Source organism: Orcinus orca, chromosome 7, assembly GCF_937001465.1.
Source record: "Orcinus orca chromosome 7, mOrcOrc1.1, whole genome shotgun sequence".
NCBI lineage: Eukaryota > Metazoa > Chordata > Mammalia > Artiodactyla > Delphinidae > Orcinus > Orcinus orca.
Genome location: NC_064565.1, coordinates 65,944,189 through 66,372,907, shown reverse-complemented (window position 1 = coordinate 66,372,907; position 428,719 = coordinate 65,944,189). Strand labels below are relative to the sequence as shown.

At 39.4% G+C, this 428,719-nt stretch overlaps 6 protein-coding genes, 2 long non-coding RNA genes, 1 other non-coding gene and 3 pseudogenes across 14 annotated transcripts; 9 read left to right on the top strand and 3 right to left on the bottom strand.

Annotated features, from left to right (window-relative positions):
* Positions 1–15,259: 15,259 nt before the first annotated feature.
* On the top strand, positions 15,260–17,792 carry LOC125965051 (uncharacterized). Its single transcript, XR_007478529.1, has 2 exons — positions 15,260–15,361; positions 17,618–17,792. It is a non-coding gene; the product is annotated as an uncharacterized LOC125965051 (long non-coding RNA).
* Positions 17,793–20,514: 2,722 nt separating this feature from the next.
* LOC101287371 (52 kDa repressor of the inhibitor of the protein kinase-like) lies at positions 20,515–22,814 on the top strand (annotated as a pseudogene).
* A 2,778-nt stretch (positions 22,815–25,592) lies between these two features.
* On the top strand, positions 25,593–306,933 carry TTN (titin). 2 transcript variants are annotated; one of them, XM_049712583.1, is made up of 312 exons: positions 25,593–25,805; positions 28,028–28,131; positions 30,372–30,575; positions 32,063–32,350; positions 32,820–32,905; positions 33,013–33,251; positions 37,546–37,861; positions 38,233–38,385; positions 39,050–39,187; positions 40,685–40,816; positions 42,790–42,927; positions 43,423–43,560; positions 46,812–47,105; positions 47,202–47,324; positions 48,525–48,806; positions 49,067–49,132; positions 49,847–50,105; positions 50,322–50,382; positions 50,495–50,710; positions 51,634–51,776; positions 53,032–53,237; positions 53,783–54,016; positions 54,127–54,371; positions 55,202–55,458; positions 55,576–55,740; positions 55,837–56,005; positions 56,113–57,806; positions 57,950–58,231; positions 58,798–59,064; positions 59,162–59,434; positions 59,535–59,798; positions 59,892–60,152; positions 61,804–62,064; positions 62,606–62,869; positions 62,962–63,222; positions 63,345–63,605; positions 64,075–64,335; positions 64,854–64,995; positions 65,084–65,249; positions 67,028–67,259; positions 68,702–68,986; positions 69,221–69,346; positions 80,142–80,330; positions 85,600–85,644; positions 100,590–100,868; positions 102,661–103,224; positions 103,723–104,004; positions 104,105–104,383; positions 104,802–105,080; positions 105,178–105,456; positions 105,576–105,863; positions 105,978–106,256; positions 106,349–106,630; positions 106,726–107,004; positions 107,119–107,397; positions 107,499–107,777; positions 107,896–108,183; positions 108,309–108,587; positions 108,721–109,002; positions 109,103–109,381; positions 109,503–109,781; positions 109,895–110,173; positions 110,277–110,564; positions 110,811–111,089; positions 111,322–111,603; positions 112,663–112,941; positions 113,063–113,344; positions 114,147–114,425; positions 114,539–114,826; positions 114,981–115,259; positions 115,354–115,632; positions 115,736–116,014; positions 116,133–116,420; positions 116,541–116,828; positions 117,373–117,654; positions 117,915–118,193; positions 118,313–118,594; positions 118,742–119,020; positions 119,114–119,401; positions 120,375–120,653; positions 120,748–121,026; positions 121,128–121,406; positions 121,546–121,833; positions 121,977–122,264; positions 123,519–123,800; positions 124,021–124,299; positions 124,721–125,002; positions 125,119–125,397; positions 125,917–126,204; positions 126,316–126,594; positions 126,708–126,986; positions 127,076–127,354; positions 127,951–128,238; positions 128,375–128,662; positions 129,204–129,494; positions 132,422–132,709; positions 133,292–133,384; positions 133,505–133,790; positions 134,576–134,759; positions 134,966–135,055; positions 135,152–135,419; positions 135,528–135,788; positions 137,401–137,610; positions 137,818–137,895; positions 137,999–138,025; positions 138,438–138,497; positions 138,807–138,890; positions 140,782–140,856; positions 141,878–141,925; positions 142,790–143,194; positions 143,660–143,722; positions 144,082–144,153; positions 144,315–144,392; positions 144,973–145,062; positions 145,292–145,372; positions 146,731–146,817; positions 147,221–147,304; positions 149,964–150,047; positions 150,270–150,350; positions 150,497–150,577; positions 150,748–150,831; positions 151,074–151,175; positions 151,595–151,705; positions 153,482–153,562; positions 153,751–153,819; positions 154,053–154,136; positions 154,298–154,381; positions 154,671–154,754; positions 154,977–155,060; positions 155,831–155,911; positions 156,214–156,420; positions 157,329–157,406; positions 157,614–157,688; positions 157,892–157,984; positions 158,776–158,853; positions 159,047–159,223; positions 159,431–159,514; positions 159,706–159,783; positions 160,293–160,376; positions 160,637–160,720; positions 160,930–161,013; positions 161,209–161,559; positions 163,083–163,157; positions 163,939–164,013; positions 164,664–164,756; positions 165,353–165,430; positions 166,406–166,474; positions 166,624–166,713; positions 166,851–167,144; positions 167,968–168,048; positions 169,194–169,271; positions 175,534–175,617; positions 175,729–175,812; positions 176,091–176,174; positions 177,015–177,098; positions 178,206–178,289; positions 179,175–179,258; positions 179,730–179,813; positions 179,947–180,030; positions 180,164–180,247; positions 180,377–180,460; positions 180,594–180,671; positions 181,076–181,159; positions 181,631–181,720; positions 181,992–182,069; positions 185,033–185,146; positions 186,492–186,560; positions 188,955–189,035; positions 189,936–190,007; positions 190,635–190,727; positions 191,379–191,441; positions 191,789–191,878; positions 193,685–193,735; positions 194,282–194,683; positions 194,858–195,136; positions 195,387–195,662; positions 195,825–195,964; positions 196,592–196,718; positions 196,811–197,074; positions 197,366–197,632; positions 197,773–198,036; positions 198,125–198,264; positions 198,424–198,550; positions 198,668–198,934; positions 199,058–199,324; positions 200,164–200,430; positions 200,523–200,662; positions 201,087–201,213; positions 202,006–202,148; positions 207,107–207,230; positions 207,759–208,025; positions 209,675–209,772; positions 210,457–210,625; positions 210,723–210,989; positions 211,096–211,362; positions 211,455–211,733; positions 211,825–212,233; positions 212,338–212,462; positions 212,565–212,831; positions 213,611–213,880; positions 213,974–214,276; positions 214,365–214,667; positions 214,917–215,104; positions 215,195–215,309; positions 215,416–215,700; positions 215,800–215,951; positions 216,647–216,794; positions 217,106–217,283; positions 217,796–217,917; positions 218,011–218,298; positions 218,406–218,702; positions 218,824–219,010; positions 219,482–219,597; positions 219,690–219,989; positions 220,104–220,403; positions 220,497–220,602; positions 220,692–220,888; positions 220,972–221,277; positions 221,376–221,654; positions 222,203–222,502; positions 222,602–222,904; positions 223,022–223,387; positions 223,696–223,998; positions 224,130–224,429; positions 225,274–225,570; positions 225,674–225,958; positions 226,049–226,342; positions 227,661–227,960; positions 228,068–228,376; positions 228,465–228,655; positions 229,052–229,481; positions 230,796–231,104; positions 231,238–231,386; positions 231,473–231,505; positions 231,600–231,729; positions 231,819–232,118; positions 232,212–232,529; positions 233,657–233,953; positions 234,064–234,363; positions 234,449–234,763; positions 234,849–234,997; positions 236,124–236,274; positions 236,364–236,645; positions 237,987–238,289; positions 238,971–239,273; positions 239,365–239,646; positions 239,745–240,044; positions 240,138–240,440; positions 240,536–240,844; positions 240,958–241,239; positions 241,362–241,661; positions 241,747–242,040; positions 242,131–245,097; positions 245,421–245,741; positions 245,840–246,124; positions 246,222–246,521; positions 246,819–247,121; positions 247,551–247,826; positions 247,930–248,229; positions 248,323–248,625; positions 248,805–249,104; positions 249,590–249,877; positions 250,242–250,538; positions 251,100–251,402; positions 251,504–251,809; positions 252,927–253,214; positions 253,310–253,600; positions 253,691–253,978; positions 254,142–254,729; positions 254,830–254,934; positions 255,402–255,599; positions 255,703–255,999; positions 256,089–256,676; positions 256,768–257,070; positions 257,179–274,284; positions 274,886–275,182; positions 275,291–275,878; positions 275,972–276,274; positions 276,392–276,688; positions 278,051–278,338; positions 278,451–278,750; positions 279,157–279,459; positions 279,549–279,854; positions 279,958–281,724; positions 282,045–282,338; positions 283,049–283,336; positions 283,454–283,753; positions 283,853–285,919; positions 286,021–286,323; positions 286,442–286,747; positions 286,842–287,132; positions 287,228–287,524; positions 287,654–287,959; positions 288,853–289,158; positions 289,244–289,525; positions 289,705–290,298; positions 290,420–290,707; positions 290,812–291,111; positions 291,590–291,892; positions 292,455–292,757; positions 292,859–293,443; positions 293,572–293,877; positions 293,993–294,292; positions 294,927–295,502; positions 295,612–295,917; positions 296,283–296,876; positions 297,002–302,667; positions 302,796–302,952; positions 303,698–304,389; positions 304,486–304,639; positions 305,176–305,478; positions 305,616–306,933. In XM_049712583.1, the coding sequence occupies exons 2-312, from the start codon at positions 28,041–28,043 to the stop codon at positions 305,912–305,914; spliced, it is 100,281 nt and encodes a 33,426-aa protein (XP_049568540.1). In that variant the 5' UTR covers positions 25,593–25,805; positions 28,028–28,040; the 3' UTR covers positions 305,915–306,933. The 2 variants fall into 2 exon arrangements, with proteins under 2 accessions (XP_049568540.1, XP_049568539.1); XM_049712582.1 differs by lacking the exons at positions 42,790–42,927; positions 100,590–100,868; positions 102,661–103,224; ... (264 more) ...; positions 305,176–305,478; positions 305,616–306,933 and adding an exon at positions 86,741–93,565 and having other exon boundaries at positions 25,613–25,805.
* Positions 262,174–356,836, bottom strand: PLEKHA3 (pleckstrin homology domain containing A3). 2 transcript variants are annotated; one of them, XM_049712591.1, is made up of 8 exons: positions 356,193–356,836; positions 352,301–352,417; positions 347,564–347,719; positions 344,899–345,035; positions 343,211–343,375; positions 340,051–340,094; positions 338,287–338,402; positions 262,174–262,295 (listed from the first exon to the last, which is right to left on the bottom strand). In XM_049712591.1, the coding sequence occupies exons 1-8, from the start codon at positions 356,230–356,232 to the stop codon at positions 262,282–262,284; spliced, it is 789 nt and encodes a 262-aa protein (XP_049568548.1). In that variant the 5' UTR covers positions 356,233–356,836; the 3' UTR covers positions 262,174–262,281. The 2 variants fall into 2 exon arrangements, with proteins under 2 accessions (XP_049568548.1, XP_004267425.1); XM_004267377.4 differs by lacking the exon at positions 262,174–262,295 and adding an exon at positions 331,875–333,931 and having other exon boundaries at positions 356,193–356,832.
* On the bottom strand, positions 284,857–310,262 carry LOC117200510 (uncharacterized). Its single transcript, XR_004482095.2, has 3 exons — positions 308,128–310,262; positions 285,600–285,697; positions 284,857–284,971 (listed from the first exon to the last, which is right to left on the bottom strand). It is a non-coding gene; the product is annotated as an uncharacterized LOC117200510 (long non-coding RNA).
* On the top strand, positions 335,326–335,803 carry LOC101286865 (40S ribosomal protein S27-like). The gene has a single exon (XM_012532142.3). It carries the CDS (start codon positions 335,376–335,378, stop codon positions 335,628–335,630), a length of 255 nt encoding a protein of 84 aa, XP_012387596.1. The 5' UTR covers positions 335,326–335,375; the 3' UTR covers positions 335,631–335,803.
* Positions 351,233–351,583, top strand: LOC105747874 (40S ribosomal protein S26-like; annotated as a pseudogene).
* A 1,112-nt stretch (positions 356,837–357,948) lies between the features above and the next one.
* FKBP7 (FKBP prolyl isomerase 7) lies at positions 357,949–367,227 on the top strand. Of its 3 annotated transcripts, none has more exons than XM_033423652.2 (4): positions 357,949–358,694; positions 359,756–359,907; positions 364,572–364,702; positions 366,891–367,227. In XM_033423652.2, exons 1-4 carry the CDS (start codon positions 358,444–358,446, stop codon positions 367,050–367,052), a joined length of 696 nt encoding a protein of 231 aa, XP_033279543.1. In that variant the 5' UTR covers positions 357,949–358,443; the 3' UTR covers positions 367,053–367,227. The 3 variants fall into 3 exon arrangements, with proteins under 3 accessions (XP_033279543.1, XP_049568549.1, XP_004267424.1); XM_049712592.1 differs by having other exon boundaries at positions 357,958–358,694; positions 364,569–364,702; positions 366,896–367,227; XM_004267376.3 differs by having other exon boundaries at positions 357,973–358,694; positions 364,569–364,702.
* A 2,895-nt stretch (positions 367,228–370,122) lies between these two features.
* On the bottom strand, positions 370,123–378,701 carry PJVK (pejvakin). Its single transcript, XM_033423651.2, has 6 exons — positions 376,624–378,701; positions 375,445–375,640; positions 374,787–374,928; positions 373,340–373,457; positions 371,182–371,280; positions 370,123–370,988 (listed from the first exon to the last, which is right to left on the bottom strand). The coding sequence occupies exons 1-6, from the start codon at positions 376,832–376,834 to the stop codon at positions 370,696–370,698; spliced, it is 1,059 nt and encodes a 352-aa protein (XP_033279542.1). The 5' UTR covers positions 376,835–378,701; the 3' UTR covers positions 370,123–370,695.
* A 60-nt stretch (positions 378,702–378,761) lies between these two features.
* On the top strand, positions 378,762–399,049 carry PRKRA (protein activator of interferon induced protein kinase EIF2AK2). Of its 2 annotated transcripts, XM_004267373.3 has the most exons (8): positions 378,762–378,970; positions 379,527–379,696; positions 383,231–383,312; positions 385,927–386,005; positions 387,055–387,172; positions 388,989–389,083; positions 395,111–395,285; positions 398,333–399,049. In XM_004267373.3, exons 1-8 carry the CDS (start codon positions 378,906–378,908, stop codon positions 398,488–398,490), a joined length of 942 nt encoding a protein of 313 aa, XP_004267421.1. In that variant the 5' UTR covers positions 378,762–378,905; the 3' UTR covers positions 398,491–399,049. The 2 variants fall into 2 exon arrangements, with proteins under 2 accessions (XP_004267421.1, XP_049568252.1); XM_049712295.1 differs by lacking the exons at positions 378,762–378,970; positions 379,527–379,696 and adding an exon at positions 382,183–382,931.
* LOC117200529 (U6 spliceosomal RNA) lies at positions 391,044–391,150 on the top strand. The gene has a single exon (XR_004482123.1). It is a non-coding gene; the product is annotated as a U6 spliceosomal RNA (small nuclear RNA).
* A 15,079-nt stretch (positions 399,050–414,128) lies between the features above and the next one.
* Positions 414,129–414,548, top strand: LOC101285424 (protein FAM136A-like; annotated as a pseudogene).
* Positions 414,549–428,719: the final 14,171 nt, after the last annotated feature.

The following is a 428,719-nucleotide window of genomic DNA, read 5'->3' as shown; positions in this document are numbered from 1 at the left end:
CCCTAATGTTAAAATGATACTGAATCCAAATGGCACATTCCAGCAACCTTTGGAACCATTCATTTCTCCCTCATTCTTAAAGGATTCATTTCCCTTGGCTTTTGTGCTACCATTCTCACCTGGATTTCCTCTTATTCTTCCTTCTCCATCTTTCTGCACGTCTCCTTCTCCTTTTCACTGTTGCACTTTCTCAGTTATCCATCCTAGTTCTCTTCTCTTTTAGACCTCCCTGTTCTCCTGAGTGAGAGATCATTCACTCCCAAAGCTTCAGGTGCCAACCAAATGAGCCAAGAGCTGCTGAAGGTTTATCTCCAGTTTAGACTCCCATTATAAGCTCCAGATTCTACCATCTACTCTGCACCTCAGCTGAATCTCCCACTAGCCCCTTAGTTTTGCCTATATCAGAACTTACCTTTCCCCAAGCTTGTGTCTCTCCTTACATCAGTAAAAGGCATTATTACCAACCCACTTACTTAAGCCAGAAATCTTGGGATCATCTTTACTTTCATTTGCCTCACTCCAAGGTCTCTAATTTTTTTTTGTTGTTGTTTGTTTTTGTTTTTGTTTTGTGGTATGCGGGCCTGTCACTGTTGTGGCCTCTCCCGTTGCAGAGCACAGGCTCTGGACACGCAGGCTCAGCGGCCATGGCTCACGGGCCCAGCCGCTCCACGGCATGTGGGATCTTCCCGGACTGGGGCACGAACCAGTGTCCCCTGCATCGGCAAGCGGACTCTCAACCACTGCGCCACCAGGGAAGCCCCAAGTTCTCTTAATTTTTAACAACTCATAATCATCTCTCAACTTTGACCTCTTCTTTTATCTTCACTGACATCACCATGCTCTGGCCTGATGTGACAGCCTCCCTACCTGGTCTTCCTGTCACTCAAAGATGGTCATTCTTGCCCTTCCTTGTCAGATATAGGCCCAGAAGGGTTATCGCACAGCTGGATAGAAATAAAATTAGGCTAGAACCCAGATCTCAAACCTTCCAGCTACACCATGTCTCTGGCTGGGTATTTTTCCCTGCTTTAGCCCGGAAAAGAAGGATCTCTTCCCAACCCCATTCAACTCTTCTTCCCCTCTTCCAGCAGTATGTCATGCTCCAGCTGTCCCAACAGGCTCTCAGGTCCAACTTCTTGAATATCATACAAACTCCTTTCAAAGACATGGATTATATACAAAGAAGGCATTGCAGACAGTGGGAAGATTGTCCATCTTTGGTCAGGCTAAGGGATGGACCATACTTAAAGATCCCTCAGTTCTGAATATTCTTGAGTCAAACCCAAGTCTTTCTGTCTCTGGCTTTCCTAGAAGGGTGACTTCTGTTCATACCCACAATCTCATAGCCAGTGTATCCAGCAAGTAGAATTGAATCCACACTATTTCTGAAGCTATTATGAACTATTAAGTTAAATTGTTGGATTTATTAATTTGGAACTGCAAAAAAGTTAATCTTATTCTTACCTTAGTACAAAGTTTATGTCTTTTACTCTTCTAAAAACTCTTTTCATAGAAGATCCTCAGGAGGTAACATTCATAGGAATTTCAAGACAATAAGACAATGGGGTGAACTATCCTCCTCACCCCCAGGTCCTATTTTAATATTATTACATTTTTCTATTCTTAAATGGGTCACTGGTCTGGAATCATTGAATATAGAATGGCTAAGAAGAAAAATATATTGAGTTATATCTGGAACTTTCTGTATGAGATAATGTTAAGGAAAAAACTGGAGACGTAGCATTAGTTTCTGCATATTTATTTATCAGATACTACTTGCAGAATAAAGATGTGGAATATTGGAATCTGATGAATTAATCAACTTGAAAAAACCTTTCAGAAGGACACAGCAGGGAAAGGAATTATCAGGGAACAAGTTGAATTAAAAGATATTAATTATTGTGAGCCATCGCCTCCTGTTTCTTGTTGTGGTTTTCTCACAGTGTCTATAGTGAAATCAGTAAAATCTAGTTATATTCCATTATAAAAGTATTTGTTCATTGTGATTTGGATTATGATTTAAATAATATTAGATTCATTTAATTCCATTGTAAGGCTATAATTTCTGAACACGAATGTTCCATCTTTTTCAAACACATTAAAGGAATTTTTCTAAAGGATAAGAAATTCCTTGCATGTGTATTTCTCTATTTTAAATAGCTTTTTCCTCTTATTATACATAGCAATAATCTTTATTGTAGAAAACTCAGAGAATATAGAAGAGCAGAAAATAAGAATATCAAGTTAACCCATCATCTACCACTCAGAGACAATTATTATTAACATTTTAGTATTTGTATTTCCAGGATTTTTGCTGTGTGCACGTGCACACACACACACACACACACACACACTTGTGTATATAGCTATCTATAAACATACATGACATCAATACTCTCCAGCCAAAGACTATTAGCAGCATATCCAAAGTTAAACATGTTGGGCTTATTGCTTGTTACAACAAAGACCACATACCGTAGGGAAGCACAGGGCACCTCAGTAACAGGGAGTTTGAAAAAACTTAGGATTTGGGCTTATGTTAGGTGACTTTAGGGAATTTTAAGGAAACAAAGCCTTGCTGTGAATTGGAGGCAGAGGTGAGTGTATGTTTGGGTATCTTAAAAAATGTTATCTATAGGGCGGGAAGAATGAATAGAGGTAGAAGCTATAAAGTAGTAAAGAAGCAGCAGTCACTCATATTAGCCAGGATAGACTTCTGGGTCATTTATGTGGCTTGGACAGTGTTCATGTTTGTGTTCAGACAAGACAGTGGGGTGGTTTTGTTGTTGTCTTGAGCCATCATAGTCCCAGAGTGGCCCTGTTCGTGTTAATGTTCTGTGATCTTGTTTATATTCAACAGGAGGACACAGATCGAGCTGGGAGTGCCCAACCAGCTTCTGGATATCAGGGCCTGCTTTCTTCTCTTTCAAAGCTTAGAGAGTTTTGAAACTTACAGGACTTCCCTCCGTCTTTGGAATTTGACTAGTGTAGATCGTGCCATCCAAAATTATTTACTTGGTGACTTGCTCAGTCTTTTGTTTATGGCATCTGAGTTTCCCATGTTGCTTAAGACAGCCTGTCCAACCTGTGAGGTTCCACAAATATTTTTATGTAGGTAGTTATAATATTTTATTATGTTCTTTTTACTTTTAGATATTTAATCCATTTAAGATTTATGTTACATGGTATGAGGTGCTTTTTTTTTAAGAATTTTTTTTTTACGTGAACCATTTTTAAAGTCTTTATTGAATTTGTTGCAATATTGCTTCTGTTTTGTATTTTGGTTTTTTGGCCACAAGGCATGTGGGATTTTAGCTCCCCAAGCAGGGATCGAACCCGCACCCCCTGCATTGGAAGGTGAAGTCTTAACCACTGGACCGCCAAGTAAGTCCCAAGGTGCTTTCTTCTGAATAAATATTCAATTATATCAGCACCATTGTGAACTAAACCATCATAAATTCATTCCTCGGATTTCCTTGTATCTATTTCTGGACACTCTATTCTATTTAATAATTTATTTTTATATTACTGTGCTAATACCTGGCAGTTTGATTGCTGTAGTTTTATAGTAAGTTGTAATTTCTGGTAAAGCAGTTTCCCTTTCACCATTATTCTGATTTTTCAAGAGCTACCAAATGGTCTATTGTATCAGTATAAATACTCCCTATTGGCAGACATATAAGATATGTCCAGTTTATATTCCCTCTTACAAATTTTTAGAACAAGAGTTTTTTTCCATCATTTAATATAATTCTATGTGGCACAAATAGAGAACAAAACCACACATTAATGTGTCTCTGATCTGCTATAGGCTCACTTATTAGTAGGTGACACTCTGGTACACAGCTGTATTGTACACATGATTCAAATTCACACTTCCCCCAAATTAACTGCCATGGCTCTATAGTGTTACAATGTGTCAAACCCACAAATGTTAAAACCTCCAGTGTCAAGAACCCATGTAAACAATTTTCACCCTACTGGATTTATCTTACTGGTATGCACAGCCTTCTGACCCTCAGAACTTCAAGGATCAAATGCTTAAACTGACTAATCCCTTTAATATCTTTTTCTAGTGGTAATTCCTGCTCATACCCACTGCCAAATACTATCCCCTAAAGTCTTAAACAAAACTCTTAGAAACAGAGGTATGAGGCAGACAGCTTGGCCTGGCTGGTTCTAACATTGACACGTGACATGGCTTCATCTTCAAAGCCCTTTTGTGTCATGAACTCATGCAAAACATGTGTAGCTAGAACCTTTGGCCTTCTCCTGTGGCAGCAAGTTCTGACACTGAGAGAGAGATTTGCATTTCATGCTGACCTTCCCCATGATGTTTGCTTGCCTCTTACACATTTTACGAAGTGAAGATTCATTCAATGTCTCTAAGGACTGTTCTACATCAATAGCCTACAATCCAAGAGCATAATTATCAAACTGGAAGTGGATTTACTTACAACAATATAAATTACTTGGTAAGTGTAAAGTAGTGGCTGTTGTTAATGCCAGTGAGAAAATGTGAAAAACTTTACAACAGGGAATGTGAACTTTGTTAAAAACTCTTAAAAATAATGTTAATACTTGTCAATCACACAGAAAACCAGGATCCTAGCCAGAGTACTCCTGGCTTTCAGTTTCAATTCCTATCAAAGGAACACCTGAGAGACATGATAGTTACCAAAGATCTTTCGAATATGATAAATCCTACTTACAGATCAGGGGGTGGAGCCCCACTCCCACTCATTTTTTTAAACTTGCACTATATCTCATCAACTCCTCATTCAGTTGCATTTATGAGCTGCCTTTTAATGTTATGCCCTTGACTTTCGTTAAAAGCTTCCACCAAAAATATCAACATATAGCTTAGGTCACTACATCTGCGATAGATACATTATTAAACACTTTATGTTCTGTATATCACTCAGTACCCTCTCTGTAAAGTTGTGCCTGATAAATTTTTAAAATTCAATGTTAAAAAAATTGCACTTCCCCAAGGAATTGGTATGCTTCCCTTTCTAGATTGAAAATCATGTCTCTTTATTCTTTAACTTTCAGGAAGTTCACCATCTAACCTGAAGATCATCTATAGTAAATAGAGTGGCCATCTTGGTTTGTGAGTTTATGTTATTTTTTGACATGGTTTTATTTTTCTACCCTGTTTCTATTTTCTCTGAAAGTTATTCTTTATTGCCATTTCTCTTATATCAGTTTATCCGCTTTTGCTGAAATACCTCAATTTTTTTTGTGGAATGAAATGTAAAGTTTCCTGCCAAAGTTATCCTCTCCATGAGAAGTTCTGTTTTTTGTTTGTTTGTTTGTTTTTTAAGTAAGAAGTGGATTTATTTAGAGAGAAACATACTCCACAGACAGAGTGTGGGCCATCTCAGAAGGCAAGAGTGGCCAGAAGTTCTGTTTTTGTTTCACCTTATACTGCCCTCCTCCATCTCTGGGTTCCTGGGCACTTAGCGTACCAATCATTTTGATTCCTCCCTTCCACCATCTCCCCTGCTTTGTTACATAGCTCTCTTGTCTTTCCAGCTATTAAGTGAAGGACGTTATGTTTTCTGTAGCCCCCGTAGTTCTTGGTACATGGAAGACTCACAAATCACTTGAAAAGAAAAGAAAGCAGGGAGAGAAGAAGAGAGGGAGGGAGGAGGAAAGGAATAGCAGTCTGAATGTAAAAAATACATGCAGCCTGTAGGGAAGAAGGGGTAAGGAAGAAGTCAATTGGAAATTGAAACAATTATCCAGTAATAAAGGTAATTGCTTAGGTTTGTTTAGCTTAGGGGGGAGAGAAATTTTTATTATTTTTTAAAATTTATTTTATTGAGGTATAGTTGATTTACAATGTTGTGTTAATTTCTGCTGTACAGCAAAGCGATTCAGTTATACATATATATATTCTTTTTCCTATTCTTTTTCATTATGATTTATTACAGGATATTGAATATAGTTCCCTGTGCTATACAGTAAGGCCTTGTTGTTTACCCATTCTGTATATAATAGTTTGCATCTGCTAATGCCAAACTCCCAAAATCCTTCCTTTCCCCACGCCCCTCCCCACCTTGGCAACCACAGTCTGTTCTCTAGGTCTGTGAGTGTTTCTGTTTCATAGATAAGTTCATCTCTGTCATATTTTAGATCCCACATATAAGTGATATCATATGGTATTTGTAACAAGTTTTTATTATTGTCTCTATACACCTAGGTTAGGTCACAGTCAGGCAGGAAACACATGCAACTCTATAGCATAACTGAAGAGAGTTTAGTAAAGGGACAATTACAAGGTGTGGGCAGGTTCATGAACACTAACAGGGGATGGTGAAGAGCCCTGGGAAAAGCACCAGTAGAAAGCCCAGCTAAAAACATGGCAAAGGAACAATTACCAGAACCCAAAGAGAGTACCTGTAGGAAAGGGGTCCCCAACAAGAGCATGGTCACAAGTAGAAGAAGGATGCAGCCAAACTACAGCTAGGCAAGGAGGGAGCCAAAGGAGTAAATACCCCAAACTCTCTCCTGCCAGCACATCCCATAGAATGGAAGGGGGTGGGTAGTGGATAGAGGGGCAGCCAGAGGATATACAGTGCCCCGCACTTCACTTTCACAGTAAGGGCTTTCTTCAAAAGGATTCTACGTTTATAATTAGGTGAGGAACCGTAGGCCGCGAGGGTGGGGGGAGGAGGGTGGGGAGAGGAGGGTGAGGGGTGGAATTTGACTAGGAATTTGAAATAGGTGGGGTAAAACACAGAGGTAAAGGGCCTAAATCTCTGCAACAGACATACAAAAGCTTCAGAATTCCATAAGAACGTAAATCATCACTTAAGGCTCAAAGGGTCTTTCAAATATTTCAAAGCTTACCTTTGTTTTCAAGACAGTAGAGCTGCCTTCAGGGTCATTTTTAGATTTTTGTCCCACACAGGCTCTTTTTCTTTTGGAGAATCCTCCACCCCTTAACATATCAACCATATTAAAATGTACCCATCATTAATGCAGTTGACTAGTTAACATGTCTTTTTTTGTAGGCATTTGATAAACATCTATTATTTTTCATTTTTGCAAATTCCTTTTTATATTTCAGAGCAAAACTTATTTTTCAGCTCCAAACACATTTTTGGTCCCAAAAGAGCCCTTAATCCTTAGGTCTGTGCCTGCAGTAGTCACTGGATAAAATGAGCCATACTGCCTCACTTTGGTGTATGTAAATCTTATTATTTGACAGTAATATCACCACCAGTGAGCATCTGCTTGTGGTTGGTTTTGATCTGGTTTAAGGTTTCCTGTCCCAACATCCCAGAAACCCAGCTTATACCTTCTTTAAGATTCCAGTAGTTCTTGAGCTTTGCTTTAATTCCACGTATAAATGTCATGTCACCTTCTGAGGTCCTTCCGGGAAAGACATGACGTGTGTTTCTATGAGCTCACTCTTGGACTTCTCAAATATTTCTTAGAAAACACGATTCTGGATATTCAGCTGGGTAGTTAGATAATGGATCAAATTAATATTAGCAAGCACAGAAATGATTTTCTTTTATGTCATGTTTGGCAGCAGCAAACAAACTAAATGCTTACCATCTGTCAGATTCTCACTGTCCTGGGCACTATCACATTCATTCTGTCATTTGTTTTCCTTCTCTTCAAGGGTTAAAGGTAAAATGTCTTCCTCCTGCTCTTCACCCCCTTCTTCTGCACTGGGGTCCTGAGCATTGCTGTTGTTTATTTGCTTATGTTTTGGGTCCTGTTCAGAAGTTTCATCAATTTTTTTCTGTTTCAGCGTCCTCATTTCATCTTCACTCAATTCTTTTATTCATTTTCTGTGTCTACTGTGTGGATTATTCAAATGGCTGATAAGATCAAATGTTGTTTGTATTGCATTATCTCGAAGAACTGTCCTATAAGGACTAGTTCTACAGATCACAGAAGTCTCCAAGTGTTTGGCACACAATCGATAATGTTTATCTAGTTGATCGGGTGTTTTATCTTTTAAGCCGGCTCTCCTACAATTCTCCACACACTTCTGGCATCTGGCTGGATCCCGCGGCAACCTGAAAAAGGCCAGGTCCAACCGCGAGCTCTTCAGCGTGCAGTTGAGGGCCGTGCAGAAGTTCGGCATCATAGTCTGACTGCCGGCCGGCCCAGTCCTCCCCTCCCCCTTCCTCAGGGCAGCCCACCGGCCCGCCTGTCGGGGCCAGGGAGGGGAGCCAGGCCGGCCGGCCGGCTCGTTAGGGCCTGTATATATGCTTTTAGATTCACTTGACCTCATATGAAGCATGTTGCTGTATTGTTATGTTTCTTAGAACCAAAATCAAACCACTTTAATTCTTATGGGAATTAGACGGAATGAATGAATACAATCTTGAAGCTTGTGTCATCTTGACGTGGTGCAATACAGAGAGCTCAAGAGCAGGGAAGATGGACCATATATATTACAGACATAAGGTCAAGTGTCTATCCTCCAAAGCTGCTTATCTACTCACTGTGTTTGGACGTTTTTAGACTTTGCAGTATGGTCAAGATACTTGCCTTTTGGCATTTACATCCTTATATGACATTCAGAGTTAAGAAGGAAGGAAGAAAGGAAGGGAAGGGGAAGGGAGGGGAGGGGAGGAAGAGACCAGTTAGTAAATAGCTAATATACTACTCTGGAAAGAGTCCATGTTATTGGATTAGTGAACAATACTGGACAATATGTGATATCATGCTAAGCATTAGCTTTAAAATTAAATATTCCATAGTTGGCATATAGTAAGCTAGCCCAGTGGAAACCAAATACTACTCAGATTTGGGGAGTTTGCTGATGCAGTAAGATCTTAATTTACCACCTTAACAGTGGGGAGGAGTCCCACAGATAATCCAAAACAGCTGATGATTCAAATATAATGCCTACTTAGTTTTGGAATGCATGGTGTGATTCTCTTTTTGAACATTATAGTCATAGCAATTCAATAAATATTTATTAAGCACATGCTCGGTGCTGAATACTGCACTAAATTATTATAATTTGGGATTCTGTCATTGCTTATTGGCTCAACAAATATCTAATGTGTGGAGACTTTTGCCAGGCATTGTGCTAGGTGATGGCTAAACAGTGGTGACCAACAAGACAGTTATGGTTCCTGTACTTTTGGAGATTGTGGTTCACATAAACTACTAATAAGTTCTCAGTAATCTACGACTGAAACCTAGACTAGGATATGTGTAAAACTCCGGCAGTGTCTCCATCTACACAACTGTGGTTGCTGTCAGACTTTGTTTATACTCCATTGGACCAGTTACCAAAGGAAGGACTTATTGGGGGTTATTTGAGAAATGGGTACAGTTTTCAAGACTAATGTAATAGTCCTTTGTGAGAGAAAAGAGTAAAATTAAGGTCTCTTATAATTCATTAATTTTTTTTGTGCATTCTTACTGTGTTAAACACGATTCAAGCACTGGGATTATAGCAATGCACGCAATAGACAGAATCTCTGCTCTCAAGGAGATAATTAGCACAGTAATATGTGGTAATAGTATAGCTATAAAGTCCCTTCCACTCATAAAGTGTTTCAAAGTGAAATATAGGCTTATCATTGAGCTATTTTTACACAGAGAAGTAGAAAAGCAAATTCAGGAAGTGCACAGGGAAGAATGCGCTGACCCAAACAACCTGTTCTGTGGATAGGCGTCTGTGTTCCCTTGAGTTACAAAGGCAAGCAAACCTACATCGGGGACATGGGGGACAAGGAAGTGCTGCTTAAAATTTGAGGCTTCTCTTTGTCCTACTTTTTTACTACCTCCAGTTACAGGTGCTTTAGTAGTAAGATTGAATTAATTGCTTTCTACAATTGTTTACAGGTGTACTAACAGTCACTCACATTTAACGGCACATTAAATACGAAAAGTTTATTTTAGACACATGTGATACTTCTATCAAAATTAGAAAGATCAAAAAGTTGGTCTTATCCTGCCGAAGAGGCAAGAGACTTTTTCTTCCCTCTTTGTTTCCTGGCACGCAAGGAGAGGGGATTAAGAGCGCTGCTTAAAGGAGCTCCAGAGACGGATGCGAGCCGTGGCTAACAGTGCGGACCCCAGAGACGGGCATGAGACGCTAAGGCTGCTGCTGCCGCCACCAAGAAGCCTGTGTGCGAGCACAGGCCACTCTCCACACCTCCCTTCAGGGGAGCCTGTGCAGCCAGCCACTGCCAGGGTCCCGGGATCCAGGGACAACTTCCCCGGGAGAACGCACGGCGCGCCTCAGGCTGGTGCAACGTCATAACCGGCCTCTGTCGCCGCAGGCCCGCCCCGCACTCCATGCCCCTCTCACCACCCCGGCCTGAGTGAGCCAGAGCCCCCAGATCAGCGGCTCCTTTAACCCCGTCCTGTCTGAGCGAAGAACAGACGCCCTCCGGCGACCTACACGCAGAGGCGGGGCCAAATCCAAAGCTGAACCCCGAGAGCTGTGCGAACAAAGAAGAGAAAGGGAAATCTCTCCCAGCAGCCTCAGAAGCAGCAGATTAAAGCTCCACAATCAACTTGATGTACCCTGCATCTGTGGAATACCTGAATAGACAACGAATCATCCCAAATTGAGGAGGTGGACTTTGAGAGCAAGATTTATGATTGTTTCCTCTTTTTGTGAGTGTGTATACATATGCTTCTGTGTGAGATTTTGTCTGTATAGCTTTGCTTTCACCATTTGTCCTAGGGCTTTATCTCTCTGTTTTTCTTTTACTTAAAAATTTTTTTTAATATTTTTTTATTTTAATAACTTTATTTTACCTTAGTAGATTTTATTTTATCCTCTTTCTTTCTTTCTTTCCCTCCTTCCTTCCTTCCCCCTTCCTTCCTTCCTTCCTCCCTCCCTCCCTCCCTCCCTCCCTCTCTCTCTCTCTTTCTTTCTTTCTTTCTTTCTTTCTTTCTTTCTTTCTTTCTTTCTTTCTTTCTTTCTTTCTTTCTTTCTTTCTTTCTTTCTTTCTTTCTACTTTTTCTCCCTTTTATTCTGAGCCGTGTGGATGAAAGGCTCTTGGTGCTGCAGCCAGGAGTCAGTGCTGTGCCTCTGAGGTGGGAGAGCCAACTTCAGGACAACTCGTCCACAAGAGACCTCCCAGCTCCACGTAATATCAAACGGCAAAAATCTCCCAGAGATCTCCATCTCAACACCAACACCCAGCTTCACTCAACGACCAGCAAGCTACAGTGCTGGACACCCTATGCAGCCCGCATAAGCACCCAACATAGGAGCACCTCAATACATAAGGCAAATACTAACAGCCATAAAAGGGGAAATCGACAGTAACACATTCATTGTAGGGGACTTTAACACCCCACTTTCACCAATGGACAGATCATCCAAAATGAAAATAAATAAGGAAACACAAGCTTTAAATGATACATTAAACAAGATGGACTTAAGTGATATTTATAGGACATTCCATCCAAAAAAACCAGAATACACATTTTTCTCAAGTGCTCATGGAACATTCTCCAGCATAGATCATATCTTGGGTCACAAATCAAGCCTTGGTAAATTTAAGAAAACTGAAATTGTATCAAGTACCTTTTCTGACCACAATGCTATGAGACTAGTTATCCATTACAGGAAAAGATGTGTAAAAAATACCAACACATGGAGGCTAAACAATACACTACTTAATAACAAAGTGATCAGTGAAGAAATCAAAGAGGAAATCAAAAAATACCTAGAAACAAATGACAATTGAGACATGACGACCCAAAACCTATGGGATGCAACAAAAGCAGTTCTACGAGGGAAGTTTATAGCAATACAATCCTACCTTAAGAAACAGGAAACATCTCGAATCAACAACCTAACCTTGCACCGAAAGCAATTAGAGAAAGAAGAACAAAAAAAGCCCAAAATTAGCAGAAGGAAAGAAATCATAAAGATCAGACCAGAAATAAATGAAAAAGAAATGAAGGAAACGATAGCAAAGATCAATAAAACTAAAAGCTGGTTCTTTGAGAAGATAAACAAACTTGATAAACCATTAGCCAGACTCATCAAGAAAATAAGGGAGAAGACTCAAATCAATAGAATTAGAAATGAAAAAGGAGAAGTAACAACTGACACTGCAGAAGTACAAAAGATCATGAGAGATTACTACAAGCAGCTCTATGCCAATAAAATGGACAATCTGGAAGAAATGGACAAATTCTTAGAAATGCACAAACTGTCAAGACTGAATCAGGAAGAAATAGAAAATATGAACAGACCAATCACAAGCACTGAAATTGAAACTGTGATTAAAAATCTTCCAACAAACAAAAGCCCAGGACAAGATGGCTTCACAGGCGAGTTCTTTGAAACATGTAGAGAAGAGCTAACACCTGTCCTTCTCAAACTCTTCCAAAATATAGCAGAGGGAGGAACACTCCCAAACTCATTCTACGAGGCCACCATCACCCTGATATGAAAACCAGACAAGGATGTCACAAAGAAAGAAAACTACAGACCAATATCACTGATGAACATACATGCAAAAATTCTCAACAAAATACTAGCAAACAGAATCCAACAGCACATTAAAAGGATCATACACCATAATCAAGTGGGGTTTATTCCAGGAATGCAAGGATTCTTCAATATACGCAAATCAATCAATGTGATACACCATATTAACAAATTGAAGAAGAAAAACCATATGGTCATCTCAATAGAGGCAGAGAAAGCTTTTGACAAAATTCAATACCCATTTATGATAAAAACCCTCCAGAAAGTAGGCATAGAGGGAACTTTCCTCAACATAATAAAGGCCATATATGACAAAGCCACAGCCATCATCGTCCTCAATGGTGAGAAACTGAAACCATTTCCACTAAGCTCAGGAGCAAGACAAGGTTGCCCACTCTCACCACTCTTATTCAACATAGTTTTGGAAGTTTTAGCCACAGCAATCAGAGAAGAAAAGGAAATAAAAGGAATCCAAATTGGAAAAGAAGACGTAAAGCTGTCACTGTTTGCAGATGACATGATACTTATACATAGAGAGTCCAAAAGATGCTACCAGAAAACTACTGGAGCTAATCAATAAATTTGGTAAAGTAGCAGGATACAAAATTATTGCACAGAAATCTCTGGCATTCCTATACACTAATGATGAAAATTCTGAAAGTGAAATTAAGAAAACACTCCCTTTTACCATTGCAACAAAAACAATAAAATATCTAGGAATAAACCTACCTAAGGAGACAAAAGACCAGTATGCAGAGAAGGATAAGACACTGATGGAAGAAATTAAAGATGATACAAATAGATGGAGAGATATACCATGTTCTTGGATTGGAAGAATCAACATTGTGAAAATGACTCTACTACCCAAAGCAATCTACAGATTCAATGCAATCCCTATCAAACTACCACTGGCATTTTTCACAGAACTAGAAAAAAAATTTTCACAATTTGTATGGAAACACAAAAGACCCCAAATAGCCAAAGCAATCTTGAGAACGAAAAACAGAGCTGGAGGAATCAGGCTCCCTGACTTCAGACTATACTACAGTAATCAAGACAGTATGGTACTGGCACAAAAACAGAAATATAGATCAATGGAACAGGATAGAAATCCCAGAGATAAACCCAAGCACACATGGTCACCTTATCTTGATAAAGGAGGCAGGAATGTACAGTGGAGAAAGGACAGCCTCTTCAATAAGTGGTGCTGGGAAAACTGGACAGGTACATGTAAAAGTATGAAATTAGATCACTCCCTAACACCATACACAAAAATAAGCTCAAAATGGATTAAAGACCTAAATGTAAGGCCAGAAACCACCAAACTCTTAGAGGAAAACATAGGCAGAACACTCTATGACATAAATCACAGCAAGATCCTTTTTGACCCACCTCCTAGAGAAATGGAAATAAAAACAAAAATAAACATATGAGCCAACAAACACATGAAGAATGCTCAACATCATTAATCATTAGCGAAATCAAAATGACAATGAGATATCATCTCACACCTGTCAGAATGGCCATCATCAAAAAATCTAGAAACAATAAATGCTGGAGAGGGTGTGGAGAAAAGGGAACACTCTTGCACTGCTGGTGGGAATATGAATTGGTACAGCCACTATGGAGAACAGTATGGAGGTTCCTTAAAAAACTACAAATACAACTACCATATGACCCAGCAATCCCACTACTGGGCATATACCCTGAGAAAACCACAATTCAAAAAGAGTCATGTACCAAAATGTTCATTGCAGCTCTATTTACTATAGCCAGGAGATGGAAACAACCTAAGTGTCCATCATCGGATGAATGGATAAAGAAGATGTGGCACATATATACAATGGAATATTACTCAGCCATAAAAAAAACGAAATTGAGCTATTTGTAATGAGGTGGATGGACCTCGAGTCTGTCATACAGAGTGAAGTAAGTCAGAAAGAGAAAGACAAATACCGTATGCTAACACATATATATGGAATTGAAGAAAAAAAAAATGCCATGAAGAACCTAGGGGTAAGACCGGAATAAAGTCATAGACCTCCTAGAGAATAGACTTGAGGATATGGCGTGGGGGAGGCGTAAGCTGTGACAAAGTGAGAGAGTGGCATGGACATATATACACTACCAAACGTAAAATAGATAGCTAGTGGGAAGCAGCTGCATAGCACAGGGAGATCAGCTCGGTGCTTTGTGACCACCTAGAGGGGTGGGATAGGGAGGGTGGGAGGGAGGGAGAAGCAAGAGGGAAGAGATATGGGAACATATGTATATGTATAACTGATTCACTTTGTTATAAAGCAGAAACTAACACACCATTCTAAAGCAATTATACTCCAATAAAGATGTAAAAAAAAAAAAAAAAACCAAAAAACTAACACACCATTGTAAAGGAATTATACTCCAATAAAGATGTAAAAAAAAAAAAAAGTTGGTCTTGTGTATCTTAGTAGCACTGACTCCAGGGGCATGTGGAATTTTGCTCCTACCCTACACGGGCTTAGGCAACTTGAATTTTGGAGTCTCAGATTTGTCAGTTGTAAATTGGGGATTATAATATCTACCTCAAAGGGTTTGGGGGAAGATGTCCTATAAATATCTATTAAGTCCATCTTGTTTAATGTATCACTTAAAGCTTGTGTTTCCTTATTTATTTTCATTTTGGATGATCTGTCCATTGGTGAAAGTGGGGTGTTAAAGTCCCCTACTATGAATGTGTTACTGTCGATTTCCCCTTTTATGGCTGTTAGTATTTGCCTTATGTATTGAGGTGCTCCTATGTTGGGTGCTTATGCGGGCTGCATAGGGTGTCCAGCACTGTAGCTTGCTGGTCGTTGAGTGAAGCTGGGTGTTGGTGTTGAGATGGAGATCTCTGGGAGATTTTTGCCGTTTGATATTACGTGGAGCTGGGAGGTCTCTTGTGGACGAGTTGTCCTGAAGTTGGCTCTCCCACCTCAGAGGCACAGCACTGACTCCTGGCTGCAGCACCAAGAGCCTTTCATCTACACAGCTCAGAATAAAAGGGAGAAAAAGTAGAAAGAAAGAAAGAAAGAGGATAAAAGAAAATAAAGTAGGTTAAAATAAAATAAAGTTATTTACAACTGTTATATCTTCTTCTTGGATCGATGCCTTGATCATTATGCAGTTTCCTTCTTTGTCTCTTCTAATAGTCTTTATTTTATTTATTTATTTATTTATTTTTAACATCTTTATTGGGGTATAATTGCTTTACAATGGTGTGTTAGTTTCTGCTTTATAACAAAGTGAATCAGTTATACATATACATATGTTCCGATATCTCTTCCCTCTTGCGTCTCCCTCCCTCCCACCCTCCCTATCTCACCCCTCCAGGCTGTCACAAAGCACCGAGCCAATATCCCTGTGCCATGCAGCTGCTTCCCACTAGCTATCTACCTTACTACGTTTGTTAGTGTGTATATGTCCATGACTCTCTCTCGCCCCGTCACAGCTCCCCTCCCCCTCCCCATAACCTCAAGTCCGTTCTCTAGGAGGTCTGCGTCTTTATTCCTGCCTTACCCCTAGGTTCTTCATGACTAATAGTCTTTATTTTAACGTCTATTTTGTCTGATATGAGAATTGCTACTCCAGCTTTCTTTTGGTTTCCATTTGCATGGAATATCTTTTTCCATCTCCTCACTTTCAGTCTGTATGTGTCTCTAGGTCTGAAGTGGGTCTCTTGTAGATAGCATACATATGGGTCTTGTTTTTGTATCCATTCAGCCAGTCTGTGTCTTTTGGTTGGAGCATTTAATCCATTTACATTTAAGGTAATTATCGACATGTATATTCCTATTCCCATTTTCTTAATTGTTTTGCATTTGTTATTGTAGGTCTTTTCCTTCTCTTGTGTTTCTTGCCTAGAGAAGATCCTTTAGCATTTGTTGTAAAGCTGATTTTGTGGTGCTGAACTCTCTCAGCTTTTGCTTGTCTGTAAAGGTTTTAATTTCTCCATCAAATCTGAATGAGATCCTTGCTGGGTAATCTTGGTTGTAGGTTTTTGTCCTTCATCACTTTAAATATGTCCTGCCAGTCCCTTCTGGCTTGCAGAGTTTCTGCTGAAAGATCAGCTGTTAACCTTATGGGGATTCCCTTGTGTGTTATTTGTTGTTTTTCCCTTGCTGCTTTTAATATGTTTTCTTTGTATTTAATTTTTGACAGTTTGATTAATATGTGTCTTGGCGTGTTTCTCCTTGGATTTACCCTGTATGGGACTCTCTGCACTTCCTGGACTTGATTAACTATTTCCTTTCCCATATTAGGGAAGTTTTCAACTATAATCTCTTCAAATATTTTCTCAATCCCTTTCTTTTTCTCTTCTTCTTCTGGAACCCCTATAATTCGAATGTTGGTGCATTTAATGTTGTTCCAGAGGTCTCTGAGACTGTCCTCAGTTCTTTTCATTCTTTTTTCTTTATTCTGATCTGCAGTAGCTATTTCCACTACTTTATATTCCAGGGCACTAATCTGTTCTTCTGCCTCAGTTATTCTGGTATTGATCCCTTCTAGAGTATTTTTTATTTCATTTATTGTGTTGTTCATCGTTGCTTGTTTCATCTTTAGTTCTTCTAGGTCCTTGTTAAATGTTTCTTGTATTTTCTCTATTCTATTTCCAAGATTTTGGATCATCTTTACTATCATTATTTTGAATTCTTTTTCAGGTGGACTGCCTATCTCCTCTTCATTTGTTAGGTCTGGTGGGTTTTTATCTTGCTCCTTCATTGGCTGTGTGTTTTTCTGGCTTCTCATTTTGTTTATCTTACTGTGTTTGGGGTCTCCTTTTTGCAGGCTGCAGGTTCGTAGTTCCCGTTGTTTTTGGTGTGTGTCCCCAGTGTCTAAAGTTGGTTCACTGGGTTGTGTAGGCTTCCTCGTGGAGGGGACTAGTGCCTGTGTTCTGGTGGATGAGGCTGGATCTTGTCTTTCTGGTGGGCAGGTCCACGTGTGGTGGTGTGTTTTGGGTTTTCTGTGGACTTATTATGATTTTAGGCAGCCTCTCTGCTAATGGGTGGGGTTGTGTTCCTGTCTTGCTATTTGTTTGGCATAGGGTGTCTAGCACTGTAGCTTGCTGGTCGTTGAGTGAAGCTGGGTGTTGGTGTTGAGATGGAGATCTCTGGGAGATTTTCACCGTTTGATATTACGTGGAGTTGGGAGGTCTCTTGTGGACCAGTGTCCTGAAGTTGGCTCTCCCACCTCAGAGGCACAGCACTGACTCCTGGCTGCAGCACCAAGAGCCTTTCATCCACACGGTTCAGAATAAAAGGGAGAAAAAGTAGAAAGAAAGAAAGAGAGAGAGAGAGAGAGAGAGAGGGAGGGAGGGAGGGAGGGAGGGAAGGAGGAAGGAAGGAAGGGGGAAGGAAAGAAGGAAGGAGGGGAAGAAAGAAAGAAAGAGGATAAAATAAAATATACTAAGGTAAAATAAAGTTATTAAAATAAAAAAATAATTATTAAAAAAAATTTTTTAAGTAAAAAAAAAACAGAGAGATACAGCCCTAGGACAAATGGTGAAAGCAAAGCTATACAGACAAAATCTCACACAGAAGCATATGTATACACACTCACAAAAAGAGGAAACAATCATAAATCTTGCTCTCAAAGTCCACCTCCTCAATTTGGGATGATTCGTTGTCTATTCAGGTATTCCACAGATGCAGGGTACATCAAGTTGATTGTGGAGCTTTAATCTGCTGCTTCTGAGGCTGCTGGGAGAGATTTCCCTTTCTCTTCTTTGTTCGCACAGCTCTCGGGGTTCAGCTTTGGATTTGGCCCCGCCTCTGCGTGTAGGTCGCCGGAGGGCGTCTGTTCTTCGCTCAGACAGGACGGGGTTAAAGGAGCCGCTGATCTGGGGGCTCTGGCTCACTCAGGCCGGGGTGGTGAGAGGGGCATGGAGTGCGGGGCGGGCCTGCGGCGACAGAGGCCGGTTATGACGTTGCACCAGCCTGAGGCGCGCCGTGCGTTCTCCCGGGGAAGTTGTCCCTGGATCCCGGGACCCTGGCAGTGGCTGGCTGCACAGGCTCCCCTGAAGGGAGGTGTGGAGAGTGGCCTGTGCTCGCACACAGGCCTCTTGGTGGCGGCAGCAGCAGCCTTAGCGTCTCATGCCCGTCTCTGGGGTCCGCACTGTTAGCCACGGCTCGCATCCGTCTCTGGAGCTCCTTTAAGCAGCGCTCTTAATCCCCTCTCCTTGCGTGCCAGGAAACAAAGAGGGAAGAAAAAGTCTCTTGCCTCTTCGGCAGGATAAGACCAACTTTTTGATCTTTCTAATTTTGATAGAAGTATCACATGTGTCTAAAATAAACTTTTCGTATTTAATGTGCCGTTAAATGTGAGTGACTGTTAGTACACCTGTAAACAATTGTAGAAAGCAATTAATTCAATCTTACTACTAAAGCACCTGTAACTGGAGGTAGTAAAAAAGTAGGACAAAGAGAAGCCTCAAATTTTAAGCAGCACTTCCTTGTCCCCCATGTCCCCGATGTAGGTTTGCTTGCCTTTGTAACTCAAGGGAACACAGACGCCTATCCACAGAACAGGTTGTTTGGGTCAGCGCATTCTTCCCTGTGCACTTCCTGAATTTGCTTTTCTACTTCTCTGTGTAAAAATAGCTCAATGATAAGCCTATATTTCACTTTGAAACACTTTATGAGTGGAAGGGACTTTATAGCTATACTATTACCACATATTACTGTGCTAATTATCTCCTTGAGAGCAGAGATTCTGTCTATTGCGTGCATTGCTATAATCCCAGTGCTTGAATCGTGTTTAACACAGTAAGAATGCACAAAAAAAATTAATGAATTATAAGAGACCTTAATTTTACTCTTTTCTCTCACAAAGGACTATTACATTAGTCTTGAAAACTGTACCCATTTCTCAAATAACCCCCAATAAGTCCTTCCTTTGGTAACTGGTCCAATGGAGTATAAACAAAGTCTGACAGCAACCACAGTTGTGTAGATGGAGACACTGCCGGAGTTTTACACATATCCTAGTCTAGGTTTCAGTCGTAGATTACTGAGAACTTATTAGTAGTTTATGTGAACCACAATCTCCAAAAGTACAGGAACCATAACTGTCTTGTTGGTCACCACTGTTTAGCCATCACCTAGCACAATGCCTGGCAAAAGTCTCCACACATTAGATATTTGTTGAGCCAATAAGCAATGACAGAATCCCAAATTATAATAATTTAGTGCAGTATTCAGCACCGAGCATGTGCTTAATAAATATTTATTGAATTGCTATGACTATAATGTTCAAAAAGAGAATCACACCATGCATTCCAAAACTAAGTAGGCATTATATTTGAATCATCAGCTGTTTTGGATTATCTGTGGGACTCCTCCCCACTGTTAAGGTGGTAAATTAAGATCTTACTGCATCAGCAAACTCCCCAAATCTGAGTAGTATTTGGTTTCCACTGGGCTAGCTTACTATATGCCAACTATGGAATATTTAATTTTAAAGCTAATGCTTAGCATGATATCACATATTGTCCAGTATTGTTCACTAATCCAATAACATGGACTCTTTCCAGAGTAGTATATTAGCTATTTACTAACTGGTCTCTTCCTCCCCTCCCCTCCCCTCCCTTCCCCTTCCCTTCCTTTCTTCCTTCCTTCTTAACTCTGAATGTCATATAAGGATGTAAATGCCAAAAGGCAAGTATCTTGACCATACTGCAAAGTCTAAAAACGTCCAAACACAGTGAGTAGATAAGCAGCTTTGGAGGATAGACACTTGACCTTATGTCTGTAATATATATGGTCCATCTTCCCTGCTCTTGAGCTCTCTGTATTGCACCACGTCAAGATGACACAAGCTTCAAGATTGTATTCATTCATTCCGTCTAATTCCCATAAGAATTAAAGTGGTTTGATTTTGGTTCTAAGAAACGTAACAATACAGCAACATGCTTCATATGAGGTCAAGTGAATCTAAAAGCATATATACAGGCCCTAACGAGCCGGCCGGCCGGCCTGGCTCCCCTCCCTGGCCCCGACAGGCGGGCCGGTGGGCTGCCCTGAGGAAGGGGGAGGGGAGGACTGGGCCGGCCGGCAGTCAGACTATGATGCCGAACTTCTGCACGGCCCTCAACTGCACGCGGAAGAGCTCGCGGTTGGACCTGGCCTTTTTCAGGTTGCCGCGGGATCCAGCCAGATGCCAGAAGTGTGTGGAGAATTGTAGGAGAGCCGGCTTAAAAGATAAAACACCCGATCAACTAGATAAACATTATCGATTGTGTGCCAAACACTTGGAGACTTCTGTGATCTGTAGAACTAGTCCTTATAGGACAGTTCTTCGAGATAATGCAATACCAACAATATTTGATCTCATCAGCCATTTGAATAATCCACACAATAGACACAGAAAATGAATAAAAGAATTGAGTGAAGATGAAATGAGGACGCTGAAACAGAAAAAAATTGATGAAACTTCTGAACAGGACCCAAAACATAAGCAAATAAACAACAGCAATGCTCAGGACCCCAGTGCAGAAGAAGGGGGTGAAGAGCAGGAGGACCTTTAACCCTTGAAGAGAAGGAAAACAAAGAATACTTAAAATCTTTATTTGAAATTTTGATTCTTATGGGAAAACAGACCATACCTCTGGATGGACATGAAGCTGATGAAATCCCAGAAGGTCTCTTTGCTCCTGATAACTTTCAAGCCCTGCTGGAGTGCCGGATCCATTCTGGTGAAGAGGTTCTGAGAAAGTGCTTTGAGACAACGGCAGTGAACACTTTATTCTGTTCAAAAACACAGCAGAAAAAGATGCTAGAGATCTGTGAGAGCTGCATTCGAGAAGAAACCCTCAGGGAAGTGAGAGACTCTCATTTCTTTTCCATCATCATGGATGGTGTGATGGACATAGCAGGGGAAGAGCACCTGCCTGTGTTGGTGAGGTTTGTTGACGAATCTCACACCTGAGAGGAATTTGTGGGCTTCCTGCCTTATGAAGCTGATGCAGAAATCTCACACTACAGTAACTGAGAAGTGAGGATTAAACATGGAGTACTGTCGTGGCCAGGCTTACATTTGTGTCCAGTGGATTTTCTTCCAAAATGAAAGTTTTTGCTTCTAGACTTTTAGAGAAATATCCACAAGCTATCTACACACTCTGCTCTTCCTGTACCTTAAATATGTGGTTGGCAAAATCAGTGCCTGTTATGGGAGTATGTGTCCCATTAGGATCAGCTGAGGAAGTTTGTTCTTTCTTCCATCGATCAGCACAACTGCTTTTAGAGCTTGACAGTGTAATTTCTGTCCTCGTTCAGAACAATGAAGAAAGGGGCAAAGAACTGAAGGAAATTCGCCATTCTCAGTGGCCAGGCAGGCATGATGCTTTTGAAATCTTAGTGGACCTCCTACAAGCACTTGTTTTATGTTTAGATGGTATAATAGTGACACAAATGTTAGATGGAATAACTGCATGGCTGGCCGAGCATTTGTACTCTGTAGTGTGGTAACAGATATTGATTTCATCGTTACCATTGTTCTTTAAAATGTCCTATCTTTTACAAGAGCCTTTGGGAAAAATCTTCAGGGGCAGACCTGAAGGTCATCAGACCTCTGATGTCTTCTTTGCAGCTAGTAGTTTCACGGCAGGGCTACATTCACAAAATGAAGTGATGGAAAATATCGAAGTTTATCATGAATTTTGGTTTGAGAAAGCCACAAATTTGGCAACCAAACTTGATATTCAGATGAAACTCCCAGGGAAATTTCTCAGAGCTCATCACAGTAACCTGGAATCTCAGCTAACCTCTGAGAGTTACTACAAAGAAACTCTAAGTGTTCCAACAGTGGAACACATTATTCAGGACCTGAAAGATATATTCTCAGAACAGCACCTCAGAGCTCTTAAATGCTCATCTTTGGTACACTCTGTCATGGGACAGCTCAAATTCAATACATCAGAGGAGTATCATGCTGACATGTACAGAAGTGATTTACCTAATCCTGACACACTCTCTGCTGGGCTGCGTTGTTGGAGAATCAAGTGGAAACACAGAGGGAAAGATGTAGAACTTCCACCCACTACTTATGAAGCCCTTCATCTGCCAGACATCAAGTTTTTTCCTAATGTTTATGCATTATTGAGGGTTCTGTGTATTCTTCCTGTGATGAAGGTTGAAAATGAACACTATGAAAACGGGCAAAAGCATCTCAAAGCATACCTGAGGAACACTTTGACAGACCAAAGGTCAAGTAACCTGGCTTTGCTTAACATAAATTTTGATATAAAACATGATTTGGATTTAATGGTGGATAAGTGTACAAGTAAGCACACAAGTGTACAAGTAAGTCAGAGCTTCCTACAGATAATTCAGAAACCAATGAAAATACCTGAGACTTTTTTTTTAACATCTTTATTGGAGTATAATTGCTTTACAATGGTGTGTTAGTTTCTGCTTTATAACAAAGTGAATCAGCTATACATATACATATATCCCCATATCTCCTCCCTCTTGTGTCTCCCTCCCACCCTCCCTATCCCACACTGCTAGGTGGTCACAAAGCACCGAGCTGATCTCCCTGTGCTATGTGGCTGCTTCCCACTAGCTATCTATTTTACATTTGGTAGTGTATATATGTCCATGAAGATACCTAAGAGACTTTTAAAATAGGCTTTCTCTTATATATGATATTTGAAAAAAACTGTAAGAAATTTGAAAATATCTTACAGAAAAGTTGTAAGGTGTACGTAGGCCACTTAATCACTGAATATCTTGACCTGTAGGCCCCCCATTGAGTACATTAGTCATTGATAATCTGCCTGTTTAAATGGCCCATTTCAACTCCCATACTTTGGAGACCTAACTGTTCTTCCAGAAGATAGCATTGAAAGTACCATGTTACACTCTGTGATCTCTGCTAATGGCACTTTGGAATTGTATTAGTTAAGTCATTTTAGACATAACATTTATCACTGTGGATCCAATTGTCAAGTATTGAGTTATCAGTTCTTTGAAGAAATAAATTGTGAGGAGGTATGGGAGGAAGGAATACAGTTTATAAACATTACAGTGAAGCTCATGACTGACCTTTGCATATTAGGAGTTTTAAGTATGCTGTTAAAAATCTGTAAGGGACAGTTAAGAAAATTATCAGACTGTAATAGAAACATGTGAGCTCGCCAAACAAGGATTTCAGTGTAGATTCTGTCTTTATCAAATGAAGTTAAAGGAACAAGTTATAGTTAAAGTTTGAATGGAAGAGCCTTCCCTTGTTGTTCCACATCTGGTTGTTGCTGTTTGCATTCCTTTATTGAGCCTACGTCTTCATAAGCTTTTTGGCAGGTATATGTTGAACACTTCTGTTTCATGGTCAAGACAGGATCAGAGGCCATGGATACTGATTTGTCTGTTTTCTTCTGTCTTTTTTCATGACTGTATCTACTGCCTCATCTTGATTTACAAGCAAAACCTAGAAAACCCACAAAAATAAGTGTTTTGTGGTTTATCTAGGAATAATACAGAAAATATTGCTGTTATTTTTGGTGAAGAAAATCAATTTTGTATAGTTTATTTCAACCTAAATAAAATGTGTATTTTGTTTAAAAAAATAAAAGCATATATACATACACGCACTCACCACACACACACACACACACACACACACACACACACACACACTTGCACACATTTTAAATAGATAACCAGTTAGTTATCTATTTAACAGTGCAAATCAGAAAGATCACATGACATTTCTAGTCTAGCTTCGCTTTATGACTGGCAGGTTGCCTGTAACATAGTCTCTAATTGGGAATAATTTTTAAGATATATAACATGAAACTAGTTGTTTCTGAATAAAGCAATCAAACAGGATTTTGTCAGATAGCATCTGTAGTAGGAAAAATAATACCAACAATACAGATATCACTGCTTAAGAAAAGAAGACAAATGTTTAAATAAATATGTCATCTTGTCTATATAGCTATATTACATAAGTTGTCCAGTATATTTTAGTCCTGTTTAATGTTAACAAGTTAATCACTGTATAAATAATTACCAAGAGTGAAATACTCAGGAAGTTGAAAAGTCTAATGCATGGTCTTCCACATCAGGGGAAATTTTTATTACAGATGTAAATTTAACTTAAAATTTTAGTCTTTTATTAAGAAAAATCTCTTTTTATTATCAACAAGACAATTTTCTTCCCTCTTAGTGAAGCTGTACAAGTCTCTCAGCTGAACTATTTTAAAGCTCTTCTGGTATGCTCTTTTGTATTTGAAATATCTGTTGCTTGAAATTAAATTCAGTTCTAAAATAGCAACTATATCATCTCCTAACTACTTCCCATTAGTAAGAGCAAACTCCAGAGATTAGTAAGGCAGCTTTCATGTGCCTGAAAAAGAACCCTATGGATGTTTTAAACAAAAGACTTGGCTGCTCATTAAGGATCAGTGCATGTCTATTTGTAAATATTAATGCCAGAAAAAAATGAAATCTGGAAAAAAGAAATCCTTACACTGTCTAGGCTAAATCTAAGCAGAGTTCAGATTTTGCCTCTCAACTTTATTTCTTGCAGGGCTGTATAAACACTTAGCTCATTAACATTGGCTTAACTCTCCCCGAAGTACAAGTGGATTCTGGAGAAAGTAGATAGTATAAATGAGCTCTCTTCAGTGCTGAGGTTTTTAGGCACTGGTTCTTCGAAAAAAAAGGTGAAGTCTTACGCATGAGATAAACTCCCTCATCTGTTGTCATGATTGACAGGTCCATTTGCTTGGTTGTATGGGGGAAGGGAACAGGAATGGGGCCTCACTCAGGGCAGAGTCCTCAGGTTTGGAGCTGTTTTGTATAATTGCCCACAAGTGTTTTCTATTGCCACAAATTCTCCTCAGACCAGTTATTTTCAGATTTTAACATGGGCAACAAGTGCTCTTCCCCAAGCCGCAACAGAGTTAGTCTTTAAGTGCGGTTCTATTCCCTTGGTAAAGCCCCTTTTGAGATGCTAAATTTAGCACTGCCAATCAGAAGAACAGGTGGTCTGCGCCGCTCGCTACCAAATAGGTCCCGCTCCCATCATGCTTTCCTGGGAGAGCCAATCAGCCAGCGCCCTGCCCTGAGATGTGGGGCTGTCAGCAGATCTGGCAAATATAAGGGCTGGGCCCGACCCTGACTCGTGAGCAGTCGTGCATTCCCAGCCTCGCCTCGGGTGTAGGGATTGCATAGAAAAGCAAAACTACACAGTCTTGACTGTGTAGTTTTGTTTTTAAGTTTAGAGGCTCACCGATTCATGTTGGAGATGGTCGAAAAAACCAACTCTAGATAGGACGTCGTTTCAGAAGCAACCTTGGGCTTAGTCCCACCCTTTTTGGGCACTCCTGAGAAATCAGGTGAGCAGCATCTTTTCTTTCTTATTAGTAGACTCCCTCCCTTATCGGTTTCTAGTTCCGCATTTTCTTTGTATGCTAAATGCCTATATGGAGGTGTTTGTCTGACTACTTGGTGCTGGTTCTGATCCTGTATTTGAATCTGCTTGTTAAATTCTGTTTTGAAATATGTGAAGGCTTTTCCTTTCAAAAGTTCGATGCTTTAGCATATCAGCAAGTCAGTGATTCAAATTGTTTAAATGCACCTACATTCTAAAAGTATTAAAAGTTGAGGTCTGAAATGGTGATAGAAATGCTTGCTTCTTTTATAGACTTTTTTTGTTTGTTGAGAATGTTCAAGGTTATATTACTCAGTGATAAAGTGAGACACACCAAGAATAGCTCTGATAAAATGCATGTGGTATCAGCTACACCCTGATGACTTTTTATGGGAATCAACTGCTGAGGTATCAGTTGCAGGACAGTGACAGAACACTTGCCTGCTGTCAGTCAATGCTGGAGAGTTTATTTTGGGAGTATGACATTTTCGATGCATACCTTCAGCCATAATTAGACAAAGGCCTCTCAAGAGCAAATGCTAAAGCAACAAAATTTACCTGAACAATAGGAATAGAAGACCTGTTTAGGCCAGTTAATTGCAATATATTTAGAAATTTGGAAAAAAAAAAAAATAACTGTTTTCTAAAATGCTCAGCATTTCATTATGTATTTTAGATCAGCTCATAATCAAATTATATGATATAATTGTTGATGCTAAGAAGGGTAAGAAATAATGTTTTAGAGACTTCTTATTTCAAATTATACCTTGATTTCCCATCTTCCTGGAATTAGATTACTAATTGTAAATGCCTATAAATATATAGGTATATAAAACATAAATGGTGTAAAAGAATATAGCTATTTTTAGAAGATGCACTCGCTCAGAAACAGGAAGAGTTTGACACAAAAAGTTATTTTCGTGTCCTAAGGATAATATGCTACACTAAGCAGTTCTTGGCAACAGTTTATTTTGGATATTATCTGAATTTTTCAAATATAAATGTTATTGTCTTAGAGAATTCTAGTTTTATTTTCTTTTTAACTAAGTAAAAAGTTACAATAAGGTACAGAATTAGATGATTGCTCCACACACTTTTAATAAATAGAGAATTTTATGAAAAATACTAATGAAGCAATTGACAACTGAGAATCTGCCTTTTATATCAGAATAGTGGCATAGTCACATTCAATAGCAAGGTATTTATGTCTCAGAAATTTCTTCTCATAATCTCTCTAAAACTGATAGGCAAAGTACTTGCTTCCACTTAACAAAACAACTTAACTGCCGATTTCGTGTTAATTTCTTTGATTTTTAGTATTTGTGCTATGAAAGCATAGGTGCTTTCGCTTCAACTGCATCGCAGACCAGCCTTCCATTTTTCAGAGTCTGCACATTGTTCCTTATTAAGAACTCAAGTCAGTATTTTTCTTGCAGATCTGTAATAAATACTGGCCTGCTCAGTTAAATTTAAACTTTCCTGAATATTCACTTCAACAGTAGCAACATTTACTGAACAGTTACAATATGAAGAAATATTAAGGACTAAAAAACACTGTATGCTGTCTACAAAAGGTTTGCATAGTGGACCAGGCTTTCCAAAAGTTTTCAAGTTAGGAAAGAAATTGCAAAGTTCAAGTTTTTAGTTTTGGTGACTATTTTAAATAATCACCTGGGTTACTTAAGGTAATAGTGCCTGAATCTATGTCAACTTTATAAATACAGATACAGTGTCTGAAAAATATTGGGAGGAAGGAAATTTTTTAAAATAATTCGTTCTGACATTGAACCGATGAAAAGTTTCGTTTTACACTTTTCACACATACCTTCTATTATTTGTCACTACCCCCAGCTTCCTCCAGCTTTCCCTTTCTCCCAACTCTCTCTCAGATTTCCCACCTTTGGTAAGACTGAATTTCCCTCTTCGACCACTAGGGTACATTCCTTACTCTGTTTGCTTCGGTTGTTTTTTTTTTTCCATCCCCCCCTTAGACGTGCTACTCTGTTAGGCTATAAGTTAACCCAGAGGCCAAATTCAGGCCACAAAAGAGAAGGCCTGCCCATCACTCTGGGCCCACAGATAATCTGAGAAGCAACCCATTTGGAAAATGTGTGTCTGCCATCTTCAGAGTAGCTCCAGAATGGCCCTAAGCTGTGACCTTCTAATTTCTTTTCTCTTCCTTTTCAGAGTGCCTAAAAAGATGACAACTCAAGCACCGACGTTTACGCAGCCGTTACAAAGCGTTGTGGTACTGGAGGGTAGTACCGCAACCTTTGAGGCTCACATTAGTGGTAAGCTCACACGTTCACACTGTCCCTTTTTCTTCTCTGCCTCCTGTCCATTAACTTTGCTGTAGGACTTGACAGCAAGTTTAAGCCTTGCTTTGACTTTGTGAAATGGGCCCACTTCTGTGGAAGGGTCATTGTAAGAGTATACTGTTCACAGAGTTCCTACAAAATCTGACAATATAATGGCTTGAAAATGTTTTATTCATATTTATAATTCCACAAAGCAAAATAAATAGCATTGGATTAAATTAGCTGTCAGAATCCAGGTGCTAAATAGGACCAAATTTGGTCATTCTATCTTTGGATTCAGCTGCAGAGCCAGACTGGAAGCCAAGAACTCCAGCCCAATGGGGGCCAGTCATGGAGCTGCTGGGCGAGTAGCCTGTGTGCCTGAGCCTCTGTGGGTTTACATGGAAAATAACAGTACAACTGACTTTCCTCAGTGGCAGAACTTTCAGTGATGAGCTAACTCCTAAGTATTTTATTATTTTATTTTCAATCTTTATTAAGTGATTCTAGTCAATGAAAAGATTTTCCAATCATTTTGAAAGGACACCCCAAAATAATATATGCCACTCTGGTTCACCTAGTAAAGAGAAACAAACATTAACCCTAGAATTGTATTTAACAGGCAGTTCTTCTGTCTCTTTTTTTCCTTCTTTTTCTTCTTTATAATTCAGTTTAGGGATGGTTTTGAAAATGGATGATTTCTGGGACCTATCATCGTGTGACAAAATGGGGATAATCTATGAACTATATTGTAAATAATCTCAAAATTATTTAATCTCAAATTTATTTAATCAATATTTTCTCCTGCAGTATTATAACTGGTCATGTGAGATTTTATGGATTAATTAAAAGTTGATGCTTGATGTACCTCTATGATACACTATTCCTCTTTTTTTTTTTCAACTTTATGGCTTATAATAAAGATGTAAAATGAGATTTCCTTTTCCTTTCTCTTTCCTTTTGTTTTCTGTCTATGTACCAATCTTATTCATAACTGGATAACACTTTATTTTACATTGCACAAATAACATATAATCATTCTTCAATTTCTATTGTATATGTATATAGAAATGTATAGAGACCAGTTCAATTCTTCTCTTGTATGATAATCTCTGACTTCCAAATAATTTACTTATTTATCTTGTAACACTCAGTAACTTCTGAACTGAGCAGAACACATATGGCTTCAGTGGGAAGTTTGCCTGCTTGTGGAGTAATGGAATCTGGCTTCCTCATAACTCCTTGTTCCTTCACACTTTGCGCTAATACATTCTTAGAAAAACACCACTGAAAATATTTGAACACCCATGAATTCGTTAAATAAACTATTCACTTGGCCACAGTGGGAGATTGGCTAATATAAGGACAACAAAATAAACTTTCTCTCGCTTATCCTCACCTCCTCAGTTTAAGGAGTTAGATCACCAGCCTTCATACCAAAGGCAAAATAAACCGTGCTCTGAATTTGCCTCATGCCTTCCGAATGCAGAATTTTAGTATACTTAAAGCATCCAGCCGTGTACATGTAGTCATTAGCTCCATGATTCATGGTGGGTGAAGAGAATTTGACTTTTCTACCTGCAACTCCAAGTATCCATGTTATTCTGAAAGACTTGGTTCGGCATCATCTCTTATTGTATGAGAAGCTGCCCCTCTTTTGTATGGCATTTTTACTGAAGCACATTTGAAAGGCAGGAGAGGTCAGGAAGACAGGAGAGGTCAGAGGAGGTAGAGGGCTGAGCGTGTTCTCTTGTGCTTAGTAGGCTGAACTTTTAGATCCCTTTGCTGCTTTTGTTCTTCACTTGTTTTTGAAGAGGACAACAGTCACTTTTTATCTCACAGTTTCCTTGGCTCTTCATTTTTATAAATCTCCTTCATGATTTTAATGATGTCTATTAAATTGCATCAGATAGAACCTTGGGCAGGAGGGCAGGTGATGGCAATTCTGGTCCTCTGTGTGCCACTGCCAGCTGAGGGACCTTGGAAAAATCATTGAGCCTCTTTTGGCTTCAGTTTCCTCCCCTATAGAATGAAGGTGCTGGCCTCCACGTGAACCCACAGACCTTCCTAATGGTCTGTAAGTTTACACTTTTATCACACAGCTGTCAAATTTTCACTGTCATTATGACTCTCTGGATAGCTTTTATGGTTTAGGACAAGGAAGTGAACATAATGGGACAGAACAGAGGACTTTGCAGTGCCCCAAACATAAAGATGAATTCTTTGTTCTCCAGGTTTCCCAGTTCCTGAGGTGAGCTGGTTTAGGGATGGCCAGGTGATTTCCACTTCCACTCTGCCCGGCGTGCAGATCTCCTTTAGCGATGGCCGCGCTAGACTGAAGATCCCCGCCGTGACTAAAGCCAACAGTGGACGATACTCCCTGAGAGCCACCAATGGATCTGGACAAGCGACTAGTACTGCTGAGCTTCTCGTGACAGGTAGGCTTTAGGGGACCTGCCTGTCCCCTGTACCACCCCCGGAGCACATCTCCAGGATCTGGGGAAGGGAGTCCCCCAAAAGCTACTGAGCACAAGCAGATGCATCTCAAATCTAGAGAAGGGCCCACCGGACACTGCATTGATAGCAAAGTTGTTTGTCTTTTGGAATTTGGTTTTCCTCAAAAAAGTGGCTGAGAACTAGTTCCTCTATACACATATTAAGCACTCAAAATTATATTAAGGAAATATTAAAAATCGTGTTTCTGAGCAAGTAGAAAGGCTTGAGCCTTGTCTATACGCCTGCTAAGGAAATATGCGTATCTCCAGGAATTCACACTTTAACAAGCACATAGATGATTCTGATACCAGTGGTCCACAGACCACCCATTTAAGAAATACTGCTCTAGGCTATAACATTTAATAATGCTTCATTTACTTTCCATTTCTAAAAACATTGCACAGTAAGCATACACAGAAATAGGGCAAATGCTTGTTTATGATTCAAATGCAGGACACAGTTTCCCCACAAAAGTTACCACAAGTCTTCGTGGCCTCTGTCATTTTTCTCCATCCTTTACTTCTTTGTAAGACATTAGTACAAAGAACATTGCATTACTTCACACATTACATAACAATATCTTTCATGAGCTGCATAATGTTATATATGTTTATCCAGTAAACTATACGTTCAGCACTGTTTAAGTATAGGGCTATCATTGACCAAAACAGAAGGAACATCAGGTAACATCAGGTATGAACTTTAACATACATCCAGAAAATTCAGAAAGGGAAAATGCACAAGGTTGACAGCATCTGCTGTTGTTTATTCCTCAAAAACATGTCAAGATTAATCCCACTCACCCTTCACATTTATTTTATTAAAAATTTCTTCCAGCATAATTAGCCAAAAAAAATCCCCTTTCTGTAGCATCTAACATTAAATCGTGTCATTATTTGGATTAACATTTTAAATGCAAGTACATATTTGGGTTATTTGAATACTGATTAAGTTGGAGCCAATTTAGGATTTTTTAATTTAAATTAAAATTTAATGATTCTGTAAGTCACAGGTGTATCCAGCAAACCAACCACTGGAATTCATTTTAGTGCAACTTCCTGAAATATGTAAAGTTATCTTAACATATTAATATAGTGCTAGATGTGAAGTTGGGAGGAAGTGCAGGAAATATCCTCTAGAAATGTCATAACAAGATCTAGGCTTTTTCTTTAAAAAAAAAAAATGTGGTGGCCTAGAACAGCTAAACAAGACAAAGCAAATCAAATATGGTGGCGGGGTGCCCTCTGCCACCTCCTGGCTCTGCTCTTACTGTCATCTGATGGATGAGCTGGGCTCAAGGACAGTCAAGCATGTTTGGTTCAGCTAGCCATTGCCTGGTTTGGACACCAGAGCTATAATCATTTAAAAATAGATTGTTGGGAGTGCCCTGGCTGGCGCCAGTCCTAATTTTCTTCCCTCCCCACTGCAGCGGAGACAGCACCACCTAACTTTGTTCAACGGCTGCAGAGCATGACCGTGAGACAAGGAAGCCAAGTGCGACTCCAAGTGAGAGTGACTGGAATCCCTACACCTGTGGTGAAGTTCTACCGGGACGGAGCTGAAATCCACAGCTCCCTTGATTTTCAAATTTCACAAGAAGGCGACCTCTACAGCTTACTGATTGCGGAAGCGTACCCTGAAGACTCTGGCTCTTATTCAGTAAATGCCACCAATAGCGTTGGAAGAGCTACTTCCACTGCTGAATTACTGGTTCAAGGTATGTGCTGGAGGTTGAGGAACAGGGAGCAGGGAAGGGAAGGATTTAGGACCAAGTGGGGTCAGGGGTCCACCTGCCTGCCCTGTGAGGTCTGGGGATGCTGTGAGTTGAAATCAAAGCTGGCATTTCAACACCCATGAAAAGTCTCTGAGATTCCGCGCATTGAAGCAATCTGTGGTTTTTAACCCTACTAGAAACCAGGAAGTATTTCAATTAAGTCATCTATGTTTTCAAATTATTGGCAAGCGATGGAATTTTTTAAAAAAAGATTCTAATTAAATTCATATCTAATAATAAATACTTTCTATGTTTAAAGCTAATTTATATTCATACAACATCCAAAACTTTCTGCATTTTTGCCCATTGGGACACACAAAATCTTATTGACTTTGTAGTCAGAATTAACATAATCCCTTTAAAAATGGGTCCTTGTGCTCCTGTCTAAATATTTATCTTTCCCTTCCTACAGGTGAAGAAGTAGTACCCGCTAAAAAGACGAAGACAATTGTTTCGACTGCTCAGATTTCAGAAACACGACAAACTCAAATTGAAAAGGTTTTTTTTTTTTTTTTTTACTATATACTGTCAGGTTTTAGGCCTTTCAGATTGTTTCTTCATCAATAATTCCTCCTCACCATGGGCTTTGTTTTTCTCTTTTACAGAAGATTGAAGCCCACTTTGATGCCAGATCAATTGCAACAGTTGAGATGGTAATAGATGGTGCCCAACAGCTGCCACATAAAACACCTCCCAGGATACCTCCTAAGCCAAAGTCAAGGTCTCCCACACCACCATCCATTGCTGCCAAAGCACAGTTGGCTCGACAGCAGTCCCCATCGCCGATAAGACACTCCCCGTCCCCGGTCAGACATGTGCGGGCACCGACCCCATCTCCCGTCAGGTAAAGCCTCTTAAAAGAGATCATTATGCATTTTCAAATTAGGTTTAATCCAATAAGATGAGAGAGATAAAAGGAAGAAATAAGAAATGTAGGGTGTGATAAAGGAGGTAAACCAAAAAGACACTGGTTATGATTTTCACAAATCCTCACTGTCCACTGGTAAATTGGAGAACTTTATAAATGCTAATTCTGAATTCTTATTTGTATACCATTTAATATCTGCTTTAGGAGTCAAGAAAAAGCACAGCGAAATGAGAAGAGCACAGAATTTAGGGTTGGAAGCCCTGCGTTCACTCAGCTTGATTACTTGTTAAAATGTGACTTAGAAAATAATTATAATAATAAAATACTCACTAATATACACTGACCACTTTCTCTATGTCAGACATTTGATTGGCACTCTGTGTATATTATCTCATTAAATATTCATAGCAACCTCTAAGAACTATCACCCCTAATTTTATAGCTAGGTGACCAGAGCTAAAGAAGTTAAATAATTTGTTTAAGGTCTTAGTCATGTCATTTGTAAATTATAGAGAAACACAGAATCATCTCAAGGTGTGTTGTGAGGGTTCAGTGAGATAATTAGTTGAAGGTTTCTTGTAGATATAAAATAATTATACAAGTGTTCTTCTGCTCTAATAATAAGTAAAACCTTCTAAATATTTTGCATGTGCTTATGTTATTTTGTCTAGAATATAAAATGGATTTCTGTTAGGTTTCTATGCTTAGTTAATATGGAGGTATATTAGAAAGTAAGAATGTATCATCAGGGCTTAGAAACTATTGGGTTGGCCAAAAAGTTTTCATAACATTTTACAGAAAAACCCGAATGAACTTTTTGGCCAATCCAATATATAAGCAAGTATAAATTATCCATAGCAAATTTGAAACTTTGGGATTTAGCTTAACATGCTGAGGTTTTTTTTTACATGATAAACTGATAAAAGGGGAAAATTTGGAGTAAATAAAAAAGTGATTCTTGACCAATTTAATTTTTTTAATGTAGAGAAAGTTCCCCTGCCATGAAAAATTTTAAAAGAAGAATAATAAGTGGATAGTTGATCTAAAAAATATTCAAACTTATTGTGAAGTTACTGTAATCAAAACAGTATGGTATTGGTAAATGCATAGAAAATACATGGGCAAAGCAGAACAGAGCATCCAGAAATAGAATTCAAGTATCCAGGAAATTCAGTGTTTAAATCAAAGTGACCTTTCAGTTCAGTGGGGAAAAGGATATTTTACTCGATAAAGAATGCTGGCCCAGTTAACTATCCATTTGGGAAAAACCGAATATAAACTTGTACCTACACTATTTACAGAATAAATCTCAGCTTGACTAAAGAGCTAAATTAAAAACTAAATCACAAAAATAAAAGAGAAGAAAATTTGTGAAAACAACTGTAGGGAAGAGCTTTTAAAAATAGATTTACAGACTCAACAACATAAAAATAAAAATTTATGTATGGCAAAAGCAAGGTCATTGCTATACCAAACAGTGTATTTGTGAAAAAAATTTAAGGATGCCTCTTCCTCGAGATATGTCATTGCCTCTGCCATAAAATATTAAAACAAACATACAGTGGCCACAGTGTGAATTGTACAAGCCTAGAAACAGTGCATAATCTACACAACTGTACATGTTGATGCTGGATAAGACCCTATAAATAAGCAAATGCAAACCGTGGATCTCGGGGGAAATGTTTGCAATACTTATGACAAAGGACTAATACACCAGATGTATCAAAAACTTCCACAAATTAATTATTAAAGAAAAAACAAGCAACACAAATGAAAAAAAAATTGACAAAAGACAAGCATTTCACACCAGAGGCAATGTAATGTCCAACAAATATATGGAAAAATGCCAGATATTTTCCAGTCTTTATTATAGTGGCCACTTTAAAGATATTGGTAAACACTAATATGAAGCCTTGACCAAAAAGCTAGTTTTAAAAACGTGTCTGGCTATCAAAAAAAGTGTTCTATCTCAGGCTAACTCCAAGTTTGCATACACAAAATCACAAGACAGGCCGCATGTGATTTCTGGGGGAGATAACAACCTCACCGTATTTTTAATCCAAGCCTAAGAGTCATTTAGAATTACAGAGCTTCCCTGATTCTATGGAGTATTTTTACTGTCTTAGAAGTACTGAGAATTCATTGATAACAATCCCAATTATTTAGCCCCCCAAATTTGCTTTAAAATAAGAAATTTAAATATCAGTTTGTGGAGAAAATAATGGTTATCCAGGATAGACAATTTCCTAAAATGTCTCACAGTCTAATCTTGATTTTTGTTGTAGAGAAAGGCAAACATATTTCATTGAATAAGGTGCATTGTATCTAGCTGTGACCAGGTGATTATTTTCTTTTTATTGTAAGAGCAGAAATAAGCACTTTCCTATAATGACTCAAATTACATTGATTTTCACAGTTATGGGCTTACCTGCAACCTGCTGCTAATCACTCATGTCATGCTAATCATGTCTTTAACTCTATTTGAATTAGACCCACTTTACTAGGGAGAGCAAGAACAAGACACAGGTTGAAACTTGGAAATACATGTCACTTTGCTTTTCTTCAATTGGTGTAAACCCTACGTTATTCTAAACTGGTCTTTGTTATGGTTCTAAGGCAATCACTTTCAGAGTAGATACTTGTTCCCCTAGATCTACCTTTAGTTGATCACAACTCCATTTATAAAATGTAAATTGATTTTCACCTAAAAACCCTTCTTCAAGAAAATGATTGAACATTTCTTCATGAAACTGGTTAATATTGTAATGTACTATTAATTTACTCTGTAATTTAGAGCAGATATCAACTGTACCTTGAGCCTTAATTAGAATAATTGTTTCATTTATGATCAGTGTAAGTTAAATACCCTATGTAGTGACAGAATACATTTATAAACATTTTCCTGCATGTAGTAGTTAAATGCAATGATAAGGCAATACTGCAACCTAGAGGGAAAAGTATAATAAACCCTTTGGATCAAGAATTAAATTATGAAAAATTTCATCTTAAAATAATGCCTGGAATTATTACTATAGATTAGGAACTGTCATTTTTGTCTGTAAATGCCTTGATTCAGTACCCAGATTCTTGAACTGATGCTATTTCAGTTTGGACACATAAAAAACGATGAAAACTGTTTTGGAAGAAACCACTTTATCAATTTAATCAAGAACTATAGAATCCTTAGGTTTCAAATTATCCACTATAAGGATATTTAAAAGAAGTCCAGAGTACAATACAATGAGGGCGAGGGTAAACAAAGACAGGATAAATTTAAAACAGCAGTTCACCATACTTTGACCAGAACAGCAGTTTGCAAAGTGCATTGCACAGCCTATACCCAAAAAGAGTAATGAGAAAGCCTTTTTCTGCAAAAAGAGTAATGAGAAAGCCTTGCAATTCACAGGGCATATGGGCATGATGGGCATGATGAAGGCTGTGGGAAATCCTGCAGGAAAATAAAAAAAAGGTTTACCTTGTTTAGCCTTGAGCTGCACAAGCATTTTGATTACAGAAACCTTTCTTCCTTCAACACCTATTTGACGTCCCCTCGCCCCCACCCGCCCCCCAGAATTGGGAGTACAGAGAAATTTAGAGTTATGGTTACCATATTTGCCGTGTCCTTTCTTTGACTGTATTTTAAGGACATGCCTTCTGCTGTCTTGACTTTTCTAAACACGAAAAGGTGGGGCAGGGCACAGAATTCTTTAGTTTAGGATTAAATCTGATTCTCTTACAGAATTACTGCAGATGAGAATAAGGCTCACTGAGATTTAAAACAAATTACTTTCAAGTACATTACTTGCCTCTGTATAGGTTATTGAGCCACGGATTTTTTTATTTTTTTAATTTTATTTATTTATTTTTGGCTGCATTGGGTCTTCATTGCGGCGCGCGGGCTTTCTCTAGTTGTGGTGGCTTCTCTTGTTGCGAAGCACGGGCTCTAGGTGTGCAGCCTTCAGCAGTTGCAGCGCGTGGGCTCAGTAGTGTGGCTCACAGGCTCTAGAGTGCAGGCTGAGTAGTTGTGGCACACGGGCTTAGTTGCTCCGCGGCATGTGGGATCTTCTTGGACCAGGGATCCAACCCGTGTCCCCCGCATTGGCTGGCGGATTCTTAACCACTGCACCACCAGGGAAGTCCCAAGCCATGGATTTTAAAACTCTTCCTTAAATTAAACACTTCCAGAGTTTTCTTCCTTTATTCATATCTGATGACCAAGGGAGTAGTTTCTTGTCTTGGCATTCTTTGACCTCTGTCATTTGATTTTCAGGTCCGTGTCTCCAGCGGGGAGGATCTCCACATCCCCCATCAGATCCGTTAGGTCTCCGTTACTCGTCCGGAAGGCTCAGATGCCCACCATGCCCCCAGGCCCTGAAGTGCCTCCCCCTTGGAAGCAAGAGGGCTACATGGCTTCATCTGAGTCTGAGATGAGAGAAACCATGGTGACAAGTGCTACTCAGATCAGGACAGAGGAGAGATGGGAAGGGAGATACGGGATCCAGGAGCAAGTGACCATCAGTGGAGCGGCAGGGGCTGCCGCCAGTGCTACCTTTGCGGCAGGGGCTGGTGCTGCTGGGGCTGCAGAGGTACTGTCAGAGCTTCCTTTCTCTTCCTTTGACATCTGGTTTCTCCCAACAGAATCCTGCCGTGAAACGCAGTCTGTGTAGGTTGCAGGGAAAATGCATACGAACATAAGAGTATAACCGAAACTGAAAACCCAATTTGGCTTATGCTCTGTAAAAGCGTTTTTTAATTGGAACAAAGGCTCTAAATCCGTGAGCTTTTCATAAATGTAGGTTTTCACAGTACCTACCGTATCTCTCTTGGCAATGATAAATGCTTATGCATTTATCTAGTGTCTACTGTACTCTAGGTGGCTTGGTTTCCACTGTTCTTTTGTATTTTCTACCGTGCGTGTCATTTCACAAAGTAATGTGCTTGGTCACTGCCAATCCAGGTGAAACAAGAAACTGACAAAAGTGCAGCTGTTGCAACCGTTGTTGCTGCTGTTGATATGGCCAGAGTGAGAGAACCAGTTATCAGTGCTGTAGAGCAGACTGCTCAGAGGACAACCACGACTGCTGTGCGCATCCAACCTGCTCAAGAACAGGTAGGCCTGGGGCCATGCACACTGAGCTGTGCATGCAATCAATGCTCACATCGCTTTGAGGACAACACTGAGCCCACCATGGCCCGGACTTTTAGGTCTTTCGGAGCAGGAGGTGGTCTGAGACCAAAGGTGTTCAAGTTACAAACATTCTAAGTACCTGGTCTAAGTCAGACAGCTAGGCAGGTAAGAGTTAACTCTCAGAAAGTCAAGATAGGAGGTCAGACAAGGTATCCCAAGTATCAGGGCACTCCTGAGTTAAGACAGGCAAAGGTGGCCGAGAAAGTCAGCTGAACAAGACGGTACATGTGCGTTCAGAGCTGTAGTTCCAGACCGGTCCATCCAGAGCTCAGTCTCTCCAAGAGCCAGGCAGGAAAACCATTATTTCAGGGCTGCCATTACCTTTCTCTAAGCTTCCCCCAAAGACCTTTGCTTTTACTTTCCTCAAAACAAACGTGACGCTTGATTCATAGCTGAAAGGTGTTATAAATCCAAGATAATTTCCCATCTCATATTTGAATAGATTTTCTGTTATAGTTTAAAATCACTCTAACTTTCCTCCTTGTCATCTCCTGTGTGACATTTATGTCTTTATCCTGATTTATTATTGTGACTTTTTATATGAGGTGCATTACAGTATTTCTTTCCTTTCCCCTATGAAAATCAGATAAAAAAGGAGGCAGAGAAGACTGCTGTAACTAAGGTGGTAGTGGCCGCCGATAAAGCAAAAGAACAAGAATTGAAAGCAAGAACCAGAGAAGTCATTACCACAGAACAAGAGCAGGTGCACGTAACTCATGAACAGGTGAAACTGGTTTTTGATATGAAATTATTATTGTGATTACCAGCGTCAACACAGATAATAATGTTTACCATGAAGGGTGTTGTTTCATGAGCAACACGGTTATTTCACACTAATAACATCCCCTGTATCTCTGTATCCCTGGGTGCTGGATACCAAAGTCCTTTAGAGTCACCAGACGCTTCCCTTGTGTAGACAAAAGGGACCTCTAGGAACACATAGCAGAAGTAGAAACAGGGGTCTCATCTACACTGGCCTGGAGACGCACTGGCTAAATATGTGACTACAAGGGACGGAGAAGTAGATGCTGAGGTGGGAACTGGGAAGGGTGGAAAAGAACACTGAACACACAGTGCTCTGAAAATAGCTTAGCAACTGCTTCCTGACTCCTTAAGAGAACATTTGAACATGGATTTGAAATGAGATGGAGAGCATGGCCTTCTCGGGTGAAATAACCAGAAAAAGTGAAAAAGACAGCTCCATGCTTGGAGGCATTCAGGAGCGAATTAGATGAGGCCAACTGATAGGGCTCTTGGCCACCCAATCCGATTGTCAGTTGGGCGGGTTTGGGAAGATACCTCTCAAGCCTCTTTTAACCCTGAGATCCTGAATTTCAGTGACGACGCCTGAGAATGGCAAAGAGGCAAATGGAGAAAACTGCCCCCCCAGCACCCCCTTTCCCCCCACATATACCTTAGGTGTCCAGATCCAAGCACAGTATCTTCAGAGAGTTAAGGATTTGGAAAACATTTTGCCTGGGATGTGCACAAAACTTTTCTCCCTTTAATGTCTCAATTTTAGAAAAGTAAGTCTTGATATTCCAAACCATCACAATAGTTAGGAAATTTTTCGAAGCAAAATTATCGTATAAATGTGGATTATGAATCATCTATACTTGATTTTTTATATATAAAATTAAAGGGTCAGACAGTATTACTTCTAAGGTCTTCCATTCTAATATCCTGTGCTCTAAGATTTCCTTTACATGACAAAGTGACACAAAATAATATTGCCATATATCCATTTATAAAAATTGGAAGTCCTTTTCTTTTTGCAGTACGTGGGCCTCTCACTGTTGTGGCCTCTCCCGTTGCGGAGCACAGGCTCCGGACGCGCAGGCTCAGCAGCCATGGCTCACGGGCCCAGCTGCTCCGTGGCATGTGGGATCTTCCTGGACCGGGGCACGAACCCGTGTCCCCTGCATCGGCAGGCGGACCCTCAACCACTGCATTGGAAGTCCTTTTAAAGAAGACTACACTCTCCAATTCAAAGCAGTGTTGAATCCAATTTTTTTTCTCTAAGCAACATAACTTATGGTTTAGGCAAATAAAGAGCATGAGTATGGTCATATTAATGAAAATGAGATCATTTATTTAGTGATATCTCTAGAAAAAGGACTTTTCTTCTTTTACTTCCTATTTTTTTATATTTAGTAAACATTATGTCACTTCCATTAGAGATCGGGAGACAATAAGATTTTGTTTTTATCATTGATTTCAGATAAGAAAAGAAACTGAAAAGGCATTTGTACCAAAAGTAGTAATTTCCGCAGCTAAAGCCAAAGAACGAGAAACTAGAATAACCGGAGAAATTACTACAAAACAAGAACAAAAACAAATAACACAAGAAACGGTAAGTCAAATTTTGTAAATACCTTGTAATTTGTTGACAAATATCACATTCCAGCCAGCTACATGTACCCTCTAACCAAAACCTCTAAGTGGAGGAGTCTTTTGTGTATATTATCTTTCTGTTGTTTCTCTATATCTAGTACTTAAACTCTTTCATGATGGAAATTCTGCTCTCATTACACAATTTTCCACTCAACTGATCAGTTTCAAGGAAATTGTCTATCCACTAGAATAGTTTGGGGCACATCAGTGACGTTTCTAGAGCATAATTAAGTGGAAGATAGATATCACTCCAGCCCAGTTATCCACTGGTACAATCAGTTTTTTCATGCATAGCCTGAGCCCTTGGTCACTTAAATTGTAACACACAAACTTGACATAGTTGGAAGACACATGCATGCGTATGCCCCTACACACACACACACACACACACACACACACGCACACATACCAGCCACGAACACTCCAACTAAATATCAAGGGAAAGTGAGGAATTGCTGGACATCAGAGAAGACCAGTACTTCTTCAAGAAAGTGCCCTAATTCCTGGTTGATGAACAGTGACCCAGAAGTGTTTGCTGCTTTTGTGCTATAGAGCCAAGTTGGAAAAACCCCAGTATCACCAAAATCTACTTCTCTCCCATGTGTGAAATCAAGCCTTACTGGGTCTAGCAAGAGGCAACTTTTGAATTCTTTCATGTTCAAGTAGATTTCAGTGACATTGAGGGTGTTCCAACGTGGCCAGCCTCTCTTAATCTCAAGCTCTTTGTTGATCCCAGAGCTACTTTTTTAAAAAGATCCAGCTTAGAACACTATATACTTAAAAGGCTGGCCAGAGGTCTTTGGATGAAATTCCCTCTCCTTACAGTGAGTGAGAGACTTTGAAAGGAACCCAAGTTGGCATAATGAAGGGCATAGAAGTCCCTGTTGCCATTGCAATGCTGGTGACTGGCGAGTTCAGTCTAACTGTAGTTGTCTAGCCATTTGCTAGCGGGTGCTCATTAAGTTCCCTAATGTGTCAACATATCTTAAAGATGAGACCTTTTCAGTTTCTAGGCCAATTTACTCAGGGGCAGGTGGGCAGAAAAGAAGCCCACTCCTGGGTTTTAAACACAAGCGTAGGCCCTCAAAATGGAACTGTGATAACACCGAACATTCTGTATTCTCTCGAATGTCGAAAGGATATCTTGCCATTTCTCCTGTGCCTTTTGAAACACCTTCATTTTACTCTGAAAATCAGACAATACAGAAAGCTGAGACAGCAGCTGCATCCGTGGTGGTAGTTGCCGCTGCCAAGCCCACAGTCTTAGAAACAATTCTGGGAGCTCAAGAAGAAAGTGTCACACAACAAGATCAAATGCATGTAACTCATGAAACGGTGAAAACTTCCTGCTGGTGTGAAATTCACTCTTGTTTCATTCCATTTGCAAGCCACCTACATTTTCATCCTGGGTCTTAATCATCACCTTTTCACCTCCTTCTCTTCTTATGACTCATACAGAAAACTTCAGAATCTCTCAGGAACCTTTTGCTGTCTATCTAGCTTTCACTGCCACTTTTCATTCCTAACTTTTTGGACTTCCCTTTGGATTCTTACTAGTATGATATTATAATTCACCTTAATATTTAACATGTTTCTATTGAATACTCCAGTGTCAAAGTCAATTGATAAAATGCAAAATTAGGTATTTTTATGACTCTATTGTCATAGAGTCATAAAAAATTATGAGAAGAATAAGGTGAGAAAGAGAAATGCATCCTTTTATTGCTCAACACATTTTTTTCTTTTAGACTGAACTTATTTTGATATTGTTACCAATGAAACAGTATGGATGACCAAAGCAACTCAGATGATAAAATGTCCTTGCATAGGAAGAAATATTCTTCCTGTCTCAGCTTTGACTTAATTTCTTTTATTAGAGGCTATATGAAATTTAATGACCATTTTCTCATCTTTTTTTTATCGTATGACCAGATAATGAAAGAAACTAGGAAAACAGTGGTACCTAAAGTCATAGTTGCCATGCCCAAAGTCAAAGAACAAGATTTAGTAACAAGAACTAGAGAAGGCATCACTACCAAAAAAGAGCAAGTTCAAATAACTCAGGAAAAGGTGAATACAGATATTCGAGATGGGAAAAGTTTCATCTTTAAACTAATTTCCAGTAAACCATTAACTACAGTGTGATATGAATTATTGATCTGTATTTTCCTTTTTGAATCCCCAACTAAAAACCACATGGTGAATGTATGACTTCTTACCATTACTTTTATCTGCACATTTGATTTTCATTCGTCTGTAACATTTGTAATTCATTTTATTCACCATTATCCTTTGCACGAAGATTGGCATTTTTAGCCTGACTTCTAAAAAGCAATATAAGGAATCATCTGGAGATTTTTTTTTGTAGTTAACGTTTCTAAGGTTTGTGGTTCCCAGTCAGTGTGTACAAACACTGCCCAGTGCAAGTTAACTTCTTTTGTGTAGTTAACCCTGAATAACCTTGTCTTGCATCCCCACTAAGGGGGTGGGGGTGGGGGGAAGTGTCATACCATATGCATCTGAAGCCCTGTACAATTTAAACCTGGATTTTACTATAATAATCAGATGAGAAAGGAAGCTGAGAAAACTGCCTTGTCTACAATAGCAGTTGCAACTGCTAAAGCCAAAGAACAAGAAACAATACTGAGAACTAGAGAAGAAATGGCTGCTAGACAAGAACAAATCCAAGTTACTCATGGAAAGGTGACTATTGCTATTCCAAGTGTGAAATCCCCTATTATAATACATTAACACTAAATCTCATGTGAAATCCCCTATTATAATGCATTCCAAATCTCAAAATTTCTTATGAGACACTATTAACCTGATTTATTTTTAGATGTACAATTGGAAACTAAAAAACTGAATTATTTATTATTGTTAATATTACTACATATTCCTTTCCTCACTTATCTCTTCACTATTATTTTCCATTTTTTTATTATTAACAGCTAGGGATTCTCCAGAAGATGATTGAGATTGCATGCAGGCTAATTTTAAGATACTCCATGGACATTTAAAAAAAAGTGTTCAAGTAAATAATGACCCTTACTGTCAAAAAGATGTACATTTTGAAGTACAGTATTAAGTATAAATAAATAAATCCAGTATATTACAGTGTAGAGTATGGACTTATTTCAGGAAAAAAACCATAATTTTCATCATGTGAAACTCTACCTTTTTTTCTCCCTGTAAATATCAGATGAGAAAAGAAGCTGAGAAAATTATGGTGCCTGCTGTAGTAGCTCCCACTAAAGCTGAACAAGATGCAATATTAAAATCTAGAGAAGAAATTATCCAACCAGAGTAAATACACATCAACCATAAAAATGTTATTTGTAGCATCTATTTGTGGCTATGAAATTTCCATGAATTTACCTTCTTCCCAGGACTCTATACCCCGGGTGAACTATTTACCTAATTTTATTCTTTATTGCGAATATAGTAATTGGGAATTAGCAACTAGTTTTTCAATTTCTTTAGCGTCATAACTGAGTCCTGTCTGTATTTTCTATCTCTACATCTTTGGGGTTTTTTTTCTAAGACACGATTTAAGATCAGCTTTTTTAACATTTACGTAAGTCTAATATTGAATGGCATATCAGCCTTCTAGAGGTCTCATTGATGACAGAAATTCCAGTATGTAACATACTTCATGAGTGATTATATTTACATTTTTGTTCTGAATCGCATAAATTTGACTCTTATTTTTGTTGTTAAAAATTAGCTTAAAAAAATTAGCTAAGAGTGGAAGCTCAGGAAATGTCTAGACTCAAAGAAATAGTTACCACTGCAAAATCTGCGAACACTGCCAAGAACTAGAGAAGGATTTGCCATTAAGCAAGAACAAATACATCTTTTTCATGAGGAGGTGAAAACTGATGCTGTGGACGTGACAAGCCTTGTTTCATCCCATTTCATCATCAGCTCTCCTGACTTTTCATCCACAATGAGTCTCTGTGCTCCTGCTGCTCCATTTAATTGCTTAACTGATCAACAGAACATTAGAGACCATTAGATTCAGTCCAGTCCTTCCAGTGCAACAGTCAGCACTTCTAGTTGTGGAAAGTCAGATTAAATAACATTAGAGACCATTAGATTCAGTCCAGTTCTTCCAGTGCAACAGTCAGCACTTCTAGTTGTGGCAAGTCAGATTAAGTAACACTTTTCTTTGTGTCTTCTAAATTAATTCTCAGCTTTAAACTGGTATGAGTTAGGGTCTCCAATTCTAGTCCAATTCTTCTTCCTGATTATCTAGGTTCCAAAAATATGAGGGATATTAGAGTCAGTCCACTAAGAAATAAGAGCAGCTATCAGCATAGATTACTCATTTGTGGCTGTCCATCAATGAGTATATGGGTCCACCAGCATATGTATATAGAGTTGACATATGTTAACTAAGGAAAAACATATAGATGCTTCCCCAACTTAAAATATCTTACTATAGTTAAGATTCTTTTTTGCGTAAGTTTTAAATTAAGAATAACATTCATATATGTCAGTTAGCAAAGGACAATTTCTTTGAGCTTAAGTTTTCTCATTATTAAAATAAGTAAAATGAAAACTCAAAACTATTTCATAGACTGGTTGAAAGATTCAAATGAGGTATAATGTAAATGTAATCATTCTATAAGCAAAGTAATTTATATGTGTGTGTGTGTATGTAGTTGAAGATGTTAACATTTTAAAACATCTATAAAATTAAAAGTCAACTAATGGCCTATATGGTTTAAAAAAAGAAACAACCAGAAGAATGAACTTAACCCACCTAATCCTCATATATATTTTGCATTCTTCTAAGATGCAATCTAAAGTGAAAATGGTATCTGCAATTCTTCAAGGCAGATTAGATTGTTTGTGGCTTCCTAGATGGAGAGCTGGATGAAGCCTATAATCACTAAAGGCCCAATTTCGTCTCAGAAACACCTCATTTATATCTTAAATGGTTCAGAGAATAATTTTAACAGCTATAGAGGTAGCACACTTGAAAAACACTTCAGATGCAATCTAGATTCTATTCACAGCAGCAGAAAAGAAAACTGAACATTAATAAAATATTCCAGCATTCTTTTAAAGAGCACTGATGGACACGGTGATGTGATTTTTGCGATATGCTGTTTCCAAGTACTGCAGAGAATAATAACGTATGAGCTGTATCAACTGGCTTGCTTTCTTTAAAAGAGAAACTCCTTTGCAAAATGTGTTCCCATTTATGATAATCAGATTCATGGAAATGAGAAAACAACATTTCTTTTTCCTTCTTCACTTTAACTTACAATAGTAAATTGAACTTTGCTGTGAAAGATTGTTCTCTTGAATCCAAATATAACACTTTCATTTTCATCACAGTATCTTCATTCGTGTGTTTTAAGAAAGATACTTTCTAATAGATTAAAAAATTTTTATACCTAGGGAATCATAAGTAAATTAATATGTTCCCTGTGTGTTCACAAGTTTTCATGTTATCTTAGATTTGCATGTGACTGTACAATTCTGTAGCAACTGATTTTTCTGGATGGGAGTGTAACAGTATTGAGTGCATTTTTATCATCGCCGTCGTTGCACCGACGCCGGACTAAATGATCAGCGATAAAAATAATCAATGAAGATAACCAGCCCCGAAGTCCTGATTTCACAAGTGCTAATTGACTGTCTGCCGTGGACAAAGTACTAGACAAACTCAAAACTTCCTTTCTGTTTTACATACACATTGTGTTGTCCTATGTTGTGTTTATGTGATTTAATGTCTAATCTATTTAAGCAAGGATTCAGAGTGTGTCTAACTAGATGTCCATGCATTATAATAACCAGTGAAATATTAAATTCGTAATGCATTTCTAAGTCATATTTCTGGAGACATTAACATAGCTTTGTAATGTAGGTGCCGTCGGCCCATCGTGCCTTTAGACATGACTGACATTACTGAGTATTAATTCTGGAAACCTTGTCTGCAGGTGGGCATTGGGGAAAAGGCGGAAGCTGTAGCAACAGTGGTTGCTGCAGTAGACCAGGCCCGAGTTCGAGAGCCCAGAGAACCCGGGCATGTTGAAGAAATGTATGCTCAGAAGACCACTTTGGAGTACGAGCACAAGGAACACGTGTCTGCCGCAAAGGTAACTGAGCATCCGCCACGTCCAGCCTCAGAACCCCACATTGTCCCTAAAGCAGTCAAGCCTGGAGTGATCCACGCTCCTTCTGAGACTCATATCACAACTACGGATCAAATGGGAATGCACATATCATCACAGGTGAGTCTGGACCCACTGACTGCCCCCGGGAAAGCGAGCTTAACTGCTGTGGTCACCCGGTGAACACGGCTATCACTGAGTTCCCTTTCCACGCAGATCAAGAAAACTACAGATCTAACAAGTGAAAGATTAGTCCATGTGGATAAACGCCCCCGCACAGCAAGCCCTCACTTTACTGTTTCAAAAATTTCTGTTCCTAAGCCAGAACATGGATATGAGGTAAGAAGTTAATGAGCTTGACAAAGAAATGTTAGGCTCGAAGGAAGAAAGTATCTAATGTGTGACGTAGGGTATCTTTGCCGAAAGCCGACGTGGGCCTCTTTTTGATGATGTCTGTTTGCTTTCACAGTGGACTCAGAAGCCCCTAAAGTCTGAAACTTGCCCAGCAGGGTGAGCCTAGGCTAGCAGTTGGTTATCTTACACCTCTGAGAAGACACAAATCCATACAGCCTTCTTTCTTTTCACATTTTGTAAAAGATGATGTGTTATGCAGTTCAGTTTTCCTCATTCTGTGAGACATTTCAGAGTAACTTAAATGAGAATTGATACCAATAATAAAGACAGACGTTGAGAAATCATGTGTGCGTATACTCACTGTAGCAAAATGGAGAGGTGGTACTGTGTGGTAGTTGGGCTGGATTGTGGAATCACACAGCCCTGGATAAGTACCCTGGCCCCTGCCCCTTATTAGCTCTGTTATCAGGGACAAGTTAGTACATGTAAAATCCTTAGCAAGTTGACAGGGCCTAATAACCCTCAGTGTTAGTCACAACTGTTCTTACTTTACACACCCAAGGCATGGAATCTAAACTTTGTACGCTTCAAAGGATTGTAAGCTATGTTTAATACCTACATTTGGGATAGTCTCAAATTACTATGGAAACCAAATAACCATGGACAGCAATAGAATAAAAAGAGTAAGGAAGCCCTTAAGATATTTTTCTAAGCATCCCCATTTTCACCTTTCACACAGATTTGTGGCCGAAGCCTAAATGTGCTATTTTAAAGTAGTTCTTAGGAATTAACCAAGTATTTAAATTTTTTATTATTTTTGAATTTCCCACCGTCGTATTTTCAAATACAGCTTCATTGGGATGGTTAAGTGAAAATTCATGACCGAGTTTTAGAAGACCTTCAGTCCCTTTATGATAAGAGCATAAAATAAGAAGCTCTAAGTATAACTCTGTAAGAAAGGTTTTCAGATACATTTTAGAAACTGGCAGGAATGACAAGGAGCTTTATAACTGGCTTATCTCTGACATTTCATTAACTATAAAAGTGATAATGAGAACAATAAAAAAGGGACCATATAGGAAAGAGACTCAGACTCACCCCAGGAATACTAGTGGCAAAGCAGTTCCGAGTAATGCCTGGGATGACAGTTAAGTGGCTTTATTTTCTGACTCCGTTTCTATTCAGGCATCAATAGCTGGTAGCGCTATTGCCACGTTACAAAAAGAGTTGTCAGCCACACATTCCGCTCAGAAGGTCACCAAATCCGTGAAGCCACCTACTGTGAAGCCCGCTGAGGCTAGAGCGAGAGCAGAGCCCACCCCTTCACCCCAGTTCCCCTTTGTGGACACACCAGAGACTTTTAAGAGTCAAGCTGACATTGAGGTGAAGAAGGAAGTCGGGGTGAGCATCACTGGTGGCGCAGCCCGTGAAGAGCACTTCGAAGTACTGCACGAGCGTGAAGCCAAGGTTGGTCACCGGAGCGCCCGCTGTCTCTTGATCCATTCCTGTGGAGGACGGCCAGGCGCTTGGCCAGTCTGTGCTACAGGAGTGGTCAGCCAGGTGTCCTGCCTTTCTCCATCACCATGCTTACACTTCATTTTATTGAGCATGGTGTGGGTCGGAGCTCTTTTTCTCAAGTTATTTTTATAATTTTGCATATGCTAAGAGCTTATGAGGCTTCCCCTAATTTCCTGAGCATTTTGTAACATCCTTTGTAAAAATTGTAGGTGACAGAAACAGCAAGAATACCTGCACCTGTTGAAATCCCTGTTACACCACCAACTTTAGTCTCGGTGAGTAAAGTTGATTGTGTTGGATCATATGCATATCTGATCAAATAATTTTCATATATGCAAAGATCAGTTTCTCAAACTGGAAAATTCCACGAGTGCATTTACAAGTACTAATTTTAAGACCACATACTATTTGGCAAGGAGAGGGGGAATTCTGTGTGACAGCCATCAGTCATGTATTCAACAGATTTAATGAGTTTCTCTTATGCGTACAGCACTATCGCAAGACCAATCTGGCCCTCTTTGAAATTTTTGTCTTACTATCAGAGAAGATGTACGTAAATAAGCGTAATGAAATGTAGAAGGTGATAAGCACTTCAACAGAGGGAGCGTCTGGAGGAAAGCTAGATTACTTCCAAGTGAAGGTAGCATGGAAAGCTTTGCTGAAGAGGCAGCGTCTGCTGCTGAGCCTTCAAGCTTCGTTAGGATTTGAATATGTGCAAAACACAGAGGGTACAGAGTTGCCCCCATTATATGGTATTAATACAGTTCTACCCTATGAACCTGGAAATGCCTTACATTTATTTCAGATTGGGGATATTCCAATTTCCAAGGGAGTTTCTCTACTAATATTTCTAGAGTCTTGATATTAAGAAAGAAGTTTATGACAATTAGAGTGTGCAAGGTCAAACCACCCCCACATTTGTTACAACACATAGAGATGATTCATGAATATGCACATATATCAATACTTCCTTTTTCTTCTCTCTTTAGGGCTTAAAGAATGTGACTGTTATTGAAGGTGAATCTGTCACCTTTGAGTGCCACATCTCTGGATACCCATCCCCAAAAGTGACATGGTACAGGGAAGACTACCAAATAGAAAGCTCCATTGATTTCCAGATAACCTTCCAGAGTGGAATTGCTCGTCTTATGATTCGTGAAGCCTTTGCCGAAGACAGTGGGCGATTTACTTGCAGTGCTGTGAACGAGGCTGGGACTGTCAGCACATCCTGCTATCTAGCTGTGCAAGGTCAGTGGCTACACCCCCACCAACCTTCCACACATGCCGTCGCTGTTGCCTGACACTTCTTTTCACCATACGGTGTCTGCACACCTCGTAATGGAGCGCCCTTTTGGAATTGAGGGGTTGTTCATGGGGTCAGCTTAACTGTGATGCTAAGCAGAGGTCACTAATGAAACAAACTAAATATCTGACTTAACAAGAGAAACTTCTGTCTTCTTGTAGTGTCAGAAGAGTTTGAAAAGGAAACAGCTGTGGCTGAGAAAATTACCACCGAAGAGAAACGGTAACACGCTTTTTGCTAATGAGTTTTGTTGTAGTACTGTTTTGCTTTTTCATTCCTCTCGTACTGGCAAATTGCAGTCCAGAAGCTAATATGAAGGGAATTCTCTTTCCAGCTTTGTGGAATCAAGGGATGTGATAATGACAGACACTAGCATCACAGAGGAACCAGCAGGGCCTGGAGAACCTGCCGCTCCTTTCTTTATTACGAAACCAGTGGTACAGAAACTGGTAGAAGGCGGGAGCATTGTATTTGAATGCCAGGTTGACGGCAACCCAAAGCCCCACGTCTACTGGAAGAAGTCCGGTGTTCCTCTAACCACTGGATACAGGTATTTTTATGGCTGAATGATAGAGTTCTCTGTGATTTGTCTGATATGTATATGAAGCCAAGAGAGAAGTAGGATTTACCTACCCCACCATCCCTCAAAGGTAGGCTCTTTTGTTATGGAGCCTTCATAGTGCGCTTTGAGGTATCTTCATGTTTTCATATGAAGTCTTATTGAGAAACAAAGCTCTGTGACAAAAGTGGATGGAAGATGCATTTCTTTATATTCTATTTTGATTCACTTATAGTGCTAGTGAAATGGAGAAAATGGTGTGGATTTTTACACACACAACATATTCTTCTAGAAGGGATTGGAAAACAACTTTCAGTAAAAATGCTTAGTAATTAAGGCACTAAAAGATAAAAGAAAAAGGGTCATGTAATGAAGAAGAAAGCTAGTTATACATGAAAATCTATGCTAATAAATTTGCTGCAATTGAACATAAAATTAGGTTTGAATTTCCCGCAACTTAAACAATCTAAAAATGTAGCCATCGTATCTTGAGAATAAATATAGTGTACCAAAGGCTTCATATTGAAATGTTTAAAGGAATTTATTGTTTTGATTATTCATTTGATCTTCACATAAAACAATGAACAAAATAATGAGCAAAGAGAAATACCTAAGTGTTTAAATGGCCTCATCATTTGCTAACATAAACACTGAAGCCCCTTATTTCCATACAGTTGATTCTAGTAGTATTATAGTCTATTATCTATTTTAAAGAATATGTTACTATTATTTAAAATGAAAATTTTAACTTGCTTGGCCCGCATTACTCATGCTTATGCATTTTGCTCAATTTTCAGCAATCGTATATTCTATGGTGGAGCTTAGTCCCATGTTTAGGATCATTGAATTTTATACCACAGATCCACATGAGGGTTACTTATGGCTGAATTTTTTGTTTGTTCATTTCCATAAAGATACAAAGTGAGTTACAACAAACAAACTGGCGAGTGCAAACTGGTGATTTCGATGACGTTTGCTGATGATGCTGGAGAATACACTATTGTTATTCGTAATAAGCATGGAGAAACTTCTGCATCTGCCTCCTTGCTTGAAGAAGGTGAGTGCAATTCTAAGTGGTTCCGTGTGCACAATAAGAATGGAAATGCAGGGAAGTAGCAGTGCCGTGTGATTGTCAAAAGGCCTGTTGCTATATCCTGGTTCTGATACTGGCTGTGTCCCCATCTGACCCATCTCTTGGCCTCAGCTGTATAGGAAATGTTTTAGATCACACAGCCTCCAAAGCCATACCAGTGCTAAACTTCGAAGGTTCTAACAATAGTTTCTTTTCGGTACATTTATTTCTAAGCATATACTGCCTTTGAAAATGCAGGGATTCTAAATCCAGTTGCCTTTCAGATCCAGACAGATATTAGTGATCGCAAGGCAGACAGGGGCAAACTGGAGAGAGTATACGCCCTGCCTCAAGGGGGCAGTAGCTCCCCAACTCCAGTACATTGTTGCCAGGCATGCAGTACCAGGCTCAGTGTTGCTAGAGCTTATGATTTTTTTTTTTAAACACCTTTATTGGAGTATAATTGCTTTACAGTGGTGTGTTAGTTTCTGCTGTATAACAAAGTGAATCAGCTATACATATACATACATCCCCATAATTCCTCCCTCTTGCGTCTCCCTCCCCCCTCCCTACCCCACCCCTCTAGGTGGACATAAAGCACCGAGCTGATCTCCCTGTGCTATGCGGCTGCTTCCCACTAGCTATCTACTTTACATTTACATTACATTTACATTTGGTAGCATATATATGTCCATGCCATGAAGCTTCTGATGTTTTAAAGAAAAGCTAGAAATCAGGATTTTCAATATTTATAAGTAATTTGAAAAAAAAAGTGTAATAACATTTAGGTTAAACAAAATGTATCTGTGGGTCTCCGTTATCTTTGCCTAGATGTTCACATTTATAGTGGACCATCCACGTTCTGTCTCATTTGAGCTGCACAAAACTCCTTAGGGTTAGGATATTATCCCCATTTGGCAAAGCACTCAAGACCCAGGAAGATAAATGAATTGCCAAAAGCCACATGGCAAATTAGGAAGACCTCTGGGGTTGATCCCAAAGGACTGACTACTAATATAAAATTCTTTCTACAATAGTAGTGGCTGCCTTGACTTCTTAACGTAAGTTTGGGTTTGAAATTCAATCTAATTAGTCTATACTGAGCACTTTGATAGTAAAAGTTGGCAGATCTGGCTTTTGGTTATCAACTTTCCGTGGTGTAGGACTTGCTTGAATGAACAGTGGCATGGAGGCTTTTTCATAAGAACATTAAAAATTAACTTATGTTCTTAACTCCTAGCTGATTATGAGTCACTGATGAAGTCCCAGCAAGAAATGCTTTACCAGACACAAATGCCTGCATTTGTGCAAGAACCTAAAGTTGGAGAAATCGCACCTGGCTATGTATACTCTGAATATGAAAAGGAGTATGAAAAAGAGCAAGCCTTAATTAGGAAGAAAATGGCCAAAGATACTGTAATGGTCAGAACTTTTGTGGAAGACCAGGTGAGTATAACAATAATGACCAAGTCAATCACTTCATACAGTATCCTTTCCTCCCACAATGCCCCTCTTTTTGTTTGATATTTTCATTTTCAAGTGATAGGTCAGGGTCAGGCTACTATAAACATGTCCAGGTTCACTGCTGACGAGGTTCCTTAATCTTCATCACATGTTGCACACATGACTTTAGACATAGGAATTACATATAAGCAGGAAAAACAAATACTAGCACGACCAAGTTCATTACTGCCAACATTTTTTCATCGGTAGGATGAACATCGCCTATATAACCCATACTCTTAGAATGTCATTGACCCAAGACACCACAGCATGAACTGACAAAGATGACTGGAATGCAGATTTAAAAACAAAACAATGACCCATCTAATTCTCACTGAAAAACAAACAAGCAAAAACAAAAGCCTTCTAGATTTTTCTTGCAGTTAAAAATTTTAATCAAACCTTATCTCTGAAATGAATACTCTTAAGGAATTTCTATCAGTCGGCATATATCTTTTTAATAAACTGTCATCTTTTTCACTGCGTAGGAATTCCATATTTCTTCCTTTGAAGAGAGACTTATTAAAGAAATTGAATACAGAATAATAAAGACTACATTAGAAGAACTTCTTGAAGAAGACGGAGAAGAAAAGATGGCAGTTGACATTTCTGAATCTGAAGCCGTTGAAGCAGGATTTGATTTAAGAGTCAAGAATTACAGAATTCTTGAAGGGATGGGTGTTACTTTTCATTGCAAGATGTCTGGGTATCCATCACCCAAGGTAAAATATAAACATTGATCATACCTCCATGCTACAATGAAGACATGAATAGGTTACAGTGTAACCATTTTCTCTAAATTATATTGACATATGCATGATATTATTTGCAGATTGCATGGTACAAAGATGGCAAGCGCATCAGACATGGAGAGAGATACCATATGGACTTTCTACAAGATGGCAGAGCTAGTCTGCGCATACCTGTTGTTCTTCCGGAAGATGAAGGCATCTATACCGCGTTTGCCAGCAATATTAAAGGAAATGCAATTTGCTCAGGGAAACTGTATGTGGAGCCCGCTGCGCCACTTAGTGCTCCGACTTACATGCCCACACCAGAGCCAGTGAGCAGAATCAGGTAGACTCGTGATAATTTGTGTTGACTAGTATTGAAATTGTTTAAAACACCAAATATCTCTGTAGCAAATTGCTATTGTGTGGCAGAAAAAATTGAAGGCTGAGATAGCACAGAAATTTGCCATGCGCAATACCGGCAGTTGCCCAGTTTTTATTTCTTGCCCCTACATAAGCTGAGAAAAGCATTTTCATTGTGGAGCATATTATTTATTTTGCCAGTGCTGTAGCTAACGTAGTGAAAGCTATAAAGGTTTATTGGACATCAGATTTTACATATGTTACCCTAATTTATACAACACCCTTGCCTTGGAGGGATTATCATTGCTATTTTGGAAGTGGGAACACTCAGCTTCCCTGACCCTGTGAAAATTGCCTTAGTTCACCCAGCCTGTGTGGTGGTGTCAGCACTTGAAATCCAGTCCAAACCAATCTGGCTGCAGTATATAGATGGAGTTTGGGATTTTTTCAAATATAATTTCTATGTTTTTCCTCTTCTGGGATAAAGAAGAATATTTTTCTTTTTCCATAAATGTATTCACGTGGTTGTTTAAGCAACCAGCATTTATTGAAATATTTTGGTAGTTGAACCAAAAAGGTTCAGTAACTAACTAAACCCAGTGGTGAGGGAGAGACAGCATTAAGGACCATTCTAAATGAACAGCATAGCTTTGGGGGCAATAATAATGTATTCCGTTTTGGATCCCAGCAAGTTTGAGGTACCTTTTAATATGTACACAAAGTAAATTCTAAAATAACATTAAGAAAGAGCTTTGTCTTGCTGAGTTTTCTCTATGCCTCATGAAAATATTCTGCTTTGCCTTTCTTTTTCAGGTCCATCTCTCCACGTTCAGTGAGCAGATCTCCGATACGCATGTCCCCTGCACGGATGTCCCCTCTACGGATGTCCCCTGCACGGATGTCCCCCGGACGTAGGCTGGAGGAAACAGATGAGTCACAGCTTGAGAGACTGTATAAGCCAGTCTTTGTGTTGAAACCTACTTCTTTCAAATGTTTAGAAGGACAGACTGCCAGATTTGACTTAAAGGTCGTGGGTCGACCTATGCCAGAGACCTTCTGGTTTCATGACGGTAAGTATAAGTTTTTGCTCATAAATCATTAAACACAAAAATAAGCTTATATGTGTGCCTAACAATTTAAAAATAACTATTTTAACATGTTTTCTTTTTTACTCTATTTTTTTACAGGTCAGCAAATTGTCAATGACTATACCCATAAAGTAGTCATTAAAGAAGATGGTACCCAATCACTAATTATTGTCCCTGCAACACCCAGTGATTCTGGAGAATGGACAGTGGTTGCCCAAAACAGGGCAGGAAAATCATCAATTTCAGTGATTTTAACCGTGGAAGGTATTTGCTCTGAAGATTAAAAAAGAAATTACCTTATCACCTGGGTTATAAACAGGTAGTTCAGCCCTACTCAGAATCATGACCTTTCTCTTTCAGCTGTGGAACATCAGGTAAAACCAGTGTTTGTGGAAAAACTGAAAAATCTCAACATAAAGGAAGGTTCCCGACTTGAAATGAAAGTCAGAGCTACGGGTAACCCCAACCCTGACATCATATGGTTGAAAAACAGTGAGATCATTGTACCTCATAAATATCCAAAAATCAGGTAAGTTTGCTTGAAAAATAATAAACCTAAGCTCATTACACAAATCCAGTAACCAAGGAAGCCACAACTACTTCTGTACTGATGATTAATTTTCCCACTTTTAATAGAATCGAAGGAGCCAAGGGAGAAGCTGCCCTTAAAATTGACTCCACTGTCAGCCAAGACTCTGCCTGGTACACTGCCACTGCCATTAATAAGGCTGGCCGAGACACTACAAGGTGCAAAGTAAATGTTGAAGTTGAGTTTGCAGAGCCTGAGCCAGAGAGAAAATTAATCATCCCACGAGGGACATATAGAGCAAAGGAGATTGCAGCCCCAGAACTGGAGCCCCTCCATTTGCGATATGGTCAAGAGCAATGGGAAGAGGGTGACCTCTATGACAAAGAGAAACAACAGAAACCATTCTTCAAGAAAAAACTCACTTCCTTAAGACTCAAGCGCTTTGGGCCTGCCCACTTTGAATGCAGGCTAACACCAATTGGTGACCCAACGATGGTGGTGGAATGGCTCCATGATGGAAAGCCACTGGAAGCTGCCAACAGGCTCCGTATGATCAATGAATTTGGGTATTGCAGCCTTGATTATGGAGTTGCATATTCCAGAGACAGTGGTATCATTACTTGCAGAGCTACTAACAAATACGGAACAGATCACACATCTGCTACCCTTATTGTCAAAGACGAGAAGAGTCTCGTGGAAGAATCTCAATTGCCTGAGGGGAGGAAAGGCTTACAGAGAATTGAAGAATTAGAACGGATGGCTCATGAAGGTGCCCTTACAAGTGTGACAACCGATCAAAAAGAGAAGCAAAAGCCAGACATCGTCTTGTTCCCAGAGCCAGCAAGAGTACTTGAAGGGGAGACCGCCAGATTCCGTTGCCGAGTGACAGGCTACCCTCAGCCCAAAGTCAACTGGTACCTCAATGGGCAGCTCATCCGCAAAAGCAAAAGGTTCAGAGTTCGCTACGATGGCATTCATTATCTGGACATCGTGGACTGCAAATCATATGATACGGGTGAAGTCAAGGTCACTGCAGAAAACCCTGAAGGTGTGATAGAGCATAAAGTGAAGCTTGAGATCCAACAGAGGGAAGATTTTAGGTCTGTCCTTAGGCGAGCCCCTGAGCCAAAGCCTGAGTTTCACGTCCATGAACCTGGAAAACTTCAGTTCGAAGTACAAAAGGTGGACAGACCTGCTGACACCACTGAAACTAAGGAAATTGTGAGGTTGAAAAGGGCTGAAAGAATTACCCATGAAAAAGTGCCTGAAGAGTCAGAAGAGCTGCGTAGTAAGTTCAAGCGCAGGACTGAGGAAGGCTATTATGAAGCCATTACTGCTGTGGAGCTCAAGTCTCGTAAGAAGGATGAATCCTATGAAGAACTTCTAAGGAAGACAAAAGATGAACTTCTCCACTGGACCAAAGAGTTAACTGAAGAGGAGAAGAAAGCCCTTGCCGAAGAAGGCAAAATCACTATTCCAACTTTTAAACCTGATAAAATTGAACTAAGTCCTAGTATGGAGGCTCCTAAAATCTTTGAAAGAATCCAAAGCCAAACAGTGGGCCACGGATCGGATGTACACTTCCGGGTCAGAGTGGTGGGGAAACCAGATCCTGAATGTGAGTGGTACAAAAACGGTGTAAAGATTGAGCGCTCTGACCGAATCTACTGGTACTGGCCTGAAGACAATGTCTGTGAGCTGGTCATAAGAGATGTGACGGCTGAGGACTCTGCCAGCATCATGGTAAAAGCCATCAATATAGCTGGGGAAACCTCAAGTCACGCATTCTTACTCGTCCAGGGTAATTTGAATTTCTTTCATTTGATGGGTCTGTTTCTGTTTATCCATGAATATCCAGTAGTGTCTTTCTTTTTATTTTCTTTTCCCATTATCCAAATTGTGAATTTAATTTAATGTGCTTTTTTTTTTTCCTTTTTCTTATAGCCAAGCAATTGATCACTTTCACACAGGAATTACAAGATGTTGTTGCTAAGGAAAAAGACACCATGGCAACATTTGAATGTGAAACCTCAGAGCCATTTGTCAAAGTGAAATGGTATAAGGATGGCGTGGAGGTTCACACGGGAGATAAATATAGGATGCTCTCTGACAGGAAAGTTCACTTCCTCTCCGTCCTGACAGTTGACACATCTGATGCTGAAGACTATAGCTGTGTACTTGCCGAAGATGAAAACGTAAAAACAACGGCTAAGCTTATTGTCGAAGGTAGTAAATAATGATTTCATTCCTAAGTTTTAAAGTCCCCCTTAGTATGTGATAAAGTTAGCTATGCAATTTTCACTTCATAAAACGAATTACTTGGGAATTAAATATAAGTTCCATAGCAAGACTCATGAATTTATACTGGTAATTAAGAATATTGACAATTTGGATTTTTAATTTTTTATTTTTTTGGCCTCACTGTGCTGTATGTGGGATCTTAGTTCCCCGACCAGGAATCGAACCCGCACCCTTGGCAGTGAAAGCGCTGAGTCCTAACCACTGGACCACCAGGGAATTCCTGAAAATTTGGATTTTGAAAAGCAAGGTCATTCTGATATCTTGCTTTTAAATTTTTTATTGAAATATAATTCTGTGCTTTAAAAATAATTTTTAAATTAAGTAACTCCTTTTAATTGACAATTTATTTCTCAGTCCAGCAGTTAGATATTAAGAATATTCCTGATAGTATGGGGTGGGGGGAATAAGAGATTTACAAGGAATTTTCTCTATCCTAAGTCTAGATGCATAACTCTCCAGGGAAATTAACTTCTCCTTCTCTTATGCCTCAGGTGCAGTCATTGAGTTTGTGAAAGAACTTCAGGACATAGAAGTTTCAGAATCATTTTCAGGAGAGTTAGAGTGCATTATAACCCCGGAAAATATAGAAGGCAAATGGTATCATAATGACGTGGAGCTTAAATCCAATGGCAAGTACACAATTACATCTCGCCGTGGACGTCAGAACCTCACAGTCAAGGATGTGACCAAAGAGGACCAGGGAGAATACAGCTTTGTTGTCGATGGGAAAAAGACAACCTGTAAACTAAAGATGAAACGTAAGCCTTCCCCTTCCTGTCAGCTTGCAGTGAGTATCGCTATGGCTTATTGATAATAAATAATCATAACATTCTTCTTTCTCCCCATATTTCACAGCCCGCCCCGTTGCTATCCTACAAGGACTCAGTGATCAAAAAGTCTGCGAGGGTGACATTGTTCAGCTTGAAGTTAAAGTCTCCTTAGAGAAGGTGGAAGGTGTCTGGATGAAGGATGGCGAAGAAGTGCAGCCGGGCGACAGGGTTCACATTGTGATAGACAAGCAGTCACACATGCTGCTTATTGAAGACATGACTAAGGAGGATGCTGGACATTACTCCTTCACCATTCCTGCCCTTGGACTGTCAACCAGTGGGCGCGTCTCTGTCTACAGTGAGTGCGACTTACATGTCTTGTTGTATGCTGTCAAGTGAGCACACGTTTCCAGCAAAATTTGTATTCACAATTCTTTTGTGTGTGTGTGGTTTTGCAGGTGTTGACGTGATAACACCTCTAAAAGACATTAACGTGCTTGAGAGCACCAAGGCTGTGCTCGAATGTAAGGTCTCAGTCCCTGATGTGACTTCTGTTAAATGGTACTTAAATGATGAACAGATCAAGCCTGATGATCGCGTGCATGCCATTGTCAAAGGCACTAAGCAGCGGCTTGTGATCAACCGGACCTATGCTTCAGATGAAGGTCCTTACAAGCTGATGGTTGGCAGAGTTGAAACCAGCTGTGATCTTTCTGTAGAAAGTAAGAATTGTTCCATGTCACTTAGTATTGTTTTAAGCATTCTATTTTCCCAGTATACTAGTAACCAAGTGATTATTTTATTTTTCCCCCCAGAAATTAAAATTATCAGAGGTCTTCACGACCTTACCTGTACAGAGACCCAAAATGTGGTCTTGGAAGTTGAACTGTCCCACTCAGGAATTGATGTCTTGTGGAATTTTAAGGACAAGGAAATCCATCCCAGTTCTAAATATAAAATTGAATCTCATGGAAAAATATATAAGTTGACGGTTCTAAATATGATGAAAGACGATGAAGGAGAATATATATTTTATGCTGGAGAAAATATGACATCTGGAAAACTTATCGTGGCAGGTCAGTACATTTATCATTTAACCTAAGTTCTTAGGTTAAAGAACTTAGGTTAAACCTTAAACCTAAGTAGGGCAGTTGTTTTAACTTAAGAGATCATTGCCCATTTCCTCCCAAATTCCCACCAGTTTCCCACTTCCTTGCCTCTGCTTATGCTGTTCTCAAAACCAATAATACCCTTGACACTATTCCCATCAGCCTAAATTCCAAATGTTCTTCCAGGAAGTCGTAGCTCAAATGCCATCTCCTCTGTGAAGCCTTCCTTGACCTTCCCATTTGTAGATCTTAATCCTCCAACCTCAGGATCACTTTATGTGTGTTTCTTTCATGACCCTGACTCATATACTTGTTTTATTCCCCGTTTCTTCTTCCCACACCTGAGTAGATGCTCCCCAAATGTGGAATTGCTTCTTTCTCGTCTTTGTATAGTCCAATACGTTGCACATGATAGATTGATGAGTTAACGTTTGGACTGAGTTTTATTTAAACTCCCCTACTGTAAAGATGTATTTCTTTTTTTTATTGCTCTTGTTTCTTTCACTTTTGTTTTCTTTGTTCCCTTCATACTTTATAATGAATATTTTAAAAATATACCTCAATATATGTGTCTGTGTGTCTCTTGTGAAATGAAGTAGACCATTCTCAGCAGAAGCCACCAGCTTAAAAATGAAGAATCAAAAGTCTAAGCCAACTGTCAAGAAAAAACTAGGCATCATCATTAATTGGTTTGGTACATAACAATTTAGGTTTTGAGGAGACTAAATTGTGCAATCCGTGGTATATAAGCAAGTCAAATGGGAATAGTGTCTTCTCTGGTATGAAAGTTTCATGGTTTATACTTTATTACATTATAAGATTTCCTCAAAGATTTGGCCATGAAAAAAACTTCTGAAACAGAATTTTAGATTCTGCACTTTGATATGTTTAATATAAATTACATGTTTTTAAATGTGTGGAAACAAGAAAAAACTATGAGCCTCTATGTGATTTCACCCAACATTTTTAAAGCACCTGCCATTGGCCAGGCGCTGCTAGGAACTCAGGATACAAAAATGAATACGGCATGATATTTTTTTTGAGGAATTCACAATATAGAGAGGGACAGATACATTAGCAACTAACTTGATGAAGGAGTAATTATCTCTGCCAGCGATGATAGCAGTGGAGCCAATGGGGGAAAACTTTGTAGAAGAGATGACATTTGTCAAAACAGTGATTTTTAGTATATAGGAATCCCTAATCTTCTAGAAACATTGATGACTATACATTTTGTTCAGCAAAATTTTTTCCAGTCAGATATTAGATGTATTTTCAGGAAATCATCCGTAGAAGACTAAGCAGCATGCTTTTGAGGAAGGAACTGAGTTACGGGCCGTCCATGAGCTGTGCTCCACATTAAGGTTCTCAGAGTTCTGTATAACTTAACAGTTGCTTTTCCTTTGCAAAACCTTTCTGATTCCAGTAGTTTCCCTGGTTATCAGTGATACATACTTAGAACGAGGGGTTTCTGTGATACCTTCTTAAAGTGCATAAAAATAATTTTATTAGACATTTCATGATGTTCAGAATCATGTTTTATATTAATTGTGCAAAGGTTTTTCTATTGTATAAATATTTTTAAAAGACTCACACTTGTACTTCTCTTGTTCCACAGGGGGCGCCATCTCCAAGCCACTCACAGATCAGACTGTAGCTGAATCCCAGGAAGCTGTGTTTGAATGTGAAGTTGCCAACCCAGATTCCGAAGGAGAATGGTTGAAGGATGACAAACACCTACCGCTGGGTAAAAACATCGGAAGTAAATCTGATGGCCACAAAAGGAGGCTTATCATTGCTGCCACCAAACTAGATGACATTGGAGAATACACCTACAAGGTGGCCACTTCCAAAACATCTGCCAGACTTAAAGTTGAAGGTCAGTGATATAATAACAGATTTATCCACTAAAAAATCGTAGTATATTTTTGACAGTTATTCTAAAAGTCAAATGGTATAATCATTGTGGATCCCATAAATCCTCATTTCATAACATCATTATAAACTCTTGAACTTTCTTTCTGAGCCGTGTACCACAAGGTGCAAAATTGCTTATGAGTTAATGTGAAGAAACCACGTCTTAGGTTCCAGCTCTGTGGAGCAGCAAATTAGATGCTCTCAGTCTGTATTCTTCTTTCACTCTTCTCCAATCCATTGATTAAGTTATTAGTATACAGCTATGCAAACTACATCTCATTCAAGTATAGAAAAGACATTATACGAGGTACATTTCAAACTGGACCCAGGTTTTCCTGAATAATCTCAAAGTGTCTTTTAAAAACTCTAGAGATGCTGCATAACTGCAAATTCTTTGATAACCATTCTTTTGCAAGATGACCCGGTAACAATCTTATTTGGGACTTCTCTTACCTGAATGGTATCATCTTTATTTTCTAAACAAATCATAAATTTGTCTTCAGCTGTCAAAATTAAGAAGACTCTGAAGAACCTCACGGTGACAGAGACGCAAGATGCTGTTTTCACTATGGAGCTCACACACCCTAATGTAAAAGGTGTCCAGTGGATCAGAAACGGGGTTGTGCTGGAATCCAATGACAAGTACACTATCTCAGTCAAAGGAACAATTTACTCTCTGAGAATTAAAAACTGTGCCGTTGTGGATGAATCTGTTTATGGCTTCAAGCTTGGAAGGCTGGGAGCCAGTGCCAGACTGCACGTTGAGAGTAAGTTGACTTAGAAACACTTTACAAGTAGCCAACTCGTGGTTACCATGAAGTTAACCATATCACTAAATGGCTTCAACTTTCCTCATTAGCTGTCAAAATCATTAAGAAGCCAAAGGATGTGACTGCCTTGGAAAATGCCACCGTTGCCTTTGAAGTTAGCGTTTCCCACGACACAGTGCCAGTGAAATGGTTCCACAAGAATGTGGAGATTAAGCCGAGTGACAAACATAGGCTGGTCTCAGAAAGGAAGGTCCACAAACTGATGCTGCAGCATATTTCCCCCTTGGACGCTGGGGAATATACAGCTGTGGTGGGGCAATTGGAATGCAAAGCGAAACTATTCGTGGAGAGTAAGTATGAGGCAGCCCCTGTGGCATTTCTGGGTGATCTCCATGTATTCATTCGTTTGTTTGCTCCATCTTTTTTTTTTAAATAAAATATATTAACCGAAGTGCTCTCTGATTTTCCCAAGCATTACATATTACAAAAACCATGAAAAACATTGAGGTACCTGAGACCAAAACTGCCTCCTTTGAGTGTGAGGTCTCCCACTTCAATGTGCCCTCCATGTGGCTAAAGAATGGGGTGGAGATTGAAATGAGTGAAAAGTTCAAGATCGTGGTGCAGGGAAAACTCCACCAGCTGATCATCATGAACACCAGCACAGAGGACTCAGCAGAATACACATTTGTCTGTGGCAATGACCAAGTCAGCGCCACCCTGAAAGTGACACGTAAGTAAAATATATATACAAATATATATACACACACACACACACACACACACACACACACACACACACACACACACACACACACACACACACACACACACACACAGAATATCCAGTAGACTCATTGTTATTCCATAGCCTACACTTTTTCTTCCTGACCAGTTACCTTGATTGAAACATCTACTGTGTCCACACTGAGTTAGGCATCTGGATAAAATTTTTGATTAGGGTAGCATTGAAAGGCTACCTATGAAGATGCTCCATCGTCTATCTCTTACTTTTTCTCTTCCCCTGTCACTTGACATTGTCCTGTAGAGGGGTACCTGGAAGGTATCATGGCTCATCTCTCTGAACTGTGATACCTAAACAGACGTACTAAGAACATTCCAAGTTTTCATTCTGTGCCTGTCATAACCCACGTCGTAGTGACACAAAATCTCCTTGGGTGTATTTCCTTCCCCCTTTGCAGCAATCATGATTACATCCATGCTGAAGGACATCAATGCTGAAGAAAAAGACACCATTACCTTTGAGGTCACAGTGAACTATGAAGGCATCTCTTACAAATGGTTAAAGAATGGTGTGGAAATCAAATCGACTGACAGGTGCCAGATGAGAACCAAAAAGCTCACCCACTCCCTGAACATCAGGAATGTTCACTTTGGGGATGCTGCTGAGTACACCTTTGTGGCTGGAAAAGCTACCTCGACAGCCACTCTTTATGTGGAAGGTATGGTTTCATAAATGTCATATCCATAAAAATAAATGGCAAACACATTATATAAAATGTTAGAGCATCAGCTACTGAATGGATAAATAAAATGAGGTATATCCACACAATGAAATATTATTCAGCAATAAAAAGGAGGTACTGATACATGCTACAACATGGATGAACCTTAAAAAACTTTATATCAAGTGAAAGAAGCCAGTCGCAAAGGACCATATAGTGTATGATTCCAGTTATAGGAAAAGTTCAGAGTGCACAAATCTGTAGTGACACAGATTGGTGCCTAAGTCTGAGGGGAGGACAAAGGGAGGGGTCTGGAGGGTGATGGCTAAGGGGTACATGGTCTTTTTTGGGGGTAATGAGAATGCTTTGAAATTAATTATGGTGATGGTTGCACAACTCTGAATATACCGAAAGCCACTGAATTGTATACTTTCACTGGGTGAATTGAATAGTATGTGAATTATATCTTAGCAAAGCTGTTAGAAAGATTAATTTTTTTACACGCTGTTCTCCAGCTCGTCATATAGAATTTAGGAAACACATCAAGGACATTAAGGTTCTCGAGAAGAAGCGAGCCATGTTTGAATGTGAAGTGTCTGAACCTGACATCACTGTGCAGTGGATGAAAGATGGCCAAGAGCTACAGCTTGTGGACAGGTCCGTTGGTTTGTTTGCCACATCCCAGTGATTCCCAGTTTCCTTTGAGTCATCATACGTTAAACCTCAATTTCCCTTTCTTCCATAGAATAAAGATACAGAAGGAGAAATACGTCCACCGCCTTCTGATCCCATCCACCCGGATGTCTGATGCTGGGAAGTACACAGTGGTGGCTGGAGGCAACATGTCCACTGCCAGCCTCTTTGTAGAGGGCAGAGACGTTCGCATCCGAAGCATTAAAAGGGAGGTTCAGGTAATTGTCCACATGCTGAATTTTTGGAGAAGTCATCAGTAGCTCCTAATCTATCATTTTGTCACTTAATTTTTTTAACATCTTTATTGGAGTATAATTGCTTTACAATGGTGTGTTAGTTTCTGCTGCATAACACAGTGAATCAGCTGTACATATACATACATCCCCATATCCCCTCCCTTTTGCGTCTCCCTCCCACCCTCCCTATCCCACCCCTCTAGGTGGACACAAAGCACTGAGATGATCTCCCTGTGCTATGCGGCTGCTTTGCACTAGCTATCTATTTCACATTTGGTAGTGTAGATAGGTCCATGCCAGTCTCTCACTTCGTCCCAGCTTACCCTTCCCCATCCCCGTGTCCTCATAGAGAATGTCACTTAATTTTTTGACTTCTAAATTTTCTAACCACAGTCTTCTAAAAAAATGAAATCAGCTTATCCCTACCAGCTTACACTCTTGTGCTGACATCAACTTAGTCACAGTTTCCTCTCGCTTAGGGAATAAGTGTATCCTTCGCAGCTGTCTAAATACTTTAATGAAAGCAGCTGTAGACACTTCACTGTCAAATGGCCACTTACCAAGCAACATCAACCCTAAAGGAACTAAAATTTAAATTGTGGTGTTCGCACAGCAACTGGAATTAAAGGAATTCAGAACAAGGTGGCATTTTCTCAGAAGCCTTCTACCTTGGAGAGGCAGCTGTGTGGGGACTTGACTGGGAAAACTCCCTCCGAGGTCCAAGAGGAAGACCAGTTTGAGCAAAGCTGGATTCCTAGCAGGGATGCTGAGCAAACACCTTTGCTCTTGACTGCACGTGTACGGCTTGTCCTCATGGGTGCCAGTCTTCCCACGTGATATAACGGGGCGATAACATGGGAAGGGAAGTATCACTTGAGCTCATGTTTATCATATTGCTCATCCAAGGAGAGCCAGGCATTACATTAGGCCAGAGTGAAAAAGCCTTCAATGCATAGTCAGATGACCCAATATGTCCTCCATCCTTTATTGACCAATCCTGAACCTTGATTTTCTCACTTTTAAAAATGAGGATAATAGTTCCTACCTAGCCTACAAGGTTCACATCATGTGAAATCAAATTGAATAGTAACTTAAAAGAACTTTGTCAATGATAAACAGCCTTCAGATGTAAAGTCATTATTCTTTAAAGTAAAGTCATTATTTCTTTTTTATTTTATTTTTATTTTATTATTTACTTTTGGCTGTGTCGGGTCTTTGTTGCTGCGCGCAAGCCTTCTCTAGTTGCAGTGAGCAGGGGCTACTCTTTGTTGCAGTGCACAGGCTTCTCATTGCAGTGGCTTCTCTTGTTGCGGAACACAGGCTCTAGGCACTCGAGCTTCAGCCGCTGTGGTGTGCAGGCTGTAGTTGTGGCACATGGGCTTAGTTGCTCCACGCCATGTGGGATCTTCCCGGACCAGGGATTGAAGGATTGAACCTGTGTCCCCTGCATTGGCAGGAGGATTCTTAACCACTGCGCCACCAGGGAAGTACCGCAAAGTGTCATTATTTCTGTTATGATTAACTAAGAAGCAAACATTTAAGGATGAAATCATTGCCTCCATGCAGATGTAAGCAAAAGAAGTATGGGCACCTTTTGTCCAAGGATATGCAGGAAAACTTAGAATGTGCTATAACCAGTCAATTTTCTATAACATAATATATAGGTTTGACATGCTCTTCAAATGAGCTGTTTTGGAAACAGGTTAAAACCAAAAGGAAACCAGGGCTTCAATTTTCTTTTCCTGTTGCTCCTTTAAAAGGTTATTGAGAAACAACGTGCTGTCGTTGAGTTTGAGGTCAATGAAGATGATGTAGATGCCCACTGGTATAAAGACGGCATTGAAATCAATTTCCAAGTTCAAGAACGACACCAGTATGTGGTGGAGAGAAGAATCCACCGTATGTTTATCTCTGAGACCAGGCATAGCGATGCTGGTGAATACACCTTTGTGGCAGGAAGGAACAGGAGTTCTGTTACCCTCTACGTCAATGGTAGGTAGAGATATTAACATATTTTGTGCATCCATCTGTAATAATCCTCCCTTTCAACTTACTGAAGTTCTGGTAGTTTCCAGGCAATTTCTCAAGAACCCATGGTACTCATATGTTTGAAGTTATTACATTTATTTTCATATTATACCTGTGGAAATGGGATGGTAGCTGTTAAAAGGACCAAGATGTCATTTCCAGAAGGCACCTAATGGCTAGATCCTTATTTAGTTTGGTCAACATTATTGAACATCCGCTGTATGTCAATTATAATAGACCCCAAATGAGTTTCTAGTTACGGTTTTCAGCTGTTCTGGTTCTCTGCCCTTGGCCCTAACTGCTTGAATACTAGTAGCACTACCAAGTGATGGGGCATTTCCAGTCTCTGGTGGGGCATTTCCAGCCTCTGTTAAGGCATGCCTGGGAGAACCTAGGAAGCCACAGGTGAGCTCCATGCCCTAGGACAAGGGTCTGACTTTAGTGGGGAATTCCATATGCTACCAAGTCCTCAGAGGAGCACCATTAAACCATCCACTTTCCTCATTAGAAACCTTAGAGCTGAATCTGAGGCTGGTCTAGATCCATTCCTGTCCTGACCTTGGGTCCTACCTGTCTGAACAAATACCCCTGAGACAGATGAAGGAACAGTAAGAGTAATCTCAAGTTTCATAAAAATGAACCATATTGCCAACATCCCCTTGGTCCCTAGAAGACCAAATGGTCATGGTATCCAGTTATTATTATTTCTATATTAGTGGTAGAGAAACTGAGGCACAGAGAAGTAAAGGTCTACCCATATGGCTGTGTCAGAAATCAGCCTCACAGAAGTCAGTTCTCCCCATTTCTTGGTTCCATGAATGACCCAGTTTCCCTCAGTCATCACAACACCAAGAATATGTTTTAATTAGCATAACAGGAAAGCTGAATTTAAAAAAAAATTACCTAATTGCCTTTAGATCTAAAATGACATTCATTCATTCATGCATACTGATTGCACTTCACTGGCACCTGTATATTAAAAAATGATTATCACATATACACAAATACTTGAAAACTGAACCTGAATGGGATGAGCCACCTCACCACATGATTTGCCCAAACGACTGTTAAAAATAGGTAGCATGTGGAAATGTTCTAGCATTCTTTAGAGGACTGTCCATTGTCACCCCGATCCAGATCCCAGCCAGGAAAGGGGTGACCGTGTTATGCTGAAAAACTCAGCACTCCCAGCATCACCCCCCCCCCACCAAATATCAAAAGTATCTCCCTCTACTTAGGGACAAAATTCCAATTTTTTTTCCTTCTTAGTGCAAAGAATGTTCTAATATTCTAAGGCAAGTAAAGATATCACCATTCCAAAGTGGCACCACCTGGCAACAAATTAACGTAGATTTTCCCGTGCTTTCCTGTGTTTTCATGGGCTATTTGTTTTCTTTTCTTCCCAGCTCCAGAACCGCCCCAAATTCTGCAGGAGCTCCAGCCTGTTACCGTGCAATCTGGCAAGCCCGCCCGCTTCTGTGCTGTGATATCCGGCAGACCACAGCCCAAAATTTCCTGGTACAAGGAAGAGCAGCTGCTTTCCACTGGTTTCAAGTGCAAGTTCCTTCACGATGGGCAAGAGTACACACTTCTGCTCATCGAAGCCTTCCCAGAGGACGCGGCCGTCTATACCTGTGAAGCCAAGAATGACTATGGAATTGTCACTACCTCAGCATCGCTTTCTGTGGAAGGTAGAAATGCCTTGCTACTTCTCAGCTTTTAAAGTAAAACCTAAGAAACCCGCTTTTGTATCCTCCCAGGGCATTTAAAAATACAACTTGGAGCTCCTAAAAGTAGATTGCTACCTAACTTGGAAACTTTGAAAGGGCTCCACTGCCAGATAAATTAAGAGAAATCGGCATGCTTCATTCTATGAGGTCTGTAGGCTGCCTTACTCCTGACAAGTCTGTGGTCCCTTCCTTTAGTTCCAGAAGTTGTGTCTCCTGATCAGGAAATGCCAGTTTATCCTCCTGCCATCGTCACCCCACTTCAGGACACTGTCACTTCTGAGGGACGGCCAGCCCACTTTCAATGCAGAGTTTCTGGAACAGGTAGGTTTACAAGCGAAGGTAGAGTTGCTAATATTTAAAAAGAATGATGTGAGGAAAAGGTTTTCTTAACTCTCATGCATAATTTGAAGTTTCATGGGCATCTTGCAGAACACTTACTTGGATTATTGAATTGAGAATTAGATCAGTGTTTTCCGCTACTGGACTGTACACCTAAAAATGGTTAAGATGATAAATTTTATGTTATGTGCTTTTTTAAACTACAATTTAAAAAAAGGAATGAGTTCAGTGTTTTTCTATGTTTTAAACTTGAAAATGTCGTTTTCTTTATGATTGTAGTTACACTTCGTTATCTCTTGAAAAAATACAACGAAACCTACAATTACTATTAGATTAATTATAATGGCATCTACATATGTTTTAAGAGTCCATTTATATGTAAGACGTTGTTCAGTCTATGGACAGTGCTTGTGTGAAAAGCCATATCCCTTTGGAAGGTGGTATCCTGTAGTGGACAAAAGTGGGGGTGTTATGATCAGAGAGGTTGGATTTGAGTCTTGGCTCCACTCTGTGACCTTCGGCAAATACCTGATTTCTCTGGTCCTCTTTCCCTCATGAATAAAGTGAGGATAATATTGCATTCAGTCTTAGAATGTACATTTCATGAGGGCAGGGATTCTGTCTTACTACCGAGAACATGGTGCCTGAAAAGCAGTAGCTACTAGAAGGAAAGCTCTGTGAAAGCAAGGGTGGATCCTTGTCCTAGAATAGCTCCATACATAGTGGATACTCAGTAAGTAATTGTTGATTGGACAAAAGAATGCTTGTTAAATGACTGATATCAGTGGCTTCAGATCATTGTCATGATTATGTCAGCTAACCCACACCAGCACGTATCGCAGCACCCCTCATACAGTAATCCCTCTATCTGTTAGCTGTTATGATTTTTAATTGGTGCATGTTTCCCAGAACCACCGGCCCCTCCCCTCACCCCAGGAGTCTGACCTTAGTAGAATGAGACAAAATGTTTAGAGCCATTTCTAGCCAATGATGATTGTAGACCTACCTCACATAGAGACAGGGTAAATCAACCTTATCCCGAATGAAAATCACTCCTTCATTTGCTTGACTGTTGTATACCACCACAAAGGGAAATTCTCCAAGCTCGGGCATCTCACAGCACTCCTAATAAACGTTTGTTTTGCTTATTGTGCTTCTCCCATTGGGTTATGGCCCAGTCTCTACCTTGCCAAGAGCCGGTTTCTTAAGCAAGTTAGTATTTCAATTGGGCTTCTATCACCTAATGATTTCCTGCTCTGGGATGGAGATGCTGATCTAGAAACCAAATAGACCTGTTTGATTTTATGAGCATAATTAAAGGATATGAGGTGTGTAAAGCACTTACAGGCATGGCTAGCAAGTGACTGGTGCTCAATACATTAATTTTATTACAAGCATTGAGAGGAATTATAGAAACATAAAAGTCTGGTATTGGGTGACCACCATAGATAAATACTATAGACTTTGTGACTTCAGAGCATGGTATTTGAAAAATGCCAAATATTAAGAAATGAGGACTGATTCGGTGATATCCTACTAAAAAGAAAAATGCATTTTAATATCAAATTCACTAAAGCCATACTAAAGAATTTATCCATTCATTGAATTTTTAGAGGAAATTTTTCAAATAAACATATGTATATGGATTATCTAAAGTAGTAGTCTTAACTATATTTGCATAGTACTCTTTAGTTTATAAGTCATTTTATAGTTTGCCTTTAAGGCATTGCAAACATACATTTGAAGCTCTCTACAAGACTACAATTGGGGTAGAAAAAGAAAAATATCTTTTCAATGTGACTGATGTCCTTAAATATTCGAATGGACTTTATAAATTCATGTGATCATTAACTCTCTATGTGTGGTAATATTAATACACATACAGAGGTTTTAGAACCCTTTCATAAATGTATTTTCTATATGACAAAAATTAAATTCACTGAATAAATGCCTTTTAAAATAAAAGCTCACCATATCACGTTTCATGCCCCTCAGACAGAAAATATTCACACAACTTCCCTTAAGAAAGTAAGTGCAGCTCTGCTTTCTGCAAATTGGAAAAAAATATGAGTCTGCAGAGGCCCCAGTCTCATGTTTTGGGGAACTCAGTACTTGCTGAAGCATGGAGCATGGTCCTGAGCAATCTGGTGGTGCTTTGTAAGTGGAAATGTTATCTATTGAAGGTCTCTGGTGCCACCTACTGGTGGAAGAGAAGTTTGTAAAAGTAGAATTTTAAAACTTGTAATAAAGCTAGCTTTTTGCTAGTGCTCATTCTACAGATAATGGTCAGTATCATTTGGTGGCTTACAGAGTGGCAGCTAGCTAAGTGAGATGTTAAATAATTAGTTTAGCAATGAGGAATGCCCACTGTTCATTTAAGCTTTTTTTTGTTTTATTCTACCAACATCTGTGTTCCTGCTATTGAGACATTGCACTAGGTTCTAGGGATGCCAGGACCTGTCTCTTGCCTTCATGGAGCTCAGTGTGTAGGTGAGGAGACGCGCATGCACAGCTAGATCCCAAGGTTGTAAGTGCTGTAACAGCCCACCTACTCAGTGCTCTCTGTCTGGGAGAGAGCTGGAGAAAATGCACGGACGGCACATTGAAGAATTAATAGGCTCATGAGCACGGTCGTGCTCCAGGCAGAGAACAACGTTTACAAAGTCATAAAAGCTCGCCAGAACACTCCATGTGCTGGCAACAAGTGGTTTAAGTATGGTTGGAAAGTGATGCAATGAGTGGACGAGAAGCTAGAAAAGAAGGCAAGGGCCAGATCCTAAAGTGTTGGTATTCTGTGCTTAGGACTTTAGATTTTATCTTGTTTACTTTGAGGAGCCACTGAGAGATTTTGAAACCCCTGGGTAACATGATCAGGTTTTCTTTTTAGAAACAACACTCTGATCATGAAAGGAGGAATGGACAGATGTGGGAGGTGAGGCTGAAGGTAACGGACCAGCAGAGAGGCTATCATATTATAATAGGCTTGGAAAGTGTTGACAACTGAGTCAGGAGAAAGATGGGGGTAGATTGTGCCAGAGTCCAGGAGGTAGAATGAACGAGACTCAGGGACCAAATACAATGGAGTGGTGGGGGTGAGGAACTGGGCAGTGGGGTGGCCTCACAGAAGCCATGAGAGGCCAGTGACTGACACAGGTAGTGGCAGCCCAGTCAAAAGTACCAAGTCCATTACCAAAACAGGTCTTGCCCTTTAGCTCATTTATTATTGACGATTCATGCCTGTCCTCCTGCTTCACTCAGTTCACCAAAGGAAGAAGTTGTCAGGAAGAATAAGCAGGGAACCTTGTGAGGGAGAGAGTACCAAACTCTCCATCCTTCCCTTTCCATTGATGTTTGTTTTTTTTTTTTTAACATCTTTATTAGGGTATAATTGCTTTACAATGGTGTGTTAGTTTCTGCTTTATAACAAAGTGAATCAGTTATACATATACATATGTTCCCATATGTCTTCCCTCTTGCGTCTCTCCATTGATGTTTAAACAAACAAACCAAGTATTTGTAGGATGACTTTTACATCCCATGTGATGATGGTATTACTTGTATATCCTATGGCCCTGTTTATTAGGTAAGTTATTGCTGATCCCTTGTGATGTTAGACATTCTCACTTTAATGACTGACTTGTGCCTGTGGTTTATAAAACCCTCTCCTCTGTGTATGTCATTGAATTCACACAGCAATTTTATAGCCCATGAATTATTATGCATCTTATTTTACAAATGAGAAGACTGGTCCAAAGATTAACTGACATGTCTAAGGTCACACAGCTGGTAAATTGTAGTGTCAGGATTCCATTTCCTACCTTACCTTGCTACCTAAGGAAATAAAAAGATTTTTTTCTTTAAAAGGGGAACTTGTAGTTTATAACAACTACCCTAGTGGGAAGCAGGGGAATATTCATAAACCAATATTTATGCAACAGTGCAAACAAATACTAGAGGACTGGACTATTAGAAGATCCCCATGGGTGGTATTGAGATAAGGAGGTAATATAGTGACCACATTCCAAAAACAAGATGGCTTCTGATTTTTGGCTTTTAAAACAAGTAATTAAATTTGAATCCACGCTTGACTTACAGGGCTGTTGCTTTAATGGAAGTATAATTTTTTTTAAAGTACACATCATCTTAAACTGTAACAACATAGTAATATGTATCCTTGATTTGGGGTTTTTACTTTCTATCATTTTAAGATGGTTCAAATCCTTGTGTGGAAATAGCTAGTTTTTTTTTTAATTTAATTTAATTTATTTTTTTATATAGCAGGTTCTTCTTAGTCATCAATTTTATGCACATCAGTGTATACACGTCAATCCCAATCACCCAATTCATCACACCACCATCCCCACCCCTCTGCGGCTTTCCCCCCTTGGTGTCCATACGTTTGTTCTCTACATCTGTGTCTCAACTTCTGCCCTGCAAACTGGTTCATCTGTACCATTTTTCTAGGTTCCACATACATGCGTTAATATACGATATTTGTTTTTCTCTTTCTGACTTACTTCACTCTGTATGACAGTCTCTGGATCCATCCATGTCTCAACAAATGACCCAATTTCGTTCCTTTTTATGGCTCAGTAATATTCCATTGTATATATGTACCACAACTTCTTTATCCATTTGTCTGTTGATGTGCATTTAGGTTGCTTCCATGACCTGGCTATTGTAAATAGTGCTGCAATGAGTGTGTCTTTTTGAATTATGGTTTTCTCAGATATATGCCCAGTAGTGGGATTGCTGGGTCATATGGGAATTCTATTTTTATTTTTTCAAGGAACCTCCATACTGTTCTCCATAGTGGTTGTATCAATTTACATTCCCACCAACAGTACAAGAGGGTTCCCTTTTCTCCAAATCCACTCCAGCATTTGTTGTTTGTAGATTTTCTGATGATGCCCATTGTAACTGGTATGAGGTGATACCTCATTGTAGTATTGATTTGCATTTCTCTAATAATTAGTGATGTTGAGCAGGTTTTCATGTGCCTCTTGGCCATCTGTATGCCTTCTTTGGAGAAATGTCTATTTAGGTCTTCTGCCCCTTTTTGGATTGGGTTGTTTGTTTCTTTAATATTGAGCTGCATGAGCTGTTTATATATCTTGGAGTTTAATCCTTTGTCCGTTGATTTGCTTGGAAATATTTTCTCCCATTCTGAGGGTTGTCTTTTCATCTTGTTTATGGTTTCCTTTGCTGTGCAAAAGCTTTGAAGTTTCATTAGGTCCCATTTGTTTATTTTTGTTTTTATTTCTATTACTCTAGGAGGTGGATCAAAAAAGATCTTGCTGTGATTTATGTCAAAGAGTGTCCTTCCTATGTTTTCCTCTAAGAGTTTTATAGTGTCCGGTCTTACATTTAGGTCTTGAATCCATTTTGAGTTTATTTTTCTGTATGGTGTTAGGGAGTGTTCTAATTTCATTCTTTTACATGTAGCTGTCCAGTTTTCCCAGAACCACATATTGAAGAGTCTGTCTTTTCTCCATTGCATATCCTTGCCTCCTTTGTCATAGATTAGTTGACCATAGGTGCGTGGGTTTATCTCTGGGCTTTCTATCTTGTTCCATTGATCTATGTTTCTGTTTTTGTGCCAGTACCATATTGTCTTGATTACTGTAGCTTTGTAGTATAGTCTAAAGTCAGGGAGTCTGATTCCTCCAGTTCTGTTTTTTTCCCTCAAGACTGCTTTGGCTATTCAGGGTCTTTTATGTCTCCATACAAATTTTAAGATTTTTTGCTCGAGTTCCATAAAAAATGCCATTGGTAATTTGATAGGGATTGCATTGAATCTGTAGATTGCTTTGGGTAGTATAGTCATTTTCACAATATTGATTCTTCCAATCCAAGAGCATGGTATATCTCTCCATCTGTCGGTATCATCTTTAATTTCTTTCATCAGTGTCTTATAGTTTTCTGCATACAGGTCTTTTGTCTCCCTAGGTAGGTTTATTCCTAGGTATTTTATTCTTTTTGTTCCAATGGTGAATGGGAGTGTTTCCTTAATTTCTCTTTCAGATTGTTCATCATTAGTGTATAGGAATGCAAGAGATTTCTGTGCATTAATTTTGTATCCTGCAACTTTACCAAATTCATTGATTAACTCTAGTAGTTTTCTAGTGGCATTTTTAGGATTCTCTATGTATAGTATGTCATCTGCAAACAGTGACAGTTTTACTCTTCTTTTCCAATTGGTGTTCCTTTTTTTTTTCTTTTCCTTCTCTGATTGCCGTGGCTAGGATTTCCAAAACTATGTTGAATAATAGTGGTGAGAGTGGACATCCTTGTCCTGTTCCTGATCTTAAAGGAAATGCTTTCAGTTTTTCACCATTGAGAATGATGTTTGCTGTGTGTTTGTCATATATGGCCTTTATTATGTTGAGGTAGGTTCCCTCTGTGCCCACTTTCTGGAGAGTTTTTATCGTAAATGGGTGTTGAATTTTGTCAAAAGCTTTTTCTGCATCTATTGAGATGATCTTATGGTTTTTATTCTTCAGTTTGTTGATATGGTGTATCACATTGATTGATTTGCATATATTGAAGAATCCTTGCATCCCTGGGATAAATCCCACTTGATCATGGTGTATGATCCTTTTAATGTGTCGTTGGATTCTGTTTGCTAGTATTTTGTTGAGGATTTTTGCATCTATATTCATCAGTGATGTTGGTCTGTAATGTTCTTTTTTTGTAGTATCTTTGTCTGATTTTAGTATTAGGGTGATGGTGGCCTCATAGAATGAGTTTGGGAGTGTTCCTTCCTCTACAATTTTTGGAAGAGTTTGAGAGGGATGGATGTTAGCACTTCTCTAAATGTTTGATAGAATTCACCTGTGAAGCCATCTGGTCCTGGACTTTTTTTGTTGGAAAATTTTTAATCACAGTTTTAATTTCATTACTTGTGATTGGTCTGTTCATATTTTCTATTTTTCCTGGTTCAGTCTTTGAAGGTTATACCTTTCTAAGAGTTTGTCCATTTCTTCCAGGTTGTCCATTTTATTGGCATAGAGTTGCTTGTAGTAGTCTCTTAGGATGCTTTGTATTTCTGTGGTGTCTGTTGTAACTTCTCCTTTTTCATTTCTGATTTTATGGATTTGAGTCCTCTCCCTCTTTTACTTGATGAGTCTGGCTAATAGTTTATCAATTTTGTTTATCTTCTCAAAGAACCAGCTTTTAATTTTATTGATCTTTGCTATTGTTTTCTTTGTTTCTATTTCATTTATTTCTGCTCTGATCTTTATGATTTCTTTCCTTCTACTAACTTTGGGTTTTGTTTGTTCTTCTTTCTCTAGTTCCTTTAGGTGTAAGTTTAGATTGTTTATTTGAGATTTTTCTTGTTTCTTGAGGTAGGATTGTATAGCTATAAACTTCCCCTTAGAACTGCTTTTGCTGCATCCCGTAGGTTTTTGATCGTCTTGTTTTCATTGTCATTTGTCTCTAGGTATTTTTTGATTTCCTCTTTGATTTCTTCAGTGATCTCTTGGTTATTTAGTAACGTATTGTTTAATTTCCATGTGTTTGTGTTTTTTACATTTTTTCCCTCTAATTCATTTCTAATCTCATAGCATTGTGGTCAGAAAAGATGCTTCATATGATTTCAATTTTCTTAAATTTGCTGAGGCTTGATTTGTGACCCAGGATCTGATCTATCCTGGAGAATGTTCTGTGCACACTTGAGAAGAAAGTGTAATCTGCTGTTTTTGGATGGAATATCCTATAAATATCAATTAAATCTCTCTGGTCTGTTGTGTCATTTAAAGCTTCTGTTTCCTTATTTATTTTCATTTTGGATGATCTGTCCATTGGTGTAAGTGAGGTGTTAAAGTCCCCCACTATTATTGTGTTACTGTCGATTTCCTCTTTTATAGCTGTTAGCAGTTGCCCTATGTATTGAGGTGCTCCTATGTTGGGTGCATATATATTTATAATTGTTACATCTTCTTCTTGGATTGATCCCTTGATCATTATGTAGTTTCCTTCCTTGTCTCTTGTAACAGTCTTTATTTTAAAGTCTATTTTATCTGATATGAGTATTGCTACTCCAGCTTTCTTTTGATTTCCATTTGCATGGAATATCTTGTTCCATCCCCTCACTTTCAGTCTGTATGTGTCCCTAGATCTGAAGTGGGTCTCTTGTAGATAGCATATAGATGGGTCCTGTTTTTGTATCCATTCAGGAAACCTGTGTCTTTTGGTTGGAGCATTTAATCCATTCATGTTTAAGGTAATTATCGATATGTATGTTCCTATGACCATTGTCTTAACAGTTTTGGGTTTGTTTTTGTAGGTCCTTTTCTTCTCTTGTGTTTCCCACTTAGAGAAGTTCCTTTAGCATTTGTTGTAGAGCTGGTTTGGTGGTGCTGAATTCTCTTAGCTTTTGCTTGTCTGTAAAGCTTTTGATTTCTCCATTGAATCTGAATGAGATCCTTGCTGGGTTGAGTAATCTTGGTTGTAGGTTCTTCCCTTTAATCACTTTAAGTATTTCATTCCATTCCCTTCTGGCTTGTAGAGTTTGTGCTGAGAAATCAACTGTTAACCTTATGGGAGTTCCCTTGTATGTTATTTGTCATTTTTCCCTTGCTGCTTTTAATAATTTTTCTTTGTCTTTATTTTTTGCCAATTTGATTACTATGTGTCTCGGCGTGTTTCTCCTTGCATTTATCCTGTATGGGACTCACTGCCCTTCCTGGACTTGGGTGACTCTTTCCTTTCCCATGTTAGGGAAGTTTTCGACTATAATCTCTTCAAATATTTTCTCTGGTCCTTTCTCTCTCTCTTCTCCTTCTGGGAACCCTATAATGTGAATGTTGTTGCATTTAATGTTGTCCCAGTAATCTCTTAGGCTGTCTTCACTTCTTTTCATTCTTTTTTTCTTTGTTCTGTTCTGCAGCAGTGAATTCCACTATTCTGTCTTCCAGGTCACTTATCCATTCTTCTGCCTCAGTTATTCTGCTCTTGATTCCTTCTAGTGTAGTTTTCATTTCAGTTATTGTATTGTTCATCTCTGTTTGTTCTTTAATTCTTCTAGGTCTTTGTTAAACATTTCTTGCATCTTCTCGATCTTTGCCTCCATTCTTTTTCCGAGGTCCTGGATCATCTTCACTGTCATTATTCTGAATTCTTTTTCTGGAAGGTTACCTATCTCCACCTCATTTAGTTGTTTTTCTGGGGTTTTATCTTGTTCCTTCATCTGGTACATAGCCCTCTGCCTTTTCATCTTGTCTATCTTTCTGTGAATGTGCTTTTTGTTCCACAGGCTACAGGATTATAGTTCTTCTTGCTTCTGCTGTCTGCCCTCTGGTGGATGAGGCTATCTAAGAAGCTTGTGCAAGTTTCCTGATGGGAGGGACTGGTGGTGGGTAGAGCTGACTGTAGCTCTGGTGGGCAGAGCTCAGTAGAACTTTAATCTGCCTGACTGCTGATGAGAGGGGCTGGGTTCCCTCCCTGTTGGTTGTTTGGCCTGAGGCAACCCAACACTGGAGCCTACCTGGGCTCTTTGGTGGGGCTAATGACAGACTCTGGGAGGGCTCACGCCAAGGAGTACTTCCCAGAACTTCTGCTGCCAGTGTCCTTGTCCCCACATTGACCCACAGCCACCCCCCGCCTCTGCAGGAGACCCTCCAACACTAGCAGGTAGGTCTGGTTCAGTCTTCCCTGGGTTCACTGCTCCTTCCCCTGGGTCCCGATGCACACACTACTTTGTGTGTGCCTCCAAGAGTGGAGTCTCTGTTTCCCCCAGTCCTGTCGAAGTCCTCCATTCAAATCCCACTAGGCTTCAAAGTCTGATTCTCTAGGAATTCCTCCTCCCGTTGCCAGGCCCCCAGGTTGGGAAGCCTGACATGGGGCTCAGAACCTTCACTCCAGTGGGTGGACTTCTGTGGGATACGTGTTCTCCAGTCTGTGAGTCATCCACCCAGCAGTTATGGGATTTGATTTTACTGTGATTGCACCCCTCCTACCATCTCATTGTGGCTTCTCCTTTGTCTTTGGATGTGGGGTATCTTTTTTGGTGAGTTCCAGTGTCTTCCTATCGATGATTGTCCAGCAGCTAGTTGTAATTCTGGTGTTCTCACAATAGGGAGTGAGAGCACCTCCTTCTACTCCGCCATCTTGGTTCCTACTCGCTAGTTTTATTATTATTTATTATTACTCCTACTTTGAAAAAAGCCAAATATATCTAGGATGCCCAAATTTCATGACTCTTTCCATTTTAAAAATTTTCTTTTTTGCTGAGACCTTCCAATGCTTGCCTACTGGTAACAAAATAATAGAGATTTTTTTCTTCATTCTTTAAGGGTGTCTCTTTTAGACTTTATGGAATGTTCATCTTCTCAGGTCTGTTTTTGATGGGTCTTTCTGCCTAACCAGCGTGCAGATTTCCCTCACTTCCTGTCTCAGTAGGTAACCACAATCTCAGATCAAACCCTTTATGATGACTGTTTCTCAGGACAGTCTTTTTCTCATTTGACTGAACATGTCAAAACCTTATCTTTGCTTCCATAGCATGACAGGCAAATGGTTAAAAAGAATATAACTAACATTGTAAATTTTCAAACATTATAACCCATCTATAAGCTGGATTTTTCTAGAATCATGTTTCCTTCTTAAAAATGAAATTATATAAGATCAGATGTGGCATGCCCAAAAGAAAAGTATAATGTTATTTAGATAAATATAAAATTAGTCACTAATATAGTCAATATTGTGTTTGCAGGTAAATAAAAATATCCACTTGTTCCAGTGATTTAAAGATCCTTTTCCTTTCACGTTACAGATCTAAAAGTGTCTTGGTACAGCAAAGACAAGAAAATCAAGCCATCTCGGTTCTTTAAAATGACTCAGTTTGAAGACACTTACCAGCTGGAAATTGCTGAAGCTTTTCCAGAAGATGAAGGAATTTATACTTTTGTTGCTAGTAATGCTGTAGGTCAAGTATCAAGCACAGCCACTCTGAGACTGGAAGGTACAGTAAAACAACTTTAAGTACCACATTTAAATATGGATCTAATCTCACAATGTCAGTAACAAATCACTAAGGATTTCACGTAAATCATCGTTGGTCCTACCATTCTCTTAATGTGACTAATTGTTTCCATGTTATATGTGATGTTCTCGCTTTTCAGTTACCCCTTCTCATTATGAATCACAAACCATCATTTTTTATTTTGCCCTGCTTTGTCTCCATAGAATTGTGTAATGTGTTGCTCTCATCATCAGCTTTCATGCTTCCTGATCAGCATGTATCAGAATGGGGAGAAATATGCTAAAGAATTAGATAGATCTGTTTTCTCATCTGGCTAGGATGCAAATTCTAAAAAAAAGTGTTTTAAAATCTAAGAGTGTTACCATCCCACCATTGTACTGACACAATTCTGATTTCACAGAAGCTACAGTGGGTGATTTCAGGTCTGTACACCAGCTGGATGTGTTTACTGTCATTCAAAGAATGCCTGAGGGTTGAGGAGCTCCACTGTAAGATGGTTTAACATCTCTGTTACTTGGGGCTCTTCAGCTGCAATCAGAAACACTTCCTCAGTATCGGGGTGGGGCGCACTTTGATTCAAAATGAGATAGTATTTTTATAGATTCAGGCTGTTTTTCCTGAGCTAAATTAGTCTCTGTAATATTAAGCATATACAAATACATAAAGAGTTAGGGCAACTTTTGCTTTTTTCCTTGATTTTAAACACTTATTATAATAACCAGAGGTTTTCTTAATAATTAGTGTAGTGTGGTTTACAAAAAAGAAAAGCTGGTTTGACAACCAGAGGGAAAAAAATAACAACAGAAGACAAGAATACCTAAACTGAATTGCATACTCCACGACCGCCTTCATGCACAATGTAGTGAAGTTCCTTAGACTAGTTATGTCTCAGCATGTTTGTCTGGAAAATGGAAGGGAACTTGTGTGACTTTGAATCAATGTGTGTATGTGGTAACATACGTTGACAAGGCATCAGGATTGGTCTGGATTCTAGTTCACCACTGAAATTTACAACAGATCTATAGACAACTCCCAGTAAGTTCTGGTTTCAGTGCAGGGTAAGACATTAAAGGTTGGCATGCTTCTTTTCAGGATTTAGCAAACTTGAAGAAGTTACATCAGACTCTCAATGGCATGTCTCTTCGTCAGTTTCATTTAAGAAGGAGCCCCTTGGCCAAAAGCCCATCTTCATCCAGCCTCTGTCAAGCCTCAGGGTGCACAGCGGGGAGACAGTCAGATTCCATGCCAGGGTTTCTGGCATTCCCAAGCCAGAAATCCAGTGGTTGCATAACCAGCAACCAATTCTACCAACAAAAGATGTAGTTTTCCATTTTGAGGAGTCCACAGGCATGGCTTTAATGCTTATAGTTGATGCTTACTCAGAGCATGCCGGCCAGTACTCTTGCAAAGCAGCCAATAGCGCTGGGGAAGCCATTTGTGCAGCTATACTCACAGTGACTCCAAAAGGTAAAGAAAGCCTGGCTTGCTTCAAAGACTTTGATCTGCTGCATCCCTCCTACTCCCACTGTTACTAATGAGAGTCTCTGCTGTGTGTCTTGGTGCATATTGTGGTCGGTCCATAATTTATTAACAAAGTAACACCCAGGTGCCCCTAAGTCCTCAATTATAGTTTAACCAGTGTACTTTAAATCTCACTGAAGTACGTGTTCTGGGCATTACACTAGTTATTATTTGGTTAGGCATCAACTTTGCTTGACATTTTTACTTTTCTAAACAGCATCTCATCATTGCATCATTAATGATTTATTTGCTACATATTTTTGATAAAGTATATGATGGAGGGAGGACAAATGATATCCCGAATAGAGTCAGAAAAAAAGAGGGAGCGGCTATGTCATTCTGGATAGCTGCAATGACAACAAAAAGAAGGAAGCAGATACTGTATGGCATCCGCATGAGCCTTCATCATCCATCCATCACTGGATCACTGGGAATGAATTTTCTTTTGTGTCACCCTGACATCCTGGAGCACACTGCATCTGGCATGCTGCTTCCAAGTAACAGTGACGTCTTTCATCTTCATCTTCCGTGCCATTTTATGTTACTAACCTAGCCAGGTGACAAAGCTTAAGATCCTAATGTTCTTTTCTTTTTCTTGTCACTTGATCGTACAGTGCAAGCCCTAGGTAGGCAAAGTTCTGGGAAAAATGTAAGAGAGTCCACCAAGTCCCAGACAGTGGCAGATTCCTGTTTCACAAAGCAGGAGAGCAAAATATCCCAAAGCGAAATTAAGTCATTTCAAGGATCATCATATGAATATGAATTTCAGGTTTTTGAAGGTGTATCTCAAAGTTCCGCCCACACAGCTACATCCATTCAAGATGTAGAGTTGCACCATACTGCATCCCTTTCACAAATTGCAGAAAGCACTGAGTTATCTGAGAAATGTGCTGAAGAGCCAGTGGATGAAGCACCAAGGATTCTCCTGCAACTTCAGGACCTCTCTGTAAAGTGCGGCGACACGGCTCAGTTCCTCTGTGTTTCAGAAGAACCTTCCGTTGACGTAACCTGGACTCATGAAGGTGTAAAGATAGAGGAATCTAAGAGAGTGAAGCAGTCACAAAATGGCAATGCTCAGTTACTTACCATATGTAATGTTCAGCTGGTAGACCAAGGATTGTACAGCTGCGTTGTCCACAATGAGTACGGAGAGAAGACAACATCAGCAGTACTAAGAGTAGAAGGTGGTTATTTGATATTTAGCTCTGACTTGCTTCATTTCATCCTCATCGCTTTATGCAGCTTTTCCATCATGCAGATTGAATCAATGAATATATTAAACAGAATACCCTTAAATTAGCACTCTATTCATAAATGACTTATGAAAGTCAGCCGAGTCGTTGGCCAAACTTAAGAACATGTAACTTTCCAGTCTAGATTCAAGGAAGTTTAACTTTCACATCTGAGTTCAGGAAGTCAAGGTTTGTTTCGTATGTGCTCTTTTTTCTAATACTTACCAAATGTGCCACCTAGGAAGTGTACCAAAGAAGGTTCAGATGTTAGAGTTCATCAAGTGTTTATTGAGTATTTATTATTGTGCCTGGCACTGTCTGGCCCAAAATTAGTAGTCTTTAGATATTTCTCAATAAATGCTGCTGCTTTATAGTCTCAGATCCTCCCAGAATTGTAGAATTATCTCACAGCAAGATCATTATTTTTGTTGTTATTGTGCTTGATTCACCACTGTGTCTAGAAGGGGCACAAATATATTTGGGCAAAGGTTAACTTCTTCCTTCCTTCCATGGACTTTCTTCTTGGATGCTAATAAAATGAGAAAAGTATTCTTCAGGTACTAGAAGCCTGTGCTGTGTGTCTGCAGCAAAGAACCTTCACTGAATCCCATGGAGGGAAGCTGGTGGAAGAAGTTTAGGCATCTCCAGGGATCTGTGGAGAGCTGCGGCCTCTAGCTCTTCCCTGATCCGGCCATATTATTGTTGAGGCGTCAGAGATGAACGGGGGCAATACAGTGCTGTGTGCACGGCCATCTCTGCATTGAATTTTGAGATAGATTCATTAATTCACTTAATGTATCTGCAATCCTCACTCACCAAAAGGAGGATTTGTTTTTTTCTTAATCTGACATTTTGGTCTATAGCTATTTCTGATTAATTTTTAAAGCCTAAGAAAGGGATAGCTCAAGAACTGAGGTCTAATTATGCAAATTAGGTAGAAAATTCCACCATCCAGAAAGTTGACCCTCAGTTTCACCATAGCTGCTGGCTAGCACAGTAATCACACAAGAAACTGTCTATCTGGAGGCGTTGTCTACAAGTCACGTAGGTGACAACTGTGACGGTTTCCGCAGCAAGATAATTGGGAGCTGGTGTGTTGTGGAGGTGGGAGAAATGTAGGTCTTTCAACTCGCTTCCTAAAGAACCTAGTGCCCTAGGACAGTGCTTCATCATCATGTTCCCAGAGTGGATTTGAGCTGGACATTTTTGCCTCAGGATTTCCAGTTCACTCAGTTCCAACAGTTATATTATTAAAATGTTCTCGGTGCCTGAGCATTTTTTTTTCCCTTGGGAAGTCCAGACTGCCTTACTGAAGAAAGTTAAAAGAGAAGCCACTTTTCAGGGTTTGAAGAGTGAAGGATCAGGCACAGTTATCTAATTATCTAATATAGGCCAGTCTTTATCTGTTCCTCTTCGATTTGGGCCTAATAATTTTACATAGGCTAGTTATCCATGAAAATCAGGTAGGAATGTGAACCCCCGTAAGTCTGTTTGAGTAGAGTTCTTATGTGCGTAGTAAGCATAGATATATCCTAGTTTGGGGACTCATGTGCTGCTTACCCTCTCATCCTAATGACATTCCATCATCTCTAAATTCCACGTGTGCTTTACTCTTACAAACACAACTAATTTATTCCTTTTCCAAACTTTATTCTTACCTAGCAAAAGAATTGCAAACCAGACCACTTACCAAAATTACCCTTGGTTCAGACACTAAAAGTATTAAAACACTCAAAGAGTCCCAAATTAAAACAACCCGTGAAGTAAAGAGAGCATCGTCAAAGAAAACATCAAGTTTGTCAGTAACTTCATGCCAAAGACCACAAGGAACTGAGAAGCCAGGGCGGCAAGCACACTGACTTGTGTCACACAGACGGGAGAATGAGAGTGTTACCTGAGCACCTGCTTTCTCTGAAGCCACCCAGAGACGATTGTGTCTAAAGGCTGTGACTTTTCCTTATGTAATAAAAGTAATTTTGAGTTGAGGACTCTTTGTTCTGCTCTTTAACATATAATTGGACTTTGCGTGAAGTTTTAAAGGTGGTTCAAATCAAAGGAGTGTTTACTAGCAGAAAACTCAATTCTGCAGGGAAATCTGAGAATGGCCCTCAGTTAAAAGTGGCAAGTTAGAAAATGCATGTTCCTTCTAAATGTGATTTCATCTCCTAGCAAGTAGTCAGTCAACAAGACATTAAAAAAGAAATATTCCTTTTGTTTGTGGATTGCTTTTCTCAGTGCATGTAAAAGGCATGGGGAATTGTGGAAGTAAAAGTGGAAATTTCATAGAGAACCTAAAATAAAAATGTTTTAAAATCTTTCATCATTGTCATGTACTTTATCAGCTCATTGATCTGTTTGGCATGGATTTTGGGGGGTGCATTTGGGGGACGTAGTTTTCTATTATAGTAAAGAGAAAATTGTAATTGTATGAATCATGAATTGAGGCAGAAAGTACATGGAATTAATCATGAAAATCTCTTGTTTTTGCATTCTAGCTCCTGAATCAATGTTGCATGAGCAGATTGAGATGGAGATGAAAGGTATGGTTATATTGAATATGAGATTTAAGTAGACATTCTGAAGGATTAATAGAATCCTTGAGCTGCCTTCTGTTAGTAGTATTGAGAAAAATGACATAGATGTACAAATATATCTCTTACAGTATATATTACTGTGTTGCATGCCTGGTTTAGTATGCTGATAGTTACATGCATTTCACAGTAATTTGTTTTATGGTAATTTAAAATCTTATATTTAAAATTTATCAACCATAATCAACTTCATGTTTGCAGCCATTTTCAAAAGCGTGTATTAGAAAAGGTTGTCATCTTAATGCATGAAATCATGAACTAGAAGTTTGTTTTCAAAATCACTGTGAATTAAATTGAACAAGAGACAATAACCTAGCTGTCATTCTCAGAATGCAACATCATGAATGAATTATCATTGAGACGCTTTTTTATTTAGGGTGTGTGAAAATGTTACATTCCCATTCTGGTTTACACTTCATGCACATACATCATTTTAACATTGATATGTCTCTTACACTGGCTTGCAGATAGCTGCCTTATGTGATCCTTATTGCCTGCTTTTCTTTGCATAACATCGTGACTTTATGGCTGTATTAGTTCGAATAAACGCCTTCTCATTTTATTTTATTTTATTTTAGCTAATCATTTATGGTTATAGTTCTCGTATATATATCTTAAATAGTTAATTCTCCAAAAATACAATAATTTAATCTATAATCAAAAGGATCAGAAAGGGCGTTTATTCCACTCTCTGCAAGTCAGGTAAGATTTTCCTCTTAGCCATCAAAAGGACAGTTTTCCTGCTCTCAAAACAAATACGCACAGGAACATGTTATTTTGAAATTCATTTTTGCTTGTTCAAGAAGAAATTTCAGCAGTTTGAAGAAAAGACCAGACAACGAACGATTTTCGTGTCAGAATCTTTTAAACAGAGCATGGTGTTGCGTTTATTCGAACAAATATGGTGAGTGAAATTTTTTATGGATTTGTGAGAATCTGTAGCATGCACTTTATTTCATTTCCTATTTTGCAATTTCATTTATTTTCAACTTTTTCAAATACTGTGGAAAATAGTAAAATGCTTTATAATTGAACTTTTTTTCAGAATTGTTCTCTGAGGAAGCATCTGAACATTCAGAAAGAGATACCCGTGTTGCCTTCTCAGATTCTGAAGACATAGATCACAGCTCCATGGCTGCTAAAAGATATGCAAGTAGAATATCATCTACAAGCTCCTGGCCCAAATATTTCAAGCCTTGTTTTACCCAAAAGCTTATGTTTAAATATGTTTTCGAGGGTGAACCTGTTGTTTTTACATGTAGATTAATTGCCTGTCCAACTCCAGAAATGACTTGGTTTCATAACAATCGACCTATCCCAACAGGTCTTCGACGGGTTATAAAAACAAAGAGTGATTTACATCATCACTCTTCCAGCTTAGAGGTTAAAAGGGTCCAAGACAGAGATACTGGAAGTTATAGATTATTAGCAATTAATAGTGAAGGGTCTGCTGAGTCAACTGCATCGTTGCTTGTTATTGAAAAAGGGCAAGATGAGAAATATTTAGAATTTCTGAAAAGGGCAGAACAGACACATGGAAATATGGAGGCTTTAGTTGAAAGGAGAGAAGATACACTAAAGGTTGACCTGAGGTTTACTGGCTCTCCCTTTAACAAGAAACAAGACGCGGAACAACAGGGAATCATGCGAACTATACACTTTAAGACAGTAAGTCCTGGCAGGAAAACAGATTTAATGTATGATGAAGAATATTTAGAAAGTAAATCTGACACAAGGGGATGGCTTAATGTAGGTGAAAGTTTCCTGGATGAGGAGACCAAAATGAAGTTGCAGCATTTACGGGAGGCTAGAAAAATGTTAATGGAGAAAAAGAAATTATCTTTGTTAGATATGTCATCTGAAATAAGTTCAAGAAGTTTGAGAAGTGAAGACACTGATAAAGACGTTCTGTTCTCTCGAGAGGAAATAAAAAGCAGGTCTGTATCTGATCTAGCTGACAATAGGGATAAGGTAGATAATTCAACTGAGGGTATTGTCCAAGATCCACAGGTCCTTCCTAATCTAATGGATCAAAATGTAGAATCTGGAGAACCTCCCACAAGCTTTCAAACTACTGTTGATGAGGAAATTCTCCAGACTGAAATGAGAATGAGCCAAGAGGCATTCCTAAGAGAAAGTCTATCAAGGGACCATTTATATGGCAGGATTCTAGTAAATGAGAATATCCAAGCAAGAGAACAACTTGAAAAACTTATGACCCAAACGGAAATTGTAGAGTCATCTGAAGATATCACAAATGTAAGTAAGAATGAGGAAATATATGAGACCCCTGAAAAGGTGTCTCAAGTTACTATACCATACACCAGTGAATCTTTTGGTGCAGTTGTAAATATTCAAGAAAGTGAAGCATTAGATATTGACCAAATAAGAAAAGATGATTTGAGAGAATTTCAACACTCCACTTCCACAAAAGTCGATGAATTCAAAACTGAACAGGAAGAAAAAACCACAAGATTTTTCGAAAATTCTTTCCAGAAACATCCACAACGTTGCCCACCTTCATTTCTTCAAGAAATTGAACCTCAAGAAGTTTATGAAGGTGATAGCTGTGAATTTGTGTGTCATTTTCAAGGATATCCTCAACCCATAGTGACATGGTATAACAATGATGTACCAATCCCATGTAATCGAGGCTTTATCACTCAGACTTTCAAAAACTATTCAACGTTAACCTTTTCTTCTGTCCATCCTCAAAATGAAGGTTTCATTACCTGTGTGCTCTTTAACCAATACGGAACAGTAAAAACAACCAGTGTACTTAAAGTGAAGTCAAAACAAAGGCATGATGTCGAAGCACATAGGGTCCCAGTGTTGCATGACTACACTGATGAAGAAGAGGAGCTGACATTGGTGTTTGACCAAGCAAAAGGCGTTCCTCCATCTCTGAGACAGGAAGGCCAAACAAATCTCCATATGTTAAAAGCTAACCCACCAGTTCCTCCCTCTGCAGACATAGAACTTCTTTCCTTTCCTGTAGAAATTCAGATAACGGCAGCTACTCCTACCCCAGAACAGGATAAAGAGTCAAGAGAGTTGTTTCAACTGGAGGAGTTGGAACCTAAAGCAACACCTCAAGATGAGGCTACTCGGTCACCAAAGCACAAATTTATATTTTCATCTGATATTACTAATGAGCCGCCAGAAGTGTTACAAGAAATGCCAAAGCATGCCAGTTGTAGAGAAGGGGATTCCATAGTCCTTGAATGTTCACTGTCTGGTGAGCCTAAACCAGCTGTGACATGGTTCCACAATGGAGTCCTTTTAAAGCAGAACAAGAAGTTCCAGTTTGAAGAAGTTAATTGTAGCCACAGGTTATATATTAATGATGTTAATTCTCAAGATTCTGGAAAATATGAATGTGTTGCTGAAAACAGTTCAGGAATGGTTGAGAGTGTTTCAGATCTAACAGTGGAACCTGTCACTCACAGGGAATATAGTCAATTAGAAAATATGGGTGGAATTTATGCCAAATATTCCAAAGATCAACACATTCAGGGAGAATCTGTAAGGGCACACTTTCATGATTATCCAACCGGTCCTTTTACTCCCCAATCCAATATAAAAGAATATTCTGTAAGAGAATATTTTCAAAGCCTTGAGACAATTGAACAGATAGACCAGAAAGTCCAGGTTTCTTGCACATCTTCTAGAGAAAAACTGCCCATATTTATGCAGGGTACTTCTACATCCATAACAATCAACAAGCCTCTCCGAGCTGAACTCATACAATGTCAGGATGAAGAGAAAGAGGAACATGTAAATGAAAAATCAAAGCTACACCAAGCAGAGGGGACTGTCTATCCATCTGTTGACGATTTCAGTGAAGTTAAAATTAGGAAAGAGGTAAGAAATGATTTGGGGAAACTTGGTGGACCAGAAAGGGAAAACATGCAAGAATATGCCCAAAGTGACTATTTATCAAATATCCACTCTGAGAGAACTTCTGATGGTTACAATACAAAAGAATCGTCCATCATTGTATACGAAGAACCCTTTGGGGAAGGGAGATACTACCCAGGAAAAAAGGTGAGGCATAGAATCATTGCATTTGAAAAGTTACAACATATAGAAAAAGGCGTTCTAGAAAAAAGACCTACCAAGAAATCATTTGTGAATCCTCCTCAAAAGAAGCTTGATGACAAAGACTTCCCCTTAAAGCAAAGAAAATCAAGATCAAGTAACCTAAACACAAATATGCATCAGGCAGAGGAAATGCCTCCAAACACTGAACAAGATTCATCTAACATTGTAATGAATTTAAAGCTGCTTTCTTCTCAAACTCATAAGGTACTTAAAGTACAAGAGAGGGAACAACAGAAGGAAGTAGGTCTTATAGATCAATCTGCAGTTGCTGAAAGGGCTGAACCTGAAGCACCTATTACATTTGACCTAAAGCAATTTCATGCTCAAATAGAAAATGCGGATGTAAAATTTCAGGAAGTTAGACTAGATAGTGATCAATCAGAAGAAGCTTATTTTCAAACCCAGCATCCTGCTTCTGAAACAACCGAGGCTGAGAGCATTGTATTTGATCTGAAGCAAATGTATTCTCATTTAGGAGACCCAGCTAAGGAGTTTCAAGAGCAAGAAACTAGGCAACAGCAGGAAACACCATATAAAGAGGAAGTTCCTAGCACTGAAACATTACAATCTGATACACAGAATACCTCTCAAAGTGCACAAAGTAACATATTTACCAATCCAGAGATTTCTTCCAGTAAGGAGTTTTTAGATAGGACTGTGAGGGAGAAAAGTGGTAGTGATGAAAATGCCTCTTATTTGGAAAAACATAAGCAGGAACAAAATTTAGAAATTTTAAATACTGATATTTCTCTTAAAACTATTTCTGAAGAGATCCATGGTGAACCGTGTGCCCTACTTTCAACCTCGTCCACAGATGTAGGAAAAACTGATATTTCTGAGAAAAATGGGGATAGGAGTTTCATTTCACATGTGAAAAAAGCAAGTGAGGAAAAGCTTATAGAGGTTTGTAAAAAGGAGGAGGAGGAGCATTCTTTGGAACCAGAGTTGGAGTCATTTCAAAAGCAAGATGGAGGGACACAGGGATATGCTGCTGGAATTTTGGGAGACCACATAAGTGAGGTTCAGGAAGCAGACACATGCCGCAGAAAAATTTCCCTGAGCCAGCACTTTCCATTCTTAATGACTGAGGAACAACGGAATCCAAATGATCAAATAAGTGAGAAAATGGATGCTCCTGGAAAAGAAAAATGTTATGAAGAAATCCAAGTTCAGAATGAAACTTCTTTCTCCAGTACTGAAAAAGAAAATATAGAAACTTGTTTTTCTGAAAACCCTCCTAAGTTGGATGAGGCACATACAACGGAGGTAATGGAATGTGAGACCTCCCTAACACAGTACTTACTGGCTGCTGGAAAGCATGAAGTTCCTGAGGCTGCAGACACCAAGCACAAGGCAGATCTTGTCCACAGTGAATCAGTCACATCAATGGAGGTTGAAGAAGTAACTTTCAGCACTGTGTATGAGTACTACAACCAACAACAGGAATCACTGGGACGCCCATTTTCTCCTGAATCTGATATTTCAATTGATGTGGGAAGTACAAGCAGTGAAGCACTCTCTGAGCTAGATCAGTTTTATACCCCACCATCCTCTGTTGAACATCTTGAAACTCCAAAGTCTCCTGATTTGTATCTTACTCCTGTAGACACAGCTAAAAAATCCTCAACAAATTTGGGAGGTAAGACTATTGAAAAGACCACACCTTTAGAGGAAGCTACTGAAAGGTACTCAACACCTTCCGAAGGCAAGTTAGCAGAAAGGTGTTCCACACCCTCAGGAGAGACCCTGGAGAGATACTCCACACCTCCAGGAGAGACCCTGGAGAGATACTCCACACCTCCAGGAGAGACCCTGGAGAGATACTCCACACCTCCAGGAGACACCCTGGAGAGATATTCCACACCTCCAGGAGAGACCCTGGAGAGATACTCCACACCTCCGGGAGACACCCTGGAGAGATATTCCACACCTCCAGGAGAGACCTTAGAGAGGTATTCCACGCCCTCAGGGGAGACACTAGAGAGATATTCTAGACCTTTAGGAGGAGAAACTGTTGAAAGATATTCTGTTCCTACTGGAGGACCAAACCCCACTGCAATCTTTAAAAGGTGCCCATCAAAACTAGAAAGGGAGGACAGTCCATCAAGTGAACATTTCCACACACCTACAGAAGAGAGAAGCTCAGCTTATGAATTATGGCGTTCTGATTCCTTTGGCACGCCCAATGAAGCCATTGAACCAAAAGACAATGAAATGCCTCCATCTTTTATTGAACCTCTGACCAAAAGGAAGATCTATGAAAACACAACCTTGGGCTTCATTGTTGAAGTTGAGGGCCTTCCAGTTCCTGGTGTGAAATGGTATCGAAATAAATCTTTGCTAGAGCCAGATGAAAGAATCAAAATAGAAAGGGTGGGTAATGTGTGTTCTTTGGAAATTGCTAACATTCAAAAAGGAGAGGGAGGCGAGTACATGTGCCATGCTGTAAACATCATAGGGGAAGCAAAGAGCTTTGCACATGTAGACATTGTGCCCCCAAAAGAGAGAGCAGTGGCCCTTCCACCTCCAGTAACACATCAGCATGTCATGGAGTTCGATTTGGAAAACACTGGGTCATCAAGAACCCCTTCTCCTCAAGAAATTGTCCTGGAAGTTGAATTAAGTGAAAAAGATGTTAAAGAATTTGAGAAGCAAGTGAAAATAGTCACAGTTCCTGAATTTACTCCTGATCATAAAAGCATGGTTGTGAGTCTGGATGTTCTCCCATTGAATTTAGCAGATCCAAGTATGGCTTCAAGGGAGGAAGAAGACAAAGATTTAAAAATTGACTTAGAAGTATTTGAAATGCCTCCTCGCTTTATAATGCCTATTTGTGATTTTAGAATTCCAGAAAACTCAGACGCTGTGTTCAAATGTTCAGTCATAGGCATCCCAACTCCTGAAGTGAAATGGTATAAAGAATATATGTGTATTGAGCCAGATGACGCTAAATATGTGATTAGTGAGGAGAAGGGAAGTCACACCCTTAAGATTCGCAACGTCTGTCTTTCCGATAGTGCAACGTACCGGTGCAGAGCTGTGAATTATGTAGGGGAGGCTATCTGTCGGGGATTCCTCACCATGGGAGATTCCGAAATGTTGGCTCTGCTGTCAAAGAAAAGTAAAGTGACATTGAGCAGTGTGAAGGAAGAATTAGTCTTAAGGAGCAAATATTCAGACAGCTTTTTTGAATTTCAGGTGGAGGAAGGGCCTCCCAGGTTTATCAAAGGTATTTCTGACTGTTCAGCACCGTTAGGGACAGCAGCTTATTTCCAGTGTTTAGTCCGTGGCTCTCCGAGGCCCACGGTTTACTGGTACAAAGATGGGAGATTGGTGCAAGGAACAAGGTTCAGTGCCGAGGAAAGTGGCATAGGGTTCCACAACCTGTTCATAACAAGCTTAGTGAAGGAGGACGAAGGTGAGTACAGGTGTGTAGCTACAAACAAATCGGGCATGGCTGAGGCCTGTGCAGTGCTCACCCTAATTTAAAGCTCCTCATGCAAGGTGTTAGTGTCCCCATAATGATGAGAATGGACTTGAATGCTTTCACACTTTCCAGATTATATAGTTCTAATAAATCTCCAAATACATCTACTCTATTTGAACAAATTACATTGAAAAACCCCAGGGAAAACAGTTTCTCTATGTGGAAATCTCATGTTTGTAATACATGTAAATATTCTATTATCTAAACTGTGGAATTATCACCTGTGTCAATTCTGCTGTGAATCATCAAACACTATTAAACATCTCCTTGGCTACCTAATCGTTGGTACTTCTACTTTACCCTCCTTCTACTCCATAAAGTCCTTCAGCAGAATGCATTCTCTTTTAGCAGATAAACTGTGTATGTCAAGTAAAATGTGAAATGGAAGACCATATCAGATGACCACACAGACAAATTGGTAAGGTAAAATCTCTCTGCTCTAAGTCATTTTGGAATCGATAACTCTTTTGCACCCAAATACATGCTTATTTATTCAGACTTAGAACAAACCAAGCAGCAACAGAAACTAGCTTTGCCCAATTGGTAACTAACTCTATAATCTGTTTTACCTTGCAATCTTCATATTTATTTTCAGCTCTTTAAAAAATATTTTCATTATTAATATCCCTCTTCTTAAGTGTTTTAACTCTTGCTGCTTTTGAAGGGACCAATGGTGATCTCTTGGTGGGTAGAGTTCACCTAGACATTTGCAGAATATGCAAATAAATATCTTTCCACTTTTGGAACTACCTCATTTTCTCAATTTCTGAGATAGCATTAACTGTAAAATGCAGCATTAATTTGATACTGGACTGGGGTTGGGACAAGAAACTACTATATTACATTTATATATAAATTTTAAACTGCAGTACAATTTCAGAATCTTTAAAATTAGAAAAAGATGGTGGGACATCTCTAGTATTGAAGCAATATGGTAATTTGTATTTCAGATTATATACAAATAACAAGATAATTAGCTTTCCTGTCCTTTTCTCTGGATTTTATTTTTAAAACTAGAAATTAATAAGCATTCAAATTTAAGATGTATAAACATATATGTTTCTAAAGTGGCTGTTTTTGTTTTTCAAAATTATAATTATAGTAAGTTCACAAAATCCTTAACGTACCTATGTGCCACTGTGAACTAAATCTTCTCATACAAGCTGTAATAAACATAAAGAAACTTCGTTTTTTCTTACCTAAAAACGAAGGGTTAGACCAAAAGACCACAGAGGTGATTGTTCAACTATGATTCTGTGTCATCCCAGTGGTAACTTTTCTTAATATAATTCGGAATACATTTCAGTTTTGCAACAGATGACAAGAGGAATAATAGAATATAGTAATTTGATTGTGAGACTTCTCTTCCTCCAACTCTATAAATTACTCACTGTCATCTAATGGCTATTTTCTCCTCTGCATTGAGCAATTTTTACATAACATCATCATATTAAATACACTAATTTTACTTTAATTCTAAAACATTAATCATTTAATTTAAATTTAATTTTCAAGAGAATCCATATATCCAATCATGTTTATTATGCTTCTTTCATCTGTCAAATGTTTTATTCCCACAATGGGACTTCCCTAAAAGCCTTTCAAATTAAGAAACTGGGAGAATGTGTAGGATATAGACAGACCAGTCAGGCTTACACCCCACCCACCCCACCCCCCAAAGAACATTCGCTTTGCTTTCTTTGAGTCACCATAACTTATCAAGATAGATACACTATTGTGAAACAATCATTTCTGTTTCAACCAGTGAGGAGACAATATCTGTGATCATAATTATAGATATGATATATATCTATATACCACATCATAATATATATTATTATATATTATTATATATTATATTATATATATTATATAATATAATATATAATATATATATATCATATATCACATCATAAATCCCTGAAATAAAACTAATTCTATAGTTTAGGGACTTAAGGATTTATTCTACTCTGAGTCACATAATGGATGTTTAAATAAATTAGAAATTCAGGTCATGACAAACATGATAAGCACACTTTACCCAAACATTATACAGGATAACAATAGTCCAAACCTGTTCTTAAAAAAAAGAAACAAAAGAAAAAAAAGTTTTAATGCCATATTGGATTGGCAGTAAGGGCTGAAAACTATACTTTTATGCTTATAAAAAGGTGGGCTTTATTTGATTTTGCTCATTAGAATTCTGTTAGTCTTAAATTCATTGCACTTGAGAATATTCAGAATAAAAGTGACTGAATAAAGAAAAATAAGCCTTGCCCACCCTTGGCTTACTTATTAATTGTTGTAGATAATTAAATGGAATTTTTTATTTTCTGACTCAACAGCATATAACTTAAAAGCCTGAAATGTGAATTTCTCTGATGCTGGATAAAGAATTCATTGTTTTATGCATAGTAGAGTTTAAACAATTATTAGCTGCTATTACTACATGTATTTTAAACTACACCTTTCATGTTTCAGGACTCTTGAATTTCATCTGGTATCTTTCATATAGTTAATATACCATGTTTAGAAGAAAGGAAAAACAATTGAAAATATTTCAACACATTAGTGAGTAGGGGTATTTTCGCTATACTGACATTCACTCCCTTTACAGATATTTTGGGAGTTCAAGTGAAAAGGGAAAGCTGACATGAGTGATACATTATAGATTAAATGTTAAGTGGTCACCATTAGTATGTGAAATTAATCAATGTTTTTACAGCTTACTAACTGAAATAATAATAACTGAGTTTGTATTCTACATGCTATAGGTAAGTTTTACCAGTATATTTATATAAGCCAACAGATACTGGAGTCCTGCCTTTTACTGCTAATACATTTGAATTAAAGCATAAGACTATTCCACGTGATGCAAGTAAACTAATACAATAGTAAAACTGCTCTAGGTAAGGTAATAAAACTATTATTAACCAGAGCTGTTCTATTTACCTAAAAATTTAATGAAAAGCTAATTCCTTGTTATCAAATTACGTCTTTCATCCTGTCCATGATACTGTTTAAAGAGTATCTGTTATTCACTGTTTGTTTTCCTGTTCAATAATACTGTGTAGGTATTTCTCATGCAATAAACTATAATTAAATTTTTAATGTTGGAGTTTTCTCTCATTTCTGCTTTGTTGAAGTAATAGGGCAATTTACACAGGCAAAGGAAGGCTTGCATTTCTAGTAACTGAAAACAGTTATAAGCAGTAACTAGAACATAGATGTTTTAGTTTGAAAATAAACAGTCTTCAATTTGACAATGAAGATCACTCTTAAACTCAAGAAAATTCTAAATGTAAATAACAATTCTGGATCTTTTTAGAAATTTATTTAAATGATCCTGAATTCTTTTTTAATTAATTAATATTTAGTGGAATTTTTATTTAAAAGTTGTGTTTTAAAGAAAAACATTTGGATCCTGAATTATTTGATTAGCAATATTTAGCCAGCCAGCAGTTTCTCAAACTTTAGAATTGGGACTGTATCACAAAGGAAAACTCATAAGAACATCTTTAAAATGTATAAACTCTAACACAAATGAAATGGACTGAAAGTTGCATCAGTACAGTATTTATAATCATATAATATAATAAGCTAAGGTTAAAATTTTAGAAATGTGCCTTTTGATAAATTAATCTCAAGATAATCTAATGATTTCAGGAATAAAACAGAAGAAGGCCATCAATTGGTGCATAATTCTTTGACGACTTCTTTGTTTGTTTTAGTAAAATAATAATCATTTTTCCCCATACAGAGTTTTCTAGTTCTCTTATGTCTGCTGAGGAAGAAGGACCTCAAACCTCTAGCTCTGGCCTTCAGTTATCTAATAGAAATGAAACACTGGAACTTTTGTCTGAACCTCCAGTTCATTCAACTAAATTCGATTCCAAAAAGGAAGGCAGTGTCCCAGTTTTCATCAAAGAAGTGTCAAATGCTGAAATAAGCATAGGGGATGTGGCTAAGTTGTCTGTTACTGTCACTGGTATTCCCAAGCCTCAAATTCAGTGGTTCTTTAATGGAGTAATGTTAACCCCTTCAGCTGACTACAAATTTGTTTTTGACGGTAATGATCACAGCTTGATCATTCTGTTCACCAAATTAGAGGATGAGGGAGAGTATACATGTATTGCCAGTAATGAATATGGACAGACAATATGTAGTGCCTATCTGAAAATAAATTCCAAAGGAGAGGGGCTCCAAGAACCAGAATCAGCAGAAGAGAAATCTCTGGAAAAGCTCGAAGGTCCTTGTCCTCCTTACTTCCTTAAGGAGTTAAAACCAATTCACTGTGCACAGGGGCTCCCTGCCATCTTTGAGTACACGGTGCTTGGAGAGCCTGCACCCACTGTTTCGTGGTTCAAAGAAAACAAGCAGCTTTGCACCAATGTTTATTACACTATCATTCATAATCCTGATGGTTCCGGGACATTCATCGTCAATGACCCTCAGAAAGAAGATAGTGGTTTCTATGTCTGTAAAGCGGAGAATGTGTGGGGTGAATCCACCTGTACCGCAGAGCTGCTCGTGCTTCTGGAAGACACACACATGACTGATGCCCCCTGTAAAGCAACGTCCACACCAGAGGCTCCTGAAGATTTTCCCCAGACGTCGTTAACGGTCCCTGCAGTTGAGGCACTTGACTCAGAACAGGAGACTGCAGCTTTTGTAAAGGACACCATTTTGAAAGCTGCTTTAATTGCAGAAGGAAAACAGCAGCTTTCTTACGAGCATATTGTTAAAACCAATGAACTGAGCAGTCAAGTTACTTTCATAGCTGAGCAACTGCAATCCACAGTCATGTTACAGCAGGATATGCCCACTCCTGAAAGCATCAATGAACTTCTTTCCATCAGTGACACTATTCATGTCCAGCCTATCAAGGAACCACCTCCCAATGTACAGCTGCAGATTGTCCAGTCCCAGGACACCCTCCCCAAAGAAGATATTCTAATGTATCAAGAGCCTGAATTACAGGTGGTTCTACCAGATACTGAAAAAATCTTCCCAAGTGCCATGTCCATAGAGGAAATTAGTTCATTAACAGTTGAGTCTCTGCAAACTTTATTAGCTGAACCTGAAGGGAGTTATCCACAGTCATCAATAGAAGAAACGCCAGCCCATTCATATCCAACCTCTGTGGCTGAGGAAGTACTTTTACCAAAAGAAAAGATAGTATCCGCAGTGGACAAAGAGCAAAGAGTGATCCTTCAAGAGCAAGAGGTGCAAAGTGCTCTCATCCTGAATCAGAGCTTAGCTGAGGGACACGTGGAAAGTTTCCAGGGTCCTGACATCATGATCTCCCGGGTCCCTTCAGAACACACGTGCACAGAAGGTGAAATCTTAATGGAAAGTGTGGATCAACTGGACAGTGCAAAGCAAGATTTTGCAGCCAGCGTTGAGGAAGGCAAGTCCTTAAGGTTTCCGTTGGCAGGTGAGGAAAAGCAGGTACTGCTCAAGGAAGAGCGTCTTGACAGCTTGGCAATGCCCCCGAACCAAACCACTAAGTATAAAAAAGAGCCCATGGCAATAAATGGTGTGCAGGAGGTGCAGGGAAGTGACCTGCTTTCTAAGGAAAGTTTGCTTTCTGCTATTCCTGAAGAGCAGCGGTTAAACCTGAAAACTCAGATCCGCAGGGCTTTGCAAGCAGCAGTGGCCAGCGAGCAGCTGAGTCTTTTCTCTGAATGGTTAAGAAACATTGAACAGGTAGAGGTCAAGGCCATAGACTTCACCCAAGAGCCCAACCGCATTATGTGCACCTATTTTATTACCTCAGTGAAGTCTCTAACAGAAGAATTAGCCATCACTATTGAAGGCATTGATCCTCAAATGGCTAACTTGAAAACTGAACTTAAGGAGGCTTTGTGCTCTATAATATGTGAGGAAATGAACATCTTAACAGCTGAGGAACCTGGAATTCAGAAAGGAGCCACAATAGACTTGCAGGAAGAAATGGATTCTTTTTCTAATCCACAGAAGGTTGAAGCAATCACCGAACCAGAGGTTGAATCTAAATATCTTGTCTTAAAGGAAGAGATAAGTTATTTTAAGGTGGAAAGTCAGGTCAAAGCTGTGGGTGCCACAACTGCTTCCGCTGCTGTCTCTGATGAAAAACTGGATGAGATACCAAAACCATCAGAGGAAAAAGAGAAATCCTCTGAAGATGGTACTGAGAAGGCTCGTACAGTAGAGATACGGGAGGCTGAGGGTAGCTCACTCAGAGAGGGTGGTCCTGATGTACAGACACCCTTGGTGGACATGATTGCCAAGGAAGGTGACACCGTAAGCCTCGCGTCATCCATAACAAATGCCAAAGAGGTGAATTGGTATTTTGAGAGTAAACTTGTGCCTTCAGATGAAAAGTTCAAGTGTTTACAAGATCAAAATACATATATGCTAGTGATCGACAAAGTAAATAGAGAAGAACATCAAGGGGAATATACGTGTGAGGCCTTGAATGATGACGGAAAAACAGCAACTTCAGCAAAACTCACTGTAGTCAAAAGAGGTTGGATTTTAAGGATTCAGTGAATCGAGTTCTAACATTCACTGGGCTGTGATGATTTAGGTTTCCTCACTGAATTTTCACTTATCTACCATTGCCAGAATGCAGTTTATTTAGAGTAAGAATGAAATCACAGACATAATCATGGTTATTAACTTTCCCCTTTTCCCTTACTGCCTTACTGGGTGGTATGTTATATCTACACTACTACTTATTTTTAAAATGAAACGTATTTCCATATATTTCATAATACTGATAAATGCTTTTTTAGTCTCTTTCTATATGAAAATACTTTAATGATATGTAATAAAAAGCTGTCAGTGAATACCTAGTTACCCTGAAATCACCAGTCTCATCCTTAAATTCAAAATAACCATGATTAATTGTCCATTTGTGTTTCTTGTTTCGATTATCTTTTTTGCTATTGTTTCACTTCATCACTTTATTTAGTAGATCATGTTTTTTTCACATTATTCGCAGTGTTCCTAGTCAGCATGGTATATTTAAAGAATATATCGTATTGTTATGCATGTAAGCCAAGAGCATCACATCATTTTAATCATTTTTTCACAATTCACTGAAAAGTAGCAATTGAATATGTTGAAAGCTGCTTGCTGTCTTCTTTTGCCTTCAGTGATCTTCCTCATTTTCCAGTCACTTGTCTTAAACTGCTGCAATCCACTTCACTAATTTCAACTGTTTCACTCCATTAACAGCAACAAAGTTTAGAAGGAAAAGAAAAATGTGGGGTACCTGAGAAGGAGGTGTGCTAATGGGCTCTGCTTCCCTTTGCAGCTGCCCCAGTGATCAGGAGGAGAATTGAGCCCCAGGAAGTAGCCCTGGGCCACCTCGCCAAATTCACCTGTGAGATCCACAGCGCTCCCAATGTCCGCTTCCAGTGGTTCAAAGCTGGCCGAGAAATCTGTGAGAGTGACAAGTGTTCTATTCGGTCTGCAAATTATGTCACCACCCTGGAAATCCTGAGAACCCAGGTTGTTGACTGTGGCGAGTACACCTGCAAAGCTTCCAACGAGTATGGCAGTGTCAGCTGCACAGCCACACTGACTGTGACAGGTAAATGCCATACACTGACACAGATGTTATTCCATTTCATATTATTGCCTATTTTACTTTTTGTGGAGGTGCAGGAGGTACTTGTCCTACCAACTGGAGAGACCAGTAGCCAAGATGGTAACACAGTGGCTAGGTAGTGCAGAGCCTATGAGAGACAAGAAGTCATTGTTTACAGTCACATTTCTAAAAACAGCTAAAGAAAAAAAATTTTTATTTCAAGAGCAATGTGAAGGAATCACACAAGCAGTGGCTCCTCATAGTTTGGTTTGGGTTTTGGTTTTTTTCTGTTCTTTTTATTAAATGGTCTGGCTTGACCTCTAGCATAAAAAATTTCAGGACAGTTTGGTGCTACTAAAAAGTAAATGATGTCCGAATGTGTGTAATAATTTGGACCCAGTTAACCAATTAAGAACAGAATTACAAAATGAAAAAAGCCAAAGCATAAGACTCAAGTCAAACAAATCCTAATAAGAGACAGGGAGCTAGTACAGAACTACAAACTAGGATTCTCACCCTAAGCTTTATTACTAATTGAAAAATAAGAGTAACTACACAAATATTCTGTTCTCCATTTCCTGAGGACACACAGGATGACTGTCAAGTAGGTAACACTCATCAGGAGTTTGAATTCCCTCATTAGCAAAAAAAAAAATAATAATAACTCTTTCCTACCTCTTTCTCTCACTCTTTCTTTCTCTTTTGCTTTCTTCCTACAAAGGGAAAATGTGAGTATGAACTTATGAACTATGGTTTAGGGTGAGAAGTAGCAATGACTTGTGCTGTTGACAGAAGCATGCACGAAATGCCAGGGTGAGGCTGTCCCTTTGTCTTTTTCTTTTTGAAGTATAGTTGGTTTACAGTATTACCTTGGTCATCTTTTTCAATGACAGCATGGAGGGGAAGGGTAAATGCAGCATGCATCTTTGACTTGAAAAAGCCAGGGTTTCCTGTAGCTTCCTCTCCTCTACAACTCTTTTATATCAGAAACTCCACACCCCCAGGCCCATGGTGACCCATTCAGTGGATTTCACTTTGTGATCAGAGTCTCCGTACTGCCAAGTGCATGGCATTATTCTTAATGACACTTCGGGAAATTTCTTTACCCAAAATAGGCCGGTTCAGTAATGGGACTAACACTTGAGCTTCAAATCACAAGAGGAAAGAAGAAAGAGGAGGATTTTTTTTTTAATCAGAAAGAGAGGTTCCTAAATGTTTGCTTCCAAATGCAGAATGGACATGGGAAATTCCTGCTATAAATATTTTTACAAGTTTGGAGTGATTTAGTGGATACATTTAAAGTTGTGCCATTTAAGGATTTGCTAGTGGTCATCGACATGAGGGTTAGAGAGACTTTATAAAACTACTGAAACTTTTTATTACTTAATATCCCTACTCTTCAGAAAAGTCAAGTACGTTTTCTTTATCTTCCTCATACAGTCTTCTAATTTGCAGAATTAACGTACCAGCTGAATTGCTTATCAGATAATTCGAACAACTAATCAGCTCATAAAATGGACAAAGCTTTAGCAATAGTGAGTCAATGTTGTGAAATAAAGGAACATTTGTTCTTTCCTTTGATAGAGACATTTAAAGTGCTGTCTTGCTCCTCTATAAAAAAAACTCTCATCCCTTTCCTTTGACACATCTTTTCACCTTCATACATTACCCTACTTTGAGTAATGTCTCATGTCTATCTAAAGCTATTACTCATCTTTTTTCTTTCTTGGAATATGTAATTACAGCAAGAGCTTTGTAGGGACAAAATATAACACTGAAAACTTTTCTTTTACAGAGGCATATCCACCAGCCTTTCTCTCCAGACCTAAGTCCATAACAACTTTTGTGGGTAAGGCAGCCAAGTTCCTCTGCACAGTGACAGGGACTCCAGTGATTGAAACCATTTGGCAGAAAGACGGCGTGGCCCTCTCACCTTCCCGTAACTGCAGGATTTCAGATGCAGACAACAAACACATTTTAGAAATCTCAAATCTTACAATTCAAGATAGAGGAGTTTACTCCTGTAAGGCTTCTAACAAGTTTGGAGCCGATACTTGCCAAGCTGAGTTGGTCATAATCGACAAACCACATTTCATTAAAGAGCTAGAGCCTGTGCAATCAGCTGTCAATAAGAAGGTACGCCTTGAGTGCCAAGCAGATGAAGACAGAAAAGTCACAGTTACATGGAGTAAAAACGGGCAAAAGCTCCCCCCTGGGAAAGATTATAAGATCTGTTTTGAAGATAAAATAGCATCCCTCGAGATCCCTCTGGCCAAACTAAAAGATACAGGAACGTATGTTTGCACAGCTTCCAATGAGGCTGGAAGCAGCTCCTCTTCAGCGACAGTAACTATCAGAGGTAAGAAGTGTGTGAATAATATTTCCACTCCCTTCTCTCATTTTGTGATTAAAATAATTTCATCCAAGCAGCCTCTTTGGTTTGGGGAAATCCTGGCATTGTTTGATTTTATTGTTTCAGTCTTCTTCACAATGCACTTATTCTTGTTTGTTTAAAACTGTCTGCCATTAACAAAGCTTGCTTAAAACTTCTTCTAAGAACTTCGAGTGTCTAGGCAATCCTTAACTATCTTCTTGCATAAAATTGCTCTTTGTATAAGTAGAATTTGGTTGGTTTTGTTTTTGTTTGTTTGTTTGTTTGTTTTAAACAAGAGTCTGGGAAAATGTTGGAATCATAGAAACATGGAAGGCTATTGAGTACACCACAGCCTTTTCAGAAATTTCAAGAAGACATTTTATGTGTGTTATGTGTCTCTTTGTTGTATGATGTCTACTTTTCTTTTGTGTAGTTTATGATTCAGATATCTTTTCCCTTCTCATTTTTGTTAACTTCATGTAGAGCCACCATCCTTTGTGAAGAAGGTGGATCCCTCTTATTTAATGATCCCAGGTGAATCAGCACGCCTCCACTGCAAGCTGAAAGGCTCACCTGTGATCCAGGTTACTTGGTTTAAAAATAACAAAGAACTTACTGAGAGTAACACAATCAGAATGTCTTTTGTCAATTCTGAGGCTGTCCTTGATATTACGGATGTAAAAGTTGAAGACAGTGGGAATTACTCATGTGAAGCAGTGAATGACGTTGGCAGTGACAGTTGCAGTGCCGAAATGGTTATCAAAGGTTTGTGTACTCTGTCGTAGTCCATTGTTTTCCTGAGAAAATATTTTCTTTTCAATTGCTTGTAACACATGCTTTATACAATGCTTTCATGCTTTTGTAGAACCTCCTTCTTTCATCAAAACTCTCGAGCCTGCAGATATAGTGAGAGGAACAAATGCCCTCCTTCACTGTGAAATCTCAGGCACTGGACCATTTGAAATTCGCTGGTTCAAGGATAAGAAGCAAATTCGAAGTAGTAAAAAGTACAGGTTGTTTTCTCAGAAATCTGTCGTGTCCCTGGAGATCTTTTCGTTTAATAGCGCGGATGTTGGTGAATATGAGTGTGTGGTTGCTAATGAAGTTGGGAAGTGTGGCTGCCTTGCAACCCACTTATTAAAAGGTTAGTGCTTGAAAAACTGGTATCTCTTCAATAAATTGTCAAAATAGCTTTCTTAAACCAAGGAAGGAAAACTGGTACTTTCTTTTCTTCTCCTAATCTTTGAAAATATTTTTTTTGCCTTTGGTTTGACCTGGGACCCTGGGGGAAATCCAGTCTTTATCTTGAGACCAGTATAAATATTTAATCTCTGATAACAAAAGTGAACTACATAATAAGCGATTTTGTCAGCTGATAACCGTTTATCTTCCTTGCTTCTTTCTCTTGGATGGAATTGTAATTCCTCTTGAATTTGGTTTCTTCTTCTAATTAACCAACACTATGGAATAGACAAATGTAATCTAGATAAAGTTCTTAAATGCATATGGTGTTGAAGTGTTTGGGAATTAAGAAATTTTGGGTGCTCTCTTTCTTTAATTAGAACCACCGATCTTTGTAAAGAAAGTAGATGATTTTACTGCGCTAGCAGGACAAACGGTTACCTTACAAGCTGCTGTGAAAGGGTCAGAACCCATTTCTGTCACATGGATGAAAGGACAGAAGATCATTAAAGAAGATGGAAAAATCAAAATGAGCTTTGCCAATGGTGTTGCAGTCTTGATAATCCCTGATGTGCAGATTAGTTTTGCTGACAAATACACATGCCTGGCTGAAAATGAAGCTGGAAGCCAAACGTCTGTTGGGGAACTAATAGTTAAAGGTTCGTGTAAGAACGTTTTAACTTGGAGTTGATATTTCCTTTTAAAATGAAACCTTACTACACACTTCAGAATTCCAACTATTTAATACTCTTGTAGAACCTGCTAAAATCGTTGAGAGGGCAGAACTGATCCAGGTGACGGCAGGAGACCCAGCCACGCTGGAGTATACAGTCACGGGTACCCCAGAGCTCAAGCCCAAATGGTACAAAGACGGGAGACCTTTGATTGCCAGTAAAAAGTATCGAATAAGTTTTAAAAACAATGTTGCCCAACTCAAGTTTTATTCCGCCGAACTGCATGATAGCGGCCAATACACATTTGAGATTTCCAACGAAGTGGGCAGCAGCTCCTGTGAGACAACTTTCACTGTCTTAGGTTAGTATCTTTAGAAACCTGTGCTTCCATATTCCTCTGAAACCCAACAAACAACCAAAACTAAAATCACTGAGCACTGTTCCACATTGTTCTTTCTTCTCTTCTTGTGCTGTGAACAGATCGAGACATTGCTCCATTTTTTACCAAACCCCTACGCAACGTGGACAGTGTGGTTAGTGGGACCTGCAGGCTGGACTGCAAAATCGCTGGCTCCCTCCCCATGAGGGTGTCCTGGTTTAAGGATGGTAAAGAAATAGCTTCCTCTGACAGATACAGAATAGCATTTGTGGAAGGCACAGCCTCTCTGGAGATAAGCAGAATAGACATGAATGATGCAGGGAATTTCACCTGTCGAGCCACAAATTCCATGGGAAGCAAAGACTGCAGCGGAGCCCTGATTGTGCAAGGTTGGCTGGAAACTGTGCCTTTCATTCTTACATAGACGATGTTCAAATTAAGCCTTCTTCCCTTCAGTCGCGCCTCTTAACTCTTTGAAATTCTTTCTTATCCCCCTTCTTTAGAACCACCCAGTTTTGTAACTAAACCAGCATCAAAGGATGTTCTGCCCGGCTCGACCATCTGCCTGAAGAGCACCTTCCAAGGGTCTACCCCTCTCACAATCAGATGGTTTAAGGGTGACAAAGAGCTGGTTTCCGGTGGAAACTGCTATATCACCAAAGAAGCTTTAGAAAGTTCCCTGGAATTCTATGTAGTAAAAACCTCCGACTCAGGCACATATACCTGTAAAGTCAGCAACGTGGCTGGCGCCGTGGAGTGCAGTGCAAAGTTATTTGTAAAAGGTTTGCATAGTTTTCTTGACATCTTTGTGCCACCATTGTCAGAAGTTCTTTCCTCTTTCTCACGTTTCTGGGTGATTTCTTTCCTTCCACAGAACCTGCCACATTTGTTGAAAAGTTAGAGCCATCACAGCTGTTAAAAAAGGGAGACGCCACCCAGCTAGCCTGCAAAGTAACGGGCACCCCTCCAATTAAAATAACGTGGTTTGCAAATGACAGAGAAATTAAGGAGAGCAGCAAACACAAAATGTCTTTTGTGGAGTCCACCGCGGTTCTAACACTTAAAGATGTTGCCATTGATGACAGCGGTGAATATATGTGTGAGGCTCAAAATGAGGCTGGCAGTGACCACTGTGGTAGCATTTTAATAGTCAAAGGTTTGTGTTCACATTGCCCCTTGTGGTACCAAAGTTGTGGCCCAGGGCACAGACTCCACCCCCATTAACTCACAATAATTCCTTTTCCGCTATAGAGTCACCTTACTTTACCAAGGAATTTAAGCCCATTGAAGTGTTGAAGGAGTATGATGTCATGTTGCTGGCTGAGGTGGCAGGCACACCTCCCTTTGAGATCACTTGGTTCAAAGACAACACAACACTGCGAAGTGGTAGAAAGTATAAAACCTTCATTCAGGATCAGCTGGTTAGCCTGCAGATCCTGAGGTTTGTAGCTGCGGACGCGGGTGAATACCAGTGTCGGGTGACCAACGAGGTGGGCAGCAGTGCCTGCAGTGCCAAGGTGACCTTAAGAGGTTAGTGTCAGTTCTAATGACGGACTGGCTTTTCTGCAGTGTCAGTGATTTTATTTTTTTAAAGCCAGTTTTGCTATAGAGCTGGTATTCATTGAGAATTCATTCTTCTACTAGAACCCCCAGCTTTTGTAAAGAAAATCGAGAGCACCAGCTCCCTTAGAGGAGGTACCGCTGCCTTCCAGGCCACTCTGAAGGGCTCCTTGCCAATCACGGTGACTTGGCTGAAAGACAACGATGAAATCACTGAAGATGATAACATAAGAATGACCTTTGAGAACAATGTGGCCAGTCTGTACCTCAGTGGCATTGAAATCAAGCATGATGGGAAATATGTCTGTCAGGCCAAAAATGATGCGGGAGTACAGAGATGTTCCGCATTACTCTCAGTAAAAGGTTGGTTCAGAAAGTTTGCCATGGGTTTTAGGGGAAAATGCAGATGTAAGCCTTTCAGCAGAGCAGTTCACAACCCACACCTATCCCCTTGTTTTCTACAGAACCTGCAACAATCATTGAGGAGGCTGTGTCTATAGATGTCACCCAGAGAGACCCAGCCACTTTGCAGGTTAAATTTTCAGGGACTAAGGAGATTACAGCCAAATGGTTTAAAGATGGCCAAGAACTGACCCTGGGCCAAAAATATAAAATCAGTATCACTGACACGGTCTCTATACTGAAGATTATTTCTACAGAAAAGAGAGACAGTGGAGAATATACTTTCGAAGTCCAAAATGATGTCGGGAGGAGCAGCTGCAAGGCTAGCATTAATGTATTAGGTTGGTACAGCTTTTCTATGGAGAGAAACTGGGCATTTCTGTGCTCCTTCATCTCTTACAATTTTAGAGAAAAAAAAAATTGGTAGATTGACCATTTTTTTTCTTTTTCATTGCATAGATCTTATCATACCTCCCTCATTCACCAAAAGGCTGAAGAAAATGGACAGCATTAAAGGGTCTTTTATTGACTTAGAATGTATAGTGGCTGGGTCACATCCCATGAGCATCCAGTGGTTCAAAGACGACCAAGAAATAACAGCTAGTGAAAAATACAAATTCTCTTTTCATGACAATACTGCCTTCTTGGAAATCAGTCAGCTGGAAGGTACAGATAGTGGAACCTACACTTGTTCTGCCACTAATCAGGCAGGACACAACCAGTGCAGCGGCCATCTGACAGTCAAAGGTTGGCAATTTTTATCCCCGCCTCTCAAGAACTTATTGCTCTCTCATTTCTTAATTCTTACCTTGACTGATCATTCTAAAATAAACCATTCCTTCCCCCTTTTGCTTCTTTTTCTTTCACCCCAGAACCCCCTTACTTCCTGGAAAAGCCACAGTCACAAGATGTCAATCCCAATACAAGGGTTCAATTAAAGGCGCTTGTGGGTGGCACTGCACCCATGACAATAAAATGGTTTAAAGATAACAAAGAGTTACACTCGGGAGCAGCTCGCTCAGTTTGGAAGGATGACACCTCCACCATTCTAGAGCTCTTTTCAGCCAAAGCTGCCGATTTGGGGACCTACATTTGCCAACTGAGCAACGATGTTGGCATAGCAACCAGTAAAGCCACTCTCTTTGTCAAAGGTCTGGTCTCTACATTTTCTCATTGTCTTGCTTGCCTAGATTTTCTTGGTGGGAGGGAAGAGGCTTAAGAAAACGATTCTCATTGGTCTTTGGTTTAAAAAATGTTCAATATCACGTTTTCCCCCATCTTTAGAACCTCCTCACTTCATTAAGAAGCCCAGCCCAGTCCTAGTGCTGAGGAACGGACAATCCACGACCTTTGAATGCCAGATAACAGGCACTCCTGAAATCAGAGTCTCTTGGTATCTGGACGGGAATGAAATAACAGCCATTGAGAAACATGGCATTTCCTTCACTGATGGTTTAGCCACTTTCCAAATTTCTGGTGCCAGGGTAGAACATAGTGGGACTTATGTCTGTGAAGCTCGTAACGATGCTGGCACGGCAAGCTGCAGCATTGAGTTAAAAGTGAAAGGTTCGTTACTGCATCTTCTCTCCTTTCTGGGTGTGCTGCTGGCTAGTCCTTGGGTCTTCCTTTGAGTGAGCTATTCTCTGTCTTCCTTTTGAATCTTTAGAACCTCCCACCATTATTAGGGAGCTGAAACCCGTGGAAGTAGTCAAAGATAGTGACGTGGAGCTGGAGTGTGAAGTTATGGGAACATCTCCATTTGAAGTCACTTGGCTGAAGAATAACAAGGAAATTCGAAGCAGCAAAAAGTATACGCTGACTGACAGAGTGTCAGTGTTTAATCTCAATATCAACAAGTGTGACCCCTCAGACACTGGTGAATACCAGTGCATCGTATCCAACGAAGGCGGCAGCTGTTCTTGTAGTGCTAGAGTCTCTCTGAAAGGTCAGTTAGACACACAAGGAGCAGGCTACCTGATACAAATTCTGTAATGCTCTTTAACCTTGTATGATGGGGAGGAGTTCAAATATACCTCTTCTTTTCACACTGTCTACTTTAATCACAGAGCCACCCTCGTTCACTAAGAAGATAGAAAACGTCACTACTGTCTTGAAAAGTTCTGCCACCTTTCAGAGCACTGTGGTGGGCTCTCCTCCCATTTTTATAACCTGGCTCAAGGATGATCAGATTCTGGATGAAGATGATAATGTTCACATCTCCTTTGTGAACAATGTGGCCACAGTTCAAATCAGATCTGTGGATAATGGACACAGTGGGAGGTACACGTGTCAAGCCAAGAACGAGTCAGGAGTTGAGAGGTGTTATGCTTTCCTTTTAGTACAAGGTGTGTAAGCCAATCCCTTTCAAGAGTTATTCTGTGAAGACAATTTCGCAAGCAGTTCCTTGGTTCCATGGAATTATTAATGCAACTCATCCACGGTTTCATTCTTACTACAGAACCTGCTCAGATCCTAGAGAAACCTAAGTCTGTTGATGTCACTGAAAAAGACCCCGTGACCTTGGAGTGTCTTGTGGCCGGAACACCAGAACTCATAGTGAAGTGGTTTAAAGATGGGAAACAAATGATGCCCAGTAGATATTTTTCAATGAGTTTTGAAAATAACGTGGCCAGTTTTAGGATTCAGTCAGTAATGAAGCAAGACAGCGGGGCGTATACTTTCAAGGTGGAAAATGACTTTGGAAGCAGTAGCTGTGACACCTACCTGAGAGTGCTAGGTTTGTATCTTGGCCCCAGTCAGCTTCCCTTATATATATTATTGTCCTTGGTAAACAAATGGCAACATATTAATGGATGTGTTTTGCTGTTTGCATTGGACAGATCAAAATATTCCTCCATCATTCACCAAAAAATTAAGGAAAATGGATAAAGTTCTAGGCTCTTCCATTCATATGGAGTGCAAGGTTTCTGGCTCACTTCCTATTAGTGCTCAGTGGTTTAAGGATGGAAAAGAAATAACTACAAGTGCAAAATACAGGCTCGTCTGTCATGAAAACACTGTGTCGCTGAACGTTAGTAATCTGGAATTAGAAGATACTGCGAATTACACATGCAAAGTCTCAAATGTAGCAGGGAGTGAGGCATGCAGTGGCATCTTAACTGTAAAAGGTTAGAATTTCTTTACCTCTTTCTGACCCTTTTCTGCGATTGCTTTTCAAATATAGCACTCTTTTCTGGAGTCCTTTAAAACTAAAAGTCTCCATAATTCTGTTTCTTTAGATACATATATGTTGAGTTCAAGAAATATTCAGTCATTACCTCTTTTCAGTAATGTTTTTTTATATGTCCATAAAACTGTCAAAATAACCCAACAACAAGGAACTTAATTAAATGTATTTCTCTTAAAATCTATAGAACCACCAAGTTTCCTAGTGAAACCTGGGCGACAACAAGCCATACCTGATTCTACAGTGGAATTTAAAGCTATACTAAAAGGAACACCACCGTTTAAAGTAAAGTGGTTTAAGGATGATGTGGAACTTGCCTCTGGACCTAAATATTTCATTGGCTTAGAAGGCTCAACTACCTTCTTAAATCTCTATTCAGTGGATGCTTCCAAGACTGGACAATATACTTGCCAAGTTACCAACGATGTTGGTAGCGACTCTTGTACCACAGTGTTGCTTGTGACAGGTGTGCCAGTTTGATTGTTTTGTGTTTCTGTCTGACCTTTGGCTCCTGTCCTTTCTGTAATCTTTTACAATATATGTACCCAGTCAAGAAAGTACCCTTCTTTCTAACACGGTACACGCTGTTTGCCAGGCATTGTTCATCTTTTTCTCTTTCCTATGTAGTACCTAATTGAAGTTCGTTATTTATATCTGCTCTGTTCCCTCATAAATCTCCTCTTTTCTTCACTCTCTAGAACCACCAAAGTTTGCAAAGAAACTAGAAGCAACCAAAATAGTGAAAGCAGGTGACTCAGCACGACTTGAATGCAAGATAACTGGATCCCCAGACATCAGAGTTGTGTGGTACAGAAATGAACATGAACTCCCAGCCAGTGATAAATATAGAATGGCTTTCATTGATTCAGTGGCCGTCATACAGATGAATAGTCTTGGTACTGAGGACAGTGGGGATTTCATTTGTGAGGCTCAGAACCCTGCTGGCAGCACAAGCTGCAGTACCAAGGTTATAGTAAAAGGTAGAAACCTCTTTTCTCTGTTCCTCATTACCTGAAACCCACCTTCTTCTCCCCGGGCTATCATAGCTCTTCATTCTTTTGCTGTCATTTTTAGCTTCCATTTGAGATCATAGAATATTTTCCCAAACTAGTATTATTTCCATTTTTAGATGTTTTTTCTTCTTAAGATTTGCGTACATGTAGACAATCATTCTGAGATATTTTTCTTGTTATTCCAATGTCGTAATTCTACTCACCTCAACATATTAGCCAAGCAGTTCAAATTTGATGTTTCCAAAATGCTCAAAAAAACAAAGTGGGCATTTTAAAATTAATTTTTGCCTTCAATCAACTTATAAATATATCATCATCCTCACTATAATCTTTATCATTAAAAGCAAGGAATATTTACCACATATATACAAGGTTCAAGCAATACAGATTTTAACCTTACATTTACAACAGGACAATTATGTATATTTTTCTCTCTCAAATGTCAGTTCCTATTTTTTTAAATTACATCACTATACTTTGTTGCAAATAGTACTAGTATTTTCCAGAATTTTTTTCACAAAGTCCAAGTTTGTCATATTGTAAGGCGATTATTGCAAAAACCATTTGTTGACATGGAAGACTTAGAGCACAAATGTTGTGATAACTTCCAAGTGTCCCAATTGTAATGTGTATACAAAAAATTTCATCCCTGAAGTCAGGACTCTGTACCTCATGCAAATCATATTGATTCTTACACTTGGGTTTGGGGGTTTGTTTGGTTATTGTTTTGTTTTGCTTTACAGTTTTGTGCATCAATCTTTATAGTCCCAGAAAAAGTAGTAAGGTGGAGTAGACAGAATGTTGAACTGCTCAGTAAGGTCACCTGAGGTCTAGCCCACGTTCTCGGCCAGTGAAGCAGAGTGATTTTGTAAAGGCTGATGGCTTCTCTGAAGCTGTTACTGCTAAAGTGATAGTGCTAGACCTATTATAGTATCTTGACTCATTCTTCCAATTTAAAAACAAAGAAATAAAAATATTCTATGAAGTTAAGTAGCCCAGTTCATGAGGAATTCTTGTTTTTTACAGAACCACCTGTTTTTAGCAGCTTCCCTCCTGTGGTAGAAACCCTTAAAAATGCTGAAGTTAGTCTTGAATGTGAACTTTTGGGAACACCACCATTTGAGGTGGTTTGGTACAAAGATAAGCGACAACTCCGAAGTAGCAAGAAATACAAGATCGCATCCAAAAATTTCCATGCAAGTATTCACATTCTCAGTGTCAGCCCTTCAGATATTGGTGAATACCACTGCAAAGTACAGAATGAAGTAGGAAGTGATACCTGCATTTGTACTGTAAAATTAAAAGGTATGCATTATTTCCTACTCATGGCAGAAATGGCAGGAACGTGCAAAATGCTTATTTGTTTTCTCTCTTCCATTATCTCGACAATCTTTCCAACAATCTTCATCCATCTTTCCCTCTTCAGAACCACCAAGATTTGTCTCCAAACTGAACAGCCTCACGGTTGTAGCGGGTGAGCCCGCTGAGTTACAAGCATCTATAGAAGGCACCCAGCCTATTTCTGTCCAGTGGCTTAAAGAAAAGGAAGAAGTGATTAGAGAAAGTGAAAACATCAGAATTACATTTGTGGAAAATGTTGCAACTCTGCAGTTTGCAAAAGCAGAGCCAGCTAATGCTGGGAAGTATATCTGCCAAATCAAGAATGACGGTGGAATGAGGGAGAACATGGCCACGTTGACTGTTTTAGGTTGGTACAGTATGGTGCGATAGTTCCTTGATACAAGGAGGTGCCAAACGCTGAGATGACTTACTAAGAGATACTGGTAGAGTCTCCTGTTTTGAATTTCTAGAACTATGTCAGTCGTCACCCATTTCAAAGGTTTACGGGAAAGGACCTTTCAAACACTCTTTTCTGTGTCTGTGAGCCTAACAAAAATGAGCCGTCTCTTATTATTTTCTTGATGGGTTAGGAGATGTAATCATGACTATCTTTTGTTGAAGAATGAAAAAATTGGGAGCCCAGCATATGCCACAAGGAAATTTTTTCTGAAAGTAATAGTTGTTAAAGCTGACAAGAACTCCAAAGATCAAAGTTTGATAGGAACGACTTGCACTTTCATCTTTGGGCATATTCATTTTCAATTTTGCCATTGTTTGGATAACAACTTTCAAAAAACTGTCTTTACCACCTTAAAGTAGAATAGAAATACTGAGTAATTCATAACAACATGTAGGCTTTGTTCTAGAGAGGGTCAAGTGCAAATCAGTATATATCAACATTGATTTGTACATTGAATTGTTTTGGAAGTCAACTAATGCACCAACATATTTCTTAATAATAACTCATATAATTTCATGACAGTGTGTAATTATGGAATCACATTTTAAGGTCTAGAGAAAGAGAGAGAGAGAGAGAGAGAGAGTGAGAGAGAGAGAGAGAGGGAGCCCTAAGATATCCATATCATTGGAAGAAACTGTTAATGAATTTGATAGTAGAAACAAGGTAAAGGTAACAGGCTTTGACAGATGGCTATCACATTTTATTTCAGAGCCTGCGGTCATTGTCGAGAAGGCAAGTTCGATGACAGTGACTGCAGGAGAAACGTGCACTCTGGAGTGTAAGGTGGCTGGCACTCCTGAACTCTCAGTCGAATGGTACAAGGATGGAAAGCTGTTGACCAGCAGTCAAAAACACAAATTTAGCTTCTACAACAAAATCTCTTCCTTAAAGATTCTCTCCGTTGAAAAGCAAGATGCAGGCACATACACTTTCCAGGTTCAAAATAATGTCGGAAAAAGCAGCTGCACGGCTGTGGTTGATGTTTCAGGTTAGTTCGGATATGTTCTTCCCATTGCTTAAGCAAATTCCTTTCACACGCTTTCTTCTCTCAAGTGTCTTCTATTCTTTCAAACCACGAGTCTCTTGCCTCTCCTCATGCAGACCGAATGGTTCCTCCCTCTTTCACACGAAGACTGAAAGATACAGTTGGGGTGCTGGGTACATCTTGCATCTTGGAGTGCAAAGTAGCTGGATCATTGCCTATCTCTGTTGCCTGGTTTCATGAGAAAACCAAGATTGTCAGTGGAGCAAAGTACCAAACTACGTTTTCAGATAATGTCTGCGCGTTGCAGCTGAATTCTCTGGACTCATCGGACATGGGCAATTACACATGCATGGCTGCTAATGTCGCTGGGTCTGATGAATGCCGTGCTGTGTTGGCTGTACAAGGTCAGTGTTAGACGCTCACACCCTTTCTTATGAGTTCCTCTTTGGGTACATATCCAGGTTGGCACACATTCAAAAGTGCTCTTCTTTTTGATTCAAAATTGCAACTAAATTCGATGCTTACAGGATCTTATCATTATCCTCCTTGTCTATGTAGAACCACCCTCTTTTGTGAAGGAACCTGAACCTTTGGAAGTACTACCAGGCAAAAACATCACCTTCACAAGTGTCATTAGAGGAACACCTCCGTTCAAGGTTGGCTGGTTCAGAGGTGCCAGAGAACTGGTGAAAGGAGACAGATGTAACATCTATTTTGAAGACACCGTGGCAGAACTGGAATTATTTAATGTCGACACATCTCAGAGTGGGGAATATACCTGTGTGGTTTCTAACAATGCCGGCCAAACATCCTGCACTACCCGTCTCTTTGTAAAAGGTTTGCTCCAGTGCATTTGTGCTTCCTACTTTTTAAGGGACATCTTTGTTTGTGTTTTCACTGTGTTTAACTGCTGTGCTTTGTCACTCCCCAGAACCAGCTGTATTTGTGAAGAAATTAAGTGATCACTCTGTAGAGCCAGGGAAGTCCATCATTCTGGAGAGCACCTACACTGGAACACTCCCCATTTCAGTTACCTGGAAAAAGGCTGGTGTGAACATTACACCATCTGAAAAATGCAACATAGTCACAACAGAGAAGACCTGCATCCTGGAAATTCTGAATAGCACAAAAGGAGATGCAGGACAGTATTCTTGCGAGATTGAAAACGAGGCAGGAAGGGATGTTTGTGAAGCTCTGGTATCTACATTAGGTGTGTTTCTTATTCTCAAATGATTGGCATTTGTCTAACATGAGGCATGGTTTGTGTGCTTTTCTTTAATTCCAGTTGCTGACTGTGAATCTTTCTTCTTTAGAACCACCTTATTTTGTTACGGAACTGAAGCCTCTGGAGGCATCAGTTGGAGATTCGGTTTCTTTACAATGCCAAGTTGCTGGGACACCAGAAGTTACAGTGTCTTGGTACAAAGGCGATACCAAGTTACGGTCAACTCCTGAATACAGGACCTATTTTACAAACAATGTGGCCACACTTGTTTTTAATAAAGTGAACATCAATGACAGTGGAGAGTACACATGTAAAGCAGAAAACAGTATAGGGACTGCTTCTTCTAAGGCTGTCTTCAGAATTCAAGGTGATGATATTATTTTAGAAATTAAGAAGTTTCTTTTTTCCTTGTCTTCACTCTTATCTTTATGGGGAAATTTTTATTTCATCTACTAATGCCTCAAGTATTACTTGTCTTCCAACAGAGTCCCAGCACCCACCTTCCTTTGCAAGGCAACTGAAGGATATCGAACAAACTGTTGGGTTACCAGTTACCCTCACTTGTCGACTGAATGGCTCCGCACCCATCCAAGTGTGCTGGTATAGAGATGGGGTACTTTTACGAGATGATGAAAATCTACAGACATCATTTGTAGATAATGTGGCAACTTTAAAAATTTTGCAAACAGACTTGAGTCACTCTGGCCAATACTCCTGCTCAGCTTCTAATTCACTTGGAACAGCATCTTCCAGTGCTAGACTGACAGCAAGAGGTTTGTTCCTATGTTACTCTCTCTCTTTGCAAACCATGACTTCTTAGTCATTGTCAAAGTAGAAACGGCCAATAAAAAACAGAAAAAAAACCCATGTTGCCTTTTCTTCTCATCTTTCAGAACCTAAGAAATCTCCCTTCTTTGACATCAAGCCTGTATCTATAGATATTATTGCTGGGGAAAGTGCTGACTTTGAGTGTCATGTTACTGGTGCTCAACCAATGCGAATTACTTGGTCAAAAGATAACAAGGAAATCCGTCCTGGAGGAAACTACACAATTACATGTGTGGGAAACACTCCCCATTTGAGAATTCTTAAAGTAGGCAAAGGAGACTCTGGTCAATATACTTGCCAAGCAACCAACGATGTTGGCAAAGACATGTGCTCAGCTCAACTCAGTGTAAAAGGTATCTTCACATGGCATTTACCAATATTGTTCTTTCCCATGTTGTGTAATTTTCTTTGAAAAGTTTCTTTAGTTTGTAAATGTTCGGGATAAAGTAACTGGATCATGTTGGAATTTGTATGTTAGTGGTGGAGGCAACATTCATCGAAGTTCTGTTTTCTCTTTATTTTGTTCTTTAAGTTAGTGTATCTCTAAGAGTAGTCTTATCAGAGGGTTGTTTAATTGAAATTTGTTAAATGTTGTTTCAACTCTCTCTTTTTTCACTCTTTCCTATTATGTGGCATTCTGACTTACCATTTTGATCAAATACCTCTATAATACATTAACTTACATGTTTTAGTTTCCGTATCCAAACTACAAAGATTAACTTGCCAATTAAATTCTCTATTAAAAATATTAAAAGTTTATTTAATAGAAAAGATAAATATATTTTACCACAGAACTCTCAGAAAGGGCATATATTCTTACTAATAAACCAGATTAAAAATGTATTTATGGACTCTTCAGCTACAAACGTAAGCTGTTTTTTTCCTTTGACTTACTAGAACCTCCAAAGTTTGTTAAGAAATTAGAAGCTTCAAAAGTTGCAAAGCAGGGAGAATCCATCAAACTGGAATGTAAAATAAGCGGTTCCCCGGAAATCAAAGTTTTGTGGTTCCGAAATGACGGTGAACTTCATGAAAGTTGGAAATACAACATGTCATTCATGGATTCTGTGGCATCGCTCACCATCAATGAAGCCAGCACAGAGGATAGTGGGGACTATATCTGTGAAGCCCATAATGGTGTTGGGGACGCCAGCTGCAGCACAGCCCTGACGATTAAAGGTTAGACATGCTAAGCTGCTTTCTTTCTTCCTTCTCCTCTGATCTGGATTCTTTCTCAGCAATGTTCTGAGCTCCAAAATAAAAAGGCTAGTTAAGGGGATTTGCTTGCAATTCTTAAACTAGTTTTTATGACTAGTCATTTCTTATGTTAGTATACTGTCATATGGTCACACCGGGCACTCAACGATTTAGACTCTAAAATATTTTTTCCCTTTCATTAGGCAAATGCTCTCATTGCTTATCTTCTTTTCTTCTGGTAGCACCTCCTGTTTTCACCCAGAAGCCTTCTCCAGTAGGAGCCCTTAAAGGTTCTGATGTTATCTTCCAATGTGAAATTTCGGGAACCCCCCCATTTGAAGTGGTGTGGGTTAAAGATCGCAAGCAAGTTCGGAGCAGCAAGAAATTTAAAATCACTTCGAAAAATTTTGATACAAGTCTCCACATCCTTAATCTGGAAGCTGCCGATGTAGGAGAATATCACTGCAAAGCTGCTAATGAGGTGGGAAGTGACACGTGTGTTTGCACTGTCAAGTTCAAAGGTTTGTATCCATGGGCACAAAAATATTTATCTCTTGCTTTCATCTTTTCTTGCTTGACCAATAATGTATGTGGCTGTGATTCTCATCTTTTTTCTCTAACCACAAATTTCTTTCATTAGAACCCCCACGGTTTGTGAAGAAGCTAAGTGACACCTCAACCCTCGCTGGGGATGCCGTTGAGTTACGGGCCGTAGTGGAAGGCTTCCAGCCCATTGCTGTCGTCTGGCTGAAAGATAAAGGTGACATTATCAGAGAGAGTGAAAACACTAGGATTTCATTCATTGATAACGTTGCAACACTCCAACTTGGAAGCCCAGAAGCATCTAACTCTGGAAAATATGTGTGCCAGATCAGAAACGATGCCGGAATGAGAGAGTGTTCAGCAGTCTTGACTGTCCTAGGTTAGTAACAAAATACAGCCTGAGAAAAAAATCAGGTTGATTGACCCATGATCATTGCCTGCACATATTACTCTTAGCCAATAATATACTGATTACACTCTTAGTTTGAAAGAAGACTTTGTGTTCAATGCAATATACTTCTTTCAGAACCAGCCAGAATCATAGAGAAACCAGAACCCATGACTGTCACTACCGGAAATCCTTTTGCATTAGAGTGTGCAGTGGCTGGGACACCAGAACTTTCAGCCAAGTGGTTCAAAGATGGGAGAGAATTATCTGCAGACAGCAAACATCACATCACATTCATCAACAAAGTGGCTTCACTTAAAATCCCTTGTGCAGAAATGAGTGACAAGGGGTTATATAGCTTTGAAGTGAAAAACAGTGTTGGTAAAAGTAACTGCACTGTGTCTGTCCATGTTTCGGGTGAGTAGTATGAGGTTTTTGTGAATATACCCTTTTTCCTGGGGTAGAAAATAAGGCTTCTCTTTCAACGGAAAACTACCCTTCTCCACGTAGATCGAGTCGTGCCTCCTTCCTTCATCCGCAAGTTGAAGGACACCAATGCCATCCTGGGGGCCTCGGCGGTTTTGGAGTGCAGAGTCTCCGGCTCCGCGCCCATCTCCGTGGGCTGGTTTCAGGATGGAAATGAGATCGTTAGTGGGCCTAAATGCCAGTCCAGCTTTTCGGAAAACGTCTGTACTTTGAATCTGAGCTTCTTGGAGCCCTCTGATACAGGCACATACACGTGCGTGGCCACCAACGTGGCTGGGTCAGACGAATGCTCGGCCGTCCTGACTGTCCAAGGTCAGTGCACAGGCACCAGGCTGCTGCTTGACTTAGTGACTGCCTCACAGGGGATTTCTTTATTTTGTCTTCGTGTGTAGTCTTTTTTTTGTTTGTTTGTTTTTTAACATCTTTATTGGGGTATAATTGCTTTACAATGGTGTGTTAGTTTTTGCTTTATAACAAAGTGAATCAGTTATACATTTACATATGTTCCCATATCTCTTCCCTCTTGCGTCTCCCTCCCTCCCACCCTCCTTATCCCACCCCTCCAGGCGGTCACAAAGCACCGAGCTGATATCCCTGTGCTATGCGGGTGCTTCCCACTAGCTATGTACCTTACGTTTGGTAGTGTATATATGTCCATGCCTCTCTCTCGCTTTGTCACAGTTCACCCTTCCCCCTCCCCATATCCTCAAGTCCGTTCTCCAGTAGGTCTGTGTCTTTATTCCTGTCTTACCCCTAGGTTCTTCATGACATTTTTTTTCCTTAAATTCCATATATATGTGTTAGCATAAGGTATTTGTCTTTCTCTTTCTGCCTTACTTCACTCTGTATGGCAGACTCTAGGTCTATCCACCTCATTACTTCGTGTGTAGTCTTTTTTATTATTATTAATTAATTTATTATTTTTGACTGTGTTGGGTCTTCGTTTCTGTGCGAGGGCTTTCTCTAGTTGTGGCAAGCGGGGGCCACTCTTCATCATGGTGTGCGGGCCTTTCACTATCCTGGCCTCTCTTGTTGTGGAGCACAGGCTCCAGATGCACAAGCTCAGTAGTTGTGGCTCACGGGCCTAGTTGCTCCACGGCATGTGGGATCTTCCCAGACCAGGGCTCAAACCCGTGTGGCCTGCATTGGCAGGCAGATTCTCAACCACTGCGCCACCCGGGAAGCCCTTGTGTGTAGTCTTAATTCCCTTTTCTTCAAGGAGCAAAAGCACTGCTCAATTGGATTTCTTTTTTCTCTTGATCTCCCCCACTCCTGGGGTATCTAGAACCACCATCTTTTGAACAAGCCCCTGATTCTTTGGAAGTTCTCCCTGGAATGAGCCTCACATTCACCAGTGTCATTAGAGGCACCCCGCCTTTCAAGGTCAAATGGTTTAAAGGCAGCAGGGAACTCGTGTCAGGGGAGTCATGCAGCATCTCTCTGGAAGATTTTGTCACAGAACTGGAATTGTTTGAGGTGGAGCCATTGCAAAGCGGGGAATATTCTTGCCTCGTGGCTAACGACGCTGGCAGTGCTTCCTGTACCACGCATCTTTTTGTGAAAGGTTTGCTCTTTTCTCCAAAACATGTATCTTTAGCATTCTTTTCTGATTCTTTATTTGAAGATGCCACTTCTGCCCTGCTGTTTTCTCCTTATAGAACCAGCCACCTTTGTGAAAAGATTGGCTGATTTCAGCGTCGAGACAGGAAACCCCATCGTTCTCGAGGCCACGTTTACCGGCACACCTCCCATCTCGGTGAGCTGGATGAAGAATGAGTTCCCCCTTACACAATCTCGGAATTGCAGCATTACCATGACGGAAAAATCTACGATCCTAGAAATTCTTGATAGCACAATAGAGGATTATGCACAATACAGTTGCCTCATAGAAAATGAGGCCGGTCAAGATATTTGTGAAGCGCTGGTATCTGTCTTAGGTATGTTGACAGTTACCTCTTCTTGTTGCTCTCTTTTCTTTCTTTTAATACATCCTCTTTTAGCTAGTATGATTGATTGATTACCATCCTTTCTACCTCAGAACCACCTTATTTTATTGAGCCTCTGGAACACATGGAAGCAGCCATCGGAGAACCTGTAACTTTACAGTGTAAAGTGGATGGAACCCCAGAAATTAGAATTTCTTGGTATAAAGAACACACAAAGCTACGATCGGCTCCTGCGTATAAAATGCAATTCAGAAATAATGTTGCCTCCTTAGTAATCAACAAAGTGGATCCCAGTGACGTGGGAGAATACACGTGCAAGGCTGAAAACAGCGTGGGGGCAGTGGCTTCCTCAGCTGTGCTCGTTATCAAAGGTGATGATCGTTCTCCTAACAAGTCTTGCTGTGTGTTGACAGATCCACTTTCTTAAAAACGTCACAATGTTAATGGGTTGAAGTATGCTGCGGGTGTTTTCTCTCTTGTAAATAAGGATTGTCTGTGACTCCCTTCCAGAGCGCAAACTTCCACCTTCCTTTGCAAGAAAACTGAAGGATGTTCAGGAGACCCTTGGCTTCCCAGTTGCATTTGAATGTCGCATCAATGGCTCAGAACCTCTTCAAGTGTCTTGGTACAAAGATGGGGTGCTTTTGAAAGACGATGCTAATTTGCAAACATCTTTTGTTCATAATGTAGCAACTCTTCAGATTTTGCAAACTGACCAGAGCCATGTTGGTCAGTACAATTGCTCTGCTTCTAATCCTCTTGGGACAGCTTCATCCAGTGCGAAGCTCATCCTCTTAGGTGGGTAGCTCATCACATTACCCTCTTCATCATAAAGCAGTTTCACTGCTCCGGGCCACCAAAGGTCTGGTGCCACTTAGTTTCTGCTCCACGTCTGGGAGCATGAAAACTGAAGTCACCATGTTGGTCTTCATTCTTTTCAGACCATGAAGTGCCTCCTTTCTTTGATCTAAAGCCTGTGTCAGTAGATCTTGCTCTTGGAGAAAGTGGTTCTTTTAAATGTCACATAACTGGAACTGCACCAATCAAGATCACTTGGGCCAAAGATAACCGAGAGATTCGCCCTGGAGGCAACTACAAGATGACTTTGGTTGAAAATACTGCCACTCTGACGGTTCTCAAAGTAGGCAAAGTCGATGCTGGGCAATACACCTGCTATGCAAGCAACGTCGCTGGAAAAGACTCTTGTTCTGCTCATCTGGGTGTACAAGGTACTTGTTCAAGTGAAATAGTAAGGTCTCATTTCAACATCTGAAAATATAGGAGAAAGCGTGTGCTTGAAAGATACGTTTAGGACTATGGTCTAGGAATTGGAAGTGATTGAATAGATCCAGGGTCTTCTAAGTGAGAGCAAGTTTTTTATAATGTTTATTTAAAAAAATATAAAACTGGTCAAACATGGACTGAAGGTCCATTTTCAAAGGCTGAAATTGCAAGAAAACCCAAGTTTGAAAGAAATTATCTTAGGACAATAAAAGGAAGTTGTCTCGAATGACTTACTTTCCACATTAGTTTATAAATTAATGGATTTTGTTCCTCGAGGGGCTAGCAGAGCCCCAAACTATCAAGCCCTTCAAGAAGAGTCAGATTGTATCAACTTCTTTTCCTCTACTAGCTCCACTTAAATAACAATGGAAGCCAGGGGACTGGGGAGTACATCAATATCTGACATCATGGAAGGCAACCATGTCTCTCTGTAGCATGTTCAAGGCTGCTGTGGTCAGAAATCAAACATTTAACTCAATGAGCTGCTGGTCTAACCCATGAGAGCATTTTTAAGGGTTTTAATGGTGATAGTTTATAAATAACTTCAAATTAAAACAGAGTTAGATTTAGCAGCCCACGTGCTCTGTGATATATCGCTAATTATTTTTATCTCCCTAAACTTGAATTTTTTGATTGAGTTAATGAAGAAAGCGATCGCTCTCCCCACTTCAAAGGGATATTATGAAGGTTGAAGAAATATCTATTTAAGGCCTATAAGAGAAAATAGCACTTTAAAATATTAAGATATCTAACCCAATTTTGCTACTCTGACTCTTCATGGTACATAACTGATATCTTTGCAGCCACAGGAAATAGACCGTCCTGCACTGGTTCACGTACAAGAAAGTAATCAAACTCTCTCAAATCCCTGTAAACCGTAGTGTGATTTCACCAACAGATACACACTCTGACTGTGATCTTGCACAAAGTGATTCTTTTGCTGGTAGGAGGATTGCACAAAAGGGATAAATGTCTCTTCCTCTTTCCTTTTGCAATAATATTTGATGTGGGTGCTTACAAAAATAAATATATTTTATAGGAATTTTCTAGTTAAGTTTCACCTAACTATTCTTCCTTGAACCGCAGCAAATAAATTTGTCTTCCAGAGCGAAAGACCTCTCTGTTTGATTTTTCACTTCATCCTGAATTATACGTGTCTTCCCTTCTCTTCCCTTGTGTTTTCTGTCTTGCTTCCATAGAACCCCCCAGGTTCATTAAGAAGCTAGAACCTTCAAGAATCATGAAACAAGGTGAATCTACAAGATATGAATGTAAAGTAGGAGGGTCTCCAGAAATCAAAGTTTTATGGTATAAGGACGAGACTGAAATTCAAGAGAGCAGTAAATTCAGAATGTCATTCCATGACTCGGTGGCGGTATTGGAAATGCACGCTCTCAGTGTAGAAGACAGCGGAGACTACACATGCGAGGCCCGCAACGCAGCGGGCAGAGCAAGCAGCAGCACCACCTTAAAAGTTAAAGGTCAGCTCCTACCCTTCTTTCATGTTTTTCACGTTAACTTCCTCCTAGTTGTCCTCTCAATTCCCTGTTTGACTCTCCGTCGAGGTTCTAAAAATTTTAAAGGACACAATAGAAAATCGAGTGTAGTGTTCTCTCTCTATGGTGGAATGGAAAACTGATTCTTACTTGTAACTACATAGTTACAGAACACATCCTAATGTTCCTTTTTTCCTAATTTTAGAACCACCCGTTTTCCGCAAAAAGCCTCGTCCCGTTGAGACACTGGAAGGAGCTGATGTTCACCTTGAATGTGAGCTTCAGGGCACCCCCCCATTTCAAGTTTCTTGGCATAAAGACAAGAGAGAACTTAGGAGTGGCAAGAAGTACAAGATAATGTCTGAGAACTTCCTGACGAGTATTCACATCCTGAGCGTCAGTGCTGCAGACGTTGGGGAATATCAGTGTAAAGCCACGAACGACGTGGGGGGAGACACCTGTGTTGGTTCCATCACTCTGAAAGGTTAGAGTGACTCCATCCTCTTCTGCTTACAGTTTTCCTTCTAACTTTAATACCCTGTTGGCCCCTCAGCTCTTGCCCCATCCTTTACCACTAGCTGTCTTGTACTTTTCCCCTCTCTCCTTTCTAAATCCTTTTATAGTTAGTGCGCATCCCATTTCTAAATCCTACTAATTACCCTTTTAGACAATTTTCCCAGGAGGTTTTGATTGGATTTAGAAAGCTAGAGAGGCCAAGATGTTCGACTCTTTCTGCTTAGTACAAACTCTCATGCACCTCTGCTCCCATTCACCAAAAATGCCTCTTCTTTAAGAAATAGAAACAACACATGATCACCAGTTTGATTCCTAACATTCATAGCTTTGAGGGAAATACCCATCGCCCCACACATTTTAAATCCCTGATTTTGCCTCTTTTTCATCAGCACCACCAAGATTTGTGAAGAAGCCCAGTGACATTTCTGCCATCGTTGGTGAAGAAGTTCGGCTTCAGGCTGCTATTGAAGGCACTGAGCCCATTTCCGTGGTGTGGTTCAAAGACAAGGGGGAGATGGTCAGAGAAAGTGACAATATATGGATCTCTTATTCAGAAAACATTGCAACCCTACAGTTTTCAAGAGTGGAAACAGCCAATGCCGGGAAATACACCTGTCAGATCAAAAACGATGCCGGAATGCAAGAGTGCTTCGCCACGGTGTCCATCCTCGGTTAGTGCAGATAGAATGTCATCATGAATAGAAGGCACGCACTTACCAGTACTCGTGTCTTCTTTAGTTTTTCAATGTGATTTTAACATTTGAAAACAATTTACATCTCGTTCCAGAGCCTGCAGCAATTGTCGAAAAGCCAGAATCCATAAAAGTGACCACGGGAGACACCTGTACCTTGGAGTGCATGGTCACTGGCACACCCGAACTCACTACTAAGTGGTTTAAGGATGCAAAAGAGCTGACAAGTGATAGCAAATACAAAATCAGCTTCTTCAACAAAATATCTGGCCTTAAGATTATTAACGTGGCCCCCAGTGACAGTGGGGTGTACAGTTTTGAGGTGCAAAACCCTGTGGGCAAAGACAGCTGCACAGCCTCAGTTCATGTTTCAGGTTGGTTGGTTGGGCTTTTCTTTCAATGTTATTATAGTATAGTTCCTGGTTTACATACGTGTGTATAAGAAACTCCACATTCTACAGCATGACATGAGTCTGACATCCTCTGAATCAGCAAAATCAGAGGTAATAGACCTATAGAGTTAGAAGAAAACCAAGTCCAAAAGTTCTATCCCTTTCTTTTGGAGGAATTTCCACAATTCAGGGTGGTAGGAATAACACTTAATCTCTGGATAAGGAATAAGGATATGTAGTCTTCTACTGTCACTTATGCTGGAGTAATTCTCCACATAATGATTCACAGCAAAGAGAGACCAAAATTCCTAATAAGTCAACTAGCACGTCTTGTCCACTGATTCTCAAGGCTTTCCATGGTGTGACCCCACTGGGAACTCTGTGATATCCTCACAGAAGAGCCAAATGGATCTAGGCATATTCCATCAAAAAGACAATAATTCTCTCTTCAAATCATTTTATAACTGATGTCCTTGTTTGTTTGATTTTTATCACATTCAGACCGAATTGTGCCTCCTTCATTCACAAGAAAATTGAAAGAGACAAATGGTCTGTCTGGTTCCTCAGTGGTAATGGAGTGTAAAGTCTATGGGTCACCTCCAATCTCCGTCTCCTGGTTCCATGAAGGAAACGAGATCAGCAGTGGAAGGAAGTACCAGACCACCCTGACGGATAACACTTGTGCCTTAACTGTGAACATGCTGGAAGACTCGGACACCGGCGACTACACATGTATAGCTACTAATGTGGCTGGTTCTGATGAGTGTAGTGCTCCTTTGACTGTGAGAGGTCAGCTAAAAATAACAGCGAAATAGAATTGCGTTTCATTATTTATTCAACATTTTTGTCATCAGAATTCAAAAGTAGTAAACTTTTTCCGGTATGTGCTTTTTTGTTTAGAACCACCATCTTTTGTTCAGAAACCTGATCCCATGGATGTTTTAACTGGAGCAAATGTAACTTTCACAAGCCTTGTAAAAGGAACACCCCCGTTCAGTGTCAGCTGGTTCAAGGGTAGCAGTGAACTAGTACCAGGGGACAGATGTAATGTGTCTTTGGAGGATTCAGTTGCTGAACTGGAGCTGTTTGATGTAGATACATCACAAAGTGGAGAATATACCTGCATCGTTAGTAATGAAGCTGGCAAAGCTTCTTGTACAACACATCTGTATGTAAAAGGTTTGTTTGACTGCCATTCTGCATTTTTACAATTAATATACATGAAGTAATAGGTGTGCCTGTATCTGTGTGTGTATGTGCTTTATTTCATGTTTTCAATTTGCCTGCTACAGCCCCAGCCAAATTTGTGAAGAAGCTCAATGATTACAGCCTAGAGAAAGGAAAACCCCTGATCCTAGAGGCCACGTATACTGGAACTCTTCCCATTTCAGTTACATGGAAGAAAAATGGCACAAATATAACTCCTTCTCAGAGGTGTCATATAACCACAACTGAAAAATCTGCAATCCTGGAAATTCCAAGCAGCACAGTGGAGGATGCAGGACAGTACAACTGCTACATTGAAAACGCTTCCGGGAAAGACTCCTGTTCAGCACAAATCCTGATACTAGGTGTGTTATGATTGCACATTCGTATCTTTATATACAAATAACCATCCTGGCATGTGTCCTTCATGACTGGTTATCTCTCTTGGCTGCAGAACCACCATATTTTGTCAAGCAGTTGGAGCCTGTGAAGGTGACCATTGGAGATTCTGCCTCTTTGCAATGCCAACTTGCTGGGACCCCTGAAATTGGGGTGTCCTGGTATAAAGGAGATACGAAATTGAGACCCACGACTACCTACAAAATGCATTTTAAGAACAATGTTGCTACACTGGTTTTCAACCAGGTTGATAGTAATGACAGTGGAGAATATATCTGCAGGGCTGAAAACAGTGTGGGAGAAGTTTCTTCATCAACTTTCCTGACTGTTCAAGGTGATTGCAATATTTTTTAAGTGAATGAATGTGTTTCTTTTGAACAAGATTTAAAATATCTGGCGAGGGTCTTCTTTTTAGGAAAATCTTCCCAAACGCAAAACTTTCTTCTTAAGTAGTTCTGCCTACAAATTAGCAGTTTCTTTTTTTTGATCACCTTTACAGAGAGAGATAAAATGACTAATCTTCAGTTGGAAGGATCGTGTCATCATTTGTCTCTATAATTAAATCTTTCAGAAAAATGAGTAACCATATTTTTTTAAATTCCATGCATGGGTGTCTCATGCAGATTGCTAGAAAGCAGTCTTAAAAAGTAAGAAAATCTGCTACATGCCAGAGATGTACCTTAAGCCAATCAGTTTCTCTGCTGGCTTACATATTTTTACACCTACCATGCGTCAGCGTGGCATCAAAGTAAAACTTTTGCTCCAAAAATTTACCTGCTTTTCTTTGAGTCCAAGTTAATTCAGGATATGTGAATACCTCCTGATACTTTCATAGGAATCCCATTATTTATATAACAATAATTGTGAGAAGACTATTCAGTAAATTCAAAATGTCCAGAAGTATTCATTACTTTAATTCTATTCCTACAGAGGAAAAACTTCCACCGTCGTTTTCTCGACAGTTGAGAGATGTTCAAGAAACGGTCGGGCTGCCAGTCGTTTTTGAGTGTGCTGTCAGTGGATCAGAACCTATCTCGGTGTCTTGGTTTAAAGATGGCAAGCCGTTGAAAGACGGCCCCAATGTACAAACATCATTTTTAGATAATGTAGCCACTCTCAATATTTTTCAAACAGATCGGAGTTTTGCAGGCCAGTATTCTTGCACAGCTACAAATCCTATAGGTTCTGCTTCTTCCAGTGCCAGACTCATTCTCACAGGTGTGTGGATTCTTAAATTTCTATTTCTGTAATTAACTTTTTTATAACCAAATTTGAAATTAGAGGAGGATGATTTGTGTGAACTGGGATGGTCAGGTATGGAGCCTGAAACCATGTCTTTCTGCTCTCCTCTCAGAGGGGAAGAACCCGCCCTTCTTTGACATCCCTCTTGCCCCTGTGGATGCTGTGGTGGGAGACAGTGCAGACTTTGAGTGCCATGTGACTGGGACACAACCAATAAAGGTCACCTGGGCCAAAGACAACAGACAGATCCAAAGTGGCGGAAACTATCAGATTAGTTATCTGGAAAACAGTGCCCACCTGACAATCCTGAAAGTAGACAAAGGAGACTCTGGACAGTATACGTGCTATGCTGTCAATGAAGTGGGAGAGGACTCCTGCATGGCTCAGCTCAATATAAAAGGTATCTTTGTATATCACATCCTAAGGGTGCGGTTTTATTAGGACAGATGAAATTTAGCACATTTTTAAACCACTGACATAAAAATGTTTCAGAAGAAATAAGTTTCTCTAGAGAAAAGGTGATCTTTTAAAATCTGTATTTCTCTAAGTTTTTATATATCCTACATAACCCTAAGATCACTCCTTCCCCCGCTTTTTTCTTTTTACAAATATCTGGTTCTGTAAATGACCATAAGTTATTCTTATCATCCATCCCATAAATCAGAGAACAGTTTAAAATAAGCTTGTGAAAATAAAAGAAAAAAAACACAATATTGTAAATCAACTATATGCCAATGTAAAATAAAAAAATTGTTTTAATTTAAAAATAAAATAAGCTTGTGGAAAGAGGCCAAAATGTTTAGGAACATTACACTGATATGGTGTATTCAGTTGGTCAGCATTGACTTTGAACTTAAAATATGACTTTTCTTTCTTGAAAAGCCTCCTATTAGTAACCTACTTCTGGATTCCACTTCATATATCCTTGAACTTTCTTACAGAGCGGCTAATTCCACCAAGTTTCACTAAAAAACTCTCGGAGACAGTAGAAGAAACAGAAAGGAACTCTTTCAAACTCGAGGGCCGTGTTGCTGGTTCCCAGCCTATTTCTGTCGCTTGGTACAAAAATAACGTAGAGATCCATCCAACGTCTAACTGTGAAATCACATTCAAGAACAACACACTTCTGCTGCAAGTCAAGAAGGCAAGCATGGACGACGCTGGTTTGTACACGTGCAAAGTGTGGAATGATGCAGGCTCTGCTCTATGTACATCTTCAGTCGTCATCAAAGGTAAGTCACCTTCAGAGCCCCTGGCATGATGTGTTTTTCTTTACTGCCTTATTAGACAGCCACGTGTGTTTCTTCTGACATCTCGACCAAGTAAGTTTTAACAGATGTGAATATATATTATTTAATTGGCTTGCCACAATTCCACATATGTTTACTAAAAAATATACATTAGTTGTAATTATGTGGCCCAGGAAAGTAGGTGTCATATAATAAATGGACTGTACCTTAGCTTGTAAATCACATCTCGAAATTCTCTCAGGTAGTTAGAAGTCTAAGTCTACTTTGAAATTCATACATTAGTTACATATAAATTTTTGTGAGGCACATTTGTTTTGAAATTTTTAAAAATTTTCATCATTGAATATTGCATTACCTTTGCTTATTATGAGTTCTATCACATTCTGAAACATTCTCTTTTCTAAGGATATTTCTAAAGGATTATTGTCTGACATATATTGCCCAAAGCTCTTAGCCTATAAATGAATATTAACCTCATACAAAAGTGTAAAATTTGCTCAGAAAGAAAAAAAAATGGGTGGAAAGATGTTGCATATCATTATGAATACACAGTCATAGCTTGAGGCAAAGAAATAGACTGTATTGTTTAAGGAGATCTTCTCAATCTGATCCTTTAACCATAATGGCTTCATCCATATAACTGTTTTTTCTTTTTCTTAACATCTTTATTGGAGTATAATTGCTTTACAATGGTGTGTTAGTTTCTGCTGTATAACAAAGTGAATCAGCTATACATATATATATATATATATATATATATATATATATATATATATATATATCCTCATATCTCCTCCCTCTTGTGTCTCCCTCCCACCCTCCCTATCCCACCCCTCTAGGTGGTCACAAAGCACTGAGCTGACCTCCCTGTGCTATGTAGCTGCTTCCCACTAGCTATCTATTTTACATTTGGTAGTGTATATATGTCCATGTCACTCTCTCACTTCGTCCCAGCTTACCCTTCTCCCTCCCCGTGTCCTCAAGTCCATTCTCTATGTCTGCGTCTTTATTCCCGTCCTGCCCCTAGGTTTGTCAGAACTTTTTTTTTTTTAGATTCCATATATATGTGTTAGCATACGGTATTTGTTTTTCTCTTTCTGACTTACTTCACTCTGTATGACAGACTCTAGGTCCATCCACCTCACTACAAATAACTCAATTTCATTTCTTTTTATGGCTGAGTAATATTCCATTGTATATATGTGCCACATCTTCTTTATCCATTCATCTGTCGATGGACACTTAGGTTGCTTCCATGTCCTGGCTATAGTAAATAGAGCTGCAATGAACATTTTGGTACATGACTCTTTTTGGATTATGGTTTTCTCAGGGTATATGCCCAGGAGTGGGATTGCTGGGTCGTATGGTAGTTCTATTTTTAGCTTTTTAAGGAACCTCCATACTGTTCTCCATAGTGGCTGTATCAATTTACATTCCCACCAACAGTACAAGAGGGTTCCCTTTTCTCCACACCCTCTCCAGCATTTGTTGTTTGTAGATTTTTTGATGATGGCCATTCTGACTGGTGTGAGGTGATACCTCACTGTAGTTTTGATTTGCATTTCTCTAATGATTAGTGATGTTGAGCATCCTTTCATGTGTTTGTTGGCAATCTGTATATCTTTGGAGAAATATCTATTTAGGTCTTCTGCCCATTTTTGGATTGGGTTCTTTGTTTTTTTGATATTGAGCTGCATGAGCTGCTTGTAAATTTTGGAGATTAATCCTTTGTCAGTTGGTTCATTTACAAATATTTTCTCCCATTCTGAGGGTTGTCTTTTCATCTTGTTTATGTTTTCCTTTGCTGTGCAAAAGCTTTTAAGTTTCATTAGGTCCCATTTGTTTCATCCATATAATTATGAGGCAGTTCATCAAAATCACTTTACAGTCTAACTTCCTTGAACAACTGGGAGTTAATTACCAACTCTGTTGATCTAGCTGGCCATGTCAGGGTGCACAGACAGTAGGTTAATATCATCAATAGATTAATATTGCTAATAAGCTAATATCATTGAGTTAACTTTTTATAATTCTAATTTCATCACTCACTTAATAGTACTTAAATGCGTTTGAATTTTAAAACATTTAGTTAAATGAAGAATGAATGCTTAACCATTCATGTTGGTTTTACATTGAGTAGATAAATACTTTCTATAGAATTCTGAGACTTTTTATCCATAGAGTTTAAAAATGAATAGATATCAGAAGTTTTCATCTTTGCAATCATGAATATTGCTTATTTTCCTTATATGTAGGTCTCAGAACCATTCAATAAAATCATTACATAACACCAAGCTATACATGGCCTTCCCATCATGTTACTGATATCTTCTTCACGGGTTTTCATTTGAGCACTGAGCTTCAACGCCTCATTCCTTTGGGCAAAGGTTGGATTTTAAATGCTACTGTAGCTGCATATAATAGCTAAAGATGATCATAAGAGAAAATCACATATTAACATGTGGGCTCATGGTTACTCAGATGTTGGCTTTCTTTCCCAGAGGGTAGCAAACATTGTATATCATGAGCAGAGTTCTCCAACAGGCCCTTCGTTTTTAGGGTTCAGTGAAAATACAGCTGCATGCAGGTTTGAGAGAATCAACAGTGTGCTATATGACATCGAAATTTATAGGAACGGCCAGTGCAGTGTTTGCAGTGCCTAATGTTTGCAACACACAGATGCTTGGGTAATTCATGGGCAGCATGGCATCTGTTCTTTGCTTGTTTTTAAACCTTTTTCTATTTATAAAATCCAACACATGTAACTATTGCTTTCAGAGACAAAGGCACATGATTCAGTTCTATTATAGCAACCAGTGCTACCTGTTAGAGGCAAAACTTGTTTCTTTTCTGGAGTTTAATATTTTTTTGTTTTTATGTTCCTCATGAAAATCCCTTTCTAATTCTAGCACCTAAGAAGCCACCTGTGTTTGATCAGCACCCTACTCCAGTAACAGTTAGTGAAGGAGAATTCGTGCAGCTTAGCTGCCACGTCCAGGGATCAGAACCGATCAGGATCCAGTGGTTGAAGGCTGGCAGGGAAATAAAGCCCTCAGACAGATGCAGCTTCAGCTTTGCTAATGGGACTGCTGTGCTGGAACTCAAGGATGTGTCTAAAGCAGATGCGGGAGATTATGTGTGTAAAGCTTCAAACGTGGCTGGAAGTGACACTTGCAAATCAAAAGTGACCATTAAAGGTACAGACACCTCAAAACTATTTGGATTAAGTCAACTGCTTGTGTTTATTTGCTTATTACAGTTTAAGTAAGAATGGAATTAGATTTTTAGAATTATCAGTTACTGCTCATTTGCAATTCATAGTCTCCTTATTATAATTGAAATATTAGGTGATTTAGTGGCAATAATTTCCACACAAATTTTCTGAAAGTACCCCAAGTTCACCATCACACTTCTTGACCTTTTTTTCACCATATCCAAAAGGATGTAACTAAGTGGAGTTCCAAAAATGATCCTGTAATAATGTGACATAAGGTAGCCTGATCTCATATCCCTAAAGGAGATCTATATAATAAAACCAAGTTGAGAAATATAAAACTTGATGCGATTAATGTGATTGCAGTTCAATCTGCATGTAATAGCTACAACTAGTTATAAATGTCTATGAAACTGCTTTGTCTTCTATAGTCCACTCTCATATAGAGTGTGTAATATTTGTAACATTGCCATATTCTCAAAGCCTGTTTTTCAAAGGAAATTATTTATTACAATTTGAAGGTAATTGTGATTTTTTTAAAAAACATATAAACGTGTTGTTTTAGACAAACCAGCTGCCGTCCCAGCAGCTAAGAAAGCAGCAGTAGATGGAAAACTCTTCTTCATATCAGAACCTCAGAGTATGAGAGTTGTAGAAAGTAAGTACTTCATGAAAATTACATCTTCATCTGTCTTGTACATTTTACTGCTGATTTCATTTCAGAAAAACTGGTTTTGGAAAATTAAATTTTTATTGATTTGTTTTCATTGTTCCTTAGAAACCACTGCAATATTCATTGCGAAAGTTGGAGGTGATCCAGTTCCAAATGTTAAGTGGACAAAAGGGAAGTGGAGACAACTGAGCCAAGGAGGTCGAATTTTTATCCACCAGAAAGATGGTGAAGCAAAGCTGGAGATCAGAGGCACCACAAAAACCGATTCTGGATTATACCGATGTGTCGCATTTAACAAGCATGGTGAAATTGAAAGTAATGTTAATCTACAGGTGGATGAAAGGAAGCAACAAGAGAAAATTGAAGGAGATCTTAGAGCAATGCTGAAAAAGTAAGTTCAATAAAATACCATGCACGGTAATGTTCCATTCATGGACCATCCCCTCCAAGATTCAGATTGTGAAAGAACATTAGCATATAGACATTTTAACAGAAACAGATAAGCAAATACACAGTATTTGAGTGGAAGTTAGTGGTGCATTAACATCAATTTCTGAATAATCTTGAGAAACTTTTGAGAATGAGGTGAATTTTTATTAAAATTTTGAACAAAGGAAATGGCCTGTAGAGAAACCTGTGTGTCTAGGCATGAAATTTTTGTTTCTATGTGTAATTTCTCTTGCTCTGAATGGCTTTCTAGATCAACCATTTTAAACATTTTCCATAATTGCCAATAATTTCAAAACCAATTATGTTTGAACATCACTGTTAATCAATTAATCAGCATTTAATTTCTACATATTTTCCTCATGATATATGTATTCTTTATTGATGCTTTCCATGGCTATTATTATTTTTCCTTATAATTCTTTCATTAGCCTCTTTTGTTGTAAAGCTTACAAAAATATTTTTGTTATCCTTTCTTAAACTCTTGGATCAAAATTCCATACTTTGTGACTATAGTCTGATCTTAATCCACTCCACCTCCAAACCCACAATTTTGTTTGTTTGTTTGTTTCACAGTTAACATGGTAAAATTAGTAGTTCTTAAATAAAGGACACAAAACTATTCCTTTGTGGAAAAAATTTTATTACATTTATAATCTTTGAATGATGATAGACAATTCAAAATAAGTAGAAGACAGGTGATTCACGTTTATTTCTTATTTCATTTAGGACTCCAGCCTTAAAGAAAGGAGCTGGGGAAGAAGAGGAAATTGATATCCTGGAACTTCTCAAAAATATTGATCCAAAAGAATATGAAAAATATGCCCGCATGTATGGAATCACTGACTTCCGGGGTCTTCTTCAAGCATTTGAAATGCTAAAGCAAAGTCAAGTAGAAGAGACACATAGATTGGTATGATCTTTTATATATAGTATCATCTTTAAAAATTCACACTTGAAACGTCTAACATACGCCTTTTGAGTTTCCAGAACCCTACAGTTGTATAAGATAGTTAATATAACCTAAGCAGCATCAAAAATGGAGGTTAAATATAATCATTCGTCCTCTAATTCAAATTTTATTCCATATGTAATACTTATGCTTTTTTTCCTCCCTAGGAAATTGAGGAAATAGAGAAGTCAGAGAAGGAAGAAAAGGAATTTGAGGAACTTGTATCATTTATTCAGCAAAGGCTGTCACAGACAGAGGTAAAATGAATTATGCTGATCACAAAATGAAGAAATTATTATTGGGAATTACAAGGGAAGGAGTGACTAATGCATTTTAATTCTTTATTCTCCTAGCCTGTCACTTTGATCAAGGACATTGAAAATCAGACAGTTTTGAAAGATAATGATGCTGTGTTTGAAATTGACATTAAGATTAATTATCCAGAAATCAAGCTTTCATGGTACAAAGGGACTGAAAAACTGGAACCCAGTGATAAATTTGAAATAAGCATTGATGGTGATCAACATACCCTCAGAGTCAAAAACTGTCAACTTAAAGATCAGGGCAATTATAGATTGGTGTGTGGTCCACACATCGCTAGTGCTAAACTAACTGTAATTGGTAAGGAAAAAGAGTTTTATTATTTTTAAAAAAACTTGTGAGATGAATTTACTACTGAGTACATCACATGTGATATCGTACAAAATGTATATTGTATCATACCCACAGAGCCTGCCTGGGAACGGCATCTTCAGGATGTTACTTTGAAAGAAGGCCAGACTTGTACCATGACTTGCCAGTTTTCTGTGCCAAATGTAAAGTCCGAATGGTTCAGAAATGGCAGAATCCTTAAACCCCAAGGTAGATATAAAACAGAAGTGGAGCACAAAGTCCATAAGCTGATCATTGCAGATGTTCGAGCAGAGGACCAGGGTCAGTACACGTGCAAATACGAAGACCTTGAAACTTCAGCAGAGCTCAGAATTGAAGGTGGGTGAAAGACTGTGGCTGGAGTTATTACAGCATCGGTCAGTGGCAAATGTTGTGCAGGACCCCTGCAACCCTGCCATCACATGTATCTTAAAGCGCTTGTGTGGTCTCATTTCCCAACACACATACTCATGGCATTCACTCACGTCTCAAAATCCATTTGAAATCAAAACGGAAGTATTCACGTAAGTGCCGATTCTGTTGCATAGTTCTTTTTGACCTGAAGTAGATTTCAGTCTAAACCATGACTTGACTTTCTAACACTTATTTCTGTTAAATTTCATAATTATGGTAAATTCAGTAATTTTTTACAATTCTGTTAAATGCCATAATTCTCACATCTATGATTTTGAATTCTAGAAATAAATCTTGGAAAGGACCAGATTTCATGCCTAGGTATCTTGAGGATCTTGGCTAGGAGCTGACATTTTGTTTACAGGAATCAATTTGACTCTATCTGTATGAAACTTTATAGATAAAATTAACAACATATGTGATGTGTGATTAGCAGCTATTTTTCAAAAATAATTGTTTCATAGGAAGATCATATTCCAACCTCTGAATCTCTGAAATGAAGTGGAATGCTAGGACTTAGGAGCAACAATATTTATTTCCTAAAGACCTACACCTTTAGACTGCATTCAGCAACATTTGGCTCTAATCATGGGCTCTACTTCCAGGCGTTGCCATTTATAGCTGTTGAAATAACTATGTGACTTATTTACATAAGCATTTCAACATCTCTGACTTGCTTTATAGTGGATATCAAGGCCTGGTTGTATTTTAAAGTTAAGAAATTTTAAATCTCTTTTCATTTAAAGGATCCAGTTGAAACCACTTATCATTTGTTAAATAATTGCCTCCTTTTATACGATCCTTCAAAGAAAAGCTCACCAGAGTACATATGACATCTAAGCTATTCATGATACTGCAGTACGTTGAATCCCAGCCTTCCAGATAAAATTTTGCAGACGGACCTCCACGCCAGCCTATTCTCTTGCTACATACCCTGCCATTCCCAGTGGGTGGACTTCATGCCTGCCCACGGGTGCTTGCAAAGCAGGTTTCAGAACTCTTCAAAATGAATCCTTTGAAATTTAGAAGTGCAGATTTCCTACTGAGTTTGAAATTATTTTTACAGGGAAAGTTATACAAGCCAAAAAATAAACAATTCTAGATCCTGAATAGCAGAATTATTTTACAGAGGAAAGAAAAAATTTCAAAGGGGAATGAGAAGTATACAGTAAAAATTTAAGTTTATGTTCCCTTTATTTTGAAGCCCCCATTTCACTAACATTTTTAAAGTTTAAATGTTACTTTTGGGTTATAAGCACACTTGACTATTGCCTTCATGTAAATATTGTAAGGACTTTCAGGGATTTCTTTAAACTTTCCCACATTGATCCTGTAGGAATACACTTAAATATTGGGATAATTTTTTGTTACTGATGCGAAGAAATGCACTTTCTTCTTGTTTTATCTTTTCAGCCTTTTTCTGCTATTTTCCAATCGGATAAAAAGATAAGAGACTTTAAACATCTGTGGGGAAAGCACAGTGAAAGAAATTCCTCCCCAAACAATCTAAATTTGAACTCTTTTTGTACTTAAACAGCTGAACCAATTCAGTTTACGAAGCGCATACAGAACATTGTGGTGAGTGAGCATCAGTCTGCCACCTTCGAGTGCGAAGTGTCCTTCGATGACGCCATTGTAACGTGGTACAAAGGACCAACAGAACTGACCGAGAGCCAGAAATACAACTTCAGGAATGACGGTCGCTGCCATTATATGACCATCCACAACGTGACCCCAGATGACGAAGGTAACTTAATTGACAGTGTCCCTGTGACTATATAATTTCAACTTTGCCTGTTTTATTTATTTCTACTCTAGTTTACGCTTCTACTCTGTAGTTCTATCTAGATTACTTTTTTTAGGAAAGAGAAATATAAATAAATACTATATTTAAATAAAGAAGCATCATTTACAAACATATCAGAAAGCAAACATTTCACGATTTTTTCCTTAGGTGTCTATTCAGTAATTGCTCGACTGGAGCCCAGAGGTGAAGCAAGAAGCACAGCAGAGCTGTACTTAACAACCAAAGGTCAGAAAACACCACATTCAAATCACAGTGCAATCTTGGAAACAAAGTAGCCTGCCAAGACAATTCTAAATTTTAAAAAATATCATTTTTTTTTCTTTTGCAGAAATCAAACTTGAGATGAAGCCTCCTGGTAAGTTAAAAAAAAAAAATCAATCCTTACAATACATTCAGTGTAATTTTGTAAATGATAGAAGCCAAACTAACATGTCTAAAAATATTATTTCTTTTTTTCAGTAAAATATTATTCAGTAAAATTATTTTCAGTAAAATAATACCAATGTTAGGCTTTGTGAGTTTGGGAAATTAGAGATAATGAGGTCACATTCAGCTGATATCTAGGATCAAGTTTGGCCGTAGAACAAATTTTCACAGGGAATAAATTTGCATGTGTGTCTGCCTACAAAAGAATCTTAATATCCTTGTTTCTATATGTTAAATTCTGCTGTTGGAAATGCCTGACAGTCAAACACATCTCAGTTGTCTAATAAATATCTGCATTTTCAGTCTCTCGGTGCTTATCATTGTTAAATGTCCCTTTTCAGATATTCCTGACTCCAGAGTTCCAATTCCAACCATGCCTATCAGAGCAGTACCTCCAGAAGGTAAGATCCAGCACCATGACCCCTGGGCTTGAAGCTGCAGTATCCTACCACTAGGAAGTTACCAATGCCAAACCATAGCATACAGCAAGAACAAATTCTTTCTCATCATATTCTTCACTGTGTAATTAAAAATCAGAGCAAAAGAGTAGTTACAATTTTAAATAGATGCTAATTTTGTTTGTTCTGATTGTTGAATTTCTGCTATAACACCTTTGAAGTACTGAAAGAAATGCATGAGACTTTTCATCATATTTCACACAAAATAAGAAACCAAACTATGTTACTTATGATGACATTTATTTTCTTCAGAAATTCCTCATACGGTGGTTCCTCCCATCCCCCTGTTGCTACCATCACCTGAAGAAAAGAAACCACCAGCAAAACGTATTGAAGGTATTATCTTATATGTTATATACCTTATTATCTTATATGTTATCTACCTAAATGTCAAAATATAAAACTATTAACAGACCTGGAAAATGTCGTTTAATGCAACATGTTGGCCCTCTAGTGGTCAGCAGTTTGAATTGCCTTTCAAAATGTAAATTATATGCTCTTAAGTATTAACTAAATATGTAAGACATGTGCCTTAAAGTCTGAAAATCATCAGAAAAAAAACAAATATGGTGCTTAATATTAAAATATTTTATTTTAAAGGAATCACTTAAGCATTAATGGCAAACTGATTTCACATTTCATATTTTCCTAACTACTACATAAAGCAATAAAATAATACAGTCAAATTCTAGTGAAGCTTATAGAAATAAAAAATACTAGTGTATAGTCAGATTTAAAATTATAGATTGTGTTTTTTCCCAATTACACTGTTAACTACGCTAAAATTCACTATTTTGTTATAAAAATATGATTTAGAATATCTTTGATTTTTTTTTTAAGCTAAGGAAAGAGCTCTCCAATAAACTCATGAGTGCGCCAGGAAATTGTCCTTCTCAGATATTTCAGTAGATAAACTGTACTATTTGTGCCCCCAAACTGCTCAACTAATCAGTCAACAGACTGCCTGGGACTTTCTAGAGTTCCGGGGAGTTCAGAATTGCTGTCAGAATTCTCCCAGCATCATCAGGAAAAAATTCTGCATGTCAAAGTCACATTTTTCCAAAGCCAAGCCACCATTACTGTAGTAGTTTCCATGGTTTGACATGCTAGTTCCCTAATATCTACTACAAATGTCAAAAGCTTGAGCTAGTTTTCAGCCAGCCTCAGGAGAAATTCAGTTAAAAAAAAAACAAAAAGCACTTCCAGTTTTATGACTACTACAGTCTCAATAACAAAGAAAAGCATTTTTATAATTTATATGAACATAATTAACTATATTTCACCTACTTATGATAGCAAAAATGAATAAGAATCAAAAATCATAAAATAGATTTCCACTTATATTTGTTGTCAGAAATAATAATTTATCTTAATGAATGATTTATGATTTGAGTGTTAGTGTCAACATGACTTAAGTTTGAGTGCCCACTGGGAAACCTGAGAAATTAAATCATATTTTAAAAATTCAAAAGTGTTATTTATTCATGAATACGAGGAGCCATAATCAAGTTACGATCAGGGGCCAGGATCAAGGTATAATGTCAGAAATGACAAAAGAAAACTTCCACAATATAGCATAGGTGGGACTTTAATTTTACTAATTCACTTGTTAATTCTTTTTCCTGAAAACTATAAAGTGTTCTTACCTAAGTGAAATGAAGATGAAAAGCTGTACCTCTGCTATTTATGATATCACTTGGGTCTACTCTAGATGTTTGAAAACTTTAAGCAGGCATAAAATCAGTGAAGATGTAAGATCACCCTTCATATTCTATCTCCCTCCAAAAAAATGGTTCTGCTTTGTAGTCCAAGATCTTTCTGAAACAGATATCTTGCAATAATGTGCAGAATCTCTTGTTACCATCAAAACATATTAAAAAAAATATTTCAGGACTTACCTTGTGGTGCAGTGGTTAAGAATCTGCCTGCCAATGCAGGGGACATGGGTTCAATCCCTGCTCCTGGAAGATCCCACATACTGCAGAGCAATTATGCCTGTGTGCTACAACTACTGAGCCCGCAGGCCTAGAGCCCGTGCTCCTCAATAAGAGAAGCCACCGCAAGGAGAAGCCCGAGCACCACAACTAGAGAAAGCCTTTGCACAGCAATGAAGACCCAATGCAGCCAAAAATAAATAAATTAAATTAATTAAAAAAATTTTTCAATAAACCTCCCAGATTCATGAAAATATTTTAGTAAAATTTACATCTGACATCTCATTTTTTAGTGACCAAAAAAGCTGTGAAGAAAGATGCTAAAAAAGTTGTCGCAAAGCCCAAAGAAGAGGCACCACCACCTAAAGGTATTATAATTAATCAAAATTCAGTCTTACTGCTTTTCTCTTGGTTAAAAAATTTAAATCCCAAATAGTGGAGGATAGAGGAAGGTTAAGAGTGTGAATTCACAAAATGGTACCTCTTCCTTTACTCACACTCACCCTCTTCTTTGATTCAGTCCTCACTTTCTCTCTCAACTTTCTTTCTTTTCCCCTTTTTTTCCTCCTCTATCCTCCTGTGCCTATGTCTACCCATGGCACCCAATGGCAACACCAGAGAGTTCTCATTATCTCTGGATAGTGATTTAAAGAAGGTACTGCCCTCTGGTCCAACAGCTGGTCTTGATCAAGTCACACCAACAGAAGTCACACCAACAGAAGGTCACTAATTTTAAGTGGCCACTCCAGCCCAACTCAGCATCCTTCCTGGTTCACCTGAGCTAAATGTCAATACTTGCAGGGAAAAATAAAACACTTTTTGCAGGGGGATCAATTTAGTTACTTTAAATTTTTATTATATCCTGGAAAATTTTTAGGAAAAAGATGGGATAACTAAATTTAAGCAAATAGTTTTATCCATCTGGCTAAGATTAAAGTACAGCAACCTCCTAAAAAAAGGAGAATCCAGGAGCATAGGGCATGATTCACTGAGACTTTTTTTTTGTGGTCATTTGTGAGATGTTATAGAATAAGAAGAATCTCAAAAAAGCCTGGCTATTTCCCAAACTTTATTGTTAATCACTGAAAAAATTAAACATGCATTATTTTTAGCATCAGACATACCAAATATTCTCTTTATGTTTCATGTTAATTTAAATTGTTTTAAATCAACATAAAGTAGAATAAAATTTCAGCCTTCCTGCATTTTCGTTAACATGGCATTGCGTAGCATTTTTGGTAAGCTAAATTTGGATCTTATAAAAGCATTTTATATATGGGTAGTAGTCACAGATCATACAAATGGCTAACAAGGGTATACAGGATTAGTAAGCATTAAAAAACTTATAGTCTAAAGATAAACATGTATTTTATGTTTTCAAAGTTCCAGAGGTTGCCAAGAAGCCCCCACCTCCTACTGCCTTAATTCCAGCAGAAGGTAAATGAAATATTTTATTCTATTTATTTCTGAGATTTGCATCTCTGCGTTGTATTCTTATTTTATGTATTAGGCTTCCAACTTATTATAAAGTTGTAGAGTCTCCTCTGCTACAGTAAAATTAGCAGTGGAAATGATGGCTACTTCATACTGGTCGAATTCCAGGAAAGAAAAACCCAGGCAAATGTTTATGCAGCCTCAGTGCAGTGGACTCAGGGAAGGAAATGGTGAGGGCTAGAAAGAGAGGGGATCCCTTATTGTTTCAACTGCAGCTAACACAAATGTTAAGGATCATATGAATAATGTTAGCCTTAATATTTTTAAAGTTGTCATATGAAAGCAACTAATTGATTTGGTTACATGACTTTAAATATTGTCTTTATCAAATTGACTAAAAAGTTATATTCGATAGTCAAAAATACAGCTTTAAAATTAGTACTGTTTTTGAAAGAATAGTTTGGAATTTAAGTAACTACAGAAATATTAGAAATAAATTCCACAAAATGATCAAATATTAAGATATTCCATGGGGGAAAAAAAACTAAGGGTTTTACAAACTGGAGCTCCCATGAAACAATGGAAGATGTGTTCATTTGATAATATTTACTGAATGCCATTTTGTTCACACCAGAAAAATCCTCAGGTTAAAAGTAGAGGGTCTCTTGACCCTGCTGACTGTGTTCCATAATCAACAAAAATTTAAACAGAGCCAACACAAAGAAAACGTAAATGATCGATATAAGGCTGAGATCTCAGATACTGATATTGCTTGACTACATAGACTTTCATTTCATGAAGTAATTGTATGGATATAATTAACATGCTAATATTATCTTTTTAAATTAATTAATTTATTTATTTTAGCTCCTGAAGTGATTGATGTATCCTCCAAGGCTGAAGAAGTGAAAATAATGACCATAACCAGAAAGAAAGAGGTTCAGAAAGAAAAAGAAGCTGTGTATGAGAAAAAGCAAGCAGTCTACGAGGAGAAGAAAGTTTACATAGAATCTTTGGAAGAACCTTATGACGAACTAGAGGTAGAACCATACACGGAGCCATATGAAGAGCCTTACTATGAGGAACCGGATGAAGAGTATGAAGAGACCCAGGTAGAAGCTAAAAGGGAAGTTCATGAGGAATGGGAAGAAGATTTTGAAGAAGGGCAAGAATACTATGAAAGGGAAGAAGGTTATGAGGAAGGGGAGGAAGAGTGGGAGGAGACTTACCAAGAAAGAGAAGTCATCCAAGTTCAAAAGGAGGCTTATGAAGGTATGTATTAATTGAGTGACTTTTTTCTCTTTTCCCCATTTTTTGCTCAGTTCTTTATAGTTTCAAGGTTATTAACCTGATGTGCAATGGATATGAAATAGATGAAATGACGATTTCCATTTTTTAAAGTTAGAAATCTTTAGAATCTTTAAAAGCATCATTGTCTTCAGAGTTACTTTCATGCTTTGATATTGTAAGTTGAATCATTTAATCGTATTACTAAGACTGAATTCCAAGTGCTCTTTTCTAATGCAGAGGTTCAAGTTTTAGTTTCACTGCCTCACTGCATCTCTGCTTGATCCTGCTTCTAAATCCAGCATGAGTAATCCTGTTAGCAATAAAGATCCCAAATACAGTCATTTACACAGTTGTATATGATTCTTAACTTATATCATTTGCCAATTGATACAGTCTATTAGAACTTAACCTATTCAAGCATCCCTTATTACTGTGTTTTTGTTAAAGAATCACGTGAGAGGAAAATTCCAGCAAAAGTACCGGAAAAGAAAGAAGTACCACCTCCTAAAGGTATGTAATTGGAATTATTTAAATAGATCACATCATCGATGTCATTATCATGGCTTGCTGGGCAAAAATGTATGAATCAGCAGTTCAATCCAATAGGCACAACTTCTTCTGGAAGCTTCATTGTATCAGTGATTTTTTTCCTAAGACTATCTACCTACTTCATTTAATTCAAACGTAAAATGATGATAAAAAGATTGTTGTGGTAAATATAAAAAATAACCAAAATACTTGAAGTACAGAGGCTTGTACTTAAAGTTCACTGCAACAAACTTGTCTCTCTTTAAAAATTGAGAGAAAAAGAGACAGACTATTTTAATAGAAATTCTAAAAGTACTGCAATTTTTTTAAAATGCTTGCAGTTGTAAAGAAGCCCGTAGTTGAAAAAATTGAAAAGACTTCTCGAAGAATGGAAGAAGTTCAAGTCACCAAAGGTATTATCATTTAAAACATTTCTCGTACCATGTACACAAGTAATTGTTTACTGATATATGGTCACATGTTATTTATATAGTCATCTAAACTTAAGATATTTTAAAATTTTGTGCAAAGCAATATTCTTCACAATACAAATATATTTGTACATATTTTTAAGTACCCGAAGTTTCAAAGAAGATTGTTCCACAAAAACCTTCTCGGACTCCAGTGCAGGAAGAAGTTATTGAAGTGAAAGGTATACATCTTTGTCTTTCAGCTACAAGTTTTAAACATTTTTATTTATGTGTATGAATATGTATACATATATTACTGAACAACTCACAAATCTGAAATCACCAAAATAAAGACATATTATATATATTATATACATTTTATGCTGCACATTTATATAATTTAAGTAAATAATAACATTATCTTTGTTTTTAGTATCACTTTAAAATTACATAATTTTTTTTAATTAAAGAAGGATTTGTGTTTAATCAGTAGTCTTCTAACTTTATTGTGCCATGCATTCCATTCCATATAATATCCCTCATCCCCTCATTTATATGAATAAACCCTAATGGATTTGGGAAAGCACCACATCACGTGTGAAGAAGTTGTGTCTATTTGATTCCCATTTAATAATGTTTGATAAAGGCTGCATGGATTGTTTGTCCCTGTAGATCAAAACATGATTTGTTTTCTTGTCAATACTGAATTTGTTCTTATGCTATCATATTAACCCACTAATTCTGTGTCTAAACAAGCCATGTATTTGATCTGACGTCTTGAACTGGAAAAAGAAATACTAATGTGAAATACTCTCTTTAAAGTACCTGCTGTACATACAAAGAAGATGGTTACTTCAGAAGAAAAGATGTTCTTTGCTTCTCACACAGAGGAGGAAGAAGTGTCAGTCACAGGTATAAGGCAAATTTGAATATGGGGCTCAGATGGAAGGGCTTCAGATGGATTTTTATCCCTCTTCTTATCTAATTTGTGGTTATGTAGATATCTCTGTCTCCTTGTGAATATTTGTCATCTTTTTCATTTCACATTTGTCTGTTTTAATTTGTATTTCAATATTCTTTGTAAATTGCAATACCACCCATAGTATGGCATACCAGGAACTAAAATGTACATTTTTTAAAGTCCCTGAGGTACAAAAGAAAACTGTTACCGAAGAGAAAATTCACGTTGCTGTTTCCAAAAAGATTGAGCCTCCACCTAAAGGTATTAGTGATTTATTCTAAGTTTAAAATCTTTCAAAAGTTCCAAAGTAAATATCTGAATATGTTAATATTAAGTAATAAATTTAGTCGCAGTCCACAGACCTTTAGCCACTATGTGCAAATGACATCATAGGGAGATGAGAAGACCATGAGGAGGGTATTGGAGAGAGGAATGACAATTCCTGGAGGCTCTGTTCCCTGCTTCATGGAGCTTACAATCTAGTGGCCACCTGTTTAGAAAAAGAAATAGTGTCCTGGGGCCTTCCCTGGTGGTGCAGTGGTTAAGCATCCGCCTGCCAGTGCAGGGGATCACGGGTTCAAGCCCTGGTCCGGGAAGATCCCACATGCCACGGAGCAACTAAGCCCGTGCGCCACAACTACTGAGCCTGCGCTCTAGAGCCCACGAGCCACAGCTACTGAAGCCCATGCACCTAGAGCCCGTGCTCTGCAACAGGAGAAGCCACCACAATGAGAAGCCCACGCACCGCAATGAAGAGTAGCCCCCGCTCGCCGCAACTAGAGAAAGCCTGTGCGCAGCAACAAAGACCCAACACAGCCAATAATTAATTAATTAATTAATTAAATCTATTAAGAAAAGAAATACAGTGTCCTGGAGCCAGCTCATACCCACTCACCAGAGCTGATGGTTAAATTTTCAGGAATTTTGCTACCCAACATTTAACGCCTCCATGATTAAAAGTTAAATTATATAAAATTAAATAAGTTATATTTAAAACTATGGTAATAAATGCTCAAAACTCATTACTATTTTCCTATTATCTATGTTTCTGAGGTTATGTTGATTGCCTCTGTGTTGTGGAAATACTGGATAATTATGTGCTACTTCTCATCCCTTCCCAACTCCGAGACAATGACATCATCGTTGGTAGCCAGGATGCATGTATTTGCACCACCACAGAGGCTGGAACTTGGAAACTGGCAGTGGCTACAAATTAGGGCTCCCCTCCCTCCACCGACCCTCTCCTATACCCAGTCAAATTGTTAAACATTTAGGATACAAAAATTATTTAAGATAATTGAATGCAATTGTTCTAATGCTGCGGCTTTATAAAAGTAAAGTTTCTAAAACTGGTGTCTGAGGAACAGGCACTGGCACCTCTGAGGAAGGGGTGCTCCTACCTGTTCCTAGGAAAGTGGAGGTTCCTTCAGTTAAAAATGAGTAACAGTCACATTTTCTAATTAGCCACTAGTTCATTGCCCTTAATCCTTGATTAACATGTAATTTTCTTGCATTCAATTGGTATAAAACCAGAATGTCTACTCTTTAAGTCTTGCAACAACATATGCCTTGTCAAAATGAACAATTTCTCAAAATCGACCCTTTTTTTTTTTTTAAAGTCCCTGAGCCACCCAAGAAACCAGTCTCAGAGGAAGTAGTCCCTGTTCCCCACCTTCCTAAAAAGGTGGAGCCCCTACCAGCCAAAGGTAGAATCATATTTTTGAAAAAAATTTCTTAATGTCTGTCTTCTTGTACCTTTTTCTATTGGCTCTGTGTGTTAATGAGATCGTATCTGTAAACCATTTGTAATGTATTTTAATTCTGTGTATGTTGATTTCATTAACTTGTGGTAATATGTTACACAAATGTCAGGAATACTTTAGACTCCAGACCATGCTGATTGGGTCTTTGTCCACTTCATGTAATGTATGTAATGTCTGTATGGTATTGATGTATTTAGCATGTATTTTCATCACAAGTTACATGCTTGATATTAAATTACTTCCTAAATTCTTTCACTCTTACTGAGGATTTATGATTTAATGTAATCTTAAATGTCTCACAAGGAGGCTAGAGTTCTCAATTGTTTCAACAATGGTGTCTTTAAAGTTCCTGAAGTTCCCAAGAAACCTGTGCCGGAGGAGAAAAAGCCAGTTCCTGTGCCTAAGAAGGAACCTGCCGCTCCCCCCAAAGGTACACCAGAACTGATCACAGGCTGACCCTTTGCCCCAAATGCCAGTGCTTTGTTTTATACAGTCTTCGTACTTACTCTGCTGTCTACTTTGTGTCTTTTACATGCCCCTTGTGTTTTTCATTTATTTGTCAGCTTCCAGGGCTACACTCCACATACATTATTTGTGATACTGAACATTAAAAGAAGTTACTTTTCAAAAGTAACTATATCAAACTGCTGTCTTAAATTTTTAATATCTTCCCTCTCCTAGAGAAAGAAGAAATATTTGTGAAACTCATTTTCTACAGGGCATGTTTCTAGGAAAAACTCTTTCAGCCCTCAACTATGTGACTTTTTCTTAATTAAAAAAAAAAACTTTCATGAGTTATGACAAGATACAAAGACTAACAGGAGGGTGTTTGGCAGAACGGAATGTTAATGAGGTAAAGATGTACACAGTGCTTCTGGGAACTGCCACTCTTCTGAGAAGTCAATAATGCCTACCCTTAAATAGTTGGAAACATCAACTTTTGGCATTTACTTTCACCATGTTTCTTGAGATATTAACTGAACGTTGACATTTGCCATAAATGTTGCAATTATCTAATTAGTGAGTCAAGGGACCTTTCATATAGGGATGTTTGGATTCAAATGTGCTAATTCTTGCTTTAATTTTTGGATTTGGTTGGTTTTGGTGGTTTTAGGCATAAAAGACACTACTTTATAGAGGCAATGAAGTAACAAACTGCACACATCTGGTCAGTTATAGAGAGATCCAGTATCATCCAGCTTAGGAGAAAGCAGCCTCATACATTTTAAGAAGTGTTCTCTTTTGCCTGATTTCTCAGTGTTTCCATTTTCTTCCTTAATCCAACCTGCTTCTCTCTTTCTCAAACTCTTGGCTGTTTCAGGATTCTGGGTCTTTTTCTTTTATTCTTTTTTTTTAATTGAAGTACAGTTGTTCCACAATATTATATAACTTACAGGTGTACAATATAGTGATTCACAATTTTTAAAGGTTATACTCCATTTATAGTTATTATAGAATATTGACTGTATTCTGTTGTACAATATATCCTTGTAGCTTATTTTATACCTAATAGTTTGTACCTCTTAATCCGCTACTTCTCCTCCCCACTTACCTCTCCCCACTGGTAACCACCAACTTGTTCTCTATATCTGTGCGTATGCTTCTTTTTTGTTATGTTCACTAGTTTGTTGTATTTTTTAGATTGTACATGTAAGTGATATTATACAGTACTTGTCGCTCTCTGACTTATTTCATTTAGCATAATACCCTCCAAGTCCATCCATGTATTTGCAAATGGCAGCACTTCATTCTTCTTTATGGCTGAGTAGTATTCCATTGTAAATATATACCACAACTTCTTTATCCATTCGTCTGTTGATGGGCACTTAGGTCGCTTCTATATCTTGTCAATTGTAAATAATGCTGCTATAAACACTGGGGTGCACGTATCTTTTCAAATTAGAGTTTTTATTTCTTTAGGGTCTTTTTTTTAACCAAATGATTTTTAAGAATGATTTCTGATTAATCATTAAAATATAATGATTATATGAAAATAAAATATGATTATAATGAAAAGCTTATATTACTAAAACCAGTACTAATACCAAAGCCTCTTGGTCACTCCTGGAGGAGACTCAGAGGCATGTCTCATTTATACATGAAAATAAATACACTTAGTAACATGTATGTATAAACATCCCATGTATACATAACATAATATATACATGTATCAATGTGTATCTGTATAATTACATCAAGATATTACAAATGCAAGTGTAGAGGTGCAGATGTTCAAAAAAATTGCCAATATCTTATTTAAAATGGAAAAAATTACTACCGATAATGCATGCTGTTAGAACTACATCAGCCACTTAAAAATTCAACACCATCAACACTTAGAATAGGTAAATTAAACCCATTGTAAACCTTCTTTGGGTCATAGACCCTATTGAAAACTATGGAGCCTCTTAGAGAAAAGCACATATATACATACCCACAAAATTTTGCACACAGAACTCCCCAAAGTCACTGACACACAGATGTCATACTGAGAGGGCTACCCTAGCAAAAGAGTGTTTCCTGAGTTTTATAGACACTACAGGTGCACCAAAAAAAAAAAAAAATTCAGAAGAGAAATAGAAAAATAATAATAATGATATAGATGCAACCATTCTAATGACATCTTAGTCTAAGATAGTCTTAGATAAAGTATACCCATTGTTGTTATGGATTCCACTTCTCAATACAGAGAGTGAAGGAATTTTTCTATATACTATATCCACACTCTATATTGTTTATATAATTACTGACTAATTTGGTATTTTTATTGGAGTATAATTGCTTTACAATGTTGAACTAATTTGTTTTTATCAAAAGCATACCAATATATAAAGAAAGAATGAATTCTGTGCACATCCTTCTGTGTATATAACTCATTTTTAATAGCCTAAATGCCTCTGTAACATTACTTGGGACATTTACCACATGTGACCTTTAGAAAACTATAGTTTAATTTTGTGCATTATTTTGCCGATGCATAGAAAGCCTATAACATTAGTAAACTACGTAAAGATTTGTTTGTGTGTGCCTATATCCATTCATAAAAGGGACATATGGCTGAACTAACATTCTATTTTAAAAACTTTAAGTCCCAGAGGTGCTCAGGAAACCTGTCCCTGAAGAAAAGCTTCCTGTTCCTGTTGCAAAGCAAAAGGAAGCTCCACCAGCTAAAGGTACAATGACTTGCTTAGTAAGGAAGCCCTGTTTTTATGTCTTGAGTATAAAACATTTCTGTTTAATTATCTAATTTAGTTTGTTTCATTCAAAATGAATGTCTTATGGTGTAAGAATTCAACAAAAGTGTCTGTCCACCTGCCTACTTTCTTACAAAATAACTGTCCATTAGCTACTTTGGAAAATATAAAGTTAACTCTAAAAATTAATGTCTTTTCAAGTTCCTGAAGTACAGAAGAGGGTTGTTGCAGAAGAAAAAATAATTATCATCACTGAAAGGGAGGAATCTCCACCACCAGCAGGTAACCTCATCCCATCTCCACAAAATAACCTTGTCTTCCCTTCAAGCTTCTTTAATTGCATATCTTCTTTAATGGGCCTGCAAGTTCTATGTTGCTCATTTACTTTGCCTTCCTGAGAATTTTAAAATCAAATACTATCCTTTAAGTGCCAGAAGTACCAAAGAAGAAAGTTCCCGAAGAAAAAAGACCTGTTCCTTGGAAAGAGGAAGAAGTTCCACCACCAAAAGGTATTGTCTCTCCATCTTTCCAAGAACCATCTTTATAATATTATGTTCCTAGGCAAACAATGACTTTGTTAGTCTTGTGATATATGTGCACCGTGAGTGTGTATCTGTGTTTTGTGATGGTCTTCAATGAGATAACACTGAAGTTCTAAAAGTGCACAATGTTTTTAAAGTACCAGCTCTGCCTAAGAAACCTGTCCCTGAGGAGAAAGTTCCTGTGCCAGTTCTTGCTGCTAAGAAAGCCCCTCCTCCCCGAGGTAGGATTGTCTCAAGCCTCTGACAAAAATCTTTTAGCGGGTGGATTCTTTTCCCTATCTGGTGTCTTCTTGTACTGACCCTTTGTCTCTCTTGGATAGAATTTTTGTGTGTATATACTCGTGATAAGTTATGTAATTTGCTAGTGAAAGTGGTGTACTGTGCAAATCTTCCCCAAACTTTAGGGAGAGAAAATTGTTAAGATTCTTGATTTTTAAGCTTCAACTTTAATCCTTTCTTAAAGCTGAAGTTTCTAAGAGAACTGTCGTAGAAGAAAAAAGATTTGTTGGTGAAGAAAAACCATCCGTTGCAGTTTCTCAAAGAGTGGAGGTCATGCGGCACGAAGGTATATAATCGGAAGTGAGGGGAGAAATGAGTTTGCATGTGTTTCCTCCAAGTCTTTTCTTCTTACCACATAGTTTACTTTAGAAGTTGTTCTTATCAGTGTCTGTTGTAGCCTCTGAGACTGAATGTTTTGTGTCTACATTGGTCCTGAATCATTCTAAGAGGGTGAGTGGGGTGCTGAACATGTGGTAATTGTGAAAGTGGCCTCATTTGGGCATAATCTGAATATTCTTCTCAGTCTTGCGCTGTACTGTCCCCTCACCTGAACTCAGCTCTCTCCTTCTTGCAATGAAGAAGCAGTGTGAAACCACCCCCTAAGCAGATAGAAGAACATTACCCATCCATAGGGAACACGTCGTTATAATCAGCACTTCAATGGGCTATTCGGGCTGAATTTAAAGTAAATCTTATCTTTTAAAGTATCCGCAGAGGAGGAATGGAGTTATTCAGAAGAAGAGGAAAGAGTATGTGTTTCAGTTCATAGAGAAGAGGAAAGACAGGAGGAAGAAGTGGAGGTTACAGATTATGAAGGTAAATAATACAGATAAGCTAGTGGTGACCTGGCGTCTTGATAAGCTGTTTTCCTTCACAGATTATTTATCAGATCAATGAAAGTGGCACAAATTCAGTGAACGTCTACTGGTCTTATTTGATGTATCTTTTGATCGAAACACAAGACTCAGGAGCATTAATTAAACATCCAAAGTATTTCTTGTCCATTCCCTCTAACTTGACTCTGTAAGAAACAAGCCTTCATATTTATAGGTAACTAATGGTGCAAGTATCTCCATACACATTTATCCTTTCAGTAGATGGGACTTGGTTTCAGTATGGTGGACTGCCATAATCTTCACCTTGGTAGTCTAATGTCTAAAACATGGGTAACAAATAGCAGTGTTGATAGCACAACCCACTAATGTGTCCTGACTCACAGATTTTAAATGAATAAGAAATTATATACATTATTACATTCCAGAAGTCAAGGCCAGGTTTGAGAGTGAAGCACTGAACACGGAGGGCTTTCCAACATTCCGTGTATGGAGAAAACAATCGTGTAATATCTTTCATTAGATCAATTTGTTATTCAGATGTTCACATACCTATAAAGCTAGTTCTCTATAGCTTAGGATTGAACAACGAGCTTTATTTCAATATTGGGATACCCTTTTAATGAATTAAGACACCCCTGGGTTTACTGCTAAAGTTCAGCATTCTGGCTAAAGCTATGTATCTGAAAGAACTTTACTAAGATAGTTTTAATGTAGCTCTGCTTTAAAGATTAATCCGTAAGTTTCTCAGTAAATTAACTGTCTTCCCAATGAAACGATGAATAGAATTGTACAGGCAGATGCCCTTGAGTGTATCTATGGCTAATAAAAGGGGCCCCACCTCTTCTCCACTTGGAAGAAAAGTCCATGTGAAATCCAGATGTGCAGTCTTAATGGAATGGCTTAGAACAGAGCAAGACTTGACTCCCTAGAGGAAGCTCACCAGTTCTGTTGTGCTTCCTGGGAAAGGCAAAGATGGGCATAAGCCAGGAATCTGATGGATTCAAAGAGGGTCCTATCCCTTCTAGAAATGTTTGGGAAACCATAACATGTACACAAGGAAAGTTCTCATTGCATGAATATAATTTCAGTTTTTTATACATTATAAATTTCTTTTAGTACTATAGACTCTGATTAAAAGGAAAGACATTTTATGATATTCTTATGTTTCCATTAAGCCCAAAGATTTAGGGGAAAGATGGGTAGCCTGTTAAGTTTACTCCTAGTGTTTGTAACTAGATCTTTCTATTCTATAATTAATCTTATACACAGACTCAAAAATCATAGGAAGGCTCTTTCCTCGCCCACCATAGCTACTCTCACAAAACTTGGGGAAAAAGTCTTGTTTCCAAGTCCTCAGTAGGTTTTTCATATGTAATACAGGTCTTTCCTTTCTTTCTTATGAACCTACTTATGATTCCTCAAGTATATTTTTGAAACTTGTCTTCAAATTCCTGTGTTCTTGTTAACTTAGCCGCTAGGATTGTTTTTACGTCTTGCACTTGTCCTGTTCTTCCTGTGAATACAAGCATTGTTATCTTTATGTTATACTTACTTAAACTTATTTTCTATGCTCTTTATTAAGGCATATGCTTTGATTAAAATCTTCTTCTTTGGGTATTTTAAATGAGAACAATCAGGGAGTTGGAAAGTGTTAAACTTTTACTATTTTACTTACTTTTTGACATAATAAAGTACAGCTAAAATTAAACATGAAAAACACTACAACCTACCTTCTTTGAAATTGATATCTTTAAAGTGATGGAAGAGCCTGAGGAATATGTTGTAGAAGAAGAGCTGCACTTTATTTCTGAGAAAGTGGACGCTGAACCAGCCGAAGGTAGACCAACTCTTAGATTAATTCTAGCCCCATATGTGTTTGGCTTGTCCCATTCTTAATGTCCTCTTGTAGTTAACTTTTTGTATTGCAAATGTTGATAAATATCATGTGTAATAAAAATATTCCTTAAATTTTTATTAAAAAGAAATCTGGACATTTCCACAAATGTATTTTATAATCTTTTCAAGTGCCTAAGAAGAAAATTGTACCCAAACCGAAAACTCCTGCTAAAATAGAGGAGCCTCCACCAGCTAAAGGTACAATTCTCTCTCGAAGAAATGGGATACCATTTGTCTTAATAGCTATAATAATGCCTTTAGTTTGAATAACTGCCTCAGTTTTGTCAGCATATACGTGTAAACATTTTTACTGACTATAGACATTAATGTTTGTGTAAATGTGTGATCTTCTCATAAAGTGAGTTCTTTGCCCCAAAATTACACTTCTCCTGTAATGCAAACTAATATTCTTAAACCTAATATTTCTAAAGTTCCTGAAGTACCTAAGAAAATTGTGCCAGAAAAGAAAATTCCTGCTGCAGTTCCCAAAAAGGAAAAGGTGCCACCAGCCAAAGGTATATTGGGCTTTCCTTTATTCTTGAATAATACCTGTCTTTTTAAATCTTAAATTGATACATTCTTCAAATTTTTATGACATTAACAAGAAAATAAGTGTGCCTGTGTTTAGTGTTTTTCACATTTGTATGTCTGATCGTGTTGTGCAATGTCTTTTAAGTGCCAGAAGAGCCAAAGAAACCAGTTCCTGAAAAAAGGGCTCCTCCCAAAGTGGCTAAGATAGAAGAACCTCCTCCCACCAAAGGTAAACGAAACCCCCCAGCACAACAACTAGAAACATGTCTTGTCTTTCTCGTCCTCTCACTGCTGTCCTTGGGTCACCCCTTCCGTATGGAGGTTATTGGTGTATGTTGGCCGCAAGGATATATTATTGCCTTGTCTATGGTGGACTATTACTTACTTGTTGTGAAGTTCATTTGTGCGTACCTTGTAAAATTGTTATACTCAAAAATCACAATACTTTCTGGCTAATACATTTTTTAAAATTCCACTTTAAGTAATATAACTCCATAATCCTAAAATTATCTTTCAAGTGACTGAGAGGCACATGCAAATTGCCCAGGAAGAAAAAGTTCACGTTGCTGTAACTAAAAAAGTGGAGCCTCCAAGACCAAGAGGTACATGGGGCCTTTCAATACACAGAATATTGTACCTACCCTATTCTCTTTACCAAATACACTCGTTATGGGTGTTGGGTTTTTGTTGTCATTGTTATAGTTGTTTTATGTTTGAAATCGTGAAAATATCAAGTCTTTTATGTTTGAGTTACTACTATACAACTACCTTTTTGTTGTTTGAATGAGGAAAACAGTTCTTTAAAGTGAAATCTGTCTTTAAAGTGCCTGAGGAACCCAAGAGAGCTGTTCCAGAAGAAAAAGTTCCAAAACTTAAGCCTAGAAAAGAGGAGGAGCCACCAGTAAAAGGTATACCAACTTTTCCAAAAATCAAAATAAGCTTTTAGGTATCAAAATAAGCTTATAGGTATAACTGATCTAGTGGAATTGGGATCTTTAGAGAAAATAATTTAAATATGTATTACAAAGTAAGTAATATGCATATGGTATTCCGTATCATCTCAAAACTAAATATTTCTGATACCAGAAAATATTCTGTCTCTTCTTCTCAAAAAAAAAACAAAAACAAAAATGAAACTCCATACAAACGTGTAGATACTTTCCCTTAAAACGAATTTATCTTCTAATGGTTCTTTGTCTGTATACTAAACTCCTTTGCAGAAATGCTTGTTTTGTGTGGCAACCTTTGATGAAATTAAAATTTTTTAAATCCTCAATTTTCTACATTGTGCCAGTAGAGCTTATGAAAACACCTTAGAATTAAAGTGAAGAAACTATTCATGTGATGCAACCTTCTGTCTAATGCTTGTTTGATAGTCATTGTTTATACTGTCTAGTTGTCTTTTTTTATTTCTTTTATAAATACTACTTGATCTTCTTAAAGTTATTCAATGTCTTTTAAGTATTAAGTAGCTTAGAGAAAAGTATTTATATATATATTAGAACATGTTTATTTCCAAGTCTATTGATTTTTCTTACCACTTAAATGAAAAATTTAAACAACGAGCATGGTTATGGCCATCTTTGTCCTCTTTGTCCTTGGATTGCACACACAAGTTCTCTTAACACATGTTATTCTGAATCTTGCAATTCACTTTTAATAATTATTCTTTTTAAAGTGACTGAACTCAGGAAAAGAGCTGTCAAAGAACAAAAGGTATCCATTGAAGTTCCAAAAAGAGAACCTCCAGCAGCTAAAGGTATATTGTGCTTTGACTAAATAATAAAATGAAGCATGAACCTACACAGCTCTTTGCCTGTTAGTTTCTAATTTGACTCTCATTCTTTATTGGCTTATTGTTGCCTAAAGGCAGGGAATCTAACATTTGAAATTATAAATAGCAAATGTACACTCTGTAATACCTTGGCCAGCAAAGGACAGTCAGGGTCTCCCATAACCAGTGCATGAGACTATCAGCAAGGAATGAGATCACAGCACATTGTCACTATGGTCCCTAAATGGGCTTCAAGTAAAATGCACCTGTTGTCAATATTATTCCAGAAGTAACTGTAACAGCAGAGAAAGAATGGGCTTACACCCAGGAAGAAGAAACTGTTTCAGTACAATGGGAAGAGGAATATGAAGAACATGATTATAAAGAATTTGAGGAGTATGAACCAACAGAAGAATATGATCAATATGACGAGTATGAGGAGCATGAATTCGAACATTACGAAGAGTATAAAGAACATGAAGAATATGTCACAGGTATGAGCAGATCTGCAAACCTGAAACCACATTAAATATGAGTAAAATCCATAGAACAGGATAAAATTTTGAATGCCCAAAGAAATTTGGAAAGAACTTTGTTTTGTTTGGCAAATTCAGAATTTTTTTTTCTTGGATAACTTCTAGAAAAAAAAAATCTCTATAAATCGTAAAGTTGTGTTAGAGTTTGGTTCTGGGCATAATCTATTTCCTCTCCTTTTTGCTTATAAGAAAATGTCATTACGTTTCTTTCTCCAAAAGGTCAAGAGTCTATCTTCAAGTGCCCTTGATCATTCTAATACATGACCACAAATTTCTCAACGTCTCTCATCCTGAACCTTGTTATTATCAAACATAATAGGCTATTGAGAAAACACCCTACCCTCGGGGTTCCCATCATCCAAACTTCACAAAGACTGCTTCAAAAGTAAACACAGAGAAAGCCAACACAAGCCATTGTGTTTTATCTTTGTGAAGATCAAATCTGTAGGAATAAGTTTCTATTGGAATTTCAAAATGAAGCAATATTATTTCACTTATTCTATTTTTGATGTTTCACAGCCTAACTTTGAGAATGTTCTATGTAGTTTTACAAATAGAATTAAAAAACAATATTATATGGGGAGGAGTTTAACCATGATTTTGTCTACCTGAAGTGAAATGATAATATAAGATGTAAAAGGGAGTCACAATTACCTAACTGAAGTAAATAGCAAGGAGGAAATAGCAATAAAAGCTTTTTTAGGTCTTTTACACCTTATTCTACTCGGATCTCTGATTCTCACTCACCTCTAGAGTCTATGCCTATGCTGTAGATAAGATATATTATTTTAATTCTTCGTATCCATTGAAGAAATATATTCTAACAAAAATGTCTAACATTAAATACCCTGTATATATTTTTAAAGAGCCTGAGAAGCCCACCCCAGTAAAGCCTGTCCAGGAAGAACCGGTTCCCACAAAACCAAAGATCCCACCAGCTAAAGGTAGAGTGAGAAAAACATTATCAGTCATGAGACCTGTGGTCCCTACATGTCTGTCCAAGTATAAATCCATGTTGAAGTGGCAGTGTACCAATCGTGTGTGTGTTTGGGGTCATTATGTTGTACATCATATTTCTTATTTTTTTCTTCTATCTACTCTTAAGAAATTTGATTCAGGTTTTTAAATCTGTTAATATTGATGTTTTAAAGTGCCGAAGAAAGTGGTCCCTGAAGAAAAAGTACCAGTGCCCATTCCTAAGAAACTCAAACCTCCACCGCCCAAAGGTACATGGCAGCGTAATAACTACCAAAAACATCTTTTTTACTTATGTTCTGTAAACGTGTCTTACTACCTTGTCTGATGTTCTTTATCTTTACTGAATATATTGTTTGGTGCTGATTCTTACATTTCTCGGCATTTCATGTATTTTTATTTACATATTCGTGTGGTTGGTTTTAATGGTCTTTAATAATTAATATCTTTAAAGTGACTGAAGAAGCAAAGAAAGTTGTTGAGGAAAAAATACACATTTCAATTACCAAACGTGAAAAAGAGCAGGTGACTGAAGCAGCTGATAAAGGTATACTTTCCTTCCTCGATTGTGGTCTTTTATAATGTCTCTTTTAAAACTAAAGCAGCTGTGTTTTGCTTTTTTTTTTTTCTTCATTGTTTTGTGTCTTTTATATTAATAGTTAGGTGGATGTTGGATGTAAAAATCTGTAAATACAGGATAAAAAGATAATGTTATCTTAAAAGGAAAAGTTATTTCGAAGTTATTTCAAAATATATCCATAGCTTCTTATACAGTGGCTGTGTCCTAACACATGGCTACAATACATATAAAATAGAATGTTTAGATTTAAAATCAGTGACCATTTGGCACATTCCTGACTTATCTAAATTGATGTGATGATATAACAATATTCACCACAGTTTAATACCTGTTTATTGATCCTGAAGTCATTTTGAAGATTGAAAAAAAGAGTTAACTCAATGTCTAACCATTTTTCCCTGCTTTTTACTATTAAGTAACTTCGCTGCAATTTCAGAAAGTATACTTATCCAGAAGTAAATTTAGCTTTTCAGTAAAGGATGTTTCATACAAGCAGAGATACCCAAACACTAAACATCATTTCACACTTGGTCTCTGCTGCCTCAGACCTCCTTGAGTACTTTTGTATGTTTTTATTCCAGTAAAGTTCAGAATCCTTTCCATGGAGAATCTGAAGTTTCTTATGAATGAACAATCACATATCTCTTATATGAGAGGCACTTGCAGCATTACTCTATTTCCTTAAAATACAATAAAGCAAGCATTCGCTGGGTACCCTGTTTCTGACAATAAAATTTCCTTATACTTAATGTTTTAAGTGCCCATGAAGCCCAAGAGGGTTGTCACAGAAGAAAAAGTACCTGTTCCTAAAAAAGAAGTAGCAACACCTGTTAGAGGTACCTATATTCACTCTTTTTAATGTGTTGTTTGTCTTTTTTGGTATGAAATTCATGTTCAGTTCTATGTGTAAAGTTCTGTGGGAAAGATAAAGCCTATTCCTTCTTCTATTACAAATGGGTATGTTCCTAACGTGTCTTAATCTTATTGAATAATTGGAAAATATCCAACGTAAAGATAATATCTTTAAAGTGCCTGAAGTACCTAAAAGACAACCAGAAGAGATTGCCTTTGAAGAGGAAGCTGTAACCCAAGTAGAGGAATATTTTGAAGAAGAAGAGTACATTCATGAAAAAGAAGAACTCGTAACTGAAGAAGAAGAAGAGGAGCTCATAACTGAAGAAGTGGTACCAGTGGTACCCGTCAAAGGTAGATTATATCTCCTGCCAAGGGATAAGCAGCAGCATCTTTTGTATCCAATTTGGTCAGATTCTGGGATTTATTAGCACTGATGACCAATTCTGCTTATTTTAGAAAAAGACACTTTTAGATGCTGAAGTATGATTTCTATACTTGCTTTTTACATTTTATATCTTTTCTGCAACATTTCCAAAATTCTTCATAATATCTTTAAAGTGCCTGAGGTACCCAAGAAACCTGTTCCAGAAGAGAAGAAACCTGTTCCTGTTCCCAAAAAGAAGGAAGCCCCACCAGCAAAAGGTACACCACCACTCTTATCATGAGCATATAAAAGACTTCATCTGCATATAAATAGCTAATTATCCTGAATTCAGAACCTTGTGTGTGTTACTGTCTATTCTTTGAAACTGTCCTGTTGTTTGTTAACTATCCTTTGTGTGGATGTGTTGTTACTGGTAGTAAGAACTTATCAGTAAACAATATCTTTAAAGTGCCTGAGATTCCTAAGAAGCCAGAGGAGAAAGTTCCTGTGCCCATTCCTAAGAAAGAGAAGGCTCCACCAGCTAAAGGTACATCTCTTTGTAATCCATCAGTGGAATAGTGTAATAATTTACCTACGTATTGATAGTATAACTTGGTGAGCCGTATCAGTTCTTTCCCCCATGATGATATTAACAATATTAATGCCAAGACAAGCTGGTTACTGGAGCAGTTTATTGTGTATTCATCTCTGAAATTTTACCTTCAAAAAAGCATGCTGGTGCTTCATGCTTGGTTCCTCCTCTTTAGTGGAAAGTTCTTAGAGTAAAGCAAATTCTAATTGTAATACCAAAAATGGACAAAATCATCATTTACCAGACACTGTGTGTTGTCTTTATCAGTCTATGTTTTTTCAGTGTTTTTTAATCTTAATTTTTGTGCATTTTCTGGCCTTTGTTTTGTGGCTGTTATAATTATTATTTTCATTCTTAAAGTGAAATTGTTAGAATATCTATGATGCTTCAGTAAGGCCTAAAATTGCTAGATTCTTCTCTATGGGTGAAAAATTTGACACTAACCCTATTTGATATCTTTAAAGTTCCTGAAGTACCCAAGAAACCTGTACCAGAGGAGAAAGTGCCAGTACCGGTTCCTGAAAAGGTGGAAGCTCCACCTGCCAAAGGTACATGAACTTGCAATGTCATAAAATTTTTTAAATTTCAACTTTGCATATGAGTAAAACATTAAATGCTTCAATTACGTGCTCTTTGGGGATGCAATGCTTTAGTATTCCTTTATGGAAAAGAAAAGATTTTATTTTAAAGGTAAAATGCTTCTTGAAGTAACTTGGTCATACTCTTATGACCTTAATCTTTTTGAAACTACACTTAGACTCAAAATTTTAGGTTGTGTAAAATGTTTCTCTAAATCATTTCTTTAAAGTGCCAGAAGTGCCCAAGAAGCCTGTGCCTGAGAAGAAGGTGCTGGTTCCTGCTCCTAAGAAAGTAGAGGCTCCATCTGCAAAAGGTACGTCACTTCATCATTTAAAGTCCATGGGAAAAAACCTTACATTTACATATATTCACATACAAATTCCCGTATAACATTACATGTTTTAAACAATTGTCTACCTTGTTAGAAATATAAAAGTCAGATATTTCATGATTCCTTTTTATGTCTATTGCTCTAAAACATGTAAAAGAGCACATTCTTAAAGACAAATAATATCTTTAAAGTGCCAGTGGTGCCCAAGAAGGTCATCACAGAAGAAAAGGAGCCAACACCTGTTCCGAAAAAAGTGGAAGCTCCATCACCCAAAGGTACATTAATCTCGAACAAAACCAAGGCAAAAAAGGAAAACTAACCGGCATTATACAGCCTCACTAATTATAATTACTTATGTTGGTGACAGTTGATGCTTTATGATCACAGAATATTTGCTTTTCATGTTGTCCCACTGTTTTGAATATTGTACATAAAAGTGATGCTTGTCCGATTGAAAAATATCTTTAAAGTGCCAAAGAAACGTGAGCCAGTTCCAGTTCCAGTTCCTGTAGCTCTACTTCGGGAAGAGAAATTTGTGTTTGAAGAAAAAATTGTTCTTGAAGAGGAAGTTCTACCTGAGGAAGAGGAAGTTCTACCAGCGGAAGAGGAAATTCCACCTGAGGAAGAGGAAGTTCCATCTGAGGAAGAGGAATTTCCACCAGAGGAAGAGGAAGTTCCACCAGAGGAAGAGGAAATTCTATCAGAGGAAGAGGAAGTTGCTCCTGAAGAAGAGGAAATTCCTCCTGGGGAGGAAGAATTTGTACCTGAAGAAGAAGAAGTTCTTCCAGAAATTAAACCTAAGGTGCCAGTACCTGCACGAGGTATAGCAGTTCTTCTTGAAGTCATCAGGCCTCTTTTGTGTTGAATTCTGCCTTTCCATCTTTTTTGTTCATCTCTAATTTTATCTATGTTGCTTTACTCTCTATGTCTTCTACCATCTAAATCTTAGAAAACATTCCAGACATGTGTGCTCTTATTGTTTTGTGTCTGTCTTATGTGTTTATTTATTGTAAATTGTCTGAATGTCTTTTCAAATTTTATGATATGAAATGTTATTTAGTTGTTTGTGGCCTTATTCTCATGTGTCTTTTTGTTACATATACAGTGCTGTACATGTGATTTTTAATGTCTTAAAATGAATGTTTTTAAGTGCCTGAAGTGCCAAAGAAACCTGTACCAGAGAAGAAAGTCCCTGTTCCAGCTCCTAAAAAAGTGGAACCTCCACCACCCAAAGGTACACCTCCCCAAAGTGAATACACATTCTTCATCCATACGTTCACCAGAAAAATTATAGTTGAACTGGGATTTGGGAAAATTTATGTTTGTAAACTAGATAGTCACATTAATTTCTAAAAATGTTCAGGAACACTGATATCCACTTTTTATTGGCTGCAAAGCAGTATTCAAGAGCAAAGATGGAAGGAAGTATTGTCCCAAAACTGCCCCCAAAATTCTACCCAATTCCCTATAATTTTATTAAGCATAATAATTTTCATATAGATATTTTACAAGGCTAAATTATCTACACAAAAAATACCTGAAAAATATGATGAACAAATCTTCTTAAATGTCATCCTTCAACCATGTATATTAAGTGCCTTTATAACATCAGGATGAAAAGGTAAAAGAAAGATTAATGTATTTATGAAAGCATTGCATAAGAGCTTATGTCTTCTGATACATACATACAGATGGTAGCCCAGCAGGTTTTGATTTTAGCCTTGAATTTGTATCTTGCTGTGTTAGACTGAGCAAGTCCTTTAACTGATCTGAGCCTAAAGTTCCTCTCCTATAAAATGGGGATACTAATGTCAGTTCTAGTGGGCTCAGATATTATTGTGAGGATAAAATTAAGATCTATAAAAGTACTCTATCACTGAATGAATAGTATCCAGATTTATCATATTCAATCAGTTCATAGTACAGGACATAATATATTTATGCCTTAAAGCTCAATAATACTTTCTGCAAAAGTTTATGACATCACTACTTAAAATAAGCATGACCTCTCCACTAGGTTAAATAGTCTTATAAGCAGTGAAACAGTAAAGCCGATCCTTTATTGGATTTCAGGAATTCAGAAATATTTTTTAGATAATGATTTAATTAATTTCTAGTGAAATTTAAGTGGATGAAATGACAGCATCTGTCCTCTGGTATTCAAATAGGTTGCTGATCCCTTCCTCCACAAAACCTAATTATATCGTCACACCTGGGCTCCTGACTTGCATTAGGTCCCTACCCTGAGCAACTGTTGCATGTTGGTCTTTCTCTGTGGACTTCCTGTGTTCTCTCTTTTTTGTCCCTCACAATAAATTCTTATCATGGAATGATGTCTTTAAAGTGCCTGAGGTTAAGAAGAAAGTGCCAGAGAAGAAAGTGATCCCTCCCAAGAAAGAGGAGGCTCCTCCTGCCACAGGTACTGCTATTCCCAAGCGAATTAGACACTGCCATTTCTTTCTTCACCTGTAAAAGCCAAAATGTCCCATTTCCCAGTATTTGTTAACATAACTTACATTATCGTGGTGTCCATTGTCTCTGTGCTTGTGAAATGAACTTACAAAATAAAATAATATCTTGAAAGTGCCCGTGGTGCCTAAGAAGCCTGAACCAGAAAAGAAGGTGCCTCCTCCTGGTCTTAAGAAAGCAGTGGCTCCTCCTGCCAAAGGTACATCACTCCCAACAGGGGTGTGTTTGCTTCCCCAATGTTGAACTGTGATGCTCTTCACTTAGGGATGTTCCATATAGACGTTTGCGTTGTGTGGTCTGTGTGTAGTCGTTAGTTGGGACTCTGCTGCATCCGTGTTTGTGCTGTGTCAGTTCTTCTACTTTGTGTTTGTGTATTTTATGTTGATTTGTCTATGTATGTTGTACCTACAAAATAAAAATACTAAACTTATATATCTTTAAAGAGCCTGAATTACCTAAGAAACCAGTCCCTGAAGTACCCATTGCTCTCCCTAAAAAAGTAGAGGCTCCAGCAGTAAAAGATAGAATGTCTCTTTAATGGACCCTTTATCTTAAACCACAAACCTCTTATTTTTGTCTCATTAACTGATGCTATGAAATGTCAATGTTTCATCTGGTGCATGTGCATTCTGTTATTAACTCTCTTGGGTTGAAAAACGGGGAACTTGGTCTTTATGTACTCCTCTTGGTTCCTGCATTTTAAGCACCTAAAACAATCAATATCTTTTAAGTTCCTGAGGTGCCTAAGAAAGTGGAAGAAAGACGAATCATTGTCCCTAAAGAAGAGGAAGTTCCACCAGTTGAAGGTAGATGACTTTCTAAGAAAATAGCATTTTCAAAAGCATCATTGTCTTATTTTTGTCTAATATTTTCAGGAGGTAAATGCACATTTCACTCCAGAAAATAAATGTATTCACACTGTAAAAGAAATTATTCTTTACCTAGTAGAAACTGGATAGGCAAACTAAAACCGATCGAATCTCTCTTCTTACATGCTTAGGCTGTTTGTTTCCTTGTTTGTTTGTTTTACTTTAATGAGAATCTTTGAAGGGAAACCATATTTGCCATGGGAAATTTTTCATCAGGTGACTTGGTGGGCAGTTGTGGGATTAGCTTCTCCAGGAGGAGTTCCAGTTAAGCCTAAGTGACTGGTGCAGAAAATCTGACTTCTACCCCTAAGTGAATGTTTGACTTCAAAAAAATCCACCTCCATTAAAAAAAATAATAATAATTTAAACTAAATTCTTTCTGAAGTCCTTTCCAGTTCTAAAATTCTGTGAAGGGCCTAACATATTTTGAAGCAGTAAGACCTTTTCCAAGGATGAGTGAGTTTTCACATGCACTTAGAAGGCTGAGTTAACTATGCTGATAAGACAACCTCACTTTTCAGATGTATCATTTTAGTCTAATATTCAAATGAATTATAAAAATAATTTACAAAATAATCTTTTTAAAGTGTTTGAGGAGCCTGAAGAGCCTATTCCAGAAGAAGAGATCCCAGAGGAACCATCTCGCATAGAGGAGGTTGAGGAGGTGGCGCCACCTAGAGGTACAGCTGCTTTTATGAGTTGGACATTTAAAATGTCTGGTGTTCCGAATCTTTCTCAGAATTCATCTAAGCCTGATATTCGCCAGTATACTTTTCTTACATCATATCAATGATAAATTGAAGATTAATTACAACTGGCACCTGAAACTTTGTGTTCCTTTTCTTGACCCAACTTTTTCTACTGTGTCTACAATTCAGTTAGAATGAGAGAGAGAATTTTATGCTATTGACACTTTAATGTTTTTTTGGCCAGATGCTATTGTAATACTTTCTCCTAGTTTTCAATCCTTAGTTTTTTTCTTCAAGTGGGGAAAAATCTATTTCTATGGTGTTTGCTCTTTAGAATAATTGTTAGGCTATCATTGCTAAAGACTATGACAATCTTTTTATAGTTGGTATTATGTTTGCTTATAGGATTTCCAAGTAATATCCTTCTCACCTTTAGAGTCAATACTTCATATATGCAATTACCATTTAGGTTGCTAATATATTTTTTAACTAAATCAATGTTTTGTGTTTGGGGGTTTTTTGGTATATGGTTGTTGTTCTGTTAATTGCATGTCATTTTTCAAAATGTCCATGAACTATCTTTTAAGTGCCTGAAGTGATTAAGAAAGCAGTACCTGAAGCACCTACTCCTGTTCCTAAGAAAGTGGAGGCACCACCAGCTAAAGGTATAACAAATCCTTTTATTAAAGACAATATCTTTAAATTCCCATTCATTTTCTTTTTAAAAAACAAAAGTATCTTCATTCATTACTTTCTTAGAGTCATTTAAATAGGAAACTTATGAAATTGATTAAGAACCTGTCAAATATAATTCATTCGATTGTTTTAGCCTTTTTTGGAATGTTAATGAATGATTATGTGTGTGTGTGCATGTGTGTGAATTATTCCAGAATATTCTTATTTTAAATAGCTGAGAATTTTAATGTTAATAGTACATCTCTCTATACTTATATACATTACAATGGATCCTTCTTCCCAACATTCCATTCCTAGATTTTATTCCATTACATAAGTTGAATTTTCTCGTGGAATTATTATAATAATTATGTCTACTGTGTTATTTTATGGAGGGGGGTTATCTGTTCTAATGCTTAGATAATAATTATTTTAAAGAGCCTCATGTCCCTTTTGTAATATCTGGCCAGAGCATTCAAGGTTATTAGAAAACGTCTATCTCTCATTGTTCCTAATTAGGTTAATGCTTCAGTAGCACTCCTAATTGATTAAGTTATGCTGTCCCTATTGCAATAGACATCCTCAGCAGACACGATAGTGCCCAGCAGAACGTGACACCTGTATCAAGGCTCAAGTACTCTATGATGGTAATCACTTGAAAAAAGCCTTCATCAAATTAAAAATAGTAGAAGTAGGCCCAATATTGGTAATTCCTGCTATTTAAAAAAAAAAAAAAAAAGGATAGCACAGGTTCTTTGTGGACATACCTTCTTCTAAGGTGTGGCTAGTACAAATGAGTGATTTGGAAAAATATCTTTATAGCCTCTAAAATTGGTGTCCAATTTTACAATAGAGTGACTTCTTAGACTTCGATTATTTGTAATGTTGATGTTGTTTCTGATGTTTTTATTTCATGTTTATCATTGAGTATTGTCAGCTAACTGAAATGCCTCATATCTTTAAAGTGCCAAAGAAGGTTCCTGAAGAAAAAGTACCTGTTCCTGTTCAGAAAAAAGAGGCCCCTCCTGCCAAAGGTACATCTCTTTTTAACCTGAACTTTCTTATAATCTTTTTCATTAAGATGTTTATGTTTTATGTCTACATGTCTTGATCGTTTTTGATGTCTTTTGCCTATGGAATCTTGCTCTTGACAGTCTCAAATATTAAAACTATGTCTTTAAAGTGCCTGAAGTTCAAAAGAAAGTCCCAGAAAAGAAAGTCCCTGAAAAGAAAGTCCCTGTGCCTAAAAGAGAAGCTGTTCCCCCAGCTAAAGGTACTTTGGGGAAGATCTTTGATTTTCACGTGTTGCTGCATGAAAGCCTTTCTCAGCTGTTTTTATATTTTGAATTTACATCTTCATTTCTGCTGTGTTTAAAAAAAATAGATCTCTTAAAATAGATACTCTTTCAGGGAGAGCTGTTCTTGAAGAAAAAATATCAGTTGCTGTCCACAAAAAGGAAGTAGTAAAAGAAAGAGCAGAATTAGAAATAGTGGAAGCACAAGTGGAAGAAGCTCGTGAAGAAGAGTTCCATGAGGTTGAAGAATACTTTGAAGAAGAAGAGTTCCATGAGGTTGAAGATGTCCTCAAAGTAGAAGAGTATAGAGCTGAAGAAGTACACGAAGTTGAAGAAGTCCATAGGGTAATAGAAGTCTTAGAGGCTGAAGAAGTGGAAGTATATGAAAAACCCAAAGCTCCACCTAAAGGTATAGGGAATTGTGCAGATATTACAAATTGTTATATGTTGCTCTAACTTCTTTTTTAAAGTACATTTCATATTCAGTTTGGACATTAGAAACCCACTTACTTTCCATGATAAAATCATGAAATACTTTAAGCATGAGTTTAAACTACTTGATAACAATGTTTGATATGGAGTAGAGATTAACCACAGAGTATAATTTTAGCCAACAAGATAATAATGTTTGATATCTACTTACCTAAGGAGATAACATAATTCACGGTATGAATTTGTGGATTCCTTTTTAAATCCAAGTAAGAGTGATACGTGATTGTTATACGTACCAAAATATCTGGCCAGTGTCATCAGTTGAGTGAGAAAGAAACTCCTCAGTTCACTGTCCAGGCAAAAGAACCATTGCTTTGTTAGCATTTCAGTCAACTGTTCACAAACTGATAATTACTTATCCAAATCTTCCACCATTTTATGATATTTTCAGGAGAAATAACATTAAGGAAGGAAATGAAGTGTGGTAGTAGCACCTGCATTCTAGTATATTCTGAGGATAAACGTACAAATACATTCTCTGCAAGACTACTCCAGCTCTTGAACAAATTAATAATATGTGTGTAATATGAAGGAATGTGTGTGTGCTTAGTATACACAGTAAATTTACAATACAGATGAAATTTAGCAAAATCAAGTTTTTTTGGAAGTAGGTGTGGTATAAATTTTTAAAATATGAATAGAGAAAGCATTTTATGAGCCCTCATTGTACTAATTTTAGTCATCGTGGGCCATGATACTTCAGGAGTTCATTCTAAACCAAAACACCAATATCTTTAAAGGGCCTGAGATATCCGAGAAAATCATCCCTCCAAAAAAACCACCTACTAAAGTTGTTCTTCGAAAAGAGCCACCAGCTAAAGGTATTTTGTTGGTGAAAAATTACTTAACCTAATTTTACATATAGTAGCACCTTGGCTGCTTTACAAGTTTGAATTCTACTTGATGTTTTTCTTCTGTGTTTTGTGTTTCTGGAATGTCTAAAACAAACTAATATCTTGAAAGTGGGTGAGGGGCTAAAGAAAGTCCTATCAAAAAAGAAAGTCACTGTTATACTTAAAATACCCAAAGCAGTATCACTACTAACCAAACAGTGAACCCAGTTTTCCTTCTTTGGTACTCTTTGATTATATATTCACTCACCTGTTTATTGATAAATCCTTGTTTTCCTGTTAATTATTAATTTTAATGACCTAGTAATTATAAATACATTGTGACTGTGTGTTTAATGTCCCTGCTTTGTTCAGTTTTTGTTTTTTGTTTTTTTTATTTTTGGTTGTGTTGGGTCTTCGCTGCTGCGCAGGCTTTCTCTAGTTGCAGCGAGCGGGGGCTACTCTTTGTTGCTGTGTGCGGGCTTCTCATTGCGGTTGCTTCTCTTGTTGTGGAGCACAGGCTCTAGGTGCACGGGCTTCAGTAGTTGTGGCACGTGGGCCCAGTAGTTGTGGCTCGCAGGCTCTAGAGCGCAGGCTCAGTAGCTGTGGCACACGGAGCTAGTTGCTCCGTGGCATGTGGGATCTTCCGGACCAGGGCTCAAACCTGTGTCCCCTGCATTGGCAGGCAGATTCTTAATCACTGTGCCACCAGGGAAGCCCTGTTCAGTTTTTAAACCTCTTGAATTTCACAATAAAAATAAAAAACAGTAGCTTATAAATAATATATACTTACATTTTTAAGTCTCTGAAGCATTTAAGAATGTTATCACTGAAGAGAAAATATCAATTATTCCACCAAAACAAGCAGAAAGAGCACTAGCTGAAGGTGTCTTATTCATTTTTCTTGTCAAGTTCTTATGATTCTTACATGGGAAATTCCCTTGGATTTTTGTTGTTGTATTTGTTATCAAAATTCAACTCATTTTAATAACTGTAATGTATTTGATAAAGTGATGTCTGTATTTTATACTGTGGCTATGTTCTTTTCTGTCTTTACATTTCTATTATGCTCTACTTGTTAAAAAATCTTTATGAATGTTTAAAAGTAAAAGAAACTATTACTACTGTCTCCAAAGTACCTGAAGTACCCAAGAAAATTGTGGTAGAAGAAAAAGTACATGTTCCTGAAGAGCCCAAAGTTTCACCAGCTAAAGGTATCTGCCTTTGCTGATTCGCCACTAATACAAAACTCCCTTTTATTCATTTATTATGAGAAGAAAGAGAGAGAGATTTTTCTCCCCTCAATGCCACAAAGTGGCTGAATTATGTAAACTTCAATTTATGTCCCATAACATAATCCTCCCTTTTGTGACTACCCTCTGGGAACACAGACCTAAGCCTAAAAGTTGGTTTTATTTGTATTGATCCTCGACTTAAGCATATTTAAATATTGACCCCCCAACTTCTTTTTCAAAAATAATTCATTTTGGAGGCTATTTTCAAGTAGCTCTGGAAACAAATAAACATGTTCCAAGTGACAATAGAAAATGATGTTGTATCCACAGGGCAAAGTCCTTCTAATATGACAAATCAACAACTCATCAACAAGGCCGTCTAGAGAGATGCATTGATTGTGTGTTTAGATGACTTATAATTTGGGGATTTTTGACATTATCCTTGTTAGATGCCCCTTTTTGTCTTGATATTTTACACCCAATGATGCAATTTTTTTAAATAAAACAAATATCTTTAAAGCACCTGAAGTACCCAAGAAAATTGTTCCAGAAGAAAAAGTTCGTGAAGCTGTTCCTAAAAAGCCTGAAGTTCCACCAGCTAAAGGTATACACTGATACCAATCACAACATGAAATAACTCTATGTTTAGTTATTCATGGTTTAAAGTGAATGTGAGTGATGTAAATAGTTGTCTTTTGTTTCTTTATATTCTTAATATCTTATATTTGGTATTTATTACAATTAATATACTAATATCTTTGAAGTTCCTGAGGTGCCTAAGAAAAGTATTCAAGAAGAAATATCACCCATAGTTCTTTCTGAAGATGCAACGATGTACAGTGAGTGTAGAAAAACTGGTGGTTCTCTTTGGTTCGTCTGTGTTTGTCTTCATAGCTTTTAAAAGTAAATATACTAATATCTTGTAAAATCCTAACATGCCAAAAATATTTGGCTAAAATTAGATAATTTGAATGACTATTAGCCTCAGACAAGTTATATTTCCTCACCAATTTAAAAAATAAAGAGTCCTGTACGTATACCGTTGCCCAATTTTAGAAAAGTCATTTGTCTTGTTGAATTTGTCATTGTCTTGTTAACCTGTTCTGTGTACAAATGTCTTCTGCTTTTCAGCAATTCATTTTCTCAGACCATAAGGCAACTTTCTTTAACTTGATGATACTATTTTACTTGGATATGTAGAATCAAAATACTTCAGCATTAGTATTTTTTACTCTTTACAACAATCGTTGTAAACATTTTAGCAGTGCTATTCAAATACCCGTAGATTTACGAGGCCATTAGAACCTCAAAAGAATTCTCAAGCCAATTTTGGTTTTGCCTTCATGCAAAATTATAATGAATTAATTTGAAGAGTAAAATAATATGAGTAAAAAAATATTCTGAATAGAATACTGTTTAATAATCTGAATAGTGAAAATGCCAGCAGTCAAGATATCCTTCCATTTATTTGAATGTAAAATTTAAATACAATTTTTGTCACCCTATGATAATAGGTTTGGATAAAAATATATGATAACTCCCACCTTTGAATACCCTTTCTATACTTGAGTTTGGTTATTATTATCAGCCAGTCTTCCTTTCTGAAATCTGGAGGAATCTTTATTTTTCAGTTGCCTTATTTTCCAAATATTTAATCATCCTTATTTTTCTTTTCTTCTTCCAATCTCTGAATAGTTTTCACATTCATATTGAATATGAAGCCATAGACTAGATTTGGTTTGAAAATGTAGATAACTAGTTTCCTGGAACAGGAAAAGACTTGGATGAATTTCCAGTAAGTTAAATATTGGAGAATTCTTGATGTGCAACTCAACATCGACCCTGTTCCTTAAGAAAAAAAATCCATAAAAATTAACAACAATAGGGAAATTTTACCAGTATCTTTCTGCAGACAAAGTAAAGAATTATATACTAGTCCCTGACCAGTGAATTCCTCAATTTTACCATCATGATCATAAAGAAATGCTGAAAAGTCCTATATCATAAAACTGGGAATGAGGCTTTTTCCTAGCCAGTGTGTTATTGTCACTAACTTGGATCTATGTAGTACTAGTCATTTGAGTTATCGATGTGTATTATGTATTATGTTTTTCTTAACACTATTCTTCATCCACCTTGAAATGCCCCTAATTGTGTAAATACTAACATCTTTAAAGTTTATGAAGTATCTGAAGAATCATCTCCAGAAGAAAAAGTACTTGTGACTCATCCTCAAAAGACAAAAACCAAAGTAGCAAAAGGTATATGATACCAATGACCCAGTGAAGAAAATTTATTTTTGGCTCATTTTAAAAGCTCAATACTTTCCTTCACCATTTATAAATATAACTATACTCATATCTTTTAAGTGCCTGAACCACCCAAGAAAGTTGTTCCAGAGGACAAGATATATGTGACTATTCCTAAAAAGAGAGGAACACCAGCAACTAAAGGTACATTCCAACAACATCAAACTTGGATGAATATCTTTGGATTCAAGACTCAAAAATTGCATGTTATATAATCTACTGTTTTTATAACTTCTAAGTGTAAACCTACTAATATCTTTAAAGAGCCTGATACAACCAGAGAAGTATTTCCAGAGGTGGAGTTACCTGAGGCTGTTTCCAATATTCCAGAGCATCTTCCAACTGAAGGTATAATTCTTAGTTACGAAAATCTAAATAAGAAAACCTTTCTTCATCAGTCTGCAAAATATGTTCACTGCTTTGTGTAGATTTTCATGACCTCTAATGCTAAAATACTAATATCTTTAGTGTCCCTAATGTACCCAAGACAAGGAACTATCTATAACTTGCTCCTAAAAAGTCAAATCCCACTCATATAATGAATAAACATTAGAACAAAAATAAAATTTCTAATTAAAGGTTATAATATCTGCTAATATCCCTAACTTTCTTTGTAAGTCATGTCTTCATGTCTTTGCCTTTCTCAATTAAAAAATACTAATATCTTTAAAGAGTTGGAAGTCTCCAAGGAAGATGTTCCAGAGAGACAACCTCCTGTTACCAAAAGAAGAAAAATATCACCACCAAAAGGTACAAGCCAGAAGAAGGTTGACTTTCTTATCTCATGACTGTAGTTGTACTCACCACGTGTAAAAATACTAATACCTCTAAAGCTCCAGATGCTACCAGGGAGATCACTTCAGAGAAGTGGGTCCCCCAAAGTATCAGCTCAACTGGGTATATACATGTCCCCATGAGTCATTAGGGGGAAAAGTCCATAACTTTATACACATGGAGATGCTTGGGCTATAAATTTTATCTATGAGCCCTCCAGGGAAAATATATATACATATAATGTGCAGATGTGACCCAGATGGAAATAGCTATTGCTGTTTCCTTAAAAAATAAAATTCAGACTAGCTAGAAAAAAAAATCTATATGAGAGATCACCTATAACATTTATATCCCTGAAACTAGACTGAATAGGCTCACCCCACAGTGCTCTAAAGCAGAAATCAGTGCCGTAAAATGACAGAGGTGCTTGGCTGTAGACTATAGGTTAGTAATTCAAACACTCCATGGGGTTGAAATTCCAGGATATAATACAACTACCTGTTGAATTGCTCTTCTATTAAAATAAACTTACTACCAAAAACAAGTGCATAATTTTGAAATAACTGAATTCGCCTAAGACTTAAATATCATAGAAATATTTTTAGAAAACCATGACTTAAGGAAAATAAAATATTAAATTCACTGTGGAACTGTTCTATCTGTAATATCATCTCTACTCGAGAGCCTTCTAAAACCAGGGCAGTTAAAACCAAAACCAGTTAAAGTTGGACTGCCCTGAATATTTATTTGCTCCTCTCATTGTCTTTTATTTTTAAAGAGTCCTACGTTTTCTCATTTTGAATATTTTCAGATAAATCAACAGATGAGAATGTTTTAAAACCTCTCCAAAAATTTGTCACAATACCCATGATATTCTGTAATTTAAAGAATATCTGAACATTTTGACAATATTTTCTCTGTCTGAAATATTTTAGTTGTTCTCCTTCCTCCTTTACTTGAAAAACAATCACCTTTTTAAAGTGCCTAAGGGACTTCCCTGGGGGTCCAGTGGTTAAGACTCCATGCTTCCACTGCAGGGAACATGGGTTCGATCCCCTGGTCAGGGAACTCAGATCCTGCAAGCCGCTTGATGCAGCCAAAAATAAAATAAAATAAAGTGCCTAAGGTGAGGGTACAAAATAAAGCCAATCCAGGTAAGGAGCTGTTTTATCCTCTTCAAGCTAATAGCAAAAGGTACATTGTTAATTATTTAAAAATCAGTTTTTTTCACTTAAAGGTAAATTTTTATCTCAGTTCCTATGTATCTACCATTCAAAGAAATAAAATTACTAATATTGCTAGTGCCTGAGGTGACCAAGAAAACAGCTCCCAATAATCAAGTATTCATACTTTTACCAAAGAATCAGATTTGGGGAGCAGGGAGGTCACCCAGTCTGGGACATTCCTGTAGGTGGGGTTTTGACTAAAACTCTTCATTGCTCTTCATCACTCTGAAGTACAATGAATTCATATCTTTAAAGTGCTTGAATCACCTCAAGAAGTTGTCCCTGTAAAGGAAATACTCATAGCTGCTCCCCCTGAAATTGAAACACCTTCCACTAAAGGTATCATTCATTCTATCATTCCTTCCTTCATTTATTTAACAAATGCCTACTATGTGCATGGTGCTGGGGAGCTGGGGAATAATAAACAAAGACAAGATTTGATTCCTTTCTTCAAGACTTTGTACCTCATCCAGTTCTTGAAGGAAGCACCCTTGTAGACATAAAAGTCACTTTGGTTCAGTTAATGTCATTAATGTCTCCACTGATCCCTTAACCTCTAAGTATAATATAATACTAATATCTTCAAAGTAGCTGAAGCTGTGCAAGAAGTTGCTCCTGAAATGAAAGCATCTGAGGATGTTCCTAAAGAGGCAGAACCTCCACCTGTGAAAGGTACCTGTCACCTCTGAACAGATACTGAAGAAATTGTCTGTCTTCGGTTCTTAAAACTATGTGTTTCTAATGTTCTTCCTAACTCCTAAATGTAAATATACTAATATCTTTAAAGCACCAGAAGCTCCACAAGAAGTTCCCTCTCAAAAGAAAATATGTGTGACTGTTCCTATCAAAACAGAAAACCCTCCTATTAAAAGTGTTCATTCAACAAATACTTCATAAGGAGGGTCTACAGGGTCGTAGGACCTCCACCAGTTGCTGGAGAAGGGTGAGCACATCTTCTCAAGGATGCTGCTAATCCCATTCAACTTAGTTGATTGGTGGGGCAAGGGGAGAATAGGCAGAGAAGAAACTTCTAAAAAACTACATTTGCTAACATATTGTGGTTATTGTTTTCATTAATCATTTTAACTCCTAAATGTGAAATACTAATGTCTTTAAAGTGCCTGAAGCTGCTCAAGAAGGTGTTCCTGCAAAAAGAATTCCTTCCAAAAAAAGAGAACCTCCATCAGTTAAAGGTACAAGTCCCCATGCCGTCAAGTTCCAGAAGAAGTAGCTCCTGTAGTCTTTGAAAATATTTTGCTGTTCCTACTGATCTTTGCAACACTAAATGTTAAAATACTGATTTCTTAAAGTGCCTGAAGCTCCCCAAGAAATTTTCCCTGAAAAGAAAACATATGTGGTTCGTCTCGAAATGACTGAAGCCCTTCCTGATGAAGGTATATGTTGCTGGAAGCTTAGAAGTTTGGAAAAATGTCTTTTCCTGTATAAATGTATTTCCTGTTTGTATTGATTCTTGTAACTCCTAAACGTAAAAATATTAATATCTTTAAAGTGCCTGAGGTGCCCGAAGAAGTTGTCTGGGAAAAGAAAGTGCGTGCTCCCCAAAAGCCTGAAGTTTTATCTGTCAAAGGTACATCCTAACAACCCCTCAGGAGGGAATAGAGAGGGCTATGGAAAGAACCGCCTTGCTAGCCTTGAAAGTGCTTTTGCTGTGTAAATGTGATTCTTGTCTGTGTTGATCCTCATGACTCAAATGTAAATGTACTAATATCTTCAAAGTGCCTGAGGCTCCCAAAGAGGTTTTCCCTGAAAAGAAAGCACCAGTGGCACCTCCTAAAAAGCCAGAAGTCCCACCTGTTACAGGTATTTGTCACAAACCTTAGGCCTAAAAAGGCATAGCTCTTCTGCTCTTGAAAATAATTTGTTCCAGTGATCTCATAACTGCTAAATGTAATTTTACTAATATCTTTTAAGTGCCCGAGGCTCCCAAGGAAGTTGTCCCTGAAAAGAAGGTGCCTGTGATGCCTCCTAAAAAGCCAGAAGTCCCACCTGTTACAGGTAGCTGTCACTCACCTTGGATTTAAGAAGATAAAACTCTTCTGCTCTCAAAAACATTTTGATCTAGTGGTCTCATAGCTCCTAAATGTAATTTTACTAATATCTCTTAAGTGCCTGAGGCTCCCAAGGAAGTTGTCCCTGAGAAGAAAGTTCCTGTGATGCCTCCTAAAAAGCCAGAAGTCCCACCTGTTACAGGTAGCTGTCACTCACCTTGGATTTAAGAAGATAAAACTCTTCTGCTCTTGAAAACATTTTGCTCTCGTGGTCTCATAACTCCTAAATGTCATTTTACTAATATCTTTTAAGTGCCTGAGGCTCCCAAGGAAGTTGTCCCTGAAAAGAAGGTGCCTGTGATGGCTCCTAAAAAGCCAGAAGTCCCACCAGCCAAAGGTAGCCACCTCCATGTTGCTATGTTTGACACTGTCTGTTTGTCTTTACTCTGGCTAATCATGAAAATACTAATCTCTTTAAAGTACCTGAGGTGCCAAAGGCAGCTGTCCCAGAAAAGAAGGTGCCTGAAGCTATTCCTCCCAAACCGGAAAGTCCTCCCCCAGCAGGTAATGGCAATGCTGTACATACCAGGGAGAAAAATAACTGCTATTTTAGCTAGAAAAAAATTATATGTATAAATCCCAGTACATAAAGGCGATATAATTCTAAAGAAAGAAGAGTTGTCAGTAATCGAATATATCTTGGTGTATGATTGCATGATATAGTCGTTCATTATTTCCACCTTTTCTAAACACAAATTACCAATATTTTTTAAGTGCCTGAGGTGCCGCCAAAGGAAGCCATCCCTGAGAAGCAAGTGCCTGTGGCTCCTCCTAAAAAGCCAGAAGCTCTACCTGCTAAAGGTATTTATCCTTCCGTGTTGTTGGTCTCCTGTTTTGGGGACTGGGAAAAAGTGTTTAGAAGTGTCCGCCAGTTTCATAAATGATACTTGCTTGGGCAAATGTGTTGTCGATATTCCCATTTTATAGTTTCAACTAATAGTTACTAATATCTTCAAAGTTCCTGAAGTTCCTAAAGAAGTTGTACCTGAAAAGAAAGTGGCTGTACCCAAAAAACCAGAAGTCCCACCTGCTAAAGGTATTTATTCCCACTGCTGTGTTAAGAATATATATTGTCTTGTCCTCTTCATGAATATTGTAACATATGCCTACACTGTTCCCAAATTCTAAAAATGCTGATATCTTTCAAATACCTAAAGCTGCTCAAGAAGTTGTCCCAGAAAAGAAAGTTCCCAAGGCACCACCCAAAAAACCGGAAGCCCCACCTGTCACAGGTACATGTTGGCCCAGATATCATTCTGCAGAAGAAATGTCTCTTGAGTTTTTGAGAATGATTTTAGTTCGTTGCTCTTCATTAACCTAACCATAAAACTACTATCTTTCAAGTGCCTGAAGTTCCTCAAGAAGTTGTCCCAGAAAAGAAAGTTCCTAAGGCACCGCCCAAAAAACCGGAAGCCCCACCTGTCACAGGTACATGTTGGCCCAGACATCACTCTGCAGAAGAAATGTCTCTTGAGTTTTTGAGAATGATTTTAGTTCGTTGCTCTTCATTAACCTAACCGTAAAACTACTAATATCTTTCAAGTGCTTGACGTTCCCCAAGAAGTTGTCCCAGAAAAGAAAGTTCTTAAAGCACCGCCCAAAAAACCGGAAGCCCCACCTGTCACAGGTACATGTTGGCCCAGATATCATTCTGCAGAAGAAATGTCTCTTGAGTTTTTGAGAATGATTTTAGTTCGTTGCTCTTCATTAACCTAACCGTAAAACTACTAATATCTTTCAAGTGCCTGAAGTTCCTCAAGAAGTTGTCCCAGAAAAGAAAGTTCCTAAGGCACCACCCGAAAAACCGGAAGCCCCACCTGTCACAGGTACATGTTGGCCCAGACATCACTCTGCAGAAGAAATGTCTCTTGAGTTTTTGAGAATGATTTTAGTTCGTTGCTCTTCATTAACCTAACCGTAAAACTACTAATATCTTTCAAGTGCTTGACGTTCCCCAAGAAGTTGTCCCAGAAAAGAAAGTTCTTAAAGCACCGCCCAAAAAACCGGAAGCCCCACCTGTCACAGGTACATGTTGGCCCAGATATCACTCTGCAGAAGAAATGTCTCTTGAGTTTTTGAGAATGATTTTAGTTCGTTGCTCTTCATTAACCTAACCGTAAAACTACTAATATCTTTCAAGTGCCTGAAGTTCCTCAAGAAGTTGTCCCAGAAAAGAAAGTTCCTAAGGCACCACCCGAAAAACCGGAAGCCCCACCTGTCACAGGTACATGTTGGCCCAGACATCACTCTGCAGAAGAAATGTCTCTTGAGTTTTTGAGAATGATTTTAGTTCGTTGCTCTTCATTAACCTAACCGTAAAACTACTATCTTTCAAGTGCCTGAAGTTCCTCAAGAAGTTGTCCCAGAAAAGAAAGTTCCTAAGGCACCGCCCAAAAAACCGGAAGCCCCACCTGTCACAGGTACATGTTGGCCCAGACATCACTCTGCAGAAGAAATGTCTCTTGAGTTGTTGAGAATGATTTTAGTTCATTGCTCTTCATTAACCTAACCGTAAAACTACTAATATCTTTCAAGTGCCTGAAGTTCCTCAAGAAGTTGTCCCAGAAAAGGAAGTTCCCAAGGCACCGCCCAAAAAACCAGAAGTCCCACCAGTTTCAGGTATTTTTCACCCCAGTCTTTATTCTATAGAAGAAATGCCTCCTCTGCTCTTGGAAATACTTTTAGTCCATTGATCTCTTTAAGCTAAGCATAAAACTACTAATATCTTTTAAGTGCCTGAAGTTCCTCAAGAAATTGTCCCTGAAAAGAAAGCACCAGTGGCACCTCCTAAACAGCTGGAAGCCCCACCTATTACAGGTACCTGTCATTCACCTTAGATTTAAGAAGATAAAACTCTTCTCTTGAAAATATTTTGTTCTAGTGGTCACATAGCTACTAGATGTAAATTTACTAATATCTTTTAAGTACCTGAGGCTCCAAAAGAAGTTGTCCCTGAAAAGAAAGTACCTGTGATGCCTCCTAAAAAGCCAAAAGTCCCACCTGTTACAGGTATTTGTCATGAACCTTAGGCTTAAAAAGACATAACTCTTTTGCTCTTGAAAATGTTTGTTCCATTGGTTTCATAATTACTAAATGTAATTTTACTAATATCTTTTAAGTGCCCGAGGCTCCCAAGGAAGTTGTCCCTGAAAAGGTGCCTGTGATGCCTCCTAAAAAGCCAGAAGTCCTACCTGTTACAGGTAGCTGTCACTCACCTTAGATTTAAGAAGATAAAACTCTTCTGCTCTCGAAAACATTTTGATCTAGTGGTCACATAACTTCAAATGTAATTTTATTAATATCTTTTAAGTGCCTGAGGCTCCCAAGGTAGTTGTCCCTGAGAAGAAAGTTCCTGTGATGCCTCCTAAAAAGCCAGAAGTCCCAGCTGTTACAGGTATTTGTCATGAACCTTAGGCTTAGAAAGGCATAGTTCTTCTGCTCTTGAAAATGTTTGTTCCAGTGATCTCATAACTACTAAGTGTAATTTTACTAACATCTCTTAAGTGCCCGAAGCTCCCAAGGAAGTTGTCCCTGAAAAGAAGGTGCCTGTGATGCCTCCTAAAAAGCCAGAAGTCCCACCTGCTGAAGGTATTTGTCACTGATCTTAGTCTTAAAAAGACATACCTCTTCTTCTCTGGAAAATATTTGTTCCAGTGATCTTATAACTCCTAAGTATAATTTACTAATATCTTTTAAGTGCCTGAGGCTCCCAAGGAAGTTGTCCCTGAAAAGAAGGTGCCTGTGATGCCTCCTAAAAAGCCAGAAGTCCCACCTGTTACAGGTAGCTGTCACTTACCTTGGATTTAAGAACATAAAACTTTTCTGCTCTCAAAAACATTTTGATCTCATGGTCTCATAACTCCTAAATGTAATTTTACTAATATTTCTTAAGTGCCTGAGGCTCCCAAGGAAGTTGTCCCTGAGAAGAAAGTACATGTGATGCCTCCTAAAAAGCCAGAAGTCCCACCATCCAAAGGTAGCCACCTCCATGTTGCTATGTTTGACACTGTCTGTTTGTCTTTACTCTGGCTAATCATGAAAATACTAATCTCTTTAAAGTACCCGAGGTGCCAAAGGCAGCTGTCCCAGAAAAGAAGGTGCCTGAAGCTATTCCTCCCAAACCGGAAAGTCCTCCCCCAGCAGGTAATCATGAAACTCTCCAAACCAGTATTTTTAAAAAGAAAAACTCTCTTCTTAGTGCTGTAAAAATCTTTTTGCAAAATATTTCATATACTTTAGTCAGTTCTAGCATTAAAATGAGCTTGTGTCTTTAAAGTGCATGAGGAGCCTGAGGAAACTGCCCCAGAAGAGCCTCCAGCTGAAGTCGTGGAAGAGCCAGAGCCTGTTCCTCCTCCAAAAGGTACTGGCCAGCTGCTAGGTTGCCTTTGCCAATCTTAGCTCTTCTTGTCACAAAACTTCTGGGCATTATGGGCTTTTCTCTTGTTTCTCACTCTTCTTCACTGATTCTAAAACATAAATTCTAATATCTTTAGTGACCGTGCCACCTAAGAAACCTGTCCCAGAAAAGAAACCACCTGCCGTCATTGCCAAGAAACCTGAACCACCACCAGCAAAAGGTATTTCCCACTGCCACTGCTTCCTACAGAAAAATGTCTGTCGTTAAAAAGCTATGTTCTACTGCTCCGCTTAATGATTTCCATATGTCATTGAAACTATGAGCTAATAACTACTAATGTCTTTTAAAGTGCCCGAGGTGCCCAAGGAAGTTGTTCCTGAAAAGAAAGTGCCTCCAGTGGTTCCCAAAAAACCAGAAGTCCCACCTGCTAAAGGTACTCGTAACTGTCCACTGTTTCATGGAGGTGGATACAGCCTTTATCTCTTGAAAAGTGTTTTGCTCTGTGTAAATGTGATGAGCATTTACAAGTGATTCTTCATAATGTTAAAATACTAATATCTTTTAAGTGCCTGAAGTTCCAAAAGAAGTCCTTCCAGAAAAGAAAGTAGCTGTTCCCAAAAAGCCCGAAGTCCCACCAGCTAAAGGTACATGTTACTAATGAGATTCTGTAGAAAAGCACTCACTCTTGGTCTCAAAAGTCACTTACTATAGGAAACCCTTTTGTTTGTCAAACATCTTATATTAAAAACTACAAACCTACTATACTGGATGTTTAGGGTTTTAAATGTTTTTAAATAGCATCACTAAAAAAAAAAAACTGGTACATCTGTTATAAGTATTAGAAGAGTTTACTAACATGGTTCTGTTAATCTTAATAGGCTACATTGTCTTCCCACTATGTGGATCCAAGAACAGATCACTGGCCTAATCGTGAATTTTGTTCTTGGATCTCTCCCTGGGTTATTTGAACTAGATGTGAACTAGATATGGTATAAATTTCATGTACTTCTCAACTACCCAGAAGTAAAACCAACTCATATCTTTTAAGTGCCAGAGGTACCAAAGAAACCTGTCTTAGAAGAGAAACCAGTCGTCCCTGTTCCAGAGAAAGTAGAGTCCCCTCCTCCAGAAGGTATAGGTAATGCCATTTATGAGCTTACCACTTATGACTGTTTTTAATTTAAGCCTTGTTCCTCTTCTTTTCTAATTCAGTATCTCTTGGTCATTTTCTGTCCTTTAATTATTTGTCTTACTTCACTATTCTTAATTAGCTCCAATCTCAAATCTATTTTGGGTCATCAGTCAGCGGTATCTACACTGGCCATCATAAGGTGTTTCAACAAAGCTTCTCTAACGCACACAAAGTAGGACAGGAAAACTAATGACTATAAATAACATTAAACACCAAAAGGGCTTTTCAAGCATTCAAATCAATAGAAACAGAAATCAGTCAAACAAGATGGATTTCATCTTAACAAAAACGAGAAACGATATTAATAGAAACAAGGGAAGAAATCAAGATGACTATTTATTGTGTGTTGCATTTTATGCATTTTAGAATATTGTTCCACACATTCAACTAAAATTAACTATATCTTTAAAGTATATGAAGAACCTGTAGAAATTGCTCCTGAAGAGGAAGAGCCAGTTCCTGTTGCAGAAGAGAAGGAACCAGAAGCCCCACCTCCGGCAGGTACAAGACAGGATTCATTGAATGGGAAAATACATCATTTGATTTTTATGTCTATTATATATCTTATTTAAGGTAAAATCTGTCTTCTGTCTCCTTCCTTAACATTTGACCTCATTGGCGAGAACAAAAGTCAATTGCACACATAAAACTTTTGTCCTACAGAGTTTAACAATGTGCATAGCAAAGAAATGTGTGATCTTTTTTATTTATTCATAGCATTAAACTTTTCACTGTCATCATCTAACTCTAAAAGAAATTCCTATCTTTCAAGTGCCTGAAGAGCCCAAGAAGATTGTTCCAGAGAAGAAAGTTCCTGTCATCAAAAAAGCAGAACCTCCACCACCTAAAGGTACTTACAGTAAAATAAATATTTACTTCATTTTTGTGTGCTGTCTAAAACTTGACATTCTTTCCTTATTTTGTATTGTGCTGTATTATGTGTTGAACTGTCATCTGTATGTTACAGTGCTGAACAGACTTATCAAGTTTATGTGTACATATTGCATCTTGCAATTTTATATTATTAAACGCTACTAATATCTTTAAAGTACCTGAGATGGCAAAGAAAGTTGTCCCAGTGAAGAAAGTCCCAACTGTTAAGAAGCCAGAAACACCAGAAGTTAAAGGTATTCACATAATCATTGACATCATAATTTTTTTTAAAGTACTCTGATATCTTAAAGTGGAATCCAATAAGTTGTCTTCATTGTTAGGGACAAAAATGTCCTTATTTTGCTTTCATTAATTTTAATGCTGCTCTGTTAATTATAGTTTCTTTATTCTTAACATTTTTTTCAATATCTTTAAATATTCTTTTAAAAATAAAACTAATATCTTCAAAGTGTCTGAGCTGCCCAAGAAACTTGTTCCGGTAAAGAAGGAACCTGTGCCTGTTACCAAAAAACCAGAAGTCCGGCGAGAAAAAGGTACCTACCATGAAGAAAAAAATATGTATTTCTCTGAATGCTGTCTGCACATCTTAATAGTAGTTCTTAGAGCAAAAATTACTGAAGTATAAGTATATGCAAAAACAAATTTTACAGAAAAGAAGGGGGAAATAATGAAGACAAAGAGAGAAAATGAGACAGACAAGTAGGAGAAATCCAGCCTATCCTGAGAGATAAGGCTGGATATAAAGATGACAGTCATATTTTGGAGTTCTTTGAATGCCAGTATAAGGCATGTACTTTAGTCTGTGGGCAATAGGAAGCTTCAGCGGTGTATAAATTAAAAGGAGTTGGGCTTCAGATAACTGACAGCAGTTCAAACTCTTAGAAAAGGATGATAATAGAAAAGAGCCACTGCAGTTACTTAAGGTCTTCAAAAATTGGACAAGATCAGTGGTGATAGAGATGGAAAAGGAGATTGGATTTAAGAGAGGTGGAGATTGAGTTGGTGTCTATTCTCAAAGCAATTAGGGAAATAGAGGAGCCCAAGATGATTGTAAGGGTTGAAGCTAAGCCATGAGGATGGTTCATTGGGTCCCCAAACTAAATTAATATTAGAAAGAAGATAGTAAATATATTGTTCACTTTTCAAGTATGGAAGTTGGGAACGTGCATCTGGAACTTAGGAAGATCAGGGCTGGAGATGTAGATCTAGAAGTTATCACCATGGAAATAAGAGTTGAGAGTGCAGGAGTGATTGCTCAAAGAATGTAGAGCCAATTTTTCAAAGCATCAAAGTAGACCAGTGGAGAACATCTACACTTAAGGGTACACAGAGGAAGAGAAATAAATGAAGAAGGCTGCCAAGACTCATTTATAAAAAAGGGTGCCTTGCCTCCAAAGCCAGTTTCCCCACAGTCTTATAAGATGAAGTACTTTCCCATGTATTCTTTGCCTGCTCTTTGCAGTATCTTATACACCTTCTAAATTCTTAATAGTAAACAAAATCAATATCTTTAAAGTGCCTGAAGTTCCCAAGGAAGTCATCACAGAAGAGAAAGTGTCAGTTCCTACCCCTGAAGAACCAGAAGCTCCACCCGTCCAAGGTACATGACTGCTCTATAAATCTTGGAAAGATGACAGTTGTCTTCATCATCTTGCTTTGGTTGTAGATGGATCATTTGTATTTATCTGTTGTCTGTCTTATGTAGTGAAATTATTGGTATTTTTGAAGTCTTCTGAAGAATATGTTATAATGTGTAACTAAGTTGATATGTTGAAACTTAGCAGTTGCAGTATTCTATTCTGAATTCAGTCTAAAATATAAAACACTGTGTTTTTTAAGTTGAAGAGTCTCCTGAGGAAATAATATATGAAGAAAGAGCATCCATAACCATTGGTAGAAAAGTGACTCCCCCTGTTGAAGGTAGATATATATTATATAAATATAATTTTTTTTAAATCCCTTGAAAACTCCTGTTAGAAATACAAAAGTATTTATAGGGTAACATTCCTTCTTGAAATTTTATATAAAAGCATTCTAGCACATGTTTGACTGCTTTGTTTTTCGAATCATTATACTTCTTTTGAAGTAGAATCTTTGATTATTCTTGATGGTAATTATAATTCTAAAAGATACAGTTTACTGAGACAACACTGGAATAATTGTATTGGATCCTCAAATGATAACCCAACGCCAGATATTAAAAGTCATCTCATTTGCCATCAACATGCATCAGATAGTCAGTAGAAAGCTTGAGTATAAGAAAATAGAAATCTTACCTCTTTTTCTATGTAAGTGAATTTGTGTATTTTTGTTTTTGTGACTGTCATCTTTGCATCTATGTGAAATTTCTATGAGTCTTTGTGAAGAACTTTATATTACAGTCTCTTATCCTTTGTCACCATTCTTTAAAGAACGTGAAATTGAAAAGTATGTTAAGCCTGAAGAACCTGAACCTGAACCACAGCCTGAAGAAATACCAGTACAAGGTATTCAGTTAATTGGGCTTAAGTCTTCATCACCATATTCTTCATCTGATACATATGTGTTTTGCGTTGTTCTACGTGTACAGTACGTCTCTTTGCACCTGTATGTAAGATATTCTGTTTTAAATGTGCATCTCAGTCTTATGTATTCATGTCATTTGTACTATTTATTTCACATCAATGTGGCTTATATGGATGCTTCCTTTGTTGTTTTTATTAGTGCCTGTGCCGTATTTCTCATTATCTATGTACAGTGTTGATATTCTTATATTTTATGCTGGACACTTTTACATTTTATGTTGGATACCAATAATATGTATCCAAAAAAGCAAACTTTTTACTTCATAAATATACCAAAATTTCTACTGAATATACTGTATATCCACATACCAATTAACATATTCCTATACTAATACTCCTGAAATGCTCTTTTAAGAACCTGAACCTGAAAAGAAAGTTATTGAGAAACCAAAACCCAAACCAAAGCCCCCAGCTCCTCCTCCAGCTCCACCTAAGGAAGACCTGAAGGAGAAAATGTTCCAGCTTAAAGGTATAAAATGCCACTTCCAAAGTTTTATTAACCTGCTCCAAACTTCTATCCAGACATCTGAAGTGTTGCTTGCAAGAAATGTATTTTTAAAATATGTACTTTCGGACATGATCAATCTGTGGGAATTCCATAGAGACCTGTGTTTTATGCTGCCCTGGGTGCCTTGTTGGGCCATGCCTGCTGCCCCAAGAGTCAGAAAGTACACCATTGTTAGCTTCATCCTGGCCATCTCAATCCAGGGGCTGTCCAACTAACTTTCTCATGCAGAGTGGGGTGAAAGGATTTTCTGATTTCAAAGCGTGGTTGCTCTGCATATCTTTGGGATCTTGTGCATGTGGAATGTAGAAGAAAATTCTGCAAGATATTTTAAATTTTGCAGTAGCAAATTTATACAAAAGCCAAAACTTTGTTCTTAAAGAATGACATATGCTTTAAAATATACTATAGATAATATATTTGTGGCATCCAATAGCTGATGTGTTCATAAACCATGAAAGGAAGGTATATGAACGCTCTGGCACTGCTTCCCCACTTTTTTTTTTTTTTTTGCAACTTAATAAAAACCCAATTGTGTTCCGTGGTTGTCCTCACCATATCTAGAAAGAGCGATTATGGATACATTTGATATCCAGCATCTCTTCCCATTGTTAAACTTCCTTTCTTTCTCTTTGCATTTAGGTTTCTCTTTGAATTGATTCAACATTACTTAATTTTTTAAATAGCATCTTTAAAAGCTGGAATAAACTAGCAAAATCATATTATTCTTTTTATTTCAACAAAATGTTGTCTTATTTGTGGTGTCATGAGATTTCCCAATCTAAAATAATCTAGATATAATCTTAGGTGAGCAATTTTCCCATACTCACCTACACATGTACACAAAGCCAGAATTTTCCATGGTAAGACTTCTTTCTTGCCTCTCTACAACCCTCTTGACCTGTAGGGGAAGCTTCTGGCATTTTTAATCAGACATAGAAAAATTGATCACTTCTTAAAAGGCTACATATCTGTTGGTTAATATATTCCATGAGGACACACACTTAAATACATTTCCCTTCATGTAAAATTTATATGCAAAGGAAGATTTCCTCCTCCTGCAAAGAACAAAAATTATCTTCCTTCTCAGCCAGACTTTAACTTACTACTCAAGTTTGGAGTAAAACTGCAATCTGTTTTCATGGTTTGAACGCTTCTTGTATGTTCTTCAGTGGCTGTTCTTGGCTGTTATTAATGCTTTTGAGTTATAAGCAAAGCCTGGTTTTGATTCTTAGAGCACGTATTTAATCATTTGCTTCAGATAAGACTAAATAAACAAATAATGAAAGTAAGATCATCTTCTTTAAAGCTATTTCAAAGAAGAAAGTTCCTGAAAAACCTGAGGTTCTGGAAGCAGTGGAGCTTACACCTCTGAAAGGTATTTCACAGTCTAGAAAACACTCATATGCAGTATCCCTTCATCGGACTCCTTACTCTTCCTGCTTTCTAGAATGTTCTTCTTCTTTCCTTTTTTAAAATAATCAGAGTAGTCTCATTGATTTCTTGTATTTTTGTAGCTTTTATCGTCCTGGTTCATGAGTATTGCTTTCTTTGTCTCCCATCAATTTCATACATTCCTGAGTAGATGTTTTTTTCTTTGTCTCATCTACATATGTCTCCTTGCATTTTCCTAAACTCAAAAATATTAAATTTTACTGGTTAGCTGACATTAATATCAGGACATGTCTTAGATTAAAATGCTTTGCAATTTCACCTGAACAACAATATTTTAGCCAGTGTTATAAGCACTAAAAATAAGTCCTGTTCTCCTTCTATACTATTAAGATGATTCATAGGGATTTCCTTGTGGCTCTCCTATCTCTTTTTTCTCATGGACTCCAAGACATTCTTTCAGGTGTACAGATCTCATGTTGTAGGGAAATTTCATTATCACTGCAGGTCATTTTTTCAAAATTTATTTCTCTTTAAACAATATTTTTCCCTATCTAAACTTAGACCCTAAAGAAAAATAAATGAATCATAAAACATCTATTAAAATTAAAATTGTGAACTTTTCCAGTAAGTATGGTGGGTAACCAGTGTTCTGTTTAATTAACACATCCAGACTCATAAGTTGAATCTGTTCTTGTTTCACTCTGGAATTTTGTAAAAATCACCCATCTGAATGTATATTTCCTGATTTATAAAATGGAGATTACAAAATAATATTACTATGGATGTTAACCAGTAAAGGATTATTACAAAGCCACGCAAATATTAAAATGACATGTAATGACATATAATGACTTTAAAAGTAATAACTACAGTGGTGTGTTCTACACCTGAGTCTCATATGTCAGTAAGATCTTAAAAATAAAATAATAATATGGAAAAACAAAGATATATTTTCACTATATCCATTAAATAAGAAAAGGATATTATGCCATTCCAACGTATGTTAATTAAATGCATGGGCATCTCCAGTTTGATCAACGAAAATGGTTTACATTACGAATATTGGTAACTTGAAAATAGTATCAAAGGCCAGCACAATTTATCATGGATAAAAAAATTTAATGTTTAACTGTGAAATTTTACTTAAAATATCAGTACTTGGCAGAAAAAAGTCATTATTTAAAGTGAAATATTTACATATTTCCCTTCTGCATGTTTAAAATTTGAAGTAAGAGACAGGCATGGCTGTGTTTTCACATAAAACAGAAACTTTTTAATGAATTGCAAATGTCTTTTTTAAAGCACCAAATGGGAAATTTAGAAATAGCTAAGAATTCAGATTGTAGGTGTGTGAGCAAATATAATGTTACATGATACCAATAAATAATGCTTTAAATTAGAATTTTTTTTTTTTTTTTCGCGGTACGGGGGCCTCTAGCTGTTGTGGCCTCTCCCGTTGCGGAGCACAGGCTCCGGATGCTCAGGCTCAGCGGCCATGGCTCACGGGCCCAGCCGCTCCGCGGCATGTGGGATCTTCCCGGACCGGGGCACGAACCCGTGTCCCCTGCATCGGCAGGCGGACTCTCAACCACTGTGCCACCAGGGAAGCCCTAAATTAGATTTTAATTGACATTAGTAGAGAGGTAAAATGGTTCAGTAATCAGTAAGTGTTTCTCTTTTTTCTTTTTTCCCATTCAAAACCATTAGGGCTACAGTAGTAATAGGAGGCTGCTGTATATAGTATCATCTGCCATGCTTGATATTCACTAAAGATGGGATTAATTTGGAATTCCTTGGGTCCGTTTTAGTTTAAATTCAAGAACATTTTCTTATTCATTAAAAATAAGCTCTAACACCAGCTTTCAAATTCTATAGTTCTATAATTTCAGGTTAGTATTAGTTCAAAAAGGGGACCTTAAGAAAGGATGCTTCTTAAGAAACTTATCAAACTCCAGATACTTTTGGTTTCTTCTCTCATCAGTGGAGAAGATTGAATAATGTCACTAACACCTACTATAGTTGATGGTCGGAGAGATATCAGAGTAGATTTGGGCAATCTACAATTGCAGATTGGGGCAAAGATGCTGTCAAGAACCTTGTATTTGATGAAAGATTCATAAAGTCAATATAGACACTTTTAAGATGAATGAATATATTTGCCTGTAGTTAATGCAACTGAATTTCATCACAAGGTTATATAGACGTTTGCAGAGGAAACAACTTGAAGTGTACTCTTTGCTTTCAAATTCTGTGATATTTATATGTAACAAAAATTATTACTTATACAGTAGTTACTAGTTTTGAAAGAGACATTTTTCTTGTTGAAATTTACTTTTTATATGAATTCACTTCAAAATTTAAATCATATTCTTTTAAGTGCTTGGAGGTGAAAAGAAAGTTCGCAAATTACTTCCTGAACCTAAACCTCAACCAAAGGAAGAAGCTGTTCTCAAAAGCGGTATAGTATTTTTCAACTGTTATATCAGCTTCAAATACACACACAAAAGACTTGAAAGCTTACAAAATGTTTCTGTCCTTTGGTTTTCTTTTAAATTAGATTCCCAATTTATCAAAATTCATTTGTAGTTGTATTGAAAATTAAATGTAATCATTTCCATCTTTTTAAAGGAAGACAAATTTTGTGAGCAGAGTATCTTGAAATTTACAACATTAATAGACATGACTAAATTGATAATATTCTAAACTAATGACCGTAGCTGCCATTTTCATAATCAAATTATATAGTAAAATACACTAAACCTCTTAAATACTCTAAATTACACCAAACTATTTAAGCCTAAACTCAGCATTCAGTTTTAAAAAGTGTTAACACAGGATTACCACAACTAATAAATAACATTTTCTAAAACCTGAACTTTTTTTGACTTATAAAATATTAAAGAATTAGAAACAAGATATTTGAATGAAGAATCAAATTCTAACATTTTCTTCACATACAATTACTTATTTCTAGGCTACATTTCTTTGGCCAACTCCACTTCAGTAAACTTTATACTTACTTAAATGCTTCTTTTCTCATTAAATTATGGCATTGGATTGTGATTAGAATTTGTTGCTATTCAAATTATTCATTTTGTGTTTGGGTCATTTCTACCAGAGATTTAACTCTGAACAGACTATCTACATAGATATAAAGTGACTCTGAGTGTTGTTTTAATTAACGTAACAACCTTTGATTTTTTTTTAAGCATTTTTAGTGTAAATACCAAGTTCCCCGGTGCACTAGGTTGCATGCTTTTCACTTTCCTTGCTTTGTACATTATTTGCATTTGTCAAATGTATTCAACATCTTCATTTGTTTGTCTTGGTTTACATATAAATATTTTTGTCTTTTAAGTTCTAAGAAAGAGACCTGAAGAAGAACCTAAAGAAGAACGTAAAGAAGTAGAAAAAATTAAAAAACCTGCAGGTAGGAATCTCAGTAACAATTTGTGAAATTATCTTTTAACAAAATGGACATTTAACAAAAAGTTTACCTTGTAAACATAAATGGATTTAAATATAAATGTAGCTTCATATTTCATCTGTCACATAGTCTGTTTTCCATTGTCTGCTTTCTGTTTAAATATTTTTATAGTACTCACATATATTCATGCATTTCCCTGAACTTTATTATTATTATTACTTTGTCACTTAAGTTTTCCGGTAGAAACAGTTGTGAAATAATCAAGTTGGCTGCAAAATGACTTCATGGGAAGGTGTCAGAAATGTTTCATAAAATTTGGGGGCTTTTAAGGGGGCTGATTTTTATCATTCACCTAGTCACAAAGAGTATATATTTGGAAATATTTTGAAGCGATTTAGAAAGGGAGAGATAATGGAGTTGGGAGGCAAGTATAGGTGAAATAAAAGAAAGAAAAATAAATTGAAGCAGAGTCAAGAAGAGAAAATAGAAATTAATTGATAGAATATAAGGGGTTTTTTAAGCCATCAATAGAGCTTTTGCAAAAAGTTTGATCTGATGATTTCAGATCAGTTGATTTCAAAGGATTCAAATCCTAAAATAACGCTAGAAAATCATCTTATTATCTTAAAGTGCCAGAACCACCTCCAAAAGCTGTTGAAGAGGTTGAAGCACCTCCAGCTACTGTTACCAAAAGGGAAAGGAAAGTTCCTGAACCAGCAAAAGGTACAAACTTTCTGGCATTTTCTTAGTTGTCTCTAAAAATACAAATATGCATCAATTAAAATATCATTACACTGGCATTAAGATTTGAACACATGACCTTGATCGCTCATCTCATCCAGCTTAATTTTCTTTACCATTTCACTCTCATGTGCAATTGCCTCATGTCCACCCATTTGTTAAATATTTTTTTTTGCGGTACGCGGGCCTCTCACTGTTGTGGCCTCTTCCGTCGCGGAGCACAGGCTCTGGACGCGCAGGCTCAGCGGCCATGGCTCACGGGCCCAGCCGCTCCGCGGCATGTGGGATCTTCCCGGACCGGAGCACGAACCCATGTCCCCTGCATCGGCAGGCGGACTCTCAACCACTGCGCCACCAGGGAAGCCCAAATTACTAAGTTTTAAAAACTAAAACAATTGTATTTATGGGCAATGAGATGAAAAACAACATTAGAACCAGTAAAACTGCCTTACTATATTTTCTAAGTATTTTGTTTAAAATGCAAAATAAACTTGGAGTATTTGATTTGGTGACTATATGTGTACAAGTTCTAATACCTTCCAAGATATGTTAAACATGCCCAATTTTGGTTTGACTTTGTGAAAAACTTCAAAAATACTGTGATAATCTGCTTATTACTGTGAATTGTTTTAGTGCCTGAAATTAAGCCAGCAATACCTCTCACTGCACCTGAACCAAAACCAAAGCCTGAACCAGGTAAGCAAGCTTATCCTCAATGTCGACAGCATATTCCTTCATGTTTCACACAATTAATGTGTAGCTAATAAGAAAAAGGGAGTAAAGTCCGCATGCATCAAATGATTTCTAATGTCCCAATGTATTATTAGATTATAATGCTATATTTTATTTAATATAATATGTTACATATATTCAAATATATTATTATATTGTATATAGATTTTATTATAGTTAGAATATATTGTTCTCTGAAAAACCAATTATTAGGAGATTTTAAAGTTACATCAGAGAAGGCAAATAGGTCACCAAATGATGTTTTAGGAAGTGACAAAGGATACATTAATGCAATGGACATCTTTCTACAGAAGTGAAAATAATCAAACCACCTCCTTTGGAGCCCACACCAGCCCCTATCGCTGCCCCGGTGACGGTGCCAGTCGCTGGAGAGAAAGCAGGTACTTATTCTGTGGTTTTCTTTTTGCTTGTTTGTTTTGATGGCTTAATAAAAACTTCATTAAAAATCAAGCTCTCTTTTTGTTGAAACATAGGCATCATTTCAATTGTGGGAGCTTATATAAATTCTCAATTAAATTTTCTTCATCTGCTAATCTATAGCAACATAATCTCTCACCCATGGCTGCCAACTGTGTTTCAATTGAAATGTACATTCCTGCAAAACACCATTTCTTTATATGCTTTTGAGATTAAGTAATGAATATGTTCAGTGCTGATGAAAATTAAGATGTACAGATATTCTCTAAGGACATACATATAGGAATCCCATGGAGATTCAAATTTCCCATGTGCCCTGCAGGAATCATTTCTCATTTTTTAAAAAGATTGCATTTTGGGATAATGAAAAAGTTCTGGAAATGGATAGTGTTGATAGTTGCATAATATTGTGAATGTACTTAATGCAACTGAATTAAGTTGCATTAAAAATGGTTAAAATGGTACATTTTATGGTTAAAATGGCAAATTTTATGTTAGGTATATTTTACCACAATGAACAGGAAAAAAAAACAGGACTGCATAGTTCAGCCTTTAAATCTATATAAGAATTTAGATCAATAATAATTTTCTTAAATGTACTAAATCAGTGATATAGCTATCTCAGGTACAAACAAAATACTTATTATTGTACATGAACTATTAGTAGTTCATCACTTAGGTGATAATCTCAAAACCAAAAATGATTTGACATGTATTGATCATTGATAAATACACGTCCTAACTATTTGATATTTGGCTACTTCCTTCATCTCTTTAAATTTTAACTTCCTAGTCTGTAAAATCAGAATAATAACTATAACTACCTACTAGGATTATTGTGAGGATTAAATATATGCAAAACACTTAGCACAGTGCTTGGTACATAGTAAGCCCTATAGAAATATTTGGGGTTTTATTGTGTTTAATAACATGAGGCAATATACTATGTTCTTCTGGCTGTAGTTTAATTTTAATATTTATATTAACATATTTTGTCACTGATATTTGTGGTTTGGGCATTATTCTTTTAAGCTTTTATGATTTCTATGTGATAACTTTAATTAGTTCAGAAAAAGACGATAACTGCCATTGAGATGATTGAGTATGTGTAAAACTACAGCTTTTCTCACATCCCCAGGGCCTGACACTAGGGAATTGATTCTACAGTTTATACTGCCCCTGAGTGAACTGAATTAAACTCTAAGTGTAGGAACTGTCTTGGTTCTGCCTTAGTTCATTGTCTAATTAAGGTAAATCTTCAAAGGAATCCATGCATTTGTAGAACATAGACCCTTTCTTTTTCTTTAGTCTTCTCCGGATTTATCTGCCCAGCTTAATAAAGAAAGCCCTTTAGTAACTTCTGGGTCATTTCCCTTTTGCCTACATTGATTCCTTGTTGACAAAAACGTATTTCCTTGGTTCACACAACCAGCACATACATAAACATATAGAATACTTTACATAGCTAGGCAAGAATAAAACTCTTTTTCACAAGGAAAGAGTAAGCCTTCCAGAAATGGGAGAAGAATTACTTGCTGAAAGTAATCTTTTAATCCTAAAAACATTGGCAATTTAGCTTGGTCACATCATTCTCAGAATATGCCTTCTTGGAAATATCCAAATATTCTCCATGGAAGTCCTATAAATCTAACTTTTTCTTTATGCATTACTATTTATAATAAAGAGCATGACTCATCCCACGTGCTTTACTACTAAGCATGAAATAAGTCTGAAAATTGTTTAAATGCGGAGTTTTGTTTTTATTTCAGAAGCCAAAGCACCGAAAGAGGAGGCTGCCAAGCCAAAAGTTCCCATCACAGGTAAGATTCATTTCCCTGTACCTGAGTTGTAACCTTTCGCTCTGGGAAACTTTACATTCAAGGGAAACTTTCTGTACGAGGGGGAAAAAATTCAAAATTTACATCAATCTTTATGACTTCTAATTGATTCTGCAAAAACTAGTATGTCTTCTGATATTACAACTAAATACCTCTAATAGTATTCAAGTGGGTAATACATATATAAAATATATACTTTAGCATAATAAACCCTATAAGTTCCTAGTTTCATTCTTCATATACATGATATTTATACATGACAGATAAAATACTTAGACGCTAATCTGGACATTATATATTTGGCTTTAAAACTTGAGAAAACGAAGAGCGTTTATTATTCATGGATTCCTTATGCCACCTCATTTTCTTTCTGAAAGAAAGCAGGATAACTTCAATTGACCTTTCAGTTGCCTAGTCTTCTTGTCTTCTGGTCACTCTATCACTGGTTTCATCCAGCAGACAGCCAGATATGCACTTTCTGACCCTTATGGAAATGCCAATTCAACTTTTAATTTTATTTTGAATTAGGTGTAGCCAAAAAGACTCCTTCACCAATAGAAGCTGAAAGGAAAAAGTTAAGACCAGGAAGTGGTGGAGAGAAACCGCCTGCCGAAGCTCCGTTCACCTACCAGCTGAAGGCTGTGCCACTGAAGTTTGTGAAAGAAATCAAAGACATTGTTTTGACTGAAGCAGAGTCAGTTGGCTCTTCTGCAATCTTTGAGTGTTTAGTCTCCCCCTCCACTGCAGTTACAAGCTGGATGAAAGATGGTAGCAATATCCGTGAGAGCCCAAAGCACAGATTCATCGCTGATGGGAAAGACAGAAAGCTGCATATCATTGATGTTCAGCTTTCTGATGCTGGCGAATACACCTGTGTTTTACGTCTGGGAAATAAGGAAAAGACCTCCACTGCGAAACTGATTGTCGAAGGTAATTTCCAGTCTTATGAATATGGTCTGTATTAAACTTTAACACAGTAAACCTCAATAGCAACTTTTACTGTCATTTTAGACAAAACCTCTTTATTTCCAAGTTTTATTTCATTGAAAAGATTGTACGTATTGAAAAGTCTCTGCAGATTCTTAATACCACAATTCTCCACAGAACTTCCTGTGCGTTTTGTAAAAACGCTTGAAGAGGAAGTCACAGTGGTCAAAGGACAGCCATTGTACTTGAGCTGCGAGTTAAATAAAGAACGTGATGTGGTCTGGAGGAAGGATGGCAAGATTGTGGTGGAGAAACCCGGCAAAATTGTGCCCAGCATCATTGGCTTGATGCGGGCCCTGACCATCAATGATGCAGATGACTCCGATGCAGGGACGTACACAGTGACTGTGGAAAACGCCAACAACCTGGAGTGCTCATCCTGCGTGAAAGTAGTAGGTTAGTACTTGGCTGGGACATTGAGTTCTACTTATTATTATATGAAGAAAAGAGAAGAGAGAATTTTATTTCCCAGTATCAGGATATCAGTAGTCTTATACCTTATCTAAGGGGGTATCTAATATCAAATCATAACAGATTAATCATGTCCAGTTTTGAGAATTTTTTCCTATTTCTGAAATTTACTAAGGAAGTTATTTATATTACTTGTTCAGATCATAATTATCTTTCTGACCTCACTGTCATACAGAAGTCATTAGAGACTGGCTGGTGAAACCCATCCGAGATCAGCATGTGAAACCCAAGGGGACAGCTGTTTTCACCTGTGTCATAGCAAAGGATACTCCAAACATTAAGTGGTTCAAAGGATATGATGAAATCCCCTTGGAACCAACTGATAAGACTGAGATAGTAAGAGATGGAAATCATATACACCTCAAAATTAAGAATGCTATGCCAGAAGATATTGATGAATATTCAGTGGAAATTGAAGGGAAAAGATGCTCTGCAAAGCTGACACTTGGAGGTATAAAAATCTTACCTTTTATTCTCAAAGATAAGTTTTGTATATGAGCCTGAGGCAAGACAATGTACATACACACACACACACACACACACACACACACACACACAAAAGCATCTTTAGGTTGTTGAAAGCCTTATGGTATTTCATCGTTTACCAATACAGATCGTGAAGTTGAATTGCTTAAACCAATAGAGGATGTTACCATTTATGAGAAAGAAAGTGCAAGCTTTGAAGCAGAAATCTCAGAGGCAGACATTCCCGGAGAGTGGAAACTGAAGGGAGAACTTCTAAGACCCTCACCTGTGAGTAATTTCTAATTTTAAGTTGTTAGTCATATACACAAATGAACCTATCTACAAAACAGAAACAGACTTGCAGACATAGAGAACAGACTTGCCAAGGGGGAGGCAAGATTGGGGAGGGATGGATTGGGAGTTTGGCGTTAGCAGATACAAACTATTACATATAGAATGGTTAAACAACAAGGTCCTACTGTATAGCACAGGGAACTATATTCAATATCCTGTGATAAACCAGAATGGAAAAGAACATTAAAAAACGTATACATATGTATAACTGAATCACTTTGCTGTACAGCAGAAACTAACACAACATTGTAAATCAACTATACATCAATAAAAATAAAATAAGTTGTTAGTCATATAAAATAACTACATTCTATAATCAGGTTTGACGTTCAGATTTGGTTCAGTAATGATGGAGTTACTTCCAGCTTCTGAAGTGTCAAAGAGGGGAAGAAATTTGATGCATTACTTGTGGACAGCTCAGCAATTTTTTAAAAATTTTATGACAAAACACTTTTCCTTATTTTTATTAGTAGTATTACAGTTATTTTTATGACTCTGTAGAAATCTGTATCTGAAACATTCTATCTCATTCAAATGCTAACTAAAACTGCCATTTTTCAGACGTGTGAAATCAAGGCAGATGGTGGCAAACGCTTCTTGACTCTGCTCAAAGTCAAACTGGACCAGGCCGGTGAAGTTCTTTACCAGGCACTTAATGCAGTCACGACTGCCATTCTGACAGTAAAAGGTATTGGCCTTTAGAACTCGTGGAGTGTGCTCAACTTCATCTTATAGTCCTCTGCATTCTGAAAAACCTCATTCTTAATGTTTGATTTTCAGAAATCGAACTTGACTTTGCCGTGCCCCTGAAGGATGTCACGGTCCCAGAAAAGCGACAGGCTCGATTTGAATGTGTCCTCACTCGAGAGGCAAATGTTATATGGTCTAAAGGACCTGATATAATCAAGTCATCTGACAAGTTTGATATCATTGCTGATGGAAAGAAACACATTCTTGTCATCAATAATTCTCAGTTTGATGATGAAGGGGTCTATACTGCTGAAGTGGAGGGCAAGAAGACCTCAGCAAGATTATTTGTTACAGGTGAGAGCTGGTGAGATCTGCCTCTAACACCCCATAGTTAGGCACATGAGTATCTGACTTTAAAGACAGAACACCAAGTTCTAACAGCTGTAAGTGACCATCGGCCCCATGACTTTATTTTCACATTGCCATCAAAACAGCCCCCTTAATTTTTTTTTTAATGGAGGAGAGCTTCATTTGAAAAGGTGACTCAATAAATGCCATGTGAAAGAGATTCTTTCTACCAGACAGATTAGAGTGGAATATTTCTGAACTAAATTGTATTTCTGAGCCTATTACCTTGCATTGCAGGTATAAGATTGAAATTCATATCACCTCTTGAAGATCAAACAGTGAAAGAAGGTGAAACAGCAACTTTTGTCTGTGAACTTTCTCATGAAAAAATGCACGTCGTCTGGTTCAAAAATGATGTCAAACTCCACACAAGCAGAACTGTACTCATCTCATCAGAGGGCAAGCTTCACAAGCTGGAAATGAGAGAAGTGACAGCGGATGATATATCCCAGATCAAAGCTCAGGTTAAGGACCTGAGCTCCACAGCAAATCTGAAGGTCTTAGGTATATATGACCAACTATAACCAAAGAGCCAGTTTTTGGATGGTGGGAGTGGGTAATAGTTAAACATTTTGCAACCTGTAACTCTTTAATTACCTTTCATTTTCACGTTCTTCTGATCATCTGCTGAATGTCTTTTACAGAGGCCGATCCCTACTTCACTATGAAATTACATGATAAGACTGGAGTCGAGAAGGATGAGATTATTCTGAAGTGTGAAGTGAGCAAAGATGTGCCAGTGAAATGGTTTAAAGACGGGGAAGAGATTGTACCTTCACCCAAATACTCTATCAAGGCAGATGGCCTGCGCCGCATCTTAAAAATCAAACAGGCAAAACTGAAAGACAAAGGCGAATACATGTGTGACTGTGGCACAGACAAGACAAAAGCAAATGTCACTGTTGAGGGTGAGTTGCGTAAAATTTTTAAATGTACCCTATCTGAACCTGCAGTTTATTTGTTCAGTCATTCGAACAAAAGTCTGTATAATTTCAGCCCAACTAATAAAAGTGGAAAAACCTCTGTATGGAGTAGAAGTGTTTGTGGGTGAAACAGCTCGCTTTGAAGTCGAACTTTCTGAACCAGATGTCCATGGCCAGTGGAAATTAAAAGGAGAGCCTTTAACTGCTTCCCCTGTAAGTCACAATGATCTGATCACACAGGTGGGGGGCTTGCTTGGTTGTTGGTGAGAAATGATACATTTCTGGTATGAAAGCTCTTGATTATTTGCAGGGATAACCAGTGATGAAAATGATGTTCTCCTTTCTCTTTCCTCCTAACCTCACTCCAAACAGGACTGTGAAATCATTGAAGACGGGAAGAAGCATATTCTGGTCCTTTATAACTGCCAGCTGGATATGACAGGCGAGGTCTCCTTCCAAGCCGCCAACGCTAAATCTGCAGCCAATCTGAAAGTGAAAGGTACACTCCACCTGCCAGCCACCCTTCTGTATTTTCTTTGCCAGGCTTCCTTATGGGGCCCAGAATTGATGAATGGAATCATATTCTGGCTTCATTCACACCCTCTTCTTTTTTCAGAATTGCCACTTATCTTCATCACGCCTCTCAGTGATGTTAAAGTCTTTGAGAAAGATGAGGCTAAGTTTGAGTGTGAAGTATCCAGGGAGCCCAAAACATACCGTTGGCTGAAAGGAACCCAGGAAATCACAGGTGATGACAAAACTGAGCTTATTAAGGATGGCACTAGGCATTCGCTGGTGATCAAATCTGCTGCTTTTGAAGATGAAGCAAAATACATATTTGAAGCTGAAGATAAGCACACAAGTGGCAAACTGATCATTGAAGGTAAACAGTTTTATCAGATAGGCCAACTTTAATTGCTTTTTTTTTTTTTTTTTTTTTTGCTTTTATATATCCTCCTTTAAGGACTGGAATTAATAAGGGTTTTTTTTTTTTTTTTCTTGATAGGAATCCGACTCAAATTCCTCACCCCACTCAAGGATGTAACAGCCAAAGAGAGGGAAAGTGCTGTGTTTACTGTGGAGCTGTCCCATGATAACATTCGTGTTCGCTGGTTCAAGAACGACCAGCGCCTGCATACCACCAAGTTGGTCTCAATGCATGATGAGGGGAAAACCCATTCCATCACATTCAGAGACCTCTCTATTGATGACACCTCTCAAATTAAAGTAGAAGCTATGGGTTTAAGTTCAGAAGCCAAACTCACTGTGCTAGGTAGGTGCTTTTTTTTTCAATTTAATTTTATTGCATTCAATTCATCAGAACTTTGTGGAGTATCTACTATATAAAATTCTTTCAAGGGTTATATTGCATGAAAGCAACACCTATCCTTAAGAACACCTATCACATATATTACTAGGCTTGTTTCTCAAATGTTTTTACCTAAAAATATGAGGATTTTAAAGGGATAGGCTCTGGCTCTCAAAATAGCCATCTCAAATCAGAATTAAAACTCAGTTAATTATTGAGCCCTGTCATGTTTAAAATAGGAATATAAACACTTCTTCTCCCCTCACTTTATCAAAATTATTTCAGAAAAATGTTTTTCAAGTCCCTAGGAATCACAGAACTTACATTAATAAAGCTCATTGTTTTTCCTGGGCCCTTAATATTAGGCAGATTATATATAAAGTCTAACATATATAGAAACTATCAAAGGCAAACAATTGATATAAGAAAGACTAATAATGTGAATCTGAAAGCTTACAGGTAAACGAGGCCTAAGAGATTTGCTAAGAAATTAAAAATTCATCTGAATAATGAAGGAACACATAATTAGGTTTGAAGCTAAATTTCATTGTATCTTTCAAACTACTGTTAATAAAATACTTCAAAATATAATATAGATGGATTAGATTTTGATAAATCCCAGGCACTGATTCTGTTTCTAACTTTTAGAGAACTTTTGAACATAAACATGTTAAATGTTTGTGGAAGCATGGTGCAATTTCTAAACATACCCAGACCTCTGTGAGCTGCCCCTTAAACTTTCCAAGAGACTGTCATCTCCTTAAGTGGTTAATAAAATTTTTTCACTTATACTTTACTTGCAGAGGGAGATCCATACTTTACAGGAAAGCTTCAAGATTACACTGGCACAGAGAAAAGTGAAGTGATTCTGCAGTGTGAAATTAGCAAAGCAGATGCACCGGTGAAATGGTTTAAAGATGGACAGGAGATAAAGCCATCTAAAAATGCTGTTATTAAGGCAGATGGCAAGAAGCGCATGCTAATCCTAAAGAAAGCCTTGAAATCAGATATTGGACAGTACACCTGTGACTGTGGGACAGATAAGACCTCAGGAAAGCTTGAGATTGAGGGTAAGGAAATTTCGACGAGTTTCACTCTTGAAGCTGTTGGAGTTATTTCTGCCAGAGGCCAATGACACATGCTGACCCTGCACTTTTTCTAGATCGGGAAATTAAACTGGTGCGACCCCTGTACAGCGTGGAGGTGATGGAGACTGAGACGGCCCGCTTTGAAACCGAAATCTCGGAAGATGATATCCACGCCAACTGGAAACTCAAGGGAGAGGCACTACTCCAAACACCTGTAAGGCTATTTCTGAACTTGTCAACACCTAGAGGAGCTGTATGAAATAGAAAAGGACAGGAGAAAAGTCAGACTGCATGCAAGGCATTTAAAACATATCAGGTTCTTTACCAGACCTCAAACCAAAGAGAGCTATTAGGGTCTATGAATGGGCTTGGACAGGTACACTTGCAGTATTTTTGATCCAGCATAGTGGTATGAGGCTGTAGATATTCTGTGATGCTGCTAGTTGGTTCAAAATGATGTGGCTAAAATAAACACTGCCTTCATGAATAATATTTGTTAGCTTTCTTTCACAAAACTCAAAATTATATAGTCGCCTCACCAGTTATTTGTAAATTCCTTTAATTAAGATATTATATCCTCAGAAAAAAATACCAAAGAAGATGACTTCCTACGAAAACTTTTCTTTCTTTGGGTACAGGAGTGTGAGATCAAGGAAGAAGGCAAAATGCACTTCCTTATTTTGCACAACTGCCGACTGGACCAGACCGGTGGGGTAGATTTCCAAGCTGCCAATGTTAAATCTAGTGCCCACCTCCGAGTAAAACGTAAGTGTTATGTGTTTCTGCTGAAAACAAATTGTATAGTTCTGCAGCAAATGGATGTGAGTGAAATTAATTGGATTTATTCAATTAATTAGAAAACATTATTAAAGTATAGAAACTGGCTTTCTTGTACTTACTTTTTGTCATCCTCATACAACTGTGGTTCAGATTCTAAAGTTTTGGAAATTTCACTGACCTTGCCATTTGAACAAAAGAAAATTAAGTCAGAATCTCCCACTTCGTAATTCTTTCACTCAAAGTAGATATTCATAGAAAAAGAATCTAACTCAGAACACTTAAAGACCCTTAAAGAAATCCTTCAAGTGGCTGTACAAGTATAGCACCATAAAGAAAAACTTTGCTGTGTGGGCATTTCAGACTCATTTCAGGCTAACATTTTTGGAAGGTGCAAAAGTGTTTATGGGTTGGGCAGGCTATGACATTGAGCGGCCCTTGTCCTCTCCCAATCAGAGGCTTGGTTATTTTGGAAGTCGCATACCTTCCGTAGCAAGAGGAACTTGACGCCCGGCACAGAGACAGATGCAGCACTAATTTCCTGCTGACCTTGTATATATCAGAACGAAAGGGCCCCTACAGATACCCACTCTCAGGCCACTAGCTCTCCCCTTCTGGGCACCAAGGGGCCACGTTCACATGGGAGTGAGAACAGTGGGCAGTCCTGTGGCTCTTTCCTTCTTGAAGAAAGCAACCAGGGAGATTAATAACTAAATCTGTATTTATCCTTTTGGAATTACAAAATGAGTCACCCAAAGCTTTTTCCTTCCTCTCGCAAAGCACGAGTCATTGGTCTTCTGAGGCCTCTGAAGGATGTCACAGTGACTGCAGGAGAAACAGCCACCTTCCACTGCGAGCTGTCTTATGAGGATATCCCCGTGGAATGGTACCTCAGAGGGAAGAAACTAGAGCCCAGCGATAAGGTAAGAAGCAGGAGTGCGGTTGCCTTGCCTTGCTCTTCCTTTTCCCTCAGTTCTTTCATCCTCACGTGTGTGTTCCTTGTTCTTTGCTTCCCTACATCCGTCTCCCTTTCCCTTTCTTTTCCCTACTCAAGCCTGATTTCTGCTGAAATTGTAAAGCAGATTCTTCTCATTTTTGTTGGGTTTAACCTGATGATATTTTTACTGAAATGGAAATTAACATTTTACGTACGATCAAGTTTTAGGTTTTTGAAGAAAAGGCAAACGCTCATTAGCTATCAGTGATAGTTTAATTCATCGAAAGACAGGAAGGATCAAAAAGGCTTTCTGATTCGATGCGTGCTAACGAGGGTACAGATTTAAGTTTTATGGCTAATTCTCTCCATGCTATCTAGTGTTCTGCATATTAGAAGATTAAGAGGAGAGGATGGAAATTCCATTTCAGGCAGTGGATCAAGTAGTTGAGATAACTTCTGGGCAGATATCTGCTCTTCAAGCATTTCTCCAAAGCTATTTTTAACCCTCAAGTGCTTTGAGCTGTGCCAATTCTGGAATGCAAGTGGACTATTTAAAGTGCAACGGATGGTGCTGGCAAGAAAGAAGGGCTCTGTGATTACCCACATGTATGAGCAAATATACTTTAAGAAGTTTTAGGGAATAACTAGCTTCCGGTGTTACCCCAAATTTCACCCGTAAGTAAAAACCAGAGTGATTATTCTGATAGGCCCAAAATACAGTTTACCCAAATTGAGCTCTGTATTTTGCCCCCTAAGACAATGTGTGTGTCTAAATTATCTTTATAATTCACCATTAATTTTGAATTCTTGAAATAAAATTATAGAAAATGCCCAACGTGGGTTGGAAAGAAAGGACAGGGCATTTCATTGTTCTCTGTCAGTTTTTTTTCAATATTTTTAGAAAGAGTATCAAATGTGGCATCAAGCTCTCAGTTTAAATCAAGCTGTTAAGAATTATAGGAACGTAATTTAAAAGGGATTCAGTTTAACAAAGAGCCACAACTTTGATTAAAGTATTAGAAGGAAAATGCCTTTGAACAACTGCTCTCAAACAAACAAACAAAAAACTAGTATTCTGCCAAAGTGATTGAAGGGTGATTCAGTTAACAGTCATCTGAGAGATAAAATCTGCCTGCTATACTGACAATAATGACCAGTTGATCTCCTTTGTTATCAAGAATAGAAAAAGCAGCCATATGTTCAAATTGCAGCAAGAGAATTAAGTTTGATATGAGGAAACTGTCCTCACCGTGAGGTCTTCTAAATACTGACCTGGGTGATGGAGGCATCTCCACCTTCAAGTTTGCTTTTGAAAAATATACATTTGTCCAATTAAGTGTGGTTTAACTGCTTTCATGTCTAAAGGCAGAGACTTGGTTGACTTCAAAATCCTTTCTAGATCTATAAAGACATGATTTGAATAAAGGAACACTGCTTAAGGACAAATGATATTATTCTTCTGCTACTAAATATTTTTTGCTCAAATTAAGAGCTTTTATTAAAGATCAGTCATTATTTCTAATGTAAAAACTGTACTATTTTATTTTATTTTTTACTTTTTTTAATTTTTATTGAAGTATAGTTGATTTAGCATGTTGTGTTAGTTTCAGGTGTACAGCAAAGTGAATCTGTTATACACATACATATATCCACTCTTTTTTAGATTCCTTTTCCATATAGGCCATTACGGAGTATTGAGTAGAGTTCCCTGTGCTATACAGGTCATTATTAGTTATCTATTTTATTTATAGTAGTGTATATAAAAACTATGCTATTTTAAATTAAAATGTAGACTCCTAAAAATCTGAGTTACATTTCTTTTACTAAAATACACACACACACACACACACACACACACACACACACACACACACACGCATTTATCTTATTGTCACGGAACTTTTTTCTCAGGTTAGAAAGGATCACCTTACTATAATTCTGTTGGGCCTTTTTGTGTCTCTCTTGGCATAGGAATTTTAATCTTTTACTTTAGCCACCTAAAATACTTCAGCCTTTTGTGAACTTGCTCGTATATTATTGAAAGTCTCTTTTTATAAAGAACTGAAATATAAACTGTGAAATAAAGTCATTTTACTACATTTTGCAGGTTTTGTTTAAATTAAGTCTATCAGAACAAACTAGCTATTATCAATTTAATTCAGGCCTTTCATCTTCACTTTGGTATAGTTTTTGGAGGCTAAACATTCTGTAACCAAACAAAAACACATTATTAGAATAGAAGATCAAAAGAGAAAATTTCAGAAATGAGTTGTGGTTTTTCTACCCCCTTTGGCCATCAGTCCAGGAAAAGACTGCTAAGTCCTAAATGGCCATTGAGAATTTTGTATTTAAACTTTAATAGCTTGGTCACAGTCATAATGCCTATTGTATTATAGTAATATGCTTCCATTATAAGTTAACAGTATTTTAAAGGAATAATCTCTAACATTATCTTTACATAATCTACCACAAAATCTTCAGCATTCATATTATTGTTTTATTTTTATTTATAAGGTAGCTGTTAGTTTTTTGCCCCTTAACATAATCAGTGTATACTGTATATGAGCTATTTCCTAAGAACCACTGTGTTCTGAGTAACAGAATATTCTAGAGTAGCCTCAGAGGAATTTCAATGATAAAACAACATGTTAGCAGATAAGACATATCTGTTGGTGGATTAGAACCTGATATACGTTTTAAAATAGCCCTAAATTACAGTCCAAATTTTAAATTCAAAATTTATATTGAAACGTCATCACAGAAACAATTTTTCTCCCATTCAAGCACCATGTCCTTGAATAAGTAGCTGTGTTCCTATGACATATCTTAATTACCTTCTCCTACTTATTTTCCCTTATTATGTTTTTGGCTTTCTCAATTATTAAGGTAGTTATATTAATAACCATGCCCAGCTCTTCACTAAGGAAAAACCTTTATATGAAATTTTATTCCCGACTCTTTTTTTTACACTAGCATAATAAACAGTTCCACTGCTGAAAAATTTTGACATTATTCTTAACTGTAAGTGAACTCTGAAGCAAAGTCGATCTGTATGACAGGGCACAGTGTCTTATGGAATTTGGGATGGTAGAACTAGAAGAACCTCCAATTGTCTTATAATTTACTGTCAGGATGGCCCTGTCTGTAGCCTGATTTTCAGTTGCACATGCCACAGTTATGGGACCTAAAGGCAGCCCATATCAAGGCAGTGTATTCTTTTTTTGTTCTTTAATTAATTTATTTATTTATTATTTATTTTTGGCTGCATTGGGTCTTCGTTGCTGCGTGTGGCCTTCTCTAGTTGCAGCGAGCGGGGGCTACACCCTGTTGAGGTGTGCGGGCTTCTCATTGCAGTGGCTTCTCTTGTTGCGGAGCTTGGGCTCTAGGCGCGCGGGCTTCAGTAGTTGCAGCTTGTGGGCTCTAGAGTGCAGGCTCAGTAGTTGTGACACACGGTCCTAGTTGCTCCGCGGCATGTGGGATCTTCCCGAACCAGGGCACGAACCTGTGTCCCCTGCATTGGCAGGTGGATTCTTAACCACTGCACCACCAGGGAAGCCCAAGGCAGTGTATTCTTTTTGACAATTCATTTTCCTACAGTCTATACCCCTTCAAACCACCTAAGGTTGCATTTACAACAAGAATTTATCATCCAAATATTAACGGTAATGGCAGCATTTGTCTTGATATTCTAAGATCACAGTGGTCTCCTGTTTTAACTAGTTCTGAAGTTCCTTTATCCATATGTTCACTGCTATGTGAACAATTGTAGCCTTGCCTGATACCTGATTTTACCAGTCATGAGGTACAAATACATGAAAGGGAAGAAGAGGCAACATCTTCATTTGTGTTTTTGAACAAAATTAAGAAATTGTACAAATTATTTTAATCACAGTTTAATTGGCTTGCGAAATAATTTTAATTGCTAAAATAAATGGGAAGAATTCCAGCTCATTGCAAGGCAAACACCTTGCATTTAGAACATAAGTTTACTTTCAACTTACTATATGCAATCATTTTTTCCCCCTTCCTTTCATGATTTAGCTATTCTAAGTTCTTCCTTTATATATATAAACCCAGCAGCACAATGGAGGCAAATATATATGTATACATATAAATACACACATATAAACTTGCCTAGGCATTTCAACATAAAAGTCCTCCTAGTAACTATGTAAAGGTAACTGAGAAACTATAAAAGCCTAAAATTTCCTTAAAAGATTCCAAACTATTGGTTAGAATTATTTTCAAATACACATATGCTATACAAATGATTATAAAACAACTTGCAGAGCACTATTTCAAACTGTTTACCTGAATGAACTAAATGCACCAAAATATATATATATATATACACACACACACACATACCTATATATATAGTAATGCCATTTCATATATTTTTTTCTTCCAGTTTTATTGATATATAATTGACGTACAGCACTGTATAAGTTTAAGGTGTACAGCACAATGATGTGACTTACGTATATCATGAAATAATTACCATAATGTTTCGTGAACATCCATTATCTCATATAGATTATTAAAGATATAGAAAAAAAATTTTTTCCTATGATGAGAACTCTTAGGATTTACCCTCTTAACAACTTTCATATGTAACATAGAGCAGTGTTAATTATATCTATCATGTTGTACATTACATCACTAGTACTTATTTATCTTATAAATAGAAGTTTCTACCTTTTGACTGCCTTCATCCAATGAACCCCCATCCTTACCCCCCACCCCCAGAAAACACAGATCTGATCTCTTCTTCTGTGAGTTTGTTTGTTTTTGAAGTATAATTGACCTATAACACTATATTAGTTCCTGGTACATAACATAGTGATTCTATATTTCTGTAGATTTCAAAATGATCACCATGATAAATTTAATTACCATGCATATATTCTTAAACTGCACCTTTTTTTTTTTTTTCAAAAAAAGGTGGTCACACGTTCAGAAGGAAGAGTTCATACACTTACTCTGCGGGATGTAAAGTTAGAAGATGCTGGAGAAGTCCAACTAGTAGCAAAAGATTTCAAAACGCAAGCCAACCTCTTCGTGAAAGGTAATCACATGGCTTATTTTTTAAAACATGTATAATGCAGAGGTTCATAAATAATGCCAACTCTCAACTATCTGTATGTGGTAAATACCACAGATCATTAAAATTCACCAAATATCAGAAAGTCTAATTTTACTTTTTGCTTAACAAAATAGTTCACAGACTACTAAAAAAAAAGAGCCAAAATTGGCTAGAATAGGTTTTACTTCCTTTTTCCATCCCCACTGTTTTTACTGCATTTAAAAAACTGCTGGAGGAAGAATTATTATCAATAGGTATCTATCACTCTCTTAACCAAGAGATGGCTATTATTTCCTTGATGTTTCATATTCTCAAAATGCTTTTCCTCTGTATATAAAAATAATGATGAAACATCATTATTAGACGAAAACATCTGAGTGGAATCAAAACTTACAAATGAAACTTAAAAACAGAAAAGCCCTCAAGATACAAGAGGAAAATTGAGGAGGTGCTGAAACTCTTGGAGAAGGAAAGGAGAAATGCCTTGGCTAATTAGTATGATTCTTTCAGAACCCCCAGTTGAATTTACTAAACCTCTTGAGGACCAGACGGTCGAAGAGGAAGCCACTGCAGTATTGGAGTGTGAAGTATCCCGAGAAAATGCTAAGGTGAAATGGTTCAAAAATGGGACAGAAATTCTCAAAAGCAAGAAGTATGAAATTGTTGCTGATGGCAGGGTCAGGAAACTTATTATACACGGCTGCACCCCAGAGGATATTAAAACATACACTTGTGATGCTAAGGATTTTAAGACTTCCTGTAACCTGAATGTCGTGCGTAAGTATTCTTCTTACACAGCACTTTTCACTTGCAACTCTTTGATGACAACAACAAAAAAAAAACCCACTTTTTTGCATGCCCTTCTTGGCCTAACCACATTTCTTGGCAACTTACAGTATCGATACTGACGTAACATGATATTTTATGTGTTTAAAAAAAAGAGAGGTCCTTCCACTACATCTGGTCTGAGAAGGGCAGAGTGATCACTTTTTGCTATGCTTGTCACTGAGTAGTGAGAGATGTGCTCTTTGTCTACATGGGGTAAGCCTACTGCAGGAATATCTCAATACAGATGAGGACAAATTGAATTTAAAAAGACAAGAAGGGTGTCATAAAAAAAGAAAAAGGAAAGGAAAGCCATTGCCACTTGGAAAAAAAATGAATTTTCAGATATGAGGAACCACTAGAAAATGATCATGAAATTTCAGTCTGAATAGGAGCACACTAGAGGTCTGCTGTAATATGATAAAGCCCATTCACATAATGCTGTCTCTGAGAATAAGAATGGAAAAGAAGATGGAGAGAAGCCTGTATCCCTTGAGTCCTATAAATGAAGAGAGCACTAATGGTTTTTAGCACTACTTCTTCCTCTGGTGGAAAATAAAACGTCTTTTTTCAGAATGCCACATGCTAGCTCATTTTTTTTCATTCATTCATTTGTCCAGCAATAATATTTTAGTGTCTTTATTTTTGTGCAGTATTTGCTATTGGTTTAGTTGCGTCCCATCTGTCAACAGCTCATAGTGGCTTTGACTGTGCTTCCATGCATCTTGGTCTGTTTTATTCTTTCCACTTTGTGGCTGTTCTGCTTTCGCTTATGACAGAATAGCTTCTTGGGTCTCCTTCTTCCTTTTGTTACCTACTTTATCTCTATTCTAAGAAGGCTCAGCAACAATGAGCATATCTTCAAGCCTATTAGCCAGCACTTGTGTCCCAGAATTTCATTGATCAAGAAAGGGCATCTTGGGAAGGACTCACAAGGAACCCTGAAAGAAGGAAGGGCATGTGGGCAGCTCTCCAATCCTATATATCCACCAACTTAATTCTGGAGATAAATGAAACCAGAGATTTAAAAAAAAAATCACCCTTCCATTCAAAGCATGTTGTTTTGTCACACTAATGGACTTTATACCTGACTTATACGTGACCTCTTTGAAGCTGACACACACCAAAAAAGCTGAATGTATGTGATTTCAATTGCAAACTCATGTCTCTTAGCCATAGACAAGACTGATCATAGCTTTTCAAGCTGCACTATCATTGAATTCTTCTAATTTCTCAAAGATTATGCTGCCTGCCTTAAATAAGATAACGATTCTTTGCTACTGGTGATTCCTTTGACGATATCAACTTTCAACTCTGGAGAAGTATCAATGAAGATATTTCCTCCAGCTTTCATTCAGAACTGAGCTGGCGATAGATAGATAGATAGATAGCAAGAATTAGTTGGACATATATTATGCCACATAATTTTATGAAAACTAAGAGATATGTAAAATGCAAAGTATCACAACTGAATGGCAGCTCCAAGTGATTTCCAAATCAGCTGTAGCCTGCTAATACGAAAAAGCCTGCAAAAGCACCACAGTATGTCCGAGGGAATTTCTAGAAACCTCATTCTGAATTCTGATGACCTTCTCTTACAGCTCCTCATGTGGACTTCTTAAGACCACTCACCGATCTTCAAGTTAAAGAAAAAGAAATGGCTCGGTTTGAGTGTGAAATTTCCCGAGAAAATGCCAAGGTCTGTGATTGTGTGGTTGCTAACTTGTGTTTTCTGATAACTTTGTTTACTTTTGGTCTGACCAAAATGAAAAAAACAAACAAAAAAAATGAATCAAACCTCTCTCTAGTCATCACTTTACTTTTAGATCAATGATTATTACTTTAGTGTGAGATACATACTTGATTTAATTGTTTTCTTTTTAGTATTACTATTATTCGTTTGCTATTACTTGAAAAACACTGGACTTGCAATCAGGAGATTTAGATATTATTAATTTGAACCATAAGAAATTGATGTTTTCTTAGGTTAAAAACAATCAAATAAAAAAAAAACAATCAAATATCAGCAATTTCATATGTCTCGACTCAGTGCTCCTGGTTGCCATTAACTACCATTGGTGAGTCAACTTTGAGTCCTGGAAAACAAAGGAGTTGGTCTGCATGAAATCCAAGGCCCTCTACGGCTCTAATACATGATCCCATTATTTTTAATAACTGATAATAGTATCACAGCTGCTCACTTAATAATTGAAGCAGTTCTTGTTTTTTGGGGTTTGGTTATATTTACCACTTTGGTTCTTCTTCATAATGTAAAGTCTTATTGACTGCTTTTAGAAAAGCTTAGGATCATAGTTCCTCTTAAGGACACACATGTGAAGGGACAACAGAACTGATAAAGGTATTTTTTTTATCTTAAATATAGGTTCAGTGGTTTAAAGATGGTGCTGAAATTAAAAAGGGCAAAAAATATGACATCATATCTAAGGGAGCAGTCCGCATTCTTGTCGTCAACAAATGTCTAGTGGCTGATGAAGCAGAATATTCCTGTGAAGTAAGGACAGCGCGAACTTCCGGCATGCTGACAGTCCTGGGTAGGAATGAAGTCTTTCTTTGCAGGAGTACATGTGTTGGGGAAAAAAAAAAATTCCAGTTTAATTCAGTGTTTTTTGTTTTTAATTCTTCTTGCAGAAGAAGAAGCTGTCTTTACAAAAAATCTTACCAACATTGAAGTTAGTGAAACAGACACTGTAAAACTGGTTTGTGAAGTCTCCAAGCCCGGAGCAGAAGTAATTTGGTACAAAGGGGATGAAGAGATCATTGAAACAGGAAGATATGAAACACTTACTGTTGGACGAAAGAGAATCCTGACCATTCAGAATGCTCACCTGGAAGACACTGGCAACTACAACTGCCGACTCCCAAGTTCTCGAACCGATGGCAAAGTCAAAGTTCATGGTATGAAAATTACAGTGAATACTATTGTATTTTAAGAAAATCATACCTGTTGCATGTAAGGTACAAATGCTTAATTTTTCAATATCTTGCAACTTTTTCTTTCCAGAACTTGCTGCTGAATTTATCTCAAAGCCTCAAAACGTTGAAATACTTGAAGGAGAAAAGGCTGAATTTGTCTGCTCTCTATCAAAGGAAAGCTTTGCAGTCCAGTGGAAGAGAGATGATAAGACACTTGAATCTGGAGATAAATATGACATAATTGCTGATGGCAAAAAGAGGATCCTAGTTGTGAAAGATGCCACATTACAAGATATGGGCACTTATGTAGTCATGGCTGGGGCTGCCAGAGCAGCAGCTCACCTGACAGTAATTGGTAAGTTTGTTTGTGCTTCTTGGATTTACTTATATTTGCATCTACCACATTAGTACTTCTTCATACTACAAAATCTTGTTGATTGCTTTCAGAAAAACTCAGGATCATAGTTCCTCTGAAGAACACCCGTGTGAAGGAACAACAAGAAGCTGTCTTTAACTGTGAGGTCAATACCGAAGGTGCCAAAGCCAAATGGTTCAGAAATGAAGAAGCCATATTTGATAGTTCAAAATACATTATTCTCCAAAAAGACCTGGTCTACACCCTCAGAATCAGAGGTGCACAATTAGATGATCAAGCCAACTATAATGTGTCTCTGACCAATCACAGAGGTGAAAATGTTAAGAGTGCAGCCAATCTAATTGTAGAAGGTAAGTCACTTATTTGACATTAGAGATTTAAAAAATCAATTTCTATGATGAAAACAATTAAAATCAACACTCTTCTTCTCCTTTCCAACAGAGGAAGACCTTAGGATCACTGAGCCTCTTAAAGATATTGAAACAATGGAGAAGAAATCTGTCACATTCTGGTGCAAGGTGAACCGTCTCAATGTAACACTGAACTGGACCAAAAACGGAGAAGAGGTGGCTTTTGACAACCGTGTTTTATACAGAATTGATAAATATAAGCACTCTCTAATCATTAAAGACTGTGGCTTCCCAGATGAAGGTGAATACATTGTCACTGCTGGACAAGATAAATCTGTTGCTGAACTTCTCATCATAGAAGCCCCTACAGAATTTGTGGAACACTTGGAAGACCAGACAGTCACTGAGTTTGACGATGCTGTCTTCTCCTGCCAGCTCTCCAGAGAGAAAGCAAATGTAAAATGGTACAGAAACGGGAGAGAAATCAAAGAAGGCAAAAAGTACGTGAGAGCTTCTCAGTCTCTATTTCTGTAGCTATATATACAAGTTTGCCAATTTAGTGGTCATTATGCAAGCTAACCAATAATTCAATCTCTTCTTTTAGATACAAATTTGAAAAAGATGGCAGAACACATAGACTCATTATAAAAGACTGCAGGCTGGATGATGAATGTGAATATGCTTGTGGAGTAGAAGACAGGAGGTCTCGAGCTAGACTCTTTGTGGAAGGTACGTATTAAGTGAAAGGACAATTTTTAATTCTAGTACGTTTTTAAATGTTGTTAATCCCAATACAAACATGTTTGTATTTATTTCACATTTTCTTTTCAGAAATCCCTGTTGAGATCATCAGGCCTCCCCAAGACATCCTTGAAGCCCCTGGTACTGATGTTGTCTTTTTAGCTGAGCTCAACAAAGATAAGGTGGAAGTCCAGTGGCTAAAAAACAACATGATTATTGTCCAGGGTGATAAACACCAGATGATGAGTGAAGGAAAGATACACAGGCTACAGGTCTGTGACATTAAGCCCCGTGACCAGGGTGAATACAGATTTATTGCCAAAGACAAAGAAGCCAGAGCTAAGCTTGAACTGGCAGGTAAGTCCCTTTCTTTTATTTTCAAACATCCTTACAATACCACAGATACTGGGTAGGTTTCAGATTTCACAGTTAATTAATGAGAAAATGTTTGTGAAAGCTTTTTATTCCGATTAAGCCTTGTCCACATGTTAACTATTCTAATTCCTCTTACCACCAAGTGTCCTGAGTAAGAGGAAATTGATAGCATTGCTCTTTACATGCGATAATCTTGCACAGCTCCTGGCACATGGCAGCTGTTCGTTAACTCCTAGAATTAACCTATTGCCCTGAGAGTCTTCCCAGCAAACCCAGACCTAGAGACAGGCCCATTCTTTTCTACTTTCCAAATCCCTGTGGGGCCTCTTAGGTCTGTTCTCATCCTGACCCAAGCTTCCAAGACATCCTTAGAGGTTAGCAGTTTGAAAGAGCCATTAATGTACCTCTTGTGCGTAAGAACAAGTTTATCTGGTTTATCTTGAACTAAGTATGAGGTGCCTATTTTATATAAAAAACAAAAAACCAAAAACATGTTCTGTGCACTATATTCAGGCCTCTGTTATTATTATTGGCAAAGAATGGAGATGTTTGGTTTCATATCATACTTAGTCCTCTATTCTTCAGAGTCTGATAATTTGCAAAATAAGCCGTGAGAACTCTAAGTCAGCTAGTGTTCTCTCCTGTAAAGTTACTGTGACATGTAACCAGTATTTGCTAACAAATGCATAGTAAAGAAGCTATGGCATAGCTGGACTACAATAAATAACTCAAAAGCATTCACATTTTATTTTTCTCACTAGCCGCACCTAAAATCAAGACAGCTGACCAAAACCTGGTGGTTGATGTTGGCCAGCCTCTGACCATGGTGGTGCCCTATGATGCCTACCCCAAGGCAGAAGCTGAGTGGTTTAAAGAAAATGAACCTCTATCTTCAAAAACTGTTGATACTACAGCTGAACAGACTTCTTTCAGAATTTCAGAAGCCAAGAAAGGAGACAAAGGAAGGTATAAAATTGTGCTTCAGAACAAACATGGAAAAGCAGAAGCATTCATCAATTTACAAGTTATAGGTAAGCCCTTGAGTCACTTGGACTTTATTGGCAAAGCACAACTAAAAGCGTGATAACACACTAAAAAAAAAAAAATGTATATGTGAATTCCAGATGTTCCTGGGCCAGTACGTAACTTAGAAGTGACAGAAACATTTGATGGTGAAGTGAGCCTCGCTTGGGAAGAACCATTAACTGATGGTGGAAGCAAAATCATAGGTTATGTTGTTGAAAGACGTGACATCAAGAGAAAGACCTGGGTTCTGGCCACTGACCGTGCAGATAGTTGTGAGTTTACTGTCACTAGACTACAAAAAGGAGGAGTTGAGTACCTATTCCGTGTGAGCGCAAGAAACAGAGTCGGCACTGGTGAACCAGTAGAAACTGACAGTCCTGTAGAAGCAAGGAGTAAATATGGTAAGAAGTTTTTAAGTAAATTGTAAACTAGCTTATCTTTGCTTTTATCCCTGAGATAACCTAAAGCCCGTGTTTTCTGGATATCCAGATGTTCCAGGCCCTCCTTTGAATGTAACGATCACTGATGTGAACAGATTTGGTGTCTCATTGACATGGGAACCACCAGAGTATGATGGAGGTGCCGAGATCACAAACTACGTCATTGAATTAAGGGACAAGACTTCTATCAGATGGGAAACTGCCATGACAGTAAGAGCTGAAGAACTGTCTGCAACTGTCACTGATGTGGTGGAAGGACAGGAGTACAGTTTCCGGGTTAGGGCCCAAAACCGAATTGGAGTTGGAAAACCAAGTGCAGCCACACCCTTCATCAAAGTTGCTGATCCGATTGGTGAGTCCATCAAAAAAAGGGAAATAAGTAATCCATTTAATCAAGAAATTAAGCTTATCGATTAAAATAAATCAAATTAAACAGAAGTTAATGAAAAGAACATCAGAAAAATTTGAACAAAATTGTAGAAATCCAGACTGGGCCTGCTTGTATCCAGTGAATATGGGGATGATAGAAATGATTACAGCATTATCTTAATAAGCTGTCACTGAATTAAATGGTATGCTCCAACTCTTTCTTCCAATCCAGAGAGACCAAGTCCTCCTGTGAACCTAAACTCCTCAGATCAGACTCAGTCATCAGTTCAGGTCACATGGGAACCTCCTCTGAAAGATGGAGGAGGCCCAATATTGGGCTATATAATAGAACGATGTGAAGAAGGAAAAGATAATTGGATTCGTTGCAATAAGAAACTTGTCCCCGAACTGACTTACAAGGTAGGGCATGTGTATCTAAAATAAATAGTCGGTAAATGATCATGGACTTAAACGTATATGTATTTTACAAATATTGATTCATAATTTTAGGTTACTGGATTACAAAAAGGAAATAAATATTTATATCGAGTATCTGCAGAAAATGAAGCTGGTGTTTCAGATCCATCTGAAATTCTTGGTCCTCTAACTGCTGATGATGCATTTGGTAAATGGATATTTTATTTTTAGATGTGGGAATAGCACATAGCTACTTTGGGGTACCAGGGATTTAAATACAGTACTGGAAACTCATTAAGTTTTCTTTTTGGTAGTTGAACCAACAATGGATTTAAGTGCATTTAAAGATGGCCTGGAAGTTATTGTGCCAAATCCTATCAAGATCCTGGTTCCAAGTACAGGCTATCCAAGGCCAACTGCTACCTGGTCTTTTGGAGATAAAGTACTAGAAGCAGGAGACCGTGTGAAAATGAAAACCCTATCTGCCTATGCTGAGCTTATCATTTCTCCAAGTGAACGTCCAGACAAGGGCATTTACATGCTGAAGTTAGAAAATCGTGTGAAAGCAATTTCTGGGGAGATTGATGTCAGTGTAATTGGTAAGGAACGAAACTTTTGTGATCTAAGGTGATTTGACAGTATTAACAAATATTGGTTCAAGCTATTAATGACTTCTGACTGCATTTTTTTTTTACCAGCTCGCCCAAGTGCACCCAAAGAACTGAAATTCGGTGAGATAACCCAGGACTCAGTACATTTGACTTGGGAACCACCAGATGATGATGGAGGAAGTCCATTAACCGGATATGTTGTTGAAAAGCGAGAAGTCAGCCGGAAAACATGGACTAAAGTGAGTTTTGAGCAGCAACTACAGAAAAGAGAGTGGGGGAAATCCCGAAATGTCGAGATGCCTTGCAAAGTTTTTATGTTTTTACCTTTACCTTGCTGAAAAAGTACCTAAAACTTTTTAAAATGTATTGATGCTAATGCTTCCTGAGGTAGTTCAACCAAGATTTGGTGTAATTGCCTCATTTTGTGAGCCTTACCAGATTTTCAACTAGGTTTATTAAAAAATAAAACAAAACTTACCTACTCAGTTGGTACCTGATAAGTATCCAATATGCCCTTTTAAGCTATAAGCCATTCTAAGGACACTAAGTACTTAACTCCCTGGTGGTCATACTTCTTCTCACTCCACTAAATTACCTTAGTTGGCCTAATCTGCCATTTTCTCTCCTCAGTTTATACCATTACTGTTTTTTACCTTAATTTATCATATTTCTAATAACCAAGCTGGTAGAAAGAATCAACACCTTATCTGCCGACTTTTTAATGTGTACAAACTATGAAGCAGTTCCACCTTACATTAGGCGTCAAATATTATTATGTCTTACTTTGCAATTTTTTCCTTAATATGAAATCAACGTAAGAATAATCCTTAGCATTCAAAACAACTTCCATTTGTAACTCTGCTCATGGTAAAAATATTTTGACTTAGGCAGAGTTTTTGGAAAACAGTTTATTAACTGTATTGCTTTGTCCCAGGTTATAGACTCTGTGAGCAACCTAGAATTCACAGTTGCTGATCTTGTTCAAGGAAAAGAATATTTATTTAAAGTCTGTGCTCGTAACAAGTGTGGCCCTGGAGAACCCGCATATGTTGATGAACCTGTAAATATGTCAGCTCCTGCAAGTGAGTACATTCTTGATATTTTCTTACGTAGCCTCTTGTTACCTGTTTTTGCTTTTATTTTTATTTATGTATGTATTTATTTATTTGGCCATGCCACACAGCTTGTGGGATCTTAGCTCCCCGACCAGGGATCGAACCCATGTACCCTGCACTGGAAGCACAGAGTCCTAACCACTGGACCACCAGGGAATTCCCACCTGTTTTTGCTTTTAGACCTGGAGTTGAAGTTATGGGGGAAAGACACAGGTTGGCAGTATGGAGATTTCATAGATGGCCTATCTAAGACTGACTCTCTCTTTAAAATGCTATAGCGGTACCTGACCCACCAGAGAATATTAAGTGGAGAGATCGAACAGCCAAGAGCATCTTCCTAACATGGGATCCACCTAAACATGATGGTGGTTCACGCATCAAAGGATATCTAGTTGAAAAATGTCCACGTGGTTCTGATCGATGGGTCGCTTGTGGAGACCCAGTTGCAGAAACAAAGTAAGTTTTTAAATTATTTGGCACAAAAGTAAATATTTACTCTTACTAAAATGGGCTTTCTTTTGGAAAATCTAAATGTTAAGTTTAGAACTTCCTTGGTGTGCCTGACTTTTTTTTTTTTTTTGCGGTACGTGGGCCTCTCACTGCTGTGGCCTCTCCCGTTGCGGAGCACAGGCTCTGGACGCGCAGGCTCAGTGGCCATGGCTCACGGGCCCAGCCGCTACGCGGCACGTGGGATCTTCCCGGACCGGGGCACAAACCCGTGTCCCCTGCATTGGCAGGTGGACTCTCAACCACTGCGCCACCAGGGAAGCCCCTGCCTGTCTGATTTTTAAAAGTGCTGAACTTACCCTTTAATCAAGGTTTTCATTAGTTAAAATGTTGAAGCAATCCAGAATTAATTTAAAGGATAGTATTATACCAGGGGTATGAATTTTGGAAATATTATGAATACTACACAATGGAACAGATTAAATGCATTAAGTAAAATATCCTATTTTGTTTTCTGACAGAATGGAAGTAACAGGTCTTGAAGAAGGCCAGTGGTATGCCTATCGCGTGAAGGCCTTGAACAGGCTAGGAGCTAGCAAGCCAAGCAAACCCACAGAAGAAATCCAGGCTGTGGACACACAGGGTACTTACTTTTGGTTTTTGCTTTATGAGTCAGACTTTTGACTTTAATTCTGCCCAAATTTGGTAACATCGTAAATAATCTTTTCCAATTCAGAGGCTCCAGAAATTTTCCTCGACGTGAAGCTCCTTGCGGGTCTCACTGTAAAAGCAGGAACTAAGATTGAACTTCCTGCCACTGTAACTGGCAAACCTGAACCTAAAGTAACCTGGACAAAGGCTGATATGCTTCTGAAGCAGGACAAAAGAATCACCATTGAAAACGTTCCTAAAAAATCCACAGTGACGATCGTGGATAGTAAGAGAAGTGACAGTGGCACATACATTATCGAGGCCACGAACGTCTGTGGTCGGGCCACCGCTGTGGTAGAAGTGAACGTCTTAGGTAAGGGAGGCTCTCGTTTTAAAAATGGGCAAACTCGTTCCAGCTAATTTTGAAAATAAAACATATTAAACAAATGCTTTTCTCTGAGTGTGTACTGTCATCCACAGATAAACCTGGACCCCCAGCTGCTTTAGACATCATGGAAGTGACCAACGAGTCATGTCTTCTCACATGGAACCCACCACGCGATGACGGCGGATCTAAAATCACAAACTATGTCGTGGAGAGAAGAGCGACCGACAGTGATATGTGGCACAAGCTCTCGTCAACTGTCAAGGATACAAAGTTCAAGGCAACCAAATTAACACCCAATAAAGAATACATCTTCAGAGTTGCTGCAGAAAACATGTACGGTGTCGGTGAGCCAGTTCAGGCCACTCCAATAACAGCCAAATATCAGTTTGGTAAGTTTCTCATTAATCAGGTGGCTAAAAAAAAAAAAAAAAAGATACTTGTGTCAAAGTTGGATTTAGGTGTCATATTTATATACAGGACATATAACACATACGATTATCCTGTCTATAGATCCACCTGGACCTCCAACTCGCCTAGAACCTTCTGATATCACTAAGGATGCAGTGACCCTCACATGGTGTGAGCCAGATGACGACGGTGGCAGCCCCATCACGGGTTACTGGGTTGAAAGATTAGATCCTGATACTGATAAATGGGTTAGATGCAATAAGATGCCAATAAAGGATACAACATACAGGTACGCCCAAGCTCTCCATTAAGATGTCAAAAAAGTGGTGTATATAAATTTTCATTCTTTAGCATTCCTTTTGATTATACCTGATTATATATTACTATAAAATTTTAAATTATTTTTACTTATCTTTTCTATTACCACATAATTTCAAAAATGATATAAATTCCATTGAAGGGCACATTTCTTAATTTCTTACCATAAAATATGAACTGTCTGGAAGTTCCAAAGTGTTTGGTCCTCTAGTATATTATGGTAATGATTATTATTATAGATATTATAATTAGATTGGTACATGTGACCAAATCTAAAGTGTGTGACAGTTAAAAGGCAATTTTTAATTTATATTGAAATATTTCAGTTAAATATCCAAACCAGTTTTTCACAATTTAAATAAATTAGCTGCTTCTATGTGAAATAAACAGAGGTTTCTCCTTCTTATCGTGGTATTCAACTCACACTTTGTTCCTAATTCAGAGTGAAAGGTCTTACCAATAAGAAAAAATACAGATTCCGTGTGTTGGCTGATAATCTTGCTGGACCTGGAAAAGCAAGCAGATCAACTGAGCCAATCTTAATAAAGGATCCCATAGGTATTATTCATATATTTTCTGTGATTATTTTGAAGCTTATATTAATTCCTTTTGGCAAACCTCAATAATGGTTTCATTTCATTGGCTTGCAGATCCTCCATGGCCCCCTGGAAAACCAACCGTGAAAGATGTAGGCAAAACATCATTAATGCTGAATTGGACAAAGCCAGAACACGATGGAGGGGCAAAGATCGATTCTTACGTCATTGAAATGCTAAAGACTGGAACAGAGGACTGGGTCCGAGTGGCCGAAGGGGTTCCCACCACCGAGCATTTGTTCCCAGGGCTCATGGAAGGGCAAGAATACTCATTCCGAGTTAGAGCTGTGAACAAGGCGGGCGAAAGTGAACCCAGCGAACCCAGTGACTCTGTGCTTTGCCGGGAGAAACTTTGTAAGTCACTCTTAATTATTTCATCCCTGCTATCTAATCTCTTAGTGACTACTAGAAAATTTAGTGAAGACTGAATATTGGACAATAAGAAATTGAATTTTTTTTTTCCTTCAGATCCCCCATCACCACCTCGCTGGCTTGAAGTTATCAATATTACAAAAAATACAGCAGACCTAAAGTGGACAGTTCCTGAGAAAGATGGAGGGTCGCCCATCACCAACTACATTGTGGAAAAGAGAGATGTGAGGCGGAAAGGCTGGCAAACAGTGGACACAACTGTCAAGGACACCAAGTGCACAGTGACCCCACTGACCGAGGGTTCTTTATACGTGTTCCGAGTTGCTGCAGAAAATGCCATAGGACAGAGTGACTATTGTGAAGTCGAGGACTCTGTCCTGGCCAAAGACACCTTTAGTATGCTCTCTAACTTCATCTTCGTGACACCATTTGTAGTGGATTGTCACTTTTCTCCCTGGTTTTTCTAACCACTGAATATTTTGCTTTCAGCCACCCCTGGACCACCCTACGCTCTGACAGTGGTTGATGTGACGAAAGGACACGTTGACCTGAAGTGGGAACCACCTAAAAATGATGGTGGAAGACCAATACAGAGGTAGAATTTTAATTAACCCATAAAGAAAAATTTACATTCAGCTGAAAATTCTTTATTCATGCTCACGAAATGCTTTGTTATTTCAACAGATATGTCATTGAGAAGAAAGAAAAGTTAGGTACCCGTTGGGTGAAAGCTGCAAAGACCTCAGGACCTGACTGTAACTTTAAAGTAACTGATGTCATTGAAGGAACAGAGGTCCAGTTTCAGGTTCGGGCAGAGAATGAAGCTGGAGTTGGACACCCAAGCGAACCTACAGAAATCCTGAAAATTGAAGATCCAACAAGTAAGTAGTGTTGATTATACGAAGGATATTGTCTAGAGCTTGATGATGAGACTGTGGATGTGAATGTTTCACTCTCTTTTCAGGTCCTCCTTCACCTCCCCTTGATCTGCATGTGACTGATGCTGGGAGAAAGCATATTGCCATTGCTTGGAAGCCTCCAGAGAAAAATGGTGGAAGTCCTATTATAGGATACCATGTTGAAATGTGTCCAGTAGGCACTGAGAAATGGATGCGAGTTAATTCTCGCCCAATAAAAGACTTGAAATTCAAGGTTGAAGAAGGTGTTGTGCCCGACAAGGAGTATGTTCTGAGAGTGAGAGCCGTCAATGCTGTTGGTGTCAGTGAGCCATCTGAAATCTCCGAAAACGTGGTTGCCAAAGACCCAGACTGTAAGAACAGTTTCTTTTTATAATTAATAAAGTAGGCTTTACTCGTGCACTGCATTTTGACACACCCTTTTTTCCCCCTTTTGGATTATCTCTTACAGGCAAGCCAACAATTGATCTGGAGACTCATGACATTGTCGTCATTGAAGGTGAAAAATTAAGCATTCCTGTTCCCTTCAGAGCTGTCCCAGTTCCAACCGTTAGCTGGCATAAAGATGGCAAAGAAGTTAAAGCAAGTGATAGATTAACAATGAAGAAGGATCACATCTCTGCACACCTTGAAGTTCCCAAGAGTGTCCATGCAGATGCTGGAGTTTACACCATTACCCTGGAGAATAAGCTCGGCTCAGCAACTGCCTCAATCAATGTCAAAGTCATAGGTAATCATTCTTTGATGAAACACCGGACATTCTTCACCTGTTGGGAAAATTGGTTAACTCTGCAATGTTAGTATAAGTGGCTTCATGAGCTGGCCATTTGTAAACTAAGTGTCCTTTCGGATTATTTCTTCCCATATGAGAAGCAAAGCAATTCTGAAGAGATGAAATTGCTATTTAAACTCTGATTACACTAATTTACTTCTGTTGTAATTATTTGCATGTGAAGTACTAATTTAAATGAAAGATATGGCACACCCAAAGAATGTTTAAATAACCAATATTCATTTATTAATTGTATTTGTATGTTTTCATAGTGTTCTCAACCAGGAGTGGTAACATTTTCTGCCCGCTTCCCCCCCACACATGGATGGTGTTTCGAAATTTGGGGGGCCATTTTTGCTTGGAACAAAGACTAAGGGGGAAGTTACTGACATTTAGTAATTGGGAGCCAAGGATGCAAAATGGCCTGCAATGTCCTACTCAGAGTGTGCTCTTAATATGCTGACTTTTCAGGTTACAATAATAATTGTCAATTTGATTTCTAATAGGACTGCCTGGACCATGCAAAGATCTTAAAGCAAGTGATGTGACCAAGAGTTCTTGTAAATTAACCTGGGAACCTCCAGAATATGATGGTGGAAGCCCAATTCTTCATTACGTCCTAGAACGCAGAGAAGCTGGGAGGAGGACGTATATACCAGTCATGTCTGGTGAGAACAAACTGTCTTGGACTGTCAAAGATCTCATACCAAATGGTGAATACTTCTTCCGTGTTAAAGCTGTCAACAAGATTGGTGGAGGCGCATATATTGAACTGAAAAATCCAGTCATTGCTCAAGATCCGAAGCGTAAGTTTGAGCATGAATGTAATAGAGCTAAGAGTTAATATGCATTTTTTTTAAGAAGATGGGTTTCCCTATATTAACAGGTTTTTTCTTGTTCTTCAGAGCCCCCTGATCCACCTGTAGACGTTGAGGTACATAATCCTACTGCTGAGGCAATGACTATTACATGGAAGCCACCTTTGTACGATGGAGGGAGCAAGATAATGGGTTACATCATAGAGAAGATTGCTAAGGGTGAAGAGAGATGGAAGAGATGCAACGAACACCTGGTACCAGTCCTGACCTATACAGCAAAAGGCCTTGAAGAGGGAAAGGAATACCAATTCCGTGTGCGAGCAGAAAATGCTGCTGGTATTGGCGAACCTTCTCAGGCCACTCCTCCAACCAAAGCAGTAGATCCTATTGGTAAGCTGTGTTTAATGGGTTTGCCATTTTCCCATCGTAAAAGAAATGAGAATAAGGTTTTGTCAGATATTTTAATCAGAATTGAAAACAAACAATTACTGTTTTTAATCATTGCAGATGCCCCGAAAGTCATTATGAGAACAAGCCTAGAAGTGAGACGAGGTGATGAAATAGCACTCGATGCAATTATTTCTGGGTCACCTTACCCAACTATTACGTGGCTAAAGGATGAAAATGTTATCACACCAGAGGAAATTAGGAAGCGGGTAGCACCCTTGGTTAGGAGGAAGAAGGGTGAAGAAGTTCAAGAAGAAGAACCATTTGTCCTGCCTCTGACACAGCGTTTGAGTATTGACAGTAGTAAAAAAGGAGAATCTCAGCTACGTGTCCGAGATTCTCTCCGACCTGATCATGGCCTGTTTATGATCAAAGCTGAAAATGACCATGGTATTGCAAAAGCTCCTTGTACCGTCAGTGTGCTAGGTAAGTAGGTAAAACTACACTTTCCAATGGAAGAAAGTTAATATAAGAGTTTTGCGGGCAGTTAATAGAAGTGGGAAATAGCTTCAGCAAGGTATCCTCGGTCCCAATTTTTTCTCCTGGCTATGTAAAAGAAATCAACTGACCTTGTTATTCATTAGCTAATGTGATACAAAGATAGACAGATGTAGAAAAAACAGAGGTTTATGTCACAGAAGCACACTGTGTTTAGAAGCTTAGAAGCACACGAAACATTTACATTTTCCAGTGCTACACAAAATTTTAACCACTTCTGTCTTTCAAAATATCAGATATACCAGGACCACCAATCAACTTTGTATTTGAAGATATTAGAAAGACCTCAGTCATCTGTAAATGGGAACCACCCCTTGATGATGGTGGCAGTGAAATTTTAAACTACACTTTGGAAAAGAAAGACAAGGCAAAACCTGACTCAGAATGGATTGTCATCACTTCAACACTTAGACATTGCAAATATTCAGTGACAAAGCTGATTGAAGGAAAAGAGTACCTCTTCCGTGTCAGAGCTGAAAATAGGTTTGGGCCTGGACCACCATGTGTTTCAAAGCCACTTACAGCTAAAGATCCATTTGGTAAGGATCTTTAGCATTTAAACTTTGCCTTTTTATCATATGTTGGTATATACATTATCACAGCTTGTAAACTTGAATTTTCATGTCATCCTAGGGAATTAATTCAAATATGCCTTTTTAATTTTAATCAGAACCACCTGATGCACCCGATAAGCCCATTGTGGAAGATGTCACCAGTAACAGTATGCTAGTGAAATGGAATGAACCAAAAGATAATGGAAGCCCCATCTTGGGTTACTGGCTTGAAAAACGTGAGGTGAATAGCACACACTGGTCTCGTGTCAACCGAAACCTTCTGAATTCTTTGAAGACCAATGTAGAAGGCCTATTAGAGGGACTCACCTATGTCTTCAGAGTATGTGCCGAAAACGCAGCTGGACCTGGAAAGTTCAGTCCCCCCTCAGATCCCAAAACAGCACGTGATCCAATCTGTAAGTAATTCCTTAAGAAGAAAGTGGGGTATAGCATGGTCACTATAATTAACAGTACTGTTTTATATGCTTGAAAGTTGTTGAGAGTGTAGATCTTAAGTGTTATCAAAAAGTGGTAATTATGTGAGGGAGTGGTGGTGTTAACTAACATTATTGTGGCAATCATTTTGCAATATATACATGTATCAAATCATCACATTGTACACCTTAAACTTACATGTGTTATATGTCAATAATATCTATCTCAGTCAAGCTGGAAAAAAATCAAACTAAATACTAGCAATGACTATAGACAAATGTTGAGGTTGCAATGTAAAATTTTAAACATCTGTATTTATAACTTAAGCGCTTCACAAAGCAATAATTACCCATATTACATGCAACACACTGTGGAAAAAAAAAGTGGGGTCACGTAAGCTACTGCACATTTTAAAACCATCAGTGAGTTGTTTCTTTTAAATAAATTTATTTATTTATTTATTGGCTGCATTGGGTCTTCGGTGCTGAGTGCAGGCTTTCTCTAGTTGCGGCGAGCGGGGGCTACTCTTTGTTGCGGTGAGTGGGCTTCTCATTGCAGTGGCTCCTCTTGTTGTGGAGCACAGGCTCTAGGCACACGGGCTTCAGCAGTTATGGCACATGGGCTCAGTAGTTGTGGCTCGTGGGCTCTAGAGTGCAGGCTCAGTAGTTGTGGCACACAGGCTTAGTTGCTCTGTGGCATGTGGGATCCTCCCAGACCAGGGCTCGAACCCGTGTTCCCTGCATTGGCAGGCAGATTCTTAACCACTGTGCCGCCAGGGAAGTACCCATCAGTGAGTTTTGATTTCTGTGTCTGCATTCATTCTAGCTCCACCTGGGCCACCTGTCCCAAGAGTCAATGACACAAGTTCCACAACTATTGAACTAGCATGGGAACCCCCAGCTTTCAATGGTGGTGGGGAAATTGTTGGCTACTTTGTTGATAAGCAGCTGGTTGGCACAAATGAATGGTCCCGCTGCACAGAGAAGATGATCAAGGCCCGTGAGTACACTGTCAAAGAAATCCGAGAGGGTGCCGATTACAAACTTCGAGTGAGCGCTGTCAACGCTGCAGGTGAAGGACCGCCTGGAGAAACAGAACCCATTACTGTGGCTGAACCACAAGGTACTTAAAAGTTACATAAATAAGATGATGGATATTTTCCCAGTATGAGATTTTTTTTTCCCCATCTTTCTTGGGCTAATGTATGACTGTTCTCTTTCAACAGAGCCTCCAAATGTGGAACTAGATGTTTCTGTCAGGGCTGGGATACAGATCGTGGCTGGGAAGACTCTCAGAATTCCAGCTGTGGTAACTGGTCGTCCAGTGCCAACAAAAGTGTGGACCATAGAAGAAGGAGAGCTGGATAAAGACCGTGTTGAAATAGAGAACGTTGGAACCAAATCTGAACTAATTATCAAGAATGCATTAAGAAAAGATCATGGCAGATATGTGATTACAGCTACCAATAGCTGTGGTTCTAAATTTGCAGCAGCCCGGGTAGAAGTTTTTGGTAAGGAATATTACATGGATTTCCACAGGATTTTTCCTAAGTGATACTATCTCATTGCATTGATTTTTTTGTTGCCGTTTTATTTTTCAGATGTCCCTGGTCCAGTTCTTGATTTGAAACCCGTTGTAACAAACAGAAAAATGTGTCTGCTTAACTGGTCTGATCCAGCAGATGATGGAGGAAGTGATATCACGGGCTTTATTATTGAAAGAAAGGATGCTAAGATGCATACTTGGAGACAACCAATAGAGACTGAGAGGTCTAAATGTGACATCACAGGTCTCCTTGAGGGACAAGAATATATGTACCGTGTGATTGCCAAGAACAAGTTTGGCTGTGGCCCTCCTGTTGAAATAGGACCAATTCTTGCAGTTGATCCACTAGGTAAAAAAGAAGGTTTTCATTGTGTATATAAAGTAAATACTGATTGCTTCTAGTTATGTCACTTATGTATAGAGCTTTATGGCTTCAAACTCCCAACAGTCTCAAGATCTATAGCTGGAATAATGAGAAAGTAATGAGAAAGGTAAACTAAATAACTACCAGCAACTTTATACCATGTTTACAATAATTTCAATGTAATTTTTGCACAAAACTGGGCATGGTTTTGTGTGCTGAAAAACCTGAATCACTGGAGCTTAGCATAACCTAAAAATAGTTTAGAAATATTACATCTTAGTAAGAAAATACACTGGAGTAATTAATTTAATAGTCCAGTAGTCAAAGAGAGTTCACTGTTTTTGAAAGATTACAGGACAGAAATCTGCCTTAGCGTAAATGCTTTAGTCTTCCTTTAGCCCCTCAAGTCGTCCCCAGACTGGAAGGATGAGGGGGCACCAAAACCAGAAAGAGCCACCAAAGAATGGAAACCCAAAGGAGATCTCCTCGACCCGTATAAACAAATAGGAAGCCCTAATATTACACACACTTGATAATGCATGCTGACATCCCATCCTAGAAAGCCAAGTCTTTGAGGATGCCCCGTTCCCCAAGAGACAGAGGAGTTATTCCTCCACCACCACCACCCAAAAACAGGAACAAAATTACCTCCTCACTGTAACAGCTCATCTCAAAATGTCTACTACAGCTCAGGTTGTGCCAGAAAGAACAGAACAGAGTTGGACTTCTACCACTAAGCTCTGCTTCTGGTTGCGATAACAGTCAAGAGTGGATTGGGTCTAGTTTCACCATGCAAAGCTTATTCTTTCTATCTTGTCCTTCAGGACACAAAACTACAGCAGCATTACATAAATTCTCTTTCCACCCCCTGTTAAACCCACACTTGAGGCAACATGGTCCAAAGTGTGTTCAGTAGACATATCCATTTTCTGTTAATAAGAAAGGAACACTTGCTCTCAGCTGGTCACTCAAAGCAAAACTTCACAGACAGCCCTCCTAGGTCATTAAAATTAGAAGCTTTCCCACTGACAGAGGTAAAATATCTAAAATGCTAAATATAAAAAAGCATACATGCACCTCAATTTTTAATCAATAATCTTGACTATAGAGTTTACTAAGAGAAATTCTGACTATATGAATGCCTGTAATTCTGTTGACTGAGATATTCTGAGGATTTTAAAGACAGATGCAACAATATGCCAAACAGAAACCTATTTTTCACATAATTAATCCGAATTGAAATGTGATTTCTTACATGAATACTTATTTCATTCTTGTCATTTCAACCTGCCTCTGGTTAAAGGTCCTCCAACGTCTCCCGAGAGGCTGACATATACGGAAAGGAGCAAGTCCACTATCAACCTTGACTGGAAAGAGCCCCGCAGTAATGGTGGCTGCCCCATCCAAGGCTATATCATTGAAAAACGGCGTCATGACAAACCTGACTTTGAAAGAGTTAACAAGCGACTCTGCCCAACCACATCTCTTCTGGTTGAAGATCTTGATGAACACCAAATGTATGAGTTCCGTGTCAAGGCCGTCAACGAAATTGGTGAAAGCGAACCATCCCTGCCTCTTAATGTGGTCATACAAGATGATGAAGGTGTTGAATCTGAACATAATAATCATTTTAATGCACTTTATCTCATAGGTTGAGCAAACATCCTTATGACTTTGCTATTTTTTTTCCCCTTTCCCTTCTCTTTGCAGTGCCTCCAACTATTAAGTTGCGCCTGTCTGTTCGAGGAGACACCATCAAAGTTAAGGCGGGAGAGCCTGTTAACATCCCTGCAGATGTGACAGGCCTTCCAATGCCTAAAATTGAGTGGTCCAAGAATGAAACTGTGATTGAAAAACCCACCGATGCACTTAAGATAACCAAGGAAGAAGTATCCCGAAGTGAGGCAAAGACTGAGCTTAGCATTCCCAAAGCAACCCGGGAGGACAAAGGCACTTACACGGTGACTGCTTCTAATCGCCTTGGCTCAGTGTTCCGAAATGTCCATGTTGAAGTATACGGTAAGTGACACGCTTTCTTATAAAAAAAAGAAATCCAGTGTCTGTTTAAGAATTTGCTTCTCAATCTCCTCCTTTGGTTCCTTTTCAGATCGTCCGTCCCCACCAAGAAATCTTGCTGTTGTTGACATTAAAGCTGAATCTTGCCACTTAACGTGGGATGCCCCTCTAGACAATGGTGGGGGTGAAATCACCCATTATGTCATTGACAAACGCGATGCAAGCAGGAAGAAAGCTGAATGGGAAGAAGTCACCAACACTGCTGTAGAGAGGAGATATGGGGTAAACTCTTCTAAGTATTTTCTTATGCACACTTAAAGGACATAACTCTGAATTAACATCATTCTAGCATGACCTTGGAATTTAATGATTAAACTCAAAACCACACACAAAAAGCTTAAGTATAGTTTTTAGCATCTTGCACATAAAGCCACTTAGTAAATACTTTGATATACAGATCCTCTTTTACTTGAGAGAGCCACTATTAGGTGCAATAAATTTACACATTCTCATTTTAAAAGACTTTCTCCATGTTTGAGTGCAGAAACTCAGATAACTGAGTTTATAGAAGTATTTCTTTTTACAGTCTTCCCTACCAAAATAACTGGAATTTTAAAACAAGTGAAAATCAATGTAAGTATATTGTTTTTAAGAAATTATTGTTCATCTGATTTCTAGATCTGGAAACTTATCCCCAATGGTCAGTATGAGTTCCGAGTTAGGGCAGTGAATAAATATGGAACCAGCGATGAATGCAAATCAGATAAAGTGGTCATTCAAGATCCTTATCGCACTCCTGGACCTCCGGGAAAGCCAGTAGTTTTGGAGCGCACCAAAGGGTCGATGCTAGTGAGCTGGACTCCTCCTCTGGACAACGGTGGCTCTCCAATTACTGGCTACTGGCTGGAGAAGAGAGAAGAGGGAGGTGCCTACTGGTCACGTGTTAGCCGAGCACCGATAACCAAAGTGGGATTGAAAGGCGTGGAATTTAATGTTCCCCGTTTGATTGAAGGTGTTAAATACCAGTTCAGAGCGATGGCAATAAATGCTGCAGGAGTTGGCTCTCCCAGTGAACCATCAGACCTAGCTGTTGCAGGAGATCCCATATGTAAGTATACTTCCATTTCTGGAATTTATCAAGGGCAAAGCCACTAAATGGATAGCTCTGCTCTTAAAGTTCTTGTATATTTCTATGCCAAATTATTTCACTTATTAAAATAAAAAGTTTCATACTTATAGACTATCAGAAGTATATATGTATGTGTGTAGACATATATACACACACTATGCACACATATCTAATATGTACATATACATGTATATGCATACACATACATACAAAAACTCATACAGTGTTTAAACACTTAGATTAAATCTAGTATTGTATGAGGAATCACAATAACAAAGACCCTGGACTATAAGCTCCTCTCTGCTCCCATACCTTAAATAAACCTCTCTCTCATTAATTAGCTACTGTGGAAATTATCTCCCTCACTAAACAGTCAGACCCTCCAGTAGGAGTTCAACAAAAGCAAAAGGTTGTTAAATTTTCAATAGTATATATTGAATAAAGATATAAGATCTTCAAGCACAGTCTGTGAGGTCATATAAAAGAAAAAAACAATTCTGAAAGATCTATGAGCAGATCGGTTCAAAAATTAAAATACCATGGCCTTAATGATTAATTTCATTTGCTATATAAATGGATTTTCTGTGGGAAAAAAAATTCAGCTATTTGTTCAAAAGACTTAAAATAATCTAAGTTCTATACAGAGCATATATAAAAAATGAATTAGTCATTCATCCTGCAAGCTGGTAGTAAACATATGCTATGTGCAAAGAGCTGTCCTAGGCACTGGAGAGGAAAGAGCTATGGTTAAAAAGATGAATGGAGTAAAAGAATTTCCATAATCGTAAAGCACTGTCAGAAGTGTGATGGATTGTCACCCGATTAGGGACAGGGTCAACGGCTACAGTAAAGGGCTTAAGATTAGTTTGTGTTCAAAGGTTTACCAGCTAATGATGAAATCATTTTTTAATCTTAATTTTATGGTAGGTTAAATTAAAATAAGCTTTTAGTAGAGAATATTGCAGAATCTCTTCAAAGGGACCTCAAAAGTAAAATAGCTTTTCACCGATTGTGTGTAAATAGAATATTTCTCTATCTAGAGCTAGTCAGTAATCTTTCTACTCCCAGTTAGTTGTTTGCTTTCTTTGTTTTAGCATTAATGCTAAATGAAGATAGATTTTCTTATATTTCTCTTCTCTAGAAGGTAATTTATTCCTTTGGCATTCCTATTTTAATATTTTAATAGATTAAAAATAAGATATGGTCAGGTATAGTAAAACATTCTTATAGTATATAAATCTATCATCCCACCAGCTTCAAAATCTGACTTTTTTTAATTTATTTTTTTATTAGATCCACCTGGGCCACCTTCTCGCCCAGAGGTCAAAGATAAAACAAAGTCAAGCATCTCACTAGCGTGGAAACCTCCAGCCAAAGATGGTGGCAGTCCGATCAAAGGATACATTGTAGAAATGCAAGAAGAAGGTACTACTGACTGGAAAAGCGTAAACGAACCAGACAAACTTCTAACTACCTGTGAATGTGTGGTGCCGAATTTGAAAGAGCTCAGGAAGTACAGATTCCGAGTGAAAGCTGTCAATGAAGCTGGTGAATCTGAACCAAGTGATACAACTGGAGAGATCCCTGCCACTGATATTCAAGGTACTAGTCCTTAATCCATTTATGTATTCATCTTTTGATCTTATTATGAAACTGATTCATTTGTTGAAGACATCTCAATTACGTTTTTGAAAAAGGTGAGCTAAATCCTGTTATATTATCCATGGTATTACAGAGGTACCAGAAATTTTCATTGACATTGGAGCACAAGACTGTCTGATTTGTCAAGCTGGCACACAGATTAGGATTCCTGCTGTCATCAAGGGACGCCCAACACCAAAATCATCTTGGGAATTTGATGGAAAGGCAAAGAAGGCAATGAAGGTAAGAAAATTATAATTCTCTGCATCTCCCATTGACTCACTCTAAGGAATATTTACACTATAACTGACTATCTTCTTTTCTAATAGGATGGGGTTCATGACATACCTGAAGATGCACAGGTAAAAAACAAAAAACTGAAATGATTCAGAATCGGACTGACTTCAATACTACTATGATTTCATTCAGTGTATGACTGCTATTTTCTTTGTACAGCTGGAGACTGCTGAAAACTCATCCGTAATTATTATTCCGGAATGTAAACGATCTCATTCAGGCAAATACAGCATCACAGCCAAGAACAAAGCAGGACAAAAGACTGCAAATTGCAGAGTTAAAGTCATGGGTAAGAAAGACTTTAAAAGTTATTATGGAATAAGAACAAATTATTTTAAACAGGGCACCACTGTTTATATTGGGATTTGCATCCAACAGATGTACCAGGGCCACCCAAAGATCTGAAAGTCAGTGACATCACAAGGGGTAGTTGCAGGCTTACATGGAAGATGCCGGATGATGATGGAGGAGACAGGATCAAAGGCTATGTTATCGAGAAGAGGACTATTGATGGAAAAGCTTGGACTAAAGTCAATCCAAACTGTGGAAGCACTTCATTTGTAGTTCCTGACCTCATCTCTGAACAGCAATACTTCTTCCGCGTGCGGGCACAAAACCGTTTTGGTATTGGTGCTCCCGTGGAAACCATTCAGAGGACCACTGCCAGAGATCCAATATGTAAGTTTTTAAGTCTAAGATTAAAGTAGCTTCCTAAACTTGAAATATATTGTTATAAATAATGATTAATACTTTCTTTAACTATTTTTAAAGATCCTCCTGATCCCCCTATTAAACTCAAGATTGGCCTCATAACAAAGAACACAGTACATCTGTCATGGAAACCCCCAAAGAATGATGGGGGCTCCCCGGTCACCCACTATATTGTTGAGTGCCTTGCGTGGGATCCTACTGGGACAAAGAAAGAAGCATGGAAACAGTGCAATAAGCGCGATGTGGAAGAACTGGAGTTTACGGTGGAAGACCTGGTAGAGGGTGGGGAATATGAATTCAGAGTCAAAGCTGTCAATGCCGCAGGAGTCAGCAAACCTTCAGCCACTGTTGGCCCCGTGACTGTCAAAGACCAGACATGTAAGTACCAATGGGTTATCTATCAGAGAATGTCCTCTTCGTGAATGCCTTCCTAGATACTCAAGAACAGTCCAAAATAAAGAGATGTCTCTGTACGTCAGAAGCTACCACGGGTTCAGTCTGGACGTGGGCCCATTACCCAATCACTCATGCCCTCAACTTGCACAGAATTATCATATTTCCATACATATTACCTTTCCCTTACTGAAAGGAGATACTGTTTGGAATTTCCTTACTCGAATTTTTCTCCATGGCAGGCTGTTTTACTTACCAGAAATTAAAACAGTTCCTCTGCATGCTCCTCAAAAAGGGCAGAAAGTAACCAATTATTTGCTTAGCAACTGCTGAGACCCATTTATCTTCACAATCGAGTTTCTTTTTCTTAAGTAGAAACTTATATACCATCACAGCCATGAATAATCTGGGAACAGCATCAAAGGAAATGAGACTGAATGTCCTTGGCAAAGGTTACGTGGTTTTATTAAAACTACTTGATTTTCTCTATTTGAGAAAAAGATATATCTACTTTAAGAGATAAAATATCCACACAAATATGGTAATAATTCTTCCTCTCGTTATTGTTACCATCATTACTGCTGTGTATTTGTTAGTTCTCTCTTCTAAATATAGGAAAGCTGTAGTCACTACTCCCTGTGCATATTCTTACACTAAATTCATGAAAAATGGAAAATTGCTTTGCCTCTATTAGCAGTTAGTTATATTTCTTAAAAGGGGAATTCATCTCAGAACGAACAAAGTAGGTCCCCTCATTAACTCTGCATAAATATTAGGGAATATCATGAAAGAACTCCCAAGTCTAAGATACTATAGTTTCACTTCTCTCTGCCCTTTTTCAATATCTACAATCATAATGATGCCAGGTAAGAGAGAGACAGTAGGTGATACATAGCCACATGTAGATCAATAAAGGATGAGGACCACATATGCCTGTTCCCTAAACTGGTATAAATTAGCTGAAGACAGATCTGTTCTTTATGTCAGGTAGGGCTATAAAGCCTGCTTATAGTAGATCAAATAACTTTATCATCACTGTGAATTCTACTTTCGATCCTTTAGTGTTTTTTTTATGTTCCTAATGACAACGTTTTTTTTTTAAAATAATCTAGGCCCACCTTCAATTGAGCTAAAAGAATTCATGGAGGTTGAAGAAGGAACTGATGTTAGCATCATGGCCAAAATTAAAGGTGTGCCATTCCCGACACTAACCTGGTTTAAAGCTCCTCCAAGGAAGCCTGATAACAAAGAACCTGTTGTCTACGACACCCATGTCAACAAACTGGTGGTGGATGATACCTGCACTCTAGTGATTCCACAGTCTCGCAGGAGTGACACTGGCTTATATACCATCACAGCTGTGAATAATCTGGGAACAGCATCAAAGGAAATGAGGCTGAATGTCCTTGGTAAAGATTACATGGTTTTATTAAAACTACATGATTTTCTGTCCATAAATGTAATATCTGTCTTTAAGATCATTCTCCTAATAAAGTTTTCTTTTTTTAAACCATTTTAGGTCGCCCTGGCCCTCCAGTGGGACCAATAAAGTTCGAATCTATTTCAGCAGATCAAATGACACTATCTTGGCTTCCACCTAAAGATGATGGTGGGTCTAAGATTACAAACTACGTAATTGAGAAAAGAGAAGCTAACAGGAAGACATGGGTGCATGTCTCCAGCGAACCTAAAGAGTGCACATACACAATTCCAAAATTGCTAGAAGACCATGAATATGTATTCCGAATCATGGCCCAGAATAAATATGGCATTGGGGAACCTCTTGACAGTGAACCAGAAACAGCAAGAAACCTCTTCTGTAAGTAGGACATGTTTCACATTCAAAGTCATTCTTATTTTTGTTTTTCAAAATTTCTTATAAATCACTGTGATTTTTGTCACAGCTGTCCCTGGAGCACCAGATAAACCAACAGTTAGCAGTGTGACTCGAAACTACATGACTGTCAACTGGGAAGAGCCAGAATACGATGGAGGCTCTCCTGTTACAGGATACTGGCTAGAAATGAAAGACACCACTTCAAAGAGATGGAAGAGAGTTAACCGAGATCCTATCAAAGCCATGACTTTGGGTGTTTCTTATAAAGTGACTGGTCTTATTGAAGGTTCTGATTATCAATTCCGGGTATACGCAATCAATGCTGCTGGTGTGGGTCCAGCAAGTCTGCCATCAGACCCAGTGACTGCTAGAGATCCCACTGGTAAGCCTTAAAACCATTCTTTCCCCCCCCCCCAAAAAGTGCCATGGAAAAGTCAAGAATACTAACGCATACTGGTTCTTTCCAGCCCCTCCTGGACCTCCATTTCCCAAAGTCACAGACTGGACTAAATCATCTGCGGATTTGGAGTGGTCTCCCCCGCTAAAAGATGGTGGATCCAAAATAACGGGATACATCGTTGAATATAAAGAAGAAGGAAAAGAAGAATGGGAAAAGGTAGCTAACACTTGGCATTATGGAAATGTACTATGAATAAACTGAACACTTAGTAGTTATTCTCAATCCCATTAACTCCTATCTGTATTTTTTTATTAAGAAATCAGAAAAATAACATATAATTTAACTGATAATCCAAACATCTCTTAGGTCAAAAAACCTAATCAAAAGTTAAGTCATGTTATTGTTAACTTATCTTTTGGCTATAAAGCCTGAAAAGATGGAATAAGTGATGCATATATGTGGAATCTACAAAAATGGTACAGATGAACCAGTTTGCAAGGTAGAAATAGAGACACAGATGTAGAAAACAAACGAATGGACACCAAGGGAGGAAAGCAAGTGGCCGGGGGTGGGGTGGGGGTGGTGGGATGAACTGGGAGATTGGGATTGACATGTATACACTAACATGTATGGGAGATTGGGATTGACATGTATACACTAACATGTATAAAATAGATAACTAATGAGAACCTGCTGTATAATAAAATAAAATTCAAAAACAGAACCTATTTTATCAAATTATATAATAAAATGTACATAGATATATATATAAAAAAGGATGGAACAAGTAAACAGTACGGTTTTTTTTCAATCACTTGACAATATTTTAAAACATAATTCCTTCCATTCAGTATTTACCTGTAATATCTGATCCCTAGAACCTAAACTGGCAACAATTTTCCCAAAGAGAGTAAATATGCTGTTGCTATGCTTTGGAAAGCTATTAAAACAAAAAACTACAGTAGTCCCCACCCCCCCGCGATTCCCAAGGGATATATTCCAAGACCCCAGTGGATGCCTGAAACCACGGATAGTACCGAGCTCTCTCTATATATACTATGTTTTTTCTTTATTAATGGGCAGGTAGCATATACAGCGTGAATATGATGGAAGGGATAGTTCACTTCCCGGGCAGGGATGGAGCAGGATGGCCCAAGATTTCATTACGTTACTCAGAATGGAACGCAATTTAAAACTGATGAATTGTTTATTTGTGGAATTGTTTTCCATTTAATACTTTTAGGTTTCCGTTGACTTCAAGTAAATGAACACAGAAAACAAAACCACGGATAAGAAAGGACTACTGTATTCTAATTATAAAATGCTTGTGATTTTTCCCTAGGCTAAAGAAAAAGAAGTGAGAGGAACAAAACTTGTTGTAACAGGATTAAAAGAAGGAGCATTCTACAAATTTAGAGTTAGAGCAGTCAACATTGCCGGCATCGGAGAACCTGGAGAAGTCACAGATGCCATTGAAATGAAGGACAGGATTGGTACTTACTAATATTTCTATTATTTTATCAATATTTGCATTTTGGATTGGAAATGAAAAGCACATTTGTTATTTTCAATTGTTTTCCAGTATTACCTGACCTTCAGTTAGATGCCAGCGTCAGAGACAGAATTGTGGTCCATGCTGGAGGGGTGATTCGGATCATCGCCTATGTATCTGGCAAGCCTCCTCCAACCGTTACCTGGAGTATGAATGAAAAAGCTTTACCCCAAGAGGCCACCATTGAGACCACAGCCATTAGCTCATCCATGGTCATCAAGAATTGCCACAGGAGCCACCAAGGCGTCTACGCTCTTCTTGCCAAAAATGCAGGGGGGGAAAGAAAGAAGACAATTATCGTTGATGTATTAGGTAACAACTTTCAATTCGTCCATGCGTCTTTAAAAAATAACACTTTATTTCATCTACAATAAAGCTATATTAGTTTTTAAAAAAACTATGTTACAAATATTTTGGAAAATAAGAAAAATCACCCACAATCCCATTGACCACTATTAGCATTTTTTTAAATTTCCTCCTTTTTTCATCCTATCCATATTTTATATGGCTGTACTCCTATATAAAGTCTTATGTGCTGCCTTTTTATATAATATGCCACCATAAGCATTTACTATGTTATTATATAGTTTTCATAAAAGCAGCTTTCCTGAAAATGTCCATGAATGTTTAACAATTTGCTAAGGTTGACCGTTTTCACATCATAGGACCTGTCAGTTATCATAATAAGACAAAAGTCCCTTTGAAGGTGTCAGTATTCTAATTGAAGAGAAGCATCATATTTGGTTATCAATATTGCATTTCTTGTCACTGAATATCGAGTTGAACTCTACGAGGCTTGTTCATGCCTCTCGCTGGCTGCTCTACTCCAGTGATTTGCTCAGAAAGTGAAGCCCTCCCACTCAGATCTCTCTCTCAGCACATCTCTAGGCACAACCATACTCCAAACACACAGTTTTTATGTGAAAATAACCAGTTCTCTATTGAACATAATATTATGAAAACATGTTTTGCTTTCATTAGTGAAAATGGCATGCGGAAAAAGATCTCATTGAGCAATGGTCCTTCAAGTTTCTAGGTTGTTTCAAACTCCTAAACAGTCTTCTGTCCAATGGCTATTACTTTAAGAACTGGTGTACTTCCAGGTTAAATTCCAAACCTCTCAAAGGTCATTCTGAGATTTGGGGTCTCCTGTGCTGCTCAGATTCACTGGTCACCCAGAAAAAAATTCTCTCCCCCTTTCCCCTCTGGAGAGTAAACTGGACACAAAAAGTAGTCATGCCTCTCTTCACCCCTCTCCTGTCTCCCTCTGTGCATTTTCCTCCCAACACTGCCCTCTTACCTGACTCACAAATTACCAAAAAAAAAATGTGTGTGTGTGTGTGTGTGTATGTATGTGTGTGTGTGTGTGTAGATATAGATATAGATATAGATATAGATATGTATAAAACTGTTCCTTCAGTTTCTACTAAAGCAGGGGCAACCAGTAACTACTGCAAACCTACTTCATTTTAAAATATGGTTGAATATAGACACAAGGAAAGAAAAAACAAACCAAATCAATTAATAAACACAAAATCTCACTCTTTTCATAACAACATTTTTGTCTCCCTTTTAAAAACAGAGGGTAACAAATATTGAGCCCAGTAGTCCACTGATGTCAAACAACTGAAAACCTTTTCCTCTTATTTCCAGATGTGCCAGGTCCTGTTGGAACACCATTCCTGTCTCACAACCTAACCAACGACTCCTGCAAACTGACATGGTTTTCTCCAGAAGATGATGGAGGCTCTCCAGTCACCAATTATGTCATTGAAAAGCGGGAAGATGACCGCAGAGCATGGACCCCAGTGACATACACAGCTACCCGACAAAATGCCACCGTCCAGGGTCTCATTCAAAGAAAAGCCTACTTTTTCCGAATTGCAGCTGAAAATAGTATTGGCATGGGCCCGTTTGTTGAGACAACAGATGCGCTTGTCATAAGAGATCCAATAAGTAAGTACAATTTAAAACAATTTCATCTTTAATTACTTTTTCACTCATTTAATAAAAGACTATAGTGACAAAGTAGGTACACAAATGCCAAACATTTCATTCATTTGGCAAGCATTCATTAGGTAAATACGTAGTCTCTGATGTTGGTAGTATTTGAACGTGACTGTGAAAGAGATTGTGGGAATATATATGATTCTTCAAATCCTCCCATGTAATACTACATGGATTCTTTTTTTAATTTCCAACTTAATGACATGAACATGAAGTATTTTCCTAACTCTAAAACTACCAACTCTGGGGACTTCCCTGGCAGTCCAGTGGTTAGGACTCTGAACTTCCAGTGTGGTGGGGTGGCGGGCGGGTTCGATCCCTGCTCAGGGAACCACAGGCTGTGTGGCGCAGCCAAAACATTTTTTAAAATAAATTAAAAAACATTAAAACTACCAACTCTGGGGGACTTTGCTGAATTATTTGGCCTCAATGAACCTCTATTTCCTCATCTGGAAATTAGATTGTATTGAGTGCCTTTCAGCTCTACTCATTTTATGTTGAGATTTCTTTTGTTACTTATCAAAACGAATAGTTTAATGTTTAAACGCAATCCTCAAAAAGCATTATTTACTACATTTTCTATTACATTCTTAACATGACATTCGTCTCACTGTCATTCCACACTTGCAGCTGTACCAGAGCGTCCTGAAGACCTAGAAGTCAAAGAAGTTACTAAAGATTCTGTTTCTCTGACTTGGAATCCCCCTAAGTATGACGGCGGATCCGAAATTATCAACTATGTCCTAGAAAGCCGTCTCATTGGAACTGAGAAGTTCCACAAAGTTACAAATGACAACTTGCTTAGCAGGAAGTACAGTGTGAAAGGCTTAAAAGAAGGCGATACCTATGAGTACCGTGTCAGTGCCGTCAATATTGTTGGACAAGGCAAACCATCATTTTGCACCAAGCCAATCGCTTGCAAGGATGAGCTAGGTATGTGTCAAATGCAGCTTACACTTTGAAAACGTGTACACTTATAGGTTTACCTTAAGACATCAAACTGACTTTCCTTTATACATTTCAGCTCCTCCAACGCTTGACCTCGACTTCAGAGATAAACTCACGATTCGAGTTGGTGAAGCTTTTGCCCTCACTGGCCGTTACTCAGGCAAACCAAAGCCTAAGGTTACTTGGTTCAAAGATGAAGTTGATGTGCTAGAAGATGATTGCACTCATATAAAGACCTCGCCAACAACACTTGCTCTAGAGAAGCTCAAGGCCAAGCGTTCAGATTCTGGCAAATACTGTGTGGTTGTGGAGAACAGTACAGGCTCCAGGAAAGGTTTCTGTCAAGTTAATGTCGTTGGTAAGTATTATTTAGCAAGAATTAGAGACATTCTGTTCTTTCCAAAGCAGAAGTGGAAATAACATTTTGTGGTGTGATTTTTTTTTCTTTTTCCTCAGACCGTCCTGGACCACCGGTAGGACCAGTTGTTTTTGATGAGGTGACCAAAGATTACATGGTTATCTCTTGGAAGCCACCTTTAGATGACGGAGGCAGTGAAATTACTAATTATATTATTGAGAAGAAGGAAGTGGGCAAAGACGTTTGGATGCCTGTGACATCTGCAAGTGCTAAAACAACATGCAAAGTTTCTAAACTGCTTGAAGGAAAAGATTATATTTTCCAGATACGTGCTGAAAATCTGTATGGAATAAGTGATCCTCTGGTGTCTGATTCAATGAAAACCAAAGATCGTTTCAGTATGCATCATATTTCTTTTCAGTGATTCAATGTTTGATATTGTTAACGGGAAGAATTAAATTTCTAACATATTTTGCTAATGTTTGTTATAGGGGTTCCTGATGCACCTGACCAGCCAGTTGTTACAGAAGTTACCAAAGACTCTGCATTAGTCACCTGGAACAAGCCAAATGATGGCGGAAAGCCCATCACAAACTACATCCTGGAAAAGAGAGAAACGATGTCTAAACGATGGGCTAGAGTTACCAAAGAGCCTATCCATCCATACACTAAGTTTACGGTTCCTGATCTTCTAGAAGGGTGTCAGTATGAATTCCGGGTTTCTGCAGAAAACCAAATTGGTATTGGAGACCCAAGCCCACCATCCAAACCAGTCTTTGCTAAAGATCCAATTGGTATAGTAGTAAAGCATTCTTTCAGCTTTCATTTTATCCAACTTTGTTTTCAGCTATATTCTAACTCCTTTTTGGTTTTCTCTTTTATTATGTAGGGAAACCAAGTCCACCTATTAATCCTGAAGCAATAGGTACAACACATAATTCAGTTGATCTAACCTGGCAGCCACCACGTCATGATGGTGGGAGCAAGATTCTGGGTTATATTGTTGAATACCAGAAAGTTGGAGATGAAGAATGGAAAAGAGCCAATCACACTCCTGAGTCATGTCCTGAAACTAACTATAAAGTCACTGGTCTTCGGGATGGTCAATCCTATAAGTTCAGAGTAAGAGCAGTCAACGTAGCCAGTGAATCAGATCCAGCTCATGTTCCCGAGCCAGTGCTAGTAAAAGACAGATTCGGTGAGTATAATGTTCTCAGCTGCCTTTGCAAGGAAGACAGGTTTCATTGTCTATGCTTAAGTGTAAAATATATTAACAAAACAAATCTGTAAGTACTGTTCTCTTTATTCTAGAACCCCCTGAGTTGATTCTTGATGCCAACATGGCAAGAGAACAACACATAAGGGTTGGTGATACCCTAAGACTTAGTGCCATCATCAAAGGAGTGCCGTTCCCAAAAGTAACTTGGAAAAAAGAAGACAGAGAGGCTCCAACTAAAGCAAGAATTGATGTTACTCCAGTTGGTAGCAAGCTTGAAATCTGTAATGCTGCCCACGAAGATGGTGGAATTTATTCCTTAACAGTGGAGAATCTAGCTGGTTCAAAAACTGTCTCAGTAAAAGTACTTGTATTAGGTAAGAATTTTAGTACTTGTGATGTACTTAATGCAATAGCATATAAAAGTAACTCTAAATACATTTTGAGTTCTTATCTGGATTAAATCACTTATATAACTGCATTACTTAACACTTTTCAGATAAGCCTGGGCCACCTAGAGATCTGGAAGTCAGTGAAGTTAGGAAAGATTCTTGTTACCTTACTTGGAAGGAACCACTGGATGATGGTGGTTCTGTCATTACAAATTATGTGGTTGAGAGGAGAGATGTTGCCAGTGTCCAGTGGTCACCTCTTTCAACTACATCAAAGAAAAAGAGCCACTTTGCTAAACATCTTACTGAAGGCAATCAGTATCTCTTCCGAGTAGCTGCTGAGAACCAGTATGGACGTGGTCCTTTTATAGAAACATCTAAACCCATCAAGGCTCTGGATCCCCTACGTAAGTTGCTCTCTTTGGATACAAAAGTACTGTTTTACTGTTTTGAGAATATTGTTTATTCATCATAACTTCTTCTTCTTAAAAGATCCTCCAGGGCCACCCAAGAACCTACACCATGTAGATGTTGACAAGACTGAAGTCTCCCTTGTTTGGAATAAGCCAGATCGTGATGGTGGCTCTCCAATCACTGGATATTTGGTGGAATATCAAGAAGAGGGCACCCAAGACTGGATTAAGTTCAAGACTGTGACAAACTTAGAGTGTGTTGTTACCGGACTACAACAAGGAAAGACCTATAGATTCCGTGTAAAAGCTGAAAACATTGTGGGTCTTGGTCTTCCTGACACAACTATCCCAATAGAATGTCAAGAAAAACTAGGTAATTTTTAGATTGGAATTATTTTCTTTCTTTTTAAAATTATTCATATTGTGAAAATCAAAATCTAATTTCCTCATGTTTCCTTTCCAGTGCCTCCATCTGTGGAGCTGGATGTGAAATTAATTGAAGGCCTTGTGGTAAAAGCTGGAACTACAGTCAGATTCCCTGCCATTATAAGAGGTGTACCTGTTCCTACTGCAAAGTGGACAACCGATGGGAATGAGATTAAAACAGATGAACACTATACTGTTGAAACTGACAACTTCTCATCAGTACTCACCATTAAGAACTGCTTAAGGAGAGACACTGGGGAACATCAGATCACAGTTTCCAATGCAGCTGGCGCCAAAACAGTGGCTGTACATCTTACTGTTCTTGATGTTCCTGGTCCACCAACAGGCCCTATTAATATTCTGGAAGTTACCCCTGAACATATGACTATCTCATGGCAGCCACCTAAGGATGATGGAGGAAGCCCTGTGATAAATTATATTGTTGAGAAAAAAGACACAAAGAAAGACACATGGGGTGTTGTCTCTTCAGGAAGCAGTAAGACAAAGCTGAAAGTCCCACATCTGCAGAAGGGCTGTGAATATGTCTTCCGAGTGAAAGCAGAGAATAAGATTGGTGTTGGCCCTCCCCTTGACTCCATACCTACTGTTGCTAAACATAAGTTTAGTCCTCCATCTCCTCCCGGTAAACCAGTAGTTACTGACATTACTGAAAATGCTGCAACAGTGTCTTGGACTCTGCCAAAATCTGATGGTGGCAGTCCAATAACTGGTTACTATGTGGAACGTCGAGAAGTAACAGGCAAATGGATGAGGGTCAACAAAACACCTCTAGTGGACATGAAGTTTAGAGTGACTGGACTCTATGAGGGAAATACATATGAGTTTAGAGCTTTTGCTGAGAATCTTGCAGGACTAAGCAATCCGTCCCCAAGTTCTGATCCAATAAAAGCTTGCCGGCCCATCAAACCACCTGGACCACCTATTAATCCTAAGCTGAAAGACAAGACCAGAGAAACAGCTGACCTGGTGTGGACAAAGCCTCTCAGTGATGGTGGTAGCCCCATTCTGGGCTATGTAGTGGAATGTCAGAAAGCTGGAGCAACACAGTGGAGCAGGATTAATAAAGATGAACTCATTAGGCAATGTGCCTTTAGGGTACCTGGACTAATTGAAGGAAATGAGTACAGATTCCGAATAAAGGCAGCTAATATTGTGGGAGAGGGAGAGCCAAGAGAGCTAGCAGAATCTGTGATTGCAAAGGACATCCTTCATCCTCCAGAAGTAGAACTTGATGTTACCTGTCGTGATGTTATTACCGTTAGGGTGGGCCAAACTATCCGCATTCTTGCTCGGGTCAAAGGCAGACCTCAACCAGACATAACTTGGTCCAAGGAAGGCAAAGTATTGGCCCGAGAAAAGCGGGTTGACCTAATTCACGATCTACCTCGTGCTGAGTTGCAAATTAAAGAAGCTGTTAGAGCTGATCACGGCAAGTATATCATCTCAGCTAAGAACAGCAGTGGACATGCCCAAGGTTCTGCTATCGTTAATGTCCTTGACAGACCTGGACCTTGCCAGAATTTAAAGATCAGCAACGTAACCAAAGAGAACTGTACAATTTCTTGGGAAAACCCTCTAGATAACGGTGGCTCAGAAATAACAAACTTCATAGTGGAATATCGCAAACCAAACCAGAAAGGCTGGTCAATTGTTGCTTCAGATGTCACTAAGCGATTAATCAAGGCCAACCTTTTAGCCAACCATGAATACTATTTCCGAGTTTGTGCAGAAAATAAAGTAGGTGTTGGGCCAACCACTGAAACAAAAACTCCAATTCTGGCTATTAACCCTATTGATAGACCAGGTGAGCCTGAAAACCTTCATATTGCAGATAAAGGAAAGACATTTGTCTACCTAAAATGGAGGCGGCCTGCTTATGATGGTGGTAGCCCAAATCTATCATATCATGTTGAAAGGAAGCTGAAGGGCTCTGATGACTGGGAAAGAGTGCATAAAGGAGGCATTAAAGAAACCCACTACATGATTGACAAATGTGTTGAAAACCAGATTTATGAGTTCAGAGTGCAAACGAAGAATGAAGGTGGGGAAAGTGACTGGGTGAAGACAGAGGAAGTTGTTGTAAAGGAAGACCTGCAGAAACCAGTACTTGATCTGAAATTAAGTGGTGTGCTAACTGTCAAAGCAGGGGACACCATTCGACTTGAGGCAGGTGTTAGAGGCAAACCATTTCCAGAAGTTTCATGGACGAAGGACAAAGATGCGACAGACTTAACAAGATCACCAAGGGTCAACATTGCTACCAGTGGTGATTCATCTAAATTTTCTCTTACTAAAGCAAAGCGAAGTGATGGTGGTAAATATGTAATTACAGCAACTAACATAGCTGGCAGTTTTGTGGCCTTTGCCACTGTCAATGTTTTAGATAAGCCTGGGCCTGTAAGAAATCTGAAAATTTTTGATGTGTGTAGTGATAGGTGTTCTCTTCGCTGGGATCCACCAGAGGATGATGGTGGCTGTGAAATCCAAAATTATATTTTAGAAAAATGTGAGAGCAAGAGAATGGTTTGGTCTACCTTTTCTGCTACTATCTTAACACCTGGTACTACAGTAACACGTCTCATAGAAGGGAATGAATATATTTTCAGAGTCCGTGCAGAAAATAAAATAGGCACAGGGCCTCCAACAGAAAGTAAACCAGTCATTGCAAAAACCAAATATGATAGACCTGGTCGCCCTGACCCCCCAGAAGTCACTAAAGTAAGCAAAGAAGAGATGACTGTGGTTTGGACGCCACCTGAATATGATGGTGGAAAGTCCATCACAGGATACTATTTGGAGAAAAAGGAAAAACATTCAATACGATGGGTCCCTGTCAACAAGAGTGCGATCCCTGAGAGACGTTTGAAAGTACAGAATCTCCTCCCAGGACATGAATATCAGTTCCGTGTCAAGGCAGAAAATGAAGTTGGAATTGGAGAACCAAGCTTGCCATCAAGGCCAGTGGTGGCAAAAGACCCCATAGGTATGATGTTCTTGCTTTTTCTGGTATTACACCAACTCTTGATCTCAGGCACAGAGGTATTAGACAAATAAGTTAAATCCACAGCATCAAAACTTTAATCTTAGCCAGTAGTTTTCCAAATAGATCTTTTACCAAATCGCCTAAAATGTACAAACAATGGTAGATTCTAATTTTATGAAGGAAAATAAGGAGGACTGAGTCATTGAGAAATTGAATGTACTATCTGTGGTTAATTAAGGATGGACTATATATAATTACTCATTAACGTAACACTAGTAGTTGTTAACCATGTGTAAATTTATTCTTATATAATTTACTTTCAGAACCACCTGGTCCACCGACCAATCTCAAAGTGGTTGATACAACCAAAAGTTCCATAACTCTTGGGTGGGGAAAACCGGTGTATGACGGTGGCGCACCAATCATTGGATATGTTGTGGAAATGAGACCAAAGAGACCAGATACATCACCTGATGAAGGCTGGAAAAGGTGTAGTGCTGCAGCGCAACTCGTTCGCATGGAATTCACCGTGACCAGCTTGGATGAAAACCAGGAATATGAGTTCAGGGTTTGTGCCCAAAACCAAGTTGGCATTGGGCGCCCTGCAGAACTAAAGGACGCTATTAAACCTAAAGAAATCCTAGGTGAGGCCCTATGTTATCACTTGATTCATTCATGTTTCACTTCTCACATGATTTCCCCACATTCTGAAGTCAACTGACGGCTTTTGTGTCATTTGCAGAACCTCCAGAGATTGATTTGGACGCCAGCATGAGAAAACTGGTCACAGTGAGAGCAGGATGCCCTATTCGACTATTTGCCATAGTGAGAGGGCGACCAGCCCCTAAGGTCACTTGGCGAAAAGTGGGTATTGATAACGTGGTCAGAAAGGGACAAGTTGATCTGGTTGATACTATGGCCTTCCTTGTCATCCCCAATTCTACCCGTGATGACTCAGGAAAATACTCCCTGACGCTTGTGAACCTGGCTGGAGAAAAGGCCGTGTTCGTGAATGTCAGAGTATTAGGTGGGTTATAAACAAGCGTCTTCCTCCCCTTCAAAAATGCCTTAGTTAATAAGGAGGCTGAGGGGACTCGTATATATGATTTTGTCGTCCTTCACAGATACTCCTGGACCTGTGTCTGATTTAAAAGTTTCGGATGTCACTAAAACATCATGCCACATTTCCTGGGCCCCTCCCGAGAACGATGGTGGGAGCCAAGTGACACATTACATTGTGCAGAAACGTGAGGCAGATAGAAAGACGTGGTCGACAGTCACCCCAGAAGTCAAGAAAACGAGCTTCCACGTCAGTAATCTTGTCCCTGGGACTGAGTATTTCTTCAGAGTAACTGCTGTCAATGAGTATGGCCCCGGCGTCCCAACAGACATCCCCAAACCAGTGCTCGCAACAGATCCTCTAAGTAAGTTACATCCTTTCTCCCTCCTTTTAACTCCAGTCCCCGACCTCAGCAAAATCAAGATACCGAAACATTTTACTCCACTAGTGAAAGGGCCTTCACTTGTAGAAACCTAAACAGTACAAATAAATATCTAACTCACTCACTGAAGACTTTTTTGATCTGACTCATCCGAGTCCTTTTTACTTTCAACATCCCGAACCATAGTTTCCATATACTCTGAAGCAAGTGGCATACGAAAACATTTATGCGTATTTCCAAAGGGATGGATTAGGTTACCTGGGTGGTTTTTTCTTCTAGGTGAGCCGGATCCCCCCAGGAAACTAGAAGTTACTGAAATGACAAAGAACAGCGCTGTGTTAGCCTGGTTACCTCCCCTGCGCGATGGAGGTGCCAAGGTCGACGGCTACATCGTTAGTTACAGAGACGAAGAGCTGCCTGCAGGTCACTGGACAGAGTACTCGGTGGTGAAAGACCTCAGCCTTGTCGTCACCGGCCTCAAGGAAGGAAAGAAATACAAATTTAGGGTAGCGGCCAGAAATGCTGTTGGAGTCAGTTTGCCAAGAGAAGCTGAGGGAGTGTATGAAGCCAAAACACAGCTGTGTAAGTAGTCAGAGTCGTTTTCCATGCGATAAAAGTTTATGAGGATTTTCTTTCGACATGTAGATGTTTATCCCTGAAGAAGCTAGTTCCAGAAGTACTTGAAATATAGTAGAGAACAGTGGTTTGGAAACACCTGGACCCACAACAGGTAGTAAATACACCTTAAATCATGACACAGGACACACGTACATATATATGACTTAGAAAAAGTTTCTTAAAGCAACACCCATTCTTATCATGTATGCTGGCCTCAGATATTCTCAATTCGTTTCGATCCCATTCTCTTTAAAAAGTATCAGCAGTAATGCAAACATTAATTTGAATCCACTAATGGGTTGCAATCCACAATTTGAAAAGCACTAGTATAGTTCCCCACCAGAGGAAATTTAACCTCCCTGCCAAATTAACGTATCTTCATCTTACTTTTAGTGCCACCCAAGATCCTTATGCCAGAGCAAATTATTATCAAAGCTGGGAAGAAACTCCGAATTGAAGCCCATGTGTATGGAAAGCCTCATCCGATCTGTAAATGGAAAAAAGGAGAAGATGAAGTTGTCACATCCAGCCACCTGGCAGTACATAAAGCAGACAATTCTTCAGTTCTGATCATAAAAGATGTTGCTAGGAAAGACAGCGGTTACTATAGCCTCACTGCAGAAAACAGTTCTGGGACAGACACTCAGAAAATCAAAGTTATCGTCATGGGTAGGTTACGTGTTAGACAAATGGCCATCCAAATATGAGTATCAGAAACATATTTTACAGTCAAATCCCTATTCTTACATTTCTTTCCTCTCGGTTCATGCAGACATTCCTGGACCCCCTCAGCCTCCGTTTGACATTTCTGACATAGATGCCGATGCCTGCTCCCTGTCATGGCACATCCCCCTGGAGGACGGAGGCAGTAACGTCACCAATTACATAGTGGAGAAGTGTGACGTGAGCAGGGGTGACTGGGTGACAGCGCTAGCTTCAGTGACAAAAACTTCCTGCAGGGTTGGAAAACTGATCCCAGGCCAAGAGTATATCTTCCGGGTCCGTGCTGAGAATCGATTTGGCATTTCAGAGCCTCTCACATCTCCAAAGATGCTGGCTAAGTTCCCATTTGGTATGTTTCTTTCAGGAAGAAAAAAAAATTGTGTTTTCTTTCTAGTCTGTTACTTAGGCTAGAAACTGATATTTCCCTGAACTTCATCTCCAGATGTTCCCAGTGAACCCAAGAATGCACGAGTCACTAAAGTCAACAAAGACTGCATATTCGTGGCGTGGGATAGACCAGACAGCGATGGAGGGAGCCCCATTACCGGCTACCTGATTGAACGCAAAGAAAGAAACAGTTTGCTCTGGGTGAAAGCTAACGATTCCCCTGTCCGGTCAACTGAATATCCCTGTCCTGGCCTGGTAGAAGGCCTTGAGTATTCATTCAGAATCTATGCCCTAAATAAAGCTGGACCCAGCCCACCCAGCAAACCAACTGAATATGTAACTGCGAGAACGCCAGTTGGTGAGTAATTTTTTTGAGTAATTTTTTTTTTTAAAGTATTATGAGGAAACATTTAAATCTTGGAGTCTCTGAAGGTTACTATTTCCATTCAGGAATATGTTCTGGGTGACACTGTGAAACACAGAGTTTAAAATTCCTGCTGTTAAGATCAATGCTGAGAATATCTCTTTTGGTTTTAGATCCTCCTGGAAAGCCTGAAGTTATTGATGTTTCCAAGAGTACTGTGTCCCTCATCTGGGCCCGTCCAAAACATGATGGAGGCAGCAAAATTGCTGGCTATTTCGTAGAAGCTTGCAAACTTCCTGGTGATAAGTGGGTACGGTGTAATACTTCACCTCACCAGATTCCCCAGGAAGAGTACACAGCTACTGGCCTAGAAGAGAATGCTCAGTATCAATTTAGAGCCATTGCCAAGACTGCGGTAAACATTAGCCAGCCTTCTGAACCTTCTGATCCAGTGACTATCATGGCAGAAAATGGTAAGATTCTGTTGAACATTACAGGCAAAGGTGGACTGCACTCATAATGTATATTTCTCCTTATAAAAAACTAAATCTACACCTATGGAAATAAGGACAAGTAAAATGATAGGTACTTTGTATACAGACACTAAAAAATGATTATGGAGAATCTTAATAATATGCTAAACTAAAAAACAGGATACAAAACTGTGTGGACCGCATAATTTTAACCATACACAGGCACAGGCACAAGAAGGTGCCAAAGAAATGCACCAAAATGATAAGAGTGAAGCTTTAAGGATGCTGGAATGATGGGCGATCTTTACTTTTTTCTTTATACTTTCAGCGTTATCAAATTTCGGCATTTCTTTTATAATGAATAATGTTACTTTAAAAAAATCCCACCTTGAAAAAGACAGCGTATGGATTTCCGACTTTTATCAGTAAGAATTATATAATATAGCTTTGCATATATTAAATCCTTTTATCTTATTTCTTTCCAGTTCCTCCCAGGATAGACCTGAGTGTGGCTATGAAATCTTTGCTCACTGTGAAAGCCGGAACTAATGTTTGCCTGGATGCTACTGTTTTTGGTAAACCAATGCCCACAGTCTCTTGGAAGAAGGACGGCACGCCGCTGAAAGCATCAGAAGGCATCAAGATGGCCATGCAGCGGAACCTGTGTACCCTGGAGCTGTTCAGCGTGAGTCGGAAAGACTCAGGGGACTACACCATCACTGCCGAAAATGCAAGTGGCTCCAAATCAGCCACCATCAAGCTCAAAGTGTTAGGTAACTAAAGCACTTCGCTAGAATCTCATGTTTCCCTTTGGTTAATGTGATGTCATAGAATTTACAAAATAATATGTGAGAAAAGATACCTATCTCGATGTATCTTTCGTCATCGCGGAATTATCCTCATCAGAGAAAAAGAGCGTTTTACAGCCGAAAAGACCACTAGAGATCACATATTCCAGTTACATAATTTGAGATATGAGGAAATTAATATTCGGAAAAATTAAGTCACTTCCAAGGTCGTATAGGAAGTTAATGACAACATAAAGGCTGCAGCCCAGGTCTCCAGACCTCCACTCTACTCATTCCCTATTTCACATGTGCAAGTGAAAGACTTCACTTTTCTTTCTTATCCTTTCAGATAAACCAGGTCCTCCAGCATCTGTTAAAGTCAACAAAATGTATTCAGATCGTGCAATGCTTTCTTGGGAACCTCCTCTTGAAGATGGGGGCTCAGAAATCACCAACTATGTTGTTGACAAACGTGAAACGAGCAGACCCAACTGGGCACAAGTCTCTGCCACTGTGCCCATCACCAGCTGCAGCGTGGAGAAACTGATAGAAGGCCATGAGTATCAGTTCCGAATTTGTGCTGAAAATAAATACGGAGTGGGCGACCCGATCTTAACTGAACCAGCAATTGCTAAAAACCCATATGGTAAGAACATTTTCCTGAGGTTTTTCTCTTTTTTTTAAAACATCTTTATTGGAGTATAATTGCTTTACAATGGTGTGTTAGTTTCTGCTGTATAACAAAGTGAATCAGCTATACGTATACATATATCCCCATATCCCCTCCCTTTTGGGTCTCCCTCCCCCGCTCCCTATCCCACCCCTCTAGGTGGTCACAGAGCACCGAGCTGATCTCCCTGTGCTATGTGGCTGCTTCCCACTAGCTATCTATTTTACATTTGGTAGGGTATATATGTCCATGCCACTCTCACTTCGTCCCAGCTTACCCTTACCTGTCCCCGTATCCTCAAGTCCATTCTCTAGGTCTGTGTCTTTATTCCTGTCCTGCCCCTACATTCTTCAGAACGATTTTTTTTTTTTAAAGATTCCATATATATGTGTTAGCATACGGTATTTGTTTTTTTCTTTCTGACTTCACTCTGTATGACAGACTCAAGGTCCATCCACCTCACTACAAATAACTCATTTTACTTTTTAAATATTACCTTTTAGACTGGGACATTAACTTGTCAATCAATCTCTGCAGACCCACCCGGACGCTGTGATCCTCCTGTTATTAGCAACATAACCAAAGATCACATGACAGTAAGCTGGAAACCACCAGCAGATGATGGCGGCTCCCCCATCACTGGCTATTTGGTTGAAAAGCGGGAAACCCAGGCAATTAACTGGACTAAGGTCAACAGAAAACCCGTTATAGAAAGAACGATAAAAGCAACAGGTCTCCAAGAAGGCACGGAATATGAGTTCCGAGTTACAGCTATAAATAAGGCTGGACCAGGCAAACCCAGTGACGTATCCAAAGCTGCTTATGCCCAAGATCCTCTGTGTAAGTTTTCATGAGAGTGTCCAATATCCTGTGTTATAATCAACATTCAACAACTGGGAATGAGGTTTTAATGAAAATTTTCTATTATTATTTATCCTCAGATCCTCCTGGTCCACCAGCTTTTCCCAAAGTATATGATACAACCCATAGCTCTGTGAGTCTATCTTGGGGCAAGCCAGCCTATGACGGTGGTAGCCCTATCATTGGTTACCTTGTTGAAGTAAAACGAGCTGATTCTGATAACTGGGTGAGGTGCAATTTACCACAGAAGCTACAGAAAACCCGCTTTGAGGTTACCGGCCTAATGGAAAACACAGAATATCAGTTCCGCGTGTATGCCGTTAATAAGATAGGATATAGTGACCCCAGCGATGTGCCAGATAAACACTGTCCCAAGGACATTTTAAGTAAGTATTACCAGGAAAAACATACAGAACTCTTCTCATCAGTCATATTGTAAGAGGGAGTATGGGACTCCCTTATGTAGATTTAGTTATTTATAAGAAGTTTTAGGGTTGGTAACTCTACAAGTATCAATACATTTTAGGAGAGCTGGGTTGGTACTTTATGGTATTGTATAATAAGCTCAATGGAATGCAAGTATGAGAATTTCATGTCTTCAAAAGAATACAGAATATAGGAATTTTATTCTGAGAATAAAAAGATTTTTTAAAACTAAGTAGTGAGCTATTTATCATTCTTAGGTTTTTATTTTCTCTTCTAATCTACCCCTCTCCATAAGTATATAATGGTAAGCTCTCCATCATCTTAATTTCTCTTCTCACCATTTCTTCTATTCACTTATTCTCCCTAACCAGTGCTCCTTTTACTTTGAATTACTTGGTATTATACTTCACCTTCTGTGTACTTTTCTTCCTACAATGAAGTGAAGAGTATATAGCGGAGTGCCTTCACTGGAAGAAAGCCAAAAACCAATCATCTACTTTTAATATACAGAGAGTTTAAGAGTATATAAGGTTCATGAGATGAGATGCAGATCCTCCAGGGAAAACTTGGGTCGGCCTATAGGATATTGGAAAATAGAAAGATCAATAATTGCTACAGAATATTAAAATCGTTGGCAATGGGACTTCCCTGGTGGCGCAGTGGTTAAGAATCTGCCTGCCAGTGCAGGGGACACGGGTTCGAGTCCTGGTCGGGGAAGATCCCACATGCCGCGGAGCAACTAAGCTGGTGCGCCACAACTACTGAGCCTGCGCTCTAGAGCCCACGAGCCACAACTACTGAGCCCGCGTGCCTAGAGCCTGTGCTCCACAACAAAGAGCAGCCCCCACTCACCACAACTAGAGAAAGCCTGCACGCAGCAACGAAGACCCAAAGTAGCCAATAAATTAATTAATTAATTTTTAAAAATAGTTGGCAAAAGTTTTGAGGATTATATTAAGGATTTTCTAAAGAACTAGAGATCAGTTATGGAAAGAAACATATTTTAGGAGTGATCAGGCCAGTTCTTGGAAATACATTTGACCATTATTACTCTGTCTTTACTCCAACATTAAACAGTTCCACCTGAGGGAGAACTTGATGCTGATTTGAGGAAAACACTCATATTACGTGCTGGAGTTACAATGAGACTGTATGTACCAGTAAAAGGACGTCCACCGCCCAAGATAACTTGGTCTAAACCAAATGTCAATCTAAGAGAAAGGACTGGACTGGACATAAAGTCAACTGACTTTGACACTTTCTTGCGCTGTGAAAATGTGAACAAATATGATGCAGGAAAATATATCTTGACTCTGAAGAACAGCTGTGGTACAAAAGAATATACCATTGTAGTGAAAGTGCTTGGTAAGTCCGCTTGAAAAAACAATCATATATATGCTTAAAATGTAGTCTATGTATTTTTTACATATTCATTTCTTATCTACCCACTATTTATTCAGATACTCCTGGGCCACCCGTCAATGTGACTGTCAAAGAAATATCCAAAGATTCTGCTTATGTTACCTGGGATCCTCCCATTGTTGATGGCGGAAGCCCCATCATAAACTATGTGGTAGAAAAGCGTGACGCAGAGAGGAAGTCCTGGTCCACCGTGACAACGGAGTGCTCCAAAACAAGCTTCAGAGTTTCTAACTTGGAGGAAGGAAAATCCTACTTCTTCAGGGTGTTTGCGGAAAATGAGTACGGCATTGGTGATCCCGGTGAAACACGTGATGCCGTGAAAGCTTCCGGTGAGCAAATAAGCTACCATCCCGTCATTTTGAGTGACATCTTACCTTGGTTATCCAGGGCTTAGACTTATCGTTTCTCCTTTGCTTTAGAAACCCCTGGACCAGTTGTGGACCTTAAAGTGACGTCTGTGACCAAGTCATCTTGCAGCATAGGCTGGAAAAAGCCTCGCAGCGATGGTGGGAGTCGAATTATCGGATATGTCGTTGATATCCTGACTGAAGAAAATAAGTGGCAACGAGTCATGAAATCACTAAACTTACAGTATTCCATGAAAGATTTGACCGAAGGGGAGGAATACACCTTCAGAGTGAGTGCCGAGAACGAAAACGGAGAAGGGACCCCAAGTGAGATCACTGTTGTGGCAAAGGATGATGTCGGTAAGCCTTCAGCCATCATCTCCATTTTCCCTTTGTCATCAAAAGTGCCCTCTTGAGCCCTACTCACTGGCTTATGTAAAAATCCTTTAAAAACTATAACGATCTGAAAAAATTAACTGCCTGGCATTAAAAATAACAGTAACTTATCTCTGCTGTTTTACAGTGGCTCCTGACCTTGACTTAAAGGACCTTCCTGATTTGTGCTACCTGGCTAAAGAAAACAGCAACTTCCGTCTTAAGATCCCCATAAAAGGCAAGCCAGCTCCATCCGTGTCCTGGAAGAAAGGAGAAGATCCTCTAGCAACAGGCACAAGGGTCAGTGTCGAGTCATCTGCAGTTAACACAACTCTTGTAGTGAATGACTGCCAAAAATCTGATGCTGGAAAATACACAATCACACTGAAGAATGTTGCCGGCACCAAGGAAGGAACCCTCTCCATAAAAGTTGTCGGCAAGCCTGGCATCCCCACCGGACCGATCAAATTTGACGAAGTCACAGCAGAAGCCATGACCTTAAAGTGGGGTCCTCCAAAGGACGACGGAGGTTCTGAGATCACCAACTATATCCTAGAGAAGAGAGATTCTGTAAACAACAAGTGGGTGACATGTGCCTCAGCTGTCCAGAAAACCACCTTTAGAGTCATGAGACTTCTTGAGGGTATGGAATACACCTTCAGGGTCAGTGCCGAAAATAAATACGGTGTAGGACAGGGCTTGAAATCGGAGCCAATTGTTGCTAGACATCCATTTGGTAAGTGTCTCAAGGTCAGAAAACATAAAGCAAAACATGGTTCTGGCTTATTTATAATACATTCCTAATTATAAATCTTGCATTATCTATTTTTTCCTAGATGTGCCCGATGCTCCCCCACCTCCCAATATTGTGGATGTCAGACATGATTCCGTATCTCTAACTTGGACTGACCCCAGGAGAACTGGAGGCTCTCCAATTACAGGTATTTAGTTGGCTCTTACCCTACAGCGTTTACATTAAGATTTCTTCCAAATCTTCCTCCCTGAAAACAAGTTGAATCTGTGCTCCTTATTTATAGCACTATCTGCACATACAAAAATGTATTTTCCTTTTTTCAGTTCATTATGCATTCAGTACATGAAGCATTAAGCTAATTCATTAAGCTAATGCTTAATTTCAATGAAAACCTCCTAATGTAATAGTTAATAAAGGCTTTCTTAATGATATCTATTTTTGTAAGTTAAAACTTTTTGACAGAAGGTGCAATAAATGTCTATTCCAAGAGGAAAAAATGGCTCTATGCCTAGGTAATAAAAGTATACATACAAGCAAGAATGATTACTTGCTCTGTGCGTGTGTGTGTGTATGTGTGTGTGTACGTATGTATTTAAAAATCAGGCTACATTTGTACTTTCTATGTGAATTGACACATCACTGGATCTTTTGTAGGGTATCATATCGAGTCCAAGGAAAGAAATAGCCTTTTGTGGAAGAGGGCTAACAAGACTCCTGTTAGGATGAAAGACTTCAAAGTGACAGGACTAACTGAAGGTCTGGAATATGAATTCCGAGTTATGGCAATCAATTTAGCAGGAGTAGGCAAGCCAAGCCTGCCATCAGAGCCAGTTGTGGCACTTGATCCAATTGGTAAGTCATTATACAAAGCAAAATCCAGGTGTATTTTCTTCATGAAGAGAACATTGGTGTGTGTTTGACCGGGTTTCTTTGTCTGTTTTTTGCTTTATTTTAGATCCTCCTGGCAAACCTGAGGTTATTAATGTAACAAGGAATTCAGTGACTCTCATTTGGACTGAACCCAAATATGATGGTGGTCATAAGTTGACTGGATACATAGTGGAGAAGCGAGATCTTCCCTCTAAATCTTGGATGAAAGCCAACCATGTCAATGTCACAGATTGTGCCTTTACTGTTACTGACCTTGTTGAGGGTGGAAAATATGAATTCAGAATTAGAGCAAAGAATATAGCAGGTGCTATCAGTGCTCCATCAGAAAGTACAGGAACCATTATTTGCAAGGATGAATATGGTAGGTCTATTTCACTTTTTATGCACATAAACAATAGTAAATTAAGCATCCTTCCTTTTCTGATTAAAATGTTCTTTTCTCCTTTGCAGAGGCACCAACCATTGTCCTTGATCCCACAATAAAGGATGGGCTAACAGTTAAAGCAGGTGACACCACTGTTTTGAATGCCATTAGCATTCTCGGCAAGCCTCTTCCAAAGTCAAGTTGGTCCAGGGCAGGAAAAGACATCAGACCATCAGACATCGTTCAGATAACTTCAACCCCAACATCTTCCATGCTTGCCATCAAGTATGCCACTAGAAAAGATGCTGGTGAATACACCATCACTGCTACCAATGCTTTTGGCACAAAGGAGGAGCATGTGAAGGTGACAGTCCTCGATGTACCTGGTCCCCCAGGTCCGATCGAAGTCAGTAATGTTTCTGCTGAAAAAGCAACGCTTACATGGACACCTCCCTTAGAAGATGGTGGCTCACCAATTAAGTCTTATGTTCTTGAAAAGAGAGAAACCAGCCGACTTTTGTGGACAGTGTTTGCCGAAGATATTCAGACTTGCAGGCATGTGGCAACCAAACTTATCCAGGGAAATGAGTACCTCTTCCGGGTCTCAGCTGTAAACCAGTATGGCAAAGGGGAACCCGTACAGTCCGAACCTGTCAAGATGGTAGACAGATTTGGTACGTAGAGCATATAAAGGAACTGATATGTAAGCATTTGCAGCAGAATTTAGGAAATCATAGATTTCTCATAAATTTGCTTTCTTTTCAGGTCCACCTGGCCCCCCTGGAAAACCAGAGGTGTCCAATGTCACTAAAAACACTGCCACTGTCAGTTGGAAAAGACCAGTTGATGATGGTGGCAGTGAGATCACAGGGTATCATGTAGAAAGGAGAGAGAAGAAAGGCTTGCGATGGGTGAGAGCAACAAAGACTCCAGTTTCCGATCTCAGATACAAAGTAACAGGACTGCAAGAAGGAAACACCTACGAATTCCGTGTCAGTGCAGAGAACAAAGCAGGAATTGGTCCACCTAGTGATACTTCAAATCCTGTTCTAATGAAAGATGTAGCATGTTAGTATTTATCTTTTTCAATACAGCTTATTTGGGAGTGCCAGTATTTTATATAATTTATACAAAAGCCAAACCCTTAACACTTTTGTGCCTTTGTCTCCTTTTCAGATCCCCCAGGACCACCCTCAAATGCACGTGTCACTGATACCACCAAGAAATCTGCTTCTTTGGCATGGGGCAAGCCTCATTATGATGGTGGGCTTGAAATCACTGGCTATGTCGTAGAGCATCAAAAAGTAGGAGATGATGCCTGGACAAAGGATACGACAGGAACCACCCTCAGAATCACCGAGTTTGTCGTCCCTGATCTTCAGACTAAAGAAAAATACAATTTTAGAATCAGTGCCATCAATGATGCAGGTGTTGGGGAGCCAGCAGTGATTTCAAATGTTGAAATTGTAGAACGGGAGATGGCTCCTGATTTCGAACTAGACGCTGAGCTTCGAAGAACCCTTGTTGTGAGAGCAGGACTCAGTATTAGAATATTTGTGCCCATTAAAGGTCGTCCTGCTCCCGAAGTGACATGGACCAAAGATGATATCAACCTTAAAAACCGAGCTAACATTGAAAGCACAGAGTCGTTCACGCTCCTGATCATCCCAGAATGTAACAGGTATGACACCGGTAAATTTGTGATGACCATTGAAAACCCCGCTGGGAAGAAAAGTGGTTTCGTTAACGTCAGAGTCTTGGATACACCAGGACCTGTCCTTAACCTGAGGCCTACTGACATCACAAAGGAGAGTGTCACCCTGCACTGGGACCTCCCACTGATAGATGGGGGCTCACATATAACAAACTACATCGTGGAGAAACGAGAAGCAACACGGAAATCCTACTCCACGGTCACCACTAAGTGCCATAAATGCACATACAAAGTTACTGACTTGTCTGAAGGACATGAATACTTCTTCAGAGTGATGGCAGAAAATGAGTACGGAATTGGTGAGCCGACAGAAACAACAGAGCCTGTAAAAGCCTCCGAAGTACCATCACCACCAGACAGTCTTAACATTATGGACACAACTAAGAGCACAGTCAGCCTGGCGTGGCCTAGACCCAAGCACGATGGTGGCAGTAAGATCACTGGCTATGTGATTGAAGCCCAAAGAAAAGGCTCTGACCAGTGGACCCACATCACAACCGTGAAGGGGTTAGAATGTGTTGTGAAGAATCTAACTGAAGGGGAAGAATATACCTTCCAAGTGATGGCAGTGAACAGTGCAGGGAGAAGTGCCCCTAGAGAAAGCCGACCCGTCGTTGTCAAGGAGCAGACAATGCTTCCAGAATTGGATCTCCATGGCATTTATCAAAAATTAGTCATTGCTAAAGCTGGTGACAACATCAAAGTTGAAATTCCAGTGCTAGGTCGACCAAAGCCCACAGTTACATGGAAGAAAGGAGACCAGGTTCTTAAACAGACCCAGAGAGTTAATTCTGAAAACACAGCAACTTCAACCATCTTAAATATCAATGAGTGTGTAAGAAGCGATAGTGGGCCCTACCCATTAACAGCAAAGAACATTGTGGGAGAGGTTGGTGATGTCATCACCATTCAAGTCCATGATATCCCAGGGCCACCTACTGGACCAATCAAATTTGATGAAGTTTCGTCTGATTTTGTCACCTTCTCTTGGGACCCACCTGAGAATGATGGAGGTGTACCCATAAGCAACTATGTAGTAGAAATGCGACAGACTGACAGTACCACATGGGTTGAATTAGCAGCCACCGTTATACGCACCACCTACAAAGTCACTCACCTTACTACCGGAGTGGACTATCAATTCCGGGTAAAAGCTCAAAACAGATACGGAGTTGGACCAGGCATCACATCAGCATCTGTAGTTGCCAACTATCCATTTAAGGTTCCTGGGCCTCCTGGTACCCCTCAGGTCATGGCAGTTACCAAGGATTCAATAACAATCAGCTGGCATGAGCCTCTTTCTGATGGTGGAAGCCCCATTTTAGGATACCACATTGAAAGAAAAGAACGAAATAGTATTCTCTGGCAGACTGTGAGCAAAGCATTAGTACCAGGCAACATTTTCAAATCAAGTGGACTTGCAGATGGTATTGCTTATGAATTCCGAGTGATCGCAGAAAACATGGCTGGCAAAAGCAAGCCGAGCAAGCCATCTGAACCTATGTCAGCTTTGGATCCCATTGACCAACCTGGGAAACCGGTTCCTCTAAATATTACTAGACACACAGTGACCCTTAAATGGGCTAAGCCTGAATATACTGGAGGCTTTAAAATTACCAGTTATATAGTTGAAAAGAGAGATTTTCCTAATGGACGGTGGCTGAAAGCCAACTTCAGCAACATTTTGGAGAATGAATTTACAGTCAGCGGACTAACAGAAGATGCCGCATACGAATTCCGTGTGATTGCCAAAAATGCTGCTGGTGCTATTAGCCCACCGTCTGAGCCATCAGATGCTATCACATGCAGGGACGACATTGAAGCACCAAGGATAATGGTGGACATCAAATTTAAGGACACAATTATAATAAAAGCAGGTGAAGCATTTAAGCTGGAAGCTGATGTTTCAGGTCGCCCACCTCCAACAATGGAATGGACCAAAGATGGAAAGGAGCTTGAAAACACAGCAAAATTAGAAATTAAAATGGCAGATTTCTCTACTAATCTGGTAAATAAGGATTCACTAAGACGGGATGGCGGTGCCTATACCCTTACAGCAACCAATCCTGGTGGTTTTGCTAAACATATTTTCAATGTCAAAGTTCTTGACAGACCAGGCCCACCTGAAGGACCTTTAGCTGTATCTGAAGTGACATCAGAAAAATGTATATTGTCATGGTTGCCTCCACTGGACGATGGAGGTGCCAAAATTGACAATTATGTAGTTCAGAAACGTGAAACCAGCAGGCTGGCATGGACAAATGTAGCTTCAGAAGTCCAAGTAACAAGACTAAAGGTCACTAAACTTTTAAAAGGCAATGAATACATATTCCGTGTGATGGCTGTAAATAAATATGGAGTTGGAGAGCCACTGGAATCAGAGCCTGTGCTTGCACTAGACCCTTATGGACCACCTGATCCACCCCAAAATCCTGAAGTTACAACTATTACTAAAGATTCCATGGTTGTCTGCTGGGGACATCCTGACTCTGATGGCGGCAGCGAAATCATCAATTATATTGTGGAACGGCGTGATAAAGCTGGCCAACGCTGGGTGAAATGCAACAAAAAGATTCTTACTGATTTAAGATATAAAGTGTCTGGACTGACAGAAGGACATGAATATGAGTTCCGGGTCATGGCTGAGAACGCTGCTGGAATCAGCGCACCGAGTGCTACCAGTCCATTTTATAAAGCCTGTGATGCTGTGTTTAAACCTGGCCCGCCAGGTAACCCACGTGTTCTAGATACAAGCAGATCATCCATTTCAATTGCTTGGAACAAACCTATCTATGATGGTGGTTCCGAAATCACTGGGTATATGGTTGAGATCGCCCTGCCAGAAGAAGATGAATGGCGTATTGTCACTCCACCAGCCGGGCTCAAGGCAACCTCTTACACTATCACCAACCTCACAGAGAACCAGGAATATAAAATCCACATCTATGCCATGAATTCTGAAGGCATTGGGGAACCTGCACTTGTTCCTGGCACTCCAAAGGCTGAAGACAGGATGCTGCCTCCAGAGATTGAACTGGACGCTGAACTGCGCAAAGTTGTTACCATAAGAGCTTGTTGTACCCTGAGACTTTTTGTTCCAATCAAAGGAAGGCCAGTACCTGAGGTGAAGTGGACCCGGGAACACGGAGAATCTTTAGATAAAGCTAGCATTGAGTCCACAAGCTCTTATACCCTGCTTACCGTTGGAAACGTAAACAGATTCGACAGTGGCAAATACATACTAACTATAGAAAACAGCTCAGGCAGCAAGTCTGCATTTGTCAGTGTCAGAGTACTGGATACACCAGGCCCTCCACAGGCTCTGAAGGTAAAGGAGGTCACTAAGACATCTGTCACACTGACATGGGAGCCTCCTCTTCTTGACGGAGGTTCAAAAATAAGTAACTACATTGTTGAAAAGCGGGAATCAACAAGGAAAGCGTATTCAACTGTTGCAACAAATTGCCACAAGACTTCCTGGAAGGTAGACCAGCTCCAAGAAGGCTGTAGTTACTACTTCAGGGTTCTCGCTGAAAATGAATATGGCATCGGGCTCCCTGCTGAAACCGCAGAATCTGTGAAAGCATCAGAACGACCTCTTCCTCCAGGAAAAATAACTTTGGTGGATGTCACAAGAAATAGCGTGTCACTCTCTTGGGAGAAACCTGAGCATGATGGAGGCAGCCGAATTCTAGGCTACATTGTAGAGATGCAGAGCAAAGGCAGTGACAAATGGACCACATGTGCCACAGTCAAAGTCACCGAAGCCACTATTACTGGATTAATTCAGGGTGAAGAATACTCTTTCCGTGTTTCCGCTCAGAATGAGAAGGGCATCAGTGATCCGAGACAACTGAGTGTGCCAGTAGTTGCCAAGGATCTTGTCATTCCACCAGCCTTCAAACTCCTGTTCAATACTTTCACTGTACTGGCAGGTGAAGATCTGAAAGTCGATGTTCCATTCATTGGACGCCCTACGCCAACTACAACCTGGCATAAAGATGATGTACCACTGAAGCAGACAACCAGAGTAAATGCTGAGAGCACAGAAAATAACTCACTACTGACGATAAAGGAAGCCTGCCGAGAAGATGTTGGACATTACGTAGTTAAACTGACTAACTCAGCTGGTGAAGCTACTGAAACCCTTAATGTTATTGTCCTTGACAAACCAGGGCCTCCAACGGGACCAGTTAAAATGGATGAAGTGACAGCTGACAGTATCACTTTCTCCTGGGGCCCACCTAAGTATGATGGTGGAAGCTCTATCAATAATTACATCGTAGAAAAACGGGACACTTCCACAACCACCTGGCAAATTCTGTCAGCTACTGTTGCAAGGACAACAATAAAAGCTTGCAGGTTAAAGACTGGATGTGAATATCAGTTTAGGATTGCAGCTGAAAACAGATATGGAAAGAGTACCTACCTCAATTCAGAGCCTACTGTAGCCCAGTATCCATTCAAAGTTCCTGGTCCTCCTGGCACACCGTTTGTAACGCTCTCCTCCAAGGACTGTATGGAAGTACAATGGAACGAGCCAGTCAGTGATGGAGGTAGCAAAGTCACTGGCTATCATCTAGAACGCAAGGAGAGAAATAGCATCCTCTGGGTTAAGTTGAATAAGACACCCATTCCTCAAACCAAGTTTAAAACAACTGGCCTCGACGAAGGCATTGAATATGAATTTAGAGTCTCCGCACAGAACATTGTGGGCATCGGCAAGCCAAGTAAAGTGTCAGAAAGCTACGTAGCCCGTGATCCATGTGACCCACCAGGAAGGCCAGAGCCAATCATTGTCACAAGGAATTCTGTGACTCTTCAGTGGAAGAAACCCACATATGATGGTGGAAGCAAGGTCACTGGTTATATTGTTGAGAAGAAAGAACTGCCCGAGGGCCGCTGGATGAAAGCCAGTTTTACAAATGTCATTGATACTCAGTTTGAAGTAACTGGCCTAGCTGAAGATCACAGATATGAGTTCCGGGTTATAGCTCGAAATGCTGCAGGAGTGTTTAGCGAGCCTTCAGAAAGCACAGGAGCAATAACAGCAAGAGATGAGGTAGAACCACCACGAATTCGTATGGATCCAAAATACAAAGACACAATTGTGGTTCACGCTGGTGAGTTATTCAACATTGACGCAGATATTTATGGCAAACCAGTACCAACCACTCAGTGGATAAAAGGTGATCAGGAGCTTTCAAATACAGCTCGATTAGAAATAAAGAGCACTGATTTTGCCACCAGTCTCAATGTAAAGGACGCAATACGTGTTGACAGTGGAAATTACATACTGAAAGCCAAAAATGTTGCAGGAGAGGTATCAGTCACTGTAAATGTCAAAGTTCTTGACAGACCAGGGCCACCTGAAGGACCTATTGTTATATCAGGAGTTACAGCAGAAAAATGCACACTCACTTGGAAACCCCCACTACAAGATGGTGGGAGTGATATCATAAATTATATTGTGGAAAAGAGAGAAACCAGCCGCTTGGTTTGGACTGTGGTTGATGCCAACGTGCAAACTCTCAGCTGCAAGCTTACTAAGCTTCTTGAAGGCAATGAATATATCTTCCGTATAATGGCTGTCAACAGATATGGTGTTGGCGAACCTCTTGAATCTGAGCCAGTAATTGCCAAGAATCCATTTGTAGTGCCAGATGCACCAAAAGCTCCAGAAATCACAGCGGTGGCCAAGGACTCAATGGTTGTTGTATGGGAAAGGCCAGCATCTGATGGTGGCAGTGAAATTCTTGGATATGTTCTTGAAAAACGGGATAAAGAGGGCATCAGATGGACAAGATGCCATAAACGTCTGATTGGCGAACTGCGCTTGAGAGTAACTGGACTCTTAGAAAATCACAATTATGAATTCAGAGTCTCAGCTGAGAATGCTGCTGGACTCAGTGAGCCAAGCCCACCTTCTGCTTGCCAAAAGGCTTGTGATCCTATTTATAAACCAGGACCTCCAAACAATCCCAAAGTCATTGATACTACCAGATCTTCCGTCTTCCTTTCTTGGGGCAAACCAATATACGATGGTGGCTGTGAAATCCAAGGATACATTGTTGAAAAATGTGACGTGAGTGTTGGTGAATGGACAATGTGCACTCCACCGACTGGAATCAATAAAACAAATATAGAAGTCGAGAAGCTGTTGGAAAAGCATGAGTACAACTTCCGTATCTGTGCTGTTAACAAAGCTGGAGTTGGAGAACATGCGGACGTCCCTGGACCTATTATAGTTGAAGAAAAATTGGAAGCACCAGACATTGATCTTGACCTAGAACTGAGGAAAATTATAAATATAAGGGCAGGCGGCTCCTTAAGGTTATTTGTTCCTATTAAAGGTCGTCCTACACCAGAAGTTAAATGGGGAAAGGCGGATGGTGAAATCCGAGACGCAGCTATAATCGACAGCACTAGCAGCTTCACCTCTCTTGTTCTTGACAATGTCAACCGATATGATAGTGGAAAATATACTCTCACGTTAGATAACAGCAGTGGGACAAAGACTGCCTTTGTTACTGTGAGAGTCCTGGACACACCAAGTCCACCTGTTAATCTGAAAGTCACAGAAATCACCAAAGACTCAGTATCAATTACATGGGAACCTCCTTTGTTGGATGGGGGATCCAAAATTAAAAATTACATTGTTGAGAAACGTGAAGCCACAAGGAAATCATACACTGCAGTTGTCACAAATTGCCACAAGAGTTCTTGGAAAATCGATCAACTCCAAGAAGGTTGCAGTTACTACTTTAGAGTCACAGCTGAGAACGAGTATGGTATTGGCCTTCCCGCCCATACTGATGATCCAATTAAGGTTGCAGAAGTCCCACAACCTCCAGGAAAAATAACTGTGGATGATGTCACCAGAAACAGTGTCTCTTTGAGCTGGACAAAGCCTGAACATGATGGCGGCAGTAAAATCATTCAGTATATTGTGGAAATGCAAGCTAAACACCATGAGAAATGGTCAGAGTGTGCTCGAGTCAAGTCCCTTGAAGCCGTAATTACCAACCTAACTCAGGGAGAAGAATACCTTTTTAGAGTTGTGGCTGTAAATGAAAAGGGAAGAAGTGATCCTAGGTCTCTTGCAGTTCCAATAGTTGCCAAAGATCTGGTCATTGAGCCAGATGTAAGACCTGCATTTAACAATTACAGTGTAAAGGTTGGCCAAGATTTGAAAATAGAAGTGCCAATTTCTGGACGTCCTAAGCCAACCATTACCTGGACTAAAGACGGTCTTCCCCTGAAGCAGACTACAAGAATCAATGTTACTGATTCACTTGACCTCACCATACTCAGTATTAAAGAAACTCATAAGGATGACAGTGGACATTATGGAATCACAGTTGCTAATGTTGTTGGTCAGAAGACAGCATCCATCGAAATTATAACCCTAGATAAGCCTGATCCTCCAAAAGGACCTGTTAAATTTGATGAAGTCAGTGCTGAAAGTATTACCTTATCTTGGGAACCTCCACTGTATACAGGGGGCTGCCAGATCACTAACTACATAGTTCAGAAAAGAGATACAACCACCACAGTATGGGATGTTGTTTCTGCTACTGTTGCCAGAACTACACTCAAAGTGACCAAACTGAAGACTGGTACAGAATACCAATTCAGAATATTCGCTGAAAACAGATATGGACAAAGCTTTGCCTTGGAATCTGAGCCAATTGTAGCTCAATATCCCTACAAAGAACCAGGCCCTCCAGGCACACCATTTGCCACAGCCATTTCCAAAGACTCCATGGTTATACAGTGGCATGAACCAATCAATAACGGAGGAAGCCCAATCATAGGTTACCACCTTGAGAGAAAGGAAAGAAATAGTATTTTGTGGACAAAGGTCAACAAAACTATTATTCATGACACCCAGTTTAAAGTACTCAATCTTGAAGAAGGCATTGGATATGAATTCAGAGTTTATGCTGAAAATATTGTTGGTATAGGCAAAGCAAGCAAGAATTCTGAATGCTATGTAGCCAGAGATCCCTGTGACCCACCAGGAACCCCAGAAGCAATAATAGTTAAAAGACATGAAATCACTTTACAATGGACCAAACCAGCATATGATGGTGGAAGTATGATTACGGGTTACATTGTAGAGAAACGTGATTTGCCTGAGGGTCGTTGGATGAAAGCCAGCTTCACAAACGTCATTGAAACTCAATTTACTGTGTCAGGTCTTACTGAAGATCAAAGATATGAATTCAGAGTCATTGCAAAGAATGCAGCTGGTGTAATAAGCAAACCCTCTGACAGTACTGGACCGATAACTGCCAAGGATGAGGTCGAACTCCCAAGAATTTCAATGGATCCAAAATTCAGAGACACAATTGTGGTAAATGCTGGAGAAACATTCAGGCTTGAAGCTGATGTCCACGGAAAGCCGCTACCTACCATTGAGTGGTTAAGAGGAGATAAGGAAATTGAAGAATCTGCTAGATGTGAAATAAAGAACACAGATTTCAAGGCTTTACTTATTGTAAAGGATGCCATTAGAATCGATGGCGGACAGTATATTTTAAGAGCTTCCAATGTTGCAGGTTCTAAGTCATTCCCAGTGAATGTAAAAGTGTTAGATAGACCAGGACCTCCAGAAGGGCCAGTCCAGGTTACTGGAGTCACCGCTGAAAAATGCACATTAACATGGTCTCCACCACTTCAAGATGGTGGCAGCAACATTTCTCACTATGTTGTTGAAAAGAGAGAAACAAGTCGGCTTGCCTGGACTGTTGTTGCTTCAGAGGTTGTAACCAATTCTCTGAAAGTTACCAAACTCTTAGAAGGGAATGAATATATTTTCCGTATAATGGCTGTCAACAAATACGGTGTTGGAGAGCCTTTGGAATCTGCACCAGTACTCATGAAAAATCCATTTGTGCTTCCTGGACCACCAAAAAGCCTGGAAGTCACGAACATTGCCAAGGACTCCATGACCGTCTGTTGGAGCCGTCCAGATAGTGATGGTGGAAGTGAGATTATTGGCTACATTGTAGAAAAAAGAGACAAAAGTGGCATTAGGTGGATAAAATGTAATAAACGCCGCATTACAGATTTGCGTCTAAGAGTAACAGGATTAACAGAAGACCATGAGTATGAATTCAGAGTCTCTGCAGAAAACGCTGCTGGAGTTGGAGAACCAAGTCCAGCTACAGTTTATTATAAGGCTTGCGATCCTGTGTTCAAACCTGGCCCCCCCATCAATGCACACATTGTAGACACCACTAAAAATTCAATTACACTTGCCTGGGGTAAACCCATCTACGATGGTGGCAGTGAGATCCTGGGATATGTAGTAGAAATCTGTAAAGCAGATGAAGAAGAATGGCAAATAGTTACTCCACAGACTGGCCTGAGAGCCACTCGATTTGAAATTTCAAAACTCACTGAACACCAGGAGTATAAAATACGAGTCTGTGCCCTCAATAAAGTTGGTTTAGGTGAGGCTACATCAGTTCCTGGTACTGTGAAACCAGAAGATAAACTCGAAGCACCTGAACTTGACCTTGACTCTGAATTAAGGAAAGGAATTGTTGTAAGAGCTGGTGGATCTGTCAGAATTCACATTCCATTCAAAGGTTGCCCAACACCTGAGATCACTTGGTCTCGAGAGGAAGGTGAATTCACAGATAAGGTCCAAACTGAAAAAGCAGCGAACTATACCCAACTATCAATAGATAACTGTGATAGAAGCGATGCTGGAAAATATACTCTCAAGCTGGAAAACAGCAGTGGATCTAAATCTGCCTTTGTAACTGTGAAAGTTCTCGACACCCCAGGACCAATACAGAATTTGGCAGTCAAAGAAGTGAGAAAAGATTTTGTCCTTCTGATATGGGAACCACCCATCATCGATGGGGGTGCAAAGGTCAAGAACTATGTTATTGACAAACGTGAGTCAACCAGAAAAGCATATGCTAATGTGAGTAATAAATGCAGCAAAACAAGCATTAAAGTTGAGAATCTTACAGAAGGAGCCATGTACTACTTTAGAGTAATGGCTGAAAATGAATTTGGAGTTGGTGTTCCAGTGGAAACCGCTGATGCTGTGAAAGCAGCTGAACCTCCTTCCCCACCAGGAAAGGTCACACTCACTGACGTGTCCCAGACTAGTGCATCGCTGATGTGGGAGAAACCTGAACGTGATGGTGGTAGCAGAATCCTGGGGTATGTTGTTGAAATGCAGCCCAAAGGAACAGAAAAATGGAGTGTTGTGGCTGAATCCAAAGTCTGCAATGCAGTTGTTACTGGTTTGAGTTCTGGACAAGAATATCAGTTCCGTGTCAAGGCTTACAACGAGAAAGGAAAAAGCGATCCAAGAGTGCTTGGTGTTCCTGTCATAGCCAAGGACTTGACTATACAGCCTAGTTTTAAGTTACCATTTAACACATATAGTGTCCAAGCTGGAGAAGGTCTTAAAATCGAAATTCCTATCATTGGCCGACCGAGACCTGAAATTTCATGGGTCAAAGATGGCGAGCCTCTTAAACAGACAACAAGAGTAAATGTTGAGCAAACAGCTACATCAACTATTTTGCACATTATAGAAAGTAACAAAGACGACTTTGGAAAATACACCATAACAGCAACAAATAGTGCAGGTACGGCAATTGAAAATCTCAGCATTATCGTTTTGGAAAAGCCTGGACCTCCAGTTGGACCAGTTCGGTTTGATGAAGTTAGTGCAGACTTTGTGGTCATATCTTGGGAACCTCCAGCCTATACTGGTGGCTGCCAAATAAGCAACTACATTGTAGAGAAGCGAGATACAACTACCACCACTTGGCACATGGTATCAGCAACAGTTGCAAGAACAACAATTAAAATAACCAAACTGAAAACAGGCACTGAGTACCAGTTTAGAATTTTTGCAGAAAACAGGTATGGAAAAAGTGCCCCCTTGGATTCTAAACCAGTTATTGTACAATATCCATTTAAAGAACCCGGACCACCTGGCACTCCTTTTGTGACATCAGTCTCGAAAGATCAAATGCTTGTGCAGTGGCACGAGCCAGTTAATGATGGAGGCAGCAAAGTTACTGGCTACCATCTTGAACAGAAAGAAAAGAACAGCATTTTATGGGTCAAATTAAATAAGACTCCCATTCAAGACACCAAATTCAAAACAACTGGGCTTGATGAAGGCCTTGAGTATGAGTTCAAAGTTTCTGCTGAAAATATTGTTGGCATCGGCAAGCCGAGCAAAGTGTCGGAATGCTTTGTTGCTCGTGATCCGTGTGACCCACCAGGTCGCCCTGAAGCCATTGTTATTACAAGAAACAGTGTCACACTGAAATGGAAGAAACCTGCCTATGACGGTGGCAGCAAAATAACAGGTTATACTGTAGAAAAGAAAGATCTACCTGACGGCCGTTGGATGAAAGCCAGCTTTACTAATGTATTAGAAACTGAATATACAGTGAGTGGACTTGTAGAAGACCAAAGATATGAATTCAGAGTAATTGCAAGAAACGCAGCTGGCAACTTTAGTGAACCGTCTGAAAGCACTGGCGCCATTACTGCAAGAGATGAAATCGATGCACCAAATGCCTCACTGGATCCCAGATATAAAGATGTCATCGTTGTTCACGCAGGAGAGACTTTTGTCCTTGAAGCTGATATCCGTGGCAAACCTATACCTGACATTGTTTGGTCAAAAGATGGAAAAGAGCTTGAAGAAACAGCTGCCAGGATGGAAATTAAGTCTACTATTCAGAAAACAACTCTTCTTGTCAAAGACTGTATACGTAGTGACGGAGGACAATATATCCTGCAACTCAGCAACGTGGGTGGAACAAAGTCTATACCAATCACTGTAAAGGTACTTGACAGGCCAGGGCCTCCTGAAGGGCCTCTGAAAGTTTCTGGAGTGACTGCTGAAAAATGTTACCTGGCATGGAACCCACCTTTACAAGATGGTGGTGCTAATATCTCACATTACATCATTGAAAAGAGAGAGACAAGCAGACTCTCCTGGACCCAGGTTTCAACTGAGGTACAGGCCCTTAACTACAAAGTCACTAAACTTCTTCCTGGTAATGAGTACATTTTCCGTGTCATGGCTGTGAATAAATATGGAATTGGAGAGCCTCTGGAATCTGAGCCTGTTGTAGCCCGTAATCCTTATAAACCACCAGGTCCTCCTTCCCCACCTGAAGCCTCAGCAATCACCAAAGAGTCTGTGGTCGTAACGTGGGCACGCCCAGTGGATGATGGCGGTGCTGAAATCGAGGGCTACGTTCTTGAAAAACGAGATAAGGCAGGCATCAGGTGGACCAAGTGCAACAAGAACACACTCACAGATCTTCGATTCAGGGTAACTGGCCTTACTGAAGGGCATTCCTATGAATTCCGAGTTGCTGCTGAAAATGCAGCTGGTGTGGGTGAACCTAGTGAGCCATCTGTTTTCTATCGTGCATGTGATGCTCTGTATCCACCAGGACCACCAAGTAATCTAAAAGTGGCAGACACTTCCAGATCGTCTGTCTCCCTGGTGTGGAATAAGCCAATTTATGATGGCGGCGCTCCTGTTAAGGGCTATGTTGTTGAAGTCAAAGAAGCCGCTGCTGCCGAATGGACAACGTGCAGTCCACCAACAGGATTACAAGGAAAGCAGTTCACCGTGACCAAGCTTAAAGAAAATACTGAATATAACTTCCGTATTTGTGCCATCAATTCTGAAGGCGTAGGTGAACCTGCAACTATACCTGGTTCAGTTGTTGCTAAAGAGAGGCAAGAGCCACCAGAAATAGAACTGGATGCTGATCTCCGAAAAGTGGTCATTCTGCGTGCGAGTGCTACTTTACGCTTATTTGTCACTATCAAAGGTCGACCGGAACCTGAAGTTAAATGGGAAAAGGCAGAAGGCATTCTCACTGACCGGGCCCAGATTGAGGTGACCAGCTCATATACAATGTTGGTAATTGATAACGTTACCAGATTTGACAGTGGTCGGTATAATCTGACACTAGAAAATAACAGTGGCTCTAAAACTGCTTTTGTTAACGTCAGAGTTCTCGACTCACCAAGTGCCCCTGTGAATTTGACCATAAGAGAAGTGAAGAAAGATTCAGTGACACTGGCTTGGGAACCACCGCTTATTGATGGCGGAGCTAAGATTACGAACTACATCGTCGAAAAACGAGAAACTACAAGAAAAGTGTATGCTACTGTTACAAACAATTGCACGAAGAACACTTTTAAGATTGAAAACCTGCAAGAAGGATGTTCTTACTACTTCCAAGTCTTGGCTTCCAATGAATATGGGATTGGTTTGCCAGCTCAAACAACTGAACCTGTTAAAGTTTCTGAAACACCCCTCCCACCTGGAAGAGTAACTCTTGTTGATGTGACCCGTAACACAGCTACAATTAAGTGGGAGAAACCAGAAAGTGATGGTGGCAGCAAAATTACCGGTTATGTAGTTGAAATGCAGACCAAAGGGAGTGAAAAATGGAGCATGTGCACACAAGTTAAGACTCTAGAGGCAACTATATCTGGCCTAACTGCTGGAGAGGAGTATATCTTCAGGGTAGCTGCACTTAATGAAAAAGGAAAAAGTGATCCAAGACAACTTGGAGTGCCAGTAATTGCAAGAGATATTGAAATAAAGCCTTCAGTTGAGCTTCCTTTCAATACTTTCAATGTAAAGGCTACAGACCAACTGAAGATTGATGTTCCATTTAAAGGAAGACCTCAAGCTACTGTAAGCTGGAAAAAAGATGGTCAGACTCTTAAAGAGACAACTAGAGTAAATGTTTCTTCTTCAAAGACTGTAACATCACTAACAATTAAGGAAGCTTCAAGGGAAGATGTTGGAACTTATGAATTATGTGTTTCAAACAGTGCTGGATCCATAACAGTTCCTATTACTATAATTGTGCTTGACAAACCAGGACCTCCCGGACCTATACATATTGATGAGGTTAGTTGTGACAATATAACCATTTCCTGGAATCCTCCAGAATATGATGGCGGCTGCCAGATTAGCAATTACATCGTTGAAAAGAGAGAAACCTCTTCTACAACATGGCACGTAGTTTCACAGGCAGTTGCAAGAACATCCATTAAAATAGTTCGTCTAGTAACAGGAAGTGAGTATCAGTTCCGTGTTTGTGCAGAAAACCGCTACGGAAAGAGCTCCTACAGTGCATCTTCAGCTGTAGTTGCAGAGTATCCATTCAGCCCCCCAGGTCCTCCTGGTACTCCTAAAGTTGTGCATGCCACAAAATCCACCATGTTGGTAACCTGGCAAGTGCCAGTTAATGATGGAGGAAGTCAAGTACTTGGCTATCACCTTGAGTATAAAGAAAGAAGCAGCGTTCTTTGGTCAAAAGTAAATAAGAGCCTCATCACTGCTACTCAAAGGAAAGTCTCCGGCCTTGATGAAGGACTGATGTATGAGTATCGTGTATATGCTGAGACTATTGCTGGAATTGGTAAATGCAGTAAGTCTTGTGAACCAGTCCCTGCAAGAGACCCTTGTGACCCTCCTGGACAACCTGAAGTCACAAATATCACAAGGAAATCAGTGTCACTTAAATGGTCTAAGCCACATTATGATGGTGGAGCTAAGATAACCGGATACATTGTTGAACGTAGAGAACTACCAGATGGCCGGTGGCTGAAGTGCAACTTTACTAATGTACAAGAAACATACTTTGAAGTAACCGAACTTACTGAAGACCAGCGTTATGAATTCCGGGTTTTCGCAAGGAATGCTGCTGACTCAACGAGTGAGCCATCTGAATCCACTGGACCTATCACAGTTAAAGACGATGTTGAGGCTCCAAGAATTATGATGGATGTCAAGTTCCGAGATGTCATTGTTGTCAAAGCTGGAGAGGTCCTTAAGATAAATGCAGACATTGCAGGGCGACCTCTGCCAGTAATTTCCTGGGCCAAGGATGGTGTAGAAATTGAAGAGAGAGCAAGAACAGAAATTGTCTCAACAGACTACAATACTTTGCTAACAGTGAAAGACTGTGTCCGACGAGACTCTGGGCAGTATGTGCTAACACTGAAGAATGTTGCTGGCACTCGGTCTTTTGCAGTTAATTGCAAGGTACTTGATAAGCCTGGCCCACCAGCAGGACCACTTGAAATAACTGGCCTCACTGCTGAGAAATGCTCTGTTTCTTGGGGACCACCCCAAGAAGATGGTGGCGCAGCTATCGACTATTACATTGTAGAAAAACGCGAGACAAGTCGCCTTGCTTGGACAATATGTGAAGGAGAGTTAAGGACAACATCCTGTAAAGTGACCAAGTTGCTCAAGGGCAATGAATACATCTTTAGAGTAACCGGTGTTAATAAATATGGTGTTGGCGAGCCCCTGGAGAGTATGGCTGTAAAGGCACTAGATCCATTTACGGTTCCAAGTCCACCCACATCTTTGGAAATTACATCTGTGACCAAAGAGTTCATGACACTTTGCTGGGCAAGACCAGAGAGTGATGGAGGCAGTGAAATCTCTGGATACATAATTGAAAGGCGAGAGAAAAACAGCCTACGATGGGTGCGTGTAAACAAAAAACCGGTTTATGATCTGAGAGTGAAATCAACAGGACTTCGGGAAGGATGTGAATATGAGTATCGGGTATATGCAGAAAATGCTGCAGGCCTGAGCCTTCCAAGTGAAACCTCTCCCTTAATTCAAGCAGAAGATCCCGTGTTCTTACCATCTCCTCCATCCAAACCCAGTATCATGGACTCAGGCAAGACCAATATAACTATTGGCTGGGTTAAGCCCTTATTTGATGGTGGGTCCCCAGTAACTGGATACACTGTAGAATTTAAAAAATCTGATGAAACTGACTGGAAAACTGCCATTCAGAACTTAAGGGGCACAGAATACACAATAAGTGGACTAACCACAGGAGCCGAATACATTTTCAGAATAAGATCTATCAATAAGGTCGGTGCTAGTGATCCCAGTGATAGCTCCGATCCCCAGATAGCAAAGGAAAGAGAAGAAGAACCTGTATTTGATCTTGACAGTGAAATGAAGAAGACCTTGATCGTCAAGGCCGGTGCCTCCTTTACCATGACTGTGCCTTTCCGAGGAAGACCAGTACCCAGTGTCTCCTGGAGCAAACCAGACACTGACCTCCGCTCTAGAGCTTATATTGATTCCACAGACTCTCATACATCACTGACTATTGAAAATGCCAATAGAAATGATTCTGGAAAATACACATTAACAATTCAGAATATTTTGAATGCTGCTTCACTGACCTTAGTTGTCAAAGTTTTAGATTCTCCTGGTCCTCCAGCCAATATTACTGTACATGATGTCACCAGGGAGTCTGCAGTGTTATCCTGGGATGTTCCTGAAAATGATGGTGGAGCACTAGTGAAGAATTACTACATAGAAAAACGGGAGGCCAGTAAGAAAGCATGGGTCTCAGTGACCAGCAACTGTAACCGCCTCTCCTACAAAATTACCAACTTACAAGAAGGGGAGATTTACTACTTCAGAGTCTCCGGAGAAAATGAGTTTGGTGTTGGTGTACCAGCTGAAACGAAGGAAGGAGTAAAAATAACAGGTATGTTTTAAGAACAAAGAAAACCTACATATCCATATTCATTTTCCTAGACTAGTGTGAATCATTTTAATTACTGTTTAATCTTAAATGCTTTTGGTTCACACCTCGAACAATTCATACTATAGCACAAAATGAAATCTTACTACTAGAGAAAGTTCTTCATTGATTAAAAAAAAGAAATTTACATAGCTGGAGTTGGATAATGTATTCTGAATTTAAGTATAATTGAATTTGACTGCATATATATATATATATATAAACATATATAGTGTGTGTGCAGAAATTGTATGATAGTGTTTCTTACAAGATTGTTCATCTCATTCCTCGTTTTTACACCCATGATAAATTTGGGATAAATTTAATCATTTTATTTGGTCATTTGACACTTACTTGGTTTGAATGCTATGACATAAAATGACAAAGCCTGGGAAAGTTTTGCTTGGCTCAGAAGCCAAACTGATCATATAAAAAGTAAGAAAGACTCAAATAAAAGTAACTCTGTGGCCTTCATTTAAAAATCTTTCTTTTCACAATGCAGGAAGAACACATGTGGGGAAAAAATGTAATAACTTCTCTTTCTTCTGATGTTTTACTTTCTTAGAAAAACCAAGCCCACCCGAAAAACTTGGAGTAACAAGTGTATCCAAAGATAGTGTTTCCCTGGCCTGGTTGAAGCCAGAACATGATGGTGGAAGCAGAATTGTACATTATGTCATTGAAGCACTAGAAAAAGGACAGAAAAACTGGGTGAGATGTGCAGTGGTAAAGTCAACCCATCATGTCATTTCTGGTCTGAGGGAGAATTCTGAATACTTTTTCCGGGTGTTTGCTGAAAATCAAGCTGGTCTGAGTGACCCAAGAGAGCTTCTGCTTCCTGTCCTTGTAAAGGAGCAGCTAGGTATGTCTAATTTTATGCAGAAGCAAAATTTGAAATTACTTGCATTGACTTAAGTTAATTTGCAATAAAACAGTTTTTACCTTCACCTTCCATACTCTTATTTTTCAGAACCACCTGAAATTGACATGAAGAACTTCCCAAGTCATACCGTCTATGTTAGATCTGGTTCAAACCTTAAAGTTGATATTCCAATTTCTGGAAAACCACTGCCCAAAGTGACCTTATCAAGAGATGGTGTCCCGCTGAAAGCAACCATGAGATTTAACACTGAAATTACTGCTGAGAACCTGACCATCAATCTCAAAGAAAGCATTGCTGCTGATGCTGGAAGATATGAGATCACTGCTGCCAACTCCAGTGGAACAACCAAAGCTTTCATTAACATCATCATACTGGACAGGCCTGGTCCCGCAACTGGCCCTGTTGTGATTAGTGATGTAACTGAACAGAGCGTGACTCTCAAATGGGAGCCACCTAAGTATGATGGTGGAAGTCAGGTTACCAATTACATTGTACTCAAGAGAGAGACAAGTACTGCAGTATGGACTGAAGTGTCTGCGACAGTTGCAAGAACCATGATTAAGGTCATGAAGCTGACCACAGGAGAAGAATACCAATTCCGCATCAAGGCAGAAAACCGCTTTGGCATCAGTGATCACATAGATTCGGCTTGTGTGGTTGTCAAACTACCATACAGTAAGTTGTCAAACTTTTCAAAGATCCCAGGTTTCCATATACATAAATGTTTTAAATGTCTATATTAACCTGTGGGATTTCTCTCTTTTATAGCAACACCTGGACCGCCATCTACACCATGGGTCACTAAAGTCACTCGAGAAAGTATCACCGTGGGCTGGCATGAACCAGTGTCCAATGGAGGCAGTGCAGTTATAGGCTATCACCTGGAAATGAAAGACAGAAACACTATCTTATGGCAGAGAGCCAACAAAATGGTCATCCGCACCACTCACTTCACAGTCACAACCATCAGTGCTGGACTCGTCTATGAATTCAGGGTGTATGCAGAAAATGCTGCTGGTATTGGAAAACCCAGCCATCCTTCAGAACCAGTCCTAGCCATTGATGCCTGCGGTATGTATTTGTCATTAGAAGGACAGTTCTCACTACTTAAAAATGCAAACCTTCTTTCTGCAAAGCAAAATAATGTTGAAATAAGTGCCACTAATCTGCTTCCTGTCATTACCACAGAACCCCCAAGAAATGTCCGTATCACTGATGTTTCAAAGAACTCTGTCAACCTTTCATGGCAACAACCAGCTTATGATGGAGGAAGCAAGATTACAGGCTACATTGTTGAGAGACGAGACCTTCCAGATGGCAGATGGGCCAAGGCCAGCTTCACCAACGTTACCGAGACTCAACTCACCGTCTCTGGCTTGACTCAGAATTCCCAGTATGAATTCCGTGTCTTTGCTAGAAATGCTATCGGTTCCATCAGCAATCCGTCCGAGGTTGCAGGCCCCATTACATGCATCGATTCTTATGGTAAGCATTTTTAGCAGTTTGAATCCCGACAGCAATTTAACTCAGTATTTTGTCTTACTTTTGTGGTCCTAATCTGTGGGATAACTTTTACTATGTACGTTGTTAGATTTTTAGAAGAAATTATGAATTAGCTGTGAGTCGTAGGAAAATTCCATAACCCCTCCAGGCCTCTTGATGTAACTGTAAAACATGAGATTTGGACTACAGGATACCTAAAGGGCTTTCTGACTTCAACCTTTTATGATGCTTTGATTACATGAGTTGGTGTTTTCACTCTTCTATTTAAAATTTTCAGCATCAATAATTAAGACCATGGTTGAATGCCCAGAGAATATTCCTCTGAAATAAGTGAAAGACTAAACAGAGGCGTTAATGATGATAATAATAGCAGCAGCTAACATTTACTGGGTGCTTTCCATGAATTCTCTCCCCTAGTTCTAACAGCCTTAAGATAAGCCCATTTTACAGAAGAGAAACTGAGGTTTAGAGCACTTATATAACTTCCCCAACATCAAGCAGCTCATTAACAATAGGGTGGGTATTCAAACAGACAGACTCCAGAATTCTCTCTACATGGCTGTCAGTCCAAATTACACATACTTGACCATTCTGGAAAATAAGTGGCACATTCAACTCAACAGTGCTTTGAAAATTAAAATTTCATGAGAGTTAGGTACCCTGCGACACTTTTTCTAAAAGTCCCCATTTTCAAGGATGGTATCTGGGCAAAAGTATCCACTCCCATCCTCATGCTGAGAATCCCAGGGCTTCTCTTTATGAACCAGGCTTTGTAGACACTGAGTCAGTATTTGTGAGACTGTGAAGCAAGTCAAATTAATTCTGTTTCTCAAAAATTTTAAGCAGCCTGGCAGAAAATCAGTCCAGGGAAGTTTACAGCTCTGTGAGTAGATAATTCAGAATTCAAGGGTCTGATGTGAAATGCCCCCACTTGGATACCAGCGAACTGGGAAGGGAAAATAAAAAGAATCAGAGGTAGTCAGAGGAAGGAGAACTAGAATAAAAGAAAACATATAATTCAGCTTCTGCAGTGATGCTCTCACTGCCATATCCCATTGCATCACTGGAATAAAACACCTGATAGATGTTAAAATACATTTCAAAGGCATTTAAGTCCCTGTGCAATTAGTGCAGTGTCACTGGGGTACAGAGCTTACTCACAGTCTTTCTTCCCCATCTGTGATAAAAGAGTGGCTTGTAAAATTAAATGTAAAATGTAAATAGTATTAGAACTACTTCGTGTGTATTATTTAATAAAGGCCAATGAGCTTACTTTGAAGTTGCTGCAATTATTCATTTCATCCTTGTGATTTTCTAAATATCTCTCACCTGTTTTTCTTGAAGGTGGACCCGTAATTGATTTGCCTCTAGAATATACAGAAGTTGTCAAATACAGAGCAGGTACATCTGTGAAGCTCAGAGCTGGCATTTCTGGCAAACCTGAGCCTACCATTGAGTGGTATAAAGATGATAAAGAGTTACAAACCAGTGCACTGGTGTGTGTCGAAAATACCACTGACCTTGCAGCTATACTCATCAAAGATGCAACTCGCCTTAACAGTGGAAGCTATGAATTAAAACTAAGGAATGCCATAGGCTCAGCCTCAGCCACCATCAGAGTGCAGATCCTTGGTAGGTGGTGAATACGGGCCCACATCATATTTTGTTTGCCTAAAACTTAATAATTTTAAATTAGAAGCATTTTAAAATTTACTAATATACCATTTTGTTTTTTCATTCACAGACAAACCAGGACCTCCAGGTGGACCAATTGAATTTAAGACCGTCACTGCTACAAAGATAACTCTTCTCTGGCAGCCTCCAGCGGATGATGGCGGTGCAAAAGTCACTCACTACATCGTGGAAAAGCGTGAGACAAGCCGGGTCGTGTGGTCTATGGTGTCTGAAAATTTGGAAGAGTACATCCTTACGACCACCAAAATTATCAAAGGAAATGAATACATCTTCCGGGTTCGCGCTGTGAACAAATACGGAATTGGTGATGCACTGGAATCTCACCCAGTGGTAGCAAAGAATGCATTTGGTGAGACATGATTTCATTAGAAAACTAAAATCAAATACTTGAAAATTTAAAAATAAATATAAACTGGGAGTTCCCTGGTGGTCCAGTGGTTAGGACTTGGCACTTTCACTGCCGAGGCACGGATTCGATCCCCGGTTGGGGAACTAAGATCCCTCAAGCCATGCAACGCGGCCAATAAATACATACATACATACATACTATTCTGCTAGCTTATGAATATGTTTTCAGAGCTTGATTGACTTTTATTTTCTTGTTCATCATATTGCTTCTCATTATCATCCTTTTCACCAGGTAGAAAGTATAATAAATGAAACTAATATTCTTAGATAGGATTTGAAGATTAAAAGGTAGAATTTATCAGTAATGTTGATCCTTTGAACTCATTTTCCTCTTCCTTTCTAAACAGTCACACCTGGGCCTCCGAGCGTGCCAGAGGTGACAAAGATAACCAAGAATTCGATGACTGTTGTCTGGAACAGGCCAGTTGCAGATGGTGGTAGTGACATAAGCGGCTATTTCCTTGAGAAACGAGACAAGAAGAGTCTGGGATGGTTTAAAGTCCTAAAGGAGACTATCCGTGACACCAGACAGAAAGTGACAGGACTCATGGAACACAGTGACTATCAATACCGAGTTTGTGCTGTAAATGCTGCTGGACAGGGTCCATTTTCTGAACCATCTGACTTCTACAAAGCTGCTGATCCTATTGGTAAGTGTGGTGTCTTCACCTATGTCTTCTTTCATGTCACCAAACTGTACACGATTATGTAATTACGGTACTGTGATTGGCCATGCCAGATCCTCCAGGCCCACCAGCTAAGATAAGAATTGAAGATTCAACTAAATCATCCATCACTCTTGGCTGGAGTAAACCGGTCTACGATGGGGGCAGTGCTGTTACCGGATATGTTGTTGGCATGAGACAAGGAGAGGAAGAGGAATGGACTGTTGTCTCTACAAAAGGAGAGGTCAGAACTACAGAGTATGTGGTATCTAACCTGAAACCTGGAGTCAATTACTACTTCCAGGTATCCGCTGTAAACTGTGCCGGACAAGGGGAACCTATAGAAATGACTGAACCCGTACAGGCCAAAGATATACTTGGTACGTACCTACTGGTATGCTTGTGTTTTTATTTTTTTAATAGAGGAAATCACTCATTTCCTTGCTTTAAAATTCATTGTATATGCCCATTTTATGTCTACAGAGGAACCAGAGATCGACCTAGATGTGGCTTTCAGGACCTCCATTATAGCTAAAGCCGGTGAAGACGTACAAGTGTTGATTCCCTTCAAAGGCAGACCTCCACCTACTGTCACATGGAGAAAAGACGAGAAGAATCTTGGCAGTGATGCCAGATACAGCATTCAAAACACTGATTCATCTTCATTACTCACTATTCCTCAAGTCACTCGCAATGATACGGGCAAATATATTCTCACAATAGAAAATGGCGTTGGTCAGCCAACGTCTTCAACTGTGAGTGTTAAAGTGCTTGATACACCAGCTGCCTGCCAGAAACTACAGATTAAACATGTTTCTCGAGGCACAGTCACACTGCTCTGGGAGTCTCCTCTCATTGACGGAGGATCTCCCATAATTAACTACATCATTGAGAAGAAAGATGCCACCAAGAGAACATGGTCTTCAGTGTCACACAAGTGTTCTAGCACATCCTTTAAGGTAACAGATTTGTCAGAGAAAACTCCATTCTTCTTCAGAGTTCTTGCAGAAAATGAAATTGGAATCGGGGAACCCTGTGAAACTACACAGCCAGTGAAGGCTGCCGAAGTACCAGCTCCTATACGCGATCTCTCAGTGAAAGACTCAACAAAAACATCTGTTACCCTGAGCTGGACCAAGCCTGACTTTGATGGTGGTAGTGTCATCACAGATTATACTGTGGAAAGGAAAGGTGAAGGCGAACAAACATGGTCACATGCTGGCGTAAGTAAGACATGTGAAATTGAGGTTAGCCAACTCAAGGAACTCTCAGTCCTGGAATTCAGAGTGTCTGCCAGAAATGAGAAAGGACTGAGTGATGGCGTCACTATTGGGCCAATTACAGTGAAAGAACTTGTAATTCCGCCGCAAGTTGACCTGTCAGAAATCCCTGGGGCACAAGTCACTGTGAGAATTGGGCATAATGTGCACCTCGAGTTACCTTATAAAGGAAAACCCAAACCATCTATCAGTTGGCTGAAAGACAGTCTGCCGTTGAAAGAAAGCGAACGTGTTCGTTTGAGTAAAACTGAAAACAAACTTACTTTGAGTATTAAGAATGCAAAGAAGGAGGATGGAGGGAAATACACCATTATTCTCGATAACGCAGTTTGTCGAAACTCATTTCCCATTACAATCATCACACTCGGCCCACCATCAAAGCCCAAAGGGCCCATTCGATTTGATGAAATCAAGGCTGACAGTGTCATCATATCATGGGATGTGCCCGATGATGATGGAGGAGGAGAAATTACCTGTTACAGCATTGAGAAGCGAGAAGCTTCACAAACTAATTGGAAGATGGTGTGTTCCAGTGTTGCCCGGACAACTTTCAAAGTTCCTAATCTAGTCAAAGATGCTGAATACCAGTTTAGAGTTAGGGCAGAAAACAGATATGGAGTCAGCCAGCCACTTGACTCAAACATCATTGTGGCAAAACACCAGTTCAGGATTCCTGGCCCCCCAGGAAAGCCAGTTACATACAATGTGACTTCTGATGGCATGTCCCTAACTTGGGATGCTCCAGTTTATGATGGCGGTTCAGAAGTTACTGGATACCATGTTGAAAAGAAAGAAAGAAATAGCATCCTGTGGCAAAGAATTAACATATCACCAATATCTGCAAGAGAACATAGAGCTACTGGACTAATGGAAGGCCTGGATTACCAGTTCCGTGTATACGCTGAAAATTCTGCCGGCCTAAGCTCACCTAGTGACCCAAGCAAATTTACCTTAGCTGTTTCCCCAGTAGGTAAGTGACTGAGGATTATTCAAATATATTTAATTCCGCAACTGAATATGTTAGTGACAACTCAAACACTGCTTTTCTTCCACGTATCACCTTCTCACATATTTCCTAGTCACTAGAGAGCTGGTCAGGTAAAGCAAGGGGGATGATTTTAAATCAGTCTAAAAGAGCAATTTAAAATTCTTTTTTTAAAGCCTCTGATACAAAAAAAATTGCAATTAATGGCTAAAATGAGTTTGGGGGATTTATTTATTTTCCTTCCACTGAAGATTAAGAGTTGATTACAGAAATAACGATGCCTTTAACTTGCATCTAATTTATAGACCCACCTGGCACTCCTGACTACATTGATGTCACCCGGGAAACCATCACTCTGAAATGGAACCCACCACTGCGTGATGGAGGCAGTAAGATTGTCGCCTACAACATCGAGAAACGGCAAGGGAGCGATCGCTGGACCAGATGCAACTTTAGTGATGTCAGCGAATGCCAGTACACGGCAACAGGACTTAGTCCTGGGGATCGATATGAGTTCAGAATACTTGCAAGAAACGCTGTTGGAACCATAAGCCCGCCCTCACAGTCTTCTGGCGTTATTATGACAAGGGACGAAAATGGTAAGCATTTACAACCAATTTCCAATGTAACTAAGAGCATTCACATTTTTAAAAAAATATACATATATATTTGGGGCGGGGGGCTGGTCTATAAAAATGGGAAGAGAAACAACGTTTCATACAGATTACCAAAGGTTGTTAGGTAGATGAATTCGATTTTCTACCTTTCAGATGAAGAGAAGAAAAAAATGTAATTAGCATCAATTCTTTTTACCACGTCTATTATTTCATTTCCATATAAATAGCATGCAAGTGGGAATGAGTTTTTAGCTTTGTGATTTCAGTCATTTATAATAAATGAAGAAAAAAAGGTCCCAAGAATAACTGTCCCTCTCGACTGAAGTTACTAAAACACAACACAGGTCCAACAGCACAATTATCACCTTGCCTGAGTGCAGCTGATGGCCCCGCACAGGAACTTGTTTGAATATGCAGCAGTATTAGGAAGTAAATGATCCGTAAATGTTTCATTTCTCTTTTTACAAATGGAAATGCAAGATTAATAACATGACAGATATAACAAAGGCGATAACCTAATAATATGCAAATGTTTAACCCCATAGTCTAAATTCTCAACTATCAATCCTTTCAAAATAGCCTTTGGTATAAGCATTACCCTTTCAGGCTTTATGATATGGTGCTAATGAAAAACATGCTTATTTAAGTCTTTATTAAGCCAAACTAATGCATATTGTCTCTTTCTTTTATAGTTGCACCAATTGTAGAGTTTGGCCCTGAGTACTTTGATGGTGTCACTATTAAGTCTGGAGAGAGCCTTAGAATTAAAGCTTTGGTGCAAGGACGGCCAGTACCTCGAGTAACTTGGTTCAAAGATGGAGAAGAAATTGAGAAGAGGATGAATATGGAAATAACCGATGTCCTTGGATCCACCAGCCTCTTTGTTAGAGATGCTACTCGGGACCATCGTGGTGTATACACAGTGGAAGCCAAAAATGCATCTGGCTCCACAAAAGCAGAAATTACAGTGAAAGTACAAGGTACTCATAAAATAGCTTCTTAATCTTACAATGTACAGGACTTGGATTAAAGACATGCCTGATTGCATTTTAATGGATAAGGAGAAAGAAACTAACTCTGGAACCTTTTTCTTACAGATACACCAGGAAAACCAGTTGGGCCAATAAGATTCACCAGTATAACTGGCGAGAAGATGACCTTGTGGTGGGATGCTCCACTCAATGACGGCTGTGCTCCCGTATCGCACTACATCATTGAAAAACGGGAAACCAGCAGACTTGCTTGGGCGCTAATTGAGGATAATTGTGAAGCCCTCAGCTATACCGCCACTAAACTAATAACTGGCAATGAATACCAATTCCGTATTTCTGCAGTCAACAAGTTTGGTGTTGGCAGGCCACTGGATTCTGACCCAGTGGTTGCTCAAATACAGTACAGTAAGCGACCGTTTTTACTAAGTGGTACTATGTCATAAGGTTAACTTCCAAGCAAATGTGTCTAATTGGTTTATTTCTTTCTTTGTTTTCATTTTACAGGTATTCCCGATTCCCCTGGCACTCCAGAACCTAGTAATGTAACAGGCAATAGCATTACCCTGACATGGGCAAGGCCAGAATCAGATGGTGGCAGTGAAATTCAACAGTACATCCTTGAAAGGAGAGAAAAGAAAAGCACACGATGGGTGAAAGTCATCAGCAAACGACCAATCTCTGAGACAAGATTCAAAGTCACCAGTCTGACAGAGGGCAATGAGTATGAATTCCATGTCATGGCTGAAAATGCTGCAGGAGTAGGACCTGCAAGTGGTATCTCAAGACTAATCAAATGTAGAGAGCCAGTCAACCCACCAAGTGCTCCCACTGTGGTCAAAGTGACAGACACATCAAAGACAACTGTGAGCTTAGAATGGTCTAAGCCAGTGTTTGACGGAGGGATGGAGATAATTGGGTATATTATTGAAATGTGCAAAGCTGACTTAGGAGACTGGCACAAGGTGAATGCAGAAGGATGGGTGAAAACAAGATATACAGTTACTGATCTACAAGCAGGTGCAGAATACAAATTCCGGGTTAGTGCTGTCAATGGTGCTGGAAAAGGAGACAGCTGTGAAGTGACCGGCACCATTAAAGCAGTTGACCGATTATCAGCTCCTGAGTTAGACATCGATGCCAACTTCAAGCAGACTCATATTGTGAGAGCTGGGGCCAGTATTCGCCTCTTCATTGCCTATCAGGGTAGACCGACTCCGACAGCTGTGTGGAGCAAACCTGACTCTAACCTTAGCATTCGGGCTGATATCCATACAACAGACTCCTTCAGCACCCTCACCGTGGAAAACTGCAACCGAAACGACGCAGGGAAATATACCCTTACTGTGGAAAACAACAGCGGTAGTAAGTCAATCACATTCACCGTAAAGGTGCTAGACTCTCCAGGCCCACCTGGCCCAATTACCTTCAAGGATGTGACCCGGGGATCTGTTACATTGATGTGGGACGCCCCTCTCCTTGATGGGGGTGCCCGAATCCATCACTACGTGGTAGAGAAACGAGAAGCCAGTCGCCGTAGTTGGCAGGTAGTCAGTGAAAAATGCACTCGTCAGATCCTCAAGGTCAACGACCTGGTAGAAGGCGTTCCATACTATTTCCGTGTTTCTGCAGAAAATGAGTATGGTGTTGGTGAACCCTATGAAATGCCAGAACCAATGGTAGCCACAGAACAGCCTGCTCCACCAAAGAGACTTGATGTCATTGACACAAGCAAATCCTCTGTGGTCTTAGCTTGGCTTAAACCTGACCATGATGGAGGCAGCCGCATCTCTGGCTACCTGCTCGAAATGAGACAAAAGGGATCTGACTTCTGGGTTGAAGCTGGTCACACCAAACAGCTGACTTTCACGGTGGAGCACCTCACTGAGAACACTGAATATGAATTCCGCGTGAAGGCCAAGAATGATGCTGGCTACAGTGAACCCAGGGAAGCCTTCTCTTCTGTCATCATCAAGGAGCCTCAAATTGAGCCCACAGCTGATCTCACTGGAATTACCAATCAGCTCATAACTTGCAAAGCAGGCAGCACGTTTACCATTGACGTGCCAATCAGTGGTCGTCCCACCCCCAAAGTAACATGGAAGCTTGAAGAAATGAGACTTAAGGAGACAGATCGAGTGAGTATCACAACAACAAAAGACAGAACCACCCTGTCTGTAAAGGACAGCATGAGAGGTGACTCTGGAAGGTACTTCCTGACCCTGGAAAATACAGCTGGTGTCAAAACATTTACCATCACAGTTGTGGTCATTGGAAGGCCAGGTCCAGTAACTGGCCCCATTGAAGTCTCATCTGTCTCAGCTGAATCATGCATCCTGTCATGGGCTGAACCTAAAGATGATGGAGGCACCGATATTACTAATTACATAGTTGAAAAGCGTGAGTCAGGTACAACAGCTTGGCAGCTTGTCAATTCCAGCGTCAAGCGCACTCAGATTAAAGTCACTCATCTCACGAAATACATGGAATATTCTTTCCGTGTCAGTTCAGAGAACAGATTTGGTGTCAGCAAGCCTCTGGAATCAGCACCAATCGTTGCTGAGCATCCATTTGGTAAGAAAAATAAAAATCGTATTTCCAAGTCTCTATTATTAAATATTTCCCCTGAATTTTATAAAACTGTATTCATATTTGATACCTTTGCTTATATTTAGTCCCACCAAGTGCACCTACCAGACCTGAGGTCTACCATGTGTCTGCCAATACCATGTCTATTCGCTGGGAGGAACCCTATCATGATGGTGGCAGTAAAGTCATCGGCTACTGGGTTGAGAAGAAAGAACGTAACACCATTCTTTGGGTGAAAGAAAACAAACTGCCATGCTTAGAGTGCAACTACAAAGTGACCAGTTTGGTAGAAGGACTGGAATATCAGTTCAGAACGTACGCACTCAATGCCGCAGGCGTTAGCAAAGCCAGTGAAGCATCAAGACCTATGATGGCTCAAAACCCAGTTGGTAGGTATCAGAATTTAAGGGTACATTTGTTTATCACCATCATCACCATCATCGTCATCATTATTGGTACTAGCAGAATTCAGAGTTGCATTTAACCTTATTTTTGCATCCCTTCCAGATGCACCAGGAAGACCAGAGGTGACAGATGTCACCAGATCAACGGTGTCACTGATCTGGTCTGCCCCAGTGTATGATGGAGGCAGCAAGGTTGTAGGCTACATCATAGAGCGTAAGCCAGTCAGTGAAGTTGGAGATGGTCGCTGGCTCAAGTGCAACTACACCATTGTATCTGACAATTTCTTCACCATTACTGCTCTGAGTGAAGGAGACACTTATGAATTCCGTGTGTTGGCCAAGAATGCAGCAGGTGTAATTAGCAAAGGATCAGAATCTACAGGCCCCATCACTTGCCGAGATGAATACGGTAAAGAATAGTCAATGCTCTCCTTTTAAACTATCACAATTTCTATAACAATAAACTATCATATATTCATTCACATCTATTTTGCCTACGACAGCTCCACCCAAAGCCGAACTCGATGCCAGATTACAGGGTGATCTGGTTACCATCAGAGCAGGCTCGGATCTTGTTCTCGATGCTGCAGTTGGTGGCAAACCTGAACCCAAAATTATCTGGACCAAAGGGGACAAGGAACTAGATCTCTGTGAAAAAGTCTCTCTGCAGTACACTGGCAAACGAGCAACTGCTGTGATCAAGTTCTGTGACAGAAGTGACAGTGGAAGATACACTTTAACGGTGAAGAATGCCAGTGGGACCAAGGCCGTGTCTGTCGTGGTCAAAGTTCTCGGTAAGTACGTCAAATGATCTTTGATTTTCATAGCTTTCTCAAGCGTGGGCAGAAAGAAACACCTTCCTCATTGCTCGTCCTTACACCTGTTTCAGATTCCCCGGGCCCATGTGGAAAGCTCACCGTCAGCAGAGTAACAGAGGAGAAGTGCACTTTAGCCTGGAGCCTTCCTCAGGAAGATGGAGGTGCAGAAATAACTCACTACATCGTGGAAAGACGCGAGACTAGCAGACTCAACTGGGTGATTGTGGAAGGCGAATGCCCAACCCTATCCTATGTGGTTACCAGACTCATCAAGAACAACGAATACATATTCCGAGTGCGGGCAGTAAACAAATATGGCCCTGGTGTGCCTGTTGAATCAGAGCCCATTGTCGCCAGAAACTCCTTCAGTGAGTATTAACACTCAAACAGTTCAGCCGTTGAAATGTAATGGGATCAGGGAGAAGGGAGGACAGTCATAGCAATGGTGATTTTGTGCGATTCTGATCATCCTTTTATTTTCATAAAAATATAAATAGCTATTCCATCACAACCTGGCATACCTGAAGAAGTTGGGGCTGGCAAAGAGCATATCATCATTCAGTGGACAAAACCTGAATCTGACGGTGGCAACGAGATCAGCAACTATCTAGTAGACAAACGTGAGAAGAAGAGCTCGCGCTGGACACGTGTGAACAAAGACCATGTGGTGTATGATACCAGGCTGAAGGTGACTGGCCTGATGGAAGGTTGTGATTACCAGTTCCGGGTGACCGCAGTAAATGCTGCTGGTAACAGCGAACCCAGCGAAGCTTCCAACTTTATCTCTTGCAGAGAACCATCATGTGAGTTCCAAGAATCATACACAACCCTAATGCCCAACAAAACCACATTACAAATAATTTTCCAACATGCCATTTCCAATAACTTGTAGAATTTGTGAATGGTCTAGAAAGTCATATGCTTATTAGAAGGATCTTAAATACAGCCTAAGACAGAAAACATTTCAACTACTACTTCTGTCAATAAGTTAGCAGTTACATTGCTAAACACTGTTGCAGTATTTTCCAATCTGTGAAAAAAATAAACTATTCTACTACCAATATGAAAGGGATGTATTTTGCAAATCTTCCTAAGAATGGAGAGAATTTTGTTGTAATGATAATAACTACTGAAAAGAAAAAAAAGACAACATCTCTTTTAAGAGGCTTAGCAGAGCATAAAGCTTCTTGTATTTTAGTAAGCACCTAACAAAATAATTGTCACAAAAGCTTCAGAAATAAGTGGCAAATCCTTGTACAAAGTTTAAGCCCAAGAACTAAAAGCAATAAATCACTTGGATTGAATCGAGGAAGTAGAAGAAACTTATTCCTGTACTTATTAGCAATGTAGAGGTGACAAGTGATATTAACCCTGTTGAAAGCTGAGCAACTAAAGAAAAGTCCCTGAGAATGGGTACTGTCAGCAATGAGCTTAGCAGGACACAGCATAGCTAGCCAAAGTGGCCAGAAAGAAACATCTACCTTTCTAAAGAAGTTTAACTCTTAAAACAATAATAATAGTAATAATAGAGCATACAGTGCTATCCTGCAATGTCAGAAGAGCCTAGTTACAAAGAGTATCTTGGTGAGTGTGGACAAAGAACAGTAATGCCTCAGTGAGTCTTGAAAACCAAAAATACAAATCTCAAGCTTCCTTATTTGTGTAATACCTGCATCCTTATTTTAAAATTTCATAGATACCCCTGGACCACCTTCTGCTCCGAGAGTTGTAGATACCACCAAACACAGCATTAGTTTAGCCTGGACCAAGCCCATGTATGACGGTGGCACTGACATCATAGGATATGTTCTTGAAATGCAAGAGAAGGACACTGACCAGTGGTACCGAGTGCATACCAAGACCACAATAAGAAATAATGAATTCACTGTGACAGACCTTAAAATGGGCCAGAAATACTCCTTCAGAGTCGCTGCTGTGAACGTGAAGGGCATGAGTGAATACAGCGAGTCAACTGCTGAAATTGAGCCCATGGAAAGACTAGGTATTTATAATATAAGGTTTTAGGTGAATTATTTTCTCATCACACCTGTTCATGAATTAATTAAGTTTTGACATTTACTTTCCAGAAATACCGGATCTTGAGCTTGCAGATGATTTAAAGAAGATTGTGACCATCAGAGCTGGGGCCTCGTTGCGGCTGATGGTGTCTGTATCTGGAAGACCACCACCCGTCATCACATGGAGCAAGAAGGGCATTGACCTTGCAAGCCGGGCGATCATTGACAACACTGAGAGTTACTCTTTACTTATTGTGGACAAAGTTAACCGGTATGATGCTGGAAAATACACCATTGAAGCTGAAAACCAATCTGGCAAGAAATCAGCAACTGTCCTTGTTAAAGTATATGGTAAGTATTTGTCTTAAAATCAACTATGCTGTGAGCAGATTCTTTAAAAAGATACACCTTGACCTCTGATTATCACCTCTCTAAAAGGAACTATGTTGAGTATATTTTCCTGCCCCCCAAAAAATCTATCAACCAATCAGGCAAACAGGAAGTATGGATCTTTCATTCTCTTGTTTTAGATACTCCTGGTCCCTGTGCTTCAGTGAAAGTTAAGGAAGTATCAAGAGATTCTGTGACCATTACTTGGGAAGTTCCCACAATTGATGGTGGAGCTCCTGTCAACAATTACATTATTGAGAAGCGTGAAGCTGCCATGAGAGCATTCAAAACAGTAACTACCAAATGCAGCAAGACGCTCTACAGAATTTCTGGACTTATAGAAGGAACCATGTACTATTTCAGAGTGCTGCCAGAAAATATTTATGGCATTGGAGAACCTTGTGAAACATCTGATGCAGTTCTGGTCTCAGAAGTACCTTTGGTGCCTGTGAAGCTAGAAGTTGTCGATGTCACCAAATCGACTGTTACCCTTGCCTGGGAAAAACCACTCTACGATGGTGGTAGCCGGCTCACTGGCTATGTTCTTGAGGCCTGCAAAGCTGGCACCGAGAGATGGATGAAGGTTGTCACCTTAAAACCCACAGTCCTAGAGCACACTGTTATTTCCTTAAATGAAGGTGAACAGTACTTATTTAGAGTAAGGGCACAAAACGAGAAAGGTGTGTCAGAACCAAGAGAGATCATCACAGCCGTGACTGTACAAGACCTCAGAGGTATGTACCAAATCACCAAAATAACAATAATAGTAAAGGAAAGTGAAAGAAACATTCAGAATTCATGACGCTTTGTCATTAGGAATAATACTTATGAATAAATGCCTACTTTTTCTCATAGTGTTGCCAGCAATCGATCTTTCTACAATGCCTCAAAAGACCATCCACGTCCCAGCCGGCAGACCAGTAGAGCTGGTGATACCAATTGCTGGTCGCCCACCTCCTGCTGCTTCCTGGTTCTTTGCTGGCTCTAAACTAAGAGAATCAGAGCGTGTCACAGTTGAAACTCATACTAAGGTAGCTAAATTAACCATTCGTGAAACCACTATCAGAGATACTGGAGACTATATACTTGAGCTGAAGAATGCCACCGGAACTACTTCAGAGACCATTAAAGTTATCATTCTCGGTAAGGATGAGAGACCAAGACACAAGCAAGCTGTTGTTGTTTAGTCACCCAATTTTGATTTGAAGTGAAAATTAACCTCCGGGATTTCTTTTTTTTTTTCACAGACAAACCTGGTCCACCAACTGGGCCTGTCAAGATTGAAGAAATTGATGCTACTTCAGTGACCATTTCCTGGGGACCGCCTGAACTGGATGGTGGTGCTCCACTGAGTGGCTACGTGGTAGAACAACGTGATGCCCATCGTCCAGGGTGGCTGCCAGTGTCTGAATCAGTGACTAGAACAACATTTAAGTTTACCAGACTCACTGAAGGAAACGAGTATGTGTTCCGTATCGCTGCGACAAACCGCTTCGGGATCGGCTCGTACTTGCAATCTGAGGTCATAGAATGTCGCAGCCTCATCAGTAAGTCCTGGACGCCCGCCCCCCACTCTCCCCACCTCTGATTCTAAATATTAACAAGAAGGAATTTATTCTTAATATACCCTTATGTAAGTAAAAATAGGTCACAAAGTTAATCCCAGGGTCTTTCCAAGGTTTCTAAACCTCCTTTTCTTGGAAGTTTTCAACATGGTTGGGGTTTTTTTTTTAATGGAAGAAAGAGAGGAGGGAGTTAGGGAAGGATGGATGGAAGGAAAGGGGGGAGGGAGGACTGGCTGTTACAGTGAGAAACAATACAGAATACATGCTTAATAAATGTTTATAAAATGGAAGAAAATGAGGAACAGCAAGAAAAGTATAAAAATGAAAACACGAGAAAAACAGTTGCAAGAGTCTTATATGTACCATTTTAAGATGGTATATACGAGACACACTCATACAAATGTACGAGTCTTCAATTTATTCATGGTGCCATGTTGTGTTTACCTCTGTCTTGCTGCAGATATTCCTGGACCTCCAGAAACATTACAGCTATTTGATGTCTCACGTGAGGGCATGACACTTACTTGGTACCCACCAGAAGATGACGGTGGCTCCCAAGTGACTGGATATATTGTGGAGCGCAAAGAAGTGAGATCAGATCGATGGGTCCGTGTAAATAAAGTACCAGTGACGATGACACGGTACCGTTCCACTGGCCTTACTGAAGGCTTAGAATATGAACACCGTGTCACAGCCATTAACGTGAGAGGAACTGGAAAACCAAGCCGTCCTTCCAAACCCACCATTGCCATGGATCCAATTGGTAAATACCTTTTGTATAAGTTTATTGAGGTATAATTTAATGTGGTAACAGTCACCCTTCTGAAATATAGAATTCTATATGTTTTGTATAACCACCACCACAATCAAAATATAGAATATTTCCAACAGCTCAAAAAGTTCAGTTGTGTCCTCTGTCATCAATCCCCTCCCCACTCCAACCCCGGGCAACTTTGGGCAAATAACTTTTTATATTCTTCTCTTGAGTCTATTTCTCCCACTTTAAAATGGAATTCACAATACACACCCTATATCACAGTTAAAATTGTAAAGCAAGTTAATATTTCTGGAAGCACTTTAAAAACTGATGGTAAATGTAAGATAGTATTAGTGATTATAAACAAAGCACAAAAAAGACAAAGGAAAAACCAAGAGCTTTAAGTAATGTTAACTGATTAAAATGAATTAAACATTTACAAAATGAAAAATATTCTACTGTTATAGTCCATGTTTCCACAACTCACTGAAATTGTTAGGTGGTGCATTCGATTTTCAACTTTGCAGAAACTTTAACAAGTATGTTGTTGTCTTATTCTCATTCCCAGCTCCTCCAGGAAAGCCACAAAACCCAAGAGTTACTGATACAACAAGGACATCAGTCTCCCTGGCCTGGAGTGTTCCAGAAGATGAAGGAGGATCTAAAGTCACAGGCTACTTGATCGAAATGCAAAAAGTTGATCAATATGAATGGACCAAATGCAACACCACCCCAACCAAGATTCGGGAGTATACTCTCACACACCTACCTCAGGGCGCTGAATACAGATTCCGTGTCCTAGCTTGTAACGCTGGTGGACCTGGGGAGCCCGCTGAGGTACCAGGAACAGTCAAAGTCACGGAAATGCTTGGTAAGACATATGATCATTTACTTTCTGCTGTAATTGCCTTAAGACTTATTTCCTACACCCGCCTCCCAAAATGCTAATTGTAACCCTACCTTTCTTCCCAGAATATCCTGACTATGAACTTGATGAAAGATACCAGGAAGGTATCTGTGTAAGACAAGGTGGGGTCATCAGACTTACCATACCAATCAAAGGAAAACCATTCCCAATATGTAAATGGACCAAGGAAGGCCAAGATATTAGTAAGCGTGCCATGATTGCAACCTCTGAAACTCACACTGAGCTTGTAATCAAAGAAGCAGACAGGGATGATTCTGGCACTTACGACCTGGTTCTGGAAAACAAATGTGGCAAGAAGGCTGTCTACATCAAGGTCAGGGTGATAGGAAGTCCCAACACTCCAGAAGGACCACTTGAATATGACGACATACAAGCTCGCTCTGTAAGGGTCAGTTGGAGACCCCCTGCCGATGATGGTGGTGCTGACATCTTAGGCTACATCCTCGAGAGACGAGAAGTGCCTAAAGCCGCCTGGTACACCATCGACTCCAGAGTCCGAGGTACATCTCTGGTTGTAAAAGGCCTCAAAGAAAATGTGGAGTACCATTTCCGTGTTTCAGCAGAAAACCAGTTTGGAATAAGCAAACCCTTGAAATCTGAGGAACCAGTCATACCAAAAACACCACTGAGTAAGTGCTCTTCCAACCATAACACTGTAAAAATCCTCTCAGTGCTCTTTTGTTTCGAAAGGAAAGCCACCAGCTTACAAGAGTTGGGACTGCATTCTAACACATGTGTTTTCCACTTACATTCCTAGACCCTCCCGAGCCTCCAAGCAATCCCCCAGAAGTACTAGATGTGACCAAGAGTTCTGTCAGCCTGTCCTGGTCCCGGCCCAGAGACGATGGTGGTTCTCGGGTCACAGGCTACTACATTGAACGCAAGGAGACATCAACTGACAAGTGGGTCAGACACAACAAGACTCAGATCACGACCACAATGTACACCATCACCGGGCTTGTTCCCGACGCAGAATATCAGTTCCGCATCATCGCACAGAATGACGCTGGCCTAAGCGAGACCAGCCCTGCTTCTGAACCAGTTGTTTGCAAAGATCCATTTGGTAAGGAAAGAGTTTCCAAAGGGGTTAGAATCAGAGAGGCAAACCACCTTTGCTGTTTTTCTTTTACTTCAGCAGGAAAGCTGATTTCCTTTTCAACTGTTTTCAAATATTTCAGATAAGCCAAGCCAACCTGGAGAACTCGAGATTCTTTCAATATCCAAAGACAGCGTCAGTCTACAATGGGAGAAACCTGAATGCGATGGTGGCAAAGAAATCCTTGGATACTGGGTTGAATATAGACAATCTGGAGACAGTGCCTGGAAGAAGAGCAGTAAGGACCGCATCAAGGACAGGCAATTCACAATAGGGGGTTTGCTGGAAGCTACGGAGTATGAATTCAGGGTTTTTGCTGAGAATGAGACAGGGCTGAGCAGACCTCGAAGAACCGCTATGTCTGTAAAGACGAAACTAACATGTAAGTAGCCATTAGTTCTCTGCTTATGGTTTACAAACTGAGGAACATGTTAAGGCTAATTCTTCCTCTGGACTAAGTAGATCTCCAGAAAGCTTTACTGGAGAGCAAGTGTTTGGAAAGAAATCACTCACTCTGGCATATGCACACACAGGGAATAGTTGATGCTTCTAGAGGAAGTCATTCCAAGCACATAACCTCAGCAGTGAACTGTTAGGTGCAGTGAACGGATTCCTAAAGCAATTTCTCCCTTGAATACAATGGTGTTTTTTTTTAATACTCCTAGTAAGACTTGAAGGGTCAACAAATGTACCCCACTTCAGTGAACCTAAGTAAGGGCAAATCTACAGATTTATAGAGAACTAATATTTCCCCAAAACCCTATACATTGTTAATGCCTCCCGATCATAAAAAGTCACTCTACATAATAATATGATGATGTGCTCATTGAATCTCTACTTTCCAGATGATCCTCCAGTCACTGTGAAGCCTTTTTAAGAATTAGACTCATATGTAAATAATGGTGTCTAATGAAGTATTAGTCAATAGGATGAATTCATTCCTGATATACAAGGACAGAGGATTATAGATTCAGTAGTAACAATAATGCATTAATGTTATCTTTCATACCCTTCAGCTGGAGAGGCCCCAGGAGTACGCAAAGAAATGATGGATGTCACCACCAAACTGGGTGAAGCTGCTCAACTCTCATGTCAGATTGTTGGAAGGCCTCTACCAGACATTAAATGGTACCAATTTGGTAAGGAGCTGATACAAAGCCGCAAGTACAAAATGTCTTCAGATGGACGCACACATACTCTAACAGTAATGACCGAGGAACAAGAAGATGAAGGCGTTTATACCTGCATAGCTACCAATGAGGTTGGAGAAGTAGAATCCAGTAGTAAGCTTCTCCTGCAAGCAACGCCACAATTCCATCCCGGTTACCCACTGAAAGAGAAGTATTACGGTGCTGTGGGGTCAACGCTTCGACTTCACGTTACATACATTGGCCGTCCAGTACCTGCCATCACTTGGTTCCATGGCCAGAAACGTTTGCAAAACTCAGAAAACATTGCTATTGAAAACACTGAGCAGTATACTCATCTCGTCATGAAGAATATCCAACGTAAGACTCACGCTGGGAAATACAAAGTTCAGCTCAGTAATGTTCTTGGAACGGTGGATGCCATCCTTGATGTGGAAATACAAGGTATTTCATTTTCAGTGGTTTTGTTGTTGTTGTTGTTTTTAAAGAAAAAAGAAAAATATCCTGGGAGACACACTACAGAAACCACTCCAATTGTATTTTCTCCCAACAGATAAACCAGACAAACCTACAGGACCAATTGTGATTGAAGCTCTATTGAAGAATTCTGTGGTGATCAGCTGGAAACCACCTGCAGATGACGGAGGCTCCTGGATCACCAATTATGTGGTAGAGAAATGTGAGGCCAAGGAAGGGGCTGAATGGCAATTGGTGTCTTCAGCCATCTCAGTGACAACCTGTAGAATTGTGAACCTCACAGAAAATGCTGGGTATTACTTCCGGGTTTCGGCTCAGAACACGTTTGGCATCAGTGACCCTCTAGAAGTCTCCTCAGTTGTGATCATTAAGAGTCCATTTGGTGAGTACAACCTCTACAGTCTTCCTGTGGCAAAATTCCATCTGTATGTGAAACTTTTTTTTTAAACAGAAATAACTTTTGAAAGGAGATAGCAAAGATTCAGCTAAAGTACAAGTGCCTTTTATCTCACTTAAATTGAATTTTTGCTTATCTAAAAGGGCACATGTATACCCCATCCCCTTTTTCTCTAAAAACGAACTTTGTGTTGCAGTAAGTTTCTCAGCATAAAGTAACCAATTTCATTTTTCTGGATTAGTTATTCTTAATAGAACTTTGGGTTCATAACATTTTATTTTTTATAAAATAAGCTCTTCATAAAGCTGTTTGTTTCACCCCATGAGTCAAATGCTTTTTGTTTTAAACAGAAAAGCCAGGTGCTCCTGGCAAACCAACTATTGCTGCTGTCACAAAAGATTCTTGTGTTGTGGCCTGGAAGCCACCTGCCAGTGATGGAGGGGCAAAGATTAGAAATTACTACCTTGAGAAGCGTGAGAAGAAGCAGAACAAGTGGATTGCTGTGACAACAGATGAAATTCGAGAAACCGTCTTTTCAGTGCAAAACCTTATTGAAGGTCTTGAATATGAGTTCCGTGTGAAATGTGAAAACCTAGGTGGGGAAAGCGAATGGAGTGAAATATCAGAACCTGTCATTCCCAAATCTGATGTCCCAATTCAGGCACCACACTTTAAAGAGGAACTGAGAAATCTAAATGTCAGATATCAGAGCAATGCTACTTTGGTCTGCAAAGTGACTGGTCATCCAAAACCAATTGTGAAATGGTACAGACAAGGCAAAGAAATCATCGCAGATGGATTAAAGTACAGGATTCAAGAGTTTAAGGGTGGCTACCACCAGCTCATCATTGCAAGCGTCACAGATGATGATGCCACAGTTTACCAAGTCAGAGCTACCAACCAAGGAGGGTCTGTGTCTGGCACTGCCTCCTTGGAAGTAGAAGGTAAAAACAAATCAGCAAACATCATTTTGGTACTAGATTACATATTATTAATTGGGGGGGGGGTGCTCTTAAATAGTGTTGGGTTATTGCTAAATTATATTCTTCCTTCTTTTATTCTGATACAGTTCCAGCCAAGATACACTTGCCTAAAAATCTTGAAGGCATGGGAGCAGTCCATGCTCTCCGAGGTGAGGTAATCAGCATCAAGATCCCATTCAGTGGCAAACCAGACCCAGTGATCACCTGGCAGAAAGGACAAGATCTCATCGACAACAATGGCCACTACCAAGTTATTGTCACAAGATCTTTCACGTCACTTGTTTTCCTCAATGGAGTGGAGAGAAAAGATGCTGGTTTCTATGTGGTCTGTGCTAAAAACAGGTTTGGAATTGATCAGAAGACAGTTGAACTGGATGTGGCCGATGTTCCCGACCCACCCAGAGGAGTCAAAGTTAGTGACGTCTCACGAGATTCTGTCAACTTAACATGGACTGAGCCAGCTTCTGATGGTGGCAGCAAAATCACCAACTACATTGTTGAAAAATGTGCGACCACTGCAGAAAGATGGATCCGCGTAGGACAGGCCCGAGAAACACACTATACCGTGATCAACTTATTTGGAAAAACAAGTTACCAGTTCCGTATAATAGCAGAAAATAAATTTGGCCTAAGCAAGCCTTCTGAGCCTTCAGAACCAACCGTAACCAAAGAAGATAAGACCAGAGCTATGAACTATGATGAAGAGGTTGATGAAACCAGGGAAGTTTCTATGACCAAAGCATCTCACTCTTCAACCAAGGAACTCTATGAGAAATATATGATTGCTGAAGATCTTGGGCGTGGTCAGTTTGGAATTGTCCACCGTTGTGTTGAAACATCCTCAAAGAAGACATACATGGCCAAATTTGTTAAAGTCAAAGGGGCTGATCAGGTTTTGGTAAAGAAAGAAATTTCCATTCTAAACATCGCTAGGCACCGAAATATCTTATACCTCCATGAATCATTTGAAAGCATGGAAGAATTAGTTATGATCTTTGAGTTCATATCAGGACTTGACATATTTGAACGCATTAACACAAGTGCTTTTGAACTTAATGAGAGAGAAATTGTAAGCTATGTTCGCCAGGTCTGTGAAGCACTTGAGTTCTTACACAGTCATAATATTGGACACTTTGACATTAGACCAGAAAATATCATTTACCAAACAAGAAGGAGCTCCACCATTAAAATCATAGAATTCGGTCAGGCCCGTCAGCTGAAGCCAGGGGACAACTTTAGGCTTCTGTTCACTGCCCCTGAATACTATGCACCTGAAGTCCACCAGCATGATGTTGTCAGCACAGCCACAGACATGTGGTCACTCGGAACACTCGTGTATGTGCTGTTGAGTGGTATCAATCCATTCCTGGCTGAAACTAACCAACAGGTAATTGAGAACATCATGAATGCTGAATATACCTTTGATGAAGAAGCATTCCAAGAGATCAGCACTGAAGCCATGGACTTTGTTGACCGGCTGTTAGTGAAAGAGAGAAAATCTCGCATGACAGCATCTGAGGCTCTCCAGCACCCATGGCTGAAGCAGAAGATAGAAAGAGTCAGTACTAAAGTGATCAGGACATTGAAACACCGACGTTACTACCACACCCTGATCAAGAAAGACCTCAACTTGGTTGTGTCTGCAGCCAGGATCTCCTGTGGTGGTGCAATTCGATCTCAGAAGGGAGTGAGCATTGCTAAAGTTAAAGTGGCATCCATTGAAATCGGCCCAGTTTCTGGACAGATAATGCATGCAGTCGTTGAAGAAGGAGGACATGTCAAATACGTATGCAAAATTGAAAATTACGATCAGTCTACCCAAGTGACTTGGTACTTTGGTGTCAGACAGCTGGAGAACAGTGAGAAATATGAAATCACTTATGACGATGGAGTGGCCACCATGTATGTCAAAGACATTACCAAATTCGATGACGGTACCTACAGATGCAAAGTAGTCAATGACTACGGGGAAGACAGTTCTTACGCAGAGCTGTTTGTTAAAGGTGTGAGAGAAGTTTACGACTATTACTGCCGTAGAACCATAAAGAAACTTAAGCGCAGAATAGATACCATGAGACTCCTGGAAAGGCCACCAGAATTCACGCTGCCTCTCTATAACAGGACAGTTTATGTGGGTGAAAATGTCCGGTTTGGAGTAACTATAACTGTCCACCCAGAGCCTCGAGTTACATGGTATAAATCAGGTCAGAAAATCAAACCAGGTGATGATGATAGGAAGTACACATTTGAGTCCGACAAGGGTCTTTACCAATTAACAATCAACAGTGTAACTACGGATGATGCTGCCGAATACACTGTTGTTGCAAGAAACAAATACGGTGAAGACAGCTGCAAAGCAAAGCTGACTGTGACCCCACACCCACCTCCAACAGGTACGACCCTAAGACCCATGTTCAAACGGCTACTGGCAAACGCAGAATGCCAAGAAGGCCAAAGTGTCTGCTTTGAGATCAGGGTGTCTGGCATCCCCCCACCAACATTAAAATGGGAGAAAGACGGTCAGCCACTGTCCCTCGGGCCTAATATCGAAATTATCCATGAAGGCTTGGATTATTATGCTCTTCATATCAGGGATACTTTGCCTGAAGACACGGGTTACTACAGAGTCACAGCCACAAACACTGCTGGATCCACCAGCTGCCAGGCCCACCTACAAGTGGAACGCCTGAGGTACGTCAAACAGGAGTTCAAGACGAAGGAGGAGCGCGAACGACACATACAGAGGCAAATTGACAAGACGCTAAGAATGGCTGAAATTCTTTCCGGAACTGAGACTGTGCCACTGACACAAGTCGCCCAGGAGGCACTGAGAGAAGCTGCCACCCTTTACAAACCAGCCGTCAGCACCAAGACTGTAAAAGGGGAATACCGACTTGAGACGGAAGAAAAGAAGGAGGAGAGAAAACTCCGCATGCCTTACGAAGTACCAGAGCCACGCAAGTACAAACCGGCTGCCATAGAAGAAGACCAACACATTAAGCAGTTCGTGCCCATGTCTGACATGAAATGGTACAAAAAGCTACGCGATCAATTTGAAATGCCTGGGAAGATGGACAGAGTTGTACAGAAAAGACCCAAGCGCATCCGCCTTTCAAGATGGGAACAGTTCTACGTGATGCCTCTTCCACGCATCACCGATCAATACAGACCCAAGTGGAGGATTCCCAAACTGTCCCAAGACGACCTTGAAATGGTGAGACCAGCCCGCCGGCGTACACCTTCTCCTGATTATTACTTTTATTACAGACCCAGGAGACGTTCTCTCGGTGACATCTCGGATGAAGAATTACTCCTGCCCATTGACGACTACCTGGCAATGAAGAGAACAGAGGAAGAGAGGCTGCGTCTTGAAGAAGAGCTGGAACTGGGTTTTTCAGCCTCACCCCCAAGCCGGAGCCCTCCACGTTTTGAGCTTTCGAGTCTGCGTTACCCTTCCCCACAAGCTCACGTCAAGGTGGAGGAAGCAAGAAAAGACTTCAGATACTCAACGTATCACATCCCAACGAAGGCGGAGACCAGCACGAGTTACGCGGAGCTGCGGGAGCGGCACGCCCGCACCTGGCACAGGCAGCCCAGGCAGCGGCAGAGGATCATGGCCGAGAGAGAGGACCAAGAGCTGCTGCGTCCAGTCACCACCACCCAGCGCCTCTCGGAATACAAAAGCGAGCTGGAACACATGGCGAAGGAAGAAAAATCTAGAAAGAAATCAAGACGCCAGAGAGAAGTGACTGAAATAACGGAAATTGAGGAAGAATATGAGATCTCCAAACACGCTCAGAGAGACACTTCCTCCTCGGTGTCCAGGCTGCTGAGACGCCGGCGCTCCCTGTCTCCGACCTACATCGAGTTGATGAGGCCGGTGTCCGAGCTGATCCGGCCGCGGCCACAGCCACAGCCAGCTGAGGAATATGAAGATGAAGATGACGTAGAAAGAAGGTCTCCTACCCCAGAAAGGACTCGCCCACGTTCCCCCAGCCCTGTGTCTAGTGAGCGTTCACTGTCAAGATTTGAGAGGTCGGCAAGATTTGATATCTTTTCCAGGTATGAGTCCATGAAAGCTGCTTTAAAAACTCAGAAGACATCAGAAAGGAAGTATGAGGTTTTGAGTCAGCAGCCTTTTACGCTGGACCACATGCCTCGAATCACACTGAGGATGCGCTCCCACAGGGTACCGTGCGGCCAAAATACACGTTTTATCTTAAATGTTCAGTCTAAGCCAACTGCCGAGGTCAAATGGTACCACAACGGTGTAGAACTTCAAGAGAGCAGTAAGATTCATTACACCAACACCAGTGGGGTTCTGACCCTGGAAATTCTGGACTGTCATATTGATGACAGCGGAACATACCGTGCCGTGTGCACCAACTACAAAGGTGAGGCTTCTGACTATGCAACCTTGGACGTCACGGGAGGGGATTACACCACCTATGCTTCCCAGCGCAGAGACGAAGAGGTCCCCCGATCTGTTTTCCCTGAGCTGACGAGAACAGAGGCATATGCGGTTTCATCATTTAAGAAAACATCTGAGATGGAAGCTTCCTCTTCCGTCAGGGAAATGAAATCACAGATAACAGAGACAAAGGAAAGTCTCTCATCATATGAACACCATGCATCTGCAGAAATGAAAAGTGCTGCAGTCGAAGAAAAGTCGCTGGAAGAAAAATCCACACACAGGAAGATCAAGACGACTTTGGCAGCAAGAATTCTTACGAAGCCAAGGTCCATAACGGTGTATGAAGGCGACTCTGCAAGGTTTTCTTGCGATACAGATGGTGAGCCGGTACCGACTGTGACATGGCTGCGTAGGGGACAAGTCATAAGCACTTCTGCCCGCCACCAAGTGACCACCGCAAAGTACAAATCGACCTTTGAGATCTCTTCAGTCCAGGCTTCGGATGAGGGCAACTACAGCGTGGTGGTAGAGAACAGCGAAGGGAAGCAAGAGGCACAGTTTACTCTGACCATTCAAAAGGCCAGGGTTACTGAAAAGGCTCTAACATCACCACCGAAAGTCAAATCCCCAGAGCCTCGGGTAAAATCCCCAGAAGGAGTCAAGTCTCCAAAACAAGTGAAATCCCCAGAGCCGGTGACTTCTCACCCAAAAGCTGTATCACCCACAGAGATAAAACCCACACCAACAAAAAAGGTTCAGCAGCTGCCAGTCACTGACCCACCCAAGATAATTCAGTCCTTGAAAGCAGAAGCTTCTAAAGATATAGCAAAGCTGACCTGTGTGGTCGAAAGTACTGTATTGTGTGCCAAAGAGGTCACCTGGTATAAAGATGGTAAGAAACTGAAGGAAAATGGGCATTTCCAGTTTCATTATTCAGCAGATGGTACCTATGAGCTCAAAATCCATAACCTCACTGAATCTGATTGTGGAGAATACGTTTGTGAGATTTCTGGTGAAGGTGGAACTTCCAAAACTAACTTCCAATTTGTGGGACAAGCCTTTAAGAATATCCATGAGGAAGTTTCAAGCATATCAGAAACCAAGAAAGCAGCTCAGAAAACTGCTGAGTCAACAGAAACCAAGAAAGCTGCTCCGAAAACTGCTGAGCCAACAGAAACCAAGAAAACTGAACCAAAAGCTCCTGAACCAGTTTCCACAAAACCAGTAATTGTTACTGGGCTGCAGGATACAACTATTTCTTCAGACAGTGTCACTAAGTTTGCAGTTAAAGCTACTGGAGAACCCCAGCCAACTGTCATCTGGACAAAGGATGGAAAGGTAACCAGTTCTTAAATGATCCTTAAACTTATCTTCTAAAAAAACTAACCTCTTCCCTCTTCCCCATCTCCCAAAGAAAGTTTAAAATTAAATCACTTTTTAAAACTCAAATCACGTGCATTCTACAGGCTATAACACAAGGAGGTAAATATAAACTCTCTGAAGACAAAGGAGGATTCTTCCTAGAAATTCATAAGACTGATACTTCTGACGGTGGACTTTATACTTGTACAATAACAAATTCAGCTGGATCTGTGTCCTCTAGCTGCAAATTAACAATAAAAGGTAGGTTGGCTTTTATTCTTACCAATAATTTTCAGAAAACAATATGAAGGAAACATTTCTAAACACTATTCCTTACACACACACACACACACACACAAAGTATTAAAATAAAACTTTTACCAAGTTACAGAATACCATTTATACACAAATGTACAAATACACATATTTGAAGTTAGCATACACTTTTATATTTATTAAGTGTCTAATTGTATGTGGTGTTATATAAGATTCCATAGAGATTATATAAGATTCCTGCTCCCAGGAACATTTAAGAATAAAGTCAGGTGATTATACAAAATGGCACTTCTTCCCTAAAGCTTCACTCTTGCTAATTTTCCAAAGCAGTGGAAAGTTAATGAAAGAACTGTATCGTTTTTCCCAATTAAAATTAGTTTGCTTTCATCTCAGTCTTCTAAAACATAATTCAATTGTTTTAATTACTCAAAATCTCCTAAATCCACCCATCTCCTAAATCCTTCAACTATTCTTTGCAAAACTTTTTTTCCCCTTAAGTCATAAAAATCATTCTTCTGTTTAGTTTAGTTTAAATAATCATTACACTGATCTCCAAAGTCATGCATGACAACTTTCCAAGATTGGGACTGAGAAAGAGTTAGGTATTACCTACACTGCATGCGTTAAGTTAATATTTTTTCTTTGTATATTATTCACTTACAGAATCCACAAGAGAAAAGGGTGGGGCCTCTTTCCAATTCAGTTTGCCTTATAGAGCTTTCTTTTTCAGCTGTAAAAGACACTGAGATACAGAAAGTATCGACACAAAAGACCTCCAAAAGTATATCCCAGAAGAAGGCAGATGTCCAAGAGGAAATTTCCAAAAAAGCCCTAATTTCTGAAGAAATCAAGATGTCAGAGGTGAAATCTCCAGAGAAGCTGGCCCTCAAGGAGGAAGCTTCAACAGTTCTGATTTCCGAAAAAGTCAAGAAATCAGAAGTGACCTCCCTGGAAAAATCCATTGTCCATGAGGAAATCACTAAAACATCACAGGCATCAGAAGAAATCAGAACTCATGCCGAGATTAAAACATATTCTACTCAGATGAGTATACCTGATGGTCAGAAAGTGACTTTAAAAGCCAACATTGCTGGTGCCACTGATGTGAAATGGGTATTGAATGGGGTAGAGCTCAGTAACTCCGAGGAGTACAGGTATGGCGTCTCAGGCAGCGACCAGACGCTGACCATCAAGCAGGCTGGTCACAAAGATGAAGGGATCCTCACCTGCATTGGCAAAACCAGCCAAGGAATCATCAAGTGTCAGTATGATCTGACCCTGAGCAAAGAACTCTCAGATGCTCCAGCCTTCATCTCCCAGCCCAGATCTCAAAATGTTAACGAAGGACAAAATGTTCTCTTTTCTTGTGAAATCAGTGGTGAGCCATCGCCTGAAATCGAATGGTTTAAAAACAACCTGCCAGTAAGTTGAGTTATGAATATATTACTGAAGAAAGCTTTAAATACTCCATCTACTCCTGAAGAGCTCAAAGAAACCCTTTTTTTCTCTTCTTTTTAGATTTCTGTTTCTTCAAATATCAGCGTAAGTCGCTCCAGAAACGTATATTCCCTTGAAATCCGAAAGGCCTCAGTAAGTGACAGTGGGAAATACACAATTAAGGCCAAAAATTTCCATGGCCAGTGTTCAGCTACTGCTTCCTTAACGGTCCTTCGTAAGTATATCTTTATCATTTTCCTTACTTGCTTAAGGCCGTTATCTGAGTTTTTTGGTTTGTTTTTTTGCTTTTGTCTTCTGAGCCCAGCAAACTCTCTGGAGCCTCATTAAGTTCCATGTGTAAGAGACACAGGCCTCCTGTGTGAATTCATTCTTAACGGTCAACGTTTCTTTACAGCGAGACAGGAACATGGATAAGTTAACTTTCAAAGCAAAGCTACCAACTGTCCTATTACATGTATTTTCAGAATGCACAATATAAAAATTATTTTCTGTATGACTAATCATTTTTCTCCTAGTGATTCTAGCACCTGCATGTAATGTAATGATAGAAATATAAGGATTCGTTTCTGGGAGACACTGAGCTAGCTCTTGACAACTGTATGTATGTATTTGCTTGTGCTTCCACAGCAAATTGTTTGGGTTGCATTTCTGTGTGTGTGTCTAAGTGTTCCATTTCTGTAAGTCAGTGTCAGATGTCACCAATTAACCAGATGTCATTGGTGTTCACTGTGTATCTGCTATGTTCCACAGCTCTAGTTGAAGAACCTCCCAGAGAGGTAGTATTGAGGACAAGTGGTGACACGAGCTTGCAAGGAAGCTTCTCGTCTCAGTCAGTCCAAATGTCTGCCTCTAAGCAGGAGGCCTCCTTCAGCAGTTTCAGCAGCAGCAGTGCTAGCAGCATGACCGAAATGAAATTTGCAAGCATGTCTGCCCAAAGCATGTCCTCCATGCAAGAGTCTTTTGTAGAAATGAGTTCCAGCAGTTTTATGGGAAAATCTAGTATGACACAACTGGAAAGCTCAACTAGTAGGATGCTTAAAGCAGGCCTAAGAGGTGAGCAATCAAATTACTGGTAGAGGTAGACAAGCCTAGTAGCATGGTAGAGTCCTTAGTACATACAATTCAGTAGAAAGCAAACTGTTATATTTTCAGTGATCCTAAAACTTTTTTGTTGTTGTTGTTCCATAAAGGAATTCCACCTAAAATTGAAGCTCTTCCCTCTGACATCAGCATTGACGAGGGCAAAGTTTTAACAGTAGCCTGCGCTTTTACGGGTGAGCCTACCCCGGAAATAACATGGTCCCATGGTGGAAGAAAAATTCAAAATCAAGAACAGCAAGGGAGATTCCATACTGAAAACACAGATGACCTGACAACTCTGATCATCATGGATGTACAGAAACAAGATGGTGGACTTTATACCCTGCGCTTAGAGAATGAATTTGGATCTGACTCAGCTACTGTGAATATAAATATTCGATCCATTTAAGAGAGCCTGTGCTCTCATATTCAGACATTCTTAACCTTTCCTGAACGATTCACATAGACTAATCTTTCCGATCTGTAAATACTTAAAAAAAAAATGTAGTTTTGTATCAACCTAAATGAGTCGAAGTTCAAAAATATGCATTTCAATCTTTTCTTAATTGTTGACCTAAGATTATACATTTTCTAGTGACATGTACATACTGTATATAGCCGAATTAACGGTTATAAAGTTTTGTACCATTTATTTTATGACATTTTACAATGTAACTGTTGAAACTAACTGTTGGTAGGAGAAAGTTTCTTATGGAACGAATACCCTGCTCAACACTTAATCTTTGTGCCTCAACATAATGTTGATGTCTAAGTATGCCTCAATGGGTCGAGAAATTCCCCATTGAAGATGTCCTATCCACCGACATGATGCTGTGCACGTCACCTGATATGTGCACCAATACTTACTGAATCAGAAATGTAAGGCATTGGTGATGTTTGCATTTACCCTCCTGTAAGCAACACTTTAACGTCTTACATTTTCTCTGATGATGTCACACTCAAAATGATCATGACTTAAATATTACCAGAGCAAAGTGCAACGGCCAACACTTTGTTCGCTCATTTCACACTGTCTCTGACCATAGAGAGTGCCTGGGTAGCTTGGAAAAGCAACATCACCTGGCCATCCCCTCATTTAACCAAGCTGTTCATGCGTTCCTATGCCAGAGCAGTGCCAACTCTTGGAGGTCCCGGGGTGCAGCCAACGCCTTCGTGTGGTAGCTCTAAATTTAAATTACACCAGAGAAACCGGGGCAACTAAGCAATGAGCCACAGCAAAAAATAAAGAACAACAACAACAAAATAAAGCTGTCGTTAAATTAAAAACAACAAAATATTACTAACTGCCCAAAATATCAATTTGATGTAGTTCTTTTCATGCAGGTTTAAATTCAATTGTTAGTTATAATTGTTGGACCTCCTTGAGATAGTAACAACAAAATAAAGCAAGCTATCTGCACCTCAAAATTTGTGATTGGTTGTTTTCTGTAAAATTCTGGGGTTGGGGAGGTATGTGCCTTTGCAAATCACAGAAATGATCATAGATAAGAAGAAGCAACTCAAGTTCTTCACAGCAAATATTTAAATTACCATGTTGAATGCATTCCACAATTTTTTTAAAGCATAGATATGATTCTCATGGATAAAGTTACCCCCAAAAGTTAACAAAAATCCCCCAAAGTATTAGATCAAATCTTCTAAACTTATTATCAAGAAAAATATTTTTATGGGAGCTGATTCGTTAAATCCAAAGATATTGAACATTACAATTCACGATATTTTGTGCCAGACAGCAACGCAAAGATGAGCAAGATGAAATAGACCCTGTCCCTCAAGGAGTATAGAAAAGAATATGACAATTTCAGGGAAAATGATCAATTGTGCAACTGAATCCATTACTGACTATTGCAGCTCCAAACTGAGACAGAACAAATCAAAGTCCTCAAAGCTAAAGAACTCGTTTTAAATGGTATAGTCCTACTAGGCTTTTCAAAACAACTTCATAATAAAATCTCTAGCACCAGAAAAATCTGTATTTATCCACCTCAATTAGATAATCCTAATTGTAAACCTATAAAGTCGATTCTTTGCCTAAATTACCCCCTAAATATAAGTACAAGCGGCCAAAGCTGAAGCAAATGCACTGTCAATTCTTACTCCCTCAAAGAAGATCTTGGGTCTTCGTTAATTTATTCAGCAAGTATTCTGTCTTAAGTCAGATGCCCTAAAGGCAGAGCCTAAGACTTGACTCTAGCATAAGTAATTTTTTGAGGGACTGCTCTCAGGAAAAAGGAAGTGAGGGAAGCAGAGTAGAGGAAGAAAGCTAAGCAAGTATGTGGTCTCCGCGGGAGCTTCAGCCGCATCCCACAGGGAGCATAAATTGCACCAGAGTTGGTTCCACCTGGGAGCAAGGGCGCTGACCTTCTCTACCTGCTTATCTGCCAGTTAGTGCCTACAGGCTGGGAGCTTGTGGGAGCGGCGGCGGGAAGAGGGAAATAACCTCCGGGGTGAGGGGCACCCCTTGGCCAGAGCAATCTCTGCAGACTAGGGCAGCTAAACAGCCAATACACAAGAAACTGGGCCGGGTACACATCACCTGGATCTGGGAGGTACGCACAGCACCCACTACACCATCTAACAGCTTGAAATGCCAGTTCTTACCTTAAAACGAGAGAGGCAGGGATTCCTGAGGATGACTCCCAGCCCTGACAGGCTGATGTTCTAAGGAGTCCTATCCGTGGCTGGGGCGCAGTCCGTGCTGCTCAGAATTCTGAAGCTGAAGGAACTATAGCTGCAGCTCCCAAATCCAGAGATCCATTTTGGGCCTGGGAGAAAGGGGAGGGGCTAAGGCCTATCCCGGGAAGGAAATCCACGCCACGCCGAGAGGCCTGACTTCTTTTCAACCAGTAGCAGAAGCCCACGCCTCTGAGAGCAGCAGGGTGTGGCCAAGGGGTCACACGTGAGAGGACTGCGTAGGGAGGATCCTGGGAAGGCCCTAAGAGGCCCTCCGGCTGGAACTACAAGCACCCCTTTCCGGGTTTACCAGCCAGCCTCCCTCCGAGAGCGCCTCCAATAACGGCGCTCCCCCGCGTAGGGTGGGTGGGGATTCCTGTCAATCCCACCCCACCTCCAACAGCACCAGGAATGCCTTCCCAGCAACTTTGCATTTCCGGTTCAGACCACCTTGTCTCTCTCCCCCCTGTCGGCAGGGGCCGCCAGAGAGCAGCAAGCAGACACCTTCTTCCTGGTTCAACCCTCCAATCCACAAAACCTATGAGTAATCTTCACTCTCTTCCTGCCCCTCTTTCTGCTGAATCCTTCCTGTCTATTTTATAAAGCCCCCACTTGGCTACACTCATAAGCAGCATAGTGTAGGAATTATATATACGCACTCAAAACCCAGAGTACCAACCCAAATCCAGGATCTGCTATTTGCTAACTTGTGTCACCTGGAGTAATTACTGACCTTCTCTATCCCTTGATGTTCTCACCCATAAGATGGGAATAACAACAGCATCAACCTCACAGGTTTTGTGAGGATTAAACAAATTACTACATGTGAAACTCTTAGAGCAGTGCTGCCACAGCACCCAATAAACACCAGCAATCAGTATTATATTAGAGACCACCATGCAAAACATCGAAGTTAGGGACCAGAAAAACATTTTAGAGGGGGTGTAACACAGACCTCACTTGTAATCACTAGATGTATTATTTTGCTAGGGCTGCTAGAACAAAGTACCACAACCCTGCAGGGCGGCGGGGAGGAGGCTAGGAGTCCTAAATGAAAGTGTCAACAGGACTGGTTCCTTCTGAGAGTTGTTAGGGAAGGATCTGTTCCAGGCCTCTCTGCTTGACTCGTAGATGGCCACCTGTTCACATAGCATTCTCCCTGCATGCATGTGTGGGTCCAAATATCCCGTTTAGAAGGACATCAGCAATACTGGATTAGGTTTCACACTAATTTTACCTTATTTTAACTTTATTGTCTGTGTAAAGACTATCTCCAAATAAGGTCACATCCTGAGGTACCAGAGTTTAGGACCCCAACATATCTGTGGGAAGGGGTACACAGCTCAACCCATAACACTAGACATGATGGGCATGAGACAGCACATCTTTAAAAGAAGTCTTTTGGTAGAGTTTCTCAAAAGATGAATTTATTATCTCTAACCAGTAGTAGCCAATTATATAGATGAACCATCTAGAGGTAGGGAGGTAGGTAAATCAGAAACAGCCAGTAAAATAACAGGTTAAATTGACAGTCTCCATAGTGAGACATTATTCTTCAAGAAAAATGTTTTATGATTGTGCTCCAGGAAAAGAAAGTAATTTGTATTTGTTTATTCAGCCCCAAATGTAATTTTAAGAAATTCGGGCCGAGAAAACCCAGTTTCCTTGTAATAGGAGAAAACAGTGTCTGCTAGGTAAATAGAAGGACTTTTGCAAGAGAGATTGGCCGCCCTTTTCTGGTGGTGCAGTGGTTGAGAATCCGCCTGCCAATGCAGGGGACACAGGTTCGAGCCTTGGTCCACGAAGATTCCACATGCCGCGGAGCAACTAAGCCCTTGCATCACAACTACTGAGCCTGCGCTCTAGAGCCCGCGTGCCACAACTACTGAAGGCCGCGTGCCTAGAGCCCGTGCTCCACAACAGGAGAAGCCATTGCAATGAGAAGCCCGCGCACTTCAACGAAGAGTAGCCCCCGTTTGCCGCAACTAGAGAAAGCCTGCACACAGCAACGAAGACCCAAAGCAGCCACACACACAAAAAAAATCGATGGGCCAATCTATTTTCTTTTTTCTAAATAAATTTATTTATTTAATTTATTTTTGGCTCCGTTGGGTTTTCGGGCTTCTGATTGCAATGGCTTCTCCTGTTGTGGAGCACGGGCTCTAGGCACGCGGGCTTCAGTAGTTGTGGCACGCGGGCTCAGTAGCTGTGGCTCACGGGCTCTAGAGCGCAGGCTCAGTAGTTGTGGCACAAGAGCTTAGTTGCTCTGCAGCATGTGGGATCTTCCCGGACCAGGGCTCGAACCTGTGTCCCCTGCATTGGCAGGCAGATTCTCAACCACTGCACCACCCAGGAAGACCTGGCCCATCGATTTTTATTCTAAGGTTATAAAAATAGTTTTATGCCTTTTGGTATGTCTGGGTCAATGTTTCCCAAACTCTTCCTCAAGATGTTGGTAGATATTATGGGAAAATTGTCCCACAGCCAAATAAACTTAGGATTTGGGAAACCGTACTTCTTTATGCAGGACTTCCCAGAGCCTTTGATGAGCTAGTGTGTGTTGTGGTCCTCCAAGAGGCGATACAATGCTCCCCGAACTTATCTGATGATGGAACTGTTTTCACTGGTACTGTACATGATGTAGGCTGAGACAGGCCACAGTAGGTGGAAACATGGGAGGTGTGAAGAGGATTGGATCTTGGTAGAGGAGGAACTGGGTATCACCTAAGAAATGAAATTAAGTGCTATGATAAAAAAAGAAAAATCCGGGGCTTCCCTGGTGGCGCAGTGGTTGAGAGTCCGCCTGCCGATGCAGGGGACACAGGTTTGTGCCCCGGTCCGGGAGGATCCCACATGCCGCGGAGCGGCTGGGCCCACGAGCCATGGCTGCTGAGCCTGCGTGCCCGGAGCCTGTGCTCCGCAATGGGAGAGGCCACAACAGTGAGAGGCCCACGTAACACAAAAAATATAAATAAATAAAAATTAAAAAAAAAGAAAAATCCAAGGCGTTTGAGAGCACATTGCTAGGGCATCTGATCCAGTCAGAGAATTGAGGAACAGTCAGATTAGAGGAAGTTACATGTAGAAGCTGTGACCTAAAGTGTGGGGTGAACTGAGGAGATAAGGAGGAGCTTTCAGGCAGAGGATCCTTGCGCCTGCAGAGGTCTGGGGCAAGGAGAACACGACACATTCAAAAAAGTAGAAAAAGTTAATAAGAGGGTGCAAGAACCTCTGAAGGGCTGGAGGTGAGAAGCAGGGCAACGTTGCAAAAGGCCTCTTACACCCTATTATGGACTTTGGGCTTTTCTCTAAGAGGTAAGGGGAACCATGAAAGAGATTTAAGCAAACTAGTTACTTGATCAAATTTTACTTTTACAAAGTATTTAGCTATTCTGAGAAAACTATGACATGTATTTGCCATTCTATGCCCAAAAGCTTATTTCCTCCCAGCAGACTCCACTCATAGGAAGACCTTCACCTATGACCAAATTTCTAACCCATAATGTCCCTGTAATTACCATTCCTAGGCTTTATAGCCATCCGTGGAAAGGTCTTTCCTAAGAATGTCTGGGGACTTAGGGAAACATGTAATAAAGCCAGACTGGTAGACTCTCCAGGTAAAGGAAAAGGTGTGGGAGAGGGGGTGACTTGTGGAGACAGGAGGGCAACTTACTGCCGCAATTCTTCTCGGTGACAATGACCACTGCTGTGGAACTGCAACGGAGGTAGAAGAATCTGGCCCAAAAAGCCAAGTTCTGATGATGCGATGTCAGGAATGTGGCTCCTGGGGACGACTCCCACTTACTCCTGCTCCATTTTAAGAAAAGGTGGGAAGCAGGTAAGAGGAGTGGGCAGGTATGCCAACGCTTTCCAATCTGTCAGGAAATCACTGCAAAAGATAGCATGTCCTAAAAGTGAGGATTCCAAACCTAAAATTCATGCTTATCCTAGAATCTTTAGGGGGTCCCTGAGCTCCCTGAGATTATGCATATATTTTTTCTCTTTTTTTTAAGGGACATTGTTCCCAGTTTTCATTTCATTTTTAAAGATGCCAATGATTCAAAAAGTTTAAGAGATACTGCCCTACACATTTCAGAGAGGGAACCAGCAGATAGATGCCAAAGCCATCTCAGAAGTATCTACAGGCCCGCGTTTCCGCAGAGCTGGAACTCCCGGCTCGGGGTCTCTTCCCTCCGCCATCACGGAACTGCCCCGGAGCCCGAGGGGAGGGCGACCTCACTGAGGCTGCCGGCTCTGGAGGGGCCCCGGCGGCCGAAGCCCTGACAGTCGAGCGGACGGCGGGCCGGAATCATCGTACCTAAATCCACTCATTATGCTGCTACTGGCCTTATGACATTGATTTCACGGCTGAGTGATATTCCATTACACACCAGAAATACATCTACACGAAGAACAACTCATACAGAACACCTACTGAACGCTGGCAGAAGACCTCAAACCTCTCAAAAGGCAAGAAACTCCCCCACGTACCTGGGTAGGGCAAAAGAAAAAACAATAAACAGAGACAAAAGAATAGGGACGGGACCTGCACCAGTGGGAGGGAGCTGTGAAGGAGGAAAGGATTCCACACGCTAGGAAGCCCCTTCGCGAGCGGAGACTGCGGGTGGCGGAGTAGGGGACGCTTCGGAGGCGCGGAGGAGAGCGCAGCCACAGGGGTGCAAAGGGCAAAGCGGACAGATTCCCGCACAGAGGATCGGTGCTGACAGGCACTCACCAGCCTGAGAGGCTTGTCTGCTCACCCGCCGGGGCGGGCGGGGCTGCGAGCTGAGGCCCGGGCTTCCAACGGAGCGCAGAGAGAAGACTGGGGTTGGCGGCGTGAACACAGCCTGCAGGGGTTAGTGCACCACGGCTAGCCGGGAGGGAGTCCAGGGAAAAGTCTAGACTTGCCAAAGAGGCAAGAGACATTTTCTTCCCTCTTTGTTTCCTGGGGCGCGAAGAGAGGGGATTAAGAGCGCTGCTTAAAGGAGCTCCAAAGACGGGCGCAAGCCGCGGCTAACAGCGCGGACCCCTGACACGGGCATGAGACGCTAAGGCTGCTGCTGCCGCCACCAAGAAGCCTGTGTGCGAGCACAGGTCACTATGCACTACCCCCTTGCGGGGAGCCTGTGCAGCCTGCCACTGCCAGGGCCCCGTGATCCAGGGACAACTTCCCCGGGAGAACGCACGGCGCGCCTCAGGCTGGTACAACGTCACAACGGCCTCTGCCGCCGCAGGCTCACCCAGCATCCGAACCCCTCCACTCCCCGGCCTGAGTGAGCCAGAGCCCCCGAAGCAGCTACTCCTTTAACCCCATCCTCTCTGAGCGAAGAACAGACGCCCTCCGGCGACCTACACGCAGAGGCGGGGCCAAGTCCAAAGCTGAACCCCGAGAGCTGGGAGAACAAAGAAGAGAAAGGGAAATCTCTCCCAGCAGCCTCAGAAGCAGCGGATTAAAGCTCCACAATCAACTTGATATACCCTGCATCTGTGAAATACATGAATAGACAACGAATCATCCCAAATTGAGGAGCTGGACTTTGAGAGCAAGATTTATTATTTTTTCCCCTTTTCCTCTTTTTGTGAGTGTGTATGTGTATGCTTCTGTGTGAGATTTTGTCTGTATAGCTTTGCTTTCACCATTTGTCCTAGGGTTCTGTCCGTCCGTTTTTTTTTTTTTCTTTTCTTTTCAAAAAATTTTTTTCTTAATATTTTTTAAGGTGGGAGAGCCAACTTCAGGACACTGGTCCACAAGAGACCTCCCAGCTCCACATAATATCAAACGGCAAAAATCTCCCAGAGATCTCCGTCTCAACACCAGCGCCCAGCTTCACTCAACGACCAGCAAGCTACAGTGCTGGACACCCTATGCCAAACAACTAGCAAGACAGGAACACAACCCCACCCATTAGCAGAGAGGCTGCCTAATATCATAATAAGTCCACAGACACCCCGAAACACACCACCAGACGTGGACCTGCCCACCAGAAAGACAAGATCCAGCCTCATCCACCAGAACACAGGCACCAGTTCCCTCCAACAGGAAGCCTACACAACCCACTGAACCAACTGTAGCCACTGGGGACAGACACCAAAAACAATGGGAACTACGAACCTGCAACCTGCAAAAAGGAGACCCCCAAAACAGTAAGATAAGCAAAATAAGAAGACAGAAAAACACACAGCAGATGAAGGAGAAAGATAAAAACCAACCAGACGTAACAAATGAGGAAATAGGCAGTCTACCTGAAAAAGAATTCAGAATAATGATAGTAAAAATGATCCAAAATCTTGGCAATAGAATAGAGAAAATGCAAGAAACATTTAACAAGGACATAGAAGAACTAAAGATGAAACAAGCAACGATGAACAACACAATAAATGAAATTAAAAATACTCTAGATAGGATCAATGGCAGAATAACTGAGGCAGAAGAACGGATAAGTGACCTGGAAGATAAAATAGTGGAAATAACTACTGCAGAGCAGAATAAAGAAAAAAGAATAAAAAGAACTGAGGACAATCTCAGAGAACTCTGGGACAACATTAAACATACCAACATTCGAATTATAGGGGTTCCAGAAGAAGAAGAGAAAAAGAAAGGGACTGAGAAAATATTTGAAGAGATTATAGTTGAAAACTTCTCTAATATGGGAAAGGAAATAGTTAAGTCTAGGAAGCACAGAGAGTCCCATACAGGATAAATCCAAGGAGAAACAAGCCAAGACACATATTAATCAAACTGTCAAAAATTGAATACAAAGAAAACATATTAAAAGCAGCAAGGGAAAAACAACAAATAACACACAAGGGAATCCCCATAAGGTTAACAGCTGATCTTTCAGCAGAAACTCTGCAAGCCAGAAGGGACTGGCAGGACATATTTAAAGTGATGAAGGAGAAAAACCTACAACCAAGATTACTCTATCCAGCAAGGATCTCATTCAGATTTGATGGAGAAATTAAAACCTTTACAGACAAGCAAAAGCTGAGAGAGTTCAGCACCACCAAACCAGCTTTACAACAAATGCTAAAGGAACTTCTCTAGGCAAGAAACACAAGAGAAGGAAAACACCTACAATAACAAACCCAAAACAATTAAGAAAATGGGAATAGGAACATACATATCGATAATTACCTTAAATGTAAATGGATTAAATGCTCCCACCAAAAGACACAGACTGGCTGAATGGATACAAAAATAAGACCCATATATATGCTGTCTACAAGAGACCCACTTCAGACCTAGAGACACATACAGACTGAAAGTGAGGGGATGGAAAAAGACATTCCATGCAAATGGAAACCAAAAGAAAGCTGGAGTAGCAATTCTCATATCAGACAAAATAGACTTTAAAGACTATTAGAAGAGACAAAGAAGGACACTGCATAATGATCAAGGGATCGATCCAAGAAGAAGATATAACAATTGTAAATATTTATTCATCCAACATAGGAGCACCTCAATACATACGGCAAATACTAACAGCCATAAAAGGGTAAATCGACAGTAACAAATTCATAGTAGGGGACTTTAAGACCCCACTTTCACCAATGGACAGATCATCCAAAATGAAAATAAATAAGGAAACACAAGCTTTAAATGTTACATTAAACAAGATGGACTTAATTGATATTTATAGGACATTCCATCCAAAAACAACAGAATACACATTTTCCTCAAGTGCTCATGGAACATTCTCCAGGATAGATCATATATTGGGTCACAAATCAAGCCTTGGTAAATTTAAGAAAATTGAAATTGTATCAAGTATCTTTTCCGACCACAGCGCTATGAGACTAGATATCAATTACAGGGAAAGATCTGTAAAAAATATAAACACATGGAGGCTAAACAATACACTACTTAATAATGAAGTGATCACTTGAAGAAATAATGAAGTGATCACTTTGAAGAAATCAAAGAGGAAACAAAAAAATACCTAGAAACAAATGACAATGGAGACACGATGACCCAAAACCTATGGGATGCAGCAAAAGCAGTTCTAAGAGGGAAGTTTATAGCAATACAATCCTACTTTAAGAAGCAGGAAACATCTCAAATAAACAACCTAAACTTGCACCTAAAGCAATTAGAGAAAGAAGAACAAAAAACCCCAAAGTTAACAGAAGGAAAGAAATCATAAAGATCAGATCAGAAATAAATGAAAAACAATTGAAGGAAACGATAGCAAAGATCAATAAAATTAAAAGCTGTTTCTTTGAGAAGAAAAACAAAATTGATAAACCATTAGCCAGACTCATCAAGAAAAAAAGGGAGAAGACTCAAATGAACAGAATTAGAAATAAAAAGGAGAAGTAACAACTGACACTGCACAAATACAAAGGATCATGAGAGATTACTACAAGCAACTCTATGCCAATAAAATGGACAACCAGGAAGAAATGGACAAATTCTTAGAAATGCACAACCTGCCAAGACTGAATCAGGAAGAAATAGAAAATATGAACAGACCAATCACAAGCACTGAAATTGAAACTGTGATTAAAAATCTTCCAACCGGGCTTCCCTGGTGGCCCAGTGGTTGAGAGTCCGCCTGCCGATGCAGGGGACACGGATTCGTGCCCCCGTCTGGGAGGATCCCACATGCCACGGAGCGGCTATGCCTGTGAGGCGTGGCCACTGAGCCTGCGCATCCGGAGCCTGTGCTCCGCAATGGGAGAGGCCACAGCAGTGAGAGGCCCGCGTACCACAAAGAAAAAAAAAAAAAAAAAAAAATTTCAACAAACAAAAGCCCAGAACCAGATGGCTTCACAGGCGAATTCTATCAAACATTTAGAGAAGAGCTAACACCTATCCTTCTGAAACTCTTCCAAACTATAGCAGAGGGAGGAACACTCCCAAACTCATTCTATGAGGCCACTATCACCCTGATACCAAACCAGACAAGGATGTCACAAAGAAAGAAAACTACAGGCCAACATAACTGATGAACACAGATGCAAAAATCCTCAACAAAATACTGGCAAACAATCCAATAGCACATTAAAAGGATCATACACCATGAACCAGTGGGGTTTATTCCAGGAATGCAAGGATTCTTCAATATATGCAAATCAATCAATGGGATACACCATATTAACAAACTGAAGGAGAAAAACCATATGGTCATCTCAATAGATGCAGAGAAAGCTTTCGACAAAATTCAACATCCATTTATGATTAAAAACCCTCCAGGGCTTCCCTGGTGGCACAGTGGTTGAGAGTCTGCCTGCCGATGCAGGGGACACGGGTTTGTGCTCCGGTCCAGGAAGATCCCACATGCGGCGGAGCGGCTGGGCCCGTGAGCCATGGCTGCTGAGCCTGCGCGTCCAGAGCCTGTGCTCCGCAACGGGAGAGGCCACAACAGTGAGAGGCCCGCATACAGCAAAAAAAAAAAAAAAAAAAAAACCCTCCAGAAAGTAGGCAGGAGGGAACTTTCCTCAACATAATAAAGGCCATATATGACAAACCCACAGCCAACATCGTCCTCAATGGTGAAAAACTGAAAGCATTTCCACTAAGATCAGGAACAAGACAAGGTTGCCCACTCTCACCACTCTTACTCAGCATAATTTTCGAAGTTTTAGCCACAGCAATCAGAGCAGAAAAGGAAATAAAAGGAATCCAAGTTGGAAAAGAAGAAGTAAAGCTGTCACTGTTTGCAGATGACATAATACTATACATAGAATCCTAAAGATGCTACCAGAAAACTACTAGAGCTAATCAATGAATTGGTAAAGTAGCAGGATACAAAATTAATGCACAGAAATCTCTGGCATTCCTATACACTAATGATGAAAAATCTGAAAGTGAAATCAAGAAAACACTCCCATTTACCACTGCAACAAAAAGAATAAAATATCTAGGAATAAACCTACCTAAGGAGACAAAAGACTTCTATGCAGAAAATTATAAGACACTGATGAAAGAAATTAAAGATGATACAAATAGATGGAGAGATATACCATGTTCTTGGATTGGAAGAATCAACATTGTGAAAATGGCTCTACTACCCAAAGCAATCTACAGATTCAATGCAATCCCTATCAAACTACCACTGGCATTTTTCACTAAACTAGAACAAAAAATTTCACAATTTGTTTGGAAACACAAAAGACCCCCAATAGCCAAAGCAATCTTGAGAAAGAAAAACGGAGCTGGAGGAATCAGGCTCCCTGACTTCAGACTATACTACAAAGCTACAGTAATCAAGACAGTATGGTACTGGCACAAAAACAGAAATATAGATCAATGGAACAGGATAGAAAGCCCAGAGATAAACCCACACACATATGGCCAACTTATCTTTGATAAAGAAGGCAGGAATGTACAGTGGAGAAAGGACAGCCTCTTCAATAAGTGGTGCTGGGAAAACTGGACAGGTACATGTAAAAGTATGAGATTAGATCACTCCCTAACACCATACACAAAAATAAGCTCAAAATGGATTAAAGACCTAAATGTAAGGCCAGAAACTATCAAACTCTTAGAAGAAAATATAGGCAGAACACTCTATGACATAAATAACAGCAAGATCCTTTTTGACCCACCTCCCAGAGAAATGGAAATAAAAACAAAAATAAACAAATGGGACCTAATGAAACTTCAAAGCTTTTGCACAGCAAAGGAAACCATAAACAGTACCAAAAGACAACCCTCAGAATGGGAGAAAATATTTGCAAATGAAGCAACTGACAAAGGATTAATCTCCAAAATTTACAAGCAGCTCATGCAGCTCAATAACAAAAAAACAAACAACCCAATCCACAAATGGGCAGAAGACCTAAATAGACATCTCTCCAAAGATATACAGACTGCCAACAAACACATGAAAGAATGCTCAACATCATTAATCGTTAGAGAAATGCAAATCAAAACTACAATGAGATATCATCTCACACCAGTCAGAATGGCCATCATCAAAAAATCTAGAAACAATAAATGCTGGAGACGGTGTGGAGAAAAGGCAACACTCTTGCACTGCTGGTGGGAATGTGAATTGGTACAGCCACTATGGAGAACAGTATGGAGGTTCCTTAAAAAACTACACATACAACTACCATATGACCCAGCATTCCCACTACTGGGCATATACCCTGAGAAAACCATAATTCAAAAAGAGTCATGTACCAAAATGTTCATTGCAGCTCTATTTACAATAGCCAGGAGATGTAAACAACCTAAGTGTCCATCATTGGATGAATGGATAAAGAAGATGTGGCATATATATACAATGGAATATTACTCAGCTATAAAAAGAAACGAAATTGAGCTATTTGTAATGAGGTGGATGGACCTAGAGTCTGTCATACAGAGTGAAGTCAGAAAGAGAAAGACAAATACCATATGCTAACACATATATATGGAATTTAGGGGGAAAAAAATGTCATGAAGAACCTAGGGGTAAGACAGGAATAAAGACACAGACCTACTAGAGAATGGACTTGAGGATATGGGGAGGGGGAAGGGTAAGCTGTGACAAAGTGAGAGAGTGGCATGGACATATATACACTACAAAACATAAGGTAGATAGCTAGTGGGAAGCAGCCGCATAGCACAGGGAGATCAGCTCGGTGCTTTGTGACCGCCTGGAGGGGTGGGATCGGGAGGGTGGGAGGGAAGGAGACGCAAGAGGGAAGAGATATGGGAACATATGTATATGTATAGCTGATTCCCTTTTTTATAAAGCAGAAACTAACACACCATTGTAAAGCAATTATACTCCAATAAAGATGTAAAAAAAAAAAAGTATCTACACACAGCTCCCTTAAAAAGAGGATAAGCCCCACTTTGGAAACCACTTTCACGGCTCTGGTGCTTGGGATTCCTCTCCTTCCTCAGCCAGGAGGGGCCTCTGTTAACAACCCTTGTGTTGGTGCGTACAGTTGCCCCTCAGTATAGCTGCCCCTCAGTATAGCGGGGAACTGGGGGGGGGGGATTGGTTCAAGGACCACAGTGGATACCAAAATCCACAGATGCTCAAGTCCCTTATATAAAATGGCGTAGTATTCGCATATAGCCAAAGCACATCCTTCTGTATACTTTAAATCATCTCTAGATTACTTATGCATAATAGAATGTAAATGCTATGTAAATCGTTGTAAATACAATGTAAATGCTATGCAAATATTTGCTGGTGCAGCAAATTCAAGTTTTGCTTTTTGGAACTTTCTGGAATTTTGTTTTTCAAGTATTTTCTACCCGTTGTTGGTTGAATCCAAGGATGCAGAACCCATGGATACAGAACACCGACTGTACTTACCTACAAGGTCTCCTGAACCAGCAGAGCCTCAAAGACAAATGTTCCTTGCTAAGGATATAATAGGTATAAATTCCCTGAGTTATAGGGGAAATCTCAGGGATGTGGAGGGAACCTGGTCTGACACCAGCCTCAGCCTCAGAGAGGAACATGGGGGCAGAATTCTCTGCAATTGTAACAGGAATGAAGCCAGTTCTTTGTTTACAGACTCCAGTTCATCTGACATCACTGCAATGTTTTTAGATTTTAGTCAGGACACCTGACTCCTCATTCCCCACCCTGCTGAGAACGCTGGCCCACATCCATAAGGGGGGCTGGCTGTCCCCTCTCTACTCCCACTTCCCTGCCTCAAACAACCCAAACAAGCTGGAGAGAAGGGATACCAGCAGGCCCATCTGGCCAAGACCAGAAGGGAGACCGAGATGCCCTGTCCCGATAAGCAGAAGGACCACCACAAGGAAGAGAATGAGGCCTCCAGAAGGAAAGCGGAAAGTGGAGTACACTGAGATCCAGAGCCTTCAGATAACGTGCCCAAATTCACACAGCTAGTAGCACAGCTGGATCTAGAAGCCAGGTCTCCGTTTATCACTGTGGCCTTGCCACCCCTTCACGACTACAAAAATCAATCCTGCTGGAGGGTGAGATGGCCAGAGAGAGTGTTTAAGGAGAAGAGGGCTCTGTTCCCCTTCCAGGTCATTATAGTTCCAGGGCAGGGTAGACAACAAAATCCCTTCAGGTCCCTCCCAGTAAAAAGGCCCCTACAGTCAATTCCTCTTCTCCGAAAGCTAAGGCCAGAAATACTGAACGTTTTATTGGCATTTGCAATATAGCCAGGAAATAGGGTGCTTATCTGACCCAGGTTATCATAGTAACAGACAGAGGTGGCAGAGCCAAAAGCTTTGTGGAAACAATGTTATGAGCCCTAAAGAAATAACAGAAAAGAACCTTTCCAACCTACAAGGAAGGAGGCACCCTGACAAAACAATCAGCTGGATTCTGGGTGGGTGCTGAGACAAAGAGAAACCAGCTGAGACCCTAGAATGTTTAAGGTAGGGGACTGCGGCCATGATAGGGGAAGTTTCTGAAAGCTGGGAATTGCGTAGATATTACTTCAGAGAACTTGGAGGGTTTGGTTTTATTCATTTCAGTTTATGACTAGGATGAGTATTTTTTCACTCAAATTTCTTTCTTTCAAAAAAGAATCCTCAAAGTAATGGTATGAATGAAGAAGTATCCTTACAAGGACCATACTTTCCATTTTTCCTTAATACACAAGGCAGCTGTGAAAGGGACTGAAAGAGCATGGCCTTCAGCCTGGTGACCATTCTTTGAGTTCCTTTCTCTTTCCCCATCTTAGGGAGAGAGGAATTTGATGGTGATGGTGATAGTGATGGCAGTTTCTGTCACATGTGCTCTAGAGCAGAAAATCATCTTTAGTTATTAACCTGCTGACATGAGCACACATTGCTAGCGTCATTTTCCAACCCTGTGTGAAAATGTCTTTACTTGCTTAGGACAGAAAACCAGAGACAGAAGCAAAAGGCCAGGTATATCAAGATCAACATTTACCTAATACCACCTCCAACACTGCTTCTCAAACTTTAAAGTGCATAGGGACCACCTGCACTTGCTCAAACGCAGACTCTGGTTCAGCAGATCTGGGTTGGGAACCTGGGAGTCTGCATTTATAACAAGCTCCCAAGTGACACTGATGCTCACGATCCTCAGACCATGCTAAGAACAACCTGGAAAAACGTCTGGCCTTTCACGCTGTTAGATGATGGTCCCAAACTTCAATGCTTTTTATATACACCTCTTCTTAAATGCCACAGTTAGGAGTGGGAGTTTCCACCTGGCTCAGTGGTCTTCAACCCTGGCTACCCATTGGAATTACTGAGGAGCTTTTAAAAATACCACTATAATTGGTCTGGGTCAACCTAGCATCAGGAAGCTTAAATGCTCCTGGGGGTTTCTAATGCGTAGTCAAGGTAGGGAATCCCTGATCTCGCCAAATAAGGTGATCCACTTAATGTTTCCACTTCAAGGTTAACTGTTATTCTCCTAATATCTTTTCTCACATCACAGCACTGACTTTAACTTAGCCAAACAGAGTTTACATTTAAGTGTGTAGCAAACGAGTAGTCATATATTTTTTTAAAGCAAAGGTTACCCTTCTTTAAATTTCCAAAATTTTTCTTAGTGACATGGCAAATTTATTAAGCATTTTTCCCCACAGTGTTGACATGCCTCAGTTTTATTGATTTACAAAATTGCTACAATACTTTAAACAAGCAGGATTTTCATAACAAAAATATCGAGTACACCTTTTGGCATTTGGAAGGAAAAAGAATGCTCACAAAATAACTATACATATATTTTAAATGAAGTTTATTTTTCCCCCGGGAATAAAAATCCTATTCTGAAAATGTTTCAAAATTAGAGTGCTTAGTTATATCAATCTAAAGCTATTTTTGCTATTAGGTTACTAGGTTTATTTAGAGACTAGCTTTTCAATCAATTTCAATATTTCCAATTTATTTAACTTCTAAAGTTACAAACTGTTCATTTAAATACCCACGAACTCTTATTGCAAGAAGCATATGTATTAGTTAAAACTAACCAAAAATAGACATTTAAAAGGAAAAAATAAAATAAAATAAACCATGTGTTTATGTTTCCAATAATATTTATGCACACAAAAAGCTATTTAAAACAATCATGATATTTTCTAATGCTTATTTATGTTAGTGTGCAAATGTGAATAATACGATTCAACTAGCTAACTAAAAAAGTAAACATTTAGGAAAGCCAACTGTAGTTAAGATAGTCAATTTATCTCAACTATTAAAAATAAAACAGTGAGTTTTTAAGTACACTGGAGAATTAGAAAGCAAAGATGAATACTAGCAACATAGTGCTTAGTAAGTAGTCAATACTGACTGAACAAAATTTTTTGAAGAGGTGGATAAATATATACCCTATCCTAAATCTAGATGCCTCCAATAACTCCCCACTCTTTCCAAGTAATTCATTTTCCAAAAGAGTCCACCAAATATGGAGATACTGAGGAAGCTATTTTGGGGGACTCTATAACCACCAATCAAAATGGGAGAAAAAGTTACAAATATCAAATCCTGTTGTACACCTGCAACTAATATAATGTTATATGTCAATTATACCTCAATTAAAAAAAAAACTTCTATTTTGTATGAGCCATTAAAAAATAGAGAAAAAGATAAAATAGAGTGAATAAGAAAAAAAAGGAAAGTTAGAATTGGAAAAGGTCATATGACTTTCTCTTTGGCTAATTACAGGTAATATTGGAAAGCTCTTAGAAACTTACTTTGAACATTCAACCATGATTTTAATAACATTCAACCATGATTTTTATAACATACAGCCATGATTTCCTCAGAGCTCGTAAAAAGAAAAGGTTGAGATAACACAGAATTTTGACAGAGGGCAAAAAAAAAAAAAAAAAATCACATCATGAGTCTTTTACTGTCTCTAGAGCAAGCTAGAGACTTGAACTTAAAAACATCATCTAAAAAATTATATCCATTCCTTTACTCCCAAAAGAAAGAAAAACACCTGCAGGTGTCAAATCTGACAGTGACAGATGCAAACATTATAGCTGAGGAAGTCACATGTCCCCCCAAAGAAACTGTTATGAGGACGAAAAATGATAGGTCATTGGTAGGTACATTTTGCTAGGCTTCATGACTTAAGGCAAATTTAAGGACACTGTGCGGCCAACGTAGCCTGATTCACAAAAGCAAGAAAGAAAACTTGCAGTCTGTACACTCTCCCCCAAAAAGTCACGGCCTGTATTTTAAAAACACAGCAAGGAGAAAGAAGGGCAACTTGTCTAAGGAGGTTTGCTACTTACGCAAAACCACAAATGAACTAAAACTCTTCTCTCAAGTGATGACTAAGGGTGATCTAAATGCAAAAGGTGACACATGCAAAGCACTGGTATGCTATAGAATTTCACTTCCTAAACTGATACTTTTTAAAGTTTTTTTAAAGTATGGCACTGTTTTTTTTCCCGAGCACCACATCAAGGTTGCAAAGGTCTTCGAATTCACAAAGGCACTGCTAGTAAGTTAATGGTGTGCATTACTCATGCACACATATACACTTTGTCTGAATACAGAGATGATGGGTTATTTTTGTTTCCATTTAAAAATATATACACATGGGCTTCCCTGGTGGCGCAGTGGTTGAGAGTCCGCCTGCCGATGCAGGGGACGCGGGTTCGTGCCCCGGTCCGGGAGGATCCCGCGTGCTGCGGAGCGGCTGGGCCCGTGGGCCATGGCCGCTGAGCCTGCGCGTCCGGAGCCTGTGCTCCGCAGCGGGAGAGGTCACAGCAGTGAGAGGCCCGCGTACAGCAAAAAAAAAATATATATATATATATATACACACATGATTAAGTTCACCCTAGTGTGATAGTGCAAACTGAAAACAGGGAATCAATTATGAGTTGTTCAACTTGGTTTATTGTGAGTGCTTGAAAATGTAATCTAGCAAAATTCTGCAGAGTCAGACCATAATCATTGCCCTATATTCTGGATGACAGAATATCCTTGCCACCATTCCCACACCTTCCCCACCAAGCCCACAGCAGACATCATTAATCAAGTAGGTAGGTCACTCTCTGCTGATCCTAGCCTCAAACTTAGAATCCCGGAAAGCCACAACTAACTGAGCAGAGTTGGCACAGAAGGAAAAAAACCCAAAAAGACAGTGTGCCAATGGTCAGGTACGTTAAACCACAGGTATTTACTGCCTCACACTTCTTTCTGGCCAACAACCACAAAACAAGAAAACAAACAAAATAATAAAGTCAAATAGGAGTTGTATATATGACTTGTATTCTAAGGCCTCACCCAAGATGGGGTGTCACGACAAGGAGCTCTCAACAATTGTCTGGGTATGCCAGTTCTGAAGGCATGCTGAAACACTTGTATAACCTAGTAACCACAAATGCCACAGGAAAAGGGCAAGTATAGAAATTTCCTATTTAATTTAAGTACAGAGTCTGATTCTGATGGTAAGACTTAAAAGGTATTTGTTGTATGCTCATTTACCATACAAATTTGGCAACTGAAGGTTTTTAATCATGTACACATTCCAAGACAGAAATCTAGACGCTTAACTTTTACCATCTCTAGGCCACTTTTAATTGCTGCCAAACAAACAAAAAACACAACTCTATTTTGACCAAGTAATGGTAGCTTCTACAGCAAACTTATTTTAACCTTTGTAACTCACCTTGTAAAATCAATTCTAAAACTAAACATAAATAACTAAACATATCTCAAAACAAAATGGTTCCAAGTTGCATTGTCCACAACCAAAAAAACATGCGTACAGAACTGTACGCACACACACTCACACACACAATTAAAGAAAAGCACTAGAAACGCCAGGATTACTTTCAAAAGAAAATGGCCTCATTCTGGCTATCTAGAAAAAGCCATCAATTCATAGTTCCTTGCATAGAAGGGTTAAAAAGGAAATAAAAGAGTTAGAATGTCAGGTCAGTAATGGCAGCGGTCAGAATTATTCTACTGTCACACACAAGACATACTTATAAAGATATGTAGAGTCACCTTCTCCTTTATTACCAGCTGCACCACATAGATGTGCCACTGTTTACTTAACCACCTTGCTTTTGATGAGGGTATCTGAATGACTGCATAAAATAAGTCACACTTACATAAAACAAACGTCAATGCGTAGAGGAAAGGTCTGGAAGGGCACGTAGCAGAAGAGTGGTTACCCCGGGGAAAGCGGGGTTGACAAGGTGAACTTTCACTTTATTCACACTGTCTAAATGATTACTTAGTAAAGAGAATATATTCAGGTACAGCTTTAAAAAAAAAATAAGAGGAATCGGGGGAATAACCCAGCTCTCTCAGAGTCTGAAGTCCAGAGTGCTGAGACAGAAAGATGATAGCACTGAGCGGGACTGAAATGCTTTCCTAGGTCCCCTCCTTTTCACTACACATAAGTACTCTTCATTATTCTTCATTCCTAAACTGCTACATCTCATCCAAGATGACCACCTCTGCCTACTAATACCAAAAGAGCGTGGGAAAGAAAAGAGTGTGTGGGTATAGCTCCTGACAGCCATGGATCCTTTCATGACACTATTCTCTCTCCTTTGTTCTTAACTGTCCCCATGCTACCAAATCTGGTAATATACTTTATATTGAGATTTAAGTGGGTAAAACAGTCTTTGTGACAACTTTCAACAGCACAACTATCAACAGCATCCTCCTCTCAGTCTGACACTAAGGAGGAAATTCGTTACAGCGTCATGTATTTTATTCATCTTTGGTATTCTGAGTATATTACCCCTCACTGATGTCAAAGGAATTACTTAATTTGTTAATATTCCTGTATATTAATGCATTTGTTTTATCTATAAAATTAATCAAAACATAATCCTCCCTTCCATAAGTTCTGGATTTTATAAATTCCGGGTTAGTTATTTATTCAGCAACTAATGTTAGACCAGAAGCATATGAACTAAAATACTAAATGAAGAGGTAATTTAAACACTTAAGTGTTTCAGGATATAGTTACAAAATATTTACCATTCTAATCAATCGCACGTGAGTTAATCTTGGTTCTGTGTATCCTGGTTGCTCTTGTACTTTAACATCCTTGTTACGAAGCTAAATTGAGGTAATGCAACTGGCCCATAGTAAGTGTTTTATTATCAAAGAGACCAGCAAAAGACTATTTGGGGGGAAGGGGTGCACATTACAGGACAGAAGGGGGAAGTTCCATCCTATGAAAATATACTAGATTAGTTGCTGCATTTGGGAAAGAGGCAGCATAAGGGCTCTAAAGATGTAGACATTAAAGTTCCAGAGATGAAATATCAAAGCAAATAATGAGACATAATAAAAATAATATATTTACATCTAGGGAGGGGGAAATGCCAGCATCAAGCTAATAGCAGGCACTGTTTGACCCTGCCCATGACTACCTGTTTCATCTGTCCTACCAAAGTCATCCTGGTAATTTGTAAAGAGGTTTATTCACACTAAGCAACTGGCCATTCTTTTGTAGAAAAATTTATAGCATCTCTAGTGTGCTGATATTTACAGCCCTTTGTCACAACCATGGGACTCTAGTGAGAGAGAATGCAAACCTCCTTACAAATAAAAATCCCCTTCCCCGAAGTATGCAACTTACTATCCATAAGAAGAGTAATGTGAGCACCTACTCACATTTCACCTCTAAAAATTAGTATTCAGTGTTATCATATACACTCTTAATCCAGACACAAAGGCGATACTTAAAATAATTGAGCAAATGCACACATTCTGCTTTATATAAGTTCATAACATTTTCTGAAAAGTATACAAACATTCACTAGGTCATAGGTGCAGTGACTGGAGTCTACTATTTCTCTACTTCTATACTCTATATATTCAGAGTATCTCATCTACTGGCTGTAAGGCATATAAACATCACCTTAATTCTGTTTTTTATACTTCATATTTAGATGATTAAAATAAAACTCAATACCAATAAAGCTTAAAAGCACATCAAAATTGTTATTATATGCTTTTGAAACTTTTAGCCTATTACTGATTGGATTTTTAAGGCTTTAATGTGTCTTAAAAACATTTAACCTGAGCATTTCATGTGAAGTCTAGTTAAATGCAGGGTCAATAATATCAAACACTAGAGAATTCCCTGGCGGTCCAGTGGTGAAGACTACGCCTTCCAATGCAAGGGGTTTGATCCCTGGTTGAGGAGCTAAGATCCCACTTTCCTTGTGGCCAAAAAGCCAAAACATAAAGCAGAAGCAAAACTGTAATAAATTCAATAAAGACTTTAACAATGGTCCACATAAAAGAAATCTTAAAAAAAAACAATAATAATAATATCAAACACTAGATTTTCTCATGTATCAATAACTCTTCCTTTGGTGAAAACATCTTTATTCAAGTCTAAATGGGTTATTGAATTAAGAGTGATAGTACTACTACTAATAATGGTAACAGTATTTATAATAGCTAATACTTATTAACACATACTATGTGCCAGGCATCTAAGCGCTTCATATGTATTGATTCTTCTAATCCTCACAACAACCCTATGAGGTAGGTAATATAGTAAAACCGTATTAATTGAAAATCATTAGAGAGTGGAAAGAATGAATTACAGAATAATACTTTCTAAAATTTTATACACATTATTACAACTTAAACCTAGACTTCCAGTTAAATATAGTAGACTGACCAACATGTCAGAACAGACTACATAGCCATGAGATTTCAACAAGTTTATAAAAATAAAATCCAGGAGGAGGTGTGATAAACCTAGCAGAGTAGAGGAAGTTAAAGCCTATGTACCCAGAAGAGAGGAGCCAATACACTCAACCAAACACCTAACAAGTTCAGAACCTGGAAGTAGCAGGTGCTGCAGAAAAAGGGGATGAGGCATAGGGCTGAAATTAGGACTAGATGTCTATAAAATGGGCAACTAGACCCCAGGTCCTCTCCCCACTCTCCACAGCCAGACAACCCACCCACCCCCAAACTCCATCCACTGGAGAAACTGAAGCTGAGGGTCACCAAACATAGAAGACGACTGCAGTGGGGTGGGGCAGGGTATGTGGAGGCTGAAAATAGAAAGATTAAGTAAAAAACCACATACAAACTGTGGAGTCCTCAGCCCTTTTTTCCCACCCTGCTGCTAGAACAGGAATCCTTCCCAGGGAAACTGAATAGCTCCAAAGAAAAGACCTCCTCTGAAATTTAGAGAACTCCAAGACAAAAGGCCAGCTCTCTGCCTGAGGCAGATAACTGATAAACCCAGCCCACACATAAAGAACTATGAAGTTAGCTTTTTAGTACCTAATTCTTAATATGAATGGATGACCTCTCCAACTTTCTAAGAAAGCCTTCACAATGGAAGACACAATCCAAAACAAACAGAACAGGAAACAATGCAGGAAACAGGAAAGACATGAGGAAAACACCCATAATCATCCTCATAAAAATGGAACAGAGAAAAAAGATATCTTAGAAATTAAAAGATACAGCTAAAAAAAAAATTCAACAGAAGAGCTGGAGGAACAGAAAAAGAACAATTACAATACTACAACTTAGGAGAGAAAAGAGGATCAATTAGACGTCCAACATTCTTTTAAAATTAGAGGATCAGTCTGGGAGGTCCAACATTCAAATGACAGGAATTCTAGAAAAACAGGATGGAGAAAATGGAGGAGAGAAAATTATTAAAAAGATAACACAAAATGTTTCCCAGAATTGAAGTAGACAAGTCTGCAAATCGAAAGATTCCACCAAGTCAAGTACCCATCAACCTGAATGAATAAAGACCCACACATCCTCATGAAATGTTGGGCATAAAGAGAAGCTCTTAAAAGCTTCCAGAGTGTAAAAACAGGTCCCACAGGAATCATGAAGGCTATAAGACAATGGAGCACTGCCTTTAACATTCTAAGAGAAAATTATTTTCAACAGAGACTCCAAACTACCAATCTATCAAGAGTAGAGACATTTTCAGACCTGTAAAGCCTCAAAATCTTTACTTCTCATGCACCTTTTCCCAGGAAGTTTTTGATAGTGGATATACTTTGGCAAAAAAAAGTACAGTAAATCAAGAAAAAAGATCCAATAAACAGGAGATCCAACATGAGACTGAAAAACTGAAAAACAAAGGGATCCCAGAATGACCACCAAGCCATGCACGGGTCTGGAGAGCAATGGTCCAGATGGCAGAAGATGAAGGACTGTGGAAAAAATGTCCTCAAAGGGAAAAGAAAAAAAAAAAAAAAAAGGAACTGATGGATTATCTAATGTTTTTTAGCATTTAATCCTTTGGATACTCATCGTGACAGGTATATTAAAAACTAAGCAAATTTTAAAGTCAGGAAATTATTATTGTAATTCAAGGAAAAATAAGATTCTAGTAGAAAGGAAACAATGATACAAAATAATTGATAATGATCAATAAACATTTGTATCTATTGATTTAACAAAAAAGTTGTGATTAATCTACATTGGGAGGGGTGGGGGAGGTGAGGATATAAGCAAAGTAATCCTGCCTGCCATAAAAGGAATTCAAAAAATCATTTTTAAAATTGACAAATCAAGAAAGCGTAATAAAACATTTTCAAGGAAGGTAAATACTAGAACAAACCACTAAGAGCTAAAAGTACTTGTCTCCATGGCTCTAAGAGGAGGAACTACTCCTTTTCATTATAAGCCTTACACTTCTACTTGAGCTTTTAAATTATGTGCATGAATTACTTTAGTAAAAAGAAAGCTAATTTTTAAAAAAAGAAAAGAATTCAAACTTACAAATTCAGTATGAATTCAAAGAAAGGAGGATTGTGGAACTGGAAAGCATGAGAAGGAAGCCCTATCTACCAGCTACAATTACTTACCCCACCAGGGCTATTCACAGAGAGACCTCCTCAAAGGAGCTCCCGCAGCCTAACCAGGCTTTCTTACAGGCCAGGATATTCCCTCTGCGCCAAGTGGCAGGAGCAAACGACAGACCCAGAGGCACTTCATTTAATAAAAGTGAAGAATTGGTAGAGTCCAAATTAATGATACTATAATGTGTATGGAATCAGTATAAACAGCAATAAAATATTGCCATATTACAAGGATACATTTCCTGAGATCTTATGATAATTTCTAAACACTAAGTATAATAACACACAGTGGAAAATCTACAATTCAGGGTGAAGTTCCATGGCGACAGTCAAAATGAAGATACTTTATCTCTTGCCTTGGAATTTAAGCTTAAGCAATAGCATCCATTTCTGGACTTATCCTGATTAAAGATAACACAATAATTCAGTGTAATATAACAAAGTTCAAATTTGGTCCATTTACAAAAGAATTCTCATCAAAGTTGTTTTAATCATAGAAGTCTTGGATTCCCACACAACACAAACCAGGTGAAAAGTAAAGCAAGTACTAGCTCTGCTTAGAAGATCACTGATATACCAAGAGTCTCTAAATTTCTCAATAACCCCATGGCCTAGATAAAGCAAAACAAGAACCAATAGTTATACATTACAGAAAGTCCTGAAAAACTAAAATTCTTATGAAATTGTTCTTATTTGGTTCATCTTTTTCTTAAAATTCAAAAAAGTCAGGCACACTTGAAAATACACTGGGCTCCTCAAAACGCTAGGTTCCCTGAAGCTTTATAGGTTGCTTCATGCTACCAACTCACTGACCAAAACCTAGATGTAATTCATGATACATTGATATCCCCTAAAAAAAAAAAAATGATTTCACAAATGTGTTGGTTCCTAAGGGAGAAAAGGTGGCTCCAGTCACAATAAAAGCCATACTTAGGAATATAGCAAACTTTTTCAAAGGACCTGTTTCAAGGAGAAAAAAATGATATGAACCAGAAATAACTGTATTTTATTTTTTAAGGTATTTACAGAAAACTGTTCAGGAACTCATATTTTTTGATAAAGCAATAGAAAATGGATTTATTTTCCATGAGTTCAAAAGCTTTGTTATAGTGTTTTCATTATAAACATACTGGTTCAAAAAAAAACTACCAGAAAAACTCCCACAATTAGTACCACCTTGACCTTCATAGTCTTATCACCACTCATCCTTACTACAAAAAATAAAAAATAAAAAAATAGAAGGAGCAAAAAATCTGATTACTCGCTCAACATGAAAACTTACATTATCAAACTTTTTTCTCAAATTAGACATATGAAGTATAACATGAGCAGAAAGATTCTTCTTAATACAGTCTAATGACCTGTGTGCTATTTAAAATCACAAATACTTTAAGTAGCACAGAGTTAATCTAAATGTATATTAATGTATATAGATTGTTTATGTCCATTTTAAACATAAGGAAGAAAGCCTATAACTACAGACTTATTTCAATAAGGAAATACCAAATATTAATTCTTTTAAAAAAATTCTCACATAAACTTACAACAGAAATTTAAAATGAATAGGACGCACTATTCTAAGCTCACAGGCAAAAAAGCTAAAAATATGCCTAATTTGTGTATTTACTATGAGGTCCAAAGATACAAACAAAATCAAAGCAATAAAGAATATTATTACCACTTGATAAAGATTAGACAAACTATCAATAAATGTAAAAAATACAATGTATTATATGATGAGTTTGAATGCAAAAACCACATATTTATTAAACATATGATTAACTTAGAAACACCAAACCAGTTTGTTTTAAAGTGCTCCTCATCCAAAACCTTGGACAAAACCATCACTCCAAAGTGAACTGAAAAAACAGTTTACAAAGCAAACACTGACAATAGGTATGGACAGGCACTACCAAAAAATGCTATTTGTTCTTTAATTAAATAATGCCATTCTCAAGTTATGTAGGGCAGTCACCTTGACAGATTCCTTTTTTATAAGTATTCATAAATAAAAAATGTCTAGATAGTCTAAAGAGCTGCAAACATTAATACCTTACAACAGCAGCTTACGTCTATTTTCGGAAAAAAGCACTAAAATCCTCTTCCATTGCAAGTCATTTATTTCTCTGGTGGAAGTGAGCAAGGTCACTACAATATTAACCTCTTTTCTAGAACAATGTAAATAACAAGGTATACACATCTTAAATTTGGTAGGTCATAAAAGTTAGGATGCAATCATTTTTTCTGATGCAACAGAAAAATAAATAAGTAAAAATTAAATACTTTAACCCAATATTTGGTATTGATAAATCAGTAGTGTCAACTTCATATACAAAGGACAGCACGATCTCGTTTTTAAAAAATCCTCAATGTCATGGTATTTGGGGTAAAAATATTTCGAATATTAAATGTTTCCTTTTTGCTTAAAGGAATATAATACAAACACCATCAAGCTGCGACCGTAACTCACTTTCAGCTGGGGTAAAGTGACCATTTGGTCCATGGCACAAGTTACATATATCACACTTCTGTCAAACTGAAACCTTAGGTTTATAAGATTTCATGTTTATAAGCTACAATACACACTGACTAAGATGTCAGTCCCTCACAGTATTTTAGAAAAATATCTACATTTGTCCTTACAGATGTCAAAATGTTACACCATCATTTGTTCAAAAAAAAAAAAAGATGCACATTCATACTGTGAAGTTATTAAGAAAATACTCTTGCAAATAAACTATATAAAGATAAAATACACTTCAAAGGTATGTGGGTTGTTTTTTGTTTGTTTTACAATATTCTATAAAGTGCAGAGAAATCCTAAGGGAAAAATTACTCCCTATAACATAGTTTAATTACAGCAGCTTTTGCATAGCAATACTTAGAGGAAGTTGGACACTTCCGTTTCCTCAGGAAGAGAAGGATGGAAGAGGATCTTCCGATTCAGATTTTTTTTTGGCCATAAGTCTGCTTTCTTCAGGAATGGTTGCTGATGCCAAATCTCCATTAAGTGTATTTCTGGAACAGTGAACAGGTCCTATTAAGAAATTGATTAAAAGGTTAAACATCCTATCAATATTAACTCCAGTCCTCCATGAAAGAATATTTCCTATTCAGGGACATGAAATTCCTGTAGCTTCCTGCTAACTTTTTGATCGTTTGTTTAAGAGTAAAAATGTAACTTTTCTAGTATTGGCAGTTGTAAGGAGAAACTTCAGAGTTCTTGAGAAATTATGAAACTATCTGAAGGAGAGATACTTGTTTTGTTCATTGCTAGAACCAAGGTTGGCACACATGAGCAGCCAATAAGTATTTGCTGAATTGAATTTAGTCTTTCTTAACTATCGCTTTTCCAACCTGATCGTTTTAATGCTGTTGGTATCCTCCTCATTTTCTAGGCAAAGAAACCAAGTCCCAAAAAAGATTACAGGCCTAACCCAAGAATCACACAATTGGTAACAGAACTGGAACTAATTCAGGTCTTGCTCTTTTCATCACAAGACTTTCTTTTTCTTTCTTTTTTTTTTTTAATATTTTAATTTTATTGGAGTATAGTTGATTTACAATGTTGTGTTAGTTTTAGGTATACAGCAAAGCATCACAAGATTTTCTGAGGAAAGCTGACAAGGTATGTCACAGTGAAAGTTCTCATATCTCCATTTGGGATGCAGCTCACAAAACTATCACTGCAGCTGCCAAGTGAGCACATCAAACACATTGGCATGGTCCTATTCACTTTCACATGTACATATTTTTTTAATTTAGCATGAACATTTATCACTTTTATAATTTTAAAAAATCTAGTTAATAAAAGTAGAAGCAGCTGCATATCTCAAGAAAAAGAATATGCTGCAATAAAGACTTTCAACTAAGATTGCTAATTTGCAAAACATACTTTCTAAGAAAGAGCACTAATTCAGTCTCTGCTTTGTCAACTAACTGGGACACTAAACTTTAGGATAAACAGAAGGAAATCTAAGGATAAAACTCTGACCTACCCTACACTTGCCAATTTTAAAAAGTTCTAGAGAAGTGAGATATATGTATGTATAAAAATATTAACACCAGTATATATAAACATTAATGCATGTATGGGTGTGGGTGTGTGTAACTAATTTTGTTACCCTCCTTAACAGCTAAATTAGGGGGTGTTAAGTGGAATATTTACACTTAGATCTTATAAAAACAGTTTTCAAAAATTCAGAACCAGGGCTTCCCTGGTGGCGCAGTGGTTGAGAGTCCGCCTGTCGATGCAGGGGACACGGGTTCATGCCCCGATCTGGGAAGATCCCACATGCCGCGGAGCGGCTGGGTCCATGAGCTACGGCCGCTGAGCCTGCGGGTCCGGACCGTAACGGGAGAGGCCACAACAGTGAGAGGCCCGCATACAGCAAAAAAAAAAAAAAAAAAAATTCAGAACCAGGCTCGCTAGGGGTGTCGCCTTAGAGATCTGCACGGGCTGGGCTTGCAAAAGGATCAACATGCCTTTGGCTAGAGATTTACTGCATCCTTCCTTGGAAGAGGAAAAGAAAAAACACAGAAAGGAACGGCTGGTTCAAAGTGCAAATTCTTATTTTATGGATGTAAAATGTCCAGGCTGCTACAAGATTACCACGGTTTACAGCCATGCTCAGACAGTGGTGCTTTGTGTAGGTTGTTCAACCGTGTTGTGCCAGCCGACGGGAGGAAAGGCCAGACTCACAGAAGGGTGTTCATTTAGAAGAAAGCAACACTAATGATCCACACAACTTCCTGAATTTGTGTTCTATCGCAGAAAGCCTTATCAGTTCATTAATTCCAGTTAATCTACCAAGATAATGTAATTATGTTTAATTTTGTAAGGTATACAACAGCACTCTCCTATTTTGGTGTCAGTTTTTCAATAAAGTATTGATTATGGGCAAAAAAATCAGAACCAGAGTGGCTAAAAGAGAAGAGAGCTAAGGAAAATGGCTGGCTTTGAAAGAATTAATTTAGCTATAACCAATGAAAATGACGCCCTTAAAAAAAAGAAATGGCAGGACTTCCCTGGTGGCGCAGTGGTTAAGGATCCACCTGCCAATGCAGGGGACACGGGTTTGAGCCCTGGTCCAGGAAGATCCCACATGCCGCAGAGCAACTAAGCCTGCAAGCCACAACTACTGAGCCTGTGCACCACAACTACTGAAGCCCACGCACTCTAGGGCCTGGTGTCGCAACTACTGAGCCCGTGTGCTGCAACTACTGAGCCCACACACCTAGAGCCCATGCTCCACAACAAGAGAAACCACCGCAATGAGAAGCCCCCGCACTGCAACGAAGAGTAGCCCCCACTCACCGCAACTAGAGAAAGCCTGTGTGCAGCAACGAAGACCCAACGCAGCCACAAAATTTAAAAAAAGAAATGGCATCTAAAGAAAAGTACAAGGCAGAATAGAACTCTTTCATAAGCTCTGGATGAAAAGGGTCATGTATAAAAGGCAGAAAGAGCAAGGTAAATCAGAATGTATGTTACCTGCCCCAGGTGACATTTTTTCCCATACTTAAGCTCTTTAACCATTTTCCTCTTTTTCTTATCACTTCCAAGATCTAGTAAATTGGCCCAGGAAAGTTTCTCCCAACCCCTTTCGACACTCAATCCTTTTCCTTCTTTCATTTCTTTACTCATTGCCCAACTTATATTCAAAATGATAATGAGCATAGTGTTCTATATCAATAAATAGATTAGTTCTGTAAGAAAAATGGGCATTAAAAAAAAAAATGCAGGCTTCCCTGGTGGCACGGTGGTTAAGAATCCTCCTGCCAATGCAGGGGACACGGGTTTGAGTCCTGGTCCGGAAGATCCCACATGCCGCGGAGCAACTAAGCCTGTGCACCACACCTACTGAGCCTGCGCTCTAGAGCCCGTGAGCCACAACTAGTGGGCCCACGTGCCACAACTACTGAAGCCCAGGCGCCTAGAGGCTGTGCTCCACAACAAGAGAAGCCACCGCAATGAGAAGCCCATGCACCGCAACGAAGAGTAGACCCCGCTCGCCTCAACTAAAGAAAGCCCACACACAGCACCAAAGACCCAACACAGCCAAATATAAATAAATAAACTTATTTTTTAAAAAAATGCCGGGCTTCACTGGTGGCGCAGTGGGGCCTGTCGATGCAGGGGACACGGGTTCGTGCCCCAGTCTGGGAAGATCCCACATGCCGCGGAGCGGCTGGCCCGTGAGCCATTGCTGCTGAGCCTGCGTGTCCAGAGCCTGTGCTCCACAACGGGAGAGGCCACGACAGTGAGAGGCCCGTGTACCGAAAAAAAAAAAAAAAAAAAATGCCATCAACTTCTAAACATCTGAAAATGATCAGCAGTCCCCTTTAGAATCTCAACCATTTTCACGAACTTTACATTTCTCCTCTAATTAAACCTGTTTAACCTTCTGGTTAAGTAAAGCAACTCTATTTTATACAATGTTTTCAACATATTCAAATACTAGAAATCCAACACCATTGTTTAGTCCCATTTCAGCCACACTATAAATCAGCCGGGCTCTTCTAGGCCATCTAAAGAAGTTAACCACCATTCACCATGTCATTTCCATAAGGGAAATAAAATCTTGTTCCAAACAGCTGACTTACAAATAAACTCTTGGAACACAATCTGTTGCTTAATTGAGAACTGTATGTAATTTCTATCCCACATGTTTCACGGGCAATAGTAAAGACTCTGAAAAGCAAAAGTCTATTAATGGAGTTGTAATAATAATACCATATTTGCATTCACTGAAAATCATGGTCACTACTGTCAAAGTAGATATTCTGACTGACTTTCAAAGCTTTTTCTCTGAAGAGAAAAATAATTAAATTTTAACATAAATCACAAAACCTTTCCTAAAGGATTCAATCACAGTATGCTGACTCTTTAATAATAAGGAAGAAAAGGTACAGGAATAAATGTTATTATAATTCATCACCACCACCAGAAAAAATTATTGTCCTTGGCCATTTCAAATTCTTTAAGTAACAATGCTGATTTTTTTTCTTTGAACTTAGAACTTGCCTTTATTTTCCCCTAGAATCCTACCTACAATTTATGCTTTCTTCTAACATGTTTTTTAAATGCAAACACAATGGGAATATAAATTACTAAGAGATTACTAAAATGCAGTGGGAGTAAAAGATTTTGATATTACATATATAAATCTAAGATATGGTACTTACAAAGAGATACTTAGTACTTCCTAATAACAAAGGTGACTGTAAGAGGATATATGAGCTTCTGTTGATTGTGTGCTAGTTGCTTAGCTCTGAATTCACGGGTAAGTACAGTGTTCACTGTCAGTACCCTTCATTTCAACAATTACAGAGCCCCACACCAATTTTGCTGAATAGGCCAAAGGGAGAGACACAGCCCTTCTAACTTACTATCTGGGTCTTCGAGAGGAACATCATTACAAGAGTCTGTATCTGAGTAGGTTCTTCGGCGCCTCTGGGAGAGTCGGTGAAGTGTAGACACTGTTTCTTTTATAGAGTGGCTACTCCTGCAAGTTAAATAAAAAGCATTAAATTTTAAGGACTTCAACAAATGAAAACACCCTCAACTGCAGTTTTCAATGACTTCTCTTTAAATGAAAGAAGAACTATTTTAATACCCAAAGTTCTATTTTAGCAACATTCTACTCCTTCAGAGGTCAGGCCACAAACAAGTCAAATCATTTAGAATCTAGTTGGTAAGCTGGGGAATACAGCCTCTGAGCCAAATTAAAAGGAAAAGAGGTACAATGAAGAAGTGATTTCTTTTATAGAGGAAGGTCCAGCTAGAGAGTAAACGTATCAGATGGTTAACAAGTGTTTAAAAACTAGAAGTTATGGACTTCACAAGTGCATGCATCTAGCATCATCCACAGCCAATATAAAACAGCAGAGCGGAGGGGACGGGCAAGCAGCGTGGGAGCATGCTAGGAGCCAACTCACTGAGAGCAGCAAGAGCGGATAAAGACGGCAAATGGAGGCTAGGAAAACTAGTTTTAAAAAATCAGTCTGGAAAACCAGAGAACTAGAAAAATCAACCTAAAAAATTCAACACAGAAGCAAATCACCACCACTCAACAGCACCTCAACTACCACTGGATGACAGCCCAACATTACTGTTCTTAATGACAACTTTGATTCATCAAAAAAAAGAAAAAAGTTTTAAAATTCTTATTATATCTTATTTAATAAGGTAGAAAGGATAAAATACAGGTCAAAAAAATTCTGTCATAAAGATAAAAGTTTGTTAAAGGAATCAAGCTTTTATTTTTCTGGAAAATTCAGTTGATGAAACTCTTCATTCCCTGATAGGATTAGATACACACATCACTGGACTCCTCTCAGCCCGTGACAGTTCAATCAATTACATAACCATCAGAGGGAAAAATAAAGTGACAAAATAATAAGGGGGTTCAGTTAGCACTTTTTTTTCTTTTGGTAGGCACTCAATAGATGTTTACTGAATGAAAGATGAATTCTATAGTGCTTTACAATTTTCTAAAGTTTCACACATGTGATTTCACATAATCCTACAATAACCTTTTTTTCCCCTACCCCTATATTAATGTAGAGAAATAAATGCTAATGTCACTATAATTTCATCATTTTCCAAAGACAACCATAATAAGACAACCATAGCAACTTAAAAGAATGTTACCTACCAAGATAAATAGCCTGGGATATTGGCAAGATCTAGAACGTAAATTTTTTAAATGTGTTGATATGAATACATACTTTAAAATATCAATAGTTTTTCTCTCTTTTCAGTAACACCTTAGCTCCTATTATAACAACAGCTCAGCATGAATATATGATGCTATAAAAAACTGTAGTAAAATAAGCCTAAGCTTGGAGCCTTAATACATCAAAAATGGATTTCTATTAACCATCGTTGGATATAATTTACATCTAAAAAAAGTATGATAGCTGTCAAGGTGCTTACCTTGCTGACTAATTTATTCACTCATTTTTTTTCTTTACCTACTACCTACTGGGGCCAGCCCCTATATTAAGCACTAAGAGAAATAATGCTGAGCAAATCAGAACCAGACTTTGCCCATACAGAGTTTACATTCCACTTTATGTTAAAGACCCAAAGAAGTTCCCTAAGTAGGTATAATTCTGAGAGAACTTGGTCAGAAGAAAAGGTTATTTTACCTCTCTGAACTGCAAGAACCAGGGTGGCTGACAGAACGCTTCATCTAGAAATTTAAAAAGAAAATAAGCATAATTCATATATCAAGTAGAATAAGACAGCTCTAATATATTATTATTATCATAATTAACATAAATTTACTCAAAGAAAAAGATGGCTGGCCAAAAAATTTATTTTTTACAGACCCAAGTAACATTATTAGCACAATATCAAGCTTTCTCCCCAATAATTATTAACTGAAATCTTTCTCAACACATACAAAAACATGCTGGATTGTTTTCTCAATATTAAAAACTGAATTTTATAATATATATATAATACATGTGTTTGTATAAAGATATAAAAAAACAGTATACTTAACAAGTCCCCAAAAAAATCACACTATTTGTGATGAAAAGGAGTATCCAGCAAGCCAGAAAAGAAAATAATCTAATAAATGTCTCTCTCTTTTTTTTAAAGGGCAGAGCTTCTCCTTACCATTCATTATTCAGGTAGCTATTACACAGATGTTCTAAAGTGTGGTTTTCATGGAAAACAGCATTAATTATTCAAGTATTTTAAGAACTCAGAAGAGGAACCCTAAGCCTCAAATAGGTCTCTAAAAACATACACTTAAAATATAAATAAATAAATAAAATCTGAGTCAGCATAGTATTAATAAATATGACAAATACGAAACATAATTTAGATCTAACTACTCCACCAAAAAAACAGAGGTAGCCAAGTAGATTTCAATGCTTAGCAAAGTAGCAAAAAAAGCAACGTTTATATCAAAGGCTAAGGATGGTTGCTTTATATACAGGGGCTTAAGAGTCTTACAAGTGAGTCCAAGTCTAACAGTTATGTTACGTAAATGCCTTCTACAGTTGCTCTGAGAAATCCCAGTTGAAATGAGAACAATTATGACCCATCCAATTTGTAGTCCAAGGATATCTAATATGATTAAAATAAAGATGCAACTGGACATTAACATCTCCTTTAACAGAAATCACTTCCTTTAGGATTACTCACGCAGCAACACCCCCACTACAATTATCTGTGGATCAAAATGACAATTGTTTAAACTTCTATGATGATTTGAAATATAACTGAGTGCAAGTTAATTTAAAGAGGGACACGATGAGATAACCATATAAAGTAGTTATAAAGATCAAGTTAATTTTGGAATTCTCAAATTTTTCAGCTTTATTTTTCATTTACTCATGTCGTTAAAGAAAAAGAAAGAAAAAGATTTCCTCTTGAAGACTGTCTGACCTTACTTTCCATGCTATGTGTCTCCAGAACTATTTACCGTAAGCCACAATTTTTGCCTTATGTATGAAGTAAAACGGCACAGTGAGGAAAAATAAGTGGCCTCTAACCAGTATTTCCTAGATTAACTTATTGGATTTCTTGTAATGTTTCTACTGATAAAAAGTTTTAGTTTAAAAGAGACAGTTATTATAGCTTCTTATACATAAAATACACATATGACCTCTCTGGACTATAGAACATTTATAACAGAAGGCATTCTCCTCAGAAGTTCAATGAAGAAATTAGGCAGGTTTGAGGTGTTTTCATTATATTTGATTCTATAAAGTCCACCTGAAAAAAAATACAGTGTACTCCTTGTACATCAAGCTCAGGAACATAGCACTATACATCCATCTCAAAAGATCAGGATTTTTTGTTCAACTATACATGTTATTTAGCAGTCCACAATAAACCTAAAATTGTTCGAAAAAGCAACATTGTCAAACTGTGTTCTACTAAACAACACAGTCCTCTGAGTTATTAAAAAATAAACAAAAGGGTTCAATCATCAAATAAATTTCAGAAACACTACACACCACCTCTCCTCAGAGATTCATAATACACTTTAGCATAAAAGAGGTTCTAAGAAGTCCTACATCAGCGAAACCCAATTTGTTTAAGTTAACCTAGAACTTCCCAAACTAATCTGGCCATCAAACTCATTTTCATGGTATACCTATCTCAGAGGATGCTGTTGGTCCATCATAAATTATTTAGAAATCAATGATCTAGAGACTTCCCTAGTGGCGCGGTGGTTAAGACTCCACGCTCGCAACGCAGGGGGCCCAGGTTCAATCCCTGGTCAGGGAACTAGATCCCACATGCATGTTGCAACTAAGAGTTTGCATGCTGCAACTAAGGAGTTTGCCTGCCTCAACTAAGGAGCCCATGTGCTGCAACTAAGGAGCCGGTGAGCCGCAACTAATACTCAGTTGCACAGCAACCAAATAAAAAAAAATTTTTTAACACTTTAGGAAAATAATGATCTAAATAAATTTAGGTAATAGTCTTTACTAATTCTCATATGACCAAATTTGCTGTGGTGGTTAAGAGAACCTCAGAATAAGTTGTACCCTATTATTTCTGCCAACAAATAGGTCTGCTGGTAATTGCTAAAATAAGAGCCAGGTGGCATTCTTCATTCCACAAAAGAGCTCACAAAAATAGTTTGATGAAAAACATGTAAGGTTTCATCAAACCTCATCTCACCTCCAAGTTTCCCAAATCATGCTAGGGCAAGTTTATTACCTTGAAAAGGACAATGAATCCATCACCCTTGGCAAAAAGAGTACTCCCTGTTCACAGTAATCAGAAGATAAGAACCTAATGTTAAGGACCTAACATTAAACAAGTTACATCTACCTCTGATGTAAAAAACACTGTAATTTACAGATGAAAAAAATGAAGTCCAGAGAGATTAAGTAACTTGCCTACTTGGAAGGTTCAAATCCAAATGCTGACTATAAAATACTGTTTCCCCTGTAACATGTTGTTTCGAATCCCTTACAGCTCCTCTAAAGATTTACTTAATTTTATCCCCTTGTGAGTAAATCTTCACCCCTTAGTGGTGTTTTTACCAAATAGAAGAGTGTTACCCAACCTTTTCATGTCACAGCACCCACAGAGCACTATAATATTTTCCTGACACACTGGGGTAAATGGCATAGCCCTTCCAAGGGGAGGGGATCAGGACCTTGGCTCATGTTGAGCCCATCAGCTGAGAGGCTCCCATACAGAATCTGAGCACAGTAAAAAAAAAAATTCAACCTGTTGACTATTTCCCTCCTACTGCCAGTTTCCAGCCTTAAAAATAAACACAAAAACAAAACCACATGCAGTATCACTGAAAGAAAAACCAGAAATTCCAACCATTTGAACAGGAGAAGGTGACACAGGAGAAACTAAGGGATCCGGATGGCACAGCTGAAACATCTCAGGTTTAAACTTGGCATTCGCTATCTTCACACATTCCTCAAGCGTTGTGATGAATGTATTACACGTGGCACTAAGTAGAGAAGAGGCTTCATTCATGTTCTGAAAAATTACATGCAAAAAGTTGAACAGATTCACACACAGCTATGTGGATTCATGCACCACCTTACCATCAAGTAATGAAACATTACCTTCAATGGATACCTTACTAGGTTATGCTCAAATCTGTTTAAAATGCATTACCTTAGAAAATTAAAGCAATGCATGAATAAGAATTATCTGTCTCTCAGGTAAACAATGTATGAAATTAGACTCCAAGAAAAAAATAACTCTTGCATTTAAACGAAGTATCATATTGAAAAACTGTGTACAAAAATTTATCTTAAATAAACCTAACCTAGACTGTAAGTTTCTAACTATCAGAATTCCAAAGGTAATCATAGCAGTGGAACACCATGAGGGTCACTGAGTGCCAGGTAGAATTCATGTCTACCCCACGCACATTCCCCCATTTCTTCCTTGGTAGAATAAAAACTCCAAGTTCTTTTTGGGACAGCAGAGCGCCTTGCTCCTGAGGGATGAATATAGACTGGTCTAAGCCAGTCATGTCTATTCCATGACCCTTTGTCAAATACTCATTTTTCCTAGTTTTCATGGACCCAGACTAAAAAGATAATGAGAAGTCTGCTGGGGTTTCTGGGATTTTCATTCCCTGATAAAAGCAAAGGACAGCAAACTGAGATGGTCTCTCTCCACCCTGGCTACCCCACTGCCTCCTGCTTCTGTGCGCACTTGTAGTCACCTTGAAGGCTAGGGCATGAGGAGAAAAAAACAACACACCAAAAATGGCAGAGTGGAAGGATAGAACAAGATTGGGTCCCCGACACTGTCCCTGAGCCAATGGAGCAGATGTAAGGGCACCTGCCTGCAGAGAGCCTGTGGTGAAACAGCAAGTGCCTTAGGGTTTAATGTACTTGCATCTAAAGGCAACCTACCTCACCTAAGATTCCTCCCTAGTAGGAGAAGGCCACAGAAAAGTAGGAAGATTTCTTGTCCCACTTCTCCCAAGTTAGGCAAAAGGGGACTGGGAACCAGGCTGACCTTTCACCCGGAGAGCAGTAAGGCTCACTGGTCCTACTTCACCAGAAAGAATGAGCCTATTTCATAGCCAGGTTCTGCAAATCTGAATTTTGATTCCTACATCACTGCTCTGAGAATGATTCTTTTTTAAAGTTAGTTTATAAAGTTAAATTATTAACCCTCAGTAGTTAAGCTAGGACCTAATTACAAAAGAAAGAGAACAGCACCTGTCCAATGAACTCATGCAGTTAGTTTGGAGAACAAAGCTGGTAATGCTTCTTTCCTACCCCAACCATCAAATAATCAATTGGCTGCAAAGACAGGCCTTGATTCCTTGGACAAATGTGCTGCTTGCTGCTTTACTCTGGTTATACAGACATAGTCTAAAAGATACTACAAACTTCCAGATAGTCTACAGTACGAAGAGGTCTGAATAGCTGAGAATAACTCATTTTGAAAATGCTTCTCTGTCATCTTATGTAAGAAGTTCACCCACCATATGCTGCAAAGCATAATCAGACATGAAAGGATCATCTTGGATATACCTCTATGCTGGGAGATGAATGATTCTCATCATGGTGAACAAATTCTTGGATCGTATGAACTTGCTTCATTAGGAGGTCACAGTAGAGGCGAAGCTCAGACATTTTGGTTTTCAGAGATTCACTGGTTTCACTTATTTCTGAAAGGAACGTATGCAAACATTCAATTAGACTATTTTCATACTTCAGAGGCAAAACAACAAAATGGAATCATTAAAAAGTAAGGCAATAGATATGAATACCTGTAGCTTAAGACGTATGAGACCTTGGAAATAGAATATAAGGTTTTCCCTGAGGAAACATCTTCTCTTTAGATAGGTGGAAAAAACTGGCTGTCATATGTCTGACATGAAGTTTAGGTAGATTAATTTCCAGAGACAGGCTGATGACAATGAATGCCTTATACAGGATATTTCCATTCCATTACTCATCTTTAATTTGATAAGCAGTTGTATTTCTTTTTTTGTGAATTGGCTTTTCTTGTCCTTTACACATTTTTCCAGTTCTAATGTTTGGTTTTTCTCTTAGTAATATATAAATCGATAAATTTATAATTTATAAAAGTTCTTACGCATTAAAGATAGCAATCTTTCATCCCTCCAAAATACTGTAAATACTTTTCAAGATCTGTCAGCTTTCTTTCAGTTTTCTTTACTGTATTTTGGTAACAGAAGTTTTTAACTTATATAGTTACAACTGCTCTATATAAACATTCATTTGTTTTCTTCTGTTCCTTTCACAGCTTCATTTTCACATAGTATTGGTTTAAGATTTTTTTTTAATTAAAAGCCTATGTTCCTTTCTTTAATATATCCAGACAGACTAAACATCCAGCCATAATCTCAGCCACTCACTTACCAATACCTTCTAAACTAGATGTGTAAGCAGCAGAGGAAGGAAAAAAAGTATACACAGTAGATCCTGGTGCTTCTCCATATTCTTTGAGCCAGTGGCACTGCTTTGTGGTACTAGTCATGAAGCCCCTCTAGCCAGAGTAGACCAAAGCAGCTCTATCTGCCCATTTAACCTAACCTAAATTAATTTTTACCCAAGTTTAAGTCCATTCCTTCTTTTTAACTGTAGATATATAGATATATAGATATATAGATATATAAAACAAAGTGTACTATTTTAACCATTTTTAAGTATACAGTTTGATGGCATTAAGTACATTCACATTACTGTACAACCATCCATCTCCAGAACTTTTTCATCTTCCCCAACTGAAACTCTACACACTTTAAACACTAACTCTCCTTTTCCCCCTCCCTTAACCCCTAGAAATCACCATTCGATTTTCTGTCTCTATGAATTTGACGACTCTAGGTACCCCACATAAGTGGAATAATACAATATTTGTCCTTTTGTGACTGGCTTATTTCACTTAGCACATATTCAAGATTCATCAAGATTCATATCATTATTCATAGCATCTGTTAGAATTTCCTTCCTTTATAATAAGGCTGAATACCATTTTATGTATATACCATACTATGTTTATCCATTCATCTGTCTATAAACATTTGGGTTGTTTCTACCTTTTGGCTATTGTGACTATTCATTCCCTGCTTTTTTTTTTTTTTTTGATGTGGACCATTTTTAAAGTCTTTATTGAATTTGTTACAATATTGTTTCTGTTTTTTTGTTTTCTGCTCGTGAAGGCACGTGGGATCTTAGCTCCCCAACCAGGGATGGAACCCGCACCCCCGGCATTGGAAGGCGAAGTCTTAACCACTGGACCACCAAGGAAGTCCTCATTCCTTCTTATCCTACCCTTAACCACACTCTATCCGTGATGTTCTTTCACATATTTGAAAACTGTTATAAATTCAATCCTTAGCCTTCATTTTTCAATAACCCACAATTTAGTTGTTTTCACTAATTTAAATAACTTCTATTGTTTTTTAATTATAAAAGTAATACATGCTCAGTGAAAATTTTTGAAAATCAAAAATTTATAGGGAAAAAAACTGCAATCTCACTACCAAGATATAAATACTGTTATTATTTTCACATTATATCTGCATATAATTGAACTAATACCATAAATTATTTGCTTGGCTCTTTTTTTTTTCTTTTTGGCCATGGATGCGTAGCTTGCAGGATCTTAGTTCCCCGACCAAGGATTGAACCCAGGGCCACGGCAGTGAAAGCGCTGAGTCCTAACCACTGGACCAACAGGGAAGTCCCTTGCTTTGCTTTTGAACGGGCAATATCTGTAGCTGGTAAAGTCAAAAGTTATGGTCAAAGGGTATAAAGTGAAAAGTGAGTGTCTCCCACAAATTCCCTTTCCAAAGGTAACAACCTGACCAATTCTTACATATCTTTCCTGAGTTGGCCAAGGAGTGGCTATGTAATTTTGAATCCTGCTTTTTTCAATTATCACTTAACTTTGGGCATTTTCTCATATCATTAAAATTCCTTGTAAACATTTTACTGGCTACATAATATATCAGCCTATGAAAGCACTATATAGTTTACTGAACCATTCCCCTAAATTTAAACCTTGGCAATGTTTATAAATTTTTTCACTATAATGAACATCTATGTACATAGATCTTCTACATTTCTGATTATTTCTTTGGGATAAATTACTATAAGTGAACATGACAATTTACATTTATGTTAAAGAAAATATTCTCACCACAAAGGAAAAATTTATAGTTACCTTTTTCTTTTTTGGTCCTAGTATCAGACAAACAGGCTTTGGAGCTCCCCAAAGCAACCAGCCACCTTTGTCTTTCAGCTGCATTCACTGCCTTCATGTAGAAATGCTGCTCTCCTGGAATGATTAATTCCATTCTTGTGTTGTCTGCTGAATGGACTACAATGATAAACAAAGGGGAAATATAGTCACAAACTCAAGTAATTGGTGGAGAATCAAATCATCACTTACACAGTATTAGATGTTTCAGACCTAAAACAACAAACTCTGATTCAAGAGGCAGGCAGTGACACCTCCTTAAGGGGTATCCAGGGGTACCCTCCAAGCCACCATTCTCACATATACCCAGGCTGGCAGTGGTGTCAAAGTGGTGGTAGCATGTGAACAGAAAACAACAACAAATTAACTACTGAAAAGTGAGATCTAAGAACTCCCTCCCCTGGGGCCACCAGTACCCCTGTCACACTTATCACACTCTTTTTTACAGAATTTTACGTCAACCACCAACCTAAAATAGACCTAAATATAAAAGGTAAAACAATAAACCTTCAAGAAGATTTCTTAAATAGGACATAAAAAGTTCTAATTAAAAAAATTTTTGACAAATTGGGTATTACTGAAATTAAAAACTTCTGTTCGTCAAAAGATACCATTAACAGAATGAAAACACAAACTACATATCAGGAGAATTATCTGCAATACGAAAACTCATTCAGACTATATGAAGAACTCCTACAAATCAATGTGAAAGATAGCTCAGTTTAGAAACTGGGCCAAAGACTTGAAAAGGGACTTCAAAAGAAGAGGATGTTCAATTGCCTAATTAATATCTAAAAAAATACTCAACATCATTAGTTATTGAAAAAAATGCAAGTTAAAACCACCATGAGAGGGATCTCCCTGGTGGCGCAGCGGTTAAGAATCTGTCTGCCAATGCAGGGGACACGGGTTCGAGCCCTGATCCGGGAAGATCCCACATGCCGAGGAGCAACTAAGCCTGTGTGCCACAACTACTGAGCCTGCACTCTAGAGCCCGCCAGTCACAACTACTGAGCCCACGTGCCACAACTACTGAAGCCCGCGTGCCTAGAGCCCGTGCTCCGCAACAAGAGAAGCCACCGCAATGAGAAGCCCGCACACCGCAACAAAGACTAGCCCCCGCTTGCCGCAACTAGAGAAAGCCCGTGCACAGCAACGAAGATCCAACGCAGCCAAAAATAAATAAATAAATAAATTTAACAGTGATTCAATCCATTAGTGTTTAAAAAAAAAAAACCACCACGAGATAGCACTAGGTATAATAGAAGAATTCAAAATCTTCAAATTGCTAATAGTAAGCTTTGGCAAGGATGAAAAGCAACTGAAACTCTCATACTAGTTGAGAAACAAATTGGTACAATTACTTTGGTAAATAGTTTGGCACTATCTGAGACAAAAAGTCTCTCCTTGATCAAACTTGTTGGGCTCTTCTGAACCCTCTGCTTGACTAGGCCCAATCTGGGGCTTCCAGCTCTGTCCTAGTAGAGTCCACTTTTAGCAAACATCCTGCTAAGTCAGTTTAGCCAGAATCCCCCACCCTCAATATCTGATCACCCTCCTTATCTGACCAAATTCCATTTCCCACCACCCCCAGGTAATAATATCTGATCACCCTGACCTGCCTCCAATAAGAATCCCGTTAGGTCTGTTTAATCAGAATCCCCCTTTATCTCTGAAGTTTCATCCTTGTAATTTTCCATCCACTGATTCCCCTATCCCGCCCCCTGCCACTCTGTTCCTTGGCTATAAACTCCCACTTTTCCTTGTTGTATTCAGAGTTGAGCCCAATTTCTCTCCGCTACTGCAAAACTCCATTGCAGTAGCTCCTATACCTATTCCAACAGACCTGAGTAAAGTCTGCCTTACTGGGTATTTTTAATAATTTTTTTAAATTGAGGTATAGTTGATTTACAACATTATACTAGTTTCAGCTGTTCAACATAGTGATTAAAAATTTTTATAGACTATACTCTACTTATAGTTGTTATAAAATATTGCCTACACTCCCTGTGCTGTACAATACATCCTTGTAGCTTATTTATTTTATACACGGTAGCTTGTGCCTCTTAAGCTTTTACCTCTATCTTGCTCCTCCTCCCTCCTCTCTCCCCACTGGTAACGCTAGCTTGTTCTCTACAGCTAGCTTGTTCTCTACATCTGTAAGTCTGCTTCTTTGTGCCTTACTGTTTTAACAAAAGTCAAGAATAGTATTTCCTTTAATATCCGTTAAAGCTGAATGTATGAATATTCAATGTCTCCCTTAGCAATTCCACTCCAGTTCTAGATATATACTGAACAGAAACGCATATATATGTTCAACAAAATAAATATATGAGAATGTTTATGGCAGCTTTACTTATTATAGTCCCAAAATGGAAACAAAATGGAAAAAACAAACAAACACCCATCAGTACTAGAATGGAGAGCCAAACTGTGGGACAATCACACAATAAAAATATTACAACACATCAGTAAGAATGGTGAACTGTTACAAAGAACGACATAGATGAATTTCGCAAATATAATGGTAAGCCAGACACAAAAGAAAACATTGATTTATTCCAGTTATATAATGTTCAAAAGCAGGCAATACTTAAATATGGTGATAAAAGTCAGATTAATGGTAACCTTTTAGAGAGATTAGTGGCTGAGGTAACATGATTATTATCCCAGCATCTAGAATGCTGATAATATTCTAATTCTTGATCTAGGTGGTGATTACACAAATGTATTCACTTTGTAAGCATTCTTAAGGCTGAATATTGAAGATTTGTGCCCATTTCTGTATCTTATTCTTTAAACAAATAACAAGGACAACAATAACACTGCCATGGCTTGAAAAAGTGCTAGAGTTGCCTTAAGAATTCTGCCACTAACAGTCTTTTAAATATCCTCAAGGTTGTCAAATCTTTGAACTTTGAATGTAGTTTGATTTCTGACAAGAGTCAGAATCTCATTTGGAATCAAATATGAAGAATAAGATGAGATAAAACCATCATTTTTTTTTTATATCTTTTTTTTCTTTTTTGGCCGCAGTGCGTGGCATGTGGGATCTTACCCCAACCAAGTACCAAACCCTGTGTGCCCCATGCAGTGGGATCACAGAGTCTTAACCACTGGATGGCCAGGGAAGTTCCCATAATTTTTTTAAAAAATAAAAATTCATGCTTTGAATGTGCTTTTCTTGTGTGATTTATAAAAATAAAACAAAATTACACCTCATATAGTTCAGAGAATATGCAAGTAACAACGCTGAAGTGTTTCTATATCTTATGTAGCCATGAGCCCCTGTAGGGTGTAACACGCCCTTCTCTAGTGCTTTATTTCTTCCTTCAATTCTCTTTGAAGAATTCAATACTTTTCACTACCACTTTGTCTGATTTCTCCTACCTACTTGCACCCCACATATCGCAACCACACACACAAATGAATCAATGGTCCATGAAACCTTCCTTCATGAAAATTACAGCATGACTTACTGCTTTTTTCTCCCCTTTTGAAAAAGCACAGTATGGAAAAGGAGTGGGGAAGGTAACTTTACAGTAGAGAAATCTGACAGACACTACCTCAGACAGGTGGTCAAGGTTAATGTCAAGAGTGGTATGTCAGCTCTCTCGGGTCCTCACTTCCAAGATGACGAAGAAAAGAAGGAACAACAGTTATGCCAAAAAAGAGCCATGGCCATGTGCAGCCTATTCACTGCACCAACTTCGCCCAATGCATGCCCAAGGACACCATTAAGGTCATTAATTAACACAGTAGAGGCCGCAGCCATCGGGGACATTTCGGAAGTAAGTGTCTTCGATTCCTATGTGCTTCCCCACCTGTACTTACATCAAAACTACATTACTGCGTGAGTTGTGCCAGTCAGAGCAAGATAGTCAGGAATCATTCCCGTGAAGCTCATCCCAGACGGACCAAACACTCCCACCCCAGTTTAGACCTGCAGAAGCTGCCCCATGACCTCCACCAAAGTCCATGTAAAGACTAAGTCCTTATAGACTGAAGAAAAACCATCCTCTCCAAAAAAAATATTAAAATGGAAATTATACATTGGAAAAAAAAATGGTGTATCATGTTGACAGCATGTACTCCTGATGTGATCTTCCTCCCTAAAACCCATAACCCCAGTCTAATCATGGGAAAAACACCAGACAAATTCGGATAGAGGAGCTTCCTACAATATTCCTGACCAGTACTCCTTGAAACTCTCAAGATCATTAAAAAAAAGAAGAAAAAGAAAGGAAAAAAATCTCTATTACCCAGAAGAGCTTACTTCCAATTCAGCAAAGAACCAGAGTTTATGACTCTGGTTCATACTTTATCAAAAACCTGCGCTGGCCTCATCATCTTTAGAGTTCAGCTTCCAATCTTTACAACACGCTTCAATGAACATGAAAGAAAACACTTGTAGACTCAGCATGGACACTAAAGTGGCATCCACAAGAAATTGCTTTTTCAAGTCCACATTGGAAGACTAGCACTAGTACTTCGAATTTCAATTCAAAGTATATTTATAGAGGGAGAAATATCAAAAATTGTGCCTAACAATGCTAAGTGCCACTTCTGAACGCTAAGGAGATAAATGGCATTAGAAGATCCCTTCCTGGTTACAAACGCTTTTCTCCTCTTTTTGCAGTATGCTGAAGAACCCTTTACTTACCTAACTACAAATTCATTTAATTCCATATATTCACTTACCTTTAATTTCACAAACTGCCATCTTTATACTTCCTTTGCTCCCTTTGCAAACATCATCTTGTGAATCATAGTAGGACAGGATTCCATTATCTAAAACAAACCAACGAGGCTGCCAACCTACAAAGATCATAAATAACAAAACAGCAATAAAAAAGTACTTTAATCACACAGAAAACTATGATTACAAAATTTACCATCCATGTCATTTCTTGGCTCTAAAATAACATTCTGACAATGAAAATCTTAATTGCCAAGACCTGCCCAAAATACTCTTGCATCAATCTCCATTTTGCTGGAAGAGATTTCTGGAGAAACCTCTAGATCAGAATAAATATGGGGAATAATACCTTTATTCTGGCTTACAACCTTCTCATTAACAACCCATCAGACCCATCTTCAAAAATAGCCCTACACACAGAAAACAGCCCAAACACAATTGCCCCTTTCTTCTAAGGGAAACAGAGTCAGGTTATAACATAATGGAAAAAGCAACAGAAGACATGGATTCTAGCCCTAGTTTTGTTATCATTCTTTGTCCCAGGTTGAATAACCTGAGACGAATTTTCATCCCATTAAATATCAAAAATTCCCAGTCTCCAAAATGAGTGAATTGAACAAGAAGACCTCTCAAGTGCCACCTCGCCCTCTAATTCTGCAATGTGGCTTTCCTCTCTCCTATAAAATACTCCACCTAAGCCAACTCCCTTGCACACAGTGAGTGCTGAATGATTTACAGTCTCTCACACAGAAGTCGCATACCCTGTGGTGAGAGCATGGAGCCACCACTCCTCTCTCCTTGCCCTGCTGTTGCACAGCTCAGGCAGAAATGCTAGAAATTGAAATCATTCATTTAATTAGCATTGACTCAGTGACTACAGCACACAACTATCACAGACTTGGCTCTAATGCGAAGCTGGGGGTGATGATGTCTTTCCTTGAAGCTCAACTCCCACTCTTGCAAGCCATACTCAGTGTTCCCTGAAATCTTATCAAGCATGCCACTAATTTACAACAGTTCACTGATTAATAACATGGTGACCATGCTGGAGGCAGTGCGACTGCCCTTGTTCTTTCTGTGACTGTTAAATCACCATTCAGCCTGGTCACTTTAGACACTGTCTGCTATATTAATCAGTTCAGTTTTTCTGGGCCAAATAGTACCAAGACAGTGACAGATAGGGGAATCATTCTTACATCCTGATATAGACCCAGGATTTACCTCCCCAAAAGGCTTTACCTATAACACTTTTGAAATGACAATGCTGAGTAATCATAAAAAGATTAACAGCAGGGAATGTGATAATACAGTTCAGAGGGATGGATATCCAAAACCAAGTTTCAGAGGCTTGGAAAATTCTTTTTACGAAACTCTATATTCCTTAATGAGGTCTAGCAAATTAGAAGGTAAGTTCTTCTGGTACATGAACTTTATCTTGTTCATCACTGAATTCCCAAAACCTGGGAAAGGTGCTTGGCACACAACAGGTACTAAAAAAAAATTTAATTCTCAAGTGATTGAATGAATGAATGATTACAGAAAACTGAGATATTGCCTGTTACCCATAAGAGTACAGATACACAGTATATTCATAATGTATTGGGCATGCATAGAAATGATGAGGATGGTATCTTTCCAAACATTAATTCACCTTGGCAAACAAATTATAAGAAGGTTATGGTGAAAATACACTCCTCTAACCCCAGTCTAGTGTGCCTACAGGACAAATTGTGATTTTGTAAGCCTGCATTATTGTGATTCAATATCTCTTTAAAATAAATATTGAGCAAAATGATTCATTTAGAATTTGTACCAACTTGAAAAGTGACTATAGTTAAGTATATTAATCTAAGACTGCTAATGATCTCTACATACCTCTTTGAAGAAATATTTAATGAAACAATCTCTAATTGATTCACACATATATATAAGGGCTATATCTGTGAAAAAAATGCATAGGTATTCCTTTTTCTAATACGTTTTCATAACACACATTCTTTTTTATCTCAAACTACCAAATGTTACTGAAATTCTTATTCTCTACAAAGGATTCTTAAAGCACACTGTCATCAAACTGGAAGGTTCCTTAAAGATCACTTAGTATGAACAGCTATTCATCCTTCTGACCTAAGATGAACTAAAATAATCAGCATGCCACTGAGCCAAATTTAAATTTTAAAAATAGAATTCTTCCAAACAAAAGATTTCATTTCATCAAGCTTCTACACTGCATACTAGCAGTTAACTTAAATGCTCTGCAAAGATTAAAACCTTAAGTACACAACGTTAAAAGCTCAACCAGCTGGTGCTCAGCGACAGGAGATGAGAAAGAGGGCCACTAAGACCACATTTAGCTCCAGGAATAAATTTTGACTCATCTTAGTAATCACCCATTGCTCTGGGCTATGCATAAGATCCTCACATGACCTCCCAAGCCACTGCGTGCTTAGAATGTTTGCAATGAGATGATCATCTGCATCTCAAAGCAGAGTAACTACCATCTCAAAGTTAAACTAAACAGTATAACTGTTCTCACAACAGCCCATGTGAAAATGCCTAATAAAAAAAATTTGCCTCGTTTTTTTAAATGTTTCCTGTTAAAACATACCACTTACAGAAATAAAGTGTTTGACATTCTAATGCAAACAAAACATCCATGTATCATAAATGTTAAAGCATTCGCTGCTATAAATGTCTTTAACATTCCAACTAATCAAAAAAAAGAGACAATTATAGCTCAGTGCTTATGTCTTTAAGTGTTTATGTGCAAATTTTGCACAAGGTCAGATGGACACAAGTTGAATGTCTGATACAATTACTAAGGGGTTCAATACTTTTGGCAGAGTGAACAAGTGGGCAGCAAATCAAGACTGGCCTATTACACTAAACCAAGAAATCTGTTTGCTATTTAATCCTACTTTAAATCCACTCCCCTTCCTCTAATTTGGTGAGATCACAGAATTCTGGAGTTGGAAGACACCTTCAGGATAAACTAGTTGATCACCACTGCCCTATGAGACAGATCTTGAGAGGAAAAAGTGACTTGTCCTTACTGTTAGCTGATGGCAGAGATGGGACTACAACTCAGATTTAAGGCTCTTTTAATAAACCAGACTGTTGGTGTCATGGAAAAGGGCCCTTCCCTGCTGGTCTCTCATTTCTACAGTAACACCTAGTTCTTTGGTGTTCTTCCTTTCAACCAACTTCATGAGTGAAACTGATTTGCCTGCTCCACCTTCTGTGTCTTGCACTTTCTCCCACAATTTCTCACACACTTACCTGAATACCAAAACATAAGGATAACTCATTGACAATCAACCCCTAAGAGAATATAATCTGGGAACAGCTTCCAAAATCTTGCTTGCTATGCTTGAACAACTTCAACGAAGAGAACTTTTAAAATAAACCGTGTTGCTAAGGAAAATTAAAAGAAACAGTGAAAAGATTTCCTAAAACGAAATCTTGATTTTAAAGGGCCCATTACAGTCCTATGCCCCAACAACTCAGTTATCAACAAAATGCTGAATTAAGTGTGAATAAAGGCAGAGACTGCAGCAACACATGTAGAGTGACTAGGAATGGTTCCGGAAGCTACAGGAGAAAACAGAAGTATTATTACACGGGCAAAGAAATGGTCAGGTGCACTTCCCACCCTCAGGATGGTGCGCAGCCTCAAACTGTCCCCTGCAGAGGCCAGATGGGCACTTACAAGGGACAGAGAGAGCGATTAAGCCCGGGAACCAGACAGAACCGATTCGCTGTGAGGGTCCCCGCCGGCCTGCCGGAGGGAGGAGGAGCCCCTTACCCGCCTTCTCCGCAGCCTCCCTGCCTGAGCCCGTCCAAGTTCTCTCCCCGCCGCCCCCACCCCCACCCCGGTCAGTGGAGCCCTCATACCCGTGAGATAGTTGGTCCACTTGTACAGAACTCCCTCCATGCTTCAGAGCCCGGCGCCGCGCATCCTCCTGGCCCGGCGCCGGCCGCGGTGAAGGGGGAAACGCGGGGCCTGGGCAGCCCCTCCCGGCCCGCTCGGGCCCCTCCCCGGGCGCCCCCAGCCGGCACAGAGCAGCCCTCAGCCCGCGCGCGCTGCCGGGACGTGGCGGCCCTCAGAGGCCGGGACGGCGGCCGCCGCGTGGTGCTTCGGGGCCTTGAGACATCCCCGGGCGAGCCCCGAAGGCGGCGGCAAATTCGGGACCGCGGCCGGCCTCCCGCTCGCGCTCCCACCGCCCCGCTGCTCCCTTCCGCGCCCCGGCGCTCCTTCCTCCTCGCCCCCCTTCCTTTCCTCCCCCAGGTCTCTCGTTTGTTTTCATTGACCTCGACGTCGCTTTCACTTCCTGGATGAAAGGGGCCGGCTCGTCCCGGGAAACCCCTCCCCGGCGGCGGGGCTGGAGGAGCGGGCGCGCCTCGCTGCGGCTCAGCCCAGCCCGAGGCTGCGCGAGGAGGGCGGGTCGGAGCCGTGACTCCTCCTCATCCTCCCACAGGCCCGAGGCTGGCGGCCTTGGGTTCCCGCTCTCACCCAGAACGCCGAGCCTCGGACCGACGGCCCCCCCGGGGCCTAAGCCTCAGGACTCGGACCTGGCTACGTGCGCAGCCCCCGGGCCGACCCTAGGACTAGCCGCCCCCCTCCCCCACCCACGTCGCGCTCGTAGGCCTCTCAGGTTTTCCTGTAACTGAGCCTCAGGTCTTTCTGGTGGTTGTTTTTTTTCCAAAAAAAAAAAAAAAAGCCTCCTCTTTATGTTTCCTTCGTATCCTTCTCCCATTCAGGGGGTCCGAGAAATTATCTTCTAGGAAGTCAGTGTGCATTAAGAGTCCCACCACGCCGACAAAGAATCTTAGCCACAACTTCATTTAGAATATAAAACACGGAAGCAAGCGTTGGACTTTATTTTAAAAATGGAAGTTTTCTCTAGCCTTTATGATTTTTTAAAATACTGTTTGGAAATGACCATCCCCTTGTATAATTGACAATAATTTTCAGATTTCTGTAATTTCACAAGCTTTAAGCAAAGCCGATATAAGCAGGCTCGGTGCTGCGGCTTTTAGGCTTTTAGCATCACTGAGGCGGATAACACCTCCCCTTCCAGAGCCTAATCCAGGCCTTCGCTGAGGTCCTTCTGGTTTGGGTAAAAGTCTTTGGGTGTTCGCTTGGAAATACGGCGAATTGACGGATAGATGGACAGATGGAAATATATTTAATAAATCGAATACGTATAGTTAAATGTTAATGATAGAATCCAAGTAGCGGATATAAGGCCGCGGTGATGGGGTAGTAAAATTTATTCTGTATGTTGTAAAGTTCTTCATGCTAAAATGTTGGGGGTGAGGATATAAGGCTGGCTTTGTGTCGGACTTGGTCAAATCCCTGCCGCGTATTAGCCGTAAGATTGAAACAGAATGCCCAATACTCAAATTACCTAGTTTTCTCGTCAGTGGAATGTGGATAATTACCTATGTCGCAGAGTTGGTAAGAAAAGCAAAACTGTTAAGAGCTTTACCCGCACTCCTAGAAGCCCTCAAATCAAGGGCGACAGCGAGTGGTGAGGGAAGGAAATGCAAACCAGCAGCCGGTCCCGAATCGCTGGAGTCGGCTCTGGGGAACAGCCGTTAACCCCGCTTCGGGGAGCAGCGGTACCTCTGTGTACTAGTGTGTGGCTTAGCCTGGAACCGCTTAAAGCATGACTTCGACCCCGAGAAGGCGCTTCAAAGACACCGCAGAAGCAGAATGCCTCCCCCGATGCCCACCAGTTCTCTAGGAATCTGAGGAGACGCCTTTCATGCCCAGAAATGACAATCGTATCCTCGGACTACGACATCCCATCAGTCTTATTTCCTCTTTTGCCAGTTTCAAAAGGTAACGCGAACATTACTATCGAACCCTGAGGAAACTGTAAATTATGCGGACTTAGCGAGAAGATGCGGTGCAAGTGTGGAGTGTTGCCTTAGCGACTGAAAACAGCCAGCCAAAGCGTGGGGTCCCACCAGGACAAAACCAGCAGCCAACGCGCAAAAATTCCGCTGCTGGGCGCGCCGCAGGGAAAGGGGGCGGGGCCACGCTTCACCCCGCCCCCGGCCTTTTATGACGTAGGACAATGACTGCCACGCGTCGTAACTAGGCTGCTGGCGCGGCCACCCCGCGCCAGTGACACGCATGAGGGAACGCGGTGGTCATCTGGGGCCGACTCTCGGAATCATGCATTTCTTATTTAGGTTAATCATTTTCGTTTACCTGTGGGGCATTTTTACTGCTCAAGGACAAAAGGCAGAGGAGAGCATAGAGGAAGTGAAAATTGAAGTTTTGCATCGTCCAGAAAACTGTTCTAACACAAGCAAAAAGGGAGACGTGGTAAATGCTCATTACGACGGCTTCTTGGCTAAAGACGGCTCGAAATTCTACTGCAGGTAGGAAATGATGCGAACAGCTCCCGCGTCCAGTTGATGCACTAAATCTAGCCTCCCTCCACCAACCAGAAACCTAATTTGTTGTTTGATTTGTTCTTGTTTTTTAACAGCGAGAGTTCAGCCTTCTATTTCTAGGGGGGGAAATCAGATTTGATACAGTATTTCCCTATTATATGGAATATTATTTTAAATTACTGAAAATGTTGACCCAAGAAATTATTAAAAATACACACATCCATACACTCCCCCGACCACCACCACTACCCTTGGTACCTATAGAAGTAAGTCAAGGTACTGTTTGTAAGAATGTTCACACTTTTCCTTTGCTGTGGGTTGGAGCCTCCTTACTGAGGACTACGTAGAGTTGTTTAGGAAATATTGTCTGGCCTTCAGAAGCACGATATTTACTGGCTGGAGGCCACTTTCCAGCTGTATCAAGAAGCCACTACAATGACTTTGTCTGGTGACTTCCGGACCCTGTGTCCTGCCTGCCCCCTCATCCCACCACTACTTACTCTGATTTAATTGATGGTTTATTACTCTGAGGTAGAATGTCTTTTCTCCTTCTGTGCTATTACCCTATAAAAATACAATTGGGGAAAGTTAGTTCTTTGCATCTAGAATAGAGAAATTTAATAAGAAGAAAAAATACAAACTTTAATCATGGTTCAAATGACTTTTTGAGGCTAAACCTGTACCATTATTTTTTAGAACAAACCCAGAATGGTAAATAAGTCATTTGGACAATCCATGCAGCTAGTTAGGGGCAGGAGACCCATTAAAAAGTTAACTGTTGAGTAGTTTTTGTAAAGATGACAAAACAAGAAAATGAGATGACTCCTAATGACTAGCTTTGGGCAAATCATACCTCTGTCTGGCTATTATGAGGGAAGTTTGAGCCAAACACCCCACTAGGGGGTTCAGAATGAATCTTAATATAGGAAAAGAGATGGTTAGAGAGGACTCCAATTTTAAATTGGAACTAAATGCTCAGCTGTATTTTAAAGTTTGATTTTATTTTTCTTGAAATCAACTTACCTAGGTGTTGTTTTTAATTATAGCCGGACACAAAATGAAGGCCACCCCAAATGGTTTGTTCTTGGTGTTGGACAAGTCATAAAAGGCCTAGACATTGGGATGACGGATATGTGTCCTGGCGAGAAGCGAAAATTGATTATACCCCCTTCATTTGCATATGGAAAGGAAGGCTATGGTAAGGTGTTTTAATATGTATATCTCTAAGTTATATTTAAAAATAAGTCATAGACTTCGGGTATACAGTCAAAAAATCAAAAGCAGACTCTCAAAGTTAAATAAGATATAGAATATAGGGTCCAATAAACTTTAGCTCTATCAAGTCCAGTCATCATTAAAGAAAGAAATTAAAACAAAAATGATATACCATTTTCACCCATCAGATTAGCAAAGACATAAAAGTTGGCAAAGGTATGGAAAAAACAGCAGTCCCATGCATTATTGCTGGGAATGTAAATCATTCGACCTCTTTAGCAATTTCTATCAAAATTTAAAATGTACATATCCTCTGATCCCATAGTTCCATTTCCAGGAATGTGTACCAAGGTACATCTTAAAGAACATGGATTGCAGACTTTTTTGGGTAGCAAGACTGCAAACTACCCGAGTATCCCTTAGTAGGAAATTAGTTAACTAAGTTATGCTATATCTATACAGTGGATTATTGTGCAGCCAGTAAAAAGAATGAAGTAGAGCCATATGTATTAATGTGTTAAAGATAAAATGGGATAGAATATATTCCTGCAACAAATATTTATTGAGCATCAGTGCCTGGCTCTGTTCTAGGCACTGAGCATAAAGCAGTGTACAATGCAGAAACAGTTTCCTAACCTCAATGAGAGCTTACATGTGAGAGGGAAAATTTCACATATGTATCATGTATCTACATAGACTATCTAAAAAATACACCATCTGATGATATTAAATGTTCCTGGGAAAGAGGCCTGAGGGTCAAGGGTAAGGAGATTTCCTCTCATTCTGTAATATATTATACTATTTAAGTTTTTTACTGTATGCATGTACTAAATTTTTTATTGAAGTATAGTTGACTTAAAATACTATATTAGTTTTAGGTATAAAACATGGTGACTCGATATATTTATAGATTACACACCATACAGAATTATTACAGTATTATTGACTATATCCCCTGTGCTGTATATAACATCCCAATTGGTGGGAATGTAAATTGGTACAGCCACAACTGAAAACAGTACAAAAGTTTCTCAAAAAGTTAAAAATAGAACTACTATATGATCCAGCAATTCCACTCCTGGGTATTTTTCTGAAGAAAATGAAAACACTAATTTGAAAAGATATATGCACCCCAGTGTTCATTACAGCATTATTTACAATAGCCAAGATATGGAAACAACTTAAGTGTCCATCGATGGATGAATGGATAAAGAAGATGTGGTATACACACACACACACACACACACACACACACACACACACACTGGAATATCACTCAGCCATGAAAAGGAATGAAATCTTGCCATTTCCAACAACATGGATGGACCTAGAGGGTATTATGCTAAGTGAAATAAGTCTGACAGAGAAAGACATGTATTAATTTTTCAAAAATTACATTTTTTAAAATCCTAAAGTTAAAAGTGGAGCAGAATAGAGAAATTTTTAAGAGGGGAAAATGGGCTGTGTGGCAGAGGGCCGGTTTCTATATTGCATTCTCAGTTGGGTCCTTGCTTCCTATTGCTGTGTGAAGACTATAAAGATTTTTCTTTTGGCCACACCCCAGGGTTTGCGGGGATCTTAGCTCCCCGACCAGGGATTGAACCCATGCCCCCTGCAGTGGAAGTGCAGAGTCCTAACCACTGGACCATCAGGGAATTCCCCAAAGGAAGAATCTTTACCTCCTCATTCTATTTAGAGCCCTTCTTAACCCCACGTATTTGAAATATTTAGTGTATAATTAACGCAATTAAAGATTTTCTACAATGAAATGTTGTCTTTACTCCCCAATATTTCATTGAAATGGCACACCCTCTTTAAGGCTGTTAGTTTACTCATTAGGCGGAATGGTTCCCTTGCCTATTCTTTCCAGCAAAAGTAGGGGATCACTGCCCCAAATTGGATTGGAGGGAAGTTAGTGGTACAAGTCAGATCCAATCAGATTTAAAGCTCCTAAAGAGATAGTTCCAGATAACTACAGCTTCACTTTCAAAGCTTTTCGCCAATCATTTGGTTCCATCAAAATAGCTCCCACAGAACCATAATTAGTGTATCCTATTTTTAGTTGTAAAGGAACCTAGGAGAGGGAGAGAGAATTGAAGATAAATTGAACGCAGTCTTGTCCTAAAAATGCTGTCATAGGTTGAGGTCAATTCTAGGCAAAATGATATAGGCAGAGTTTGCCTTTCATTCTCCTTAATCTCATTTTCAGAGTTTCTCTTTCTCTCTTGTAGATACCTCCACATTCTGCCTGCTACCAGGGCACCCACATCTCTCATCAATAGGTGCTCATCTTGGGTCCTGTTACCCTGTGACAAATGAGTACTTATTTTATCCTTTTTGTAAACTAATTTATACTTAGATACAAATGACTACCCAGTCTGCCTAAGCTATTAATAAGCCAGACCCTTGCTACAAAAATGTAGAAATTTGACTTGAAGTTAGTTCATATTCAATTTGAGGTGTCTTCAATAAATATATAAAAATAATGAATCTGACTAGTAACATCACCAACACATACATTTTACACGTAAGGAAACTGAGGCCCGACAAAAGTGTGTTCTTTGGAATGTAGTTAACTGCTAGTTTACCTGCATTATTTATAATAGCTTACTAATAGCTTGAATTCAATTATTTTAAAAGCTGCTGTGTATACCATAAGTAACTGCTTAACAAACAATATCTTGATTGAATAAGCTTTTTTAAATAAGTTGTTATTAAGACCTAACATTAGCTATAACTTTATTTTAGGTAGTACTTGAAGAAGTCTTTTCCTGTGCGCAATATCTTTGCCTAATGTCACAGAGCACCCCTGCATGTCTTGAAATGCATGTGACTTGTTAGTGCTTTAATTAACAGTACATGTGGTATGTATAGATTCTTTACATTAACTTCTAATTCTTTGATCTGCTTCTCTAAATACAAGTAATTCTATAGCAAATGCATATTTTTCTCTTCTTTATACTGTAATTTTTTAGTAAGATAAAACTTAACTGGCAATATATTCTATGTTTACAGTAGAATTTTGGGGAAACTTAGACTTGTAATATTTTTTAAGAAATTTGAATTTGTGTTTTGAATTTGTTTTTAATTATTGTCAGGAGAAGTTATTTTTCTGTCATAAAGAGGTCTTAACTGGACAGAATAGGAATGGGTTTTGTAAAAATGATCAGTCAATCAATCTCTAGCTCTTTTACTATAGAGTCAGGTAATATGTGGTATGTTGGTTGGGATGGTCACATTAGTCATGTAATATGTGGGTAGATTTTTCTATGTCCTGGCTTTGGAGATGGCTGATCCACTTATTTTGGCTGTAACTTTCAAGCTTTTTTCTTTGGATTATGTAAATACTTTAGCAAGAATTCTCCACTTTTTCATTTAAAAAATTACTGTTTGCTTCAAAGAACAAATTTAGCCATTTTTTAAATAAGTGATAGAGGCCATTCATTCAACAAATATTTGAGTAACTATAATGTACTGGTGACAAAAGCCACCCAGTGCCTCTTAGCAAGTCATTTCTGCAGGTCATTTTTATGAATGGCCATCTGAAGTAGCCCATAGATTGCTAAAGTCATCTGTGACATCACTTAATAGATTAACTTTATTAAAGAGAGCTATTTAACTTAATACTTAGAAGGCTTTTTTGTGATTATAAATTTCTTCATGAAATTGTTACTGGTTTGTTCTGTCATTGCACTATTTTTTGTCTATAAAAATTTGAAAGACATGTATACTAATACATATATTTTATTCATACTTCCAAATAACTGAACAAAATCATTTTCTAAAAGATACCTATCTTTGAAATTGTTCTGCCTGTGAATTTCTTCTCTGCACTAGCTCTCTCCTGTATAATGTTGGGGTATATTAATAAAAATTACATGATTTAGGGTTTCCCTGGTGGCTCAGTGGTTGAGAGTCCGCCTGCCAATGCAGGCGACACGGGCTTGTGCCCCGGTCCGGGAAGATCCCACATGCCGCGGAGCAGCTGGGCCCGTGAGCCGTGGCCGCTGAGCCTGCGCGTCCGGACCCTGTGCTCCGCAAAGGGAGAGGCCACAAGAGCCACAACAGTGAGAGGCCCGCATACCGAAAAAAAAAAAGAATACACCTGCCAATGCAGGGGAGACGGGTTAGAGCCCTGGTCCAGGAAGATCCCACGTGCCGCAGAGCACCTAAGCCCATGCGCCACAACTACTGAGTCTGCGCTCTAGATCCCGTGAGCCACAACTGCTGAGCCCACGTGTCACAACTACTGAAGCCCACGTGCCTAGAGCACGTGCTCTGCAACAAGAGAAGCCACCGCAATGAGAAGCCTGCGCACTGCAATGAAGAGTAGCCCCCGCTTGCCGCAACTAGGGAAAGTCCATGCACAGCAACGAAGACCCAACGCAGCCAAAAATAAATACATTAATTTTTAAAAATAAATGATTTATATTTATTTCAATTTAATCAGGAAATAATGGTCCCCTGGGTCTTTAGAACTGACTTGGTTTGAAGACATATGGAAAAAGTGTTCCTAAGAAATATTTAGAAAGCAATTTTTATAAATATGAAATAATATAATCATAATGCTATAATGGCTATTTGTAAATAAATATTTGAACGTTATCTTCATGTAAGTTAAAGTGTTAAAATTTACACCTTTAGCAGAAGGCAAGATTCCACCTGATGCAACGTTGATTTTTGAGATTGAGCTCTATGCTGTGACCAAAGGACCACGAAGCATTGAAACATTTAAACAGATAGATGCGGATAATGACCGGCAACTTTCTAAAACTGAGGTAATTCAAACAGATTTCATATGTACAATCTCATTTTTTGTCACATCTGTGTTATAGCTATTATTTTTACTTCTACCTAGTATGGACTGATTAATTTGCTTTTATAGAGCTGGTTACAAAAAAACTAAATTCCAAGAAGAAAATGTACTTTTTTAATGTAAAACCTGAAACTAAGTCAGACTGTTTAATTTCCTTTCTCCCTGCAAGAGGGTCATTAAAATACCAAACTAATCTCTACGAGGCATTTCTGGCATCTAGCCTACAGGAGAAGATCTTTTCAAGCAGCACTGTAGGAATTTGTAACTGGGCAAACAATTCCCACCTCATAGGATTGTGAGGATTACATGAGATTATTAAAAGAGCTAGGAAAAATTTGAACTGTGTAGTCCAGAAAGTTGGTAAACAGGGTCCTGGAGTTCAGTTACCTAGCTTCTGCATCCTTAAAAAGCTAAAAATAGAGTTGTCATGTGATCCAGCAATCCCACTCCTGGGCATATATCCAGACAAAACTATAATTCAAAAAGATACATGCACCCCTATGTTCATAGCAGCACTATTTACAATAGCCAAGACATGGAAGCAACCTAAATGTCCATCAACAGACGAATGGATAAAGAAGGTGTGTGTGTGTGTGTGTGTAAACACACACACACACACACACAGGAATATTACTCAGCCATTAAAAAAAAAGTGAAATAATGCCATTTGCAGCAACATGGATGGACATAGAGATTATCATACTAAGTAAACTAAGAGAAAGACAAATACCATATGGTATCACTTATATGTAGAATCTAAAAAAATGATACAAAAATGAACTTACTTACAGAATAGAAATAGACTCACAGACGTAGAAAACAAACTTATGGTTACCAAGGGGGAAAGGAGGAGAGGAGGCATAAATTGGGAATTTGGGATTAACAGATACACGCTACTATATATAAAATAAACAACAAGGACCTACTGTTGTCCCTGTAGCACAGGGAACTATATTCAGTATCTTGTAATAACCTATAATGGAAAAGAATCTGAAAAAGAATAGGTCATAGATATATAGATATTTGTATAACTGAATCACTTTGCTGTGTACCTGAAACATTGTAAATCAACTATACTTCAATGCAAAAAAAAAGTGATAATAAATAAAATACCCAGCCTTGTTTAACACTATCTCCAAATCGTTGTGCTTTACTCTCTTTAGTTATTATATGTATTAATATATGATTTATTTATATAATATACATAATTTCCAATAGAAATATAATTGAGTTACATACATAATTTTAAATCTTTTAGTAGCCACATTTTAAAAAGTAAAAAGAAACAAGTGAAATTAATGTTAATTAATTAACTCAATATATCTAAAATATTGCCATTTCAACATGAAACCAATATAAAAATTATCAATGACATTTTTTATTATCTTCAAAATTTGTTGTGTATTTTACCCTTACAGTAGCTTGTCTCAATTCGATCTACCACATTTCAAGTGCTTAATGGACATATATGGCTAGTAGCTACCATGTTAGGCTGTGCTTATAATGTGTCTTTGCTTAGAGAAATGTCATATAGACAAAAGGGAATACTTCAGAATACCTGTTCCTTATTTGACATTAGAGAGATGATCATAATTTGTAGATTGGGGGAGAGCTATAGAAGCATAGAAAAATTAAGAAAATTAAATTTTATTTCAAAACCTGTAGTTGGGTTTTTTAATTCATTATACATATTTATTATTGGGTTGGCCAAAAAGTTCATTCGGGTTTTTCATAGGCTGGAAAAACCCGAACGAAACTTTTTGGCCAACCCAATAACTTTAGAGATTATAGAAATGCCAATTTGGATTTTATTCACTAATGGAAATTCTTAAGAGGGAGTTTCCTTTGGTAATGTGGATAGTGTAGATTATTGGAAAGCATTTAGTTTCAACAAAATTCAATTCAGATGTTAATCTGAGTATGTACCACTAACCACCTATAACCTCGGGGGAAGCTAGTTTGAAGATCTGTTTCTCTTCAGAAAATTGCTTCAAAGGTTGAAAAAATTAAACCTCAAATAGCTTTTTAAATTTTTGTATCACTTATTATAAGCAGTCTTAGATATGAGTTTCTTTATGTAAACATTTTCTCAAAGTTGCTGGAAATTTCTTGTGAAATATTTTTATTAAAGAAATATTATTTTGGCCTAGATAAGTCATTACCTGAAAAAGGAATTTGAAAAAGATGAGAAGCCACGTGACAAGTCATATCAGAATGCAGTTTTAGAAGATATTTTTAAGAAGAACGACCATGATGGTGATGGCTTCATTTCTTCTAAGGAATACAATGTCTATCAACATGATGAACTATAGCATATTTTTATTTCTAAATTTTCTTAGCTATTTACTGTACTTTATATGTAAAACAAAGTCACTTTTCTCTGAGCTGTATTCTCTATTTTTCCCCCATGAACATATTTTGATCCCTTCAATACATGTAATTTTGGAATAATAAATGTGAGGCTGTTTTGCAAAAGTTAACTTTCAAGTAAGGCGTGATTGTGTTTCCTTTTGCTTTATTCTGTTAACATGAATTGCACCACCATAAAATCGACCTCTGCATCCTAGTGGGCAGCTTTTCCCCTTCAGGTTATAGGAGGACATCTATGTCAAAATCCACAAGCTCTTCCCAACTCTAACCTTAACAGCATGTATAGTTATGTAAATATCCAAATTTTAATATTTAAAGTGCCCCATATTTTAAAATATTTAATAGGGACCCAGGAATTAACATTTCATTTGTTTATACATTTCACAGCATTATGGATAGTAGGATATAAAAATCATAGGACCGAGGAATCTTCCTTTAGTATACATGCAGGAAAGTATTAGTTGTATAACTCTGTCAGAGAGCCTCAACACAGTCTCTGTACTTTTTGGTGCAAGTTTCTGGCCTTAGGTATTTGTTCCAATGACTAATGTTTGAAAGACATTTCATCAGACCAAAGGCTTTGTGCCTCTATCTTAGAGCAGGCATCATAAAGTCTGTACTGCTCTTGACTCTTGCATTCCCTCAGACATCATTATACGCCTCTTCCTTCTCGTAGGCCTTTATATCTACCATCCCTAACTTTTTGTCTTGATAGTTTTAAATTGATGCTACGCTATTTCTTAGTCTCCCTTTCTCTAGGTATCTCTATCCTATGTCACTTCTCACAATGTTCTTGTTATTAACCATGAACGAGCATTACAAACTGGTATGCCATCAAGTTTTTGATAAATGTGTAGAACTTATTTTACACATGAGGATATCAAATGAGGATGCAGATGAGGATGTAAAGTGCCATGGCGATTTTGTGTCATGGTCAAATCATTGTGGTCCAACATGTTGAGAATAAGAGGTAAGAGATGCTGTAGAAAATCATGTTGGTACCCAAGAAAGGATACATATTTATTGGAACATGTAAGATTTACTTACTGTGTATGTAGAAAGTGTGGTTAGGCAGTAAATAGCTCTATTCAAAACCAACTGAGTTCAAAACAAAGTCTTTTCCATTTTCTGAAACTTGCTCTTTCCAAACCATTGTTCACTGTTCATCTTTTAACCTCTTTAAATATACTGCTAGAAATCCTATAATTTAAAAGTATAAGGGCAACACAAAAACCACTAGATTAGTGGATATTACATATGCATAGCACAGTTAGACACTTTGTAAAATAAAAACCTTTACTATCTTTTCTTTCCCCCCTATATTTCTTCATTCCTATACCCAATTTTATAACTCCTCCTCACTTAATCATCAACTTTCATCCCTTTACTTCCCTCAGAAAAACCCGCTCCGTTCAAGTAAACTAAGTTGCTAATACAATATTATGTTTTGGTTTGGAAACTGCCCCCATTCTCTATATCCATATTAATAAAAGTCACTAGAGGTTTTTTTGATCAGTATACTCATATTTGCACCTGAATCATAATATACTCGGCCCAAAACAAAAATACCGTGAAGGCTATAAATGGAAATTATCCTATGATACCAACTTTCTAATTCTAACCTTTCTGTCCCATTGTTTTCATACCAAGTGCTTTTAAACTTATGTTTGTTTTTTATTTATTTATTTTTGGCTGCATTGAATCTTCGTTTCTGCGCACAGGCTTTCTCTAGTTGTGGTGAGGGGGCGCCATTGGGCCTAATCAAGCAGAGGGCTCAGAAGAGCCCGACAAGTTTGATCAAGGAGAGACTTTTTGTCACAGATAATGCCAAACTGTTTACCAAAGTAATCGTACCAATTTGTTTTTCAACTAGTATGAGAGTTTCAGTTGCTTTTCATCCTCACCAAAGCTTACTATTAGCAATTTGAAGATTTTGAATACTTCAAGTATACCTAGTGCTATCTCATGGTGGTTTTTTTTTAAAACACTAAATGGATTGAATCACTTTTATTTATTTATTTTTGGCTGCGTTGGGTCTTCGTTGCTGCACTCGGGCTTTCTCTACTTGCGGTGTGCGGGGGCTACTCTTCCTTGAGGTGTGCAGGCTTTGCATTGCAGTGGCTTCTCCTGTTGCAGAGCACAGGCTCTAGGCGTGTGGGCTTCAGTAGTTGTGGCACACGGGCTCAGTAGTTGTGGCTCGCAGCCCCTAGAGTGCAGGCTCAGTAGTTGTAGCGCACGGGCTTAGTTGCTACGCGGCATGTGGGAGCTTCCCAGACCAGGGCTCGAACCCGCGTCCCCTGCATTGGCAGGTGGATTCTTAACCACTGCACCACCAGGGAAGTCCCTAAACTTATGTTTTAAAAAATTATAGGGCTTCCCTGGTGGCGCAGTGGTTGAGAGTCCGCCTGCCGATGCAGGGGACACGGGTTCGTGCCCCGGTCCGGGAAGATCCCACATGCCGCGGAGCGGCTGGGCCCGTGAGCCATGGCCGCTGAGCCTGCGTGTCCGGAGCCTGTGCTCCGCAACGGGAGAGGCCACAACAGTGAGAGGCCCGCGTACCGAAAAAAAAAAAAAAAAATTATAGATGATGGTAAATGAACATGGAGATTTACTCAAATTCTAATCACATTTAAATAGTTTAAAAGATAAAATATTAATCCTTCCACATACATATAGTATACAACTATTTCGTATTTACGTAATTGCCTAATGACTTCATAGGCATATGCCTAGTAGTGACTGCTGTACTATTTGATTTCTGGAACTTTAACATAGTATTTTTGTAATAATTTTAAAATGGTGTATAGTAAATAATTTAGGTTGCTTGTGTATAAAAAAATTTCAGATGTCTTACAGAGTAGATGCAAAAGGTCTCACAGAACTAAATACGTTAAATGTTTTAAACATTTTCAAAGGAGAAAAGAAATAAACATGCCCCAGCTGCCTTAACTTTAAAATGACTGTAGTGAGTTTTTATAAAGACAAAGCTGGCGAGCACATATATGTGTACATCACAAAATGGCAGCCCATTACCACTATCAGTCATCTTTAATTGTGTACACAAAACCCCACACTGAGCTCAGTGTGCTTTTAATTTGATACCACAATTAAACATTTAGGATTACATTAAATTATTAACACATTTTTCTCATTTTACCAGACCTAGGGCAACAGTTAAAGCACCATAAAGTTGCCACTTGTGTACTCTTGTCATTCTTAGATCTTGAATTAAAAGCCAACTAAAAATAAAATTGATATCTAGAAAATTTCTATGTAAAATGAGACTAAATCCCAAAATATACTTCTAAAGTGACTGGCAGATTTTATGAAGGAATATCTATATTCTGAATTTTATATTTAAACCTTTTCCAATATAAACATTATTAATCCTCATGACAATTTATGATGTAGACACTATTATCATCTCCACGTTATAGATGGGAAAAATGATGCCAGACAGGTTAATTTCTTGTTCCCCTCCCTCTTTAATTTGCTACAACTCATCAAAGCAAACCTAGATAATTTTGGAAAGGTGTGTGGCACAGTTGCACCTAAAGCACCAGCAAGATACATTGACTTTCCATTTTATTTCATTCTCTTGTGCCAAACATCAAAACAAGGAACTGCATGAAGTCTCACATACTTCTGCCCATCGGCAGAGCACTGAAAGCACCCATAAACCGTCTCCCTTTTAAAGCTCCCCATGCCACAGAGTATGCAAGGTCCTTTTGGAATGCTGTGATTAAGTAAATTAACTCGGATATGAGTCCCTTCTTTGAGTGAAATATCACTCATGCTGAGAGATTTGTCATAATAGTCAGAAAAAAGATCATCTAAGTAAAGCTGTGAACGAGAAATGGCATCCATCACTCTTCTATCTAAAAGGACAAAAAAAGAAATGTGTTAAAAGTCAAATAAAAAATGTATAGCCAAACTGCAATTATAACTATGTGTGAATCTAAACCATCAGTCATGAAATTTGGCTTTTAAATTTAAATTCTTAAGACAGTATTACTGAAGAGATAACCTCAAGTGTTAATCTGAGAAGCAAAAAATCTTCAGCGGACATACTTCTTTCAAATAGTATATTTCTCAATCTGTAGAGCAGTGCAAATGTTGCCGTTTCTTCCATTTCAAATCCTCCTTTTGACACTGAAGTGACACAAAGGTCTATAAAAAAATAATTTTAGAAGATGTTATAATTTGAACAACTCATATATATATATTTTTTGCGGTACGCGGGCCTCTCACCGTTGTGGCCTCTCCCGTTGTGGGGTGCTCCGGACGCGCAGGCTCAGCAGCCATGGCTCACGGGCCCAGCCGCTCCGTGGCATGTGGGATCTTCCCGGACCGGGGCACGAACCCGTATGCCCTGCATCGGCAGGCGGAGCAGGCGGACTCTCAACCACTGCGCCACCAGGGAAGCCCAAACAACTCATGTTTTATTGGGAGTTTTAATTGTGGTTGAATTCTGGTATGTGCCATTCATTTTATTTTTTTAAGTTAAATTTTACATATTTTTAGAAAAGGTAACATTTACATGGTACGAAATTCAAAGAGTACAAAAAGAGGATACGGTGACAAGTAAGTCTCTACGTTGACCCCAGCCTCAGTTTTATACCCTGGGGTAACTACTGTTGTGTGTACTTCCAGAAATACTCCATATATTTTACATGCATAAAGAATATGTATATATGTATGTAAGTATGTATATATATAAAATTGTTTAGGCTCAAATAGATACACATTTCTTTAAAATATCATAGAGATTATTCCATGTCAGGATCTTCAGTGCTACATAATTCCTAATGGCTTCACAGTATTCTATTGTGTGCATGCACCATTATTCAACTAGCTGCTGATAATACACCTTAAGGTTATTTCCAATCTTTTGCTATTATGAGCTGACTATCCTTATACCCACATCATTTCATATATGTATATCTATAGGATAAATTCCTAAAAGTGTAAATAAGGCTAAAATATATGTAATTTAAAATTTTGATGGACATATCAGTTCTATCAGTTTACACTTCTAGTGATCAATATTATTGTAAAAACCTACACCCTTGGACTTCCCTGGTGGTCCAGTGGTAAAGAATCCGCCTTGCAACACAGGGGACACAGGTTTGATCCCTGGTCAAGGAACTAAGATCCCACATGCTGCGGGGCAACTAAGCCCACGAGCCACAACTACTGAGCTCGCGCACCTCAACTAGAGAGCCTGCGTGAGGCAAACTCTAGTTGCCCATGCACTCTGGAACCCGAGCGCCACGTGCCCTGGAGCCTGCATGCCACAACTAGAGAAGAGAAAACCCGCAGGCCACAACTAGAGAGAAGCCCGCGTGCTGACACGAAGAGCCTGCGCGCCACAACGAAAGATCTCGCGTGCCCCAACGAAGATCCCGCATGCCTCAACGAAGATCCCACATGCTGCAACCAAGACCCGATGCGGCCAAAAGAATAAATAAATACATCTTTTTTTACAAAAAAACCTACACCCTTTAGTGTCCGAGATAAAATTTAATTAGTATGATTTGTTTCTGGACTCCCTATTCCCTCCTCCGACAGAACTGCAGAAACAAAAACAGGTCTAAAAATGTTCATAAATCACCATGGCTAAGCGGCTCCCTTGCCTATTCCTTTGGGCTACACCTAGACTTGAGCTGGCTGGTCTAATAATCTTAAAACCTGTGAAATGTAGAAATTTAAACTGAGCTGCACTGCAGTATTATATAAGGTGACAATTTGGGGGAATTATTTGTAACTTTAAGGTTTTAGGGAAAGTCCGGAGTTGGGGGAGCTGGGTCTATGAAAGGAAAACCGGAAGAAAGGTTGTCTTTGGGTACCCTAGTTTGGATGCCTTGACACCTTCGACATCTTACTGTCTACCTACTCTATTTGCCATCATCAAAAGCTACCTATTAGACGATAATTTTTTATTTTCCCATATAAGTCAAGGAAATACTGTCAGTGGATTGTGTTCTCACTCTTAACTATAATTGTAAGTGGGTGGTGGGAAGACTACAGCCTTCCCCAAGAAACAGGGATGAGGTGATGAGTAAGCAAGGACTGGAGGGTCTTTCCCAGTTACTTCACCCAAACATAATATTGACAGTACTTGAGAGCAGCACTCTTCTATTATTAGACACTCAGAAAGAGACAGAGATTCTCATTAAATCCTTCTTTAAAAATATAATCATTTTGGTGTTTCATGCAAATCACTCACCAAAGGCACCATCCAAGTAAATGAAGAGTTCGAAAACACTGTAAGCTATGGTTGTGTGTGCTGGAAAAACAATAGCTTTGTCCCTTCCCCTGGTATTCTGTTCATCCATAAAATGAAACTATATTAAATAAATTAAATAACATGGTTAAGGAGCACAACACATAAGGATATATTTTTGGAGAAACAAAACATTCCCTACAATCCTACCAAAAACAAACATCCCCACCCCTACAAGCAAAGAATGCTCCTACTTGAATTCAACTGTTTCTAGCAGAGATCCAAATTAATGGTCCATCGGAGACTTGTGATCTATATTAGGAAATACCTCTCACTACTTTCTCAGTTACTTTGTATCAGAGCCAATGATTAGTGCTACCACATGGGTAATGCTCTCTGGCATAGAAACGTTTTTCTTTCAACTGTAAACCAACTGCCTTTAAGTGCTACAGTTGTTTTTAGCCTATTCTGTCCACTGTTCCAAAGCAATTACCAACAATTAAGTAAATATTTCACTCAGTTCATGCCCCCAAAATGATCCAATGTTAAACAATTTGGTGGGCACCTAAATGTAGCCACTGAACAGAACCTTCATTTGCAAAGATTTGAAACGATTATCATTGTACCCTATCTTTCTAATAATTCATTTTAATAAAACAAATCAAGTCATTATTATGCGTCATTATTAGGTGAATGACAAGGACAAATAATACCATAATTGAGCTAAAAATTAAACACAAATAGCTTTCAACATTTTGTGTGTGTGTGTGTGTTACGCGGGCCTCTCACTGTTGTGGCCTCTCCCGTTGTAGAGCACAGGCTCCGGACGCACAGGCTCAGTGGCCATGGCTCACGGGCGCAGGCTCAGTGGCCATGGCTCACGGGCCCAGCTGCTCCGCGGCATATGGGATCTTCCCAGACTGGGGCACAAACCCGTGTCCCCTGCATTGGCAGGTGGACTCTCAACCACTGCGCCACCGGGGAAGCCCCTCTTTCAATATTTTTTAAAGAACTTAACATTGAATGAAGCATGTTTGGCCATTAACAATATTATTTTAGAAAAATTAATTTAATATAAAAATATAAACTCAACTTTTTAAAATTCAAGTAAAAACTGTATCACTTAAAAATAAAATCAAAGAACTCAACATAACCACTCAATTTGTATTCTTAAAACAGCATAATAGTAATATGAGGGACTCCATTGTACACATTATTTCACAAGGATTAGTGTTTTCTAACATTATTTTACATGTTTATAATTCAAATTTTCTTGGATTTTTTTTCATATTCTAAAACAAAACCATTGGTGTGCAAAATCCTATATACAATTGCAGCTTTTTAATCTCAACATTTGACAAAATACACAAGGCTCATTAGAAACTGAATACTTAAAAAATTCCCATTGCAGCTTTTTAGTAAGAGAAGTCTAATGAGTCTAATGGTTTACCCTCATGGATTCCCCACGAATTCCAGCGTGCACAGACAGTGAGCACTGTCGTGTGGTTCGGATGCTTTCCATGACCACACACAATACTGCCTTTCTGCTCCTCCTTGACTGACGTATCAAACTGTGGTCAAAATTAATTTTTCTAAAATCAAGAAGACAGACATTCACAAGAATCTGTAACATCTAACTATGTATAATCAAGTACATTTTTTGATTATCATGTGTTACTATTCACGATCCACCTTAATTAAAAGTAAATCAAGGCAGTCCTAATACAAATCAGAAGGTGTGCTCAAAAGAAATTTAATAATCTGCCTCTCCTTCCTATTTTGTTAAAACATGCATACTATAGGAATCTGTTGGAGGAGACTCTCTTAGTGTATTTGCTGCAAGCAGATTCTTGAAGTCTTGTAATCTTATAATTTAGCAAATGCGGCAGAGCCAAAGTGATTTTGCAGAGCAATTAAATATTTTTTAAACCAAATGATTCCAGATATCTACACTTATCCAAAGCTTGGACATATTACTAATTTGCAGTATTTCAAATAAATCAAACAAATTACTCTAATAAAATATAACCCGAATGTTTTAAGCACTCTTTGTAATGAAGTTTATATAATTAAAATATTTAATAAAAACATGGAAGTATTATACTGACCGTGTAGTAATTTCCTTGAGTAATGTTGATACTTCCACTTCATGTTTGGTTACTACACCAAATGAAGCTTTTACTGCAACTGAATCTGATCCAGTAACGTTAATCCCAACGTCATTCACAATATGGTTGCCTCGCCTTCCATAAAGTGAAACGTCTGATTCATCTTCATAATTCAGTAACTGATAAGATGAAACACCTTTAAGAAAAGGAAATCAATATTTTAAATGTCTTGAATTCATCTAATGTAAATATGTATAGTAGCACATTAATTTACCATTTAAGACTTGATTACCCAAATGTTGAGAATGGCAACATCTTAAACCAAGATTAAAAAGAGCAATTCAGGGCTTCCCTGGTGGCGCAGTGGTTGAGAGTCCGCCTGCCGATGCAGGGGACACGGGTTCGTGCCCCGATCCGGGAGGATCCCACATGCCGCGGAGCGGCTGGGCCCGTTTGCTATGGCCGCTGAGCCTGCGCGTCCGGAGCCTGCGCGTCCGGAGCCTGCGCGTCCGGAGCCTGTGCTCCGCAACGGGAGAGGCCGCAACAGTGAGAGGCCCGCGTACAGCAAAAAACAAAACAAAAAGAGCAATTCAATTAATCTGACAACAAGAAAAATAAATATCTAGAGTACTTTAAATGAACTCAAATTCTCTTTCAGCCAACAGCATACTTAAGCATCAAGATCCACTGGCTAGCTGAAAGAAAAACAAGTGTTTATAAGAAAAATTTGTTAAAATGTTAATATTAGCCTGTTAATACATTTCAGCTTACCAACTGTAGTAACTGAATCAAAAAATAAATACAAATTACTTTCATCACATTTAACCATGTGAGATAGGCAAGACTGAATAATACCCCTATTTTATAGATGAAGAAATATACTATTATGTCATATTCTAAGTTGATTTGGTTAAAACAATTTATAAAATAACTGAAATTAAATTATACAATAAATAATCTTATAAAATACATTTGAAATTATTCAACCAATAAGAGATTTGATACTATAAAAACGTTAGGCATTGTTAACAATATTATTACTGTCACAGTAATAAGAGTTGCTTTTATCAATGAAAATACATAAATATTATGAACATAGGTAGCACAGACAACCTATGTTTAGATTACCAATAATATAACTGAATGAGTAGTCACTCCCAAACAGACATTTAAACTTACCAGCTGAAATTTCTCTGTCTCCTAGAAGAATATCTTTCAGCGTAAAGGGTGTTGAAGTAAATTTATATCTAGGAAACAGAAAACATCTCTTCTTTTTTACCACCAGACTTAGAGGTTGGTATTTGTCAGCCTCACTGAGGCTTGGAACGGGAACTAATCTCCCTCCATCTCCAACTTGTTTGACAAAGCTCTTGGTAGCCGCAGCAAACATATTAATACAGTATTAAAACGTCATGAACTGCAACCCTCAGATAACAAATCCATGTTTTCAAAAAAAATCAGGCATAAAACTAAGTCTTGCTTGATTTTAAATATAATTATACACGTTAAAAATACAAAGCATGGTTTCACTGAGTAGCTTACCAGTGTACAATTTACAACACTACCTCCCCTGGTGTGCTCAGGTAATGAATTATAGATTAACGGTGTAAAATGATACACTAAAAGCAAGTCTAATTTGGAATTGCAGTCTATAACACTAAAATATACACAGAAAACTACTAATCTTTAAGTATTATCAATGTCCTTGATGACGGTCACAGCTGATAGTGGTTTGCCAGGTTCAAAGGAAGCATATAACCCTACAGGGAACAATACGTTAGCCACTAACATTAGCCCTGGATGCCATCCACAGTGGACCTAGTCCAAAGGGAATTCCTTCACAAGTCCATTGTGCCAATTTTGGCGACAGAAAAGCACTATTTCTGTGTTGTGGTACACAGTTCATTCTTTGAACATTTCATTCATTTTCCTTGTATGTTTACAAAATCAAGTGATTAATATAAAAATAAATTCACAGAATATAAGGAAACAATTGTATGCAGAACTTTATAAAATACTAAATGAAAGCCATATTACATATGTGTAACTGCATAAACTCTGACTTAGGAGTTTCTGTTGAAGCTGGCACATAGTGTCTCTCTGAAATAGAGTACTGCTGCATTTATTTTCTTTTTGTTTCATCATTACTATCCAGTTACTCAACCTTTAAAGAGAGCTGTATAAAGTTTAGACTTGTTTTTAAGAAATTTTATGGCTAAATCTTAGAAACAAATCTGAGTACTGAAATAGTGTACTGTCATAGCTATGTGGATGTTAACATAATTTTGAAATAGTGGCTATGTGGTACTTAAAATAAGATATTCATTAAAACAGCAATGGATAGTAATCGATATACAAACATCTATAGAGGGGGTAGAGGGAGGAAGAAAATACAGGCTTAATTCAATCCTCAAATAATGTAAATCACTTTGATTAGACTCCGGACAGCTTTTTCATTTGCTTTCAAGTACCCAGGGTTCGAGAGAAACAAACAAAAAGTTCCTAATAAGGACCCTTCGTGTGAATAGCATCGTGCAAGGCAACCTTCCAGAAACGAGAAAGCACAAGGAGTCATTCCTGCAACTGGCAAGCAAAACCCCTAGAAGCGATTCGACATCTAATGTCGCTGTCTGATCCCCACCAAAGGTGGTGCATCCCAAGCAAACGCCATTACAACCAACACAGGTGTGCAGAAACAGCATTTAATTAGAATCGGGTCCACAGAAAAGCCTTCGTTTACACCTAACGTGCCTTGCTGGGATCCGCTAGCCCAGCACTCATCAGGCGATGAAAGCCTAGAAGACAATGGAGCCCACGTTGGGGTGAGAGGAGTGGGTGTCCGGACGTTCCCGCGAGCACCTAAAAGCAGGACTCCAGGACAGGAGCCCACCTCAGCCCTCAGGAGCGGGTATACCGCGAGTCTCAGGCTTCGGGCCCAGGCCTAGGGAGGCTCTCCGGCAATTTTGCATTTGGAATTTTAAAATCATTTTCTTAAAGTGACGCACCGCTCCTCTTCCCCGTCCCCCGCAACCCCCTCCAAAAAAAAAAAAAAATGGCTGAGCTTCAGGCCTCACAGTCGCTGAAGCTTGCCCGCCCGACGACAAGCCTCTCTCTGGGCAGGGAGCGGCCTCCTTTTGAGGACACACAACTGCGGTCCCCACTAGCCGCTGCGCACGGGCCGGGGCTGCGAGGGGGCGGGGCCGCCGAGGAGCTCTACCCGAGCCGGGACAGCAGGAGGCGTGACCGGGAGCCGGGACCGGCGCTACCGCACAGAAGCTCCGCCTCCGCCCCCCGCCCATCCCCTGGAGGGACGCAAGCGGGGAGGAGAAGGGGAGTCGGAGGAGGGGAGGAGGTGGCGGCGTCGGCTCTAGCTCGCTCCTCTCGGGGACCGACCGACCCGCGGAGCGAAGACGTCGCTCCACACTGCTCTTCCTCCCGCCGCAAAGCCGTCCCTTCTGGCCATGTCTCAGAGCAGGCATCGCGCCGCGGCTCCGCCGCTGGAGCGCGAGGACAGCGGGACCTTCAGGTCAGCGCCCGGGCGGTCGGGACCGAGCGGGGCAGGGCCGGGAGTGGTGGGCAATAGAGGAGGGGGCGGGGGAGCCGGCTGTCCAGCGGCATTCTGGGTAAAGCCCCTTCCTGGCGCTCGCGTCCTCGCGGCTGCTGGCGGGCGCTCGGCCCCGCCCTCTCGGCGGCGAGCGGGCCGGGGTCTACGGCCCGGCCCCGCCCCTCCTGCGGCCTCGGGAGGCTCGGGGTGGCCGGAGGTGGTTCACGGCCGCCGCCTGGGAAAGGGGTTTATAGCCTTGGTCCCGGGAGGTTGCAGCACCCGAGCGTACCTCCCGATTCCCCCGCGAATCCCTCCTACCCGCATTCAAGTTGTCTCCCTAAAGACCTCCCTCACCCTGCCCGCCGCCCGCCGCAGCGGGGCCGGGAGACTGTCGCGCCTCGCCAGCTCTAGCCCTGGCCGACGGGGAGCTTCGGTGCCTCCGGCGTCACCGTTGGTGGCTGTTAAAACTAGTCTTTATTTGCTTCTGCTTCCCTCCCCGCTTTGACATGCAAAGCACAGCTTTTTCTGGTTTTTGCAGTTTGGGGAAGATGATCACAGCTAAGCCAGGGAAAACACCAATTCAGGTATTACATGAATACGGCATGAAGACCAAGAACATCCCAGTTTATGAATGTGAAAGATCCGATGTGCAAATACACGTGCCCACTTTCACCTTCAGAGTAACCGTTGGTGACATAACCTGCACAGGTCTGTATGCACAACGAACCCCGATAACCATGTGGGTTGGCGGGTCAGACTTGGTATTGCTTCTTAGTTCGGAAAAGTACCCTTTTTACCAGAGACAACGGTGAGGAGTAGGCTCTTAAAACTGATACCTTTCTCAGGGCATTGGGACTTTCCAACTTCCTGATCCTCTCCCTAATTTTCTGTTCCCCAGATACCAAGAGAAGCTCAGAAACATACCCTAGGATCCTCCTAGGGATCTTCCAAGAATTAGGGAGAAGCAGGAAAGGCTCTTGGAGCAGCCATAGATGAATCAGTAGGTGCTGTCAAATTTCATAGGTTATAGCAGATGCCAGGAGGCATGACCCCAGAATTTTCTGAGCTGCTCCCCTCTATGTATGGACTCATTTGGCAGTTTGGGCCCATTGTACCACACTCAGTTCTGTATCCAAGCAAAATGAGGAAGGCGGAAAGCTCAACTACACTATATTGCATAGCAGCTTCTAGTTCCTGGCACTGTACAGTATTTTAATAAGATGTTATCACCTTTTTTATACATGAGGAAATAGGTCCAGAGAGATTATAAGAAACATGCCCAAGGTCACACAGCAATGAAGTTTCAAAATTAAGATTCACCTTATTATGGTCATTGAACTTGAGCAAATGATAACTGAAGTAGCCCATTTGTAAATGTAGACATTTTATTCCTTATGTATCTATTTAATGGCAAACACAAAAAATATTGAATACTAAATTTAATTTGGAAGAATGCCAAGAAAAAAATTCAGCAAGAAGGCTGAAGTTCCACCATCTGGTAATCTGAAGGCATCATTTGTTTGTGTCCCTGAAAATCTGGATTCCGCTATTTTCATTGAAGCCACTTTAAGAAAATTTTGAAGCTTTTTTGTCTATGTGGGGCAGGTGGATTGTAGCTAGATTGTAGCTAGAAGGTTCCTCATATGAACCATGGAATCAACATTTGCACTACTGCTTTAGCTGGTCTATTTTAAAACATTCAGTGAAAACTCAAAAGTAGCCTTTTTCCCTTCAGTGTGTTTTAGATCAAAGATTAACAACCTGTGGCAACTGCTTAGTCCCCCTACTCTTCTCACACTGTCCTGTCTTCCTGTGCAAGCTTATCTACCTCCGTGGCTTCAAATACTATCTAAAGGCTGATAATTCTGAAACCTCTGTCTTCAGCCCAGGTGCAGTTACAGAACAGTGTATCTGCCTGTGCTTGCTAGGCATTATTGCTTGGACGACCCAAAGACACCTCAGTCTCTCACTGTCCCAAATTGAATCCATCTTCTCTCTCAAATCCATTTCCCCTGCATTCTCCAGCTCAGTAAAGGCACCACCGTCACCCGTCTGCTTACAGTAGAAATTTGGGTTTCACCTTCTTCTCCCTCTGCCTATTGTCCAGTCTGCCCCCAAATCCTACTTCCTAAATATCTCTTGAATCTGTCTGCTTCTCTCATCTTTCTGTTGCTACCATCCGAGCCACATGGATTATAGTTGCAGCCTCATAGCTGCTCTTTTAGCTTCTATCTTGTGGTGTCCATTTTCCACACAAAAACCAGAGTGTTTTTTCTGGCATTCAAATCTGTGCATGTACTTCCTCTTTTTAAAATCCATTCAGTGGTTTTCCCATCACCCTCTGGATGAATATAAATTTCTTAACATCATTGACAACCTTACTTCTCAAAATGTGGTCGACAGCAGCATTGCTATCACCTGGGCACTTCAAAGAAGTGCAGAATATCAGGCCCCATCCAACACCTACTGTTAGTATGCATTCTAACCAAATTCCCAGGCAATTCCTAAAGTTTGATAAGCACAAATTTAGGAGACCATTCTTTGACCTCTCCTACCCTTCAGCTCTCTCGCCTTTTGCCTCAAAGTTCCTTTCCTCAAGCTCTTACTGTCCCCTACAACTTGGGGCCTGAGAACACCATGCTGTGTGTTACCTCTGAGGCTCTGCAAGTACTTTCTCCACCTACAGTGCTCTTCCTAATCCTCCAGCTCTCCTCACCTCACTAACTTTTACTGATCTTTCAGGTCCTTGTTTAGTTATCTCCTCCTTCATGAAACCTTTCTGAATCCTTACCAAGAGTAGGGGAGCTATCCCTTTTGTAGGCTACCCTACAACCTGCACTTAGGCCTGCTGTGATACTCCACATTTCAGACGTCTTTTTTTTTTCTTTTGGTACGCGAGCCTCTCACTGTTGTGGCCTCTCCCGCTGCGGAGCACAGGCTCCGGACGCGCAGGCTCAGCGGCCATGGCTCACGGGCCCAGCCGCTCCGCGGCATGTGGGATCTTCCCGGACCAGGGCACGAACCCGTGTCCCCTGCATTGGCAGGCGGACTCTCAACCACTGCGTCACCAGGGAAGCCCCCAGATGTCTTTTTATAGACAGAATCTCACACATTAGGCTGTATACTCTTTAAGGGCAGGGACCCTGCTTAGCTCTCTACTACGGTTGACCCTTGAACAACACGGTTTTGAATTACGCAGTCCACTCATACGAGAATCTTTTTCAGTAGTAAATACTACAGTACCATACAATCCATGGTTGGTTGATTCCGCAGTTACCGAGGAAGCTAGAAATGGAGGAACTAAAGATACAGAGGGCTGACTATAAATTATGGGTAGATTTTCAACAGCGCAGAGGGTCGGTGCCCCTAACTCCCACATTGGTCAAGGGTATATCCTTAATACCTATGTTAGTGGGTAAATAAGTGTGGTTTATGTGGTCTCCAACACTTGAGAGCCATGCTTGAAATTTGTTCCATGTTCCTTTTCTTTCCTCCACACAGGAGGAATGGACATCAGCATTCTGATACCACTTTGGAAAGGTTCTCAACACCTAGTTTGAAGTCAGAAGGAAAAAGACTGAATTTACAATTTACTTGTGTGGTTGCTTACTAAAATTAGGCATCAGTCTCAGTGATTAGTCAGGCCTAGTCTCTTCTGCCCCCTTAGCTACCCATGTAAGGGATACAGATTATATGGAAGACGCTTAAGGTAATCTCTCAACTTCTTCCCTATACAAACCTTCCCCCACTGTATCCAACAGGTAGTCATGACTGCTTAGCCAAGCAGAGGGGTTTAATTCAGTATAGGAGGGGTTGTTACAGTGAAAGTGTGCACATTTTGCTGACAACGGTGTTGCTGTAAGTGGCTCCTTTAAAGGAAACTTGTTGCTATAGAAGAATTTCCTTTCTAAGAATAATGGAATAAGTTGCATTTCTTCAGAAGGTATGACATAGTCTACTTTATTACTTTATGTAATAAGCATGTATAATGTATACCTGTATAACGATTTTTATACAGGTATACAAAAATACATACAATTTTTTAAATCACAGATTTTTTAATGTATTAACTTCATATGGTATTTTATTTCAGTGTATAACTGTATGCAAGTGTATGTTTTTATTACCTAGTGTGTATATGTATAAAATGTGTAGTGGCTTTGTTTTGTATTATGCAAACATCTATGTAAGCCTCACATTTTCACAGCATGTAAAGAGTTTTTTTTTTTTACCTTAATTCAGGTGAAGGTACAAGTAAGAAGCTGGCGAAACATAGAGCTGCAGAGGCTGCCATAAACATTTTGAAAGCCAATGCAAGTATTTGGTGAGCTAAATTTCTTTGTATTCTGCAGCTCAAAAATATCATGGCTGAGGTAAGGTTAAAAGTTTGAACATGCTCACAAAAGCAACAAAGTAAACAGTTGTTAATATCTAGCTCTAAAATTCTATTTCCTTGTGAAGACCTGTCATCCACTAAAGACAACTTTATCCGTAAGAAATTAAATCCAGCTATTAATTAGTAGATGAAGGCTCTATTAATTAGTAGATGAGGTGCAACACTAGAAAACCAGAGTGTTTCTGGCAAACATCTTACTGGATTAAGAGTTTGTTTCTACAATGAAGAAAACAAGGTGTGAGATAGAAAAAGATCAGCTAAAAGTATTCTTTTAGAAATTCGAATTTGAAAGGAGACAAAGAGATTTCCTTTTAAATGTGATGTTAATTCTTTTTTTTTAATACATTTATTTGATTGATTTATTTTTTTTTGGCTGCATTGGGTCTTCTGTGTCTGTGCATGGGCTTTCTCTAGCTGCCGAGGGCTTCTCATTGCAGTGGCTTCCCTTGTTGCGGAGTACAGGCTGCAGGCGCACAGGCTTCAGTAGTTGTGGCTCGCGGGTTGTAGAGCGCAGGCTCAGTAGTTGTGGCGCACAAGCTTAGCTGCTCCACGGCATGTGGGATCTTCCTGGACCAGGGCTCGAACCTGTGTCCCCTGCATTGGCAGGCGGAATCTTAAACACTGTGCCACCAGGGAAGCCCCTGGGATGTTAATTCTTGACAAATATTTCCAAAATAAATTTGTTATCACCTTAGGTGCTTTTGGAAGGAGCACTGGTCCTGGAGCATCTCATGTATTGTAAATTGGTGTCCTTTGATTTCTAATGGGCACATCCAGGAGCACATTTTGCCTGTAAATTCTTCCCTTTACGTGCACTCAAGTATATTTGGAGTACAATCTGGTATATCTGCTCATAGCTGAGAGCAGAGGCCCATGGGAATTTAGGATGGGTTTTTTGTTTCCTAGTCATAGAAGAACTTCTGGCTTAGGGATATATTGATATTTAGGTTCTCATGCAGTGTTCCTCCCATTTACTTAGTAATTCTAAACCTTTTAGGTAGTTTAGAACCAACCAGCAAAAGCCTTGGATCTCACAAAATGACTAGGGTCATACATTATAAATGATTTATGCTAGCCTTCTGGACATGCCAAATGGCATGGCGGGTTTTGGATTTTCCCCTTGCTGGTGACGGCCATGCCATTTCTGTGCAATCCAAAGGTCAACCCAAAGTGTTCCATATATTCATAGAAATTAGTATACAGAGTGTCCTTTCTGCACATGGGCACTTCACTTTGTCAGCAAAAAAGGCTAACAAACCTTACTATGTATTTGTGCTTCTTGACAGATAAGATAGGAATTGCTAAGCTGTAAATCAGGCTGAAAGTGGCCTAATATGATAGAGACTTTCTCACTTCTCCATCACAATTACTTGGGTAGCTTCAGTGTACAGCATTGTAAGTGAATATTTGTATCTCATCAGCTTATGTAAAGCTTGAAATTCTGGCAGGTAGAAAAGAAACTTGAGGGCTTCCCTGGTGGCACAGTGGTTGAGAGTCTGCCTGCCGATGCAGGGGACACGGGTTCGTGCCCCGGTCCGGGAGGATCCTGCATGCCGTGGAGCGGCTGGGCCCGTGAGCCATGGCCGCTGAGCCTGTGCGTCTGGAGCCCGTGCTCTGCAACGGGAGAGGCCACAACAGTGAGAGGCCCGTGTACCGCAAAAAAAAGAAAAGAAACGTGAGGAAATTGAGGAAATGGCAATAACAACCTCACTGGTCATGGAAGAAATGCCTCTAGCTGCTTAGGTGGCAGTAACCTTGAAATGCAGCTTGTTCCACGTTAGGCATCCATCACCCAAGTAACTACTAAGTTCACACTACTTAGAAGAGGTTGTTCTCTTTTTCTCTAATCACAGTCCCCACATGCTCAAATCAGATTCATGCTGGCCATCAATTTTATACAGGATACATATAAATCTTAGGAAGATTATCCTAGCATAGAGCAGATAATAGATCAAACCAGGTCTTTCTTCCATAATTATCTGGATGAAAAAGCTACATTTATGATCTGTATGGTTTACATTGCCAGGCTAAACTTCCTGTTAGTCTTCCCTTTTTTTGTAGTTGTAACAATAGTGTGCTTTATTTAAATACATTTTTATTGAGCATCTATTATATATAAAGCACTGCAAGGCTTATGAGGGCAAGTAATACATAGGCCCTACCATTAAGGATTTTATAGTCTGAACAGGGGAGAGGTGTGGTGAGGGATAGACAAATCACATGTATTTGTAAGAGTGTACAACTTATGGTAAAATAATTTGTTTAAGAAAGTGTCAAACCAAATGCTACAGTGGTTCAAAGAAGGGAGAAGTTATGTTCCACTGGGGTAAAAGAATAGGCTTCTGAGAGGAAGTGGCAATTGAGGTATACCTTGGATGATGGATAGATCAGATTCTTACAGAAGAGGTGGGCGAGAAGGGTATTCCATGTAGAAGGAAAGGCAACAGCAAAGGCATGGAAAGCTAAATTGAAAATGCTTGTCCTTTACTTAATAATTTGGGGGAGATTATTTTGTTTTATAACACTTTATAAAAATGTTTAGCTTTGCAGTTCCGGATCCCTTAATGCCTGACCCTTCCAAGCAACCAAAGAACCAGCTTAATCCTATTGGTTCATTACAGGTAAGTGGCACAGTTTTTCCATACTTAACTTTTTGTCTACTGAAAAAAATGCCATAAATTTTGATAATATCATAAGGGCTGAGAGAAGGAATTAATATTTTAAAGATGGTATAACATTTTGTGTTCCAGGTTATGATCATTAGATGTTAAAGTGCTAACTTGAAATTATTTTCCTATTTATTTATGTTTTGGATTTTCTTCCATATACAGTATCTGCCTTTGGTTTGTGGAATTCTCATTTGAGATCAGCAGGACCTCAGTGCACATGGGTAGAGTGTTTTATATTTTAAGAATATTTCTTGCCACTCTTGTGACAAATCTCTACTTCTGTTGAGACAGAAGACTTTATAAGAACCCAAACTGAGTTACCTAATTCAAGAAAAGGGAAGTCGTTTGCTTATTTGCTTATTCTACCAAAAAAATATATTCAGCTTTGAATTTCTGTGTGCAGAATATCCTCCTTGCAGACTATCCATGTGCTCTGTTGGACAACTCCCCTCCCTATTATCCAACCAGTCCTTTGGTCTCTTTCCTCCTCTGTGAGTTTTTCTGTAGTTTTCTTCCCCTTCTTTCCTCAGCCTCATCCAAGTGTGTTTGTTTGCTGTCTGCTTCTCATCTGCTCTCGATCGAATGTAGTTAGTTAGGCAGCCATGGGTATGGAAGGTTATAGTTAGGAGGGGAGAGGCTTTAGGAACTGATGGCTGTGAGACCTGTAGCTGTCCTCTCTGATGTTCCCAGAGGCTGAACGTAGCTTGTCTTTGTTTGAACTCTTTGATATCAACTCACTACAGCTTAATGGAAGAGCACCATTCACTGCTTCACCACAGGAAAACTGCTTCCGTTTTGGTATTGTGGGCCTATAAGATATAAAATGCAGGAATATCTCTGGGAAATAGAGGGCCTTCTCTCATTTTTTTCATTGCAGAATATCATTATTCTTTGCAAACATATAAATAGATATGGGATCAAAATCATGAGAGAATATCATTTGTGTGATTGAGCCACTGCATAGTAAAAATTACTAATAAATCCTCATCTCGATTTTCTAGGAATTGGCTATTCATCATGGCTGGAGACTTCCTGAATATACCCTTTCCCAGGAGGGAGGACCTGCTCATAAGAGAGAATATACCACAATTTGCAGGCTAGAGTCATTCATGGAAACTGGTACTTATTCCTTTTTACCCTCATACAGTTGAAGACATTTGAAATATTTTGAGAAGATGAATGACCATAGAAATTTCTGTTGCAATTTCTTTTCAAATATTTCTATGGGGAAAAAAACTGACACTCCTGGTCTACTGTTTCTAACTTTCTGCAGTTGAATTTTTTTTTTTTTAATTTTTTAAATTTATTATTTATTTTTGGTTGCGTTGGGTTTTCGTTGTTGCGCGCGGGCTTTCTCTAGTTGCGGCGAGCGGGGTTACTCTTTATTGCGGTGCGCAGGCTTCTCATTGTGGTGGCTTCTCGTTGCAGAGCACGGGCTCTAGGCGCTTGGGCTTCAGTAGTTGTGGCACGTGGGCTCAGTAGTTGTGGCTTGCAGGCTCTAGAGCACAGGCTCAGTAGTTGTGGCGCACAGGCTTAGTTGCTCCACGGCATGTGGGATTTTCCTGGACCAGGGATCAAACCCATGTCCCCTGCATTGGCAGGCAGATTCTTAACCACTGCACCACCAGGGAAGTCTTCTGCAGTTGAATTTAAGTATAAATGTTTGGCTTAAGAATACTTTACTTCTTAATTTGATATTTTTTAAAATTATGAGTTGGTAATGGAGAAACAAATAAATAATTGACTCTTTAAACAGTCTTCATTGATATAATAGGGACTTAAAAATCATTTTGGAGAAAAAAGCAGTAGTAAATCTCTTGGAGTTTCAATAGCTATTCTAGAAGATAGGAGGACAAGAAGATTACATTTGAAAACAAGATGATTATTAAGAGGCTGATGGCAAAAAATTGCAGTGGGATAAAAATAAAGTAGAAATTAACCTTTTAAATTACAACAACTTTACGTTGTAAAGGCCACAGACTATGAGAAAAAAGTCACTTAATAAAGTACTCCCGAGGATTCCTATTTTAACTTCTCTAGCATGTTTTTGTTAAGTGGCTTGAAATGGAATTTTACCTTGGTTAGATATTAGTCTTAAGTAATAAGCAGCTGTTTGCCCTTGAGAGGTAGTGTGGGCCAGTGCAGAAAGCCCTAGGCCAGAAGCAGGAACCTCAGCTTCCTGTTCTTGATGCAGTCCTTGATTTGCAAGTTTAGGTAAATTGCTTAATCTCCCTGCCTGGATCTCAGTTTTTAAATCTGTAAACATGGAAATAGATGATATTGATAGTGTCTTTCAACTCTAGCCTCTCCTATGCCCTTCTTATTCATGTTAAAGAAAGAAATTCCACATAGTTATCAGTGTATAGGAGATTATAAGCAAGAAATAGACATTGAAAGATAGCAGTTGTAATTCAAATGTACCTTGGTAAATTTGAATATTTAGTCAGAATTAAACCAAATATGGTTCATTAAAGCTAGACATAGGGAGATACATCTGTTAAAGAAAAACAAAGTGTAACTATTAAAGATAAACTGTTAAAGAAACGTCTTCAAAAATGTAACCATTAACAGTTGTATGAAGCACAACAAGTAAAGATGTCACGTCTATAAAAGAATAGTATACGGGCTTCCCTGGTGGCGCAGTGGTTGGGAGTCCGCCTGCCGACGCAGGGGGGCGCGGGTTCCTGCCCCGGTCCAGGAGGATCCCGCGTGCTGCGGAGCGGCTGGGCCGCTGGGCCTGCGCGTCTGGAGCCTGTGCTCCGCAACGGGAGAGGCCACAACAGTGAGAGGCCCGCGTACCGGAAAAAAAAAAAAAGAATAGTATACAAAAACCATGAGATTGTTCTCTGACCAAACACAGTACATTAAACATTTGGTCATTCTCTATGGACACTAGCTTATTTTCTAAACCTACTATTTCTTTTTCTTTATTTAGGAAAGGGGGCATCAAAGAAACAAGCCAAGAGAAATGCTGCTGAGAAATTTCTTGCCAAATTCAGTAATATCTCTCCAGAGAACCACATTTCTTTGGTGAGTAATGATCGGAGGTCTACAATGTTAATGTGATTAAACATCTGTTGCTGTAGGAAACTTCTCTAGATTTCTTTTTGTATAGATACTTCAGAGTTGCAGTTTTAAACAAATCCCTTAACTGTTGAGTAATACACTACCCCAATTTTAGCTGCTTGCAGTATGTGAGCCAGGATCACAGGCGTGGCCAGGTAAGAGAGTTTGGGAGGCACAGTCAAATTCAGAATAATATGATGGTATCTAAAGATGGTAAGTCACTAGTGCCACTTTTGCCTTCAGATTGACAATTCACTCCCATCTCTTGGTTCATCCATTCATTTATCCACTCAGCAAACATTTAGGGAACTCATTATTTGCCAAGCTTGATGCCAGGTACTGGCATTTGGTGAACGAGATAGTCTCTGGCCCTAAGGAGTTTGTAGCCAGCCTACTGAAAGAGAAAAGAACCCTACAGACTGGTCCTTCCAGAGGCGTCTTGGGAACGTAGGAGAAGGATCCAACTAAGACGGGGTTTTAGGAAGACTTCTTGGAGGAAGTAATAGCTGAGCTGAGACCTATAGGATGACAACAGGAAAAAAGAATTCCAGAGGGAAGAAAGACCATGTACAAAGACCCAGGAGTGAAACACTTTATGTGATCTAGGACCGCAGAGTAATTTGGGATGGCTGGAGCATATTCATAGATTTGGAGGGAGGGAGTCTCAAACAATGAGGCCGGAAAGGAAAAGAGGGATTGAATCTTGCAGGAACTACTATGTTAAGGAGATTGAACTTTATCCTGAGGGTAGTGCAAAGTCATTAAATAAATTTAATATGTAAAGGACAAGATCTAATTTATACATTAGAAGGGAAATCACTGGCAGCATTATGGTGAGTGAATGAATATTAGAGTCAAAGAGACCTGCTACAATGCTGTTTTAGAAAAGCAGATGAGAAATGATGGTGGCCTAGACTAAGGTAGTGGCAGTTGAAATGATCGATTTAAAAATTATTTTAAAAACTGAAGTGAATGGGGCATGGTAACTGATTACATGTAGGGAGTAAGGAAAAAGAAAGAAATAAACATTTTTAGCTTGGCAACAGAGTAGATGGTGGTACCATTCAATAATATGGGGAACACAAAAGATGAGTAGGATTTGAGGGGGAGCAGATAGTGAGCTAAACGTAGGATATATTGAATTTGAAATGTTTGTGGAGTAGCTAAGTGAAAATGTTGAGTAGGGAGCTGGTATTCAGATAGAGAACTTAAGAGATCGGGCTACACATAATATATTAATTGAGATTCTGATATTTGTATATAGGTATGTATGGTGGTCCATTATCTGAGAGTAGGATGTTAGGTAGGAAATGAAAAGTGAAGACTATAGGAGTGTCCTAAGCTTCTGATAAAAAAAAAAAATGGCTCATTCTGTAGGGAAAAAAGACTATATCTGAATAAGTAATATAGTTTTGGTTTTGATTTTTTAATAGAAAAATATGAAACACTGCATTCACTTCTTTTAAAACTAGATGAGAGATGAAACCATAATCACAAAACACAGGTTTGTAGGTGAATTCTGTTAAATCATCAAGGAAGAGATAATCTTCCATGCTATTTAAACTCTTCCAGTTAATATATATAACAAAGGGGAAGCTTCTAAATTTATTTTCCAAAACTAACATAACACTAATATCTGACAATAGCAAATCCCAATGGCAAAAATTATGGATTAATCTCCCTTATGGTGAAACACCTTAATATTCAGTAGAACATTAAAAGAATAATATACCATAGACAAGTAGGGTTTATTTTAGGACTGTAAGAGTGTTTCAGTGTTGGTAAATCTATTACTATAACTAATCACATTAATGGGTTAAAGGAGAAAAACATTATCCTCTCAATAGATGCCAAAAAATTTTGACAGTCATTACTGATAAACTCTTGTAAAATATCCCTATTGTGATTTAAAATATATACCTCAGTGCTCGCTTCGGCAGCACAGAAACTAAAATTGGAACGATAAAGAGAAGATTAGCATGGCCCCTGTGCAAGAATGACATGCAAATTCATGAATCGTCCCATATTTTTATAGCCAGGATGTGGAAGCAACCTAAGTGTCCATTGACAGATGAATGGATAAAGAAGACGTGGCACATATATACAATGGAATATTACTCAGCCATAAAAAGAAATGAAATTGAGTTATTTGTAGTGAGGTGGACGGACCTAGAGACTGTCATACAGAGTGAAGTAAGTCAGAAAGAGAAAAACAAATACCATATGCTAACACATATATGTGGAATCTTAATAAAACTAAATGTTTCTGATGGACCTCGGGGCAGGACAGGAATAAAGACGCAGACATAGAGAATGGACTTGAGTACACAGGGAGGGGGAAGGGTAAGCTGGGACAAAGTGAAAGAGTAGCACTGACATATATACACTACCAAATGTAAAATAGCTAGTGGGAAGCAGCTGCATAGCACGGTGAGATCAGCTCGGTGCTTTGTGACCACCTAGAGGGGCAGGATAGGGAGGGTGGGAGGGAGATGCAATATATGGGGATATATGGGGATATATGTATACATATAGCTGCTTCACTTTGTTATACAGCAGAAACTAACACAACACTGTAAAGCAATTATACTCCAATAAAGATGTTAAAAATAAATAAATAAAATAAAATATATACCTCAGGAAAAAAATCAAAATCATGGGTACATGTTTACATAGCTTATCCATTCCCATTAATTTCAGAAATAAGGCAAGGATGCCCACAGATACCTTTTTTTTTTCCCTTGGGTCACACCATGCAGCTCTTGGGATCTTAGTTCCCCAACCAGGGTTTGAACCCAGGCCCTCAGCAGTGAAAGTGCTGAGTCCTCACGACTTCCCAGGACTGCCTGGGAATTCCTGATACCCTTTTTTTTAAACATTGTTCTAGAAGTATCAACCAGCATAATCAGAAAACAAGAGGTTGGAAATAAGAGGAGATAGAAACGATCATTAACTATAAATAATATAATTGTATCCCTATAAAGCCCTAGAGAAAAACTACCAGATATAATAAGAGAATTCATCAAGGTAACTGATCATAAAATTAATATACAGAATCAATAGCTTTCTCATATTATTTCTGTTACAAAGGTAACCACTAGAATAATTAAAAATAGAAAGGTGAAAATTATTGCTTCTGGAAAGAGGACTTGAAGGTAGGGAGGAGGATTGTTGCTTTTATAATTCTGTACTATTTAATTTTTTTGTTGTATGTGTGTATTACTTTTAATAATAAAATGTATGAAGCTTGATAACATTGATCATTTTATAGCAAAATAGAAACTCTGTCCTGAAAAAGCATACTAGAAAAAATTAATAGCTTCCCTATTTATCAATATTACAAAATGGAATATAGAAGATCCTATTCTCAATAGTAGAGAAGAGGATAATATGACAGGGAATAAACTTAGAAAGAAATGTGCAGGACTCATATGAGAAAAACTTTAAAACTCTAGTGAGGGATTTAACAGAAATTGAATAAATGTAAAGCTATCTATTTTTGATAGAAAGACTCAATACTGTAAATATATGAAAATGTAATATAGTCTTAGTCAAAATCTACCAGAATTCATTTTGGATCTTGATACAACTTTACTGAGTTTATCTGGAAAAATACTCAAGAATAGCCAAGAAAACTGAAAAGGAAGAGTACGGGAGGTGGGGTTATACCCTACCAGAAAATAAAACATACTATAAAACTATAGTAGTTAAACCAGCTTTTGTATCGCAATAGACAGAGGATAGGTATAGATGCCAATCCATATAGGAAGATAGTATATGACAACAGTGAGATTTCACATCAGTGGGTGAGAGGATGAATGGTATAGAAATAACTTACAGCCACATTGTGGGGGGAGGTGAGGGGTGGCGGAATACACATGCACACAGGTGTATGATATATTTAGGTTGCTACCTTATTCCTTACATTAAAATAAATTTCAAATGGATCAAAGATTTAAACGTAAGAATTGGAACTGTATGAGAAAACATGGAAGAGCTTTCCTTTTAAAATTCTTAGCATGGAAAAGCCTTTTTAAGCATAACTTAAAACATAGAAGCTGTAAAGTAAGATTCACAAATTTAACTACATAAACCTACACTGCACAGCAAAATGTCTGTAAATAAAACTAATAAAAACAAAGTAAGAAGAAACTGTTTTGAACACATGAGTAGGAAGGGACTGTTTTCAATACCAAACATAAAGCTTACACATCAATAAAAAAGGCAACCCAGTAGAAGAAATACAAATGGTGGGGAAAAAAATGTTCAACTTTATTCATGCATGTTAAACAAGATACTATTTTCACCTTTAGTTTGACAAAACCTACAAAGTTTGACAATACCTGGTATTGGCTAGGGTGTGCGAAAACAAACACCCTCCAAGACACTTGATGGAAGTATACATTGGCTCATAAATCAGTTTGGAAGTATTAATATTTACCAAAATTAAAAGCATACATGTTCTTTGACTCAGCAGTTCTACTTCTAGAAATTATTCTGTCGAGAAAGTCATCCAAGTGCAAAAGAGTTTCATTGTAACACTGTTAGTGAAAGAAACCAGAAACAACCTAAAACCTACAGTTGGAGACTGGTAAGGTAACTGTAGTGCATGTATGTGCAGTGCAGTGATATGAGAAAACTTAACAGATGAGAAAACTTAACAGTATCAGGTGTAGAAGAGTAAGCTATCATTTTTGTTTAAAAAGATTATACGTGTGTCTGCTTAAACGTGCATAGAATGCGTACGGAAGTATACTGAAGAGGTGTTTAATATAGCAAGTATCTCTGGGGAGTGGAATAGAAGTCTGGGGAAGGGGCAGCAAGGAAAAGAGACTGTTCTTCGTATGTATTTGTTCTTGTTACAGGTATCCTTTTACTATATGGATGACCTATGATTTTTTTAAAAACAGCATTTTTTAAAGTTCCAGTCAAGGAATGTAAAATTCTACTTAGTAAATTTTGCAAATTATGCAAAAATTACCCAATTCTTTATCATGGCCATCCCTATGATCTTTTGAAAATCCCTTAACCTCTGTCAAGCTCATTGATAAATAAGACCAAAGGACAGGTTGCCCTACTTACTTCAGAGAGTAGTTTTTTGTGGTTTTTCTAATGGCATATTATATGAAAGCAATTTAAAAACCATAAACTAACATGGAACTGCAAAGTATTCTAAGAACAGAAGTGAAAAAGTAAAGATAGAGGGGAAAATAAAGAGAAGAGGAAAAGGAGAAAAGAAAACAGAAAAAAACAAACTCAATTGGGTTCTGGGATAAGTCTGATAAGAATTTTTTGACATCATGCCATTCATTTGAACGTCTTGTTCTCAAACTTGCACATTTCACCTTGTCTACAGTTTCTTTGTTTTCTGCCTCACAGCTGTCAGTTACAGAGACTGGTATTTAATACAAGAAGCCATAAAGATATGAAAATTCCTTTATATTTTAATTTGTAAATTGCTCCATTAGGCAGACTCGATTACAGTTGACCCTTGAACAACACAGGTTTTAACTGCTCAGGTCCACTTATATGCAGATTTGTTTCCATAGTAAATACTACAGTCCACGGTTGGTTGATTCCGTGGATGCAGAACTGTGGATACAGAGGGCCGACTATAAGTTATACACGGACTTTTGACTGTGAGGAGTGTCAGCTGCCTTAACCCCCATGTTGTTCAAGGGTCAGCTGTATCGCAGATTTGTTTATCGTGCTCTTAAATATGTTATACATCTTAACGTGACCATCAGAAATTTTGACTGAGACCTTTATACTATACAAAAGTATTTTTAAATACTTCCAGTATATTATTGCACATTCCTTTTTCTTTAACATTGTGGTGTTTGTTAAATGTGTGTGCTTGTTAGTGCTATCTGGTTTAAATCGGAAAGTTTAAACATGCTTTATAAAGTATTAAATGTGAGTGCTTAATTAATACTTATAATAGCGTCGGAACCCAGTCCAAGAGTCTTAACTTTCGTCTCTGTTTTTCAGACAAATGTGGTAGGACATTCTTTAGGTTGTACTTGGCATTCCTTGAGGAATTCTCCTGGTGAAAAGATCAACTTACTGAAAAGAAGCCTCCTCAGTATTCCAAATACAGATTACATCCAGCTGCTTAGTGAAATTGCAAAGGAACAAGGTTTTAATATAACATATTTGGATATAGGTATGATTTTTTTCTTTAGCTTATGCTAAAACCTGTTTATTTTTTTAAATGTTTGAGGAACAAAACCTCTATTATAATTTTTTTCATTGATTGGGGATTCTGACTATATATAATTACTAGAACAGTAACATATATCATTGGTATGTCCCATTCTTATAAACAATAAAAATAGAGGTAACATCTATACAGTTATAATAATAAAAACAATAATAGCTAAGAGTTATAGAGTTACTATGTGCCAGATACTGTTCTAAGGACATAACATATTTCAACCCACAGAATCCTCAAACTGTGAAGTAGATTCTATTATTCTTATATATGTGAGGAAAGTAAGACAAAGAAAGGTTGAGAAACTTGCCTGAGATAACATAGCTGCTAGTCAGTGGTAGAGCCAGATTAGAAGAGTCCCTGCTGATATAATATCTATTAAACCAGCCCTGATGGGCAGCTTGACAAATAAAAAGGCACCCACATTTCTAGAACAAGTACCAAGTTTATGGGGGTCAGGCCAGACGTCTTCTCTCCACCTTATCACTGTGTACCACTTCTGGGAGATAAATGGGGACAATCTATAGTTTTATCTCATCTCAGCTATGAACTGCTATATTTTTTCTAGCTCATAATCACTCAGATAGACAAATGCAGACAGATTGGAAAGCAATCAGTGTGGATTTTCTTTTAATGCAGTTTATAACTGGCTAATTTGTTTGTATGTGTGTGTTCTTGTGTGTTTTTGGTGTCTTGATTTAACATCAGTATAGTATGTGAAGAATTTGATACCCCTTATTCTAGCCTTAGTGACCTGGGGGGACCTAGCTTGTCAGAGCTACTAGCACTGAGAAAGTAGGGTGTTTAGGGACTGAAAGAACTTCTAATTTTCTCTACTACTTTGGGATTGAATGATGGGTCAGGTACAGTGCCTCAATATACTGAGAATTATGCAGAACCTGGGGAATAATGCAGAAAGATGATCAGAAAACGTAGCTGATTGAGAGACCATTCATTCAAAAAATATTTCTTAAGTATCTACACATTGTTGGGTGTTTGAGACACAGATGAATAAGCCATGTCATGAATATGACTATGGAAGGTTTTGAATCTGGGAAAAGAAGGAAACTTGAGATGGTTTTTTAGATTGCAAATTAATGATGACTTTGAAATGCTCCTTAGCAATTTTAAGAACTAAATAGTTCTTGTAAACATAGAACAGCAGTTTAAAAACCACAGTCAGTTAATTTGACTCACTTCTATGCAATTACTCTCAAAAGAACCTCAGTGTTCTCCAAAGAAGATCTACAAATGGCCAAGAAGCACGTGAGAATGTGCTTACTATCATTGGTCATCAGGGACATGCAAATCAAAACAACAGTGAGGTACCAATTCACACCCAGTAAGATGGCTATGATGAAAATAGAAAATAACCAACGCTGGTAAAGATATGGAGAAATTGTAGCCCTCATATGTTACATAGTGAACACGTAAAATAGTTTAGCTGCTGTGGAAAATCTGAGGAGTTTTGTTGCTCCTCAAATGAATTACCATATGACTTAGTAACTCTACTGCTAAGTATGTACCCAAAAGAATTGAAAGCTGGTATTCCAACAGATACCTGTACACACATGTTCATAGCAGTACTATTCACAATAGCCAAGAGGTAGAAACAGCCCAACGTCCATTGACAGATGAATGAATAAACCAACTGTGGTATATATATGCCATGAAATATTATTCAGCCACAAAAAAGAATGAAGTTCTGATATATGCTACAACATGGATAAACCTCAAAAATAATTATACTAAGTGAAAGACAGACAAAAAAAAGTCACATATGATTCCATTTCCATGAACTATCCAGAATAGGTTAATCCACAGATTGGTAGTTGCCAGGGGCTGGGCGGTATGGGTGGGGATAGTGTTTTCCCTTGGGGTGATGAAATGGTGAGAATGTTGTGGAACTGGATAGAGGTGGTGGTTGCACAACATTGTGAATGTACTAAATGCCACTGAATAGTTCACTTTAAAATGGTTAATTTTATGTTACGTGACTTTTACCTCAATTTAAAAATGAACCTAAGGCTTCCGTGGTGGCGCAGTGGTTGAGAGTCCGCCTGCCGATGCAGGGGACACGGGTTCGTGCCCCGGTCCGGGAAGATCCCACGTGCCGCGGAGCGGCTGGGCCCGTGAGCCATGGCTGCTGAGCTCCGCAACGGGAGAGGCCACAACAGTGAGAGGCCCGCGTACCGCAAAAAAAAAGAACCTAGATGCTAGAACTAGAAAGCCTCTTCACACATTAAATAATCCCATTGTGTCTGGATATTTTATACTATATTGATTCTAGCTGAAATAACATTTAATCATGACAATTTCAAACAACTCACCTGTTTCTACTCCTTTCCCTGTCTCAATAAACCATCTTTAGTAAGAGTGATTCATCAGATGTTAAGACCGTTTGTTTTCAGGGCTTCAGTGTTGTTTTAAAACATCCTAAACAAATATACAAAATGGAATTAAACTCTCTGCACAGACTTAATAACCAAAGAACATGACATCACAAGGGAGGTTTTGCCCTGAACCGTGTATTTCCTGGTTCAGTGTCTACTGAAAATAACTGTAGACTTCAGAGTGGAAAATACAGTCTCTCCAGTCCTCTAGCAAATGTTTTTTTTCCCCTTTTAAAAAAGTTGCTGTGGTTCAGTAATTTGCAAACACTGTTAAACTAACCACATTAAAATTGCCTTGGGAGCTCTTTGAAAATGCAGGAATCTGGCCACTCCAACCCCTAACCCTGCGTTTCTGATAGAGCAGGCTGGAGTGAGGCCCAGGCACCTGGATTTCTTTAAAGTTCCCCCAGGTGATTATGAAGCACAGCTGTGTTTGAGAACCGCTGTAGCTGGGCAGTTTGTACAAGAATGACAAAGATGATAAGTGGAGTAGTATACCATGGATGCTTAGGGAGAAAGACGGTAATAACAATTGTATTGTTTTTACAAAGGATCTGCTTTCTATGCACGTGGCATTAATCATCATGTTTGAATGTGTCATTGCAGAAGAACTGAGTGCCAATGGACAGTATCAATGTCTCGCCGAATTGTCCACCAGTCCCATCACAGTCTGTCATGGCTCGGGGATCTCCTGTGGCAGTGCACAGAGTGACGCAGCTCACAATGCTCTGCAGTATTTAAAGATAATAGCAGAAAGAAAGTAAACTTGGAACAACTTAGAAAACCCTTCAGTAGCACATAAGAAGGTCCCCTTTCTCCCCTTCCCAAGTAAGACATTTACTATAATGTTTGAGTTTGTGTGTTGGTTCTAAATCTCTTCATAGTTTCCATGAACACTCCAGATTTAATTATCTCCTGGTAGTTGTTATTAAGATGTTTTTAATGGCTTCGACTTTGTATTGGTATATTGTATTTATAAACTTTGTACCATAGGCAGAGTGTAGCACCCATTTTACAATGCCATGTACATAGAAGGAAAAAACTGCATGATTGTTGTTGTTGAGGAGGAGGAGGATAAAATAAAACTGCTAGCAACAGTCTTTCCTACTGGTGCTTAACCTCTTCTTTGTGCAAGGCTTTGTAAAGGGATTTCGAAGGAAGCCCCTTAGAATTAGTGTTGAGGAACGCACTAACAGGTTTTAATTGAATGTGATTGTTAAATTTCAGGGAACGTGATTGGTCTGCTGTGTATTTGAATCCATGTAATAAAGAGCTGTTGTTATAATGGGTTCTGTTCATTTCATTAAAGTGCTACTGACTCGACTGTGGCCCTGTTCTTTTTAGCCATTCTTGTAACATTACAATGTGGATACTGTGTTATTTACATATCTCTAGTTTATTTCTTAGAGTCAAAGGTTAAAAAAAAAAAAAACCCCAAAATTTACAAATGTATATGTGATGAATCACTTCCATATTTTCTCTACGCATATGCAGTGTTGTCTTATGCTTTGACATATAACCATTCATAGATGAATAGTAGTTGAAAAAGCATTAGAATTACTGAAACAAAACTTTCCAGTGCACTCAATTCAGTTACAAGAACGTTTCAAACAAAATAGTGAGTGCTTCAAAGGTTAGGGAATAAGTCTCATGAGCAAATTTTAATTTTGCCTTTTATGTTTTCATATGTCATCTCATAACACCTCAAGTCTGCCATCTGTCAGCGCCACCTGTAGATCAGGGAATACCTCAGAGAGGAAGAGAGCGCTCAGTGGTAAAGGTAGATGTTGACAACCTCAAGTGTCAGTCTAGCAGGAAGTATGTAACAAATGTTTTTCTGTCTGGAAAAAAGAGGATAACCTGAGTGCAATCCTTTGAGAAGAATAAACCTACATAATAAAGGGAAACCAGTGTGTGTAACTTGTTTAAAGCTGTAAAGAGCATTTAACTTAGTTTCACGTTATAAGCCATGTGTACGTCAATTAAATCAAGATTTCAGTTATTTTGGGGGTGTGGTTAAGGAACACACAAAGACTGGAAACAAAGTTTAGGCACAAAGTGGAGCATTAAGATTGGATTAACCTTGGGTGTTTATGAATGCTCTGGAATATAGACAGGGCACAATGAACTCACTTTAGAGACGACATCAGACCCTTCTGCACAGTAAAAAGCCCACCGTGAAGAGGATAAGTTGGGGGGAGGTTTCATAAGGTGTTGGAAGAAGAAGATGAGGTCCAACAGGGGGAAAGGGCAATGTACTTGGGTTCTAAGCAGTTCAAATGTATTGAAAAAATGATGAGATCTGAGTATAAGGTACCCGGAAGCCATGCTCTTCCTTCTGCCTATGCTTTCTCTACTTCGGGCTATGGAGGAAGCATGTGTTCTTAAAAATACTGTTCAGGGCTTCCCTGGTGGCGCAGTGGTTGAGAGTCCGCCTGCCGATTCAGGGGACACGGGTTTGTGCCCCGGTCCGGGAAGATCCCACATGCTGCAAAGAGGCTGGGCCCGTGAGCCATGGCCGCTGAGCCTGCGCGTCCGAAGCCTGTGCTCCGCAACGGGAGAGGCCACAACGGTGAGAGGCCCGCGTACCGCAAAAAAAAAAAAAAAAAAAAAAAAAAATACTGTTCAAATGCCACCTCTGTCAGACTGTCCAGATGTGCTAGGGAGTTACCTGCACCATCAGGTGTTCTTTAACAGCATTTTGTCAAGGCTCTTAACCAATCTAATTGGTTATACTGCTAACCATGTTAGGTGAGTGACTCAAATAGGCTGAACAGGCAACTATGCCTGTTGCATTAGATGCATCAGTAGTGGGGAAATATGCTGTGTGGAGTTTATGACAAGTTCCAATGGGAAAATCACAATGTGGATGCCAAGGATTCTGGATCAAGACCATGCCATCTATAGCGGAGAAGTAAACACCTCTCAACAGCTCCTGATGTGCCAGTGTGCCCTGGTAGAGATGTAGCACCTTATGATGGGATGCTTGGTAGCCATGTAGCCAAAACCACCAATAATGAGCTGGGTTCTTTCAGTCCCATAAAGTCATAAGGTTGGGTTGAGTCGTGTCGCAAACCATTGTAACATGGAAGATACATCTAGGAGCAAACACAAACATGGCCAGAGGGCACAGTATGCTCCATAAGCAGGCAGCCTGGACTCCCAAGTCCAGGCACCACTGTTGCACCGGTGCCTCTCCCTCAGTTCACACCTGTTGCCAGTGATCCTGTGTGGCCAGTTGATGGAAGAGAAAATGCCTGAACTTGAATCGTGGATAGGTAAGGCCAGTACATGGCACAAAATGAAAATACACGATGGCTATACTACAGCCCACAAAGGGGTGGCCTTGAAAGATAGTGGTGAGGGGAAATCCTCCCAAAGGGCAGAGTTTCAGGCAGTACACCTTGCCATCCATTTGCGTGGAAAGTGGCCCAAGATTAGAATATACTTGAGCAGTGGCAACTGGTGTGGCCAGCTGGCAGGGGCCTGAAAAGAAATAGACTGGAAGACTAGGGACAAGGAGATCTGAGATAAAGCTACGTGGACAGGCACAAAGTGTGAAGAGCTTCGTACTGCCTGTTGATCCATACCATAAAGGATCCATGATGGAAGAGGCCCTGAACAACCAAGTTGACAAAACGACATCATCCAGTGTCTGGGATGGAATAGCCACTGTAGCAGGAATGGAGGCTACAGCTGACCCAAAGGGATGGGTGCCCACATACCTAGGCTGATCTAGTTACATGCACTGCTGAATGTTCAGCCTGCCAGTAACAGAGACCGACGCTGAGTCCCCAATCCTTCAGGAAACCAATCAGCCACTTGGTGGCATGTCAACTTACAGCAGTCCCAGGAGAAAGGTGATTATCAGCTGTAGCCCCGAGACTAGTTTCAGTGTCGGGGACTGTAGTTTATTTCACTAACTTCTTCTATGTTTCCTCTAGGGAAAGAGGCTGGAATCCTGGAGAATGCTCCCAGAACTTATTCTAAGTGGATTCAAGCAATGCAAGGGCTGGACTATCATTGTGGTCTATCACCCAGATCCCACTTAAGGGCTTAAGGAAGCACTTAATCATCCCAGCTGTAGGGAGTGCTGCCGGTGGGCAGTCCTCAGCGGTCAGCAGGACCAATTACATAATTTGTAGGGCCCGGTGCCAAATGAAAATCTAGGACTCCTTGGCCAAAAATTATAAAGAATTTTAGGACAGAGACAGCAGGGTGTTAAACTAAGTGTGGGTTTTTTTGAGTATGGGTCTTGTGTGACTACATGAGTTGCATGTACGTGAAGGCAGTTCTAGCTATCATCCCTCTTCAGAATTGCCTCAGTTGAAAAGAGTCACTGCATCCAAGGTCACATCCCCTTTTTTGGGCAGCCTGCCTCCACTGACTGGTCAACAAAAACCTCACTGTCTTGCTCCAATTTGGGGCAATTCCAAAGGGCCCATCAGCTTCACAGTTTCCTAGGGGTCCAGCTGATAACTTTGTTGAGACTGTATCGCAATCCAACTTCTCCTCCTGTCCAGTCCCAATTTCTTTGTATTCCTTTCAAAGATGGTGATCCCCAAAGCATTCCCTAAATAAACGTCCTGCCACTGTCTCTTCCTCAGAGTCTGCTCCCTGCAGAGCCCAACCTGAGATATGGAGTTATAGTTTAGGGTGAAAAGAAAAATCAGATAAATCATGTTACTTATCAAAAACATTACAACTCTAAGATACTTTTATTTCTCTTTAGATCATATGTCTTTTGCCTTTTATTAAAAAAAATGCAAAAAAAAAAATGCTTTTGTAGGTCTGTGTGGTTGGTGTGTGTATTGCTCTGGTGGCAGGGCACATTGGGATTTTGAAAAGACTCTTCTTGACATCCAAAGGACATTCAGGAAATGAAATAGAAGTGATCCTAATTTGAGGACAAAGCCTGTCATGAGTAAGGCTACATCTAGAATAACACTGCACTTCAAGGGCCAAAGGACAGTTAAAAATCTGGGAAGATTTTTAAGAAGCCACATTGTAATATGAGTTCTAAAAAGTATAGATTCCAACCTTGAATGCTTCTGAGTATTAGAACTAAGCAGCAGCTCTTAAGAGAGTAGGGGGAAAAAATCAACTCATTTTGATGCGTTCAAGTACAGCTTTACCTGAAAAACCGTCAATTTGTGGAACTACTGACGATGTGGTCCACTCTGAACATTTTACTAGCTTGACAACATATTCAGAATTATTGACAGATAGGAGATAATGATGGCTTTCTGCCACAGATAAAGCTGATACCAGAAAAGGGAAGTTTGGGCTTGTGGGAAGATAACAATAAACCAAGTCTTGCACTTATTCTATTTAATTTACCATTTCCTGATTTCTGCATTTGCCTTTGTAAATTTATTTAGGTTCAAACGTATCAATTCTAACCATCTACAGAGAACAACGTGCAATGAAGATCTGGCAGCTGCTATTCAGACAGGTCAAAGTTCATGGATGGCATATGTGTCTGCTTGTCTGGTATGAGGTAAGAGTGGGTGTTATGGGAAGGAGACCAGAACAAGCTAGTTCTCCTTCCTATGCTAATCAGAGTGAGTGGATAACTGCAATGGGTCTGTTGCATTTTGTGCTAGTAGATATAACTGAGGTTTGGGGAAATTTTATATGTATCTCAAGAAAAAAGAGGCACAAGACAGAGGCAAACTAAATATTTAAGTATATGGGCTAAAGCCAAAGAAAGGCATGGGTTTAAAAATGTCTCCCTTAAAAAAAATAAAAAATAAATAAAAATGTCTCCCTTATAAATTTTTGTATGAGATGAAAAATTTAGGTAGTAGATTGGAAATTAGATGGTAGGGTCTTCCCTGGAGGTGCAGTGGTTGGGAATCCGCCTGCAAGTTCAGGGGACACGGGTTTGAGCCGTGGTCCGGGAAGATCCCACATGCCGCGGAGCGACTAAGCCCATGCACCACAACTACTGAGCCTGTGCTATGGAGCCCACGAGCCACAACTGCTGAAGCCCGTTTGCCACAACTATTGAGCCTGCGCTCTAGAGCCCTCAAGCCACAACTGCTGGGGCCCGCGCGCCTGGAGCCTGTGCTCTGAGACGGGAGGGGCCGCCAAGGTGAGAGGCCCGTGCACCGCAGCGAGGAGTGGCCCCCACTCACCGCAGCTGGAGAGAGGCCCACGTGCAGCAACTGAAGACCCAGCACAGCCATATATACATACATACACACAAATAAATAAATAAATAAATAGATGGTAGATTCAGTGCTGGGTGCTATTACAAATATTTGCATTCCTATTCATGAGCTTGTACCTTCATTCCATTGCAATCTGCTTCATGGCCAGATGGGTGTGTTACTGCACAGTATTTACTGATTTGAAATTCAGAAATTGATAGGAGTACCATCTATGCCTTATTGCTTGGATTTTTCTGTTTTGCTCTATATTTCTAATGAATAAAGATTTTAATGGCAAAAAAAAGCAGACTAAGGATTTAATATTTGGTTCATGCAAATAAAAAGGACTTAAGCAAATGCCCTCTTTTCATTTTCTAATGGTAGGACGGTAATAAAGATTAGTACTAATCAAGAGAACCAACTCATGTGGTGGTACTTTTGTCCTATCCACCATCTTCTGCTTCTAAGCACTGGGCTAAGAACACATTTATACTGAGCTTCAGAGTTTTAAAGAATAATATAGCTAGACTTTATTAAGGACTTACTGTTTCCTGACACCAGACAAAACATTTTACATGTATATATAAAGCCATTTTTCTGAGAAGCTACACGGCACAGTAATTAAGTGAGCAGCTCTGAAGTCAGCCTGCCTAGGCTTGAATTCCAGCTCCAACATTTAAACTGCTGCGTGATTCCGGACAAGTTGCTAAACCTTTCCATTCCTCTGTTTCCTCATCTCTAATATAAGAGTAATTGACTTCCAGCATGAAGGAATAACAGATTCCGGGCCAGCCCTCCCTCTGTAAACAACTATGAAACTGGACAAAAGACACAAGGCAGGTGTTTTCAGACATTGGACGACAGCACAGACTGTGAACCTGAGAGGGGGTGAATCCAGAGACACATTCTAGATGGTGCATGTCAAAGATTTTATTCAATTCATTCAATAATGAGGGAACTAGTAAGATGCCCTGGCCAGTTCAAAGAGCATTTGTGGAGCTAGGGCATTTCTTTATAGGAGGATGAGATTGCTGGGTGAGATACAAAACTGTTTAAACTATAACTTTGGGGGTTGTCTGTTCCACTAGGCAGAAATCTGCACTTCTACCAGGAAAAAAAAAAAGTCTACAAGTTAACATGCATCATCACTAAGTCTGGAAACTTAAACCAAGGAAAAGCAGCAAGGTGAAGTACATTACCCTGGCTAATCCTAGCATAGCCTTCACTCCCCTGTCACTGAAAGGACATGCCACCCACTATTTTTTTTTTGCCTCATATCCAAGTATTAGATAATTTATCTTAATAAGTTCCATTTCCTCATTTAGAAAATGAGGCATATTCATTTATAACTCTCTGAATCCTGTTGTCATGCCTGCAAGTTACATGCCTATAATTCTAAATGGAACCCCTATTATCAACTAAAGGGATATACAGAGCAGTGTTTTGCAGAGCATTTAGAAGGATAACCTCCTAGACTGGAGTACTAAAGGATGGTATTAGAACCTTGCTACACCTAGATATTTACCCTTAATTTGAATGATATTAAAATATAATTTCATACTACTACTAAGAGTTAAATTACCAAGAGATTCCTGGGATTTAGTTACTGTGTCAAGTGTTTTACATGGATTATCTCAATTAATGCTCACCTCAACCCTCTGGGATAGGTTTATCCCATTTTACAGCTGAATAAATGAAACTTAGGTAGACAGGTAAGAATACCTAAAATCATCAATCTGGGAAGAACTGAGCCTTCTGACTCCAAATCCAGTGTTCTTTCCGGGACCTCATAGTATTTGATCACTCGGAGTCACTGTTCAACAGCATCCTTAATTCCAATGTTCTTTGCATCACACAGACTCTTCAAGCCTCAATTTCCTCACCAGTGAAATAGGGATAACCTGCTCTACCTTCCTCCCGGATCATTAGGAAGATTAAATGAGATAATGAATGTGCAAGTATTTTGAAAACCTTGAAGATACACACAGTGTAAGGCATTCTCCTTACAAAGGTATGATATTGGGATGACTCACTCAAACATAAATTCCTTCTATAACATTTCAACTGCCTTGAGGTACAGGCTTATCGGATCAGCAGAGTAAACATTAAAAAGTCTGCCCCAGGGACTTCCCTGGTGGTCTAGTGGTAAAGAATCTGCCTTCCAATGCAGGGGACGCGGGTTCGATCCCTGGTCAGGGAACTAAGATCCCACATGCTTCGGGGCAACGAAGCCCACGCGCCATAGCCACAACTACTGAGCCCGTGTGCCTCAACAATAGAGCCTGCACACAGCGCGGCAAACTACAGAGCCTACGCGCCCTGGAGCCCACACGCCACAACTAGAGAAGAGAAAACCTGCACGCCAAAACGAAGAGCCCGCACGCCGCAGCTAAAGATCCCGCATGCCTCAACGAAGATCTGGCGTGCCGCAGCTAAGACCTGACACAGCTGAAAAATAAGTAATAATTTCCAAAAAAAAAAGTCTGGCCCAAGGAAAGGACCCAAGGTAATTTATGGCATTCTCTGAATCTCTACAGCACTTCCTCTTCTTACCATCTGCACTGTATTGTCTGATGATGGGCCTTTTTTCTTAACTGATACTGAGAACTTTGGTTGTTATTTAACAGTTTCGATCAGCACTGTCCAAAAAAAAGCCATAATGCAAATCACATATATAAATGTTCTAATAGACACACTGCTCACGGAGGATAATCTGCTTTATTCAAAGTCCACTGACTTATATGTTAATCTCATCCAAAACATACCTCCACAGAAACATCCAGAGTGATGTTTGACCAAATAGCTGGGTACCATGGCCCAGCCAAATTGACACATAACAACCCTCACACCCCCTTGAATTTTATCTCATCTATTTCTTTCATTGGGAACTCTAGTTAACAGGTTATAATCACTGTTATCACTTTCTCACCTTATTCTTTCATCTTAATAACGATTTAATCCTACCATTCTGACAGGTTCCCTCAGGGTCACTCATGAGCTTCTCATTGCCATATAGAATGTAATTCTAGAACAGTGTTTCAGAAAGTGTGTTCCACAGCTTATTTTTAATAGCTTTTATACTACTACTAATAATTTTTAAAGATTCCATATATAAATACAGTTGGTAAACTCTGGGTTAAAGAAGTTTATTTATGATAGGTCTTATCAGGTCCCTTTAAAATATCACAGCTGGGATACAGTGAGTAGCATTTTCCAAATTTTTTTTTTTGTGGTACGCGGGCCTCTCACTGTTGTGGCCTCTCCCGTTGCGGAGCACAGGCTCCGGACGCGCAGGCTCAGCGGCCGTGGCTCACGGGCCCAGCCGCTCCACGGCATGCAGGATCCTCCCGGACCGGGGCACGAACCCGTGTCCCCTGCATCGGCAGGCAGACTCTCAACCACTGCGCCACCAGGGAAGCCCTCCAAATTTATTTTGATGTCAGAATTCTTTAAATACCTTGTGGGACTAGCTGAGAGGAACAAACACTTTGGAAAACATTAATTTTACCTCAATCTGTAAGTTTTTATAATTCTTATTAGCTTATAGCACAGTTTTGACACAATACATGCACCTTTTGTTTTTATTTTTTTCCTACCTTATTCCTAAGATCTTGTCTTACTCCTTCTGGGTATAAAGTGTATCATATCTTTTCACATGTCAAGCTTCCAGAATTGGTGCTGTACACACAGGATGTGTTCACATAAGCGAGCTTTACCTTGTTGCTGATCATTTAAAACTTAGCAACTGCCTTGAACCATAGAAACTTCAGCACATTGGTCACTAGGGGAAGACACACAGCACGTGGGCCACCCCTCTCCTCAAATCCTCCAAACTACTATTCCATCCACTCACAAACCACACCCAGTCTTAGGCAGAAGATATGAGCTACCTTCTGCTTCGTGCTCTCGCGGTCAGTGAGCTCAGAGTGGAATCACAGGCAAAGCAGAGCTCATGCAAGAATGACCAAGCCGAGATCAAGCTGAAGGTCTACTGAATGTGGTAGACGTTAGAGTAAAACTCCCTTAGGCTTGTCCCCCTACCCGGTTTAAAGAAATCATGTTTTCCCTTAGCATTTAATTTCAGGACCTGTAAATATTACTGCTTTTTAGGTAAACTGTATCATCCTAAATCAATTTACTCGGGTAATAAAAGATAATTCCATTAATATAAACTGCTCCAAGGGGATGCTGATCGAGCAATGAATTTTATTTCATTTGAAATGAGGTCAGTATTTAATTTTGCATGTTAAGTAACCTTGACTTTACTCTTGAAGGGAGCCTGAGATAGACGAAAGGAAATTTCCTTTTCATTCATGTGAGAAACAAACTTCTTTTTTTTTTTAAAACCCATATTCATCAGTGTGACCGTTAGTCCAAGAGGAGGCAATCGGTATCTTTACCAACAAAGCACCTTCCCTTTGAAGGACTGGTACTGGACCCCTCTGTACAGTATTGTAAAACCTGAAGGAAAAACCATAGCCAAGTGCTACTACCAGGGCAAGATCGATATTTACTATACCTATTTCACAGTGAAGATACCTTTTCTGGAAAATTCCTCACAAGAAAACTGAAATTCAAGCTGCCGCTCTTTCTTCAGCCACCACTGCTCAATCCTGCCTTGTGTGAGCCTGACGTTCGTTCTCTCCCCTTTTCAACAAAAGATGTCAGAGACCAGGACGGCCATGCTGCGGATGGGAGAGGCTGCGCGGGGCAGACCAGGCTTCCATGTATCGGGACCCTCGAGAAATCCTTTAGGAAGGGAGGGGTCGGGTAGGACATGCAGGTGCGGGAGTCTGGGGGACAGTAGGTCCCAGGGCGTGCCACAGGGAGCAGCGGCACGAACCGGGAGCAGGGCCCGGAGACTCCGCCCTCCTAGCCGACAGCAACCCTTGGGAAGGCAGCCCTGGAGTACTGCTCCTTGAGGGGCGGGGTCGCCGGGTTGGGAGGCGGGGAGCTGGGAGGGCTTTGGGGCCGAGAACGAGAGGACTGGCCCAAGGGATTGGAGTGGGCGTGGCAACTGCTTGGAAACGAAGAGCTGGGAGCAGTGAGCCCCTCGGGGAACTAAGATAGTAGATGTGCAAGGGGTGCGGGATGAGGGAGGAGAGGGCATGGGGAGGAAACGTACACAGTTTAGAAACTGCTGGGGAAAGAATGAGTCTTAATAATTAGGGAACACCACCAGAAGATTAGAAATCGAAACACAACTTCATTCCAGCAAAATAGATTTGCACTTGTCCAATGGAAGACAGGAAAAGGGGAAAATAATTTTTTTAAATGTATGGTTGGTAAAAAATAAATAAGATAAACAATGTAATATTTGGGTTAAAGACAAAATTATAAGCAAAAATCCCCAAATATTTAGTGCTGAATGACATGAAACCACATGGGAAAATTTTTGCAACACAACAAGCAGTACCTAAAGAGAAATATAACTCTAAGTATATTTGAATAAAAATACAAGAAAAATAATCTCAGAAATCAGAGATTACAGAAGGCTAACAAATAGAGCAAAGAGAACAAGGAGGGACATAAGGGCAAACAAAAAAAAAATCAAGAAAAAGAGCAAAAATATTGGGGATTATTAGTGAAACCACAGACAATCCTACTACACAGACCTCTGGCAGAATTTGTTAAGAGAAAAACAAACAAACCATACTAGAGAGAGAAGAGGCAAAGAAACAAAATGTGTAATAAAAAGTGGAAAATAATTACAGACACAGAAAATTTTAAGAAAAGGTAAACCCATATGAGCAACTGTGCAGCAAGAACTTTCAGCATCTAGATGAAATTGACACATGTTAACAATGTGTAACCCATGTAACCCCAGACATCTGAATAGACTGCTGACCATTAAAGTAATTGAACTGGATATGGAAACCTCGAAAAAAATTAAAAAGCTCAGGTCTGAACAATCTTAGAGATGAGTTGAATCAAAGTTTCAAAGAACAAATGATTCCTCTTTTGTATGAATTGTTCCAAAAAATAGATGGAATGAAAACGATTCAACTATTTTGTAGCAACTACTATTATATAACCTTGACATTGAACCAGATAAGGAAAAGAAAAGACAGTTTAGTATAAGACAGTTAGAAAACTGTCTTTTCTATACTTAGAAAAGACAGTTTAAGTATAAGAAAAGACAGTTATAGACAATTTCTCTTATGAATCCAGTGGGGCTAAAGATTTTCAGTAAAAGTTAATTATGTTGCTGTATTGTTTCATTTTAACAGGAGTTTTTAAAAAATATAACTGTATGGACACTATACTGTGAACTCAGTGAAGACAAAGACCAGTCCACCTTGCTTTCTATTTTAATGGCAGCACCTGGAACAGTTCCTGATAATTCGTAAGCACTCAATAAATACTGGTAGAATGAAAAAGTGAATTCCTAAGGCCCACTTTTCTGTCTAGCATGAATTTATTCAACAATCTTTAAACTTGTCTGTGGTAGGTAGAATAATGGCCCCTCAAAGATGTGCACAGGCCTGACCCTGTGAATATGTTAGGTTACATGGCAAAAGGGAATTAAGGTTGCTAATCAGCTGACTTTAAAATAGGACAATAGGGCTTCCCTGGTGATGCAGTGGTTAAGAATCCGCCTCCCAATGCAAGGGACACAGGTTCAAGCCCTGGTCCGGGAAGATCCCACATGCCGTGGAGCAACTAAGCCCATGTGCCACAACTACTGAGCCTGTGAGCCACAACTACTGAGCCCACGTGCCACAACTACTGAAGTCCACATGCCTAGGGCCCATGCTCTGCAACAAGAGCAGCCACCGCAATAAGAAGCCCACACACTGCAATGAAGAGTAGCCCCTGCTCACCACAACTAGAGAAAGCCCGTGTGCAGCAACAAAGACCCAACACAGCCAAAACTAAATAAATAAAAATAAATAAATTTTTAAAATAATATAAAATAAAATAGGACAATATCCCGGATTATCCAGATGGGCCCAATGTAAACACATGTGTCCTTAAAAGAAGAAAGATCTTCTACAACTAAAGACAAAAAAGAAGGAACCAAAACAAGTTGGGTAGCAGAGGTGGACTCATGATATAATCAAGTCCCATACCCCTGGGCAACCCACAAACTGGAGAATAATTATACTACAGAGGTTCTCCCATAGGAGTGAGAGTTCTGGGCCCCATGCCAGGCTCCCCAGCCCAGGGAACCTGCACCAGGAAGATGAGCCCCCAGAGCATTTGGCTTTGAAGGCCAGTGGGGCTTAATTTTTGGAGCCCCATAGGACTGGGGGAAAGAGAGACTAACCTCTTAAAGGGTGCACACAAGATCTCACAGATCCAGGGCAAAGCAATAATTTGCTAGGAGCCTGGGCCAGACCTACCTGCTGGTCTTGGAAAGTCTCCCAGAGAGGTGGGCTGGGGTGGGGCTGGGGGATTAGAGGGGTAGTGGTGGGGGGTGGGAGTGAGGGGATGGGGGTGGCTGTGGCTCACCCTGGGGGACACAGACACTGGCAGCAGCCATATTTGGCTGTGTTACACATTCTACTGTGTAACACTGATGCTGGCGGCCGCCATCTTCAGATCCTCCCTCTAGCTCATTAGCGCCAAGACCTTGCCTCACCCAACAGGCTGTAGGTACCTCTAGACATGCCCCTAGACACGGCCCTGCCCACAAGAGGGCCAAGACCCAGCTCCACCCACCACTGGACAGGCACCAGCCCTGCCCTCCAGGAAGCCTACACTAACCTCTAGACCAGCTTCAACCACCAGGGGGCAGACACTAGACCCAAGAAGACTACAATCCCACAGACTGTGGACTCAGCCTGCCCACAGCAGGCCAGACCCTACTTGGGACCACCTGGGCCCTGGTCCTGCCCACTAGCAGGCCAATACAAGCTTCAGGACACCCTGGACCTCATACCCGACCAACAAGGTGTTGGTGGGAGGAACCAACACCTCCCCACCAGAAATCCGACAGCAGCTATGGGATCCCTGGGTGCTGAAGCCAGCTCTAGGACCCGGCTCTGCGTGCCAGTGTCCAGCACTAACCCCAGGACCTGGCTTCGCCTGCCAATGGCGGGGGCAACAGCTCTGGAGTGTTCTGGACCCTGACTCTGCCCACCAGTGAGCCAGCACTAGCCCCAGGGCCCCCTAGGATTCCACAACCAACTGCCTCATGACAAGGCCCCCCTAACCAGCAGCATCTGTACAAGGCAGGGCCTGACAATCAACAGGGTTAGGGGCCAACCAAACCTACCAGACCACACACATAGTCAGCCCACTACAACAGAAGGACCCATGAAGCCCTCTTAGGGGTAATCCCTAGAGCCTGGGTGATGAGAGGGGAGAGCACTGCTGGGATGCATAAGACGTCTCCTACAGAGGGCCCCTTCTCCAAGGTAAAGAAACTAACTTACCACATACATAAAAATACAAATAGCAATTTAGAAAAAATGAGGCAACAGAGGAACATGTTCAAGATGAAGGAACAACACAAAACCCCAGAAAAAGAACTAAGCCAAGTGGAGACAGGCAATCTACCAGAGAAAGAGTTCAGAGTAAAGGTGATGAAAGAACTCGGGAGAAGAATGGATGCACAGAGCAAGAAGTCAGAAGTTTTAAACAAAGAGTTAGAAAATATAAAGCACAACCAAACAGAGACGAAGAATACAATAACTGAAATGAAAAATACACTAGAAGGAATCAACAGTAGACTAAATGATACAGAGGAATGGATCAGTGAGCTGGAAGACAGAGTAGTGGAAACCACTGCCGCTGAACAGAAAAAAGAATGAAAAGAAATTAGGACAGTTTAAGAGACCTCCGGGACAACATCAAGTGCACTAATATTTGCATTATTGGGGCCCCAGAAGATGAAGAGAGAGAGAAACGTTCTGAGAACATATTTGAAAATATAATAGCTGAAAACTTCCCTAACCTGGGAAAGAAAAAAGTCACCCAAAGTCCAGGAAGTGCAGAGTCCCATACAGTGTGGGACTGTACCTCTGTACCCAATGAGGAACACACCAAGACACACTGTAATTAAAATTACAAAAATTAAAGATAAAGAGAGAATATTAAAAGCAGTGAGGGAAAAGCAACAAATAACATACAAGGGAACACCCACAGGCTGTATCAGCTGATTTTTCAGCAGAAAATCTGCAGGCCAGAAGGGAGTGGCACGATATAGTTAAAGTGATAAAAGGGAAAAGCCTACAAGAAGAATACTCTACCCAGCAGGGTTCTCATTCAGATTTGATGGAGAAATCAAAAGCTTTACAGACACGCAAAAGCTAAAAGAGTTTAGCACCACCAAACCAGTTTTACAACAAATGTTAAAGGAATTTCTCTAGGTGAAAAAGAAAAGGCCACAACTAGAAACAAAATTACAAAATGAAAAACTCACCAGTAGGGGTGAGCTCACACACAAAGTTAGCAGGAAAGTTAAAAGTATTAAAATCACCTCTATCCACAAATAAGCAGTTAAGAGATACACAAAACAAATGTAAAATACAATATAAAAAAACAGTAATCAAGAGGGGAGGAGAGTACAAATGCAGAGTTTAAAAATGCATTTGAAATTAAGAGATCAGCAACTTAAAACAATCATGTATATACAGATTGCTATATAAAAACCTCATGGTAAGCACAGACCAAAAACCTGTCGTAGATATACACACACACACACAAAATTAATCCAAACTTAACATTAAGATAGTCATCAAATCACAAGAGAAGAGAACAAAAGAAGAAAGGTTAAAATCAAAAAGGTAGGAAGCCCTTCTCTCACCACACTCTTCTAATAAATCCAAGTCTCTTAAAGTTCTAGACTTTGATTCAGGATTCAAGGCGTAGAATTTGGTTCAGAATTAAAAGTCATAGAATTTAATTCATGCAACTTTCTTCACTTGTGTCACACATGGTGGTGGTGGTCTTAATAGAAATGGACTACAATGCACTGGGTAGCAATAATATCACATAATACTGATTAACCAGATCAGAAAAAACATATTCCACTGGACAAACCAGTATACCTACCGGTCTAAATATCACTATTTTCAAACTGCCCATCTTGTAACAGTCCATAACATTATCAACTCTTTGAAGCCTGAAACCTTATGTATTATTTACTTATTCAATATATTATTTATTAAATAAACAATTTATTTAAAGAAAGAGAACAAAAGACAGCAAAAAAAAACCCCTACAAAAACAAACTCAAAACACTTAACAAGGGGAGTCCACGTGGGCACCGGCGCTGCAGGTAGCAGGGTGAGGTTGTCATGGCGGAGCTGCAGCAGCTCCAAGTGCAGGAGGCAGTGAACTCTATGGTGAAGAGGCTGGAGAGAATATTGGAAGATGCAGGGCCTCATGTTCCAGTGCATCACCGGCTGTTGTGAGGACAGCCAGGCCACCATGCAGCAAGTGCACCAGTGCATTGAGTGCTGCCATGCACCTCTGGCTCAACGCCAGGCCCTGGTGACCAGCGAGTTGCAGAAGTTCCAGGACCGCCTGGAATGGTGCACTATGCATTGCAACGACAAAGCCAAAGATTCAGTAGATGCGGGGAGTAAAGAGCTTCAGGTGAAGCGGCAGCTGGAGAGTTGCGTGACCAAGTGTGTGGATGAACACATGAACCTCATCCCAGTCATGACCAAGAAGATGAAGGAGTCTCTCTCAACCATTGGGAAATAGATGTCTGCTATTGGCCATCGGGGCTGAAGGCAGGAATGTATTTAAAAAGAGGAATGGGGATTTGGGTTTTCTAAGGAAAGTTTATGAATGAGGAAATTAAGAATGGCAGCAAGTTTAAGGCCTATGTCACTTGCCTCTGGACACTGGTTCCTTTGTGTTTGAATCCTAGAAAGTGAAAAAACCTGGTGCTAAAATTTGGGTCAGAGATAGCACAGGGGAGTTTTTGTGAGCCTGAATTTCAAGTGCTTTTCCCGGCAACAGGGAGCCTCCCTTGTACCAAACCAGAGCCCTCCAAGGTACCAGATTCTCTTAGTACACAGATACCAGCAGGCTGGCAGGTTCACCTGACCTGCTTATGAGCTGGTGGAATGTGAGGAGAGGTGTTTCTATTTATTGCCAATCTCCTGTTTACCAGAAGGATCACTACAACATTTTCCACAAACTGGAAACAAAATCCATGAGGTCACTAATTTAGAAGGGGAAAGGGGGCTTCTGGGGATTTGTTTTGCTTGGTTTTGTTTTACATACAAGGGCATGAAATTACTTTTAAGATGTAGAGTTGGGAGAGGTAGTTTGGATAAAAATTTTGAAAGGGTCCTTGCGGATATTCATTTCTGCCGTCAAAATGTGGATGCACATTTCTTAAAATTCTCACACATGACATCTTTCAGCCTGGAGACCCTGCGAAAATGTAAGAAGTGCTATCATACTGGTAGGGGAAGCACACCTTCCCTCTAACTGGCAGCCATGATGAGCCCTGAGGCTGTCTGCAGCAGAGTCAGCTGAGTGACAAGACAATCTTGCAGTGACACTCACCCTTGAAGGGAAAGGGGATTGTGATTGTGCTATATGCCAGTATTAGAAATGAACAGCAAAAGAGGAATTGTTAGCTGCTTAATTAAGAGTTATGAAGTACTGGCTTTGGAAAAATCTGGTTTTCATAAAACAAGTAGAATGAAAGCCTAAACCCAGTATTGCTTACTTTGCCCCCTGTAATAACAGAGCTCTGTTGAAACAATCCCTTGGCAACACAAAGGTCAAAGGAGAAAAAGTCAGCAACTCAGGGGCAAGCTGTGACTCCTTTAGAGCAAAAAATGGGACAGCCCTACGTTACCAAATACCACTTTTGCAACATGCATTGTTCCTGCCCCAGTTCTGGCACCTTATCGTTTTATTAAGGACCTTGTGTTTTTACCAACTTATTACTTGATAATATAGCCTGTCTGTTTGCTGCTTCAAGACTGTGATATATTTTCCTAGTGGTTTGGTTTTAAAAATAAATAAGACTTAATTTTTCTTCCAAAAAAAGAAAAAAAAAATTTAACAAAATGTCAATTAGAACATTGGAGGGCATTATGCTAAGTGAAATAAGTCAGACAGAGAAAGACAAGTCCTGTGTGACGTCACTTACGTGTGGAATCTAAAAAATACAACAAACTAGTGACTATACCAAAAAAGAAGCAGACTCACAGATATGGAGAACAAGTTAGTGGTTACCAGTGGGGAGAGGGAAGGGGGGGAGGGCAAGATACGGGTAGGGGATTTAAAAAAAAAAATTTTTTTTTTTTAAAAGGAAAAAAGAGAGTTGGTAGTTGAGACACACTGCAGCCATAAATTTTAGATGTTTTTAGATTCCAGTTTGAGGGTGAGGAGACTAACTTTTTCCCAAGAGAAGTGTAAATCTTCTGTCTGAATTTGGAGGGAAAAGCCTGCTGATGCAATCTGGCCTTGGCCAGAGGCAATACTACCAGTTATGCCCTCACAGCGTGATACTGGGTGATATGCATGGAGAGAATCTGAGCTATGTTTTATGGTTTACGGTTGGGCAAATTAGGCATTTGACAGGCAGGGGAATATTGTTTGGAACTTTGCTCAATAGGAGGCCATCATTACCAAAGACTCGATGCCACCAAAGAGAAAGCTTGTTAATTCAGCTTTCCTTGATGGCTAATAACTTCAAATAGTCATTATATGGGTTACTTGGTCCTGCTGGGTCCCAGCATGTAAGCTTCTTTCTGATCAAAGTTACCCCCATGGGTAGGCTGTGGTTAAACGTTTTAATTTCTGTCTCCATGAAGTTCTGTTATCCTAGTCCAAGAGATTGAATTGGCAGTCTCTAACTTCCTTACCTTTTTTTCAACACAAGAATATAATTTTAAGAAACCTTTTGCTTTGAAGTAATTATAGATTCACAGGAAATTGCAAAGATAGTAGAGAGAGGTCCCCTGTACCTTTCACTCAGTGTCCCTAAATGGTTACATATTACATAAATATAGTACATTAGCAGACCAAGGAAATTAACAATGGTTCAACATGTATATACATCTAATTTTTAAATTTAAAGTATACACAACATAAAATTTACCATCTTAACCATTTTTAGGTATACAGTTCAGTAGTGTTAAGTACATTCACATTGTTGTGCAACCAATCTCCAGAACTCTTTTCACCTTGCAAAACTGAAATTCTCTACCCATTAAACACTAACTCCATAGATCGCTAGTGGGAAGCAGCCGCATAGCACAGGGAGATCAGCTCCGTGCTTTGTGGCCACCTAGAGGGGTGGGATAGGGAGGGTGGGAGGGAGACACAAGAGGGAGGAAATATGGGGATATATGTATATGTATAGCTGATTCACTTGGTTATAAAGCAGAAACTAACACACCATTGTAAAGCAATTATACTCCAATAAAGATGTTAGAAACAAAACAAAACAAACAAAACAGTAACTCCCCATTCTTCCCTCCCCACAGCCTCTGGGAACCAACCTTGTACTTTCTGTTTCCATAAATTGTATAGATGACTTATGTAAGTAGAATCAGACAGCATTTGTCTTTTTGTGACTGTTTTAATTCACTTAGCATAATGTTCCCAAGGTTCATCCATGCTGTACAACGTATCAGAATGTATTTCCTTTTTAAGGCTGAATAATATTCCATTGTACATACATACTCCATTTTGTTTATCTATTAATCTGCTGATGGGCACTTGGGTTGCTTCCACCTTTTGGCTATTGTGAATAATATTGCTATGAACATGGGTGTACAAATATCTTTGAGACCCTAATTTCAACTACTTTGGATATTGTTAGGGGCTGAATGGTGTCCCCCTTAAATTCATATGTTAAAGTCCTAACCCCCAGAATATCAGAATGTGACCGTATTTGAAGATAATTCCTTTTAAGAGGTAAGTTAAATCTAATCCAATCTGGCTGGTTTCCTTATAAAAAGGAAATTTGGACACACTGAGAGACATTTTCTGAAATGTATATTTTTTAGTATGGTCTTAATATTTTTCATTCTTTTTTCTTAAAATTGCCTACAATATTCTTTGAAGTTGCAGTTTACAATAAGTACATTTAGATTGTTGACATCTTCAATTGCTTCTTCCTCATAGACCATAATATTTTCAATTGAGAAACTACTTTCTCTGCAACTGCTGAGGTACTTGGTAATTTGGGGCAAATTCTAAATGGAGGATATTCTAAAATCTAACACTGGAGCTTCCCTGGTGGTACAGTTGTTGAGAGTCTGCCTGCCGATGCAGGGGACACAGATTCGTGCCCTGGTCCGGGAGCATCCCACATGCCACGGAGCGGCTGGGCCCGTGAGCCATGGCCGCTGGGCCTGCGCGGCCGGAGCCTGTGCTCCACAACGGGAGAGGCCACAGCAGTGAGAGGCCCGCGTACCGCAATAAAAAAAAAATATAACACTGTTTTTGTTATGAAATGTGTAAAATTTCAGCACAATATTTTCACAGGTACTGTCCCTTTGTTATCCATCCTATTGCCTTAAGCAACAAAAAGGATTTATAAGACAAAATGTGTCCAATAAATGGTCTCTATAATTCTTTAGAAAATTTTGCCAGATTTTGATGCTGCAAAACCATTGGTTGTTCTCGTTCATTCCATTCAGATAAAAAAATGTAAAGGTTCTTCTTACAAGTCCAGATGCTCCAAAGCTCAGTTAGAGAATTTAAAAGTTACATCTACATTGTTTGAGCTCTCAGCATTCTATTTGTTCAGTTCCTTCCTTGTGCTTGAAGGGATAAAATTCAGTGTCTTCCTGTTTGGAAGTTTTCTTTACAATAATTGCAACTCACTGAAAACTTCAAAAGCTGAAGTTTTTGGCAGTCTACTCATTGAATATTTAGATTAACAATTTCCAATTGATTTTGAGCAAAATTTAGAGAACTTGTTATAAAATTTAGAGAAAAAAATTTAGAGAACCAATCTCTAAACCAAAATTTAGAGAACTTGTTATAAAAATGTTTGATACCATTGCAAGATACCTAGAATGATTTACAAAGTAGTACTTCAAAGTACTACTCAAAAATATTAAAATTCAAATGATGGTATATAGTAAAAGTAGAATATAACCATTGGAAAACTGTGATTTTTTTTTTTTTTTTTTTTGCGGTACGTGGGCCTCTCACTGTTGTGGCCTCTCCCGTTGCGGAGCACAGGCTCCGGATGCGCAGGCTCAGCGGCCATGGCTCACGTGCCCAGCCGCTCCGCGGCATGTGAGATCTTCCCGGACCGGGTCACGAACCCGTGTCCCCTGCATCGGCAGGCGGACTCTCAACCACTGCGCCACCAGGGAAGCCCGATATTTCACTTTTGACATAATTAACTCCTAAATGCTTTACTTCAATTACACGAGTTGGATGGAAAACTGAACTACTTTTGGAATTATTTCAATTGATTTTCTATGTGAAGCGTCTTATGACACTGGTATGAAGTTGTCATTATTTTGCACTATTTACAATAGCCAAGGCATGGAACAACCTAAGTGTCCATCGACAAATGAATGGATAAAGACGATGTGATATACACACACGCACACACACGCACACACACACACAATGGAATATTACTCATCCATAAAAAAGAATGAAATAATGCCATTTGCGTCAACATGGATGGACCTAGAGATTATCATACTACATCAAGTAAGTAGGAAGACAAATACCATATGATATCACTTATATGTGGAATCTAAAATATGATACAAATGAACTTATTTACAAAACAGAAATAGGCTCACAGACATAGAAAACAAACTTATGGTTACCAAAGAGGAAAGGGGGGGCAGGGGAGAAATAAATTAGGAGTTTGATATTAACATATACAAACTACTATATATAAAATAAACAACAAGGACCTACTGTATAGCACAGGGAACTATGTAATAACCTATAATGGAAAAGAATCTGAAAAAGGATAGATGCATAGATAGATGTATAACTGATTCACTTTGCCGTATACCTGAAACATTGTAAATCAACTATACTTCAATTTTTAAAAATTGACATTATTTTAATTATATACAAAATTCTTTTGCTAATGGAGCCAACACACTAACAGCTATTGCTACATGTTAGTGTACATGTAAGAAAGTTGGACTCAATATGAGCAAAAGTAATTTAGAAGTAGATACATGTGACCTGAATGAAAGTTATGCTTCACATAGTGATGTGAAAATGCACCTTTTGTTGCTGCGTGTGTTAAATCATTGTCTTCAGGCATGACGTTCTTAAATAACAACTAACTTTTCAAGTGCATGCTGATGCCTTTTCAGCAGATTTGAATCTCTGGCTTTTTTTTTTTCATATTCTGGTTTTCATGTTAAGAGACTGAATGGACAAACAGACAATGGCCATACCATATGTGACAACAGAACTCTCACCCACAACCTCTGCAGCAATCAGCCCAGAACTGCCAGGACTCAGTCAACGGCTGCCAGCTTCCTCATTTTTGCCTCGATTTCCAACTCAGGACCATCCAAAGAAAGCCAAATATACTTCCCAAGCTAAACGTGTAGGATATACTGCTTCTAGTTAGCATACCTCCATCTTCCCCATGTCAACAGTTTCCAATCCAAGCATATCTGAAAAAAATTTTTCAATATAGAACTTTCCCACCCTCCTATCTGCCTTTGGGTTTCTGCCAAAGGCAAGTGATGGTGGCTCCCCTGCTATATAGCAACCTCTGAATAAATAGCCTTTGTGCTCATGTGGATGGTCTTCATCCATTTCCACAGTGTGGTCACTGATGTCATGGTGGATGAAATTACCAATGGTGGATGGTAAATGTTGATAACGTTTTATGCAAGTTACTTTTTTTTTTTTTTTTTTTTTTTTTAGCGGTACGTGGGCCTCTCGCTGTTGTGGCCTCTCCTGTTGCGGAGCACAGGCTCCGGACGCGCAGGCTCAGCGGCCATGGCTCACGGGCCCAGCCACTCCGCCGCATGTGGGATCCTCCCGGACCGGGGCACGAACCCGTGTCCCCTGCATCGGCAGGCGGACTCTCAACCACTGCGCCATCAGGGAAGCCCACAATTTACATATTCTTCATTAACTTTACTGAGAAACAGAAATTCAGTACTTAACTTTTAGTCCTGGTTACTGCTATACAAATCCTTTTCTATCAACCTTTGAATTCTATGAATGATTTTTCACCTAATAGTAAAATTTTCTTCCTGGTATTGAATGGTACCTACTAATTTCTCTAAACATTGATAAGTGGTCACAGCAGAACCTGAAGAATCTGTCTCATTATGTAACATGGCAAGAAAATTCCTATTTCATGCTTTGACGACTCATCAAGGAAAGACAACCACTTGGAATAAAGAACCCTCACAGATAAATGCATTAATACAATGGCTATGAGCAGTAATATACAGGTGGCGAAGGTAGTGTGGACGACAAAAAATACAGATTTACATTCTCTGTTATCATTTAGAAATGATTTTTGAAGTCTCAAAAAGTACAGATTTACATTCTCTGTTATCATTTAGAAATGCTTTTTGAAGACTCTCGCGTTGTTTGGATTTTTGCCAAGGGAAAACATGTAACAGAAAAATAAAAACCCACTACCTTTAAACATCAGTATTTTTGTTTCACTAACAGGTCATCAAAACAGAACCCACTTGTACTGGCAGAAGTGTTCAGATTTCTACTCCTGGTGGTAGACAACAGATGCCACTCACTCAGCACTAACCATTCCCAGCTCTGGCCTCAGCACAGAAAACATATTCCGTCAATTCCGATTTGTGTAAGAATGTCGTTAGCCGGGTGTACAGGCATGTACTTGCTCCCAGGGAGTTTCCATAACATCTCTATATTCTCACTCTTAAATAAGAGCTTTATTTCAGATTCATACAGGCTTTTTTGTGTTTTTTTGTGACATTTTCCTCCTGCTCCCCAAGGATGAAATTGATGAGAAGGTACCTTTTTTTTTTTTTAAATCTCAATTGTCTCATTTAGGCAACAAGTTCACGTGCTAATGAGAATAGAAGGTGAGTTTGTTTAGAGAGGAGGGCTGAGAGAAGGATTTTATGATTGACAAACAACTGGACTTTTCCATTGAAAACAAATATTCTTCTCCTTTCAAGTTAAGTATATTAGAGGATTCTGGTTTTCATACTGCTTTAAACCAGGGTTTAGCTGAGATAGGATTTTGTTGTTCCAAAGTCAGATCATTTTAGGGCCACCTGAAATTGCTGAAGTCATCCAGGTCATTGCACTAACATGAGTCTAAATTTAAATGATACCTTTAGTCACTCATCATTATAATAGTGACCAGATGCAGTACAGTGTGATGGAAAAACCTAAAGAAGAAGCTAGAGGCAGGCCATCTATGTGGTTTTCTATGTTCCCGCTTTCTCTGTCTTTAGAGTTATATGCCTTACTGGATGAGTCTGTGAGGAATGGAAACAACTGGTTTCCCCTCCAGTTGTTACCTGTTGTATTTTCCCATTTAACTGAATTAATCATTTTCATGGAAACCTTTATTAAAAATAGTTTCAAAACAGACTTGCTTGCATGATTTTAATGTAATGAAAAAATTCAAAGTTATTTTCTTCAGATACTTTCATTTTCTTCTGTCTGCAAGCTCCAAGTGGAGCTGTATTCATTTATTCATTCAATAAATATTTCTTGCATATGTACAATATGCCAAGCGCTGTTTTAAGTAAAGATGACAGATTTGTAAGAGAATCATCTTAGATGTCTCAGCTCTAGCAACTGGCTAAATATTCAATCCCATGTTATTTAACGACAGCATTTAAACTTCCCCCACCTTTGCACTGTGCAACTCACCTCCTCCTGCTTTGTGAATACCACTGGGGTAGGCTGAATAACACCCCCGAAGATGTCCTTGTTCTATTCCTCAGAATCTGTCAATGTTACTTTAAATGGCAAAAGGGACTTTGCAGATAATTACATTAAGGATCTTGAGTTGAGGAGATTATCCTGGATTATCTGGGTGGGCCTTAGATGAAATCACAGCATTTTAATAAAAGAAAGGAGGCAAATTTGACTACAGAAGCAGAGATTAGAGAGATGTGGCCACAAGCCAAAGAATGCAGACAGCCACCAGAAGCTGGAAGAGACAAGGAACAGATTCTTCCCCAGAGCTTCCAAAAGCAACCGGCCCAGTCAACATCTTGATTTTAGCCTTGTAAAGACTCATTTTGGACTTCTGGCCTCGAATACAGTAAAGAATAAATATCTTTGTATTAAGCCATTAAGTCTGTGGCAACTTGTTAAAGCACCAGTAAGAAACTAATACAGGTACAGGCCTAGGTTTTGAGTATAATTGTACTTTATAGAAGTGGAGTCTAGGATGTATCTAAAAGCACTAATGTCATCCACGAGATAGCAGTTTTGCAAATTTCCCCCACTGACTAGAAAAAAGGAAATTTTCTTCTTTATGGTTCCCCAAATCTACTGAGAAGCCAGTACAATGTGAGACGGCACTTTGGGGACAGATAGGCTTTTCCAGAATTTGTCAAATTTGAAGCGCGCATAATATACCTGCATGGATTTGTTGTCAGGATTTGTCCCAGATGCTAACAAATGAAAGATAAAGCATCTAAATCAATAACCTCAGGGCTTCTGTTGAGCTGCACCTCACAGGCCTGCAAGCCCTGTACTTGTCCAGACTCAAGGCAGAAGGGAGAGCTGGAGTCAGCGACAGAGACACCAGTGGTTTAGCGGACGGGGGTTGGGGTGGGGGAGGGGGGCTGCTTACCTGTCTCAAGCGACGTCCCCGAGGGACCCGCCACCGTATGCGCAAGTAGCAGCCATCTTTGCTCCCAGAGGGTGGGGGGAGCTTGCCTGTTATAGGCGGAATTGACGTCAGCTTGGCTCATCGGTTACCAGGGAAACTAGCAGAGGAGCCCGCCCCTCACCGTGCCTTTGATAAGCTCTCCAGGTGTAGAGACTCTGATCTAAAGATTAGAACAATCACTAGCTGGGGCCTGGTGCAAGTGTGTAGGAAGGTCAGTCAGGTGAGTTGGGCGTAGGTGAAGCAGACATTGATGGAGCAGGGGATGGACTGAGAGCAAGAGTACAGCCATCTTGAGAGGCCTGATCATATAGCTTCTCACATAATACTAGCTTTAGGCAATTTCACCAATTCAGCTAGACTGTGGAAAAACATCTTTTGCACTGAACAAAATAAAAAAGTTTGGAATGTTTCACTAAGTATCGTGAACTATGTTTGGCAAAATTGTGAGGAATTTAGAAAACAGCTGACCTCTTGGGGCTGATACCATGAATCTGAACATTAGTGATGGAAGAAGCCACGCTGGGAATGCCATCCTCCTGTGTGGCCGCCTAGGTAGGTGCCTGCATATGCAGGTGCCTCTTAGAAGTAAATGTACAAAATCTAAAGGCTGGTGCACACCTACCTACATTGGTGACACAAGTGATGGTGTTTAAAAGCATCACTGAGACCCAGTCTTGGTTTTGTTACCGACAAGGGTCCTTGGACTTATTAGTCAACAGAAATTGATAAGAGGCCAGACAAGGAATTCAGGCAAGGCTTTATTGGGACTCGTGCTGTAGCATGAAGGAGTGAAAACAAGGAACAGGTGCCCTTGCTCGCGCCCTGAAGGGGGTCCACCTGGTTCCTTAATGGGATGAGGGTGGGGACAGATAGGTGGGTTGGTCCAGAGGGGCGGCTTAGGTAGTCCGCCTACCTCCTTGGTGGTGCTGTGAGCAGGGATCATTCGCAGTACCCAGCTTTTGTTCCCGGCTCCTCAGAAGTGTCAGTTGGGTTTTGGCCTTTTTGTATCTCTTTGTTCATAATTTGCCCCAACTGTGCATGCAGGCAGTTACTTTCAGTCCCTTATAGTTTCTCTGTATTCTGTTGCTGCAGGAGACATTTGTCCAGGTGGAGGCACTCCAGTAAAGAGTCCCAGGTCCCAGGTCCAAGCCTATCTCAGTTTGAACATCATTTGCCCAGAATTGTAGCAGGGTTAATGAAGAAGCTTCTTCTGTCATTTTCCTTTACTCTGTACACCAAGGATAAATGCCTTTGGAATACTTTAGAGAATTAACCACAGAGACCTCACAAAATGACTAGTACATTTTGAAGAGAGTATATTAATTACATAAATATAAATGTACTTTATTCTACATGGGGGAAAAAAGACTAGAGGAAGATTTTTTTTTTTACGCAGGCCTCTCACTGCTGTGGCCTCTCCCGTTGTGGAGCACAGGCTCCGGACGCGCAGGCTCAGCGGCCATGGCTCACGGGCCCAGCTGCTCCGCGGTATGTGGGATCTTCCCGGACCGGGGCACGAACCCGTGTGCCCTGCATCAGCAGGCGGACTCTCAACCACTGCGCCACCAGGGAAGCCCAAGATTTATTAATAGAGGATTTAAAAGATAATTTTAAGAAAGGCAAGAAGCTTAAAAAAATATCAACCAAAAAGTATGGTGATAGCCTATAGAAAATTCTGAGAGATGCAGTGGAGAATTAAGCCTTCAGTGGGGAGAGACTTTGGGAAGAAAGGTTGGATGTAAGGTGGTTTAAATTTTCTTGAAAGAAAAATTCTCATTCTCATATTTGTCTTCCTAAAATTCTATAGATAATGACCGGAGTTTGAAGGGTGGTTTAAAATACTGAGTTGTTAGCACCTGGGAAGTAAACTTTTGGTAAACTTAAAAACCATGGACAATTTCAGGAGTAATTAGGAAATGCTGAGCGTGATCACTGGTTTTTATCCTCAAGTACTTGGCACTTGGATGACCTTGTTTCAGACTTGAAAGCTTCCTGGTAGGAATTTATTTTTGTAATTTTCACTTTTCCCCCCCCAAATTTAGGAAGCCCATCAAATCCATTGTTTAAAGGAAAGAACAGCCCTGCTAGCTGAGCCTACACAGAAAGGAAGCAGCTACCTCAGGCATGCAGCTGTTGACACTGCACAGCTACCCAGCAGCAGCCAGAGAGGCCTCCGCACTTCCGAGTCAGGCCAACCAATGGCCGTCAACATTTAACCCTCACTCTCTGATGGCTTTCCCTCTGAGCAGATGAGCTATCACAAACTCAGTTGTATTTACCCCAGTGTGCCATCCAAATTTTGTACCCAGGAAGCTAAAACTAAACCAAGAAAGGACTACCTACAAGCCAGCAATAGTGTAATGTAACTGGGGCTATGGGCACTCATAAGAGGTTAATTCTATGACATGACTTTGTAATTGGACTAGGGAACTGACTTATGGTAGCCGTGATTATATAATCACAGACTATGCAAATAAAAGTTTCATCTACTGTGTCCCTTTGCTTCTCCTTTTCAATTTGCTTTCCAGTTGCTTTATTACATACAGCAAGGAGCAGGGCATTTCTTTGACATCTTGAGTTCTTATCATTTTCTCAGTCTTTCTCTCCTTCTCTTTCCCTCTCTCCCTCCATCCCTCTGTCCATCTAAGCTAAGAAGTTCTATTGTATATACTTTTCAGAAAAGGACACAAGACAGAAGGATTTCTTTGTGCACTCCTGCAACTCACATCAAAGCTTCTCAGAATAATACTAGGAACACATCTCCAGGAGGGGATATGAGAAGATCATCTCCGTAATTGGACAGTGTCGGGATGAGGCTGTGCACCACCCTGTAAATTCACCAGAGTGGATCAGGCTGTTGAATGGCACCAGGGCCTATGTGTTTAACATATTCCAGCAGGATTAAAATAGGTCGACTGTCAATATTTGTTTTAGAAGAAACTGATTTGGGGATTCTAGTGACCAAACGTTTGGTATATTGCTTTCTTTGACACTGCCTCTGAAATTATTTCTTCCTACACTTCTTTATAAGAAATTAGAGACTTGGAGCTCAAGACTGATAAATCCTCTACTTACAATGCATACAAAGACCAGGATACACTATTACCACTTTATTGGAAGTGCTTTCACTTGTGAAAGAAAATATTCCCTATGAAAACTCTCTTTCTGAAGGGAGGGAGAACTTGGATGAGTGAAAGCTAACCCCTAGGGGCTTTCCCCAGAGACCAGCCATGGAAAACCCTGATCTGTGTGATATTGGGTTTCCTGCAGTCCTCATGAACTACAGCTTTACTCCTATAATCTAGAAACAAATAGAAAACTGAAACCAGCTTTCTGAGTCTTTTAATATAAATATGTTCAAAATTCAGAGAAAAGTCCTGTGTTTTGGTGTTTGATTTGAAAACAGTTTCTACATTGTTATTACATGAAAAAAGGGCTGGAAATGTAGTCAGAATAAGCACTCAATCTTCTTTACAGGCTACTTGAAGTCTCGCTAGAGGTAAAAATCTTTACTACTTCTGTGGAAAGGTCATTAGAACATACTATTCATAAAAAACAAGCCTCTTCATATAGTTTATTTAAAATTTACTGTTTTCTATGCTCTTATAAATGTAACGTTCTAGTATACAACATGCATTGAAGAGTACAACTCTTATTTTGAGGTGGCACAGATCGACAATTTTTTCAGTGGATAATTACTCTTTCATTAGGAAATTTAACTGCAAGCTATTTTTCTGTAGAAAGTTGCCTGAAATTCTATCACTAATATATGATAAAATTTAATTTTTCTATCTCAAAATGACCATATGCAAATGAACACTACATGACTAATGCCTTTATACCTTCAATTATAAGCAGAGTAATTTCACAGTGAAGTGTTTTCCAATGAAAAGTTTAAAATATATTATTTTCAGGGAAGAAGCTGATCTGGATAAAAGAATTTGCGGCTAGACCTCATTATAAAAATATCAGTCAGGTGATCAAAGCATGTTTTGCCACAGAATTTCCCTGTGGCTTCCACCTGCCAGGCCCCATTAGCCAATTTAAAAAATCCTCTTAGGAAGAGGGGTGGGGGAGAGAAGGATTGGGAGTGTGGGATTAGCAGATGCAAACTATTATGCATAGGATGGGTAAACAACAAGGTCCTACTGTATAGCACAGGGAATTATATTCAATATCCTGTAATAAACCATGATGGAAAAGAATATGAAAAAATATATAACTGAGTCACTTTGTTGTACAGCAGAAGTTAAATACAACATTGTAAATCAACTATACTTCAATAAAGTTAAAAATATAAATAGGGCATTCCTTGGTGGTCCAGTGGTTAGGGCTCTGAGCTTCCACTGTAGGGGGCATGGGTTCGATCCCTGGTCAGGGAACTAAAATCCCACATGCCATGCAGCGTCGCCGAAGAAAATTAAAAACAAAACAAAACAAAACTCCCCTTGGAGACACAGACCAGGTGTAAATGGGAGTGGAAGGTGGGGCAGGGGAGGTTGACCCTCGGCTTTGAAGGGTAAATTCTGGTTGCGTGGGCTGGTTAGATGCCTCCAGAACACACTTGTAGGGCTCTGGAGTAACACAATCTCATCTTGTAGGTTTCAGAGTTCGGCCCTCCCCACTCTTCACCTTCATATGACAGCCCTGGCAGAAGGACAGAAGTCACAAAAGTGAGGAGAAGCCACACATGGCAGAGTGAGTCACAAGTTACTGAGCTCTAGGCAGTTTCCGGTTCTTGAATTAGATTTTCTTGGCGACTACTTGAATGTCACTATGAGAAAAACAATAAACAGGGGCGAGGGAGTGGGAGGTTAGGCCAGCGCACCCTCATTGGAGGGTCCCCGTTGGCCGCAAGATTCCCTGGGGGCTGAGGGTGCTTGTTAAAACGCGGATTCTTGGTCCACACCCTAGATGTATGGACTCAGAGTCTTTCGAGGGAAGGTCAGGAATCTGCGCATAAACCAACAACCAAGATAATAACTTGGCCCCCTGGGATCGATCCAGACACCCGCCCCGAGGAGCATGACCCCTGCCCCACTTAGAGAACCTACTTTTGTTTCCTAGATCCCATTTCTCTTTTATTCATTCTTGCCTTTTCTCTTC

Bases quoted from the DNA above. Each gene is read 5' to 3' on its own strand.
- PJVK (XM_033423651.2), bottom strand. From the start codon at position 376,834: ATGTTTGCTGCGGCTACCAAGAGCTTTGTCAAACAAGTTGGAGATGGA. The intron at 375,641-376,623 runs GTAAGTTTAAAT...CTTTTCTTAAAG, and splicing joins AGACAGAGAAATTTCAGCTG to GTGTTTCATCTTATCAGTTA. The intron at 371,281-373,339 runs GTGAGTGATTTG...ATTTTTTTATAG, and splicing joins TTACTTGGATGGTGCCTTTG to ACCTTTGTGTCACTTCAGTG.
- PLEKHA3 (XM_004267377.4), bottom strand. From the start codon at position 356,232: ATGGAGGGAGTTCTGTACAAGTGGACCAACTATCTCACGG. The intron at 347,720-352,300 runs GTAAGTGAATAT...TTATCATTGTAG, and splicing joins GGCAGTTTGTGAAATTAAAG to TCCATTCAGCAGACAACACA. The intron at 333,932-338,286 runs GTAAGTTAGAAG...ATTTCTTAATAG, and splicing joins TCCTCTCGAAGACCCAGATA to GACCTGTTCACTGTTCCAGA.
- TTN (XM_049712583.1), top strand. From the start codon at position 28,041: ATGACAACTCAAGCACCGACGTTTACGCAGCCGTTACAAAGCGTTGTG. The intron at 126,595-126,707 runs GTTTGTTTGACT...TGCCTGCTACAG, and splicing joins AACACATCTGTATGTAAAAG to CCCCAGCCAAATTTGTGAAG. The intron at 168,049-169,193 runs GTATTTTGTTGG...CTGTCTCCAAAG, and splicing joins AAAAGAGCCACCAGCTAAAG to TACCTGAAGTACCCAAGAAA.
- PRKRA (XM_004267373.3), top strand. From the start codon at position 378,906: ATGTCTCAGAGCAGGCATCGCGCCGCGGCTCCGCCGCTGGAGCGCGAG. The intron at 379,697-383,230 runs GTCTGTATGCAC...ACCTTAATTCAG, and splicing joins TGGTGACATAACCTGCACAG to GTGAAGGTACAAGTAAGAAG. The intron at 383,313-385,926 runs GTGAGCTAAATT...AAAAATGTTTAG, and splicing joins AAAGCCAATGCAAGTATTTG to CTTTGCAGTTCCGGATCCCT.
- LOC101286865 (XM_012532142.3), top strand. From the start codon at position 335,376: ATGCCTTTGGCTAGAGATTTACTGCATCCTTCCTTGGAAGAGGAAAAG.
- FKBP7 (XM_004267376.3), top strand. From the start codon at position 358,444: ATGAGGGAACGCGGTGGTCATCTGGGGCCGACTCTCGGAATCATGCAT. The intron at 359,908-364,568 runs GTAAGGTGTTTT...TTACACCTTTAG, and splicing joins ATATGGAAAGGAAGGCTATG to CAGAAGGCAAGATTCCACCT. The intron at 364,703-366,890 runs GTAATTCAAACA...ATTTTGGCCTAG, and splicing joins GGCAACTTTCTAAAACTGAG to ATAAGTCATTACCTGAAAAA.